Here is a 576,716-nt window from a genome sequence, read left to right as displayed (position 1 = left end):
TACTACTACAAGAAATAGTACTGAAGCTGAGTAAGTCTAGAATATATCCTCAGATTCCTTCACCAGCCTGTTGCTATGACCTTATCCTCCCCAGCAAGTGTGTGGAATTATTGATGTCATTTAGTCACACATCAATCAAAACCACACAGCCCGGGGGAAGAGGGTTAGGGTTTGGAAAATGGATGGGAATGGGGGTTTCTTTTTGGGTAGGTTTTGTTGAGAGAAGAAAAAAAAAGCACAGCATGGACAAACAATAATTGAAGATAAAGAAATCTTTGGGTACAAAGCTAACCATAAATCTTTTAAGTGACATAAAGGAAGTGCATGCACTACTGCATGCATTGTTACTGAAAAGTAAGTAGTACTTTCGCCAACCGTGAATGACAGAATGCGACAGTACAGGGCTGCAGCGTTTTCACTTGCCTATCTCTGCACTCAGAGAAACACTTCTTACATTAAATTAGGTTTAAAAAATAGCCAAAGTAAAACCTATAGAATGGCTGTAGGGATCAATTTAGAAGCACAGAGAGATCCAAGAAATGCAGTCACACTCATAGAAGAAAACAATGGATACTGTATCTGTATGTTGTTGTAGTTGTCCTGTTGAATTTGGTAAGTAAGTTGCACGCATCAAACCATTCCTCTTATTAGCAGCACTCCTCCATTCCAGATGACGCTTCGTCCATCAATGTTGGTGACCAGAAGACAACCTGTCCACTGCCTGCCTTACGGATGCTGAATTGCGGCTCGCTAATGTGAAGCCTGACTTCATCCTTTTTTTCCTATTGCACAGACTGAAACCCGGCCTGTAATTATTGATGGAAAAACAGGAAGTGATATTAGAACACCACTGATAAATAAATATAAGGTATGTACACTGTGTAGTGCAAAAAGTCACACTTTGAGTTTCCTAATAGACAGTACAATATTTTTGAAAGTGCGTACTCTGTCGGAGTCTCCTTTTGAAAGATAAATAAGTATGGGCAAATTAATTTAGCGTATCTTTCCCCTCAAGCTAGGTGTACTGTAAACTGTGTTTTAGAACAAAATTAGACCTTCCCAGCAGTACTCCCACCCAGACCCTTACTAAAGCCAGTCTCAAAAATGTGGAAGACCCCCAATCAGATCTCAAAAAACGAGGCCTAGTAGAAAACTGGTGACAAAACGTACTTTGAAAGTCAAAGTAGGCCCAAATACTCCCTTACCCACCGTGGATTGTATTCAAACCACTTGCAAGCAAGCAAAAGTATCCATACCCAGCATCGCTCCAAGAGTCGCAAACCTCCCCACAAATAGCCCCCCACCCAAACACATGCAATACAAATACTGCTAACCCTAACGAGCCCTAAGTTAAGAATAGTGGCAAACGCTTTCTTTAACTATGCCAAATACCCCCTTTCCCACCATGGATTTTCTTCAAATCACTTGCAACTAAAAGTACACATTCCCACAAGTGCTCTAAGACCCCAGAAATCAGTTGCAAAAATCTAGAACACCCCGAAACACATGCAATCCTGCTGCTAGGGCTAACCCTAACGAACCCTAAGTTACAAAAAGTGCTAAAAGTCTTTTCCTTATGGATTTTGTCCAAACCACTTCTATCCGGTAGTAGACCTTCCCAGCAATGCCCCAAGACCCGCCAACCGACCCGCAAAAAAGCACAACACCCCCAAACAGCCAAAAAGGAAAATCTCATACTTACAATATTTATCGGCCTTCGGTCCAAACGCGCTGTGCAGCTAGGTCATAATAACTCCCGTTTTCCACCACGGATTTCCTGAAAAGCAAATGAAATCAAAATTAGACTGTCCCAGCAGTGCTCCCAGACCCCAAAACCCACCCACAAACACCCAGAACCCCCAAAGAGCACCTCAAAGGCAAGCAAGTCAGCAAAAACGCAAAAATAAATTCGCCTCCGATTTGGTCCAAACCACTTTTATCCGGTATTAGAGCTTCCCAGCAATGGCCCCAGAGCCGACAACCCAGGCGAAAACTAGTAGAAGACCCCCAAACAGCCAAAAAGCAAAAGTACAAAAATGGGGACTTAGTCATTTTCATGGCAAATTCAAAATCACTCCGCGCGCTCTCTGCAGCTAGGCCCTAACTCCCCTCTGCCACCATGGATTTGCTTCAAACCTCTTGCAATCAAAAGTATCCATACCCAGCAGTGATCCCAGACCCCAAAACCCACCCACAAACACCAGGAAGCCCCCCAAACAGGCCCCCGAAAACGCTACATTGAGCAAAATGTCAGAAATAGCAAAAATAAATTCAGCATGGATTTTGTCCAAACCACTTCTATCCGGTATTAGACCTTCCCAGCAATGCCACAAGACCCGCCAACCCACCCGCAAAGAGCACAACACCCCCAAACAGCCAAAAAGGAAAATATCATACTGACAATATTTATCGGCCTTCGGTCCAAACGCGCTGTGTAGTTAGGTCATAACTCCCGTTTTCCACCACGGATTTCCTGAAAAGCAAATGAAATCAAAATTAGACTGTCCCAGCAGTGCTCCCAGACCCCAAATCCCACCCACAAACACCCAGAACCCCCCAAAGAGCACCTCAAAGGCAAGCAAGTCAGCAAAAACGCAAAAATTAATTCGCCTCCGATTTGGTCCAAACCACTTTTATCCGGTATTAGAGCTTCCCAGCAATGGCCCCAGAGCCGACAACCCAGGCGAAAACTAGTAGAAGACCCCCAAACAGCCAAAAAGCAAAAGTACAAAAATGGGGACTTAGTCATTTTCATGGCAATTTCCAAAATCACTCCGCGCGCGCTCTGCAGCTAGGCCCTAACTCCCCTCTGCCACCATGGATTTGCTTCAAACCTCTTGCAATCAAAAGTATCCATACCCAGCAGTGATCCCAGACCTCGAAACCCACCCACAAACACCAGGAAGCCCCCCAAACAGGCCCGCAAAAACGCTACATTGAGCAAAATGTCAGAAATAGCAAAAAAAAAATTCTGCATGGATTTTGTCCAAACCACTTCTATCCGGTATTAGACCTTCCAAGCAATATCCCAAGACCCGCCAACCCACCCGCAAAAAAGCACAACACCCCCAAACAGCCAAAAAGGAAAATATCATACTGACAATATTTATCGGCCTTCGGTCCAAACGCGCTGTGTAGCTAGGTCATAATTCCCGTTTTCCACCACGGATTTCCTGAAAAGCAAATGCAATCAAAATTAGACTGTCCCAGCAGTGCTCCCAGACCCCAAAACCCACCCAGAACCCCCCAAAGAGCACCTCAAAGGCAAGCAAGTCAGCAAAAACGCAAAAAAATGTTCGCCTCCGATTTGGTCCAAACCACTTTTATCCGGTATTAGAGCTTCCCAGCAATGGCCCCAGAGCCGTCAACCCAGGCGAAAACTAGTAGAAGACCCCAAAACAGCTAAAAAGCAAAAGTACAAAAATGGGGACAGTCATTTTCATGGCAATTTCCAAAATCACTCCGCGCGCGCTCTGCAGCTAGGCCCTAACTCCCCTCTGCCACCATGGATTTGCTTCAAACCTCTTGCAATCAAAAGTATCCATACCCAGCAGTGCTCCCAGAACCCGAAACCCACCCACAAACACCAGGAAGCCCCCCAAACAGGCCCCCGAAAACGCTACATTGAGCAAAATGTCAGAAATAGCAAAAAAATAATTCAGCATGGATTTTGTCCAAACCACTTCTATCCGGTATTAGACCTTCCCAGCAATGCCCCAAGACCGCCAACCCACCCGCAAAAAAGCACAACACCCCCAAACAGCCAAAAAGGAAAATATCATACTTACAATATTTATCGGCCTTCGGTCCAAACGCGCTGTGCAGCTAGGTCATAACTCCCGTTTTCCACCACGGATTTCCTGAAAAGCAAATGCAATCAAAATTAGACTGTCCCAGCAGTGCTCCCAGACCCCAAACCTCACCCACAAACACCCGGAACCCCCCCAAAGAGCACCTCAAAGGCAAGCAAGTCAGCAAAAACGCAAAAAAAATGTTGCCTCCGATTTGGTCCAAACCACTTTTATCCGGTATTAGAGCTTCCCAGCAATGGTCGGATCGTCGGATACGTGGGCATGTGATCTCGCTAGCTTTTTTACCAATAAGATCAAGGCGATTCAGGCCTCCTTTGTGGGGAGGCCGGAGGAGGGAAGCGGCGCCCCTGGGGCGGGTTGCGGACCATCGTGCACGCCTGTGGTGGTGTTGTCTGACTTTCCAACTGTTTCCATCGACGCGTCCAGGTTGCTGCTGGCCAATCTTAAATCTGGCTCGCCACTTGACCCTTGCCCTGCCAAATTCTTGGCCGGGATGGCAACGGTGGTGAACCTGCTGGTCAACCCTATCCTCAATGCCTCCCTGAGGGAGGGGAGGGTCCCTAGCTCTTGGAAAAGAGCGATGGTGATCCCCCTCCTAAAAAAGCCGGGTCTTGACGCTGAGGCCTTGGCCAACTATAGGCCTATCTCACTTCTCCCGGCTCTAGCTAAGATCACTGAAAAACATGTCCATGGCGTCCTGTCGAGCTTTTTGGAAGCTAACAATCTGCTCCATCCATCCCAATCCGGATTCTGGTCCAACTTTAGTACGGAAACGGCTCTGCTGGAGGTCACTGAGATCATCAGGGAGACCATGGATGTTGGTGGTAGGGCCATGTTGGTCATGTTAGACCTGTCGGCGGCTTTCGACACCGTCCCCCATGAGGCGCTTCTAGCTAGGCTTTATGACATCGGCCTCAGGGGACGGTGCTCAAATGGTTCACATCTTTCCTCGAGGGCCGTCGCCAGACGGTCTGGGTTTCCCAGAGCTCTGCCGAGATGCCGCCATTGGGAGTTGGGGTTCCACAGGGCTCTGTGTTGAGCCCCACGCTGTTTAACATCTTTATGTCCCCTTTGGCGGCCGCGGTGGAGGCACATGGGGCCCAGATCGTCTCCTACACCGACGATACGCAACTCCTCTTCACCTGTGGTAAAGACCAGGCGTTCGATGGAGAGAGTATTCGGGGCTGCCTGGGAATGGTCTTCGAATGGTTCCAGTGGAACGGTTTGAAGGCCAATTCGAGCAAGTCGGAGGTTTTATTCTTCGGCTGTGCTACTGATCCTGAGTGGCGGGAATGGTGGCGGTCTGACATGTGTCCTCCCGCACAGTCATCTTTGGCTGCTAAAAACTTGGGAGTGAAGCTGGACAATCAGCTGACGCTGAGAACACATATTCTCGGGCTGACCGCCACCTGTTATGGAATTCTGAAAATGCTCCGCAAATTTCTACCCCTGCTGTCCGTGGAGCACAGGCGGATTACTGTGCAGGCCCTTATTGGATCAAGGCTAGACTATGCCAATGCCCTTTTTCTTGGCCTTCCGGATTATTTGGTCCAACGCCTGCAGGTGGCGCAGAATTCTGCCGCCCGGGCAATTTTCGGCCTGCGCAGACGAGCTCGAGCTTCTGGGTTACTTCAGATGCTCCATTGGCTGCCTATCCGAAAGCGGATTGTGTTTAAATCCCTGACACTGATGCACAAGGCACTGTTTGGCTCAGGTGCTGGATATCTGCGGCGGAGACTGGCCTTCTATCGTCCAGCCCGCTCTTTGCGGTCTGAATCCCTTTTCCTTGCGGTGGTGCTGCGTGTGAGGAAGGCCCGCGCTGGTGGGCGCTCTTTCAGCTGCAAAGCCCCCCAGTTGTGGAACACGCTTCCACTGACACTGCGCAGCACCGCCAACCTGCTCCAGTTCAGGAAGAGCCTGAAGACCTGGCTTTTTAACCTTTAGGCTTTTTTTCCTCTGCCTTCTTCTCTGTTGTCTGTTTTTGCTTTTACTCTGTTGTGTTATTTTTATCTTGAGCTGCATGTGGAAAGCGCCGGGACACTCTTTTCGAGTAGCCGTGCGCTATATAAATGCACTGTAACATAACATAACATAACAATGGCCCCAGAGTCGTCAACCCAGGTGAAAACTAGTAGAAGACCCCCAAATAGCCAAAATGCAAAAGTACAAAAATGGGGACTTAGTCATTTTCATGGCAATTTCCAAAATCACTCCGCGCGCTCTCTGCAGCTAGGCCCTAACTCCCCTCTGCCACCATGGATTTGCTTCAAACTTTTTGCAATCAAAAGTATCCATACCCAGCAGTGCTCCCAGACCCCGAAACCCACCCACAAACACCAGGAAGCCCCCCCAAACAGGCCCCCGAAAACGCTACATGGAGCAAAATGTCAGAAATAGCAAAAAAAATTCAGCATGGATTTTGTCCAAACCACTTCTATCCGGTATTACACCTTCCCAGCAATGCCCCAAGACCCGCCAACCCACCTGCAAAAAAGCACAATACCCCCAAACAACCAAAAAGGAAAATATCATACTTACAATATTTATCGGCCTTCGGTCCAAACGCGCTGTGCAGCTAGGTCATAACTCTCGTTTTCCACCACGGATTTCCTGAAAAGCAAATGCAATCAAAATTAGACTGTCCCAGCAGTGCTCCCAGACCCAAAAACTCACCCACAAACACCCGGAACCCCCCCAAAGAGCACCTCAAAGGCAAGCAAGTCAGCAAAAACGCAAAAAAATGTTCGCCTCCGATTTGGTCCAAACCACTTTTATCCGGTATTAGAGCTTCCCAGCAATGGCCCCAAGACCCGCCAACTCACCCGCAAAGAAGTAGAACACCCCCACAAGTGCAGAGTCTTTCTTCATTGGGCGTAATCCAGCCCTCTGCTTTGAGGGAAATAGGAGTCTGGAGGAGGAGGATAGAGGAGCATGTTCTTGTGAACTTGTGAACCTGAGGAATGCAGACTGCGGCACCTTCAAATCAATAAGCAAACAAGTGAAGACAGTTCTGCTGATGGGCTTGTTTTTGTGATTAGGTGATTAAAGTTTTAATTATATTAACTGTGCACAACAAAGAAAGACAGACACACAGGAATAAAAGTGAAAAAGGACGAAAAAGAAAGTTATTGATTCATTGGCTCATTTTCAGGGCTCAGTGTCAGGGAATAAGAATAACAGTTCGTCCTCATACTCTGCGAATTCAGGCAGGAGTAGGTCAGTGTCACCTAACAGAGAACAAATTCCCTCATCTAAGTTGCTGTCCTACTCGTCTTCATCCGGCGTGCGTTCTCGTACGTTGTAATCTGGTGGTATAAGGTGCTGATTCATCTTGATCATTGTTAACCTCTCCATTTTTGTTCGAGAGGCGGATGCCACCAGCAGCACTGAAAACACGTTCAGAAGACACGCTTGCGAGCGGGCAAGACAGGTAGTTTATAGCCACGTTGGAGATCTGTGCCCACAATTCTTTTTTCCCATGCCAATACGCCAATGGGTCAGCATTAACATAGACCTCTGGTGAGTCATTCAGATAGTCCTTCACCATCGACTCGAGGTCCTCCAAGGTTCCTCCACTTTGCTTACTTTTTGCTGTGACCTTTTGAGAACCAAACCCAAGCCAAGTTAGCCAATCCTCTTCTGCATCCAATGTTACTGTTGTGTCTGGTGCAGATGATCCGATTGCCGGTGTCTTTAACGGCTGAGGGGTCACTTGTGCCACAGCCACAGGTGCAGAAGTGGATTCTTTTGACTGGGGATGGCCTGCTGATGCTGATGTACTGCCTTTTCCTTCAATTTGCTGCCGTTCTCTTTCAAACCTCATGGCTGACAAGGCTAGCCAACGTTTGTACTTTGTAACATCTTCATCATCAAAAGGAAAGAATGCTCGGCCTGCCAGCGCCTTTTTGTAGCGTGGATCCAGAATAGTAGCACAAATGTAATGCTGTTCTGAGTGGATCATTTTCAGACGTTCGTCACCAAGTAGGCGCTCTAATAATTTCTCCGCCAAAACAAAAGCGTCTTGCTTTTTTTCATCTTTTTGAAACATAGAAGACACCGCCTTCAGTTGGTGCTCCAGCATGCGCAACAATGGGATAGCTTTTCCCAAATTACAGTCCTCCTTGCTGACTGCCCGCGTGAAGACCTCAAAAGGATGAAGCATGTCTGTCAGGCTTTTAACTAGGTTCCATTGCGCCGCATCTAGCCTCTGGTCCTTCTGAGCTGTACCCAGTGTTAAGAAATAGTGATCGAGTACCGTATACTGCTCATACAGAAGCTCAAGCATGTAGAAGGTTGAGTTCCAACGTGTTGGCACCTCCTGGATGAGTGCTTTCACTGGCATTCGACGTTCATGTAGCAGCCTCCTCAGATGCTTCCGGGCCTTAAATAATGGCTGAAATGGTTGCACATTCTTCGGCAGGTGGCCACTAACTCGCACGCTGGACTGTCTTCATCACTCAAAAAATGTTTAACAACCAGGTTTATACAGTGCGCCAAACATGGCACTTTGAAATAGTGACCCAGCTCCATGGCCTTAACTACATTGGCGCCATTATCCGTGGAAACATAACCAATCTGGCGTTTTTTTGGGGACAGCCAGTGAAAGACCTTTGTGTTAAACTCATTCAAAATGTTTTCTGCTGTATGACGTTTCTCCAAGCCAAACATGGCTAGTGTTGCATGTTTCCGAGCAGCTTTAAAAACTTGGTCCGGGTCAACACCTGGGTTTAGCTTTGCTTTAACCCCTGAAAAAGAGACCCAGTGTGCAGTGATGCACATGTAATCAGCGCCTGCGCCACTGGTCCACATGTCTGTTGTCAGATGTATAGTGTGAACAGCACTCTTCTGCAAAGCTGCCCCAATCACCTCCAGCACATCTTCATGTAGTGCTGGAACCCAAACTCTGGCAAAATAGAACCGGCTAGGAACCTTTCATTTAGGGCAGCGCGCTGCCACTAATTCTAGAAAACCAACCCCTTCTACAAAAGAAAAAGGGAGAAGGTCCAGAGCTAGCATTTTAGCCAGCTTAGTGTTATACAGACGCGTCAGTGGGTGGTTGCGATCATATGGCGCTGCTGAAAACAACATGGTTCTAATGTTGCCCTGGACCATGCTTTTACGGGATGATGATGATGATGACTTCTTCGACCCAGTTACGCTCGCTGATGAACTTTTTCGCATTGGTGTCTCACTCTCTCCCACACTCTTAGTGTGGCTCACAGGGGGTGTGCTGCTGGCAGGGGTACTGGGTGTAAGTGAAGTGTTTGACACTTCTTCCTCCTCGTCATCATCAGATGAAACATCAACGTTTTCTTGACTTGCCATTCAGGCTTCCTTGATCTCCTTTAGGTGCGCAAACCATTGGACAGTGTGCTGTCTCTCAAGATGACCTCTCTGGCCTCCGGTACCATAGTTGGTACCAAACTTACCACGACTAACTGCATGCTTACAAATGCTACAAATGGCGAAGTTTTCCTTTTTTGGGCAAACACTAAAGAAGTCCCAAACTGCGGACTTGAAATGTCTGTGGGGGCCGGAGGAGGCGGCGATACCGGTGGTGGTGGTCATGCTGCTAATGCCAGATGAAGTGGAGGACGTGGATTGCAGAACTTTAGTACGTTGTGCACTTTCACCACCACTAATTGATGTCGAGGTGGATGGAGGTCCCTTCTGGTGAGGAAGAAATATGGAAGCGGTACGTGTTGGTGTACTAGTTAACTCCAATGATTGTGGTGTTTCCATTGCCTCCTCGTCGACAACATCATCACGCTCAGCAGCTTCTCGGGCTAGGTTCAAAATGTCTGTTTGCTGCATGCCCGCTGGGGCTGCAGTGACCTTTATGATGACTGGGTCGTCGTCGTGAGAGTCTTCATCAGCAGTAGTATCCGCCACTTCTTGTTGAGCCTCATCACACTCCATAACTATGAGACTTTTGACGACCTTCCTTTTACGCTTAACTACCTTTGTCAGATCATGGTGTGCCTCACTCAGACCGCAGTGGTGGTTCCCAAGTTTGATCCGTATCATCAGAAGGAGGTGGGCTTGAAGAAGATGCAGACACCACCCTTGATCTTTTCCTTGCTAAGGATGAGGAAGACAGTGAATGATCATCAGGAGGAGTGGCTTCCTCAAATGATACCTCAGCTTGATTGTCGATTTCCTGATGTGCCCCTACTTCTGGAGGAACAACAATTGTGGGCACTGGTGACCCTCCATGCACCTCTGCTTGCGCATCTGCTTGCGCTGCCTCCCCTTCCACAAGTACTTGGGCTTGTACTTGCACATGTGGTTGTTGTTGCGGCTGTGGTTGTTCAACACTCGTCAGATGAGTTACAACAACCTGTGTTGATTGAGGGACATTGCTGCTACTTTCTTGCGATGAGCCAACATCACTGGTCGATGGTGATTGAACAACTAGACTAAGTGCCTCTGCAGCACTCAAGGGCTTGGACTTAAGTTGGCGTGGTCGTGGTGGTGGTGGCACTCAGCCCAATGGTGCGGGGGTGCTGCTCCCAGCTTGGTCCCCAGCAGATCCCGCTGCTGCTGCAGGCGTACTTTTTTTTTTACTCCCAAAAAATGTGGCGGGCGGCACACCAGTCTCCTTGGTAACTTGCTTCTTCTGCTCCTTACTGGCAACTTTCTTGCTAGAGGAGCTACGGGGAACTTGTTTTGGGGCCATCCTCTTCAGAGGTCAGAACAGCAGGCCGCAGTTGCACGAGTTGCAGAGTTGTCAGTGGCCAGACGTGACATCGCGTGACGTTATGCTGCACACACACACCACTGCAGGACTTCTTCCTGGCACTGGTGGTTCTCTTGAGTCTTGTGCACCTAAAATCAATGGAAGACAGAGGAACATCAGTTCAGTTATACACCCCAAAAACTCGAAAACCACATACAAATCAGCACAATCCCATGCCATCCATGCCCTCCATGATGTTTAAATTCAAGACACCCCACAGAAAGACTAGGCCCATGCACCACTCACTACCACTGGTCAAAAGGCCACAACAACAGCCCAAAAATCGAAAAACACAGAAAAATCAGCACAATCCCATGCCATCCATGCCCTCCATGATGTTTAAATTCAAGACACCCCACAGAAAGACTAGGCCCATGCACCACTCACTACACTTGGTCAAAAGGCCACAACAGCCCAAAAAAACGAAAAACACAGAAAAATCAGCACATTCCCATGCCATCCATGCCCTCCATGATGTTTAAATTCAAGACACCCCACAGAAAGACTAGGCCCATGCACCACTCACTACCCCTGGGCATAATGGTTGAAAGCTAGGCAAAATGGTTGCAGACCTAAGAACACTGCCTGCATTCAAAATGGCCCCCTGCCTCCCAGCACATGTACCAGCACTCAAAATGGACCCCACCCACATGGCCTGTCCCCATGAACACCCCAACAAATCAAAAAGCACAGAAAAATCAGCACAATCCCATGCCATTCATGCCCTCCATGCTGTTTAAATTCAAGACACCCCACAGAAAGACTAGGCCCATGCACCACTCACTACCCCTGGTCAAAAGGCCACAACAACAGCCCAACAAAACGAAAAACACAGAAAAATCAGCACAATCCCATGCCATCCATGCCCTCCATGATGTTTAAATTTAAGACACCCCACAGAAATACTAGGCCCATGCACCACTCACTACCCCTTGGCATAATGGTTGAAAGCTAGACAAAATGGTTGCAGACCTAAGAACACTGCCTGCATTCAAAATGGCCCCCTGCCTCCCAGCACATGTACCAGCACTCAAAATGGCCCCCACCCACATGGCCTGTCCCCATGAACACCCCAAAAAATTGAAAAACACAGAAAAATCAGCACAATCCCATGCCATCCATGCACTCCATGATGTTTAAATTCAAGACACCCCACAGAAAGACTAGGTCCATGCACCACTCACTACCCCTGGTCAAAAGGCCAAAACAACAGCCCAAAAAAACGAAAAACACAGAAAAATCAGCACAATCCCATGCCATCCATGCCCTCCATGATGTTTAAATTCAAGACACCCCACAGAAAGACTAGGCCCATGCACCACTCACTACCCCTGGGCATAATGGTTGAAAGCTAGGCAAAATGGTTGCAGACCTAAGAACACTGCCTGCATTCAAAATGGCCCAGTGGCTCCCAGCACATGTACCAGCACTCAAAATGGCCCCCACCCACATGGCCTGTCCCCATGAACACCCCCCAAAAATCGAAAAACACAGAAAAATCAGCACAATCCCATACCATCCATGCCCTCCATGATGTTTAAATTCAAGACACCCCACAGAAAGACTAGGCCCATGCACCACTCACTACCCCTGGTCAACAGGCCCCAACAACAGCCCAAAAATCGAAAAACACAGAAAAATCAGCACAATCCCATGCCATCCATGCCCTCCATGATGTTTAAATTCAAGACACCCCACAGAAAGACTAGGCCCATGCACCACTCACTACCCCTGGTCAAAAGGCCACAACAACAGCCCAAAAAATCGAAAAACACAGAAAAATCAGCACAATCCCATGCCATCCATGCCCTCCATGATGTTTAAATTCAAGACACCCCACAGAAAGACTAGGCCCATGCCCCGCTCACTACCTCTGGTCAAAAGGCCACAACAACAGCCCAAAAAATCGAAAAACACAGAAAAATCTGCACAATCCCATGCCATCCATGCCCTCCATGATGTTTCAATTCAAGACACCCCACAGAAAGACTAGGCCCATGCACCACTCACTACCCCTGGTCAAAAGGCCACAACAACAGCCCAAAAATCGAAAATTCCAAAATTGTAGTTGCAGCAACTGTAATGCCCCAAACAAACTTACTTGTGAAATTTCTAATCCAAAAGTGATCCAAAGAAAGTCAAAAAGGCCTCAAATCCAAATATTCAGCAGTATCCTTCCAGGTCAAGAATCCGAATGAAAGTGACCAGCATATGAAGAAAGCACTGGGAGGAGCCTGCTGGACAGGAACAGGAAGTTGGAGACTGTGGGGCACTTCCTTCCTCCCACCCCCCCCCAAAAAAAATGGACTCCTTGCAAAAACAAGTGCAAGCAAATGTCAACCTGAGGAGTTATTCTGATAAAAATCATCATTTTCAGGAGGTTTATGCTGCTTGCTGGTGGATTTCTTGTGCAGAATTTCAAATTGTGTAATTTCGCGCGTGCGACATTGTTGCTGCTCGCCGCATCTACGTGTTTGCAGTTGCGAACTCTCGCGATGTGTGCTGTGCAAGGTGGCAAGCCGCGATTACGTAATCGCGGTCGCCAAACTCCCGCGGTATCCCGCAGCAAGATCCAAAATGGCGCAGCTCTCGCAAAATATCGAGAAAAACAACTCGGCAAACGCTGAATGACGGTAAGTGAACGTCGCAAGCCGCAAAATTGTATCACCAAGAAAAAAAAATCCGCTGCGTGCGAATTTGTGGATTTTCGGTTAATTCGCGAGCGTTCGCGGATTGCGAATTTACCGAAAATCCGCGAGCGGAACGGATTTTCCGCCCAGGCTTAGTGGTACTGCCCTGTCCTACGAAAGTATTAGTAAAAAGTAATTGCTGGTATGACTCTGTACTGTGAGATTATAGTAATTGTGAGAAGTTGGCCTGATATATGATGTTTCCAATTCTGGAACCACCTTGTATCAGTCCAAACAATCCCTTATGGTGTCTGGTTGTAAGTCAACCTTATAGACAAGCTATCCTAGGGGTAGCATGGGCTAAGCAGCCTGAAAGGCTAAACTCAAGAGGTCGTGTTAAGCAAGCTGTTTTACCAATCACAATCCTGTAATATCAAATGAATGGACACCACACAAGTATATATTATAAAAATATATGTATTTATTACTAGAATAATCCCCAGTACTCTTTATGAGCAAAGGGGCACAAGCGTTAAAACAAAAGCACAGTTAAACATATAAAAGTTGCACAATTATGGATGAGGGCGGGTGACCACTCAAACCATATATTAAGAAAGTGGTATAAGAGATACCAATCGAACAGTGGTTAGGCCTAGGGCCCAGGTAATCGCTGGGAGCAGTCGGGACTAGCAATGCTGAAGTCGGGAAAAGCCCACGGGATTCGGGTGCAGCGCTTAAAGCACACGCATGCACCAATGCAAAGTCAATGGTGCGTAAAAGTTATAAAGTTACTGTTTAAGGAGACTTCCGGTTAACCTAGAAGGATGAAACTTAAGACACATACACTAGAGGTGTGTACCAGTGTGGGAACACCGGCGTTGTTGAGTTACCTCACCCACAGGAAGCGGGTGCATAGGGTCAAAGTTGTGTCGGGTTTCGCCACGCAGGTTGTTGGTGCTTGAAGCTGAAGATGCTGCAGGCGATGTGAAGGAGAAGTGTCCGGTGTGATCCAAGGGTGGATCAGAGTCATAAAGTACCTGAAAGCAGAGGGGACAGAGTCTGGGTCACTCAGCAGTGACCAGGGTGGAACCAGGACGGAACCAGGCAATGTCGGGCGCAATCAGGTGGTTGTTGAGGAGCTTCTCTCCGCTGCCACGTGGGCTCTGGGGCATCTGCGACGTCCAGGAGCAGGTCACGAGCTGTCCCACAAAGGCTCTCACCGTCGGCGCTGTCGGCTTCAAGATTGGAGCAAACAACACTTGGCAAGAGGAATCCACACAGGACTGGAAGATTGCTTCTCACTCGAACCAGGAGGGTCAGAGCGGGTGCTCCTTTTCAGAGGAGCGGATGCAAATCTGGCGCAACCAGAATCACAAGTCAGATTTCAAGTTTCGTTGGCACAGGGGCCGCAAGCCAGCGGGCAAGTGACCGGGCCAACGCGTTGAGCCAAAAGAAGCAGAAGGGCCCCATGCAGCACTTGTTGAGTGTAGAGGGGTGAGCTTCGGTGCAAAAGTGGCTCAGGGCTGGGGCTTCTCAAACCCCGATGTACAGCTTCGAGGGTCACTCGTGGGCTGCACGGTCAGCGTCTCGTGGTCTTTTCAAGATGGCGGGCCCGCGCTTCCGGTCGCCTCCACGGATCTCAGCTCTGCAGGGACTGTGGATCAGGCTGATAGAAGGCAGGCAAGCTTGATTTTGTCGATCTCTGTCACTCGAGTTCCGGCGGGAACTGCAACAAAACAGACGTTGAGGTGTTGGATGGTGCCTGTTTGCACAGGGTGGTCACTCCTTGACCACAAGGGAGATTCTTCAGTCTTCTACGTCGAGTAGGATGTCGAAGGGTCCAGAGTTTCATTTCAAATGTTTAATCAGGATAATCTGAGTGCATTGGCACTGCTCCCATTCTTATACCAACCTACTAGGTCCCCTCCTATGGGTGGGACCCAGGAAGGGGGTGGATACACCCCTTTCCCTTTGTCCAGGCCGCGCTGGGACTGGGGCTGGTCTGCCCCAGAACCGGTTTGGCCGGATTATGCAAGGGGAAGCCTTGTGCTCCCCAGGCAGTGTCTGGTTTCTTTCAAACCTCCCTGCTACAATCCACTATCTCCTGTCTGGGGTGGTGTAACACCTCCCTGCGACAGGAAAGCCTTTGTCCAGGCCTCCTCGGCTGAGTTTCGGTCAGCAGCAGGAGGTCAGACTCTTGTCTGTGGCAGAAGCATCCATTTTGTGGATCTGAGGCTCTTTTAAAAATCAACCGTGTTTCAGTAAAGTAACATGTCTTCTCCCTCTAGAGGGGTGGAATCCTATCCCCGTCGACAGGACTGTCGAGGGGATAGTATTCCAAATCGTATGACACCTTACACGACATGTTTTGATAAAGCCAAACCAAAGTTAACATATAACCGCGCGGATTATAATGCACTTAATAGTATATGGTATGGCATTATCCCGGAACAGCTTAGGGAGTTGTTCCCGACAGCTGCAGACAGGCTCAGCTCATGCTCGAGCTCCATCTCATATTAAACCACGCACTCTGCCTCCAGGATTGATAAGGCCTTCCATAGGAGTGACTCACAGGTTTATATGTGTCCAGATATAGGTTTAGATATAGGGATACTATATCTAAGCAAGGGGTGATTACACCAACTTGCCCCAGCTGAGTGATCAACCAGTTGTGTCAATTTAAGAACCAGCCAGGGGTGGCAAAAGCTATGCTGCAGCCCCTGGTAGGCCTTGGTGGCACCTATGCCCTGAGCACCTATAGTGCATGGTACAGGGGCTGACAAGGAGTCCATTTCCAATTGGGTTATGTACCTATAGTACATGTATGTGAATTTAGAGAGAGAACAGCAGGCTGGGGGTCTGATTCCCAGGCCCACAGCCTCATTAAGTCGAAAACCAGTGAAGCAAAAAGCAAAAATTGGGGTGACCATAGGATAGCAGACCCTACTCTCCTACAGTAATGTACTGATTTGTTTGACTTGTATTATTTATGTTTTATGACTGAATAAAAAGATGTATAAAAAATATATATATGAGGAGCTACGCGAGCGTCCGAGATGGCAGCGTGAGCACAGAGCTCCCAGGACCCTCGCCACTCTTTGCAACTTATCCTGAAGTTATCCTGAATTTTCAGATGGGTTATTGAAGATGAACCTCGGCTGATCTCTTTGCTCTTTAAAAATTTTGATTTGGACTTTGGGAAACGAAGTTACGTTGAGCCGAACTTTTGAGGCCCACCTTGCGGTAAGCCGGGGACTTGGCAAGTTGGCACGCCGGGATGGAGTTGAACAACAACGGCTGAGGGGTCTTCCCCCAGTAGCCCTGCATCAGCTTTCGGTTTCACTTTTGGGTCCTGGCATTGTCTGACTGCGCGACAGTTCCGTTCTGTCGGAGATCCGTCCAGGCTCTGTTTTCTCAGAGTGTGCCTTCTCTCTTCTACGCAGTTGTGTCGAACTGTATCTTTACCTCGGCCACACGAGCCTGCTTTTGTAGACTTTTGGTGACCTGCCCGCAGGCGGCCATTTTCACCAGGTCTCACAGGCCCCTCCGGGGCTTATCTTCCAGTATGGCGGCTAAGGCCGACATTGAGAAACGGAAAACTAAGGCGCCCATTAGCGGGGGATCGGTCCAAACCAATATCATGGATCGGTATACTCAATCTAAAGGAACCCCTGGTGGCGCCAGCCGTACCCCGGAGGACGCCAAGGAAGATTTAACCGTGCCTACTGATCCGTCTCTTCAAGACGTCATGAGCGCCATTGCTAGCATGAAGGAGACCATCGGCCAGCAGTATGAGGCTCTAGCTCATAAAATCGACACGGTTGCTATCGATGTCACCTTGATCAGAGCCGATTTGTCTAAAACTAACGAGAAGGTGAAATCGTTGGATTTGAAGACTTCTAGCCTTACGGCCGATGTGTCGGAACTTCAAACTGAAATTGGCAATCTGAAATCAACTAACGATCTCATGTCTCATCGACTGGAGGATTTCGAGAAAAGGGCAAGACGCAACAACATCCGCGTCATAGGTGTCCCGGAAAACCCCGATAACCTTTCGATGGACCTCCTGGTGGAGGACCTTGTCCTGAACCATCTTGCCCCTACAGGACTGAGCAAGTTCTTTGCAGTGGAGCGTGCCCATCGCGTTCCGGGTGGAAAGCCGAAACTGGGCGCCCCTCCGAGGCCTATCATTGCCAAGCTCTTTCACTTCAGAGACCGGGATGCTATCCTGCAGGCTTCGAGGGTGAGCGGCCCGGTAAAATTAAAAAACTCTACAGTCAGCTTCTACCTAGATTTCACTCAGCTCGTCCAGAGGCAAAGGAGTTGGGTTCAGGGTGTGAAGCAACGACTCTGTGACTTGGGCCTGAAATACGCGATGCTGTTTCCTACCAGACTTCGTGTGGAATACGAGGACCGGATATTTTTCTTTGACCGACCAGAGAATGTGAGTGACTGGCTGGATCCTCTGCCTGCCCAGAATGACAGACTTGAGCACCCTGGTGGTGCCGAGGGTGGTGAGCCGGAGCAGAAATGATGACTCGGCCCCTGATTTCCAAACACTTGACTTTGTGCAGCTGGGTTCTATAATTTCCTTATTGTTGTATTTCATTGTTGTGTGCCTGAGGGTGGCGGGGGTGGTGGGTCTCTTTCCTCCTCCAGGGTCTTTTTGTAGATTGGGTAATGGTAGGGCGACAGGCACACTGCAAGTTGGGGTGGCTTTCTAGTCTAATGCAGGGGTGCAGGGAGGGGGGAGTTGTAACTGGATTCGGTTGGGGGGTGGGGAGAGGTGTATGTGAGTTTGTTTTTTTTCTTCAAGGCAACGTACTGTTTTTCTCTATGATTCGAATGTTGTGCTCTTTGTGGGGTGAGTTCTGCATCACTTGTTGGGATGGGGGTAGTGGGTTGAGGTTAATATCTTGGAATGGGAATGGGTTGGGTGATAGGATAAAACGGGGAGTGGTGCTGCAATTCTTGCGTCGCCTGTCCCCCGATGTGGTTCTTTTACAGGAGACGTATCTGGTGGGAAACATGTGTCATGCCATGAATAGGCGGGGTTATTGCCTTGTCGCACACTCTGGTTTCACCACTGGCTCTAGGGGGGTGGGCATTCTTGTTCGGTCCTCTCTCCCCTGGAGATAGACGATGTAATCCTCGATGTCAGGGGGCGCTACGCCGCCCTCACTGGCAGATGGGAGGGTAGGACTATTTCGTTGCTCACTATATATGTTCCTCCGGGTCTCCAGACCTCCACTTTTTCAGATATTGGGCGAGTGGTGCTGGGACTCCCTGATTGTATTCTGGTTATGGGCGGGGATTTTAACTCTGTTGTTTCTGGTACCGTAGACCGTCACCCCCCCCCCCAGGGATCTTCCTAAGTCCCAGTCATGGCTTGGTGGATTTTTGGACACTTTTGGTTTGGTAGACGGCTGGAGGTTGATGCATCCAACGCAGAGTCAGTACACCTTTCACTCTGGGGCCCATGGAAGTCTCTCCAGACTCGATTACGTTCTCATGCCTGCTGCCCAGTCCCCTTCTGTTAAAGAGATTAGACACCTCGCCCAGGGCATTTCAGACCATTCCCCATTGTGGCTTTGCATGGATACTGGAGTGAGTTGTGCGGGGCGAGTCGCTCCCATAAACCCTTGGTACTTGCGTAATCCCAAGACCCGTGCCAGTTTGATAAAGTCCCTAGATCAATACTTCCTTGAAAACGAGGGGTCTGTGTCCTCATCTGTGTCACTATGGGAAGCCTTCAAGACTGTCATTCGTGGGCATGCCTTATCCTTGATTTCTGAAGCCAAGAAAACCAAGAATCAAGAGGTTGTGCGTCTTGAGGCCGAAATAGTCGAACTGGAGAATGACTTAGAATTAGGTGTTACCCATGATAGACTCCACGCTCTTGGTCTGAAGCAGCTGGACTATAAGTCCCTTGTCACGGATGCTGCCAAAACGATGCACAGGGAGCAACAGGGCAGATTGTACGATGTCGGGGACAAGGCGGGTAAATTGATTGTGTGGCTTGATAAGAAAGAAAGGGTGAATCCTGTGGTCCCCGTGATTCAGAATTTGAATGAAGAGTGTGTGACTGACCCGAGCGAGATTGCAGAGTGTTTTGCGGACTATTTTCGTACTGTGTATTCTCCGGTGTCTGATAGAGATGAGGAAGACTCCCATTTGTTGCTACGCGATATTGCGTTGCCATGCCTATCGGAGGTGGACTGAGACCTAATGGATGCTCTATTGTCTGCGGATGAGATTGCGATCGCTATTCGTTCTGTTCGCTCCGGCAAGGCCATGGGCCCGAACGGTCTACCCATAGAATTATACAAATTGCGCCCCGATAAAGTCGCACCATATCTCCGAGATATGTTCATGGAGTCACAAGACCTTAGCGCCCTCCCTTGTGATCAGCGTTTAGCTACAATTGTGGTAATTCCTAAGGAGGGCAAGCCTCGGGATCGCTGCTCCTTGTACAGGCCCATCTACCTGTTGAACGCTGAACCTAAAGTCCTAATTAAAGTTCTGGCCAATCGGTTGATTACGGTGATTGCTGTTCTGATCCATCCGGACCAATCTGGTTTCATCCCGCATCGCAACACCGCACTCAACTTGCGGCGTTTGCATGGTGTTCTCGCGAGGGCGGGGTCACTTCAAGAGGCGGCCATCTTGGCTTCCTTGGACGCCACGATGGCCTTTGATACTATCGAATGGCCTTATCTCTGGGCCGCCCTCGCGAAATTTGGTTTCGGTTCGGAGTTTATCGGGTGGGTGAAACTTCTATACAAGGAACCGCTGGCTCAGGTGGTTGTTAACGGCCGAGTATCCAATTCCTTCACTCTTGGGAGGGGTACGAGACAGGGGTGCCCGCTGTCTCCCTTGCTTTTTGCGCTTGCCTTAGAGCCCCTCGCAGCTTGGCTCCGCTGGGAGCCTTCGATAAAGGGTATTCAGTGGACTCCCGATTTTGAAGACCGGATCTCACTTTATGCTGATGATATCCTCTTATACCTCACCTCCCCCCGAAAATCGCTTAACGTCTTGTTCGATGTTCTCACCTCGTTTGGCAAGAATTCAGGTCTAGTTATCAATTGGACTAAATCCTGTGTCTATGTGATTTCGGGTGGTCTTCCCCCCTTGCCGCGTAGATTTCCCATTCAGGTTTCGCAGACGAGATTCAAATATTTGGGGAGCTTCATATCATTGGACCCTGTTGCTTGCTATGAGCGCAATTTGCTCCCCCCTCTCCAGATGTTTAAACTTGACGTGGTTCGTTGGCGTAGATTGCCATTGTCGCCGCTCGGTCGTGCCGCGCTCTTTAAAATGATGTCCCTGCCATGTTTTCTGTACGCACTTCAAAACTCACTCGACATCATCCCGGCAAGTTACTTCCTGGAGGTGGAAAGCTTACAGAGGCGGCTTATCTGGGACGGGCGTGCAAGAATCGCTCTCGCTAAGCTAACCCTCCCCTGGTATGACGGGGGCATGGCGCTTCCAGATATCAGGCAGTACTATTGGGCCTCCCAGTTGAGCGCGATTAATCACGCAACGTATGCATCCAGCCCAAACCTGGCATTTGAGATGGACAAGTATCAGTTGCCGGGTGGAAATTACAACAGGGAGCTCTACTCTAAGGTAGCAGGGAGGAATCTAACAGGACCCGCTAAGATTGCCGTGCGAGTCTGGTGTGATGCAAATGCTGCCCTGGGTTGGAAGGATCGATTGACACGCGCAACTCCTTTGTATGCGTCCGAGAGATTGGGATGCCTCTGGACAACGAAAGGTTTTGAGAAATGGGATATGATTGGTATTAGCAGAGTGGGTGACCTTTGGGTTAAGGGTGCTGTCAAGACTTTTGAGACATTACAGAATGAATATGAGCTGAGTGAAAGGGAGTTTTTTAGATATGCGCAGGTTCGTCATGCCTTGACCTCGGTCTTCGCCTCCGATGCCAATATTCCTGAGTCCTCCCCGCTGGAAGATCGTGTACTCGATGGTCATCTGCCTGATAGTACGATTTCACTAATATATAAAAAGTTGATCAACAATCGGGCAGATCTCCTCGTACGTCTTAGGGAGGCCTGGACTGGGGACGGGCTGGAACTGGATGATGAAGACTGGCAGTCCGCACTATCTTCCCCTAAGGAGGTGGCCATTCCCGCCCGTCTCCGTCTCGTCCAGCTTAAGATCCTTCATCGTGTGTATGTCACCGGTCCTCGGTTGGTCTCCATGGGTTTTTCTGCGGATGGGTTATGTAAGCGTGGCTGTGGGTTGAGTGCTACTTTCCTCCATATCTTCTGGGAATGCCAGGAGGTGGCCGCAGTTTGGAATCGAGTGCAGGCTGTGATGGAGTGTGTCACCGGGGTTGCTCTGCTACCTGAGGCCCGGAGATGTTTGTTGAATGTGTGGGAGCCGAATGATTACAACGTCGCCCAGACTCGTTGGGCGGCCCTTGGGAACATGATCGCAAAGAGAGACATTGCGCAGTTGTGGGGTTCCCGGCGGCCGCCCACCGTGTCAGTATGGAAGGAAAATATGGATTGGTGTATGTTCAGAGAGAAGACTGTGTATTTGGCTAGGGGCAAGCCTGGGGCGTGGACTACAATCTGGAGTCAGTGGAACGCCTATCGAGGGAACATATGTACACCCCCGTTCGAGGATAATCCAGACACCTCCTTCTCCCCCTGATCCGACATTCCTTGTTTAATCTATTCTTGTTCCTAATTTCTGACTTCCCCACTGACCCCCCTGACCAACTCCACCGCTTACTAATTTGTTCATCTTGCAATTGAGGATCCCCCCCATATGAGCACAACTTCATATACAATGTCTTAGGCCTTGAGACTTGTTTGTTTCTTTTCTTTGTTCTTCTTTTATAAAAAAACAAAATACTATTATATCCTGGCTTCATCCTGAGTTGCTACGAATCTTATCCTGCACTGCTGCCGGACCTCTAGGATGTCGGCGATGGAACTGTGGTAAATGTTGATTGCTACTACTTTTTCTAGCGGCCGGCCCCTGTGGTTGTAGGCCCGTGAGTGTAACCATACTTAAATGCACAATAAAGTTAAAAATATATATATATATATATATTGAAAGGTAAGTGTATATAGTGGAACTATAGGTTTTCTATTCGCAGCTCCACATCTACGTATCTTGAAGATATATTCATTGTCTAGGTATATAGATATGTGGCGTTAGGTATGGAAAATCTTTACATACTTACCTTTCGATAATTTGTCCCTCGGTATTCTTTCTATAAATCTAAGGTATGAATGAATAGGAAATTCAAATCAATTCAACACGTTCATTGAAAACCCTCAATGGTATTAAAACTGTCCTCACATACGAAATAGTGTCATGCTTCATCATAGCCATACTTGCCAATTCTGGTACCAATCTCAGGAACAACCTAAAGAAAGAAATGTTTAAATGATAATAATATTATTAGAGGGTAGGCTACTGGTATTTACCACGTTGCATATCATACATTTGGTGCATTTATTTTATCTTGTATACCCACTGTGTGTAAAAACCAGGTGGAGGACACCCGTGGGCACACCCAGATTCACACATAGATCCCAAAGTGTCTCCAACAATCTCATCTCAAACCTTCTTACTCGAGTTTTACTAAACCCATACCAAAAGTCACCCTGTAGTCACACTCTCTATGGGTACAAGGGAAGATCACCACCACATATGCTCCTTTTGTAATGTGTATTGTGTACCTTCCCTAGTGGTAGAGCATAGGTGCTGCCTCTTCCTTGTGTTCCTCTTTTTTTGCATCATTAGGCAGCTATTCAGCATCAAACTAAGGGTCACCTACTGCCCTCAACCATCAATTCTGTCATGTGCAACATCAGAATATTCTAACAATGTCACCCGAGCTGCCCTGGTTCCTCTCAAGCACCTGGGTTACATAAGATTGTGTCTTTACACTATTAGTCAAATTCTTTGGCCCAGGGGTGGCTCCTCCATTAGGGCGGAGGAGCGTCGCCCCACTGCTTTCTCTAAGTGCGAGAGGCAGAAACATAAATGTTCCTGCTTCTCGCACTGCAAGAAAGCAGAAGACAGGGTATGCCTGGTTGGGGGTAGGCAGGAGGGTATGCCTGGTTGGGGGCGGGCGGGTTGGTTTTGAGGAGTGTTGAACCACTCTGAGTACCCTGACTCTTTGGTCGGCCCTCCGTGGCCAACCCAACCAGTCATGCGCACTCTATATTTTCTCTATGTAGGCTGCATGCAGCCTACATAGAGAAAATGGCTGTTCCTGTTGCTGTTCAGGAAAACGACAAATGCCCTGGAGAGGCGGTGAAGGACCCTCGCGCGACCACCCCCCCCCCACCCCACCCTCCTACACGCGAGTATTGCGAGCCGCGACTGCTTTGAACCTACTACAGGCATTTTTACACTGCCCCTTCCACAGTCCTGTGCACTACATCCATTGTCTCATCATAGACCCACACAGTGCTGTGGTGGATTTTTAATGTGCACTGTGGCTTCCTTGGGATCTCCCTTAATTCTTGGCTATCTGAAATCCAACAACATAGCCCAGATAGAGCATATCCGCGCTTCTATAGTGAGAAGATCTCTCCTCTTGCTCTCTTGCATATCCCAGTATTTCATAATGTAGTCACACCTCTGTAACCTCCGCTCTGTAACCCGGATATGGGTTACGCTGCAATGCTACTCTCTGCGGGATAATACCACCTCCTTCACCCCTTGTACACTTATTTCTTCCGTAACCTGACAACCCCCTCATGCCACTTGCTTCCCTACGATGTGCACAGAATATAAATACAATTTTAAAAAACAGTGCCCACATGAGTCATCTCCCATGGCAAGGGGGGCATGTTTTTGTTTTTTACTGCCCCTTACCACCAGGTTTTGCCTGACAGTGACAGGCAGTAAAAATCTGGTAGTTGTCCACACATCCTAATTGGGTGGACGGACATATAGCCAATTCTCCGATGGCCCTTAATCCATCGGGCCTGCGGAGAAGTTTGGCCACAGCAGAGAAGAAGTAGTCTCTGCTGTGGTCAAACTATGGTCCGCCACGTTTAAATTGGGCAGGTGGACCTTCATGTTGACCGTGAGCACACTCCATCACGATTACAATAGAGTATGGTTATGCCCACATATAAATTTGGTCCAAAGAATTTGTGTAATAGGATACACCCCAAAGTGGAGGCTACCGATCCTATGACCAGGCCACAATACTACTAAGAGTTTGATGCAATTGATTATAGTAGGGTGGTACAGGCCTTTTCATATGGACCACAGTGGAGAGACTGCCTACTGCCTCTACTTGGTAAATCTGTGAAGTAAGCCAAGACTGGACCCACTGGTTCCCCTGAGTATATATTATGTGAATAAGAGTGCTGGGGTACATGAAAGGTGGCACAACCCAGAACAGGGGTCCCACTGGAAGTATTTAACCCCAGTGGTTGTCAGGTGCTCCAGAGGTTGAGTGGTGGACAGTGCTACTCTCGCCTCTTTTAACTGCACGCCCCTTGCACTGATCCCTTGATTACCCACTCCATGTACAAGTTATTGTAAAGCCTATTAAATCAGTCCGAGATCCAAAGCATATCTTTTTGGGTGAAGCACGAAGGACGTTTGTTGCTTCCTTAGCCTGGACCAGACCATTCGAGCAGGGCAGCATCTCTTCAGACAAGGAAAACTCAATGAACTGGACAAAAGGCACAGTCTAGTCTCCACCCCTAATACAAAAGTGACTGTCTACTTGCCACAACTTGTGTTGTGTCCTGCTGAATACAGATGACACCTGCAACAGCAAGTGATTGGCCAGAGATGTGTTTGGAAGCCAGTACACAAACAAAATGTTCCAGTGTCTTTTCAGCTCATTGCCATGGATCTCTGAGACACCCAGAACCAAGTGCACTTTGTCAGGATTCATTCCCTTTAGCGTCTAGGTCTAGATCTGAGCGTAGGTGCACCGAGCAACAGTTCAATTCAGACCATTTGTTCTAGGACAGGATACAAGCGGGACTTTTGTGCTTATCCATTGTTCTCCGTTCCCATGAAAAACTCTGTACACCTGCCTCTTTAATGCTGGCTTTAGAACATCGGAAGGTCAGGCCTCAGGGAAATTGCAATTCATGAAGCCCCCTCTTTGGGCTTTTGCTGCGCCAGCCTTATGTATAGAAGAATCCCCTTAATTATCAGCAGGCGCGTAGTTTAGTCAGGGAGTGTGAATCTCAAATTTCCCAGCTAAAAAAAGCAGTGCTGTGCAGACCTGAGGGGTGAGATGACCAAGGTTCAGGATGGACTGTTTCCATGAGGAACACGGTCAGTACTGATTTGCATTAGGTGGTCTTCTGTCTAGTGCGTCACCGTGGGTAAAAACTGATGATTTGGAATGCGACCCGAGTGACTGCCACTGGTCAGATTATTTGCAAGCATTGATTTATCCCATCCCCTTTTGGGTGCTTGAGGGCCAGTAATATGCCAGAAAACATGAAACTGGCACATCTTTCTAAGCCTACTACTGTAAATGTTGGTGAATTCCAAAAAGTAATACGTTTTTACCTCTTCAAGGATTACTTCTACAGGTGCAGATTTAGTTTTTTTTGGGTAAACCAGTCAATATATACATTTGTTTCCACTCAAAAAAGGTAACACGTTAAAAGCTGTTAGTGAAATGAGAACTCCAAGTAAAATTAACAGACAAAGCAGGCCTGACTTAGGGCTCTCACACCCAACTACCAAGCCAAGAATGCAGTTGGGTAGTGGTGAGGAGGGATGAGACGCCCCAACCACCGCCCTGAAACTGTGCCCCTGGCCGTCCCACCTGAGCCTGGTGGTTCTTCCTGGGAATTCATGACTATGGCCACATACAACACAACGGCCTTGAGTTCCTGCTCTGGGAACACTAATTTTAAATCTATATTCACTACACGCACTGTTCTTTGTCACTTCTACAAGAAGCATTGATGGTACAGTTGTTGAACTGGTGCATGTGGGCACGGCTCCATGTTTCCAGCCTTCCCTTTTACAAATTATCTTATCAAGTGACTGGCGAACCAATGTACTAAACCTAACTCACAAACATAGGTGGCTGCATCAGTAAATGAATAGGGCAAGGTGAGCTAGAGCCGAGTAAAGGGTCTGGCTTGGCTCTTTGAGTCTGAGCATGAGTCATGCCATGAAAACTTTTGGCATGTATATCCTGCAACAAGCATAATGTAAAAACATGATACAGCCTCTTAAAAATTCAAGAAAGTGTATTTCTTTAACATGTTGAAGCGTTTCCTCTTAGTACATCAAATTATATCACTGTATGGACAGACATTTATTAAAACAATGGTGCCCTCCCCCCATGACAATGTCAAAACTAAGAGGCAAGCTAGTAGTCATGTAAACCCTAAACGTGGCCTAGATTCTTATTATAGATAGAGCAGCATTATAGTCTATTAAATCATACATAAGTGTGCTTGTACAGCACGCATCCTGAACTCAGGTATTTAAAAGTACTCCCATATGTCACAATTCGTAAAAAGATTGGTCTGTGAATTAAAATGTTTGCCTCAGATCATACAATTTGGACAACATGGGATGCCAGTACTGATTCCAGGTTATCTAGGAAAACGCCACCTCGAAGAAAACAACATTCTCCACCCCAAACAATCGGGTTTCCGTCCAAATCACTCGACAGAAACCGCTCTGATAGAGCTATCAGATACCATCAAATTATTACAAGATCAGAGGAAGAATTCTATTCTTATCCTCCTTGACTTAACGGCGGCGTTTGACACCATTTCCCAATCCATCTTGATCAGTAGACTGATGGACATTGGCATTACCGACACTGTTTTAGCCTGGATTAAGTCGTTCCTCACTGACCACTCACAAACTGTAGCCCTTGGTCCCTTCCACTCGAAAGAGAAGATGGTCTCGTCTGGTGTACCACAGGGGTCCATCCTAAGTCCCCTCCTTTTCAATATTTATCTCATCCCACTCCTTTCCCTGATCGACTCCTTTGGTATACCAGTCACCTCGTACGCCGATGACACTCAATTCATCGTGCCTCTAGATGACAATTCCACCGATGCCGAGCTCAACCTTAAACTCTGTCTAACTGAAGTCTTCTGCTGGATGGATCGTAACCATTTAAAATGCAATTCCAGCAAAACTGAGATCCTTCCAATTGGAAAAAACGCGTCCTTCTGCCCAGCCCTCTGGTGGCCAGATGACTCAGCTCCTCCCCCCCAGACTGTCACATCCGCCAGAAACCTTGGCGTTATCTTTGACTCTGACCTCTCTTTTGACATACATGCCAGAACGGTAGCTGGAAAATGCTTTGGAATAATCAAATCTCTTAGAAAATTCTTCAACTTCCTTCCTACCGACGCCAGGAAAACTGTGACAGTAGCGCTCATAATCTCCCGCCTAGATTATTGCAACGGCCTTCTGGCAGGGGTAAAAAAGAACACGCTATCAAAACTTCAAAGTGTGCTTCACTCTGCCGCACGATTGGTACTCAGGTTGCCTCGCAGATCCTCTATCTCTGCAGCTCTCCGTTCGCGACACTGGCTGCCTCTCCATAAGAGAATTCTTTTTAAAATACTGATCATTGCCTTCCGTGCCTTCAATAAAACCGGCCCTAAGTACCTCTCCAGACGTTTTCCCTACTACGCCCCCAGCCGTTCGCTCCGCTCGTCCCTTGACAATCTCATCCTTCCTGCCAAATTTAACCTAAAGACTAAGGGTGGCAAAACCCTAGGATCCCTGGCCACCAAAGCATGGACAGCTTGCCCAAAACTCTCCGACAACAGACGCTTGAAAAACCCTTCAGAAAGCTTTTAAAGACCTGGATTTTCAACCTCTCAGATGATTACGCCAAAACGGCCATCTAATCCCCTCTTCAACCTCAGGCTCGATCACTCAGGATCTTTAGCGCCAAGATGCTCCCTCCGGAGCGAACGCCGCACTCTACAAATAACCTCACAAATATCACAAATATCACTATTGTGTGTTTTATTCTTGATGCACAATGAATAAAACCAACACAAACATAGCAGACCCGACTCAGGGTCCCCAGACCCAGCTACCAGGCCAAGAACGTACTTATTTGGAATGTCACACCCCCAGCAGCCACCCTGAAGCAACACCCTTGAGTCTCAGGAGGCCCTGTCATCATTCACAACCTTCTGCTTCAGAACTGCCTTTGGTCACTCAATGGTGTCAGTAAGCAAAGGCGCACTTCCGGCCACAACAGCCTACCTCATCTTGCTTGCACTCTAGGTACATGGCGGTGCCTAACACTTTGCTCAGTCTCCAGGTCCATGACATTGTACAATCTCTCCATTCTGTACTTCGTGCTTCACAGTTTTTGGGGTGCACTGTTCGCTGAGCACCTTCAGATTTTTAACATAGATTTCTGTTACGGATGCTATGCTCACTGTTGGACTTGGCCCTTTTGGCAGGTTCACCCCTGAACTTTTTGCCTTTAATAATGACATGATGTTAGTGATTTCTGGTCTCTGCGCACTTCAGCACTGTGGCCCAGTTTAAAGTGCTGTAGTTCCGTAGTTTAAGGGTCTGAGGTTCGGTGGTTCCGAACTCGTTCAATAAACGCCGTCGGAAATAGACGATCTTGGTGTCAGCGGACCGCAAATCACGAGTGCGGTGTGTACGAGTGTTTTCGCATTAATCGATCAATGAGAACACTACGTATTCAGGGATTTCGTTTGAACCTTTGGGTTCCATTTTTTGTACGGCAGCCATTGTGTGTGTTGCCCTCACATAGGCCGATGACTACGGCCAAGCGAGTCCGTGGGACACGTACACCTTAGCTGACTTCTGAATGACCTGGCCGAACTGACTCCCTTGCCCGAGGCTGACCTCCCTGAGCCAGTTCCTTGTTAAGCAGCTGGTCAGATAAAGATCAAAGAGCAGGACATGCCGAAGTTTACAGTACCCTGCACCCACCTTTCTATCTTGCTCCCAATCTATTTCTGCTCCTTCCTTTACAACATAATCACTGATTTGGGTTGAGGTTTTATGATGGGTTTGTCCGGCCTGATAGAACAGGAAAGTTGAAATGTGCTTGGTCATTTCTGGTGGGCTGGACAACGGAAAGTGGGTTTGTCGTTATGCGATACTTTTGAAATGTCATGTTTCCATTGGTTAGTTTGTACGTAATCGATGCTACTTTGGAATGTGATTTTTTGGCATAAAAGACCATGCTCCGCTCATTGAATTTGTGCAGTCTCTAGCGAACCACCTGTGTTGTGCTTCGTAGATCTCTGTTCCTGGTTGCAGCCAATAAACTTTGGTCTTTGACGTCATCAAGAAGCGTCCCGTGTCTCTGTTTGCCAAGGCAGGGGAACTCGAAGGCATCGGGCGTTTTCCCTGGCGCTGCTAGGTTCTAAAACCTGGTCCTTCAGTTGGCACCCAACTTGGGGCGACTTCAGCGGTACCGGTCCAAGCCCGAAGATCGTGGAGAGCTTTGTGTGGAAATTCTGGAGGAAGGCCTGCCACTTCATCGACCCCTGTATGTCGTCGTGGTCCGAAAGTCTTTGCTGCGATGTTCCCCGTTTTCCGACGGCTACGAAGGACTGCTGCCCTGACTGTCGCCCTGTCTTGGAGCCGTAGACGATTTGTAGAGCGAGACGATAGACGGGTCTTCTGGTGACGCCATCGACATTTCAGTTAAGTATGAGTGGAGCGTCTCCCAGTCCTTAGTTTGTTTTGGTATCCCTTCGTGGATCGCTTTGATTTGGTACCTGCAGGCCCCAAAGCCAAGGGACTCGTGTATTCGCGAGACTATCGTTTTGAGATTTCCCTTGAAGTTTGAAGCTTGACTAGTGAGCAAAGATGCCTGGTCTTGGCAGACTTGGAAAGATATTTGGTTGTGGTTGTTCTAGGGATTCCCGGTTAGAGGATTTGTGTCCGGTTCCTCCAATTGGAACTCCTACATATGATCTTTACGTGAAGCATGGTGTGGGTCCTATTAGTTATAATGACATCTGGGTAAAATATACGAAGAAAGATGGTGTCCTACAGTGGCCCCGTTACGGTAGCTTTGAAACAGAGATTCTAGATAACCTCGAGGTGAAACTGTTCAAAAAGAAAGACCGGCCGGCAATGTTTGACTCTTTCCGCATATGGCGCAAAGAAGCCAAACAGAAAGAAATTAAATTAGCGAAGAAGAATAAAAGAGAACGAGGTTTGTCAGTGGTGCAAGCTGCTATAGCGTATAGGGATAATGAGGAAGAGCGGGAGAGCGAACAGATGCTTAGGGTTAGGAAGTTAGCGGTAGATAAGTGCTACCCAGTTCTGCCGCTTAAAGAGCAGGAAGCAAAGGAAGACCTTGCGAAAGATCCTTTAATGTCGCATCTATTGAGTTCGCCACCCCCTTATGCACAGAATGCTACGGCACCACCGCCACCAGTTGTAGTTCCGCAACACCCGGTTGTTGTGCCACCTACGATTCCTCCACAGCCAGCTCCTCTTCCGTTGGCTACTATTCCTTTGGCGCAGCCTCCTCAGGGGCCGTCAACTTTGCCTCCTTCTTCGTCTGCTATTTCTACACCTACCTATAATACTCCTTCTGTTTCGACTTTGGATTCTTCTACTATTGTTCCGTCTTCTCTTATTCTTTCACCTTCTCCTTCTGCTAGACAGAGAATGACTACTGCAGTTTCTGGTTTCTTTTCTCCTTTGTTGGGACAATTGGGTATGTCTCCTGTTAATGAGCGTAGACAATCACGTAGTCAGTTGCCTGATACTGATGAACGTACAGTTTTGGATCACATGGCGCGTAAATGGATTACGTACGCCACACAGTATGATCTTGAGGGTGTTATGGATGTTGTCCTCAAATGGGAAGCACCAAAGCAACGGTACGTCTTTGAGATGATGTGTGTGTTTCTCCATGAACAATGGGTTGCAGAAGTAGGTAAAGCTCCTAATGAGATGTATCGTATACGTTCCGAATTTGCGAAAGGGACCGTTGTGAGTCCTCAGGATGTTGGAAGAGCAGTTGCGACCATATTGTCATTCCGTAGTGACACTCCTTCTGAGCGACTGTTTGAGCCTGATTCGTCAGTTAGGAGAGCAGCGCGTCAATATCCGATGCGTGAGGTTCCTCCAGTTTGGAGACCTGGTGATCCAGCTGCTAATCCAGCCATTCTGCCATACTTTCAGCGTGTTTGGGTACATGTTCCTTGGAAGCGTGTTGCAGTTTTAGCTATTAAGAAGTCTTTGCCTGATCCGCACGAAAATCCAGCAGGGTACTATAAGGAGCTAACTCAGACTGTGCGTTCATGCATCATGAATCTGGCAGACATAGACATGTTGTTTGGGAATGTTGTTCCACAGCCCATTTGGAGTAAGATTCGTCATATGGATCACGCGGACGAATTAGGTGACACTTGGGTTAATCTTAGAGATGCCGATAATAGACAAGTAGGCGGCGCTAAGCCTGAAGATTTGATTACTGAACTCCCTGGTAAGATTATTACTTATATGAAGACTTTGATGCCTGAAGTGCGTGTCAATTGGGACAAGTTGTCTGCGTGTAAGCAGAAGAAAGATGAGACGGTGTCTGACTTTTTCACGCGGTTTGAAGAGACTTTTGTAGATCATAGTGGTCAGGATATGGCTACTGAGGGTGGCCAGAGATTGTTTGTCGACAAATTTGTGCATAATCTGCTTCCCGAGTTGTGCAATAAGTTGAAGGATTCTGAGAGTGCTTGGGCTGTCTCCACATCAGCGCAGATTTTAGCTACGGCCCAGTACTATGAAAATAGGCACAAAGATGAGATAGAGAAAGCGGATAAGAAGACTAAGGAATTGAAGACTAAAGTTCTTCTACAACAAGCTTATCCACCTCGTACTAATAATCAACGTGATTATCATCAGAATCAGCAATATTCGAGAAACTCGCAAAGGAACAAGTCTTCTCAACAGCGTTTTCCGTATGGACCTAATCAGTGTGCATATTGCAAAGAGGAGGGCCATTTCAAGAATAGTTGTCCGGTTTTGTTACAGCGCACAAATGGTGCTTCTGGTGTGAGAGGTCGAGGTGCTCAACAGGCACCGAGAGGTAGAGGTCGAGGACAGAATGGGCGTTCTTTGCCTCCACAGAACTCAATGAATAGTTTTGATCAGCAGAATGGTTCATCTGGTAGGACAGCTCAGTATTATACGGATGATTACTATGTCGAAGGTGAGGAAGTGGATGGTAATGATTGCTTGGACAGCCATAGACAAAGAGAGGGAGTTGTTTCAGTTCCAGTAGATCAGAGTGGACCTTATGTTGAAGTGATTGCATCAGGTGTGTCAGAGCCTTTTCTATTAGATACTGGTGCTACAAAGAGTTCTATTATGCACTCTAAATTCCCTGGCGCACCTTTGTCTGGCTTTGAGAATGTTTCTGTAGATTTTTCTGGCGCCCCGGTTACGAATCCGATTTCTACTCCGTTGCCTCTTTCTGTTGGACCTCGTAGATTTGAAGCACCCCTCATTTTGACTACAGGATGTGGTGAGAACTTGTTGGGATTGGATTTGTTGAAAAGATTGTATGCGACGTTGTATTGTTCTCCATCAGGAGTACATCTTACATTGGGTGAGAGAGTGATTTCTCCGATGTACATATCTAAGGATGGACTTCCACCTGAATTGTCTTCTTTACCCGATTCATTGTGGGCTACTGGTCCGAATGATGTAGGCCTCTTGGAGATTCCTCCCTATGTTGTGACACTGAAGGTAAATGCTAAGTTACCGCGTATTCCACAGTACCGTATCTCGAGTGATGGCGAGCGTGCACTTTTGGCGATCATTTACGATCTGATCGAAAAGGGTGTGATTGAGGAAACGAGAGGTAATGTGTGCAATAGTCCCGTTTTGCCTGTTTTGAAGAGAACTGATTCTCCACAGCCTCCTGTATATAGGTTTGTTATCGATCTCCGCGAGAGGTGAACAAGATTGTTGTTCCGCAATTTCCTGTTGTACCTGATATCACCGCTTTGTTGACTTTGATCCCGGCTACAGCCACGTGGTTTTCGGTGATTGACTTGAAGAATGCTTTCTTCAGCATCCTGATTGCCGTGGAGAGTAGAAATATCTTTGGATTCTCTTTAGGAGGACGAAGTTTCCACTTTAAGCGCGCTCCTCAAGGCTATTGCGAGAGTCCATCGATCTATAGCCAAGCTTTGAAAACACAACTTGATCTGTTGGTGTTACCTGATGGTGCTGCCCTTATTCAATATGTTGACGACTTGCTAGTTGCTACTGACAATGCAGAGATTTGTAGAGAAGCCGCTTTGTCATTGTTACGCCACTTATCTGATTTTCATCACAAAGTTTCTCTCTCCAAGTTGCAATATTGTCGACAAGAAGTAACCTACTTAGGTCACCTCTTATCGAAGGAGGGAAGGAAACTGACCCCAGAAAGAATTCAAGCTATTGCGAAAATGAGTGTCCATCGACACAGAGAGAAGTACGTGCGTTTTGGGTATTACGTCGTACTGTAGACAGAGGATCCCTAATTTTTCCTTGTTAGCAAAACCTTTGATAGCTCTTACTGTTAAGGATACTCCAAATCCTATTCCTTGGACTGACGAATGTCAGAAGAGCTTCTCAGAATTACGTAATGCGTTGTGTTCGGCTCCTGTGTTGGGTACTCCCGACTACAGTAAGCCTTTCACATTGCATGTCCATGAGAGACAGGGATGTGCATTGTCAGTGTTGACTCAACAGTTCGGCGATAAGCAACGTCCATGTGCGTATTTTTCGTCGACTTTAGATCCGGTAGCTAGAGCGTTGCCAAGTTGCTTGAGAGCAATAGCAGCAGCGACTGTTTCAATTCGACAGTCTGCTGGTTTGGTTATGGACAACACGTTAATTGTAATGGTTCCACATGCAGTGGATACCTTGTTGAATCGTACCAAGACACAGCACTTAACTAGTGCTCGGTTGTCGGGTTACGAGTTGACCTTGTTAGCGAGTCATGTGCACATTAAACGATGCAACACGTTGAATTCAGCCACGTTGTTGCCGATTTCAGTTGAGACAGATAATGTTGAGGAACAGCATGATAGTTTTCTTAGAACTGAGGAAGAAACGAAAGGGAGAATAGACCTTAGGGATACTCCTCTTCCAGAGTGTGATGGTACTTTGTGGGTAGATGGTTCGTGCTTTAAGCTTCCGAATGGAGATACGACTGCGGCATATGCTGTTACGACTTTGCATACGATTGTTGAAGCTGCACGTATCCCACACAATTCAGCGCAAGCAGCAGAGTTGATTGCATTAACGAGAGCATGTGTGTTGGCGAAAGGAAAACGAGTGAATGTGTACACTGACAGTCAGTATGCGTTTGGTGTGGCTCATAGTTTTGGACGTTTGTGGCGTGAACGTGGGTTTCTGACTTCGCATGGAACAAAGATCCAGCATGGGCAGTTGGTGAATGAACTTCTTGAATCACTTACTTTGCCGTTACAAGTAGCGATTGTGAAATGCAGTGCCTATAAGAAAGTTACGGATGATGTTGGTCGCGGAAATGCGTTTGCGGATGAAGTTGCGAAAGAAACTGCGAGAAATGTGATGAGCCGAATGTACGTAGCAGGTCCGGCGAGATGGGTTCCAGGGAAAAGCATGTGTGAAGATACGATTGAGAGTGTGAAATCCATCCAAGCTGAAGCTACAGAGAAAGAGTTGAATGAATGGAGAGAAAGTAAGGGTAGATTGGATTTGAATGGTTGTTGGACAGATTTGTCTGAACATCAAAGATGGTTGTTGCCTGACGCGTATGTGCTTCCAGTTGTTACAATGGCTCATGGTATGGCACATATTAGCGTGAAAGGGATTTGCAAGTCGTTGGCTCCTGTTTGGCAGAATACAGGAATTCCCAAATGTGCAGAGAACTTGGTTAAGAACTGCATGGTGTGTTTGATGTACAATCCTGGTAAGGGAACTCCAACACCAGCTGGTCATTTTGCTCCTCCTACGTATCCGTTCGAGGCTTTGCAGCTAGACTTCATCCACATGGAGAGGTGCAACAACCTGAAATATGTTTTGGTGGTTGTTTGCTCCTTCTCTAGATGGGTGGAAGCTTATCCTTTGAAGGACAATACTGCCTTGTCCATAGCGAAAGCCCTTATCAAAGAATTTTTCCCGAGGTTCGGTTTGCCGAGAATTATCTGGAGTGACAATGGGAGTGAATTTGTGGGTCAAGTGATGAAGAAAGTATGCGAGGGATTAGGTATCCGGCAGAAGTTCCACACTGCAAATCACCCCCAATCAGCTAGTTTAGTCGAGTGCTATAATGGCACTTTGAAATTAAAGTTGGCCAAAATTCAAGCGATCTCTGGTTTGCAATGGCCAGATGCTTTGCCTTTAGCGCTCTTGTCCGCAAGAATGACTGTGCATTCGCGAATGGGTTTGAGTCCGTATGAGGTTGTGTTTGGTCGCCCGGCGAACATTTGGGGCGTACCAAGACCAACAAAGTTCAGTGACCTTGAATACCCTGTGTTGCTTGATTACTTGCACGAACTGACGGCTAAACTGCGTGTTTTACTCCAACAGGTTTACGACAGTCTGCCACAAGCTTCTGAAGATCCAGGCCACGCGATTGAACCCAGTGCCTGGGTTTTCATCAAGAATTTTCAGCGGAGCAAGAACTATCAGCCCCGCTGGACAGGACCGTATCTAGTTCTCCTGTCTACACGTTCTGCAGTTCGAGTGCAAGGCAAGAAACACTGGATCCACGGCGTACACTGTAAGCGGGCTCCGTTGCCCTTACAGTACGACCGGTGGGTCCAGGAAGGACTCCCAGACTCTGAAACCGAAACTGTGCCACGATTTTTGCCATTTAGCGATGCCTGTTTGATTGGAACGAACTCTGAGAAAGAAAGTGACGATCTTTTGCAAGAAGCTGTGCCTCCTCTGAATCGATTGAACACTGTTGAGCCTGAACTCCTATTTAAGGAACAGACATTGCCTGGGAAAGATCGTTATAATTTGCGACCAAGAGTCGTGGGACTAATAAATAAATAAAGTTTTTATGATTTTATAGGTTAACTCTCCTCCGAGGATCTACTTATTTTTGTTTTTCGAACCGCCATCCGGGTTCAGCTGTAGGGTCGCGGTAGACAAGTCTTTGGAGTGCAAGCCTGAGACACTAGGTCGAAGGTTCTGGTTGGCCTAAGGGAGTTGCCCTGGGTTGACAGAGGCATTCCTTAGCATAGAACACCCTACCACCGCGAGCAGCATATTTAGTTAGGATGGATTTCTTCGAGTTGGAGAGACCTGTAGGAATGATGAGTTTTAGAAATAAGATACACAAGCTGATTACACGAAAAGATTTTTCATATTGTGTTTATTTATGCTATTGAGTTTAATGATATTTTTAATTGGTTATGTGACATTCTCTTTTAAAGTGACGTTTATTCCCACTGTGCAACCTACACCTCCACCTACTATTTCTTCTCATTCTTTTCACCCTTTGCCCGATTATGAGGTAGTTAGATGGCTGGAATTTGCTAATAATTCCTTCATTCAACTTTTGCAACAACACCAGTTAGTCATGAACACGACAAATTGTTGGATTTGTGGTCTAATGCCCCATACGACCGATAAAGGTATTTCGTACTTTGTTTTGCCTTCTAGCCTCAATGGTTCTATTTGGGCTTATAGAACGATGTTCATTTATGCTCATAGCGTCTATCCCCTACGTTCACCGAAGGACAATCCGAAGAATAGTGCTGTAGGTAGAGGCATAGTCGACATGGCTAAAGGGACTAATGCCGTTGAAACTATTCCGACAGATGAGAAGCAACCATATAGTGGTTGGGACGTTACTGGATATGGAGCTAGTCTGAGTGTTAACCAGCGAGCAAAAAGTTCTCCACCGATTTGGATAGTGCCCCATCAGGGTCGCTATTGTCTGCAGGGTAATGGCAAGAATCTGAGAGCCCAGCTAGGGAAGAGCGTTTGTACTGACACCTATGTATTTACGTCTCAGACTTCCCCAGCATTTCTAGCCGCTAAGGGTACTTATTTTGTCTGCTATGACAAAGCGTATACATGGTTGCCCCCTGATTTTTCGGGCACATGTTTTGTTTCCTTTCTGTTGCCTCCCACTTTTACAGCTGCGGCAGATTACCATAAGACGAGAGTTGCTAGAGGTGTCTTCAGTCAGGAAGACAACGCAGGGCAAGAGTTGGGAGATTTCTTTAAGGGTTTTCTGCCGTTCTGGGGACCAATGGCAAACAGCAGGAATATTCGTCAGTTGACGAGAGTGGTTGAGTCCACCATAGTCGAAACTGCCGGTGCCCTTAGTAACTTGACTGCTGAGCTCCAGTCAGATAGACTTATGACACTTCAGAATAGAGTTGCTCTTGATGTCATACTAGCAGACCAAGGTGGAGTATGTAAACTGATTCAATCGAGTTGCTGCGTTTTCATTCCAGACAACGCTCCGTCAGTCTTCCAGGCCATTTCCAAGCTACATAAGATCTCCGATTCTGTCCATATAGACAAAGGAGATTGGTCGATGATGGGATGGTTATGGGGATTAATATCCACTTGGGGATGGAAGATTCTGATGGTCATTGGGATGGTCTTAGCTACCCTTTTCCTGTTCTGTCTCTGTGTACAGTGTGCTCCTGCTATTTGTGGCCTTTGTGCTACTTCGTGTGCGAGGAGACCTGTCCAGAGAGAGGTACTAAGTACTAGGATGATGCTACAGCAACATATCGATGATCTGATGAATATAGATCCAGATTCAGACTAACATGGGTTTGGTTTATTGCCTATGTAAGGGCAAAAGGAGGGTCTGTAGTTCCGTAGTTTAAGGGTCTGAGGTTCGGTGGTTCCGAACTCATTCAATAAAGGCCGTCGGAAATAGACGATCTTGGTGTCAGCGGACCGCAAATCACAAGTGCGGTGTGTACGAGTGTTTTCGCATTAATCGATCAATGAGAACATTACGTATTCAGGGATTTCGTTTGAACCTTTGGGTTACATTTTTTGTACGGCAGCCATTGTGTGTGTTGCCCTCACATAGGCCGATGACTACGGCCAAGCGAGTCCGTGGGACACGTACACCTTAGCTGACTTCTGAATGACCTGGCAGAACTGACTCCCTTGCCTGAGGCTGACCTTGCTGAGCCAGTTCCTTGTTAAGCAGCTGGTCAGATAAAGATCAAAGAGCAGGACATGCCGAAGTTTACAGTACACTGCACCCACTTTTCTATCTTGCTCCCAATCTATTTCTACTCCTTCCTTTACGACATAATCACTGATTTGGGTTGAGGTTTTATGATGGGTTTGTCCGGCCTGATAGAACTGGAAAGTTGAAATGTGCTTGGTCATTTCTGGTGGGCTGGACAACGGAAAGTGGGTTTGTCATTATGCGAAACTTTTGAAATGTCATGTTTCCATTGGTTAGTTTGTACGTAATCGATGCTACTTTGGAATGTGATTTTTTGGCATAAAAGACCATGCTCCGCTCATTGAATTTGTGCAGTCTCTAGCGAATCACTCGTGTTGTGCTTCGTAGATCTCTGTTCCTGGTTGCAGCCAATAAACTTTGGTCTTTGACGTCATCAAGAAGCGTCCCGTGTCTCTGTTTGCCAAGGCAGGGGAACTCGAAGGCATCGGGCGTTTTCCCTGGCTCCGCTAGGTTCTAAAACCTGGTCCTTCAGTGCGTGTGCTCTCTGAGTGTCTGTGGTGAGATTGGCCTGTCCTCCCATAGGAATGCATGGGGAATATGTGTGTCCATGGTAGTTTCTGATGTGTGGGGAGTGCAGGGGCGAGTTTGGTATGTGCGAACTCGTAGGATTAAATGCTGCGTGGTGATGTACGCGATGATGTGCGCAGATTTAATGTGTCTAGTGTAGAAGTGCCACTTTTAGAAGTTGGCATGTCTGTGCAGTGAATGTGAATTGACTGTCTGGCTTGTGATTGGCTGGAGCTGGCTGGTGTGCCTGGCTCCAGGAGTCAGGATGGGTCTTCCCGGTGGTGAATGAAGAAATCTGCATGTTGATAGAAGGGAGGAGTTGCACCTGGCACCTGAATAGAGCTGGGCCTTCCCTCCACAATGCTGGCTCCAACCCCTGTAGTGTGTCTGATGTCCCTGGCCTGTCCCGTGAATAGGGACAGGGGCTGAGCAAAACAAAGTGCTCCAGAACCAGTTCCATATGGTTCGCCCCTTGCCTGCACCTTTGGAGATAAAGGATTTCAGTGGATAAAAAGGGGCTGTGACCCCATGAAAAACGTTCTTGTTCCTGACTTGAATCTACCAGGGGCATGCTGCTGCTGGGGCCCAGGGGAAGGTTTGCCTCCCTGGGCCCTGCCCAGCCCCTGGATGACTGAAGGACTTTCCTTTGCTGGGAGCTGCTGTGCTCCATCTTTTATGCCCAGGACTTCTTGGAACCCTTTTGCTCCAGTTGCTGTTAAACTGGGGTTTCTTTCTCCCTTAGCGCCTGGGAAGAGCTCTATTTTAAATTGTCCTGTTATTGAGGGAGCCTACTCCTCATTGCTGGATTAATTATTGCAGCGTGGGTGCCCACCCCGCTTATTTGCTTCTTTAGGTGCGCAGGTGCCCACCCTGCGTCTTTGTTTTATTGTCTAATTAACGCTGGTGCCCACCCCGCTTATTTGCGCCTCTTTGCGGGTACCCACCCCGCTCCTACATTCTTTTTTATTTCGAGGTATCCTACCCCTCGTTGTGCCCCGATAAAGTCACTGCCGTGGCCGGGCCGACAACAGGAAGTCAGGCAGCCATTTGCCTGGCGACGGGCAGGACTTCCGGTTTCACGGATGAAGTCCCGCGCACGCCCGGGCAGCAGAGGAAGTCTTCGAGAGAGGAGGTTGGGAGCCCACCCCGCCTCCTCGAGTGCCAGTAAGAAGTCCCGGGGCTCTCAGGAGGGGGCACGGGTGATGCGAGAAGGCGACAGAGGCCACCGATGGCAGCGCGGGGTTCCCATGAGTGAAAGGGAAGCCCCACGCCACAAGAGAAGTGCTGCCGGTCCCGCAGCACAGGAAGAAGACCGGAGCCTTGCGAGCCCCGGCGATTGCAGCAGGACGCCAGGCGGAGCCGCACCAGCGAGAGAGCAAGCACTGCATTAACCGGTTAGTGACGCTTGAGTGGGGGCTGAGTTGGGAGCCCCCGTGGTGCTCCTTCCTATTCATTTTGGTTCCCTGTCCTTAGTCGTGCTTCCCAGCTGCCCCGCAGTTACGGGCAGCTGCATTGAAGGGGGACATGTGATTATTTCTTTTAGAGCCTAAAAGGTTCCAACAGGGGGCCACAGTGAGTTCCCGAGCCCAAGGGCTCCAACAAAGTCCCAGTTGTTTTCGGAGCCATATGGCTCCAAGAGGTACCTTATTTAGTTACTGAGCCCCGTGTGGCTCCAACGTTTGGCGCATTATTTCTTTTAGAGCCTACATGGCTCCAACGCTGGGCACATTTGTTTTCAGAGCCTAGAGGGCTCCAAAATGCACATTATGTGTTCTAGAGCTTAGAGGGCTCCCACGTTCGGCAAGTTGTTCTGAGGGCCAGTGAGAGCCCATGCCACAGTTTTGACTTCACAGCTGCCCAGCAAGTAGTGGGCAGCTGCACCGTTTAGGTATTTCTTTCAGGGGACATGTGCTTTTGGACTCAGGAGTGGAATGCACTCCTTCGCCCCTACCTTGGCCTTCCACAGCTGCGCAGCACTTAGTGCCAGCTGCAGCGTTTAGGCCCCGTGTTATTGTTCTCAGCTGCCCAGCAAGTAGTGGGCAACTGCAACGTTTAGGTTTTGGCGCAGTGGCGCCACCTTGACTTTTGCTGACTAGGCAGCAGCCCTGACTCTCTGAACATAGGGCATGTGAGCCCCCTTGTTAGATGGCCAGTTGGCCAGGGGGGGATTATTACATTTATAGGGTGCAGGCCCTAATGTGATTTATGTGCTATTGTGATTTATGTGCTAATGCGTTTGGGTGCTAGGAAATATATGGTGTATAGTATGTTTTGCGTACCCTGTTTTGATACCTCTAGATATGGTTCATGCAAAGGAGGTTGATTTACCTGTTTAGGTTTGTGTTAGGGAGATTAGAGTTCCCTGTGTGATTTACGCCTCTAGTGTAATTTTTACTTAGGTGGTGAGGGTCTAAGGTAGTTAGACTTGTGGGATACTGTGCATGATGGATTTCATGTCACAGACTGTATTTTGAATTTAAATTTGAATTTAAAAACATTTATTGAGCGCACTTATACCCAGCGGTTTCATGGCGCTTTAAGGACTACGACCAGCGGCAACAGCAGAAGGACAGACTAGGCAGCGAAAGCTCTGGAGAATAAGAATGTTTTCAAATTTTTCCTGAACTCCAAATAGGAGGATGAGGTTCTGAGTGTCATAGGAAGGGAGTTTCAGAAGACAGGTGCAAGGGCCTGCGAATTTCGCCCCGCCTGCTTTTTTTTTCTTGAAACGGGGTGTAGCCAGGAGTGCCATATGGGTGGAGCGGAGTTCTCTACCCGGCAAATAGGGCCTGATGGCTGAGCAAATAAACTCAGGGGCGGTGCCCATCCTGGCCTGAAAAGTGAGGCAACCTAGCTTGAATTGGGCCCGCTCTCTCACAGGCAGCCAGTGCAGCGACTTCAGCAGTGGGGTAACCCGGTGGAATTTGGGTAGCCCATGGATCAGGCGGGCAGCCTGATTTTGCACTAGTTGCAGGCGGTGTATAGCGTAGGCCGGCTGTACAAGTAAAGTACAGTGATTATTAGTGTTTACTGGCTGTATGTTCTATGATCTATTTTACTTGTATGTTTATGATTTTGTTCACTAAGTTTACCAAGTTTACTTTGTGTTGAACCTGACAGCTGTCCATGTGGAACTGTCAGGTGTACATAATCCCTTGTAAATATTGCCCGTGCTAGTTGGCACAATGTATATGGTGTGATTATTATTCTAATGTGTTTTGAGAATACAAAGGCTATTTTTGATATAACCTTGTGTGGAGTTCCTTTTGTGGGGGGCCTGGGATGTTGTTGCTGGTGGGTGCTTGCGCAAATGCTTTACACATTGCCTCCGGGATAAGCCTTACTGCTCGTGTCACATTGCCATAGGGGTGAGCAGGGGTTATTCTTGGCGTGTAACTCCCTTGCCCTGACTAGAGTGGTGGTTTCTCTCTGGCTTTGGCGCAAGCCTCAGCCAACCAGAAATCCCATTTCTAACATTCATCAAGCGTCTGACCCTGTTTTGTGCAGGGTAAGGCTCATCCTATATGCTGCCAATTAGTTGATGTACCTTCTGTGTATGTTGTTTGGCCTGGTTTCTGGTAGGAGGCGGTCTGTTCCATTCTTTTACTCTGACTAAAGAGACTTCCAATGATAGATCCATTCTCACGAGAAAGGCTCACTGGGATTTCGGGTACATGTTATATCTAAAGGACGGTTCTCGCACTGCCTGACAAGATTCATACCGAGGTCCAAGGACACTGGCAAAGAGATCCACGTTTTCGCTTTAAGAAACATTTACAAACAAAACCTGCTATTCCTGTACCCTTTCGCCTGTGCAGTATAGCGTGGCACAAACACAGCTGTATCATATTCTGCTTTCTGCCTCCCGTGCTGTTACGCGCCCAAGGGCTCCCAAACAACTGCGTGATATAGGCCCTCTGCAAAACCTGTTGCATCACGTGGTCAAGTCTCTGCCCTTCAAGACCTTTGTACAACTGCGAGGCACCCAGCATCACATTGTAAGTGCCCCTCTAAACATTTGCAAAAAAAGAACAAATGATGAACGGAATGCTGAACAAATCAGATATCCACCCTCAGTCACAGATCTGGGTTTAATCCACTATTTTTTGCTCACCACGCCACCCCAGTTTGGGCACAGCCATAGGCAAAACAGTCTTTACCTGCTTCCCATGGGAACAGTCCATCCTGAGCTACAAGGCCAGGTCCTCCCTGTACCGGAAAGAAGAATTCTGGGACCGATTTCGAGGTATCACATCTCATCAGCTAGGCTAGCTTGAATCCAGTGGCACAGTGAGCATGGGACCCACATTTTGGCATACCCTTCCCAATTAGAGCAACACAAGCAAAAAGAACAAATGATTTATGAAATGCTGAACACATCAAACATTCACCCCCTGTCACAGATCTGGGTTTAATCCATCTTTTTTTTGCTCACCATTCCACCCTAGTTTGGACCCAGCCATAGGCAAATCACTGTTGACCCTGCTCCCCATGGGAACGGATCACCCTGAACTGCCAGGACAGTTCCTCCTTGAACCAGAAACAAGCAACCTAAAACCGGTTTCGGAGTACCACCCCTCATCAGCCAGGCTAACTTGAATCCAGTGGCACAGTGAGCACAGGATCCACGTTGGGCATACCCTTCCCACTTAGTATGACAAAAGCAAAATGAACAAATGATGGACGGAATGCTTAACAAATTAAACGTTCACCCCCAGTCACAGATCTAGGTTTAATCCATCATTTATTTGCTCACCGCGCCACCCAAGTTTGGACCGAGGCATAGGCAAATCAGACTTTGCCCTGCTCCCCCTGGGAACAGTCCAGTCTGAACTGCCAAGCCAGGACCTCCTTGGACTGGAAACAAGCCTCCTGGGACCAGTTTTAGGGTATCATCCCATATCAACCAGGCTATCTTGAATCCAGTGGCACAGTGAGTAAGGAACCCACATCAGGGCATACCCTTCCCACTTAGGATGACAAAAGCAAAAAGGACAAATGATGGACGGAATGCTGAACAAATCAAACATTCACCCCAGTCACAGATCTGGGTTTAAATCATTGCTTTTTTGCTCACCACACCACTCCAGTTTGAACCCAGCCACAGACAAATCAATCCTGATCCTGCTTTCCATGGGAACAGTCCAGGTTGAACTGCCAGGCCATGTTCTCCCTGGACCGGAAACAAGGATCCTGGGACAAGTTTCAGGGTTTCACTCCTCTTCGGCCAGGCTATCTTCAGTACTGGACCACAACGGCATACCCCTCCCACTTGGGGCGATAAAAGCAAAAGGAACAAATGATGGATGGAATGCTGAACAAATCAAGCATCCACCCCAAGGCAGAGTTCTGGGTTTAATCCATCATTTTTTTGCTCACCACTCCACCCCAGTTTGGACCCAGCTATAGGCAAATCAGTCTTGGTCCTTCTCCTGTCATGAGTACCTGTTGCGAGCCACTCACCCGGAAACCAGACATTATTCCCTGAATCCCTGTGGGACCTGATGGGTAAGTAATGAGTATACACACTGCTCTCCTGGAAGTTCCCAAGGGAAAGGGGGGTTGGGATGAGAAAAAAGAATAACAGACTTCTTCAATTAGGAGTTACGTCAGGACTGCTGGGTTCTGGTACAGTAGTGTCTTGTTCTTTGAATCCGGGACCACCGGACTCTGGGTATATTCTAATTAGGGACACCTTAATCAGTAAGGAGAATTATACGACCAATACCATTCAGTGGGAGCAAAGAGGGCAGCATTAAATATTAGCAAGCATAAGTCTGTAATTAATTCTAAATGCCCAAGAAATAACATGAGAGATCCATTGATTTAAAGTTGGCAAAATAACAGGAGACCTGGTGAAAATCAAGGAAAAAACAAGGTCACAATATAACACTATCCAGTTCTGTCACATCTGAAGTCTGGTGTTTTGTTCTGAGTCCCACCATACCATAACAGGTCTCAGAATTCGTAATCTGTAAAAGTCTTAATGTTCACATTCTTAATGGTGCTACTGTTTGAGGAAATAAATCTTTCCACTGGTCAAATGCACAGAGTATGAAGCAATATCTCTTTGCAGATAACATAAGCGATCAACAGGCACATGCATCAAAGTAGGCTTTTGCGAGTTCTTAATTGTGATTATTAAGGAATCACAATTAAGGACTCGTAAAAGCCTATGCATATAGGAATTGCTATAATAATAGCGATTTATAAACATTCCTTAATTGCGAGTAGCAAATATGGAATTACTTCCCATTCATCCCTATGGACCTATGGGCCCATAGGAATGAATAGGAAATTGCTCATGGAATTTCAAGGGTGCAAGGTTGTCAAAATGACATACTGTTGCACCCCTGAAATTGTGATGTACACACATGTTGCACACACACATTCATCAAGGGCATGTGGTGTGTAACCTAAAACTTAAAAAAATAAATTTTAGTGCATTTTTCAATGTTTTTGCAAATTACAGACAAGTTGGATTTGTCTGTAATTTGCGGTCCCAAATAGCGAAATTCATAATTTGAAAGTACTTCTAGCATTTCATTTAAAGAATTGCAAATTGTGATTCTTTAAATGCAATCGCAATTTAGGAATTTGCAAATAATTGCAAATCCTTAAATTGCACATAGTAAACACTTTCATGCATTTCCAAAGGCCAATTTGCGATGGCAAACGGCCGATGTTTGCGAATCGCACCGTTTGCGATCGCAAAAACCTTTGATGCATGTCCCTGCATGTTCCATAAACACAGTGCTTACATTCTCTGCGCACTAATACCAAAAAAGGATTTGTTTTTATTTGTTTATGTCCTTAAGTATATTGTTTGTCTTTGCGGCCAAACCGAGTCACCTTTTAAATGTTTTTCTCTCTTTAATCACACCCACACCATAGCACTCTTTGCGTGTCACTGCTCAGTTGCATCCCCCTGCACTCTAAGACACTAACGTGCACTCTCACTTGACTCCAGAAGCACAGAAACAATGGTAGTATGACTATATTGCTTGTAATACGCAATAGAAGGAGACACTATGTTAACAGTGTAATTGGATGTACCAATGCTTGTTTGCAGGCAGACTGAGCACTTGTATGCACCACCACATGTGAGCAACATGCTGTATTAATTTCCCTAATTACAGACCCGTGCAACCTGCGAAACGTGAACGTGTTCTTATTACCCTATCTATGCATTTGCATAAACTGTTCACCATACGCAATGTGCTCTTTTCCTTGGCCTAACTGCACCCATGTACTAAGACGAATGTTAATGACCCCAGCCTGTGGCCTATTATGTTAATGACCCCAGCGTGTGGCCTATTATGTTAATGATCCCAGCGTGTGGCCTATTATGTTAATAACCCCAGTGTGTGACGTTCACTTGTTGGCAGTGTCCTTTCATGGTTATTAAAACCCGCGCTTTTGGGTAATCAGTGCTTGGCTTCTTTATAGTGTAGCAGCTACTTATCTGATTCCAGAGTTGGCATCTCTCCACCGACAGCCCTTCACCCTTCAGCTCCGGTCTTCTTCCACAGCGTTTGCCATCTCTCCACAGCATCTGCAGCCTCGGGAATTGGTTGTGTTCCAGTGCTCCTCTGCCAGTCTGCAAGGATGCAACAGCTCCCCAAGGAACACTCCGGCCCGTACTGCCAGGTCAGGTCATCCCTTGACTGAAAACAAGCATCCTGGGACAGGTTTTGGGGCTTCACCCCTCATCTGTTAGGCTAGCTTGAATCAATGGCGCAGAGAACACTGGACCCACGCCTGGGCATACCCCTTCCACTTGGCGTGATACAAGCAAAAAGAACTAATGATGGATGGAATGCAGAACAAATCAAGCATCCACCCCGAGGCACAGGTCTGGGTTTAATCCATCATTTTTTTGCTCACCACTCCACTCCAGTTTGGACCCAGCTATAGGCAAATCAGCCTTGACCCTTCTCCTGTCATGAGTACCTGTTGCAAGCCACTCATCTGGAAACCAGGCAGTTTCAATAGGGCGACGTTATTCCCTGAGGGACCTGATGGGTTAGTAATTAGTATACATACTGCTCTCCTGGAAGTTCCCAAGGGACAGTGGGGTTGGATGAGAAAAGAGAATTACTGGCTCCTTCAATGAGGAATTACATCAGGACTGCTGGGTTCTGGTACAGTAGCGTCTTCCCAGTTAGGGCAACAAAAGCAAAAACAACAAACGATGAACGGAATTCTGAACAAATCAAACGTCACCCCAGTCACAGACATGGGTCAAATCCATTGTTTTTTTGCTCACCATGCCACTCCAGTTTGGATCCAGCCATATGCAAATCAGTCTTGACCCTGATCCCTTTTGGAACAGTCCAGACCGAACTGCCAGGCCAGATCTCAGGATGCTTGTTTCCCGTCCAGGGAGGACCTGGCCTGGCTGTTCAGGCTGGACTGTTCCCATTGGGCGCAGGGTCAAGACTTATTTGCATATGGCTGGGTCCAAACTGGGGTGGCATGGTGAGCAAACAAACAATGGATTAAACCCAGATCCTGGTGACTGGGGGTGAATGTTTGACATTGCTCAGCATTCCGTCCATCCATTGTTCTTTTTGCATTTGTCACCCTCGAAACATTTGGCAAGCAGGTGGTGGTGGTGGTGTTGGGCAGGGTCGAATGTTGTGCATTATGCCACCGCGGAGCAGTGTTGGTGCTGAGGGTTGCTCAACACGCGAACAGCACCTTGAAGGTGTGTTCTTCCTGTACTGTAAATAAACTTAGTAATACAATGAAAAGTACTTTTTGGGGCAACTGGCGACATATCTCCTTCATAACCCATTTTAATGAAAACCTGCAAGTGTTGTATTGTAATTTACATAGTGCTTACCATACCCCTTGCGAGGTCCAAAGCGCAGAATGAATTATCTGCTCTTAACTGAGGTGTGAACGTCACACCTGCATTAAAGTGTTCTGTGTGAAAAGCGATACGCCTGTTCCAGCAGGTGCTTTAACGTGCACGACATACCATATTTAACTAAATTTGATATTCTAGTCTAAGATATAAATCATTTGCAAATCTCCAGTGGGGCTGATGCAGAACTGGAATAGAATTGTTAATCTAGTTTGCTGGCTAACGTGTTTCCCGCCCTGCACGCGAAAGAGCTGTTTAAGTGTTGTTAATTTAGTGGTGCAGATGATGTGAAAGGGCCGAAGGGGAGCAGACAGGCACATGGCGGAAACAGGCTGCGTATAATTAAAATGCGCAGGCTGCAGATCGGGCTCGAGAGACTGGCGTAACAACCTTGAGGGGGTCCTCCTGCAACTGCAAGGAACGTGGAGGGGCCCCCTACGGATTCAATTGGGAGCTCCCTGGTCAGAGTACTGTGCCCCCGGAGCCTGCCCCCCACCGCAGAGGCAGCGGGTACCTGTGCTACACCACTGGCTCGAGGTTTGAAAGTTGGCGGCGTTTTTCTGAGCCATTTCCCTGTGTTTTCCCTGCCGAAGAAGCGTCAGAGCACTTTTCATCAACCCTTTTCAACATTTTTGGACAGGCACGACTGAAAATAATATAGTTTTAGTCTAAACAGTTTATCACCACAATATCTAGTTTTAAATATCTGTCCACGAAATATATTACTAAAATATCTGCTTCTAAAATGTTGTGAAAGTAAGTATAAGTTGTGCAAATCATATTCGGGGTTTCTTGACTGGTTTGTTGTAAGCATCTTTTTTTAACCAAATGATTAGGGGAAAAGAAAAGAGGCTGAAATATTTTGCAGTTGCATCTACTTTCACGCTTCATAACCCCAGGGCCTCCCCTAGTCCCTTTGCCCCTCAAAGAGGAGTAAGGAAAATATTAGGTAGTTTTGAGAAGGTGCTGGGGAATCTATTTCCTGGGTGGTGTATGACAGAGGCGCAACTAGAGCCAAATTTCGGGTGGGGGGGGGGGGGGGGGGGCTAAGAAAAAATTTCGGGGGGGGGGCTGAACCTTTGATCAGTAGGCAGAGTGGAGCTGCAGGGCCTCCAACAAGGGGTGAAACAACAGCAAGGCCTAATTAACAATGAAATGGTCTTTTAAAGACTTGTTAAACGTTCTGGTGTGGCTCTGTGTGTGCCCGGGATCTGTCTCATCCCGGGCTGCCACACACGACAGGGGGGGGGGGGCTGAAGCCCGGTGAGTTCAATGGGTGTTGCGCGCCTGGTGTATGATAATATGAGTGGTGTCAAGAGTCACAGAAAGCAAACTTCCTCATCAGCTGCATGTCCCAGTGGGAACCTCATGCTCTCATAACCACAGTGCTCTACGTTCTCTTAGTGTTCACTGTTTAGTGCTCCTTAAAGTTCTTCCCCCTCCTTGTTTCCGTTCTGGTGTTTTTAGGTCTCGGCTAGCGTAGGCTGCGCTTGCACAGTCTCGCTGGTTAGGTCTCGGCTAGCGTAGACTGCACTGTCTCGCTGGCAAGATTTTATGTTTTCTAGTAGTGAGGCTTAAACCCACCCCTCTTCTCCATTGGCTGGCCTCCTAAATGCTGGCCAGCCATTGGAGAAGCGGTTTATCTGTCAATTTAAGCCCCGTCTTTTTTGGATTGAGGGGCGTGTTTTTTTGGTTCTTTCTCTCTTTGACGTCCTCAGTCCAAAACACACACCCCCATCACGCTGCCTGCACGCCCAAGTCAGCTCTCTGATTTGTTGACAACTACCAAAAAACACTACCATTGGTGTTCCGTATTAACCAATCAGAGGGCCGACTGGGGCGTGCAGGCAGCGTGAGCAGACACACTGTAGACTCTCTGTGTTCCACCCACCCCGCTTATTTTTGAATTTTGTTGTGCAGGTGCCCACCCTGCGACTTGCCCCTTTGCAGCCGCCAATTTCGGTGCGGGAGCCTACACCGCATTGCCTGCTGCAATTGCCGACTTGTTAATTATTAATACGAAACGGGTGCATACCCCGGGTTGTGCCCCGAGGAGATCACCGCCGCGCTGTCCATCTTGACCCCGAAGTACTTAGAAGAAAACAGGAATCGGTCGGGAGCCCACCCCGTGCTCCTGTAGACAGAGGGAAGTCGTCGGGAGCCCTGCAGGCTCCCTGCTGGTGGTGTGTTCCGGAGTAGAAGAACAAGGCGGCAGTCTACCCCGCGCTGGCACGGACCGGAAAAGAAGCCACACCCTCTGGACCCAGGCGGGAGCCTACCCTGTGCTGGGACGAGTGTCAGAGGCAGTCCCCGAGCCCTGTGACGCAACTGGAGCTACCCGGGGTGGAGGAGCGCCCCTTCGGGAGGACCCAGGTGGTGGTGCCCTACAGGTCTACAGCCTCATCAAGCAGGCGGTGACCCGCTACAGGAAGGCTATCGCCAAGGTGAGTCAGGGGGAGCTGAGGGGACCACAACATGGCGCTGCTCTGGGAGCGGGGCCAGGAGAGGGCCTCGGAGCCCCGGGACCAGCTCTCTGCTGCTGCTCTGGGGTATGAGAGGAGAAAAAGGGGCGCTTGGAAGCCTTCATGGTGCGTGAAACCGAGGTGCAACTCCGGGCTGAGTTGACAGCAGGATGGGAAAATTTAGGAGTCTGGGCGACCTAGCGGTTTTCCAGAGGGAGCCCCTGGAAACAATTTTAAGCTGTTCCACCCTTTCCTAGTGCACCCCCTCCGGTTCATGTAGTGTTTTCAGAGAATGGGCCAGTGTGCCACACTGCCAGTTGCCTCTGCCCCCTGGTTGTGCTCGTTTTTCTTGCCTATGTTCCCTGGTTGTGCTCGTTTTTCTTGCCTCTGTTCCCTGGTTGTGATCGCTTTTCTAGCCTCTGCCCCCTGGTTGTGCTAGTTTTTCTGGCCTCTGTTCCCTGGTTGTGATAGTTTTTCTTGCCTCTGTTCCCTGGTTGTGCTCGCTTTTCTTGCCTCTGCCCCCTTGTTGTACTAATTTTTTTCTTGCCTCTGCTCCCTGGTTGTGCTGGTTTTTCTTGCCTCTGTTCCCTGGTTGTGGTCGTTTTCTGACCTCTGTTCCCTGGTTGTGCTCTCTTTTCTTGCCTCTGTTCCCTGGTTGTGCCCGTTTTCTTGCCTCTGTTCCCTGGTTGTGATCGGTTTTCTGGTTGCATGACGCTACATCGCGGCCACACTCATCGCGTGCATTTACATCGCGTCTATCACATCGGCCCGACCATTACATCGTGAGTCAACACATCGCTGACCTTTGCAACGCAATTACATTCATTCCTATTGGCCCGAACATCACCCCGCAGAACATTACGTCGCAGTGGAAAACAACGCGGTTTTTGTTATTTGCCGCCTGAACCCGCTCCTACCCCTGCCCCCCCCCCCCCCGTTCCCCCAACACAAAATCTTCTATTTTTATTTCTTTTTTTGAGGGGTGTGTATCCTATTTATTGCGAGAGACTCCCTGCAATCTGCAGTAAGGAGAGCCCTTTATTTGCGTACATTATATTTAATGTTTAGGAAGGTGAGCCGTTTACTCTGTTAAATCCGGCGGGAGATGAATGCTTTATTCCTTCAGACTATTTATTCTAAAGCGGTGTGAATCATTTATGCCGACAAACGCTTTTTAATCTTTTGGCACGCAAATCCTTTATTTGCTGACACTATATTTAATCTTTAGCCTGGCGAGGCCTGTATTCCAGGAGATTCTATTTACTGCAATGCGAGATATCAGTGTCACCGCTGGAGATGGCACGGAGTGGACAGTGTAAAGAGAGCTGCGGGGAGATTGAGAGAGAGAGCACTGACTCCTAATGTATTCCGGGTAAGGGGTAGCAAGCGCAATATGAATACGGTTATAATTGAACGCGATTCCAAACAGCAAGATTTGTTGCAGTGGGTAAAGGGGGGTAAAGGCATCGAGGCTGCAGTGAAGAAGGAAACATTGGAATGTGCGTGGAATACTTGCAGCCTGTAGAAGGAAGGGCAAAGGTGCTCATGTGCCTCATTCTGAATACCTCAAGCCTTGTCTTATTCCTACTCATCTTCGACTAATCAACATATCATGTTTGCGAGATTTTTTAATACTGCCTGAACCCATAGCGACATAGAGGCCTCCACTCCTCTTCCATGCCATTATCCAACACAGTGAGACATGCAGCCCACCATCCATTCATCCATCCATACAGCCATCCATTCATCCATCCGCCATCCATTCATCCATGCGCCATCCATTCATCCACCCACCCATCCGCCATCCATTCATCCACCCATCCTTGCATCCATCCATTCATCCATCCGCCATCCATTCATCCACCCACCCATCCGCCATCCGTTCATCCACCCATCCATGCATCCATCCTTACAGCCATCCATTCATCAATCCGCCATGAATTCATCCATCCATCCACCCACTCACCACACACACATCCTTCCACCCAGCCTTCATTCATGCATCCATCCACCCTGCCATCCGCCACCCATTCATTAAATCTGACATCTGCGCCATTATAACATATCTAGCGCTGCGTGGCTTTTCCGCATCCATGCATCCATCCAGCACCTATCCATGCATCCATCCACCCACCACACAGCATCCATCCACCCATACACCCACCCATGCATCCATCCATACATCCACCCATACAGCCGCCATCCATTGATCCATCCGCCACCCATTCATTAAATCTGACATACACCCATCCATGCATCCATCCATACAGCCCATCCATTCATCCATCCACCTATACATGCATCCATCCACCCATACACCCATCCATGCATCCATCCATACAGTACTAAAAATGTAATGTAGCGCTGCACCAGTAATAAAAATGTAATGTAGCGCTACACCAGTAATAAAAATGTAATGTAGCACTGCACTTTTACTTTTGGCGAGTTGACAGGAGGCTCGAACCGTGGTTGACAACACGAAAGTCGGCAGAGCTATCAGTTAGGCCACACCCTCTCACTGCTATCGATGTAGCCCGTTTTTAGTAAAAGGCATTTGCTTCTGTTCTCCTTTTTTTTAAAAAGTTTTGTGTCACCCCTTTTCCGTTTTGTCTATATAATATTTACTGTTTCCGTTTCGTATAATTGTAAATTATTCTAATTGAAAAGTTTTGTGTCACCCCTTTGCCGTTTTGTGTCACTCGTTTTGTATATGTAATATTTATTAGCTTGTAACATAAATGTTAGTCCGTTTCCGTATATGTAATATTTATTAGCTTCCGTTTGCATCCTTAAAAGTTCTGTTTTTATGAAAGTCTTGCATTGTAATGGCATGTTAACATCGCATGCGTAATTGCATGCGATGTTAATGCCATGGCGCCGTTGTAGCATGCACAGTAAAAGTCTGCGATGCCAACGACAATGGGATGTAAAAGTCGCGGTGCTATAGCACCGCGATGTATTTACATCGATGTAATGGGTGTTTCCCCGTTTTTCTTGGCTCTGTTCCCTGGTTGTGATCGGTTTTTCTTGCCTCTGTTCCCTGGTTGTGCTCGTTTTTCTTGCCTCTGTTCCCTCCTTGTGCTCGCTTCTCTTGCCTCTGCCCCCTGTTTGTGCTAGTTTTTTTCTTGCCTCTGCCCCCTGTTGTGGCTCGTTTTTTCTTGCCTCTGTTCCCTGGTTGTGCTCATTTTTCTTGGCTCTGTTCCCTGGTTGTGCTCGTTTTTCTTGCGCCTCTGTTCCCTGGTTGTGCTCGTTTTTCTTGCCTCTGTTCCCTGGTTGTGATCATTTTTCTTGCCTATGTTCCCTGGTAGTGCTCGCTTTTCTTGCATCTGTTTCCTGGTTGTCCTCGCTTTTCTTGCCTCTGCCCCCTGGTTGTGCTCGTTTTTCTTGCCTCTGCCCCTGGTTGTGCAAATTTTTCTTGCCTCTGTTCCCTGGTTGTGCTAGTTTTTCTTGTTTAAAACTTCCTGCTTAACCATGGCTCACTCATTGCAAGGTGACAGCCGCCCTCCTTTTCTGCAGAAAATTCTTGCCATTGGGTGTTCCCAAATGTTGACAAGCATGCTTCAGGTCTGTGCATGCTAGTAACGCTCAAATGCAACAGCTGTGTGTGTGTGGCTCTCTGTGTGTGTGTGGCGCTCTGGCGCTCTGTATGTGTCTGGCACTGTGTGTGTGGCGCTGTGTGTGTGTGGCGCACTGTGTGTGTGTGTTGTGCGCTGTGTGTGTGTGGCGCACTTTGTGTGTGGCGTGCTGTGTGTGTGTGGCTGTGTGTGTGTGTGTGGCGCTCTGTCTGTGTGTGTTGCTCTGTGTGTGTGGCTCTGTCTGTGTGTGTGGCTCTGTCTGCGTGTGTGTATGTGTGTGGCTCTGTGTGTGTGTGTGTGTGTGTGGCTGTGTGTGGCTCTGTGTGCGGGTGCAAATGCAATAGGTCTCGTATTTGTGAGGGATTAAGCTATTGGCATTGTAAATGATAATGCCATTTATTTATATGTTTTAAAAACAAAAATAATGTCATGAGCAATGCCAATAGCTCTAACTTAAAGACGAGGCCATTGCATTGTAAATGCTTGTTTTTATTTGGATTTACAAACCTTCTCAGCACACCTTTTCCCCCAAATTCTTTGTACACTTTTTTGATTCATGAACTTCCCATTATCCCTTCCAACCTAAGGGAAAGACGAAGGTAAGTACTTGACTTAGGCCACCACCCTACCCTAGGGTGGTGGTAACATGGACCTTTATGACCATCTCCTTATGTTGACTGGACCTGAGGGTGCCACGGCATCGAGCCTGTTTCTATTTCTGATTGCCACCGTTCCTCTGGCTCCCACTTCTGGCTCCTCCACACCTCCTTCCTAGCCTCCATTTCTCTGCTCTCCTGCTCTGGTCTCCTTCTCCAGGTCTCTCCCATCACTGCCTCTCCTCTTTTCTCCTTTTCCTTTCTCCTCCTCCACGCCTTTCCTAACTCGCATCTGGTTTCTGCTCTTGTTTATTGTTTCATGTCCCTGTCCTCATGTCTTCCACTTTTGTCTCCTTCTCTACATCACTCTCCTCACTACCTAGAACAATGATGATCAATGCCCTCAAGATCGGTTTGATGCACAATAGGGTACACTTCTTGATAGCCTCCATTCTGTCTGCTATTACAGCACAGAAGTTTGAGGAGATCAAGTGAGGGAAGGACAGGGAAGGGAACAGCTGGGAAGGAGACCAGGAATAAGCACATCATACAGTAATCACTCCACACATTGTTTAACATATTAAATATGTTCCCTATACCTTAGCTTTACCTGTAACAAAAAAAAAGAATATTTCTGCTCTTGTAATTCGAAGATGAGGAAAAGGCTGTTTCAAAAGCAGTATGTGTGTCCTTATGCTTGTTTAAGGGCCAAGCTTAACAAGCATTTGCAATGCAATAGGTCTCACATTCACGCAAGTTTGAGATATTGGCATGGTAAATGACAATGTCTTTTATTTATGTTGACGGTTTTAAAACATAAATAAATGGCATTGTCATTTACAATACTAATAGCTTAAACTCTTGCAAATGCGAGACCTATTGCATTACAATAAAGGGCCTTCTCAACCGCTTGTTAGATTATAAATATCAGAGGAAGAGACAGGCCTGCAACGCCTTCAAAGTAGTGATAAATAGTGCAGTGAAGAAGATGTGTAAGGGTTGTAAATTACACAGAGACAAATTGTGAAGTGAAAGTTACATATGATCCGAGCTATAAACACTAACAAAGCACTCCAACACCTTTCGCTATGTGATTACACTGTCGCAGCTCAGGAGTAAGAGGGGGGGCTATTTCCTGCCCTCTATGTTTTTGCCTGTGCAGTGTGGCATTGCGTAATGTCATTACTATCTTTGGTCTAATAAAAACATTCCAGCTGTAGTAGGGCCCTGGCTTCACCTCCTGGTTTAGGGCGGGCTGTGCTTAATGGCAGGCATGGAAGGAGGGAGGGATGGTCTCGGCTGCAGCTCCGGCCTCGTACAGTGCCCCTGCTATTACTAGTGACCGAGAGGCGCTGAGGTAGTGATATTGGTATTGGTGGTGGTGGTATTGGTATAGGTGGTCGTATTGGTATTGGTATTGGTGGTGGTGTTGGTGGTGGTATTAGTGGTGGTGTTGGTGGTGGTATTAGTGGTGGGGGTATTGGTGGTTGGTGGTGGTGGTGGTATTGGTGTTGGTGGTATTGGTATTAGTGGTAGTGGTGGTGGTATTGGCAGTTGTATTTGTGGTGGTGGTATTGGCGACAATGGTATTAGTGGTGGTGGTGGTATTGGATTGGTGGTGGTGGGGTGGTGGAATTGGATTGAGGGTGCTGGTATTGGTGGAGGTGTTATTGGTGGTGGTGGTGGCATTGGTGGTGGTGGTATTGGTGGTGGTATTAGTGATGTTGGTATTAGTGGTGGTGGTATTGGTGGTATTGATGTTGGGGGTGTTGGTGGTATTGGTGGTGGTGGTAGTGGTATTGGTGGTACAGAAAGAGTGGTTTTAAGCAACGAGAGTAGTGGTGGTGGTGGTAGTGGTATTGGTGGTGGTATTTGTGGTGGTATTGGTGGTGGTAGTGATATTAGTGGTTGTTTTGGTGGTAGTATTGGTAGTGGTGGTATTAGTGGCGGTATTGGTGGTGGTGATAATGGTGGCAGTGGTATTGGTGATGGTGGTGGTATTGGTGGTTGTCGTGGCCTTGAATCCTCAAGATCGTATGTTGCTCTATATGGTCCACCTCCTTATACCCCCACAGACTGATTGAGTAAACAGACTCAATGGAGAGATCAAGTGGGGGAAGGGAAGGATGGGGACAGCGGGGAAGGAGACATGTAATGAGAACAAGAACGTTGAGAAAACATCAGTCCTATATGCACATATACAATGATACCTCAGACTATCCTACTGGTATGTAAAATAATACCTGTAAAAGAAAATATCTTCTTGAGGCATAGACCAATGTGTGTGTTGCATGGCTCCAGTATGATCTAAAGATGAGACAACTTAATCAGTAACCTTTCCTGTGACTACCGGGACCCTAACTCTCTAGAAACAAGACCTACCAATAGTTTTGCAGGTTGGGCTGTAACAGGGGGGAAGAGCTGTCCTTCTGTGCTCGCAATACCCCTGTTGTAAAAACACAAGGAGGCAAAACAATTGACCACAGCACATAAATGGTGAGGAATAGAGATTTAGATCCCTCCAAAGGAATAGGCAACAAAGGAATCCATGCACAAAATAACAATACCTCTTGTAATGTTGCGGGATTACACACTTCTCACAGAACTTCTTCTATGTTTCCTCCAAGGTAACCCCCTTACTGAGGACAGTATGAAACCTGGGTCGGAGTATCCTTATGCGTAAGAATAATCATGATATCATGTCACAAATTAAATGAGATATTCCACTGTGTCTTTAGATAGCAATACACCTTTCTAGTGTTAACAAAATTAAAGTCAGCCAAGGAAAATTCAGCAGTGTGTTCTCTCTGCAGGAGCTGAGCGCCAGCTCTCCAACACGAGAGAACACCACAAAGTACTCATAAAGAAGCCCTCGGCTGTATCAGGAGGTTTGCTGCTTGTGGTTGCTCCGCAAGAACCGGAATGGATGGTTCTCCCAACGGAGCAACAAGGCAGACAAACACGGGGTTTAGGAATATTCAGGCCACAGCAAGCTGAACAAAGTTAAGGGCAACCAAAAGGACAAGGAATTGTTGGTGCATGTAGCACCCTTACGGGACCTCCTCTCGTCGCGGGATCGGAGTTCAACTGCAAAGTAAGCAGCACCAAGATGGTGCCCCGGAAGCCTCCCCAACGCCTCCGTGAATGTAATGATGTCACAGACGTCTGATACCCATGGACTCATGAGTAATGTAGTTTTTCCTGGATCTGTGTACGCGCACTTTACTGATACGCATCTCTACAGTGTTCTACGGGCTCCTTTGCGGTGAGCCATGACAATACATCACTCTCCTGAAGAACTCTGACAGAGACAAGGCTTTCTAGGGAAGCGTTTGTGAAACTGGGTAACATAGCTAGGTGTGTGAACCCCTGTAGCTTGTTCCCGTATCCCTTCCAGGCTATCAGATACCACAACCTAGTGGGGTAGATTTTGAAATCCAGGATACCTCTCTCCTCATGCTCTATCTCATTGTTCACCACCACTGGAGCTGGATCTTTCTTTGCTACAGAATTAGTGGGTTTAAGCAACAAGACGTGAAATGTACGGTGAATTCTCAAAGTGGAGGGCAAGGCTAATTTTACCACCACAGGGTTTATAAGTTTTGCAATCCTATATGGGCCGATGTATCTGGGATTGAATATGCTATATCTTTTAAACCTTATGTTCTTTGTTGATAACCACACATAATCACCTTGCTTGTATACTGGCCCTGGGCATCTGTTTTTGTCAGCATAGGCCTTGTAGTGGGCTTTAGCTTCTTTCAGCCATTTATGTGTTTCTTTTAATGTGTTCTGGATGTGTGTTATCCTTTCCTTTACCTCAGGAATGTTTTCGGGACTTAAAGAATGCTGAAAGGGGATAAATCTAGGGTGAAACCCATAAGTGCAGAAAAAGGTGAGTGTTTAGTAGAACTATGTATGGCGCTGTTGTATGCTATTTCTGCCAACCACAAACTGTCTACTCAGGCCCCAGAGATATCATCCACATAACATTGTAGATATTAAGGTTTTAAGGTTTGGTTTACCCTTTCAGTCTGCAATCAGGCTGGGGGTGGAAGCTTGTGGACATGTTAGATGTTATCCTTAGGACAACACACCGACCAGCTGATTTCTAAATGTACCGGGGCAAGATGGCAGATACACGCGCATCCGAGCAGTTCGTGGAATGCCTCACCTCTGTTCACCCCTCTCCTTCCTGACGGCGAGTTGTTGTGTTCTCCGAAGAAAGGTGAAAAAGCTTGCCAACACCGGGGATGATCTTGGACTGGGTTCGTTGTCACCCGCAACCTTCCCGTTGTTTAAGGTGCTGTTACCGCTGTTACCGCTTCACCGTTAGGAGCTCCACAGGTGCGCCCAGCAGAGGAGCGAGGTGAGCGGTGTCCGGAATTATCGGCTTGTCGGAGGCGGCGTCCTGCTCGAACACCGAGAGCTCCCGCGTTAGAAGTTCTGGAAGCCTTGAAAGAGCAGTTGGAAGCACGGCTGGAAGCGCCGGGAGAGTCAAAAAATTAATTAATCAAAGCGTCAGATGGAGCGCTGATCGTGGGGCAGGAAACTTAAAGATGCCGCTGAAGAACAATAACCTAAATGCACAAAGTAAAGGGGGAAGACCACAAACTCTCGCAGTCGTAGCCGCAACGGAGAGCACAACAGAAAGCCCAGGTGAAAACATTCTCGTGCAAGAAAGCATTACAGTTTAAGAATATTGGACTGGTAATGGAGTCTATCAACCCTCTCATGAGGTTTCCCACACCTGAGACAGACTCCAGGAAAACGGGGACAGGAGAAGGAGCTACTCTGAAAATCCCGGGGATGTTTAAAAAGAAAAACTTACCTAAAGGGAAGCAACAATTGCCTGATATATCAAATAAATGCTTAAATGGGGAGGCACATACTAACAGTGTAACTTTAGCTCCTAAAATAATGCAAGTGACAGCAGTTCCTTCCAATGCTGCAGACTTCTCAGGCTCGGAATTGGTTTTACATGCAAATTCTACACAGGACATTTCAGATTCTCAGGGTGGAAATCTGCATGCTGGTGGATCTGAGAAGCAGATAACTCCACCAGAAACTGCAGAAACTCTGGTAGAATGTATTGGAGACACAGAGTCTATTGATTCTGCAGGCAACTTCTATTCAATGTCAGACCTCTCTAACGGTCTAGAGACGGAGAGTATAGAGGGAGAGGAAGAGCGGAGAGACGATAGAAGTCTGACCAGCATTCCAGGCACAACAGGCTCTATACAAGAAGACGATGACGAGGATGTGACACCAGCAAGGAGGGATGAATGGTCCCCTGAGGAAGGTACAGTGCGTATGATTGTGAATGACCAGCCCCCTCCAAAGGTGCCTGGTAGAGTGGAAAATATAGGGTCACCAATCTTGAATCAGACCACAGAAACTATTAAGAATTTGACTGAGGTACATCTAGAATCTGATAGTACATTAGAAACTATCTACCAAGTAATGCTACAGCACCGCGAAGATACTAAGTTGGAACATTTGCCAACACAAGGAGCGGTTCGGAGGCTCCAAAACACGGTGCGCAGAGTAGCCAAAACCTGTAATGAACTGGTCTCTAGAGTAGTGGAGGCAGAAGGAAGGATCTCATCAATTGAAGATGAAATGTCTCAACATAAAACGCAGATTACTTCCTTAATGACTTTACGAGAAGATATTGATTGGAAATTTATTGACCTGGAGAACAGGTCAAGAAGAAACAACTTACGTGTCCTGGGAATCCCGGAGGGAAGCGGGGGAAAAATATGCGTCAGCACATTATAGATCTTTTCACAGAAGCTTTCCCCTAGTTAACCCAGTGGCCGTGGAACATAGAAGTTCAAAGGGCTCACAGATTTCCATTTCATGTGAAAGTATCTAGAGGAACTGCAAATGTAAAACCGAGAGCAATTTTGATATGCTTGAATAATTGTCTTGCTAGGGAAGCACTGTATGACTTTGCTAGGCCTGACCGAAAACGGAAGGGGAAGGGAATAGAGTTCTTTGTAAGACCTGACTATTGCCAAATGACAGTACAGCAGAGATGGCACTTGCGCCAGCTCATACCACTCTTCCAGTCCAACGGAGAACAGACTTTTTTGCTTAATCCTGCTAAGCTTAAGATCGTATATAAAGAGAAAACTCAATTTTTCACTTCTGAAAACAGGGCTAAGGAATACCTGGCTTCTTTGTAGTAAATTGATAGTTAAATGTAGATGTAGGACTAATTATAGATACGTATTCCTTATAGAGAAGTCCCTATATAGTTATTCTTATTTAAGAGGTAATCAGGCTTCTGTGTTTAGGGAGATTTCCCAAATGGCTTGCTTTTTCGGTTATTAAATACCTGTTTATTATTTATGATGAAACATGGGGGGACTGGGCATGGATAGAATAAGAAAAGTAGGAGTCAGGGACATCATACTCGTATGTATCTTCTAATGAAGGCAATTGCTACTAGCTCTGTTTTTTTCTCTCTTTTGCTTTAATTTTATTGTCTTTCTCGCTGTCGGGGGACCAGATGTGAATAGAGGGACGCACACCATACTTCTCTACCCATCACGTATGGGGACTTTTTTGTCCTTTTGCCTTTTGTGGGAGGGAATCTGGGTGGGTGCGGGTGGGTCACGGGTTGAGGGTGGGGGGAACAAGCAAGAACAAGAGCAGAGCAGAACTCATATTGACAAATAGATGTATCAAGTTGATGATGATTAAATATGTATGCATTGTGGATACTAGTAGTGTGATATTTAGAAGAAATGTAATATGTTATGGATATATCCAGCCAAGGTATATGATTTTTGATAATGGTTAAGTTAAGGATTTGCTCAAGGAATGTCTGTGGATTAAATGACAGGAAAAAGAGAGGAATAGCGGCACAAATTATACAGGCTCTGAAATGTGATGTTTTATTTGTACAAGAAACCCATTTGCCATGGAGTAATAGACACTTGCTTATGGATTTGGGAATGGAGGTTTTAGGGTCCTCTAGACAAGGCTCTACAACAAGAGGAGTTGCAATACTGAAAAGGAGGGCGAGTGGTACCTGTAAACGCCTAAAAACTGATCCTTTCGGAAGGTGGGTGATTACAGATTTCTGGATAGGAAATAAATCTTGGACTATCTGTGCTATATATGGCTCAAACTTGGATGATCCGGAAATACAACATTTTCTTAGTGTGGAGCTTGCAGGATGGCCTGTCCCGCTTATATTATGTGTGGATTTTAACATCTATTTGGAGACACAATTTGATATAAGCAGTGACGAAGGATACTCAGTCAGGAAAGTTAAAGTTTATATAGCCTTAAGAGGTCTAGTTAGGGAATTAGGTTTGGTAGATGTTGGCTATGTTAAAAATATTGGCGGCCCTGGATACACTTTTTTTTTGGCCCCCCCATCAGAAATTCGCGCGTTTAGATTATTTTTTTATAACCTCTAGAGTTATCATGGACCTCAAATATATTATTCATCCTAAAATAATATCGGATCATAATCCTATTATGATAGAATTGGTGATAGACGGTACAGGTACTGCTTTACGCAATCAGTGGACATTTGAACGGAAACTACTTGCAGATACCTGTTATATAGAGCATATGGGGAAATGGATAAACGATTTCCTAGGATATAATCGTGGCTCCGCCTCCCCGCAAATGGTTTGGGATGCTTTGAAGTCGGGTATACGGGGCGAGACACTTTCATATTCTATAAATAAACAAAAACAATCCCGAGATCATATGGCTTTGCAAATTAAGCAGTTACAGGAATTTGAATCTAAGCTTATAACAGCAATGAGGCTTTCTCAAGACACTGAAGATATAATGTCTGACTTAGCCATTCATAAATCAAGACTGTATGAGAATTTTGCGAAGAAACTTGCGAAACAGACAGCTGTTAATCAGGCGAAAATATTTGAGGTGGGAGAAAACACAGGTCGAATCCTGGCTAAGAAAAGTTGTCAAAATGAGGCTACTTTGCGGAACGGCGAGAGTACACCTTTGTCTCGGCTGTCCATGGCTCCCTTTCGCGTTTGGACTGTGTGTTTGTCCCGAGGGCTTTCCTTGACAGGGTGAAGGGGGCAGCGATTCGGCCTCGCGGGCTCTCTGATCATTCCCCAGTGGCGGTACAAATTGACTTGTGCAAAGCATGCTCCCCCTTCCGATGGCGAATGTCCGCGTGGCATCTGCAGCGCCCTGATTATTCCCAGCATCTGCGTAGCGCGATCGCCCATTATTGGCAGGACAACCTTACTGGAGGGATGGATGCGGTGACAGTCTGGGAGGTTATGAAACCCACCCTGCGGGGCATAGATATTGCTTGGTGTGCGTCTGCTCGCCGGACTCGGCTGGGAGGCATTGCTGCGGCCGCAGAGCGGGTGGAGGAGCTCGAGGCTCGGCACAGCGAGGCACCCGATGATATGGCACTGCGGCTACTCCTGCAGGCGCAACAGTCTTATTCCTCGGTCCTGTTGGATGAGGCTCGTCAAGCGTGGTTAGCCACCCGTAGTCGGGTCTACCAGTGGGGCGACAAGTCTTGCACCATGCTCCATAGGCTGTGCCAACAGAACCTACAGCCTCTTACACTGCCGGGCCTTGTTGATGGTGCAGGAGTGGCGATCACAGATCCGGCAACTCTTGCAACGAGTTTTGCGCGCTATTATGGGCACCAGTATGCCTCTCGGGAGACTCTCTCCCCTGCCATTATCGCAGATTATATTGCATCGGTTCCCCCATCTGCTGTATCTGATGAGGTGCGCGAGGCCCTGGACCTTCCCCTGTCGGCTGAGGAGCTGGGTGATGCACTGGGTCAGTTAAATGTAGGCAAGGCGCCGGGGCCGAGCGGTTTCCCCAGCGAATTTTATAAGAAGTTCCATCTGCAGCTCGGGCCGCACTACTTGCGGGCCCTGGAACAGGCACGAGAGCGTGGCCGCCTCCCACCGGGCTGGCGTCATGCCGAAATAGTGGTGTTTTTGAAGCCAGGTAGGCCCCCCGATTGCAATGACTCTTATCGCCCCATATCCCTCATCAACTTCGAGGCCAAGCTCCTGGCAAAGGCGCTGGCGAACCGCTTACTTCCACACATTTCGGCCCTTGTCCACCCAGATCAGGCGGGTTTTATGCCGCGCAGGGCAACGAGACACAATATACGACGGGCGCAGGCCGCGATACAAGCGATTGAGTCTTCGGAGGACCCGGCGGCGCTCCTGCTGGCTGATATTGATAGTGCCTTCGATTCGGTCAGCTGGACCTTTCTTTTTGCTCTGTTGCCGCTGCTGAATCTCGGCCCGATATTCCTCTCCTATATCAGGCTGCTCTACACTGAGATCACGGCCTCGGTGCGTGTCTCGGGAACGACGTCTGCTCGTTTTCCGGTGTCCAGGGGCACGCGTCAGGGATGTCCGCTCTCCCCTTACCTTTTCGCGCTGGCCATGGAGCCGCTGGCCGCCAGGGTGCGCCGCGATGAGCTCTACCGTGGCTTCGTCTGGGGTGCGGATCACTCAGACCGCATAGCTTTATATGCGGATGATGTGCTATTTTTCATGACTGACCTGCAGCGTACGGGTCCTCGTGTCCTGGAGTTGATGCAGGAGTTTTGTCGGGCATCGGGGCTCTTCCTTAACCCGCGCAAATCGACCATGTGGGTGCTGGGGGGTGCCGCAGTGGACTGCCCTTGGGCTGCATCCCTTCAGATGGCTGTGGAAGGTGTGAAGTACCTGGGTGTCTTCCTCTCTGCCTCGCCTGCAGTGGCATGGGACCGGAACATCCTGACTGTATGGGATCGGGTCCAACTGGACGTCAAGACATGGACGCGCATGCCACTTAATATCTACGGCCGGTCGGCCATCTTCAAGATGGTGGCTTTGCCCCGTCTGCTATATCAACTGCAGAATCATCCCTTCCAGGTTGACCCGCAGTGGTTCCGTACTGTTGACTCTGTGCTGGGCCGGTTTCTGTGGGCTGGCGGTGCCGCCAGGGTGGCGCTGCGCACATGCTTCCTCTCTACCTACTGCGGCGGCTTGGCGGCCGCGGATATTTTATCTTACTATCAGGCCTCCCATCTCCTTGTGCTCAACGAGTGGTGGTATGGCGACCGTAGTGATCCGGCTTATGCCCTTGAGCATTCCCTGATGGGTGGCGCCTCCCTTCACACCCTGCTGTACTCGGCTAGGCGGAGGCGACTGCTTCCGCAAGTCACCCAAGTGGTCTTCGCTGTCTGGCGGCGGGCCCTGCACCGGGTGGGCTGGTGGGGTCGGCTTACAGCTGAAACCCCATTGTGGCGCAATGGCCTGTTACCGGCGCTGGCGTCTCTATCCGGATTTGACGGCTGGGATGCGATTGGGATCTCGTCCCTAGGTCATGTCCTCTCTGGTACTACCCTAAAGTCCTTTCGGGAACTTAGCTCCGAATTTAGCATGCCCAAGACCCAGTTTTTCCGCTACCTTCAATTTCGCCACGCACTTACTCCAAGTCTGGTGGGCCTGGAACAGCTCCCTGATTTTAGTCCTATCGAGGCTAAACTGTTTATGGGAGACCTAGGTGACAAGAAGGTCTCGCAGATATATCGCTCTCTGGTCACTCACTGTTCCCCTTCACTCGCAGCGCTGAGGGCCTCTTGGGAGGGTGATGTTGGTCCATTGGATGATGACGACTGGCGTGAGGCCTTGGAATCTCCCCGAGGTGCTGCTATAGCCATCCGCCTTCGCTTCATCCAGTTCAAATACCTCCACCGGGCGTATTATACTAGACACCGCCTATGGCGGGCAGGCCTTATCGCGTCTCCGGAATGCCTGAGGTGTGGTTCTGAAGAGGGCACCCTGTTTCATACAGTATGGTCCTGTGAGAGACTGACTCGATTCTGGGCTGGGGTTTGGGACTGCCTGTCAGAGGTGTTGGGTTGGGACCTGCCCCGTACCCCCAGGCTGGGCCTTCTTCATGTTCTAGAGAACGTTGGGGGCAATATTTACAAACGCCATTTGCTGTTGCTGGGGCTGGTGGTGGCGAAGAGGGACCTGGCACAGGCCTGGAAGAGCGAGCGGCCCCCCCACTCGGGGCTTGGAGGGCGGGCCTGGATTTCCTCATGGGTCTAGAGCAGCCTGTTTTTGAAGCCCGCGGATGTCCCCGCAAACATTACAAAATCTGGAAACGGTGGGCGGATTACCGGGGCCTGCTCCTTGACCCCCCCGTGGACATTGATGATGCATTACAGCTGGATGTGGATCCCGCACTCTAGGCCGCTGGCCGGCTCCACCTTTGTAGGTTATCTCATGTTGCTGGACTGTGATCACGTGCACTGGGTTAGGGTGGGATAAGGGGTGGGTAGCTGCGGGCGGGGCTGGTTGGTGTTTTTGGGGTTGGGTGGGTGGGGTAGTTCGATGTCATTCACTATATAACGCTGGGTTTGATGCTGTACTAATGATGTGTCTCTTTCTATCTGTCGTTGACAGTCTCCTCCTGACTGTGGAGGGCTGTGTTGAGCTTTGCTTGAACTCATAATAAAATTGGTTATGAAAAAAAAAATGAGGCTACTAACTTAATAAAATGCATTCAGGATCAGACAGGACAAAGTGTTGAAAAATTAGAGGAGGTTCTGAAGGTCTTTAGACAATACTATTGTGATCTATACAAGGAGAACATAACTAATTATACATTAGAAAGCTTCTTGAATTTTAACAATAGTAGAACAATGACTAAATTAACAATAGAACAGACTCTAATCTTTGAGAAAGATGGAACTTGGGAGGAAACGGAAGCTGCAATCCTCTCCCTGGCATCAGGCAAGGCTACAGGACTCGATGGCATCCCATTGGAGTTCTACCGGATGTTTCGACATATATTAAAACAAGATATAATTCTCACATTTGCAGAAGCACAGAAAGGTAGACCACCAGAATCTTGGAGACACTCAATTATCGTGCCTTTTCTGAAGAAAGATAAACCACCTACTTCACCGGCCTCTTACAGACCAATATCTTTAATTAATGCTAATAGTAAGATCTACTCGAAGATTCTAGCCTCTAGAATATCCGGTATAATATCATCTATTTACCAAATTTCCAACATGGATTCATCCCGGAACAGGGATACCACAGATCATATCCGTCGGCTTATTGCTCTTATGGATTGGGCCCAGGCGACAAAGACTACTATGGGAATTACCCTGTTAGATGCTGAAAAGGCATTTGACAGGGTAACATGGGCGTATTTATGGGATGTGGCGAGTCAGAAGGGTTTTGGCCCGAAGATGATGTTGGCCCTGAAAGCGTTATATATTTCTCCAACAGCATCTATTAAATTAGCAGGGCAGGAGTCCACTCCCTTCTCGATATTTTGGGGAACCCGACAAGGGTGCCCATGTTCCCCGCTATTATTTGCCCTGTATATTGATGCATTCTTAAACAAACTGAATAGTGCTGATGACATAGAACCAGTTAAAATCTCACGGATGAATTACAGAGCATTGGCATATGCAGATGATATTGTCGTAGTTACGACAGATATCCATAAGACAATTCCAACTATGGAAGATTTGGCAACTAAATTTGGATCTTTTGCTGGCTATAAATTGAACATTTCCAAAATCCAAACATTATATCAAGCACAAGATCTACCGTCCCCTCCATATATAAAAAAGGTGACAGAGGCTACATATTTAGGTTTTAAAATTGGTACCCCATTGGCTAATATTCCGGATTCAAACTTTAACATAGTTCTAAAAAAGACTAACTCAATGCTGGAAAGAATAGACCATCTCCATTTCTCATTAATAGGTCGGGCCAATATTCTAAAAATGGTGGTTCTTCCTAAATTTTTATGTATGTTTCGTGCTATTCCGCTAGAATTTCCTCCTAGCTGCTTTAAACAGTTAGAGAGAATGTCTGCAAGGTTCTTATCGAGTTATAAGCAACATAGAAGAGCGTATAAAAAAATTATATTGCCAAAAGAAAGAGGAGAGTGGGGCATACCCTATTTTCTGTATTACTATTTAGCCTCTGTTTTACAGTATATTGGTCCTTTGGTAATTGGTGATAAGGCAAGATCATCTCCTAGTCACTCACCTTCAATTTATGAATTTTCTCTGGGAGCGGAGTGTAGGGGTTGCTTAATAAAAACAATTGAGCCTAGCTACTTCAAAAAAAACTGATTTAAGATTTTCAAATCAGCATATATGGCATGGAGATTAATTAAACGGCAAACAGGAATTCCAAAAGTAACACTATACACACCTTTTAATGCATCAGACATTCTACGATCAATTTGGCGCGATAATGTGATGCACAGATGGCGCTTGAAAGATATTCTCTGGCTAGGTGATATAATCTCTGATGGATCTCTTCTCTCCTTTCCAGCCCTTCAGGAAAAATGTAATTTATCCGGCTCTAATTATTTTAAGTATATGCAAATCCATAGCTACATCAATAAATTAAAACAACATTTAAAGAGAATCCCTATTATTGATTGTTTGTATAGGAAAACTTCAATTGGATTGTATTAAAAACTTCTGTTGGCATTATGCCCCGATGATATGGAGTTATATCAAAGCAAATGGGCAGCAAAATTGGATATGGACTCAGTTAATTTAGAGGAATCAATTAAATTAGCCAATGAAATATTAATCACAGGCCGCTCAAGATCACAACATTATATGGCAATATTTGATCTTTATTATACTACCGGCAAGATCTCGAAGTGGGCGACATCGGTGGGTACAACCTGTAGTAGATGTGGGGAGTACGCTGCAGACGCGGTACACATGTTCTTTTCATGTCCAAAACTGAAGGAATTGTTCTCCTCTATCGAAAAATTTCTGACTATTGTGCTGCAGACGGTAGTATGCTTTACCGGGGAACTGGTACTGATTGGGGTAACATCAGATGCAGCACCTGAAGAGAGGAAACAGTTCCTATTTATTTGTGTGGCGGTTATACGCTCTTGTATCACACGCAAATGGATCAGTACTGCCCCTCTCTCTTTCGAGACTTGGTGGGCGGGGCTACTTGCCAAATACAATTTAGAACTGGTTATATATAAGACTAAGGGGAGAAAGAAAAGGAAAATGGGAATGAAAATATGGGCACCAATGATGGAATGGTCTAAAGGGTAAAACTTGATTTTGCCTCTATCCTTCGTATTTTCAGCTCTTAACTACTTTTTTTGTATGTCTGGATATATCAAGTTATGAATTGTTTTTGTTTGTGGTTTTTTTCTTCTCTTTTGTATTATTATTCTATATCATATGAATATTTCAAATCTCTTGTTCTGTTATAATGTATAATATACAGCTCTGCTTTTTACTTGCCTGTATAAAATCACAAATTATCCAATAAAAATATTTTTTCAAGAAAGGACAACACACCACACCCTCCAAAATTTAGCAGTAAACTGTGAGTCACGGTCGGAAACAACTACCGGAGGCAGCTCATGTAACCTCACTATGTGTACCAGCAGTAACTGGGCTAACTGACCAGCTGTAGGCAGTTGTTTGCAGGCAATGAAATGGGCCGTCTTGGTAAGGTAGTCCACCACTACTAATATAACAGTGTGTCCTTTGTCCAAAGGCATCTCTACCACAAAGTCCATGGATATGTTTTCCCACAGCTGTTCTGGTTTTGGGAGCGGTTGTAACAGTCCAGCCTGATGGGTATGTGAGCTTTCATTTGACTACACACCTCACACTCTCTAACCCATGTGCCAATGTCTTTTTTAACGGTAGGCCACCAATTATAACGTAGCACTCTCACTGTGGTCTTTTCCGTGCCGTTATGTCCTGCACAGGGTAAGTTATGACACCATTTGTAGGCCTGCTTCCTCAGCGAAGAGATAGGCAGCAACAGTTGTTTCCCTCATACCGGAAGTACTTGTTTCACCTTCCAGTCCTTATTCTTCTCCAGCCATGTCTTCCATCTTTCCGTTAGGATATTATGAGCAATACTCCTAAGGAAGGTTTCAGTGACCGTGTTACATATGACGTTCTGAGGATCGATGATAGTTTTCTCCAAGAGCACTTCAGGAGGTTGAGAAGTAGATTGACGTGTTAAGGCGTCAGCTTTCTTGTTTTCCTTCCCTGGTCGGTAAGTTACTAGAAAATTGTATTCCGCAAAGAAAAACATCCATCGCAATTGACGGAGCGTTAGATGTCTTGCGGCTGACATAAATTATAGGTTGTGGTAATCTGTAAACATGGTAACCACATGTTTGGCCCCCACAAGGAAGTGTCTCCACTCCTGGAACACTTTTTTTATGGCTAGAAGTTCCTTCTTGGCTATAGTGTAATAACGTTCGGCAGGGTTGAGCTTTTGTGACATGAATGCCACCGGGTGTAGTTGTCCTGTCGTAGGATGACGTTGAGACAGCACTGCTCCCACCCCAGAACCGGATGCATCAGCTTTGACGATGTAAGTTAGATCTGGATCTGCATCCATCAATACCGGAGCAGACACAAAAGCCTCTTTTAAAGCCTCAAACCCTCTTTGAGCCTCCTCCATCCATTGACCTGTGACTTTTTTCTGCAACAAACGCCTGAGGGGTGCTGCCAAACACGAAAAGTGACCAATAAATCAGCAATAGAAATTTGTGAACCCCTGGAAACATCGAATGTCCCTGATGTTCACTGGTATAGGCCAATCCTTCATGGTTGTTATCTTCCTTTTGGACATTTCCTGCCCCCAAGGGGTCAACATAACACCAAGGAACTCCACAGTAGTGATGCTGAACTCGCACTTGCTGATCTTACTGTATAGATGGTGGTCTTGGAGAGTTCGCAGTATAGTCCGCAGTTGTGTTTTGTGGATTTCGACTTTGGGCGAATAGATCAGAATATCATCTATGTTCATCACTACAAAGTGATCCAAATGCTCTCTTAACACGTCATTGAGGAATAACTGGAACGCCGCGGGGGCGTTGCATAAACTGAAAGGCATGACAAGATATTCATACAGGCCATAACGTGTTTGAACGCCGTCTTCCACTTGTCGCCTTTACGCATCCGTACAAAGGTGGTAGGCCCCTTTTCAAGTCCAGACTGGTGTATATGACGGCCTTTTTCATCTGTTCTAGCAAGATGGTGATCAGCGGCAGTGGATATCTGTTCTTGACCGTAATTGTGTTCAATGATCTGAATTCGATACAGGAGCATAACTCCCTAGGCGCCTTGGGGATGAAGAATAAAGGGGAAGCTGCAGGAGACTTGGAGTTGCCTATGAACCCTAATGCCAGATACTTATCCAAATAAGCATGAAGGTGAATGCTCTCTGGTTCTGTTAATGCATACACCCTCCTGGAGGGTATGATAGCCCATGGCACCAAGTCTGTCTGGCAATCATTCTGCCTATGAGGTGGAAAAATCTCTGCCTTTGTTTTGTTGAATACTTTTATGTATTCTTAGTAGTCGTCTGGCAACGTCACCATGTGTTCTGCCGCGGTAGCGATGTGATGGTATATGGCCAACGCCTTAGCAGGGCTAAGGTTAGGTGGAGTACAGTGTTTTAAGCAATAGTCAGAGGTAAACTGAAGGGTCTTTCCCACCCAATCCACCTGGGGGTTATAATGCCTCAGCCAGGGTAATCCTAAAATCACTCTCTATTGTGGGGCTTCAATTACGTTGAAGACTAATCTTTAAAGGTGGTCTGTTCCATATAAGACTTCAAGGGTATCCATTTGGAAACGAATGGGATCTAGATCTCTTCCATCCACTACAAATACTGCCTCTGGTGTTTCCTTCTCCTGCAACATGATTCCCAAGAGCAGCGCCTGCTCTTGTTCTATAAAACAGCCCGTTGCTCCAGAGTCCAACATGTCTTGTACTTAGCACCATTTGTTCTTAAGCTCGGTCGTTTCCACAGCCGGCTCGGAGGTAACGGCCAGTACCTCTTTGTGCTCCGTTCGCGGATACTTTTGGTCTCAAGGTGCATTCTTTAATAAAATGTCCTTTCCTTCCACAGTAGATGCACAGGCCTTTCTTTGGCCGATAATCTCTTTCTTCAGCCGTGAGAGCTGAACGGACCGTTCCAATATCTATAGGTTCATGTTTGGCTGCTTGCTGGGGGTCAGCATTCCGTGATTGCTCAAAACGAGAAGGGATTCTGTCCCTCTTTTTGTTTTCTCCCTTTCGTTCACTAAGTTCACTAAGAGGTCTAACCTGGGACCAGGGTTCAATTCCCCGCCTCGGCGGGTCTTGGTCCCTTCCTTCCCTCCTGCAAAGTTTTAGTAGTACCCCCTCCCTCCATATGATTGACTACACTATTTCCCTTTGGTATGTCCAGGTGCTCGTGAGGAGCTATATCATTCTTTGGGCCCAGTCCAACTCCAGCGCTGACCCGCGGGATACCTTCCGTAAGAACAGATGCTGATATTTGAAAGTAAGAATTTGGGGCCAAGGTATTCTTTGTATCGTCTCGCGGCAAGTGTTTATCTTGAATCACTGTTGTGTGTTTCTTCTTGTTAGACTCAAGATTAGATAGAGTCAGTCGCTCGAGTTTTTTTAATCTTTCTTCAATTTGAATTAATCTATCCGTGATCGGCTGGATGGAAGACGCTAAGATACCACCAACTTTTAGCCAGAACCCCTCATCCAGTGCAGACAGAGAAGGGAGAAAGTTGGATGGTGCAGGAAAACGTTTTACGGTCATGGCGGCTGCGTTCATCAAAGCCTCTAATGCGCTTGCCATAGTCAGCCGATATGATAGACAAATGTGGTCAGATCTGGCACCATTATTATCATATCTTCCGGAAGATAAGAAGGAAGAGGCCACTCAAATCCTCCAAGATGGCGCCTGAGCGGCCTCTGAGATGATCGACATAGCCATGGATGTATCTGCAGTGGCTTTTAGACAGATGGCAGGAGCCGTGACACTCTGTAGGCAGGGCTGGCTTAAAGCCTCCTGGTTCAGACCGGAAGTGCAAGCAAACATTTTTGAGATGCCCTTCAATGGGAAAAATCTCTTTGGCAAGCATGTAGAATAGGCCCTTCAAAGGATATAAAAAGATATTGATAGGGCTCAAGCCTTAGGATCTTTGCAACAGAACAGATTTCAGTCCTTTCGGGGCAGAGGAACAAGAAGTCATTATCAACAAAGACCATCCTTTCAATCATATCAGTACCAGCCTTATCAACATCTGGGGTATCAGCAGTTTTCCAATACACAATTTCGATCATCTAGTGCCCCTTATCAGCAGCAGACAAACAAAATAAAGTACTCTGTGAGGGGAAAACCTCAGGACTCTAATAGAAGACAGTGACAATCTCAAGGTGCCAACCACCTCGATATCAAACAAGCCTCACCAGACCCATTACCTCTCTCGCTTTTACCACCAATGGTTGTCAATAACATCAGACAGATGGGTGTTGGACATTATTCATCAAGGTCACACCCTAGACTTCGTCCAAAGACCACCGGACCGACCTCCGATACTCAGAAAACAGCAGCATCTTTCGGCCCTAAAGAGATAGGTTCTTCCCCTACTCATAAAATTTGCAATACAGGAGGTCCCTTGTCTACAGCGAGGGAAGGGATTCTACTCACACTTTTTCCTCAAACCGAAAAAACAAACTACAAAGTGGAGGCAGGTGATGAATCTACTAGGTTTAAACAAATTTATCAGGAAACAGTCTTTCCGCATGTTATATCTGTAAGATATTTTGTTGATGCTGAACAGAGGAGAATATATGGCATCTTTAGATCTATTAGATGCTTACTTCTATATTCCAATACAAGTCAAGCACAGACGATATCTCAGGTTCGAGGTGGCAGGGCGCCACTACCAGTTCAGAGTGTTTCCCTATGGCCTCCGACCCGCACCAAGAGTGTTCATGAAGTGTATGGCACCAGTGGCGGCACATTTACGTCAGCAAGGTCACCATGTATATCCATATCTGGACGATTGGCTATTCAAGGGCCCATCGTATCAGGACACTCAAGAATCATTGGGAAGTTGCATGAACCTTTTAGTATCCCTGGGTTTAAAGATAAACGTTGCAAAATCCTCTCTAGTTCCATCCCAAACTCTCCAGTTTCTAGGGGCTGTATTGAAAACAAAAGAAGCAAAGGCGTACCCATCGGAGGAGCGCATCCAGAAAATCTTGAAACGGAGTTCTCAGATGAGAAAAAGAAAGTCCATTTCAGTGAGTATATTCAAGTCCATGCTGGGGATGCTTTCATCCTGCATCCCTCTAGTTCCGAATTGCCGCCTTCACATGATACCTCTTCAAGAACCTCTCGACCTACAATGGGTGCAACATCAAGAATCTTTCGAAGATCCTATAGTCATCAATCCTCAGATAAAGAAAGCACTGTCATGGTGTTTTTTTTTCAGAAGGCCTACTCTTCGATCCCCAATCTCCCAGTTATATAATGACAACGGACGCCTCCTTACAGGGATGGGGAGCATATCTTCAAGATCTGGAAATACAAGGCCATTGGAGCAAACAGGGTGCAAAGCTGCAAATCAACCTGTTAGAACTAAAAGCAGTGTTTTTAGGGCTACAAGCATTTCTGCCCAGGATTCAAGATTCCCCAGTCCTGGTCAGAACGGACAGTATGGCAATTATGCTTTATCTGCTAAAACAAGGAGGAACTAGATTGAAACCCTTATCTGCACAAGCACAAGAAATCTGGCAGTAGCTTCTAAAGCACAATATCACTCTGCAAGTTCAGCATATCCTAGAATTTGCAACATGCGAGCAGACTCGCTAAGCAGATCGACAACCCTATGTCACGAATGGGAACTGGGTCAAGGTCAACTTCTGAAAATATTTCGCCTCTGGGGCACCCCAGGATTAGACCTGTTTGTCACTTGAAACAACAGTAATGCAAGCAGTTTGCCAGCAGATTCCCTCAACTGAGCTCATGGGGAAATGGTCTTCACCTGCGCTGGACAGGGATGTTTGCATATACATTTCCACCTTTCCCTTTGATTCCGAGGGTACTCAGAAAATGAAACTGGAACCATGTCACTTGATCCTTATAGCATGGCATGGCCGAGACAGTTCTGGTTCCAGGAGCTTCTACAGATGTCGGTGGCTCCCCGGGCGGTGTTTCCCCGATGCACGATCTGATTTCAATGAACAAAGGTCAGGTGCTCTATCCCCAATTGGACTTACTACATTTTTCAGCCTGGAACCCCATGAGCACGAATTCAAATCTCTGAATATCCCTCAGGAATGCAGAGATATTCTCTCTCACTCTCGAGCAGTCTGCACCAATAAGACATATGCGGCAAAGTGGAAAAGGTTTTGTCAATGGTGTTTGGAGCTATGTTTACACCCCTTGCTATCATCTCCAGAACAAATACTTCTGTATCTTTTAAATTTAGCCAAAGCCGGGCTTTCTCACGCATCTGTGAAGATGCATCTTGCGGCAATCTCAAGATATTGGAAAAGACCAACTCAGCCGTCTCTTTGGTCCCAGAGAGTGATAAAAGAGTTCATGAAGGGCCTTTTTAGAGTGTTCCCTCCAATTAAACGTCTGTCAGTGCCTTGGCAGCTTAACACAGTCTTAACACAGCTGATGAAGTCACCTTTCGAACTGATTCACAAAGCTGACCTAAAGTTCATATCATGGAAAGTGGCTTTACTCCTGGCACTGACGTCAGCCAGAAGAGGCCGTGAGATTCAGGCTTTTTCTACAGCAGAGCCTTTTTTACAGTTCAAAGCAGACAGAGTAATCCTTAGAACGAATCCAAAATTCATTCCAAAAGTTCCAATGTCTTTTCACCTCAATGAACCTATTATTTTACCTACATATTTCAAAGACCCATCTTCTGCAGCAGAAAGATCTCTTCACACATTGGATATCAAAAGATGTCTAACATTTTATATAGAAAGCACAAAAACCTTTAGAAAAACAAATACATTGTTAATCGCTTTAGCAGCACCCAGAAAAGGTTTGGCATTATCCAGATCAAGTATTTCCAGATGGATAGCCTCAGCTATTACTTTCTTTCACAAAAAGGCTGGAAGGCCTCTACCCTCGACAATCAAGCTCATTCAACAGGAAAGATGGTGACTTCTGCCGCACTGTTCGCGGAAGTATCGCTCCTGGACATTTGCAGAGTGGCAACGTGGTCAAATGTCCATACATTTACCAGACACTACTGTCTTGACACAGCTTGGAAAACGGATTCAGCGGTGGAACAAGCGGTGCTGCACCAACTGTTTCTTTAAGGTATTTTCATACATTTTAAAGAATTTAGTTTTTTGTGAAGTGATAAAATATGTGATTTTATGATGTAAATTTTATAACATGTTTTTGCTTATAGATGGTACTGTTGACAGTTGTACATGCTGACACACACAATCCACTCTATAATTTAAAAGATCTGGTAGTCTTGAAAGAGACATTATTTGATCATTATGAAATAGAAGTTTCTACTCGGGAAACACTTTTTATGGAGGGGATACTGCTCTCTATTCTGATACAAGCATGTGAATCTATGAAAGATTCAATACTGGAAAAGAAACAAGTTACTTACCTGTACACTGTGGTTCTCCAGTAGTGATATCTTTCATAGATTCACATGCGGTCCGCTCACCTCCCCGTTTCTAAGGTAGAGCACTTTTACCTCTTGATGCTTCCTTGGCTCACACTGGGGCTGAAAATCTGAGGTATGGTGGCTCTGCTGGGGATTCCGATCTCAGGGCTGGTGTCTCATTGGTCGGTAGTTGCACCATATAATGATGGTTTCTGGTTACTAAGTATAAAGCATTTGTATGGTATTAGTGCCGTTTTTTCTTTATACTGCTATTTATTTTCTATACCGTGAGACTCCCACCATGATGACGGGGAAGATGCAAGCATGTGAATCTATGAAAGATATCAATACTGGAGAACCACAGTGTACAGGTAAGGAACTTGTTTATTATAAGATGTTGTACAGGTCCTTTCTGGAGTTTCACAGAGCAATTCCAGCAAGTCTGCTACAAGGTTCTTTGTGCCATTCTATTCATATTTAGTCAAATGTTCTCCCAAAAGTACCAATGAGTTTTCTGATGTTTTACATTGGTGGATTCTAGATTCATGGAGTGGATGAGGTCACCATAAATGAGGTACAATTTGAATCTGAGATTGCCTCTCCCCGGCCTTGACTCACTTTCAAAATGTTTATAGGATTGATGTTTATTTATTTGAGAGTTTTATACAGTGCTAGCTAGACCTGAAGGTATCAGAGTGCTTTAAAACAGTAAATGTTCACATTAAAGATAATATGTGTGTTCACTGATGTCTTCGTAGGATTTATAACTGACTAAAGCTCTTTTAACATTCATTGCAATAGTATGGTTTTCCTCTGTGTGTGTGTTTGCTCATGTACTTGAAGGTGTGATGACCGAATAAAGCTCTTCACACATTCACTGCAATGGTATGGCTTTTCCTCTGTGTGTGTTCGCTGATGTCTTCATAGGTCTGATATGCGTACATTGTCAAAAAATTTCATTATTACACTAATGTACTACTACTCCAAATGGATTGAAGTTTATATAGTGGTTTTCCCACCAACCAAAACATTATTGAATTTTTTAAAGAAGTAGCAAGCAGTGAGGGTTTTCTAAAACCCTTGTTATGTGACAATGGGGCCCTGTTCCTGTATGACAAAGTGAAAGCTTCCTAAAAGAAGCTGGTATCAGCAAACACTGTATTATTTGTTATTCTGCCCAACCCAATAGTTTGAGGGAAACAACCATCTTTGTTTTAAAAGGCTGTGATCAGTGGACTATTAGTTGTAATTTACCAGCAGATGAGATGTTACTGGCTTTGTGGTGATCTCATTGTACCACACCACATTCAGCAACCAAAGGCATTGCTGTTCCTACTAAACATCGTTGTGTCTGGGTTGGATACATTCGTGGTATTATCACAATAGTGTACTCATTGCAAGTGGTGTATTCTGTATTGCGGATACTTCTCAGGCCAGGTATATGAGAAGTACAAAAGAGTGGACTTTGGTGACTGAATAACAATTTGAAATCCTGGTTTTGTATGGAAGGAGAAATCTAAATTATTTCATCCCTGACAGGTGTGAACAGGGCATACCAGTCCATTTGTGTACACGATGGCAAAAAGTGGTGGAATATGAGGAGTGTGATCCAAATGCCTCCTTGTGGTGCAGAGGCACACAAACACAGAGACCACCTGTCGGGATTTGGGGAAAATGGATTGACAAAAATTATCCCGTCAAGAATCCCACTCATTCACCTTTTCCAACTGAAATATGATATGACAAACTATCTCAATTAGGAACCAGGGTGAAACGTGGTCTTAACCTGAGTCTCCAGTGTTTCTCCAACACTGGAGACTCTGGTTAAGACCAGGCATTGCATATTGGCTTAGGACCTTGAACCCTAGCTGGTACTCTTTGAAAATGTCCCTTCACTGACAAATCATTATTTTCTCAGGACAAATATAATTCAAATATGCTTTGTATTGAAAAATAAACAGTTGTGTTCTACTGAGATCCTCTCCGCCTGAGAACCAGTAATGTAGCCCCGGGACGCCGAGAGAGGGAAACCATGTTCAACTGAAATCACATGAAGCATAAGTCCATTCAAACAGAGGATTAGGGTAAGGTCAAATGAAAGAAAGAAGAAAAACAAAAAGAGTGCATAAAAGCAGCTGATGATGAGCTAATCTGCAACATAGTGGTCAAAACAATGGGGTAATGCTTGCAGGGGCCTAATCTAATACAGGAGGAGATTTTATATTGCAGCTTGAATTCCCAAGACGTTCTTCCCTGAAACATGGGACTGATTCCGTGTAAGTCTACTTTTTTCCAGTGCACTAATATCTATCCATCTGTCTTCCATGTTTTACATTCTTTTTATGCAGGATCCATATTTCAGTTGCATACCCTACTGTTGTTCTGCTTTGCTTCAAAAGCCAACACCAACGTGGTGGTGTTTACTTTGATCATAAACGTGATGCTTGTGCTATCAGGGATTGGGTTCTGGCATGTGCAAGTTCTGATGTAATAAATAATTCAAAGGAAGAACCTGGTGGGGCAGTTGGTAACTGTTTTAACTCTCAATAAAAGCTTTCTTCTAATGGAAATTCAACTGACAAAAATATTTACTTCCGAAATATTGACAATAAAAAATATATACAAGTATACAAATATTTGCTATTAAATTATCTGCTACAAAAATATAGCAGTATGTATAGTCAAAATAACAAAAAACCTAAACAAAATAATTACTACAGAAATATAGTGTAGCAAAATTTTTAAAAATGTAAAAATAAAATGAAATGATTTCTAAATATTATGTACATTTAAAATTAAAGCATAAACATTTTTACAATATATATGATATGTATGCCCCTTTTCTACAAAACATACAAATGGATCCTCATTTGTAAAGTTTTTGTTCACATTTTAAAAAAGTAAAAACAAAATATTTATTTTAAAAGCATATTAATTTTAAAACAAACGTATTTTATAAAACAATGTAAATTATGGTGTTTCAGACTATTGGAAAGGATGGGTGTGCAACCTTGGGGGGGAATGGTAACTCAGTACACAGAGGATGACAGATGAGGACTTTAAAACCTATGTTGCAAATGAAGCAGGAGGCTACTTTATGTAAACTATGGCTCTGTGGAATCACAGGAACATTTTTGGGAGGTTTTCAAGGTACCTATGAGATGTAGGCTCATTAGCTATACTGTGGGATACAGAGACAACAACAACCACAAGCTTCCCAAATAGAAGCCCTCCTCCTAGGCTTAAAATCCACATACACAGTGTCAGCAGACCCTAGACTCTTTAGAAATAGACAGCATTATCGTACAAATCTCGAACAAATAGCACTGGGAGAGCAACAGCAGGGTGACTAGCATCGCAGAGCAGGGTGTGTCAATGGGGTAACATGACGAGCAAAGCGCAGCCCTGTCTGTGCCAGTGCAAAGACACTACAAAACATATGAGCTTAAGGCAGCAGCCGGAGGAACTCAGATAAGGGGGAATTCTCCTATGGTACAGACATTTGCGACATTCTGTCAAAAATTGAATGCCCAAAGGGATCCACCTGATCTGACCATACTGAGAGAGTTCCAATGCGAACCCCCACTGTGACAGCTCACAAATGAAGAGAGAGATCCCCTGGAAGAAGAAGATTCCAATGCCCATTGGGGCTGGGAAAGACACCCAGCCCCAATGACGTCTGGGCAGAATTCTTAAAAATATTGCATAAGTGACCATACCGCCACTCAGGGCAATGATAGAAGAACTGCTTACTGTGTTGGAACACGTTAGATCTACGACCTCAAGAGATAACAATGATTCATCAACAAGATACGCCACAGGAGCTATGTGATTCCTGTAGTCCCAAATCGCTTACAAATATCAAAGCTACAATTATAGCTAGAGTATTAGCCATGCAGCTAGTTGGGGTGATTGACTCCATAGTATATCCAGGCCAATGTGTATTCATGCTCCATAGATCTGCTAAGCATAATATTAGATGACTGCTCATTCAGCGCCCTATCTCTTCCTGATCGGCTACAGGGTCCATTAGCATTGCTGATGGTGGACTTTGAAAAGCATTTGATTTAGTGGAGTGGGACTACTGATTCATGTTTTTGGAAAGGATTAACCTTGAGCCCAGGTTACTGGTACACAAATCTCCTGTACACTAACATAAAGGCAGGGAGATATCAGATGTGTAAAAGGCAACTGGGCAGGGGTGCCCGCGTGCTCCACTGTTCTTTGGTATTACAATTAGCCCCCATGCAGAATGGTTAAGATATATGTCATGAGAAGTGGTTTCAAATAGGTTTTTATATAGTGGGAAGGTTATATTTGTACATTAATGACTTACTATTAAACCTTCAGCACCTCAGAGAGTCTGGATTTTGAGTCCTTCAGGTGCTTTATCATTTTGGAACATACTTTGGCCAATAAATAAACCCATCCAAATATGTGCTCTAACCAGTAGACAGTGATGAGTCAGATTGGGAATGGGTCTTCGGCTTAAAGTTTGTTACAGAGGGCTCAGATATCTAGGAATTTACATAACTAGGGATGAAGCACATGCATGGTAACACAAACGGGTGACCTAAGTAAATAGACTGCAGGATTACCTCGCTTCTTGGTCCCACCCTTCTGCTACCACAGATATAGAAAGCAGCTATCCATAAAATGGTTTCACCATTTCAACTCTTATATCAACTCCAAAGATACCCACATAGAATCCAGAGGGCCTTCTTTATACAAATTAATTCCATGACTATAGTCCTTTTCTGAGGCGGGTGCAACCCTTGCATTATAATGGCACATAGGTGCTACGTACATTGTGTCATACTATTGCCCGCACTGTTGGTTGTGGTGAATGGATGACTCAATGAACCGTAATCAGCTCATTATATGCAACAGAGGAGAAAAGGGTAATGATATACACACCCACTGCACTTCCTGTACAAGTGGAGCACTGGCTGATAGACGGAAATGGTTAAAGAAACTATGCTGTTGATTGGTAACATGCTAATCCAAGTTAAAACTGTATAAGTCTTTCATGGGTGGGATAACATTGGAGTTTCCATAATGGGTGACATGATGACTGGTCTAACTATGTGTTCTTTCCCAGATCTTCAAACCAATTATGACATACACAAACATCAGCTCCAAAGTTATCTTCACCTGAGACATGTCTTACTTCCTATGTTAAAGACCTCACTGAGCTTCCTAAGTTTCACCAATTAGAGATCAAACTTCCAAGAGTGACATTAGGCCACACTCTCTTGCTTGTTTCTATGAACATTTTTTATGTCCTAAAGCGGGCCTGAGAGAGGGATATGATTGCTCTTGTAGACGAAGAATGGCAAGATGCAAGGATAGCACCATAAGAGTTAGCTATATCCGCCCAAATTTAAATTACTCAATTTAAAAACCAACATAGAGTATATATTATGGATTTTAATTTTTGAATATTCGGAAGGGCCCACTCCCCTGATTGCTTTACAAGCAGCAGACACCCTGGGGATTTTATTCACACTGTATGGAAATGCCGCAAGATCAGACCCTTTTCGGTGGGGGTGAGGCGCATACTGGAGGAGGTGATGGGATGGCGATTTGAGAAAGACATCAGGCTGGACCTGCTTCACATACCCTCCAGCTTAGATGCCAACAGATTTATACTGACATTGCTACACCCGGGCCTGGTGGTCGCAAATAGCCTCAGCACAAACAAACAAAATCCCGCCAAAACTAAAAAGTTGGGCAAGAGGTTTGGAGCACTGTTTGACACTAGAGATACCTATATCCGAATCATCTGATTGTGTCTCCACAAACATTTCAAACCACTGGGGGAGTGGATTGACTTCAGAGTTAAAGAGCAGGAATTGGGAACTGAACTGGTTGCACCATGATAGTGGTAAAGTATCCGAAGTTCGCTCAGTCAGGACATTTTGGCTGTGGACATGCAGCGAGCAGAGCGAAAATATATACTGTGACTTTAGGATACCAAAAATGTAAAATGTGGTGTGCTGGGGAAAGTAAAAACCTGCATTGTCAGGTCACTTACTCCACGGAATGTGGAGTTTTATTTACTAAATGACTATGAACTTGTTTCAATAAAAAAAAATATATATATATATACTTATTGTGTGTAAACATGGGCAGGTCCACAAACGGATACTCCAGCACATAAGAGCCATCAACACCAGCGACGCTGCATACCCGGTCGCGCGTCATTTCAAAGAGCATCACGATAATAGAAGCAAATTATTGCAATATTACATGATTGATGCTATTGGTCCACTTAGAAGAGGGGGGAATAGAGAGGCTATCCAGCGAGCGACAGAAACTAGATACATCCTTCAACTAGATAGCAAGACTCCAACTGGGCTCAATGCTTCAGAGGATTTTTACACGTGTTTGTAAGCTGTTGAAAATATCTTTTAGCCTCAGCTTGACTTGACTATATGTAAGTAACATGTCTAAGCCCCTTTTTGTTAAAAGGCTATCAAGTCAAATTATACTAATTTTTACACTTAAGGCTGGTTTCGGCTTAATCAAGCACGGTGCTAACCACTGCTTGTTAGTTGACCGCAGTCACCGATTTAACATCATACAAAAAGAGAGAAAGAAATGGTTTTATTTTCACAGTCACTTAATTCACCTGTTGCACCAACATGGTTTACATATAGATTTTTAACAGCTGATATGTCACTTGAACAAAACGCCCACTGGGGCAGTATTGAGTAACTTCAAGTTAGCCAATACAGAGTTACTACACCGAATAGTAGATCGCAAGGATTTATGACAGGGATCAGTGGCTGAAAAAGTAATCTGTGCTGATGATATTGATTGAGCAATGCTGCTAGTTATGCCCGTCATTTACATGATTGAAGGTTGTAACATATTATTATACGTATTTGTACATTTGCACATGACCTGAGTCATTTATATTTATGATATTGTATGCTTTTATTACAGTTTTTACGAGCATTTTTGTATCAACAACAATGAAATGATTTTATCATTGGTCATTATGTATTGTGAAATGAACTTTACGCAAAAAACGTTTTAAATCCCCAATTGCGATCTTTTTATGTGTACATAGTCAGTTGTCAGTGGTATTTGACCTATTTTTGTTTAACCAATTGTAAACCATGGTAAATTAGTATTTGCACTTTAAATTGTAACCCCTCCCAAGCTGGCGTCATGTGGCCAAGGCCTCTGGGCAGGCCGAAACGTTAGGCTGGCAGAGCGAGCTTCACTAACAACAAATTACTAATTGCTCACTCGCAACCTTGGGTCAGCTCCTCTTTCCTACATCATCGGCAAGCTCCGAGCAACTGGGACTTTGTTGGCGTGGACGGAGTGTGTAGCATATATATATATATATATATATATATATATATATATATATATATATATATATATATATATATATATATATATACACACAGTTACAGGAACCCAAAGTGAAGAACAGCCACTGGACGTACAATTATTCACTTGTTTAATGGAAAGCTTGCTGGCAGCATAACTGATCAGAAAGTCACTTCAGTCAAGTAAAGCGCCAAACGCGTTTCGAAAGCCCTCTGCTCTCTTTTTCAATGGCGTGAGTTAGCTTGAATAGCGGCGCTCAATGTTTATCACCTGCCTTGAGGGGCGTGGCTGACAGCACAGCCTGTTGGATAATGTAGTCCCGAGTGGGCGCGCCTGATATTCAAAATTAAAACTTTGTATTTCCCAAGTGGGTCGAAGTCACCAAACTGTCAGGCAGCTGCCCTGCTTTGTTGTTTCCATCATGAAATGAGCGAGCGTCACCCTGTGAAGACGCCAGCTCACACGACATTCCATGGAGTGAGACGCCAGCCGGTGCCTGCTCTGGACCCGCTGTTGAGCAGTGAGCTGTCTTCGCGACCGGGAACAGCCGCTCACAAATCCACACAGTTACAGGAACCCAAAGTGAAGAACAGCCACTGGACGTACAATTATTCACTTGTTTAATGGAAAGCTTGCTGGCAGCATAACTGATCAGAAAGTCACTTCAGTCAAGTAAAGCGCCAAACGCGTTTCGAAAGCGCTCTGCTCTCTTTTTCAATGGCGTGAGTTAGCTTGAATAGCGGCGCTCAATGTTTATCACCTGCCTTGAGGGGCGTGGCTGACAGCACAGCCTGTTGGATAATGTAGTCCCGAGTGGGCTCGCCTGATATTCAGAATTAAAACTTTGTATTTCCCAAGTGGGTCGAAGTCATCAAACTGTCAGGCAGCTGCCCTGCTTTGTTGTTTCCATCATGAAATGAGCGAGCGTCACCCTGTGAAGACGCCAGCTCACACGACCATCCATGGAGTGAGACGCCAGCCGGCGCCTGCTCTGGACCCGCTGTTGAGCAGTGAGCTGTCTTCGCGACCGGGAACAGCCGCTCACAAATCCACACAGTTACAGGAACCCAAAGTGAAGAACAGCCACTGGACGTACAATTATTCACTTGCTTAATGGAAAGCTTGCTTGGATGGTCGTGTGAGCTGGCGTCCTCACAGGGTGACGCTCGCTCATTTCAGGTGTAGAAAGCATGGGGTATGTGATGGCATTAATGATACCTCATAATCTTCTGAGCTATTTTGTACTTACTTACAGAGCTCTAATACTACACCTGTTTGTAGAGCAATATCAACAAAATAGGCTTGGATGATGTAATCAGTGATGTAATCAATAATGTCATTTGAGATGTCATCATTGTTGTCATAAATGATGTCATAGAACATGTCATGAGTGATGCAATATGTGAAGTCATAGGCGAACAGGGCGATGGCAAAAGTTATAGTTCACTCTGCTAACTATAACTGGGTAATTTCTGTGATTTTGAATGCTGTCACTGTCAAATTCACCCTCAATATAACATTAAAGATCTTTTTATCACACCTAACTATAATGTTAATTTAACCTTTCTTTTTTCAGTGAATTTGTAGTTTTTCGTTTTTTTACGTACAGTAATGCTTTATTACCATACATAAAGTCAACCCCCGCAGGCGTGGGGGATGGCCACTGGGCTTTATGTTTTGTAAATGGAAGGGGAGGGCCACAAAGCCCCCCTCCCCAAGCCTTAGTAAGCTCACTAGGCCCTGGGGACCCCCGACCTTTTGTTTTTTTTTAAAGGGGAGGGGATAGCGTGGCTCCCCTCCCTGAACCTTATTTGGCCCTGGGGACCCTATCCCCAAGGCTTTTTTTTGTTGAATTAATATCATATATTTCACCTTTACCCTTGGTAATCATGTAGTTTTAAATGCCAAACCCGTCTCACAACAACAATTAAATGCCAACATGATTTCACTGGCTTCTTGTATAAACAAGCATTGGAAATGCAATAGGGCTCGCATTAGGAAAGTTTGAGCTATTGGTCTTATAAATGATTTTTTTTATTTATGTGTTATTTTTTAAAATAGCTAAATTACTAGCTTTGTCATTTACAAAGCCAATAGTTATAACTTTCGCAAATGTGACACCTATAGCATTTGTAATGCAACATGTTTTGTATTTACGTGACTTAGATGTATTGATATTACAAATAAGGTAAAAAAGAAAGAAAAATGGACCAACAAAAGAAGAAACTGGTATGAAGAGAAAATGCAAAACAGGAAAAGGACAGAAGAATGAAAACAAAACTTTTAAAAAAGCTTGAAACAAAGGGCAAGAAAATAAGAGACAAGAGTATGATGAAATGGAGAGCTAGAGAGGTCGGGGTGAGCACAGAACAAAGGTCGGAATGATTAACCGTCAGCACCAACAGTGGACATGCGATTGTGAAAATTGTGCTCTGAAAACAGGACGGACACAGCCGTGGGCCACAGTGCAGAAACGCAGTTAAAGCTTAACTTGAGAGAAGTACAGACACACTTTGCACCAGTGAAACTAGACACGAGATCGGGAGTGGGGCTGGGCCGGGCGGTGCTGCTCTGCACATCATGGAAAACAACAGTTTATCATGGCGGTGGAGGAAGAGGCAGACTGCGGGAAGAGGGCAGGGAGGGAGACAGCTGTTCGTAAAAGATGGAGACAGAAAGAGGAGACCGTGAGAAGAAAAGGCGGGCAGAGACAGGAGAATGATGGGAGCGCGGGGACTGGTGATAGATATCAGGGCGACAGGAGGGAGAGGGCGCGAGGGAAGGGACTGCGGGTCACGAGAAAAGGCGGGCAGAGACAGGAGAATAATGTGAGCGCTGGGACTGGTGATAGATATCAGGGCGACAGGAGGGAGAGGGCGCGAGGGAAGGGACTGCGGGTCACAAGAGCTTTCTGTGCCGGGGAGAAAGAGGAGATAAAGGAAGAGGGAGGAGATAAGACAGAGAGCAGCAGGGGGAGGGAATGGGATGGAGAGATGTGGGAGGAAAGAAAAAGAAGGAAAGCCAGTGGAGGGAGGGGTAGAGAGGGAAGCAAAGAAATGTGGCTGGCGAGAGGGGGAGGAGAAAAGAGATAAGAAGAAGGAGCTAAAGTGTGTATTAAAGTAGAGACAGAGTCCGAATACTGTAGAAAACAAGCATCAGAGAGCATAAAAGGAGACACGGCCTGGCGGCCGTGAAATTGAAAGTACGGCCGGCCGGCCGGCCGTGAATAATTAGGGGATGAGAAATGCGCTGGGAGGAGAAATGCAGAGCGCACGCTGAAAAGCTTGTGGGAGGGAGGCTGGGCTGCCTTTGATGTGGTAATGCGAGGAAGGCAGGCAGGCGGCTGGTGGCATTGTACACGCGCTTTTTAGGGCTTGCTCTTGCGCAATGACCTAAAAAGCGCACATGCACTGCATGGAATCGCCAGTGTAATTGCCAGTGGTTAAACTCTGGATAAGCCACTATAGAGCTTCGCCAGCTATGCGCAAGCGCATCAGCAGGCGAGCCCTAAAAAATTGCAGTAGGTATTATGTTCTTACTCTAAACAGATGCTTCTTTGTGGAAATAATTTAGTGTAATGTAGAGAATGTAATCCAAAAGAATAACTTGTGTGGAAATGAACAAGTGCAATGGGTTTCTAACCCTAGCCAATGACTTATGATGAAAACATCAATGTACAACGAAAGATTAGGATCCTAACGGATGACTGTTGACGAAAATAGAGATGCGAGTGAATATAATTTGAAAGTACGATGTGCAAATACTTCTCTGAAATCATTTGTCTTTCGTCAGCTTCTCAGGATAACAGAAGATAAGGACATTCTAAGTTCAAGTCCCAGATGCAGACCAGCCATTATGTATTATGATTGCCTACCAATGATGCCATTGGACCATGATGAACATATACTCTTGGTATTGAAGAATGCCACCACCATTCTCTTGTGAGAATCCTGTGGCGCTATGGGATATGTAGTTTTTCGTGCTTACATTCAGCTGTTTAACATAGTGTTTCCCTCTAAGTCTCAAGGCTTTTCTACAGTCGATGCCCACATTTTGCACACCCCTCCATCATTTTCTGCTCGTGAACACCTGCAAGTTCAGGAACTGTAGAGAAGCACGTTGCACAGGACCAGCAGGTAAAAGTAAGCAGATCCTTCGCGGCACCCTGACAGAGATTTACTGTTCTAAACCCGCGCCAAACAAACTTAGAGAGGGTGCATGAATGAAAGGGTGGGTTTTAATAGGTGAGCCTTACTACGCTATGCTAATATTCAAAATCCTGGCCAACCATAATTGGAGAAAGTACATACACGAAATGGGTGAGATTTACTTTTCTAACTCCACCAAATTTAAAATTTGGGAAAGTGTGTAAAATGTAAGGGGATATATTTACTATTCTAACGGCAGTCCTACAAAAATTCGCCATGAGTATAAATCAGGTGGAGGTGAGATTCACTACCCTAACTTTGACCCAAGTAAAATTTGGAAAAGTACAGAAATAAAAGGGATAAGATTTACTTTTCTAGGTTTAGTCCAACAATAATTGGAGTATGTATATAAATTAAAAGTGTGTGTTGTTTATTATTCTAACTACAATATTATACATTTTAGGGCAAGTAAATGAATCAGGTGGGCGAAGTTTACTATTCTATCTCCAATCAAAATAAAATTGTGGGAAATTATATTTAAAAGAGCAGGATTTAATATTCTAACACCAAACTACACACCTAGAGGAAGGTGCATAAAGTGGGGGTCGTGTAATTTGCCAATTGAAATAAAATTGGGGAAAGTGCAAACATAAAATAATTGAAATGTACTATTCTAAGTCCAAACGAACAATAATTGAAGAAAGGGTATGGGCTAAAGAATGACATTTAACATTCTGGCTCCAGTAGAAAGCGCATGAAAGGGAGCAGAGATATCTACTTTTCAATCTGCTGACCTACAAATATTTGGAAATGCGTCCTAACTTTGAGGTGAAATATATTAGGCATACTCTAGTGTGACAAACATTATTTAGAAAGGAAAAGCAATGTCCTTGGCACCTGTTATAGAGTGAAAACAATGGTTAATAAAGTCTTGTGCATTTGGAGAGATATCATGTGAGGTCCAGACAAGTAGGTTAAAGTCTCTTAAGTTGTTTAATCTTTATCGCAAAAGGACACAACCAGCCAATACGTGTTTCGTCACAGTGGGAAGTATCCCGTGACTTCTTCAGTCCTGAACGAGAAAGTGTAGATGTTTTTGGGAAATCGCTCCGCCGGTGATAATTCCAACACAGCTGGTCTGGAGTAAGGAAATACCAAATAAAGAAGAAGTCCTTTGGAGTGTTTAATAGAAACAGGGAAGCTCCAATGTAACTGAGATCCCTGAAAGTAAGCGCCTGTATTCGTGTTGAGGGGCGGGTCCGCCACTTCAATAAGACCTCTAACAGGTGTGCTAAGCAGATTGCAGGCACTGGTTCACCTCTGTTCCGGATATGACCTAAGACAATATTATTTAGAAAAGGTTGCTGGGTGGGGTGCATATAAGGTTTATTTTATTTAAATATTTTTTTTAATTTAAGGTTTGCATCCAGTAAACTTTCAATATAAAACAAACATCATTGCATCACAGAGGGAATGCTGTCTGTAATTTTTAAAATATATAAATTCAAACTTTAAAAAAATATATATATTTTTATTGTCACTCAGTTCATAGCATAATCAAAGCAAATACAAACATATATAGACATCAATCCATTAACTGGCATATTGAAAATACACTAAAACACAATGTGAACAAGCTTATATGCAAAAAAAAAACAAGCAGAAGAAAAGAAAAAGCAGGGGCAAAAAATAATTAATGGATCAGTCTAACAATTATTCTAGGTTTTCCAATTGATCAATCATAGGCTGCCAAAGGGACGACAAAATGTTTTAAAGATGTCTATTTTGCCTAAGGTACTTTACTACTTGCCACGCGTACAACTGATGAAGTTGCAATCTATTGTAGATAGGTTTCTATGGGGTTGGAAATCCCCCCGTCGGGCGTCTACATTTATGACACTCTCACTTTTAAGAGATGGATGGGGTGTTCCAAATTTTGCTCTTTATTATTTAGCCTGCCTTCTCCAGAATATTAAAATTTTGGTGATTGGGGGTGAGTCACCGACATTTGAAAGTCCTAATATCTATTCGATGCTATTGGGAAGTCAATCTCGACTAATGCTGTTGCGCTTCCTCGAACTAAGTTACTATAAAAGGACCAGATTTAAGGTTGTATTAGCAGCATTTAAAGGATGGCGGTGGGTACAGAAAATCATTTCTCTTAAAAGTATTAATTTTTATACCCCTTGTGATTTAATAGAATTACTCCCTTCTATATTTTGGGATAGTAAGATGCGGATATGGGCTGATAAGGGCCTTGTTTGTTTAGGCAGTATGTTTCATGCTGGTACTATGGCTACATTTGAAGATTTAAAAGTAAAATATGTGGTTCTCCAGAACGATTTTTTTAAATACTGACAGCTACGGGACTTTATTTTTAAACATCCAAATATTTTACCTTTGGACACTAATGATTTTCTCGAAATTTTCAACAAACTAGTCAGGATTGGGATCTTATATAATAGCCTGTTGAGTACACAGAGCGATGATATTGAGGTGCAAGAGGGGAAATGGAGTACTAGACTTGGTATTCCTGACCTGTTTGATAAAGAATCAATTAATATGGCTGCTAAAATCACTTTGACTGCTAATTTATGTTCTCAACATTATAAAACTTTATTTAATTTATACCACACACCGGCCCAAATGATGAAGTGGGGCAACATGTATAATGGAAAATGCTATCTGTGTCAAACTGATATGGCGGATATTGTGCAAATATTTTTTGACTGCAGTGTATTGAAACCTTTTTTTGTATCTATTGCACAATTTCTGTCAAATATTCTAAACTTTGAAGTGTCTATATCCAGAGAGATGATGATGCTTGGATTATGTAAAGACATGGATGCTCTCCCACTGTACTATCAAAATCAGTATTTTATTTTCATGGCTATGTGGTTGAAGCCTGAAGCACCTTCGTATGAGATGTGGCATGCAAAGTTTTATTTTTTCAGAACAAAATTTTATTGTTGTTTTGAGTAAGATTGCATGACATCCACAGTACTCCGAACACCGGAGGGGCTGTGAGTATAAGATCAAAATGCAGAGAATAGCAATCAATACAGCAATCAAGATAAAACATTATTATCGAACATCACCCACCCCCCCTGCCCCGTAAGAACTACCCTCACCCGGATCCCACCCTAGCCCCGTTCAAGATGTCCACACAGGTCCAAGCAAAACAGTCTTTATGAAATTGGTGATGCACTCTTTCCCTCGCCCTGGTTCTCAAAACAGTTGTTCACCAGCTACATCTCGCTGTATCGGCGGTTCCAGCCACAACCCCCTGTACTCCGCCAATCTCTTCCATATTTTGTAGTGCTTTCTGGGGCAGCCACGGGCCTCAAACACTGGACGTTCCAATCCCATACAGTAGTCCAATCCCTGTTTCCACACCTCTATCGGGGGAGCCCTAGGGTCCTTCCAGGCGCGGGCCACGTCCCTCTTGGCTACCGTAAGGCCCAGAAGTAGTAAGTGTCGTTTGTAGATGTTACCACCCACTTGTTCCAAGACATGAAGAAGGCCCAGCTGCGATGTAATGCAAAGTTTTAAAATGTGTTTAATGTAGAATACAATCTGTACCGTATTAAATCATTGAAAAAAAAGCAATTTGGGATTATAAATTCAAACTTTTTTTTTTTTTTTTTTTTTTTAAATATTTTTATTGAAACATTTTAAAATACAATTTTTACCCCCCCATGTTACAGACATCAAGTTTTCAACACAAAATGCACATATTATATATCCTATATAATATAAACCAAATGAATAAACAAATAAATAAAATAGAAATGGATAGGCCAAACCTGCCTACAGCTATTTAACCAACCCCTACTCTATTTTGCTTATACTTCCACCTCGTGATGGGTTGCCATATCTCCTCTCCCAATTTTTTTGCTCTTTTCCCCTTTCTCTCATATATAGCCTTCTCTAGGTTATATGACGCCAGTAATCTAGCTATCCAAGTTTGGAATGTAGGAGGTGTCTTATCAAGCCAAGCCTGTGCAATACAAATTCTATATACAGCTGCCACCATAAACAAAAATTTTGTAGAGTCATTTTCTTCTTCGTCAGTCTTCACCCCCAACAATAATCTTTCGTTGCTTAATTTTATCTTAATCTCGAGAGCTTTCCCCAGGAATTCTTCTATGGCCGTTTTCAGGGTATACAGCTGTGGGCATTGGGCGAACATATGTACTATATCAGCTTCCGTAGAATTACATCTAGAGCATATAATACCTTCTGTCCCACCCCACTGCGCTATTTTTGCCGGCGTGTAATAAAGACAATATAATGTTTTGTAGTGCTGTGACTGCAGCGTGGCCGAGCATAAAACAGTTCTTCCTAAATCTAAAGACTTCTGAAGTCCTTCCGGGGAGGTCCCAACTTTTTCTGTCCATTTTTTTGAAAATTTCTCTCTATCATCTACTTTGTATGCGTACAATTCTGCATGTATCTGCCGTATTTTACAATTTTTACTTTGTTCTATACAATCTAATAGCCTACAGTGTTTAAAACCTATCCGACCACCCTTTTTATCCCTCAAATAGCTCCTCACCTGTAAATACTTAAAGAAAGTCTTAGTGGGTAGTTCGTATCTATTTTGTAAATCTGCAAATTCTACTATATCTCCTTCTGTATCCAGAAGGTCCCCTATTTTCCTGATGCCCCTCTCATTCCATATCCTCATCGTTCCATCCCTAAAGATGTCCCCCGGAAGGGTTTCATTATCAATTAACCTAGTATATCTACTAAATCTGCCTATACCCACTTTTTTCACCACAGCTTTCCAGATCATATATACAGCTTTTAATGTTTTAAACCTGGTGTTCTTAAAGATTCTATAATCAATTGTGTTCAGAAGACCATCAACCGCGGCCTCCCCCATTATGGTTCTATACACATTTGTGTATCCCCATCTCCCTCCGACTAAACCTTGGAAGTATTGCAGAGCTGCTGCCCAATAGTACAATTTAAAATCCGGTGCTCCCCATCCCCCTTTCTCCCGTGTAAGTGTCATATGTCTATAGGCCCTTCTAGTTTTCCCTTGTGCCCATACTAGTCTGTTAAGTATTTTTTCCAGCTTATTAAACCAGAGTTGATCGAAAAATAGAGGTATGGCCCTAAACAGATAAAGAAATTTAGGTAACGTAACCATTTTGATTACATTTATGCGTCCCAATAGTGTCAAGTGCAGATTATGAATTCTTTCTGTATTGCTTTTAACCTTAGATAATAACGGTTCCATATTTATTTTCACTAACTCCGCCAAGTCTGCCGACACTCTTACTCCTAAGTATACTGCCTCCTTTACCACTCTGGGATCCGCAAAGGGTGTAAATTCATTCAAAATGATCTGGGTTTTCCCTTTATTAATTGAGTATCCTGATAAGCCCCCAAAGACTGCTGCTTCCTGTTCTATTTCCCTCATGGCCCTTCCTGGTTCCGGAGTTATCAGTGCCACATCGTCCGCGTATGCGAATACTTTGTACTCTGCCTCCTGTATCACTATTGGCGAGATGTTAATGTTACCTATTAGTCTCCTAAGAAATGGATCTAAATATAAGGCAAAAAGTAGGGGTGAGGCCGGGCAGCCCTGTCTAGTTCCACGTGTGATCTTTACCGTTTTAGTGTATGTCTTGTTTATTTTCACCCTCACCTTTGGCTGCAAATATAACACCTGTATAGCACTAATAAACCCTTTGCCTATGTCAAACCAGTCCATTACATTCCATAAAAACTGCCAGGAGACCCTGTCAAAGGCAAGATGGCCGCTGGAGCATTGTAGGGAGTAGTCGCATTACACTCCCTCTCCTGGGCTGACTGCTAAAGCTAGAATTAGACCGGGAATGCAGTAAAATGCGAACATGTGGATAGCGTATTGGATGCTCCTGAGGCTCTGGAGGAAGGCACAGAGGAAACGCTGGGCAGGACCCCTTAGTTCAAAGATACCAACAATGTCAGCACGTTCTAAGGAAGGCAGCGGACCGGGGGCCATCCCGAAGACTTCACAGTCAGGCAGAAAAATCACCCCCGCATTAAATGTCACACAGAAAGCACAGCAGCGGAAGATCGAGCGGGAGAAGAAAGCCAAGATAAAAGCACAGATTGGTGCGGAAAAATGCGCTTTGCTACATGGGGAAAAAGGAAGGGCAGCATCGGAAAATGAAACTAAACAGAACACCAAAACCCCCAGTTCGCTGATTAAGGAGAAGGAGACATCGTTGAGACAGCCTACCTTAACCTTTACACGGAAACCCTTGGTGGCTCTGATCGGCGGGCCTGACGGAGATGGAAAAGCGGGACTTGTGCCCACCCTGGCGAGGCAAACAGAGGAGAAGGCACCCGAAGATACAAGCCACACAAAGACCGTGGAGAAGGCAGCAGAGCGTGGCGGGGACCCGCCGGGAGGCAACAGCGCGGGTTCAGCAGGACAGAACGCTAAACAAACACCCTACGCAGAGGGCGGCATTGGGGTTGCTGAGCAACCAGCGGAACACGCAGGAGCGAGCACGCTCAGGCCAGAGGAGGAAAGACCGTTGGGAGAGACAGACCAAGCCACGGAGGTGGGGGCTGCTGCCGAAGCGGCTCCTGGTGCAGCAAGTTACAGGGAGGAGATGAAACTCCAAGGAGTAAAAGGTAACGGCAATGATAATGATAAATTAATATTAAAGGAGATTGAAGGCATGAATAATAATGCCTCAATGCTGGACGCACTGCTGCAAGTAGAGGCTGAGATAAGCAGCAATTTGAGGCCAAAAACGGACACGAACTGGGGAAGCATGATGAGCATAGACTCACAGAAAGAACGTGAAGGGGACAAATTCTTTTCAGTAAATGAAGGCTCAACCTCATCAAGTGCTGAGGAACTAGGGACCTCTGAGATATCATCAGAGGAGGAGGAAAGTACTCAATCTGACACGTTAATTACACAGAAAAAGAAAAAGTCTTCCTTAAAACGCAATTCAAATGCCAAATCAAATAAAAAGCTCCTGTGGGACTATTCTGCCACTACAGGCCTTTTTCAAGAGGGGATGCAAGGGTTTCAAGGGTCTCAAGGGGTACAAGATAAAGACATGGCAAGTGAGGAGGACAGTCTAAGAGAGCAAGCTACCCTGAACCTACTAGTCAATATGCTAAAACAGATACAGGGTGAAGCCAGGGCAGAGAGCCGCAGAGCTAGACATGACACAAAAAAAATACAGGCCTCCATCAGGAAGATGAACAAAAAGTATGAGGAAGTGGAGGGAAGAGTGGAACTGGTAGAGGAAAGGACAGGAAGATTGGAGGACGAGGCAACTGAGTGGCTCAAATTTAAGAGGGATCAGACAAAAATAATGGAAGACCTGCAATGGAAAGTGGAGGACTCTGAAAATCGTCAGAGACGGAACAACGTAAGACTTTTGGGCCTGGAGGAAGGAGTGGAAGGGCAAGACGCAAGGGGGTACGTGATCAGGCTTCTAAAGGGAGCCTTCCCTGAGGCTAGGTGGAGATGGGAAGACGAGGTTCAAAGAGCCCATAGATTCCCACTGTCAATCAAAAAAAGGCAAGGAGGGTCCCAAGAAAATATGCCTAGAGCAATGCTGGTATTTTTTGGCAACTTTCTGGCAAGGCAGGAGGTGATGGAAAAAGCTAGACCAGACTCTAAAAGATCTGCTGAAGGGGTTACATTCTTTGCGAGACCTGACTTTTGCCATGTCACCGTCGAGAGGCGATGGCGTTTAAGACAGCTAATAACCCCTTTTCAACAACAAGGAGCTGAAGCATATCTGATGTTCCCGGCGAAACTTAAGGTTATCAGTGATGGGCGCACAAGGTGGTTTTTTTCTGAGATAAAAGCAGGGGAGTACCTCGAAGAGCTAAAGGAGCAACGCAAGGGGAAATAGGAAAGATCAATAAGGAACAAGACTATGGAATATTCTATCAAGGTCTATGGACTGCAAATTCGGGACAGCTAGGAGGGAGAGGGAGGGCGACGCTACAATGCAAGCAGCCAACACATAGGTCAGGATTGACCTATTTGCCTGTAGAAGGGGGGGGGGGGGTTGCTGTGGGAGGGAAGGGGTGGGGGGGTGTGGGGTGGGAAAGGACCAGGTAAAGTCGGTGAAACAACACAAAAGAATAGATTGGATTGAGATAAAATTTGCAACAAAACAGAACAAGTGGGTAAAATTTTCAGGAAAAGTTTATAAGGTGAAATGGCGTTAAGGATTGCAACAGTGAATATATGTGGATTAAATGATGGAGGGAAAAGACAAAAGGCGGCATCACTGTTTAGACAGCTAAAACTGGATGTGATCTGTTTACAGGAGACGCACATTCTGGAGAAAGAGAAGTTCAAACTTGAACAGCTGGGATATGAGTTGTTGGCTAGCACAAATCAAGACACTAGAACAAAGGGGGTGGCTATATTAGCAAGGAGAGGGGCTATTAAACTTAAATTCAAACTTTTTAAACATTAATTTCAAATAATAAGGTTTGATTAGATGGCTCCTGGGTCCTTGAAGATTAATAATGGGCAAAGGTGTAAGTAATTATGAACTGGCCATGTTGTGTTCCATTGATAGACCATGTGTGATTTGGCAGAGGAGGGCATGTTAAAATTCATGGCAACAGGTTTAGAGAAAGTTGAATGTTAATGTTGTGCAGGGTGTTGTGTACTTTGCTTTGAAATGAGGGCGTGAGAGTGCCCCAACCTTTGTACAGTATAGTGTTCACAAGTGCTAAAGGTTTTCAGAACTCTTCATAAAATTTAATGTATTCTGTTTAGGTACACCAGACAAGATATGTTGTATTTAGCAAGATGTATTGGGAGTCCTGCTGTGTTTGCAATAGATTTGTGTTGAACATAACATATGCATGTATTTCTGGCACAGCGCAAAGCTTGACCACTAGCATAATAGCTGCTCTTATCCTAGCTCCTGATGCTGTCTCAGCCGCCTTTCAGCCGGGAGATGTACAAGAGCTCAGCTCACCATTTACTCATAGTCTGCAACTGATCTCCCAATGGAGCACCAAAGTGACCATCCATGTGTGTCTAGACCCCATGGCTTGCAAGAAAGAGGTGAAGGAAAACATCCTTCTACATCAACAGTGGAGAAGTCAACAATAAATGGCTTGGGAACAGAGAGTACAAGATGCATGACTTGGCCAGAAGGTATGTATGCAATATAGCTCCTGTAAGTTGGGCATGTAGGCCTGCCAGTATTTTAGATAGATGAGGGCATAACTGGCCACATGGCCCCACACGAACGTGCTGGCACAACCTTTTTTTGTGTGGAGTTTTATATAGCGCAAACTAGACCTGAAGGTATTAGAGTGCTTTACATGAGCACCAGTTACGTTACAAACCCACCCATTTATTTTGTTAGGCATGTGGAGATTAAGTGATTTGCCCAGAATCACAGAATGTTGAGCGTCCCGGCCGAAACTGGAACCCGATTCCCCAGCTCCGACGTCGACCGCCCTAGCCGTTAGGCCACAGTCTCTCCAGAAACTGAGTGGGAAAGCATTCCCCAAGATGAGCAGTCATTTCCAGTGGTCTCTGTTCAGCACTGATTCAAGCTCTGTTCAGCCCTTGCCATCTTATGATAGCATTTCAGTTGTAACTACTCGATACAATGTTTTTGTAAGTACCACAATATTTGGGTGGGTGGCACTCCCGAGCATCCAAAGAAGATGATAATCTTTGCGCTGAGTTTGAGAAGTTGGCCTGGTGTATGATGTTCACTATTCTAGTGAGCACCTTGCACCAGTCCAAACAACCCTTATGGTGATGGTTGTAAAGTCAACTTTATAGACCAGCTATCCTAGAGGTAGCATGGACAGAGCAGTCTTAGGCTAAACTCAAGAGGGCATGTGAAGCCAGCTGTTTTACCATATGAAACCCCTTTAATACCAAATGAAAGGACACTACACAGGATATATATAAAATATATATGTTATTTATTACTAGACAAACCCTCTGAACTCTTTATGAAGGCACGCTAAACCATATACTAAAATAGTGGTATAAGGACCACTACACGGAAAGTAAATAGGCCTAGGGCCTTGGGAATCGCTGAGGCTACGCTGAGCTACCAAGAGTTAGGAAGCAGGAGGCCCACAGGATGCGTGTGCAGTGTCTAAACACACACGCTGGTTACCATAGAGAATGAATAGGAACGTAAAAGATGGAAACTAGTTCTTTTAGGGTACTTCTGACTGGACTCGGTGAAAGTTACTTCAAACCTAGACAGTTGGATAGTTAATACCCACAGGAGCACCGGAGTACTTGCGTTACCTCACCCACAGGAAGCGGGTGCAAAGGTGTCAAAGTGTGTCGGGTTTCGTTGTCGAATCCTATGGAGCCTGAAAGAAAGATGCTGCAGGCGACCAGGAGAGAAGTGTCCGGGTGGATCCAAGGGTGGATCGAAGATGAAGAGGACCTGAAAGCAGAGGGGACAGAGTCTGGGTCACTAGCCAGTGACCAGGAAGGAACCAGGAAGGAACCAGGCGATGTCGGGAAGCAATCAGGTGCTGATGGGAAGCTTGTCTCTGCAGCCATGTGGGCCAGGAGGCGTCAACGAAGACCAGGAGTCAGGCACGGACTGTCCCATAAAGGCGCTCGCTGTCGGCTTCAGGATTGGAGTCAACAAGCCTTGGCAAAGGCAACCCACGTAGGAAACAAAGTTGGCTTCTTACTCAGACCAGCAAGGTCTGAGGGGCTGCTTCTTTTGAGGGAAGCAAAGGCCAGTCTGGAGCAACCAGACCAGTAGTGTAAATTCAAAGGATCGTCGCCAAGATGGCCACAAGACCACGGGCAAGTGACCAGGCAGACGCGTCAAGCAGGAAAATGCAGAAGGGCCCCACGCAGAACTCGTGGAGTGTGCAGGGCTGATCTTCAGTGCAGATGATGCTCGGGGTTGGGGCTTCTCAATCCCTAATGCACAGCTTTGAGGTTCCTCGGGTGCTGCACAATTAGCAAGTCGCAGACTTTTCAAGATGGCCGGTCCCACGTCTCTCGTCGCCTCCACGGGTCTCAGGTCTGCTGGGACTGTGGATCGGGCTGTTGGATGTCTGGAAGTCTGGTTCTCGTCAGGCTCTGTGCTCGGGCTCCGGCGGGAGGGTCGACAAAGCAAGCAATTGATCACAGGATGGTGCCTGCTTGTGCAGGTGGTCACTCCTGGACCACAAGGGAGATTCTTCAGTCGTCTTCTTGCAAAGTAGATCGGTGAAGGTCCAGAGTTTCGTTTCAGAGTTTCAGTCTGGATAATCTAAAGTCTTGGGACTCAGCTCCTACCTATATACCAAATCTAGGGGCTGGATTACCTACTAGGTCCCTCCTATGGGTGGGACCAGGGAAGGGGGTGGTTACACCCCTTTCCCTTTGTCCAGTTTTGCGCCAGAGCTGGGGCTGGAGTGCCCCAGCACCGGTTTGAACTGGACTATGCATGGAACACCTTGTGTGCCCCAGGCAGTGTCTCCTTTCTTTCAGCCCTCCCTGCCCTAATACACAAGAGCCTGTCTGGGGTGGTGCTAGCACCTCCCAATACAGGAAACCTATTGTCCAAGCCTCCCTCGCTGGAAGGACTCCCAGCAGCAGGAGGTCAGACTTGTGTCTGTGGCAGCAGCATCCATTTTGTGATGCTGAGGCTCTGACTAACTTTAACCGGGAATAGTAGGAACAACATGTCTTCTCCCTCTAGAAGGGTGGAATGCTACCCCAGTCGCCAGAACTGGCGAGGGGGTAGTATTCCAAATCGTATGACACCTTACTCGACATGTTTTGATAAAGCCAAACCAGAGATAGCACCTGACTGCGAGGTTCATAATGCACTTAAGAGTATATGGTATGGCAATATCCTAGAACAGCTATAAGGACATGTTTCCGAAAGCTGCAGACAGGCTCAGCTCATGCTACAGCACCATCTCACATAAAACCAAACACTCTGCCTCCAGGATTGTTAAGGCCTGCCATAGGAGTGACTTATAGGTATATATGTGTCTAGATATAAGGTTAGATATAGGAATACTATATCTAAGCAAGGGGTGATTACACCACCTTGCCCCAGCTGAGTGATCAGCCAGTTGTGTCAATTTGGATGGCCAGCCAGGGGTAGCAAAAGATATGCTGCAGCCCCTGGTAGGCCTTGGATGCACCTATGCCCTGGGTACCTATAGTACACTCTACAGGGGCTCATAAGGTGACCAAATATCCAATTGGACATGTACCTAAGGTACATGGAGTCCATTTTACAGAGAGAGCAGATAGCCTGGGGTCCTTATTTGAAGGATCCCAGGCCAACTAAGTCGAAAACCAGCTAAACACTAGGCAAAAAATCTGGGGTAAACATAGTCAGGTATCCACCTTCCTACACTGAGTAAGAAAGCTGTCGGGTGTTTCTCAACCCTCTGACTGTGTTATGCTCATGTGCAAAGGGGATGCTTAAAAGCAGGCAAACCTGTTAGAGAATCTTTTATTTCTACAGAGATGCTCCTCCTGAACGCCCAAAATCAGCGCACATGCAAATGTTGGTACCGTATTGTATTCCAGTAATTATATAGTGTTTACTAACCCTATGTGGGGCATTGAAGCGCTTGTCTGCATGGACAACAAACTAAGCTGTGTAGGTTGTGTGGTTGGAAGGGTGTTGTCTTTGTTTTTTTGACCTTTTGAGGGAAGTGTTTCCATGATGTGCATGACGACCATCGAGGTGGCATTATTGCTTAGCAGATTGGTGGAAGAAGAGGTGTGAAAAAGAAAAACAGAGCTTATGGCATTCAGTAGGCTGGCAGCTTTGAGTGGCTCTGTATATCTCTATGTGGTATTTCTTAGCTGGTTAATGCAGTGGGTTGTACAACCTGATTTTTTGTTTGATGATTTTCGGTCTGAGCAGGTATGGTTTGATACGGAACTGCTGAAGTAGATCTGCTGGGATGGGCTTTGCTACTATTACCCCATTTCAGAATGCCATTGTGAGATGTAAAAAAATAGTCATAGGGTGTGGCTAGTTTCACCCTTCATTGCTGGGCTAGATGAGACCTCCAGTTAGTGAGCAGTATGTGTCAGGTCGCTTAAGTTATTTTTTTCCTGTTCAGTCGCTGGTTTATTGGCTGGTACAGCACTAGTTGATGGACAAGACACATAGAATATGTGTCTTATGTGGGAGTAAGATGATTAAGCTATACTTGGCTGCCAACCGCTGAGTGTTATTGTAGGAAGGTGGCTCTCTATATAGTGCACTAAAAAGAAGTACACTCTGTGTAGAAAGTCCAGGGGATTCCCAAACGGTTTACAGAGGATAAATGCAGGTAATAATAATGCTGTTTTTGTGGTACAGGGGGCGAGCAGTTAGGTTTGTCAGAGGATATTTCTAAGCATTTGTTGTACTCACAGAGGAATGAAGAATGAGAAACACACTCAAAGATTGAATACGAGACCAATTTAGAAAAATAACATTTCTTTTTATATATTTTGTAAAACCAAGAACTTCGTTAAAAAGGAAGTACTGTTTTTGTTAGCAATTTTTACAAGTAGCTGAACTTTTAAAAGTTGTGCGCCTTTACGCACAATGCAATCTTTTAGAAGGAAAAGTCAATATTTTCTTTCCGATATTTTCGTACTTCTCATTATTATTATTGGGTCACGATATTGTGGTAAACTTCGGAGAGAGAACATGGCGGCCACGTAGCACTTTCTTGGAGCGCGTTTCTTTTTCCCCCTATGTGCATGATAGCCGAGATTATCCCTGCTCAGCTGATTTCAAACCCGGGTTACTTGCCTTCGTCCACCGGTCCACACTGTGTTACGGCCGCCCTGGAGCTCAGGAAGGGCCGCAGGGCAGCAGCGCGAGGCTAACTCTGGGTGAGTGGAGGCAGTGTCTGTACATGCGCTGCAACTGCACACCCAGGAGGTTAGGAGACTAAAACTCGGGGAGTACAGCCGGTCGATATTCGTAATGAAGGATATCAAGGACTTCAAGTTTTAAGAGGTAGGGGGCTAAAGAGGGGGTTTCTCTTGACAGGGAGTTAAAAGGGCAAGCTATAGTGGACCCCCAAGTGGAAAGAGATGTGGACAGAAAGGTGAATAATGGGGAGAGTGAAGATCAGGACCCCGCCCAGGGTTTAACTGCTTGGGCTGACTTAGCTTCCCCCAAGAATTCGCCAAGAAATCCACAGAATCGCCCGACTAGGGAAAAACTAAGGCAAGAACTAAAAAAGGCAGAAAACAAAAGAAAAAAAGAAAAAAGCAGAGTCTATAGATTCTAAGCTTTTTTTTATATATCTTTTTATTAACATATATAAAACAAAGGCATCGGGTGACAGGCAATACAATCCCAAAAGGTATTCATACACTTCCATATATCAGAGTGGATATCCAGGATTTACTCTGGGATCATTGAGATTCCAACACTACAGTATCTTCATTTACCGTCAGAGGAGTACATATCTCCCCTTTATATCTATTCCACTCCACCAAATTTTCCCCCACTTCCCGGGTCGACCCCTGGCCACATACACTGACCTCTCTCTGAACATGCACCAGTCTAAATCTTCCATCCATTTTCCCATCTGCGGCGCTTGACCGGTGCCACACAGCTGTGCAATATTACACTTTGCTATCATGCATGCCATAGTCACCCATTGCTTCCCATGCGCATTTAGGTCAGTCGGCTCCCAGACATTCAGGACACAACGTCGGGCCTCCAACAACAATTAAACTGCCATCACCTCTCGAATCTTGTCGTGGATCTTGACCCAGTATTCTGTATTTCGGTACAGTGCCATAAGACATGCATAAACGTTCCAGTCTCCCCACAACCTCTCCGACACTTCTCATCCTCCGCCAAGCCCATCCGCACAAGCTGAGGTCCTGTGATATAGGATCGGTGCAGGATCTTCAATTGCACCAGCCTAAGTCTCATTTGGATGGCTACTACTTTTGGGGAAGAGATTGCCTCCCTCCAGTCCTCATCATCCAGTACTAGACCGTCAGCAATTGGGGGTAAACAAGCTTATAGTGCTGCATGTGCGATTGTTAAAGGTCGCTGGCGCGATGGTAAATTCAGACCTATGGTGAGAAAAACTCTATCTCTCGGAGACTGTACAGCTCAGCGAGCTGAACTACAGGCTTTCAAGATGGCGCTTGAAAATACCGATCGCGAATTCCCCACACTCATAGTGTGCGATTCGTATTACTGCGTCCAGTCTTACAATGAATATCTGCAGAACTTGGTTCAAAATGGATTTAAAGACGCAAAAGGTGGCATAATCAAGCAGAAAATGCTTTGGGAACAAGTAGTTCTTTTACAGAAAGAACTACAAAAGACTCACGTGATCCATACACTGATTCATCAGCGTGATGGCGTTCACGTTGAAGGGAATTCATTGGCTGATGAAGCCGCGAAGGCAGCTGTGCAAACGGCTTCCGTAGCTACAATCACTCATTCAAAAACAAAAATAGATGGTGAACCCATGCTCGCTGTCAATGGCACGAGCAAAGGCAGCGGAGATGCGTTACCTCTAAACTATCCACTCGAGTATACAAAAATAATTGATGCAAGCTGTGTTCCTTTTGCTCGAATCCCTGGAGTGGTGGATAGGGTAATTCCAAACAGGAACAGGAGAGGTTCTCTGATTCACGAAGCACATATGGGAGAGGGTCTGATACATCAAGGGATCTCAAAATCTCTATTAGAATTAGAAGAGATGTACTGGTGGCCAGGAATGAAAACTCACGTATACGAATTCTGAATTAATTGCGATGACTGTTACAAATATCACAGCTTGGAACACCCCGAGATTCCTGACTACAGCGTAGTCAGCCCGGTAAAGACACCACTGTTAGATAGCATTAGACTATCCACGCTTAAATGTCCCTATGGACAAAAGCGGTCCCACAAACATTAGGACAAGATTCATTTGGATGTGGCCTCAGCGCTCGCCTGATGCCCAAACTGTTATTAAAGATTTGTGAGTCTTTATTGGCACATACGCAATCGGCATGCTACATTCTGACCAGGGTCCTGCGTTTAGCTCTAGGGCTTACAAGGAGGCCATGGCCAGCTTGGGCGTTGCATTGCGATTTTCGAGTCCATTCCATCCTGAGGGAAATTTGGTTGTCGAGAGAGAAAAACGTGACATAAAGCAATCTATAACAGCTAGGGTATGAGGTTCGGGTGTAGGTTGGGTCAAACATCTAATAAATGTCCAACATAGTCTTAATAACCTGCCAAGAAATTCTCTGGGTGTAATCACTCCATATGAATTCCTTTTTGGTACTAGAATGTTGGCTGAAGACCTCGATCGTCATACTTGAGTGAAGGAACAAAAACGCTTGGATATCAAAGACCGTTTGGCTGTTTTACAGGACTTAAATGAAACAAGAAGAAGTTTAAGCAACACCAGCGAAAAGCCAATGACCACTGAAGAAAAACCACCTGTCCCAGCAAGACCTTTCTGGATTCCAAAGATTGGGGATCTGGTCAGAGAAAAAATAGCGGACAAGAAGGAATTTGGGCCTTCTTACAGAAAACCAGTACCAGTTTTAGCAGTCCACGATCAAGAACAGTGCTACTGCCGCCCCTTGCTGGAAAAAAGGAGAACCGGTCTGTATCAATTGACCTGGTAAAACCACACCATGTGTCCAATAATAAGTAGTAGGCCCAGTGGGCTCCCACGATGTAGCAGACAACCAAATCAGACCCTCCAGTTTATCGCGATTTCGCGATTCACGAAAAATCGCAAAATCGGCAGATTACCGCGATGGCCGCGATAATAACCATATTCGCCGCGATATTTACAAAAAAGTGTCTCTACCGGGAGACAGCAAAACAAACAATGCCTTTTATTGGCTGTGCGCCGCCCCCCGCCCACTCGTGTGTGTCAGCAGCTTCCCGGGACACACACAGACAGTTTTTTGAGCTTCCAGTCGCACCCGAGTACTTCACAGGTCATTAAAAGACCTTTCACTTGTTAATGAGGCTTTGTTTTTCACACCCCCGCCTGTTATCCTCGGCTCTGGCAGGTGTCAGGGGCTTGCGATGGTTTTGGGGTCGGTGTGTGTCATTGCACGAGAAGCTAACCCCCTGGGTCCTCCCATTAGGGGCATATTTTTCGTTTATGGCTGGAAGGGGGGGGCGCATTCTTTTTATCCTTTCAAGGCCGGGCCCCCTGGTTACGATCTCTACTGGATTTCATTTCATTACAGTCTCCTCAGTAACAGCATGGTGGACTGTCATTGGAACTGGATGCATTTGCCTTTATTTGAGCAGTTAGCTGCCTAAACCCAGATTTCGATAGGATGGAGACTCACTATGTATAAGTGCATTTTGTCCGATAGTTTTTAGTTTGCTCTCAGATCCAATACATTTGTCTCGCACTTTTTTTACAGTTGATTGTTAGTCTCCCTGCCTATTACGTTGTCCCTTGTTTCCAGGCCATTTCTTATCAAACAAAAAAATCAGTTGAACCTCCCCTGCACATCTGAGACACGCCCAATACATATGCACCTATTAAGGTAATGACCGGGGGCTTTGACAGTTCAACTCTGCAGCATTACCAACACAGCGCTGATCACACAAAATATACGTGCCACTAAATGTGAAGAGTGATAGCCAAGGAATTGGAGGCGCTGTGAATTATAGTTGAGCGCCTTGTGACTTCAAGCTCACAGGGTTCCAGGTCCATTACTCCTCGCTCCTTAGAGTGCAATTTGACAGTGAGTCAGTATTACAGTGAAGTCTTCCATTGTCAGAGTAGACCGGAGGGAGAGTTGTGGTAGACTTTAGAAGTATTTGATAAGGGAGTTGGTGGTAAGGTTATGTGCTCAATGCCAGGATGGATGGTGACTACAGCAAAATGATCCATAAAAAGGCAGTGGGCTCTGCACTATAAGCACTGGCAACAAATCAAGCACTTAAACAGTGCATAATTGTGCTGGGTGTCGTGAGTTGCACGGGGGGCCCGTCCGCAGTCTAGACTCACAGCGGGGCTTCTAAGCCCTGGGACGGCCCTCCCTAGGAACAGGTCTCATTTCCGCATCATTTGTACTCTGCGCCTGCCCCTCGGATCCCAGGCAGGAGCCATGACTTCAGAGGCAGGAGAGCTTTGGGGGCAGAAACCAGACATGCAGGGGGGTCAGGTGTGGGTGAGTGCCTGTCACTCAATCCCTGCATTGCATCCGCGCTGGGGCGGCCCTGATGGAGACAGGGATGTTCTCCCCGATTCTGGGTACACGGATGGAGGAGGCCTGTTGTCTTGTTTTGTCTTTATTTCACTTCTTAGGAGGGCACAGGTCCTAAAAAAACAAAAGTGGGGGTGTCTAACCAAGTTAGGCAGCATAGCGCGTGACATCACATTGAGTGACATCATTGAGCGCGACATGGCACGTCGCATCACAGGAAGTGGCATCAAGACCCATGACCTCACAGGAATTGACATCACAAAATGTGGTTTGCTTAATTCAGACACTCTGTTCATCACCACCCCCTTTTCTGAATCGTTTTTGGCCACTATAGGTGTGGCAGGGTATACTCAGACATGAGTCCCTTTCTCACTGCTCCATCAGGATTCAAGCAAGCCGGGCCGAAGAGGCTGAAATGCCAGAAACCGGTCCCCGGTAGCTTGTCTCCTTTCTGGTGAAGAATTGGCTTGGTAGTTTGGTCTGCCCTGTTCCCATGATGCACTGGGCCAGGGACAGACTAATTTGCATATAGCCAGGTTCTGAGCTGGGATGGGGCAGTGAGATAAATAACGGTGATGGATCAAGCCCTGATCTTTGGACTGGGTAAGAGTGGTCTGCTTAATTCAGACACTCTGTTCATCACCACCCCCTTTTCTGAATCATTTTTGGCCACTATAGGTGTGGCAGGGTATACTCAGACATGAGTCCCTTTCTCACTGCTCCATCAGGATTCAAGCAAGCCGGGCCGAAGAGGCTGAAATGCCAGAAACCGGTCCCCGGTAGCTTGTCTCCTTTCTGGTGAAGAATTGGCTTGGTAGTTTGGTCTGCCCTGTTCCCATGATGCACTGGGCCAGGGACAGACTAATTTGCATATAGCCAGGTTCTGAGCTGGGATGGGGCAGTGAGATAAATAACGGTGATGGATCAAGCCCTGATCTTTGGACTGGGTAAGAGTGGTCTGCTTAATTCAGAAACTCTGTTCATCACCACCCCCTTTTCTGAATCGTTTTTGGCCACTATAGGTGTGGCAGGGTATGCTCAGACATGAGTCCCTTTCTCACTGCTCCATCAGGATTCAAGCAAGCCGGGCCGAAGAGGCTGAAATGCCAGAAACCGGTCCCCGGTAGCTTGTCTCCTTTCTGGTGAAGAATTGGCTTGGTAGTTTGGTCTGCCCTGTTCCCATGATGCACTGGGCCAGGGACAGACTAATTTGCATATAGCCAGGTTCTGAGCTGGGATGGGGCAGTGAGATAAATAACGGTGATGGATCAAGCCCTGATCTTAGGACTGGGTAAGAGTGGTCTGCTTAATTCAGACACTCTGTTCATCACCACCCCCTTTTCTGAATCGTTTTTGGCCACTATAGGTGTGGCAGGGTATACTCAGACATGAGTCCCTTTCTCACTGCTCCATCAGGATTCAAGCAAGCCGGGCCGAAGAGGCTGAAATGCCAGAAACCGGTCCCCGGTAGCTTGTCTCCTTTCTGGTGAAGAATTGGCTTGGTAGTTTGGTCTGCCCTGTTCCCATGATGCACTGGGCCAGGGACAGACTAATTTGCATATAGGCAGGTTCTGAGCTGGGATGGGGCAGTGAGATAAATAACGGTGATGGATCAAGCCCTGATCTTTGGACTGGGTAAGAGTGGTCTGCTTAATTCAGACACTCTGTTCATCACCACCCCCTTTTCTGAATCGTTTTTGGCCACTATAGGTGTGGCAGGGTATACTCAGACATGAGTCCCTTTCTCACTGCTCCGTCAGGATTCAAGCAAGCCGGGCCGAAGAGGCTGAAATGCCAGAAACCGGTCCCCGGTAGCTTGTCTCCTTTCTGGTGAAGAATTGGCTTGGTAGTTTGGTCTGCCCTGTTCCCATGATGCACTGGGCCAGGGACCGACTAATTTGCCTATAGCCAGGTTCTGAGCTGGGATGGGGCAGTGAGATAAATAACGGTGATGGATCAAGCCCTGATCTTTGGACTGGGTAAGAGTGGTCTGCTTAATTCAGACACTCTGTTCATCACCACCCCCTTTTCTGAACCAAGTTAGGCAGCATAGCGCGTGACATCACATTGAGTGACATCATTGAGCGCGACATGGCACGCCGCATCACAGGAAGTGGCATCAAGACCCATGACCTCACAGGAATTGACATCACAAAATGTGACACAAAATTTTAGACCTCACACTTCTGTTTAACCCAACTGGCAGATAAACAATTGCAATTCCAATGGATAACAGCCTTAACCTGTGGGCTGCTTCCTCTATTCCATATTCCAGATTGCCTAATCAAAGTGGAATACTCTGCTAAAACAGTTTCCATTGATTTAAGGCTGAAAATGAATGCTTATGAGTAAAATAAAGTGCCGCTAAATTTCCATATTTGTGCCGCTAAATTTGCGAATCCATGCCGCTATATCCTGGGGGGGTCTGAAATCTTGCTACTATCCAAGAGGTTCAAACTGAAAGACTCATTACCGTTGAAGATTCTAAAGTAGAAAAAGATGGACTATGCAACAAAGCCTTGGAACTTGTGCTCTTGAAACCCAAATAACAGTTCGTCAAGAAACTCCCGTCTACAATGACGTAGCATCTGACTATACAAACATGTCAAGGGAACAAGCAACTACAGCAATTTCAAAAAATCTGGATGCAATACCAACTATTGACAGAACTGCCCCTGGCTATTTCATCAACTTCAATGCCTTTTCTGAGGATCCCAGTGAACCTGAAACAGCGCCAAAAAACAAAACTTTCAAGGAACAATTAACGGAGCTTGATCAAGAGCTTGCAAATACATATCTGGTTTCACCATGGGTTGAATTTTGGATTAGATTAGGCGTATTTTATCTCCTACTATGGCTCATTCTCGATTTAAGTTTGGGAAAGCTGATAGATGGAAAACACATTAAAATGGACACAGCAAGTAAGAACATCAACTTGCTCCTGAAACCACACAAATTGTCCCATCGTGAAAAACGAGACCTGTCATCAGTAAACATCACAGCGGTTCCTCCACCTGGTGGAATAGCATGGGATAGAACTGATAATTACATTTATGGCCCTGTCGAGCTGCTGAAAATTCCACACCAATTTAAGGTTTCCTTGAGTGATTTTATTTCACCCTGCACATTTTCTGATGATTGGGACTTTGAAACTGTTAATAACATGATGGCGGACTTAGAAATGTCATCAAAATTTAGAAAACATGAATACTTAGAAGGTTCATCTAATTATGAAGAAATGTATTGCTTTAATCATTTTGGTCATCATTACGTGCACACATCTGCAAACCCTAGAAATGTTTTAACTTATAATCAATGGGAACATTGTCCAACACCTCCAAAAGGTGGTTCTAAAACATTTCTTCTATACATTTCCATATTTTACAGGTTTTAATGTTACAAACCCAGAAAGTAAAATGTTAATAAGACAGGCATGAAAAGTATGTTGACAAATACTAAACACATTTATTCTGCAGCCTTTTTTGCTCAATTGTCCACCTTCGGCGTTGACTTTTGGAAAGATATTGAGACAAAAGCGTTTGGGGCACAAAAGACTGGCAGGTACAGGGTTTAGAAGCATTGTTCAGAGCCTGCATTATCCCAGAACAAATGATGTTCTTAAATGACACTGTTCAACAGACATCTTGTCTTGGCCTGGCTAAGATAAAAGATTTAAACAATCGTCCATACCTAAGCCCACACCTGATAGTAATTTAACTTCAGATGAAGAGGTAGACGTACATTACATTTTACTAAACAGAACAAATCCTGAATGGGGAAAATGGTTAATCTGGCCCAAAGACACGAATATCTGTCAAGATAGATTCCTGAACAAGACACAAGAGTTTACAGTAATTCAGCCAGATCCATGATATATCCAAAGACTACATCCAGGGATAATAACAACTTATAGTGTTGGAAAACTATGCTTTGAGTGGCTGCAGAAATCCACACTTCCAGAAATAAAACAACACGTATCTTTGATTAAAAATGGCGTTATTGATCGAGAATTCTTACTGGGACCTCATAATCCACGTCGTAAACGTTTCATAAACGCTGGTATATACGATGCATACAATGAAGCATGGAAAGTCACGCAAATGAAAAAAGCTGAAAGAATACGAGAAATTGATTGTATTAATTTAGAGAAAGTAGTCTCTGTAGTTGATATTGGGTTAACAACTCTGTCGTCCAGAATGTATTCTTTGGACAGGATTGTATCCTCTGCCATTGACTTAATGGAACAGGACTTGCTAATGTTAAAACATGGCCAGTCTCAATTACGTTCTATAATGCTGTTAGGCTGGACGTTACAAAACCTTTGTTCTGGCTATGTGCCCTGGCGTCTAATCAACACTACGTCATTGTTTACTGTATTTAACCTTACAGATAAATAAATCTCGTTGGCACAGAAGGGAGCAGACTATACGGTGCTGAGCATAGAAAAACTGGGGAGATTACCATTGACAGTTTCTGAGACACCCTCAGTTAAATGGATAATACATGGCGCCATCACGTTACCAGTAACATTTTTCCAGTTTCAGTATTGTTTAAAACACATTCCAGCAGGCCTGTATGAAAGGTTGGGTAAAGAATACATTAAGTCAACCTGGCATTGTGAGCAGCGATGGGGCTTTTGTGAGGAAGCCGCGATCCAGTCACCGCGCCACTGATGCATGTCGGGAGAATCTCGATTATCGGCGATCATCGCTTTACCAGACTGACAGCGGGAGAGCCGGCCACGGACACACGAGCCGGAGCAGGGCTCACAAGCGAAGGCGTGCTTGTCAAGATCATTATCTCTCTGGGGGAGAGAGCGAGAACAGGAGCCGGGGCAGGGGCCAGAAGAGCCGGCTTCCGAAAATGCACACGAAGCTCAAATCAGTCGGCGTTTTTTGCTGTGTTTCGTCTGGTGGTGCACTCGGGGCTCATTGAACAAGTGTTTGGTGCACTTCGGCTGCTGTCAATCAAAATGGACACGCTTGCAGGAGCAAGGAAACGGCTGAAAAAAAGACCGGCATCACCGCTTTTATTTACCTCAGAGAGCCTGAAAATGACAACGAGGGGCCAGAAGACAAAGACAAAGATACTCCCGGCCCAGACAGACGGCGATAAGGCAGGAGAAAGACCTGAGGCACCTACAAAAGGTAAAAGGGACTTGGGGGCTATAAAAAAGAACATTGGTAAAACAAACACCTCCCGGGAGGCAGCCTTAGTGAACCTTGGTGGCTCCCCCTCTATTAGTAAACACTTTCCACTCCTAAATTCAGGGGGAAAAACGGGCTCAGCAAATCCAAGTGGCAATAATCTAAGCCCCAGCCTACATCCTAACTTTAGCCCCCAAGGGACCCCAACGAATGTAACGGAAGAGGTTGTAGTGTAGACGGAGGTAGCCGAGCAGAGCCAGCAGGGTACAGACATAAACCCAGAGATAGGGTCAAACGAACTGAATGAGCAGACCAAGCAGACAGGCCAGAGCCAGAGCCAGAATGGGCAAAATGCAGCAGAAAGCCCTATGGTAGACAATAGGGTGCCACAGACCCTTGACAGCGCTGCTATGGTGGGGGAATTAGAGGAACAGGAACAGGACACAAACCCACAAGGGAGCAACTCTCGCAGACCCTCGCGGCTACAATCTCCTGATCCCAACACTGAGAAATTCTACTCGGTCTCGGATGGTTCGCTGACAGGCTCAGGCTCAGGCTCAGGCTCAGGTACTGGAGAAGACCCTACTACATCAGAAGACTCTGGCTCAGGCGGGGAGCATAGTGAGGACGAGCTTTCCCCCAAGAAAACCGCCAAAACGGTCTTGAGGAAGCGGCAACCTAGGCGGAGAAGGGGCCAACTGAAATGGGACTATTCAGACTCCCCAGGGTTACTTCTGTCCGGTGGACTGCCCTGTAATACACCTGGTGTACCTCAGCATGGAATCAGCTCACCAGCATCGGAAATGAATAGGTCTGTACCAGAAACTCCCTCTCTAGCGTCAATCTTTAATTCCATTAAACAGTTCCAGAAAGAGGTACGTTCAGACAGTCTCTCTGCCAAAACAGCGGCAAAAAAACTGCAAAATGGAATGAGGAAACTTAGTAAAGTCTGCACAGACATCGGGGATCGTGTGGTTATGGTAGAGGGTAGAACCGAGTCACTGGAAACAGAGGCAGCAAAAGTGAAAGAACAAGTGAGCTCACATGAGGGATGTCTAGTCGACTTAATGATAAAGATGGAGGAGCAAGAAAACAGGCAGCGCCGTAATAACCTTCGTCTCTTGGGAATCCAAGAAGGAGTTGAAGGGGAGGATCCCAGAGGATATATTGTCAAACTACTGAGAGCAGCTTTTCCTGCCGAGACCAACTGGAATTGGGACTTGGAAGTCCAAAGGGACCATTGATTTCCCTTCAACATCAAACCTAGACAAGGAGATGCTGATCCTAGTGGTAAACCCAGAGTCTTTTTGGTCTTCTTTGGGAACTTCCTGTTGAGACAAATGATTTATGACAAAGCGAGACCAAATGCACAGAGGGACGTGAATGGAGTAAATTTTTTCTCAAAACCTGACTTTTACCATGCAACCGTAGAGCGCAGATGGCGGCTGCATCAGCTAATCTCACCATTCCAACAGAGAGGCGTGCAGGTTTTCTTGATGAACCCGGCCAAACTGAAGGTGCTGCACGAAGGGAAGACTCGAGTCTTCATATCTGAAGTTAAGGCCGGTGAATATCTAAAAGAAATCACGGAACAAAGGCGATGAATGTAAATAACTTTGGTCTGAACAGTTACATTTGAGAGTCCAGAGATTCGGACACTTAATCACTGTTATTATAAAAGTGGCTCGATGGCTGGAACTCTCACACTTGATCACCATCATCCAAAGTCATCTTGACTGCTCAATAAGGGTGGGGGGTGGGCAGGGGGGAAACGGGGGGCACCAAAAGGGGGCACTGACACGGGTACTAGGGGCACAAAGGGGCAGCTCAAATTCAATCACTGGAAAGAGAGGGGAAAAAGCGGGAGTGGGAGTTAAAGGTAAAAAAAAAATAGAGAAAAGGGGAAAAGAAGAAAAGAAGAGAGGGAGAAGTTGCCAGCCCGGGGAGGAAAATGTATTAGTAAGGGATGTCTGACACAACTAAAATTAAAATATTGACTGTAAACATCTGTGGCCTCAACGATGTGACAAAAAGACAGAAGATAGCACAAGGTCTGCGAACATTGAACCCAGATTCGATTTGTCTGCAGAAGACACACGTGGAAGGGTCTCAGAAACAAATCTTGAATTCACTTGGGTATAAGGTCATAGGGGCCACAACACAGGGGGCGAAAGTAAAAGGGGTAGTGGTGTTAGTCAATCACAGACTGACCTTACAAATAGATAGAGCCAAATCTGACAATCTCGGCAGATGGGTGATAGTAGGGTGTTCATTGATAGCAAATAGTTCATTTACACTATGCTCCATATATGGGAGCAACCTGGATGATCCAGGAGTAATAGACTGGATCACAGGAGAGCTAGCACATTGGAAAACACTGATTATACTATGTGGGGATCTGAATTGGAACCTTCCTAGCAATTGGCGAACAGACAAAAACTGGAGATATACTGGAAGAAAACCAAAAGTGTTCTATGCTATGCTAAACCTAATTGAAACTCATGGGTTAGTAGACGTCTGGGCCGAATTAAGACCTAAAGAAGACAGCTTTACGTTTTTTTCAGCACCACACAAATCACTGACAAGAATTGATTATTTTCTTATTTCTTCCTCATTGATTAATCTTTCCCATATCGAGATATCACCCAGGTTCCTGTCAGACCACAGCCCATTATCATTAACTATTAAAGGGATAGGGAAAAGAGAAACAAGCACAAGTTGGACATTTGAAAAGGCGCTACTATTCGATGCTGAGTACATAAAGTATATGCAGAAGTGGAAGTTGGATTCCGCCCCACTCATGTTAGTATGGGACACGTTTAAAGCCGGTATCCGGGGTGAGACTCTTGGCTATTCTATCAGTAGAAATTAAAAGGAAAAGGAACAGGTACAGAAACTACAAAACAAACTGACAGTTGAAGAAACAATTCTTACGCAAGCAATTAAAACAGGGGGAGACATAGAGGCAATCAAGCATAAAATCGCAGCAACGAAGGCAGAGATAGGCTCGATATTCTCAGAAAGGATAGCTTCGAGATGGGCCGCAACACGAGGAAGAATTTATGAGTGTGGGGAACAGATAGGGCATCAGCTGGCACTTTCAATAAGACAACAGTCTACTATGAACACAATCACCGCAATTAACACCAATTTGGAAAAGCTCACTAAAGATCAGGGGAAGATACAGGAAGCCTTTGAAGGATTCTATAGGGAACTATATACTGAAGAGGATTTGAGACCAATTGAGGATAAAAAAAATAGACTTAGCAAACTATCTTGATCCAATACCCATGCCCGAACTCTCACAACAAGAGCAAGAACAGCTTTAGCACCTCCCAAATTGGGAGGAAATTTTGGGTGCAATCAAGGCCCTGCCGGATGGTAAAGCTATGGACCTAGATGGCATATCAGCCAAATTCTATAAGGTATTTGAGCAACAGATCAAGGAAGTTTTTACTTTAGTTATCACTTCAATATTTGGCGGTACTGATCCTCCTCCTTCATGGTCACTGGCTAAGATTGTAATTTTTCCCAAAAAAGACAAATCCCCACTCGAAATGTCATCCTACAGGCCAATTACTCTTATAAAGACAGATTCCAACATTTTCTCCAAAATCCTGGCCAATAGATTATCCCAAAGAATACAGAGTTTAGTTTCCCAGTGGCAACATGAGTTTATCCCAAAAAAAGGAACAACTGAGCATGTACGAAGAACGATCATGCTTCTCGATGCAGCAAAAGTAACAGGAGACCCGATAGCCCTAATTTTGTTGGACGCCGAAAATGCTTTTGATCGGTTCTCCTGGTCCTTTCTCTGGGAAGTACTAAAACGGGCGGGATTCGGCCCCACCATGCTACAAGCAATTCAGGCACTGTACAAAACTCCAAGAGCCAAAATTATGGTGAACAGGAAGCTAACCGAATCTATAGAAATTTCCTGTGGAACCAGGCAGGGATGCCCATGCTCCCCCCTGCTGTTTGCCCTCTTTATAAATCCTCTTATTACAAGAATAGAGCTGAATCTTGAAATTCCCGTTGACGTTAGACATGGCATTAGTACGAAAATTATGGCATATGCAGATGACTTGGCCGTTATAACTCCTGACCCCAAAAAGGCCATAAACGCTTTGGAGTGGGAGGCCCAGGAGTTTGGGAAACTCTCAGGGTACGCTCTAAACAAAAATAAAACACAGATTATTCTGAACGATAGTATAATCTGGGCAGACAGTCGATTTACCACGAAAGTCAAATATTTGGGGGTAACCATCGGGGCCAACATTGACGTAATAGTGAAAGATAATCTGATTCCTTGGTCTATAGATACCAAGAAGGCACTTAGAAAAATTAACAATCTACATTTGACCATTGTAGGGCGGTGCAATGTAGTAAAAATGACATATTTCCTGAAGCTCCTATACTTTTTTAGAACGATCCCATTGGAATTTAATAGTAAAATACTCCATCTATTTGAACAAATCTTTTGCCAATTTATTTGGGCTTATTCAAACACAAGAAGGTCATATAAACTGCTCTCATTACCTAAAGAGAGAGGAGGATGGGCGCTGCCAAACCTTAAGTTATATTGTTGGGCTACATGGTTGCAGTATAGCTCTTTTTTACTCTTTGAGGATAGTGATCAAGACCAGGTAGGATTACCATCCTCCTACAAAGTCTTACTAGGAGACAATAGCAAGGGCTGCCTCTGGAGACAGCTTGAATATAGCTACTACAAGCGTGTCCGGTTTAAGTCCTTAATAAATGCGTATTCTGTTTTCTCGAATTTGCGGAAACTCCTTGGCCTTGGTAGACTAAATTACTACACCCCGACCAAGAATAATCCTATACTACCTGCATTATTTGATAATGCATACTTTCAGAAATGGCATAATGCTGGGGTGGTGAAACTGGGGGACCTGGTAACCCCAAATGGGATTCAGCCCTTTTTGGAGCTTAAAAATCAATTCTCGCTTGAGGGAAATCAGGTTTTCCATTATATGGCAGTAAAAAGCTTCCTGGATCATAAAACTGGTGGCCTAGTGGGCTTTGACAAAATTGAAATGCTGGATAAAATCCAGGGAGCAAATCCTCTACGGATCGGGCGATCTATACTACCCTGAACGATAAAATGCCCGACGATCTGGCAAAGATAGACACCAAATGGCAAACTAAGTTAAACACTGACCAAAATCTTTTTAGCAGGGCCCTGAAATCCGCCCACAAATATCTACTATCCACGAAGCCACAGGCTCAGTTTTATAAAACAGGGTTTTTCCTATATATCACACCAGACAAAATAGCGAAGTGGGGGTCCGGTAATGGAACCCTCTGTCCTAGATGTCGGGAGTTTGCTGCAGACCAGATCCACATGTTTGCCACATGCCCAAATCTTGCACCACTGATAAACCAAATACAGATCTTTTTGGGTGTGATATTGGGACAAAATATTCAATTAAACCCCTCACTAGTTCTACTAGGGCACGATGACACCACTCAGGCCGGGGGACCCCTAATATTTGTCGCTATGACTATATACCGGATCTGCATAGCCGCGCATTGGAAGGACCCGAACCCCCCATCATTCTCACAATGGCAGGCAAGATTACTGGCAACCTGCAAGCTGAAAATGGCGATCTATTCTAAAAAGGGGAAACGTGGCAAAAAAACGGGGTTGATAGTCTGGGAATCCCTGGGTAAATGGATCAAGGGAGTATAGGAGTAACATATTTCGGGGCTCGGATTTAGGATAACCTCCAGGCAGGATATACTGACACGCTGGAAACAGCTAGTTGGCATGCATTTAATCTAAGTAGCCTATGTGGTATCTAAACGAAAATGTGTTGACATGTCTACTAGAACTGTCTTCCCTTCCTCTCTTCTCTTTTCTCTCACTTTTTATCATGTTAGGTCTTGTTTCTTTCCTCTTACGCTACACTCCGTCTTTCTCTCTTCGTTTCTCTTTAGTCTCAAAATATCCTCGATTAGTACTGTATAAAGTCGCCGGAGTGGGGGTAGGCAGTTGTGGGTTTATGTGTATGTGTTTACGACCAGAATGACAATGACTATTATTACTTTTTAAGCAACCCTCTGCCCTACCTCAATTTCTAAATTAATAGACGGTGTTTTGAGTTAATCTGATTTCTTTCTCCTAATGGTGCCGGGGGGGGGGGGGGCACTGGTTAAAGCTGTCGTTTATATGTATTGTGGTATATTGCATATTGGAAAAGCAAAAATAAAATTTTTAAAAAACAAAGTCGACCTGGGATTTACCATACACACACAAATGTTGGAGTGGGGGTGTGGGGGTCTGGGGCCACAAGGGTGTGCAGAACACAAAGTCACGGGGTACAGTCTTGGTTAACTATTTTTATTGTTCCTTGTCAGCAAAACAAAGTTATAACAGGGTCTGTGGGGTGGGGTAGCATAATTCCTCGTCCTTCCGCGTCGTGCTGTCCTAGTCACGTGTTCGGTGGTCCTGCTCGGTATCGGTCTATAGCTCCCGGGTCTCTGGGCCTCAGAAGGGAAACAAGAAGGTACAAGGGTCGGGATCAGTCTGTGCTTTGATACGGGGTTAAGTGCTACCGCACCGATCAGTGTGAGAAGTGAGGGTTGGTGAGGAATGATTTAACCAAATGACACATCCCCTTTAAGTGCCCTGCCTCCCGCCTCCCCACATGCCCCACCAAAACGCCCCTTGTAGCGGCACTTGCTTTGAGCCACGGCCCGTTTCTCGGATGGCGGCGTAGGGACCCGGGGCGTCTCCTCCTTCCGCTGGCCCACCGGGTTTGCAAACGGTGTATACAACACTCTCCAGGCTCCTGCGTCTCTCCGCATCGTCCGCTGGTCCTCCTCCTTCCGCTCCTCGGTTCTCCACTCTCTCCTCCGCTGTTCCTTCTCTGCTGGTCACTCGTCCTTCTCCCATGCTCTCCTCCTCTTTGGTTCGATTCTCCTCTCCGCCCTCCAAGTGCTCGGCTCTCTTGCCTCCAACGCTGCACACCGTCCGTTCCTCCTTCTCTCCTCTTATTCTCCTCACTTCTGCTGGTGTGCGTGACTCCGCCCCCTCCAGTAGTCCGGCGACTAGAGCGCTGGTGATTTCCGGGTTTTGCTGTTGTGGCATGGAGGAAGTCCACATCCGTTCCGCCCCACGGGTGTCCTCCTGCTCCTCCTCCTCACACATCTCCCACCTTAAGAACGGACGGGGTGGCCAATCGGGGCAGGGATGACGCGATAAATAGTCCGCACAGACTTGCTTGGAACTGGGGACATGCATTGTCTGAAACTAAAAAGGTTGTAGGGACATAAACCATTGGAGGATACGTTGGTTGGTGTCCTTGTTTCTTGCCAGCCAGGTCAAAGGGGCATGATCCATTAACAGAAAAAAGGAACGACCCAAGAGGTAGTACTGCAAGGCTTCTATTGCTCCCTTGATCGCCAGGCATTCCTTTTCTATGGTGGAGTAATGGATCTACCTAGGGAACAGTTTCCTGCTTCTGTACAGGATGGGCACCAACTCACCGTCCGAATTGGGTTGTTGTAACACTGCTCCCAGGCCTACTCCGGAAGCGTCGGTCTGCAGGACAAAGGGTTTTTAGGAGTTTGGGCAGCGTAAGATGGGGGCTGTGCATATAGCGGCTTTGAGGGTTTGAAAGCTATTCTCATGTTGTGTTCCCCATGTACGGATCTGATTTGGCTGTGTATTGGCTAGGAGGTCAGTAAGGGGGCCGGCCAGGGTGGAAAAGTGTGGGATTAAGCGCCTGTAGTAGCCTATGAACCCTAGGAAGGATCTTACATCTTTTTTTGTTTTGGGGTTAGGGATCTCCTTGACTGCCTCTATTTTGCTTATCTGGGGTTTTATGTGCCCTCCCTGTATGGTATACCCTAGATAGTGTATAGAGTCTGAAGCTAACAGTGACTTTTTTGGGTTGATTTTGAGCCCTGCTTCTTGGATTACTGAAAGCACTAAAAATAGATGTTTCAGATGGTCTTCCCGGGTGGGACTAAACACCATGATATCATCAATATAGGCGGCTGCGTATTCCCTATGGGGTTGAAGGAGCCGATCCATGAGCCTTCGGAACGTTGCGGGGGCTCCATGCAAACCAAAGGGTAGCACGCAAAAGTGATAGAGTCCAGAGGGAGTGGAAAAGGCAGTCTTTTCTTTTGCTTGTGGTGACAAGGGGATCTGCCATATCCTTTTGTAAGGTCAAGGGTTGTCATATAGGTGGCAGTCCCCAGTTTCTCTAGCAACTCATCGACCCATGGCATTGGGTAGGAGTCGAACTTTGTAACGCTGTTCACTTGTCGGAAGGTAATACAAAAGCACAAGCTTTCGTCCGGTTTCGGCACTATTACTATGGGAGAGCACCATTTGCTTGTAGAGGGCTCTATAATGTGAGCCTGCAGCATGGCGGACACCTCTTTTTCCACGGCCTCCCTCCTAGCCTCAGGAATGCGGTGCGGCTTTTGTTTGACGATGGTATTATTCAAGACCACGACATCGTGTTGTACCAACGTAATCAATCCGGGATCAAAAGAAAAAAGACCAGGAAAATGGGCGAGGGTGGCTTTTAACTGGGCACGCTGGGAGGGTTTGACAATGTCGCCTATGGGGGCTTCCTCTGTTTGTGACGGTGTGGTGGGGGCTGTGGGGATGTTCAAGGGTCTCTGAGTGTTTACCAGAAGGGTGGACTGACCTTCTCCCGTAGTCTTAGGGGGTTCCACCCATTTCTTCAGGTGGTTGATATGGTATATTTGTTTTCCGCCCGGATGCAGGGGTTGGAGTACACTATAAGTGACAGGGGATACTTTCTTTTCTATGACGTAGGGTCCTTTCATTTTGACAACAGCTTGTTGTCGGTGGTGGGAAGGAGTAGAAGCACCTTATCTCCGGGCTGGAATATTCTTACCTGACAACTACAATCATAATGATGTTTTTGAGTGGTTTGGGCAGTCTCCAAATGTTCATGGACTAGGCCCCATATGTGTGTGATGGCGGCCTTTAAATCCGCTGATTATTGTCGGTGGGGTTTCCCCTCCTCCTCTTCCTCCTCCCACTGCTCCGCGGCCATATCCAGTGGTGTTCGGGGTTTCCTACCGAAGAGGATCTCGAACGGGGAGTAGCCCGTGGATTTTTGTTCATGTGTTCTTATGGCAAACATTATGAGGCGCAGTTGCTGGTCCCAGTCCCTTCCTGTGTCAGAGATGACCTTGCGGGGCATGATCTTTATGGTCTTGTTATAATGCTCCACAAGGCCATCTGTTTGGGTGTGATAGATGGATGTCCGTATCCGTCTGATACCCAGGATCCTGCACACCTGTGCCATCAGGTGAGACATGAACGGAGTCCCTTGATCAGTGAGGATCTCTTCGGGAAACCCCACCCGAGTAAAGAAGGTGACCATGGCTCTGGCTATCACAGGGGTAGTCATTGATTTTAGGGGAAATGCTTCTGGGTACCGACTAGGTAATCCACAACCACTAACAGATATTTGTGGCCTCTAACTTTGGGAGTGAGTGGTCCCACTAGGTCCATGCCCACACACTTGAATTGAACGTCTATTATGGGTAGAGGATATAATGGGGCCCTTTTTATCCCGGAGGGATTCTAGTACTGGCATCGCACACATGCAGCACAATATCTTGCCACGTCCTTATGGACACCGGGCCAGTAGAACTTACTTAACAAATATGTGAGGGTCTGTTCTTTCACATAATGCCCCCCACCGGTATAGTTGTGGGCCAACTGTAACACATGGTCGCGGAAGGACAGGGGAACCAGGAGCTGGGTTGTGATGGTGTCTCCCCTTTTTGTGGCTCTATACAGCAAACCCTGTTTCACATAAAAGTAAGGTCCTACTTTGTCGGGTTCCTGTTCTTGTACTTGTTCCCAGGCATGGAGAAGGGTGTTGTCGTCCCTCTGGGCTACCCAAAGCTGTTTTGGGTGGTTTCCACTGTGTCTGTAAGGGTCACAGGAAAAACATGTGATTGTCGTGTTGCTTGTGCAAAATCCTTCCCCACTACCCCCTCCACCTCGCTATCCTTGAAAGAGGTGTCCCCCCACCAGGTTGCTGATTTACTTCTTGTCTCATTGATATATTGGTCAAACCGGGGGTGATCCGTCCCGATAATGACAGCCTCCGGTAAAGAGGGTATCACACTTACTTTGTGCAGCTGGGAGTCGTTAGAGATGTCCAGTAGTACTTCCGCTACAGGGTACCCCACAGTATTATCATGGACACAGGAAACATGCACTGTTTCGTTGTCTCGAAGTTGTTGTGGGACAACCAAAGCCCTTTCTATGAAGGACACATAACAACCTGTGCCCATTAGGGCATGTTGCTTTTTCCCGTTTAGCAGTACCTTCCTTTTATACTGGGGATGGCCCTTGCCCATCAGATATATACACCCTTTGGAATATCCTATTTCCATTGGCTCGGCCGGTGGGGTTCTATGAGGGCACTGTCGGGCTATGTGGCCCCATTCGGAGCAGTGATAGCACTGGGGTCCTTGAGTGCTAGGACCGGCGACGGGGGACATAGGTCTGAAGGGGACACATGGAAGGAAGGGAGCTCGGGGCTCAGGTCTGCTCGGAGGTCTGGGGGTTGCCTGTCTTGGGAGGGATGCAGGTGTTCGGGTAATCCCTGCTCGGAACTCGGGCCCTGTGATAAGCACAAGCTAGGTCTACTGCTATTGTAGGAGTGAGGTTGGGATGCTGTTTGACCCAGGAGCGGGTGGTGGGTGGTAAGGCATCCAGAAATTGGTCTAAATAAACCTTGGCAGTCAGTTCATCTATGGTGGACTCGAGGGGAGTCAGCCAACGTGTGCCCAGATCTCGGATCCGATAATACAAGGCTTGGGGGTTGTCCCCGGGGTTCCAACTTTCCTTTCCGAATTTGGCCCTGTAATACTCCTGATCGCATCCGAGTCTTTCAAGTATGGCTTTCTTTATCTCATCATATGGCGTTCTGCCTGCGGGGCTTGCGGCCTTATAGGCGGCCTGTAATTGGCCGGATAGAATGGGAGCGATATACTGGCTCCATCTTTCTCTGGGCCATGCGACCGTGGTTGCGACTCGCTCAAAGTTTTTGTTTTTTTTTAAACATTTTTATTAGCATTTTCCATCAACAAGTCAAACATAAAGCATGTCATTTTCGAGTAACACACCCATCCCCCCGCCCCCCAATCCGCTGGCCTTGTCTCCTGTTGTAGTCTAAGAGTCACAATGTCCATTAAGTCAATGTAGCATCCCATTTTTTGTCCTCCATCCAATGACCCCCACCCCTTTATTTCAGTTAGCTCCATGATGATAACGACCCCCCCCCCCCGACTGGCAAATCACAACCCACCATCCATCCCATGATAGCTCCTCCACTTGCCCCATATTCTACCAAATTTTTTGGGACATCCCCTTGCATTATATGTAGTTCTCTCAGCAGCCATATAGAGGTCCATCCCCCTCCTCCATTCATCTAGCTGAGGCGTGTCTGCCGCCCTCCATTTCCTGGCCATATCCCTCTTAGCCACCACTAGGGCCAATACCAAAAAGATCAGTCTCGGTCTAGCCATATCCACATCATTCGTCATTCCTAGTAGCACCAGTTTGGGATCTAAAGGTATGTTGGTCTCTAACACTTCCCCCAGCTCTTCCAAGACCGCCTTCCAAAAGAGTTGTAAATGTGGACATGCCCATACGGTATGATAGAAGTCCCCTATTCCCATGTTACATCTCAAGCAACTATGGTCCGGTATCCTTCCTATCTTGTATAGTCGTGCCCTGTCAAAATAGGTCCTATGAAGGACATTAAATTGGATCAACGCAGTCGAGATTTAACCGCTACCTCCCTTGGATGCATCAAGACCATCCCCCAGTCCACTTCATCCATATCCCCCACTTCCCGCTCCCATGTAGCACGTAGGTTCCCTAGTTTGTTTGGCCGATTATTCATTATCATTTTATAGGTAAGGGACACTGCCTTGGTAGGAATGCTTTCTTGCAGCAGGCGGCCTTCTAGTGGAGCATATTCCGGAAGCGCCTCCGTCAGGGCTCCCTCTGCCATCCACGCATGTCTTAGTTGCATGTATTTGAAGTATTGTGTGTGAAGGAGCCCGTATTCTTTGCGTAGCGCAGGGAAGGCTTGCAACACCCAGTTTTTTATCACATCTCCCAGGGTCGACATGCCGATAGCATCCCAAGTCCGGAACCCCTTCAATTTACTAATATCCTTGAGCCAGGCACAGTTCCACAGTGGAGTCTGTTTGGTTAATCTGTGATCCCACCCTATTGCTCGTGTGGCCCTTGTCCAGATCCCTAGTGTGAGTCTCGTGGCTGGCAGCAGTCTGGCCCTGCCTTTACCTCCATACAGGTAATGTAGGCAAGTATGTGCTTCCATGGTGTGTATCTCTAGCGCGTAAGTGGGGTGGGAGGCCGGGTCATGCATCCATTCATTGATGGCAACCAGGTGTTCCGCCCAATAGTAGGCCTCTAGATCGGGCAAAGAGATACCCCCAATATATATTGATGTCACTCTAGATTGTTTCCCCAGCCACAGAAAGGCCCTAAGTTCCGCCTGGATATCCTTGAACACCCTATCCTTCATGGGAAAATATTCATTTTGGAAGGCATAAAGGAATCGAGGGAGCGTAATCATTTTAAACATTGCCGCTCTGCCCAGGAGCGTCAGGGGTAGCAGTCTCCATCTTGCTGCATCCTCTATAAAGTTATGCAGCACGCGTCGAATATTTCTCTCAAAGGAGAGTTCCCTATTAGTTGTGATGTACACCCCGAGGTATTTAAACCCCTTGAGGCCTTTTCCAACTGCTCCGGGAGTATGCATCTCCCTTCGCGTCCCTTGGAGTCATAAAGAATGGATTGATGCCAATTGATCCGATATCCTGCATATGACCCATACCGGTCAAGTTCTAGGAATAGTGCCGGTATGGTGGTTTCCGGGTCTGTGATGTACAGCAGGACATCATCAGCATATAGTGAGATCTTTTCCTTTATGACGTCTGTCGGTTGTATGCTGAAGCCCCTAATCGCCGTGTTTTGCCGAACCGCACAAGCCATTACTTCTATGGAGAGCGCGAACAGCAGCAGGGATAGGGGACAACCTTGTCTGGTGCCTCTCCGTATTGGGAAGTCCCTCGAAAGTGTGCCATTAACCCGAACTCTCGCCCTAGGATCATTGTAAAGCAGTCGTATCTTCCCTCTGAATTTTGGGTCAAATCCAAATCTATCTAGTGCTCCTTCCAGGAATGGCCAATGAACTGCGCCAAACACCTTTTTGGCATAGAGGGAGAGGAACCAGTGGGGATCGTCTCTGTGCTTACTTCCATGAGCCAATTATGTGTTCTCCTCAGGTTATACCTAGTCGCCCTCTCGGGGAGAAACCCAGTTTGATCAAGATGCACGAGACGAGAGATCACCTTCCTGAGGCGAAGGGCTAGGATCGTAGCGAAGAGTTTGGCCTCCACATTAAGGAGGGAAATGGGGCGGTAAGAGGAACAGTCATCTGCTGGCTTGCCATCTTTATAGATTGGGATAATCGTAGCCTGTCGAAGATCCAATGGAAATATCCCATCCAACTCCGCGTCTACGAACAGTCCCAATAAATGGTGGGTCAGGAGATCTGCCCTTTTCTTAAAGAATTCCGCTGGGAAGCCATTTGGTCCCAGCACCTTCCCCGTCCTGAGCTTAGTCATGGCCACCCTAATCTCTTCTACTGTAATGTCAGCTTCCAGATCATGATGATCTGCTTCATCTAGGGCCGGTAAATCTATATCCGCCATGTAGTGCAGGGCCTCTTCCGTGGTCCCCAACGCCCGTTCCTCATAAAAGGTCTCGTAGTAACCCGCAAAGACAGAGGCTATCTGGTCGTCCGCTCTAACCCAGTTCCTCCGTCCATCCCTCACCTTCTCCACCCACCTCGCATCCTTCTCCTTCCTGCTCAGCCATGCAAGGAGCCGTCCGGACTTATCGCCTACATCATAGAGCCGGTGTAGGGCAACCTTGCCTCCCCTGTTAGGAGATGCTTATAATGGACTCGTATGTCCAGCAATCTCCTGAGTGTTCCTGGGTCTTTGGTTGACAAATGTTCCCGCTCTAGCGCAAGCATCCGCGTTTCCAGGGCTTGCACTTCTGCTTGGGTCTTCCTTTTGTCTTCAGCGGGACGCGCATGTGCCCTGTCTCGCATTACCACTTTCAGTGTCTCCCACAGCGTCAATCTGGAGTCTACCGACCCTTCGTTTTCGGCTATACAGACCTTGAGGTCTGCCCGCAGGCCTTTCAGTACGTCTGCACTTTGGAGGTCCCAAGCCGTCAATCTTAGTACCGTAGGTTGGCAATGTTTCCGGCCTCCCACTCTAAGCAGCAGAGGCGAGTTGTCTGAGATACCTTGGGCCTGGTACTCCGCCACATCTGTGTCGCACAGTTCTTGTCTGGCCATAGTCAAGGCGGGAGTACACCTTGTGTGCCCCAGAGAAAAAGGAGTATTCTCTACTAGTTGGATGAATCCATCTCCAGGCGTCAACCAGCCCTACCCTGTCCATAGCGGTAAACAGCGGGGTAGGGGCATTAGGTCTATCCCTATCCCCTGTTCTGTCCGCCCTGAGGTCCATCACGTCATTGAAGTCTCCCCCCAGGACTTGGGTTGTGTCGAAGTGTTGAGGAGTATGTCTACAATCCCTCTGACGTTTGGCTGCTTGGAGTTTGGGTGGTGCATATGCTGATATGAACGTGTAGTCCTTCCTCTTCCAGTGGCCTCTCACCCTAACGTATGTCCCCTGTGGATCAATCCAGGTCTGTGTTATATGCATGGGTCGGTACTTTCTAATCAGGATTGCCACCCCCGTGAGCCAGATGTAAAGCCTGCATGCGCCAGTACTCTATATCGGCCTCTCGCCAGGAAGGCGCAATTCGAGCCTTTCAGGTGCATTTCTTATAGGAGCACGACCTCTGCCCCGGACCTCTTCACGTAATTGCTTACTAACCCCCGTTTGATTTTACATCCCATACCATTGACATTCCATGTGAGGACCCTTAGATCATCTAAAGACCCTGCCGTCCCCTCAAGGTTATCGGTGGCCATGTCATGTAGTAAGGGTGCTGTGTGGCCAGTGTCTCGGAGACTGGGTTACCAGGTCTCGTGAGCGTGCGTTCGACATAACAAGCTTAAACAGGCTCCTTCCCCGCCAACCTCCCCAATCCCCTCCTGATCCCACCCGTCCCTTCCCCTGACCATCAACAAAATAACTGCAAACAATCCCCACACCACCCCCCTCCCCACCTCCCTCTCCCGCCAGCCCCTTCTCTGCTGCTAACATTGTTAGGGACTTTAGGGTAGAGAAGGTCTATCGCTCGCCCTCAGTAAACCCTTAACACCCTATCTCTCGGACAGTAGTCCAAGAGCCGACAAGACTCCCTTCCACCTCAAGTTCAGAACAAACAGCAAAATACATCAAACAAATGTGAAAAGAAAGTTTGTAGGGGATGTAACAACTTGCGTGTACTCCAGCCGAGCCAAGGAGTTCTTGTCCATAGTACCCCGCATTCAGGAATGGGAGTCTTGGGTAGCGTCCCGGGAGGCCCCACTCTCCCGTGTTGCATCCTGTTCCATCTCTCGGATCTCAGTCACTAGCGGATGTACGGACTGCGTGTCAATGGTCTCTTCTTCAGAGGAATTTTCGGTCGCATCTTCTTCTCCATCCGATTGAGCCCTCCGCTCAAGGCAGCGATATCTGGATCCCGCCTCACCTCCGGGGTCAGGGGAGGCCGACTGTCTCTCTATGCAGGTGTTTTGTGTCCGTTTCGGATAGGGAGTCGCCGTCATCTTTCCGCGACCCCGCGAGCCCCGCGGTCTCTGCGTCTTCGGTATCTCCCATGATGTCGTCACATTCAGGGCCCGGTCTTGCGTCTCTCGCCTCTCCCTCATCTGTCCCTGCCGCGGAGGCCGCTCCTCCAGCCACTGCCATGCGTCATCAGGGTGTGTGAAGAAATACGATTTCTCCCGATAAAGGACTTTTAGCTTCGCCGGAAAAAGCAACATGTACTGTAATTTTAAGTCTCTTAGCTTCGCCTTCAACGAGTCAAAGGAACGTCTTTGTTTCTGGACTTCCTGGCTGTAATCCGGGAAGATCATGATCACTGCGTTCTCAAACCGGATCTCTCCTTGTTTCCGGGCCTCCCTCAAAATAAGATCAAGGTCTGCAAAATTCAGGAAGCGGGCAATAAGAGGTAGGGGTCTGGCCCCATCCGGGGGTTTTGAGAGTAGAGCCCTATGCGCCATTTCTATGATGAAGCAGGTGGAGATGGGCGCCACCGGGAAGGATTTCTGCAGCTTGTTTGGAGGAAGGCCGCTGTGTTGTTTCCTTCGATTCCTTCCCTAAAGCCCACAAAGCACAGGTTGTTGCGGCGTGCCCTGTTTTCGGCATCATCTACCTTCCAGTGGCGTTGTTCATGCAACGCCCGGAGGTCAGCCATGTCTCTCTTCAGCGCGGTGAGTGCATCCTCCGCCTCTCCCAACCGGGTCTCTGCTGTGGTCACCCTCTCAGTCAGATTGCGAAAGTCTTGTCGTAGGAGGGTAACTTCCTGTTCCGATGCCAACCAGCCAAACACCGCAGGAGTGAAGAACGTCCCAATCCCCTACCCTCGCCGTGACCATAACACCCACGAATAAACCGGGTGGTGGAGAACACGACACCGGGAGAAGGTGGGTAAACAAAACAAGGGAACCCAAGGTCTTGGGGAACACAGCTCGTCTCCTCCAGCTTCCCGGCAGCTGACTGCTTGACCCAGATGAGACCGCTATAAAAGAAAAAGGGGGACAAGATTAGACACACCCCACAGATAATACCAGTGCCAAGTACACACCCGAACCACCGGCCTCCCTGCTTACCCCAGTTAACAAACGGGAGTAGCTTGATACGAAACAGGAAATGCTCCACTGCAATCGTATTGGTTCTTTCTTGTGTAACCCCAGACAAACCACGCCCCCTCGGGAAACACCGAGAATGTCAAAGGGGGTGGAATTCACGATGAAAAGACAAAGAAGGGGCAGGGGAAAAAAGGCGTCAAGGGAATTTGAAAGACACCCAAAAAAAACGGCCGTTGTTCAGCTCCTTCGTGAAACCACCCAAAAGACACACAACAAGATGGTTTGAGTACAAAAAAGAGAAAATAACGGGACGCCAGAACTCAAAGGAAACGCAGCCGCGAATCCCAATACATCACCGAAATACCAAATCAGGTCCCAAATAAGGGTTCAGTAATGCCCAAAGTTATAAGAAACAGGATAAATGGAAAAAAGGGGAATCGAAATCCAGCCCTCGGAAGGACCGCTGGAATAGAGCTCAATGGAAAGGGAACAAGGTGGAAAAACAGGAACAGGAAACACACGGCAAGGGACCATCCAAGAAACCAAGCACCAGTTTCCTGCGGGCAAGCCCTTTTAAAGCGAGCCCGAGGGAGCGTCCATAAATTTGCATATGCACTTGGCACTTTATGCTAAAATCAGTGACCGTGGGAACTAGACAGAAGACACCTGCCCCCCCTGAACCCCAACACTTCCGATCCCACCTCGCCAATCTTACCCGCAAGGGCGGCTCTCGACGCCTTTATATCGTCTTGTGACGCCTGGATGGTGTCCATCAGGAGCGCTGTATCTGAGCGCGGTTCCTGCATGTCCGACCCCGCAGGATGCGGCGCCGTTGCATACCAATCTAAGGTGGCTTGCCTCGGGGCCTGGGCGGTCATCTCCTTCTTCCCCATGATGGGTCCTCCTATCTCCAGCCGGGCCCAAGCCCCTCCACGGGGCGCTGGCACTGCCTGCTGTCCTTCGTCAGCCAAGGAGCAAGTCACCGCTGGGGGGGGTGGTTCCCGTCAGTCACTCACCGTCTCAGCGCAGAGCCTCGACACCGGGACATTCACGTCAAAGGGAGGGGAATGCGTCTCCCGGATCAGAGCCACCTTCTTCCGTGGTGTAAACTTGTCGCTGTTGTCGGGATCAAGGAAGGTCCAGGGCGTGTCGAGACTGTCTCGGGGATCCGCAGCGGGTTCACCACCGGTAATCCTGCGTCTGCCTGCGGTGAGGGCCATCAAGACCGCCTGGACGACATGCTGGGTTCCTGGCCTCCGGCGTGAGGATCACCATCGCAACCGCCTTTCAGCGCGGGCCCCTGGAGAGGCTTTCGGGGTCTCGAGGGTAGGTCAACTCCCTCCGATGTCACATTAATGGTGACAGTAAGGCGGGGCTCCGTTAGGTGCCGTGCCAAGGTTCCCCCATAGGGGATGATGTTCCGTGCGCAGACCAACCACAGGGATCCGCTGTAGTGGGAGCCGTCGTGTTCCTCATGAGAATGCCTCCGCAGCGGGATCGTTCCGGGCCTCTCCCCCTCTTGTGGCACCCGGGGGGACCTGGGCAGCGGGGAAGGCGCCTCCAAAAGGTCCTTGGTCAGATTGTGGGGCCGGGTCTCGTCATCAGCAGCCACACCGCAGTGAGCCCCCCTCCAAGGTTCATGTGCCTGTCTCCGCGAGGCCGGCAGGTCTCCAGGGCCGATACCCCTGCCAGTGGCTTGTTCTCCCCCTTCGGCCACCTCCGCGCCCAGCAAGCCGCGTCCACAACCTCAGCCCCGGGAGCCCGGCACCCGAACCCAACGCCTATGGGATCGCCAGTCGGGACACGGGGGGAGGGGGGGTGGGGGATAGTCCGACTCCCCGGTCACTCACTGCCTCTCGTCCACCGCTCCCCCGGCTATCGCTCCGATTCTGGCCGATCCTCGAGCGCTTCAGCTCAGGGCGCCGCCATTTTGGTCATTCTGGAGCGGTCTCCACAGTTCAGCGCGGGGCTCCAATTATGTAGTTATGCGCCTGATCCCGGCCAATGTTCGTAGTCAAGAAATGCCCCCAGCCGCCTCAGACTCAGGGTACCTCCCGGTGTTGGAAATTTGGGGTCTATGAATTGTTTGTATCGTCGGATCAGGGTTAGCTCGGCGGAGCTCACCGGAGGTTCAGCCTAATCGGCCATGTTGCTGGCCACGCCCCCGACTCGCTCAAAGTTAGTAAAAAAGTTGTCCGAATCATCTCCTTCTTGAGACTTTTGTAATACCGAACTAGGGACATTGGGGTGGATTCGGGTATTTGCTATGGCGTCCGTGAGACGCAGAATGGCAGTATCTTGTATTTGTTGATTTGTGGCGAGGAGAGTGGCCTGTTCCTTCAGGGCGCCCTGCAAGGCCTCCCTCTCCGTTTTGGCAGTTTGCAACTGTTGTTCGAATACTATCTGGAGTTGCCTTTGGCCCTCCGCCAGTTGGGTAATGACATTCTCCACCGGAATAGGCACGGGCTGTGACATGTCGCCACAGTGTTATCCCACTTCTGACACCAAAATATGTGGGGGTCTGGGGCCACAAGGGTGTGCAGAACACAAAGCCACGGGGTACAGTCTCGGATAACTATTTTTATTGTGCCTTGTCAGCAAAACAAAGTTATAACTGTAATGATTTCCAAGCAGGTTCCGCAGGAGCGTCAGGAATCTGGAGAGTAATCCTGAGCCTTCCCCTACGGCCTTCCGACTCTATCAAACACTAGAGTATCGAATGGCTCGCCAGGGGAAAACAGGGAGATAAAACAAGGAAAGGTTGGGGGAGAAAAAATAGAGCTTGATGGTGGACTTCAGAATGGATGTTTGGTAACAGGAAGGCTGAAAAGGAAGATAAGTATTACAGTCTATCTTTGCTAACCACAATATAAATATACACAATGTCTTTGATACATATGAGACCACTACATACCACAATTGATTGTCTGGACTGTAGAACTGTTAAGTAGGATATAATAAGGTGTTCGTCTTGAGCTATTGCAAAGATGACAAAAAACAATAGTAAATAACTCTTTCTTACTCTGTACTGGTGAGTGTCAAGTATCTAAAGTGTAAATCTCACTCTGTATGTTCTTGGAGGATACTGGGAGAACATCCAATATTCCTGTAGGTATGGATAAGAGCTTGAGCCAATACCATGAATCTTGCATTAATATCTGCTAAACAGGAAATACATGCAGGTCTTCTCACAATAGTCACAAAATAAATATATATTGTAAGGCAGCGCACAGTGCTGTTACCGTGATTCTGTGAAGAGTCGCCTGAATATGCACCACACTCAGGTCCACGCAAGAGACCCAGAAATAATATGTAGCTGGCCAAGGAATGGGTGGGCTGAAGAAGTGCACAGGAGAATCCAGCAACAAGTGAGGAATAATATGACCAAATGAATAGCAGTGCCCAGCCGGATGGCGGAAACTATCCCGGCCGCCGGGCGAAGCACCAGGAGAAAATAGGAGGGGGAAGGAAAGGACCCTAACTATCTAAGTGAACTGTAAGGGTGCCCAGCCGGATGGCGGAGATCAAACCCGGCCGCCGGGCGGAGCACCTGAAGACTAAAATGAAAGCAGAGGCTGAACCCAGCCGGATGGCGGAGAAGGTCCCGGCCGCCGGGCGGGGCTCAAGGAAGGGGGAATATGGACGACTACAGCAAACACTGTAACCACCGCAAATGTGGACGTCAGGGGGAAAGACGTCACATAACCACGATTCCGCCGAAGGAGAAAAGGATGCAGGTGCCCACAACACCTTGCCGAGAGGGCAGGAATCACTCTAGAAGCGAAACAGAACAAATCGCAAAACCGGAAGTCAGGCAATACAGAAACGGGACGGAACCCAAAACGGAAGGAGCTAGACGCAAGAACGTAAAGCGTTGTTCTGTTGTTCTTAGCGTCTTAAATAGTGAATGCAATTAAAGATACAGTGTCGGAGGGAAGTCGGGGCATGACAATAACAGGGTCCATGGGGTGGGGTAGACTAATTCCTCGTCCTTCTGTGTCGTGCTGTCCTGGTCACGTGGTCGGTGGTCCTGCTCGGTATCGGTCTATGGCTCCCGGGTCTCTAGGCATCAGAAGGGAAACAAGAAGGTACAAGGGTCAGGATCAGTCTGTGCTTTGATACGGGGTGCTACCGTCACCGATCAGTGTGAGAAGGGGGGGTTTGTGTGGAATGATTTAACCAAATGACACACCCCCTTTAAGTGCCCTACCTCCTGCCTCCCCACACGCCCCCCCAAAATGCCTCTTGTAGCGACACTTGCCTTGAGCCACGGCCCGTTTCTCGGACTGCGGCGTAGGGACCCGGGGCGTCTCCTCCATCCGCTGGCCCACTGGGTTTGCAAACGGTGTATACAACACTCTCCTCGCTTCTGCGTCTCTCCGCCTCGTCCGCCGGTCCTCCTCCTTCCGCTTGTGGGCTCTCCACTCTCTCCTCCGCTGTTCCTCCTCTGCTGGTCACTCGTCCTTCTCCCGTGCTCTCCTCCTCTTTAGTTCGATTCTCCTCTCCGCCCTCCAGGTGCTCGGCTCTCCTGCCTCCAACGTTGCACACCGTCCGTTCCTCCTTCTCTCCTCTTATTCTCCTCACTTCCGCTGGTATGCGAGACTCCGCCCCCTCCAGTCGTCCGGCGACTAGAGCACTGGTGATTTCCGGGTTTTGCTGTTGTGGCATAGAGGAAGTCCACATACGTTCCGCCCCACGGTTGTCCTCCTGCTCCTCCTCCTCACAGGGGGAAAGGAGGTATTTCTTAGTGGTAAAAATTGTAAAAACTCACTAAGCGGTACACTATTATGTCAAGGTGTTAATTTGCACGAAGCCTGCAAGGGTTCTTCCAATAACCTTCCTTGCCATCTGCAAGGTTCGCCCACAGCAGCGATAGATCCAATTTGTAGGCAGCTTTCCAATGGTAGCTACATTAGGTTAAGTGATCACAGCTGTTGTGGAATGATGCCAGGAATAGTCTATCTCGTTAGTGTGTCAGCCAGGGTCACTTGTTGTATGCAAGTATTGTTTCCAAAAACCAATACAGACGGGGAGTCCCCACCATGGCCTTCCTGAACGTCTCTTCTATACGAATTGGTACTTTAAGCAGAATAAAATCCATTCTTTTGCAAAAAACTGTGCCACTCACCTCGTCCAGAGAGATGTATGATCTGCAAGTTGCAAGGACTTCTGCAGAGATACATGCATTATTATCAACGGTAGGTAGCAAAAATATCGAAATAAAAATATCGATATACAATAATATCGATGTTTTAATTTCGATGGTATAGAATATCGATGTGCAATAATATCGATGGACAGAATATCTATTTTAAGGTATCTATGTTATTAATATCGAAATTTTGTTTACTGTTATGTATTTTATTATGTATTTTATATGTTTGTTAAACATGTTTTTTAATGTATGTTTAGAAATTGGTAATTTTGTTTACATTTTGCGTTTTAGTATCAGAGCGGGTTGTGGGTTCATAGGGGAATAGGGTGGGAAGTAATTTAATTATAATTAATTAATTATTATGTTTTTTTAATATGTTTGATTAATAATTAATTGTTCAATAATAATTAATTGGTAATTAATTATTATTAATTAGTTAATTTATCTAATTAGAGTTAATGTAGTAATATTTGTTGTTGTTGTTATTGTTAAATAATAATTAATTGGTAATTAATTATTATTAGGAGATTAAATTATTACATTTTGTATGTGATTTATTTATGTGTAGTGGGTTGTGTGTTTATAGGGGAATAGGGTGTGAAATAATTAAATTAATTAAAGAGATTGTATTTATTTATTGGTATTTATTATTAATTAATTAATTGGTAATTCGTTTTTTTAAATTAATTTATATTAATTATAAAGAATGTATTAATAAATATTGTTTATTCTTGTACATTTACTAATAAATTATTAATTGGTCATTAATTATAAATTGATAATTAATATTTGTCAATTAGTTAATTTATAATTACATCAATTTAATAATATTAATTGTTATTAATTGATTAATTGATATTTAGATTAATTGTGTTTTTTTGTATGTGTAGTGTGTCGTGTGTTAAAGGGGGAGTAGCATGGGAAGTAATTTTTTGTTATTTTAGTAAATATTAATTATGAATATTTGTTATTTAGTAATATATTTTTGTAAATAAAATATTACATCTTTTTTTTCTTTAAAAAAATATGTTATTGATAACTATGTTAATATAACGCCTACGCTATCCTGCGCTTTCGCTACTATTTCACCCTCTGGAGTGGGAATAGTAATTTTTACCCCCATGCTATCCAACGCTTTCCCTACTGTTGCACCCTCTGGAGTGGGAATAGTAATTTGTACCCCTACGCTATCCAACACTTTCCCTACTGTTGCACCCTCTGGAGTGGGAATAGTATTTTTCTCCCCTACGCTATCCAACGCTTTCCCTACTGTTGCACCCTCTGGAGTGGGAATAGTAATTGTTACCCTTACGCTATCCAACGCTTTCTCTACTGTTGCACTCTCTGGAGTTGAAGAACCAGGTTTTTAGAACGCAGCGGCGCCAGGGGCACGCCTAAAGTCTTTGGATTCACCTGTCTTGGTTTACAGAGACACGGAATACTTCTGGGTGGCGTCAGAGACCAAGTTTATTAGCTGCAGCTAGTAACAGTGATCCTAATAATACAGCATGGTAGTATTTCAGGAGACTGCTCGAATTCGTAGAGCAAGACATCCCTTTTTATACACAATAATCACATTTTATGAGGATACACTCCCACTGCGTCAAAAGTTAACCAATGAAATACGTTCTCAAACAAAGTATCACATGACGAAAAGCTCAGTTTGCAATGTCCCAACCCAAAGTTAATCATTGGGAATGTCCCAAATCCAATTTCCACAAGCAGGACAAACCCATAATTGAAAGGCACAATGCATGTAATGAAGAGCATAGGAAAGGAAACAATGTCCGATAGTGAGCAAGATAAAGCATGTGTAAGGAGACTAAAAGTTAATGATGTCCTGAACAATGATTGGTAATCTCAGACAACGATCAAAGCAGGGAAATTGACTCGGCAGGGTCAGCTTCAGGCGAAGGAATCAGGTTCTTGCAATTCACCTCGAAGTCAAGAAAGACCCTGTTAATGTGTAGCAATACGTGGAGGACAGGCCGCTTCGTTAGTTCGACCCCATTTGTCGGCCTGCGTGATGGCAAGACAAAATGGAGGCCTAAACAAAATGGAACCCATGTTTGAAACGAAATCTCCAAATACATGACGAATTCGCTAGCTAACATGACAAATTCACTCCACATTAGCCGCACTTGCTAAATACGGTCCGACATCACCAAAATCGTGACGGAACTATGACCTTACATAATGAGGCACATTTTTACAGAACCACAGACCCTCCTTTTGCCATTAAGTAGGCAACAACCTAAACTCACGTTAATCTGAATCTAGGTCTATCATCATCAGACCATCTAGGTGTTGCTGGAGCATCATCCTATTACTCTCTACTTCTCTCTTAGGGACAGGTCTCTGCACACACATCGTAGCACAAAGACCACAAATGGTGGGAGCACACTGAATACAAACACAACAAGAGAAAAGAATAGCTAGAGCCATACCAAAGAAAATCAGCACTTTCCATCCCCATTTAGACAACAATTCCCAAAACCATCTGATCAACGACCAGTTTCCTTCATCTACATGAATAGACTCAGAAACCTTATGCAATCTGGAAATGGCTTGGTACACTGTCGGGGCATTATCTGGTATAAAAACGCAACAACTAGATTGGATCAATTTGCATAACCCTCCTCTATCTGCAAGTATAACATCTAGTGCAACACAAGTCTGCAATGTCATAACACGGTCAGCCTGTAGCTCCACCGTAATATTGCTCAGAGCACCTGCAGTTTCATTTATAGTGGCCTCAACCACTCTCGTAAGCTGTCGTATGTGTCTGCTATTGGCCATAGTACCCCAAAAGGGTAGGAAACCCTTGAAGAAATCTCCTACTTCTTGTGCTGTGGTATCTTCCTCATCAAAGACACCTCTAACATATCTCGTCCTGTGGTAATCCATAGCAGCCGTGTACGTATTGGGAAGCAAAAACGCTACATAACATGTACCTGAAAAATCAGGTGGCAACCATGTGTAGGCTCTGTCGTGGCATACAAAATATGTACCTTTAGCTGGCACAAACGGAGGAGAAGTCTGGGATGCATAAATGTAGGTCTGAGCACCTACACTCTCACCTAACTGAGCTCTCGGATTTTGACCATTACCACGCAAACAAAAGTGGCCTCGATAGGGTACGATCCAAATCGGGGGAGACCTCTCATGTCTCTCCTTCTCTGTCAAGCTAGTGCTATACCCAGTGACATTCCAACCAATATATGCCTGTGCTTCATCCTTAGGGATAGCATTGCATGCATCGATAGCTCTGATCATATCTACTATTCCCTATATCAAAGCACTATTGCTCGGGTTGTCTCTCATGGAACGCATAGGGTATACCTCATTCGCATAAATGAACATTGTCTGCAAAGCCCATACAGACCCATTAGAAGAAAAAGGCAAAACCAGGTATGGCATACCTCTATCCATCGTATGGGGCATAAGACCACATACCCAGCAATTTGTAGTATTAACTACCAACTGATGTTGATGCAAAAGCTGTATGAATGAGTTGTTTACGAATTCCGATCTTCGTGTCTGTTCATGTTCAGGCAACGTATTGAATTGGTGCAAAGAAACAGTAGTAGAAGAAAGCATAGGTTGGATGGTGGGTGCAGAAATCAACGATGTAGCATGTATAACCCAACCCACACAAACCAATGTGATACTCAAAAACACAAAAGAACACAATATAATAAAACATTTGTTACAAACCAATGTACATAATCTCATCCTAAAATTCATTTTCTCAACAACTCTATCTTTTACAAAAGACTCCATCCTCTAACCGTGCTGTTCGCGGCAGTTGTTTCTCTTCACTCAAGTGTGCGTCTGTAAGTCCAGGGAACGCCCTAGAACAAGCCAGAACCATTGACCTTGCGACAACACGGCTCACAACCTTAAGTCTTTATACCGCGACCCTACAGCTGAACCCGGATGGTGGTTCGAAAAAGAAAAACACAAAAAAAGTCTCTTGTGTGATAGAGTATAGTCCACTCAAAAATATCGAAAACACTCGAAACCTTTTATTTGTCCAATCTGCTTAGCAGATTATAGTGCTCTTTGCCGGAAACAGTTTGATCCCGAAACAATGTCTCTGGATTTGTAGTGTCAAGTCTCATCGACGGAGGCACAGCTTCTTGCAAAACCTCATCATCCTCACGTTCAGACTGAGTCCATGTCAAATAAGCATTACTACAAGGGACAAAATTCACAATCCTCTCGCTTTCTGAATTGGAAATACCATACGGCAAAGGAAGTGGAAGCTTCTTTGTGTGGGTGGCATGCACCCAGTTTTTCTTTCCGGAAACTTTGACAGCCGTCCGAGTCACCAGAAGAGTTTGGTAGGGTCCAGTCCACCTCGGCTCGAGATTCTTCGTCCGTTGAAAGTTCAGAAGGAATATCCAATCGCCAGGTTGGATGGAGTGTCCTGCATCCACAGAAGCTGAAGGTAAAGTATCGTACACCTGTTGGTGAAGAACACGCAATTTAGCAGTCAGATCATGTAAATAGTCAACCAACATAGGGTACTCAATGTCACTGTATTTCTTTGGCCGTGGCACACCCCAAGCATTCGCCGGACGTCCAAACACAATTTCATATGGACTAAGTCCCATAGAGAATGCACCGTCGTCCTCGTTGACAAAAGTGCCAACGGCAAGGCATCGGGCCATGCTAGGCCAGAGCTCGCTTGTATCTTAGCCAACTTCAACTTAAGGGTGCCATTGTAGCATTCAACCAAACCAGCTGACTGGGGGTGATTCGCATCATGAAACTTCTGCCTTATTCCCAAACCTGCACACACTTTCTTCATAATCTGACCCACAAATTCACTTACGTTATCACTCCATACCATTCTCGGCAAACCATACCTAGGGAAAAACTCCTTCAGTAAAACTTTAGCTGTAGATAAGGCAGTATTATCCTTTAGAGGGTAAGCCTCTACCCATCTTGAAAAGGCACAAACAACCACAAGGACGTACTTTAGGTTGTTGCATCTCTCCATATGAATAAAGTCCAACTATAGAACCTCAAACGGATACGTCAGAGGAGCAAAATGGCCTGCTGGAGTTGGAGTTCCCTTACCAGGATTGTGCATCAAACAAACCATACACTTTTTCACCAGATTCTCAGCACATTTCGGAATTCCAGCATTCTGCCATACTGGAGCCAACAACTTACATATGCCCTTCACGCTGATGTGAGCCAATCCATGTGCCATCGTAACCACTGGAAGCACATACGCCTTAGGCAACAACCATCGCTGGTGGTCTGACAACTCAATCCTACAACCAGTCGAATCCAACATTCCCGTACTCTCTCTCCACACACTCAATTCTTTCTCAGTAGCTTCAGCCTGAATCGATTTCACACTCTCTATTGTATCTTCACACATTCCTCTATCCGGAACCCATCTCGCAGGGCCTGCAACATACATTCGACTCGTCACATCTTTCGCTGTTTCTCTCGCTACTTGATCCGCAAATGCATTACCACGACCAACGTCATCCGTAACCTTCTTATGTGCATTGCATTTCACAATCGCAACATGTGTCGGCAACGTAAGTGACTCAAGAAGTTCATTCACCAACTGTCCATGCTGAATCTTCGTACCATGGGAAGTAAGGAATCCACGTTCTCTCCACAAGCGTCCAAAGCTATGGGCAACACCAAACGCATATTGGCTATCGGTATACACAGTCACTCTCTTTCCTTTCGACAACACACACGCTCTCGTCAGTGCAATCAACTCTGCTGCTTGAGCTGAATTCTGTGGAATACGTGCAGCTTCAACAATCGTGTGCAAAGTCGTAACCGCATACGCTGCAATCGTATCTCCATTCGGAAGCTTAAAGCATGAACCATCTACCCATAAGGTACCATCAGAATTCGAAAGAGGAGAATCTTTCAGATCAATTCTACCCTTCGTTTCTTCCTCTGTCCTGAGAAAGCAATCATGCTGTTCCTGACCATCTGTCTCTACAGAAATTGGCAACAACGTAGCTGGATTCAACATGTTGCATCGCTTTATATGCACATGACTCGCCAAAAGCGTCAACTCATAACTTGACAGACGTGCACTAGTAAGGTGCTCTGTCTTTGTCTTATTCAATAAGGTATCCACTGCATGTGGGACCATCACAATCAACGTATTATCCAATACCAGACCAGCAGACTGTCGGATAGAAACAGCCGCTGCTGCTGTAGCTCTCAAACAACTCGGCAACGCCTTAGCTACCGGATCTAACGTAGCCGAAAAATACGCACATGGGCGTCGCTTGTCTCCAAACTGCTGTTTCAATACTGACAACGCACATCCTTCTCTCTCGTGAACATACAGCGTAAAAGGCTTACTGTAGTCGGGGGTACCCAACACCGGAGCCGAACACAACGCATCACCCAATTCAGAAAAACTCTTCTGACATTCGTCAGACCAAGGAAGAGGATTCGGAGTATCTTTAAGAGTAAGTGCCAACAGGGGCTTCGCCAATAAGGAAAAATTCGGAATCCACTGTCTACAGTACGAGGTGATACCCAAGAAAGCACGCACTTCTCTCTGTGTGGATGGTACAGCCATTTGCGCAACCGCTTGTATACGCTCTGGGGTCAATCGTCTTCCCTCCTTCGACAAGAGATGACCTAAGTAGGTCACTTCTTGGCGACAATATTGTAACTTCGAAAGCGACACTTTATGATGGAGATCAGACAAATGCCGTAACAAAGAAAGCGTAGTTTCTTTACAAATCTCCTCATCATCAGCAGCAACCAACAGGTCATCTACGTATTGGATAAGAGTCGCACCAGAAGGCAAAACAAAAGAATCAAGCTGAGTCTTTAAAGCTTGGCTATATGTAAACTTTCTTTATTTAGATATATAAAAACATATCTTTAAAAGATTCTTCCAGCACATTAATACAATCTTACAACTTAAAAGAATTTAAAAAATGAAAAAAATAAAAACAGAGTACAATGTGGCTTTCTTATCAGTGCTTACTGCAACGTCAATTTAGAAATTGGCACTCCCGGACAATGCAGGTAGAGTTAGGTGCACATTATTCTGCACAGTGGTCCACTTTTTCTAAGAGTCTGTAGGCATACTGAACAAATTTGGCCAGTTTTATGTTTAAGTCAGTGTTCTCAAAGGACAGAGCAGCAGTAATGGCATGTCTGCAAGTCCGAACTCCCAGCCTGTCCCATTCCGGCCTGAGTAGACGTCTGCGTTGGGAAATGAAGAAGGGGCATATACAAAGCACGTGCAAAAAAGTTTCGTTTGCTGACCCACACCCTCTGCACGTTTGATCAGCCTTTTTTTGACGCCATGCAGGGAGATTTTGTAGGAAGCGCCAGTCTCCCAGTCTTAGGGCGATCAGACATCGCTTTAGATGATAAGAAAATGTTATTGACAGATAATTTGCCAGATAAAGTCGTTTATAGGAGTTGGCTACTGCCCAAGCGTGGCTACGTTTTGCAAGGAGAGCTTTGTCCATGATCAGGGATTTCAGTCTTATGACTTTTTTAATTGTGTTTTTGAAGGCAGTCTGGCTTGGGTTGAGGGCCCAGAGGTCTGCAGCAGACGTTTGTTGGATATAGACCGTAAGTTCCTCCCGGATTGCTCACACTAATTTCATTCCAGACCAGGAGTTCCAAGGTACCAGCTTCTGCCTACCTTAGTTTGTGGATCAGATTAAGATATGAGCCAACATTAGAGGATTCATAGTTTGTTAGGCCCAGTTCTAGTCTGACCTGTGCTGGCGAGGAGGACCTTGGCAGGTGAAGCAATTTCTTATAGAGTTTGGTTGTCAGTTTGTTTAGGGAATTGTTCATTTTTCCCTTGAAGATCTCTATACCATACGAAAGAGTAGGCCCGATCTTTGCTCTAAGCACTTCCAGTAAGGGCAAAACCGTGGGGCCCGAGAGTCTCCTCGATAACTTAGCCAGGGATTTCATTAACGCTGTTGCCTTCGCTGCAATCACAGTGCTCTGTTTAGTAAAACTGCCCCTGGAGTCCAAATGGACCCCTAAGTATTTATACGATTGGCCGATTAAAATGCTTTCTTTGTTTATTTTCCAGCCTCCACCTCTATAGCGTTTTTTGCCAAACGGGACAACCATAGTTTTTTTCATGTTAATTTCTAGCTGGTTGTTAGCCGTGTATTGCGTTAAGGCATCCAGAAGTCTCTGTAGCCCCACTCTGGTGAGACTGAACAGTGCCAGGTCGTCGGCATATAAAAGATTGCATAATGCTGTGCCTCCTACTTTTGGTGGATGACTGATTACTTCCTCTAGGGTGCTTGATAGGTCCGCAATGAATAGATTGAAGAGAAGGGGAGCCAGCACTCATCCCTGTTTGACTCCACGAGAGGTCCTGATTTTCCGGGAGAGATGCGTGCCAGACCCTAGCTTCACTCGGACCCATGTATTAGAGTACAGCAGGATGATGGGGTTCAAGATGTTGTCTGGGATTCCCCACTGCTTCAGTTTTTGCCACAGCGCTACCCTAGGCACCCTGTCAAATGCTGCTTTGAAGTCGACAAAGCAGCAAAAAATCGACCTGGAATTTGTGAGGGCTTTGTCAATGATGGTGGAGGTTGCCAGTAAGTTTGTCATTGTTCCTGATTTGGCAACAAATCCTGTTTGATTGAAAGGAATCAGATTTTTATCCTTTACCCATTGTCTCAGATCCTCCAAAATGAGGCCTGCAAAATGTTTTGCCTCTATGTCCAACAAGGCAATTAATCTATAGTTGTTTGGGTTGCCTCGTGGACCGGCTTTATAGATGGGATGGATAATAGCACCTCTCCAAGAATCCGGGATGGTTTGGTAGGTCAGGGTGTAGTTAAAAAGGTTTAGTAGCACTTTGGACCAGAAAGGGACATCGGACTTGAATAGCCTCTGCGGCAGGCCATTCGGGCCCGGTGCTCCATCTTGTCTTCCTTTGGTAAGAGCTTTGACTACTCTTTTTTCAGACAGTTCCTCAAATGAGGAAGGCCCCTGCATTTGATCGAGTGAAGGATTCGGTATTGCACCCATGCCAGTGTAAGAAACCCATGTTAATCCAGGACTGTCAGGGTTGTCTTGTGCCTGGAAATGCTCTGTTAGGTACAAGATCCAGTCTGCTTCCTGAATGTTCGCTGATCCGAATGATGTTGTGTTTCGATCGATATTGTTGATAAGTGACCAAAATGACTTTGAGTTTTGTCGTTTGCTTTCCCATACCAGTTTGACCCAGAATTGAGATTCCTGGTCCTTTCTCTCTTGGGTAACTGCCCTCCTAAATGCCTTTTGGGCATGACGATATGTGTCAAGGAGGTTGCTGTTCTCTGGAGATTTTAAGAGCAACCTCAGTGCGTTGTTTCTCGTTCTTTTTAATGTTTGTATCATGGCAAGTGCTGTTGCTCCTACTGGTGGGGTGCGGTTAAGGCCCTGCCTTGTCGCTGGATAAAGTCTGATCAAATGTGTACATAACTGCGACCATATTGCTGTTGGGGAGGCCATTTGGACAAGAGCACACGTAATAAAATCCTTGCTTGTTTTTAGGATACACTGTCCGTTAGACTCATTCCATTTCAGGCGTTTTAGGTTGTCGGAATGTATTCCTTTGAATGTGAATGGTGCCTTTTTGTGGAGAATTAAGTTTGTGGCAAAGGAAACGACCAATGGCCTGTGGTCGCTCTCAAGTCTTGGCAGAACGGAGAAACTGGTCAAATTCGACAGGAAATCCGAGTTGCAAATAGCGAAATCCAGGTAGGATTTTGTTCTTCCATTTGACCAGGTCCAGTTTGGGGGGGAATCGCTTGCTGATCTTCCATTCACCACCAGATATCCTGCGTTGTAAAGTCTTAACACAGTGGACTCGCCTAGTGTATTGGAAATTTGCATGGGAGGTTTAGATTGGGGGACATCCTCAATAATACTGGTCAGATTGTGGCCTTCTGAGACTGCTGTACTCCCGTGGAAAAGGTTCGTGTTAAAGTCTCCAGTGATGATGCGGTCCGAGTTGGGATAATCTGTAGCTATATCGTTCATGGTTTCGCAAAATCTGGCCAGGTGGTCTTTTTTTGTGCGGGTGTTAGCATTGATATACACATTTATAAGTAGGAGCAATCGCTGTCTGTTCCGTAGTTTAATTTTGACCCCCAGTAGCCAGTCTTCTTTCAAGTTAAGTTGACTCAGTTCGCCTTTTAGATTGTTGGATATGTATATGGAGAGCCCCCCTTTAGGGTGGCCGAAGCGGCTATCCCTCAGAGCCTGCTTCCGAAATTCAATGAATCCTTCAATGGGGCGACCCTCTAGCTCCCATGTCTCCTGCAGGGCAACTGCCACGTGTTCCCCCAGGAAGGACATGGTGTCTTCATTTAGGATTTTTTGGTGTAGGCCACAAATGTTCCATGAGCACAGAGAGAAAAGTGGCTCCCCCTTGCCACTGGCCCCATTGTGCTGTTGTGCCCCTGGCAAGGGGAGTGGTTTTAATGAGTTGTGTGTTTTTGCTAATGGTCTTGTCGCAGGTGGTCAGATTCTGCTTTTTGTAGCCAACACTGCTGGCAGCCATCCCCAGGCGTGGTCTGGTTCATTGCTTCTCGCCGCTGTTTCAGGGCATTTAAGTTCCGTATCCGGCCCTGAGGCATTTATTAGAACAGAGAACGGCCTCCCATGCTCTGTATTTTTAGTGCAGGCCGGCTTGTTGGATGTAGTTGCGCCTGATAGCAGCGTGGTTGGATACCCTGGCGTTGAGTAAGGGTGCACTCTAATCCCCCAATTCCGCAGTGTGGCCTTGTGTTCGAGAAAGGCTCCTGCCCATCCTGCCTGCGTGAAAGTAACAACAGTAACCTCAGAGGGTTGGTTTCCACGTGGGGGAAGAAATTCAATGGATTCAATGTTATTCGTATCCAAGCCCACTAGCCCCGGTATGGCTTCTGCTAATTTCAGCAGATTTGATCTGTTGAGAATATCGTGCCGCCCCTTAGATTTATACTCGGGGGCTAATAAAATCCGGTGACACGATTGGTTGTCACTCCGCGGCTCAGGTGGAATTGTGGGTTTGGAAATCAGTTTTTCAATTGTTGCATCAGATCTGTTTTGATGTGGCTTCTGTGGTGGTTGGAAGAGAGCCTGTTTTAGTTGAGAAGTATGTCTGATCTGTGCAGCTATGTTGTTGCAAATGGTTTTGGTAAGACTCAGTTTTGACGTTATGTTTTTGTTCCCAGAGAGGGGAAGATCCATTAGGGGCTGAGATTTACCTGCCGCAGTATCCTGATCAGTGTTACTTGACCTAACTGGACTCACCCTTGTGCTTGACCTGACTGGGCTCACCCTTGTGCTTGTTGCAGGATCACTACCCTCTGTTTTCATTGCCGAGGCGATTGTTGATGTGCTTAGGATCTGAGGGCTCCTCGCCCGTTGTTGAATGGGTAAGTCCACAGTTGGTCCATTCGAAGTTGTTGTTGGGTTTATTGTCGGTGCCACTGTGCTGGGCCCTAAGGAGGATTTTTTATTTTCGGCTATCGAGAAGATGGGGAAGAGGTTCTGATGGGGCACGTTGGAGTTAGCCCTGAGTTTGTTCCTCGCTTTTCGTTGACGTTTGCGCTCTCTTTTGCTGCGGGGGGAAGGGGTCTGGGAGAGACCAGGACTGACGGATCGGGCGAGGAGTCAGGACTGTTGGTTCGTCTGTCCTCAGGTTTGACATGCTGATGTATAAGCCCGGTTGATGATGGAAGAGTACAGTTTTCAGCCAACGGGGTTGGATTTAGAGCACTATGAAAGTGATCATTCATCGATGGAAGGCGGTTGGTGGTTCCTTTAATACCTGCTTCTTCTTCCTTTGTTTTTGTATTTTTGTTTTCGCAATCCTTCGGTGGGTTGTCCTGTTCTTGATGTTTAATGGGTTGCAATATGGCTGACACGTTACCCCCCTCAGCTGCTTTACTTCCCTGATAACTGTGGAAAGGCAATCTGGGAGCAGGGAAAGGGAGTTGATAATTGGAGAGCAGCAGCATGCTGGTTGTGAGAAATTTGCGGATGCTTGCGCTCTTAAGATTAATGAATTCAATTGATCTAGTTTACCATAAATCCCTGACGTAAAGAGTGCCAAGGTGTTTAGTAGATCCACTTGGACCTCTAATTTTATTGAATGATAGTTGAGTGCGGTCACAATTTGTTGGAGGGTCTGCAATAGTTGGGGCCAAGCGCTGGTCGTGGTGTCCTCTTCTGTGTTAGGTTTGTCATCCAGAGTGAGACTCGGGTTTAAGGAGTTTGGGGTGGTTTTAAAAAAAAGTGACAGATTCGGCGTGGATTGATCATTTGCTGCCTTCTGCGCTGGTTGGCTTTGGCATAGAGTTTTTATTAAGCCAAAAGGTGAAGATAACTTGTGTAATGGACTTTCGTCTGTTGGTTCTATTAATGTTTTAGTTATTGGTGAGTTTGGCGGGTTTGGAGATTGACAACTATCATTAAATTGCGGTGGCCCGACTTGCCCGTGGATTTGTGCTGTCGTTGTTTGCTGTGGGAGGCCCATGGGTGGCTTAATCGGGAAATGTGGAAGTTGTATCAGCAAAGGAGAGGCTTCTGTTGAACACATTATGTCTTCCAGCTGTGTTTGCAGTGGAAGGGCAGTCCCGTTGTCGTCTGCCAGAGGGGTGGAGGGCATCTCCGGAGTGAGAGAAACTTTTTGGGTATCTACCCTGTTTTGATTGGTGCAGGTGGACCCGAAAAGATAAATATCTTGCGGCCCTTTTTCTGGCATTGTGTTAAATGCCCAATTTTTCAGTGGTGCTTTAAAGTCAATCCCTTGGTGGTCTGAGGTTGTAGAGGTGGATGCCTCCAAGACTTGCGGGTATTGCTCTAATTGTTGTATTAATTCTGCGGTTTTAGACGGAGTCTTTCTAAAATAATCCCGTAGAGTTAGGCTCTTGGGTTTCTGAGGATTTGGGGTGTGCTTGACTTGGCCCTGAACCCCAGCTACGTCAAGTTGCTTGGACTTCCTTCGCTTGGGAGCAGTGTACTTTCTTACTTTGCCGGATCTCATTGCTCCGGGAGAATCTTGGCTTGAACTCTTTTTCACTACTGCATGTGAATCAAGGAGAGTAAGTCTATTTCCCAGTGAAAGTTTGTCTAATTAAATTGTTTAATAGATGAGTGACAGTCGGTGTGAGCCACTTCAGGTTGTAATTTCATTAAAGGTAAAATAATCAGTTAGATGTTTGTGGGCTCCATACAGTTGATTGGTCAGTTTCGTGGACGGCAGAAAAATGCTTTCCTACTGGGGTAGCTTTGTCGTGTAGCCACGTACCTGGGTCAGTTGGTGTGTTCTTTGTGCCCCAGGTTCTCTTTGGAGACGGCTGTCTCCCGCTGGTCGATTCAGGCCAGGTCTCTGCCACCCGTGGGTCTCACTGTATCACTGTATCACTGAATCACTCGCGGCTTGCGGCTCGTTCCGGTGTCGCCGCTGCCGCTTGGATGCGTCTTCACGAGGAAGGGAGGAGAGGGGACGAAACTACCAGCAGTGTCCGCCGCTGCCCCCGCAGTTCGTGGCTATGTGGTGCCTCGGTAGCGGTGTACACTCCTCACTCCTCTCCTCCACCTCTCTTCACCTCTCGGGGCACAGGGTTCAAGAGCTCAGAGGTTCAAGGGGTTCGAAAGCACAACTCTGTGGTTCTCTGTCCTGCCGCCTGTGATCCAGCAGCAAACGGAAAGCTTGTAAACCAGCAGGGTGAGAAGCTTGTTTCCCTTTGCCTCCCGCTGATGGAGCTCAGCCGTGCACTGGTTCCTCAATTTCCGGCCGGCTGGCTAAGTATCAAGCTGCCATCTGCCATCCGTCACAACTCCCCCTCTTCGCCTGCTGTCCCCTGCCGAACCAGGGGGTAGGACCAGGGTGCTGGTGCAGAAGCAGGAGCAGGCGCAAGAGTAGCGCTGGCACGGGCACTGGAGACTGGGGCCGGGAGCCGGGGCTCGGTCACAAAGGCTGGGTCGCAAAGGCTGGCAGTCGTCTCCCTTGTCCTCTTAAGCAGTATGTGGTGGGCGATGAACAGTGGGTGCAGAGTCACAGAATGAGGGCAGGGGTGGTCTGCTGACTTAGCCCCCCCACCCCGAAATCTGCCAGGTCCTGTAGTACACTTTCTGACTGCAGTGCAAGGCAAGGCGGGGCGGGACCATGGGGCCGCGGGCTACGCACTATCCTCACTCCTTCTCCCGTCCGCCTCCGCCTTCAACTCCAGCTGCTGCTCACCTCTCCCCGCCTCTGGGGCCCGCCGGCACGCAGAATGCAGAATGACAGGTGTCGGGTACCAGGGGGACTGCTATAGCTGTACCGCTGTTCCGGACCCGGGCTGGCTTGGACTCGTACTCAGGCTCCGCAACTTCCACGGCTTCCCCGCTTCCCACAGTAATGTCCACACCTATGGCTGCGGCTGCGGCCTCGCTGCTTTGCTGCTCCACTGTTTGTTTGTGATTACTCTCTAGCGCCACCGGAAACACAGTCCGCCCCACTGCTGACCTTGGCTATAGATGGATGGACTCTCACAATAACCTTGAGAAGCATGCTTAAACCGGAAGCTTCGACCACCTAAAGAGAAGCCAAAGATATCTCTACTCTCTTCAGCAATAGGAATACTAAAGAAAGCGTTCTTTAGATCTATCACAGAAAACCAGGCAGCCGAAGCTGGAATCATAGTCAATAAAGCAGTAATGTCCGGGACAACAGGAAACTGCGGAACGACAATCTTATTCACGTCACAAAGGTCGATCACAAACCGATACACAGGTGGCTGAGAAGAGTCAGTACGTTTAAGAACAGGCAAAACCAGACTGTTACACACATTACCTCTCGTTTCTTCAATCACATCTTTCTCAACCAAATCATAGATGATCGCTAAAAGAGCTCTCTCGCCATCACTCGATATTCGATACTGTGGACTGCGAGGCAACTGTCGGGTTATGCCCAGCTCTTCGGGATCCGGGTGATGCTCAAAGGGTCCACCTCCAGACCTCCCCAAACTCGGTTTACCTTATACCCCGAGCTTAGAGGTGGTCTGGCGAAGGAAAAATGTTTAAGGCCGGGATGGCGTGGCCGAAAAGGTATCAACCTGAAAAACAAAGGAAGAACCGTTACTATCACTCCAGAACCCCTCTCTATAGAGACTACTCTAATGAGACGATATTCGTACCTTGATAATAGTACCGGTGCAGAACAACCAACGCGGTCACCTGGTGCTCTTCTCGTGCGTGTATCCCCTGAGAGGTATCTACAATGACACAAGCACAAGTTACTCCCTTCCTGCACTCCTATCATAGATTCCTATGCTTGTGGATCTCTCCCCATCTGTTACATACCATAGTCACATGCCCCGAATATACTCAGAAGCGATCCAGGATTAGCCCTTCACCTGTTCCAACAACAAGATTTTTATAAGGGTCACCAATACCCTCCTCCTGTTACGTCACAGAAGCAAGAGATGGTATGCAAAGTTAATGCGCCAGAGCCCGAAACAAACAAGTAAACAAAGAAACCTAAACCAAGAGGCTCAGAAGGTTAATGGAGTTTTGTCGCCTACCGTCAATAGCAAATGGAGTCTACAGTGTCACTGGGCTCCCTGTTGACCGCAACCAGCTCCTCACCTTGTCCTCGAAGCGTTACCTGCCAAAAGGCTTCCTCAGCCTTACGTCTCCAAGTCTTTACAAAAAAAACAACACTGACCGGCGTCCGTGTCTTCGATTCCACTTCAGCGAAGCACCACAACGCCACCGCGCGAGCCAGCCGACCCGCCTCCTCCAACCTGGAATTCCAACTCCGAAGGTGGTTGTGTCTTCGCCCACACAGACCCTGCGAAGCACCTCACCACTCTACTCTAGCGGAGAAAAACGCCCCGCACTTCGCTTCTCAAAATAGGCAATGGTTCCGACCAGGCGGGTCAATCATCAATCCGTGTCTTTGTGCGAAAAGCCAGCGAAGCACCACGGAAAGCCCTTCGACTAAAGGGCAGCCGCACCGCTAGTTCACTCTGCCATCAGAATCTGATACATCCCGACTTCCGGGTTCAGTTCGAATAAGTAGCATCCGCCTCCCTCTCGCCGGGACTTCTGGGACATGTAGTCCCTCACACTAGGCAGGCGCCAAGGTCCGGGATTCAGATCCTGACAGCAACTTAGCGTTCGCCTTGAGGGTAACAACGTATGGTGGAATCTGCAAAAGACCAACATCATTTGGACCCGTAGCCCAGAGAGTATCAGGGAGAGAACGCAATTCCAGTGGAAGCCGATCTTTAGACAAATACATTGGAGAAATCACTCTCTTACCCAATGTAAGATGTACTCCCGCAGGAGAACAGTACAATGTCGCATTCAATCTTTTCAACAAGTCCAAACCCAACAGATTCTCACCACAACCTGTTGTTCGAATCAGAGGTGCTTTCAATTCACGAGGTCCAACAGAAAGAGACAAGGGACAAGAAACCGGGTTGCGAACTAGGGCGCCAGAAAAACCTACCAAAACATTTGTCAAGCCAGACAAAGGTGCGCCAGGGAGTTTAGAGTGCATGATAGAACTCTTTGCCGCACCAGTATCCAACAGAAAAGGTTCTGACACAACTGATGTAATCACTTCAACATAAGGTCCACTCTGGTCTACTGGAACTGACACTACTCCCTCTCTTTGTCTATGGCTGTCCTAGCAATCATTACAGTCAGCATTCTCACTCTCAACATAGTAATCATCAGCATAATAGTGAGTCGACTGACCAGACGCAACATTCTGCTGATCAAAACAATTCATAGAATTCTGTGGAGGAAAGGAACGTCCATTCTGGGGGAACACACCACGTCCTCAACCTCTAGGGACTTGCTGAACACCTCGACCTCTCACACCAGATTCACCATTCGCACGCTGTAACAAAACCGGACAACTATTCTTGAAGTGGCCTTCTTCTTTACAATACGCGCACTGATTAGGGCCTACTGGAATTCGCTGCGGAAAAGACTCGGGCTTCTGCAACACTCTCTGAAACTGTTGAGGTTGCTGAAACTCACGCTGATTAAAACGAGGCGGATACGCCTGTTGCAAAAGAACCTTTGTCTTCAATTCTTTAGTCTTTTTCTCTGCTTTACCTTTCTCATCTTTATCTCTATTCTCGTAATATTGTGCAGTAGCCAATATCTGGGCCGAAGAAGAAACAGCCCATGAACTCTCAGAGTCCTTCAATTTATTACAAAGCTCGGGAGCAAATTATAGACAAACTTATCCACAAACAACCTTTGGCCACCTTCCGTACTCATATCTTGACCACTGTGATCGATGAACGTCTCTTCGAACCTAGTGAAGAAATCAGACACACTTTCGTCTTACTTCTGCTTACACGCTGCTAACTTATCCCAATTATTCGCATAGCAGGCATCAAAGTCTTCAATAAATTAATAATCCTACCAGGGAGTTTCATAACTAAAGGCCCAGGTTTAGCCCCTCCACCTTGACGACCATCTGCGGCAGTAATATTAGCCTATGTATCTCCTAACTCTACTGCATGATCCTCGTGACGGATCTTCGCCCACAAGGGTTGAGGGACTACATTCCCCAACAACATATCTATATCAGCTAGATTCATCAAACACGCATCAACTGTCTGGGACAACTCCTTATAATATCCTGCAGGATTCTTACGGGGGTCAGGTAGAGTCTGCTTAAGAGCCAGAACCTCAGCTCTCTTCCAAGGAACATGTACCCATACACGCTGAAAATGAGCCGGTACAGCAGCAATACCATTAGCGGCATCAGCCAATACTTCCTCTCTCCATACCGGAGGAACTTCTCTCATGGGATACTGCTTCACTTTTCTCCTAACAGAAGGATCAGGTTCAAACAACGGCTGAAAAGGAAGTCTACACCTAAACGCAAGAAGTGTCTCTACTGCTTCTTCAACATATGGACCCACTATCGTCCCTTTAGCAAATTCGGACTGAACATTAAGTAACTTCAATGGAATCGGACCCATTTCAATATCGTTCCACTCCTCACGAAGAAAAGTACACATGCATCAAAAACATACCTTTGCTTTGGCGCTTCCCACTGTAGGAAAACATCCATAACCGCTTGCAGATCATACCTGGAAGCATTCAAAACCCATCTACGAGCAAGGAGATCTAACACTGCTCGCTCCTCGAAACTCGGGAGCTGACTACGCGTTTGTGTCCTCACCGAAACTGGGGTCATATTAAGTGACCCAAAAAGAGGAGACAAAAGGCTAGTGACAGTTTCAACCATTCGTTGTCGAGTAGAAGGAGAAGAAGTCGACACGAGAACAGGAGACAAAGTATTCTGAGAAAGCAAAGACATAGGGTCAGTAGAAAAAGAAGTTAAAGACAAAGGAGAAGAAGGCAAAGGAGTAGAAGGCAAAGCTGGCGGCCCTAGAGAAGGCTGCGCCAGAGGTGGGAGAACCAACTGTGGAAGATCCGGTGGCTGAACAACAACAGGAGGTTGCACAACTGGGGGTTGCGGAGGTGCTGTAGCACTCTGCATATAAGGGGGTGGTGAACTCAACAAATGCAACATCAAAGGATCCTTTTCAGAGTCCTTAGTCACATTCGGGACAGGAGGTGGCAAAGCCAGATAACACTTATCAATGGCCATGCAACGCTGTCTATCTGACACTTCAATCGCACGATCTTCTTCATCTTCTTTAAACTGCCTAGCAGCTTGCATTATCGACATATTCTTATCTTTCCTATCTCTTTTAGCTTGCTTAATTTCTCTCTGCTTGGCTTCCTTACGCCAGAGGTGGAAAGAGTCAAACATCGCCGGCCGGGCTTTCTTCCTAAATAGCGCAACTTCCAAATTATCTAGGATATCTGATTCGAAACTACCATGTTGTGGCCACTTTTAAAACACCATCTTTACGTGTATAGCGGACCCATACTTCATTATACGTAATGGGACCCACTCCATGCTTTGAATAGAGCTCATAAGTCGGAGTTCCAACCGGAGGTATCGGACACGAGTCCTCCAATCGGGAATCCCTGTTGCAACTACAACAAAACCAATTCCTAATTTTGCTAAAACGAGGCATCTTCGCTCACTAATCTAGCTTCAAACTTCAAGGGGTTATCTAACACCATACACTCACAAATGTACGAGCCCCTCGGCTTTGGTATTTGCAAAAACCAAATCAAAGAATCCAAGAAACGAAACCAAGTCGTGGTAGCGACCCACTTATACTTAACCAAAATGTCTTGTCACGCCACCAGAAGACAGTCTATCGTCTCGCTCTACAAATCTTCACAAAAGGGTCCAAGACAGGGCGACAGTCAGGGCAGCAGTCCTTCATAGCCGTCGGAAAGGGGAAGCCTCGCAGCAAAAACCTTCAGTCCACATTCGACATGCCGGGGTCGATGAAGTGGGGGCCCTCTTCCAGAATTTCCTCACGAAGCTCCTCACGATCCTCGGGCTTGGACCGGCAACGCTGAAGTCGAACCACGTTGGGCGCCAGTTGAAGAACCGGGCTTTTAGAATCCAGCGGCGCCAGGGGCACGCCCAAAGTCTTTGGATTCACCTGTCTTGGTTTACAGAGACACAGAATACTTCTGGGTGGCGTCAGAGACCAAGTTTATTAGCTGCAGCTAGTAACAGTGATCCTAAAAATACGACATGGTAGTATTTCAGGAGACTGCTCGAATTCGTAGAGCAAGACATCCCTTTTTATACACAATAATCACATTTTATGAGGATACACTCCCACTGTGTCAAAAGTTAACCAATGAAATACGTTCTCAAACAAAGTATCACATGACGAAAAGCTCAGTTTGCAATGTCCCAACCCAAAGTTAATCATTGGGAATGTCCCAAATCCAATTTCCACAAGCAGGACAAACCCATAATTGAAAGGCACATTGCATGTAATGAAGATCATAGGAAAGGAAACAACGTCCGATAGTGAGCAAGATAAAGCATGTGTAAGGAGACTAAAAGTTAACGATGTCCTGAACAATGATTGGTAATCTCAGACAACGATCAAACCAGGGAAATTGACTTGGCAGGGTCAGCTTCAGGCGAAGGAATCAGGTTCTTGCAATTCACCTCGAAGTCAAGAAAGACCCTGTTAATGTGTAGCAATACGTGAAGGCCAGGCCGCTTCGTTCGTTCGACCACATTTGTCGGCCTGCGTGATGGCAAGACAAAATGGAGGCCTAAACAAAATGGAACCCATGTTCGAAACGAAATCTCCAAATACATGACGAATTCGCTAGCTAACGTGACGAATTCACTCCACATTAGCCGCACTCGCTAAATACGGTCAAACATCACCAAAATCGTGACGGAACCATGACCTTACATAACGAGGCCCATTTTTACGGAACCACAGAGTAGGAATAGTAATTTTTACTCCCACGCTATCCAATGCTTTCCCTACTGTTGCACCCTTTGGAGTGGGAATAGTAATTTTTACCCCTACGCTATCCCACGCTTTCCCTACTGTTGCACCCTTTGGAGTGGGAATAGTAATTTTTACCCCTACGCTATCCAACGCTTTCCCTACTGTTGCACCCTTTGGAGTGGGAATAGTAATTTTTACCCCTACGCTATCCAACGCTTTCCCTACTGTTGCACCCTCTGAAGTTGGAATAGTAATTTTTACCCCTACGCTATCCAACGCTTTCCCTACTGTTGCACCCTTTGGAGTGGGAATAGTCATTTTTACCACTACGCTCTCCAATGCTTTCCCTACTGTTGCACCCTCTGAAGTTGGAATAGTAATTTTTACCCCTACGCTATCCAACGCTTTCCCTACTGTTGCACCCTCTGGAGCTGGAATTGTAATTTTTACCCCTACGCTATCCAACGTTTTCCCTACTGTTGCACTCACTGGAGTGGGAATAGTCATTTTTACCCCTACGCTAACCAACGCTTTCCCTACTGATGCAATATGTGGAGTAAGTATATATATTAATTTATATGTAGAGTTTTTAATTTATTTTAAATGTATATGTATTAGTTATTATTTTTTAAATATGTTTTAATGTTTATATCTATAATTTGCACATAGACGCCAGATTTTAAGGCTAGGCGACTTCTCTTCAGAGGAAAAATCCATTAAAACAGGGGTCCCGCAGGGCTCCAGCTTAAGCCCCAACTTATTCAACCTTTACATGGTTCCTCTACTTAACCTGATTTCCTCCCATAACATCAGTACTGTCGCCTACGCTGACGACACTCAGCTTGTTATGACCCTCGATAAAAACCAACCTAACGCAGAACAAACATTAAAAGAATGTCTGTCAGAAACCTTCAAATGGATGTCACACAACCATCTGAAGTGCAACTCATCTAAAACTGAAATCATACCTTTTGGACCCAACAATCTCTTCTCTCCTCAACAATGGTGGCCTGAAAATGTAGAAGCTCCCCCCAATACCATCAATGCCGCGTGAAACCTAGGCATAAAATTTGAGAACACTCTGACTTTTAACCAACAAGCCAAGGAAGTGGCAGGGGTATGCTTTGGCATTATCAGAAGCTTGAGGAAATTCTTCAATCTTCTTCCTCTGAGTGCCAGACGTACGGTAGCTGTTGCCCTCATACCATCAAGGCTGGACTATTGTAATAGCCTTTATGCTGGACTAAACAAATCAGCCCTTCATAAACTTCAAATGGTCCAGCATGCATCTGCCAGACTGGTCCTCAGACTGCCCAGGAAATCTTCGGCCTCGGCAGCTCTGGATGCCTTGCATTGGCTCCCCATCCACAAGCGCTTACTCTTCAAAGTCCTGACCATCACCTACAGAGCCTTTCACCATCATGGCCCACTGTACTTGCGCAAATACTTTAATCAATACCACCCGTCAAGATCACTCAGGTCCTCTACAGCTAATCTACTCCACGTCCCCAGGTTCAAAAGGTCAACTAGAGGAGGAAAATCCATTGCAGTCATCGGCGCGAAAGTATGGAATAAACTTCCCTCTTTCTTACGTCAAGCCTCCACTGAACTTAATTTCAGAAAGCTTTTAAAAACATGGATCTATTCCCTGCCTAACGCCGAATGTATGGGATTCATATGATGTGCTTTTTACACAGGTAGTCTCTTTTCATCTACTACCTGCGGTTTCTGGAATCCAAGCGCCAAGATACTCCTTGGAGTGATAGCGCGCTATATATGTCCCTTTTCACTTCACTAAATTATATGTATTTTTACATTATTTTTACATTATTATTAATACATTTAAAAAACTATATTTTTTACTTCGATATTTTTGTACAACTATATATTTTTTCCGATATTTTTGTACTTACCTTTATGTAGATAGAAGTGCGATATTTTTGATGTCAATATTTTTGCTTCGATATTTTTATATGTCTATATTCTGCCTGTCGATATTATGTCATAGATCCATTATCAGCAAACTGCCCAGTACATTTCGCAGAAATGTTAGGTCGTACCTTAAACATGTCTGATACCAGCGGTATTGTACATTGTAGGAAGAAGGTGGCTACCTGACTATAGTTACCCCAGATTTTTTGCCTTGTGTTTAGCTGGTTTTCTACTTAGTTGGCCTGGTTCCCTGCTAATCAGGGCCCAAGGCTATCTGCTCTCTCTGTAAAATGGATTCCATGTACCCTAGGTGCATAATCAAATTGGCTTGGGTCACCTTATCAGCCACTGAGCACTATAGGTGCCCAGGGCATAGGTGCATCCAAGGCCTGCCAGGGGCTGAAGCATATCTTTTGCCACCCCTGGCTGGCAATCCGAAATTGACACAACTGGCTGATCACTCAGCTGGGGCAAGGTGGTGTAATCACCCCTTGCTTAGATATAGTATGCCTATATCTAAACCTAACTGGACACATATAAACCTATAAGCCACTCTTATGGCAGACCTTAACAATCCTGGAGGCAGAGTGCTTGGTTTTATGTGAGATGGTGCTCTAGCATGAGCTGAGCCTGTCTGCAGCTGTCGGGACCAATTCCCTAAGCTGTTCCGGGATAATGCCATACCATATACTATTAAGTGCACTATCATCCTCGCGGTTATATGTTAACTTTGGTTTGGCTTTATCAAAACATGTCGTGTAAGGTGTCATATGATTTGGAATACTACCCCCTCGCCAGTCCTGGCGACGGGGGTAGCATTCCACCCCTCTAGATGGAGATGGCATGTTACTTTGCTAAAACGCGGTTGATTTTTAAAAGAGCCTCAGATCCACAAAATGGATGCTTCTGCCACAGACACAAGTCTGACCTCCTGCTGCTGACCGAAACTCAGATGAGGAGGCCAGAACAAAGGCTTTCCTGTCGCAGGGAGGTGTTACCCCACCCCCGACAGGAGATAGTGGATTGTAGCAGGGAGGTTTGAAAGAAACCAGACACTGCCTGGGGAGCACAAGGCTTCCCCTTGCATAATCCGGCCAAACCGGTTCTGGGGCACACCAGCCCCAGTCCCAGCGCGGCCTGGATCAAAGGGAAAGGGGTGTATCCACCCCCTTCCTGGGTCCCACCCATAGGAGGAGACCTAGCAGGTAATTCAGCCCCCTAGATTGGCATAAGAATGGGAGCAGTACCAACGCACTCAGATTATCCTGATGAAACATTTGAAACAAAACTCTGGACCCTTCGACATCCTACTCGACGTAGAAGACTGAAGAATCTCCCTTGTGGTCAAGGAGTGACCACCCTGTGCAAACAGGCACAATCCAGCACCTCAATGTCTGCTTTGTTGCAGTTCCCGCCAGAATTTGAGCAACAGAGATCAACGAGATCAAGCTTGCCTGCCTTCTAACAGCCCGATCCACAGTCCCTGCAGAGCTGAGACCCGTGGAGGCGACCGGAAGCGTGGGGCCCGCCCTCTTGAAAAGACCACGAGACGCTGACCGTGCAGCCCACGAGTGACCCTCGAAGCTGTACAACGGGGTTTGAGAAGCCCCAGCCCTGAGCCACTTTTGCACCGAAGCGCACCTCTCTACACTCGACGAGTGCTGCGTGGGGCCCTTCTGCTTCCTTTGGCTCAATGCGTTGGCGCAGTCACTTGCCCGCTGGCTTGTGGCCCCTGTGCCGACGAAACTTGAAATCCGACTTGTGATTCTGGTTGCTTCAGACTTGCACCCGCTCCTCTGAAAAGGAGCACCTGCTCTGATCCTCCTGGTCCGAGTGAGAAGCAATCTTCCAGTCCTGAGTGGATTGCTCTTGCCAAGTGTTGTTTGCTCCGATCTTGAAGCCGACAGCGCCGACGGTGAGAGCCTTTGTGGGACAGCTTGTGACCCGCTCCTGGACATCGCAGATGCCCCAGAGCCCAAGTGGCAGCGGAGAGAAGCTCCTCGACAACCACCTGATTGCGCCCGACATTGCCTGGTTCCGTCCTGGTTCCACCCTGGTCACTGCTGAGTGACCCAGATTCTGTCCCCTCTGCTTTCAGGTACTTTACGACTCTAATCAACCCTTGGATCACACCGGACACTTCTCCTTCACATCGCCTGCAGCATCTTCCGCTTCAAGCACCAACAACCTGCGTGACGAAACCCGACGCCACTTCGACCCTATGCACCCGCTTCCTGTGGGTGAGGTAACTCAGCAACGCCGGTGTTCCCACACTGGTACACACCTCTAGGGTCTGTGTCTAAAGTTTTATCCTTCTAGGTTGAGCGGAAGTATCCTTAAACTCTAACTGTGTAACTTTTACGCACCATTGACTTTGCATTGGTGCATGCGTGTGCTTTAAGCGCTGCACCCGAATCCCGCGGGCTTTTCCCGACTTCAGCATTGCTTGTCCCGACTGCTCCCAGCGATTCCTTAAGCCCTAGGCCTAACCACTGTTCGGTTGGTATCTCTTATACCACTTTCTTAATATATGGTTTGAGTGGCCACCCGCCCTCGTCCATAATTGTGCAACTTTCATATGTTATACTGTTCTTTTGTTTAAACGCTTGTGCCCCTTTGCTCATAATGAGTACTGGGGATTATTTTAGTAATAAACACATATATTTTTATAATATATATTTGTGTGGTGTCCTTTCATTTGATATTACAGGATTGTGATTGGTAAAACAGCTCGCTTAACACGACCTCTTGAGTTTAGCCTTTCAGGCTGCTTAGTCCATGCTACCCCTAGGATAGCTTGTCTATAAGGTTGACTTACAACCAGACACCATAAGGGATTGTTTGGACTGATACAAGGTGGTTCCAGAATTGGAAACATCATATATCAGGCCAACTTCTCACATACATGTATTTAAGATGTTTTTTTCGGGACTATTAGCACCCTTTGAAGCAGTCCTGGGCGTTTTTCCTAACTTTGAACACACTGTGGTTCCAGAATTGGAAACATCATATATCAGGCCAACTTCTCACATTGGTGTGCAGCGGTGCGGATTTGAGCTTGCTGTTGTTTTACCATTGCAATCTTTTTATCAAATTGAAAGATCACATAAAGTACCTTAGGTACATATAAACAAAAGCTTAGCATATTTAAGTTCTACTGAACTTAGTAGTTGTAGATCAAAGGGATTAGCACACCCTGCCTACAACTCACTAGCAAGGTACAGTAGGAAAACACTTAGTGTAGGTAAGTGCACCACTTGCACCTCACTAGCAGTCATGTCTGACACAGGTGCAGCCTCTGGCTCTCAGCCTGTGACAGTTGACCAGACCAAGGCAACTTCCAGATATGACACCCTCAGCCACAGAGACCTGAGTACCTTGTGTACTGTAAGGGGGCTGAAAAAGGGTCACAACCCTACCATTCCTATGCTGATAGCCATCCTAGAGAAGGAGATAGAGTGAAACCCCAGGGGAATGAGAATAGCACCCCAGAGAATGAGGTGGACCCTGAACCACATAATGATGAAGATTCAGATCAAGGGGATATCCAGGTACATGTGGGGAGGCTTAGCCAAACCAACTTGGACCTACTTGGAAATGGAGAGGGCCAGCACCTCCCCAGAGTACAAAGCAGAACTGTTCCAGGCAATAGAAGGGTGAGATCTCCCTCAGTGGATTCTCACATTTCTAGTGTCTCCAGAAACTCTCAAAGGGGAATGACTTCCCCCCAGAGAAGAGAGCATAAGGCCAGGAAGAAAGCTGTAGAACTCCAGATAGAGAGGGAAGAGTTAGCCCTGGCCCAAGCTAAACTTGCTTTAGCAAGGGAACAGAAAATGTGTGGCTTAGATGCCACTGGTGGCAGCAACAATATACCTAGAGAGAAAGACAGGTCCTATAATACTAGAAACCTGACAAGGATTGTGCCCCCCTTCACAGAAGGGAATGACATCCACAAGTGGATAACTGCTCTTGAGAGAGCCTGCATGGCGCAGCAGGTTCCTGAGGAATAATGGGCAGCAATCTTATGGTACTCCTTTTCAGAGAAAGGGAGAGATAAGCTCCTCATTGTCAGACATGAGGATGCTAAAAACTACAAAGTCCTGAAGAGTGCTCTAATAGATGGGTTTGGCTTAACCACTGAACAGTACAGGTTGAAGTTCAGAGACACCCAGAAGACACAGACACAGGACTGGACTGATTTTGTAGATTGTGCTACTAAGGCTCTGGAGGGTTGGCTACATGGCAGCAAAGTACATGACTTCACAGGATTGTATAATTTGATTATGATGGAGCAGATCCTAAGTAATTGTCAGAACCAGCTCTTACACCAGCACCTGGTGGACTCAGATTTGACCTCTCCCCAAGAATTGGGAAAGAGGGCAGATAAATGGGTCAGAACCAGGATTAGGCCTAAGAATCCGGACAATAACCAGAAGAAGGAGTCTACCAAGCCTCAAGATAAGGGTGGGGATAAAAGTAAAGAAAAGACTTCCCCAGGGCCCCAAAACTCCAAGGATGGGGGTGGGTCCCAAGACACTTCATCTACCCAGAAAAAGCCATACCGTCATGTCTGTAAACAAACTGGACATTGGAAATCAGACAGCTGTTGTCCAAAGAATGGCAATAAAGAAAATATACCTCCAAAGCCAGCTCCAACACCTCCTATTACTGTCAGCAGTAATCCCCCAGGAAGTGGGAGCACACCCAGGAATTTTGGTGGGTTTACTTTTGGAGCACAGGTGGACCCTGGCCTATCCAGGTCCCCATCACCAAATGATCTTGTTTATGAGACTGGCATGGGGTTTGCCAACTTCTCTGATTGCCCAAATACCTTGAGCAAATATAGACAAGAACCCACCATCAATGGTTTGAAAGTTGAAGCCTTTAGAGACACAGGGGCTAGCATCACCATGGTGGCTGACTGTATAGTCCCCTCTAAGCAACTTTTACCTGGTGCCACATACCAGGTAACATTGATGGAATGCAAACCAATCATCCTATGGCAGTAGTAAGTCTCAGCTGGGGAGGTGTCACTGGCCCAAAGAGAGTGGCAGTGTCACCAAACTTGCCTGTAGACTGCCTACTAGGAAATGATTTGGAAATCTCAGCCTGGGCTGAGGTTGAACAGGAAATCCATTCTAAAATGGTAAATGTCACTGGAAAGGTTAGTGGGGCTGTAATGGCTACAGCCCCAATTCAAGATGTCCCTACTGAAAAGGTTGGTAGGGCTGTGCAAGACTCAGCCCCATCTTTAGCAGAAGCTCTTCCTAAACAGAATAGCAAAGTTGTTATGATAACAGCAGATACCCAAACTGAGTCTCCTCCTGAAAAGGTTGGTGGGGCTGTGATGGCCACAGCCCAAACTCAAACAGATATGTGTGTTGTGAAGCCTGAAATGATGGATCACTCCACCCAAACTGAGAGCATGGAGGAGGAAGAGAAATCTCCCCCTCACCAGACATTAGGACAGGATCAGCCTCCACAGGGAACTGATCTTACCCCTGATGAAGGAACTGCCCCAGAGGTTGTTAGGCCTGGCCTGACAGAGCCTCTGATGGCAGTGGACCCTTCTCAGGTGGGACCCAGTCTGGAGCAGGTAACCTGCCCCTCTCTACCTTGCCTTAGCCAGCCCAGGGCTGCAGAGGACAAGAAGGACAGTGAGACCCAGAGGGCCCCTGTCAAATAGAGCACCCCCATCAACAGATTAGGGGCACCAAAACTAGTAGCCCTAGTAAGGTGAAAACTTTAAAAACTCCTGAGGGAGCCCCGTTAAAAATAGTTAGGGACCTCCCACAGATGGATTCTGTTGGGCACAGCCAAACCTGGGACCCAAAGGGCCCAAACCTGAGCTGTCCCTCCAGTAAGCCAAAACAAGGGACCCAGCCTCCAGCTTTAGGTAGCCAGAGGCTGACCCTGAGAGCACAGTGCAACTCAGTTGAAGAAAGAAAGGCATACATGGTGGAAGATAATTGGAGGAAGCTGAGCCCTAAATTAGTGGAGCCTCACTTCAATACTCCGAGTCAAAACCAGCCTTTTTCCTTGCATAAACACACCCAAGGTAGTGATTCCCTATGGTGGAGACCCTCTAATACCCCAAGGGTGAGGGACTGCTTAGTGGACCATGAGACAGGGGGTACCCATGCTAGTGCAGGTACTTCCTTATATGGCCACTCAGGCAAGGGGGGCGTGGCTAAGCACGCAATGGCGGAGGACGCACTAGGGTAGAGCTCCGTGCTAAGCTCCCCTTCCCTGAGCCGATTCTCCGCCACATTTCACCGTAGCCACCCAAAACTGCTGGCGGACCTCCCCCGAGCACTTCTCGGCAATCTGGCCGACTTTCGCCTCGGGGCTCCGACGGGGCCGACCCCGACCTATCCTGTGGCCCTCCTGCGGGACTTGCTGCCTCCCGGCCGGCGGGGCAACTAAGGGAGACCACGGCTCGGGCCCAGCACACAGGCCCCGTCCGGCAGGCCGCACCACACTGTCTGCGGCCCCCTGGCCGACTGCCACCAGACTGGGAACAACCTCCGGTGGCCCAGAGATCGCCTCACCTCGCTGCTGGACACCTGCGAAGAGCCCGGACTGAGTGAGGAGCGGGCGCCCAGCCCCCACATCGCGGCCGTCGCGCGACTGCTGCCCCGTGAGTGGAGCGAACTCGCTGGGCTTCCTGACAGCATACCCGGGGCGGACAAGGCGCGGAGGTCGATACCGGAGAGGCGCCGGTGAAGTGGCGGCCCCGACTGGCGGGGGCTCCTCCCCGGGATGCTACGCTGAGACCGGAGCCCCCCGGTGAGTCCCTCTTGCGCCTACCGGCATAGAGGAGCCCGCGCGGAGCGGCCGCCCAGGCCTTGCGTTGTGGACCCAAGACTCGCGGAGGGGCAGCCCGGCCCCCCCGCCTGGTCGCCACACCACTGCCGGTGATGGACTGACCGGCCCCCCTATGACGGAGGCACACGACAATGCGCTCCACGCCGAACTCGCCTGCGGGCCCCCCGCGGGGATAGCAGCTACCTGGGGGACAGGGAGAAACACAAGAGGCTGCGACCCGGGCCGGAACTGGCGGCCAGACCTGCCCACGGCGCCTGGACCCTTTGGACCCACGCACCGCGCCGGCCCCCCCCGGCCCCACACTGCAACTGGGGCGGCGTGGCAGACCCGTGCTGAGAGAGGGTGAGGGCCAGCCTGACGGACCCTCCCCAGGCCACAACGACGACGGCCCCGGCCAGAGGGGCGGTTGCTGACTATCGGACCCCCCGCCTAATGGTGGCGTGATCCCGGAGGTGCTGCCGGAGTGGCCCAGGTGGAGGAACTGCTGTCCGGGCGCTCCTGCCCATGTCCGGGGGGGTGCGGACCCGCACCGGGACTGGTGGGGCCCCGCCAAAGGGGAAAACAGACAAGCTACTGAATAAAATGGCCGCCGAACAATTAGCTATGAGACTGGACAGCGTGCTGGCGGCCGTGGAGCGCATGGAACAGTCACTCCAGCAGACCAGAACTTCCCTAGAGTATAAAATAGACGGTGTCGCTGTGGACCTGACCCTCCTAAGGGATGATCACAGGAAATTGTCCGATCGGACCAAGACCCTGGAGGGTACGGTGAAGGAGATTGAGCCCAAGGTCGCCCAGACGGACAGGCAAGTGCAGGATCTCCTGAACAGGGTGGAGTTCCTGGAGGACAGGGCCGAGGATGCGGAAGGGAGGGTGAGACGCAACAACATCAGACTTGTGGGGGTCCCGGAAAAGTGGGAAGGGAACCACCCCGCCCAGCATGTTGAAGATTGGCTTAGGACCCTGCTGCCCGAGGGCACACTATCGCCCTACTTTGTAGTGGAACGTGCGCACCGAGTGCCGACGAGGCCCCACACCACCGGCGCTAACCCGAGGCCACTGCTCTTCAGGATACTGAATTATAGGGACCGGGACACGGTGCTGCGGGAAGCCAGACGACTCGGCGAAATCCGTATAGACAATGCCGCGATCATGTTCTTTCCCGACTACACTGTCCAGGTGCAACGCCAACGGCACAACTTCATGGAGGTAAAGCGGAGACTCTGCACCGCAGGCCTTAAATACTCCCTGCTCTTCCCAGCAAAACTGAGAGTGGTGGCGGGGGACAATACCTACTTCTTCAACACCCCCGAGGTGGTCAGTGAATGGCTGGATGGGGGCACGGACACGGCACCCAGACAGCCTCGAGGCGGCGAGGCGAGGCCCAGATCACGCGGGCCACGGCGCCGCCGCAGGCACAAAACCCAGCAGTCCCAACGGCCGGAGGAGGGGTCGCGACATTCTCCTCCGTTGGACCAGATGCTCCAGGAACAACGCGATGCGCTCCGGAGGGTCTCCTAGCTGAGCAACCCGCCTTCCCAGGAGACGACCCTCGAAGACGGCCAGCAGGCAGTCCCTAGCGATGAGGATGAGGCTATATATGGGATCCCGAACTCTCAGATCTCAGTGGAGCTGCCAGTCGTCACACCGCAAACTGCTGACCTGTTTCATTGACTCCGTAAGAGACATCTGTGAAGTATTTGCCATGGCGGGGGGGATGGTGGCAGGAGCTGACTGGACGCTGAGGCGCGGCTGATGCCCGACACTGCTGGGGGCGTTTTCTTCCCCCCTGCCTGCCGATTGGACAATGGACATCTGGAACAGTGAGTACTGCCCCTGTGGCACTGATGAACGATGGGTGTGGCGGCGGTGGGGTTGTCCTCTGGCCCGTACTCATCCTAAAACACCTCTGACCGCAGGCCAAGGTCAATGGGGAACCACTCCTGCCAGGGGCATGGGACACGCATCACACCTCATCATGCCCTCCCTCTGCCGGGACCGGCCTGGGCGGGGCCCCCTACGGGCCGGGTGGCGCCACGTGCCGGATCACTGATGGTGGCTGCCAGTTGCTTATTTCATAAGGCTCAGGGACGGATCTTGATCCCCTTCATTGACTGAACATCAGATTTGCCGAGACTGTGCTTAGCACACGTTACCCCCTAGACTAGAAAGGTTGTCCCTCTCAATTGAGAATATGGACGGTGGCCCGTTTCGCCACTGCCCTTTTGGTATTTTAGTGGGGTTCACCCGCAGCTGGTTATTGTTGTTCTTTGTTCTTCCCCTTCCTAATGTCTTCCTGAACATTGCTGAGTGTACTGAGGGGGGTGGATGCGGGAGGGCTGGGAAAAGGGATGCAAGGGTCCTTGGTGGAGCTGCTGTTCGTAGATATGGTGGGGGAGAGTTCATACTGCTAGAATGTCTGCGATAACGATATGCACCTGGAATATCAGAGGCATGCACACACCAGCGCGCCGATATCAAATATACTCCTACCTGAAAAGACAACAGGTGCACATTGCACTCCTGCAGGAAACACACTTATGTGGGGCAGAGGTGGCTGCGCTGCGGCGCAGATGGAGGGGACAACTGTATGCTACAGAGTACTCCTTGTTTGCCCGTGGGGCGCTACTGTGGGTAAGGCCGGGCACACCCTTCACAATGTCAGATGTCCTCACAGACCCGGAGGGGAGGTATGTCCTGGTGAAGGGCCGCATGGACGGGCAACCAGTAGTTCTGGCGTCCATTTACTCTCCAAACACGGACCAAGGGGGCTTCCTGGCACGCATTTCGGAGAAGCTGGCGCCTTGGCACGGCGTCCCCTGGATACTGGGGGGAGATTACAATACGGTGCTGGATCCCGTGATGGACCGCTCGGCCCCCCCCAGGCCAGACGCAACGTCCTTAGGAGCCACGAGGGCACTCACACAGTGGGCGGCACAGTGGGATTTAAAAGATGCATGGCGCGCGCACAACCCCAACACCAGGATATACTCTTACTACTCAGGGGCACACGCGCTACACGTCCGCCTTGACAGATACATGGTGTCATCAGAAATGCTGCCACACATCACTGATTCTCAATACCTTGGCCGAACACACTCGGATCACAATCCGCACACGCTGCACATGGCTTGGGAACGCCCACACCCGCCCATCCCTACATGGCGTTTACAACCTGCTTTGCTGCTAGACGCCCCCTTTCGAGACTCCCTGCAGGCTTGCGTAACACAATACTTCACAGATAATTCGGGCACAGCGTCCTCCCCAAGAGTGGAATGGGACGCCTTCAAGGTGGTGATACGGGGACACTGTCTAGGCGCACAGGGGAGTATGCAGAAAAAATTAGAGGCTGATCTACGCAGGGTGGAGGCGGATTTGCTCCGTTGGGAGCAGGAAGCGGTGGGTGGAACGGGTGACCGACTAAAAGAGACCCGAGCGGAACATGCGGCATTGCTGGAACGACTGAGGCACATCAATTTTGCGGCCCACTCGGCGCGAGTACACCAGCACAGCGACAAGCCCGGGAGAATACTGGCCTGGCTAGTCAGACAGGAGAACCGCACGGAGCCGGTGTCCGCCATCCGCACAGATGAGGGAGAGATAGTGTACACACAAAGTAAGATACATCAAGCATTTGTGAGACACTACCAGGCCCTGTATAAGTCACAATTGAGGGTCTCCTCGGCGTCCATTGTGGATTACCTTACAGACATACAACTGCCTTCCCTCACATTCACCCAGGAGGAAATGCGCGAGGCCATTTTCGCCCTGTCCAATGGCAAATCCCCTGGCCCGGATGGCCTACCTGCCGAATTTTTTAAGGCATGTTCAGACACGCTGATCCCGGAGTTGCTCAAGGTGTATAACACTGCGATCGAGGACTCGACGCTCCCGGACACGCTTAATGAGGCCAGCCTGGTCTCACTTTTGAAGCCAGGCAGGGATGGTACATGCATGGGGTCCTACAGGCCATTGGCCATGTTGAATACTGACTATAAAATCTTCACCTCCCTGTTGGCCCGACGCTTGGCCTTAGAGATCCCGATCCTAGTACATGGTGACCAGAATGGTTTCATGCCGGCAAGGAGCACTTCCCGTAACTTGCGCCGCCTCTTCCGAGTTCATGAAGCAGCCACGCTGCACTGGCCGAGATCGGGGTGTCTAGTTTTAGACCTCGAGAAGGCTTTTGACTCCGTGGAGTGGCCCTATCTAGGGGCGGTACTGGACAGATTCGGCGTGGGCGATGCCTTCGCGGACATGGTCGGACTACTTTACCAGAGGTCCAGTGTCCGCCTGAGGACGGGCAGGCTGATCGCGGAGGAGGTGCGGGTACGCAGAGGCACCCGACAGGGTTGCCCCCTGTCACCCCTTCTTTTCTCTCTGGCCATTGAGCCCCTGGCGGCGCTGTTGCAGGACAGGGGAGCGGAATGGGGGATCCCGCTGGCTGATGAAGTGCACACAGTTTCGCTCTACGCGGATGACCTGCTGCTGTATGTGCGGGACCTTACCGCGGTGCCAGGCGCGCTGTCGGACATTTTCCAGACCTTTGAATAAGTGTCGGGTCTCAAGGTCAACTGGACCAAGTCCGGAGTGTACTCGTTCAGCCCGGACCTGGGGGAGTGTGATGTGCACCTTGGAGGCACTCGGCTCACATGGTATCCGACCACGTTTAAATACCTCGGGTTGCATATATACAGGGACGCGAAGAGCATACTGGAGGGCAACCTGGTGCGCGCTATCTCCTCGTTGCGGGCCCAAATGGCCTTCTGGAAGACTCTGCCATTGAATGTGCCCAGCAGAATCGCACTATCTAAAATGATAGCTCTGCCCAGGCTACTATACCACTTTGCAAATATCCCACTGTATGTCCCCACAAGGATATTCCGCGACCTGGAATCAATGCTCCGCGACCTGATCTGGAATGCAGGATGCCCCCGCGTGGCCCTGGCGAAGCTGTACTCCCCGACTGCTGAGGGAGGGCTGGCAGTCCCTAACATGGAGCTATATTAGCTGGCTGCGCAGCTGCAATGGGTGACACACTGGCTTAGCGGCTCGCATCTCGACGACACGGCTACCGCTGACTACCAATGGACCCACCCGCAGGTCTGCGCCCTGTTTCACCCCCTGACCAAGGGACCCCGCCCTCTACCCCTGCACGTGGCTGTGGCCCGTAAATGCTTCATCCGTAGCCTGAAACTGATGCAGAATGTCAAGCCGTATGCCCCTGCCCTCCCCATGATGGGCACCCCCCGGAGGGGTGGAATGGTGACACCACGTATTCTGGAGCACTGGACTGCGGCTGGGGTGGAGACCATGGGCGACCTCTATGCGGACGGGGCCATGCTCTCATTTGCGGAATTGTCGGAGGGCACGGGTCTGCCGGCGGGGCAATTCCTGCTCCACACGTCTGTACTGCGGGCATATACAGAGTCCTGGGGGGATATCCAGGATGAGCCGCCGATTCACCACCTAATACAGTACCTGCATGTTATGGACAGAGGCTCCCACATTATACACTGGCTGGCACAGGCACTCCTCATGCACACACAAAGACCCACACAACCGATTAGGGACAAATGGGTGGCCCACCGCGGGAGGGACTGGACGGATAAGGAATGGAACCTGGTTCTGGCCAGCCCCGTGAACATCCCACGCAACTCCCGCTTCTGGACCATCCAGTTGTACATACTGCACCAGGAGTACTTATCGCCAGACAGAATCAACAGATACTTCACGACTAACACCGCCGCCTGTCCCAGGTGTGACCTGCTAGGCGCAGACGTTTTACATATGCTCTGGCACTGTCCGTCTCTGGTCACATACTGGGGGGAGGTGACATCTCTCCTGACACATAGCACGGGCCCGGGGTTACCACACACGTGGGAGGCCTGCATACTTGGGCTGTACAAGAGAACTAAACTTAATAAAACACAAGCTCGGTTCTGGGATCTGGGCCTCATCACAGCCAAAAGACTGCTCACTAAGCACTGGAAGGGAAGGGAACCGCCAACCCCCCACACTGGTATGCATCCTTCACTAACTGGGCTAGAGCAGAAAGCACGGCACTACACCGGGAGGAGATAGCGGGCTTAAGGCAGTTCCCGATTGCACAGCTCTGGGATGACATCCTGGGGTCCCTCCAGGGGGAGGGTATGGTCAGAGGGCTCACATAGAGGCCGCTAAGATGGGATGGCACCGCTGGGGTGGCAGTACCGTAGACAGGGTTGCAAGCCGCATCCCCCCCGAACGTGACACCAGCCTTCAGACGCGCTGGCTATTGACACGGACGGCTACCCACGCGAGGGCTCTCTAGCTCACGTCGACTCGAAACGCACTCCCAATACCTCCTCCCTGACATCGCTCCCACAAGTACACTCCCCCCCCCAACTCTTCACCCCACACACATCCCCATGTTTACGGTTTCGGACTCTTGTTTTCCAGCTATAGCCATAACCTCCTTCCACGCCACATTAGAAGGATGCACCTGGACACATGTCCGGCCACGAGACCGGGCGCGGGTAGCGTCTTCCGAAAACACAGCTTGGCTAAACCATCCATCTGCTAGGCGCTTCGCACACTCGGCCGACAACCCATGAGGCCCTACTGCTCACAATGGCTGTCATACATCAGGACTAAGGCAATCTGTGCGCGCGCACCACTAGCCCCTACTCCACTGACGCGCCCCCAGAGATTAATGCTCCGCTCAGTGGGTTTTGGTGTCATGAATGCCGGAAAGACACGCGATAGCGCAGCTAGAAAAAATGGGAAATACCGATAAGAACTGTTCTGTTTTTTGTTTGCAGAGTTAACTGTTTACTTATAAGAAAAACTGTAAAAATAAGACGTCAATTGCAGACATAATTGTGTAATGAACACACGTGATATGAACAGCATACTTGAGGCCTAGTTCACTGACGACATATTTGGTGGCACGGTGCACCTTCCCCTGTACACCCCTACCCTCACGATCCATCGCCAAGTTGCAGCCGGCCCACAGGGTTGTAGGCTTTGCTATATGTACTGTCCCATTGAATACTAATAAACGTCTTAAAAAAAATTAAAAAAATAAAAATATGGCCACTCAGGCAATATAGGCTTACCTGGACATGGATAGCCTTATCTCCTTTCGTTTGGGGGGGGGGTTGTGTAGGAAGGTGGCTACCTGACTATGGTTACCCCTGATTTTTTGCCTTGTGTTTAGCTGGTTTTCGACTTAGTTGGCCTGGTTCCCTGCTAATCAGGGCCCCAGGCTATCTGCTCTCTCTGTAAAATGGATTCCATGTACCCTAGGTGCATAATCAAATTGGCTTGGGTCACCTTATCAGCCCCTGTACAGAGCACTATAGGTGCCCAGGGCATAGGTGCATCCAAGGCCTACCAGGGGCTGCAGCATATCTTTTGCCACCCCTGGTTGGCTATCCAAAATTGACACAACTGGCTGATCACTCAACTGGGGCAAGGTGGTGTAATCACCCCTTGCTTAGATATAGTATGCCTATATCTAAACCTAACCGGACACATATAAACCTATAATCCACTCCTATGGCAGGCCTTAACAATCCTGGAGGCAGAGTGCTTGGTTTTATGTGAGATGGTGCTCTAGAATGAGCTTAGCCTTTCTGCAGCTGTCGGGACCAATTCCCTAAGCTGTTCCGGGATAATGCCATACCATATACTATTAAGTGCATTATAATCCTCGCGGTTATATGTTAACTTTGGTTTGGCTTTATCAAAACATGTCATGTAAGGTGTCATATGGTTTGGAATACTACCCCCTCGCCAGTCCTGGCGACGGGGGTAGCATTCCACCCCTCTAGGGGGAGACGACATGTTACTTTGCTAAAACGCGGTTGATTTTTAAAAGAGCCTCAGATCCACAAAATAGATGCTTCTGCCACAGACACAAGTCTGACCTCATGCTGCTGACCGATACTCAGCCGAGGAGGCCTAGACAAAGGCTTTCCTGTCGCAGGGAGGTGTTACACCACCCCAGACAGGAGATAGTGGATTGTAGCAGGGAGGTTTGAAAGAAACCAGACACTGCCTGGGGAGCACAAGGCTTCCCCTTGCATAATCTGGCCAAACCGGTTCTGGGGCACACCAGCCCCAGTCCCAGCGCGGCCTGGATCAAAGGAAAAGGGGTGTATCCACCCCCTTCCTGGGTTCCACCTATAGGAGGGGACCTAGCAGGTAATCCAGCCCCCTAGATTGGTATGAGAATGGGAGCAGTGCCAACGCACTCAGATTATCCTGATGAAACATTTGAAACAAAACTCTGGACCCTTCGACATCCTACTTGACGTAGAAGACTGAAGAATCTCCCTTGTGGTCAAGGAGTGACCACCCTGTGCAAACAGGCACCATCCAGCACCTCGACGTCTGCTTTGTTGCAGTTCCCGCCGGAACTCGAGCGACAGAGAACAACGAGATCAAGCTTGCCTGCCTTCTAACAGCCTGATCCACAGTCCCTGTAGAGCTGAGACCCGTGGATGCGACCGGAAGCGTGGGGCCCGCCATCTTGAAAAGACCACGAGACGCTGACCGTGCAGCCCACGAGTGACCCTCGAAGCTGTACAACGGGGTTTGAGAAGCCCCAGCCCTGAGCCACTTTTGCACCAAAGCTCACCCCTCTACACTCGACGAGTGCTGCGTGGGGCCCTTCTGCTTCCTTTGGCTCAACGCGTTGGCCCGGTCACTTGCCTGCTGGCTTGTGGCCCCTGTGCCAACGAAACTTGAAATCCGACTTGTGATTCTGGTTGCTCCAGACTTGCACCCGCTCCTCTGAAAAGGAGCACCCGCTCTGACCCTCCTGGTCCGAGTGAGAAGCAATCTTCTAGTCCTGCGTGGATTGCTCTTGCCAAGTGTTATTTGCTCCGATCTTGAAGCCGACAGCGCCGACGGTGAGAGCCTTTGTGGGACAGCTTGTGACCCGCTCCTGGACGTCGCAGATGCCCCAGAGCCCACGTGGCAGCGGAGAGAAGCTACTCGACAACCACCTGATTGCGCCCAACATTGCCTGGTTCCGTCCTGGTTCCACCCTGGTCACTGCTGAGTGACCCAGACTCTGTCCCCTCTGCTTTCAGGTACTTTACGACTCTGATCCACCCTTGGATCACACCGGAAACTTCTCCTTCACATCACCTGCAGCATCTTCAGCTTCAAGCACCAACAACCTGCATGACGAAACCCGACGCCACTTGGACCCTATGCACCCGCTTCCTGTGGGTGAGGTAACTCAGCAACGCCGGTGTTCCCACACTGGTACACACCTCTAGGGTCTGTGTCTAAAGTTTTATCCTTCTAGGTTGAGCGGAAGTATCCTTAAACTCTAACTGTGTAACTTTTACGCACCATTGACTTTGCATTGGTGCATGTGTGTGCTTTAAGCGCTGCACCCGAATCCCGCGGGCTTTTCCCAACTTCAGCATTGCTTGTCCCGACTGCTCCCAGCAATTCCCTAGGCCCTAGGCCTAACCACTGTTCGATTGGTATCTCTTATACCACTTTCTTAATATATGGTTTGAGTGGCCACCCGCCCTCATCCATAATTGTGCAACTTTCATATGTTATACTGTGCTTTTGTTTAAACGCTTGTGCCCCTTTGCTCATAAAGAGTACTCGGGATTATTTTAGTAATAAACACATATATTTTTATAGTATATACTTGTGTGGTGTCCTTTCATTTGATATTACAGGATTGTGATTGGTAAAACAGCTCGCTTAACACGACCTCTTGAGTTTAGCCTTTCAGGCTGCTTAGTCCATGCTACCCCTAGGATAGCTTGTCTATAAGGTTGACTTACAACCAGACACCATAAGGGACTGTTTGGACTGATACAAGGTGGTTCCAGAATTGGAAACATCATATATCAGGCCAACTTCTCACATACATGTATTTAAGATGTTTTTTTCGGGACTATTAGCACCCTTTGAAGCAGTCCTGGGCGTTTTTCCTAACTTTGAACACACTGTGTTTGGAGGCCTGCCTCTAATTTTGGGACTTGTAGCTGGGATCTTATTTTTATTCCTCCTGCTCCGTTATGGCAAATCCAGCCACCAGCGATACCCAAGTCAGCATGGAAAATGCACTCCAGGCCTTGTGGTATCGTGACAGAATAACACAGATCCTTGGCTTGCTCGTTTGAGAGATCTGAATACCACATGGTTCCTGTCATTCAGACCAATCTGGCAAGATTGCATCTTACCTGTTCTATAATGCCTGCTTTGTGGAGAGGAATGTGTGTTAGATATCTGTCTAACACTACCATCGGCATTGCCAACGGATGTTGACGCATTACTGGGTCCGGTAACGGCTCATGTGTTGTGTTGCCCCCAACGGCTACCAATCCTGATGAGGGCATTCATTGAGATCTCACTGGCAAATCCAACTAGAGGTGAGATACACGGACCAACAGGCACACAGGTACCATCTGCAATGGACATTGCTAATGCGGCTGACGCTGACGGCGTTGCTTCACATCTGTGTACAATTGACCTTCTTAATAAACTGGTTGAACTTTCATCTACTGTGGTAGACGATTTCTTTGCCAGCCTTGATGATTTAATGTTTTCTCCTGACACCGAGAATAACTTTTGAAATAAGTACACAGCGTTCTTTTGAACTCTGAAATTCGACTATCACTTTTTCAAAACAAAAGCTTCCAAGTCTGGAACTCTATTTCACTTCGATTTAATTTGAATTTTTTCCAAAACTAACTAAACTTTGGCACAAAGTGATCTGCTTAAAGTAGAACTATTCTTAGAGAACAAGAATTATTTGACTACTTCCTAGAAACAATATTGACCTAATGCACAAATCAAAATAGCTTGTATATTCTGCTATGGGATTGTCTCGACTTCTTTCTTTTCTGTATCTAGAGCCATTTATTAAAAAGTAAATTTCGTGATTAATTTGATTAGCATTGCTAATATCATATCATATGCTTACAATGAAATCATTGCTTTTAAATGTATAATGTGCAAATGCTCATTTTTGTGTACAACCATTTTTTAAATACATTTCATGTATTTTTGGGTGGGATTGTAAAAACACATGCTCTAGCTTATATTTTTTAAGTACTTGATCTTAGATGAGCATGATAACGTGGAGTGCGTGTTGTGAACCATTTTAGGACACTATTGTAAATCTCCCGATTCATGCCCTTATATAGGTATAAATCACCATGTCCTTATATAGGCATAAGAATCATAACCATATTTAGACATAGCTCATACAGTCCAAATACGGCAGGGCTACTTCCACTAGTTCCGAAAATCTACAACAAATTCTTGGAAAACTCGGCTTCAGCAGCTAGGGACTTCCCCTTGCTTGAATACTGACTTGTCCAAGAACGCATGGTTTTCAAAGAACTGAGAGTCTTTTAATGACGTTATTATGTCCACCTTTACGTCAAACTCGGCAACTTCAAGGTATAAATATGCCCACACTTGCCATAGCAAACACACAGTGGTTTGGAGCCGTTCAACTATCTACTTGCCCGACGCGCCCTGCTACTGCAAGTGCCGAAGGAAGCCGACCCTCCAGCAGACGCACTGAGAGAGATGCTGTCTTTTCTCCTGCCGAGAAATCCAGCTCCAGTGTTTCCAAGCTACCCTTGCGGTTGTTGGGAAATTTAGTCCTGAGCCTGACCGTCTTCATTCCAAATTAAGGTACGGAGCTGATTAGACCCTAAGAGAATTCTTGGACAGATTCTTGGCAAAAGAATAATCAATTTATTCTACACCTCACTTACTTCTTACCTCGTACTAAGATTAGGTTAGGTACACCGGAGTAGGCGTATTTTAGAAGCACCAGTTGAGAACTTTTAGTCTCTGTTATTTATGTATGTACTTATCTATGGTCTAGGAACCATACAATGCTCTTTCAGTATTATTTTATTCTACTCTTTTTACTGTATGCATTATATATTGCAACCAGTTTTACGATTGTAGCAGTTCATTTCTTTTGCTTGAGAAAGAAGACTGTTCAATAAATCCTTTTATTGAAAATGCCGGCTTTCTATTTTCTCTGCACGTCTGGTGAAACTAAGCATGCACGACTGACTGAGTGAAATATCTATCTATTGTTTCCACGACTCTGAAGATCAGTTTTATCTTGGAGAAACAAAGTTGTCATGTTTATCAATCAATCAATCAATCAATCAATCAATCATCGCATTTATAAAGCGTGCTACTCACCCGCGAGGGTCTCAAGGCACTGGGGGGGAGGGGGGGTGGGTGCTGCTACTGCTCGAAGAGCCAGGTCTTGAGTTGCTTCCTGAAGGAGAGATGGTCCTGGGTCAGCCGCAGATGGGTCGGGAAGGAGTTCCATGTCTTGGCCGCCAGGTAGGAGGAAGCTCTTCCTCCGGTGGTGGTTCTGCAAAACCGTGGGACGGTGGCGAGGGCGAGGCTGGTGGATTGGAGCTGGCGGTGGGTACGTAGAAGGTGAGGCGGTTGTTGAGGTATTTGGGGCCCATGTCGTGGAGAGCATTGTGAGCGTGGGTGAGAAGCCTAAACGTGATCCTCTTGCTGACGAGTAGCCAGTGCAGGTCTCTCAGATGGGCCGAGATGTGGCTGTGCCGGGGGATGTCCAGGACAAGTCGTGCGGATGCGTTCTGTTTGCCCTGCAGTCTTTTCTGTAGTTTGGCTGTGGTTCCGGCATAGAGGGCGTTCCCGTAGTCCAGTCGGCTGGTGACGAGGACCTGGGAGACTGTCTTTCTGGTTTCGATGGGTATCCACCGGAAGATCTTTCGGAGCATGCGCAGGGTCTTGAAACAGGATGACGAGACGGCGTTGACTTGCTTGGACATCACATCACATACAAGCGCTGCGAGGCCTCCGGGTAGCTACGCGCTATACAAGTGCAATTTTTCATTTCATTTTCATTTCACATCGTGAGGGAGGAGTCCAGGATGAAGCTCAGGTTGCGTGCGTGGTCCGTGGGCTTCAGGGCGGTGCCCAGAGCGGGGGGCCACCAGGAGTCGTCCCAGGCGGAGGGTGATGGCCCGAGGATGAGGACTTCCGTCTTGTCAGAGTTAAGTTTCAGACGGCTGAGTTTCATCCATTCTGCAACGTCTTTCATTCCTTCCTGGAGGCTGGCTTTGGCGGTGGCGGGGTCGTTGGTGAGGGAGAGGATCAGTTGGGTGTCGTCAGCGTAGGAGATGATGTTCAGGTTGTGTTGGTGTGCGATGGCTGCAAGGGGGCTCATGTAGACGTTGAAGAGGGTGGGGCCGAGCGAGGAACCTTGAGGGTCGCCACAGATGATCTTGGTGGCTGCTGAGCGGAAGGGGGGGAGGCAGACTCTCTGAGTTCGGTCGGAGAAGAAGGAGGTGATCCAATCCAGAGCTTTTCCTTGGATCCCGATGTGGTGGAGGCGGTTTGTTAGGGTACGGTGGCAGACTGTGTCGAATGCGGCTGATAGGTCGAGAAGGATGAGGGCAACAGTTTCCCCTTTGTCGATCAGGGATCTGATGTCGTCGGTAGCTGCGATGAGGGCGGTCTCGGTGCTGTGGTTTGCTCGGAAACCGGATTGCGATGGGTCAAGGGAGCCGTTTGTCTCGAGGAAGGTGGTGAGCTGTTTGTTGACGGTTTTCTCTATGACTTTGGCTGGGAAAGGGAGAAGCGAGATGGGGCGAACGTTCTTGAGGTCCGTGGGGTCCGCAGTGGGCTTCTTCAGGAGGGCGCTGATCTCCGCATGTTTCCAGCTCTCTAGAAAGGTGGCAGATGCGAAGGAGCTGTTAATGATGGTCCGGAGTTGGGGTACGATGATGGAGTCGGCTTTGTTAAAGATGTGGTGAGGACAGGGGTCGGCAGGGGAGCCAGAGGGGATGGTGTTCATCACGCGGGTGGTGTCTTCAGTGCTGATGGGGTCCAGGTGCTGAGGGTGGGGGTGGGGGGCGTTGGTTCGGTGGTTGGGTGTCCGGTCTCGGTGCCGAAGCTGTTGTGTATGTCGGCGATCTTGTGGTGGAAGAATGAGGCGAGTGAGTCGCAGAGGTCTTGGGAGGGCGAGATATCGTTGTTGCTGGCGCTGGGGTTGGAGAGCTCTTTGACGATGCTGAAGAGTTCCTTGCTGTTGTGGGTGTTGTTGTCCAGTCGTTCTTTGAAAGCTGTCCTTTTGGTGGTGCGGATCAGCTGGTGGTGTTTGTGGATGGCGGTCTTGAGGGCCGTCATGTTTTCTGTAGATTGGTCTTGGCGCCAGGCTGTCTCGAGGGTACGGCAGGATTGCTTGGAGTTTTTGAGGTCATTGGTGAACCACATGGCTTTCTTGCTGCCGGGTCTGCTGGGAGGATTCTTCAGTGGTGCAAGGGCATCGGCGCTGTTGGTGAGCCACTGTGTGAGGTTGCGGGCTGCTTCGTTGGGGTCCGTGGTGTTGTTGGGAGGGTTCTGGCTCAGGGAGGCGGTGAGCTGGTCAGTGGTGATCTTGCTCCAGCATCTCCGGGGGGCCTGTTGCTGGTGGTGGTGGGTCGTCGTTTTCCTGAAGTTGAAGTGGACGCAGCTGTGGTCTGTCCAGTGTAGTCCGGTGGTGTGGCTGAAGGAGATGTGGTTACTGGAGGAGAAGACTGGGTCAAGCGTGTGGCCGGCGTAGTGGGTGGGGGAGTTCACCAGTTGCTTGAGTCCGAGGTTGGCGAGGTTGTCCAAGCAGGGTAATGGTGTTGATGTCATTGCTGTTTTCCAGGTGAAAATTGAGGTCTCCTAGGAGGATGTAGTCTGGGGAGGTGAGGGCGTGGGGGCTGATGAAATCAGTGATGGCTTCGCTGAATTGTGTGCGCGGTCCCGGGGGTCTGTAGATGAGGGTATCTCTGAGGGTGGTCTTGGGGTCGGTGTGTATCTGGAAGTGAAGGTGCTCGGCGGCTGTGAGGCTGTTGTTGGAGTTGGTCGTGATGCGGATGGTGTTTCTGTGGACGATGGCGATACCTCCTCCTGTTTGGTTGGCGCGGTCCCTCCGGGTGCTCTTGTAGCCATTCAGGATGTCTATGGCGATGTCGGGGGCTGAGGAGGCGTTCATCCAGGTTTCTGTGAGGAAGGCGACGTCCGGCGCTGTAGTGTCGAGGAGGTTCCAGAGTTCGACAGCGTGCCTGTGGATGGAACGGATGTTGAGGAGGATGCACTTGAGGTGGTTGTCGCTGGTCTTTGGCCTGGTGGGTGTGGTGCAGGTCTGGAGGCAGGTGAATTTGCAGGCCAGGCAGGTGAAGGGTCCGTGGGTGCGTTTCGGGGTGGCTCGGTGGCAGGCGGGGGTCTGGCCGGCGTTGAGTGCGTGGAGGGTGGCGGCATCGTAGCTTAGGCGGGTGGGCTGGTCACGTCGAGGGCCAGGGGTCCTGGTGCTGGGCGCGGTCCAGGCGCGGACGGGCACAGACGGGCTTGCCTTAGGCGCGCCTTCGGTGAGCCAACGGCGCGCCCGTTGCGCGCGGCCTCCATATGAGTGGGAGAGGGAGGGAGGAGCAGCTGGGAGCCGCGAAGACCAATGGGAAGTGAGGGGGCGGGGCCACGGGGGACGCGAGCGGCGGGAAGGAAACAGAAGGCAAGAGGGGGCAGGGGGGGAACGGCCACAGAGAGCGAGGGGTACAAAATGAAGAAGGGGTACAAGGGGACAATCAGCAGGGAGCAAGGGGTACAAAAGAAGAAGGGGTACAAAAACGGACTACCAGCACAGTACAAAACAGTACAGACACGAACCAACGGTCAGCAAGGAGCGGAGCAGCAGTCAGCGGACCAGACTGCAGGAGGCAGCAATGTCACACAGGGGGGGAGCTGCGCGGAGGTAGAGGGAGCGACCTGCCTGTACACTGAGTCAAGGGTCGCTCCTCTTACCAGCGTGCGGCCTCCATATGAGTGGGAGAGGGAGGGAGGAGCAGCTGAGAGGCGGGTAGGCCAATGGGAAGTGAGGGGGTGGAGCCGCGGGGGACGGGAGCGGCGGGAAGGAAACAGAAGGCAAGGGGGGCAGGAGGGGGAATGGTCACAGAGAGCGAGGGGTACAAAAAGAAGAAGGGGTACAAGGGGACAATCAGCAGGGAGCAAGGGGTAAAAAAGAAGAAGGGGTACAAAAATGGACTACCAGCACAGTACAAAACAGTACAGACATGAACCAACAGTCAGCAAGGAGCGGAGCAGCAGTCAGCGGACCAGACTGCAGGAGGCAGCAGCATCACACAGGGGGGGGGCTGCGCGGATGTAGAGGGAGCGACCTGCATGTACACAGGGTCATGTGGTTATCAGAGACTAATCCCTTCTTGTGAATTCGAGAAATTTTCTAATGACCTCTGAGCTAGCTGGCACTCACAATTAAGTCTAATATATTCGATAGAGGCCCAGTCGACCTAAGTCCTACGTCACATCTATAGGATATATTATTCCAATGCGCAGAGCCTATTGGGAATATAGGAACTACACTACAGAAGGTCAAGGTAAGAAAAGTGCCCTCTGGGTAAAGATCAGACATGGTATCCATGCCGGCTTCACGCAAAGATCGTAATGGGCCCTCTTCTTGGGTAACTGATATCGCCGCATGATGCTTCAGCGGCAATGCCGAATCATATAGTGTTTTTTTGTTTGTTAGCTTACCAATGGCCTGCCATGCTGCTATAGTAGTATACAGTGTATTAATTTCACTTTTTGGGGTGCCTCTCTTCGAGTGGGTGAGGATACCAGCGAGTGGGATAGGATGTTTGTCACCGTCCTCTACCGCCACATGAGGAGTGAAGGTGTGTGGGTTATACCAATAATATGCATACTGTGCCTGTGTGCAGAGATAAATAATATAACAAGCATTGGAAATGCAATAGGTCTCGCATTAGAAAAGTTGGAGCTATTGGTCTTGTAAATGACAAATATTTTATTTATTTGTTGGTTTTTAAAATAGCTAAATTGATAGCTTTGTCATTTACAATGCCAATAGTTATAACTTTTGCGAATGTGACACCTATAGCATTTGGAATGCAACATGCTTTGTATTTACGTGACATAGATGGCAGCTCTGGTCGTTAGGCCACATCTCTAGAGAGCAGGAGAGTGCAGCAGGGGAGAGAAGCACAGCAATATATAGATTCAATGTATGGATACTTTAAGTTGATATAGTGAAAATCTACACAGATCCGCCCATGAGGGACAGACCTTCACAAACCAGCTCCAGAACATCACATCAAATTAGGATACTTTGCTGCTGATTTTACTGCAGTATTTATCCTTCTGCAGGAAAACTGGAATTGACTGCGAAGTATGTCACAGTGGCTACATTAGGAACGCTCTTTGGGGTAGAGGGGGGGCACAGTCTGCCGAATAAGAAATGGGATGCGTGAAAGAAGAAACAGTTCACTCTCAAGGGCGCAAACACCCCACCATTTTAAACATGTAAACACAATTACAGCGCAATGTTTGCAGCCTGCCAGTGCGGGCTGCCTCGCATTCCTTTTGGTTACTTTTGTCGTAATCGTTTGCACTGCAACTAAAAGAAAAGGGCAACAAAGGGACATCGGAGGAACGGGTCAGGTTTACAAATAAAGCCTCAACACTCACCCTGCAAGTGACGCCCGTCACATAAGCGCCCAGATCTCGGAGTGGGAGGTGGAGGCCTCTGCGCCCGGATCACTGATGACGCAGACCAACAGAGGAGGAGGCAGCAGTGAAGATAGAAGACAGACAAGGATTGTAACTTTCATCTTTAAAGTACGTGTTTCATTGATCTCTGGTGTGCTCTCGTACCACAGCTTTATAGCTTGGGAACGGGAACTACAACTCAATAACACGCCTAATAATAAATAAATGATATCTTGATGCTCCTCACAAAGACGGCGGTATGGCAGGGATGGCTTTGATGAGTGGGAGGTAGTCAACCAATGGATATTTATGCTATGGGCGGCATAGGTAATGAAGGGTAAGGAGGAAGGCCTCATGCTGGGCTTTTTGTAGGCGGGGTAAATGGAACTAAAGCAACACTGGCGGCCTGACCTGACGGTTTTAACATAACGGCAGTGGATTGGACTAAAGCCAAAGGACTCTTCCTAAAGGGAGCGGCTCAACATGGCCGCCATGGTGAGAGACGTACATGCTGTGTAGCCCAAGTAACTGCAGCGGATTGAACCGACGCCAAAGGACTCTTCTTAGAGGGAGCGGCTCAACATGGCCGCCACTGTGACAGAAATAGTGGTCTACATGCTCTATAGCTCAAGGAACAGAAGCCGACTGTATTGAAGTCAAAGGACTCTTAGAGGGACCGGCTCAACATGGCTCCCACGGTGAGAGAAATACATGCTCGGTAGCCCGAGTAACTGCAGTGAATTATACTGAAGCCAAATGACTCTTCTTAGAGGGAGAGCTGATCAATATGGCCACCAAAGCGTAAGACATGCAAAGACCGTAACACGGCGGGCAGGGGAGGGGGCGGAGCGGGGAGAGGGGAGAGGTGCGACACGGCAGGCAGGGGAGGAGAGTAGGAGGAGGAGGGGGGAGGAGAGTAGGGGAGGCACGGCCTAGTGGCCGTGCAAACAAGAAGTGAGGGGGCGGAGCTGGGGGAGGCAGTGAGAGAGAGAGTAGGCAAGGCAGGCGGCTGGGGCCATGTGCACGCGCTTTTAAGCTCAATGCGCATGCGCATTGAGCTTATGTGCAGGTGTGATACACGTGCTGCCGTTCTCACTGAACTCCCCCCTCGCAATACTCGGTGTGCTGTAGCTTTGCTCACCAAGGACATCAAACAGCAGAATATACAGAACTGAATATTGTGCTCACACAAGATTACAGTTTTTCTGACACGCACAAACGGGCCAGAAGATGCGTATCCAACCTGTGATGACAAAAACCAATCCTCGTACCACACCTGTGGTACACCTTTAACAATACTTGGAAGTTCATAAGTAAACCTATACTACCATCTACGCCGGGGAGCTCCAGATTCTTTTCTTTGCTATATAGCACTTGTAGCCATGATCACAACAGAACTGAGTACTAGAATGCAAAGCAAAAACACAGATCTGGTAACTTTTTCCAATGGGTAAATGGTCTTAGGTACGAGTATTTAAAATATAACAGGACTTGCTGACTCCTGTTTTTGATAACGCAGCTCTGTCTACAGGAAGGAATCTAACTTTAAACTGCAATTAACTTTCAATGCCCATGTGCTTTGGAAACAACGTACTTGACTTCACATTCAAGGCCCCAATAAAAGTCATGCTTTGAAACACAGCTCGGTTTCTTCATTGAGGTCCCTTCACTCTGCTTAAACCTCAAGTCGGCTGTGGAGTCCCAACTTTAAGAAATACTGGTGCTTCATTTATGCAGGAACTTGCAGGTGGTGGAACAGACACTCGATTTTGTGAACCACTGCCATGAGCTTATTTTTCATCCTAATTTGGCCACAAGCAAAAAATAAAAGGGAGACAAAGGAGGACTAAAAAAAGATATGAACACAGTGACCAATGTTGAAAGCAGAAACCGAGAAACGTGCAAGTGAGAAATAGAGGAGACTTAGGGAAGTGGAAGAAAATACACAGCTAACGTGTTATCTAACCAATCGACACCACCAACGTAGCGCTCCTAAGAAACCTGCTCTTGTGATTTTTTTCATCAAAGTAAGCACTGAAACTAAGTCTTAAGAGTCGCTCACCTTGTCCTACCTAGCAGGACAGTCAGCAGCGCGGCCAGTAGCCCGGTCCTCCGGAAGCGCGGGGAATCAATCACTTTACAGACAGGCAGGACTCAAAGGGGCTTTAAGAAGAAGCACGCGCACCCGCAGCTGAATGAAAGCAGCCCTGCCTCGTGAGCCTGCTGCTGGAGAGCGGGGCCTTCCTGGCACGCAATGCAGCAGAGGGTTCCCGTGCAGCGAGACTGTCTTCCCTTGCTGAGGCAGACTCTCTCACAGCACTCCTCGGGGAGGGTAGAGGGGGAGGTGTGCGGTGCTGCGGAGGCGAGCAGAAAAGTGTTTTATTTTTATTTTGTGCAAACATTAAAACTATATTTTCACTTTTATTTTCTTTGTGTTGTTTTAGATCATTTTTGTCTACGCTGTGTCTGCCTGCTGGCAATCTAAAACCCACAGACGCGAAAGTGAAAGCGCTCAGGCTGGGTAAACACAAAACCTGTAACGTGATCCAGGAATGCAAGTGGCACACTAAGCGCCCCTGCTCAATCCGCTCGCACCTGACACACTATGAACAAGACACAGGACGCATGGGCTTTCCCCAGGAAGATGTAGTCAGCCTGGGAGGGAGGGGGAATGGGACACGGCAAGAGGGGAGTCTGCTACTCTAGCTTCCAAAGTCCGACAGGCTGTGCGAGCGGGTGGAAGGCTGTGACGGATGTTGTTTTCCCGAAAGCTGAAACGGCCGGCAGGAGAGGAGGAGGAGAGTAGGAGGAGGAGGGGGGAGGAGAGTAGGGGAGGCACGGCCTAGCGGCCGTGCAATCAAGAAGTGAGGGGGCGGGAGAGTAGGCAAGGCAGGCGGCTGGGGGCATGTGCACGCGCTTTTAAGCTCAATGCGCATGCGCATTGAGCTTAAATTTCTCGTGCACTGCAAGGAATCGCCACGATTCCTTGCAAGTTGGTTAAAAAGTTGGTAAGCCCCCATAGTCTCGCAAGCTCGATGCGCATGCGCATCGACAGGCGAGACCTAAAAATCGGGTGCACAGGTACCACCTTTGTCATAGTCTAATGTCAACGTGTTCCAGCTCACTCTAGCTTGTTTATTTCCCCAAATGAGTTGCAGTAGCGATGAGCGGAGTGTCTTGAAAAACTGCTTGGTTAGTACAATAGGAATATTACAGAAGAGATATAAAAATCGCTGCAAGATTATCATTTTAATGACCGCTATGCGGTCCGCTAGTGATAATGGTAATGCCATCCATCTGTCCACCTGATGTTCCAGAGGCACACTTGCTTTCCCATAGTTTTCGCGAATCACGATCTCAGGATCACAGTGCACCCAAATACCCAGATATTTAACCTCTGTAGACCACTGTAAGGAATATTCAAGACTGGGGCGGGAGCGTTATCTCAGACAGGGGTATTATCACTGATTTATTCCAGTTGATAGTTACACCTGAAAATAAACCAAATTGTATGTATTCACGCAACAGGGGAGCAAGGTATTGTTGTGGTTGTCTTATGAATAATACCATGTCATCTGCATACTCAGAAATGCCAACAGGGCGATGCATGAAGTTCAGAGCAGTTTCCCTATGGCGCTGTCGAATAATGCACACTAGTGGCTCTAGCATGATTGAGAAAAGCAATGGCGACAAGGGGCAGCCTTGACATGTACCTTTTTCTAATTGGAAGGGTTCTGAGGTCAGTCCACCCACCCTCACTCGTGCTGAGGGATCAGAGTATAAGAGCAGCACCCAACCTATAAAAATTTCAGGGAACCCCATATGTTGCAGTATATGAAACATTTATCCCCATTCAATAGAGTTGAATGCTTTAGCTGCATCCAACAGTACTGCGGCAGCGGGAAGGGCAGGATCCAATACATGGAACATAGCAAATATGGTATAGAGATTGTGAGACGTGGACCTTTCCAGTATAAACCCGGATTGATCCGGCAGAACAAGACTGGACATGAGGGGCAATAATCGATCAGCAAGAGTTTTAGCCAAAATTTTTGCATCTAAATTAATTAGCGATAATGGCCGGTAGGACTCACATGCCAAGGGTGGTTTGTCCTTTTTTAGGGGCGTAATGATCAAGGCCTGTCTCATTGAGGGGGGGGAAGGCATCCAGTCTCATGTGCCTCGCTATATACTTCAAGCAATTGTGGCGCCAGGAGCCCGGCATATTCCTTATAGAATTCCGCCGTGAGACCATCCGGTCCCAGAGCTTTTTTGTTTGACAAAGAGCCTATGGCTGCCTTGATATCTGTCTCCTCAATCGGTTGACTTAGGTACTCACGGAGACCATCTGCCAACCATGCGCATGCAACATCCGACAAGTACTCGGCCAAATTGTGAGAGTCCCCACCCCTATGGGATTTATATATAGTCTCGAAATTGTTCGACTATGTCTGGCGGTGTATAAAATTCCCTGCCTTGATTGTCTACAATTTTGGTGATGTGGTGGTGATCAGAACGGGATTTAAGCTGAGTCACCAGATTACGACCAGTATTGGTAGGCATAGTGATGGTAAACTTGACCGGATTATGATCAGATAGGGTGCAGGGGAGGGGCGTTATCGCTGTGACCCAATCATTCGCCCCCTCACTAAGTAACCAGTAGTCCAAGCGGGACCAAATACCATGGGCTGGCGTGGCATGTGTGCCCTTCCTTATGTCGCAATTTCTAAGGCGATGAAAAATGTGGAGTGAGATCACACCTTTGTAATCCTTATTTTAAAATTTTGAAACTTTCATTCCCATTTCAATTTTTACCAGCGTGCAACACCTGCTTCGCGCTTCGTCTCGTTGTAACGTGACTAAACCCAAAAAAAGGAACCCATTTCAGTTCCATCGGGCTGCACAGCCCCAACACAATTTGAATCCAATGAATCAATTTAATTTTTTATTCTCAACTATGTTTTTCTTTGTTTCACCATGCTTGTCATCCATTTTATCTTAATTTGTGTTCAATCCATTTTATCCAAATAACGCTTGTCATCAAAGTTCACAAAGACACAGGAGTATAGGGTGGGTTTCACACGCCATGATTTTAATCCAATCACCCAATGCATTTCCGGAAGTACATTTCCCTTCGTCAGGGACATCGACAAATAAAAGTACATATTTTGTAATTTAACTTACTGCATTTGCCTAATAAAACATATATTTAATGAGAAACATTCCCCGAAATTTAAAAAACGAAATACATCGTATCTGGACTGCAATCCTATTTGCTAAAACATATTGTACACTAATTTACTACATACCCAGAACCACTGCCATATTGCATCCCGTCTTAATCATGCAAATGTATCCTAACACATAATCTCCCCATTAATTGAACCGGCTTACTATGCTACAAAAACTGTGAAACTTTACCATAATTGAAAGCTGCTTTCACTTATGTACACTCACCATGGCCTGCTACCAAATCTATTCTCTTAAAAATGCATTCAGTTCGTCCTTTCAATCCATGCGTACAGAGACGCTCGAACCTCCTTATGCGAGCTAAACATGAGTGCTAAAACATCCTCTTATCCCTCCCTTTCTTTGTTTGAAATCACCCGTTTAATTAATTACACATGTGGACACCAAAGCTCTAAACCAATCCTCTAACTGGGTTTACACTGTTTCACCATTTGTGTAAACACGATCTTACTGCATCTCCCAGAATGCCATATCTTCTGATTCCCCTCCATCCATGAGTATTCTGTTGTTAACACTTTCATTTCAATAAATGAGGTTATTTGCAATTCTCTCATACAATGAGTCCTTCTTATTAAAAAGTGATGACTCATTATGAAGTGCTTCCCTCTTCGTCATAGTTTCTCACGGAAGGAAACCATGCTCCTGTGCGTTTTCACCATCTGTAGTACTATTTTAATCACAATTTTCCTATTTGTAGCTTCCAATATTCTCCTTGTCAACATGGGTGCAATCTCAGTTGAGACGAGAAAAGTCATACAATGAAAAATGTGGAGTGAGATGCACACCTTTGTAATCCTTATTTTAAACATTTTAAACTTTCATTCCCATTTCAATTTTTACCAGCGTGCAACACCTGTTTCGCGCTTCGTCTCGTTGCGCTGTAACGTGTCTAAACCCAAAAAAAGGAACCCATTTCAGTTCCATCAGGCTGCACAGCCTCAACACAATTTGAATCCAATGAATCAATTTCATTTTTTATTTCAACTTTTTTTAGGTCGAAGCCTGCATTGCAGGGCATGGCCCTGCTGCAGGCAAAGAGATATTGTGAGCAGGGGATTTCAGTATGGCGTGAAGCCACGCCCCTTTTTTCCATTGGCAGGTCTCTTGAAATGGAGGCCTGCCATTGGAAAAAGCTCCTGTTTAGCAGATTTGTCTGCTCTGGATCCCACCTCTTGAGGACTCCATGACCTGCCTTACGATAGCACAGCAATATTTTCAGAAATATTGCCTTGGCAACCATGAGGCAGGTCAGGGAGTCCTGGAGGGGCGGGAATCAGTATCGTGCGCCGCAAGTAACAATTATCACAGCATGAGACCCCACTTATCACAGCATGTCAACAGGCGACCCAGGCTGCTGGAGCACTCAACTATAATTAATGTGCAGTTGAGTGCTCGAGCAGTGTGGGGCGCCTCTCTGCATGCTGTGATAATTTTCACTTTGGGGCCTCATGCTGTGATAATTAGGGCGGCATGCTCTATTTGCAGCACTGAACAAGAAGGTGAAGCAGCGACATTCATTGGAGACACTCACCCTCATGCCCTCACCCCCCTCACTCGCCCTCACCCCCTCACACCCCCTGACCCCTCACACACCTCCTCACCCTCACCCTCACACACCCACACTCTCACACACCCTCACACACCCTCACACTCTCACCCTCACACACCCTCTCACCCTCACACACCCTCTCACCCTCACACACCCTCACCTTCACACACCCTCACACCCCCTCACCCTCACACCGCCTCACCATCACACCCCCTCACCCTCACACTGCCTCACCCTCACACCCCCTCACATACCCTCACACACCCTCACTCACCCTCACACCCCCTCACTCACCCTCACACCCCCTCACCCTCTCACCCTCACTCACCCTCACACCCCCTCACCCTCACACACCCTCACTCTCACACACCCTCACCCCCTCACTCTCACACCCCATCTCACCCTCACACACCCTCACTCACTCTCACACCCTCACCCTCACACCCCCTCACACCGCCTCACCCTCACACCCCCTCACCCGCACACTCTCACCCTCACACCCCTCACATACCCTCACACACCCTCACTCACCCTCACACCCCCTCACTCACCCTCACACCCCCTCACCCTCACTCACCCTCACACCCCCTCACCCTCACACCCCCTCACTCTCACACACCCTCACCCCCCTCACCCTCACACCCCCTCACCCCCTCTCACCCTCACACACCCTCACTCACTCTCACACCCTCACACCCCCTCACCCTCACACACCCTCACACCCTCACCCTCTCACCCTCTCACCCTTACACACCATCACCCTCAAAAACCCTCACCCTCACACACCCTCACCCTCACTCACCCTCACACACACTCACACACCCTCACACACCCTCACATACCCTCACCCGCATAGCATACCAAAACATATCATAGTAAAACAAAACATAGCATAGCATAACATAACACAACAAAACATAGCATAACAAAACATAGCATAACATAACATAAAACATAGCATAACAAAACATAGCATAACAAAATATAGCAAAACACAGCAAAACATAGCATAGCATAACAAAACAAACCATAGCATAACATAACAAAGAATAGCAAAACAAAACATAGCATAGTAAAACAAAACATAGCATAGCATAACATAACACAACAAAACAGCCGAACAAAACAGCATAACATAACAAAACATAGCATAACATAACATAAAAAAGCATAGCATAACAAAACATAGCATAACAAAACATAGCAAAACACAACAAAATATAGCATAGCGTAAAACAAAACATAGCATAGCATAACATAACACAACAAAACAGCAGAACAAAACAGCATAACATAACAAAACATAGCATAACATAACATAAAACAAAGCATAGCATAACAAAACATAGCGTAACAAAACATAGCAAAACACAACAAAATATAGCATAGCATAACTAAACACAACAAAACATAGCATACATAGCAAAACACAGCATTGCAAAGCATAGCAAAACACAGCATAGCATAAGAAAACACAACAAAACATAGCATAGCATAACCAAACACAACATAGCATAGCATAACAAAACAAAGCTTAGCATAACAAAACATGGTATAACAAAGCATAGCATAGCATAACAAAACATAGCATAGCATAACAAAACATAGCATAACATAACAAAACATAGACGCAGTGCACAAACGCCGCCACCGCCGAGAGTCAGGAAAACTCACCAGAGGGCTAGAGGACACTGCCCATATTGCCGCCACCGCCGCCAAGAGTCAGAATTCACCAGACTCCGCGCCGCCGCTCCGGGAGACTGCAAATCCCGGCAGGCACCGCGGCGGCGCGTCAGAGTGACGCGGAAGCGCCCTGAGAGCGCCAACGAACAACCATAAAGGAGGAGCACCCCGGCAGAGCGGGGGAGACGCAGTGCACAAACGCCGCCACCGCCGAGAGTCAGGAAAACTCACCAGAGGGCTAGAGGACGCTGCCCATATTGCCGCCACCGCCGCCAAGAGTCAGAATTCACCAGACTCCGCGCCGCCGCTCCGGGAGACTGCAAATCCCGGCAGGCACCGCGGCGGCGCGTCAGAGTGACGCGGAAGCGCCCTGAGAGCGCCAACGAACAACCATAAAGGAGGAGCACCCCCGCGTCGCGGGACGCGAGCGGGACGCCCGGGGCGAAGCCCGGGCAAAGGGCGGGCCGGGCCCTCTACGGCCCTCATCGGCAGGAGGAGGCAGGGGCAGGGCCAGAATCCCTGTCAGAAGTACAAGAGGCAATCAACGGACCAAGTAAGACTGTATTGTTTGTAACAGCCCCACGTACATTTTCAGCTGCCTAGGCTTTGCGCTATATTAGTTATAATGTCGAAAAAGAACCAAGTACCACAAGCTAATAATATGAAGAACTATCTGGTTCAGACTGTGGAAAAAATCAACTCTCAAAGGAGAGAATCATTGGGTCTTAGTCAGTCACCTGACCTACGTTGTTTATCCCCCTCCCTAACCCCATCATCAGAGGACATAGTCTCTATACAGACTTTCCCAGATGCCAGTTTTATGTGTCCCACAACACTGGAATCCGGCCCCGTGACCAGTAACGTACCATCCGGATCTGGCTCCGAGGTTCTCTTAGTGGACCTTGGGAATCAAGTGGTCAGCGATGAGGACCAGGACATTCCTGCATCCCCCACTGATGATGACACCTCTATCACTGAACTTCCTTCCCGTTCGGATTCCGGGAAAAATAAAAATCCACCTAGGCGGGGTGGTCTAAGATCTGGGACTAGGAGGAAGAGGGTAAATACCCCAAAAGCTCCTCCTAAGGAGACTCGAGGGGGGCGTGCAAAGTCTACTAATACCTTTGATGAGGACTTATTCGATAGACTCACTGAGCTAATTGATTTGAAAATTAAAACCATCGTCAAGCCTTTGCTCTCTAAAATCGATAAACTTCAATCTGAGATTAAAAAGTTGGGAGGGCAGATGAACAAACTAACTGAGGGGGTTGACTGTGTTATGACAGCTGTGGTAAATATGAGTAATAGCAGAAGTCAGGATGACGAACAAGAGAGGGTGATTCCAGTTGTAGCCCCAAGTAATCCACCACCCCAGCTTCCTGACCAACCTTTTAGCAGTTCAGGTACTAGCAGAGGGGAGGGCTCCTTAACGGTTGAGATACCGCCTGCTCAAGACCAACCAACTGACCCACTTCAATTTATTGTTGAAGCCTCCCCGGTCGTCCTAGTTCTGGCGAATGTTCCACCATTAGAAGCTGGAACTGAGGAATCCCCATCTTCCCTGTCTAATAAAGCCCTACAGTGGCTAACAACAAATATGAGATTAGCTCCAGGGGGTGGGCGGCAGCTGGCCCAGGAAATTAAAACAGCCAAAAGGGTCTCATGGCTGGGCAATCGCCCTAAAAAATTCAAGGGGGATTGTGTAGCAGTAAGTTTTACTCACACAGGGGTGTTACCTAACATCCTAATCAACTTACTCCCACCACAACGCAGGCAGGGTTCTGTTGTACCATTGACACTTAAATTCTTTTATGGTGAACAACAGAATGTCACATACCCTAAAACACCAGCTTTTGCCTGGGATTCTAACCCTGATACACACCAGAGATGGGGTTTTGAACAAACTCGCAACGCAGTGAATCATTCTGTACCCCAAGGGTTTCAGAATCCTTTTGCTCAACCCCTCTTACTGTCCAACCGCTTTGCACCCCTTTCATTTTTAGACCACAATGATTGACTTCAGTCAGAACAACTCGTAAAGCCTAGGACCAATGTGCCTGTTTTTAGTATCCTTACCTGGAATATTGCCGGCATTAAGACAAAGGCAGATAATGCAACCTGGTTAAATTTTATATCCAAGTATGACGTTATCGCCTTTCAGGAAACCTGGGACACTAACAACACCTTTTCTCTTGATGGCTTCAGCTACTTTAGTATTCCTGCCGTGGCTAGCTCAGCAGGAAGGGCTAAGGGGGGCTTGATTAGCCTGTTTAAACTTGATATTAAGGGATGCCTCAAGTTACTAGCCTCAGGTTCAGAAAATTGCCTTATCGTTGAATTGTCTCGTGCTGAGTCTCCTAATATTTTGTTTATTAATTTTTATAACTCCAATGCTGCCGATCGCACGTCATATAGTCTCGGTAGATTGGATGATTTCCTGTCAGTCTACAGTGAGGATGTTAATGTATTCGAAATTATTTTTTTAGGGGATTTTAATATACATCCTTGTTTATTATCATGTGTTTGTGATGACGTTGACTCCCCCCCGAACAGTGCAATGGTTCATCTGGCGCACAACAAGCAGGGGGAATGTTTGGAAAACTTTCTTGCTAGATGGAACCTTTATGAATCTAGTTGTGGGGAGGAGGTCAGGGCCCCTACTTTTAAGGGCTCAGACAATGGCTCTATCATTGATTATATTTTTATCTCTGCATGTTTTTTATCCAATGTTTTTATGTATAGAACTGTGACATCTGTTTTTAGTGACCACAACCCAGTTTCTCTGGACATAGGAGAGGGTGAATTATTAGGACGCATCCACGGTTCAACCTTTATGGATGGACCAATCAAACTTAAGGACCAAAGACGCAGACTCAAATGGGACAGCATAACCCCAGAACCGTTCATTCAAGAACTTTTGTTAGATGCAGAGGAAGAGGTTGGGGTCTGCTTATCGAATGATGCTAATGATGGGGATGTCATTTTCGCATTTACTAACATATGCTGTAAGATAAATGGTAGGCTCTCTGTGATCAGTAAGACTAAGACAAAACCTCTTAAAAGATGGTTTGATCACAGCTGTTCCCTAGCACATTCTGCGCTGCTCAACGCCCTCAAATCCGATCCTAAGGATCACGACCTTATTAGGATTAGTAGGGCCTTATATAAAAAAGCTATTGCAGCCAGAAAGAAAGAGCTTAAAGACGAAGCTTGGGCGCAACTTACAGATCCAGCCATATTAAAAAATAGTGGGGAGTTCTGGAGAATTGTTAATCAACCCCTTCTTACAGGCGAGGATAACTCCCCTCTGGAAGCAAATATTCCAGATCAGGACTGGATTCAACACTTTAGAGACATATACTCAGGCCAGTCTCTAGATAAGAATAGTGCTCATGAAGAGTCTACTACCACACTGGGTAACCATCTGCACTTTGAAGTTGAGGACATTTTAGATGCCATTAGTCGCACTCTGACAAAAAAGGCACCGGGACCGGATGGTGTTCCGGCCGATGCCTTTAAATGCTTCCCCAACTTCTGGTCAAGACTGCTCAGCAGGGTTTTTAACGCCTTAAACCGTGACAACATCCCGAAGTCTTGGAAAACTTCAACTATTATCCCGGTTTTCAAAAAAGGCAATAGGCAGGACCCTGTATGCTATAGGCCCATTTCATTGATAGACTCCTCAGTCAAAATCTTAGGGAGAGTCCTATTAGCAAAACTGAATACATGGGCCACCGAGAACAACATCTTGAGCAATGTGCAATACGGGTTTAGACCCAAGAGAAGCACCCTGGACCAGTGCCTCAATCTCCACCTACTGATTGAGAAATACACCAGAGCCAAGGATGGGTCCATGTACCTAGGGTTCATGGACCTCTCCTCTGCATTCGATATGGTCAATAGATCTAAGCTCTGGGGTAAACTGGTTGAGATGGGTCTGGACAGATCTATAGTCAACTTACTGTCCGACCTGCATTCTGGCCTGTCTGCTAAAGTTAGAGTCTCTACTGATGGAAGATGTACTGAAGTGTTTGCTTCTGAAAGAGGTGTCCGTCAGGGATGCATCTTGGCACCTCTACTGTTCACGCTGTATGTGAATGCCCTAGAGCCCGCTCTAAGAGGGGTCACTTGCGATATTCCACGTGCAGGGGAACAGGGTATTCCAGTTCTCTTGTACGCGGATGACGCAGTGCTTCTGGCACGAACGGGAGTGGGGCTACAACGGCTGCTGGATGCTTTCGAATCCTTCATGGGGTCCTTAGACCTGAAAATTAACGCAAAAAAATCCCAGATCATGTTTATGGGTCAGGCTTCAAGGAAATCCGTCCATAAAACCTTTTTCTGCGGAAGGGAAAAACTTGTTCGGGTTACTACTTTCCCCTATCTGGGGATCACCTTTGACGAGAAAGGTAGTTGGGGCCCTCACGTAAAAAGTAGAGTAGCTACACTGGCTAGAACTTCCGCGGCCCTTCATGGCTTTTCAAAAAGACTAGGGGGCAGGCCTTTTGAAGCTATCAGCAAAATATACAAAGCCAAATGTATCTCTGTAGCTTCATATGGGAGTTCCCTTTGGGGGTATAAAAGAGTTGACCCCATACAGACCGCGGAAAACAGATTTTTTAGATCAGTTTTGGGCGTCCCGCAGTCAACCCCATCTTATACTGTCCACCAGGAGCTAGGAGAAGGCTTCATTGGCGATTTGGTTAGAATAGCCCCATTAATCGCATGGCTCAAGTTGTGGCTTAATCCTGAAATTCCCCTAAACCATTCCATAATAAGGGACTGTTTGACCCTGGACAACGTACACAAGATTGGATGGTTAATGTACATTAAGGACAGTTTTTGTAGGTTGGGGAGGCCTGAATTATACACAGCCACTGACTTCATAACATCCAATGACGTTGTCCTCATCAAGGCTGCTATGAAGGACCTTCTTTCCTTGGAGAGGGAGGAAGTCGAACTACAGAAACCCTGTGTTAGGGCCAGCCTCCTGCTGGCTATACCTAGTGGTCCTGACAACTACCTTAATGTGGTGACTAACCCTTATCATGGGTTCATTTTAACAAGTTTTAGATTTAATCTAATTCATTTTAACTTGGGTTTTTACTCTGAGTGGAGTACCCCTGAAAAGGCCCCGCCATGTCCATGTGATCTTTTTTCAGAACAGAGCACAATGCACTTTATAATGTTCTGTAGCTATTATAATGATGCCCGGAGGCAGTTTCTCGTTCCTATACTTAAGGAAGCGGGATTTATTCTGGTCCGACCTGCTCTTATTTACTTACAAATGCTGCAAACTCCCAGGATCATGTTTTTCGTGGCAAATTTCCTGGTAAGAGCAATAAGAAGCAGGAATTCCAGACTTAAGAGTGCAGACCTGTTTATTATCTAGTCGGGCTGATGGCAACTTCAGGTTAACGAATTTTAGATCACAGTGTGTACCTTAGTAGAACATTTATGCGGGGATTATCCCTTGGGATATTGCACTTTATTATGCACTTTATTATTAATGCACTTTAATACCACGCAATTACAAAGTCTTAATGATTTGCAACATGGTACATTGATTTTTATCTGAAATGCTCTTTTTTAATGTTCTAACTGTTTCTAATTGTTTTTAACTGCTTTTTTATTCATGCTATTTGTTGTTTGTGTTTTTATGCCATTGTCTTTGTATGATATTAAGTTATCGCAATAAAGAACTTTGACTGACTGACTGACATAGCATAACAAAACACAACAACACATAGCAGAAAAAAACATAGCATAACATAACAAAGCATAGCATAACAAAACAAAGCATAGCATAACAAAACACAACAAAACATAGCATAGCATAACAACACACAACAAAACATAGCATACATAACAAAACATAGCATTGCAAAACATAGCAAAACCTAGCATAGCATAACAAAACACAACAAAACATAGCATAGCATAACAAAATACAACATAGCACAGCATAACAAAACACAACATAGCATAGCCTAACAAAACAACGCTTGGCATATCATAACAAAACATAGCATAACAAAGCATAGCATAAAAAAGCATAGCATAACAAAGCATAGCATAACAAAGCATAGCATAACAAAACATAGCATAGCAAAACAAAGCATAGCATGATAAAACAAAACATAGCATAGCATAACACAAAATAGCATAACAAAGCATAACATATCAAAACACAGCAAAGCATAGCATAGCATAGCATAACAAAACACAACAAACCATAGCATAGCATAACAAAACAAAGCATAGGATAGCAAAACTAAACGGAGCATAGCATAACAAAACAAAGCATAGGATAGCAAAACAAACATAGCATAGCATAGCAAAACATTGCATAACATGACAAAACATAGCATAACAAAACACAACACATAGCATAACAAAACAGCAAAACACAACAAAACATAGCATAGCTTAACAAAACACAACAAAACATAGCACAGCAAAACAAAAGATATAATAGCATAGCAAAACATAGCATATCAAACACAACAAAACATAGCATAGCATAGCATAACAAAACATAGCATAGGATAGCAAAACATAGCATAGCATAATAAAACAAAGCATAACAAAACATTGCATAGCATAACAAAACATAGCATAGCAAAACCAAACACAACACATAGCATAACAAAACATAGCAAAACACAACAAAACATAGCATAGCATAACAAATCATAGCAAAACACAACAAAGCATTGCATAGCATAACAAAACAAAGCATAGGATAGCAAAAAACATAGCATAGCATAACAAAACAAAGCATAGAATAGCAAAACAAAGCATAGAATAGCAAAACAAAACATTGCATAGCATAACAAAACATAGCATAGCATAACAAAACACAACAACACATAGCATAACAAAACATAGCAAAACACAACAAAACATAGCATAGCTTAACAAAACACAACAAAACATAGCATAACAAAACAAAACATATCATAGCCTAGCAAAACATAGCATAGCATACCAAACACAACAAAACATAGCATAGCATAACAAAATATAGCATAGCAAAACAAAGCATAACACACACAACCACACACACACAACCACGCACACACAACCACAACCACACACACAACCGCGCACACAACTATCTATCTATTTATCTATCCATCTATCTATCTATCTATCTATCGCCCTCACTCCTATCTATCTATCTATCTATCTATCTATCTATCTATCTATCTATCTATCTATCTATCTATCTATCTATCTCCCTCACTCTATCTGTCTATCGATCTATCACCCTCACTCTATCTGTCTATCGATCTATCGCCCTCACTCTATCTGTCCATCTATCTATCGCCCTCACTCTATCTGTCTATCTATCTCACTCTATCTATCTAATCGCCCTCACTCTATCTATCTGTCTATCTATCTATCTATCTATCTATCGGCCTCACTCTATCTATCGGCCTCACTCTATCTATCGCCCTCACTCTATCTATCTATCGCCCTCACTCTATCTTGCTATTGCCCTCACTCTATCTATCTATTGCCCTCACTATCTCTCTATCGCCCTCACTCTATCTATCTATCTATCTATCTATCTATCTATCTATCTATCTATCTATCACCTTCACTCTATCTATTGCCCTCACTCTATCCATCGCCCTCACTGTATCTATCGCCCTCACTCTATCTATCTATCTATCCATCCATCTATCTATCTATCTATCTATCTATCTATCTATCTATCTATCTATCTATCTATCTATCTCCCTCACTCTATCTATCTATCTATCTATCTATCTATCTATCTATCTATCTGCCTCACTCTATCTATCAATCTATCTTTTGCCCTCACTCTATCTATCGCCCTCACTCTATCTATCTATCGCTCTCACTCTATCTTGCTATCGCCCTCACTCTATCTATCTATTGCCCTCACTATCTATCACCCTCACTCTATCTATCTATCTATTGCCCTCACTATCTATCGCCCTCACTCTATCTATCTATCTATCTATCTATCTATCTATCTATCTATCTATCTATCTATCTATCTATCTATCTATCTATCTATCTATTTATCTAGATACTGATCGCCATCACTCTATCTATCTGTCTAGCTATCTATCGCCCTCACTCCTATCTATCTATCTATCTATCTATCTATCTATCTATCTATCTATCTATCTATCTATCTATCTCCCTCACTCTATCTGTCTATCAATCTATCACCCTCACTCTATCTGTCTATCGATCTATCGCCCTCACTCTATCTGTCCATCTATCTATCGCCCTCACTCTATCTGTCTATCTATCTCACTCTATCTATCTAATCACCCTCACTCTATCTATCTGTCTATCTATCTATCTATCTATCTATCGGCCTCACTCTATCTATCGCCCTCACTCTATCTATCGCCCTCACTCTATCTATCTATCGCCCTCACTCTATCTTGCTATTGCCCTCACTCTATCTATCTATTGCCCTCACTATCTATCTATCGCCCTCACTCTATCTATCGCCCTCACTCTATCTATCTATCTATCGCCCTCACTCTATCTATCTATCTATCTATCTATCTATCTATCTATCTATCTATCTATCTATCTATCTATCTATCAATCTATCACCTTCACTCTATCTATTGCCCTCACTCTATCCATCGCCCTCACTCTATCTATCGCCCTCACTCTATCTATCTATCTATCGCCCTCACTCTATCTATCTATCTATCTATCTATCTATCTATCTATCTATCTATCTATCTATCTATCTATCTATCTATCTGCCTCACTCTATCTATCAATCTATCTTTTGCCCTCACTCTATCTATCGCCCTCACTCTATCTATCTATCGCCCTCACTCTATCTATCTATCGCCCTCACTCTATCTTGCTATCGCCCTCACTCTATCTATCTATTGCCCTCACTATCTATCACCCTCACTCTATCTATCTATCTATCTATTGCCCTCACTATCTATCGCCCTCACTCTATCTATCTATCTATCTATCTATCTATCTATCTATCTATCTATCTATCATTCTATCTATCTATTTATCTAGATACTGATCGCCATCACTCTATCTATCTGTCTAGCTATCTATCGCCCTCACTCTATCTATCTATCGCCCTCACTCTATCTATCTATCTATCTATCGCCCTCACTCTATCTATCTATCGCCCTCACTCTATCTATCTATCCCACTCACTCTATCTATCGCATCACCATAGCATTACTCAGCACCACCACAGCATCACTAAGGGGCACAACAACATCACTATGCGCTACCACAGGATCATTCAATGCCACTGCATCACTAGTCGCCACCACAACATCACTCAGAGCCACCACAGCATCAATCTGTGCAACCATTCAACAACAACTGGGTCAAATATGTTCTCTCAATGTTTCAAGCTTTATTACAAATGTCACAAAAAGAGGTTAGTATTTCACTTCTGTTCTTGGATTTTCGTCACAATAAAATACACTGAACATATTCTTCACAAAAGTTATTTACAAAAATTTAAGCTATTGCCATTATAAATTACAATAACTTTTATTTAAGTATTAATTATTAAAAAAATAAAAGCCATTGTTATTTGTAATATCAATACATCTAAGTCACGTGAATACAACACATATTGCATTACAAATGCTATAGGTGTCACAAGTTATAACTATTGGCACTGTAAATGACAAAGCTATTATTTTTGCTATTTTCAAAACCAACACATAAATAAAAAATGTGTCATTTACAGTACTAATAGCTCAAACTTTCCTAATGCGAGACCTTATGCATTGCAAATGCTTGTTTTCTTTGTTTCACCATGCTTGTCATCCATTTTATCTTAACTTGTGTTCAATACATTTTATCCAAATAACGCTTGTCATCAAAGTTCACAAAGACACAGGAGTATAGGGTGGGTTTCTAAGGCGCCATGCATCTAGTAAACCAAGCTCTAACATGTCATGTCTGATGTACTTGCCAGTTTTTGGGGTGCGGCCGCCTTGTTGGTTGGACTTGTCTCATTGTGCATCCAGATGCTTATTAAAATCTCCCCCCCACAATACCTCAGCAGCAGGCCAATCTCGCAATACATTAACAATGAGCACACACCTCAGGTTCATCCGTGATGAGGCCGTAAACATTAACAATTGTTAGAAGTGAGGCCCCCAGTTTACCGTGTACGATAGCTTACCGCCCCTCAGTATCTGTATGTGTTTTTATAGGTGTAAAAGGCAGCCCATGCTTTAATAATATAAGCACCCCTCTGGCCTAGGAGGAGTAAGACGAGGCAAGTTTGTATCCAGCCCATTTAATAGAAATCTAGGCCTCTGTCAGTTTAGTTAGGTGTGTTTCCTGGGGGAGAGCGATCCGGACCTCGTGCCTATCCAAATACGCAAGTACTTGACTTATTTTCTTGGGGGAGTTAAGCCCTCTGACATTCCATGTTATGCATATAAATGTATCCCCTGTGTGGATTATTGATAAAAAATAATGATAGATATAATAAGTTTCCATCAACATTGTACTGTATTACCATATGCATACCTACATCCAAATTTTAGGTCAATCACTTTGAACAAACCCAATCACATATCAATGAAACCCCCACCCACTTTAGCATTCCCAACTTGCCATACCCATCAATGCAGCCCATTTTTGTTATGTGTGTCTAGTCAAGCAGTGAAACAGAACCTTCGCAAAATCCAGTGCTTGTTTCTGGCTTGTGAAAATGTTTGCTTTATCATCTGTGCCAATGGCCAGCCACGCCGGAAACATCATGGCATAAGGAATTTGTTCCGCAATTAGAATATTTTTCACCGCCTGATATTCCTTTTGAGCCGCTTGGACAGTAGCTGTAAAGTCCGGATAGAATGAGAGTGTATTTTCCTGATAAGTGATCATACCCTTCTGACGAGTCACACGCAAAACAGAGTCTCAGTCCCTAAAATTAAGTAGTCTGGCAATTATCGGCCTGGGTGGGGCTCTCAGAGGAGGGCAAACTGACAAGGACTGATGTGCCCACTCCACGATAAGAAGCTGTGACAAGTTTTCAGATCCACAGATATCACGAAGCATGTTTTTAATATAAATCTCTAACCTTCCGACAATTGTCAATTCTGGGAGGCCCGTTATGCGTAGATTATTACGACGTGATATCGCTTCGAGGTCTTCATTTTTTGCCTGAATGACAGCCAGAATCTTCTCTATATCCAGTGTTTGGGAAGTTACCTGCTGAAGGCCATCGTTTGTGTCCGATATGTGGTGCTCAGCCTCCCCGATGGGTGTGTTGTGTGTATCCAATTTAGCAGATATGTGGTCCATGCGGTTGTTCAGGGCTTTGATTTTGCCGTTTATTGACTGAAGCCTGGCCTGGATCGCCACTAGTGTTTTCTCCATTACAGTAGAGGGATCTGCCTGAACGTCTAGTTCCAAGTCCGATGTGGCACCACGCGGCGGCCTGCAAGACTTTTGTTGTTCAAATGTGAGGCGCGGCTGGTTCTTGTCCAGTTTACCCATCGTGGGAAGTGGCGCTGGAGTACCAAAAGGAAAGTCCCTATTTGTCCAGTCCTTAGCCGTGATTCGATACCAGGGAGCGCCGACCATGTAACCAAAATATCGTTCCAGTATACTGCATCCAGGTAGGTAGACAGATTACTCCGACTCAGTCCCAGTCAGCTCCGATCATCCAGCCGAGTAAGGCAGGAGTTGTGAATTTCAGTGCATGAAATTGGAGCAGATGTAGCAGTCTATTATCATGTAGGCACTGGTCGATAATCGCCCCGCAGTCCCGCACATATAGCTAGCCCAGCATGGTCTCATAAGGAAGAGAGCATTAGTTGTGCAGCCGAAATGGGATCGGGCTGAGTAGAGGCAACGTTCAAAGCAGCAGCAGCCCCGGCAACTGTAGAGTACCCCCAAGTTAAAATAGGGAGGGTAGAGGAGGGCGGAGAGGAGAGTGAAGTCACCAGGGAGGAGAGAACAACAGCACACCAGCCCAGCAATATGTGTGCAACAGGAAAGTTTAGCAAGTGAGTCAGTCCGCGAAGGCCTAGAAGGCCGCAACTGTCTCACATACCATAAAGCCCTGCACTCAAGCGATTACATACTCAATCCGGTTACAAGCAATGATGTGGTGCTCTCACCAATCCCAGCGGGACATATGGCCAATCCGTACTGGTGGGGGACAAGTGCCCAGAGCCACATGAAGCCAGAGGCATGACCCATGAAAATAGTGATAGCGGGGGCCAGGTCTCACGTAGCTCCCGGGCACCGACCATGTCCAATTCCCTTGTCAGCTATCATGCACTGCCACAGAGTGAGTTTTTTTTTGTGGAAATCTTTTTATTAGCATAGTGGTTTGAGCAACAATACAGAGTTAACATTTAGAGTCATCATTAGAAGGAGGCGTGCTCTCGCGAACATAATATCAGCAAGTACATCGTACATTTTGTATTTTGTGGCATACTTAATACGGTAACATTCCCTTGAACCAACCGGAACAAAAACCCACCCTCCACCCGCAGGAACCCCCCCCCCCTCGACACTCGTAATACATGTATGTGTAAGCCAGTTCGTGCTTGGTGGCACCCGTGAGTCCATTTCACCCAGTAGTACTGATTAATACAGATAGTCATGAGCAGCAACATGAACAGCACAGGGTATCCCGTGCCATTAGCTAGTGCACCATAGGTAGATGCGTCACATGAGATTCTGAGTTCGTAGGACACAGTGCAGTGCTAAGGCATTGAATCAACAGATTCCCCATCCCCCTCTGCTTCGAACATCCCCAATATGGCAAACCAATCCAAGGAGATCGGCGTTTTCCTAAGGCCCCTGTGTTCTTCGCGTTGCAGCGCTTCACCTTCCGCTTTGCCCCACCTTGTCACTTCCGCCTTCCACAGCTCGGGATCAGGTGGTTTGGGTGACTTCCACCTCATCGTTATTGCCCGCTTCGCCAAGAGTATGGCCAAGTCAGCAAAGCGTGTTGCTACACTTCTAGTGCGCGCTGCGGGACCCAACCCCAGTAGTGCGTATTCCAGTGTGGGAGTGCGTGTCAAGGCGCCTGCACTGGTGAGCGATCCGGCGACCGTGGACCAGTAGTAGCCCAGCTTGGGGCAGTCCCACAGCATGTGTACCAATGATGCGTCATCCGCAGAGCATCGGGGGCATGTGTTAACTGCAGTAGGGAACATGGTGTGTATGCGGTGAGGTGTTAAGTAAGCCCTATGTAGAAGCATGAGCTGAATGAACTTGAATTTGGGGTTTCTGGCCACTTTTTTGGGGAACTGGAGGATGCGCTCCCATTCCTTGTCCCTTAGCGGTCTTCCCATATCACCCTCCCATTTTGCCCTGAGAAGCGATAGTGGGATTGCCCTCCCTCACCTGATACTAGCAGCTAACCATTTAGTTAGGTGGCTCCCCGTCCCCATAAGATAAAGCATCGTTGGTAAGGGGTTTGTGGGAGGTTCCATTCCCCCGGGCGCCCACCTAGCAGCCACGTAATGGCGAAGGCCGGCATGCATGAGGAACGATCCCCCGGGGACACCATGTGCAGTCCTAAAGTCCTCGAAGGACAGTATTCGCCCCTCGGCAAAGAGGTCCCCTATGGTTGCCACTCCAGTGTCATGCCAAGGCGTGAGTATGTGAGCAGTAAGTGGGCCCGCCTCCAGTGGGATACCCAGAAGTGGGATCGTGGGGGCATAGGACGTCGTCGGGGTGGTGTATCTTAGGGCCTTCCGCCAGTATTGGATAGCAAGCCGGAGCAGCGGCGGGGTATTTCCTGGTAAGTCTGAGCGGGGCAATAGCAGGGCATGGATCTTCCCCTTAGAGTGGTCCTCCTCTGTTATATCAACCTCGTGCAGGTTCCGACCCGCTAACCAGTAGGCTAGCCATTGCAGCTGGCATGCAAAGTTGTAGGCCCGGAAGTCTGGTACTCCCATGCCCCCTGCTCCGGCAGGGAGCTGCAATTTGGCAAGGCCTATGCGTCTCCGCCCTGGGCCCCATATGAGTTCCGTGAGGAGAGTATCCAGCGACTTAAACGTCGAGGCGGGAATCAGAAATGGCAAGTTGGTAAAATAGTAAAGGAGGCGGGGAAGCATCACCATCTTAGAGATGGCAACCCTTCCGGCTACTGATAAGGGTAAGGACAACCAAAATTGTATTTGGGATTTGAGCGCTCTCATAGCCCGGCCGAGGTTGCCTTCGATCATCAAATCTGCATCTCTGTAGATTTGTATCCCGAGATAGCGGAAGGTGGAGTCCGCCATTTGAAACGTGTGTGGTGCGAAGGGTAATGGTGTGGGCTGGCCAGGAGCTGCAAACATGAACCCGTAGGACTTGGACTCGCTGATGGTGAGGCCAGATAAAAGTCTGAAGTCCTCGAATATTTTAGACACAGAAGCAAGGTCTCCCCTCAAATCACGAAAGTATAGGATAATGTCATCCGCGTATGCGGAGACCACATGGGTGGTCGTGCCCCTCCGGATCCCATAGTGGGGAGCTGCCGCTCTGAGTTTACAGAGCAGTGGTTCAAGGGCCAGGATAAACAGGAGTGGGGAGAGCGGGCAGCCCTGTCTGGTGCCCCTTGCTATATCCACTGGACCAGAGATGTATCTGGATGTGCGCACTCGGGTCGTAGGGCGGGTATAGAGCAGTTTGACCCATGCAATATACTCGGGCGGGATCCCAAATTTTGCGAGCGCAGTGAACATGAAATCCCATCTAAGGGAATCGAAGGCCTGTTTCAGGTCCAACGAGATGCAGCCTTCCGAACCCAGTTCCGCCGGGTCCCGGAGCATCAGCTGAGCAAGCCGTCTAAGGTTCATGGCCGTGCTCCTCCCCGGCACAAACCCGCATTGGTCGGGGTGTATCAGGTGTGGGATGTATTGCGCCAAACGCATCGCTAATATCTTGCTCAAAATCTTGCAGTCGGTGTTGAGGAGGGATAATGGCCTGTAGTTAGCCATGTGCATGCCATCTTTACCCGGCTTTAAAAGGGAGGTTATTAAAGCTTGGAGAGAGGACTGGGGTAGTGAGGTAGTGCGCAACGCTTCTAGGTAAACAGTGTGGAGGCGCGGAGCCAGCAGGTTCACGTATGCAGCGTAGAACTCAGCCGGTAGTCCATCCGTTCCAGGGGTTTTGCTCTTCGGGAGAGCATGTATTGCCTGCCTAATTTCCGCGATAGTAATATCACGCTTCAGGTCTTTGGCTTGCCTGTCTGTGAGTTGGGGTAATTCAAGGTCCCTCACAAAGTCCTCCAATGCAGTCTCGGAGAGGCACTGGTGGGGACCATAAAGCGTGGCATAATAGTCCCGGAATGCGGCATTGATGCCCACTTGGGACGAGACAAGCAATCCGTCCTGGTCTAATATTTCCAAGATCGGGTGATTCACCGGGGAGTCTCTTATAATACGGGCCAGCAGTGGGCCCGACCTATCCGCCTGTGTGTGTTGTCTGACAGTGTATGCTCTGTAATCTAGGAGCCTTAAGTCTTCCAGCAATTCTGCGTGTTGAATGTGCGCCTCTTGCAATGGAGTGAAGTGTGTGCTTGTGCCCGCAGGTTCGCTTTCCAGCATTGCCAGTGTACCTTCCATCTCTTTTAGGGCACCTATTACCTCCCTCCTCCTGCCTACCCGGGAGGCCATCGCCTCTCCCCTAATGTAGACCTTGAAAGCGTCCCACTCTATCTGTCTGGAGCTGGCAGTGTTTGCGTTGGAAGCAAAGTAGGTCTCAATAGCGTCCGCCATGGATGACTTGAAGACGGAATCTTCAAGTAGTTCTCTGGGTAACCTCCAGGTCGGGACAGGGGCCTGCATCCGGCCCCATTGCCAGGTGAGCTCCACAGAGCTATGATCCGAGAGGGTCTTCCCCATATGTTGGGCTCGGACGACCGATCCCAGTAGAGAGCGGGAACAGAATATGTGGTCTATCCTAGTATGTAGCTGCTGTGGGGGGGAGAAAAAGGTGTATTCCCTTTCCAGGGGGTGTGTGCTGCGCCATGCGTCTGCCAAGTCCCATCCCACCGCCCACTGCGCCAGCGCATCCGCCTGTCTCCTGCTTTCTGTGGCATGTAGGGGGGGTGAGACCTATCTAGAGTAACATCCAAGACAGCATTAAAATCTCCTCCAATCACCCACTGGTGATCTGCCCAATCCGCAAGGATCCTATTGACATGCACCAGAAAATCTGATTGGCCAGAATTTGGTGAATACACACAGCCAATCACAATTGTGTCCCCATCCAACAGGCCCTTCACAAACACATATCTGCCCTCATTATCAATTCGTTGTTCAATCGGCTTAAAAGGAACAGAGTTGCGGAACCAAATTGCAGCCCCCCTAGAGAACGCTGAGTAGGATGTGGCAAAAAGTTGACCCCTCCACTTCTTTCTGAGCTTCAAGCCTTCAGCGCAGTTCAAGTGTGTCTCTTGCAGGCAGGCTATCATGATGCCCCTGCGATTTAGTTGGGCCAGTATTCTGTGTCTCTTGTGGATCGAGCCCATGCCCCGCACATTCCAGGTGCACAAGTCATAAACATTAAGCGGTCCCATGGCAAAACCTGCAATGCGACCATGGTGGGACCGTGGGTGACCATGCCAAGCACATCATGTCGTATGATAAGAGTGTCGTGTAAACAGTTAGCCCCTCAACATTAAGGTCCTCGGGCCAACGGGCCCGCGATCCAAACCAGGGTGCCCAACATGGGCAGAAAGTAAACAGTTCCAAGTGCATACAGTGGGGGAGAGTGGACCTCTCGCGCCTAACGTGTACTGGCCTGCGGTGGTGCGGCAGCCCTTCGTGAAACCAAACCTGCTAGTTACCCCCCATCATGTAAGGAAATGCACTGTTCATACATTACCACCCGGACTTCGTTCAGGGTGCAAGCCGTCAGTGTTAGTAGTCCTCCGCTGTCTGTGCCGTGATCTTGGGGAACAATTGTAGGCTGTCCGCCGACCCGGACACCTCAGTGTGTGTGCCGGAGACGCTGGCCTGACCTCCGTTAGTGTCCGCATCGTGAGCGGCGAGGGCTTCCTCTGTTAGGTGCACCACCGATGATCTGCCGGTCAAGCGGTCCCCAGTGGGCCGTCCCCGTGAGGAAGATTTTTGTGAAGGGGCTCGCCCTTTATTAGAAGCCTGGTGACTCCGGCCCGATGGACTCTGGTGTCTTGTACTCCCAGATGCCGGAAGTGGGTCTTGTGAGGTCGGCGGCGTCAGCGTAACCTCCATCCACTCCTCCGCCTCCTCCGGTGAGTCAAAGAAATGGGATTTGTTCTCATAAAGAATCTTGAGGCGAGCGGGGAACAGGAGGGCATATTTCAAGTCTCTTTCCCGCAGTCTGCGCTTCACCCCCAAGAAGGTGGACCTAGCTCTCTGTACCGTGGGCGTGAAGTCAGGATATATGGAGATGTTCTTGTCTTCGTAGCGAATTGGCGCCTTCTCCCGGGCCATTCTCAGCACAGTATCACGGTCCTTGTAGTGAAGGAGTCGTGCGATCAAGGGGCGTGGGGGTGCCCCTGGTTGCGGAGGTCTTGACGGCATTCTATGCGCTCGCTCTACGCTGTATAGCGCCGTGAGATCTTCCGGGCCCACCATCTTCCTGATCCAGTCCTCCACGAATTGGGTGGGATTCCTCCCCTCGCTGCGCTCCGGAATGCCTAGGATGCGGACGTTGTTGCGGCGGGCCCTCCCTTCCGCATCATCCACCTTGTCCCACAGCTGCTTGAGTTGTTTCTCCATGCCTTCCAGCTTTGCCGAGTGCTGAGGAATGAGGTCATTCAGCGCAAGTTTCTGTTCCGACACCCTTTCCGCAAGTTTGTTATGGTCGGCTCGGAGTAGTGAGAGTAGGCATGGGCGGAAAATCCGTTTCGCTCGCGGATTTTGCGGATTTTCGGTAAATTCGCAATCCGCGAGATTCGCGAATCTCCCGCAAAATCCGCAAATCCGCGAGCAGCAGATTTTGCTCGCACTGCTCGCACTGTTCGCGTGAGTTCGCGGCTTCCCAGTACAACTTCGCGCCCCGCGAATAAGTGCAAAATTGCAGAAATACGATCTAATCAAAACTGAAACTACTTACCAGGTTCAAAAGTTCAGGCTCATCATTAGTAGCCATTTCCTGTAGTGCTTGCTGAGGGGCCCCTCCAGAGTTCAGTTGCCAGTTGCAACTATTATGTGACCCTGCTCTGAACCTCAGAATAGTTACACATATGCCACAAAGGTCCTGAATTACAGCTAAGGGAGACAAGCAGGAGCCAGGCTGGCAGTTCAAATCCATTAATCAGCCCCTAATTCATTATTGTCAGTTGGGGCAGGGCAGGTGTTGTAACTAATTTTGCAACAATGAAAGCACTTAGCAAGTGCAAAAGTTCACTAATCAGGAAGCACTAAGGAAGCAGGTGCCAGCTAAAAAAATATTCTGTGACACATTAATCAGCCCCAAATTAATTCAGGTCACTTGAGGCAGGGAAGGTGTGCTTGCGTTGCCACAATAATGTACACTGACTGGACAACCAGAGGGTGCTGTGATGAAACAGAGGGTGGCATGGGTGGGCCAGAGGGTGGCATGAGTAGTCAGAGAGTGGCAGTGGTGACAGAGAGTGGCAGTGATGAAGAAGAGTGTCCCAAACAGGCTGGACACGTAGAAACAACAAGTTCGCGAAACTTGCGACCCAACAGGTAAGTTCGCAATTTGCGACATTGTACAAAACCCTCGCGAACTGGCAGAAACCCGCGCAAACACAAAAAAAAAAAATCCGCAAATTCGCGAGAATTCGCGGATTTTGCGGATTGCGAGATTCGCAAATCCGCAAAATTCGCGAACGCGAGATTCGCAAAATTCGCCCATGGTTAAGTGAGAGGCCCGTCGCCATGCTGTCAATGCGTGACTCTAGTGCTTCCCGTGTGGCTCGTATTTCATTTAGTATGAGATCCAGCTTGGCATCCTGCGAGCCTTTTCCAGTCGGGGGCATAATGTCCGCAGTAGATGAAGCTAGAGGGTCCTCCGAGCCGGTGGACTGCATGTCCGCCGGTGCGTTGTGTTCCTGAGTCCTGCCTCGGTGTTTCCCCATTGACCTGGTATGCAGGGCGGCGGAGCAGTAGACGTACTCCCCGCTTTCGGCTTGCGCTGCCTGATAGTACTCAGGCCAATGTACAGAGGTGTCCGTGCAGTCACCGGTGATACCACGGAGAGAAGAATAAAGGGTCCCACCCTAGAGCTGCGCCAGGCCCACAGCACAGGATCCTCGACAGCGTAGTGGCGCTCAGTGGGTGGTCCTCCACCCAGTCGCGGTTCCGGCCACCCCGGGGCGATGTGTAGGGGCAATGGGCCACCAATGGGGGATCTGATGGAGGTCAGCAGGAAAGAGAGCGTGGCACCACAGTCTAGCCGGAGGAGCTATGCAGCCCGGAGACCTCCACGGGCGTCTCGGTTAGTCGGGCCCCGCAGCAATGTTCAGGCACCCCCTCTTCACTGTGCAGGGGGGGGCCGTGCTGATGATATGCGGATTTGTCAGGGCTGTGACAGTCTCACCGCCGCAATGCGCCCGGTGCAACGCAGCGTTCCGCGCTGGGTGTTGGGAGGGCCTGGGGTGCTGGGTGGAAGCAAAATGGTGGCTATGACCCCGCGGCGGCGGGAGGCCGTTGCGAGTGATCCCCGTGTTCACCACGGTAATAATGAATTGGGCAGCAGTGTCCTGTGCGTGTCAATCCCAGGCCCCAACTCCTCACCGGTGTCAGTCAGGCGCGGTAGTCTCCTCACTGTCCGGGCGGGCGTCGGGGCGGCTGCGGTGACGGAGAGCCGTGATCCGGGCAGACTGGCCAGGAACGGGCCCCCAGGCTCGCTGGTGGAAAAGTAGACAGTGCGGTGGCAGAAGGGACCGCATCTGCCGCCGATCTGGGCAGCGCCCCCGGGCTCCGTAGACTCGCTCCCCTCCGGGATACGCCAGTAGTCCGCCAATGCAGCGCAGCAGCCCGGCCCCCAGGTTAATCGGGTCCGCGGCTTGCCACGAGGGATCAGGCCTCCGGGATCGCCGCAGGTCCGCAGTGCCTCGGCGGCGCCCAAGAGGGGTGGTACGCTGCAAAGGTACGCTCTCCCTGGAACTTCGGGCGTGAAGATGGGGGAGGTAACGGTGCAGGATGTCAGGATAATCCGCGTGTGTTCAGGGCTCAGGACGGAGCTCCTCAGCTACACGTCCGCCATAGTCGGCTCTTGGCCACGCCCCCTGCCACAGAGTGAGTTGAAATCAATCCCCCGGCCAGTGGGGGTCACAGTGGGGGATACGTTAGCACCAGTCTTCAATAACAGCTGTTACAACCCGCTTCTAGTGACACCCAAGTTTGCTGATCACAGGCCGGTTGTCTCCTTCTGATAACATACCATGATGTGCAGTCTGGACCCCAGAGGCAGCAACAGTCCCAGCAGGGAGGGGAGGGAGTCACGGGGCTCACGCACCCAGCCCCTTTACCTAGTTTGTCGGTCACGGCTAGAGCAGTAGCTTCAGTGCCTCAGCAGGCCGAGGCCGTAGGCCTCGCCATCCCGGAGCGACCCAGATCAGGCCTCGGACCCCGGTTGTGTGCTACGTCGCCACACCCCAAAAATTGACGATCGCATCGGGGGGCGGCACAGCATGAGGCAATGTTTTCTGCGGGCTTCACTTGCTCCGGCAACTGTAGTTGTGAAAAGCACAGATGCTCCCACAGCAAATCCCCGGAGTTCAGCAGCGGCGGGATCCTGTCATGGCCGCCATGCTCGTCCGGCTCCCCACTGTCCCAGCAGCATGAAAAGTGCCCAGGGGAAACACACACCCCCGAAACCGCAACCACCGGGTGCCCTGCAGCAAGAGCATAAAGCGCCACTCTGTTTTTAAGTAGTGGATGTCAGCGCTGAGCTAGAATAATGTAGGATTATAGCGGGCCGGCCAGCGGAGGTGCACTACAGCGCAACCATCTTTGCCGCGCGTCAAGCCACATCCCAATTTTTTAAATCTCAGTTCTTGGACATAATTGCCTGTAGTGGATCATAGGTTTCTGCCAGGAGTGTATTTTTTTAATTTGTTTTGAAGGGGTATTGGTCCTTTTTTTGTACTGCCTTATGGACAATACAGAGAGATTTAAAGATTATTCTCTGCTTGATAGGCAACCAGTGGAGCTCCATCAAAGCCTCTGTAGCAGATAAATATCGAGGCTTTTTCAGAGTTAGCTTAGCAGTGATTGTCTGAATGCATTCTAGCTTTTTTAACAGGTAGTTAGGGGCGCCTAACAGCAGGGCATTGAAATAGTCCAACCTACTGAATATTATCCCTCTGGAAATCAATGATCTAGCTTGTAAATCAAGCAGAGGATATAGCTTCCTGAGGACCCGGATTAGGGCAAAATAGGTTCTGGTAAGTCCATTCACTTGATTTTCCAGGGACAGACCTCAGTTATCACACCTAGATTTCGTACAGCTGCAGGATTGCCCAATGGTTTTCCGTAGGTAGCGGCCAGAATTTAGGTGATAAAGATACAGGAATTTTATTGGAAGGGCAACAAAGTAGTTCAATTTTAGTTCTGTTTATTTTAAGTGAGTTTGCATTCATCCAATCAAAAATGTCAAGAATGCATGCTTGGAAGTTACCAATGGTATCCTCCTGATTGTTGTTCAATAACAGAATTAATTGAGTGTCAACTGCGTAGTTGATTAACTTGATGTTGTGAGTCTATATAAGTGAGATGAGGTGTTTGATATAGATGTTAAACAAAATCGGGCTCAGGGAAGAGCCCTGGGGGGCACTGTTTGTTGTCTTTCTGAATTTGGACTGAAAGGGAGGGAGAGATACGGCCTAGCAGCGTCCTGATAGGTAGGATTCTAGCCAGTTTAACATCGGCCCCCCCACACCCACTGCCATAAGTCTGGACAAAAGGGTGTGGTGGTCCACTGTGTCAAATGCTGCCGATAAATCTAAGAGGACAAGTAGCACAGATTTACAATTGTCAATAGTCCTCCGCAATTCATATGTGGCACATATCAGGGCAGTCTCAGTTCTGTGGCCAGGCCGGAATCCAAAATGCTCTTCCTCAAGCCATGCGGCATCCTCTAGTGCGACAATAATGCACTTATGTGGCGTTCTAAAATTTTTACTGGAAAATAGAGAAGGGAAATCGGTCTCAAGTTAGCTAGGTCGGAGGGATCAGCTAGGGCTTTTTTTTTTTTTTAGCAATGGCTTAACTATGGCTTCTGACTCTTCATGACTCTAGAACTTGTACCCCTTTCTGCTTCCACTCCTTCATGAGATCCCAGAGTACATTTTTATTCATTTTCCTATTACCTTGAATTGGCTTACACGAAGTTCTACGAGAGAGACACTGTAAACAAAGCACTCTGTCGCTGTCTAAATCAAGAGACTGCCACCTAAATTGTATTGGCATACCTCAATACAGCATACTTATGAAACTAGTGACATAAAGAAATCAGTGTTGAACACACTTTTTTTCCCTTCTGTTGAAAAGTTAACTTTTATTTGTACCAAGTTCGCCCTTCGCATGTGTGCAGGTCCTGCGCAGCTTTGCGTGATCTCTTCTGCAACGCGTGAACCTCGGGTGCTGAGTGAGATGTCCTCGGCAGCACCCGCTGCCCACAAACAGCAGCCAGCATTCCTCCTGCCTCATCTGTCTCACGCGCACCCTTTGTTAACCTTGGTTCTGCACACAGAACACAGAGGCACGACAGTGAGGTGACTATCTTAAAGCATTCTGTGAGTTGTGCATAGCCTATTTGTAAAATTGAATATACCATGGGAACCCATTAGTACTATCATCTCCTGACAGCAACATTTGAGAATTTCCTATGCAATATTTAACTCTGTGGCCCTTAATATTATAAGCAAAGAGGACAAATAAAAGAACGACATAGCTAAAACGTATAAAGGTAGTCTTGGAGTAAACTCTCAATGTGTATGAAATTCCATGTGTGTAGTTGAAAACGTGATTAAGTGTGCCCGACTGTTGTACATGACAAAGACTAGTTCAAGATGGCCGTTCTCTTCGCGGATTGCCGGCAGGGGAGGGGGGGGGGGCGGCCGCGGCCGGCGAGCACGCCAGTCCGCTGTCTGTGGCTGCCAGTGGCAGGGCGCTGTGATGGAGAAGGAGGGGGTTGGAAGGATGAGGAGCAGCTGTGGCAGAGCAGGCAGGGAGCCTGGGAGGAGAGGATGGGCAGTGCCGTGTTCCGTGCAGGAGGCCAGTCTGAGGTGAGCGTGCATGCTGGTGCATAGGAGTGGTGCAGTCTGACTGGATGGGCACTGCAAAGCCTAGCAGCGGTTGGGGCCAGAGTCACATCGGAATGCAATGAGGAGGAGGGGTTATACATACCTACACAAAGAAGAAAAATGCACAGGCAGTGGTCCATTCTGGGTGAGGCGAGGATCGCTGGGGGCGGGGTGCAGCGGCAGCATGCAGTGCTTTGATGCATCCGATCTCTTGACAGCAGCACCTGGGAGGGGGGACAGCCCCTTTATAAGGGCTGCATGATCTTGCCCGCTCTGGATCCATTAATACCCGCTCTGATCGAGCCCGGGTATGATTCATGCTCGGGAGAACGGGCGGCGAGGGATGCTGCCGTGTATTATCCTTCAGGAATGTGCCTTGTGCTTTGGCCCCCTTTGTTTTTGTAAAGGGTGGGCGTGTTGTCTGCCTGATGTGCTATTGCTTATACTTTACGTATGATTAATGCTCCGATGTACATATGAGCCTTTGAGATGCATTATCCTCAGGGTTTCCTTTGGTGCGCCGCATCTGCGTGACTCGGGGCTGCAGATCCACCAGTTACCATCCCCGGAGGGAATACAAAATATTACTGAGTAGACAATACTGTGCCCTCGCTTGCCAGACTCGTTACAAAACGAGAATAAAATAGGCTGCCTCTTTTTCAGCCTAAAGCAGTAACTGGAAGACTGCTACCATACTCAACCCTAGGCAGCCCACCGCAGACCACCCCCCCCCCCCCCCCCCCCCGCGCCACACACTTAATAAGGCATCTCCTTCCCCATTTCCTCCCCTCACCCGAAGGGATTCCAGGACTGACTTCCCCTCCTTTCTAACTAGTATTCCACTGCAGTCTTGCCCCTCTGTCCCCAGGGCAGCCCAAGAAAAATAAACTACATTTACAAAGCTCTGGCGGAAACCTCCCCAAAATAGCCAGGCTGACTTTCTCCAACTCTCCTGGAAGCAGCCACTGACAGCCCCCACCCCCTCCTCCCAGGAAAAGCATCTCCTGGCAGACTGCCACCCTCGCTCCCTGGTGCAGCCTCTGGCACACTTGCACCCCTCCTCTGTCCAGAGAAGCCCCGGCAGTCTAACGCTGCAGTTCACTGCACGAACCCCCTCACACCCTCTTTTACAAGCAGCCCGTGCACAAAGCAAACACTTAATATACTTCACAAGTATCCTGGCAGTCTCTGCCCCTGTTCCCCATCAAATATATATTTTTTTAACTTGTAGATCTCACCCACCCCTCTGTCAAACCCAGCCTGGTGCTGACAGCAGCCGGCACATGAGCGCACTGTGTCCTATGGCAGCCAGCCCTATTTTACACACTTTACCACTCTCCCCCGAGGGCGCTTCTGTTGGAGTCTCACAGGCTACCACTCTCCTTGCCCATTAGAGGCGCCACCGCCGAGGGCCGACAGACGAGGGCCAGGCTGTCCCAGGAGACCGACGGCGGGAGCATTAGTGAGGGCGATGGAAAGGCGGGGTACAGCTTTAATGTAATCAGCGGCAACTCAAACTGCCAAACACGCTTAATGACTTAATCCCCATCTGCACGGGCGCCGAGTCCGCGCCCTCATTTACCCCCGTGCGATGGAATTCCATCCGCTCCGGCACCTCGGTGGGTTCATGCGCCTGCTGCGCAGGAGTGTGTGTCATTTCCCAAGTGTATGTGAATCCAGGTGAGACCGAGTCAGTATTGTATCTGAGCCGTGTGTGTTTGATGTGGGATGATGAACGCGTCAGCGCGTATTGGGGCCTGAGGTGATTCAGAGAGTGGCGCGCGGGACACCTGGATCCAAGGGCTGTGACGAGGGAGCTTGTTGTTGTCTCAGCCTCAAGGTGGCAATGATGACGCACAGAGCAGGAGTTAGGGGGCACAGCAGCGGCTATTTCTGGCCTGCTCATCACTTTGTGTGTATCCTTTATGCACGTAGAAAGAAGCCTGGCTGGTCATCCCTCTGCAGGAGCGACCCCAGGTCTAAATGTAAAATATTCACCCTAAAGCTACTTTCAAGTCATGTTTACCAATATAGAAAAGCCTAATTCCCAAATAAATGTCTCAAAGGTTTTTTAAAAGTAAGGGTTTCCAGCCATTTTAAGTGCTTCTGGTTTTGGCGGACATGGAAACACCAAAGTAACGGCTCTACGCGGCACCAGAATACCATTGTGGACCTGGCCGGCATATATCTCCGAGGTTACTATTACGTTCCCCCGTATCCAACTGAATTGCTTCTGTGGCATGGATTTTAAATGTCCCGATGATGATCCCGCTTTATGCAGGTGCGCCCAGCGTTACTTCATTTACAGTTACTAGGGAGTACCAAGATAATCTTCGGGGTTGCTAGCTTTCTGGTCGCAGCTATGCGCACAAAAACCAGGAAGCTATCCCCGAAGGACTTGGAAGGGCGCCCTCATTACACTGCAGACTTAGCTAATATTTTTTAAATTAACTATTCTTCCTATGACTTCACTGCGAATGTATTGCTTTTGTATTAACATCTAAACTATTGACCGGACCTACATATCACTTTGATTGATTTTTTAACTGTTTTAACCATATGAGATATACGATATGTAAAATAATTTTTTTTAACAATTGTTTTTTATAAATTGCACTGTATGTTGCTTTTATGATTTTAACTAATCGAATAAAGCTGGCTTTTGACTTTGATCCCGCTATGCCTTAAAGGGGATCGTAACGCCGTCGACGGTTTACACTTGATGATTTGATTGTATTATTAGTTAAAATCACAAAAGTGTTTCTCTTGCAATTATCTGCAAAACTTGGATTGTATGCAGACTGTCCGTTCTTGCCTCACTTGTTTGTATATGTCACTATTGTCTCTATACAGTAGTAGGACACAGGCTGTGTCCCACCTTGATATTGTGCGTGATTGACTGATTATACTTCTAATTGTGTTATTAAACCCTGTCCGGTTGGACAGATTATATGAATTTCAATTTTGATCTATATTTATTTTTTCACTATTCGCCAACTGTTAGGGACCACTGTTCCTTGAAATAGTATATGCACCCAAGGTCCCTTACCTATTGCTCCTTTGGGTACCCTTGTTCTTTATAACAAAATGGAAACTGGGGCACAGGGAAATAGGTACTTCATCAGCATCACCGGTTACGAACATATTGGAAAACAGGGATTTTTATCCCTGGTTTGCTGGTCTCGCTGCCAAAAACATACCCACTGGTCCTCATCTCATGTCAAGTGGGGCACGCGGAAATAAATGTTGTTTGACTACTGTTTATAGGCAGAGGGGCTATGAAAATAGAATTCTATTCAAATAAGGAAGAGTCTATTTATTTCCCCTTTCCCTGCTTGTTTCCAGTCCCAACAGAAATAGTAGAGCTACTGTCTAAGTCCACTCTAGTGTTAGGAAAGGTCTATAGCAAAGTGACAGACATTGATTAGATAATACAATTTACGTTTTTTTGTAAATAAAAACCTAGAATGAAACAGTATATTAAGTCCACTTGTGTACAGAAACCAATGAGCAAAATAATTTCTGATAGAGCTTTATTGTTTATTGTTGTTGACTATTTTTCTTTTGTTTTCTACTGTTTTTTTTAATATAAGTCCACTCTAGTTACTGTGCATACATTCCGATTTGCAGGGCTTTAAGTGGAGCGGGTCCCCTAGTTTAAGACTCAGCAGTAATTGAAAACGGAATTTGAAATGGGTCCCAATTAAGATGTCATTAACTTTACTGTTATGAAACTGATCGATTTTGCAACAATAACTGTAAAAATAATGAAGGTAATGCATGTCAGTGAGTGATGTATGCATACCTTGTTTTTACACTACGAACCAAGCCGAAAAAAGGCTGCAGAGCGCTGTACATAGCTAAAGACCAGCATGAAGGCAGTGAGTGACGTGAGAGGAACCTGGAGTGGGGACGGTGAATGAATTGTGATAAGTTTTTATTAAAAAAAAAAATAAATGCCAGGGCTCTTGTCAGGAGGCAGCTTGCACCAGCCCATTTCTCCTGCTAGCGCCGCCTAAAACAGAACCAACTACTAGCCATGAAAGTGGAGAGAGGATGCCACGTAACGGCCAGAGCTGCCTATTTTGGAGCGGGGGAGCCAGGTTCGAGTCTCGTCGTCAGCTCAACATATTGTGATTATGGGCAGATCACTTAAGAAGTCTCCTTAACTGGTGCACGTAAAAAGCCCTGGTGTTCATTATTAAGTTCCGGTACTGAGCACTGAAAACCACCGGCTCAAATTAAGCATGGATTGTGATGTAGAGTTATTTAAAGAGATGAGTCTTCAACTCTTTTCTAAATTCGAGCAGTTTAGGGACGTTCTCATTTATACAGGAATGTTGTTCCTGATCCAGGAATGATGGACAAAAAAAAGTCCTGCTGTCTTGTTTTTTTCTTTTTTATACCTCCTAGTCTGCAGTCTGCTGTCGTCCTGGCTGCGGGTGTTCCGAGAATATTCAGAGATGGTGTCCCTGTCCTCAGTATAAGCAGGGGTGCTGTTAGTGATGGTTTTCTAAATGACGCAGCAGGGGCGGCCTTAGGCATGTGCAAGCTGTGCACCTGCACAGGGCCACCAAACCCCAGGGGCCACCACGCCAATATATATCCTTAATATAATAATCCTCTGAGGATGGATACATATTTGCGTTGCGGCACCTGGCAGGGATTTGATGCCCTCCGGCTCTGTTCCACTTCCAAACACCCTGACCCTCCCCTCTTCACTGGCCTCCGCACTCTGCCCCGTACGGACCTGCTTTTCCGGGGCCCCCTACCTACGCTCCCTGCCCAGGGCCGCCTAGAGCCGCCCCTGGACGCAGCTGGTTTTGCAGATGGTGCAGGGCAGCAAGGGGAGCAAATGGGTCTCCATCAGGATGCGGTTGATGTGATCATATTTCATTTTGAGATGTGCTGCAATGTGTAGGATGACCCTGTGGGGTGTCAACGTGGAGCCTGGGACGCCACCGAGTTGGGTTTTACCACCAACCAAATGCAAGAGTACCAGGGCTTAAACAGCAGTTATGAAGTCACTTTCTGGATGAAACTGTTTCTCTTTCTGTAGAAGAGAGAACTGTTACCAGGCCATCTTTGTGCTTTATCATCCGTGTGTTCCTTGAGCTGGAGGTTGGCGTCCTGGGTAATTCGAAGTGACTTGACATTCGGTTAAAGTTGGGGTTTAAAGCTGGCAGTGTTCAGGTCATTGAGCCAGGTTTGTACTGCATCTTGTTTGTTGTTCTTGGCTAATAGCAGGAATTCTATCTTAGTGGGGTTGAGCTTCAGGTAGTCTCTGGATATCCATGTTTGAATGATGTGCAAGCATCGTTTGAGGCATTGGATGTCTGAAGCACAGCAGACTTTCAAGTAGAGTTGTGTGTTCATCAGCTTATTGGTGAATCTTGATGCTTTTATCTGTGGGTAGAGCACCGAGCGGTCCCATGTAAAGGTCGAAGGTCTCAGGAGCTGGTATGGAACCCTGGGGGACTCCACCGGTAATGGGATCTTTAGTGACCTGGAAGTGCCTATGTGAGCAAGAAATTGTTGGTTGCAAAGGTAGGAAGAGAACCAGAGAAGGACATTACTGGTGAATCTCGTTCAAGACTCCAGGGTGCATATGAGAGTGGAATGGCCAACTTTGTCCAAGGCCGCTGAGCTGTCCAACAATATCCAGAGGCAGGGGTCCTCTTCATCTGTGTTAATGAGCGCATCATAATGAGTACATAGACATAGAGTAAGGCAGAGGTTTCCTTGCAGCAGTGTGATCTGAAGTCAGAGTAGTCGTTTGGTGGTTTCTAATTACATTTCACAAGTTTTACTCGATCTTGCATCCCCTGGAGTATTTGCTTTCTCCTGGATGTTGTTTCTGTAGTTTTTTGTCTGCATGTAACCTATTACTCTTGCATTGTGCTTACAATGTGTTGCGTCACCTCTTGGTGTCTGGTATAGTTTGGGCTGTGTGTGGGTGTTTATTACTGGCCACTGTTGAGAGTTCTGGAGCGGAGTCTGAAGTCAGTGCAAGTTTCACTTCACACTGTGGCTGTCAGTCGGTCATAAAGGTGTTCATAATACATGCTCATCCAAGCCATGGCGCAGAGCGCACAGATCAGTAGTCAAATGTGTCAGCTGTTGTTGCGATTTCTGGGAAAAGTGTGTGAAGGAGGCTCAAGGCTGTGGAACTGATGAAAGGGCGAAATTAGAGGAAAATGCACTGCTTATAGGGGAGTTCGTGAATTGTGTGTGGGGCTGTGGTGAAATGAAGGAACTGCAGGAACGTGCTTGCAGAAGGAGGGTGAGCAGATCGGCTGAAGAAGCAAGAGATGAGGCGTGAAATGTGCAGATGAAGGATTTCAGAAAAATGTGGGGAGAAAAGGTATGTATGTGTCTAAGAGCGAGAGACTGCAGAGAAAAGCTGTTGAAGGGGGAAAAGGGGAGCAACTGAGACACTGCAAAGACCACTGGTTAATTCACAAACCTATGTATTTTTTAGAACTGAAACTTTCTCACTTCTATATTATTTGCAAAAATATATTTGTTGTTTCTCCTTTATCTGATGATGCCAACAAACCGTGGCAAAGTCAACAGGTCTGACTTGTTTCAGGTGCATGTCTGTTATGTATGATATATCTGGATGAAATAACAACGCTCAGGCACCAAAATACAGGCCAGTTGGTACAATCTGGGAAGCACAGGATTTTATTTGCATGCTTTAAGACTTACTCTTCATTACATAGGCCACTCCGGTTGGGAACGATTACTAGTGGCAACATCCCTTTGAGAGTGCCCCCCACCTTTTTCATCTCACTTAAATCGTTGGTCTGGGCAATAACATTAGTTTATTGGAAGCTGCATCTGAGCAAATGTATCCGCGCAAAATGTCAATTAAGTGGGATGAAAGAGAGGCTGTGCAGCAAGCAAGGAAAAAAGCTTAAAAAAAAGCACGATGATGCAACTGGTCATGTTGTAGGATTATGCATGCTGTATCACACGTGCACTTATACATTGACACCTGCCCCCACATTTTGGTTTATTTACCTGACATGGATTGGTAAACAAACAAAAAAATAAATAGAAGTAAAGCAAAAGAGCTTTTAAGGTGGCTTGGATGGCAGCAGTTTGCTTCCTGGTCCACTGTAAAAAAAAAAAAAAAATAGACTTGGGAGAAGAGGGGGATTCAACACTGAGCGGCGGGGGGGGAGGGGGGAGATGGCAGCAACCAGGAGCGGGCAGGAAGGGGAAAAGTAGCACTTTTGGGGGAGGCACATGAGCAAGAATGCAACACGAGCTGAGAAGAACACAAGAGCGAGCGCAACATGGAGGGATAAGGGGAAGCACATGGGCGAGGGAGAACAGTTTTGAGTGCGTCCGAGCGAGGAGAAGAGAAGTACACATGATAGGCAACTGGAAAACACATGCACTCTCATGGACTGCTTAAATAAAAAGTAACAATTTAGTTCCTGAAAAGCAAGCAGTGGAAGGACACAAAGGAAGACCGAGAAGAGGTATGCGGGCCGGCCCACACAGGGCAACGAATACAAAGCAAGTTGAGGAGTGACAATAAAGCCAACCAATGGTAAGCAGTGGGTGGGCTCTACGCCACTGCAAGTTCACAATAGGACTTTCACTACCAGATGGTGCACCCTCGATCTGAACATTATTCACTTTGGTGAACCTCAGTACATAATAGCTGAGATATAAACCAAGTTCAAGCGCTGCTGTCCCAACCTGTAATTCTCACTAGAGTGATGGCACTTGCAGGAAACTAACTATCAAGACAACAAGGCGAGGGCATGGAGGGTTCCATACATGAAATAAATGAGGACGTATTCATGGTGCATAGCATAGAAACCGAAATGAGAAGCGATGCTCTAGAAGAGCAGCAACAAAATATTGTACACAAGCAGAGATGCCAAATAGTAGCTTCCAGCATGCAGAACTAGTGCTGTCATCATGTCATCTGTTCAGTTACCTCGCAGCAAGTTTAACACACATTCTGGGCAATATAAACATGATAAAACCCTGTTTGCATAGTAGTAATTACTTGTTTTTGTATATGCACTTCAGCATGTTCTTTGCAATGTGTATAATTATTACTCACTTCAATAGCACTGGCTTTATAGCGATCATGATTCTGAAGAGGGGCTGCTGGGATTCCAACTTATGACGGCTCATCAGAGAGTATTTCGGGTGGTCTGTTATCCCACTGAGCTCGCCCACCTCTAGATTTCACTTAGATCAAAATGCTGTGATGCATTTCAGAATTATTTTACATTTTGACTCTTCATGGCCAGCAAGCACCGTTTCGCCCTGATTGTTTCTAAAGCTTTTTTTTTCAGGTGCTGTGCTTCGCAGCAAGCTTAGTTTCTCTTTTGTATGATCGGTTTTGGACTCCTCAAATACTGACTGTAGGGAATAGCTTGCGGGTGTGTACTGTGATGTTGACAACTGAAGCAAAACACTTTTTTCAGTCTATGCTTTTATTCTGTTTTAGATGGAGCATTTATTGCATGCCTGCCCCTGAGGAAGTCTTGCGAGAATAATTTATGATGCAATGTGGTCTGACATATTGTTTCCTTTCATGACTAAGAGGCATTTCTTTTGTTCCTCACTTAAAAAAAATGACCATGATAGCCAAAAACTGTGGAAAAAAATGTAAACATCATTTTGGTTCAACACACTAACCAGCACGCCTCCCTTTAGTGTCTGATTTAGAAAAGGGCGCCTCAAACATTTCCCGAAGTAAATGAAGGAGGTTTTGAGCCAACTCTTACATTTTGTAATAAGGCTCTTCAATGCAGCTGTTTTGTTTTGCACAATCCTGGAGCCGCGTCGTTGGTGTGTTTTTTTTATTTTTTGGGTGGTTGGGGAGATTTTCCTCTTTTTCTTCTTTGGTTCTTGCTTGACAGCTTTGATTGCTTGTGATTCAGTAAGGTAGGTACCTCAGCTCAAGTTTTTCCTGGCCCAGCCAAGTATCTGGCCTGGAATTCAGTACTGGTCCATGTGAAGATACAGTAACCTAAAGTAGCACCCTGACACTCCCAACTAAATGGGGAAAAAAACAATCTCTCCATCCATTTAAAGACCAACATATCTCACGCACATCACCCAGCAATATTCCAATACACATAAACAGAAAGACACCCATATAAATGCCCCAAAGTGTCTAAAGAGGGAAAAACTGCACATCCCTACCCAGCAATGACCTGGTGTACTTGGAAAAAAAATACTGTGCATACCCTTCCAGCAATGTCCGAACATGTCTAAAGGGAGAAGACGAGTTGTATGCCACCCATCTACTTCTGAACATACAAAAGGACAAAAGCAGGTTAATTCTCCACCTAGAAAGGCAGCATACCTAAAATAAAAGAACACCCAACATGCATCTTCCTATGCTGAAATGTCTTAAATTATCTAAAGTGTGTAAATTAACTCTCCATCAAGCAACATCGTAAATTAGGCAAAGCATACGACCACAGCATACCTAAAGACAAAACAATAACTAATACATTCTGCCCAGTAGTGGCCTGGCACTTTTAAACAGAAAGGAACCAAACCGCACATCGTCATCTTCCAAAATCCATCATGTTTAAATGGAGAAATCAACCTGTATGACACTGAGCGACTTCCCAACCTACTTAGTCTGAATAACTGATCCATACATGCTACCCATCCAATAAACCTAAAAAGAAAACCTCATTAGCAAAGCCATTTGGTCTCGCCTCTAAGACCTGGCCTTGCCAATATTTTAGCCATGTTGCTATCGGTTAAAAAAAATGTGGTTGCTGCGTCATTTTTGTAGGCGCATGCATACGTACAACAGCATTTATGTTCTAACAAAAGGCAGAGGGAACAATTCTAAAAAAAAATTTAAACAGCCGAGTGCATTAGGGAGGGGTAATGGGGTAAAGAAATATTGCAGGGGGAGATGCAACATAGTGGATGGGGAGAAGAAACAACAGTGGGGTGAAGAACACAGGTGAGACAGAGCAGTGCGAGTGAGGGGACAGCTTGCTCTGACTGGTAGGCTCAACCGAAAACAAATAAGTGAAGCACGGGGAACAACCTTTACAACACAACTTTTACAACGCACTACCATTACAACGAAACTTTTACAACGCAACATCCATTACAACGCATGCATTTACAACGCATCCATTACAACGCACGACACTACAACGCACACCACTACAACGCATGCCATTACAACGCAGTCATTACAACGCATACCATTACAACGCATAGCATTAAAAAACATAGTACCCTTAAACTATCCAACACTTACCCTACTGTTGCACCCCCTGGAGTTAGAATAGTAATTTTTACCCCTACACTATCCAACACTTACCCTACTGTTGCACCCCCTGGAGTTAGAATAGTAATTTTAACCCCTACACTATCCAATACTTACCTTACATGCAATATAATGTTATGCATTGTAATGGTATGCGTTGTAAATGTAGTATTCGTTGTAATGGTATGCGTTGTAATGGTGTGCGTTGTAATGGATGTTGCGGTGTAAAAAATGCATTGTAAAGGTAGACGTTGTAAAAGTATGAGTTGTAACGTCATACATCCGTGAAGCACATGCGTGAGAGAAAGAGCAACATGGGGAGGAGAATAGCACATGAGGGATACATGGAAAACACATTCACTCTCATGGAGACAATAAGTAAAATGTAGATTAGTAAAAGTGATCGGAGGAAGCATAGAAGACAGTTAATCAATGGCTAGTAAAGAGGCTTTGTTCCATAGGAAGAACAAACACAATATGAACAGGCTGGAACAAGGAAACCCATCCAGTAGAAAGCAGGCAGAAAAAGGCAGACTGAAAGTCACTAGGTTATTGGGAAGCCCACGAAATGTCTTTGGTAATCAAACAGCTTTCTCTGTCTGGTAAACTGCACCGAAACAAAAAACTATCCTACATCTCCTCTACTTACAAGAGCCCTGACATACTTGACAGAATGTGCATGGTCTCATTCACCCAACAATGTCTCGACACACTGAACTTAAAAGAACCATCCTCTAGATCTCCACTCTGGACTATCCTACGTTACCTAAAAGGAACAATCATTGGCAAAGCCAATAGGTTTCGCCTTTTCAACCTATTGGCATGTTCTTTGCTGATGCTGTACAGTACCGTCAAAAATAATCAAAAATGAAAGAAGATTGTGATGACATGCCTCTATAGCTGCTCTGCATGATGATGTAAACAGCATGACCCAGTCGCCATTCTAATTTGTTTTTCTTAACCTTTCAGGGTGGTGGACACAGATGTTACAGTGGTACATTAAAACATTTTTTTTAAAATTAAACAAATTAAAGGTTGATTAAAAAAAAAGCGCTTTTGAAAAACTGAATGGCCCACCAGCAAATAGCAGTTGCTGGACACGAAAAAAGTACATGTATTTGTTTCTTTTTAAAGACTGCAAGGGGAGGGGTACGATGGAGGAGCAAGCGAAGGGAGCAGAGGGTGCAGAAGTAAATATTGAGGAAGCACCAGGGTGCAGGTGAGGCAACAATGGAGGAGCATAAGGAGGGAGGGGGGGAGAATAACAAAACAACAAAAACTGGTTGGGGAAGCAAGTAATGGGCTAGTTGGTATCGGAGGGAGCAACACAGACCGTGCAGAGAGTGGTATAGTAGTATTTGAGTTGGAAAGTGGCATAAAGCGAGCACAAAAACACATCACACTCATGGAGTGCTAAAAGAAAAAACTAGTTCTGTGAATGGGAACAAAGTAAGGATACACGTTATCCAATTTAAAGAATGCTAAAGTCAGTCTGTAGGCAAGACTCAAATCCAAACTATTCATTCCACATATAGAATCACCACTATATATCTAAAGACTGAGAACCAACACATACAGTTCCACCCACCAATATCCCAACATACCTAAGTAGAAAACTCTTCCTTACAGCTCTAACCAGCACAGTTTTAATTCACCTACCAAAAACAACTTGCCCATCTCCTTCCAGCAATGTCTCATACCTAATAGGAAACTTATTGTCCTAAAAAAAATAACATGACTTGTGCATCTCTGTTAGAAATGGGATTTCTGGCTAGTTGAGACTTGCACCAAAGCGAGGCAGAAACCACCACTCTAGTCAGGATAAGGGAGTCGCACTTCTAAAATAACCCCTGCTCACCCCCTTGGTAGCTTGGCACGAGCAGCCAGGCTTACCTTAGAGGCAGTGTGTCAAGCATTTGCACATAACCAACAGTAAAACAGTGTACGCACTACAGAAGGACACCACACCAGTTTAGAAATATACCCAATTTTTATATACTTAAGACAAGACCACATACGATAAAAATCCACAATACTATACTTCCAAAATCTTGACTTATCAAAATATGCTTTAAAAATAGTTCCTTGATGTTGATAGCTCTGTCCGAGGCTATCACGGTGTCATGAACAACAAATCCCAAAACAGTTCTGGCTGACCGCAGGGTCGCAGGCCAACTACGGCGTCGGGAAGACCTGCAAACAGTACCTTTCAGAGATGCGGGCGATGGGGTCCTTGAAGTTCTCGTGTTGCAGGTCCAGCTCCTTTCTGATGGGATCTGGAGTGCGGGCGCCAACAGGCGTATGGTGCTGCAGTGTGAAGTGCGGCCTGCGGTGCCCTCAGGTCGCGGGCGAGCAGTGGCTCGGTGGCAGTGTCAGATGGCGCTGTCGGTGAGACCAGGGTCACGGTGCAAGATGAAGGCGGTGCTCGTCAGGGTGCTAGCAGGTCACGGTGCAACAACGGCGTTGTCGTTGCTGAAGCGCTGTCGTTGGCTGACGAACTTGAGTCAATGGCGCCTGTGTCAGTAGGCCAAGGCTGCTGTGTGGGATGAGGGCGGTGCGTCGTGTAACTTGTGAGCGGTGCCCCCGAATCATGGTCCAGGCAGCGGCGTAGATTTCGGCGGGAAGTGGCAGCGTCAGGAAGCCCACGGCGTCATGTAGCGAGGCGGTGCAGAGTGTGGGCCCACAGGTTGCGGTGCGAGCAGCGTCTCAGTGATGGTGTCTGCAGGCGTCATCGGTGAGACCAGGGTCGCGGTGTGGTGGCGGTGCCCTCTGCAGTGCCAAAGCTTTGGCATGAAGTAAGGCGGTGCAGAGTGCGGTGCCCACAGGTCGTGGTGCTAACAAGTGACTTGGAGATGGCGTCATCGGTGAGACCAAGGTCGCGTTGCGGTGGTGCCCTCTGCGGTGCCTTCAGGAAATGGGTTCGGCAGGGTCGTTGTAGACGTCGGGTGGTGTTCTTCGGGTTGCAGCACAAAACACACAGTCCCTAGTGCTGCGGATCGAAGAACCTGAAGTCTTTGCTGTTCCTGAGACTTTGTGAACAGGGGGCAAGCTCTTCCTCAAGCCCTTGGAGAGTCTCACCAATTAGGTTGCAGAAAGTCCAGTCCAGGCCTTTCGCTGCCCAAGACAGAAGCAGCCATTGCAGGTCAGCCCAGCAAAGCACGCAGCAAAGCGGTCGTTCCTTTCAGCAGTTTCTCCTGCTCTTCTTCTGTGCAGTCTTCTTGATCCAGATGAGTTCTAAAGTTCAGGGGTCTGGGACCCAGCATTTGTATCTAAAAAGCCTTTGATCTTTCAGGCTGAGGGTGTCTGTGTCCCGCCAGAACCAGTGGGGCCTTCTCTGGCCTGAATTCCTGGCAGGAGGTGGAGACGGCTTGGTCAGAGGCAGACCAGGCCCTTTGAGGTGCAAGGAGATCCCCTCCTTCTTCCTCCATCGTAACCCAGGTCTATTTAGCCCTTTCCTGACCTACCTAGACTATTGAGAGCTACCCTGCTCTCCAGCCATCTGTCGTCGAAAAACCAGACAGGCAATCCATACTCCAGCAGAGGCACACAGGATGACTGAGCAAAATAATACCCACTTTCTAAAAGTGGCCTTTATGAACTCCAAATGAATAAGGCACCCTCGCTAAAGGCTGCGTCTTTAGATGCAGAGTTCAGGCATACCCAACTTCATTCACTAATACCTTTTTCGGGCTACGTACGTAGGAGGCACAATCCGTGCTGCAGGATCACGAGCAGCGATTGACTCATAAACCCCGGCACCCGCAGTGCCCGTTCTGGGGACTGACAAGTAAGTCACACATCCAATCATAACACAATTTACCACAGGAGCACCAGTGCGTTACCACTGATCAGCAGTGCGAAAAGCGCACAGAAGCGGTATAACGGCAAAACAGAGTAAAAACTGGGAGGGCAGAAAACAAAAACTCAGGGGAAACGCGCCAAAAGATGCCTAGTCTGACAATCTCCAACTGCTAACTATTTTTGGATTGTAGGCAAAAGTAAAAATTTCGTGTTTTGAGAATACATTTGAGGTGGGGGGGATGTTTCCATTAAGGTTAAAATTGCAGAATCCTTTTACTCTACAGATAAACAACCACATCTTGGTGCATTTCAGAAAACCTCTCAGAACACACTGAGGAGAGGTGTGGCGCAGCAGACAGGGCGGCTTACTCGGAAGCATGGGGTTCACGGTTCTATCCTGGCGGCAGCTCATCCCAGTACCCTGTGACTCTGGGCAATAGTTCGCTTAGTTTCCCCAAAGGCCCCCAGCGCCTTGAGACTCTTAGGGGTGATTAGTTTGCGCCTTACAAATGCCGGGTTATTATAACCCTCCCTTACAGTTAAGAAACACGTATGCAAAGCCCTGACCTCACTCCTCAGTCCCACATACAAAACCCTGACCTCACACCTCAGTCTCATATGACTGTTAACTGTTTTAAAGAAAATGCATCTCTTGAATAAGTTTGATGGACCGCACAGCAATATACAAATGCCTTTTGCATCCCCTTTATCAGGCTTGCTCTCAACAGCTTTGCAATTCCAAAAAAAATTGATTTTAATAGAAAGTCTGATACGCTTCAGTGTAGTTTTCTAATAGCACCTTGCAATTATTCAAATATTTACTCCGTATCACGCTCGTGCAAGAGTTAGAGTCGCAGGAATATTCACCCCACAAGATTTTAGGGTGGGCGCAAGTATTTAAGTGTGCAGCAAAACAGGTTTCCAATTTTGGCTGAAACACCTTCCTCCCTAGGCAGATCTGAAGGAAAACTCATGACCTATTCCACGTCTTGTGGGTCTTGGACGGCACAATAAGGGCGTTATTTCCTCAGAGGAGCCTATACAAACCGTTGCTGCTCCCTCAGCCCGATTGGTATGCTCCTCACTCTTCACAAAAGGATAGAACTTGGAACAAGACCAAGGGAGATTGGAAGGGGCACAGGGACGGTCAAGTGCTGGCTAGGTAAGTCTCAGCACAGGCCATTGGACCTGTGTGTGATCTACTGTGTCTGTTGCACACCTCCTAGTCTGTAGGACACCTGAACCTATGGGCACTGCAGAAGCTTCCATAGGGAACTCCCCCAGGACGAGCTGTCCATGTATCGAAGCATTGGGCGACACCTACATTTCCAACCTGGAACTGCAGTCTCCTTAGCTATGGTAATAGGCGTAATCCAAACGTTAAAAGTAAAAATGCGAATATGTAAAAGTGATGGAAAAAACAAGGCATCCGAGGCCCAAAGATCACAACTGACATAAACATTTGGATCAACCTGGGAGAAACTGTAGGCCCTGGGTCTATGTCAGAGTTCGTTTGAATTACCAGATGTAATGATGCCCCTTAGTAAATCGGATGCTACTTCATGCAATTGGATCCTGGTTCTCAATAACGTAGGAAATCGAGCTGGTGCACTTGATTTTCACTGTTTGTCCCCCTATCCAACCACATATTTATTACCTGTCAAAAGTTGAAGAGGGGAAAATAAGTGGATTTCACAAATTATGCACAACTTTTAATGGTAGATCAGGTGGAAAAATCTTCTTTGACAGATATAACATTTCCGCCCAATATAGAACGAGTCCCTGTGTGGTATCTCAAGATGCCGCAACATGTACAGAAATGATGAACAGATGGGGCCATGAGGTGGCTTTTTTTTGCCTTTGCTTCTGTGAAGCATCTTGCTGTGTACTTAAAACTTGGTGAGATTGAAAGAAGGCCTCATGGGCACTTTTGTAATTAGCTACATCTCATTAGGAAAATCTGCTGTTGCACATAAAACCTGGGAGGAGATACAGAAAACATTGATCTTCAGGGAAAAGAAAGTTGGAGCCGATGGCGCCAGCACCCGTCTGAAGAAAGCCATGTGGAAACTCAAAATGCTTCTTCGTGGTGCATGGATTGTTGCTTCTCAGTTTCCAGTGTACCTGTCTTTTAAAAGGAGTATGCAGGATATGAGATATTTTGAAATATTTGCCAACATGAAAAATACTGGGCAACCAGATTGATAATAATGGGTTGAAGAAAAACCAAGGCAACTGGCCATCTCCATCTCTGCATCCAGGATCTGGAACCACATAACATCTTTGTATCCATCAGGACCGCCCAACTTTGCGCCAATTTAGGAACAAGCTGAAGATGCACCTCTTTCAAGAACACTACATCACGATGAAGTAACATTTCACTACTCCTTTCAGACCCAGCTACCCCTCCATTCACTCTGGCTGTATTTTTGCCTTTGAGCCTGTACAGCGCCCCACTGTCTTTTGGCAATGTTTGTGCTCTACAGATACCACATATATAATGTAATGTAATGAGGTGCTTATATAGCGCTCTATCACCCGACGGGTATCCTGGCGCTTAACAAAAAGAGAGAGTCCCCACCAGAAGTTAATAGGGGTAGCCGAGGTGTGATACAGAAAGGGAGAAAAACAGAGAATATCAGAAGGAAAAATTACTCCAGCCTAGGGAATAAAAAGGTTTTCAACTTTTTCCTGAAATCCATAAGACTTTGGACCTGACGTAGATCCAAAGGGAGAGTCTTCCATCGCCGAGAAGCAACTGCAGAGAAAGATCTGCCACCTGTTCTGGACCGCCTGAACCTGACTACATTCATCAAAAATGCAGAAGCAGAACGAAGGTTTCTAGTTGGAGAATACCAGCTGAATTTTCTTTGCAGGTTCTTAGGGCCCATTCCATGAGCTGCCCTAAAGACAGTGCATAGAGCTTTGAATTGAAATCGCTGGTGGATCGGCAGCCAATGCAGATCTCGCAAGGCTAATGTGGTTGAGATCCCTCGCCGCCTATTTGAAGCGAGTTTTGCTGCAATGGCTTGTATTCTGTACAGCTTCCCGATAAGGGTGTTAGGCGCACACAAATATAGAGAGTTGCAGTAATCAAGTCTGCTAAGAATTACGCATCTCACAACCTGCGTTCTAGCAGAGTTAGGCAAAAAAAGGAGGATCTTTCTCAGCACTCGGATTAGCAAGAAGCAAGTGCCAACCGTTTTGTTAACCTGAGAATTCAGTTGGAGGTCCTGATCCACCATCACCCCCAGATTGCATACTGTGCTAGAAGGGGTAATAGGTGCGCCAGTAGGGGACAACTGAAAGACTGGTAAAACAGGCTGAACAGATCTTCTGGAAGAACACAGGACCACTTCCGTTTTAGAGCTGTTAAATTGTAACCGGTTCTTCTTAAGCCACTTCTTGGTGCTAGTCATACACTCGTGAAATCTTTCCAGGGAAATGGAATCATTCCCTTCCAATGAAAACATGAGCTGGGTGTCATCCGCATAGTTCACCACCTCCACTCCAAAGGATCTGATAAGTGGAATGAGAGGCTGCAAATAGATGTTAAAGAGAACAGGGCTAATCCCTGAGCCCTGCGGAGCCCCCTGTCGTAAGGAAGACTTGTTAGCGGAGAACGGCTGAAGACGCACTGTCTGTGTCCTGTCTGTTAGATAAGAGCAAAGCCAGTCAAGGGCGCGACCAGTCACACCCTGGTCTTTAAGTCTCTCCAACAGTATACCATGGTTTACAGTGTCAAAAGCCGCTGACATGTCCAACAGCACCAAGATCACTGACTGGCCACTGTCCGTCCGCATCCTCATATCAGCAAGCACGTTAACAAGTGCTGTTTCAATACCGTGCTTGGGCCGAAAGCCAAATTGCATCTCGTCAAGGAGCGAATACTCCTCAATATACTGGGATAGAGACTTACTGACGATGCGTTCCAGAATTTTAACAGGATATGGCAATAAAGAAATTGGCCGATAGTTGGCCACACACCTGGGGTAAAGCGTTGTTTTTTTTAGAAGAGGGGTCACAACTGCTTCCTTACAGTTTTAGGGACCTCCCCCTGTACTCAAAGATAGACCACAGATCTGTTGTAAATAGGGAAAGAGCTCGGCCCCGTATTCCTTCCAGATTCTGTGGGTAAGGGGGTCCAGGGGGGACCCAGAGGTGATACCCCTGGCTAAGGTATCAAATGTTTCATCGTCCGGAATGAGAAAGCAATCCAAAGTATGCTGGCCGTGTTTTAAAATGGTAGGGTTGCTGGGCTTAGAGTCTGGTGATGGCAGAAAACACTGCTCAGCATTGGACAACTGAGAATCCGGTTTTTCCACCACTGTTCGTGGATCAAAATCCCTAACTATCTTGTCGATTTTATCCTCCAGATAGGACGCTAACTCATCGCATAAAGCTTGAATAACTGGAATTTTGTTATTAGCACAGTCAGGTTTAGACAGACTCTTTACTAAGCTGAATATAGCTTTGGTGCTATTAGCTGCTAAAAGAATGGTATTAGCAAAACACTCTGCTTTAGTTTTCGCTATAGTGTTTTTGTACAGATTAAGTTGATTCTTAAAAGCATTTTTATCTGAATCACTATATCCTTTTCTCCAGGCTTTTTCGGCCACTTTACAACCCATCCTGAGTGCTCGCAATTCTTCGTTAAACCAGGGGGCTGAGGGTTTCTCTCTTTTCTAGCTTATTTGCAGGAATATGATTATCAAGCCTGTCTCGGATCTGTACACAGTGGAATTGATAATTCCAGTCCACCAACCTACTAGGGCTGTCTAAGTCATTCCAATGCAAGGGATTTTTAAACTTACTCAATGTGGCCCATTTTCTGTATATATACATATATATATGGATGTTTATGTAGCAGGGCAGGTTGGCTCCTTCGCTGTGTGTTCTAGAATGAGGAAGCTGCGTGAGCTTTGCAGGGTGGCGTGGGTGTGGTCACCTGTTCCTAGTAATGCGCTTGGCTTCCATGCTATGGTTAGATAAGTAACCACGCCTCAGACTTCCAGTAATGTTCCTTGGGGCTGTTCAACAGCAGACCACAAGATTGTATCTATGTCCGTTAAAACAACACACATTGCCTCATAGGGGCCGGGCGCCTAAAAGATATCTTTACGGGTACATGGGACCCAGACCCCAGTGAGATCAGCTGATTCCTTGGGCATCTAACCGTTTTGTTGACCGGAAAAAGTATAGCAGATAACCAAATTCTGAATTCAATCTCTTGGTCTACAGTACTGAGAATGCTGAGTTACTTGCTGTGCTAGTAAAGCTGTTTGTGTCCCCCTTCAGTGAGACGTTAAGAGAGAGGGGAAGGCTGTTGGAAGTGGACTGTGACTTACTTCCATATTTTTGCTGTTGAGCCTTCTTCTAGTACAGCCAAGTTAAGCAAAGGAGTTGACCAGTGCTTAATTTGAGCCGGTGCTTTCCGGTGCTCAGCACCAGCACCTAATTGGGTTCCGGTGCTCGGCACCGGCACCTAATAGTCAACACCATACTTAGAACAGTCCACCACATGGTGGTGCTACTCATCTAATTTAGAGATGAGCAGAACAACTATAGTTTAGGACTACAGTATACAATAAAATTGCGAATACCTGCCTCCCCAGCCATTCCTTTAGCTTTGGGGACCTGGAAAAATTCTGAATTGTCACATTTACAAGCCAGAGAGATGGTTAGTAGTAGTTTTGGCAGCAATGACAAGGGCGATGGGTGGTGCAAGCTGCAGTGGCCTCCTGGTTAGAGCCCTAGCACTTAATATTTTACAAATTAAGCACTGGAGTTGACCACATCTCCCCCTTTTGAGGGATTTTCACTGAAGTTAATCTGCAATAAAGCGCTACATGTCACCAGACTCCTAAGGCCTTGTCAAGACAGACACAATTTCTACTTGGGGACTTGAGTGCCACGAATCCATTTTAGGTGAAATTTAGTAAAAACTTCTTTCTCCAGTGGGCAGTCTGAAATGATGCCCCTGAGATGAAATTGAGGAAAACCCCTTACCATTGGATATATATATTTGCGTAGAGGGTGACCACGTTTTTATCATTGTCTGATTTAGGACTACTTTAAAAAAAAAAAGTGAAATAAAACGATCTGATAATGTCAATGTATTTTTTGCGATGTATATTTCAGTCCCTGCGTGTGGATATATTTCCGCAGGATGCCGCATACTGATTGCTGCAACCTTTGCTCATTCTGTTTACTGTGTCTAAAAGTGTCCTGTTGGGAAATATTGGTTACACGCTATATAAACATCTAAATCAATAGATACAATTGTACGAAGGTACAAGGTGCTCACGTTTTACACTGGTTTTACTCTGTTATGGGACAAACAGATTAAATGGAGTACAAATGTCAGAATTTTACTAGAAAAATTGATTCAAGTTCGCCACTAATCTTCTGCTCCTCATCGAGTACATTTCTTGACGATTTTCACAACTTATATTGCAGAATACATAATCCTGATGATAAAGGCGCCTTGTTAGTGAATTTGTTTTCTCAAACACATTCATTGAGATTGCTGTGCCCATTAATAGCCTTCAGAGGTCAAGCATGTCAAGTCCACCCCCCTCCTCATTAAGGAAGGGCACAGAAAATTATTCATACTACTCATCGAGACATAGACCATAAATAGAATATTGAATTTCTCTTAATATATTCAAGGTGTCCATGAAATATGTATATGTGTGTGCGAGTAACCAAGGCCCATAAATCCAAGGCACTCCTCACGGTGATAAATTATTGATTGTCCCGACGTCAAAAATTATGGTACGGGCTGGGAAGTTGAACCTAGCGGTGAGTGGCCAAGTGCTACACAGCTAAAGAAGGCCCAGCGAGCATATAGTTGAAGGTGCTTACAAAGATGGGAAGAAAACCTGTTTTCTGCCGCGGTTCGAAAATATATCTGAGCACGGGCTTAGCTTGGTCAGTAAGACTGGGCAGGGGGGATATGCTAACTACAGATTTTCCCAACAATCGCGCTGGCATATTAATACATTATAGGTCATGCAGGGTGCACGAGAGGGGCTTAAGGGGCAGCGGAAAGGGATTGGAATGCGGATAGGTAGAGGTAGTAAGTGAGAGAAAGCACATTATTTTGTGAAATAACCAACATTTTCTAACTCTTTCCAAACAGAGTTTTAGAGTGTGTGTGCGTTTTTGTCTGTGTGTAAACATTGCTGGGGAAATCCGAAACACCGCACCATACCTGACTGAAAGCACCTGCACCCAACTATTTATCACAAAGTACATTTATTGGGGGAGTGTAACACCCCCCCTCCGAAGCTACGCCCCTGTCATTGAGGGGGTGGATAAAGGGTTGATTTTCGTGACCGTTCTGCTGATAAAGTGAGTCTCTATTCTTTGCCTGCTTCACACTTTACTCCTTAGTGGGATGTTGATGCAGCTCTATATCTTAAGCTTCATGTATGGAACAACTTGTATTGGTTTAGATCACAGCATTCCAAACTTTTCATGTTGGAGACACACTTTTTGGAGATGCATCATTTTGGGCCACAGTAAGGCAGTGTAGCGAGCGAGTGTAGGGTAGCGAGCTCGAAACACCTAAGGGGAGTTCGGGGGGTTCTCCCTCTCTCTGTCTCTCCCTCTCTAACCGTCTCCCTCTGTCTCCCTCCCGCCCTCTGTCCTCCCTCCCGCCCTCTGTCCTCCCTTCCGCCCTCTGTCCTCCTTCCCGCCCTCTGTCCTCCCTCCCGCCCTCTGTCCTCCCTCCCTCCCACCCTCTGTCCTCCTCCCGCCCTCTGTCCTCCCTCCCGCCCTCTGTCCTCCCTCCCTCCCGCCCTCTGTCCTCCCTCCCTCCCTCTGTCCTCCCGCCCTCTGCCCTCCCTCCCTCCCTCCCTCCCGCTGTCCTCCCTCCCGCTGTCCTCCCTCCCGCCCTCTGTCCTCTCTCCCTCTCTGTCTCCCTCTCTCCCTCTCTGTCTCCCTCTCTCCCTCTCTGTCTTCCTCTCTCCCTCTCTGTCTACCTCTCTCTCTCTCTCTGTCTCCCTCTCTCCCTCTCTCCCTCTCTGTCTCCCTCTCTCCCTCTCTGTCTCCCTCTCTCCCTCTCTGTCTCCCTCTCTCCCTCTCTGTCTCCCTCTCTGTCCCCCTCTCTCCCTCTCGGTCTCCCTCTCTGTCTCCCTCTCTCCCTCTCTCCCTCTCTGTCTCCCTCTGTCTCTCTCTCTGTCTCCCTCTCTCTCTCTCTGTCTCCCTCTCTCTCTCTCTGTCTCCCTCTCTCTCTCTCTGTCTCCCTCTCTCTCTCTCTGTCTCCCTCTGTCTCTGTCTCCCTCTCTCTCCCTCTCTCTCTCGGTCTCCCTCTCAGTATCTGCCTTTTCCTGCCTCGGTCTGTCTGACACTGTCCTTGTCTCTGCCTCTATTTGTCTCTGTCTGTCCCTGTCTCGGTCTGTCTCTATCTGTCTCTATCTGTCTCCCTCCCTCCATCTCTCGCTGTCTCCCTCCCTCTCTCGCTGTCTCCCTCCCTCTCTCTATCTCTCTCCCTCCCTCTGTCTCACTCACTCTGTCTCACTCACTCTGTCTCGATCTCTCTGTCTACCTCCCTCTCTCTCCCTCGGTCTTCCTCCCTCTTGTCTGTCTCCCTGCCTCCCTCTTGTCTGTCTCCCTCTTGTCTGTCTCCCTCTTGTCTGTCTCTCTCTGTCCCCCTCTATCTGTCTTCCTCTGTCACCTCACCCCAGCTTACAGGGCACATATCTATATCATAGACTACTTCGACTCCAAATTCTCCTCTTCAAAACTCGTTCACTCCCCCACCCTCTTCTGAGACCAGACTAGCATCCCTCAAGCGCATTTCTAGGTAAATAAATACCCCGCCAAATTCATATTTTAGTGCTTCACCACTGACATGGCACCTTCCTCAAGGACCTGGATTCCAGCTTTATAACAGCCCCCTCTCATCCGCCCCATAGTGTGTATGGTGACTTCATCTTGTATCGTAACAGACCACACTATTCATCTACTCTTACTGGACAACTCAATATCCAGAACTCACAGGCTGCCTTCACATTTTCAAGGAAATATTTTCAATATCATACTAATCCTTAATCCACCCCCTCACCCAATATAAAGTCCTCTCATCTGACTGCTCCTGAACTCACATGCTTTATGCTTGTGAACATATGCACCCGAGTACTTCGCAGGTCTTTAAACAACCATTTACTTGTTAATGGGGCTTTGTTGTGAATCGCCGGCCCCCATAGAGCAGAGTGTCTCGGAGTCTGCGCTGCTGCAGCATACTCATAGACACTCTTTCAAAGGAATGCCTCTTAATTAGCAGCAGGTATGTGCTAAGTCCCCCTAATACTGGTGGTGTCATCCCGCGACACACCCACCACTTGCAGGCGACACAGTACTGTGTCGGGACACACAGTTTGGAAAGCTCTGGTTTAAATACCTTTTTTTGGTCGAGCCTGTGCTGCGCATGCGCTGCTCTGCGAGCCATGCTCTATTGGAGTATGGAATAGAAGCCCCACTCACTCTCCGCCCATATTTGTCATTGTTCTTCGTAAATGCTGGCTTCTGATTGTTAATAGGCTTGTTAGTCCCTCCTTAGTACCGCCTTGTCTTCATTTGTAACCTCCCATGAGGACTGTCCCTTTTACATTGGTTGTTACGATACATCTTTTTTAGTCTGTAAGCTCTATTTTCTTTAATGATTTTCTCCTACTGCAGGCACAACATGCTTTCCTTCAACATTCAGCGCGCCATGCATGCTTTCACTTTCCAAGCAGCCCAGGACAATGGCGGCTGCTTCTTTGAATAGGTCTTGCATTTTCAAGAGTTTGTGCTATTGGCATTGTAAATGACCATGCCAATTTAATTCTGTTTTAATTCCCAAAACAGATAAATAAAAGGCATTGTCCTTTACAGTGCCAACAGCTGAAACTCTCGCAAATGCGACGCCTATTGCATTGCAAATGCTTGTCATACATGGCTCCTGGTACACGTTGGTGACAAACATTCTAATGTTCCTTTCTAACATAGCTGGTTTTGTACGCAGCTATTGGTGCACACTTGTGTTTCGGGCTGCACAGCACACATTCTGGCACTAGTTCCCTTACTGACTTTGTCCGTACAGGGATCCAGATGCACGCTGGTTGCTCACAGCACACATTCTGGTGCTGGATCTTTACGTGGCAGGTTTTCGTACAGGGATTCTGGTGCATGCTGCACAGTATAATGAAATGAAAAATACATTTGTAAAGTGCATGGCTACCCGAAGGCATCCCGGCGCTGGTAGCGGCGGACAGTAGAGGAACCAACCAGACTAGAGGAATAGCCAGGTCTTTAACAATTTATGGAAGGCAAATGCTGTTTTTTATCATGGCAGGGCATGTTTTCCTACACAAATCCTGGTGCACGGTTGTGTCACACACTGCACGGCGTACTCTAATGCTGCTTTTCCACATTGACCATGCCAATAGCATTAAAATTGGAAAATGCTGGACCTATTGCATTGCAAATGCTTGTTTTTGTAGTTGTTAGTAGATGGGAGTTTCTTCTCCTGCTTCAGCAACCTTGCCCGCCTCATGTTTTCCAAAATGTCATAATAAAAATATATTAATACAGGGACTTTTGGTCAGCCCTCTCATCAGTGTTTTCTGTCCAGCCGTCATTCCCATTTTGCATCTACCGCCACAGCCAATAGCATGAGTCAGTGGGCTAGCCCACTTCGTCCATTGGCTGTCTTGCACTGTGACTGGCAGCATTGTGCCTGGTTGCAAGTGCACAACCACCTGAAAAGAAGTGCACTTCAGTGCAAGGACTGCTCTTCCACTCATTTATCTGTACTCTTTGTCTATTTCATATGTTTACAACAATTAAAATATATAAAAAGCATTGCAAACCCACTATGACTAGACCCTACCAGTTTTACCAATATTTGTTAGGTCTGGCTTGATAGTACAGCTGTCTGCTGATCTATTCTTAACAATTCTTCTAAAATACACCTACAGTAGGCTTTGACTTCTCCAAGAGGAATATTTCTCTTCCAACTCATGCTATGGACTGTTCAATGTATGTTCTGCCTCATATGAAGCACTTGCTTTGAAATGCATGAAGGACTATTTTACGTCTCAAAAGTACACTGAAACATCACACATTATGTTCTGCAGCTCACGTATGCATTGTATACAGAAAGCAATTATTTTGTTTTGCTTTCTCACTGCAGCAGGCCATTCTCAATGTTTGTCAGCAATTTTGCAGGAGTCACGCATACATGTACACTTTATGTCCATTCACCAGTCACGGCTGGCATTCATCGCGGGTGGGGGTAAATTTAATAATTAATTTTTAAAAAATACCTCTTCGTCGGCCAGGCCGGGTCCCACATTTTCACAGCTCCTTCTCCGGCTGCTGTTCCTGCTCTCCTCTCCTGCCTCTGGCAGGAACAGGAAGCAGGCAGCCTCCCTCCCCTAAGCCAATCACAACGCTGCAATGGCAGCCTGCATGGAGAAAGGGCAGAGTGCGCTTGACTGGTTTGGGTGGCCTCAGAGGGCCAACCAAACCAGTCATACTCACTCAGGAGTGGGAACACCACTCCTCCCCTGCCCTGCTCTTATAGCAGCGCAACCAAACACTTCTGCTTTTTCGCAGTGCAAGAAGCAGAAACATAAAATGGTAGTTTTACCATTTTATGTTTCTGCTTCTCGCACTGCGAGAAAGCAGTGGGGCGACGCTCCCCCTCCCTAGTGGAGGATCCCCCTGTCATTCACATTCATAAATGCTCACAATCCACCTGCTTAAAACAAACAAGTATTGGCAAAGCCAACAGGTTTGGCTTTAACATGGTAACATATGTGCGCACAAACAAACTCACTCACAGCTTTCATGCTATTGCACAGTAAGGCCAGAACTATTGACGTAGCCACAGCTTGTGTTTCACTTGGTGTTTAATGATGTTATTCCTTTGTGTTCGGATGCCGGATGAGAGCGCTTCTGATAATCCCTTTGCTCGAATGAATTTTTCCAAAATCTGTGTTTTTTCTCTGCTTAGCGATGATCTTGGCAGCCCCTCATGTGTTATTACATCGCCAGGTGGGCTTGAGCGTAGGTTGATCTTCCCTGGAGATGATGACCCTTGCTGTTCCTTCCTAAATACTTTCCATATGCTAAACTAACTTCCTCGCATTGCTCAATCCCTCCCTGCTCAATGCACATGAGCAAAGAACTGTCTTTTGTGTAAGCAGGTTAATATTATCTCTGCCTAGGTCTGCCCTGCTACCCCACACTACATCCGCAGCACAAGAGTGGTGGTAGGAGAGGCTGGAGTGGGCGACCGAGAGCTCTCTGAGGAGCAGGCATACAACACAAGCCTCAGAGGGGGCTCTGCCTCTACAGTGCTTCTGGTCTTCCGGAAGACTCTACTGTTGTCTGCTGAGGAAGGTTCAGGGTGCTGGGTGCTGGATGCAGAGGAACACCAGGCAGTGGTGCACCCTCTAGTGAGCGTCTTTGTCCCTCTCGACTAAGCCTTCTTCAGACTGTTGACAATAGTGGACATTGGTAGGTGATGATGATCCAGTAGCCATAAATAAAGCATATGGGGTAGATTAGGTAAGCAGCGCTGAAGTCTGGCCATAACTTTCATGTCCTGTAAGATGTATTTGAATAGTGTGTGTTCAGCCTTCTCTATGACCACACAGTACTTTCAGCTACCTTCATATTCCAGTTTTGAAGATTCCTTCGTAGACCGGATCTGATTTCTGATTGTTTGAGATTGATCATCAGTGGTTTGTGTGGTTTATATGGCGCTGTGATGTGTAGTTTGTGTGTTTTAGTGGTATTTGTTGTTAATTCTTTTCTGCAATTGTATACAGTGCAAACTCAACCCGAAGGTATTGGAGCACTTTACATGAGAACTAGTTATATTACACAAGGGCAGATCCATTTATTGTGGGCACAGTGAGATTAAGTGATTTGGCCAGAACCATAGGTTATTGAGTTGACGCCTTGACTCGAACCTGGTTCTCCAGTTCCAAAGTCTGCAACGGTGATTGTTACGCCACAACCTCTGTCTGTAGATGGAGATGTTTGCCATCCAGGGGATTGGTATGCTCCTTTATAATCTTGAAATTTGCATCTGGGACCAAGACTTGAGTAGGAAAAAGTTGACATTGCTTTTTCATGTCTGAAAATATGTATATGTCTAGTGTTCCGCTAGCAATTAAGGTGCTGTATGTTGAACTTTTTGTTTCTTTGTCTCTGTCAGTGTGCATTCACCTCCTCCTCCAGTCCATGTGATGTGGGATTCTGTGTTAAAGTCCTGGCAGGAGAACATACTTTGCCTTGAGAAGCTGAGCTAATCAGTAGATTAGCTCCTTGTGGAATTCACACCTGTGCATACTAAACTTGGTTGATATTCATTTATGTACTTGTGATAAGCCGTTTTCGCCAGTACAAGCATGCCCTCCGTCATTTCGGCATCTACTGGACTATCCTTTTTACTGTTGACTCAGCCTTTGGAATCTCACTGTTTGAATATGATGGAACCAGGAAACTCAGCCTCCCTCAACAACCCTTTGCTGAGGGACCAGACCCCTCCAACTAGAGGGCATTCCGCTGCCGGGTCCAGACCACCATCACTACATTGTTCTGCCCTCGGATTGCTCTCAGATGATACCTCAACCACGTAAAGCACCTATATAGGATTGGATAATCCAGTCTTTAATTCTGGCTGTAATAATTCTCTTCCATAGATAGTCAGCAGAAAAGCAATCAGAAGGAGTCCTACAGAAAGGGGCCATGGTAAATGGGTGGCATTTCACATTTAATGACTGGAAGTCCTGCAAGACGGCATTTGACACGACAGTGCATCCTTAGATGCAGCAGATGCTCGGTTTAGAGTCTAATACTTCCTGTGAAACTGCGCAGTCTCTAGCACATGTTTGGTGTAGACAATTTTTCAGGTGGTGCTTGACTGTACACGAAGCGTTCTACAAATACGCTAAGCACACAGTACAAGCCATGCAGTGTTTCCACCAGTTTGTTCTTGTCTTCCTACAATAACAACCTGCTTCAAATTGTGGAGTGTTTACAGTAGGTCTGCCCAATCCGCAATATATTGAAAAGGATGGACCAAAAAAGAGGCTATTTATTCATTTGTTTTTTTTAAAAACTTTTTTTTCCACTCCCGTTTTCAAATCAAAGACGTTTTGGAGAGGAATGAGGATTCATTGAAAAAAGTTAAACTCAGTGCAAAAAGAGTTTTGGCCCAAGGTGTGGAATCTCCTTCCAGTTTGTATTTTCTGCCTTTTGTGAAGTGCAAACATTCAATTGTGATCTCATAGTGTAGAGTTTACAGTCTGTCTGCATTAAAAACTATGAAAATGGTGCAGATTTGTATAGTTGTTGAGTGTGTTGCTTCATGAAGCACATGTTGCAGTGCTCCATATATAGAGTAATAGTGGGCTGGTAGGGTTCCCTTATCGACTGATTGCCCATATGTAGAGTAACGGTGGGCTGGTAGGGTTCCCTTATCGACTGATTGCCCATATGTAGAGTAACGGTGGGCTGGTAGGGTTCCCTTTTCGACTGATTGCCTATATATAGAGTAACGGTGGGCTGGTAGGGTTCCCTTATCGACTAATTGCCCATATATAGAGTAACCGTGGGCTGGTAGGGTTCCCTTATCGACTAATTGCCCATATATCTAATGAGGGTAGGCTTCGATTGCATGGTTGCTATGTGCGCATCTACAGCTGGAATGGCAACTATCCAGACTACTGGCTGCCTCCAGAAGCTCTTGCCCTCTTTTGCTGTGCACGTTTTGTACGCTTCTCGCCAACATTACTGTATTGGAGATCAGCCTTGCTGGACTTTTCCTCAGGGTACAAAGTCGACTATTTCTGGATAGTTCTGATAATGGCTTCTTATTAGCAGGGTTGGAGTGATTCCAGTTTCCAGACATTAATTACATTGAAAGGATATTTGTGAGAATGGCGCTGCCTGGAATATTATTTGATGGTTGAGCGGCGTGGGTAAAAGTCACACGATCTCTGTTTATAGTGTGATTGCTGTTCCCTCCAGATGTGTGTATCGGTCCAGCGTATTGCATGCCCCCAGCTACAAATATGAATCCTAATCTTTCACGTGTTATTCTATTAACTTCTGCCCTCGTGTTCAGTCAGGTTGCGCAAGATTCTGTGAAAACCATTTAATCTCTACAAATCTTTGTAATGTAAGTTGATGGCGAAAGATGTTAATGTGCTTGTAAATGGGTCTTCAAATGCCTCTGGTTTTGCTTCGAGCAGATTCTCTGAAGCCGAACTCGAAATGTTCGGAGGATCTGGCTTAATGGCTAGAGCGGCCGACTTTGAAGCTGGGGAACCAGGTTGGAATCTGGCGGGAGGCTCAAACATCCTGTGATTCTGGACAAATCACTTCATCTCCCTGTGCTTAAAGATGAATGTGCCCCTCTGTAAGGCAGCTGGTGCTCATGTAAAGCGCTCTTATACCATCGGGTCGAGTTCGCTCTATCTAAAACTGCAAAAAAAAAGAAAAGGCGTGCAGATTATAAAAGAGTTGTACTGGTGGTGGAAAGCCTGGCGACATATTATTTGTAAGATTTCCATATGACTCTGTGCCAAGGACACAATTTCCAAGTCATGCGCTTCTTTTCCACAAACGGTTGTGTTCAGGTTTGCAGGTTCTGTTGGATTCCATCTCACGGAATACATTTTACTTTCAAACTAGAACCCCGAACTGGAGCACAGAGTCCCTTGTGAGGTGTGGTCATATGGTATCCTTAGTTTTTGTATGTACTGTATAGTATATTGGATTTATATAGCGCTTATCACCCAGGGGTCTCTAAGCGCTTGCCTTGGGAACCCGTCCTGGCTTTTCCCTGTGAGATAGCCCCTACAGGGCATCCCCAAGGTGAAAGCCAGGCATCCCGCCGCGGGGGGCCGTTGTGGAGATTAAGCAAGCTTAATGCCCAGAGTTGCAGAGTGTGAACCCATGATTAGGTCAGGCACCGAAGCGAGAATTATCGAGTCCGTGGACATTTGAGCTCAAGACCCTGCCGCGTCGGGAATTGAACCCTGGTCCCGGGTCTGACCTCTGCTTCAGGGTCTGCCTGCTCTAACCAGTGAGCCACACTTCTCCACACTTGTATGTATAAATATGGTATTTCTGTAGCGCAAACCTAGCTAAACGGCAGCAGGAGGCTGCATATGGTCAAAGGCAAGCGTAAAGCCAATCAGCAATAGGAGAGAAAGCTGGTTTGTGAGTGGTAAATACACTATGATGCAGTGTTCTTTACAGGGGAACCTTCAACTCGTCCCTATGGGTCCCGATGGATATGGGGATGTTCAATGTCCCGTGTGCATAAATGGAAAAGGCCTGCTGTCTTTTTTTTTTTTTTTTTTTTTTCTTCTTTACACTTCTTAGTCTGCTTTCTGATGGTCTCCTGTCAGCCGATGTGCTGAGAACCAACATAGATAGTAAAATAGTCAGCAAGATAAGAAGGGTGCTGGCTCACGGTGGGAGGTGTTTTAATGCTGTGGGGAAAGGGTAGTCAATACCTGAGCTGGTGGCTGGAGGTATGTGTGTCTATCTCATCCTTTGGAGCTAGTGTTGTACATGACCGTGGCAACCGCCATATAAAATGCATCCCGCCTTGCTTAGAGGGTCATGGGTATTTACTCAGTTTGTTTGCTGTCTGTGGGTAAAAGTGTACTAACTCCCCAACCCCTTAACGCTGGATCTGCCTTTCTTGACAATTTTTTGGAGGGCAACAGATTGGAAGATGGAGCTAAAGTTAGAGAAGACGTAATATAAAGGTGAATCTAAAATTCTCATGTGGGTATTAATATTTTACACAATATTTGCACGCATACCACTCTTGGAAGCAAAACTGAATATTGACAAGGGGCTGTACCAGTGGCGTGGTCATGGAAATGCAATGCACATCACGTTTCTACCTTGACAGCAGCATTTGTTTTGCATTCATTAACCATTAGCAATTCACTCTTTTTTTAAGTGTGCCCCATATTTACACAATTACAATCCTATACATGCATGTCAGGGAAATGTATATGAATTTCCAAACAGTGGCAAGCTCTGCACGTGCACATATGTTGTTCATTAAGTAGGCTACATGTTTAAATATCTGTGTGAATCTGAGCTCCGGGCTCTACAGATGGTAGATGCATGTGCAGGCAGTAGGGTGGGCGGGGCCACAGGGGCGGTTGCCCCAGGTGCAAAATACTTATGGGTGCAAATTGCACCACACAATACTTGCCTTGTCCCCGGCGCTTGCAACCCACGCTATGCTGCTTTGTGCAGGCTAGATGAGGTGGGCATGGCAGTTTCTATTTGAGATCCGAGTACAGAGTGAGCGAAAGGGTGGTTGGTGGAGATCCCATTCAGTATGGCTGGATGCTGGCAGTCTCTTTTGTTTATTTTTGTAGGGTTTCATTTGCTGCTGCGAGGCCGTCCACCTTGCCAACACCTGGGGTACAAAGGGAAATGTGCGCTTCACAGTATTATTGTTCTGTACAGATGCTTTTGTGTTATTGCATCATTTGGGGATGCCTTGTTATAGAAGTATGGTCCATGTGGGGTATGATTGTTCTGCTGAAACCTAGTGGAATCGGCTTCTATTGACGACTCTAGCAGGTCAAGACATTGGTACGGCACATTACAAATACAGCATGGCCAATTGTATTTGTTCCTTAATCTATAGATCTTGGTGGATACAACTTTTCAATGTTGTGGTTTTTACAGGTCTTTACCATAGGTTAATGTTTCATATTTTACTGATGAGTCAGCAAAAAAAAGAATAGAAATGTGTCTGTATGTATGGACGCAGCTATACAAATACTGTTATAGTATTATCTGGAGTGCTGAATGTGTCATTATGTAAAATGACTGGTGCTCATATAATGCGCTCTGATACCTTTGGGTCTTGTTTGAGCTATTTAAAATTCCACAAAACAAACTGTGGTCTGTGTTTTTTAGACCACATTTCTAGAACGGAAAAATACCTATTAAGATGTTTTGTTTTGAATTCTGCATGGTGTACATGTTGCAGCATCTTCACAGCACTTCTTAACCAGGCTGAGGTAATGATGCAGGCTCTGATCCATGGGTAAGTGTATGTTTTGGTAGGAGAGCCAATCCTGGAGTGTCCTGATTGTTGTCTTCCCATCGGATTGGTCTCTGAATAGGGGGCAGGTGGGAAGAGGACGGTAAAACTAGGAGTGCTAAAGAAACAGGTGCTGGTGCACTGCCAGTAGTAAGCCTGTATAACATCTAGGTCACCTCTGTGGGAGGCCTATAGGAGATCCTGTGTGTGTGATTATAAGAGAACATGCAGCAGAAAGAGCAATCTAGACCAAATATTGTCTTCCCATCGGATTGGTCTCTGAATAGGGGGTAGGTGGGAATGGGACGGTCAAACTAGGAGTGCTAAAGAAACAGGTGCTGGTGCACTGTCAGTAGTAAGCCTGTATAACATCTAGGTCACCTATGTGGGAGGCCTATAGGAGATCCTGTGTGTGTGATTATAAGAGAACATGCAGCAGAAAGAGCAATCTAGACCAAATATTGAGATGGAGAACCCAAAGGGGGGGATAGAAACCTGCGCCTGACTAGGTGCTGGAAATCATGGAGGGTCTGGCAGACTAATGCATTCTCTGCAGGGATTGGTGTTTGACCCAATGGTTAAAATTTCCAATCCCGGTAGCTCCAATGAACCTTTTCATCCTCTTGAGGTCCATAAAATGGGTACCATTAAGTTGGGTAACTCTAAACAGCTGTCAACATCCGCCCTATTGGTGTGAACATGCTCTGGAAATACTCCTGTTACATTTTGTGACAGCAAGTAGGTCCTTGCTCTGCAGCCAGAGCTACCTCCTCCTACTTCATCATCCTAAAACAAAGTTATCTGGTACTTCCTGCCATCCCCTTCTCACTTATAGTTTTACCCATGAGCCCCCGGTCTGAAAGTGGGGGCTTTACATTAATCCATTTTGGTTTCTATGCAAAAGATTATAGTTTGTTTCTCTTCTACGTATGTTCATATAATGCCGTTCTTAGCTGGTCAAGGAAGATGCCAATTTTGCCAGAACAAGAATGTTTTACTTTCTTCCTGAAATTGAAGGTGTGGTAGGGGCAGTGTTTGGTGTAAAAAGGAATCCATTCGGGAGTTATCTACTTTGTAGGTAAAATTCATATTATCCATTTCTTTCCTCATTGGCTCTCTGCATTTCCAGATTGGTGATGGTGACTCTGCGGGTGACTCTTTTACCGACGCGGCGGGTTTAGAACTCGTGCCCTTTGCGTCTGACATCATTTGTAAACGACCATTAAATGTTTCTAGTGACCTGCTTGCATACGTGTTCTTGGTATGTTGAAGAGAAGATGGGTGGATTTTTGATATATTTCTCAAATATACAGAGCACTTAAACGTGGCTAGGGTCTCAACTGTTTTGTGTAAAACCTAAAAAAGATGTAAACACGTTATATTTTCAGACGCTTCTGTTGCCGTTGCTGTATCTTCGCCGGGTCTCTAAAAGCTGGGACGGGCAGCTGGGAGATACGTGTTACACTGCACAGGACGCCCAAACAAACTGCGACACATTTTTGCAGTGACTGAGTTCACGGTGGAGGCTCTCCCATGCCAGCGAGGGAGAGCGCGCCAGGCCGCGTGCCCTTAAAGCACGTGCAGGAGATGAGCTCGAGGCTGGCGTGCGCGTGGCGAACATGGCCCCGTGGAATGTCACCGTTTGGCGCAAGCACACCTTCCACAGAGCTATGGAGCTGGATAAAGTCTTTAAACGTCGCCCTGCAGAGTACTTGAAGCCTTCACTGGTTCCGTCTAAACCTGTAATCTAGGGTCCCCAGAATTTTAAAAACCAAACACCGGTACATTTCCCAACAAATAGAAGAAGTCCTACAATTTTATTTCAACCGAGAGCACAGAATGACCGTGCTCCTTAGCAGAGAATTACAGAAGAGGCAGTGAGAACATACATAACATGCCATTTTAGAGCCAGTAGCATGCCTGTTAATTAAATTGTTTTCTTATATCGGCTGCTAACTATCCCTGCTTTGCAAAACCTAAAAAGATACCTGCCACCGTTTTTAGCCGACCCTTTCTAAAAACTGGGACATGAGCTTAATTTCCTGAAATCTCCAGGGACAGCTGGCGAAAAAACGGGACTGTCCGGGGAAATCTGGGACGCCTGGTCACCCTACTGTAATCGCCATAAAAGTGCGAACCAGGGCACAAGTCGTAAAAAAAGAAGTGGGGGACACTGTCACAGGAAGTGACGTCACAAAAGGTGCCGAGCTCCTCGTCCCAGAGAGGCCAAAGAGTGAAGTCCAGCTGTTTGGCAGGGGGGATGGCGTCCCCCCGGTAAAATAAGTGGGGGGACGCCGTCCATCCGCATGGTACCCCGACTCGAGCCCTGGTGCAAACTCTCCTCTGTGACTGCTTGTGCTTCTATTACGCGGGTATAAAACAGATCTCTCTCCCTTTAACTACCAGGCACCCTGCTTCTTTGGATGTGAAGCTTGTCTGACAAGGTAATCTGGTGGCAGATGGAAGCCATGGGCTACTGGCCTGGTGCAGTCTCTGTGAAGCCTTGAATGATCCAGATCACCGACACAGTAGATTATTACTTTTTAAGACGGCGGTTCTAGTTTTTACTGTAATTAGGAGCATTACTGTCCGCACCTTGTACAGTGACTTGATATCTTCTGGAGCATTAATATTTATGCTGGAGTAATTCTAGCTTTCTGGTGCTTCCGGGGAAGTGGCGAATAACCTCCGCCTTAAATATGCATGACACGGCTAAGCCTGCATGTAATTTCCTTATCTAGGCAATATTTTAGATTAAGTAATTGGTTAGGTTTTTATCTGTACATATTTGAAGAAGGTTCAGAGACATCCTGCTCTCGGATTTCCTCCTTTTCTTTTTTTTTTTTTACATTTAAATTCAGTTCCGTCTCTTGGATTTTTATTTTTATAGCAAAAGGATGGCGTTAGATATCTAGCTGCGGATATATTGCAATATTAGACGAAAAGATTTCTTCTTTGACCTACATGGCTAAGCCATTCATTAGGAGAGATACCTGATGTAGGCCTAGTTGAACAATAGTACTCTTCATGTGTAGAGGAAGAGGGCAAGTGGAGTGCGGAGAGACTTGGCCGCCCCTGGGTGAAAGTCAGGGGCATTTGCTCGAATTGATCAGCTATGCTTTATTTTTCATTTTCCTCTCTGTGGGCATCGCTTCCCTGTTCGGATGGGACATGGGCTGATCTTGGGTGGCTCTATGTAATGCTGGACATAGTAAATGGTTGGAAAAGAAGCTTGTTGATACTGCTTGTTAGTTGGAGGATGCAGTGACTTGAGTGGGGTTAGTGACGGGGGCTGGTAGGAATGGTCGTAGTTAAATCCACAGTGGTTTATGACCATACAAAAGCTAACTTCTTGGCTTCTCCATGTAGAGGATATCTGGGTGTTTCAGTTGTGGAACAGGTGTGGTCAGAACAGCCTCCCACAAATAATTTGAGCTTCTTAGGGCTCCTCTTCAGTATCCCGCCCCTTAACACCATGCGCGCTAGCGCAATTCTGCTCTCATGCTGGGATTTTCAAAAACGCACTTTACGTGACGAGCTGGGCTCGTCATCAGCGTGCGAGGAGGCTACGCCATGACGAGCCCAGCTCGTCATCAGCGTGGAAGGGGTTAAAAAAGCGACTGTCTAGCTCCTCATTTCACAAGCACCGGAAGGATACAGCCTGGCCCGTTCTTGGCAGGAGAAGTCTGCATGTTTGCCTCCATGCATGCGCCCTTGCCTGCCTAGTCTTTGAAAGGTGATTACCGCTTGGGCTTCACAATAAAGACAGGACAGAGAAGATTGCTACAACGCTGAAAGGGCTTCTAGGAGTATTTGAAGGGCTTACTTGGTTTCACAAATGAGCAGCAATTTCCAGTGGACACTCAGCTGGATGATGACCTGTAGTCCCCCAAAAATTATTTGCACGGAGGGGTTGGGCATGCTGGCACATAAATGCCTTGTTTCTTATTGACCCTTTGGAATGTAGCTTCTCTAACCCGTCAACTAAGTTCATCACTGGAGTTTTAAGCATCATGTAAAAGATCTATCTCTTCCTAATGTTTATCCTTTTGTCCATTGGATTTTCAATTAGAGAAGCAAGTAATTTGCTGAAAAATGATGCCACTGGAGATGGTTTACAGGCCTGTCTTCCATCGGATTGAACTTCAAATCCTCGTAATCTGAATGACTACTGATGGCGCCAAAGTTTCCAAAACCTTTCTGAGTCACTGAAAATTTCCATACATGGATTGAATTGTCATTGCCTTTAATCGTTACTCTTTCTTGAACTTCAATATGTTATGCTAAAAGGTGGGTAGAAATTGTTCCCCCCCCCCCCCTCCAGTTTGTTAGGCTGGCTGGAGGTATTGATGTGCGGCTTGCCCATAGCAGTGTCACAGTATTTGTGTGGATTAAAATTGTTAGTTTGAAAGTGAGTGTTGTGAAGGTAAGTGACTCGGTACATTGTCAAGGTTCCTTCTTTTCTGATTGGACTGCACTTTGGCGGCAGGTTGGGAGGCTGATGCAATAAGCCCAGCCCCAAAATCCAAATTTTTGTGTATCTTGAATACGTTCAGGATCTCTGTTGGGCACCAAATATTTGCCTTCTGTCTGCAAGTCTGGGCTGAAAGTTAAGTCTTCTGTTACGATAATAGTTGAGCTGTGCATAAAGTCAGTACATCTCTAACAACATTGAAACAAATTATTTTTAACCTGTTTATTTTAGAGAGTTGATTAGAAGAAAACTTTTCACTGTCGCTGCGCTATGAGTGTGGATTCTTTTTTGCACACTCCATACCCAACTCTGTGCTGCACAGTTTGAACCCCTTACCCTTACAGGCTGGTAACAGTGAAAGAGAATCAGTCCCAGACTGGATCATGAGATCCAGAAAGAAGTCTGAGGTCCAGGGGTCTGTTCTTGTCAGTTTCCTGCTTTGCAGCAGGATTGAGAAAAGAAAGACTCCAAGCGGACCACAGAGGACCTTGTAAACACAAATAGCTCTACTTATTTCAGTCAATGATATGTCCACTGTCGTAGTCATACCCTACAGTCTGGTTAGATTCCGTGGAGCGCAACCTAAGACCGTGTCGGTGACAGGAATCTGAGCCCCGGCGAAAGAAACCGGGCATCCTCTTTCTGTAAATAAACTTGTTATGCTGCTACAAATAAATTACTTCAAAACAACAAGCTGGAATGCTTGAAAATAATCTAAACCACTGCCAATTGGGCTGGGTAGCATCCTAACCACTCTGCCATTCTAGACAGACCCGCCTTACACATACCAGTCCTGAACCTGGTCCTCATGGGTACAGTCTACCCTGAACGCCCAGGTACGGCCTCCTCCATAAAAGAACTCTGGCAACCTTACCCAAGACCAGTTTCAGCCTTGCTAGGCCTCGTCAGTGAGGTGTAGCCTAAGGTCCCATCCAGGGCCATACTTCGAAGGCACAATAGAGTGAAGCTGGACAGTGGGGTCACAGCGCCTGTGCTGACCACCACTTCCAAAGCCTAGCCAGGTCCGCCAGTAAGTGGCAGTGAAGAGGAGCAGGGTCCTAGCACTGTGCTGAGGAGCAGCAGGCTAATTCTAGCTAGAAAGTGATTCTGTCTGGCTTATCAAAACAGATAAGCTACTGTGATTTGTGTGTAACTTTTACTGTAGTAAAGCTGCTTTTTAAGACCATGATTGTGTTACCTTCCAAGTCACAACACTAGTACCCATAAATAATCTTCCAGTTGAGGCAACCACATAAGGCGGGAAGCTATTGTGTTTGCAGTCCTCAGATGGATGCTCTGCTCTGCAGGGTCGCTGGCTGCAAAGTAGAAATAATGTTCCTCCATCACAGAAAATGTCTTCAGAAAACGTTATGGCGCTGCAGAAATAGTCCTCTGCAATGATGTGGGAAGATATATATTTTATTTTACACCTCATGTCCCCAAGAATAGGTGCCAGAGATGCCGAAACAATGTGTCCTTGTCCCAAAATACCCAATAAAGTATAATGTGCTAGCCACTAGTTTTCCCAATGTATTGTTTCTCGTAAATGAGGCTCAAAGTGTTCTCTTTCTGAAGAATTAGCCCCCCAAAATGTCTGTGCCTTAAATGATGCAAATTATAGCGGCTGGGGAATAAAGCCTGCAATACAATGCAGCTAAGCCAGAGTAAAAAATTGATATATATTTTTTTTGTTTTCTTTTTTTCTTTTGCCATTTCATGGTCGTGCAATTTTCAACGCAGGGAGTCTAATTCGAGTAGAAAATGTCTACAGTAACAGGAAAACAGCACCAAACCAGTTTCCTGTCATTATCTCGCATGACTTTGTGCGTGATGTACCCCTTCACTTTGTTTTGAGATAAGATAATACCGGCCAAGCAAATTTGACGCCATACATGCAATTTTTGTGAAAAATACTTTTATTTCGGAGAAGTCCTTTCTATAATGGGCCCAATGTTCCTTTTCTTGGGACACAAAACGCACCATTTATGAAAAAAATGCGAAGTGGGATCGGGTGCACTCGCTTCACACGCTGTCCCTTCTGTTACACATACTTTTGCAACCTCGGGTTTGGCGCTTCCTCACATTACAGCTTGCACAAGTAGCCCTCTTGTTCCCCTATTCTCTCGGGTTCAGGAACTTGCAGGATCGGTGCGTGGCGTTCCCTTCATGCCCCCCAGTCCTCCCAGGCTAGGGACTGCAGGGCATCCTCCCGCTGTGCGGTTTGCGCTTCGAGCCTCGCTAGACCCACTGTTGCACAAGCGCTGTTTTCCTGCGTCACCGCTTCTGTTGGAGAGCATTGGAATGAAGATCTGTGGAGTTGCGTCCAACTCTTACAGCCCTCTTCATCAAGCGAAATTGCGCTCGCAAAGGGCCAGATTCTGAGAATCTGGCCCTTTGCGAGTGCAATTTTTGCATTTGGGATTCATCATCCCAAATGCAAAAATCGCTATTGGAGAAATCGCATATTTGCGAGGAATTGGATTTGAGGAATCTCTAATAGAGATTCCTTAAATGCAATTCATCAACCAATTTGAAATTGCGAATTTGCAATATTTGGTCGCAATTTACCACGAAGTCTGACTTCGTGGTAACTTGCGAAAAAAGAGTAAAAAGCACTTTAGTGCATTTTTTTCTTTTGCATGTTACACACACATATGTCCTTTTGGACATGTGTGTGCGCAACACCTGTTTAAATTTGCATTTAAGGGGTACTACAGGGTGTCCTTTGGACACCCCTGGCACCCTTTAAATCGCTATCTTATTTGCGATTAGCAAAGTGCTAATCGCAAATAAGGAATACTCCCCATTCATTCCTATGGGCCTTTTGGCCCATAGGAATGAATGGGGAGTTATTCCTTATTTGCGATTAGCAATTTGCTTATCGCAAATAAGGAATGTGTAGGATTCGCATTTTATTTTGCGATTCCTACATGAATCCCGTTTTGCGAGTCTGTAATAGCGATTCCTTAGGAATCGCTATTAAAGACTCGCAAAACGGGTCTTTGATGAATCTGGCTGTTAGACGCTTAGGGCCAGATGTATCAAGATTCACAATTTGCTAATTGCAAATTGAGAATATTTTCAAGGGTGCAGGGGTGTCCAAAGGGCACCCTGATGCACCCCTGAAATATGCATGGGTGCACATTTGGCGCAGATACATGCCCTAAGGGCATGTATGTGCGTCACATGGCACTTTGAAATATGCAAAAATATGCATTTTTCAAAGAATTCGCAACTTACCACCAACTAGAAGTTGGTAGTAATTTGCGATTCCTTAAGGCCAATTTGCGAATTTTTTTGGCTTCATACATTGCTTTTAAGGAATCGCAAAATTTGCGATTCCTTATTTTGCAAGCAGATTTCCTTGATACATACCATTAGTCCAAATTGCATTCGCAAACGCCGAAATTCTGGGAATTTCGGCGTTTGCGAAGTCAATTTGGCTTGATTTATATGGCCCTTAGAGTCTTACAGGCTCGGAGAGATTTCCAAGTGTGTCCCTCGCAGCAGATAGCGGGCGTTTGTAAAATGCGTGTTCACCCCTTTGCGGCATTTAGGTGCTGATTGACAGGGCCTGCATTATACAACAGGCGTACTGACTCTGTGTGCGCCACCGCACACCCTTTACTCATCGATCCCGTTAATTAGAGAAAGAGGGGAGCTCTGACAACCACCTCTCGGCCTGCCACTGAAGTCCGCTCAGTATATATAGAGGGCAGGCACCCCTCCACAGGCGGGTGCACGGAGGGCAGGCACCCCTCCGCTGGCGGGTGTACGGAGGGCAGGCACCCCTCCGCAGGCGGGTGCGCGGAGGGCAGGCACCCCTCCGCAGGCGGTTGCGCAGAGGGCAGGCACCCCTCTGCAGGCGGGTGCGCAGAGGGCTGGCACCCCTCCGCAGGCGGGTACGCGGAGGGCTGGCACCCCTCCGCAGGCGGGTACGCGGAGGGCTGGCACCCCTCCGCAGGCGGGTACGCGGAGGGCTGGCACCCCTCCGCAGGCAGGTACGCAGAGGGCAGGCACCCCTCCGCAGGCGGGTACGAGGAGGGCAGGCACCCCTCCGCAGGTGGGTACGCGGAGGGCAGGCACCCCTCCGCAGGCAGGTACACGGAGGGCAGGCACCCCTCCGCAGGCGGGTACGCAGAGGGCAGGCACCCCTCCGCAGGCGGGTACGAGGAGGGCAGGCACCCCTCCGCAGGCGGGTACGCGGAGGGCAGGCACCCCTCCGCAGGCGGGTACGCGGATGGCAGGCACCCCTCCGCAGGTGGGTACGCGGAGGGCAGGCACCCCTCCGCAGGTGGGTGCGTGTACTCGGAGGGCAGGCACCCCTCCGCAGGCGGGTGCGCAGAGGGCAGGCACCCCTCCGCAGGCGGGTACGCGGAGGGCAGGCACCCCTCCGCAGGCGGGTACGCGGAGGGCAGGCACCCCTCCGCAGGTGGGTACGCGGAGGGCAGGCACCCCTCCGCAGGTGGGTACGCGGAGGGCAGGCACCCCTCCGCAGGTGGGTGCGTGTACTCGGAGGGCAGGCACCCCTCCGCAGGCGGGTGCGCAGAGGGCAGGCACCCCTCCGCAGGTGGGTACGCGGAGGGCAGGCATCCCTCCGCAGGCGGGTACGCGGAGGGCAGGCACCCCTCTGCAGGCGGGTGCGCTCGGAGGGCAGGCACCCCAGGGCAGGCACCCCTCTGCAGGCGGGTGTGCACGGAGGGCAGGCACCCCTCCGCAGGTGGGTACGCGGAGGGCAGGCACCCCTCCGCAGGCGGGTACGAGGAGGGCAGGCACCCCTCCGCAGGCGGGTACGAGGAGGGCAGGCACCCCTCCGCAGGCGGGTACGCGGAGGGCAGGCACCCCTCCGCAGGTGGGTACGCGGAGGGCAGGCACCCCTCCGCAGGTGGGTACGCGGAGGGCAGGCACCCCTCCGCAGGTGGGTACGCGGAGGGCAGGCACCCCTCCGCAGGTGGGTGCGTGTACTCGGAGGGCAGGCACCCCTCCGCAGGCGGGTGCGCAGAGGGCAGGCACCCCTCCGCAGGTGGGTACGCGGAGGGCAGGCATCCCTCCGCAGGCGGGTACACGGAGGGCAGGCACCCCTCTGCAGGCGGGTGCGCTCGGAGGGCAGGCACCCCTCTGCAGGCGGGTGTGCACGGAGGGCAGGCACCCCTAAACAGGTGGGTGCGCAGAGGGCAGGCACCCCTCCGCAGGTGGGTACGCGGAGGGCAGGCACCCATCCGCAGGCGGGTGCGCCGAGGGCAGGCACCCATCCGCAGGCGGGTGCGCACGGAGGGAAGGCACCCCTCTGCTGGCGGGTGCGCATGGAGGGCAGGCACCCCTCCGCAGGCGGGTACGCGGAGGGCAGGCACCCCTCTGCAGGCGGGTGCGCTCGGAGGGCAGGCACCCCAGGGCAGGCACCCCTCTGCAAGGTGGGTGTACACGGAGGGCAGGCACCCCTACACAGGTGGGTGCGCAGAGGGCAGGCACCCCTCCGCAGATGGGTACGCGGAGGGCAGGCACCCCTCCGCAGATGGGTACGCGGAGGGCAGGCACCCCTCCACAGGCGGGTACGTGGAGGGCAGGCACCCCTCCGCAGGCGGGTGCGCGGAGGGCAGGCAACCCTCTGCAGACGGGTGCGTTCGGAGGGCAGGCACCCCAGGGCAGGCACCCCTCTGCAGGCTGGTGTGCACGGAGGGCAGGCACCCCTACACAGGTGGGTGCGCAGAGGGCAGGCACCCATCCGCAGGCGGGTGCGCCGAGGGCAGGCACCCCTCTGCAGGCGGGTGCGCACGGAGGGCAGGCACCCCTCTGCAGGCGGGTGCGCACAGAGGGCAGGCACCCCTCTGCAGGCGGGTGCGCACGGAGGGCAGGCACCCCTCCTGGTGCGCACGGAAGGCAGGCACCCGTCCGCAGGCGGGAGCTCACGGAGGACAGGCACCCCTCCGCAGGCGGGTGCGCAGAGGGCAGGCACCCCTCCGGCAGGTGGCCGCACTGTCACTGCACCCACCGGCAGACGGCCGCACTGTCACGGCAGCCACCGGCAGGCGGCCGCACTGTCGCTGCACCCACCGACAGGCGGCCGCACTGTTACTGCACCCACCGACAGGCGGCCGCACTGTCACTGCACCCACCGACAGGCGGCCGCACTGTCACTGCACCCACCGACAGGCGGCCGCACTGTCACTGCACCCACCGACAGGCGGCCGCACTGTCACTGCACCCACCGACAGGCGGCCGCACTGTCACTGCACCCACCGACAGGCAGCCGCACTGTCACTGCACCCACCGACAGGCGGCCGCACTGCTACTGCACCCACCGACAGGCGGCCGCACTGCTACTGCACCCACCGGCAGGCGGCTGAACTGCTACTGCACCCACCGGCAGGCGGCTGCAGTGTTAATGTACCCACTGGCAGGCAGCTGCAGTGTTTAATCACCCACCGGCAGGCGGCTGAACTGCTACTGCACCCACCGGCAGGCGGCTGAACTGCTACTGCACCCACCGGCAGGCGGCTGCAGTGTTAATGCACCCACCGGCAGGCAGCTGCAGTGTTAATGCACCCACTGGCAGGCAGCTGCAGTGTTAATGCACCCACTGGCAGGCAGCTGCAGTGTTTAATCACCCACCGGCAGGCGGCTGCACTGCTACTGCACCCACCGGCTGGTGGCTGCACTGTTTCTGCACCCACCGGCAGGGGGCCGCACTGTCACTGCACCCACCGGCAGGTGGCTGCACTGTTTCTGCACCCACTGGCAGGCGGCCGCACTGTCACTGCACCCACCGGCAGGCGGCCGCACTGTCACTGCACCCACCGGCCGGCGGCTGCACTGTCACTGCACCCACCGGCCGGCGGCTGCAGTGTTTCTGCACCCACCGGCCGGCGGCTGCAGTGTTTCTGCACCCACCAGCAGGCGGCTGCAGTGTTTCTGCACCCACCAGCAGGCGGCTGCACTGTTTCTGCACCCACCGGCAGGCGGCCGCACTGTTTCTGCACCCACCGGCAGGCGGCCGCACTGTTTCTGCACCCACCGGCAGGCGGCCGCACTGTTTTTGCACCCACCGGCAGGCTGCCGCAGTGTTACTGCACCCACCGGCAGGCGGCTGCAGTGTTACTGCACCCACCGGCAGGCGGCCGCACTGTTTCTGCACCCACCGGCAGGCGGCCGCACTGTTTCTGCACCCACCGGCAGGCGGCCGCACTGTTTCTGCACCCACCGGCAGGCGGCCGCACTGTCACTGCACCCACCGGCAGGCGGCCGCACTGTCACTGCACCCACCGGCAGGCGGCCGCACTGTCACTGCACCCACCGGCAGGCGGCCGCACTGTCACTGCACCCACCGGCAGGCTGCTGCAGTGTTTCTGCACCCAACGGCAGGCTGCCGCAGTGTTTCTGCACCCACCGGCAGGCTGCCGCAGTGTTACTGCACCCACCGGCAGGCGGCCGCACTGTTTCTGCACCCACCGGCAGGCGGTCGCACTGTCACTGCACCCACCGGCAGGCGGCCGCACTGTCACTGCACCCACCGGCAGGCGGCCGCAGTGTTACTGCACCCACCGACAGGCGGCCGCAGTGTTACTGCACCCACCGACAGGCGGCTGCTGTGTTAATGCACCCACCGGCAGGCGGCTGCAGTGTTAATGCACCCACCGGCAGGCGGCCGCACTGTTACTGCATCCACCGGCAGGCGGCCGCAGTGTTACTGCACCCACCGGCAGGCGGCTGCTGTGTTAATGCACCCACCGGCAGGCGGCTGCAGTGTTACTGCACCCACCGGCAGGCGGCTGCAGTGTTACTGCACCCACCGGCAGGCGGCTGCAGTGTTACTGCACCCACCGGCAGGCGGCTGCTGTGTTAATGCACCCACCGGCCGGCGGCTGCAGTGTTTCTGCACCCACCGGCCGGCGGCTGCAGTGTTTCTGCACCCACCAGCAGGCGGCTGCACTGTTTCTGCACCCACCGGCAGGCGGCCGCACTGTTTCTGCACCCACCGGCAGGCGGCCGCACTGTTTCTGCACCCACCGGCAGGCGGCCGCACTGTTTCTGCACCCACCGGCAGGCGGCCGCACTGTTTCTGCACCCACCGGCAGGCGGCCGCACTGTTTCTGCACCCACCGGCAGGCGGCCGCACTGTCACTGCACCCACCGGCAGGCGGCCGCACTGTCACTGCACCCACCGGCAGGCGGCCGCACTGTCACTGCACCCACCGGCAGGCTGCTGCAGTGTTTCTGCACCCAACGGCAGGCTGCTGCAGTGTTTCTGCACCCACCGGCAGGCTGCCGCAGTGTTACTGCACCCACCGGCAGGCGGCCGCACTGTTTCTGCACCCACCGGCAGGCGGCCGCACTGTTTCTGCACCCACCGGCAGGCGGTCGCACTGTCACTGCACCCACCGGCAGGCGGCCGCAGTGTTACTGCACCCACCGACAGGCGGCCGCAGTGTTACTGCACCCACCGACAGGCGGCTGCTGTGTTAATGCACCCACCGGCAGGCGGCTGCAGTGTTAATGCACCCACCGGCAGGCGGCCGCACTGTTACTGCATCCACCGGCAGGCGGCCGCAGTGTTACTGCACCCACCGGCAGGCGGCTGCTGTGTTAATGCACCCACCGGCAGGCGGCTGCAGTGTTACTGCACCCACCGGCAGGCGGCTGCTGTGTTAATGCACCCACCGGCAGGCGGCTGCAGTGTTAATGCACCCACCGGCAGGCGGCCGCACTGTTACTGCACCCACCGGCAGGCGGCCGCAGTGTTACTGCACCCACCGGCAGGCGGCTGCAGTGTTACTGCACCCACCGGCAGGCGGCTGCTGTGTTAATGCACCCACCGGCAGGCGGCTGCAGTGTTAATGCACCCACTGGCAGGCAGCTGCAGTGTTTAATCACCCACCGGCAGGTGGCTGAACTGCTACTGCACCCACCGGCAGGCGGCTGCAGTGTTAATGCACCCACTGGCAGGCAGCTGCAGTGTTTAATCACCCAACGGCAGGCGGCTGCACTGTTTCTGCACCCACCGGCAGGCGGCCGCACTGTCACTGCACCCACCGGCAGGTGGCTGCACTGTTTCTGCACCCACCGGCAGGCGGCTGCACTGCTACTGCACCCACCGGCTGGTGGCTGCACTGTTTCTGCACCCACCGGCAGGGGGCCGCACTGTCACTGCACCCACCGGCCGGCGGCTGCAGTGTTTCTGCACCCACCGGCAGGTGGCTGCACTGTTTCTGCACCCACTGGCAGGCGGCCGCACTGTCACTGCACCCACCGGCCGGTGGCTGCACTGTATCTGCACCCACCGGCAGGCGGCCGCACTGTCACTGCACCCACCGGCCGGCGGCTGCACTGTCACTGCACCCACCGGCCGGCGGCTGCAGTGTCTCTGCACCCACCGGCCGGCGGCTGCAGTGTTTCTGCACCCACCGGCAGGCGGCTGCACTGTTTCTGCACCCACCGGCAGGCGGCCGCACTGTTTCTGCACCCACCGGCAGGCGGCCGCACTGTTTCTGCACCCACCGGCAGGCGGCCGCACTGTTTCTGCACCCACCGGCAGGCGGCCGCACTGTTTCTGCACCCACCGGCAGGCGGCCGCACTGTTTCTGCACCCACCGGCAGGCTGCCGCAGTGTTACTGCACCCACCGGCAGGCGGCTGCAGTGTTACTGCACCCACCGGCAGGCAGCCGCACTGTTTCTGCACCCACCGGCAGGCGGCCGCACTGTTTCTGCACCCACCGGCAGGCGGCCGCACTGTTTCTGCACCCACCGGCAGGCGGCCGCACTGTCACTGCACCCACCGGCAGGCGGCCGCACTGTCACTGCACCCACCGGCAGGCTGCCGCAGTGTTTCTGCACCCACCGGCAGGCTGCCGCAGTGTTACTGCACCCACCGGCAGGCGGCCGCACTGTTTCTGCACCCACCGGCAGGCGGTCGCACTGTCACTGCACCCACCGGCAGGCGGCCGCACTGTCACTGCACCCACCGGCAGGCGGCCGCAGTGTTACTGCACCCACCGGCAGGCGGCCGCAGTGTTACTGCACCCACCGGCAGGCGGCCGCAGTGTTACTGCACCCACCGGCAGGCGGCTGCACTGTTTCTGCACCCACCGGCAGGCGGCCGCACTGTTACTGCACCCACCGGCAGGCGGCCTGCACTGTCACTGCACTCACCGACAGGCGGCCGCAGTGTTACTGCACCCACCGACAGGCGGCCGCAGTGTTACTGCACCCACCGACAGGCGGCTGCTGTGTTAATGCACCCACCGGCAGGCGGCTGCAGTGTTAATGCACCCACCGGCAGGCGGCCGCACTGTTACTGCATCCACCGGCAGGCGGCCGCAGTGTTACTGCACCCACCGGCAGGCGGCTGCTGTGTTAATGCACCCACCGGCAGGCGGCTGCAGTGTTACTGCACCCACCGGCAGGCGGCTGCTGTGTTAATGCACCCACCGGCAGGCGGCTGCAGTGTTAATGCACCCACCGGCAGGCGGCCGCACTGTTACTGCACCCACCGGCAGGCGGCCGCAGTGTTACTGCACCCACCGGCAGGCGGCCGCTGTGTTAATGCACCCACCGGCAGGCGGCTGCAGTGTTAATGCACCCACCGGCAGGCGGCCGCAGTGTTACTGCACCCACCGGCAGGCGGCCGCAGTATTAATGCACCCACCGGCAGGCGGCTGCAGTGTTAATGCACCCACCGGCAGGCGGCTGCAGTGTTAATGCACCCACCGTCAGGCGGCTGCAGTGTTAATGCACCCACCGGCAGGCGGCTGCAGTGTTAATGCACCCACCGGCAGGCGGCCGCAGTGTTACTGCACCCACCGGCAGGCGGCCGCACTGTCACTGCACCCACCGGCAGGCGGCTGAACTGCTACTGGTTCTGTTATGCAGAGCTCGCGTTTATGAGTTTGCAGGAGTTAATCCTCATCCGCTTTATTTCTCAGGTCTTCAAGCGCTATGCCTCTCCCGTTGAGGCACACCTGTCTGCAAGACCTGCGATCTCCCTTGTCCCAGGTGTCAGAGCTGTGCCTCGCCCGCACAGGTTCGGGTTTACAGTTATACCTCTTGTTACACCGGTCTGAGGGACCCGTGTTAAGATGTCAGCCTCAAGAGTACAGGTATTTCTGACATACCTATTCCTCAAGTGGTGTGACCTTTATCGGGGTAGTGTTCTTATTGGCATTTTCACAGTAGTCCATACATATCTGTCTTACTCTGCTTAATCGTCTGCTTATGATGTTTGGATGATACTCGTATATGTAACCCCAGTGATCGCATACATTTGAGCGTTACACCTTCAGGTGCTGCCCTCTCCCAGCCTCACCTGCCCTGCCTCTGTCGCACCCCCCCCCCCCCCCCCCCCCCCCCCCTCTCTCTCTGCCTTACTCCTCCCTTTGTGGGTCACATAGCTCGGCCTCCGGCTCGCAGATCCTTCTCGTGTGCTGGAGGCCTTAATAATGTACCGCGAAGGAGGGCTGCTGTCCCGGTGCCAGGCCAGAGTGCCTTCTGTGAGGTGTCACTTGTCAGAGGAGAGCGGGGCGTGCGAGGACGGGGGGCAGTGAAACCTGGCATCTGCGGAGCTCAGTGGGCCTCCAGCTAGGGGCTGTGGTGAAACTGCAATCACTTCAAGGCCCTGACCCGGAAGAAGAAAACTCACAGACGGGAGGGAGGGAACAGGGAATGAGAAGGGGAGCACTTGGAGGTTTAATAGGAAGCGCAACTTGGGAAATGCAGTGACCGCCCTCGGAAGCCACCCTAAAGCAACCCTGGGCCAACTGCAAGGTGCGCAGGACAACGCTGACAGAGTAACTGCTCTTTGCCATTGGTGTCCCCCCGCCTAGGATGCTATTTTATTCCACCTGAATAATAAAGTTATCTCATTTGTAAGTGTGTAGGAAGCTGGCTCTCTATATAGTGTACTAAAAAGAAGTACACTGTGCAGAGTGTCCAGTGGGGCCCCAATTGGTTTACAGAGGTTAAAGTAGATAATACTAACGCTCTCTTTAGTGGTAGTATGGGCAGGGTCGGATTGGTAAGGCGGGCACTCGGGGAATGCCCGAGGGGCCGGTATTCGAGTTCCAGCTGTGGGCTGTTTTTTGGCAGCCTAGGGGGCAATTTGGGCTGCGTCTGGTGTTCAGATGTCGCCAGCGGCCCAGTGGGATCCCGAGTGGCCTTTCTGGAGGCAGATGGGCTTCCATTTCCTCCCTTTTATCAACGGGCAGAGGTGTCACTCCCTTTCTCTAGCTGGTCTGGCCAATTAATGTATGAATACTGAGTGGGGGAAGGGGGCCTGAGCAGAAGTGGCCTCACTTGTTTTCAGGTGTTTATAAAACTTCGCCGAAGCAGTTTTTTGAGGAAAGGCAATATGCAAATGTGGGCTACTTTTTTATAGCGTGCCCGGGCCAATTTCTAATCCCAATTTAACCCTGAGTATGGGTGAGCAGTTAGGCTTATCAGAGGGTAGTGCTAAGCATTTGTTGAACTCACAGAGGCAATAAATGAGATACACACTCAAAGAATAAATCAAAGACCTAATTAGAAAAATAGCACTTAATTTTATATATGTTTTAAGACCAAGAACTTCGTTCAAAGGTAAGTACTGTTTCTCAAGGTTGGATTGAGATGTAAAATAGGCCCAGGCTCCCTAAAAATAAAAGTGGCCCACATTTGCGATTGCTCCTTTTCGCAAAACACTGCTTCAGTATTATTATAAAAAGAGGGGAGGGATGTATCTAAAGAGGCAGGTTTCTAAAGAGGCATGTTTTCTTAACTTCACTAAGATTTAAAAAAATGCTAATGCTGCCAGGACTCTTTGTGCATGGATTAGTTCACACTGGTGAATAGAGGCCCAGCTCCCTCCAGAAATGCTGCTCTGGCTCCTACGGGGCTGGTGGTGGCACCAGAACTGCACAGACACTGCCCAGATCGGCCACCATGCTGCCCAGAAAAGCAGCCCACAGCAGCAACTCCGATATCGACCCCTCGCCCATTGCCCGCCTTACCAACCTGACCCTGAAATCTTCTATAGAAATTTTTCACAGGTAAGTAAAACGTTCAAACCTGTGTGCTTTTACACACAATGCAGTCCTATGGAAGGAAAAGTCATAGATGCAAAAAGGGATGTACAGTCGGTTTCAGGGGTTCACCTTCTGGGATCGGAGTAGTAGAGGGCAGCCCTGCCAAGTACCATGCATGAGGTGTTAGACTAACGCATTTCACTGTGGCGGTCCGCATCACCGCACTGAAATGCAAAGTCACACATTACAGCCTGTCTTGTGATGTAAGGGCTGCCAACTATGCTGATCAACTTAATCTAGAGTGTCAGTGCGCCATGGCGTCTGTGCTGCTCCCGACTGACTTGGGCTGGTTGAGCTAGCAGCTGCTAACTCACACCTGCTGCTACAATGTATCGATAAGAAATTCTCGCCTCCGCACAGTATTAAATTTCTGACTGACGTCACCGGCAGTGCCCAACGGTTACTAACGAGACGTTAAGTCAATTACTTATTAGGCGCTGCAGTTAGGTTTGCGGGAGGCTGGCAAATCATGGCCGCCACTGCGCTGCTCGCACTGCTGGCAGTAAATTAAAATCAATGATGACCCCCGGCCACCAGACCCAACCCAACGGGTCCATGGCAGCTGCTGGAGCCCACTCTGCAGCTCAAATGTACCCGCTGCTGAGAGTGAGTCTGATGCCCAGGAGGGTGCACCGCACGTTTGCAGAGCAAGTCCTGCAGCCAGGCAGAACTCTAAGGTGGCTGCCGGATGGGTCGCAACCGAATTGCCTTGGCTCACCTGAGTCTCAAGTAAATCACATGTCAGTGAGACAGTGAGTGGCAGCAGAGTGTTAATTGAAATTTGCTTTGAAGCGCTTAGCGCGAACAGCTGCCTGCTCTGGAATGCCCATCCTGCTTGGAGGAGGGGTGAACACCTCTACCCAGAGTAGGCTTTGTTCCTGACCTCCGAGAGCAAAGGCTCTCAGCATAGGAGGTCAGAAACCTGCCTATGGTGCTGGCTGGTCGAGACCAGTCATTCAACACACTAGTAGTCGGTAGATTTTCAGGGGCAACGTTTAAGGTGCCGTTTTGGTGTTTTTATTATTAAATCCATCACTGGCATCAGTGTGGGTTTATTATGACAAGGTGTTTGTACCAAACACCTTGAGGTACAGTGAAGGCATCATGTAGCTGGGGTACTCGGAATGACGAGTGTCCAGCCCATGTACTCGTTATTGCTTCCCTGTGCACTGCAATAGCTATGGGTAAATCAGTAATCAGTTATTGAGATTCGGTAATATCGAATATCTACCCATTCATTCCTATGGGCTTGGAGGCCAATAGGAATGAATGTGAAGACATTCTGTATTACCGATTCGGTATTACCGAATTGGTAATACCGGGAGGTATTTGTTGCACCCCTGAAATGTGCATGTGTGCACATGTGGCACACATGCATGCTCTAAGGGCATGGATGTGTGCCACATGGCGCACAAAAAAAGCAAGCAAGTGCTTTTTTATGGAATTCAATAATTACCACAAACTTGGAAGTTGGTGATAATTACCGATTCCGAAAGGCACAAAAGCACTCTTTTAAGTGCTACTTACATTGCATTTAAGGAATCGGTATTACCGATTCCTTAAATGCAAGGACATAAGGAATCGGTATTTACCGATTCCTCAATACCGAATCCTCCCTACATCTCAAATGCCGGTCGGTAACAGTGAAATTTAACGAATTTCACTGTTACCAACCGGTATTGGGCCACCTACATCTAGCCCCAAATTCTTTATCCAGGCAGCACGCCTGAATTTCTGCCTTCTGACCAGAAGAATAGCCTTCTGAACAAGGGATTGAATAAGATGTGCGAGGGGTAGAGATGCACACAGGTGAGAGACACACAGAGAGTGGGGAGCAGAGAATCACAGGGGGCAAAAGAGGAACACAGCACTGTGGCAGTGAAACAAACCGGCGAGAGAGAGAAATACTGGGGGTGGATGTAGAGAAGAACATGTAGAAAACAGTCAGGGGAAATTTTTGTAATCCTCCCAGGGGAAATGAAAGTATGATGCCTGACAGCAATTGCTCAGGAAATGATGGAATGTATTTGTAGGCACCAATAGTTGCTGGCCGGCAAGGAAGAAGTGCAGACATGAAAACCATATTGCAGACCGGATTCTTCTTCTGAATAACTGTTTTTTGGGCCATATGTACAGTACAGAAATGCAACCTCAGTACTACCACTGTGCCAAACATGGACAACCATAGAAATGCAACATATGCACAGTGCCAAATATACAGAAATATAGTGTAGGCAGAAATGAACAACCTGATGAGCAAAACTAACATGGAAGTCAGGAAAAGCAAAGAGCTGCTCTAAGTGGGCTCTGAACAGCTGTTGAAGCTTGTCCAGGCAAGGTCAGATTGTAAACCTTGGTTCAGGGCTGGAATAGATTTGTGAAGGAGGGGCTGATGTACCAGGGAGAACCTGAGCTGCAGCCCAAGCAGCTTGTTACAGGGAGAAGTGAGAACTCAGTAGGTATGAGATAGTGCGGATGAGAACTGAAACTAAATATGATATCTACGTAGTACATATATATGGACATATATATATTTTCCAACAAATACATGAGGTCTTATGGAGTGATTTGATAAAAGACAGCTGTGGAAGGTATGAAAGCCAGCCACTCAGAGATGAGGTAAAGAGTATACGGTCCAGTGAAGGGACAAACCCAAGATTCACAAGCTGCAATACGCCCATCGAATAAAAAGCAATCGAGAGAAAATAAAGCCAGCAGGTATTGGCAAAGCCAATATGTCTCACTTTTGTGAGAGTTATTGGTGGTGCCAAAGTAGTTTAGCATTGTTGTACAGCAGTGTGGCTGATGTATATCATGGCTAATAATGGTGTGGCATAGAAAGGAGTGGAGTGGCACTGTAGAGTGGTGTCAGGTGGCGTGGTGTAGAGTGAGTGTGATGTAGAGTAGTAGAGAGTCAGTTGTGAGTAGGTTCAGTTGTATGTATAAATAACTAAGGTGTCAATTGTGACGACCAATAGGGTGCAAGCTACATAAATAAGAAGCTGTATACCTGTGCTAAAAGTAGGAAAGCACGCCCAGGAATAAGAAAACAAAACCTATTGTGTTGCAAAAAGAGGAAGGACAAAGAGGAAGAAGTATACACGTACTTGATCCATGTTCCAGAGAGAGGCTAATGCAAGAATGGAAGGGAAGGAAGCCTATGGGAGCTAAGCTATCAAAAAGTTAAAAATGAGATTGACCACAAAAACTAATGATATGCTGTGGGCGGGTTGTGAGCCCACTGAATTGTAAACAATACATCTTGAAGCACAGCGCATGTGGTGTGGTGGCGAGACCTAAAAATGGTAAGCAGTGGGCAGGCTGTATCCCGGTAAGCTCTTGCTAAACCCAGAATAGGTTTTTTGCAACCAGACAGCTGCGGTTTCTAGTAGCGCACGTGCCAACATTTTGAAAGTGGGAGATTATGAAAAACACAATAGGAGGAAGGCATTTTCAACACTGACTTATTATATTAAAGGCGAAGCAATTGTAGGCATGAGACATAAAATAAAGCCATGTTTAGCTTCAAAAATCAATTCTGTTGGCGAGGATGCAGTAGGCTCGACTTAAAAATATTGTACATACATCGCTTCACACATATACTTTTTTGTTTTTTTTGTTTTATATAGCGCGAATTTGACCCAAAGATATCAGAGTGCTTTACATGAGCACCAGTTGCAGTGCAGACGGCCGTTCGTTTTCGTTAGGCACGCAGAGAATTGATCTGCCCAAAATCACAGGATGTTGAGCTTCCCTGCTGAGACTCGAACCCAGTTTCCCAGCTTCGAGATCGACCACTCTAGCCCTTAGGCCATATCCTCTCTCTTCATTCTTTGAGGTAAAAGCAACCCCCCTGTTGTAAAAAAAAAAAGAAAAAAAAAACAAGGTAGGCCAAACTGTTTCATAGTGTGGGGGCCGAGCCTGGTTGGATGGGGCACAGAGGTTGCGTCTGCCTTTATGCACATGAAGAATTTGTACAGCACGTGGCCAGGAGATGGTCACACTTTGAACCCGGGTACTTCCTGTGTACCTTCTCAGTTGACTTTGGCAGCCGCTGAACAGCGTGACGTGCCAGCGCGTGCACTGGATTCTTTATCGCGTTGGTTTCATTGGAGAGGGGGCAGTAGTCCTCAGACGTGCCCTGGCAGAGCCTGCCCGGACGTGCCTCGTGGGTTCGAGCTGAATGACAATTGCATTGATCTCCTGTGGGAGCTGCGGTGTTTGTGTTGTGAGAGCTTACTATGTAAAGGAATCTGCGATTAACTCGGAGCCGAGAGAATGTCTCGAGAGCACCAAGCAGAATCCTTCGAGTTCACAGGTCAGGGTGCCGGCTAATAGCCGGCATTGGCAGCGGGGCCATTTTGCTTAGGTTTCTGAAAGTTGAAAAGATGCTTGAACATATGAGTAACAAAGAAGAGGTATCCCATGGGTGAGAGTAGGACAGACCTCTTTCTCACACACAGTGAAGCTGGCCCTGGTGCTTGCTGTGCCTGTGTGGTTTGTTAGTGAAGCTTTGTGAAGGTATTTTCATACTACAGCAGAGCAGTGTGCAGGGAATAATAGAGCAGTCCTGGGTCCAAGGAAAAGGGATGTAGTGCCTTAGAGCAGCGTAGGGTCTTCATGGACTTAAGTGTTGTTGCAATTTTGAACAGATTGAGCTAGAGACAATTTTTTTGTTAAAATCTGCTGATAATGCAGTAGATGATGGATTATGTGGCAAATGCGGAAAATCTATGATTAAGTGAAAATCGCCGCAGCCGCACATTTGCTTAATTCCTGTGGCCCTGGTAATAATAAACCGTTTGTACAGCACACAGCTTGCTCCGTAGAGGCATCCCGGCGCTAAGCGGAATCAGCAACATTGAAAAGGCACCAAGAGAAGAATACAGTCCGAAATTAGTTGAAAAGGGAAGACTTTAACTTATTTTAAAAGATGGGCTCTTGATGGAGCTAGAAGGCATTCGTCACAACAACAGGACCATGTCGCATCCGGTCTAGGATGGGCTGAGACTTGGGCAGAGAAGGTCAAGAGCTGGGGCCAGAGTGGGCCTTTCTTATGATGTAGTTGACAGAAACCATGCTCTGCTCCAAACTGACCCTGCACCCGAGAAACGTATATTCTATTTATATACCATATGGATTCATCCAAAGTAACGGGAATCAACTTTACTATTTCTTCATAAATTGTGAGCCCATAAGATTGATTTGGTCTCGTATACAGGACCAACGTTGCTGTTAAGGTTGGCTTGGAGCCATACTTATCAACATCAGAAACAGCACTTTAATAAGCCCTGAAGAGGTCCCAAGTGGGATGAAACGCGTTGGCAATGCAATTGTGTGGTGGTTTTAAAAAAAGAAGAGGAAAATTGATTTACAATAAAGGACTTACTACAACTGCAATCAGGACATATGGCTATTCTGTCTGGGAAGCCTTTCTGATTGTGATATATATGTATTTATTTATTTAAACAAGCTGTACTATGCAAGCTATATACATAGAATATATGTTTCTCGGGTGCAGGGTCAGTTTGGAGCATTGGATAACGGTGGTGTTCACCCACTAAAGTGGGATGCATGTGGGTCACATCCCAAACCTGCTACACTGAGGTTGAGTAATAATTTAATAGGCCCACTTCATAGGGACGTCTGGTGCTGGATCGTTTATAAGCTCTGACCCTGATCTTTTGTAAATATATAGAAACCATGCTCTGTATTGGACTGCGGGGAGCAAGGAGGCATGACACAAGGGGCAGACTGGGCACAGGCAGCAGGCAGGGTGAGGGAGAAGAGCACCAGCAACAGAGGTCGAAGGGCATAAAGACCAGTATGGAAGCTGGAGTCCCAACTACAGTGGGCATTGGGGGTGGGGTCAGAGACGTGGCTAAAATGCTCAAATATTCTAGACCTCTAATGTTGGCCTTTCACCTACAGGTAACTGCGTATAAAATATAATGCACACACCTTACAAGGGATATAAATATAGCTTTTTTTATTTGTTTGAGGGCAATTCATGTTTCTGGTAGGAAAGCTGGATGCTTTGATCATTTCAGAAGTCTGTGGATGTAATCAGACGGCCAGTGATTTGAATCCTGGTGGGTGCAGTGGGGAAAATACGAGGTCTGTTTATACTGGTAAGAGGTCCAAGCCGGTGACAACCCTGTGTTTCATCCATTCATTTAAACAAAATCTATTACACAAAGTATAACAAAGGTTGCACTCGATATAAATGGGATGTTGCAAAGAGATTGTGTTAAAATGTTTGCAGTGCTTTCAAAAGTTATGTTTTAGTAATATGCTGACGGGGTCTACTGCAAATCTTTTCTTTTTTTTTTGTTAAATAGGTTTCCATTGCAAGGGCAAATTACAAATTCTATCAATTAAATCCTAAACTGGCCCCATGCCGCCTTTAGTTTTACTGATTAACCTTTGCACACATTTCAATTTCTTTCAGGAGCAGGGGTCCTGGAGGGAAGGCTTGCTTCTTCATTAGCTGCCTCTTCCTTCTCTATTGACAGTAGGGGAGGCCCCCACCCCCCTTTATAACCTGCAGCAGCTCATCCATTCAGGGACAATTGTTTTGATGAAATTAACGAAGCTTGGCAATTCGGTTCCCGATCCCCTGCTCACCTCGACCTCTGACCAGCAAACATTCAAAACTGGCTTCCACATGGCTACTGTGCTTCCGGTGCTGTACTAAGCACCAGCTATCCTTCCTGTACTGAGTATCAGAGACTTGCATAATGTCAAACTAAGAAACTTAATGTGGCTTGGTGCACATACTGACTGGGTTGTGGCCTTTAGGAGGAAACTGGCCTTTGTAGAGCTCAGAAGTTACCATAATCACCACAGACATGAGGCCACTTGAAAATGGTGGAAATACACATTTTTGTGCTTCAATCAATCATTTGCTGGAGTTTATGGAGTCTAGAGGACAATTCTATCCGTACACAATGTCTGATATAACCCAAATAACATAAAAGCTAGGACAAATCCGATCTGTTGTCTAGTCCTAAAGTCCATTACAATGACAATCGATTTATTTGACAGCATCAATAAGCTGTATAAGATTTTACACGGTGCATTTAGAAATAATAGTGCGCATAATCACACGTAATTCCAAATCTGTGTTTGAGATTATGATCTCTTAAATCCTAACCTAATAGATTACTAGTACAGGCTCAAGGATTTCTTAAAAGCCGCAAATGGAGAACAACGTTTATGACTGGGAGTGACATAAAGGCGGTACTGTGCTCGGAGGGAACAGGAGTAATGTGTATGTGGTAAGAGTGTAATGGTTGGAATATGGTAATGAAGGGTTAGCTGACAAAGGGGCTCCACGCTTATTGAATTTTAAACAGCAGATCTCTAATTTTAGCTGGGAAGTGAGTGCCATTTATATATGCAGATGCTACACATAAAGTAGAGGCAGGATATCTATCTGTAATCGGATTTAGCTGTTCGAAATAAAATTCAAAACCTATATTAAAAATGGAGAGCGATAACTAGTTTGATTAGGTAATGCCAGGAACTCTGGGTCAGTGTATTTTACCATAAATTACTGGTAGCGGTATTCTCGCCCGCGATAGTGGTCCTGGCCTCTTGCTGGGCATGCCACAAAACAAAACCAAAGGGGATGAGGGACGGAGTGTTGAACATTGCAAGCACTCACCCCAGTCAACTGATCTGGGTTTAATCCATCCTCATTCTTTAGCTCACTCCACTACCCCAGGTCAGACATGGCCATATGCAAATCAGTCTCACCCTGTGCCTCATGGGAACAGAGCATCCCGAACAGGGGTGAGTGCTTGCAACGTTCAACACCCCGTCCATCATCCCCTTTGGTTTTGCTTTGTTCGCCCTAAATTGGCTGGGTATGCCCAGACGTGGGTCCCTTGCTCACATTGCCACTGGATTCAAGCTAGCCTGGCTGATGACGGCTGATTAGCCAGAAACCGGTCCCAGGATGCTTGTTTCCGGTCCAGGGAAGACATGGCTTGGCAGTTCGGGCTGGACTGTTCCCATGAGGCACAGGGTCAGACTTATTTGCATATGGCCATGTCTGAACAGGGGTGGCGGAGTGAGCTAAAGAATGTTGATGGATTAAACCCAGGTCAGTTGACTGGGGGTGAGTGCTTGCAATGTTCAACACTCCGTCCATCATCCCCTTTGGTTTTGCTTTGGGCACCCCGCAAAGTCTTTCCAACGAAGATAAAGGGGTAACGTGTAGAAAAATTGAGTTGTCCTCACGGTACCAAGCACAGATGCGGATTATTCACACTCAGACATGTGCTTAAACACTTTTAAAATCATGAGCTTTTTGCCCATGCCAGTTCTAAAGTCTGGAATCCAATGATTTGTTTATGGACCAGAGTTCTGTTATGGACGAATGCTCCTGTAGTACATCACATTTCTATTTGTGTGGCAGAGAGAGAACATGAAAAGATGTGTCCACTATGTTTCAGTTTCATTACTGTTTTTGCGTAGGGCCCTTCCCCCCCCCCCCCCCCCCCCCCCACCTAATTTGAGTGGACTGCCCACAACTTTGGCTCAACCCTGGTGCATGTGTAGTCGTCATGTCGGATGAAGATTCTACAAAATGGCGGATGTGATTTGCAGTGACACAAGGATGTTTCCTTGTCTTTTATCACCTTGATTGGTAATTTGCTGTTTTTGAAAGACTTCTAAACTTAGCAATACTTAACGATTTTATTTTGTATTATCTAATCTTGAAAAATTACTACGTACTCTTTGTATTTGTAACACACTTAGATATCAATAAGATATTAATATCGCAGGATCTAAACACCAGAATGTTCTACAGCATTTGTAATCTAGGCTAATAAATAAATATACAGAAATATAGTGTTAATATCTTATCATTTTCTAGCCTATTTCACATCTTTTTTTAATGTCTTTTCAGGGACCTGGATTTGCTTTTTTGACTCTGAGAAAAGTTTAACTGTGGCTGAGCTTTACAATTACTGATTAGCTCAGCCCGAGCCAATAACACAGAGATTTATTGAGGAGCTATCGCACCATGGGACGTTACCCAGATTAGAAAAATACATGAGCCCAATGCTTAACGTTTCTTAGAAAAATATATCTAAGGAACAGTGTTCATCATGGCGATGAAGAAGCTGGAGAATGCTTTAGGTCCTCATACAAAGGGATAATTAATAAAACCTATGGATTATTGTATGAGGGAACGGCTCCCCCGCTTAGGATGGTGGTGGAGTTCTTGGACCACCTTCTTCCATTGCATCTTGTGGCAAGAGCTTTCTGCTCTCATGGCTGTACCCGATTCCAAATTTTAGTGTCTCACTAGAATATTGTCTGTAGCAATGCAGCAAAGGACGGCTGGCGAGGACATCTTATTTTAATTTTATGTGACTTATTTAGCGCCTGAATCACCCCGTGCGGGGTATCTCTGCGCTAAGGCTGCTTGTGGCCATACCGAGGAGGACTAAACAATTCAGTTTTCAGAGGTTTCCTGAAGGCTAAGAAATTTGTGCACTGGCGCATCTGCATGGGGAGTTGGTTCCAGTATCTGGGGCTAAATAGGAGAAAGCTTTGCCTCCCATGCGTGCCAGTCTGACATGGGCAGTACAGAGAAGTGCTTGATGGCTGGACCTAAGAGGCCTGTCCGGTGTATATCTGACCAACTTTTGGGCTATGGTCATTGCTCATATGAGCATATCTTATCCCATGGAGCAAAGACTGATGCACTCTCTGTTGAAGTACTCTAGCTGTGACACAGGAGCCCCCGCTGTTAGACCACTTCTGCTGAAGCCTCAAGTCTGGCTGGAAGTCTGCTTTCTTCTGGTTGGCCGCATGGAATTGGCCTACCAGATAGTTTGAGCATAAGATTGTACGTAGCCTTTTGCACTGCATTCTTGGCACAGCCCCACATGCCTACTAGTTGTCAATGCTCTAATTATTTAACTTCTTTAATTGCCTGTCAGATTTCAGAAGTAGAACCGTATTTTAGAAGAACATGTGTTCTGTCAAAATTACAAATATTAAAGTATTTAGACAAATCTTAGGTTTTCCGTTCATGTGCGAGTAAAGATGAGTAACTAATTTGAGGCTTGTCTGCGTTCAGAGATTTGGTACTGTTGTAATGTATTTTGACTTGGTGTTCTGATATTTGACATGTTGTATTTGTCAATTGACACAATGTGTATAGGATAACGGCTAATGTTGCTGGCTTCACCTGTATGAGTACTCTGTTCGTCTCCTGAAGTGCTCGCAATAGAGGAGGAGGGGGGGGGGCAAAGAAATGGATTCTTCTCCCCTGTAACAGATCGCCAACCGGGATCAAATGTGTACAGTAGAGGAATCTGACACGCCCCAGAGGTGGCTGGTGACGCCCCCCCTCCCAGCAGGGGGTCAGCAGGGAGGCCAGGATTAGAGGTACAGAGATACCCCTGACGCTGAATTCTTTCAAGCACCTAGGCATGCTAAATGCTTTTTATAGCTATTTTAACATTCAAAAATTCACTGAAGCCTTTAAGTTTGAGGCTCTTTACACGCTTGAGGTCCATGCGCACACACACACATCTAATCAGGACTAGATCCCAGGCAGGACAGAGCGCGGCTTCCGCTTCCTGTTTCCGACAGCCCGATGCTTCCGGCAGATGGCGGGAAGAGAAGTCCGTGGAGTAAAAGGCAGGGTTTGCAAAGCTGCAAACATATGATGGGTGGCCTTAAGTCTGCTGACACACGAGATGATAGTTTGGGCTGGTGTCCCCTTCCCCAGTGTCTCCTTCACTTAGGAATGCCCATCAGTCACCACTGTCGCTTTCCTTCCTCATCTTACGATCCAAGTCAGTCAACATAGTCACGTTTTCTTTAAAACAATGAAAGGGTGTACCAACATTTCAGTGGTGGTAAGTTACTCCTGAGTAGTTTACTTCAAAGTGACATTAATTGGTCTTTTCCTTTGGATTTATTTCCGAAGAAGCTTGAATTTGTTTTTGCATTTTTTTGTTTCAGGCTCTGTTTGTTCCATATAGTAGCTTTCTGCTGTGATGAAGCTATTTTGTAAACTAGTGCTTAAGCTGTGGTCATGGGGTCCCTGGGGGTCCAGAAAGCCTACCATTAACCGATCAATAAAATGTATATACGTAAAGGAGCAACAATTGACATTTTGAAAACTTTCTGTAAATGTGAAGGAATTTGAAATTAGAGGGAAAAATTAAGTTCAATCATTTTATGAGAGCAGTGTTAGTGCAACATACAGAATATAGTATGGAAGATGTGTGGTCTCAATTAAATTAACAAAAGCTCCAACATCCCATTACAATTTAAAATGTAGTTTTTTTATATTTGTTTGTGAATTAAATAAAATATTTCATCATTTGTGTATTTGTTTGATTAATGCCCTTTTCTGTATTTTTGAGGTGTCGATGTACCATTCAAAGCATCGAAAATGCTTAGGCCGTGGTCCCCATCTTCCAGTAATGGCTCCGTTGGGGACCTTGAACCCAATAATGGTTCAGTCGAGCTCCCTGGGTTCCAGCAATGAGTAAGTGGGTGGTCCACAAAAGTCAAACGTTTAAGAACCACTATTTTAGACCATGTTCAGAAGGGCACACAACGGCCAAATGTGCTCAAAGCAATGCATTTTCTAGTAGTGATCTAGTGGTTGACGATGCTGTTCTAGATTGACTGGTCAGCCCTTCATGTATGTGCAGGGCTCGATTCGGGATACCACGCGGGTAGATGGCATCCCCACACTTATTTTACTGGGAGCTCGATAACTGGAGCCACACATTCACTCTTTGGCCTCTCTGGGGCGAGATCGGAGCTCATTCAGAACACTGCTCACGCGCTGGCTTCTCTGATGCAATCGCATCTAAGGGGTGAGCGAGGGGAGGCAATGAGTCTGATGGTGCAAGCCACCTTTCGTGATGTCACTTCCTGTCGTGACGTCAGCGTCCCCCACTTCTTTTTTTAGGACTCGTGCCCTGTGTATGTGTTGACTGGAGTTTAGCTTGGGGTACATCCCTCTAACCTTTTGTGGAGACGCCATTTGAAATAGATCGAGTTGAGGGCTTCTTGAGCGTAGACCAAACAAGCACATATTTTTCTTTTATGTATTCTTTGGACATATGAATGTATTAATGTGTAGCAACATATTTGTTCCTGAAATAATTTTCTCCTGTCCAGCTGCACTGTAAGGGGTAGTGAGGGGGTTGGCTGGGTTTGCACACAACATATCCTTTCATCCTCCTCTTTCTCGTTCTTCTGCTGTAAGGTATAGTAAAAGTTACATATACCTGGTGTGTTATCTGCCACTCCACAGCCCTCTGCACAGCTACACCCCTCCACCCAGGTATTAATAGAGGAACATACCTAGCATCCTGCCTCTCTCCTTGGCCCTATTTGGCCCTGACCCTATACAATAAAATACCTTTGCGTCCTTTCACCTCAGTCTGCCACTCTTGGCAGCCCATCCCCGAACCAATATAAAACACTGAAAATACATGGCATTTTGCTGTCCTTCCCAGCACCTTGAGTAGCAGTTTTTCATGCCACAATAATTTAAGAACCCAATACTTGTTCTGCCACCTTCTCCAGCACCCCCCCCCCCCCCCTGCAAAATATCAAATTGAAACTTCAATCTTAACACCCTGCCTCCACCTCCAAGCCGTGCTCTCAAGATGAGACCACGCGATGCTGGCAGTGCTGGAGATGGACACTTGCGCAGAGATGGTACTTGAATAGGGTGATGATATGTAGAATTCGCTACAAAACAAACTGGGTGCGGTGTCCACTCGGCCATTTCAACCAGTGGTTTATCTAGAGGCGCTGTGGAGTAAGCGGTCTTGCAATACTATCAGAGGCATTGATGCTAGGGTTAAATGGTTTGTGAAGAGACTGAGCAGGGTGATAAAGGAGAGACAGCAGTTGCCAAACCACAGTGGTGTTCCATGGAGAATGGAAATGGATTAGATGTTGGTGTCACCTCGTGGAACACTCGATCTCGGGTGGTTTTCAATTTATGCTTTTGAGAGGAAGAAGGCCGAGACAAATGTAATCTGAGAGAACAATGCTGTTGGAAGCTGTCCAGGTCAAGGGCCAATGTAAGCAGTAAAAGGTTGGAAAATATTTTTAAGACCGGATGGGAAGGAAGGAGGCGATGCTTTCAGTGTGCACTGCTGAGAGGGCAGATTCCAAGATGGTTGGATAGTGGCAAGACACTGCCCCAGCCCGAAAATGGTCAATTTCCACTATGTGCATTGCAATGGTGGCTTTGACTGAGACAAAGTGTGGATAGTGAAGGTGCAACAAAGTTTAGCTGAGGATTTTGATTGGATGACTATAGTCCGGTTGATAGAGAAAACAGTGGTAGATTTCAAAGAACATGGTAGGCTGCCATCGCACGCTGCTTTGTGTTGCACGCATGGTCTGAACAGCAGTCCAGTGCCCAAAATGAAGGCACACTTTATGCCACCCTCCAGGTCACAGGACAGTTCTATACCTTGCATCACCAGGGGCAGGCCCAGGCGTGTTACCAGGGCCAGGCCTAGGTTTCTGCATATATGCTAGATTAGCGTGTTGCCAGGGCATCTGGACATCGGTGTCAGCTCAGTCAGGCATTCCTTGTGGAGGTACATGCCTTTTCGTCATGCCTGAAACATTCCCATCCCAACAATATATTTTCCACTGGTGTAGATGAAGAGGGGAGTGTGTGTGTGTGTGTGTGCGGGTGTGTACGTGTTGTGGTAGTTTTTTTGTGGTAAATCGATATTGGTGGAGTAATACCCTTAATGTTTTAATTAATTTGTGATTCGGACCATTTTGTCCAAGATTATTGCCTTGTCTTTTTTGTTCGTTTGCATTCCAAAGATTGCCTCAAGGACACCCTGATCGTTTTACATCAAACTACCCCGCACCACAGCCTTACTCCTCTTTCAAGGACGCAAATCTCCTCAACACCTTGTTTAGATGACGTCTTCCTTGACGAAGTAGCTGTCTCAACAAGACAAAACTTTGAACTATTTCCTCTACTAGTCTGTTGCTGACGTAAGACCAATGCCATCCTATCCTGGCGTTCTCACTATTGGGGTTCCAGCAATTCCTTGCTGCTTCTCTTTCCTCCTTTGCCTCATGAAACGTCTTGCAAGAGTTGCAGGTTTTCCTGCTGCATATTCTTGTGGTAAATGTAAAACCAACAATTGATGGACAGAATGCAGAACAATGTCATACATTCACACCAGTACAGAGATCTGGGCCTAAATCCATCGTGCCTCATGGGAACAGTCCAGCCCGAACTGCCAAGCCATGTCTTTCCTGGACTGGAATCAAGCATCCTAGGACCGGTTTCTGGCTATCAGCCGTCTTCAGGCAGGATAGCTGGACTCCAGTGGTGTGGAGAGCATGGGACTCACGTCTGAGCATACCCATCCCACTCGGGGTGACAAATGCAAAAACAAAAAAATTGATGGACAGAATGCAGAAAAATGTCCTACATTCACCCCAGTACAGAGATATGGGCCTAAATCCATCGTTTTTTTGCACTCCACACCACCCCAGTTTAGACATGGCCATATGCAAATCAGCCTTGACCCTGTGCCTCATGGGAACAGTCCAGCCCGAACTGCCAAGCCATGTCTTTCCTGGACTGGAATCAAGCATCCTAGGACCGGTTTCTGGCTATCAGCCGTCTTCAGCCAGGATAGCTGGACTCCAGTGGTGTGGAGAGCATGGGACTCACGTCTGAGCATACCCATCCCACTCGGGGTGACAAATGCAAAAACAAAAAAATTGATGGACAGAATGCAGAAAAATGTCCTACATTCACCCCAGTACAGAGATATGGACCTAAATCCATCGTTTTTTTGCACTCCACACCACCCCAGTTTAGACATGGCCATATGCAAATCAGCCTTGACCCTGTGCCTCATGGGAACAGTCCAGCCCGAACTGCCAAGCCATGTCTTTCCTGGACCGGAATCAAGCATCCTAGGACCGGTTTCTGGCTATCAGCCAGCTTCAGCCAGGATAGGTTGACTCCAGTGGTGTGGAGAGGATGGGACTGACGTCTGAGCATACCCATCCCACTCTGGGTGACAAATGCAAAAACAACAATTGATGGACAGAATGCAGAACAATGTCATACATTCACCCCAGTACAGATATCTGGGCCTAAATCCATTGTTTTTTTGCTTGATTCCGGTCCAGGAAAGACATGGCTTGGCAGTTCGGGCTGGACTGTTCCCATGAGGCACAGGGTCAAGGCTGATTTGCATTTGGCCATGTCTGAACTGGGGTGTGTGGAGTGCCAAAAAACCGAAGGATTTGGGCTCAGATCTCTGTACGGGGGTGAATGTATGACATTGTTCTGCATAGGCCTCTTACCCCCACTGCACCCACCGGCAGGAACAAAAGATCCCTGTCAAAGAGCCCCATTCGGGTGCCAGTCGGGTATTGCAGCGCCGACCTGACGAGGGGCAGACTCAAATGATGAAGCATAACACCTAGCTTGCTAGGTGTGTGAGAGCCCTAGTTCCAACAAGGGGAGCTCCCCTTACTGACATACACTTAGTGTACATCACACCCCAGTCCCCTCTGTCTCCTACCGTCAATTCAGAGGAACTTCATACCCTTGTTTGTATATTAGTCCTTGTGAGGTATGTACGCTGGACCTCGGTAAACTAGCCCCTTGGTCCCTCCATTTGTTTAGCCCTGTGGGTGTGGGCATACTTTACAAAAGCATTTCACATAGCCTAGCCTAATACAACATAACATAGCATAACATAACAAAAGATAGCCTAGCCTAACCTAACATAACAGCATAACATAACAAAACATATCCTAACATCACATAACATACCGTTACATAACATAACAAAACATAGCCTAGCCTAACAGAACATAACATAGCAAATCATAACATAGCATAACAAACATAACATAGTACACCATAACATAACATAGTACAGCATAACAAAACATAGTATAGCATAACATAACATAGTATAACCTAGTATAACATAACATAACATAGTATAACATAACAAAACATAGTATACCAGAACAAATCATAACAAACCATAACAAAACAAAACACAGCACAACCTAGCCTAACATAACACAGCCTAGCTTAACACAAAATAACACAGCCTAGCCTAACACAGCACAAAAAATCATAGCATAGCATAACAAAATATAGCATAACACAACAAAACATATCATAGCATAGCAAAACACAACAAAACATAGCATAACAAAACACAGCCTAGCATAACAAAACATAGCATAACAAAACAAAGCATAGCAGAACAAAACATAGCATAGGATAACAAAAACAAAACATAGCATAATAAAACACAACAAAACAGAGCATTGCATAGCATAACATAACATAGCATAGCATAATATAACATAACATGAGAAAACATAGCATTAAGTTTGATAAACTCATGGTAGCGGGCTAGCTAGCTTTAACGGGCAGTGACTGTAAGCAACTCCGTCAACCCAGAAGCAGTCTTTCGGTCACCTTTGCTCTTGTATTGCAGTGGCTTTGTTTGTTAAACAGTGCCCATATTTATACTGTTAGCACTTTACTTGTGCAAATTTCAGGGCTCACAAAACTTTGATGAATCGAAATTCACAACTGAGGCTGTTAAGTTTGCGCAATATAAAGCCTCAAGGATAAATAAAAAACATTGCCATTTACAATGTGAATAGCTCCAACAAATACAAGACCTTTTGAAAAGTACAAAACATTGCCATTTACAATGCCAATCGCTCCAGCTCCAACAAATGCGCGACCTATTACTTTTACAATGCCTGTTGCTGAATTGCTGATGTTCTTTAACTGAGTGCACCCTGGGCTTCTGCTAATCAGTTACCCAGGGCCTTTGTTTCTTCCCTGAAATTGCATTGAAGCCTAAACCCAATTGGCATCTCTGGCCACATGTCCGCCCGCCCCTGATAAATGGTACCCAGGGGACTGTGACCAGAGAAGGCCTCTAAGGCCTGCAGCACTTATTGTGCCACCCTTAGAGGTCCTGTACCCTTACATACGCACTGCCTTTGCAGGCTGCATGTCTTGGTGCAGAACAAAGTGAAGAGTCAACATGGCACACATCCCTGTGTGCCATGCCCACAAACCCACCCTGGCATAGATCAGTTACCCCTCTAGCAGGGTGCACTATGTCAGTGGTGAGGGCACCAGTGCATGAGCCCTGTACCCCTACAGTGCCCAAGTCAATTCTTGGGCATTGTAAGTGCAGTGGTGCCATTAGGAGTATATGGTGCTGGGAGTTTGTCATTACAAACTTCACAACACCATAATGGCTCCACTGAAAACTGGGATCTTCTCAGCACATTAAACCCACACTGATGCCAGTGTTGGATTTAATGTAAAATGCACAACAGAGGGCATCTTAGAGATGCCCCCTGAAACTCTACCAACTTCTAGTGACCTCACTGAGTGGCTGCTTGGGCTGCCACCAACAGACATGTATCTCGACCCCTGGGTCGAGAGCATGCTGCTCTCGGGGGCATGAAACAATGCACATCCTGGGATGAGGTGCCTCACAAAGTGAAGCTTCAAAGGCATGCTGCCTTTGTGAGCCTCCCCAGACCATTTGCTGCTTTCAGGAACTGGTCCCCACTGCTTCTATATCCCACTTCGGTCGGGAGAGCCGGTGGGAAAAACAAGTGAGGGAAAGAGGTGTGCCCACCTCTGCCAACTCTACCCCTCGGGTGGGGGAGGCCAGGTGAAGCACAACTCTGAGTCCCCACCATCTTGAGGATGGGGGACCCAACCAACCAAGGACAGACTCCAGCCCCCTCCTACTGGAGGGTGGCACGTTAGGGGGTGTACCCACCCCAGGGAAGGGGCCCATTGGTCCCTGCCCTTTCCCTACCTGTGATACCAAAGGGGATGATGGACGGAGCGCTTGAGCAAATCAAACACTCACCCTCAGTCAACTGACCTAGGTTTAATCCATCATTCTTTAGCTCACTTCACCACCCCAGTTCTGACATTGCCATATGCACATCAGTCTGACCCTGTGCCTCATGGGAACAGTCCAGCCCGAACCGCCAAGCCATGTCTTCCCTGGACTGGAAACAAGCATCCTGGGACCGGTTTCGGGTACATAACCCTCATCAGCCAGGCTTTCTTGAATCCAGTGGCAAAGTGAGCAAGGGATCCACATCTGGGCATACCCAGCCAACTTAGGGTGAACAAAGCGATACCAAAGGAGATGATGGACGGAGCTCTTGAGCAAATCAAACACTCCCCTCCAGTCAACTGATCTGAGTTTAATCCATCATCATTCTTTAGCCTACTCCACCACCCCAGTTCAGACATGGCCATATGCAAATCAGTCTGACCCTGTGCCTCATGGGAACAGTCCTGCCTGAACTGCCAAGCAATGTATGAAACACCCCTAAATCTAGCATTTAGGGGCACCCTGAACCTTGCGTCCTCAGATCAGCAACAAGAAGAAAAGGAGGACCGAACAGCCGTGCAGCCAGTTAACAAGAGGAAGACTCCCACTGACATGGCCGCAGCCCTAACGGCCTGTCTCCCCTCGAACCTGTTCCTGCGAAATCCCTGTGTGTACTCCAGCCAGCAATCTCAAAAATCCCGGAGGACCTGCCTGCCTTCACTTCCAAAGACTGCTTCTCCCGACGCCCCACGGCCTTGTGTGCCCAAAACGACAGTGCGTAACCAACCCTTAACTTCCCAACTTACCTCTACAAGTGGTTGTTGCACCCAGAAGTCCTTCGTCTCCCTGCCTGCAGTGCTTTTGCAAACCAGAGGTTCTCCATATTAAACAGGGAGCCCGACGTTGAAACGGCATTCTGCACCTGACCGCTCCAGTGCAGCTGAGGGTGCACCTTTTGTGCTACTTGGTTTACCTATTTGCCCTGACCTAAACCCTTGGAGCTTTGGTCCCACAACCCAGTGGCCTGCTTGTCAGCGGTCACTAACCGGAGGCCCCCTATCCACCATTGGATAACATTGGGCCTCAACACTCTGCACCCGGCCGTCCTAGTGCCAGTGACAGTGAAACAACAGTGCATCACTTACCCAGGGGGACCCCTGAGTCTAACCCCAGAACCTTAACTCCCACAGTCGATTACTTACCTGTGAACCCCTAACCTGTTTTTCCTCTATTGGATAACATTGACAATTTTCTTCCAAAAAGTTTCTAAGTGTGGAGTTTTGAAAATAAAAATATTCTTTAAAAATCGCACAAATAACCAAAACGTATTTACTTACCTGTTTGCAGACCATAACCAATCAGGCTTCAGAAAAGGCTATAGCACTGAAACCGCAATCCTGAACATAGTGGATGACATCCGCAATTCACTTGACTCCAATCACTGTTGTCTACTCCTCCTCCTAGACCTGTCAGCGGCCTTTGACACGGTAGACCACAAGCTGCTCATCAAGGCCCTCAAAGAACGGTGCGGACGATATGGTCCTTCAGTGGTTCTCCTCCTTCTTTCAGAATCAATTCCAAAGAGTTAAAATCAAATCCTACAAAACTAAATTTGAAAAGGGTCGAGGGAATATATTTAACGACCTGTCATTTTATTTCCCTAAACAAGACATTAAACATAACAACGAAAAATGACCGGTCTATTGTGAAGCTGTACTAGTAACTGAGAAAACCAGGGCACGTGCAAATACAAGGAGTTACAACTGGCTGAGATATTCCCATCAGACCACCCTTTGGCGGAGTCTCATCATATGGGGTATTTGTTTAGTCCATCCAACCTGCCGCCCAAGCCATCAGATGATGGTGCGGATATGGATGTAGAGTAGAAACTCTAGCCAAATTGTTACTCAGAGGGTAGTGCTCAGGGTGTGTGGTGCAGTGCTGTGGTGAAAATTTTAAATTAACGACTCAGACAAGAAAAGTATTTTAATAGGATTTGTCTGAGTGCCGAGGTTAAAATCACGCCTGGTAGTCTAAATATATAACTACACTGTGGCGCTGTGCAGGACGGTCGACATGTTTCAGCCAAATTGGAAATTTGTATCCGGCTTTCGTCAAGACCATAGATGATAAGCTACTGCAGCCTAATAAAGTGAAGTGCATAAGTGAAAAATAAATTTATATTTAGGTGCCAAAAATAATATCAGAATACTTGTATCTACCGGGAACTTGGAGCCCCAATGTTCACAAGGAAGAAATGCATTCTATCTTAATCCGCACATTGCGTGGAAGACCTCACCTCACCCGGCGACCGCTCGGGAATATGAGGCCCCGCTCTGTCCGTCGGTACCTCTCTCTGGCATCCGAGTGGAGGTGGAGGTCATCTCCCACGCAATGCGCGGATTAAGATAGAATGCATTTCTTCCTTATGCACCCTGAGCACTACCCTCTGAGTAACAATTTGGCTAGAGTTTCTACTCTACATCCATATCCGCACCATCATCTGATGGCTTGGGCGGCAGGTTGGATGGACTAAGCAAATACCCCATATGATGAGACTCCGCCAAAGGGAGGTCTGATGGGAATATCTCAGCCAGTTGTAACTCCTTGTATTTGCATGTGCCCTGGTTTTCTCAGTTACTAGTACAGCATCACAATAGACCGGTCATTTTTCGTTGTTATGTTTGAAATCAAATCCTTCACATCCGACCCTCTCCCCGTGATCAGAGGTGTCCCCCAAGGATCTGTTCTCTCTCCACAACTGTTCAACATATATATGGTACCCCTCACCACCATACTGAAAAAAGCCAACATCCCTTTCCACCTCTATGCAGACGACACACAGATCTACATTGAAACCTCCTCCTATATTGACATTCTGAGGCTCAACAACACTCTCAAAGAAGTCCAAGACTGGCTAGCGACGAGCCACCTTAAACTCAATCAAGGAAAAACCGAGATCCTCCTCATCTCTAACAAGGAGGATAACCCGCAAATCATTGAATGGGTAAAAGCCATCGATGCCCTTAACGGAAACCTCACCCTAACTAACTCTGTAAAATCACTGGGAATCACCCTCGACCACAAACTAACAATGACGAACCACATCAAGAACTCCGCTAAGAGCGACTTCCTCAATCTGAAACTCCTCAACAAAATCAAACCGCACATTCCACTAAAAGATCTCAAACAAGCCACCCAATCACTGGTGCTGTCCAGACTCTACTATGGGATCGCAACCCTATCCGGAACAGCTCTATCCCACCTAGCACCACTCAAAACCACCCTCAATGCAGCTGCCAGAATGGTCTCCGGTGCAAAGAAATTCGACCACATATCCCCCGCACTCAGAGATCTAAAATGGTTACCAGTTGAAATGCGATCTAGCTTCAGAACAGCCTTCCTTACACACACGGAAACCAGAATACTTAGCCTCTAAACTCAAGAAAGCTGGTCAATCCAGAAGTCTCAGAAGCTCAAACTCCTTACTACTCATCCCAATGAAAACACGGAAACAAAAAACTGCAGCCCGCTCTTTTGCAGGCAACGCTCCAAAAATCTGGAACTCCATCCCTGTGGACATCAGAACTACCCCTTCCTTTCCAGAATTCAAGGCTCGACTAAAAATCCTCTACCTCAACCGTGCATTCCCGAACTCAAGCACATCCTGAAACTCTGACTACCTCTACATCGCTACCTCAAAGTCGCCTCTCAGGCACCAGACTATTTTAATCCTGACACTTGTATGACTCTATTGTGCTTAATTGTTTTATTCCTGTCTTTTCCTCTTCCTCTTTAAAGCGCTCCGATACCCTCGGGTCTGGCCAGCGCTATAGAAAACTTCTAAAATAAATAAAAAAAATTAAAAAGTCTCAGTGCTGAATCTAGGTATCCAACACGGAGTCAGAAAAATAATGTAAACAGTAACTTACCTGTAATTGAATGAAAAAGCCTATTCATTTCAATGTATATTTCCCAAATGATGCAACCTACTGCATCCCCTGTAAATCAAACCAAGTACACTTTCTATTGCATTTTCATACTGTTCTATATCCAGCAACTTATTACTGAAAAGTATTTAATGCTTACATGTGCCAGGCTAGCTTGGTTCTAAAAATAAACAACAGTATATATATTTTTATACAAAAACAATTGGCCTAGAGTTCAGTTCTTGAGTGTGTGAATTAATTTGCTGACTGAGTGCGTACATCAATGCTTAACACAGCCCTCTGATACTGCCTTACTTCTCGACCACTCTACCACAAATAGAGAGTAAGGCTCTATCTAACTTTAACCTCTGCCTACCTCTAGGGTCACCTGGACTCTATACACACACTACCTCATTTTGGTGTAGTATATATGGAGCCAGTTTCCTACAGAGGGTCCCTGGCCGGCGTTGGTGTGCTCCCAGCAGTGTGCACTGAGACATGTACCACAGAGCCCCGACTCGGAGACAGAGCATAGGCCATGGTAGCTGGAAGCCTGCTGTCTGTGCACTCTTTCCAAGACCAGAGTTCACGGTTCTCTCACTTGCAGCCACTGCCACGGTTAGAGTGCAGCCAGATGAGGCAAAGCACTGAGAACCTTATTTCCACTGGGATTAAACACATAGGACCCGGTCTTTAGAGCCAGTGCTTGGACTGGTTTCTATAAGAATAATTGTGGCACAGTGAGCTCCAGGTACCACTGCAACCCTGGTGACAACTACGCCCTGGCACCAGTGATTTAAATGGATAAGTACTAGGTACCTGCACGTTTCTTAACTTGAAAGTGTGTGTACCTGCACTTCTCAGCACCACTGCAATAATCTAATGAGAGAGTACTGGCAGTTCTCAGGAGCAAACTCTAAATAATGAGTACCTGCACTTCGATATTTCAATTTAAACTCTGCCTGGCACCAGGTCACGGGTGCTGCAAAACGCCCCCTTGCTTTTTGCCACGCGTGTGGGTGCGAGCAGCTTTGCAGCAGGTGAGCCATTTTTCATTAAATCAAAAATCTTAAATTATATGACTAGTCAATGTGGGCCAATAACATGAGTTGTGGTGCAGCTGTGGTAATTAAAGCATACTCCTATATTTGCGACTACAATGCAGTGCCAAATACCATGTATTACCCGAGTACAGTGAAATTGGCACGGTTTGCATTTTAAAATCACCTTACAAGTGGAAATATCTCTCCTAATAGGGCTCATCCATGTGATTTCACCTTATAAATGTAACCATATGAATGCAGGTTTTGGTTAAATGTCTTGTTTTAAGCGAAGTCATTCAAAACTGTTTTTTTAAAGTGATTTTTTTTTTTACCGGAAAAAGTATTTAAGCACACCCAGGAAGGAAATGGTTAGTTTTGTGCAGCAAAGTAAAATTAAATTGAAGTGAGCCCATGACACTTAGGAGAGCTGTTTTTGTATGTAAAATCATTGTAGCGTGCACACTGTGAGCCAGTAAACCGAGAATATTTTGCTATACTATGGAAATTATCTGGAAGTGTACCATTTTTGCTGTAGTTGTAAATGCGCGAACGTGCGTTTATAGGTATGTGTGATTGAGTCACGTTAATAGTGTGTGTGACTCCACTCGAAGAGGGCTCGTGTTATGTGTAAATTAACGGGACACCGCGCCTGTGTGTACAAAAAAAACAGGTGTGCAGCTGCCGTCCGTTGTGGGTTGCAGCTTGTGTTAAATGTGGGGGCGGGGGTGCTCAGTTTGCCGCGGTCTGGGCTGGGGGGGGAGGGCGCGGGAGGGGCCCCGGGCTCCTCAGAGATCCGAGCTTTGATCCGTCGTTAGTCAGGCTGTTCCAAGGATGAGCTCACTTCCCCGGGGATTGTCCGCCAGATGTGCGGCTGTCAGAGGGGGGATTACATGGGAGGAGGCACATCTGTGCTGGAGGAAACCCCTCACTTCCCAGCTCTTGGTGCAGGCTGCCGCCCCTCTCCTCCCAGCCAGGCCCCTGATGAGTGTGCCTAAGACTGGGTGAGGAGGCTGGCAGAGGAGGGTCCCTCCCTCCCTCCAGCCGTGATGGGGGAGACTGAACAGACCTCTCCACATACCAGCCCGCCTCGGATCAGGCTGGGAGCCCGCACCTCTCAGCTGAGCTCGGGAGGCCGGCAGGACAGACCTAGGGAAAGCTGCCAGCCTGCCACCACCGGGACGAACTCTGTAAGTAGCACCTGTGCGACACAACTTTGTCCTTCTTTCATTTCTTCTTATCTGCTTTTGTCCAAGCAAAACACAGCGGGTGCTGTTGGAGCCCAAGCGTCTCTGCATTTTAAGTCTGAGCACGAACATAACCCACTGACAGAACTGCATTGCAGTGTAATTGCTCATATATAGTGCTTAGTACCCCTGATGGGGCATTTAAGCGCTTTCTGGCGAGTAGCAGACAACTCTGTAATCGTGGGGGCAGAGGGTCCACCGGCTGGGAACGCTAAGGGATGGGCCCTGTGGAGGTACAATAACGGCAGCCTACATAGAGGACACAGACACAGACACATGCCAGCTCTACTCCGTGGCGTCAGCCTTCAGCCCTGACGTCACCTTTTATTTATACTCTGGTCCGCGCCCCGCCCAGGGAGTTGAGGTGCCACAAAGTATTGTACGAGCCGGGTGGCTCACTACATCCCATCCAACCAACGGGTTGCAAAACAATAAACCAAAATAAGGAACGCTAACACAACAAACCAACATAACAAACTGCTACCAGTAAGTGTCTTTACGCCGACCTCGTTCTCCAGGTCATCTCATCACATGAAGTCTCTCATCCGTGCTTGGCTGTGGATTGTTTCTCAGTCGATAGGTGCAACCTCTACTGGGGTTGCCTGCTTTCTCGGCCTCCACGGCTGGGCTCTCGGATGTTTCCACCCCAGGTGCTTCTTCGTCCTCACCCCGGGATTCCTTGTTCTCTGTCTCTTGACCCTGGCTGTCTTCTCCGCATGGTTCATCTTTCTCAGGCTCGCCCGGAACTGAACTCACCACCTTCTTGAACCAAAAAGCATTTCGGGATATCTGTTCTTCTCTCCTCTTCGCTGTGATCATGGAGCCCTTCACCTGAATGATCTCCCAAGGCTCTTTCTCAAAAAGGGTTTGCGAACTATGAGGCAGGGTACTGGTCCTTCACAACCACTCTGTCTCCCTGTCGAAGATGGCAGTCTTGGGCTCTCCTCCGTCGACTGGCCCGATCATTGTTCTGCTTCCGTTTTTTCTGTGATTGGGTGCTATCTAGGACCGCAGGTGCCCATTGATGGCTAGTAGGTACCAGGTCTCTCTCTGCTCGTTGCATTAACAGATCACTGGGAGTGCACCCCGTGGTTGAGTGAGCGGTTTGACGATATGCCTGTAGGAATCGATGAAGGCAGCCTTCAAGCTCTTCTTCTTGGCCAACACTGATCCTCCGAGCCTTGTTTACAGTCCTCATAAATCTCTCAACGTCACCGTTGGCCTAGGGCCACTGGGGAGTTATCCTGCAATGATGGATGTTATGGAGATTCATATATTCTCGGAATTCTTGCCCCAGGAACAGTGGTCCATGATCTGTGCGTATTTCCTCCGGCATCCCTAGCAGCGCAAATGATTTTCTAACACCGGCTTTAACTCCTTAAAGGCCGTTGACTGCAACACTTCGAACATAGGGAATTTATAGAAGCTGTCCATTGTGACGATCGTATGCCTCCCATCCGGGAAGCTTCCAAAGTCCATGCTAATGTTGGCCCAGGGCTTGGTGCTGGGTACTTCAGTAACTACAGGAAGTGTTGGAGGTTCCGCACCTGTTAACAGACCCACGTGGCAGCCCCTCATTTTTTCTTCGACCATCCAGTCCACTCCAGGGAACACACCTTGGATCGAATGCGGGCCTTGGTCTTCTTGATCCCTTGATGACCCTGATGGACCAGGTCTACTGTCCTCCTCCAGAATCATGTCGGTATTACCAGCTGTGCCTCTTGTAGTATCACTCCATTGCCCCTTTCCCTCAGCTCCTCTCAACACCTCCATAGGCCAAGCCTGGCCTCCCGTTCCTCATCGGTCAAAGTGCTTAACTCCTTGAGGAACAGTTTCCACTGGGGGTTGTGCAGCGTTTCCTTCACCGCCTGGAGACAGTTTTCATCCTGAGTTGCTTGTACTATTTCTTCCATCAACCTCGCCTGAGGACACTCTGCTTCCACGATCTGCTTCACGAATGACTCTGAACCTTCGTCCACTTCTGATGACACCCCTGTCCGATCTGCCATGGGTTGCCTGGACAGGTAATCTGAGGGGTTGTTGGCTCCTGGGCGGAAAATGATATCGAAGTTGTAATGTTGGATTTGCACTACCCACCGCTCGATTCTGGGCGGCCCACTCCTGGCCGTACCACCAAACCGAGGCATCAGTGGTTTGTGATCAGTAACAACGGTGAACCGAAGTCCACACAGGTATATGTCGAAATGCTGACATGCCCACCGGATGGCCAGAGCTTCCAGTTCTATTTGGGCATACCGGGTTTCCACTGGTGTTAGAGCCCGGCTGGAATATGCAATGGGCACCGATTCATCACCATTTCCATGTTGTAGCAGCACCGCTCCTAACCCCACCGGGCTGGCGTCGACCACTACCTCCGTGGGCTCTCCTGGTTTGAAATAGGCCACTGTCACCCCCATTAGCAATGCCTCCTTGATGTCCATAAAGGACTTTGCCTTCACACTTGTCCACTGCCACCTGACGTCCTTCTTCGTGAGGTTTCTGAGCGGCTCCGACAACGTTGCCAGGTGTGGAATGAATCTGCCACAGTAATTTGCCACCCCTAGAAAACTCCTCACCTCAGACTGATTTTGTGGTACTGCTGGCGCTCTTATGGCTTCCACCTTGGTCTGGTCCACCTGCAACCTTGGGCTGAGAATCGATCGATATCTGAAGAACCCCACTTCATTTGTATAGAACTCGCACTTCCCCTTGTGGAGTGTCAGCCCTTGTTCTACGAGTCGCTGCATCATCACTCGGAGTCTTGCGTGATGCTCCTCAAGGGAGTTGGAGAAAATGAGAACCTCGTCGCTGACGTTGATGATGCCCACAAAGCCAGACAGTGCTTCCCTAATTACACCCTGGAATACCTCTGCTGCCAAGGATACTCTGAAGCTGAGGCGCTTGAATCTTTGCAGTCCGACGTGGGCCGAGAACGTTGTTATGTAGCGACTTTTCTCCTCCAGGACCAATTGATGATAGCCAGAGTTCAGGTCCACTTTGGAGAACCATTTGGCCCCGTTGATGTCTGCCACTATCTCATCTATAGTGGGTGTGATGTGACTCTCTCTGATGATGGCCTTGTTGGGTAACCTCATGTCCACACACAGGCGAATCGCCCCCGGTTGCTTGGGTTTAGGGGCAATCACTAGTGGCGACACCCAGGGAGTGGGGCCCGACACCTTTTCAATTACTCCATCCCGTTCGAGTCTCTCCAATTCTGCTTCCACTAGGGTTTTCAGGTGGAACGGTACCCTATGATGTCTGAGGGCTGTTGGTTTGATTGTGTCGTCTATGTGGAGTTTGACTTCGATCCCCGTCCAACAGCCTAAACCTTCGAATGGCTCCGGAAATTCCGCCATCACCGACTCTGCGTGAGATTGATGAACTGGTTTTGCAAACATCACTAACCCCAGATCTTTGGCAGAGTGGCACCCCAGGATGGACCCTGCGCTGTCTCTCGTTACGTGGAATTGGAGTGTCGCCGCTCATTCTCCATGTCTCACCTCCACCTCGATGACTCCCAACAGGGGAATAGGCGTGTCTCTCCCATAGGTGAAGATCTTTGCTTTGGTCTTGAGAAGTGTCGGTTTTGGTTCCAGTCGCTCATACTGAGCCACATGTAGGATGTTAACGGACGCTCCTGTGTCGATGAGGGCCCTGATGCAGTTGTCTCCCACTGACAGTTGACATATCGGGGATGGGCGTTTCTCGGTAACCGCCCCCCTTGTGTACGTGATCACAAATACATCGTCCTCCTCATCATCCTTCGTTACATTCATACTGCAGCACATGTTCTCCACCTCTTCCACTCCATGCACGGTGTGCACTGCGGGTTTCTGTTTTCTTTGTTGGCCTCCGTTGGTCGTGGATTTGGTTGCACCCATGCAGAAGTGTCCATACTTGTTGCACTTCAAGCATTGTCTGGCTTGCGCTGGGCACCCTCTCGGTGGATGGCTCTCCAGACCGCAATTACCACAGCCTCTCCTCCCGGTCCGTTCTCCTCTGCCGCTCACGCCCTCCTTGCTGCGGCCACAGAATTTCCGAAGGGCATACCCCCTCCTCTCTTTGATGGGATTCGGGTACAACGGCTGCTGAGTACCCGGTCGTCGTGCCGGGGCTCATTCCATCTCCACCGCTCTTGCGTCCGCCAGCTCGTGCGCTCTCCCCAGCACTAAAATGTCATCCAGCGATATTCCTGGTTGGCGCAATATGAATTTTCGCAATTCCGACGACTTGCACCCTAATATCAGCTGCGCTCTAATCTCCCAACAGTCGATCAATCCCCATCCACAAACCTGCCAGTTTCCGGTGGTGCGCATGGAACATGTCGATGGACTCCTCCTCCTTCAGCTTCGCCTGGCGCAGTTTGAAATATATGTAATCTGGGTTGACTTGGGGATCAAAGTGACTATTCAGAGCTCTTACAGCTTTTTCATAGTCATTACTGTCCCCTGTGTCTGGGAGGTCCTGAAACTGTTCGTATAATTCCTCCCCTCCCATGTGGAGCATAGTTGAGCGCTTTACCGCACTGTCCTTTTCTCGGGTGGCGATAAAATAATTTTCTAGCTGCCCGATCCACTTGCACCAGCGCGGCGCGGCCATGGTCGGGGTTGCCAGCTGGATGAAAGGGGGTAGTGTCCTCAAGGACTTGCGGGAACACTGGTCCGTGGGCTCTGCGGCCCCTCCATCTGCAGGCCTCAACATTTTCCCTGATGCTCTGGTCTTCTGCCTGGTGCTCATCAATGCAGGTCTGACCCGTCTCTGCTTTTCCCTGCAAAATCTGTCTCCGTCGTGAGTCTGTGGTGTCCTGGAGTCTCTCACCTAACACACACCCAGCACTTGTCCCTGTGGTGCTCAGCGGCGCCCGCGGTGGTGTAGTCACATGTGCTACCACCTTGACTTTCAGCAAGGCGTGCGAGCAGCTGCCTCCCACATGGCTGTCCCTCGCTTCGCCATTTCACAGGGCCTCTTCACTCCCTTTGCGCTTCCCCAGCGCAGCCTCACTGGTCTAGCTGGTGCCCCCGCACACACCTCTGCAGCCGCAGACAGGCCCGTTGTCCCACACACTCTGGGGCAGCAAACACCAGGGTGGCCAGATCATCAACGTCCTCACCGCACTTGCTCCCCCAACCGGGCCGCACACCTCCGCAGCTCTCCCATCGCAGTCCACGGCCTCCCGCGCTGCACCAGCGCGATCGCCAACCGTCGTCCCCGTCGCGGCAATACCAGAGCGCACCTTCTACGCCAATATGCTTAGCGAGGGGCACATGCGGGATTGCCAGTACCCGCCTCGTCGCCAATGTAATCGCGGGGGCAGAGGGTGCACCGGCGGGGAACGCTAAGGGATGGGCCCTGTGGAGGTACAATAACAGCAGCCTAAACTAGAAGACACAGCCACACGCTAGCTAAACTCCGTGGCGTCCGCCTCGAGCAACGACATCAACTTTTATATATACTCCCTGGTCCGCTCCCGGTCCAGGTAGTTGAGGTGCCACAAAGTATGGTACGAGCCGGGTGGCTCACTACAAACTCCGAAAGACAACGTTAGTGGCTACTCTAGTGGTCATAGCATTTCTACCCCTCTGCTTTGAGGATGGGAGAACTCTTGAAAGTTACACTATATGCATTTAGCATAATAAATGACAGTGCCACTCTTTGTAGATAAAATATGTGGCAGGTTTATTCCGTTGGGTCCCCAGCATCTCTGCATTTGAAGTCTGAGCACGAACATAAGCCACTGACAGAACTGTATTGAAGTATAATTGCGCCTATATAGCGCTTAGGACCCCTGATGGGGCATTCAAGTGCTTTCTGGCGAGTAGCAGACCACTCCGGAAACCAACGTTTCATCCAGTGGTCATTGGCTACTGTGCATGATTGGTCTTAGTGTTGTGCTGCCAAGGGACTCGTTCCATGTATTTACTGCAGTGCTTGTAGTAGATGGAGTTAATAGAAGTTGTGTGTGAACATTAGTGGCAGCTGTCAGTTCCTGCAGTTGGTTGGTGGGATGAATAGACAGGTAGAGGAGACTAGGTCTTGTTAGTTAGCAGTGATGCAGTTTCAGATCGGAAGTTGCTATACTCTGCGAGAGGAGGGAGGTGTGAAGAGGGTGGTATGTAAGGAAAGGGTCACTGGATAGAAAGGAGAAGAAACAATCTATAGTTTTACCATAAGAACAGTTTTTTTCATGTACAGTTTTCGGAATATAATGGGAGGAGGTTTTTGAGCTGTCTGCACGGCCCAATATGATAATTGGCCATCAACCATTTATAAAGCTTTCATGATTTTTAATAAAAAACTCCCAAAGTGGGAGTGTGTTTTTTGAAGAAAAAAAATGCATGCCCCCCATACCAGGAGAGTTTTTTACTATGGTGTGACGGTAATGTTTTTTTTTTTTTAGGTTGAGCCTAGGCAGCCTATGCACTGCTCTGCAAGGCATGCTGTATTCAGGTATTGCTTTGAAGCCCTACCCACTCTTCCTACTCTTCGCCCACGTTTTTCATTGGCTTGTGTCATTGCCCTTCGTAAACTCTGGCTTCAGAGTTGTTAATAGGCTTGTTAGTCCCTCCTTAATACTTTCTTGTATTCATTTGTAACCTCCCATCAGGACTGGCCCTTTTTAATTCTGTTACACTATTCCTGCAACAGCAGCTGCTCTCTCGCTCCTTGGCTACAGCTCCACCCCTTCACCTCTCCTTGTCCCAATCACCACTCCAGATCTGTTTATTTTTTTCTTTTAATTTCTCTTTCCCTACCCCCTCTTGACCACGATGTTTTTTTAAAAATTTAAATTATTAGATAAAGTGATTTGAGGTGGAGCCGAGGCTCAAACACTGTTCCCCAGCTCTTTAGTCGGAACCTCTGACTGCTGAACTATATTCTCTCCCTCTGGGGGAAGCACAATATTATATATATTTTCTTGTTTTACACTTTAATGGCAGCTGCGCCCCGTTCCTTAAACGGGCAAAGTCTAAGGAAAGGGGCGCAGCTGCCATTAAAGTGAAAGCGCGGCATGGGGCGCTATTACAAAAAAAGCATTTGTCAACTTGACAGAAAAATGTTTTTTTTGGTAGAATTGCCCCTTACATCGCTTTCATGTTAATGGTGGCCACGCCCCTTTCATTAGACACAGCTCATTTAAAGAAAGGGGTGCAGCTGACAAAGTTAAAATTAAAGCGTCGCATTGACGTTTTTACCAAAAGCATTTACAATACAAAATGTGTTGCATTTACAAAGCTCTTGTAAATATGAGACCTAATGCATTGCAAATGCTTATTTTTAAGTGTCCCTCACCGCCAGTATGTCCCTGGTGGTGACGGAGAGTTAAAAAAAAATGGTCAGATAGTTTACCTCTGGCAGCACCATCTCTGCTGGGCCATTGAACAAAGTTTTACACCGGTGTAAAACTTGCAGTCCATCCGACTCAAAATCGTGTTGGTGGACCCTGAGTTTGACAGACAAGCTTCTCAACCGCTGTTGCACCAGAGTGTCTGTCCACCAAACTCCAAATTAGCCGTAGAGACCCTCCAAACGGAGATCCATACTGACCCGGCTCCTCAAGGGAACTGTCCATCCTCCCCTGCGGCCATTGCTTTGTAGGTCCAGCCTGGGCAGCGCATGCGCTGCTCTGTGAGCCATGCTGTATTGGAGTATGTGCTTGGAGCCCCGGCCACTCTTCTCCCATATTTGTCAACATTTGGCTTGTCATTGTCCTTAGTAAATTCTGGCTTCTGATTCGTTATTAGGCTTGTTAGTCCCTCCTTAGTACCGCTTTGTCTTTATTTGTAATCTCCCATGAGGACTGCCCCTTTTGCTTAAGTTGTTACACGGTACGTCTTCTTTAGTCTGTAAGCAATATTTTCTTTAATGAGTGTCTCTTACTGCAGGAAGGTCTCTTGTTCGCATTTGTGACCACCGGCTTGTTTATTTAACTCGTAGCAAACGGGAAGCTCTTCAGCGGCATTGTAAATGACAATGCCTTTTATTTATGTTTTAAAAACCAAAGCATAAATAAAAGGCATTGTCGTTTACAATGCCATTCGCTCCACTCACGTAAATGTGAGACCTATTGCATTGCAGATGCTTGTTTTACTTTGGACATTTGAGATGTACACCCCCGAATGTCACTGACTAAGCTACGCCCCTGGGATAATACATGGTCCACTCACCTTGAGCACACTGATGCCAAACAGGGACTACAGCGAAGTGGCTAATTAACCCCTTCACTGAGGCGGCTATTCCGCCGCAGTGCTAATGGGGTGGGGCGGCCGTGCGGCGGGCGCATGCTGGTGACGGAACCGCTCCGTCACCAGCCGCGGTTGCGCTGTGCTCATGACGGAGCGGTTCCGTCACAGCCCCGCCCGCTCAATAGAACGTTCAGCGCAGGCGCAGAATCCACCCCGAGCAGGCGTTCCGAGCAGGCCGTGACGGAACCGCTCCGTCATCAGCACAGCGCGACCGCGGCTGATGACGGAGTGGTTCCGTCACCAGCAGGGAAGGGGTTAAAAACGAGGGCTGCAGTGGGACAAACGGACAATAGAAACAAGTGCAATGCTACCAGAGTGACCAAAGTGCTAGTGAAGCGCACACCGAGGGCAGACAGAGAAACAACATTTGAAACAGAGGCTTCCCATCAGAGGGCAGGCAAAGACCCCGGAGGGGGGCTCTTTCAACAGTTCGACCATGGAGATGGACTCCTGCGCTGCCCTGCTGGCAACAAAGGCTGTCAGGCCCCTTGTTGTCTCTTATTCTGTAAAGACGCTGAGCCTTCCTGTAAGAAAATCTACGGGGTAACGCTCTGTCTCCTCCTGATCGGAGGGAGACAGGACCAGCTAGAGAGGGACACTATAAAACTAGGCGAAAGTTGTCAGTGCACAATATGTCTGTCTCCTTAAAAATGCAGGTTTATCTAGGAAGCAGTTTGGAAAGGCAGTGCACAGGGTCATCATTTCTCTCCAGTCTTGCGTCCTCGTGTATTTACATTGGCAATGCCTGCCTGACTCGTCATGCCAATGAAAGCACATCCATCGTGCAGTGGCGGCTGTGCGAAGGAAAGGGACGTGTTAGGGTCCGGTTCCGGCCTTCACTGCTGAACCTTCCATTCGCCAGTCTCCGGAGTGGGAACTCGTGACGTCTTTTTAACATTCTTAAAGGCAAATGTGTGCACTGAGATTGTTGTTCCTGCTCGGAGCGAAACCGTTCTGCTTCGGTTGAGCTATTTTATCTCTGTTTGAACAGCACGTAAAGTGTTTTATTGTGTTGCTCCATTTTGTTACATTAATCTCTAAACCAGGCGCACCATTGTAGTGAATAAAAGATGGTCCAGTCCATGTAAGTTCTTCAAGTAGATTTATTCAGGATAAGTTGTTAAGCAGAGCCCCACCCGGAGCAGCCTTCCTGCTGCTCAGCCCATCGTCCAACTGCCACCTCTCAAACCAACATTCCACTCTTCAGACACACTGGCTGAGCAGCAGGTATAACAACCATGCATATGTTAGAACAATTAAATCTCCTTCCCTGGGGCCTCGGGCAAGTTATGGGTGCCTGTGGTGGGACAAATTGCGGAGTAAACGCACTAAGATTACACCTGTGCATTTGTTGAAAGTAAATTATAAACTAGTCCCCTCTCCATACGTCTTCTGATTGTATGCAATGTTTCCCGCGGATGTAGGCGCTTAATGTTATTAAACTACTGAACCTTTATACACCAACTCTTGGTTCTTTAAGTGACAGGTGGCACTGATATCTGACGGTCATGTTTTTCAACTTTGGAAGGAACAAATGTGTGTGCTTGTTGGCAGTGCTGTAAATGGAAATATGATGAGCATTGGCAAAGCCTATAGGTTCCCAGCAATGCGAGAGCTACTATCGTTGTCAATGTGAATGACTTTTAGACTCGTTTTATAGCAGCACATCTGCTGTTCAGTATGGCTGAAAGTCTCGGATAAAAGCACTATGACGCAGCCAGCACTGGCCACTTCATAGCACTTTTTTGTGTGCCATTAGGGGCGAGACCAGCAGCACAACGGGGGAGGGGGCGAGGAGACAGTGCGTACTCTTTGTAGCCAAGACCAAAAATAGATGCTTCCTTGGCGAAGGCTCTGGACGACTCCTGAGCTTTCCCATTATGCCGAGGGGTTCCGAGACATTATTAAGGCAGATGTATTTCACAAAATTGAGTGGCTCAAATCACTCAGTGCAATTTTGACTGAGCTTGGTCTGAGTTCACTTTGGGCAGACCCAGCGGGAACGCCTTTTCCAACTAAAAGAGTCTTAACCTCTTCGCCGCTAATGACAAGGGTAACTCGTCATGGACTTTCCATTGATTTCAATGGAAATTGCAGCACAAGAGTAATTGTACCTTAGCGCTAAAGGGGTTAAAAGAAATTTACTGGGAGAAGGTAGCCTCTAGGGGCTGGGGTAGCTAGAGTACAGGATCTATGGCTGGAACATTCCTAGAAGCTAAACTTTATCTCTGCCTGGAACCCTATTGGGACATCATAACAAGGCTTGGTGATAGAAAGCTCCTTTTCCAATTAGGAGCAGGTGCACTCCCCCTTAGAGTTTTGACAGCAAAATGGGACGGTGGAGCGATCGACAGTTGTCCTGCTTGTGGTACCGCCAAAGAAACAATTGGTCATTTTTTATTTTCTTGCACAGCCTATTCTGATCCACGGCGTACTTGGTTAACACCGATGTGCAAGAACTTGGGAACCACCAGCAGTACTGTTGCCTTGCGTATTATACGCACTAACAGTCAGACATGGATATCAATAGCTACTGCCAAGTATCTTGGATGGGCATGGTCGATCAGACAGAGACTGCTAGTCATTTGACTATTCTCTGACCAATTAACTTGTCTGTATTCTATGCATATGTTTTTACCTATAAAATTGTTTTAACCAAGCAAATTTTAACTTTTGTACTATTTTTAACAAATTGCTTACTTTGCACTGTTTCAAATTCCTAAAACTGGAATTGCAATCCAAGTCAATAATTGTAAAATGAATGCTTTAGCTCTTAATATAATTAACTGTAAATGCATTTGTATTTTTAAAATGTTGAATGTATCTGCTTTTATGAGTGAAACCTCGAATAAAGCATACTTTGACTTTGACTTGCTTCCTTGTGTAATGTAACTCGCCCATGTAAAGCGCTCTAATACCTTCAGGTTGAGTTTGCGCTGCAGAAGACTGGAACAAAAATTAAATGTGGAGCTCCTCACTGTGCCTGCTGGGCATGGCCACAGAGCACGCTGAAGAGGCCAAGAGTAGAAAGGAGACGGACAAGGGGAAAAGTGAACACCAGTGAGAGGGTGGAGGAGTTTGTTACAGGAGGAACAGACCAGAGGTTAATTTGTAGAAAGAAAAAAAATTAAATGCCAGGGCTCCTTTTTGAAGTCCACTCCAGCCTGCACCACACATACTCTGCCAGCGCTGCTAATGGTAGTACCAACATGACCCCTAACCTTCGCACTCGTACAAGTGTGACAATTCTGAATATATCCTGCAACACAAAGCTATAATAATGGCTTGAGAGGCTGGTAATATTCATGTTTAATGTATATTGACTTAATAAATATGGCTGTTGTGCTCATCTCAAAATTAAAAAGACAGCGCCACCATGTGGTGGACTGTCACTAGAGCTGGTGCTGACAATGAAGTGCTGGTGGCAAGCCCCGGAAACCATCAGCACAAATTAAACACTGAAACAGACTGGACGGGGTGAGACGGAAAATAAGCAAAAGGGATGGAGGGCGAGTGGGAGGAGAAAAGAAGCAACACAATTGTGGAGTAGGAGGGAGAGGAGAGGAGAGGAAAGGAAAGGAAAGGAGCAGCTGAAAACACAAGCACTCATGGAGTGCTTAAACACAAATAAAAAAGTAGCTAAAAAACGGGGGGGGGGGTGGACACAAGTACTTAGTACATGCTTTAGGCAAGGGCCAAACACAAGAAGAGGCATGGAGCATGCATGCCATGACAAACTGGAACAAAGGATATGAGAGCGACGTTGAAGCTAACACATGGTAAACCTACGGGCGTGCTGTAGCACACTAACTGTAAACAACATTTCTCGAAGACTACACATGCTCGGTTTAGCAGAGACCTAAAAATACAGGTACTCGCTACCCTGGAGTTTGTTATTACTGAGATTTTCCGGTACTCTTCCAAAAAAAGTATTGTTTCAGTGCTGATTGATGCAGGAACATCCCTCCTCCCTTTAAAATTAAAGACGTGTAGGGGCTCAGTATCTAAATCCACCTGCCCCTTTAGAGCACTGCTTAGCTACATAGAGCATGCTTCAGATTTAATGTTTTGGTGACATTTCAGGAGGTAGTATCTTCATTGCAGACCTGCAGGAAGGCAGGTCCTGGACAGTTACATTTCTGTCTTTGTGTAGCGGGAGAGTTTTGTCACTGCTTATGTTTCAGTGCTTCCTATCTTGGGTACATTGACCTATCCTTCAGATACTGTTTAGTCCTTATGTTCGTGAAGGGCCCGGTAAGTCCTTCTCCATGAGTGGTACTGTTACATCGATGCTGCTGGACCATGCATAAGTGGGAAGGCTGGTTGCCATTCTTGGGAGCATTGTGAAGGTGGTGTGCTGACCCAAATGTTTGTAAGTGAGAAAGATGTCGGGCAGGGGTGGTGGAGTTGCGGTTCGAGCTCGGATGTGGTACATGTTCTCAGTTTTCCTGAATCACACCCAGCTGGTAGCTTTCCGGAGTCCATATGTGGAATGTTATAGGGTTTGGGCGCAAAGAAGAAGGCTCCATCATCTCTTCTTGGTTCTTGGCACCACTGGAAGATTAGCTCGCAAGTAAAGTGCTGATCGTGAGAGTGATAGTATTTGGTCTATCTTGTGCTGGAAGTGTACAGAGACAGTCCCTTTCAGGAAAAGTATTTTGAAATTGATTCAAGGCTTGATGGAAAGCCATAGGAGGCCTCTGATATGGTTAGAGACAGGTTGGTGTTTTTTAAGTTGGTGTTTTAGGCTGGAGATAAATTGCTGACCTTGTGCGAGACTTCTGCAGTCTTGGCACGATGGAAGGACAACCCACAGGGCACTGGCATAAATCAAGTACATTTTATTTGGTTAAAATAAAGTTTTACTAAAGCTTCAGAGCTGGAGTTGGGAGTGAGGGCTGTATTCACATCACATCACGCTCAAGTTCCATACTTTGAATTTGATTGGTACATTTTCATCAAAGTTTGACCGTGGGTGTAATTTGTCTAGCTGTTTGAGGATGTGTGGTAGGCCACGAACTAGTGCCTCTGTTTCGGACCCATGCAGTACTAGACTGGTTTGCCGCCTCCCGGATTATATTACGTCCATGGTTTAGGACCAGTCTGCTAAGTGAACTAGTCAGTCGTCGACTCGGATAAAGATTGTATGGAGTTTACATTTTTAGGTTTCGCTGTCGAAAGCTGTGCAGGCAGTGTTTCGCGCAGGCGAAATCTTTTGTCTAGAGTATGTGTGTGTAGTCCCGCCCCTCTGTTCCATTGGCTAGCTCCATAAATGGAGGCTAGCCATTGGAACAGAGATCTGTCCGTCAATGCCGGAGCAGATTCGTGGGCGTTCCCGAGAATTTTAGGCTTTTGCCCACGTCATGCGGCTGTGGGAGTGTTTTTTTTTTTTTTTTTTTTTAAGCTTTGTTTTCGCCATTTCGGAAGTGTCCTTTGCAGGGGTGGGTTGCGCGATGTCCCGCTGTCCGTTCCCGCCCCCCCCTCCCGCTGTCCGTGAGCCTGTTCCCGCCCCCCTCCCGCTGTCCGTGAGCCTGTTCCCGCCCCCCTCCCGCTGTCCGTGTGCCCGTCCCCCCTCCCGCTGTCCGTGTGCCTGTCCCCCGTCCCCCCTCCCGCTGTCCGTGTGCCCGTCCGAGTGCACGCATCCCAGGGTCCATCTCATCAGTCTGAGACCGTTTTCTTGTTTATTGTAGATTCCTGTGAGATTTCTGGGGTGTTCCTTTGGAAAGGGGGTGGTGGCAGGGTTTATTCCATCCTTAGGTGAATGTCTTTCTGAAAAGGGAGCTGTCGTGCTCTCGCTCGATGGAATGTGGGGGTGCCTGAAGTACTGCCCACCGTGGCTGCCAAGTAGAGCTGCAGCTAATTCTTTGTGTGATTGGTGAATCTTAGAAGGGTGGGTTAAAAGTTAGATGTGGGGTACTAATAGCGGGGGTGGGGGTGTTAAGAGAGTGTTTCAGGGGTGAAGAGGCATCTGTTTAAGGAGGCAGCATAGAATGCTGGAATCATTGAGCGCTCTAACACCTTCGGGTAAAGTCCGCAGCGCTATAAAAAAAAACAAATACATAAATAAATAATTGTAGGGTGCTGATTGTAGGGTCATTCGCCAGCCAGAAGCAGACGGCTGTGGTAGGCAGCGGTCATCCCATGCGGGGCTGTTGTAACTGCTCTCGTACTGTGGTAACAAGTGCGATGTCATAGTACTGGTGCATTGGCAGCTCTAGGCGGGTCCCGCCAGTGCCAAAGACCAGATATGTAGTGATCGACAGCAAGTTCAGCAACGAACCCTCCACCCCATGCTTGAGTTCTGGGCTGACAACCCACTGCCCCACCTGCTCTAATACTGGGAGTAACGATCCTGCATTTCCAGCGATGCCTCGTGTCATCCCACCCCTTCGACTCCCAGTGCTTCGATGTTACAACCCTAAAGCGCAGGACTGTAACAATCACAACTACGCCGAGCCCTGGAGTGCAAATGTAACAGCCCCCTGACTGTGAAGTGCGGGCTGGTTGTAATAAACTTCCGCCCTTGCACCCCTCCCCCGCCGTCAAACTTTAAATACTTGCTACCCAGCCTTGACTCGACTCACCACAACAACAAACATTCGTAGAAGACCCTGTAGTATAGAGCGATGCGTGATGCTGCCGAGGGGCGCGTCACTACGCCTAGGACTCTAGCGGTGGCTGTGGGCTACTGACCTGGCAACTGTCCAGCCAAGCACCGCGCTGAGGCCGAGCGCCGGCGGGAGGGGAGGGACGGCTGGGCCTGTGGCGGAATCCACGAGAAGGAATGCCCACCTCGCGCTCCATTTTGTGTCTGTCCCTGCCTCTGACGTGTTCTTGCAGCACTCACAGACCGCCGGAGTTCACGCCATGGAGGAGGTTGGTCCCTGGAAACCTAGATCTCGGCGGAGGGCAGTCGGTCGCATCCTGCCACGGATGGCTCTGACCTCCGTACGCGGCGACCAGCTCTTTAATGAGTTACTCTTTCCACACAACGAATGTCAGCATTACCCTTCAAATTGCGTTCTGGATTTCTAAATGTAAGACCGTCTCTGGCTTCCAACGCGACCTGTTCTTCCTTGTATCATCCTGACAAAGATTAAATACGGAGTTAACCCCTCCGGATTTTAAATGTTTTGGGGTTGACTGTACACAGACATCTTCAGCGAATGCATTTGCTCACTTAGTTACTGGCGTACTCTCAAGAACTTGTCAATCACTACAAAAGCTTCGTTATTGTACCAGATGTACCGCTGCACGATACACAGAAGATGTTTTTCACTATTCCCTTGGCAGGAGAGGAGGATATGCTGGGATGAGGCTTGCCGGAGTGACGGCCTTGGGTGGCAGTAGGCTTTCTTAACTTTCCTGAAGACAGAATTATGCATCACGAGCAGAGAACCCAATGAAACATCATACCGTGAGTTGTTACATTAACATATTCCATTAGTACAAAGCCATATACAAGCCAGTTAAACTGTAACTAGGGACGTTTTTGTGTGTGTGGCTCTGGGTGTGGGTGTGTGGCTATGGGTGTGTGTGGCTCTGGGTGGGTGTGTGTGTGTGTGTGTGTGTGTGGCTCTGGGTGTGTGTGTGTGTGTGTGGCTCTGGGTGTGTGGGTGTGTGTGTGTGGCTCTGGGTGTGTGTGGCTCTGGGTGTGTGGGTGTGCGTGTGTGGCTGTGGGTGTGGGTGTGTGTGTGGCTCTGGGTGTGTGTGTGGCTCTGGGTGTGTGGGTGGCTCTGGGTGTGTGGGTGGGTGTGGCTCTGGGTGTGTGGGTGTGTGGCTCTGACTGTGTGTGTGGCTCTGGGTGTGTGGGTGTGTGTGTGGCTCTGGGTGTGTGGGTGTGTGTGGGTGTGTGTGTGGCTCTGGGGGTGTGAGTGTGGCGCTCTGGGTGTGTGAGTGTGGCTCCTGGTGTGTGTGTGTGTGTGTGTGTGGCTCTGGGTGTGTGTGTGTGGTAGTAATTGCTGTCTGCTGAACTCGACCGTAGGGTACAATAGGTCTCCCATTTGCGAGAGATTAAGCTAATGGCAATGTAAATGACAATGCCATTTATTTATCTGTTTTCAAAACCAACACATAAATACAAAATTTGTCATTTACAATGCCAATAGCTCTACCTTTTCCAAAGGCGAAACCATTGCATTGTAAATGCTTGTTGTAGAAGTATAGGTAGGTTCTCTGGAGAGACACCCCGCACCCTCACACTCATTACACTGCGCCCTCACACACTGCGCCCTCACACACACACACCACACACACACACAACCCCCCACACACAACCCCCCACACACAAACCACACACACGCAAAAACCCCCACACATGCAAAAACTCCACACATGCAAAACCCCACACACACACACAACCCCACACACACAATCCCACACACACAATCCCACACACACAACCCCACCCACACAACCCCCCGCACACACAACCCCCCCCCCCCACACGCACAACCCCACACACACACAACCACGCACAACCACACACCGGATAGCAAAACATAGCGTATCAAAAGAAAACATAGCATAGCATAACAAAACATAGCATAACAAAACCTAGTATAGCATAACAAAACACAAAAAACATAGCATAACAAAACACAACAAAACATAGCATAGCACAACAAAGCATAGCATAACAAAGCATAGCATAACAAAACACAACAAATCAAAGCATAACATAGCATAGCATAACAAAACATAGCATAACAAAACATAGCATAGCATAACAAAACATAGCATAACAAAGCATAGTATAAAAACATAGCATAGCATAACAAAGCATAGCTTAACAAAACATATCATAACAAAACATAGCATAGAATAACAAAGCATAGCATAGCAAAACACAACAAAACAGAGCATAGCATCAAACACACAACAAAACATAGCATAACATAGCCTAGCAAAACAAAGTATATCATAGCGAAACAAAGCATAGCAAAACAAAACAAAACGTAGCATAACAAAACAAAGCATAGCATTTACATCATCATAACAAACATTGCATAGCATAACAAAACAACGTAGCATTACAAAATAAAGCATAACGCAACAAAACATAGCATAGCATAACAAAACACAACGAAACATAGCATAACAAAACATAGCAAAACCTAGCATACAAAGCACAGCATAACAAAACAAAACATAGTATAACATAAAACATAGCATAACAAAACACAACATAGCATAACAAAACATTGCAAGGCACAACAAAGCATAGCATAGCATAAGATAGCCTAGCAAAACAAAGCATAGCATAGCAAAACACAACAAAACCTAGCATAACAACACAAAGCATAGCATGACATATCATAAGAAAACACAACAAAACATAGCATAACAAAACATAGCATAGTATAACAAAACATAGCATAACATAGCATAACAAAACATAGCATAACAAAACGTAGCAAAGCAAAACATAGCATAGCAAAGCACAGCATAACAAAACATAGCATAACATAAAGCATAGCATAACAAAACACAACACAGCATAACAAAACATTGCATAGCATAACATAGCACAACAAAACATAGCACAACAAAACATAGCACAACAAAACATAGCATAGCATAACATAGCAAAACAAAGCATAGCATTGCAAAACAAAACATAGCATAACAAAACACAACAAAACCTAGCATAACAAAACAAAGCATAGCATCACATATCCTAAGAAAACACAACAAAACATAGTATAGCATAACAAAACATAGCATAACATAACATAACAAAACATAGCATAACAAAACATAGCAAAACAAAACATAGCATAGCAAAGCACAGCATAACAAAACAAAACATAGCATAACATAAAGCATAGCAAAACATAGCATAACAAGCATAGCATAGCAAAACAAAGCATAGCATAACAAAGCTCAACATAGCATAACAAAACAAAGCATAGCATAACAAAACAAAGCATAGCATATCATAACAAAACATAGCATAACAAAACATAGCATAGCATAACAAAGAATAGCATAGCGTAACAAAACAGAGAGTAGCATAGCACAATAAAAAATAGCACAACAAAACATAGCATAGCATAACCTAGCATAACAAAACAAAGCATAGCATAACAAAATAGCATAGCATGACCAAACACAACAAAACATAGCAAAACAAAACGTAGCATAACAAAGCATAGCATGGCATATCATAACAAAACACAACAAAGCATAGCAGAACAAAATAAAGCAAAGCATAGCACAACAAAACATAGCATAGCATAACACAACAAAACATAGCATAGCATAACGAAACACAACAAAGCATAGCACAGCATAACAAAGCATAGCACAGCATAACAAAGCATAGCACAGCATAACACAACATAGCATAGCATAACACAACAAAGCATAGCACAGCATAACAAAGCATAGCACGGCATAACAAAGCATAGCACAGCATAACAAAACATAGCATAGCATAACAAAACACAACAAAGCTTAGCATAACATAACAAAGCATGGCATAACAAAACACAATAACACATAGCATAACAAAACATAGCAAAACACACCAAAACATGGCATAGCATAACAAAATACAACAAAACATATCATAGCATAACAAACCGTAGCATAGCAAAGCATAGTAAAACAAAACATATCATAGCATAGCAAAACCTAGCATAGCATAACAAAACACAACAAAACATAGCTTAGCATAACTAAACATAGCATAACAAAGCACAGCATAACTAAACATAGCATAGCAAAACAAAGCATAGCATAATAAAACACAACCCAAAACATAGGAAAGCATAAAACAAATATAGCATATCATAACAAAACATAGCATAACAAAGCTTAGCATAGCATAACAAAACATAGCATAGCATAACAAAGCATTGCAAAACATAGCATAGCATAACAAAACAAAACAAAACACAGAATAGCAAAACAAAACATAGCATAACATAGCATACAGCATCAATCAGCACCACCACAGCATCACTCAGGGCCACCACAACATCACTCGGGGCCACCACAACATCACTCAGGGCCACCACAACATCACTCAGCGCCACCACAGCATCAATCTGTGCAACCATTCAACAACAACTGGTTCAAATATGTTCTCTCAATGTTTCAAGCTTTATTACAAATGTTACAAAGAGATGTTAATATTTCACTTCTGTTCTTGGATTTTCGTCATAATAAAATACACTGAACATAATCTTCACAAAAGTTATTTACAAAAGTTTAAGCTATTGCCATTATAAATTACAATAACTTTTATTTAAGTATTAATTCATTAAAAAAATTAAAAGCCATCGTTATTTGTAATATCAATACATGTAAGTCACGTAAAAACAACACATATTACATTACAAATGCTATAGGTGTGACATTTGCAAAAATTATAACTATTGGCATTGTAAATAACAAAGCTATTAATGTTGCTATTTAAAAAAACCAACACATAAATAAATATGTAATTTACAATACCAATAGCTCAAACTTTCCTAATGCGAGACCTATTGCATTGCAAATGCTTGTTTTAAGGGCTAGTTTTTTCATGGATTACCTGGTTTGAGGAGCAGTTATTGGGCTCTGCCTTGTACAGTGTGGTCTTTTTTTTTTACATGGATGGTATGAGATTAGGATCTGGCTACTTTACTTGAACACAGTACAGCGAGAGAGAGAGCTGTTGATGAATGCTTTATGAGTAGAAGCGAATGTCTGCATAATGTCTCCGATGGAGAGGAGGCTTGGATACTTAGCAGTGTCTAAGACCATAGTCAGAGGAGCGCTTCATTAGTAGTAATGGGTGCAGAGCAATTTCCCTGATTGCTGTGCAGGCTTGTAGGTACGTGCTCGTATGGTGCTTTGCATCACGGGGCACCTAAGGGATGGGGTCCGACCAGCTGGACCAGAATATCAGAGTAACTCAGGACTAAGAGCAGTGTTTTTCAGGGTGTTCTGAAATGTAGAATTTTATCTTTCATGGTCTTATTTACGGGAAATCATTCTAGAGTCGTGCCTGCGGGCTAGGGAAGGCCTTCCCACCACACACTTACCCGATGATTAATGGGTACTGGAATCGTTTTTTTAGTGCTGGATCGCTGGTAGAGCTTGGCCTCTTTCCCACAGCCTGGAGCATCTCCAAGTGAGGATTTATGAACCCTTCCCCCCAGATTTAAACATGATTCGAGCCTTGACTGGGATCCACTGCTTAGCCCTCAGGTTGGATGGGGTGTCTGGATTTGGTTATGTGTAGCTGTTATTATAGCTTCTGTATTTTGGGAACATTTTATGTGAAAAGGGTGGCATGGTTCTTGCCAAGTTCTTGTATTTGAGTAGCCCATGATACTTGACATTGAGAGGCAATACAGCTGTTGGTCAAGTAGTCTTTCTTTCCAGAGAATTACTGTTGATGACTTTAGTTTCGGAGTTGATGTTAGTGATTAGTTTCCAATAGCTGTAGTTTAGAGGGTAATGTATTGTATTGTATTGTAATTACAAGCGTTTTTTTGGCAAGTAGCACACTACCCCAGAATCCATAAAGGATTAGTGGTGAATTAGTATAGTGAAATATAAAAATAAGTTGAGCGGCGGATATGTTAGTCTGTTATTTGGATTGAGAAGAATAGGGGAGGGGTAGAAGAGGGAAAAGGTTTGCATTTATATAGAGCTTGCTACCCCTGAGGATGTGCTGACGTGCTTTTCAGTGAGTAGCATGTTACTCTAGAACCCAAACAGGAATAGTGGAGAATTGGTATAGGGAAATATGAAATTAATTTGAACGGTGGACATGTTAGTCTGTTATTTAGATTGAAAAGGAATAGTGGAGAGATAGAAGAGGGAATGGTCTACATTTTTTTGGGGGTGTCCATAGCAGTAGGAGGGGGTTTGGGATGAGTAAAGGAGAGGTGGAGGGGTAAGAGTCTGAGGGTTTAGAACGGCTTGTTTGGGAGTTATGAATAGTAAGAGTTATGAGATGATGCAAGGAGGGGTAGAGGATGGATGAGTCTAGAAAGTGTTATTTTGGGGATCAACGTAGTTGTATGGGGTTTTGGTTGAATGGCCATTAGAGGTAGAGGATATATGGAGAGCAGTATAGGGTGAGAAATAGAGTAGTGCATTGGATATGCTGAATTCGAATCAAAGTAATAAATATATAGATACAGAAGTACATGGAAGGGTATATATCTGCATATGGACTGTAATATATGTAGATTAAAGCTGCTTTTAATAAACTCCAACTTTCAAGTGTTTTACTTTAAATGTATTTGTTTTTATTTAGTGTAATTCAATAGTGAAGCAATTGTAGATAAATAGTTATGACAAAAGATTTACCTATTTATGCAGTCACTTATATACATGTTAAAACGTAGAATAATGTACATATCAGTTTTATGTAATTTTTTTAGCAGAGTTAACGAATATCTATTTAAAAAAACATAATTATTATACACGTTTATACAAAGCAATACATATATGTAGGTACACATCTATAGTCCAAATAAATGCTCATATACAGAGGGTTATGCTGTATATTTATATTTGTGTATGGTGGTTATGTGGGGAAGAGCCAATTCTTGAGTAGGTTTCTGAAGATAAGGTGGTTATCCGTGGATCATATGTTTTGGGGGTAAAGAGTTCCATAGTTTGGTTGTTTGAACAGAGATGGATGTGCCACCATGTTTTTTTTTTGTACGTTGGGATTTTAAGGCGAGGTGCCACTCTTAGAGCAGAGGTTCCTTTGTTGAATGGATTTGATTTTATTCCTGTTAAAGAGTGGTCCCGTTCCATATATCGCTTTGTGGGGGATGCATAGCAGCTTGAACGTGGATCTTCTGACAGCCCGTGACCATTGCAGAGCTGTCAAGGCAGGGGGGATGTGGGTTTGCAGCCTTATGTGTAAGAATAGTCTGGCAGCAGAGTTCTGAATTTTCAGTCTTTTCATAGTCGTTAAAGGTGATCCTTGGTAGAGGCTATTGTCGTAATCGAGGTTGGACAGAACAAGAGCGATAGTAGCCTGGACCTTGTGTGAAAATCCCAGATGGGAGAAGATTCATTGCAGAGTTCTTATAGTACTAAAGTTAGATCTTGCTAGTTTGTCCACTTGGTCAGGGTCGGATTGGTATGGTGGGCACTCTGGGAATGCCCGAGGGGCCGGTATCTGAGTTCCAGCGGTGGGCTGCTTTTTTGGCAGCCTGGGGGCCGATTTGGGCTGTGTCTGGTGTGTTCAGATGCCACCAGCGGGTGCCTGAGTGGCCTTTCTGGAGTCAGATGGGTGTCCATTATCTCCCTTTTATCGACTGGCAGAGGTGTCACTCCCTTTCTCTCGCTTGGCTGGCCAATTAATGTATGCATTTTGAGCGGGGGCAGGGGGCCTGAGCAGAAGTGGCCTCACTTATTTACAGATGTATTTTGTTTATCTAAGTAAAATTAAGAAAACATGCCTCTGTCTGAGATTCCCCCCCCCCCCCTTCTTTTTATAAAACTTCGCTGAAGCAGTGTTTTACGGAAAGGCAATATACAAACTTGTGCCACTTTTTTTAGGGCGTGCCCAGGCCGATTTTTATTCCCAATCCAACCCTGGTATTCATTGATAGCTTGGAGTCCATGGTCATTACAAGATTTCTTACTTCCTTTGATACTTAAGGTGGTGTTCCTAGATCATCAGGCTAGTTGGGTAGATGGACTAAGAGGCTATTGGAGCACTTATTTCTGTTGTTGACAAGGCGATTCATAAGGGCCTTGCTGTTCCTGAAAGTAAATTACAGTGAATTTTGCAAATGTACTTGAAGATTTGCAACAGTGTCAGTAGTTGATATAAATGCCTTGAACCACTTGCTGGCCCTGAGCCCTCTATGGTTTCTGGTGGGTGGAGATGCAACAGGAGTGAAATGGATAGTTAACTGCAGTTATGACATTCATGGCCTTGAGGTATGTGTGACTTGTGCCGGACTGGTTGAACGGGCATCCGGCATTTCCCCGGGAGGCTGGAAGGGTGGGGTGGGGGTGATTTTGTTGCTGGGGGCCAGTCTTGCTGCAGCGCTGCAATATAGGCCTCCAGTGACAAAAGCATCAGTTCTTTACACATGCCCACCCTGGTCCCACAAAGTTGACAGGGCTGCTTTGGTTTCCCAATCCGGCCCTGTGTGTAACAGATGGAAGATGGCTTTGTGGGATATGGTGCGGGCATGTTTCAGATGCAGAAGGGTCTCTAAGATTGTGCAATGTGGATATTAGCTGGCAGCCACTAAAAGTGGTGTGAATGGGTCTTTGAACCAAGGGTTGCTGTGAATGCAGACTTGGCTTTTTCTGCAGTTCAGATTGAGTTTCCCAAGACGCCGTCCTCGCCACATATACCATTCACCCACCATGCACAAAAACCCCCTCACACATAGTCACGCAATAGTCTCCTGAGTAAATCACCAACTTCTCCCGGCGTGAGCTTTCCTCTGTTGTTTGCAGCAGACGTTTTTCAGTATGCTACCCATGAAACCCATTCCAGATTGCAGGGGGTGATCAATATACAGTGTGTGCCACATTTCAGAGAGAACGACGCCTCTGAGATCTACGAAAAGGCTTCAGGAGAACGAACGTTCACTGCATCGGGTCAAGCAACAGAGGGACAGGACAGTTAATGATGTCTATTATAGTGTTGAGCTGTGTCTTTGTTGACCACCTGAAGGCGAACCACAGCACTCAGACCAATAACAAAGTTGCATTGAAGCATTGTGATTGGCTCATGAGAGCCTGGGTGTTTCTTTTGCCAGCTCCAGAGGAGAGATGGTGACGGAGAGCTGCAGGAGAGACGCAGCAATCTGGTACTTTTTTTAAAACCGCCTTACCCCCCTCCCGCCCCCGATCCGTGCCGGCTGCCACTGCACATAGAACCCCTGTGAATCTACGCCTTGCGCACCCAATGTAGCCCAAGGCCCAGGAAGATAACTAATGAGCACAGCTCTGGAGAGAGGCATTGAGCAACGAAGGGACAGAAGAATTAGCTTCAGGCTCAAAGTATTCAGGGACGGTCATTGGAAGGGTTCAGCTAGGCCTACCCCTAGGGTATCATCATTTAGAGGGGTGCACTCGGGTCTGCCCTGATGATCCAACACATGAAGAGGGTTTGGACAGGCAGAGCCATGGGAGAATTTAAACTTGGGCAAGCGCATCTCCATTCCGCCCAGAGGCCCCCCCTCCTAGGTAGTATTGATGTCTCATCTTCATGGTTTTAGCATGGAGTGGTCTATTTGGACGTCACCTAGGTAGACATGCCCAAACTCTATTCGCACTCACACACCATGCATGGGACAGGTGAACAGCTGAAGAGTTCTCATGTGGCAGTCACTATTGTATAATAAAACCACTGGAATTCCGCAGCAGAGGAGCACTAAATTATGCGACAGCTGTAACTAAATTATGCAGCAAGAAAAGCCAAATTATGCGGCACATTTTGCGATAGCATTACTTCACTATTTTGACATTTTAACACCAGGTAACAGTCCCTGGGAAAATAGTGAGTTTACTGTATTATCAATGTAGCACTCAAATACAACAATAAGCAACGGAAAGTCGATGACCATCATCCTTTGCGAAAACCCTTCTGGTCGTGATATTTTTTGCAACTTTGGATCTGTTTGAGCGTGAAACACTTTTCGTTTTGTCAAAATCTACAGGTTATTAATCATATGTAGGATTATGTGGCAAACGCGACAAATCCATAATTATGCGACAATCGCCACGGCTCAGAATCTGCCTGATTTCAGTGGCCCTGCCTATAATACAAGGCCAGGAGAAATGGAAACGAGGTGTTGAGCAAGAGAGGAGAATAGGCTGCCTGTGTGACCCTCTTTCCCTGGAGGCCGCAGGCACGTGGAGTGCGCAGGCATTCCTGCACCTCGTGCTGGTCAGCAGATTCAAGACTCTGCCTCGGGCTGACCGCGGGACTCGAGACCCAAAGACCCAGATGGCCTGATACTTTCAGGGTTGTTTACCCGGGGTTTGGTACAATGCGTGAGAGGGCAGACGTGTCGTGTGTATTTGTGGTGCACGCGTTTCGGCGCTTGCGGTTTCCGGCCGCGCATTCCGTTGGCAGCGGCTCCTCTTGCCCCGCGCGCTGCTCGCACCCTCCAGATCCCCTCTCCGGTCCCAACGGCCGTGCACCGTGGCCCCTCGTGCTTTCACACCGGGATTTGCCGCCGGCATTCGTCCCATAAGCCCCTGTCCCGGGCCGTCCTGTCCGGAGCGGCCTGCGTGCCGAATCCGCTGCCGCGGAGGAGGATTACCGGTCACGGAGGGAGCGGGGAGGCCAAATCCCTCTCAGAGCCTCGGGGCGGGCGAGGGCGGGCCGTGCGGCAGCCGTTCGTGCGGGGCTCACTCGCCAGAGGCGGGGGTCACATGGGGAAGGGTTTCAGAGGTGCCACTTGGGATGAAGGGTTTGGGGTCGTATTTTCGAGTTCAGGGGCTTGGAGGAGAGGGAGTGAGCCCGAAGGACACGGGGTGGAGGCGAGACGGCAGGTGCCCCCCGTCGGAGCAGGTTTGGTACCATCGACGCTACTCGAGCATGGGGGTCAATGGAGTTTGGAAGTATTTATAACAAGCTGACGCTCAGCAAGTTCTCTACCTATAATTAATTACAGGTTAAGATCTGCTTGAAGAGGCGCAGCACTCCCTCCAGGGCCCGGACTCTGGAAATGCTTAGACAGGTCCCTTTTAGCTCTGCTCCCAAAGGGTGAGACGCAGCAGCCGAGTCACAGATCGTGGTGAGGTCTTAATACATGAAATGGGGTGGTCAACACTTGAGTCTTGACTAGGTACACAATAACAAGAAACCTGTGTTGATGAAGGGTAGGGATAAATAGAAGCAGAATAAGGTGGGGAAACACTAACAAACGCACGCCCCTGCTTCCTGAGCTCAGCTCTGCACATGAGGCGCCCATAGATACAACGAGCATGACGTGTTGAAAACAGGGGAAGGAAACCCCGTCCGACACGAGTTCAAGAATAGAGTGCAAAGCGGCGCATTTTTTTATGCCGCAGGAAAGCACTGCCAACCAACCACACGAAGGCAGGAAACTGAATTTTGGGGCCAGAGGGTCAGCACGGAATAGGGGATACCAAGGCCACTCACTGAACAATGGATGTCCGAACCATGCGAACGGTGACTGAATTTGAGGGACGAGAAATGTCTATTTATGTAGCATAATTTGGCGAGTTATATGCTAGTATTTTGCTATTTTGTGTTTTTTTAGACTTATTAATTCTGCATGGTCATCATTTGTCTGCTGTTGGTACCAGTTTAACACCTGAGCACTGCAATGGGAAAAGGAAAGGTGATCACCTCGTCAAATGAGCTACCACTGGCACTTAAAAAAATAGTTTGTGATCCATTTGAGCGGTTCTACTGCAAATTATATGATAAATGCATTTAACCCATAACTGCAGTGGCGGCTGGTAATTTTTGGATTGAGAGGGGCAGTGGGTATACACACTCAATCACATCCATGCATTCACGCACATCCATTCACAACACTCATTACCAAATATTCCCATATACACGTAAAAATGGACCAAACATTAGTAATAAAAAAAATCATACTTACCTGCTGCTCTGCCTCGGAGATCCCAGTAGGGTTGGGACTGCTGCATTCCTTCATTGACTAACCTTAGGTCAGCCAATGAGGTAAGGCAGCAGTCCCACGCCTCGGAGGGCCCAGGAGGGTTGGGCCTGCTGCATTCTTTCATTGACTAACCTTAGGTCAGCCAATGAGGGCAGGCAGCATTCCCAACTTAATCACAGAGTGGGATGGGGGTCAGTGAGACTGATGACCCCACCCAACTCTGTGACGAGGTGTCACTGATTGACACTCAGCCCTTGGCACTTCAGGGCTTAAAACTGAAGGACCCATGTCCGGGGCAATGAGTGATGCTCCCCCTCGTCACGAGGGGAAGGGTCTCGAGGACCTTTGCTGAACTGAGAAAGTCACACCCACAGGAGCTGTGACATCCTCAGCCCAGCAAAGTTCAGCTCAGGCAGCCAGGGCCCTGCACATTTAGTGTATGTCTAGGTCCTGGCTGCCTGACCTGAAAATGAAGAGTGTCCGTCAGGCTGACCTTTGCTCAGCTGATAGACAGCCTTCTTGAGTGGCAAAAGGTGAGGGGTGTGGCCCCTCAGCCCCTATGAATGGCCCATTGCTGCATAACTGTGTGGAAAACATGTAGCTGTAGATTCACATAATTCCAGTGTCTGATTATGTCCAACAGTGGCCTCAAACAAAGTGAGGCCTCAGGGCTTTGTAATGGTCACCTGCCTTGGGGGTGACCCACCCATTACTGCTAGCTCTTGCCTGCCTTTAAAGTATTGCTTTCTCCAACAGCGATGGCATGCAGCTAGTGCAGAGCGAAGGGCCAGTCCGCCTGAGTCTTTGGTTATTGGTGCTGAGTTTGCTGTTCCTAGGGACAATTTGGGGTCCTTTTTAGACCATTCGCGCAGCTTCCATTGGTGCAGCACAGAGGCCTGAACTGGATCTGCTTATTGCTGTATTTAATAATTCAAACAACAGTCGAGGAGCACATTTCATTCCTTACACAAGAGTCCATGACACTAAAGGTGGGCAAGCCACTGAAAGCTCGAACAAGGCTAAAGCCTGACTCCAGCTCAGCTCGAGGTCCTGTTGGAACCTAAAGCTCGTAGAGCTGAGCCTACGAGGGGCTTCTGCCTGCCATCCGTTGCCAACCCTGAATGTGGCATTACAGCCAGAGCTGCCGACTTTAGAACTGGAGAATGAGGCTAGAGTCTGTATCTGCTCAGCATACTGTGATTCTAGGCAAATCACTTAATTCCAGTGTCTTTAATAAAATGAATGTTATCTGATGTAATTTAATTGGTACTCAGCGCATTGCTATAATGGGATATGTTAATGTCTAAGTCTCCACATGACAAAACACTTTTGAATAGGCATTTTCATATTTTATGGGATGTTTGTTACATGATTTACGTAGAAAATATTTTCAGGGCTCGGCTTGTGAACGGGCTTTAAAATGGCTCTCCCTGTTAATTTGTAAACTCGCCCACCTCTAAATAACACACTGGCTAAGCTATTGGTTTTGACAACTGTAGCTTTGATAATGTGAACAAGGTCTTCTCGGAAATGTAGGTCTCTGAAAGAACTTCTTGAAGCAGCTAACGCATCCTAGCTGCCTTTAATCAACCAATCAATGGATCCTGATCTGCATCAGTGTGAGAGGACTAGATGTCGCAGAACAGTCCTCAAGTTTGCTAAAAATTACAAGAGCAGACTCCAAGACTTGTAAAACCCAAAATGATAGCCCCTCTAGAGTGATGGTCTTGACTTGGGAACACTAGGCAAACATCACATTCTTCTCTGGGTCAAAAAAGTGTCTTCCCTGAAGTAGTTATGTGGTCTCGTCCGAGCATTGAAAAAAACCGTTTTTATTCCCCAACATTAAGTTAATGCCCTGATGGCTCAAGGGCACACACTTTACAGAAACCTTAGAAGAGATGACAAACAAAGTTATTCCCCTTGCCTTCTGTTTATAAGATTACATTTGAGGTGGATATAGCTGAAATAAATTGCCTTTCAATACCTTTGAATGTTTGATGCTGAGTGGCGCGTTTCCAGATAATGTTCACACAACATTGTTTTTTGTATGTATTCAGATCTATTGAGAACGTTTTCTATTATTACAAGGAATTCTCTTAAACAGTTGTCTTCTTTATAATGCCAATAAGGCTCAAGGGCATAATATGTGCTGTATAAAATACAAAGAAAACGTCAATCCATGCTGAAATCTTTAAATTTGATTGTATTTTTAGGTCTCGCGAGCTGCGTTGCACTGCGAAGCAGTGCTTCTCAGTGCGAGTCATTTTGTAATCGAAAAACTGGGTTTTAGCACTGACCTAGGCGTGTGCGATTCCTTTTGTGCTACCCCATTGGCCTTTGCGTGCGTCTTTTTATAAAAGACTGCACGCAATTGGCCAAAGGCGGGCGTGTTGCTCCGCCCACAGCCTATTGGTGTCTATTACGCGCACCAAGCGCGTAATAGACACCAATAGGCCGTCACGTGGTTTCTATTAGCGTGCCCACACTCGGGCGCGATAATAGAAACACATGGCTTGCAGTGGCGCGCGCTCGCCCTTCTTTATTTTTGGATCCATTTCACACGAAAGCAACAAAAGTCGTTTCTTTTCCTTGTGAAACGGAGGGCTGCATATCTCGTGTTGTGCAAAAAGGCACACGTTCTTGTTTACTATAGCGATCACAGAGGTAATTTGAATTATAAACAGCCCGCTGACAAAAGCATCAGCTGACTCACCGAGCTGACGGCATCCCTGAGGCGAATGCAATATCACCAGATGAATGCACGCCGGCTCGGTGGTGATTTCATGACTGGTAATTAAATATATAATGCGTAACGCATGCTGCACATTAAAGCGAAGGATTGGCAGTCAGTCCAGCTACTCGAATGGATTTTGCTGGGCGCTCACACATGGGGACAGCAGGCTGCGGGTAGATAGTGTGCCTTGCAAACAAGAAGTGACTCTATTCTAAGCACCTGTTTTTTTCCTAGTTATTTATGATTTAATTCTGTCATCTAGCACGCCCTGGCATTTTGAAGCGGTTCCCATTTTGATTCATTGTTTTATAATAAAGGTGGTGACTCAGCGTGGGATGTTTGTAGCTGGAGCACTGCTCCCGGTAATTGGTGCCCGGCTAGTCGTGGCAAGACTCGTGCGTCCCCACCCGGTAGTGAGCCTGTGCATGTGCTTGCCGCCATACCTCCCTGTGGCTTGAGCCAGGACGGTACAGCATTGCCTGCAAGAGGGACTTTGCCGCACTTTCCTGGAGGAAACCTTGCCCCTGGATTTGCTGACCTAGCACCTACCTCTCGCCGCACCAGCTTTGCAGGTGCCGCTTCGCGGGTGCCGCTTCGTGAGCAGTACCAGCGGGAGTTGCTGGGGTGTAGAGCACTCGCTGCTCGGGACGCTGCGGGGGCGCTTCACCACCATCAAGGCAGCCTTGTGAGCGGCGCTGCAGGGACTCACTTTCCCAGGAGTCCCTGCCCGACATCCAACAAACTGGCTTGCGCTGCCTGGCTGCTCCGCCCCCAGGACGCATTACGTAGTATATAGCTGCAGAAGGCCCCCGCTGCGCGGGAGCGTCGCCGGACGGAAGCCTGAGGAGGCTGGTCTGGGCCAGGGACCCTGATCTTCACTCTTACTACGGACACCAGAACTGTAAGCATATTTTTGCTTCTATTGAACTATCTGTAATCCATTTTTGGGACCCTCACTACTGACCTGCCGCCATCTTGCAGTGGAACCAGTTCGGGACCTTTGTTTATTGTTTCTATTGTTTCATTTTTAGGTCGAAGCCTGCATTGCAGGGCATGGCCTTGCTGCAGGCAAAGACCTATTGTGAACAGGGGGATTTCAGTACTGCGTGAAACCACGCCCCCTTTTTCCACTGGCAGGCCTCGCGAAATGGAGGCCTGCCATTGGAACTTCCGTGTGTTTTGTTGAATTATCCACTTTCGATCCCGCCTCCCGAGGACTGGGTGACCTGCTTTACGGCACCCTGACAAAATTTCCTTGTATATTGTCATGGCAACCGTCAAGCAGGCCACCGTGTCCGGAGGAGCCATGCTAGGATTGGCCAAGTGCCGCCTACGTCACCGGAGGCAAGGGGGCGTCGCCAGGCAAAGAGGAACCAGCAGCATTCTAAGCTCACTGCCACTGACAATCTCTGGTCCGAAATTACCTCGGCAAACGTGCTTTCCCTTTCAACGGAATATGTGCCATCTTCCTTTTAACAATGCTACACATTTAAAGACCAGTTTCACCGAGGGCGGCCATTTTAGAACGGAGCAGTCCGATAGTAGTTACCAGGGGTCGTGGTCTCGCTTCGACCCACTATTGTCTCTGCCTATTGTAGGCGTGCCTGCGCTGGGAGGGTGGCGGCCTTTTTGTTTTGCTTTTGCCCGCGCTTCTGATTCCATTCGCTCCAGCGGGCGGGAGATTGAATGAGCGGTGGAGCTGCAATAGCCGAGTAGAGGAGCCGTCAGTACCGCCGCAGCGCGCCCATCGGAGTACAGGACGTCTTCCCCCACACCCTACTCTTCCAGGCAGCATGGCGAGCCGCAGCAGCACCCCGAGCCGCGGCGCCCGGCCCGGCACCCCGCTCTCACCCACCTGCATTACCCGTCTGCAGGAGAAAGAGGAGCTGCGGCACCTTAACGACCGCCTGGCGGTGTATATCGACTGCGTACGCTCCCTGGAGCTGGAGAATGACCGGCTCATGGTCAAGATCTCCGAGAAGGAAGAGGTCACCACACGCGAGGTGAGCAGGGCGTCACCGGGTGAGGGCAGGTTGTAGCCATCCCTATGGAGGCAACATAATCAAAAGGTGCCTTTCACTGGGAGGGAGAGATTCCAAAGCTGTCTGGATCTGATTTTTGCAATGCATTATTTTTATGTACAGTTTTTATGCCAGTGGATGCTATAGGGTCATGCACGAATCCTTTATTTAGGGGCGTAGGTTGGGCATACTCAGAGGGAAGTATTCTAGCAACGATTAAACAAACGGAGTACATTCAGTGTGTCCTTTGGCAGGATCAGTTCTATTTGTTTTGGTCGAAGGAGTAGCAGATGATTCTGCATCTTTATTGGGGCTGTCCCGGGTGACATCTAGCCGGGGTCCTCTTTTTGTTGAAGATTGTGCAGAAGTGGGTGTGGCATGTGGGGGTTCGTGGTATTTTGGGTTATTCTTTATGGCACACCTCGGGTCAACCGCCTTCAGCTGTGCTGACAGTAACGGATTTAAAAGAGATTATTCAATCTCAAGGCGCCAGTTATTACAGTAACGACCATCCCAGAACTGAGCCGTTCATGTGTGTCTAACTGCTGGTCTCGTGAAGTTTCAAGCTTTATTAATTATTTGATTCAACTTTGTAGTTCCCTGTTGTGACAAGTTGTATGGCATAAAATAAGATTGATCGCTTTGAACTACGCTTGCTGGCTTTAACAGGTGCTTGTTACATTGTCTTCAAATCAGGCTGCACTATATATACATTCGGATGAAGGTTGTAAGTATTTGAGATACTCTGGGAAGTGGAGACTATTTGCTTTTGTCATTGTTTTCCTGAGCCTTCCTAATTTCACCCGAGTTCATGGGTTACAGTAGCGTCCCCTGGATTCATTCATGTATCAAGCCTTGATTTGGCTGCATTCGCTTTGGTCACGTGGGGTCACACCTACAGCCCTTTTGTAAAATGCAATTGAAAGTCACGCACGATTAGCTCTGATTTGATTGGCTAGCCTCGAATCCTGTTACTCTTTCAATATTTAGGTTGTGATTACCAAGTTGTGTATTGCAACCGTAGCTTTATGCATTTCCATGCATCTGTCTGTCAGATCGGTTACTTCTCTAAGGAATTTTCATTTTGTTCATGTACTTGTTACGGTAAAAATGGGAGTAACTACTTTATTCTTCAGCCTGTACCTGCCATTGAACAATGCAACATTATATTCCCCTCCAATACACCAACATTGCACGTTTATAGCGTGAGTGGTTTGAGGGCGCACGTTCTGTTCTGGTCCGCCCGCCTCCAGTCTTCGAGGAAGGCTGGTGTCCTGAAGGAATGACTGCGAGCCACGGTTTTAATAATCGGGCGTCCTGCCAACACCCAGAGTTCAAAATTTGAAAGTGATATGAGTGGGTGTGTTCGCGTCTCTGCAGTTTGTCTTGGCTGCACGATTGCATGTAGAGAACTTTGATTGCTAGTAACATTTCAGAGGAATGATGAAGTGCTGAACACTACAACCTCGCCAGTCCTCTGAGTTGGACAGCACTACTCACAGAAGATTGTCACTCGCTTTAATAAGCCTGGGTTGACATAATAAATATTGTCACCAATCCTGGCGTTTTGGCTCCATCCAGAGAAGAATTACTCTCCCGTGTGACGCTATTGGCTATGTGGTACTTAATTCTCCTACTTGCCCCAAAAGTGGTTTCCAAAGCAATCCCTTTTGTTCTTTCTCTGCATTGGCAAAGCCAATAGGGTAGACATAAATGTGATAAACAACATTTACGCCTGCGGTTTCAGTAATTATCAGTTGTAATGCCTGTTCAGTTGCGCTGCAACAATAAATTCAGGGTTGTTGGCTTTGTCATTATACTGTTAGTAGACCACGAAGCATTCATTGTTTAGTACTTGAGCGGTGTCCTGCCTGGTGGTTCTTGTCTTACACTGCACACAGGTCCACCTCTGACACCGGACACAAGTCATACCAGACCCTGCACACAGTCCTGCCAGGATGCTGTGCACAAATCACACTTTGGCACTGCAGACAAGTCACACCGGACGCTGCACACAAATCACGGTCGGACACTGCACACACCCACAAGACACTGACAGCCCAGGCACCCATGCGCCTGCCGACCACAAACCTACTCATGCTCCCTCATCTGCTTGCCAGTAACTCGGACCTGCCTAATCTGTGCATTATTCTGTCGGGTGGGGTGCCCCAGCGCCGCCCCCAGTGCAGCTCGCTATCTCCTCACAGAACTTAACCTCTGTACCAAATTAGAGCTGAATTAAGGGGCCCAGATACCAATATCATATCAACTGAGTACCCCCTTACAAAGCAGTGACATTCGGCGCTACTGACGTCCGCAGTAATTACCACTGGAGTATGGTTAAAACCCACCACACCTTACAGGTGTAAAGTTTCCTTTTCTTCAAACCCCACTGAGCACTGCACACACAAGAACCCGAGCACTGCACACTGACCTGTGCGGATACTGTGCAAAGAACCACTCGCACCTGTTGCCCTACTCCCTCCTGCCTGCGGCTGCCTGATGTAAGTAATCCAGCCTCTGACTATTACTCGACTTCGTCTTTTCCTGGAGAGAGCTGATGCCAGCCGATCGTCCTAATGGTACTCCTTTCATCCCTTTCCGTCTGTGCCTGGCCATAACAGGGATGCGCTGATGAACAAGGACGCCCTGATGTAGTTGTGCCTAATTTACTGTGGCATGAGTGTGACTTACCCGTGACCTTGCGTACCTGCACTTCCTGTCTTTGTCTCGTTTTGTGTATGTTCTTTTTCATCCGTACTTTACCCCTATGCCACTGTTTCCCCTCCATCCTTGTTTTTTTAGGGGACTTGTTTGCATGTTTTGACGTGGCTGCATTTTTGTCACAATAAAATACACTGAACATATTCTTCACAAAAGTAATTTACAATAGTTTAAGCTTTTGCTATTATAAATTACAAGAACTTTTATTTAAGTATTAATTATTTAAAAAAATTAAAAGCCATTTGTATTTGTTATATGAATACATGTAAGTCATGTACATACAAAACATGTGGCATTACAAATGCTATAGGTGTCACATGCTATTTTCAAGACCAACACATAAAAAAAATGTCATTTACAAAACCAATAGCTCCAACTTTTCTAATGCGAGACCTATTGCATTTCCAATGCTTGTTTAACTTTAGTAAAGGGAAATGTCAACCCGTGAAACTAGAAGCAAGGCTGCGGCGGGTGGTATAAAGTTGACAGGCACATTGGATGACTTTATTATACGTATTAACTCATAAATTGATCAGGGATTTGTACTGATGGAAAGAAGGGTCTCTCAAGACCTCGCACTAGCTAAAAGGTCATCCTTGGGCCATATTACTTCTGCGCGCACCCCTGATAACTCTATAATTATATCCAATCCTTTGCAGACTCATGTTGAAGTCCATAACACTCTTAGTGCTCAACCAGTTCTTCGAGACCTGTCCTCCCTTGATCCGCAGGCTTCGGTCCCTTTGGAAACTATTCCGGTAGTTACATTAGTAGATACCCAAGCTGAGAACAGCAATAGTCAAACGAGGGGGAGACGGGAGGGTGTAATTCCCGAATGTAAGCGCACTAACAACACCACCACTGGAGCTAGGAAAGTAAATCTAGCTAAGGCAGGGAGCATCCGTGATAAGCGTAGCACAGAGGTGATGAGGGAATTTAATGGGCAAAAGACAGGGACAGAAGAGGCCAGACCTGAAACCCTATCGCTACACCTGAGCATCGTAGATGATACCATTCTAGATAATACCTTAGCTGACATTCTTGCTGATAGTACCTCTGCCGATTAGTACAGGAGCAAAAGAAGAAAGGGAAGATCCCCTAGTATGCACCTTGACGAAACTTATCAAAACCCTACTCACTCCTTTAGAAGTAAGGCTTCATGGTATAGAAAAACAGCTCCATGATTTGCAGAAGGATATTAGATCTCAGAATATTAATCATGGTAAAAGAGCAAATCTTGCAACTGTACCGGTTAGCAAACCCCAGTCATCGAATAAATGTCCAGCAGTGGCAAAAAATATAATACCTAAGACCCCCCTGCTGAACCCCCCTAACTTAGAAGGCAACAAAGCATGTGCTAAACTCCCTGTAGCAAACGAGCCCGCCAACAAAAAACCAGTTGGTCCCAATACTCCCGCCCCAAACCCTGATATAGCCCATCAAGAAAAGACCCGGAAGCGTTGAAATACCAATCTACCGCCAGATGCCTGTCCCTTTGTGGTTGTTTTGACAGGGGTCCCGGAATTGGTTCCCTCAATTACAGAACCCTTTTGGGCACTTAAAAATAAGGTATCCCACTGGTTAAACAACAATCACCCTCTACCACCAAATACATTCAGCAACATCTTAATGGTCGAGAGAGTCCCTTGGGTGGGATACAATAGAAAAAGATCACAGGGGGATTGTGTAGTTGTAACCTTTGAAGACCCCCGAACGGTGGAGCATATTTGCTTGGGGGTCTCCCGAAATAACGGAACTATGATTATGGCTAGACCCCTATCTTATTTTTACACGCCAGTGGAGCAACCAGACAATGGATGGAGTTGGACCAGGGATATCAACTACGCCAGGGGAGGGAGGAGGCGCGAGGTGCACAGGGACTTGAACCTCTATAGTTTGGGAGGGGGGGGGGGTGATGATGGCTGGAACCTAATACAACGAAGAGGTGGGAGGATTAATCAAGGTGGTAACCAGCGTAGTGGAGAATGGTTAGGCCCACAGCTTATTCCATCCTTTATCCCCTGCCACAACCGGTATAGTGAATTGGAAGCTGTTGACTGACTCTCAGTAGAGGTAGAGGTCTCCCAGGCTTCCCCTGTCCCATCTGTTGCATTTAACATCATTGACAGAAGCCGATCTAGGTCACCTGAATGTTGTGATAGTTCACTTCCAATTTTGGCTTCCTCGCTATATGGGGATAATAATTTTAACGCCCAGGGCTTAAATCACTCCATGTGCTTGATGACCGCTGAGGACCACTCTGCCCCGATAGGAGATGGAAAACATGGACATATGAAGCCCATAGTACCTGAAAAACCTTGCTACCCGTTTTTAACTGACGGTAGTGGCAAAGACCCTGCCTCAATACATACTGACAGCCAAAATAGTTACCTGAATATCATCTCAGGGAACATAGCGGGTTTGGGGAAAAAAATATTACTTCCAGACTGGAATAATTTAATTGAAAAATATGACCTGTGCATTTTTCAAGAAACTTGGTGCCTTGAGCCAATGTATAAGTCTGGTTATTCCTCTTTCTATGTCCCAGCCATTTCCTCTGGACGGGGTCGCCCGTCTGGCGGCCTGCTAATTTGGGTCAAAATCTCACTAAATTGCAAAATTACCCACCATCATTGCGCCTCAACAGACATGATGAGGCTAACGATTGGGTTCCTCAGGTCACAGCGATTCTGGAGCTTTATAACATTTATGCCAGAGGTCTGCAAGGGGGGCCAAATCCCCGACCATCTCCTTGTTTGCCGATTCACTCCTCACTTGCCCCCCAGATTCTCTGCCCATAATTGCCGGCAATTTTAATTGTACTTTTGAACCGCTGGCGGTGGACGGTGCTGGAGGCTTTTCTGATGAGGACGCGAGATGGGGAATTCCGCAACTGACGACTGTGCCAATTAAAAAATGGACACCGGTCGTCATCCAAATGAATGCCTTGGTAACGGAGCATGCCCTGGTAGCTGTGAACGGGTGCATGTCATCAGATTTTGCGGGTGCCTGTACCTATAACAGGGTCACTTGCCCCAGCAGAATAGACTACATCTTGGTGGATAGGAGACTGTGGAGACATGTGGGTTACATGATTGTCACCTCATCTATCCATAGCGACCACAACCCCCTATCTCTTAGTCTGCGGAACCTCATAATTGAGGGAAAGCCCCTGTCCAGTAACAGATTGAAGCTGGCGACCAGAGAAATTGTACCTTCAAACTGTAAAAGATTCATTAAATGGCAAATTTTGTCATTAATGAACAAAAGAATAGCGCTCTGGGGGAGATTGTAAGAGCTCAGACGGAGAAGCTCTCTGCAATCTGTACTAATGATTTAGGTCCTGCCCAGGCTGATGTGGTTTATGCGGAGACAATTGACAGGATGGCCGCTCTTTCTTGATTCTCGCGGGTCAAGCCAATCAAAGAGCAGGAAACCCACAGCCAAGTGGTATAACCAAGATTGTAGGAGGGCTAAATCCAAAATAGATATGTGCCATCCAAACCCGTGATACAGCCAAGGTTCGCTTAGCCCGAGCCGAGTACAGGCGAGCACTACTGGTGGCAAAGAGTGCTTGGGATGACTCCCACTGGGAGGAGCTGAAGCTGGCTAGCCAGTCCAAAAATGGCGAGCAGTTTTGGGCCTTAGTAAGAAGAGCAAAAGGTGGCGGCACTGAACCAATACCCAATCATATTACTGATGGGGAGTGGTTTGACCACTTTAGGAGGCTCTATGAAGGGTCAGGGGTACCAGATAACAGTGAGCCGTCCGTATACTGCACACCACCCCTGACTGCCACCGCGACCCTCATTGATCCAGTAGGGCAAAGAGAGGTTGAGTTAGCCATTAACAAAATAGTACAAGGGAAGGCACCAGGCCAGGATGGCATCCCTGGCGATCTGTTTTGTGCCAACACCAAGCAGTGGGCTAAGTTTTTTTCCCTTTTGATTAACGCCCTTCTTCTTGGGTCCCCAGTTCCGAGTTCATGGAAAGGGGCCGAAATGATTCCAATTTATAAGAAGGGACAAAGGGGTGACCCTGCCAACTATCGTCCAATCAGCCTCATCGATGCTGGACAGAAGGTAGTTGGCAGTGTCCTCTTGGAAAGGATCCTCTCCTGGGCGGAGGAGAATAACATCATCTCCCAATTCCAGGCAGGCTTTAGGGCATGCACAGGCACTGTCGATCAGGCATTTAGGCTGATACTACTCCACTGGAAGACAGTATCCATTGGCAAGGGCGGTCTGTACTTGGTCTTTATTGACCTGAAAACCGCGTTTGACCTGGTCCCCCGAGAGGGTCTGTGGGCAGTTTTGCAGGAGATGGGGTTCCCCTTTCCCATTCTGAACTTGTTGGCCCGCATGCATGACTGAACGTATGCATGCATTCCGTGGGGCACGCAGGAGCAGAAAACTGCTAAAATCCCGGTAAACAGAGGTGTCCGTCAAGGATGTGTCCTGGCGCCAACCCTCTTTTCTTTGTTTGTAAACGGGGTTGTCTCTTTTATATCGGACATTGATGCTGATGCCCCTAGTTTGGCCGGTGTTAAAGTCCCTGCTATGTTTTTCGCGGACGACACGTTACTGGTTTCTAAAACTCCTATGGGGCTCCAAAAGCTTTTGGATCGGTTCTGTGTTTTTTGTAATTCTAGGGGCTTGGTCATTAATACCTCCAAAACCAAGCTCCTGTATTTTAACCCTAGCAGGAAAGCCAATCGTACGCTCATACTTAATAAGGAGCCACTAGAGCGTGTTAAAACGTTTGACTACCTAGGGATTAGGATATCCGACACACTGTATTGGAATTCACATATTGAGAAAATGGCCCTAAATCACAAACGTGTTCTGGGTATTATCGGTAGGGAGCACAGAGCCTCATTATCCAGACCCATAGCCCCTGCACTGGAGATATATTCCGCAAAAGCTATAAACAGTGCACTCTATGGAGCGGAGCTTTGGGGTTTCCATAATGTTAATTCCCTTGTCATTGCCGAAAATAAGTTCTTTAGGGAGCTTCTGTCATTATCCAGGGGCACCCCGAACAAACCTCTTCAATATGACCTTGATCGCAGATCTATTAAAGATCTTATCATCTTGCGACCGCTTCTCTATTGGGCTCGCCTTTGGCATACACCTGAGCTAGCTAGTTACGCAGACGGCCTTAGAGAAGTTATGAATATGCAGGGGTCGCATAAAATTGTATGGCTAACAAAGGTTAAGAATTTGTTAATGGCTATTGGTTTTAATGTTGCGTGGGAGGCCGGTGTATCGGTTTCTAAACTGGAGGTAAAGCGAGCCTATTGATTGTGGGTTGATGCCCAAGAATCCAGAGCTGCTAACCTGGGTAGACTCACAGACGAGTTTCTTCTGCACAAGACAGTACACTCTCTTGAACCGTATATGGATTTCATTAGAAAACCCAAAGACAGGGCCTTATACATCCAGTTTAGATTGGGAACCTTACCGGTACAGGAACATACTTCCAAGTGGAAACCCCCCAATCAAACACCTGCCACCTGCCCGTCTTGTAATGATGCACTTGAAACCATTCCGCACCTTTTTTTTGTTTGTGGCGCCTACAATAAACCAAGATCAAAATGGTTAAAACCTGTCTGTCGGCTGCTCGAGACCAGGAGCCATGTCTCTGCCCTAAGAATCCTTCAGACAGATCCTAGTACTACACTGGTTTGTGGGGTAGCTAAATTTCTTAGCTGGGCATGGGTGATCAGACTTAAAGATCTAAGATAAATTTTACAAGGCAATTGTCTTTTTGAATTACGTTCAAAGCTGTAAAATGGTTTAATGATTTTTTTATTTCTGTCCTTTTAATTATTTATGAAGTGTTCTTAAAAAACATGTACTGTATTTTAACAGTTTTGTGCTTTTTAAGATATTTTTCATATCGAAATAAAGCTTTGTTGTTGCTGCAAGAGGCTCGTGGTTCATCCTGTCCACTGAGCCTCTCAGAGTGGGGAAAGACTGGGGGCTCCACCTTTTTCCTGGGTCTCGTTTCATGGTTTTGCAGTCTAAGCTCATTGGATTTGGGGGATTCGTGTCTTGAGGGGTCCAGCTACGTGTGCAGGCCATGTTGATGTCTCGCGCGCCTCTATACCACAGGAGTCCTAACGGGAGAATCACCTGGGTGTGTATAGCCGCTCCCGCGCTGCAGACCTACTGTGTTTATTTTGTTCTCATTCATTTTTACTTGTCGGCCTGCTGCTTTGCAGATTTCTGCTGTGTAGTGATTGAGCTAGTAAAACAGTCTGCTTCCAAATAATTGTGGGTGTGTGATAAGTTATAAATGCATAAACCTCAGCATCTTATTATTCGCGATGCAAAAGCCTCTGGTATCGAGAAGGGACGATGATCCACGTGTGAAACACTTTAAAATATGTTTTTGCATTTTGGAGCTTCTGTGACGTGGCGTGTGAATGGTTAAGCTTGGCAGGGCAATGAGAGTTGTTCATTCCTTGCCGGGCATTGTGAAATCTGCCACCGTGCAGGAACTTGTGTGATATAATGAATATCTGTGTCTGTGCACAACATGCAATTAGAGTGTTAACCTGGGTAATGTCAAAAAGAAAAGAGTAAATTGGAGTTGTAGTACTCTGAAAAAATAAGACATTTGTCCCTGGCAAGCTGAATCGAATTTAAAACGGTGTAATTAACATGAACAGAATAAAATACGTGTTTTTCCAAAGCACCTGTGCAGTGGCTTCTTAAGAAATGTTATTGTTTTTCTAGCTTTTCTTAAGGCCACAGGTAGTAATCAAGTGCTATGTTAAGTCTGAACAAACTGTGAAACTTGCTACCCAGTGTGAGGTTTTCCCATAATTTCCTCTGTTCCTGTTGTTACCTGCTCCAGGTGGTGACAGTAAAAAACAAGCATTTGCAATGCAATAGGTCTCACATTTACTTGAGTTAGAACTATTGGCATTGTAAATGACAATGCCTTTTATTTATGTTTTGGTTTTTAAAACAAATAAATAAAAGGTATTGTTATTTACAATGCCAATAGCTTAAACTCGTTTTTAATAGTTTGTTATTTTCGCACCTTAGCTTTTTTTTTTTTTTTTGGAGTTTTCTATAGCGCTGGCCAGACCCGAGGGTATCGGAGCGCTTGACAATCGTTCTGGAGGGAACAGGTGAGGAGTCGTACAGTACAAAAATGTTCATACAAGATCAGGGGTTAACAAACTTCTTTGGTGCGGGCGGGATTGAGGTAGTGTCTTTGAGGTAGTCAGGGTAGCAGGGTGAGCCACTGAGGTAGAGTTCGGGAATGCGCGATTGAGGTAGAGGATTTTTAGGCGGCTCTTGAAATCTGGGATCTACAGAGTCTGAGTCACTGAAGATCGAGTTAGGCAGTCACAAGGTTAGAATGTTAGAAATGTTACTTTACTTGCTAGCTCGCTTTCACTCAATCTTTTGTTTTTAGCATTAATTATGTTTACTTGCTCCAAGCTCTGTTGCTTTGTTTCTGTTAACAGTGCTGTGAATCTTGTTCTTTATCTGGTCACAAATGTAGCAGCTGCGTCTCTGTTCCCAGGGGCAATTCCTCATCTAAGTCCTCTAGGCAGTGCTGCAGCTGCGTCTCTCTTCCTGGTGGCAATTCCTCATTCTTAAGTCCTCTAGCCGGTGCTGCTAGCTGCTTCTCTTGTCCCATTAGTAATTCCTCATTCTTAGTCCTCTAGCCAGTGCTGCAGCTGCTTCTCTGGTCCTGTCATTAACTACCCCATTATAATCCTCTATGCAGTGCTGCAGCTGTGTCTCTGGTCACAGTGGTAATTCCTTATTCTCAGTCCTCTAGACAGTGCTGCAACTGCTACTCTGGTCCCAGTGGTAATTCCTTATATTTAGTCCTCTAGGTTGTGCTGCAGCTGCATCTCTGCCCCAGTGGCAATTCCTCATTCTTTGCCCTCTAGGCAGTGCTGCAGCTACATCTTTGGTCCCAGTGGTAATTTCTCATTCTGAGTCCTCTAGACAGTGCTGCTAGCTGCTTCTCTGATCCTGTCAGTAATTTCTCATTCTAAGACTTGGACAGTGCTGCTAGCTGCTTCTCTGATCCCGTCTGTAATTCCTCATTCTAAGTCCTCTACAAAGTGCAGATACTTGCTTCTCTGGTCTTCTTGGTAATTCCTCATTCTAAGCGCTCTAGACAGTGCTACAGTTGTGTCTCTGTTCCTAGATCCACTACACTCCAAACCAAAATACATAGGTAAATGTAATTGTCATTTACAACGCCAACAGCTCTAACTCTGACAAATGCGAGACCTATTGCATTGCAAATGCTTGTTGGACCTTGTCTTGAGTTCCTTTTGGAATAGGCGTGTTGTGTATATGACAGTTGGTTTCAAAATGATTGTGTGCTTGCACTGGAGCTGATAAGAGACGTTGTGTGATGTCAACCTGTGTGTGTTTGGGTGGGAGGGGGCAGCATGTTGTTGGAGGCTGTCCCCTCTGCCCATGTAACCATAGAGGTTGTAGGTGTGTGGGAGCCACTGAATGCTAGAGCCAGGCTCTAGCCAGATACTTGGCTGTGACTAAACTCGAGGTCCTCTGGTGCCCACCAGCTGATGTTTCATATGGCTTCTGCCTGACGCTCATTCTCTAAACTCATGCACAAAGAAATAAACGCAACACATCAACTGTTGACGTAGAACATGGGAGCGAGGCTGATACCTATCTTGTGCCCAAGTGGCACAGATAAACCAGAAAACCTGGGAGCAATCCCGGCTTCTCCGTTTGACGAAATTAGGCAAATATCTTTTTTCATTGACCCTCTTTTTTCTTCATGAACACATGTAGCAGAAATTTGTCCCAAAAATGCACATCCTGAGTTCAGGATCTGCACTGTTCAAAAACCCTCTGGTTGACTTAATGGACTATATTGTTGCTCCATGCATAAGAATCTAGGCCACATAAAGTGACTTGTCCCTTAATTCACTAATGGTGTGGTCAGGACAGGGCCGGGAATGTTTATAGGTTCATGTTTACATAACCAAAACACTCACTACCTTCCTGATTGAAATCTCGGGCCCTAAACTGTCAGGATAATCTTCATTGCCATACAGGGAATAACACTGTCCTAGCGCCGTGATGTCCCTTGGGATGAATGTTGCACTTAATAAATACAAATACAAAGGTTTAAAAACGGTCTCTTAATGCCTTGATACAATCAAATGCACTAACCTGAAATGCTTCCGCATGTTGAATATGTTTTTTTGAGTTTTGAACAAGCCTGAAGTTGGTTCCACAATCTGAATGGCAAACATTTCCATGGCTTGACTACAGCAGTGCTGGAACAATTTTCAGAGTGAAGATGCTGCCATCAGGGTTACATCACTGAAGTCACAATTGTATTACTAAAGCATGGTGTGGTAGTGCACTCTGCTTTATATACAGCACATTGTCCATTGACATCTATTTGCTGATAACACTATACAGCGCAAAAATGATAAGGTGTTGAACTCGGGCTTTAGGGATTAGTTATCATTTAGGCATCACCAAGTAAAGTGTATTGATTTACTTTGAGCCTATCAACATATTAGTTTCCATCACACTTCAGAATTACTAAAGAAAGTGCTTTGTTTGTGCTTTCCTAACTGCTTATATATTCTGAAATACTTGTACAGTTCAAGTTCTGGTATCTAAGAAAAAAATATATCGTACAGCTTTCCATTTGTCACTCGGCAAGATAGTCACACACTTCACATTACAAAATACTTTCACCTTGTAGTAAGAGTAAGAAAGGTAAACACCAATCTCCCTGTCAAAAAAAGAATCCGCAATTTGTCAGAAGACCAAGCTTGATGCACATCAAATGTGGCAAGATACGATTAAAAACAAAATTTAAATATATCTTTCTTGACCTGTTAAACTCCAGCATAGTTATGCAGGGGTGGCTCCTCCATTAGGGCGGAGGAGCGTCGCCCCACTGCTTCTCGCAGTGAAAGAAGCAGAATTATAAACTGGTATTTTAAATACCATTCTATGTTTCTGCTTCTCTCACTGCGAGAAAGCAGAAGGGTATGCCTAGTTGGGGGGCGGGTGGGTCGGGGAGGAGTGTTTTGCCCAAGGCTGTGGGCCCTGACTGTTTGGTCGGCCTCTCCCTTTTCTCTATGTAGGCTGCATGCAGGGGAAACAATCTCTCTATAAATGCAAACCTTTTTACCTCTTCTATCCCTTCGCTATCCTTCTGATTCTAAATAACTAACTAACATATCCACCATTCAAATTACCTTCATATTTCACTATACTAATTTAACACTAATCCTATATGGGTCCCGGAGTAGCGTGCTGCTCGCTGAAAAAGCGATTTGACGCCTCATCAGGGTAGTAAGCGCTATGTAAACGCAATATCAATACAATACATGTAGCGCTTATAGTATGCTTGCCATACTGGTAGATTTGAATGTGTTACACACCAAAAGAATTAAGTCCACACTAGTCCGCTCTTTGATGGTGAGCATTGCCAGGTGAAGGGCAGTGGGGTCCGCAGCACATCTGAACAGTGCCAGGCACCCTGCAAAGCCAGTCTGTGTATTTTGAACCTACTCGCAGTGACTACCTTGGGGTGCTCATCGTGTTAATTCAACAGTTTGGACTGATTCGGTTGGTGACCTACCATGGGGCTTTGCTTGAAAAATGCAGAGTCTCTTTTCTGTCTGTGTTTTTTCATGTGTTTGCACAAGAGCGCTAGAACCCAGAAAAGTACTTGCCCTGTACACGAAGCGGGATCCACACAGCTTGTGCTCCTTCTGAAAGAGCGGTTTCTGCCCAAGTCCTAGAATTGATGGTGAGGGGTTGTACAAATTCTGGCCATAGCAGGTAGCTAGGGGGTAGACCAACTGTCCTCGCTCTCACACCTGTAGCATGCTAGACCATGCCTCTGGTAGTGTGCCTGTGTTTGTTATAGGGTGGTTGATGTAGAGTAGATGAAAAGCCATCAGTTTCCGTACCTGGCTTCCAGTGCCCATAACCAAGTATTAAAATGTAATGGGATCAGCGCTCAATGTAAGGATCGCTTGAAGAATCCTCATCCGGAAGTTCCTAGGTAGTGATAATTTGTTTTTGAAGAGTGCAGCATCATCTAAAAACAACCTTACGGTATATTTCATGGGTGATGATGTTGACAGGGATTTTGAGAGCACACTAAGCCGTATATATATATATATATATATATATATATATATATATATATATATATATATATTGCATGGGCAGGAACTCCGTTTTAGAGGCTTTTAGTTGAAGGAAGCTATTTTCCATCCACCTAAGGATGTCTGAAAATTACATTTCCAGGACCAATTCTTCGTTTTGTTTGCATAAGTCACCAGGGTGCAATGATAGAAGTAGCTCATATTGCTGGAAGTTGTTTTTCTGGAGAGGGGAAATAAAGGTATGTGGGCAATGGTGAATACTGGGTCTTTCGAAGGGGCGGTAGAAGGGAGCTTATTAATTTCTACTGGTGTTTGCAGGTGGTAAGCGCCGGTACTCATTTTTTATGGTCTGGGACATATTTTTCATCATCAGATTTTTACCGAGAGCAAAAAGGAGAGAGGTAAAAAAGGAACACGCATTAGCAAAGCCTATACGTCTCGCTTTTTCCACCAATTGGCTTTGTAACGCTTTTTGCTGGCGTTATGCAGCATTTACAAAAAAGAAAGAGCAATTCTGCACAGATGCACGGGAATGCATCAAGGTGTGATCATAACTCAGTGTGATGACGTGGGCACCTGCTGCAAGACATAATTACTGTGCTTAGTTTTTATTGGCCTATTCCAAGATGGTAGACGCCACTTGTAGCAGTAAATAAAAATCAACATTTAAACATATGCGAAAGCACTTTTTAAGAAAGGAAGAGGTCAGCAGAAAATAGCAGTGGCTAGACAAACCAAATAAAATGAAAAAATAAATAAAAAAACTATTTGGATGGACCACAATGGGGTGGGGGATCAGGGGTGTGGGTAGAAGTGAACCCAGTTGGAGGGAGGGGGCTACGGTGAGTGGATCAGGAAGCAACAAAGAGGAATTGTAGTGTTTTTTTAAAGCTAGTTTTGGAAAGTGATAGAAGTGCAGTGGGAGGTATTTGTGGGTCCAAGCAGCACTCGAGGGAAAGCGCAAGAAAATACATAAGCTCATTTGGAGTGCTGAAAGCAAAATAAAAAAGTAGTTCCCTGAATGTGAGCAGTGGAGGGGACACCATTCATAAAATGAAAATTATGGTAAACAAGCTATGCCCCAGTTGGACGGACAAACAAGGAGAAGAAAGCCATTGAAAAAGTAGCAAGCAAATGAGAATGATGGGAAAGCCAACCACTGGCAACCAAGCAGTGGAAGCAATGAGCAGGCCCAAAGCCCAGTCTAAATTTTGGTATGGTCCACAAGAATTAGTCCGCTTTCTGTAGGCAAAATCTAAAAAGGAGATCGAAGAGAAAGGAAAATAATGACATAGGAAAAAGCATGCAGTTGTGTAGCGAGTGTGTCATGGGCCCTAAAGCAAGTAAGGAAAATAGAGCCCTTCGGTTGCCTTTATAGTAAACAAATAGCAATAATGGAGGTGCAGCGGATCCCGGCTCAGACCATTAGGCTCAATGCACCTGCTGCACTTTTGATAGCTGTGCCCCTGCAAGCAAGGTTGAAAAGGGCCTGCAAGAGTGAGCTGAGGAGACTGAAAGTGTGCATTTGTGAAATTAGAGACGTGAGATGAAATGAGGAAGAGAATATCTTAGTTTTCGCAACACTGGCATGCATGCGGCAGCACTGAATTATAAAATTTGGGCCTTTACACTTTTTTTTGTTCTTTCAGCTTAAGCACGTAGGCCAGAGTCAGTAAGCTATAGGCCGTATATAACATTTTTCAATCTTGTATGACTGAAATTAACTTTGCCACTTTGGTTCTTGACCAGAAGTGTTGCTCATAGTAATTTGAAACTTTCCAGTTGGATTGTGTTGTGAACTGATGAGATACTTCGCTTTCTGGTTATCATACACCCACTGTTTGTTTTTGCAGCAACAACAAAGTGATTGAAGGGAAAACTGTTGTGACTAGTCAGGCCAGGCACTTCACACCACCATCTTTGGATGTTCTTTGATCAGCCAAGTAAGTTCTAGCTGCCATTCTGAGAGACCTTGGTGCTATGGCCCTAGTAAGGTCGACTGGAAGTGAATATGTACAGGGCTCTAGGCTAATATTTAGCCACCAGATGCTGCAGAGCCACGACACTGGCATACCAGAGGCACACCCATCTGTTCTGGTCTGTGTCAAGTCTGGCTAGTTGGACGTGCCTGGGAGCTGGACAAGATGGCCGCAAGTCTGGTCAGTTGCCGGGCCATGCTGCCTAAACCTGCTACACCAATGAGATCTTTTAAACATCAGGGAGATGGGTGAGTCCTTTGAAGTACTTAAATCTCCCTTGAAGATCACTGCGAGTGTGCAGAGAGCCTTTAATCGCTGCCATGCACACTCCAACCCTGTTCTCTCCCATCGATTTCCCCTCTCAAATACTAGGTCTTTTAATAAACACAGATGGGGGTTGTTCCTGTTACTAGAAAATTATCAATTGGTTTGTCTCTTGCTCTGGAAACCTGGTTTAGGAAGTGCTAGAATCCAGACCGGTGCATTGCCACCCCTCTGGGCTTTTAAGGTTCTGCGCTGCTATAACAGTGTCGGCAACGGAAAGGAGGCATGGCCATCATATATCAATCTAGCTTGAATCTAAATGGTAACACAGAATTGACCTGACTAATCCCAGAGTCTTTAGTCTGAAACTATAAATCTATGCCCTAGGCTATCTGGGCCTTTCTATTAGCATATTAACCCTGGTTCAGAAGAACATTTAGGGAGAAGTTCCTAGAGCTCTGTGGGCTAGTGTCCCTCAGTTACGCTATTTTTATCTCTGTACATGACTTAGACTATCATGGAATGATTCTAAATTTTGAATACTTGCCGCCGAGCAAGAGCAGCAGGGTTCAAGCAGAAGGCAAATAAACTAGCACATAATCTTAGTCATCCTTTGGACCTTATCTTCTACAGACCTTCGTGCCCCAGGAGAGAAATAATCACACCAGTAGCTTGGCCTGACCATTTTCTGAATAATTTTCCCCTTCACCTAACCTCTCAATAGGGAAGAATTAACAACCTGGTAGATTACTGCCAGTCAAGAATTTAGACGGAAGTATACAAAAAAGTGATGGATGGAATGCTTGAATTAATCACTGCCACTGGTGATTACTACGGTCCACATCCCGGTCCATCATTATTTTGCACACCATGTCACCTCAGTTTGGACCCAGCCATATTCAAATCAACCGTGACCATTTTCCAGTGGGAAAAGCCAAGCCCAAACTGCTAGGCCAGGTCCTCATTGAACCAGAAACAAGCAACCAAGGACCGATTTTGCTTTAGTTAGGTCTCATCAGCCAGGTATAACTTGATCCAGTGACACTGTTTGCACAAGACCCATATTTGGGCATACCTGTCCTACTTAGGGCTACATGCTGAAGTATACAAAAAGTGATGGATGGAATGCTTTAAATATTTGAAGCCACTGATTATTACTCAGGCCGCATCTCAGTCCATCGTTATTTTGCACACCATGCCTACTGAGTTTGGACCAGGCCATACGAAAATCAGTCTCAATCCTGCTCCAGTGGGAACAGTTCAGCCCGAACAGCCAGACCAGGTCCTCCCTGACCTGGAACAGAAGCAACCTAGGACCATTTTTGATGTAGTTGGGGCTCATCAGCCAGGTATAGCTCTATTCCAGAGACAGTGTGGAAGATGTGGGTCCCCGTAAGCAGCAAGACATGGCTGAAGCAGTTCTGCCTAGGAAAATAAGATTAAAATGTGTACACTGATCCAGTACATTTTCTTTCTTCAAGTAATGTTAATTTTTGGAAAACAATGGTTTCAAAACTCTTTCATCAACTCCGGATCCAGTGTTGACCTTTTGAAAGCATGAATTTGTGGCAGATTATTTGTCTTTTGTAGGGGCAACAACCATTGTTTTGGGTTTACATGGGGGTGGGGGCTGGGGGCTTCCTTGTACACAGTGTGCATTAAAGGGATGATGGCGGATCTGTTTTTTGGTACTTGATGGGGGTGTCTGATCTGTGAATCCTTACTTGGGTGAAGTTGGCTGAGGTGTGTGTGTGAGGCTGGTGTATTAGTGTAGGGTGTCACTGGGCTGGCGAAGAGGCCGCTTGATTAAGGCATTTTAAGTTTTGGGAGGAAGCCGTCTGATCTTTTGGTATATCGCTTTTAGGAGGTGTCCTTCACAGAATTTATGCATGTGGATTTGGTAAATTCTTGTTGATTTGACAGTTCGCGGTTACGGTAACACTATCAGTGAATGGTGCCACGTTTATTCTTGTTAAGCATTATTTTTCGGAGCAGTTGCATGTTGCCCATTGCCGCATTCCTCCTGCCTTACAATTGGCGAGGCCACTGAGGCATTAAACTGTCAAGGTGCTAAACAAGAACACGGACCACATTTCTGAGGTCAGAAGGATGAAAGGTTCAATTGGACCACCCCGGTTTCGACCTGTGCATTATCTCCGGATTATCCACTGATCCACTTTTCTGCTCTCAGTTGAAGGGTTTCCGACCTGAAACACCACCCGACCCCCTCTCCCCCAACAGTACTGCCCTAGCCCCCTGTCTTGAAATTTCCCATTGGGTTGGCGAGGCAGACCTGAGTAAGCGGTAAACCTTGTTTACAACGAATGCGCTACAACGCTTTCCATTACAACACGGTCATTACAGCGACCGCGTTGTTACATCGCATACCATTACAACGCAAGTCGTTACAACGACTTGCTGTAGGGGGCCAGAAGGTGTTGGATTTCAAATCTAACACCTTCCCTGCTGTTGCACAGACTGGAGTTGGAATTGTGAATTCTACTATTCCAAACTCCAGCGCCCCCCCCCCCCCCCCCCCAAGTTGTTGTAACGACTTGCATTGTAATGGTATGCGATGTAACAACGCGGTCGTTGGAGTGACTGCGTTGTAATGGCATGCTTTGTAATAACCTTTCCTATTCAGCATAGGCGTATCTAACCCGAGGCAGCCAGCAAATTAACTGTAATTAAAACCAGCGATGCCATGTTGGTCTGGTGTTCAAACATCTTAGGCTTTAAACTCGGCCCTGCGCGGAGGTTTTAATCAAGGGTTCTTAGCCCCCCACCCTCCCCTTCTCCACAGTCGAGGCAGACACAAAATGTGGGTTTGCAGATAAGAAAACGGATGCCACGCAGCTCGTTGTTAACCTCAAGCGTTATCTGAAGCCAGGAATGCCTCCAGTGATGTAGAGCTGAAACACAGCCCCGACCACAGACAGTCGGAGGCCATAAAGAGCTTTAGAAGTCAAGGCCCACCCTCCCCCACCAACTCAGCCCGACATGAAAGGCTCTTCCTAGCACTTGGACTTTTGTCTCGCTCCATGATCGTTTTGTCATGGTTTTTGCAAAACGTTGTTGTGGAAGATGCTCTTCAATAAAAGTGTCTAAAACCAAAATTATTTTAGGGGTCTCAAAAAGCACACAATGCCGCAGTAGTTCTTTGCTCGTAAGGGAACTGCTTTGTGTGCTGAAGGGCTCCATGTGAAAGGGTAAAATGGCGTCATCCATAGTGAAGTTTGCCCAGTAGCTGAAGTTGGCGGACCCACTGTCCCATGCTAAATAGTGTAGTTGGCGGAAGATACATGTGAATGAACCATTAATAAGATCAAAGGACGAACAGGGCTGGCTGAAATGCCTATACGTAAATATATTCTAGGTACAATTTTAGTGAAATCTAAAGATCCTTGGTAACGCCCAAACTTTCAAAATAAAATATAGTGGAGCTGTGTTCTATATAGATCATTACAGCTGACTAATGTAAAATGCATGTGCTTCTTCTCTCAATTTTTCGCCCCTACCACACTATAACTGATCTAATACGGTAAGAACACCAGTGTGGTCACACTCCTGCACAGTGCCAAAATACTTTTCCCCTAGGCCACACTGCAAATACAGCAACCTCCCACCAAGCACGCCCTCATGGCGTAGAGTGCTGCCTGGCTCACTGTGCCCTCTGGCACCTTGCCATGGGCATGAGGCTCATACAAATGCAGTTACAATCGCATACAAATGTCACTGTTAATATTCATCAGTCATGCCGGATTGTGCTTTGCTTGAACAGTGGATGCATCCCAATCGTACGTGAAATAATATGTTTACAGCTGTATTCATGATGCTCTAAATTAAAGACTGCATAAAAAATAGAAAACTTAATTGATAGTATTATAAGGCAACTCTTTGGTGTACATCCGCAGTTTGAGATTATATAAGAAAAGTCAATTTGGCAGGCTGCATAAAAGGTTCCACAAATTTGCAGTCATTATAAGTGAAGACCCGACAAAGACACTCGCAGTTAGTGGTCCAAACTCAAGGCCATGGTTGTTAATAAATGCTGCATCACCATTCTATTTTTATTGATTTGATTAAAATGTACAACCGTTTGCGAGCGGTTGCTTGAAACTGTTTGCGCTAATAAATCTGTGGCCACTCAACTCTACAACTGGTCTGGGCTTTTGTATTAGTTGGTTTGTTACCGGTATTTGGGTCGTGGCTGAGAGTGGTCTCAGTCCTCAGCTTAATTTTATTGCCATTCATATTGCCCTTACCATTATAATGGCATTAGAGCACATTCTCACCTTGGCATCCCTTCAGGCAGCGTGGGAGAGCCATCAATCAACTGTACCTTTTGTTTGTTCGTTTGTGTGATGTTTTTATCTAGATTGTTCAATGTCTAGAAATGTCTTTAGAGTGAAAGTAAATTAACTTGGATCCTGAAAGATCTTTGTTGTCTTGGTTGGAGGGGATGGGTGTTCCAGTTGTCTTTGCGGGTTTTTAGGTCTCGTGGCGTTGAAACGCGCGAAGCGCGGTCTCGCCAGAGACCTATTGTTAGGGATTCTTCTTTCCAGGAGAGGGGACAGGAGCTGGCCGCGCGCTCGGAATTGAGCGGGCCACGCGCACGCGCTCGCTGTGGCCAGCTCCTGTCTCCTCTCCTGGAAAGCTCCAACACGCAACACGCATGCGCATACACAGAGACACACGCACACACACGAGCACGCACGCACGCATACATATAGAGAACCCCTCCCACCCCGCCGTCGCACACCCACACCCGCGCGCACACATCCCCCTCACACCCCACTCACCAGTTTCTTCTCGCGTGTCCCTCGGCAGCCAGCGGGTCATTCTGTGCAACAGGCAGGGGCCGCAGGGCTCTCCACGAGCACGGGAGCCCCGCTAGCTGAGACGCAAATCTTCCGGTGGGCACAGGAGCGCGGCGGGGTAGGCTCCCGTCTGCTTCCTGTATTTGTCCGGCCCGCCCCCGTCCCAACAAAGGTTGCCTGGCTTCCTGTTGAAGCCGGGCTGCGGCGGTGAGTTTGCTTGTTGTTTGTTTCTTGTTTAAATATCGATAGTCAGCAAACGTGTCTTTTTCTTCGTTCCATAATGCACAACCCGCCAAAAGTTGGTGCAGGGTGGATTATTTAATATTATTTGTATACAAAACTTTATTAAGTAGTATAAAAGGGAGCATAACACGGATTCTGCATCTCCTGTGTGCCTAAGAGGATGCCATACCTTTCTCACAGGCTACTGCGTGGTCTATTCCTAAGGCCTTTTGTATATCAGTGAGGTGTCTTTGTTAAGTGCGGATTCCGGGAAGTTAAAGTGGCAACGGTGGAAATCTCTCAGGCCACGCTGCACTTCGTGCTGTTTTTCCTGCCATCACTCACCCAACCATCACTCACTGCCTCTGCATGTTTTGAGTGGCACTCATGCGCTTATATATTTTTGAGATATACATCTTCTGGGAAGCTGGGTCATAGAATATCTTGAGCCCTCAAGCCTTCTCTGGGAAATCTTTTCCGCTGCTAACTATTATTTTTTAAGAGGAGAAAAAAAACCAGGAAGAAAAGTCAGAGCCCCCTAGGGCGCTTTCGTTGAATTCCACAACTATGGAATGCTTGATCGGTCAGTGAGAAAGTTGACAAAAATGCTGTGACGCCGGCTGGAGGGAGTTTTCCCGCCGCCTCATCCTGGCCGCCGTTCCCGCCCGCCATAATACATCTGCTGCTGACGGCAGATCCTGTAATATAATATTCCCAGCGCGAGCGGCCATTTCCCAGGCCTTGAGATGGGTTGCTCTCTAGAACCGTGTCCAAAATTCCACGTTATTTAAGGAGACAATTTCAAGAAATGTGGGCAGCCCATCTGTCGCGCGGGACTCCCTTCAGAGAAAGGGATTATAATTTATTTATTTATATTTTCCTTTTGGTTGACTGTAAACATTTTCTCCCGAGCGCCCCCATGCGGAGACATTCTTATCTTGCAGGTCACATGTTCAAACTCAGACCGAGGCGATTGTATCTTCACAGCTGTCATCCATAAACACTTCAGGGGCGTAGCTATAAACAGTGCATAGGTGCTGTGCTACCGGAGCCAAGGGGTATGACTGGCAAACTGCGCTCAGATTATATTATGACGGGCAAACTGCGCTCAGATTATCTAGCATTTTCCCCACCAAAGTAAGGAATGGTAAGACACACATTCCTTGCTCAGAGCTGTGTGAATAATAACTGCGTCAGCCCCGTGCTGAGGTGCATCATCAGAGCTGTGTGAATAATAACAGCTGTGAGCTCGTGCCTAAGGTGCATCATCAGAGCTGTGTGAATAATAACTGCGTCAGCCCGTGCGTGAGGTTCATCATCAGAGCTGTGTGAATAATAACTGTGTCAGCCCCGTGCTGAGGTGCATCATCAGAGCTGTGTGAATAATAACTGCGTCAGCCCCGTGCTGAGGTGCATCATCAGAGCTGTGTGAATAATAACAGCTGTGAGCATGTGCTTGAGGTGCATCATCAGAGCTGTGTGAATAATAACTGGGTCAGCCCCGTGCGTGAGGTGCATCATCCGAGTTGTGTGAATAATGACAGATGTGAGCCCGTGCCTGAGGTGCATCATCAGAGCTGTGTGAATAATAACTGCGTCAGCCCCGTGCGTGAGGTGCATCATCAGAGCTGTGTGAATAATAACAGCTGTGAGCAACAGCATACTCTTGCACACACTCTCACTGCTCACCAATTCAAAGTTTGCTAAAAAATGTATGCAACGCATTGTCATACACAATGCCAATAACTCAAACTTTAATGCTGCGAGACCTATTGCATTGTAAATGCTTGTTGGATTTGGTGGTTAGCAGTCCATTGATTGGCTGGAATAGATTGCTTTCTTTATACAAATGCAAAAAGAACAATTGATGGACAGAATGCAGAACAATGGCATACATTCACCCCAGTACAGAGATCTGGGCCTAAATCCATTGTTTTTTTGCTCACTATGCCATTCCAGTTTGGACCCAGCCACATGCAAACCAGTCTTGACCGTGCGCCCAATGGGAACAGTCCAGCCCGAACTGCCAGGCCAGGTCCTCCCTGGATGGGAAACAAGCATCCTAGGACCGGTTTCGGGCTTTCAGCCCTCATCAGCCAGGATAGCTTGATTCCAGTGGCATGGAGAGCACGGGACCCACATCTGGGCATACCCGTCCCATTCGGGGTGACAAATACAAAAAGAACAAGCATCACAATGTAGCTTTGTAATTGTGAGGCTATGTTTTGCGCATAATGGTGTGGTTGTATTTATGCTGGATTTTGCTCTGAGTGTTTGGTGTAAGTTGAAGTGTTGCATGACAGTGCTGTTTGTTAGGCAGTGCTTTGCCAACTATATGACTTTGCTGTGTGGTGCACATGAGAGTATCCGGGCTTTTCTGGGTGTGTGCCGTTTGATGACCACTTGCAGGTGTGTTTGAAACAACACTTTAAATGATTGTGGGATGTTCTGCGCCTCCCTAGAGGTGAATGGACAATCCTTCAGGAGAGATGCAGGGCTGAACAGTGCACGTTTAGAATGAGCACTATTGACCTGGCTAGCGTCGAGACTAGAGATACAGTTTATTTCACTGGATGAACATTTATTCCAATAGACAGACATGATGGAGCCAGTAGTTGTGGCTGACTTTTGTTGGGGGTAGTGCAGCATGAGTGTAAGTTGATAAAAAAGTTTTGAGGCAACAACAGCCAATTATGACGGGGAACTATTTTGTGTGTGCCGGTGGTAATGTATGTTGGTGTAAGATGAGAGTAAAACGTGATATGGATGCCTTGCTGAGTTGGTAAATGCTTTTCCACTGATATGGTGTGGAGCCGTGTCGTATGCAAGATGCAGCCATTACCCGGGAGAACTGTTAATGACATAGTTTTACTAACTTTGGTGTACTTTTGTTAGGGTTCTTCTGTGGGGCGGTAATGCAAGCTTTAAAGTCTCTCATAAATAGATCCCACTGCGGTTATTTGTATAGTCTGAGTACATTAATATGAAAAGGTACATTTCCTGGCATGATTAACCCATTTTGTAATAGGATTTAAAGTTAATTTAGCCCATTGGAGCTGAAACTGTGCTAGAGATTTTCAGATAAGTCTCCACTCCATTTCTAAGTGTGGACCTCCTGTTCAGACCGCCCGCTCACCCGTACTTTCAGCAACATGAAAGAAGAGCATAAGGTTTTCTCTATTTTAAGGCACTAAAATGAACTTGAAGTCGCCCTGGGTTACATTCAGGCAGTAAAAGCCAGGATATTACATTGTTTGACTGACCTGAAAAAGCTGATCTAATACGTCTGACCGCTTAGCTAGTTTTAGTTGAATCGGCTTATTCAGCTTCATTTTTTTTTGTTTTAGACCAGAGTAGAAAGGGCTGCTTTAGAGCTCAGTTGTCCTCAGGCACTCAGTAAAAAATGTGTTCTACCAACTACAACTTAAAAAAAAAAGGTGCAACACCGAGGCTTCACGCAACAAGAGAAGAGCTGTGCCAGGTAGAGTATGTAACATCCAACGGATAAACGAGAATAACCGCGAACGATACCCCCTTACTAAATAAAGCTAAGCTCTTATCTATTTGCCTCAAGTGACATAGAAGATCTTGAACCAAGCACTTGCCCCCGCAAAGAGCTCTCCATTTTGTTGACCTGCCTGTTAATTGCAGGGTTCCAGGGGTTGGACGTAGATCAGCTTTTTTAAAAACATTGCTCAAGGATCCCTCCTCAACAGGGTCACTGAGCACCCTGTCTGTAGATTACATTTCTCAAGCCGTTCATCATAGCAGTCGAGGGGCTTTTTAGTTGTTATTTTCAGAGAGTCCCCAAGGCCTTCAGAGAGGGTCAGTTTCCATGCATACGTTTAAGGTGGGTCTTCTGGTGTACTTTAACTATCTCTCGAACTTCCGAGGTGTATCCATGCATGGTGCAAATGCACTAACACCAAAACTCTGAGAACAAGCATTGGCATGGCCAATAGGTCTCGCCTTTATAAGTGTTTAGCTATGCTGCACATTATCTAGGGATAAATACAATATGGCGTAAATTATGTTATGTTATACATGCGTGTTTATATTTAAGCATATTTTACTTGTGTCTCAATGTTTAAAAAACGGGAAGTGAATTGCTAGGATAACTTCGTGTGTTATAACCAAAAGATAATATTTTCCAGAAGAAAAAAAATAATTCCCAGGAGGGTTACCTTGTTAAAGTCATCGAGACCAATAAACAAAATCGCATGCATTGACCAATAAATATGAAAAGAAATGTGGAAAATAATGTTAAGAAATCAACTAAACTGTATTTCAAATAAACCTAATTATTTTATTTAATACCCACGCTCCCAGCACCATAGAATACCATAGGATCCTAGCCTGCGTGAAACCTTGGAGTAAATCATTAGTCACAAAGTATTTCTAGCTTGCTGCCACTGCATCGGAAAACTATACAAGCAACATTCCAGGATTGGAAAATATCACCACCAGGTTCTGTAAATTTGTAACCGGTACACTATCCGCTGCGCTAGCTAACTTATTCTGGGACCCAAAGCTACTCTAATTTAAGGGTAATTTGTATGTGTAAAAAAACAATGTGTGTGTGTGTTCTCGATTATTGAATTTTTTGTATACACCAGTACTTTGTTCTCTTTCTCAATCTATGTCTTTATTTATTGTTCGCTTTGGGTGTCTCATCTTCACCAAATGCTTCTCTCACACACTTTTGCAAGTGTGAAAAGTAAAGTCTTGGGACAAGAGAACAATTTAACTGAAGTAAGCACTCTGGAGACACCACTGTATGCCATCATTGCCACCAGTGCTCACTTGTGCCTACATCACAGCGCCTCGGCCACTCCTTCCTTGGAGCGACACGGTTGGGCTACATTTGGGCTGTTTTTGGTTGAATGTCAATAAGCATCATCAATTAGACATTACGTTGTAGGATCACTCTAAGGACCAATGCCGTTATCAAGCAGTTGGCGTATACTTTCTGTACACACTTTAAATGGGCATTTCAGACGAGTTTGTGAACACACACTGATCTTTTTGATTTATAAAAAAAAAACATAACGCATGGCGTCTGTGCAGCGGGCCCGGTGCTGATATAATAAGTCGCACAGGTGCTGTGTCGGTAAAATGAAAGTTGTGCAACCTAAAAAATCACACACATTACATTTTTGATCAAAAAAGCTGACGCATAACAAGCAGCATCCATGAAGTGGGCGCCATGCTAAAAAAATAAAAGCTGCACTGTTGCCCTGTTAATAAAATGAACGCTGTGCATCTCCACGCTCACATTCGAACTATGCTTTTAGGCTGCCATGAGCAGGAAACAATAACAAAAATAGTGCCCCAGGAATAACACATAAAAAACTCAAGTGGAAAAACACCAGTAGTTAGGCACTGCTGTGTGGGACGAAACCAGTGACAACAAGGGGGGACAAAAGGCAAAGATAAACCAGTAACAAACATGCGTTTTTGAAAGACAATCGATGTGTAACAAATAAAAAAAGCAATGGGTGGGATGTAAACCCACAGAGTGAATACAGCATGTCTCGAATAGACCGCGCATGTGCTGCCTAGGCTTGAATTAATAAAATTGGCAGCTGTCCCATTTTATCTGGACTTGAAAATGAATGGGAATCCCTGCAGCCAGGGTGAATTAATTGATGGTGCGAGTGCAGCTTACACTGGAAGTTAACCACAGGCCGATTCCCATTCAAAATGGCAAAATCTTATATGTAAGATCCAGAAAGGGAAAAAAAACTCTGAATAATGTTGAGGCAGGCCGAGGCCGCCTTCTATGGGAAAAGACGACAGACTTACTTCTATGGCAGTGCAGTAACTGTGCCTAAGAGCCAGAAACGGCCCCGGCTGAAATATTCGTACTAGCCCACCGTTTCACAATTTGAGTGAATATAGCATGCAAACCTCTGCAGCAGTTTTTAGTGAACAAACGTTTGTCCACTTGCCAAGAAAAAGTAGGAAAAATGTAGTCAAAGTATGATGTATAAAGCAGCTTTTTTCAAATAAATCCAATAAACACATAACAATATTACGGGGAGTTCTGAAGTGAAATTAACACAATATTCTGCTGCTACAGGCTTTTCTTAAGTTCCATAAGCAGTTTTTTTCATACCATAAATCAATTTATTTGACATCGGAAAAATATGAAAAATGCATGCCTAGTATCAAAACTGGATGTACAGCAGACGGATGTTTGTGCCATATGAGAAAGAATGCTTCTCTGATAGAATGTGCTCCATTGCATAAAAAAGCCCTATTAAAAAACGCTTTGCCAGAAGAAAATGCAAATTTTACATTCTGTGCCAGGACATAAAGCCCATCACTGTTCTTGTGCCAGTTAAGTTGATGAAATTGTCTGTTACAATAAGATGCTGAATAATGCCACACTGTACTGCACACATCACATTCCATTAGAGTCTGTGTGAAAAGCCCCATCATGCAAAAAAGCATCAGCTGTGAAACCGAGGAGAGCTTGGCACTTAGGGCTCCGGAACTATTACTTGAACAGATACATAGTAGAATTTAACATCAACTATAAAAGCAGAAATGACTAGGGCCACTTAAATTCTGCGGCAAGACTGGACCATATTATGTGGCAGGGTTGACTAAATTATGCACTCAGAAAAGGTAAATTATGCTGTGTAATGCTTAACAATTTATGATAGTTTTACATGATTATTTTCTTTTATACCGATTACAGTGTCTGGGCAAAAGTTACACCTTATTAGTATAGGTTTCAGATCCAAATACACAATAATCCACTTAAAAGCTCCCCAGTCAACCTTTGCAAACAGTTTTCCACTACGGTACATGACGTGCCACTGCTTTTTCGTAACTTTTGAACCATTTCAGTTAGAAACTATTTTCTTTTTGTTAAAGTCTGCAAATGATGCGGCAGGTGATAGATTATGTGGCTGCAAAATAACTTAATTCTATTGGCCCTGGCTGTAACCTACACTTGGTAACAGTGGTGGCCGCCGCCTACCTAAAATGGTAGGGCGACTGCGGGTGGAGAGGGCGGTGGGTTGAGGGGGGGGGGAGTAAATATAAGTATAAAAAAAGTACCTGCTGTCCCGCTCTGCTGACGCCTGCATCGCTGTTGCTCTTGTCTGCCGACAGCCGGAATGGGCGGGCCCTCAGGGCACAGGCTCCGCATCCAATACAGGCACTGCTCTCACACAAGAGCAGCACCAGGATTGGTGCATTGGAGTCTGTGCTGTTTCTCAAGCCCGGCTGCGTAACACAGCCAGGTTGGCGAAACATAAGTGCACGTGTGTTTGGCCGGCCGCAGCTGTCAGGCCAAACACTCATGCGCACTTATGAGTGCACTTTACTCCTCCCGGACTTACTGGTCCGCCCCACCCTATACTTTGTGTTGGGCTCAGACAGCATAAATAAAGTAATAATAACATTGTGTTATGATATTATTTATTGTCTGCTGGCACAGGCTGTGGGGCGACGCTCCTCCGCCATTACGAAGGAGCCGATTGATAAGGGCCATTTGAGCAGTTTTCATGACTACTCTGGCACAAACTGTGCAAGGTCGTCTGCCTTTGGGTCTTCAGGAAGGCACTACTTTAATTTCCACGAGTTCAGCTTGGCAGTCGTCCTGTCACAAGGCTGTTATGGAGAAAACATGAGCTGAGTTGAATAACTGAAATGAAGTAGACTCCCACCAACCATGCAGTCACCTGTAGACAAAAAAAGAAGGTTATGCCCAGAGACCTGGGTTGGGGGTTCCCTCATTTCTAGCAGGCAAGCAAAAGCCATACTCTGTGTTGTCTCAAGGGTCATCCCATTAGATAGTACATTACATGGAGGACAGCTGGAAAAAACCTCTGCAGATGTTCATCCTCGGAGTGTCGGTGATGGCTGCGTGGGCCCTCAGTGGTACTTGGCAGTCTCACCACTAGTGCTGTGTCGGGGTTGGGATCTATAGGGGCACAAGGGGTGGTGGCGGTAGGGAGCGCAGGTCGGAGCATTGAGGAGTTGATGGGCGAGGGACGCTGAAGCTGTTGATAACACTGCAGGGCAGCCCAGAAGGGTCATCGAATATTGTGACAATGGGATGGGGAGGATAATGGATGTCCCTGTCCGTCCCATGAGACGGAAATAAGCTGTTTCTAAAGTTAGAATGAACGCGCTTTTTGCCTGGGGGAGCCTCACCTGCCTCAGGGAGAAGTATCTGCGCAAGAAAAAAAACCCTGCCTTCCTTTCCTCTCGTCCTGCTTGCTTTTCTCCTGTCCTGCTTGCTTTTCTCTTGTTTTGCTTTCCTCGCGTCTGGCTTGCTTTCCTCCCATTCTGCTTGCTTTCCTCCCTTCCTGCTTGCCTTCCTCTTGTCCTGCCTACCTTTCCTCTTGTCCTGCCTTTCTTTCCTCTTGTCCTGCCTACCTTTCCTCTTGTCCTGCCTACCTTTCCTCTTGTCCTGCCTTTCTTTCCTCTTGTCCTGCCTTTCTTTCCTCTTGTCCTGCCTTCCTTTCCTCTTGTCCTGCCTTCCTTTCCTCTTGTCCTGCCTTCCTTTCCTCTTGTCCTGCCTTCCTTTCCTCTTGTCCTGCCTTCCTTTCCTCTTGTCCTGCCTTCTTTTCGGACGCCAAGCGGGCGCGCCGATTGTGCGCCGAAGGCGCGCCAAAGGCGAGGCCGTCTGCGCCCGTCCGCGCCTGGACCGCGCCCAGTGCCAGGACCCCTGGCCCACACCGGTGCAAGACGACCCGACAGACCTATGACGCCGCTGCCCTCAACGCACTCAATGCCGGCCGGAACCCCACCTGCTGCCGGGCCTCCCCGAAACGCATTCACGGACCCTTCACCTGCAGAACCTGCAAGTTCACCTGCCTCCGAACCTGCACCGCGCCCGCCAAGCCGAGCACCAGCAGCAACCTCAAGTGCATCCTGCTCAACACCCGCTCCGTCCACTGACACGCCGTGGAACTCTGGAACCTCCTCGACACAACATCACCAGACATCGCCTTCCTCACGGAAACCTAAGTGAACGCCTCCTCAGCCCCCGACATCGCCATCGCCATCCCGGACGGATACAAGATCATCAGGAGGGACCGCGTCAACCAGACCGGAGGAGGCATCGCCATCGTCCACAAGAACACCATCCGCATCACGACCAACTCCAACGACACCTTCGCCGCCGCCGAGCACCTCCACTTCCAGATTCACACCGACCCAAAGACGACCCTCAGAGGCACCCTCATCTACAGACCCCCGGGACCACGCACACAATTCAGCGAAGACATCACGGACTTTATCAGCCCACACGCCCTCCCCTCCACCGACTACACCCTCCTAGGGGACCTCAACTTCCACCTGGAGAACAACAAGGACCGCAACACCGCCACCCTGCTGGACAACCTCGCCAACCTCGGACTCTAGCAACTGGTCAATATCCCCACCCACTACGCCGGCCACATGCTTCATCCCGTCTTCTCATCCAGCAAGCACATCACCTTCAGCCTCTCCACCGGACTCCACTGGACCGACCACAGCTGCGTCCACTTCAGCTTCAGAAAAACCACAACCCACCACCACCCGCAACAGGTTCCTCACAGGAGCTGGAGCAAGATCACCACCGACCAGCTCACCACCTCCCTCAGCCAGAACCCACCTGCCAGCACAACGGACCCCAACGAAGCAGCCCGCAACTTCACGCAGTGGCTGACCGCCTGCGCCGACGACCTCGCACCACTGAAGAACCCTCCCAGCAGACCCAGAAGCAAGAAGGCCCCCTGGTTCACCGACGAACTCAAGGACTCCAAGAAGACCTGCCGCACCCTCGAGAAAGCCTGGCTCCTCGACCAGACCACTGACAACATGACCGCCCCCAAACACACCACCCGCAAGCACCACCAGCTCATCTGCACCACCAAGAAGAATTCACTGAAGGAGCGACTGGACAACAACGCCCACGACAGCAAGGAACTCTTCAGCATCGTCAAGGAGTTCTCCAACCCCAGCACCAGCAACAACGACATCACTCCCTCACAAGATCTCTGCGACTCTCTCGCCTCGTTCTTCCACGGCAAGATTGCCGACATCCACAACAGCTTCGGCGCACCGTCCACGCACCCAACCGTCGAACCAACGCACCCCACCGCCACCCTCCGCACCTGGACCATGGTAACCACCGAAGACACAGCCTGCACGATGAACACCATCCACTCCGGATCTCCAACCAACCCCTGCCCCCACCACGTCTTCAACAAGGCTGACTCCACCATCGCACCCCAACTCCGGGACGTCATCAACACCTCCTTCAACACCGCCACCTTCCCGGAGAGCTGGAAGCATGCCGAGCTCAGCGCCCTACTGAAGAAACCAACAGCGGACCCCACCGACCTCAAAAACTTCCGCCCCATCTCGCTCCTCCCTTTTCCTGCCAAAGTCATCGAGAAGATCGTCAACAGACAGCTTGCCGCCTTCCTCGAGACGAACGGATCCCTCGACCCCTCGCAGTCCGGTTTCAGAGCCAACCACAGCACCGAGACCGCCCTCATCGCAGCCACCGACGACATCCGAGCCCTTCTCGACAGCGGGGAAACAGCGGAACTCATCCTCCTGGACCTCTCTGCAGCGCTCGACACTGTCTGCCACTGCACCCTAGTCCAAAGCCTCCGCAACACCGGCATCCAAGAAAAGGCACTGGAGTGGATCATCTCGTTCCTCGCCGGAAGAACACAGAGAGTCCGCCACCCCCCGTTTCGATCCGAGGCCACCGAAGTCATCTGCGGCGTCCCGCAAGGATCATCACTCAGCCCCACCCTCTTCAACGTCTACATGAGACCTCTTGCTGCCATCGCACGCCAACACAACCTCAACATCATCTCCTACGCCGACGACACCCAGCTGATCCTCTCCCTCACCAGAGACCCCGACACTGCCAGAACCAGCCTACACGAAGGGATGAAAGACGTCGTCGAGTGGATGAAGAACAGCCGCCTGAAACTGAACTCGGACAAGACGGAAGTCCTCATCCTGGGACCATCGCCCTCCACCTGGGACGACTCCTGGTGGCCCCCAGCCCTGGGCACCGCTCCCAAGCCAACAGACTACACACGCAACCTAGGCTTCATCCTGGACTCCTCCCTCTCAATGACCAGACAAGTCAACGCCGTCTCCTCATCATGCTTTCACACCCTTCGCATGCTTCGCAAGATCCTCCGATGGATCCCGACCGAAACCAGGAAGACGGTCACCCAGGCCCTCGTCACCAGCCGACTGGACTACGGAAACACCCTCTACGCCGGAACCACAGCCAAGCTACAGAAAAGACTCCAACGCATCCAGAACGCCTCCGCCCGACTCATCCTGGACATCCCCCAACGCAGCCACATCTCCGGCCACCTGAGGGACCTTCACTGGCTCCCCGTCAACAAGAGGATCACGTTCAGGCTCCTCACCCACACGCACAAGTCTCTCCACGACCTGGGCCCCAAGTACCTCAACGACCGCCTGACCTTCCACACGCCCACCCGCCAGCTACGGTCTACCAGCCTCGCCCTCGCCGCCGTACCACGCATCCGAAGAGCCACCGCCGGAGGCAGATCCTTCTCCTACCTGGCGGCCAAGACATGGAACTCTCTCCCCATCCACCTTCGGCTGACCCAGGACCACCTCGCCTTCAGGAGACAACTCAAGACCTGGCTGTTCGAGCAGTAGAAGACCCCCTCCCCCAAGCGCCTTGAGACCCTTCCGGGTGAGTAGTGCGCTATACAAGTGTTATGATTGATTGATTGATTTCCTCCCGTCTTGATTGATTTCCTCCCGTCTTGATTGATTTCCTCCCGTCCTGCTTGCTTTCCTCCCGTCCTGCTTGCTTTCCTCTTGTCCTGCTTGCTTTCCTCTTGTCCTGCTTGCTTTCCTCTTGTCCTGCTTGCTTTCCTCTTGTCCTGCTTGCTTTCCTCCCGTCCTGCTTGCTTTCCTCCCGTCCTGCTTGCTTTCCTCCCGTCCTGCTTGCTTTCCTCCCGTCCTGCTTGCTTTCCTCCCGTCCTGCTTGCTTTCCTCCCGTTCTGCTTGCTTTCCTCCCGTTCTGCTTGCTTTCCTCCCGTCCTGCTTGCTTTCCTCTTGTCCTGCCTACCTTTCCTCTTGTCCTGCCTTCTTTTCCTCCCGTCCTGCTTGCTTTCCTCTTGTCCTGCCTACCTTTCCTCTTGTCCCGCCTACCTTTCCTCCCGTCCTGCCTACCTTTCCTCCCATCCTGCCTTCCTTTCCTCTTGTCCTGCCTACCTTTCCTCTTGTCCTGCCTTCTTTTCCTCCCGTCCTGCTTGCTTTCCTCTTGTCCTGCCTACCTTTCCTCTTGTCCCGCCTACCTTTCCTCCCGTCCTGCTTGCTTTCCTCTCGTCCTACTTGCTTTCCTCTTGTCCTGCCTTCCTTTCCTCTTGTCCTGCCTACCTTTTCTTTCCTCCCGTTCTGCTTGCTTTCCTCCCGTCCTGCTTGCTTTCCTCCCGTCCTGCTTGCTTTCCTCCCGTCCTGCTTGCTTTCCTCCCGTCCTGCTTGCTTTCCTCCCGTTCTGCTTGCTTTCCTCCTGTTCTGCTTGCTTTCCTCTTGTCCTGCCTACCTTTCCTCCCGTTCTGCTTGCTTTCCTCCCGTTCTGCTTGCTTTCCTCCCGTTCTGCTTGCTTTCCTCCCGTTCTGCTTGCTTTCCTCCCGTTCTGCTTGCTTTCCTCCCGTTCTGCTTGCTTTCCTCCCGTTCTGCTTGCTTTCCTCCTGTTCTGCTTGCTTTCCTCTTGTCCTGCCTACCTTTCCTCCTGTCCTGCCTACCCTCCCGTCCTGCTTGCCTTCCTCTTGTCCTGCCTACCCTCCCGTCCTGCTTGCCTTCCTCTTGTCCTGCCTACCTTTCCGCCTGTCCTGCCTACCTTTCCTCCTGTCCTGCCTACCTTTCCTCCCGTCCTACATACCTTTCCTCCCGTCCTGCCTACCTTTCCTCCCGTCCTGCCTACCTTTCCTCCCGTCCTGCCTACCTTTCCTCCCATCCTGCCTTCCTTTCCTCTTGTCCTGCCTTCTTTCCCTCCCGTCCTGCCTTCCTTTCCTCTTGTCCTGCCTTCCTTTCCTCTTGTCCTGCCTTCTTTTCCTCCCGTCCTGCTTGCTTTCCTCTTGTCCTGCCTACCTTTCCTCTTGTCCCGCCTACCTTTCCTCCCGTCCTGCTTGCTTTCCTCTCGTCCTACTTGCTTTCCTCTTGTCCTGCCTTCCTTTCCTCTTGTCCTGCCTACCTTTTCTTTCCTCCCGTTCTGCTTGCTTTCCTCCCGTTCTGCTTGCTTTCCTCCCGTTCTGCTTGCTTTCCTGGCGTCCTGCTTGCCTTCCTCTTGTCCTGCCTAGCTTTCCTCTTGTCCTGCCTTCCTTTCCTCTTGTCCTGCCTACCTTTCCGCCTGTCCTGCCTACCTTTCCTCTTGTCCTGCCTACCTTTCCTCCTGTCCTGCCTACCTTTCCTCCCGTCCTGCCTACCTTTCCTCCTGTCCTACCTACCTTTCCTCCCGTCCTGCCTACCTTTCCTCCCGTCCTGCTTGCCTTCCTCTTGTCCTGCCTAGCTTTCCTCTTGTCCTGCCTTCCTTTCCTCTTGTCCTGCCTACCTTTTCTCTTGTCCTGCTGGCTTTCCTCCCGTCCTGCTTGCTTTCCTCCCGTCCTGCTTGCTTTCCTCCCTTCCTGCTGGCTTTCCTCCTGCTGGCTTTCCTCTCGCCCTGCTGGCTTTCCTCCCGTCCTGCTGGCTTTCCTCCCGTCCTGCTGGCTTTCCTCCCGTCCTGCTGGCTTTCCTCCCGTCCTGCTGGCTTTCCTCCCGCCCTGCTGGCTTTTCTTCCTGTCCTGCTGGCTTTTCTTCCTGTCCTGCTGGGTTTTCTTCCTGTCCTGCTGGGTTTTCTTCCCGTCCTGCTGGCTTTTCTTCCCGTCCTGCTGGGTTTTCTTCCCGTCCTGCTGGCTTTCCTCCCGTCCTGCCGGCTTTCCTCCCGTCCTGCCGGCTTTCCTTCCGTCCTGCCGGCTTTCCTTCCGTCCTGCCGGCTTTCCTTCCGACCTGCCGGCTTTCCTTCCGACCTGCCGGCTTTCCTCCCGTCCTGCCGGCTTTCCTGCCGGCTTTCCTCCCGTCCTGCCGGCTTTCCTCCCGTCCTGCCGGCTTTCCTCCCGTCCTGCCGGCTTTCCTCCCGTCCTGCCGGCTTTCCTTCCGTCCTGCCGGCTTTCCTTTGCCTCAGTTCCCTTTCTTTCCACATCCCTCTTTTTCCCAACTCCTTTTCTTCACATCTATTCCTTCAATCTCTTTCCTTTCTTCTTTTTCTTCCAATGCTCTACTTTCTTTTTTTCCAAACCTCATGTCGCCGCCCCTTCAGCCTGGTCCAAACCCTTGCTCCCATTGTCTGAGCCTCTTCCATGCCCAGGTTACCACCTCTCGCCTACCCATTCATGCCCTCCAATCTGGAACTCCTACCACTCCCTGGGACACTTGAATTTGGGAGAGGTGCTCTGATGGTTCAGCTAATAAAGGAGACCAGCCTTCTAATCCCAGCGTCCCCCCTTGTGTGCACTCTAAGCGTTGGCATATTAGCATATTGCACTTTACCTCAGATGAAGATATCACTTATTTAGGACAGCGGCACGTAGTAGACCGAGCTTGGTTCTTAAGTGAGTATGAGAACTCCGATACCATACATTGGCGCTCAGCTGATAAACCATCTCATTGCACGGTGGCTAGATGAGAGAACCTTCTACCTACGATTCGTTCACAATGGTTGACAGACTGGTTAAGAGAGCCCTTCTTGGAGGATCTCCGAGTAATCCATAAATTTGAGGTCACTGGATTTACAATTTTAGGATTAAACACAGAGTTGAGGGTCAGTTGAAGCTCATTATTAACTATGTTGAGATCCAGTTGAGCTGCTGTGAGCAGTTCTCCAATATCCTGCTGAAAAACTCACGTTGATCGGGCTTTGCAGATGACCCAGGTTATGGACTTGTTTTGGGGTGGAGCCCGGGTACATAATATTAGCATGATCAAATGTCTAACACGTACTCCGTAATGCTGTTCCTAAAATGGGTGGTAATAAACTGGACTCATTTCATTAAGCCTGCAAGGAGGCAAGACATCATGTACCTGATGTGTTCAACTTTGCCTAATGCTTATCTAAGACCAACTCTAGATTACGTTTCATCAGCTGCTGTTAACATGTGGGGGAATTCCTGTAAGGAGAGAATGGGTCAATGGGCGTCTCGCGACCATGGCGCCATCTGTCTTCGCCATCAGCTGCAGCCGGTTGATATTCAGCCATATTTGATGCCATGAAGGCAGGAGCGCAGAATGCTTGCTTTCACATGTTCTTCTCTGTCATCGGCATAGACAGAAACTTTAGACACCGGCTTTCTATGGGGATGAGCAGGGATCCCATGTAAACATTAGACAACTACAGCAACATGGGAGAGCCCTGTCGGACCCCGCAGCCCTTGTGTAGTTAAAGAAGTGAGTGAGATGTCTGAGTGGCCTGCTGGGAATCTGTGGAATGAAAGATGCGAACCACCCAAGTCTGTGCCATCAAATTTAAAAGGACCCAGGCAAATTGCGCAGCAGAGCCTGGGTGCCTGTATATGGCAACATTTTTATACATTTCTTTTTTTTTAAAGTCTTTTTATTCAACATAACAGCTCCATTAAAGTACACATTAGGTAACCGTGAAAGTGCACTGGTACAGTTATAATAATACACATGCAAAATTCCGTTGGCGAGATCAATGAACCCCCTCGGTGCACTCCATGCGTGATTCAATTTACTATGCTTACGCTCCCCTACCCTCTTCGCTCTTCGCCCGGATTCCCCCACCCCCCACTCCACGCTACATGCCGCATCATCTCCTCCCCCCCCCCCCCTCACCCCCCACCCCGTCTCATGGCTATCTCCTCTGGCAATAATGGACAGGCAGTTCCTCGAGCCGTAGGATACAGAAAGTGCTCTCTGGGCATACCGGTCAGAGGGTGAGATCCCACCAGACCTAACTCATCTCAGTGGCGAGCCATCAGGGGTACTCAACCACTCCCCCCTGTATCGTCTCCATGCTAACCAGATCTTCTCCCATTTTTTGGGACATCCCCTACTGTTGTAAATGACCTTCTCTGCCCTCTGGCATTTTTATGCATTTCCTATTTGAAATGTGTAGACCAAATGTCACCAAAATATGTGAGTGCTTATAAACAGTCTAGCCCCTAAGTACGTATGAAAGGTTGTTATTTGTTTTCGAAATCCCCTGCACTCCTCTTCAGGACCTCATCTGAGCATTGTATTACATGTTGACATGTGAACAACACTTACTACTTCGGTGTGGGCCCCTGAGGTGCTTAGAGCCCGGACCCCCCAGCATGACCCCCTCCCCAACCTCATGCAATCCCACACTCAAACTAACCAGTCTCAGAGTGTGGATAAAACAGCCATGTTTAATAACCATCAAAACATTCATAAACATGAAAAAAACATTTTTAAACATTTAGGATTTAAATTTCACACTTTTAATATTTACAATTATTATAACTGATCCTAACCACCTGTTATGTAATTGCTACTTACTCCAGCACCAAGGGGCCCTCTGGCTCGCATCCCCTAACTGAGAGCCATGCAAGGCGCAACCCACCTGCGTCCTTGAGCGGTGAGCCCCCAGCCCTCAGCCCTTGTCTGTCATTTCCGGGGGCCCACCCCTCTACCACCGGGCTACCAAGGAGGCTCATGTGACCTGGCGCCCTTGCCTCCCCAGCCAGTGTCCCCATTCTCCCTGCGGAGAGCTTACCCTCTCTCCCCTCAGTGCTGGCCTCTGGAGTATGTAAGCAGGCCTCCTGTTAACCATGAAAATCAAAGTTCTCTGGCCTCTTTTACGCCCTTCCTTCTCCTAACCTATCCCTAAACTACTAATCTCAGGGACGGGTGGGTGGGAGATCGATTCCGCTCCGCTGATCCAGGGTTCAAAGAGCAGGAGAAAGAGGAAGAGCAGAGGTAAACCCAGGGGCTAAATATCCCCCCCTTGGCACCGCCGCTGATTCTCTCCGCTCTGGCCAGACGTGCGTAGTAGATGACCCAGAAGTACTTCTAGCGGCCAGTAGCCAATCTGGCTACTGGACCGGACTCTGGGGGTGTGGCGTGGGTACGGGGGGCTGGGCCCTAAGGTCGCGCTCGCCGACATCTCGTGCTCTTCACACTTACTAATTTGGTGTGGGTCGCTGAGGTGCTTAGCTACTCGGATAGCAAGCTACACCGCCGAGAGTTTGTGGTTGGGACAGTATTGTCTTTGTTTTGAGCCCATGTTCAAAAGGTGCAGGAATTGTGTAATGGGGTGCAGTGGTTGGCGTTGTGATAGATGAGGGAATGTGAAAGATAGACGCTCATTTTATAATTTTGTGGCATGCTGATATCTCTGCAGATACCAATATTATGTTTGTATTGGCTTTTTAATATTCTCATTCCAGTGCCCTATGCTGGCTACACACTGGGAGGGTTCATAACATTTGTACGTTCAGCTTGGGACATCCACTCATCCATCCATTTACCATTTACCCTTTCACATATCCATCCTTTCACTTACCAATCCATCCATTTCACTCTTTAGTCCATCCAGTCACCCTTTCATCCATTTGTCCACCCTTTCATCCAGCCTCCCATCTGCCCTCCCTTTTATTCCTTCATCCTTTTTTTCACTTATCCATCCTTACATCCTTACATCCATCCTTTCACTGATCCAGCCATCCACCCTTTCACTCAGTCCATCCATCCACTGATCGATCCATCCATTTACCCTTTCACCAATTAATTTATCCTCTCACTCACTCATCCATTCATCCTGTCTCAGTGATCATCCATCCATCGTCCAAAATTTCACTCATGCATCCTACCATTTACCCTTTCATTCATTCATCCATTTTCTCTCCCTTTTACTCATTCACCCTTGCATACATCCTTTCTCTCAATCAGCTATGCTTCTATCCAGCCACCATTTTACTCATCCATCCACTCACCCTTTACCTCGTCAATATGTCCAAGCTTTCTTCCAGCCATTCATCTGTCCTCCCTTTCACTCATTCATCCATTCGTTCACTTACCTTTCTTTTCACATCCATCCATCTTTCACTTTTCCTGTCTCTCGCCCATCAATCCATCCATCTTATTTCTCATTCATCCACCCTTACAACCTGCCCATCGAACCAGCCTTTGACTCATCCATCTATCATTTACCTGTTCACTCATTCATCCTTTACTCACTCATCCAACCATCCTTTCTTTCATCACCCATCCATCAACTCCTTCACACATTCATCCAAACTCGGCTTTAACTCGTCTATCCTTACATCAACTATTTCACTCATTCATCCATGCATCTGTCCATCCACCCCATCACTAAGCCACCCATCCACCATTTCATTCACTCGTCCATCCATCCATCCATCCATCCATCGATCCATCCATCCATCCATCCATCTATCCATCTATGCTTTCACTCACTCACCTTCCCACCCTTTCAGGTTAATTATGAGTGTTTGCCGAGTTGCAGACAGAAGAGGCTCATCAAAAACCCCAGCCCCACTTGAGCTGCTTCCGGGGAGTGGGGGGGGGGGGGGGGGGGGGGGGGGGCGTCGTTAACGACGCTCGGGCCGGTTCCAGCCAGATGTTCTGATAGTGTTTTTTAAAACTTCTCACGTACTGTGGATGGATAGATGTGGCCATTGGGACCGGTGGCTTCACGGAACTGACATAATTTCTATCTCTGCTCCTCGTCGAATTCTTTCACTAAAGTGGGCAGAGCCGGATATCCGCTTTTTAAAAAACATGATCAGTACATCTGACTGGAAGAGACGACGTCCCCCCCCCCCCCCCCCCTCTCCTGCAGCAGCTCTAGTGGGGCGGGGATTTGATGGGCCTCTTCTGTCTGCAACCCGGCAGACAACCCCTCATAATTAACCCAAAAGGGTGGGAACTGGAAGGAGTGGGATATGCCTCGGGATGATTGTTGCGCTCGTCAAATACAAGCGTAAACTCAAGCTACAAGGAGGCTATTTGCCCCTCCTGCCTTTTGCCATCAGTGTGACCCAGAAGTGAAGGCTCAGCATTTCCCCAGTAGCTCAGAGCTCCGTGCCTCCTCGAGCTGACCGAGTGAATAAACCATCGCCGCAGCCTTGTTCCCACCCACAGACTATAACCACAGCCTCGAATTACGTTCTCATAAAATTCTTCAAATCCTCATATTTTTGTTTAACGAGCCCACTTTTTCAGAGAGCGCAGTTTCTCTGGCTCGTGCTTTCTACAGCCCGTGTCCAGCCAGTGTGTGGGGGTTGGACGGCTCGTGCGACTCTGGTGAGCCTGGCGTGTGATTCCAGCCTAGATCTGTTGTTTGTGTGTGACTAGTTGTGAGATCTGTGAATGGAAGGCAATAAAATAAGATGCGTGCCACCGCCACGGTGTCTCTCAGTAACTAACGAGATTCATGTGTTGTGTCTTCCAGGTTTGAGTTCCCATCTGCGGCGGAGGGGCTGGCCCAGCGAGGCGGCGAGCGCCTGCTTGGACCAGGCGGGGGACGAAGGCCGGAAGCCCGCTGGAAGGGAAAGCAGGTGTTATGTTTTAATCGCGCTGATCGAGGGAGATTGGTAGCGGGCTGCATCTGAAGAGCCTTTCATCTGCCTGCAGGGAGGGGGGGAGCGAAGGTACCCCGGCTGTCTCCCAGGCAACGCCATCTCCCAAGGCGAGGGAGGAAACTGCACTCGAGATGTGGAGGGGATGCACGTCGGAGCCCCCGAGGACGGATCCTCCTGGGAGCGAGGAGGGGTCCGCGCAAGGAAGAGGCGCCTAGTGTCTGGCCCGCAGCGCCTGGCCTCCCGAGAGGCCTACTGCGTGCCCAGAGCAGTGCCCCGGAAGGGCTCGTTTGGTGCTGGCCACTTCTGGAGTTATTGCGCAGGCCTCAACCTGCCGGGTTTCAGGGCAGGTCTGGAGCGGGCTGGCCGTCGTCCGTTCTACAGGGACATGCGCACTGTCTGCATCTCCACAGCAGAGTCCTGCAGGGGTGCAGGGGACCAGGGTTATAGAAGGTGACCCAGGTGGAACTGATTCAGGGGCCCGGGCAGGAACTCTGGCACCGAATAGCCCTCTTTGAAATAGCCTAGACCGTCGAGGAAAGTGACTGTCTACTCTGACCACTAGAAACCGTGGTACCAAGTGGGATTATCTTAACAGGTCCTTTAACGATATTTCGAATTGGCTATTTGTTCCTTATGCCGAACTCTCTCCTAGTGGAGTCAGCCGGAGGATCCCGGAGGCGAAACTACTGCTTGCAAGTTCTCGAGGAAAGTGGCGGAGGTGGAGACCCACCTCCATTGGGACTGGTTGCCTGCAGCCATGAAGTGCTCCTTGCGCGTCTGGTTCCTCTCCAGCACGCTGCTGCTAGTGTTCATCATGTCTCTGCTCTTTACCTACTCTCACCACAGCAACGCTGCCCTATCCTACCTGGACTCCAACAGTGTGGACGGCACTCACCGCGTGAAGCTGGTGCCTGGTTACGCAGGGATGCAGCATCACAGCAGCCATGGGGTGCTGCCCAAGAATTGCGCCTGCAGCAAATGTGTGTGGGAAACTGGGGCCTCCGAATGGTTCGACAGTCACTATGACCCCAAGATCTCTCCCATCTGGACTCTTGAGAACATGGATTTGCCTCTTGACGTCCAGATGTGGTGGATGGTAAGAAAAGACTAAATTCGGATTTTTTTGATGTTTTGTTCACATAAGTGCAGGAAAATCTGTTCGACCCAAAGCATGTGCTAGACACATTGTTCATAACAAAGTGACTAACATTAAAGATCTCCCCTAGAAGAAGATGATATATAATCAAGAGAGGCACTGCAGAAGTCTTTCCTTCAGGCAAAAATAAGTGCAGGAGAATTGTAAATGCAACTGAGAGTAAAAGCGAGAGGGGAGAACAGGGTCTTTTGTTAGATCAGTATTCCGTCCCTCCCCAACCACACGGGAAAGTGAGGCAGTGCAGGGAATGACATTCAATTCAGCAAGAGGCAGGACTTTAATCGGAGTTGAGTGCAGGAAAGGATCTTGAAAGTCAGTACAGCCAAAGCTTTCTCATCTACGGAGAAAATGCAGGTTGCAGTGTGCTCCAGGAAGAAAACAAAATCTATCAAGCAAAACTGGGAATATATGTACCTTTTGGCCAAGACAAACTCCCGAAAAAGCACACATAATGTACAAGAGGGTCTCGGCAAAGATCTCTGCTCCTGAGGTACAGGAAACTATCCCTTTGTTGTGTAGATCCCCACTTCCCATTAGAAACTGCACAGTTGTTGGGCAACCTAAACGTAGGGCTGGTGCCAGACTGATTACATGCACAAACTAGGATATATTGTCCTAGAGACCAACTGGCCTACAGTACCACCACATCCCCTAAGCCTAGATAGATAGCGAACGGTTTTGGCAACCACAGAACATAACAACCCTGAGCTCTCCCAGGGATCGTGGTAACAGATCTAGAACCTTTTTGCTCAGTCACTTGTGCTCTTTTTCTCTCAGAGAAGCACACAAAGAATACACAGTGGAGCATTTTCAATATGTATTGAACATTGTGATTCTTATCTAAAACATATGTGGTGTAATGATCAGTAGACAGAAGCAGATGAAAGTGGTTAGCACTATAAGGACAGTGAACAGAATGAAAAGTTCCACCATCGTGCTAAGACAATGTATATATGCAGGCATATGGAACACACACACACGTGTGTGTATATATATATATATATATATATATATATATATATATATATATATATATATATATATATTTCTCCTATTACTTTGTGTTCCAGTGCGAAGGGTATATGCATGTGTTCTCACAGAAATCCCCCATTGAATGATCCAACCCCATTACCTGAAGGATTAAGAATGTAAGTCCCCGTTGTGATCACAAGTTGGACATCCCTTGCTGAGAGATCTGCTAACAACTGGGCAGAGTTTTCAGCGTGCAGTGACCTCGCAAATGACTGGCGGAGCTCCTCTTCCTTATCTTAGAAATGCTTGTTTATTTATGAGAGAAAGCATAATTACCTTGTGCTGAGATTATAGTCAGGCTGCCATTGTTTATGTACTATAGATAGCTGTGTCGCCGCATGGAGGAAAACAAACAATCACATTTGCACAATGTATGTATAGACCTTGTACATGAAGTTCAATGTATCATGAAAGTGTTCTTGCAAAGTTGATTTTGTAAGTAAGCATAGTTTCATGGAAACTAATCTGCACTGTCATGCTCACAAATCTGTCTCAAATGTCATTGTGTGAGAGTGAAGATCCCTTAGGAGAAACCTGTGTGTATGTAAAATGGCTGTGTTTTTCTCTAGGCCTAACCGGGACACATGACACCTTCGAGGGCAGGAACTATCAGCCTTTGAGTAAGTGCAGGCAAACCTCTCTTTAGAATGCAAGCTGGGCAAGGTCTATGCTAGTGAAAACTTCAGGTTGGTTGTCCCAGGAGAGAGGAGGAGAGCCTGTGAGGTCCTACATAGTTCTTCCCTTATCAACAGCAGGTAAATAACCCTCACAGAAGCAGTGTGGTAAAACCGCACCAATTAAGAACTAGATCATGTGCAGAATAAGTTTTGCAGCATTAATCGGTTTCTGGATTCACATGTTGTGCATCTATTCCGCTTTTAGTGGTTTAGTCTGGAATTGTCTTGTCCTTCTTTCTTCTCTCAATTTTTTTGTGTGGGCATTGTTGACCACCATTTGGTGGTAAATCCATCCCCTGTGTGATGTCAGACAGTACCCCAAAAATTCCTGTGCATGGTTGCTATCTTCAGATTCTATATCCTGCTGTTGGGTCTGGATACACACCTGCGGAGCTCTGAAGAATCTATGGAAAATTGCAGGGAACGGAAGAAAAAGTTGACCGAATACACCAGGAATCATCGAAGGCTGGGAGAAAACTCTGAAGACCAAGGAGGGGAGCTTTCTCGTTGGACCCTGTTGGTTAACACCATGTGACCTGAGAATGTAGAGAATAGGGGCGGCTTGGGGATATGGTAAACATCCCTTTACAATTCTGTCCTAACGGCCACCACAAGTTTGTACAGAGAAATTAACACAGGGTCTGCAACCTGTGCCTCCCACCAGATCATATTTGCCAAAACCTGAAAAACTTGCGCTTGAAATAAGGTTGAAGCAACAACTGGCCCACCACCCCATGACTAGCACCCACAGATCACAGGAATCCCTGAAGGACCTGGGCCTCTCCAAAGATGACGAGGGAAATGTCAAAGAGGCAGAGCGAACACAAGAGGAAGAATCAAACACAAAAGGGAGAATTGTCAAAAGGGCAAAGACTGTGAAGAAGGCAGCAATGGATGCCAATAAACCAAGAAGCAGAGGTTAACTAAATGCTACAAAGCCATGAAAGCCACCTTGCCTTCTACAACGAAACACTCACCGACCAAAGGTTGGCCCACACAAAATAGCTGCATGGGTAATCGACCAAAGGACATAGATGGGGGCAAACCTTTGAGCCTACCCTCAGTGCCGGCAGGCAGAAAGGAGGAAGTGAAGGGAAAGAGCAAGGAGGCGAAGGGCAAAATGCCAGAGTGCCTGAAGAGGAAGGCCTCTTCGACAACCGATGCCAAGCATTCGCTCGAGGTAAAAAAAGCTATGCCAAGTCGAGGCTGAAATGGTGGTACTCCTGCAATGCAAGAAGGAGTTTGATGTCACCCTGAAGGCATTCTGCATACCATCAAAGTTTTCAGAGCTGAGGGAAGTGGATGACTACGTATTAGACATCCTCAACGCTGGAGCCACGCGAAGAAGAGCAGGAAGAGCTCTTTGACTACCAGGAGGACAAGCTCATTGTGATGGAGAGATAGGGCCAGTTCGACCATGAATGGCAGGATCTCGACACCAAATAACCCAAGGAGAGTGTCGACCGGTACCTCTTGATGTCTTCGCCCCTGGACAACCTGTCCATCTACAATAGACTAATCAAGAGGGCGGCAGACATGTATGGAGTCCAACTCAAGGACAAGAGGGAGGAATCCTGCTTCCTTCTGGAATCCCCAATGCCATCGGTAAGATGAAAGCTATCAGGAAATTCCTTGGCTTCCTGCCGGAAGAAAGACTGAGGATCACAGTTCATGCCCTGATGACTTTCCACCTTGACTATGCCAACGGTCTCTACCTGGGAATGCAAAGGTTCCTGATCAAAAGGCTGCAGACGGTGCAGAATGCGGTGGCTAGGCTTATTCGCAAGGTCCCGTTGCAAAAGAAAATTTCCCCTAACCTTCAACAGCTCCATTGGCTTCCGGTAGCCAGGAAGATTGAATTCAAGGCCCTCACCTTCACCTTCCGTGCCTCACAGGGTAAGGGCCCTGCTACCTCAAGAAGCGGCTTAGCCTGTACCAACAGCAGCGGACTTTAAGATCCAATCATCTGCTTTACCTTGCTGTCCCCGGGTTCTCAAAAGCAAGGCAAGGGGGTAGGTCTTTCTCAGTGCGGAAGGAAGTTTGGAGGTCCTAACGACTTGCATATGTCGAATTCTGAACAGAATTTCTGAAAGGCGCTGAAAACCTGGCTCTTTAAGCAAGGGGAATAGGTGCTCGAGCCTCAAACTTAGTAGTCTTCTACGCTAGCGCCGGAACACCTCATCCAAGGTAGCCGTGCGCTTTATAAATGTTCTTTAATTTGGTTGATTTCCTTCCAAGGCCGCACCTATTGGCTTTGACAGTGCTTGATTAGTTGTGAATTTAAATTGGGGTATCTGAAATCCCCAGATGCAAAACAGTTTGTTTACCTTTTGCAGTGAAATAATTATAAAACCTAATTATGTTTTGTAATCTAATCAGCGATGTAAGCTGTTAAGAAATTATTTGAACCTGAATCAAAACCTCTATGGGCACGAAACGGTGAAAGGTATAATGTTGAACTGTTAGTTTAACAAAAGCAGTGTATTTACTGTGATTATCACACAATCCAGTAACCATTTCTGTTTGTTGATTTGTATGTAAAAAAAAAAATCTGTGTTTGTCAAAGTTTTCAAATACCATATCACATTTTTATTTGTACTCTAAGGTTTGCCGGTTTGTTACATAAACCTCATATTCTGCCTTCAGTCTACGAGGAAAAGGGTTCCCCTGTTGTTCCGCTGTGTATTTACTGTGACACAGCAAAAGATTAGATTGTGCAATCAAATGACAGGATGTTGAGAAATGAAACTTGCTACATGCTTCCAATGCATGTTTCAAACAAAGTTTTGGAGGGTTGCGGCCTATGGCAATATTTCAGATTAAGCACATTAAATGTATGATTTTGTACTTTTGAAGACATTGGTGGTGTGGTTCCGCAAAAACTAAATAAACCAAACCAGTGTTTTTTTTTTGTTTTGTTTTTTAAGTCTGCCAGTTGGCATGAGAATTCCTGTCCGCGACAAAGGAACATACTGTGGAAACAGCATCTTTCCTGTGGGTCCTTTCCTCATCGGAATGGACTTTGTCTGCTTAGCATTATTGTACTGTTTAAACAGGCCCCGGGTTTTCTACTTTAGGGCGGACTATGCTTTCCTACCGGTTATTTGCCGCATGTTCACCGCTGGTAGTGGTGTTTGTTTCTAGTGTTGTTATCAGTTAAATGGGGCGGTACTCACTGGTACGAAGTACCAGCACTTCTACATTTTCTGCCCTTGAGTACCTGAACTTCTCAGTGCCCACAGAGAGTACTGGTACTCATGGTGTAGCAAGCATGCCAAGCTCAGTGAAATTTGGCTTGTACAAAAAGAAGCCAGACTGACCTGATTAGTCTGTTTCTGTGAAGCACTCTAATAATCGAGTGCTAATCTGCCCTCAGTGTGCTAGCTGCGGGGCGGCCCGAATGCATTTATTCAGAGCTGGCAGGCAGTTTGAGTGTGGCCGAGTTACACTGTAATATCGGACACTTGGGCTCTGTGGAGTGTCAAGCACTGTAGGTGTTTGATCAGGGCTTGCTAATAGGAACATCGTCACTGTGGGACAAATCTAAGAGAATGCTTTGTGCTGGCATAGCAGAGTAGGCTACACTTTTTTGATGTCAGTATATGGAGGAAGGTGGGTTAAGTGAAACTGTAACACAGCCGGTGGGAATCAAGGTTAGTGATGGGGCAACAGCCAGGGATGGATTGGCAAAGCGCACATTCGGCCGATTGACCATGTCAGAGTGTCACCTGTGGGCTGGTTTCATGGAGGACAACCACCCTCAATATCCTACTGGCCGCCCTGCCCCCCCTATGGCCACTTGACTAGGCCACTATGGAATGTGTAGGTGGGCTGCAGCACAAAACGCTGTGCTTAGAGGTTGGGGGCTGAGCCGAGTGAGTGGCAAGTTTTGTGGCTGTAGTTTTAGGCCATCTTCACAATAGCCCAGACCTCACAAGCAGTGCTATTCTACATTTCTTCCTGCCATTCCGTCAGGTCAAGTTTTGCTCTACCTTTTGGGCTGTTCCCACGTCAGCCCTAAAGGCCTACCCCCGTGCAGAAGCAATTTGTTTCAGCTTACCTCTCTACCAGGCCATCCCAGTCATGCCATGGTGGGTGTGGGAGTGTGCAAAGGCTCTGAGGCCTTCTTGGGAGGTCAGGTGCGGTGTTGTCGCCATTGGGACATTTTAAGCTCGACCCCAATTTCAATAATTAGGTTACCTGCACATATTCCGATTTTCAAACTCCAGCAAAAGTACTTGCCGAAAAGATCTGTGCTTTATCTGATAACCGTTTTGACTCCTAAGTTAGCATAGAGGGTTCATGTGCTTGCTGGAAAACACATGTAACATGCTGGTTGCAGATTTGTATTTTATATACATAGGCATGTGGGTTACTAGTTTTGCACACCAATAAAATCTCAATCAAATTCAATGTGGGCCCCTGGTCGGGTCCCTTAGCACTGCCCGTAGCCCTGCCCCATAGCCCCTCCACCGCCCAAGCCCCTCCCCCACATCTCAATATGGTGAGTACCTGCACTTATTTTTCCCCATTTAAAGCACTGGTAGTGATTATAGTTCCGGGGTGCAACCCTGCGTTCCTGTCACGTCACGTGGATCTTACGTCCTTTGAGTCGTGGCACTGGGGTAGTAGCGGTACTTACTGGGGTCCTTGCTCCCGGTCTCTCCCTCCAGTGTTCCTGAGGACTTCTGGTTTTCAAGCTAATGTTCTGCAAACTGGTGGAGTTTGCTTTGTGTGGTTGGGAGGGACCTACTTTTCGCATGATGTTGAGATTGGGGGCGGTGCAGGGCCGACTTTAGGGTGGTGGTGCGACCAGTGCCATTGCATCAGGCACCAAACCGAGGGGGCGCAGTGAGGGCCAGTGTCTTCCTCAGTTCCACATCTTGTGGAAATAAAAGACGGACACGGTTGCTCATGCGATAGAGGTGGTTGTAATCAGCCGAGAGCTGTGACTTGCCCGAGGCTGTGTGCTCTCTCCAGCCCTAATGAACCAGCCGCTGCTCCCCCAGGTCAGATGTACATGTACAATTAGCAGGCAGACACCCACCAATCATCCAACCGGCCATCAAGGTTTGGAACGGGAAGGTCGGGCGCTGTTTTTTTTCTTTCATCTCTCTTTACAAATTAATAATGAACTTGAACTTGAATAAACATGTTGGCTATGTGTTCTCTTTCAGGCTACTGGGAGGAGGCCCTTTAGTAGCCCTGGTTTTTAGGTGCTAGCTCAGCCCACTTTAGAACTTGTGAAGAAGTTTTGCTATTATAAACCTGAGTGAGGGCCACACCCAACTCTAATCTGCTCATTCTGTGCATTGTAAAATTACGCTGCGTGTTATGCTCTTTGGGTTACGTTTAGTTAAGTACTGATGGCAGGCTTTTTTGGGTGAACGGGACGGGAGAAGAGGATATAATGTACGGAAACTAGCGTTAATTCACCGCACAAGGTCATCCAGGTAATTAAAAGCTCACCAGAGTTTAACTGGGATGACTCTACTTTCTTCTGTACCGAGCGCTGAACAAGCTATTCTGGGTGTTTTTTTTTTAATTATGATTTCCCTAAACGGGCGATTTGTGGTCAACATTATTTTCTTTCTATTTGCTATTCTCGTGTCCCTCAAAACTTCTGTCTTTCCACTCGGTGCAAGCACCATGCCGTGTGAGGTCCTGCAATTTACTCATGAGTGTCATTTTAAGCACGTTCTTTTGTATGGGAGCCCGGAGGCAGAGCAACAGACATCAAACAAACACATCTAAGTGTTATTCAGCGCCAGCGGTCTCCACCCAACCCAACCCAAAAAACCTACAGTAACCCAGTACTTTAAAGGCCAAATGATTTTACCCGTTCTGTGTCTGAGGGAATGGGTAGAATCATAAGGGCCTAAACTTGTAATGCTGTCTTTTTGGACCCTCTGAAGCAACAAAGGCCAATTTGTTTGCATTTCAAAAATAGCTATTATTAAAATGTGTGCGTCTTACTGGTTCAAGCTGCATGCACCTGCCACACAAGGCCCCACATATGTGTGCACCTCTGGGATTTAGCACTGAACATAAATTGCCCCTCCTGCACTTCTTGCCACTCCTCTACTATCCGCTTCATGTCCTGAAGTGAATGCTACATTTGAAATTCTTTTACTCATTACTTATTTTTTTTTAAACATCTTTTTTATTGGTTTTTTTTTTTTTACAAAAGTGATCATTTCTGTATCAGCACCTTACATTTTGTTTCCGAGACATAGCAGGCATGGAACAACATCACATGCATTGTTCAATCTGAGCAATCAACACATATGCTTGTTACAACATTAATAATTTCACCAGTAATTACATGCAGAGGATGGCGCACCACAAGAACACATATTCAACAGAGCGGCTCCATCCCCAGACCCTCACAGTTCCTGTACTGCACATGGAGAGGTAATCCTTCTTACACGAGCCTGTGTCCCACCATCCCCGACCCTGACAATACAGATGTCCAACATTATGTCACATTGCGTCTAGAAGCACACCTATCACTTCTGCCTCTCCGTACAGTTCTCTTGTATCTCAGTTCTCCTGCCCTCGCGGGTGTGCCAGTAAATAGCATTGTAGTGGTGATCATATATCTCTGGGCCTTGAGGTTATTGGTATCAGTTCCGCATATGTCAATAATCTTTCCTGGCACATTACTAGATCCGCAATCCAATCCTTGAACTTGGGAGCGCGCCCCCTTCCCCATCGGCACGCCACCCTTCTTTTAGCCATAAGGAGTGCCAGCGCCGTGAACTGACGGTGCTCGGGTCGAAGTGATTTAACTTGTCCCAGCAATGCAATCTGTGGTGTGGCCTCTACAGGTGTGTCAATCATTTCGCACAGTGCATGAAAAATCTGATCCCAGTAATCATGTACCTCAGGGCATCCCCATGCCAGGTGCAGAAAATCCGCCCCAGCTGCACAGCATCTACCACATCTGTCATCTCCTCGTAACTTAAACCTGTACATCTTGGCCAGGGTATAGTACAGTCTGTGCAAGAATTTATAATGAATCGTCCGGCTGAAACCCGCTCTGTTTGTAGACAGCTCCATTCCCACTGCTTGTCCGATAAAACCATCCCCAGTTCCTCATCCCACCTCCTACGCGAGGTTGGGGGTGTCGCCTCTACTAGTGTATGAATCGTGTGATATAACAATGATACCAGCCTTTTGGGTGCGTCTCTCTCTAATATGAGTTGTAATGGAGTAAAAACTGGTGGTTCCGCTGGGAACTCGGGGGTAATCGATCTTAACCCGTTTTTTATTCTAAGATAGATAAATACATCTAGCGGTGTCCTCTGTGTTTCTTGAAACATGTGGTCTATACTACGGAATTGGCCTGCGTGATATAAGTCGCCCCAAGTAAGTACTTGAGTTTGCTGCTTGAATTTTTTTTAAATCCCCTCCTGCAACAAAGGCATCTCGGGGTGGTACACAAGGGGTAACAGGGGAGAGTATACCATGGGCACACCCAGCATACGCCGTGTGTGTGTCCACGCTGCTATAGTGCCTATAAGTGCATTGGCCGCCCTGTCTCTATTACTAGTTATTACATATAGTGCACCTTCTATTGGTGTGGGATGTGCCAGCCAGTGTTCCGCTGCCACTTGTGGCATATACATCTGCTGCTTCACCCAGTACCATGCATAGAGGGCCTGCGCGCAGGTATAATATAGCTCAAAATTCGGAATTCCAAACCCTCCCTTCACATAAGGTCTTGTCATCACCTCCCATTGCTGTCGAGGCTGTTTGCCTCCCCAAACTAGACATATCATCTCTGATTTCAGTGATTTAAAGAAAAATGTCCCTGGCTAGAAGGGGATGTTCAGGAAAAGGTATAGCAGCCTGGGGAGCACCACCATCTTAATCAGTGATGCACTTCCCGCCATTGAGAGGGCAGCGTCACCCATCGTGGACGCAATCTGTTATCTTAGCTATGGCCGTACCGTAATTCAATCTCATAAGTTCCTCCCTCTCCCTGGTGATTGGTGAGTAGTGTCAGTTATGCCATTCTGTGCGGAGTTTTAGTCCTATCTCTGTGTTCGTGGAATGTTCCAGTTTTTGGTTTAAAACAATGGTCACGCTACTTTAAGAGGTTGTATAGGCCCTTATCTGGTTCGAAATCTGGTGCCTCACGAGGCCAAGGTAGGAATTCCTTCAGCTTTAAACGCTGCGAACATGAGAGATGCGCTCGATGGGGGGGACACCGCTTTATTTTTAAGTGATTGGGGTAGAGGAACTGCGGCAGAAGTGTGTTGAAAAATGTTGTTTTAGAAACACAGTCACATTTACAGTTGATGCAAAGGAGCTATGTGTGCCAGTGGTGCGTCCTGGAGGCTGGACCCTTTACTCCTGCCGGCCAAATGGCACAGGTCGGAGGGTGTAAATGGCCGGACTGCCTATAGTTGGAGCTGGGTGAGGCTTTGAAAGCTTGATCCTGGCCAGAGGGGATGCCTGGCTCTTCATGGACCCTGAGCCAAGAAGGGCCGAGCGGAGCTGTGGCATTTACATTATCACGCGCCACGTGGTGGTGCGGCTGCGGAGGGTCTGCGCTTTACTCTTTAAAGGAGCAAGCCCGTCCTGTCGCAAGCTGTCAGACGCCATGGCCGTTGCCCGCACTTGTGCCCTGCGTCTGCGGAGTGCGGCACGTGCATACACAGTCATTCGGGGACCTAGCACGTGACGATATTGTAGCACGGCGGGGCCACGTGCTAGCTAGGTCGCAGCTGCGCTGAAGTAACGAGATGTGACATTCCACTTTCACTCTCTTGGCCGGAAAACCCCGAGCGGTCTCCGGCCGTTTATTTTTTCCCTCGGGTCAAGCCCGCCCGAGGGGTGTATGCGTATGTGAAACTTTCTACATTTGTGGGAGAGAGTCTGGGTGGCTCTCTACATCCCTCCTTTCTTTCGGTACCAGACCATCAAGTCCTCCCAGTTCATGGAGACGTATATACAAAGTCCTTCAGTATCTGACTTGGAGGAAGGTTTGGCCGGAGACCATACTTCTGGCTTCGATAGCTGGAACTGGCCGCTGTGCTGGATGGAATACCCACAGACAACTCAGGTGCTTTGTCCAGATGGGTTGACACAGCCACATCGGTATTACTTTGCTTGCTTGCCAGGGTGTCTCCAGTGTGGACTTCGCATACTGGGGGAGGCAGCTGGAGAAGAGCTCGTGAGTGCGTCATGATAGTCAGACACTTCGTGGCCAGGCTCACTCTCGCCCGTCTTCTTGAAACTGGACATGTTCCACGTGACTGAGTGCTGTCCTTTCTGAGCAGTGACCATGGTCCCTTGAATGCCCACGACGGTCCACACCTCCGGCTTGTAGGGTGTCCGGAACTTCCAACCGGGGTGTCTGTCTTTGATCGCTACCCGTTCTCCCACTTGGTGGTGCTGTGAGGGGTCTGTCGATCAGCACCAAGGAATTGGTCTAGAGCCAATTCGCGTCTTCCACGGCGATGCGCAGCGCTCGGTTGAGCGTCCGCATCAGACGTTCCATCAGACGTTCCACCTCCCCGTTGACTATAACAGGGTGATCTTCCGTGGGCGAATCTCCTTGCTGTCAAGGTATTCGTGGAATTCTCCTCCCTGGAACGGAGGTCCATTATCAGACTTTACTTCTTCGGGCATCCCCATCATTGCAAATGCCTTGTCTAGGACTCTCTTCGCCTGGGGGAACGCAGTTGATGTCACCACTTCCACGATGGGGAACTTCGAAAATGAGTTAACCATGAGCAGCATGTGACGTCCATCTGGGAAGCTTCCGGAGTCCAGACTGATGTGTGTCCAGGGGGTCTCGCTCGGTTCTTTGGTGATCACTGGTGCTGGCGCCGGATCTCCTCCTTTGATTGTGCAGGCATGACACTGCCTCACCATCTCTTCCACCATGGAGTTCATTCCGGGGAACCAGATGTTGTTTCGCAGCCTGGCCTTCGTCTTCGTCATCCCTTGGTGGCCGACATGTGCCAGTGTGAGAATCTGCTTCTGCAACCTTTCTGGAACCAAAATCAGGTGTCCTCTTAGAACGACGTCTTGCTCCCCCACACTGAGTTTGTGGCGGACTTGCCAGAGCTGTTGTCGTGCATGGCTGACTTCCGTCCGGAGAAGGCGGGTTCCATCCATCAAGTGTGCCCATCCATTGTTCTCCAGTGCAGCTCTCAACCGGTACAATGTCTCGTCTTCTTGGGTGGCACAGCCAATCTCTTCGAGCGTCATGGCTGTGGGACACGCCCCTTGCGATACCATGTTTACGAACGCTTCAGTGTTGCACGCATCTGTTGACGGATCTGAGGGAGACGTTGACTCGGGGTGATGGTACAGATAGTCAGCTGGGTTGTGGGCTCCAGGACGGTACACAACCTTGAAGTTGTACGACTGCAGCTGCACTGCCCACCGTTCAATTCTCAGGGGTGCCAGTCGGGATGAGCCTGCAAAGAGCGGGAGCAGAGGCTTGTGGTCAATCACAACATGGAACTCCTGGTCGCACAGGTAAAGGTGGAAATGTTGGCACGCCCACTTGATGGCCAACGCCTCTCTCTCAATTTGGGCATATTTTGTCTCTTTGTCAGTGAGGGCCTTGCTTGCTCAGGCTACTGGCCTCCAGACCTCAGGGCTCTGTTCCTGAAGGAGGACCGCCCCTAGGCCCACTGGGCTGGCATCAACTACTAGTTCCGTGCGCCGCCCTGGATGGAAGTAGTTTATATAAAGTGTCCTCTGGGTTTAGTTCAATTCTTCAACTTTCATTCACACAATTGTATTTACCACTCTATCATCTCCTCATTCCACCACTGTTGCACTCCAATTCACCCAAGTATTGGCACAAGTATTCTAAAAGTTTTTTAAAATCCTTATGAAAATTTATTCTGACAACAATTCATAAAAACATTCTATGAGTTCAAAACATCAGTCACTTTTTTGATCATAAAAACACATTAAAAATCACAAATGAATGAACAAATAATAACATTAGATGTGAACAAGATGTCCTACGAGCGTTTATACAGATAATACTCTGTCATTAGCTGCCCAATTCGATGCTTTTCAACAATTTTATATCTCCTAAAAACCCATCAGTTACCACATTTTTGTAACCATCTAAGGTGATAGTACAGCAATTAAATTTGTGGCATCAATTAGTTGCGTCAACGCGTTTAGAAGGTTTTGGTCTTATAACACCTTCTTTTTCAAGACTGTAATTTTTACTCCCATCTTTGTGTAATTTTCTGTTGTTATTTGTGTGGCCCCCCTCTGTCAAACTTATGTCCATGTGTCTTTTAAAAATTAGATTTAGTCACAACGTGTGTCACAGGTTTCATGAATACTGTTTTTCTATCTTGTCACTCGTATCTATTGGGTAACTGACCTCTAACTGTATTAAAAAACGTTTTACGTCAAGATTACCCCACAAACGCTCTGTAGTTTGAAAATATTTCTTTAATGGTGGCTATTACGCACACTCCTGTTGTAGTGTAGTTCCTATATTCCCAATAGGCTCTGCGCATTGGAATAACATATACTATAGTTTAGACGTAGGACTGAAGTCGACTAGGTCTCTATGGTATATATTAGACTTAATTGTGAGTGCGAGCTAGCTCAGAGGTCACTAGAAACTTTCTCGAATAAACAAGAAGGGATTAGTCTCTGACAACCATATAACATGACAACTTTGTTTCCCCAGAATGAAACGTATCTCTAGAGTCGCGGAAACAATAGACGGCTATTTCACTCAGTCATTCGTGCATGCTTAGTTTCACCAGAGTTGCTTAGAAATACAGAGACGGGCGTTTTCTATAAAAGTATTTATTGAACAGTCTTATTTCTTAAGCATAAGAAATGCACTGCTACAATTGAAATGCTAGTTAAGAAGTACGAGGCATATAATATGAATAGTATTATAAAATAGTACTGTAAAAGCATGATATGGTTTCTAAGCCATAAACATAGAATACATAAAATGCATAAAATACATACAGTGATAAAGAGGACCCCTTTGCCCGGGTTCTCTAATCAATCTGGCGCCCTCGCATTCTTGTTTGGAACGTCCAAAAACTGGATGGAAGTAGGACATCACCGTCTTGTCCAGCAGCCCTGCTTTGATGTCATTGAATGTTTTGTTGGCAGCCCCAGTCCACTCCCACTTGTGTTCATGGCGTGTTAGGGTCCGGAGCGGCTCCGACATGGCAGCAAGGTTTGGAATAAAACGCCCACAGTAAGAGGCCATGCTGAGAAAACTCCTTACCTCTGTGGGGTTCTTCAGCGTGCTGGCTGCTCTGATGGCCACAGCCTTCTTTGGGTCCACTAGGAGTCCCTCCCGGGTGAACGTATACCCGAAGAAATCAACAGTTTTTTGGTAAAACGAGCACCTGGACTTGTGCAGGGTTAAACCGCAGTCTACTAGTCTCTTCAGAGTGGCTCGGAGATGATTGTGGTGATCTTCTAGCGTGTTCGAGAATACCAGTATGTCATCACTGAGGTTGATCCCGCCTTGCAGCCCGGAAAGTGCTTCTCTTTTGAAATTTTGGAAGACTTCGGCTGCTGACGCCACCCCACAGCTGAGCCTCTTGTACCTTCGGAGACTGAAGTGCGTTGAGAAGGTGGTGATATACCTGCTCTCTGGTTCAAGTTCCAGCTGATAGTAGATGGCGCTCAGATCCAGGTTGGAGAACCTCTTGGCTCCGTTTAGGTCCGCCACTATGTCGTCCATTGTGGGAGTAATGTGGCATTCTCTTTTGACAGCCGTGTTTGGCAGCCTCATGTCCATGCAGAGCCGTACGGCTCCTGGCTGTTTGGGTTTGGGAGCCACGACCAGCGGGGACACCGATGGGGTTGGGCCAGATACTTTCTCGATCGCATTGAGATCTTCAAGCTTTTTCAGCTCTTCTTCCACTTGCGGTCGAAGATTGAACGGCACCCTCCGGTGCCTGAGGGTGACTGGTCTCACAGAGGGGTCAATGTGAAGTTTCAATTTCTTGCCCTTGAGCTTCCCTAGTCCTCTGAACAGAGCCGGGAATTCCTTCAAGATAGCTTTGGCGTGGGAGTCATGGATCTGGTTGGAAAAGAAATAGAGTCCCCGGTCCTCAGCTGTGTGGCAGCTGAGCAATGTCCCTTTTCTTCCCTCTGTGATGTGGAACCTGGTTTCTGTGGTGTACCTTCCGCTAGCGACTTTGGCCTGGATGACTCCTCGGAGAGGAAGCGGATCAGTCCCTCCGTATGTATAGATCTGGGCCCTGGATGACGCAAGCGGGGGTCAAGGTGACAGACGGTCGTATTGGTCTGAGTCCATCACGTTGACAGAGTCGCTGGTATCAATGAGGGCTTGCACGTTTGTGCCGTCCACTGAGACGAAGCACATGGGAGGTGGTCTTCGGCGATGGTCCGTTCTGCTGATATGACACCACGAACACCTCATTGTCATCGTCTTCAAACACAGGGCATTGCTCCTGCTGCTGGTCCCCAGTTGTCGACGGCGAATTTTTGAGAGAGATCTGGCGAAGGTGTTGTGACATGCCTCTAGGCTTCAACGAAATTTGTCTGAACCATCCGCCACGGCACACTTTGGCGTAGTGATTAAGCTTGCCACAGCGAGAGCATGTCTTCTCTTTCGCCCCACAGACTACCGTCACGGGGTGGTCTTCTGCACACTATCCCCACGGTGGCGGCCTGGGTGCTTGACGAGCTGCGTTGGGGCGTCTTTGGATTGCTTCAACCCTCTCTTCTTTGATCAGCGGACGCCTGGGCGCATGTGAGGTGGCAACAGGCGTGTGTAAGGCAGCTTCCATTTCCTCAGCTCTGATGTCCGACAGCTCGTGGGAGCAGGCCAGGACTAGGATCTCGTCCAGCGAGATTCCAGGCTGACGAAGGATCAGCTTCCGCAGGAGTTTGGAGCGGCATCCCAAAATTATTTAGTCCCGTATCTCCTCCCGGTGATCCGTGAATGTGCACGTACTGGCCAGCCGGCGCAGCCGTGCATAAAACAGGTCGATAGACTCCGTGTCCATCTGCAACGCCCTCTTGAACTTGAACTTCTCGAAGTTGGGGCTGAGCTGGGGGTCAAAGTACCTGTTGAGCGTGGCGACCGCTGCCTTGTAGTCGTCGTCATTGCCCGCATTTGGATGTGTCTCGAAGAGGTCCTAGATTTCCGAGCCTAAGTAGTATTAGATGAGGAGCGACCGTTTCATGGTGCTATCCGTTTCTCTTGTCCCTTTGAAGTAGTGATTGAGCCGTCCAACCCACACTTTCCATCTTGGTGCAGCTGTGGCAGGGTCCGAGGTTTCACTGAAAGGAGGTAGAGGTGCAACTGCCGTGTGGCTGTGCCCTGGGGGTGGTGTATTGGCACCCCTACCTGGATTGTTTCCTCCGTCCTGCTGACTGGCCGCTCCAGCCGTTGGCGGGTTGCTCATCGTGGTTGTGTGTCTGTGCAAGGGTGCAAGGGTGTGGCTTGGGTGCTGGAGATCTGTGGACGGGCGTGCATATTAACGTGTGGCCAAGTGCCCTGGGCTGTTATGTGGCTTTAATGGCGTGCAGGAAGTGATTTGCTCCTTGGCGCTGGCTGGCAGGAGGGAAAAAGTGTGTGCACCAGACCTCTGTCCGTCATGCCAAGTATTTATTTCTCCCAGTGTGCCCTCTATCCTCTCCCCTGTCCTACAGATACCAGGGGTTTATTCCTGCTTCTCTTCCCCTCTTTTGATTTTTTTTTTCTTTCTTTGCTAACTGTCCTGGAATTTCTCTTGTTTTCTTCTTGCAGGTGCTGAGCAGGCAGTAGGCAGGGCAGCCCAGTCTCGGGAGCCTTGCAGCTGGTAGGGCCGACAGGCAGGCGAGCCCAGACGTGGTGACAGGGAGGCAGGAGGTGGGAGCACCAGGTGTCTTCCAGGCGTGCCCTATGTAGGGAGCAGACAGGGCATCCCAGCCACAGCGAGGCGCACGGTAACACAGCACTCGCGCAGCGGGTACTTACCCCACTTGGATGAAGCCGCAGCCAGCGCCGCCAGCTGAACGCGCTCCCGTTGGGCAGGGAGATGCATGGGCAGGCGCAGGCAGAGCGACTCTCACAGCAGAGCAGGAAATGCGGACTAAGGACACCGCGGGGGCTCACAGAGACACTAGGGAGCTGCAGACACCGGTCGGTGCAGAGCGGTGCGGGTGGGCTCCGCGAGCTCGCTGCAGGTCACCGAGCAGCTTCAAGATTTGGATGGAGCGCAATGACGCGGTGGGCTCCGCGAGCTCCTAGCAGGTATCCGGGCAGGCGGCAAAGCACGTGTGGGGTGCGTCCGGCCTAGTCGCCAATGTAGCGTGGTGGGGCCACGTGCTAGCTAGGCCGCAGCAGCGCTGAAGTAACGAGACGTGACACGCCACTTTCACTCTCTTGGCCGGAAGACCACGAGCGGTCTCCGGCCGTTTATTTATCTCCTCTGCTCGAGCCCGCCCGAGGGGTGTATGCGTGTTAAAAACTTGCTACATTTGTGGGAGAGAGCCCGGGTGGCTCAGTACAGATATAAATAGTGCCATACAAATGTGAGTTAAGCACTTAGGAGCCCCTTATCGTATTAACAAGATAAAATCCTTTCTCCTATCTGGTGACTGGTCCGTTCAAGCTTTGTGCATGGTGTTTCAAGGGTTATTAAGATAAAATAGCAACATTGTCAACTCAATGCTTCTCATCGGCTGGACGCATAAGACAATTGAACACCGTTGGTGTCATGGGTAATACTCTGACTAATAGAAACAAACTTATTAGTAAAGGTTTTTTCTATCTCATGCTCGGCAGGGGCTATCTTATTGTATACCTTGTTTAGTTCCCTGTGTTATTTCGCAGTCAGACCAGCTGTCCTGGAGTTCTCTTACTCACCATTCAACTGTGCTAATGTTGGACTGCGCTCGACACGTTTCTTATTCAGTCTGTATGCTGGTCAAATACAGCTGTGGGGTCTCACCAGGGGTGTCTGAGGCCGTGAGAGACCCTGGAAGTTCCACATGAGGTGTTCGGTTAGTAAAGAACACTTGTTACAGAACTGGAAGAACTTACACCGACCAACCTGATATCTGCACACGAGAAAAGTCATTCCCAAACACTTTGTTCGCATCCATGCACCGAGAAGAATCTGTCCTGGTGCACAGTGAATGAAGCCAGGGGTTTGTTTACTGCCTTGCGGGCAAGTTGGGGGCCTGGAGCGTTGTTGTACCCGTGCAGTGAGGTGGGGAAATGGAGGGGGTGGTGGTGGTGTGGCCAGTGGGATGCTGCAGCGGTATCACCACAAGTGTTAGCACACGAAGGCACGGTGACGGGACATATAGAGTGAACTGCGAATCCATCAGCGTTTGTTACTATGCTGACAGTATGCCTCCAGCCGCGCACATTAGTGAATTGGAAACTGGTAAATAGTCCGAGCCTGGCCCGAAATCAAACACTAACGCTCAGAGAGGACCCGTGTCATGTGTGCTTCCTTCAGCTTATCTCTGCTTTCACCAACTGCACTCTGGGACTTGTAGTTTCCATTTTAGCATTGAGGTTGGATTGTAAATCTTAGAACACATCTTTTATTGCAAGGTTTTATTAGTAACTGAATAGCTAGCACACCATATGTAATTTAAGTGATTTAGACAATATTTTTGCAGCATTCACATTAATATTTTTTTTCTGGATCAGCTTATGTTTTATTATTTCCTTTTATTGGTTTTACATCTTGCAGCACAACAGTGAGTAATATTTTAACATAGAGAGTACATCTCACACAACTTTATATCGCAGCTGGTCATAAGAAATAAACAAGTCGTTTTACATTGAATGCACATGTCGAGGAACCAATAAATGAATACATCAGTATGACTGAATTGACATTAACATCAAGATCTGGCATGGCCATGACGCAGAGAATACAGTTAATCAACAAATGTATTTTTAGACCACTCCCATTCATGCTTACTTGGGCATTCCTTAGGGCGCCTCAATCTCTGCCATGCCCGTCATGTATTTTTCTAAGCGGTCTCCATGTCCCTGGGCCTTCGCAGTGATTTCTCATTATGCTCCATCAGTTTATTACAATAACGTAGCTCCCCAAGCCTTCCCTGATGAAACCGTGGACTACATGTACCCCACCTTTTTCTAAACCTCCCTTTTCGCTACCAAGAAGGCAATTGCCATGTAGCAGTGAGTGCTCATTGGGGGGTCTCCTTAACCAGCCTCATTAGGGCAACCTTGGGGGCCAGTGGAACTGGTGATTCTACCGCCTCTGACAGGGACTCAGTACTTCGCACCAATATCTGTATATCTGAGGGCAGAGCCATTCCGGGTGCAGATAGCCATCCTCGGGAAGTCCACAGTGTCCATCCTTTGTATCCATAACCAAGTTGCAACAATTTAAAATCAGTGGATTGTGATTAAGATTATGGGGATTCTTACAGTGGTTCATTTTGTATGGACTGCCCATGAGAGCACCAGTTTGTGCACAGCAGTAGCCCCATTCTTTGTTTGTTAACTCGTCACCTAGTTCCTCGTTCCACCTGTCTTATGAGGTGGGGACCAGGCTTGGCGCTCCCTTCCCGACAGCCATGTGTACCCCAGACACCAAGCATGTTAGTTGCTGGTGGGCTCACCATGTGAACTGAGGTAAATGCCAGAGGCTGCTGCTGGAATCCCAGCTATTCACTCCTACATGCTGCCTTAAGTATTTAGTTAAAAAATATATCTGTATGGGACGGTCTACGTGTAACAGCCTGGTGCAGCGTATGCCTGGCTCTTAGAGCCCAGAGAGGCCGCCACAGGCTTGGCTTTTCCCATAAATTCTCTGACTAGCCCATTTCTTCCACTGGTTCTTCTCACTGACTGTACTTACTTTGCATTAGTTATTGTGCTCAGCAGTGTGTGTTAGAAGGCTGCCTGGGTTTCTGCTCACATCACCGTCTTGATTACTGGGCCTGACTCACTGTGATGATGCTTTTTTTTGTTAAAACATACATTAGCCTGATGTCGACGTTCTGGCTCGACTTGCACAAAGCACATACATCCAGTAAAAGCAATGTAAAACTTGCCAGCACAAAACGAATCAGAATCAAGTTTTTTTGCATAGTTAATTGAAACCATTGCATACAATAAAACCAAATCAAATACTACAAGATAAAATGTTTTAAAAGTAAAAATATAAATGTCTCAGACCGGCTATGAAGCCATTAACATTTTTAACGTTGGCGGTGCGTTTTAGATTTGTGCAAAAGATCCTGCGATTAAAAGGTCTTATACAAAAAAAGGTTCTGTGCAATCAATCTTCAAGTTGTTGTGTGTTGTTTAGCGGTGGCCTACAGTGACTTAACATCATAGCAGATCGGCCAGAACCCAGGTCTTAGTCGTAGTTTAGTTCAAGATGTGTTTACATACTGCATACATGGTCCCAATGCGGTTGGAAATGAATCCAAGAGGATTGCCGGGCCCCGGGGAAAGCAGAGTCGCAGACTAGTCTTTCCCCGGGGTCTTTCGCGCAGGGGATAGTCCAGGCAGGGGAAGGGGAGGAGTTAGGGGGTGGGTACTTAAGCGCGGGGGAGGAAGGGATCTTCCTCTTTTCCGCGCCTGGCACCATCGGGAGGGAGCTCGAAAAAGATTTGTAGTTAGTGCGTAGTTGAGGCCTAGTGCTACTTTTAGGAATTGTTCTCGGAGCTGCTCGTTCGACAGCTGGGTTTTGTGTCTCTTTCTCTTGTTGCTTGTCTAGTTTGGCTGGGATGTCTGGGGTGCCGGCAGAACAGGTCCGTGAGGCCTTGTTGCTGCTCGCTAGGGCCGGCCGCGATGACTTGATTAGGCCCGGGGTCATGGATCAGGCCTGGGTGGGGGCCACCAGGGGCACGAGGGCTGCCTCGGCGGGGGTGCAGGCGGCGGTTTTTGCCTGCCTGGAGGACGATCAGGTGCAGGAGGGCGGCTCAGGGGCCGGGAGAGGGGGGGGTGCCCCGAGGGATACTGCGCGGGGCGGGAAGCGCCGGTCGACTTCCACTCGCCCCTTTCCCCAATTGGATTTTGTGCCTGGGGCCTCGGGGGCGGCCGTGCGGGCCGTGCCCGAGGGACTTCCGCTCCAGGGTCCTCTGATGGCGCCGGACGGTGCTGAGCAGGGGGTGGAGCTAGGTGACGCCCGGGCCGGGCCCGCGCAGGGCCTGGTCGGGTCGGAAGGTGACGGCGGGGCCCCCGGGGCCTTGGTCCGTTTGGATGGGGCTTCTTTGGGCGGGGATGGGCCTGGGCTGGACCTGCGGGTGTCTGGGGGCGGCCCAATTGACTTGTCCCGGGGCTCGAGGGCGGGCTCCCCGGCCGTGGTCCGGCCGTTGGTGCCTGGGTTTTCGATGGGTAGGGGTGCTTCCCCTTCGCTGGTCCCCATTGGCGGCCCGGGTTGGGTCCAGGGTTTTCACCAGGTGGGTTTCTTCCCCCGGGGGTGCGAATTTTATGGCCATGGACAGCCGCTCCAGCCCCCCATCTGGGGTTCCGTCTCCTGGGAGGAGAGGGCTAGGGGAGAACGCATCTTGGAGCAGATTCAGGAGGTCAGGTGGGCTGAGGAGACCAGGGCCCGGGTTGGTTCTGTGTGGGGCCCCGACATTGAGGGACCCCCCACCCCCACCTCGGAGGAGGAGCGGGAGGCTGAGAGGCAGGAAGAGGAGATTCGGCGGGCGAGGTTGCAGAGGTCAGGCCTGGCCGCCCACCCTCCTGGGGGCGCGGCCGGGGTAGGGACGGCCGGCACGGCTTTGAGGCCCGATGGTGCCGGGGCCCTGCCAGGTTCGAGCGACCTGGGGGGCGGGAGGGGATCCAAGTCGGCAGGTGTCGGCAGAGCCAAGGGGGGCCTAGCGGGCGCACTACGGCTCCGAGACGCAGGCCGGAAGCAGCAGGGCAGTCCGCGGCGGCTGTCCCTCCCACGCGGGATCGGGCAACGGTTTCTGGTGGCGCCACCGTTCAGCGTGGCCGCGAGTGTGGAGCCAAGGGTGTGAAGCGTGCAGTGAAGTGTGTCTCGTCTGAAGGTGTGGATCAGGAACCGGTGCTTGAACTGGACTACGGTGCTGAGAGCGAGGAGTTGGAAGAGGGGGAGGTGCGGGATGACCTGGAAGGCGTAGGCCGCACGTCGGGGGGTGACGACCTTGGTGTCTTGCAGGTCGACCCCGGATCTCGGAGGAGGATTGGACCGGTGAAGGCCCGTGGGAAGGAGTCCAGAGAACGGCCCCGGGAAAGGACGGAGGCACCTACAGGTGAGAGTGCCTGGTGGGCGGCCTGGGATGACGCGCCCCGGGGGGGGGAGGGGAGGAAGCGGCCCTGCCGCTCGGTGGGGGTGGGTGACGGGTCTGTGCGGGAGGGGGGGGCGCCTTCGGGCGGTCCACCTGAGGATGGTAAGAAGGTGGATGGTAAGTCGGTAACTTTGGGGGTGCAGACTGACAAGGGTGACGGGAAGGAGGAGAAAGGGGTGAAGGTCCCGAAGAAGATGCCATACATGGGGCTGGCAATGCCATTGGGGTCTCATTTGTCTGAGAAGATGAGGGAGAAAATCTGGAAACATGAGTTTGTGGACGTTTTTAAGTTGTTGCACAGGGAGGTGCAGGCCAAGGAGGGTTCCAAGGAGGAGGAGTGGGAGTTGACGAGGCGGCCTAGAGTGCCTATCACGATGGAGAATTGGACATCGGCTTTCTTGATCTATGCGAGTGTGTATTGTGTGAGGTACCTTGACCGGGCGATTGCCTTGTTCAAATACATGGACATTGTGCGCAAGGCGCAGATGCAATTTGGGGGTTTCGCTTGGTTGAGCTATGATGAGGAGTTCCGGGCCCGAGTAAGTGCCGATCCGGAGAAGTGTTGGGGGGAGGTGGATCAGGAACTGTGGATGCAGTGGATGGCGTCGTCGCACTCGTCGGCCTCTACTCATACGGCCAGCGGTCTCCCGGTGTTGTATCGGTCTTTTCCGACGCGTCCCGCCCAGGGCGGGGCGGGGGGCGGAACTGTGCCCAGCACCATTGTGTCCGGACAGTCGCCCAAGCCGGGGGGAGGGGGGGCCACGACGGGAGTGTGTTGGAGCTACAGTCGGGGTTTCTGCTCCAGGTACCCGTGCAAGTTTAAACATGAGTGTTCCAAGTGCGGTGGGAAGCACCCCATCACTCAGTGCCTCTCCCTCGCTACTCCCTCGGAGCAGTGGCGGAATGGCAGGGGACGAGGCCAGCCTGGCCCGAAGGGCGCCTACTCCGGTTAGTGTGGAGGCGATGGCCCCGTGGCTCGCGTGCTACCCTGACCGCGAGGCCGCGACGCGGCTCTTTTGGGGATTCACCGAAGGCTTTCGGGTGGGTTATCAGGGCCCCAGGGAGCGGCGGTGGGCCGAGAATTTGAAGTCGGCGCGGGAACTGCCGGAGGTGGTGGCTGCGAAACTGCAGAAGGAGGTGTCGGAGGGGAGAGTTGCGGGTCCTTTCTTGGACTGGCCGCTGCCTGACCTGATTGTCTCGCCACTGGGGGTTGTGCCGAAGAAGGAAGTGGGGGAGTTCAGGATGATTCATCACTTGTCTTGGCCGGAGGGTAGGTCGGTGAATGACTTCATCGCCGAGGAGGACTCGAGGGTGCTGTATGCGTCGGTGGACGATGCGGTCCGGATGGTGCGTTCCTGTGGGCCCGGGGCGGAGCTGGCGAAGTGCGACATCAAGTCGGCCTTCCGGCTCTTGCCGATTCACCCGGCGGATTTCGGGCTCTTGGGCATGCAGTTCGAGGGTGCCATCTATGTAGACAAGGTCCTCCCCATGGGTTGTGCTATCTCCTGTGCCCTGTTCGAATTGTTCAGCTCCTTTTTGCAGTGGGTCATGGTGAGGGTGAGCGGGTGTCGAGAGGTCACTCACTACCTGGACGATTTCCTCTTCCTGGGAAGGGCGGGGTCGGGGGATTGTGGCAGGGCCCTGTCGCGTTTCCAGTCTTTGGCGGTGCAGTTTGGGGTGCCTCTGGCGCCTGAGAAGACGGCTGGTCCCAGCTGTTGCCTCACTTTTCTGGGGATTGAATTGGACTCTGTTGCGTGGTTGGCTCGTCTGCCTGCGGCTAAGGTACGGGAGATTTTGGAGTGTCTGGAGTGGGCAGTGGGGGAGAGGAGGATCCCGTTGCGGGCGGTTCAGAGGCTGCTGGGTTTCCTTAACTTTGCGTGCAGGGTTGTCCGGGCGGGGCGCACGTTCTGTCGGCGGCTCGGCATGGCCATGTCGGGGGCAGTGCTTCCGCATCACCGGGTGAGAATCACGTTGGGGGTGCGGTCGGATCTCAGGACTTGGATGACCTTTCTGCGGGAGTTCCATGGTGTGCCTTTGGAGTTTGATGAGGAGAGGGTGGTGTGGCAATGCCAAATTTTTTCCGACGCGGCCGGGTCGGCGGGGTTTGGTGTGTTTTGGGATGGGCGGTGGTGCGCGGAGAGCTGGCCGGCCTCCTGGTTGAAGCAGGGTAGGAGTATTGCTTTTCTCGAGTTCTTCCCGTTGTTGGTGGCGCTGGTGGTGTGGGGGGAGGACTTTCGGGACAGGTCAGTGCTTTTCCATGTAGATAACATGACGGTTGTGGACCTTGTGAGTAACCAGAGGGCGAGGGACCTGCGTGTGTTGAAGCTGTTGCGTAGGTTCATGCTGGCGTGTCTGCAACTGAATGTGGTGTTTCGAGCCAAGCATGTCCCTGGGGCGAATAATGACATTGCGGATGCTCTGTCTCGTTCGCAGTGGCAGCGGTTCCGACATCTGGCGCCGGGAGCGGACGCCTGCAAGACCGAGCTGCCGGCCGGCATCTGGGCCTTGGGGGAGTGAGGATGGTTGGTCTGGTGGAAGGTTCGCTGGCTCCGTCCACGAGGAGGACATATCGTTTGGCATGGTCTGAATTTAGTTCTTTTATGGGTTGGACGGTGGACGGTGTGGTGAGTGGTGAGTCGGAAGTGCGGGGGGGTGTGCGGGGCTATGTGCTATCTTGCATGGACAGGGGCCTGACGGCGGCGACGATTTCTGGAAAGTTGGCTGGCATTTCCTTCTACTGTGTTTTGTTTCTGGGTTTCGACCCCACCAAGGATGTGGTACTGGCTCGCATGTTGCGGGGGTGGGGTCGGGAGAGGAGTGTTGGGGGGGGGCGCCCGCGGGGGGCGGTGACGTTTGACCTGTTGGTACGTCTGGTGGGGGTGTTGCCTGAGTGTTGCTATGACGGCGCGGAAGTGGGCTTGTTCCGTTTGTGCATGGTGTGGATGTTTTTTGGGGCCTTCCGGGTGTCTGAGTTGCTGGGCACGAGGCGGGGGCCTGGGCGCTTGTATGAGGATGTGCGTGTGGATGCGGGTCGTTTGGGGATCTGGCTGGGCCGCTCGAAGACTGATCAGTTGGGCCGGGGTACGTGGGTGTGGTTGAACGAGGCTGGTGGGGCGGTTTGCCCGGTGCGCGAATGGCGCTCCTTCTGCGGGGCGGGGGGCCCGCGGGGGGGCGAGATTTTCCAGCATGTTTCAGGTGCGAGGTTGACGGCTGGCCAGCTGTTGGCGGTGTTGAGGAAGGCTTTGGGTCGATTGGGGATGAATGGGGCGGGGTTTGGTACTCATTCCTTCCGTATTGGTGCTGCCACTGCAGCGGCCCGTCTGGGTTGGTCCTGGGACCGGATTCGGAGCATTGGTCGTTGGAAGTCTCGCTGCTGCGAGCGGTATGTGAGGAAGTAGAGGGGGTCCCAGGCAGGTCGTTGGTTTGTGATTTCTGTTTTGCCCGTTTCTAACTCCTTTTTTCTTCGTAGGTTGCGTGGGTGGCCCGGGTGGTAAGACTGTGACGTGGATCGTCGGGCACTCCTTTGTGCACTGGGCATCCAAGTACGCCGACCAACAGGTTTACGGCCGTAACCTGGGACTGAGAGGACAATTGCACGAGGTGAAGTGGTGGGGGAAGAGTGGAATGCGATGGGGGGCACTACTGCCCTGGCTCGCGAAGATGGTGCCCCAGAGGGGCTGCCCGGATTTGTTGATCATCCATCTGGGAGAGAACGACCTGGTGCAATTGTCCGGACTGGCTCTGTTGCAATTGATGCAGAGGGACTTGGAGGTGCTTAAAGCAAGGATGTCGGGGGCCTGCATTGCCTGGACGGAGCTGGTCCCCCGAAAAGTTTGGAGAGGGGCAATGAAACATGGGGCCATTGAGAAGGCCCGGAGAAAGTTGAATCGGGCAATGAGACTTTACTGTGTTGACAGGGGGGTGAAAGTCATCGCACATCCTGGAATTCGCCTGGAGGAGCCTTTAGCTTTTAGGGAGGACGGTGTGCATCTGTCGCAGCTGGGGAATGCTTGGTATATGATGGAGCTGAGGGATGTGGTGAGCAAGCTGTGGAATGAATCGCTCTGGTGTCGGAGGGAGTGACTGGCCCCTGACAGACGGACAGCCCCGGGGCGGGGGGGGTGGGGCAGTGTACCGCCCTACAGGGGGTCCACTGGGTGGCAGGTTCCGAAGGGATAGGGGGTCAAGAGCGGGCATACCCATCCCTTGGGGGGGGAGACTTGGCAGGACGGATCGAACTGGGTTTGAAGTTGGCAATGGCTGGGGGCTGGAAGGGTGATTGACGGCAAGTGGAGGGTGTTTGGAGCCGCTAGGGCTCAGTACTGACAGGAATGATTGAAAACGATTGGGGGGGATGTATGAGTGGGATGTTTCTGTTATTGTTTACTGTTCTATTGTTATGCGCAGTTCTGGTCTAATAAATGGCCTTTTACGCCTATAACTGCGTGGTCTGTTTATTGCGCGATGCCGGGCCCCGGGGAAAGCAGAGTCGCAGACTAGTCTTTCCCCGGGGTCTTTCGCGCAGGGGATAGTCCAGGCAGGGGAAGGGGAGGAGTTAGGGGGTGGGTACTTAAGCGCGGGGGAGGAAGGGATCTTCCTCTTTTCCGCGCCTGGCACCATCGGGAGGGAGCTCGAAAAAGACCACCCACCCACCCGGCAGTTAGAGGTGGCTTGTGGGTTGGCTTTGTGCGTTGCCAGTTTAGGCCAGAGCTGCGGTAGGCAGGTTCCGAAGGGATAGGGGGTCAAGAGCGGGCATACCCATCCCTTGGGGGGGGAGACTTGGCAGGACGGATCGAACTGGGTTTGAAGTTGGCAATGGCTGGGGGCTGGAAGGGTGATTGACGGCAAGTGGAGGGTGTTTGGAGCCGCTAGGGCTCAGTACTGACAGGAATGATTGAAAACGATTGGGGGGGATGTATGAGTGGGATGTTTCTGTTATTGTTTACTGTTCTATTGTTATGCGCAGTTCTGGTCTAATAAATGGCCTTTTACGCCTATAACTGCGTGGTCTGTTTATTGCGCGAGGTCTTTTGGAGCGTGTTCCCAGAGATGGGTAGAGTGAGAAGGCAAATCCTTGTTTGTTTTAGGTGTTCTTGAGCAGTTTTTGTTCGGCTATCATTAAGAATTTTACTAGGCGGCAATTTAGCTGGGTATTTTCTGGATTTAGACAGGCTAACACTGCTTGCCTCCTTGTGCGAATGCCTTTTAGATTAAATGTTTTTTTTAGGAGATTCCACCATGCTGGAAGCATTTCTTTGCATAGGCAGATTAAATGTAGTATGTCGCCTAGTTTAGCGTTGCACAGTCTGCAGGTGTTTTGTGGTGTTTGCCTTTGCCATGGTGGAAGGTGCAGAGCACAAGGCAGAATTCCCAGTCTGTGCCAGCACAAAACGAAGCTCCCAAACCTCTCATTGTACACAACATACACCTACCGCAGCACTAATGCGCATTGCTGTATTTCCAAGAACACTAAATACCAAGATACAGCCAGCAGAAAACCTCTGAGAGAACGTGTCACATACACCAATGCAGGAACACTGGGCCCTGACGACTCCACTCACCACGTTAAGGGTATTTCCGCACCCAAAGAAATGTGTAAGCAATCCTTAAAAGCCTTCTCTCAGGCAGAAGGCTTGAAACCAAAACCACTCCCCCCCTCAGTTCATGGATTGGCTCCACTACCCAGCAAGAGCCAGGCCAGAACATCTCTTCACAGAGTGACTCAGACTCCAGTCAGTGATGCGAACCCTGGGGTGACGTCCGAGGCTCCCCGGAGAGCCCGCGGCGCCATGAGGTCATGCGTACGGCAGACGCTGCGCCATGCACGTGCCAGAGCAGAATACACGGAGCAGATTTCTAGTTGCTGAACCGGCGCTTCGCTTCACTTCACTTCGACGGAATGGATTTTCGCTCCTGTTATTATTGGATGAAGAGACTTGAAGTTGCTTATAGTTTTTTTCCCTTTGCTGCCAAGCTTAAAAGTAGAAGTTGGAGGTAAATGTATACGGCTTCACAGCAGTTGGTTCTTTGTTGAAGGCGCCTGTTCGTTCTGCACACGTGGCGTGATGTGTTTCTTTTTAGCCTGCACGGTGTTTCTGTGTGCGGCCAAATTTACTCCCGAGCAACATCCATCTTGACTGAGCAATCTGAAAAGCCCTATACACAGCCAGAGGGCTACATTAGAGTGCCCACCCGGCCTGCGTTCCTGCCTTTTTTTTTTTTCAAGAAATCTTTTTTTAACATTTTTTGTCGCTGTTATTATCAAAAACTCAAATGACAGATGCGATTGGCTTTTATTTCATCCAAACGTAATTCAGATGCAGTTGTGTTTTAGCCGTCTTTATTAAAAAACCACAATAAATACAAGACTGTAGTAACCTTCTTTACAAGGGTTTACTTGTAAATCTTCTTTATTAAGATCAAATGCAAGGAGGTAAAACAAGCATTTACAATGCAACGGTTTCGCCTTTGAAAAAGTTAGAGCTATTGGCATTGTAAATGACAACTTTTTTATTTATGTGTTGGTTTTCAAAACAGATAAATAAATGGCACTGTCATTTACAATGCCAATAGCTTAATCTCTCGCAAATGCCACACACAAAGACAGAGACCCACAGAGTCCCACGCACATACATACCTGCAGAGCCTCACGCAGAGCCACACACACACACATACACAGAGCCACAGACACACACAGCTGCCCCAGCCCCCCCCCCCCCCCCTTGTTGGGACGCACCCTCCAGGGCCAGCATGGACGGGAAGTCTTTGTAGTTGGAGATGCCGGTGGAGTCGGTGATGCAGGTCTTCCACAATTTGGACCAGAAGGTGGCCGTGGTGATGACCGTGCCGTCGATGCTCGACACCTTCCAGTTGTCGGTGGGCAGCGTGGAGCAACAGTTTTCATAAATAAGGCCCAAAGTTTCTATTAAGAGGAAGGCATAGTGCAAGGATTTTTGGACCCACTGGCAAACGTATTGTGGATGTGGACTCCTCAAGAGGGGTATATTTTCAGCTTCCTGCTGCAATATGGGACTGTTTGAGCCCTATTCCTGGTAGTGCAGTAAGACAGTAGCACACCACTTAAGGTGCATTTGAATAAACACATTTCAGTTGAATATTCACACACAAATTATTTAATATAATCAGTTTTACTCCTGCTGAATTGTCGAACCTAGAGCACCTAGAGTGTGTGAAAGTTATAATTGCCTTTCACCTCTCACGCCTCTCACAGAAAAACAATTCTGGTCGATTAAAATATTGAATTAGGTATTCAAAATTTCCTCTATAATAACTGCAATTATTTTTTCTCCATAAACAACGTGCCTTCTATTTCGGGGATGGTATTTCTAAAATATATTTAAACACATTTAGACGATTACTTTGTGAGTTGGTCACCTTAATGTACTTGATAGCAAATGCTGTGTTGTGTGGAAGGTTTCTTAAAGTGTTTATATAAACTGGCATTTTTATTGATATAACTGGCATCTTGAATTGTGAAAGAAAATATTTTTATCAGAATGACTCTAAATGCACGTCCATTAATCAAATGTTCAGTTTATTGCACTGTTACATCAAGTGCACAGACTGTTTTTGCCAAAAGTGTTTCTTTTACAGTCACACACGTTGATCATATTGCATCCTTACTTTATTATGTTGAGTCACGTGTGCTGCTGATAGGAAATTAAACGAAATATTTTTGCTATACAGTTGTTTTGGATTTCATACCTATTGACTTTAACATGTCTATCTTACAAAGAATACAATATTAGGCAGCATTATTGTTGACGTACGAGAATAATCCTCGGAATTGGCATATGTTTAAAAAAAAGTGGTGGTTCTCGGTTTACAGGGTAACCTTCAGTGGTGTAAACAAAGTCCGGTGCGGGGGAGGGGGTGGTGGACGGGTGGGCTCGGTAAAGGTGATAGGTGGTGGGCCCAGGGGAAGGAGGGACGGCCCATGTACTTTGCAGGGACCCCTTCAAGTTTCGTTACGCCACTGGTAGCCTTGCAGTAAAAAAAATTTTTTTTTAAAAACATTGCAGTGCTATCAGTCAATTAATAATTGTATCCCGAGGTCTTCTTTCGCTGTTCCTTTTGCTGCACCATGTGCACTAAAGTTAAACAGGGGGCTTCAGTCCCTTTGTTCGCCGAGTGGTAAACAGGTGAGTTGATGCTTTCTCTGGTGCCTGGACCTTTCTTTTTCAATCTTAGTGCCAAGTTTCGCGAAAGCTCCATGTACACCCTAGGGCTAGGCACTGCGTTTAACTTGAGGGTCTGAAGGGGATATGTGTGTGTTTGCCATCGGCACCAAACCTTCTTTACTGGGAGCTGGACCCACTCCTGTTCGCATTTGCATCTAACTATGGAAGATTCCACCTATTTTGCCAATCCCTTGTGTGCGTGAACAGGACAAGAATCGTTCTCTCTGTCGATCTAGTTCTACAGCCGCGTCTGGTGGCTAAGGGGACTAATGCGTCCACTGGAGGGTCCTATGTTCGACCTCATGGTCGCAGGTTGATATCCTGGGGGTCCCCTCAGCCTTTCATCCATCTGAGGTCCATAAAATGAGTACCATTGAGTTAGGTTATTCAGCGCCAAGATGCCTACCTTATAAATGCACGTTATATCCATGCACCTAGACACCCTCGCCTCTGAGATTTACTGTGATTTGCAGATCCCAAGTTTCACCCTACCGTGGTAAATGAACAATTGCAAGGCAGGCACCCACGCCTGAAGGCCTTAAACATCAGCGTGTGCTGCGTCCCTACGTTTTCAAGCCCAGAGACTGCAGCTGTGTTTCTTCTTCGGCGGACGGCTCGGCCGTCTGACCTCCCCTGGTGCTGTGCGCAGAGTAAACACTGCCCTCTCTCAGCACACTCCCGGACTCCTAGGGGCCGCGGCTTTGTGTGTGACCATCACTGATGCTCATCCCAGCCTGCAACGGCGGACTCCGGCCGTTTGTCTTTCAGCACCAAATGGGCGACTGCTGCCCTCGCCCTGAGCTCAGGTCACACAGTGCGCCCTTTGCTGCCTGGCCACTCGTCTCCTACTGCTACACATGTGCATCCTACTGCCTTTCCATACCGGCAGCCCGCACTCGGCTGTGCCACCCGCACTGAGCACAGTGCCCCCCACAAACTCGGACTGCAGTGTTATCTCGTCCAATCACCCAGCTTGCCTTCTGTGTACGGCTTTGTGTTTCTTAATCGTTCCTACGTGAATGTATGTTTTTCGTTCAATAAACAGAAACACAGCTACCCATCTATCCACACACGGCCGAAAACAGACTGACCCCCGCGAACTCTCAGGGACGCATGCACTGAAACACACGCATGCACAATATACAGAGGCGCACACTCACATAAACACAGAATCTCACATATACATGCATGCATAAATACATACATACATGCATCCATACATACATACATGCATTCATACATACATACACGCATGCATTCATACATACATGCATTTATTCACAGTTGTACGAGTTTAATTGATGTCAAGTAGTCTCGGCGTAGATAACAAAAGAGAAACAAAGAGGTGAAACTCTTATTAGCACTTCACAACGGACATGCGCCAGAGCAAAAGTTCAGGGAGAAAGGCATGGCCTAAATGATATTTTTCTAATTACTTATGTCATTAAAAAATAGATTGTGCGATGTTCTAAGCATCACTCGAACTCCGAAACCCATGATGCTATTTTTTTTTGTCTTTCAGTAGGTAGTAGCAATAGTTCATCGTCGGAACCATGATCTCATTTCATTGAAATCACTTAAAAGCAGGGCGTTTTTTTTAACATTTAGCGCGCCATAAAATGTGACTGAATCTATACATAAGGATGGTCCGTAACTAGCATCGGATTGGCTGCATAGATGACGTGTGAATAGAAATGTTCACTCTGCGCGTGGGCCTCCTTTGTCTCAGTTTAGAGTTTATAATCTCTAAAGATGTGTTTTCAGGTGTGCAAAATGACCCCACAAAGTAACACCAGAGTTGCACTTTATGACGCGAGGAGTGCATAATTCATTCCACAATTACGTTTTGAAAATGCAGATGATGTTGAATAAAAATGCACCATAAATCCGCGCATGAAACCGAGATAATACCTGCACATGACGCAGTCATCGATGTTACAAGCTGTGAATAAAGTCAGTACAAATATATGCAAAAAACATGAGGTGTGTGAATGTATCTAAGACCAGTGCTAGCTGCTGAGAAGAGTGTCTGACCATCTACAACCGGGCTCTGCCTCACTGACGTTTTTGTGTCAGAAGGCAGAGGGGTGTGAAGAATGTACACGTCGTCCAAACCTAGATATAATTGCAAAAATGTGAGATCAGCTCAAGCAAGACACACGGACAAAAATAAGCATTATTTATACCCCATTTTTTATGTAACAAAAATCACACTCTAGTGTTTCGCGGAAATTTAGGGGGAAAAAAACAAAACAAGAAAACGGTCTCAGACTGATGAGATGGACCCTGGGATGCGTGCACTCTGAGGCTGGTAAAGGAAAGAGACCAAACTAGGCCAGTCAAAGACAACAGACACATAGACGTTGGAGACCACATGGAAACCAGAGGCTCCCTACCGGGCAACACAAGCTGCAAGGGGCCCACGTGCAGCTCATTTATTATTTTACAGATATATAGAATAATAAAGATATAAGGTTAGAGTCTCCGAGTCGGCTCAATATCATGTGATTCTGGGCACATCACGTAATCACCGTGCCTAAAAAAAGATAACAAGAAAGGAGCGCACAACCTTCTTCCTGCGGCGGTCGGGGGAAATGACAAAATTATAGGCTGCAAAAAACAAAAAAAAACCAAACGCCCACCGCCGCATGACGTGGGCAAAAGCCTAAAATTCTCGGGAACGCCCACAAATCTGCTCCGGCATTGACGGACAGATCTCTGTTCCAATGGCTAGCCTCCATTTATGGAGCTAGCCAATGGAACAGAGGGGCGGGACAACACACACATACTGTACACATAAGATTTTGCCTGTGCCGAAAAGCTGCGCGGTGCGCAGCTTTCGACAGGCGAAACCTAAAAATGGTGCTGCTGCCTTGATATGCAACTGCGACCTAATGCCGCATTCTACAACTTCTACTCAAACTATTCTAAACTATGTCATACATTCTAAGTTCTAACATTACATTCTAACATTACTAATAGGTTACCACACATCTCCCTTCTTAATAAAAATGTAAAGAAAAAAACAAGTATTAACAAAACAAACTAATACGGGAGGTATATGTTTTAATCACACACAAAATCCTGTAAAAATGTAGGTGTGACTACTTTCCTCCCACTTTTGGTATATACAAGTTGATAATCCACCGAATCGTTTGTAGAGCATGTAGTTACAGACTCTTGTAGACCTGGATCTGTAATAGCTTCTGGATCCAACTCAATATTACCTGATTCTTCTGCATCATTGTCATTTAAAACAAGATTTTCTTGAACAGGAACAGAATCAGATTGAACAGAAACAGAATCAGATGCCGACATGGGGCTCAACCACCAGTAATCACCCACATCTCCCTCCTTGAAACTGTTTCCTGAATCAGAACACCTTGCTAATGCAATTCTGCTCATGTGATGAATAGTACCATCATCCAGCATCACCCAGAATGGTTTAAACTGAGAATCAGAATTGGAATGCGTGTGCCAACCATTAGTCATTTTTTCTTTAACTCCTTCAAGGACTACATCTTTTGTACTTTCGCTTTCCCATGCTTCCTTAGATAAGCCTTGAGAATCAGAAAACACTCCAGCAACACACCAATCATTCCAGGGGTTATGATCAACTTCTCTCATGGGCAAGGAAAGTCTGCTTAGAAAATCTGCAATGACCTTTTTAACTCTAGGTACATATTCAATAATACACACATAATCCTGAAGTCTCATAGATAATCTCTCAATCCTAGCTGATGCCCTAAATAAACCTTCAGTAGTTAGCAATTTGGTTAACGGTTTATGATCCGAGCGAAGTGTGAACTGTTTGCCCCAAATGAATTTGCGAAAATGCTCCATTGCCCACACACAGGCCAAAGTTTCCCGCTTACTGACGGAATACTTCTCTTCACATGGTGACAAGGAACGTGATTCAAACGTTATGACTACCTCCACACCTTGGTGTGACATTTGTGAGAGGACACTGCCTAAACCAGTACCACTGGCATCAGTAGTGAGAAAAGTTTGAGCTGTAGGATCAAATCCTTGTAACATGGGGGCATTGGCTATTGCTGACTTTATCTCATGAAATACTTTCTTGTAGCCCTTACTCCAAATAAAAGGTGATTTGTTTTTCATCAAAATACGCATTTCATATGTTTTCTGAGAAAATTGGTTGACTAATTTTGAGTAAAATTCCGCCAGGCCCAAAAACGATCTGAGTTCGTCCTTTGACTTTGGCTCTGGGGAATTATTGATCGCTTCAACCAATTTTGCTTTAGGTTTTATACCTCCACAATTTTGTGCCCCAAGTACGCCACCGATTTTTCTGCAAACTTGCATTTTCTCAATTCAGCAACTAAACCATTACACACAAGAATTTTGAGTACTTCTCGGAGTATAGAATCATGATGAGACTTGCTCTTTCCCATTATCAAAATGTCGTCTTGGAAAAAAAATGACTTCCTGTATGTGACCAAATAACCATGACATTAATCTCTGGAAGACTGCAGCCGCTGAGGCTAAGCCAAACGGCATACGTTTGAAAGTGAAGTAACTAAAAGGAGTACAAAATGATGTTAAATGTCTGCTATCAGGATCCAGAACGATTTGTTGATATGCTGCAGATAAGTCCAAAGTGGAAAACCACTTAGCATTTCTAGTCAAAGACAACATTTAGTCTATTCTAGGCAACCGGTATTGATCAATAAGTATTTGGCTATTCAGATATCTCAAGTCCACACACAAGCGGGCCTTTTGGTTGGCCTTGCGTGCTACGATCAAGGGAGAATCCCACTCCGCTGCTTCTACTGTCTCAATTACATTTGAATTTAACAATTTTTCCAATTCTGCTTTGACCTCATCTCTTATGATCATTGGTATATTCCTTGCTTTGTGTATCTTAGGCACAGCATCATTTTTCAATCGAATATGGTGGTTAAACCCTTTCAACTTACCCATTACTTTTGAAAAGACAGAAGAGAATTCGTCAAGAATCCATTTTTTAGTGTCTTCACCATCACATGAGACCAACACTTGCTGTCTGCTATTAGGATCCAGAATGATATTCAGACTTTTTTGATCTTTCCATCCTAATACGGACGGTTCTTCTTTGGAAATGTATAACTTACAGGTTTTGTATGTCTGCCTTTGAATCTAAAAACTAGCACTCTAAAACCTTGAATATCAATTCTTTCTCCTGTATAGCTTTCCGGAGCAATGTCAGGAGGTTCCAACCAGCTCCCAATCTGGGAAACAAATTGTTCCTCCTATACGTGTTGAGCTATAATTGTGTAAGGTGACCCTGAATCCGCAGCTAATTGAGTGAGAACTCCACCTAAAGAAACTTGGCAAATTGGTTTAGTGGATGACACATCTGAAATGTTTAAAACAACCTTCTTTTTCATAGTAGTTTGCATTTGAACATTATCTTCACTAGAAGATGAGCTATAGTCTAGCTCTGTTTCTTGAATACAGGATACTTTACCCTTATAATTCTTATGCATTTTTTTCTGCACATTTTAGCAAAATGCCCTATGATGTCCCCAAACTAAACATTTAGTTGTTTTCGCTGGACATTTAGGGTAATTGGCTGAATGTGAAGCGACTGCCACACCTATAGCAAAATAATTCAGAATATTGTTTTGTTTCCACATTGTCTTTCTTTTAAGTTCCTGCCTTGAAATCTTTGTTATTCTTATGGCTAACCTTGGTATCCGAGATTTTATTAACAACTTCAGCTTCTCTTTTGTCATTGGCCAACAATGCTTTAACACATCGCTCAGACAACTCAGCTTTTTTCACCATAGCAATGATGTCTTTTAGAGAACCTTCTCCTTCCACCCACAACTTATCTTGGATTGTTTTGTTTTTTGTACACATAACAATCTGATCACGTATAAATTCGTCATGAAGCTGTGCAAATCTATACTTGACAGCCAGTTTTCTTAATGCAGAAACATAATCCTCGATAGTTTCGTGTTTGTCTTGTTTCCGTTGAAAAAAAGAATGTCTGGTGACAGCAATACACACAGTGGGGGAAAAGTGATCATCAAGATCGAGTAAAGCTGCTTTGAAAACATCTATGTTTCCCCAACTCTGTCTTGCTTCTGTAGTTGGTTATAGATTCGCAAACCTTCAGGACCCAATCCCCAACATAAGGATCCTTTTCTTTCTTTCTGGAGAAAATGAACCATTAACATCCTCCAAATTCGCAGTATAATTGAGGAAGTATTCTTTCCAATCCAACCAAGCAACAGGTGGATCTCCTGATACTGCCAAAAACTCTCTTGGAGAACTGAGGTGCATGCCATGTAAAGACCTTTCACCAGAAGAAGCACTATCACTAGTGGAAGGCATGGTGATAAAGTTACAGCAAAAGAAAAAATACAGAGAAGATATTCTGTGAAATGCCTCTGGTCACAGTAGTTGATTCTTGAACACACTACTTGAATCTTGAGAAAAATAAAGTTAATCGATTCTTGATAAAGTATAGTGCAGCACCCTTGCACAATTGAAAACATGGAAAGAAAGGGGAAAAAAACGACAGTGTATTTGGTTCGTACCAAAAGGATTGAAGTAAAAGTCTTTCCTTCTCGGCTCCGATGTGATTGCAATCAGCCGGAAAACAAAAAATGGCCGCCGTGCGTGACCTTGCGTCTGGTCACATAATACGTCACTTGCAATGCAAGGCTAAATGACACTCAGGCTGCGCGGCTATGCGTCACACAGGGAGACCGGGAGGTTCTTGAACAATGCAGCGTCTTTTGAAAGGTAAGCCGCTGCTGTCGTTCGTTCGTAAAGTGGAGCACGGGGCCAGCTTTTTTTTAAAGTCAAAACCGCATGCATGGAAGTCGTTAACGAAAGCCGGTAAGAGGGTCAGATATAGGGTGTAAACGAAGACGCTGACTGTGACATTCTATCCATCCTTGTCAATCCTTGCCCTCAGCTCCGTAGCTTCCTTATTCGTAGCCTGAAATAAATCCCCAAAACTCCATGTTCACGTTGTATCACGGTAATGAATTTGATAAAGAAAAGAAAAAAATTAGCAGAAAAGAAATCCCACGTAGGTTCGAATCCCTGACGTCGCCAAAATTGTAGTAACCTTCTTTACAAGGGATTACTTGTAAATCTTCTTTATTAAGATCAAATGCAAGGAGGTACAAAAAGGGTGCTGCTGCCTTGAGATGCAACTCTGACCTAATGCAGCATTCTACAACTTCTACTCAAACCGTTCTAAACTATGTCATACATTCTAAGTTCTAACATTACATTCTAACATGACTAATAGGTTACCACAAAGACCCTTATGTTGTAAACAATTAAATGATCCCACAAAGGTCCCCGTATTGACGTAAATAATTAATTTACTCTCTTAATTTCTATGCAGGTAAGTACTTAATCAATAATAACTCAATCGGAATGAAAGAAAACAGAGTCCGTGGTGTTAGAGTTTCTAAGGGTTTTATTCCTCATAAAGGAATCAGGATATCATGTTCTGACCACCACAGGGGTGTCAGAAGGGATAGAGCGCTGTCGTTTATTTTTAATACATAGCTTATATACTTGATTTATACCATGAGAATCAATGTAAGAGGCGTAACAGCTGAGAGAAGACAAGATAACAGTATACACGTGGTACTAGTACATCATCAAGAGGCGTAAACTAGGCGTGAACTAGAGGTGTGTGCTAGAAACGTCACTGATAGGTGACGCAAGTGGGTGGCACCAAGGGGTGGTGCTAACAGAATGTTGCAATGTCAGCAGAAATCGGAAGCTTGGATGCGCGCGCAGCTGCATGACGTGTGATTGACGGGGTGCAGGGGACTTGACATTTACACTGACGGAAAGAGACAGAAGTCTGGCATGTCAGATCAACTTGTACTTCTATCATATCTGATATCTGGTGTTTAGGAACTATACTATCTGGGCGGAAAGGTCTCTAGGGCAGAAGCTGTTCTATGCTAACTGTGGATGCGTGTATAAGCGCCTGAGTGTCTACATGTGAAGCGTGGGGCACGGGGCCTTCCATGGAAGCATGGCAACAGAGGCTATGAATTACTTGCATTAAGACAGGTCGGCCCTTTGGCTCTGCAGCTGGGGAGGATGTTTACAGGATCTAGTAGGCAGGAATGTATTCTCGGGGAGCGGAACAGATAACTCGAAGGTTATAGTCAGTCTTGGCAGAAAGCAGGCTTGAGCTGAGCGCGAGGGGCCGCGCTGAAAGTAGGACAGAGTTCACGAGTACAGAGGTAGCCTGGGCAGAGTCAGGAGCCACAAAAGAGGTTCAGATGGCAGGAATTCAGGGCCTACTCTTGCTAGAGCAGGAATACATGAAAAGTGTACTACAAAAAGACGGTGGCATAGCATACTTAGGAACGGACTATATAATCCATTCATGGTGGATCTGAAAGAGGACAAGTTAACGGTGGACGCAAATGTATTTGCGTCTTCATAGCTGGCACAGGAGGGAAGTTACATGCACTTTAAGCTGGTACATGGAGTCGGTGGGGTACGCGCTAGGGAACACAACATGGCCAAAATTTAATTTTCCTCATTCCCTCCTTGTTCCCTACGGACCCTTCATGAAATATCGATCCTCATGAATCGATCAGTCTGTTCTTGTAACATCATTTGTTCTTCTTTCTTTCGGTTACGTTTTGAGTGAAAACTGGAATGTTCAATACAAGAAGTGGCACACAGTCCACAAATCGCTGGCCCACACTGCAGGCACAGGCAGCAACTGAATACTAGGACTAGGCCAATGCCTAGGAAGGATAGGATCTTCCATCCCCAAGCTGTTAACGTTGTCCAGAACCAACCGGACCAAGTCCAGGTGCCTGGATTCTGATGTATCTGATTTGCAATATTATGAAGACGGGTGATAGCTTGATATACAGATGGTGCATTTTGTGGAATGAAAACACAGCAGCTTGACCCGATGACCTTACAGGCTCCACCTCTATCTGCCAAGATGACGTCAATTACAAGACGATTCTGAAGGACAACAACCCGCATAGCGGACTGCTCTTCTGTTAAGTTACCTAAGGCGGAGGTAGTTTCATTTACTACTGCTTCAAGTGTTCTAGTTAATCTGCGTATTAATTTACTATTCTGGACAGGTCCTAAAAAGAAAAAGAATCCTTTATTAAAGTCAGTGTACTGTTCCCATGCCGTTTCTGTGTAGTCGACAAGTGGGACATCTCTTCTGGGTCTATTCTTTACTAGATTGCTATTTCTATGGTAATCAGGAGGAGCTAGAAAAACAGGTGGCAGAAGGAATGCAATGTAGCAGGTACCATCCCAATCTGGAGGTAGACGAATGTATGCGGTATGACCACAAACAAAGTAGGAATGACTGATAGCTTTGAAAGATGATTTTCCATCATCACTGAATTCGACCACAGTAGTGCATTTACTATGACCTAAGTGTACTGAACCTTTCTTCTTGATACATAATTCACCAGTGACTGGCAGTACTGACATAATAGGCAGGACGGGTGTGGCTTCGGATTCGACAGTAAGAATCATAAGGCTAATTGTATAATTACCTAATCCATATACTTCATTTTCTAGATCAGTTCCTATTCTAGTGGGAAGTCCCTCCTTATCTGGGTAACAGACGTCTAGTAGGACCAAGTTCAGGTTTCCCCAAACCCAACCCCCATCGAAAACAGCAATGTCGGGATCTAAAGAATTAATTATTTTGAACCATGCTCCGCAGGAGCCATTGTGAGAGAACGGGTACGGAAAGAGAGGCAGAGCTCCCTTGTAATTCTGGTAGGGAGGGAGTCGGCCACATCTCCAGCAATTTGTAGCATTGTTAGTTTGATGAGAATGATGTAACATACTAATGAATGTATTGTTGCGCAGCGCGAGTCTGTAGGAAAGCTCATGAGGAGGTAACTCACTAAAAGTGTGTTCAGCAGAGACATTGTAAACAGATTGTTCACGCTTGAAAATAGGATAATAGATAGGTAATAAGATGCTAGCAATAATAATTAAAACACTGAGAATAAACATGATTATTAGTGTCACTATGCAGTGACTACGGAGTGATTTGCAATATGTACGTTTCTTTGCTTCTCTCTCTCTATCTCGATCTAGGGGATACATGTCAGAAACTATTTAACCGATTCACCTAGGGGAGGACTTAAACAATTAAACTGTCTGACTTGCTAGATCGTAATTTCATGCGGTATTGTTCTTGAGCAGTTTTTTCTCGTTTAGATTCGGTAAAGTCTTTGGTAACACAGTCTTTGGTGGGGGTGGACGAGTCTGGGTCAGGTTTCAGTCCTGGGAATGTTTTAATATGGCTTAGGTGGACCCACCCCTTTCTGCCTTCCAATTTGACTGCGGTCTTCGTGGTAAGAAGAACGGTCTTCGGAGACTTCCAGCGGGGCTCCAACGTACTTTTTCTGTCGAAGTTGCGAACTAGGACAACATCCCCGGGACGGACGTCATGCGGCTTCACATCAGTGTTGTCAGGGAAGGCTGCGGCAACCTGTGAACGACATGATTGGAGTGCAGACATCAAGGAGGCAAGGTAATCTGTCAACATATTAGAATCAACATCAGTAATCTTTTTAGGAATGGGCGTCCCCCACATATTCGGTGGTCTTCCAAAGACCACCTCGTACGGGGATAGCCCTGATCTCGAATGGGCAACCATTCTCATATAGAATAGTGCCACTGGCAGGGCGACTATCCAGTCGACCCCTTTTTCCTGACATATTTTGGCAAGGCGGATCTTTAATGTCTGGTTATGCCTCTCAACAAGGCCTGCGGCTTCTGGATGTCGGACACAATGGAACTTCCACTGGTATCCCAGTAACAAGGAAACTTGCTTCATTAATTCGGATGAGAATGGCTGACCGTTATCCGAGTACACGACACGAGGCAGGCCGTATCGTGGGAAAAATTCACGAACCAACTGTTTGGCAGTGGTCGGAGCAGTGTAATCTGGGACTGGGTATGCTTCGGTCCAGCGGGACAGAGCACAGACAACTACGAGAACATATTTAAATCCTCGACAACGGTCCATCTGGATATAATCCATCTGGAGGACTTCAAAAGGGTGATCGGGAGGATGAAATCCACCTTGCTCTACAGGGACGCTTTTACCTGGATTGAACTGACAACAGATCATGCAAGTACGCACTTTCTGTTTTGCTGCTGCTCGTAAGTGTTTATTGTTCCAGAGATTTTGCAAACTGTCTAGCATTGCTTTCTCTCCTAGGTGGGCAGGACTATGTGCTGTATTTATCATTGCTTGAACCATAGAGTCAGGGAGAAACCATGTAGATTTTCCCTTCGTCATCCAACCTTGATCTGTCTGGATCCCTCCTAGTTCGATCCATTTCTTTATTTCGTCTGCAGTAGCATGTGTCTGAATGTCGATAACATCTAGTGTGGGATCCCTGACTGTCATACAGTTTGTCGGATCTATTGTCTTTGTCGTGTCAGTTGTCTGAGTGTGAGTCAGTGCTGTATGTTTTGCTGTCTGATCTGCCAGGTCGTTACCCTGGGAAACAGAATCTGTGGCTTTAGTATGTGCTTTACACTTCATGACGGATATGGCTGAAGGCAGATGTATTGCTTCTAACAGTGCTTGAATGAGAGGACCATGTTGTATCTTTGTACCATGAGAGGTCAGAAAACCTCTTTCTTGCCAGAGCATGCCGAAGTCGTGTACGACTCCGAACGCATAACGGGAATCTGTGTATATGTTAACATTTCTGTTCTTGGCTAGAATACAGGCTCGGGTCAGAGCGATGAGCTCTGCCGCTTGAGCAGACAATGTATCAATACGGTGTGTTTCTTTAATTTCGGTTTCAGTGGTCACTGCATACGCGGCCACTAACTCTCCTGTACTTGTTCTCATGCATGAACCATCCACATAAAGTGTCAGGTCTGGATTTGTCAATGGAACATCTGTTAAATCTCGTCGGGGCTTTGTTACTGCATTAATGATCTCTATACAATCATGTGGAGCTGGATCTGTCATAACTGTAGGTAACAGTGTTGCTGGGTTCAGGATACTGCAGCGTCTGATTTCTATGTGTGGCTGGAATAATGTCAATTCGTAACCTGTCAGTCGTGCTATAGTCAAGTGCTGAGTCTGGGTTCTGTTTAACAGAACCTCTACAGAATGTGGAACTTGTACTGTTAACTGATGACCTAAAACAATTGAGTCGCTTTGTCTGATTGCTAACGCTGTTGCTGCTACTGATTTTAAACATGCAGGGAGTGCCTGTGCTACTGAATCCAATGTACTTGAAAAATAAGCGCAAGGCTTATGTGAACCTGCTTGATCTTGAGTGAGGACAGACAACGCTGTACCGTCACGTTCTGTAACAAAAAGTGTAAACGGTTTGCTGTAACATGGTGTCGCTAAAACTGGTGCTTGGCATAAAGCTTTCTTTAATTCCTCAAAGGCTTGTGTGTGTTCCTGAGTCCAAGGGAGGGCAATGGAAGTTGCAGCCTCCTGTGTCGTTAACTGGATGAGTGGTTTAGCTAGAAATGCATATTGAGGAATCCATTGTCTGCAGTACGAGGTGAGGCCTATGAAGGCCCGCACTTCCTTTTGTGTCTGGGGTCGCGGCATGTTTACAATTAACTGAATGCGATCGGGAGTGAGCTGTCTCCCCACTTTGGACAGCAAGTGACCCAAGTACACAACTTGCTGAACACAGAATTGTAGCTTCGAAGGAGACACCTTGTGTCCCTTGACGGCCAGGAAATGCAAAACTGTCAGAGATGCTTGTTCACATTCGGGCTCACTTCGTGCGGTGATCAGTAGATCATCGACGTATTGCAGTAAAGCGGTATTAACTGGCATTTGGATACAATCTAGTTGTCTTTTCAGTGCTTGACTATAGATGCTGGGGCTTTCTGTAAATCCTTGAGGTGCGCGGGAAAATTTGAAACTTCGTCCATTTAAACTGAATCCGAAGAGATATTGGCTCTCCGGGTCAATAGGTACACTGAAGAAAGCGTTCTTGAGATCGATTACAGTAAAGAACGTTGCTTCTGAATCAATAGCAGTCAATAGGGAGGAGATATCGGGGACCACAGGATACTGTGGTACAATACATTTATTCAGCTCTCGAAGATCAATCACCAGCCGATATACTGGCGGTGCATTGCGGTCTGTACGTTTAAGAATTGGAATGATGGGTGAATTACAGATATTGGAGTCGGTCTCTACGACCACCCCCTGGGCAATAAGCTCTTCAATAATTTTCAGTAAAGCCACTACAGCATCGGGTGGTAACTTGTATTGTCTGATTCTGGGTAAAACAACTCCTGTCTTGAGTGTGACGCGATATGGAGTGATATGCATACAACCTACATCAGCTGGGCCTTTTGCCCATAAGTGATCTGGTACATTTTTCAATCTGACATCAAAGTCACGTAGAACATAATGACCCTTGAAATCCCGTAGAAAGAGTCTGACTCCCTCTGGGGAACAGCATATTATAGCTCCTAGAGCCTTCAGTGTTTTAATTCCTAACAGATTTTCTGGACATGATTTCGTAAGTAACAAATCTGTAACTCGAGATAATGGACCCACAGCTAGTGGTACTGGTTCCGATACTTCATTTACAATAGGCTGTCCTGAAAAACCAAGGGAAACATTCTGTGAGCCTGAGAGGGGTGCCCCTGGGACTTCATTGTGACTGATAGTAGTGCGACTTGCCCCTGTGTCAATTAAAAACTTTCTGTCTTTTCCTAATACGTGACTGTGTACATAAGGACCTTCTTGATCTACAGGAATTTCAATAAGAGGCAAATCACCTTCCCTCTCTAGGCTGTTTCATGTATAACGCTGATAATCTGGATATGCCGACTGGGCATACTGGTACATCTGTTGTGATACTTGCCGAGTTGCGGCGGCGGGCTGTGTCTGAGCATGCTGTGGCTGCGGTACTGCTACTGTCTGTACTGTATGGGACTGATCGTGCATAGGCTGTGTATTCTGCATTGGCTGTTCGTTCTGTGAGGTCTGTTGATGACCCTGTTCATGTCTAGGCGGACGCGGTCTTTCTTTAGTTTTACCTGTCTCGATGTTATGTTTCAGGACTGGACATTCATGTACGTAGTGACCTGGCTGTTTGCAATAATTACATGTCCCTTTAACGGGAGCGGCAGAATGATTGGTCTGGGCCCCACCTTTTCTATGACCGTCGGCTGGAATCGTCTGAGCTACTAACATTTTCATTTTCGTGTCTTTCATACGTTTCTGTTCCTGATCTTGTTCTTCCCTAATTCTGTTCTGGTGATATTGTAACATTTGTAACATCTGTGATGGCGTATTTGCCTGCCAAGTACTTTCAACTTTGTACACTCTATTTTTGACTAATGGTAGGGCGTTCTCGACTAATTTTGTTACAAAAAGGTGCGGATATGACTCACTGCTAACTTTTAGGCCACTATTTATGATGAAACATTTCTCGAATCTTGAATAAAAGTCACTGGTATCTTCATCTTGTTTCTGTTTACAGGACGAGATTGCGTCCCAATCTTCCTTTCTAGTTGTCAATAATCTTGGTAAAACCTTGTAAGCGGGACTGCAGGAAGAGGCAGGAGACGGGTCTTAGTGATCAAAGAAAATGGTTTTATTGTTGATAACAACTGGTCGGTGCTTCTGAGTCTCCCCGGTGGCTTCCTTGGTGAGCGACTCCTCTCAGCCCGGCTCTTGGAGATGACACCCTCGGTCCTCCTGGTCTTTAAAGTCCGCCTTCGATCCGCAGCGTCCGGCTCCGTCGTGCCGTTCTCTCAAGGCGGTCCCATGCAAATAAAATGGAAAAGCGCGTTACTGTCACGGCCTTCCGTGTGTAAATCCCATACACCAGGGGGGGGGGAAAGTGAGGGGAGGTATACTCTGTGCACCCAACGTATCTGAGTCTTTAGCTTGTTTACTCTAGAATAGGGGTTTTTGGGCAACTGGAATACATCCGCGCTCCTTTCCGTCCCCTTCCCTGTATCTAAGTGGGAAGCGCTCTAGCGCCTCGCCCTCCTCCCGATCCAACCCGCTATGCGGTCACGTACCTCGCGGAGCCACGCCCCTCCGGGGGAGTGGCTGGGCGGAACGCGGTGTCGATGGCCTCCTGGCTCCGGTCCGGGCTCTGGATCTCCTCCAGCGGCTGCTTGACAACTCTCGCTGCTGCGGGGCTCCGCTCCGTCGTCCCGGGTCCTGGGGTTGTCTACTCGTGGCTCGTCCTCACTCCTCTCCTCCTCGGCGGGGCGGACTACCAACGACCTTTGCTCCAACTCCGCGATGTCGACCTGGCGGTAGTCCGGGGGATCCTCCTGCATCCGCGGAAATCCCTCGTAGGACACCACCTCCTCCGTCAGCTCCCGGGACTGGATCCGATGTTGTAGACGTAGATCGGGTGAGTCGTCCTCCCACCATTCAACGTCCTCCTCGTCTCCACTTCGCTCCGCGTCTCTCCTCCTACACACTGCTCCGCCGGTGTACAGACACACCTGGTCTGCCTCACCTGCCTCTTTTCTAGCGGAGTCTGGCCACTCCCCCTCAGTAGCTGGAGGCCAGTTAAAGGGGCCGCCGGCGCTGTCCTCTTCTTCTCCGCTGTACGTTTCCTCCACGGAGTGCCAGCACGGTGATTCCTGTCGGGGCTGTGAAAACAGAAAGGGGGGTGTACAGGTTACTCCGACCCCAGGGGGCGCCTCGGGCACCCCGTTACATACCTCCCCCCCTGAACACTTCCGTTCGGGAAGGGGATAGCGTGAAAGAAAGTCAGCCCCGATATTGTCAGTTCCACGGGTATGTACCACCTTGAAGGAGAAGGGTTGCAGGGACAGGAACCAGCGCATTACTCTGGCGTTATTCCCTTTGTTACGGGCCATCCATTGTAGGGGAGCATGGTCAGTATATAGGGTAAACGGCCTACCCTCCAGGTAATAGGACAATTTACCCACTGCCCACCTTATCGCTAAACATTCCTTCTCTACTGTGGCATATTTTAGTTCTCGGGGAAACAGTTTACGGCTAACATACAATATAGGATGATCCGTCCCTTCCTCGGATTTCTGGGAGAGTACTGCCCCTATCCCATAGTCTGAAGCATCGGTGTGTAAAAAGAAATGCTTTGAAAAATCAGGGGACGTCAGTACTGGGGTGGAAGTGATACTCTTTTTCAGGGCGGTGAATGCCTCTACCATCTCTCTCGTGGGGTTGCGAAGCGTGTTTTCCGGAGTCCGGATTCTCAGGGTGTCAGAAAGGGGGGCCGATATCTGTGAGAACATGGGAATGAACCTGCGATAATAACCAATCAATCCCAAGAACGCCCTCATATCTTTTCTAGATGAGGGAAATGATGTCTCGGCTATGGCTCGTACTTTCTCGATTTGGGGTTCTATCATCCCGTGCCCTAAGACATAACCCAAATATTTCACTTTTTGATAGGCCAGGCGCGACTTCTTTGCGTTGATTTTTAACCCTGCTTCTTGTAGAGTCCGTAGTACCTTCTGGAGATGTTCTAAGTGGGTTTTCCAGTCGGGACTGAAGATGACGATGTCGTCGAGGTACGCCGAAGTGAACATTGACAAGTCCTTCAACACCGTGTTCATCAGTCTCTGGAAGGTGGCAGGGGCCCCGTGAAGTCCGAAGGGGAGGACGGTAAATTCATAGTGACCGTCCTCGGTCGAGAAGGCGGTTTTGTGTCTGTCATCCTCATGGAGGGGCACCTGCCAATATCCCTTGGTCAAATCGATGGTACTAATGTATTTGGCTTCCCCCAACTTCTCGATCAACTCATCTATGCGGGGGATGGGATACGCGTCAAAAAGCGATACTTCGTTAAGGGCGCGGAAATCCATGCAGAAGCGTCTGGTTCCGTCGGGTTTTGGAATCAACACTATTGGGCTAGACCAGTTACTCCTTGAGGGTCGGATTACGCCCAACTTCAACATCTCCTGGATTTCTTGTTTTATTCCTTGTCGCCTGGCCTCAGGGACTCTGTATGGCCTGATCTTCACGATTTTTCCCGGCTCTGTACATATCCGATGAGTGGCTAACGTAGTCCTTCCTGGAATGTCTGAGAAGACCCCTGCGTTCTTCTTTAAGGTACTCATCAGCTCTGTTCTATCTGTGTCCAGTAGGTCTTCATTAATGACAAGTTGGTCTATTGTACTGGAGGACAGAGGGGGGAGGGGTTCCGTCACGTGTATCCCTGTGGGAGGGGGTCCGAGCCACTTCTTTAATAGGTTGACATGGAAAACTTGAGTCTTCCTCGGGGTGAGTTGTAGCTTATAGCTGGTGTTACCGATTGTGCTGATGATTTTGAAAGGGCCTCCCCATTCGGCCTTAAACTTCTGTGAGGAGGAGGGCAGTAGTACCAGAGCCCAATCACCTGCTGACATCCTTCTCCATCGTTTCCCTTTATCGTAGAATGTTTTCTGTCTCTGTTGGTTTTTCTCCAGGTTGGCATACGCTAGCTCGCGCAACTTTCCGATTTTGGACCGGAGGTTACGGGCGTATTCTAAGGTTTTCAGGGTTTCGTCGGGGGTTTCCTTCTCCCACGCTTCTTTCGTCATCTCTAGGAGAGATCGGGGTTGGCGACCATATAATAACTCGAAAGATGAAAACCCCAAACTGCTCTGTTTCTGGCCCCTTAGAACGTACAAAGCAAGGGGCAGTACCTGATCCCACTCTGCTCCGTTGATTTCTAACATCTTTCTTAGGGTTGCTTTCAGGGTCCTGTTGTATCGCTCGACGAGGCCGTCGGTTTGGGGGTGGTATACCGCCGTTCGGATCTGGTGGATGCTTAGAAGCTGGCACACCTCCTTCATGAGCCTCGATACGAAAGGAGTTCCCTGGTCGGTGAGGATCTCTTTAGGGAATCCTACTCTTGAAAACATTTCGACCATCCGGTCGGCTATGTGCTTGGGGGTGGTGACAGTCAATGGATAGGCCTCAGGGAATCTAGTGGCATAGTCCACTATAACCAATACATACTGATACCCTTTCTTTGTTTTGGGGAGAGGTCCTATGAGGTCCATGCCAATACGCTCAAAAGGGGTCCCGATGATAGGGAGGGGTTGTAGGGGAACCGCCGGGGGCCGGGTCATGTTCTTTTTTTGACATACCTCACACTCCTGACAATATTTCACTGTGTCTTTATATATCCCTGGCCAGTAAAAGTGGCGTAGCAGGTTTTGCGTGGTTTTCTCAGCCCCCATATGTCCGGCTACTAAATGTGCATGTGAGTAGAACAACACCTGTTCCCGGAAGGAGTGGGGTACTAACAGTTGGTCGGGCTCATCCTTTTGGGCCTGCCTATACAGTAAATCGTTTTTTTCCAGAAACCTTGGGTAAAGCAAGGGAAGGTGGTTCTTGTATTTCTCGGCCGCTTCCCACGCGTGGGAGAGTGTGGAGTCATTTCGCTGAGAGAAACGAAAACTACGGTCGAGTACCCAGGGCTCGTCATTCACTAAGGCAGGGACACTCCTATCCTTTGTTTCCGATTCGGGGGTGGGGCCTCTCGTCTTCAGGCTATGCTTGAACATATTTAGGAACTCTGGATTATCCGTCCCTATGATGAGGTCCTCAGGGAGAGTGGCCAATACCCCCACCCTTATCGTATGTGGACTCCTCCCCCCAGGTGCTATTGGCAGCATGGCCACAGGATAAGACTTTACATCTCCGTGTACGCATCGAATGTTTACCCGGGATTGTACCAGTAGCTGGGAGGGCAAAACCAGACTAGCGTGTACCACGGACTGACGACAGCCTGAGTCTAACAGGGCCTGGAGAGAGGTGCCGTTTACCCCAACACTTACCCTAAATGCTTGACCCATTTCGCTGGAGAACATCACCGCCTTGGGAAGATACCCGACCTCCATAGGTTCCTCCTGCGGTTTCCTCCGGGGGCACAACCGGGCGATGTGTCCCCAGGCGCCACATTCAAAGCATTGAGGCCCGGATGGTACAGGCCCCTCTGTTCTCCATGTTCTGGTCCGGGTGACTTCCAGAGGTTTCACCGGTTTCTTTTCGTTTTTCATCGGGGCTTTGTGTTTCTCGGTCTCCCAGCCTTGAGGGACCCGAGGCTGGACTCTAGAGAAGGTCGTCGCCATTTCCACCGCTTTCTCCGTAGTGAGGTGGTGGTGTTGTCGTAGCCACCTTTGGGTGGCGTAGGGCAGGGCTTCCAGGAATTGCTCTAAGTATATCCTGTCCATGATCTCTTCCCTGGTGCTTATGGTCGGGGTCAGCCACTTATCAGCGGCCATCTTGAGCCGCACGAACAAGGTTTTAGGGGATTCGCCGGGGTTTCCCCTCTCCTTACGAAACCGGAGGCGGTAAGCCTCCGGGTCTAGTCCCAGGTGGTCTAGGATTATTTTTTTCACCTCCTCATAGGTAGTATCTCCTGTGGGGTTGGCCACCTGATAGGCCGCCTGGGCCTCTCCTACGAGGAGCGGGGCCAAAAAGAAGGGCCACTTGGGCACCGGCCACCCGCAAGCACGGGCCGCCCTCTCAAAATTGAGCAAGAATGCGTCCGGATCCTCGCCTGGCTGATATTTTTGAAGTGACACCCCACTGATATGGGGGTTTGTGGCGGACGCGGTGCCCGGTCCCGCTACAACGGGATTCTCCATTACTCTAGCGGCCACAGCGTTTTTCATGGCCTCCCTGTCAGCTGCTGAGGTAATAATGTGCTGTTGTATGGCCCACTCTAGCCTCTCCTGCCCCTTTACCAGAGACTGTACTACCTCGTCCATCTTGGCGTCGCAGATGGTCACTCTGCCCGCATTCTCCACCACTGTAAGCGGGACTGCAGGAAGAGGCAGGAGACGGGTCTTAGTGATCAAAGAAAATGGTTTTATTGTTGATAACAACTGGTCGGTGCTTCTGAGTCTCCCCGGTGGCTTCCTTGGTGAGCGACTCCTCTCAGCCCGGCTCTTGGAGATGACACCCTCGGTCCTCCTGGTCTTTAAAGTCCGCCTTCGATCCGCAGCGTCCGGCTCCGTCGTGCCGTTCTCTCAAGGCGGTCCCATGCAAATAAAATGGAAAAGCGCGTTACTGTCACGGCCTTCCGTGTGTAAATCCCATACACCAGGGGGGGGGGAAAGTGAGGGGAGGTATACTCTGTGCACCCAACGTATCTGAGTCTTTAGCTTGTTTACTCTAGAATAGGGGTTTTTGGGCAACTGGAATACATCCGCGCTCCTTTCCGTCCCCTTCCCTGTATCTAAGTGGGAAGCGCTCTAGCGCCTCGCCCTCCTCCCGATCCAACCCGCTATGCGGTCACGTACCTCGCGGAGCCACGCCCCTCCGGGGGAGTGGCTGGGCGGAACGCGGTGTCGATGGCCTCCTGGCTCCGGTCCGGGCTCTGGATCTCCTCCAGCGGCTGCTTGACAACTCTCGCTGCTGCGGGGCTCCGCTCCGTCGTCCCGGGTCCTGGGGTTGTCTACTCGTGGCTCGTCCTCACTCCTCTCCTCCTCGGCGGGGCGGACTACCAACGACCTTTGCTCCAACTCCGCGATGTCGACCTGGCGGTAGTCCGGGGGATCCTCCTGCATCCGCGGAAATCCCTCGTAGGACACCACCTCCTCCGTCAGCTCCCGGGACTGGATCCGATGTTGTAGACGTAGATCGGGTGAGTCGTCCTCCCACCATTCAACGTCCTCCTCGTCTCCACTTCGCTCCGCGTCTCTCCTCCTACACACTGCTCCGCCGGTGTACAGACACACCTGGTCTGCCTCACCTGCCTCTTTTCTAGCGGAGTCTGGCCACTCCCCCTCAGTAGCTGGAGGCCAGTTAAAGGGGCCGCCGGCGCTGTCCTCTTCTTCTCCGCTGTACGTTTCCTCCACGGAGTGCCAGCACGGTGATTCCTGTCGGGGCTGTGAAAACAGAAAGGGGGGTGTACAGGTTACTCCGACCCCAGGGGGCGCCTCGGGCACCCCGTTACAAACCTGTACTATTAAACCTGGTAATGCTTTAGTCTTGTCCCCAAGGCCTACCCCTGGGACTCGTTTGCTTTCTTCGTCTTCTATTTCTGCCCATGCTATCTTTGACTCTCCCACCTCCCAATCCTTCTCCTTTAATTTCTCGTAAATGCCCGTGGGCAACAGTACTTTTAACATTTTCATAATATCATCATACGTGTAATCTCCCATCAGTAACATATCTTTAAGCTCTCTATGAAAACCTGCAGGGTCTTTATCATGGCACGGAACTAATTTCTTCATTTCTAACAGTTCTAACTTAGTCAGTGGTGTGTGAACATACACACGCTTCAAGCGTTGGTCCTCACCCATAACTGGATGTACTTCTCGTAAGGGATTCTGACTTTCAATGCCACCACCGCATTGGATGTGGTACGTTTTTCTTTCTGGAGGCGGGGCGGGAACATATTCAGAGCTTAGGAAGGTGTAATACTTACGTCGTTGTTCTAGAATTATTTGTATTAATTTTGTACTAAAACCTCTCCATCTATCCATGAGTAGTGCTTCTAATGTCTCGTGTAAGGGACCTGGATCAGAATGATGGTTTCTGAACTTGATGAGGAGGTGCTGAATCATGTATACACCTGCTATTTTCTGCTCTTCCGGGGAAAGGTTCAAGAATGTCTGTACTAACGTGTCATCATTATACATGTCTGGGTTTTCGGCCCATAATACAGCTGACCGGGCTAATTCCTGTTCATCCATAGAATTGAGTACATGGTACCCCATTCGGTCTCGGAGCCTTTTATCAGTTTCCTGGAACTGATGTTCAGAAGAATTCGGATTTGTTAAAGCAGAGAAAAAGACTCTCTTGCTTTCTGGACGGACACCCTTCCTAAGGTAGGCTCCCCTACCTACATATGCTATAGTATCTGTAGATTTTCCTGATGCTTCGTGTTCATCTTCCTCCTCGGAGGAAGCTTTATCATTCTCTTCTTGGTGTGCAGTCAATACCGCCTTTCTAATTTTCTGGGACATACTGGCTATGCAAGCCCCTTTATCATGCTTTCCTTCGGCTATATTTTGACCCCACTTGTTTAATGCGTCTAATTCACTTTGATCTGTCCCGGGCCTGTCTCGTTCTCTTATTACACAATTTATGAAAAATCGCAATATCTGTGCTTGAATGTCAACTTTCTGTTTATGCATGGCAGCTTTGACACTGTCGGGGTCTTTCCCTGTCTGTATAAACTTATATAGTCTGTCGAGAAGTTCCTGCATTCCTACATAGCATAGCAAGTTATCGGTGGCAGATCTTAATCGTAGTGATGCTAATATCATTAAATCGTCTTTTCCGGGTACTGGATCATATCTGCAAACTGACATCTTCTCTTTAAATGCGTCAAGCCGGGATGAGTAGGGAGACTGGAAAGGATTCTGCGTGTCCCTTAAGTTTAATCTGTGTGTCGGTGGCGGGGTCTGTAGACCCGCTGTCGCACCTCCTGAGGCGGATGCTTGAGCATTATCTCTCCGCGGAGTCTGGATCTGAACTGGAATTTGTCGTTTAGTAAGATCAGGTAGGACTGGTTTCGGTAGGTCTGTTTTAAGTACGGGGAGTGGCGGAGCTGGCGGAACAGGGGAGGTCTGTCGTGGTACCGGCGGGACATTATCTGGGGGCGCTGTGCCACCCCCATCCCTGTCAGTAGGCAGGGCACGAACAGGCAGATTGGTATAAGCTGGTGCTACATTCTCTAGATATGAATTTAAGAATATGTCTTTAGTAGTTTTATGCATTACTTTAGTTGGAACTAATGGTGTCGGTAAGTTTTTCGGTATCTCCGATTCAGTTTCAGATGTACCATCTGCTGCAAGATACATACCGTTTACCATATTATTTCGGGCACGGTCTATTTGTTCTGTTTTTACTCGGATCCCTTCAGTAACTAATTCGTTTTCTTGCTCTTTATCTGATTCTTTAAGTCTGTCTTCTCTACGGAGTGCTTTGTCAGCACGCTTACGTGATTCCTTACGCCAAAATTCTATGGCGTCCTTCTGAGATTGTCTAGCTTTCTTTTTCCATAATGCTTCTTCTACCCTCATGATGCACTCGGCATCCCACGTTCCGGTAACAGGCCATCTGTGTCTTTCGTCTAGGTGTTTGGTGTAATCGGCCCATAAGTCTAGATATAATATGGCATCTATGCCATGCTTCTGGTACATAAAATTGCCTGGAGTGTCCCTAGGGGGGATAGGAATTTCTTCCTCCAGTAACCCTTTCCTAGTTCCTATCTGTTTTAACTTGTTGAAGAACGGCATCTTGCTTACTTATTACTGAATGCTAGATCCTTATTCCTTAATACTCCTGACAGCTAAATTATACGAGAAACGCAATAATACACGTTTAAACAGTCACATTCATACCACAACATTAATCACATAAAAACATTGGAAACATAGATGACTACCCCCCTATACTGTATGTACTGCTCAACAGTACGGATACACTGGTGTAACAGTGCAGAAATTCGGAATACTTGATATACTGCTAAACAGTACAGATACACTGCCTAAAAACAGTGCAGACCGGACTTGCGTACCCAAACCCGTCTAGATACGACCCAGCAATGGTACTCACCGGGAAGCACGGAAACAGAAGGCCTCGGAAAACTCGACTGGACTCGACTCGGAACTTCGGAAAACTTCGGAAAATTTCGGAAAACTTCGGTAAACTTTGGAAAACTGGTGGGCCTCTTCACACCTCGGACCTTGCTTCTTTCGGCTGGGCTCTGGTCGGGATCCTCCGCACTCCTCACCGCCTCGTCTGGGCACTGATCGCAGTCTTCGTCACCTCCGTGGGTCAGAGGGAGATGCAGGAAATCCTGCCAGTACACGTGTGTTCCGTCTAACTGATGGCAGGGGACAGAGTTTGCAACGCACCAACCGGCGCGTGAGGTGGGGGAGGGGTCCCTATTCGGGCGCCAAAATGACGTAAATAATTAATTTACTCTCTTAATTTCTATGCAGGTAAGTACTTAATCAATAATAACTCAATCGGAATGAAAGAAAACAGAGTCCGTGGTGTTAGAGTTTCTAAGGGTTTTATTCCTCATAAAGGAATCAGGATATCATGTTCTGACCACCACAGGGGTGTCAGAAGGGATAGAGCGCTGTCGTTTATTTTTAATACATAGCTTATATACTTGATTTATACCATGAGAATCAATGTAAGAGGCGTAACAGCTGAGAGAAGACAAGATAACAGTATACACGTGGTACTAGTACATCATCAAGAGGCGTAAACTAGGCGTGAACTAGAGGTGTGTGCTAGAAACGTCACTGATAGGTGACGCAAGTGGGTGGCACCAAGGGGTGGTGCTAACAGAATGTTGCAATGTCAGCAGAAATCGGAAGCTTGGATGCGCGCGCAGCTGCATGACGTGTGATTGACGGGGTGCAGGGGACTTGACATTTACACTGACGGAAAGAGACAGAAGTCTGGCATGTCAGATCAACTTGTACTTCTATCATATCTGATATCTGGTGTTTAGGAACTATACTATCTGGGCGGAAAGGTCTCTAGGGCAGAAGCTGTTCTATGCTAACTGTGGATGCGTGTATAAGCGCCTGCGTGTCTACATGTGAAGCGTGGGGCACGGGGCCTTCCATGGAAGCATGGCAACAGAGGCTATGAATTACTTGCATTAAGACAGGTCGGCCCTTTGGCTCTGCAGCTGGGGAGGATGTTTACAGGATCTAGTAGGCAGGAATGTATTCTCGGGGAGCGGAACAGATAACTCGAAGGTTATAGTCAGTCTTGGCAGAAAGCAGGCTTGAGCTGAGCGCGAGGGGCCGCGCTGAAAGTAGGACAGAGTTCACGAGTACAGAGGTAGCCTGGGCAGAGTCAGGAGCCACAAAAGAGGTTCAGATGGCAGGAATTCAGGGCCTACTCTTGCTAGAGCAGGAATACATGAAAAGTGTACTACAAAAAGACGGTGGCATAGCATACTTAGGAACGGACTATATAATCCATTCATGGTGGATCTGAAAGAGGACAAGTTAACGGTGGACGCAAATGTATTTGCGTCTTCATAGCTGGCACAGGAGGGAAGTTACATGCACTTTAAGCTGGTACATGGAGTCGGTGGGGTACGCGCTAGGGAACACAACATGGCCAAAATTTAATTTTCCTCAGTATTTTATTGTTTGAGGATCCTTTGATTTGTAAATCGTTTGTTTAGGGTGAGCCTACAAGGCATTGAAGCTAACTGGCTGTAAAGGTCTATTGTCAGCTTACCAAGAACATCCGGAGAGCTTAAAGTCCGCTCATTGCTTACCATCTGGTTGGATTTGTTACTTTAATTTCTGTTTGAGATTTCTAACCACAGATTCCTCACCTTGTGTTTTTCCCTAGGCATCACACTACATCCAGAAATGTTTGTAGCAATTCCCTTGCGCATCAGCAGGTGGCATTGTGTTGCTCTGCATCAATTCAACCCCACCCCGGACGTGATGTTCAGCCCCGTAATATATACTACCTCCCCGTTCTAACGTCTGTTCCTTTCTTTCCACACTTCTGTCACTGCACCAAAGCGTCTCTAATCCTGTCATCCTAACAGAATTTTCTCCCTCAAATTTCCTAAAGGGTGCAGGTATGTCTTCCCCCTAAGACTACAAGTTTTAAGCTGTGTTGAGATTGTTACATACAAATGTTGATGCTGATGACCAAAACCCATGACATCGGACTGTGGTGTCTCAGATTCAAACACAACTCTGTGTCGTATGCAGGGGCGGCTCGCAGAGGGAGTGCTGCAGGGCGGAGGAGGGGGTAGTGGAGGTGGACATACGTTGGACAGTACTAAATTAAGTAAATTAAACTATTTACCTTGCATTCGCTGCATCGCCAACTCGGCAATGCAGGGTTGTTTGATGGCTTTCAGGGATCTTCCCTCTTGGGATGAAAAACATCATATGAGTCTGACTCCTGCTGAGATACTGGATTAAATTCATAGTCCTCCATATCATGCACAAGGTATTTTGGAGGAAGGATCCTGGCTAACTGCATTTGTTACTGTTAGACCTGTCAGCCTTAGTGTGGTCTTCCCCCAAACATTTTGCCTTTACCCCTACTATTTTTACTGATCTTGTTTTTGCTGGACTTAGGACTCTGTCCACTTTATCGCTGCTAAACAGTGCTAAAGTGCTTGTGCTATCTGCCTAAAAAGTGGTGTAATTAACTTATACCTAACTGACACATTTAATTAAGTTGTAAGTCCCTAGTAGAGTGGTCCTACATCTACCCCGGGCATGCAAATTAAATGCTACCAGTGGGTCTGCAGCAGTTATTGTGGCACCCATTTAAGTAGCCCTTTAAACATGTCTCAGGCCTGCCATTGCAGCCTGTGTGTGTAGGCTTTCAACTGCCATTTCAACGTGGCAAAATAAACCTTTAGCCCAGACAAACTTCCTTTTTAATACATATGTCACCCCCAGGGTAGGCCCTGGACAACCCATAGGGCAGGGTGTCATGTATTTAAAAAGTTGGTGGGGCGTGGGCCGAGGCCAAGATGGAGGTGGGGGGCGTGGCCATGATGGCGGCGTAGAAGGCCGCACTCCGCGGAGCTCCTGCCGCCGGCCCTCTATAGCACGGGCTCGGGGGCCGCGAAGCCCCTTCTCAGGGACCCCAAAGAAGCCCGCCCGGTGTCCCTACACGGCGGGGGCCCGACCCGCTGATTTCGGAGCGGAGGGAATCGCCTGAGCGCCGGGCCGCCGATCGACCAGTAGCGCGGCCTAAGCCCGCGGCCGGCGCTGGGGGTGGAGCAGCCAGCGAGAGACGCTGAAGCCGAGCTGGGGGCTCGAGTTCGAGAGAGACTCCCCGGTGAGTCATCGGCGGGTCTGACCCGCGCCTGCACCGGCGCGAGGCATCGGTAGTGCCCAAAACCGAGTGCTTCTGCAGACCCGCCGTCACGGGACACACACGGCACTTGGCTGAGCACCGGGAGACGGGAGGCGGGAACAGAGGCGACATCCACTGGCCCGCGCTGAACGCGGAAAACTACTTGCGGTGAGCTAAAGTGGGGCCCGAACCCGGGAGTACGGACAGGGGAGCCTTCTGCCAGAGACAGGGGGGGGGGGTTCAGGGCACACGACTTAGGGCGCCCCCACGCTGGTGTGAGCGACTGCGACTGCGGCAGGCCCGGCCCGCGCAGAAGAGTTGTGTGAGGCAGCGGGTTGGAGAGAAGCCTGTTGCTACTGCGGGCCTGCAGCGGGGATTGCCACGAGGTAACCACAGCGACGAGTCCGGGAGCATAGCGCAGCGGCGAGTGCCACGTCGCGGCCTATAGCATTGAGCGGTGGACACGTTCCAAGGAGCTGTGTGGTGCCCACGACTGAGGACGCAATCCTGGTCTGGTGCGGTGGGGACTAGTAGGAGCTAGAGAGAACCCCTGTGAGGGGGCCCCAAGCAGGGGACAGCTCGCAGTGGCGCGGCTCTGGGAGCCCACGACTTGAGGTACCCCCACACTGCTGGGCGTCCACGGCGGGCCCGGCCCACACGGGTGTGCTGTGTGAGGCGGCAGGCGGGAATTGCGCCTATCGCTGCTGCGGGCCTGCGACAGAGACTGCCACGTGTACGGGGCTGCTGTAGCGGCCTGTCCGGGTGCTGGATGTAGTTGGATGCAGTGGTGAGTGGTGAGTGCCACGTTGCTGCCCGTGCGGTTGAGCGGGTTACGCTTCCCGGGGAGCTGGGTTGGACCCACGATAGGAGACGCGGTCCCGGCCTGGTGCGGAAGGGGACTGTGGAGCTAGAGGGGGCCCGCTTACGGAGGTCAGCTCGCCCCGCCGCAGCCTTACGAGACGAGGGCCTAGCCGGGCTCCATCTTGCCGAGAGAAGCGGGAGGGCCACCGACACGTGCTCTACCAGCGGAGAGATCTATACACACTCAACAGTTGGCCCCGGTTGCCGCCCAAGAGGTGAACCCGCCACAGAGCCGCCGTCATGTCACAGGTCACGAAAGCCCGAAAAGACAGGACCGTGAAAGACATGATCGCGAAGACCCACTCACCCACGACGGGCAAAGAGGCCTCTGGTGCAGGCGCCAAACACGGCACGTCAGAGACGGATGTATGACGTTACCACGCATACCATTACCACGCATACCATTACAACGAGGTATTTACAACGCATACCGTTACAACGCATAGCGCTTTGAGGTGCTGGATAGTGGTAAGTATAATTTTATATTCCAACTCCAGTCCCCGTGGATACTAGGGAAGGTGTTGGATATAAAATTAAACTTATTCCCTATCCTAGAGCGCCCCCCAGCGCAATGCGTTGTAATGGTATGCGTGGTAATGCCTGCGTTGTAAGTGTAGTGCGTGGTAAAAAATGCGTGGTAACAGTTGTACACCGTCAGAGACAGATGGCGCAGAACCCATAACAAAGGCATTCCTCTAGTCCCTCTTCACATCCCTGCGGGAGGACATCCACACTCTCAAGAAAGAGTTCGCGGCGGAGATTCGGACAGTGCGTTCGGACCTGGACGGTGTTGGAGAACGGGTGGCGGAAATAGAGGCCAAACAAGATAGACGTGACACAGAAACAGAGGCTCTCCACCAAGAAATTATACGCCTCCATGACCAACAGGTAGATTTACAATCGCACCTCGAGGATTTGGAGAATCGATCCAGACGACACAACATACGCATTCGGGGAGTGGCGTACTCCGATGAGGACAAAGACCTGTTCAAGTTCACGAGGGAGCTCTTCAATCACATACTGGACCGGCCGGAGGACACAGTACTCCCGATCGACAGAGCACACCGGGCAGGAACCCGACGTACTGGGTCAACTTTCCCTGCGGACATTCTGGTCTGTGTCCAAGATTTCCGCACCAAAGAGGACATACTTCAGAAAGCGAGGCAGAAGCAGCCCATCTCCTTTCGTGGTAACAGCCCAACGCTTTTCCAGGACCTCTCTGCGCTTACATTGCAGAAACGTCGCTGCTTTAAACCAGTTACGAGCCACCTCCAACAGCAGTCTATACCATATAGTTGGGGACACCCCTTCAGGATTGTATTCAAATTGAACAATAAACTCTATCAAATTCGCTCCCTGAAGGAGGCCTGTCAAGTACTGGACATAGAGCTACCGGCAGAGGCGGCAGCAGCGGAGTCGGCGCCGCATCAGAAGGCCTCCAAAAACCGAGATTGAAAATGGTCGCAGGGCACCAGTGGAAGCGGTCTCTACGGACCTATAATCATAACAGCCGGGCGGTTGATGCCCTTGAACCTTGCAAGATGTGGGGTCTCAAATGTTCTTTTGGAGGGTCGGCGGGGGGAGGGACGAATGGGTGCTTGGGCCTCATTTTCCCCGGTGTTGCAGAGTGACCAGTCATCTGGGAGAGATGATGGACAATGGTGTACTTTTCTGGCACGTTGCCTTTTGGGGTCTGTCTCAGGGATGTTGGGGAGGGAGGGGGGTGGAGGGTGGGAGAGGGCGTTGGGGTTGGGGCTGGGCTGGGGGTCGGGTGAGGTAGTACGATGTTGCGGGATGGAGATGGAGGGGTTCCAGGTCCGGGAGGGTCCGATACGGCAGTCTTTTGAGCACTCCAGGCGCCCTGTGGCAGGCCACGACTGGATACGACTTAGAAGCCGGGAGAGCCGTGTTGGAGCGGGGTGGCAGGCATCCAGGGCCAATGCGGAGGCACGGAGCAGGAGGGGAAGGGGGTGACTCATGGCTTCCACTGAGGTACGCATTCTCTCCCTAAAAGTACGGGGGCTCAACAACCCCATCAAGCGGAGGGCAGTGCTATCCTGTCTCGAACAGACGCAAGCCGACATCTGTCTCCTACAGGAGACGCATTTACTGCAGAAAGATTGCGCGCAGATGAGAACGCGCAATTTCCGGCAGCAGTTCTTCTCATCCGCCCCGAACAAGAAAGCTGGGGTCGCGATCTTGGTAGCACAGAGGTTTCGGGGACGGGTGTTACGGAAGGGAGCGGAGATAAAGGGGAGGCTGTTGTCATATCATTTCTCTCTGGGGGGGGTCTGAGTTCACGGTTTGCTCCGTATATGCCCCTAATGAGGGACACAAAAAATTCCTTCATGAAGCGCTTAGTGTAGTAGCGGCATCCAAAGACAGGCATGTGCTTATGGGGGGGTGACCTTAACCTTGTGTTTGACACCGCACTAGATAGGTCAGCGCAGCGCTCCACACAGGCTGGGTCCTTGTCTGAGGGGAGACTGGCGAGACTAGGAGAGCTAGGTTTAGTGGACCTCTGGCGCAGCTTTCATCCAGGCACTAGAGCATACTCATACTTATCGAGCGCGCATCGCACATACGCCAGACTGGATTACTTCCTGGCCTCTACCTCCCTACGAGCGCTGACGTCCAACGTAGAGATAGGTGTGGCGTCCCTTTCTGACCATGCTCCCCTTCTGGCGACCTTCCTTTTCCCACCAGTGCAGCGACACACCCGGTGCTGGCGCCTCAGGGACACGCTCCTACACAGCAAGGAAACACATGAGAAAATAGTCAGCGCGTTCACAGTTTACCTCCTACATAACAACCCATCTGACACTTCTCCGGCTACACACTGGGCAGCGTTAAAGGCGGTGCTTAGAGGAGAATTCATAGCTTTATCCTCAGCGGAAACCAGGGCGCGGGCGGAGAAAAGGGAAGAGCTGACACAGAAAGTTGGGGAGCTGGAGGGCATGCACCAAAGGACATGCGCCCCGAGGATCTGGAGGCAACTAACTTTGGTTAGAAAACAACTGAGCGCACTAGATCAGGACAGAGCGGAGTTCGCAGCATTAAGGGTCCGCCACATGTATTACACCGGGGGGGACAGGTGCGGGCGTCTGTTAGGACGGGCGCTTTGAGAGAAACGTCATCGCCACACAGTGAAAGAGATTAGAACGCCCGAGGGAACCCTGGCTACAGAAGATGGTGAGATTGCGACCGCCTTCAGCGATTTTTATACCTCTCTATATTCAGGGGAGACGCTGGATCTGGCAGCGGGTGAAACATTTCTCGACTCTGCCCCACTCCCATCGCTCACGGCGGATCAGGCTGCGGCCTTAGACTGCAACATTAGACCTGAAGAGGTCATCTCGGCCATCTCCAGGCTCAAGCTGGGGAAGGCCCCGGGGCCTGACAGCTTCACGGCCCTGTTTTATAAAAAGTTCTGTGCTCAGGTGGTGCCGCTGCTTACCACTCTCTTTAATTATTTTTCAGAACCGGGCGCGATCCCGGAGGACCTTTTAGACGCCACCATATCAGTGATCCCTAAGCCGGGTAAAGACCACTCGAAGTGCGAGGCGTAACGGCCCATCTCGCTGCTCAATATAGATCTGAAACTCTACATGAGCATTCTCGGCGCGAGACTCGGCCCGCTAATGCCAGGACTGATTGTCCCAGATCAGACGGGGTTTATCTCGGAACGTCAAACCGTTGATAACACGAAAAGGGCACTACATCTTATAGAGAAGGCCACGCGTACGAAAGGGGAATATATGCTGCTTTCGATTGATGCGGAAAAGGCATTCGACCGTGTCCACTGGCCGTATTTGGAGCAGGTATTGGTGAGGGCCGGGATGGGAGATCGATTCCACACTTGGGTCTTGAACTGCTACTCGAGGCCCTCGGCGACGGTACGTGTCAATGGGTGCTCCTCGCCCCGCTTTTCGATAGAACGGGGCACGAAGCAGGGATGTCCACTCTCTCCCCTGTTATTTGCCCTCTATATGGAGCCCCTGGCACAAGCGGTGAGACTCGCCCCAGGAATTCACGGAATCAAAATGGGGGCTTTTGAACATACCATCAGTCTGTACGCGGACGATGTTCTGCTGTCATTGTCTTCCCCCCGCGAGTCGCTCCCGGCCTGTGTTGCGATTATGGAGACGTTCGCAGAGGTGGCCGGTTTCAAAGTCAACCTCAACAAATCGGTAGCACTCGATCTCTCCCTGGAAGCGTCCACGAGGGCACACTTGCAGGGACTTCTCCCCTTCCCATGGGCGTCTGAGGCTGTCCCCTATCTGGGTATTCAGTTAGCAGCTACCCTGCAGGACACGGTCCGCCTGAACTACGTGAGACTCCGGCAGACGATCCGGTCGGAACTGGGTAGATGGAGACACCTTCCACTATCGTGGCTAGGCAAAGTAGCGGCGATCAAAATAACAATCCTACCACAGGTCCTCTATGCGTTCTGTGCCATCCCTATGAGACCCCCGGAGGGTTGGATCCGTCAGACCCAATCTGAATTAGCACAATTTATACGGAACGGGCGATGCCCACGAATGAAACTCTGCTTGGCGATGTTGCCTCCTGAATACGGGGGACTGGGCCTCCCGGACTTGTTGCTATATTACCAGGCTGCGCAACTACGCTCGCTAGTGGAGTGGAGTAAATGGGAGTCTGAGAGGCACTGGCTCTTCCAGGACCAGGCAGTGGCAGGCCGCACCCTTCAGGAGGTTCCTTTCCTGCGCAGGCGGCATCGACCCCCCAATCTCTATGCTTCATTCATCACGAGAACACCTTTTGAGGTGTGGGACCAGGTGAGCACAGCACACGAACTGACGTCCTTCCCGTCCCCACTGACGCCCTTGCTGACCAACCCGGACTTCGGTCCTGGATTGGACGTGGCGGCATTTTCGAAATGGGGCCCGGCGGGGTGTAGGGTTCTTTTCCACATTTATGCGGAGGGAGGGGCCATTCCCTTTGATGCCTTCCGTCGTGAATACGGCTTGCCTGAGGAGGAGCGCCTCTGTTACCTCCAGGTGCGCCATTGGGCACTCCACCCCACTACCAGGGACGGCGCAGATCGCAGACTCAGCAAATACGAGTATTGGCTACTCTCAAGGAAATCTGACCGCAAATTAATATCAGATGTTTATCGTATGTTGTTAGGGAGGTACACGCATGTCCACAACGCTGGGAGCGCAAGATGGGAGAGGGAATTGGGGCGCAACCTCAGCAATAAGGAATGGGAGGGCATTTGCTATAGGGCCCTTCATTCTGCTCATCACATGGGCCTGACGGACACCCTCACTAAAATTGCGACATTCCTGTATTACACCCCAGAAAAGCTACACGAGATGGACCACGCGCGAGACACACTCTGCTGGCGGGGGTGTGGGGAGAAGGGTAAACTAGTTCACATCCTATGGGACTGTTCTCGCCTACAGGATTATTGGAAGCAGGTACTAGACGAGGTAGACCTACACCTAGACACCACCCTTCCAAGATTGCCCGCATATGTGCTGTTGGGTTCACCCAATCCCATTACCTACCCACTGCGCTCCCACCGGGGTAGATTGATCGCCATAGCCCTGGGATCTGCGTTACAAAACATTCTCACTTATTGGCGCACCGCGCACGTCCCCACCTTTCAGGGCTGGTTGCACCGTCTCTGGAACGTCCTGGGTATGGAAAAACTGTCACTAATTGCCAAAGGGGAGGGGGACAAATACCCAGAGTTGTGGCGACCCTTCTTAGCGCTCTTGGCCACTGAGTTCAGGGAGGTGACTTGTCCTAGATATCTACGCCTGCTACGACTGTCGCAACACGGTATCGGAGGACCCACGAACTGAATGAACATTACTATGCGGAGGGCAATTGGACCTGGAACAGGGGTGGTGGGCGGGTAGGTTTGGGGGGGGTGGGGTTGGGGATATCAGTTTCAATGTTGTTTTGCTTTACGGACATAGCCATGAAGCGTTGACACAGACTCAGTAGACATAAGCATAGCCCTGTTAGTATATTCGGCGACTACGAACCAACACCAGACTTCGCATCTGGTCTAAACACCGGAGTCTGAGAAACGCACTTCACTATGCATGCCTATCCCTTACTGCTGTAGTTTGGATTGGTTCCTAAAAGCTGTACCGACGCTGGGTAGGCCGAATGTTGACGCCGAACCAGCTTGTAAAGCATGATGTATATCAGATTGATTGTGCAGCACAATAAACACTATTTTAAACATAAAAAGTTGGATATGTACTTTAATGTTTTTCATGCTGTGGTAATGAATAACTCTTCGTTTTTCACTATTTAAGGGCCTACTTCTACCATAGAATACCATTGGAGTTGCTTTATTACATTTACTAAGCTGAAACTTCCAAAAGGGGAAAAGGTAAATAGTTAATTTTTGGTGTCTTTGGAATTGTAATGAAAAACCCTCTTATGGTAAAATAGGATTTGAAATTGCTATTTTGAAATTGTCACTTTTAGAAAGATGGTATTATTCTGCCTTAGCTATTTAGTGCCTTCAGCCTTTCTCTACGTCACACGACTGATGGGTAGCTGACAGTTGGGATTTGAGTATTCCTCCTAGACAGCCACACACAATAGAGAGCTTAGGTGGGCCTGGATGGGCCGCCACTGGAAGGATGGGAGTGCTGAGCTGGGTATAGCCCTACCTATGCTTTAATAGGCTGTGTCCTGCCTCCACACTAAGGGCTGCATACCCCTTGTAGTTAGTCTGGGTCCAGGCAGGAGATTCAGGAAGCCTGTGCCTTTCAAATGGAAACATCTAGAAGCTTTTCCTTCTTGAAAGGAGGCGCCTGGTTTAACTATTGGACCTCAGACACAAACTCACTCTTCAGTACACATCTGGACCTGCGGACTCTGCCAGAAAGGACTGCTGAAAGGACTGCCACTCTGCTGCACTGCTGATTTGATGGACTGCTGACTTGCTTTGCTGACCTGCTTCCCTCTTGCCTGGGTTAGAAGGACTGGACCTACATCTGTTGAACCCAGGACCCCAGAGTGACTCAAAGGACTAGTTGGCTGGCCTCCTGACTACAGCCTCAGCGAAAGACCGGGTAATCACCTTGAACCCAGCAACTTGACCCTACCACCTTGAAAGTCCTTCCCTGCCAAGTGGTGCCACCCCAGTCCTGGACCCTTAGAAGTGGGCCTGAAGGTGCTATGGTAGCCAATCTGTGGATCCAGCAGAACTGACTTATCTACTGTGCTACACAGTGTAACCCTGAGCAGAACTGGAGCATTGATTCTGCTGCAAGGATTCTCCTAGCACAAGGACTCAGCATCAACCTCCCATCCGGCATACAGACTGCCTCTGCATGACAACTTCCAGTCGCAGTCCCTCGCAACGCAAATCTCTTGATGACAGCCGCCTCATGGACGCAGGTTCTCACATCACTGTCTTGCAGCTCCTTGAACTTATGCATCGCCTTCAGCTGCGCTACTCATCGTTGACACCGGCCTTCGCATTGCAAACCCTTGTCAATGGGTCCTCAAACGATGCAGGACCTCACAACGCTCCGCAACCAAGATATAAGGTACTCTTGTTCAGTGGGCCTAACTGAGTCCCTGTAGCCAGCATGAGCGTCATTGCGGTTGGGCAGAACTTGCTAAATCATCCTGGTTTAGCGTGATTAGATATCCACAGTTGGTTGGCACTTTGTTCTTTTTGGTGATATTTTCACCTAAATCTTTAAATCTGCCTATCTCCGGTACAACTGATTGGATTTTTGTTGTCTTGGTCTTTTTTTTAATTTGAAAATATTACTCTACTTGTCTAATCTTGTGTGGGATTCATTTTGTGGTGTGTTTTCATTTTATTACTGTTTGAAATGTTCCACAAATCCTGTACACATCCCCACTACGTTTAGCCTGACTGGTCTGTGCCAAGCTACCATGGAGCTGAGCACAGGTTTATTTAGTTTTTGCTTGTGACTTCACCCTGACCAGATTGGGGTTTCTACTTGGCTAGGGTTTTACCCCTTCAAGCAGCAAACCAATTTCTTATAGTTACCGCCCCAAATCCTCCACTCCTAAACCAACCCCTCCCATTTTCTGCCAAGAAGAAACTACATTCAGCAACTACTTATCCATCAAATATCGGAATAACAAGGAGCAAAAATATTGGTCAGAGGTTCTTCAGTGTATATGACCAGCGCAAGGAACTCTTCAAAATAGTCAGAGTTCTCCTGCCCATCAGCCACCTACAATACAACCCCCCACCCCATCCCAGGAACTCTGCAACAACTTGGCTGACTATTTTCAGAACAAGATATACACCATCTGCAGTACACTTCGAACCCTAACCTAGAGACCTACACAGCCTCCTTACACCATCTTTCGCCACCCACAACCTTCTGCTCACCACATGGGAATAGCTCACTACGCAGAGCACCACGGCCATCATGAACTTCATCCATTCTGGAGTGCCCACTGACCCCCCCCCCCCCCACCACTTCTTCAACCTCCGGAGCAAAGAAAATAAGAAGCAAACTCTTGTCCATCATCAACGCATCCATCACCGCAGCCACCTTCCTCGATCAATGGAAACATGCAGAGGTCAGACCCCCTCCTCATGAAACCCTATGCTGACCCTAGTGATCTCAAGGACTACTGCCCCGTCTCTCTGTTCCCCTTCTCCACCAAAGTCCTTGAAAGCCATCAACCAGCAGCTCATCGAGCACCTGGAGAACAACCTGCTGGACACTTCCCAGACTGGCATCTGTGCCAACTGCAGCACAGAGACTGCCCTGATCACTGCCACCAACGACATCGGAACATTCCTCGACCAGAGGGAAACAGCAGCCCATATCCTACTCTGCCTCTCAGCAGCGCTCACCACTGCACCCCACCATATCCTCATCAAAAGACTCCACTATTTCGGGATCCAGGAATATGCCCTCAGATGGATCGCAACCTTCCTCACAGGACGAACCCAGAGAATCCACCTACCACCCTTCACTTCGGAACCCAAGACCATCATCTGTGGCATCCGGCAAGGTTCATCCCTCAGCCCCACCCTGTTCAACACCTACATGATGCCCCTTGGCCAACATCGTTAGAACCCATGGCCTCAACATCATTTCCTACACAGACGACACCCAGCTCATCCTTTCACTCTGAGAATACCCCTCCGCCAACACGGCCAACTTCCATAATTGCATGACGATTGTAGCCAAATGGATGAAGATCATCTTCCTGAAGCTCAACACTGAGAAGACTCCAGGGCTAATCTTTGGAAACAACCCTTCCAATGGAACAACACCTGGTGGCCTTCTGAACTCGGACCCACACCGACAGACCACGCTTGCAACCTGGCCATCATCTTGGACAGCAAATTCACCATGAAACACAAGATCAACGCAGTCCCCTCCACTTGCTTCAACACCCTTCACATGCTCAGAAAGAACTTCAATATGGATCCCCGTTGAAACCAGGAAACCAGTCATCAAGCTCTAGTCACCAGCCAACTAGACTGTGGCAACACGCTCTATGCAGGAATCACCACCTAGCTCCGGAAGAGATTCCAAGCAATACAGAACTCAGCTGCTAGACTCCTCCTCAGCCTCCCCATACGGACCCATGTCACTCCCCTCCCACCTCGGGAACTTTCGCTGGCTCCCCATTCAGAAAAGATGCCAATTCAAGATGGAGGTACACACCTAAAAAGCCCTCCCTAACCAAGGACCAGCATGCATCAACCACCACCCGAACTACCACCAACCCACCAGACAACTGCACTCTGCCTTTCTCACCCTTGCTCACACTCCCTGCATCCTTGTAGCCACAGGGAGAACGCTATTTCTCCAACCTTGCGGCCAAATCCTGGAATGACCTCCACCTCAGAACCACATCTTCTCTCACAGAATTAAGAAAGGGACTCAAGACCTGGCTCTTTAACTGATCGTGGCAGGATCCTAGCTCCTTGATAACCTTGCGGGTTATTAGTCTCCCTCAACAAATCTAGATTGATTGATTGACTGCAGACTCCAAAATTCCCACAACTGACAGCAGCGTGCAACTACTTGCATTTTGGGCAAATAAAAAAAAGATATCATCCCAAAGCAAGCTGGAATGGTGCAAACCTTCCTTTGGACAGGCTTAATTCATTTGATTGGTTGTTTATTATATGTATCTCTTGTAAATTCACAGAAAACTCCATCCAAAACCTTCATTGATACATTTCTAATATATCTTCTAATTTTGTTCAAATGTATCGTTGGTTTTCGCTGGTCAAATGGCCGCAAAACAATAGGTCACCCTAATCTCCGCCTCCTCAGTTATCAACTATCACACTCTGCGTTTTCGTGCTGTTGTGAAAGTGCCCTGAAGTGACTGTATTGCAACATGTTGGCATACCAATAGACAAAATGGTTTGAGGATAATTATTGTAGGTTGTTTCTTTGGTGGTTCGTAGGTTTCTCGAGAATTGCAGATCCTATGTCTTCACATGCCTGGAGTTAGTGGCTCCAGCCAGCTCACTGTTTGCTATGGCTTCCAAACAAAAGGTGATATTTCATTGCCTGTTCATGGCAACAGACATAAGGTTGTTTTGAAAACTAACAAGAATGGCTTCTGAAAGGCCTCTCGAAACAAAGAGCTTCTGTAGAGGCCTTTTTAGGAAATGTTCCTCTGGTGGAATTATGTACGGAGGTTATCAGGACGCAAGTCCACACATTGTGCCAACACCAATGTTAGGATTTCAGGTCGAGACTAATGTTCGGGGGGACCGAGGTCTTTTCCACTTGGTAAGGCCTCCCAACAGTACTATCCTCTGGGTTTCAAAACAAATTCTGTCTCGACTGCTCACTTAGACGTATGAGTCTGTGAAAGATCCTTTGCTGTGAGGGTGTGATGGCCTCCAAGTGTTGTACAAAATTGGTACTGGTAAGGTGGACTATCCTCCTATCTCCTTGTGTGCTGAATCTGTGCCATTCGTATGTTCATGTGCAATGTATCACTACCTAGGGCTGTAGACAGGGCAGGAGTGGCCTTGCATAGTATGTACCAGCCGTTATTATATATTACCGTGATCTTGGTGCCTCTAAACTCTCCAGTGTTAGCGCCAGAGGGGATGTCAACTAGGAGGGTATATATAAATAATATGGCCACACTGCTCTAAGTAAAACAGCTGCATTTGCTAGGATTTGTGTGTATTTCAGTAGATGCGCTAGTGACCTGGGGAACAAGATGGGACGTGATGGCACGTTCGTGTCACAGTCCTCTATACAGCTGTTGTGCCTGTCCCTAACCCGGATGCTGCGTGTGCGGTACCTGCTCAGTCTGTGAGGGAAGCTTGCGCTGCACCTTCCTGTGACCTGCCTTTTCAGTGTATCTCGCGCAGCTGCTGCCTGTGCTGCAACACATACAGGGTCCAAGTCTCTGGGATTCATCTGTGGGTAACTACCGCCACCGAGCGGCAGGGGGCGCTCTACTACACATATAGATACCAGGCCATCTGGATCAGTGGTGCCCAAACTTTTGACTTCTGGGGACCCCCACTTAATGAGTACTGGAACCCTAATCTCCCCCACGAGTCATTACTGGAAGCCGGGGTCCCCTGCCTAAGCATTGATGATTATTTGAACCACAAAAATATAGAAAAAACATTCTTCCAACAAATACACTAATTATGATACATTTCATTTCATTGGGAAACACATATAAGTAAAAAAAATCAAAATGTAATTGTATTAGAAGGGTTGGAGTTTCTCTGAATTCCATTGAGGCCACTCATCGTCCATACTATATTCTGTTTGATTCACCTGCAATGCTCCCACAAATCAATCTGAGGATGCTAATTATATTGTTATCCTCCAATTTCAGATTCCTTTACACTACAGTACGTTTTTAAAATTTCATTTTTACATTTCGCTTTTTTTTATTGTCACAGATTGGGAACCACAGCTCTAGATCGAGAACGCGTAACGTTGACCATGATGACTAGCTGACTAAAACTCATGATTCAGTCTGCTGCCTCTGATGACTGGCTACTAAATGTGGATGACTGCGCCTGTTGTGTGGTGGTGCCCAGTGGAGTTATTCTGCTGGTGCCTATGCTGGACCCGGGATCAGCATGTTGCGTGCCTGGACTGGTCTTCTGTGTGCCTCTGCATTCTGCATGGCCGGTGCCGCGGTTGGACAGGTCCCATGGGATTTTCACCTGGCAGCAGGGGGTGGTGTGGCTGCTCCCCAACAGGGCATCGCGTAGGGTGCAGCTGGGCTCCCTAAAACTGCCTTCCATCTCCTTCCCTCTCTGCCCGCCGTCTTCTGAGTTTCAGCTGCATTTACGAGTAACTCGTTCCAGTTCACCAACTAATATTAAATTGTTGCTGCCTCTTCTGCCGTGCTTGCGCCGTGGAATCAGCCATGTTACCATGTGGAGTGTTGTGCTGCCCACATCCATGCGGTACAAAAGGGGGTGGTGATGGACGGAGCATCTGAACCAATCAAACACTCACACCCAGTCAACAGATCGGAGTTTAATCCATCACCGTTCTTTAGCCCACTATGCCACCCCAGTTCAGACATGGCCATATGCAAATCAGTCTGACCCTGTGCCTCATGGGAACAGTCCAGCCCGAACTGCCAAGCCATGCCTTCCCTGGAAACAAGCTTCCTAGGACCAGTTTCTGGCATTACAGCCGTCTTCAGCCAGGCTTACTTGAATCCAGTGGCAAAGTGAGCAAGGGACTCACGTCTGAGCATACCCTGCCAACTTATGGCGAACAAAGCGGTACAAAAGGGGGTGGTGATGGACGGAGCGTCTGAACCAATCAATACTCACACCCAGCAAAGAGGGAGCTGTAAAGTACGACTCCAGTATTCATGTAAATAAGTTTTATTGGCAACTCTGCCAGTACATAACAGCAAGTACAACTTAACACAGATTTATTTAACACAGCAAAGCTCAAATCCAACTGTCGTTCCCCAGAACACCCACAACGTTGAATTCCAACATTACCTCATAAAGATGCGGGATGCATTCTAAATGTGGAATGCAGCAACACGCACATGCCCCTCATGCATACAATGAACAGCAAAAGAAAGAAAGACAAAATAACTATATACAATACAACTGATAATATATATAAAATGGTAGCTATAACTAAGGCGAACACAGTACAAAATCTTTAAGCTTGTAAGGTGTGCAAATTACTCTTTCCATTCTACCCAACCTCTTAGTACGAGTATCCACGCACTCCTGTTCAACCTTAAAACCATCCAACACCTCCTTTGCACATACCGCTTCACCTTGCGCCTGCTCCATCTCATCATCCACTTCATCTTCCCACAACCAATCCTTCAAATCAAGAGAACCACCAACATTTCCTCCTTCTCTTTTTCCATAACTTCTGCATTTAGCGGCGGCGCTAGCGAGCCGGAAGCAAGATGTCCGCACGTTAGTGCAGCTCTGCTGGTCGGGCCTCAAATCATCAATTATCCTACAACTATCCTCACCATCTGTATTTGAAAGACAGTGCATTGGAATCCACATCTAATACTGCATCGATTGCGCCGCTTTCTGGGTTGCCACGGCCGAGGAAAAGCTGAAAAACGTGCTTTGCAGTTCGCCGGACAAAATGGCAGCTATCGGGAGATGAGGCCGGCGGTGAGATACCCTAGCTGCGCGGCTATTGCTCCTACCTGGGATCGGCGAGCGACTTGTGGCGAGGAGGTGACAGACTCTAGTAGGCTGTGCTGGTCGAACAGTGCATCGCTCGGGCCAGCTTTGTGTGAGCTGAACATCAGCTGCCGGGGATCGTGCTGCTTGTGGAGCGTTTACTGAGGCCTGAGGGCAAGTGGAGGACTGCCGGCTGGGAGGTGAGCGTGCTCCAGACCAGCCGCTGCAGCTGCGACACGAGAGGAACTCCGGTGCGGGGAGACCGGGCGCACTGTTGGCTTTGTGAAGGCTGGTGGCGCCGCCCTGCACTGACCTGAGGCACTGCTTGGCTCTGCGGACAGCGGGTGCCGTGCCGGCTGGAGTCGGACGATTCCCGACCAACAGAATGGTGAGTGATGTGTTCGAGGAGAGTGATGAGCCTGGGGTAGCCGTGCTCTGTGGACAAAAATACTATGCACAGCCACAATTACAGTTGTGGACTGCGAAAAATTCATGGGCCGGAGCTGCTAGAAGTGCGACATTAACTGCCGGTGTGCTTACAGTGCGTATAGGCCATGCGGGCCGTGTTGGTGACTCCAGGTGGAACATTGTTTGGATACGTGGGACAGTGCTAGCGGTCACCATCCCAGGCCGACGATTTATGGTGGTGCTGGCATTGGAAATGTGACTGTTGACCCATTGTGAGAAGGGGCAGATATCGCTGGTTGCTAGATATACCAGTGTTGGTTACTTTGGCTGCTCCCTGCGGTTTGGTGGCACGTGCGTCGAAAGTCTGCTGCAAGATACGGACATTAGAGCAGTGAGTCAGTAAAGGGGGTGGTGATGGACAGAGTATCTGAATTAAGCAGAGCACTCCTACCCAGTCAACAGATCAGGGCTTGATCCATCACCGTTTTTTAGCTCACTGCACCATCCAAGCTCAGAACCTGGCTACATGCAAATTAGTCTGTCCCTGGCCCAGTGCATCATGGGAACAGGGCAGACCAAACTACCAAGCCAATTCTTTTACTGGAAAGGAAACAAGCTTCCGGGGACCGGTTTCTGGCATTACAGCCGTCTTCGGCCCGGCTTGCTTGAATCCTGATGGTGCAGTGAGCAAGGGACTCACATCTGAGCATACCCTTCCACGCTTATGGTGGACAAAACGATTCAGAAAAGGGGGTGGTGATGGACAGAGTATCTGAATTAAGCAGAGCACTCCTACCCAGTCAACAGATCAGGGCTTGACCCATCACCGTTTTTTAGCTCACTGCACCATCCCAGCTCAGAACCTGGCTAAATGCAAATTAATCTGTCCCTGGCCCAGTGCATCATGGGAACAGGGCAGACCAAACTACCAAGCCAATTCTTTTACTGGAAAGGAAACAAGCTTCCGGGGACCGGTTTCTGGCATTACAGCCGTCTTCGGCCCGGCTTGCTTGAATCCTGATGGTGCAGTGAGCAAGGGACTTACATCTGAGCATACCCTTCCACGCTATAGAGCAGTGAGTGGCAGCAGCATATACAGATTGGGGGACGCCTGCTGCTTGATTCGACTGCAGCGCAGAGGTATTGCCACGTGATGGATGGACGGTTTTGCCCTTGAGTGTGCACTTCTTGGACAAAGACAAGGTTCAAGAAAGATCTGAGTAGGGCTGCTGCATTGGTGCTGTAGAGTAGCTGCCAACGCTCTGGTTGCTCTGTGCCTGCACCACAGTGCGTCGTTCCCTGAACAAGTTGCGACTGACTTGAGTGGCCTGTGGCCTTTCTGGTGTACTGTGTTGCTGGATTAAATTGCCAGACTGCTGAAGGGTGTGGTGCTGAGGTTCTGGGCTGTACTTCTCTGTGTCAAAATGGGCAAACCGGACAAGCACTTACAATCCATGCTCTCGTTTGAATCTAAACGTCTGAAAAAAACGCAAAAGCAAGCGGCATCAGATACGGAAATTGATATGGAGTCTGGCGGGAGCTTTAAACTGGAAAAAATGTTGCTGGCACTGCAGCAGAGCCTTCATACTATTGGTGGCAAAATAGATAATTTGAATATGCGCATGGACACCATGTCAGCAAAATTGGACAAGCATGGCGTTCATCTAACGGAGGCGGAGCAACGCATCTCAAACACTGAGGACAAGGTTGAAAGTGTCACAAAGTCCTGCACCAAAGTGGAGAAGATACTAGAGGTCATACGGGCTAAGAACGAGGATTTGGAGGCTAGGTCGCGCCGCAACAATCTGTGCATTACGGGGGTGCCTGAATCCACCAACACGGGCAAATTGGAACTCTATGTGGAGGACATGCTCAAAACTATGCTGGGTGCGGAACATTTTTCCAACGTGCTGGTGGTAGAAAGGGCACACCGGTCTCTTACTCCACGTCCAGTCCCGGGGGCATCCCCACGCCCGATCATTGCAAGACTTCTTAATTACCGCAACAGGGACGTGGCCCTCCGTCTTGCAAGGGAACTGGGCACTACGAAATATCAGGGACTGGAGGTGGCGCTGTTCCCGGACTTTACGGTGGTGGTACAACAGGCCCGGCGGGAGTTTCAACAAGTAAAGAAAAAATGGCAGGATATGGAAATACAGTACGCCATGTTATACCCTGCTCCTCTTAAGATAATGTATGGGAGCAAGTCAAGGATATGCTTGACTCCCAAGGACGCTATGCAATACATTAAATAACTGGAGAAGCGAGATGCGACTAGAATGGATGGTGACGATGCGGACAATGAAGATTAGCATACTGCTGCAGGTCGTATGCTTATTCTGTTTGATGTAGATGTGACCACTGATATTTTGGTTAATTGATATGTGTGTTGCATCTATCCATACCCAGACTGTTGTTTCACTAGGACAACTGTATAGGGCTATACTATGCAAAGTTCATGTCTGAAAAGGAACTATTGGAAATGTTGGGTATTGCCAGGATGGATCTATTAACGTCAAATTTAGCTAGGCGACAACACTGGTGGTGATGCTGGTCATATAACTATGAATGCCCATAACATGCTGGATATGTCACTGGAGGGGGATGAATGGTGTGGGATACTGAGTTAAACACTAATTCACTTGCTTGTTTTATAGTATCCAATCGTCCCTCGGCTGCCTGTCGCATGCGGGCGAAATCATTGGATGCTGAATTTAAATGTTCCTGTTGATAGATGTGGAATTATAATCGAATGCCTGACAATAGTTGCAACTGTTTCGTATGAGTGTAGGTTATATGCAAGCTAGATGTGGTTGGGGAAATATTAGACTTGCCCCGACGTACCACCATGGGGGGTCGTTGGGCACCTGGTGTCCTCCATGAGGGTACAACCCACACAGTTTCTCAAAGGGGTTATAGGCAGTGAGAGGGCCATCTACTCAAGAAGGGACAGGAGGGGTCTCTGTTTCTGATTCTTTTGGTATTGAGGTACCTTAGCATTATTGGGATGCTGAAGTGGGTGGGGGGTTTTGTTGGGGAATTGACTCACGGTTGCGCTTTACAGAGCAGAATGCATGGAAGGGCAGAGTATGTCGTGCATGGTATAGGAACAAAGGTTATGGCTATTACTAAGGTTCTGACCATCAACGATGTCACTGGAGGGTGGGAAGGTAACGTGGTTAACATGGAATGTCAGGGGGTTAAACAACCCAAAGAAAACCAGGCAGGTGCTAGCGTTTCTAGATCTGCACAACGTACAAGTGGCATTGTTACAGGAAACTTACTTAAACAAACAAGTGGCTGATTAAGTGGCCACCAGATGGGCAGGTGTGAAATTTGTATCGTCTTACTCATCCTATGTGAGGGGGTTGCAGTTTTGGTTAAAAAGAATCTTTCGTTTGAAACAACACGTGGATATTGATAATGATGGTCAGTACATAATAGTGCAGGGGAAATTGTGTGGAATTATAGTTACCATAATTAATGTTTACGGCCCCAATGTTGATGACCCTGATTCTTTTGAGGTGTTATGGAGCAAGGTCTATAGATTGCAACCAACTGCTGTTATATGTGCGGAGATTTCAATGTGAAACTAAACCTGTCTCTAGATCGACACACCAATTCAGACCCTGGTGTTAAGAAAGCTGCGCAGGCTATTAAGAATGGTATACAAAACCTCTCCCTCATAGACATCTGGAGATTAAGGCACCCTGGGGTACAGGAAGGCATCTGTCACTCGTATGCACATCAATCCTGGTCCCGCTTGGACTACTGGTTGACCACTAATGACATTAACTCGCTGGCTATGTATACTACCCATTTGCCTAGGACACTTTCTCATCACTCCCCCTCGTTATTCACTATGAATATACCCATGTGCGCACCACCGTTGTTTCAGTGGCGATTGCAGTCTTCTGCCCTACAAGATCAATTGTTCCCTGGAGGGCGTAAGGGAAGCCATTTTGCAGTACTTTGAACACAACACGGGCACAATAGACAGTCTAGGCACTTTGTGGGAAGCGTTCAAGGTGACAATCCGCGGGGCATGTATAGGACTCCAGGCTGGGGTACTTAAATCACTTCGGGGTTCAATGATGACCCTTGAACAAGAGCTAACTGGACTTGAGCGACAGTATGAAAGCGAGCTGGATGCTGCTACGTTAGCGACCATTCGGTCAAAGATCACTGAATATAGCGATTTGGCCGACCTGGAAGTGAAACATATGGCAAGGCGCTGGACAGCTAGGTACTATGGTGAGGGAGGACGGCCAGGTAGAGCCCTGGCGGCTAAAATAACCGAGCCCTGGGCAAGACACAGTGCAGTGCATTCAATTACTGTGATTGATAATAGGTATTGTGACAGTAAGGGCATCATGGCATCTTTCGTAACTTACTATAAGGATATATACAGCAGGAGGCAGACTGCAGAGGAGACTGAGATAGCGGAATATCTTGCAGACGTGGCCCTAGTATGGTTATCGAAGGGACAGCAGGATTTTCTAATGCATCCGTTGAGCTTGGATGAAATACGTGACGCTGTCAATGCGCTGCCGAATGGCAAAGCATGGGCACAGATGGGACTCTCTTTGGAGTTTTACAAAGAATATCTTGATATATTGGTGCCACATCTTCAAGCCATGTTTGAAGATGCGTATGAACAACAGAGGCTGCCTAATACGCTCCGAGAGATGCTAATTTTAGCCCTACATAAACCAGGTAAGGAACCTGATAAGTGTGAATTTTATAGGCCAGGGGTTCCCAAACTTTTTTGTCCTGTGGTTCCCTTGACCTAATCGGCAGTTGGCCGTGGCTCCCCACCAGTTTTTTACCGGTGGGCGGGTGGGGGGGATGTAAGCCCGACCTCAGGAGTACTTCCAGATGTCTTCCTTAAAGTAATTGGCAATGATGGTTGAAATGCTTGCATTATTAATCTCATCCCCTGGCAATCACTTTGGCTGCATCCCAAACCATCGTTTTTTTCCCCCCAACAGAGTGCCTGGTCCCAAACCTCTATTTATGCCAGCTGTTGCTTTCAGTAGCTTTTGGTACTGAGACCCGCTCTGAGAAAATGGAACATTGAGTTTTGTCTGTCGTAATCAGTATCACCAGCATTATTTTTACACTAAAAAGGAGGGCTCCTTATGAGTGGCTTCACCGACTCGGAGTGACGCATGCAGGTGCAGGACTATGCGTCCCAGTACCTGCGTAAAGGCTTCGCACAGGCCTATGCGGAGAAAGCTATGTGCCTGGCTTTAAAACTCATTCACCGCTAGCAAGAGAGGAGCTGGAGCAGTGGGTGGTCGGGTGGCGCACCTTGCAGTGGGTGGGCAGGTGGTGCACCTTGCAGTGGGTGGTCAGGTGGTACAACTTGCAGTGAGTGGTCAGGTGGCACACCTTGCAGTGGGTGGTCAGGGGGCGGTGGGTGCTCAGTCCTCCAGCCTGCACCCTGTGCTTCTCTGGAAGGGCTCTCTGCTTACCAGAGGATCACAGAGCTCGTTGAGGTAGAGCCATGATCTCGGGTGAAGGAAGCCCCCGCCTACAGGACCTTGAAATCTAACAAATCCGCTTCGGGTGATGATGCAGACGTATGCGGCGAGTGCGCCCTCTATGTGCCACAAAGGCTGTTACACCAGAGCTGGAGGAAACGCTTGGCTGCCAGCAGCGGCACAAATCCAATGTAAAAGTTTTATATTAACCCACAGGGCCCCAGTGGGCAGCCACCCAGGTTATCTGAAGCACTGCATCATTGTTCACCATGTCCTGGGATGCTGAGGTCACCTGAGAGGTGACGTCTGATCCCACCTCAGAGCAGAAGTCAAGACGTCAGGGGGTGCCAGCCCCTCCCCCACCCAAACACCCCTATCCCCCCACCCCCTGACATCACCAGCACGATGGACCTCCCTTCCTACAGATTTACGACACCCCCCATCAGCGTCCCCCTTTCAGGAGGGAGCTAAGGGTGGCGCTCTTCTAACAAAGAGGCTCATGTCCTCTACAGCGCCTGGGTGTCCGTGTTGGTCTTTAGTGCTCTATATTCTCTTCGAAGACTTTCTCTCTCCCACTTCCTGTTTTTGTCCAGATCTCTCAGTTTTTCTGTGTCGTTGTCTCTCTCTCTGTACTCTTACCTATCTCTTGGTGCCTTTTTCTTTCTATTTTCTATCTCTTTCCTTATTCGCTCTCTCTCTCTCTCACAATCTCACCTTGTGTGTGTCTCACTCCCACATACTTCTTTTTTTTTTTTTTTGTCTTTTCTCTTCCCTCCCTCTTCTCGACTGGGTTCCATTCAGTCTGAGGCTGGTGCGCGCTCTGTTGGCATTCCTATTATCACACCAATTGCCAAAGTGTTCTAAGTGTTATGGATTCCTCTCTGCCTCTATTCTATTTTAGTCTTCTCTCTCCCTCCTGTGCCCCCTCCTCTTTCTGCCCCTTCCTGGCTCTTAACTTTTCATTACTTTTATCTGAAAAAGTAAAGTTTTGGAAGTTTCTCCCAAGCAGTGGCTGACCCTTCCTGCCTCCCGACCCCTCCTACCTGAGCCTTCCAGCCATACCTCCAACAGGCGCTCCCTCCATGTAGTCAATCATGCTCCGCCCGCGCAACACCCATTGGTCTGAAAGGGCTTCAGGCCCCCCCTCCCCGTGTCGTGTGTGTCAGCCCGGGATGAGACCGCTTCCCGGGCACACACACAGCCGCACCGGAGCACTTCACAGGTCTTTAAAAGACCATTTACATGTTAATGAGGCCTTGCTGTTGTTTCACCCCTTCTAAGAGCCCCTGCAGCTCCACTCTGCATTTTGCTTAAAGATTCAGCAGCCCCCTCCCCCCCCCCCCCCCCCCCCGAAATTTGGCTCTAGTTGCGCCTCTGCCTCCAACCACAAGTTACACAGCATTAAACTGTCTCCAAGCCATGCCTGCCAAATGACGGACGGCTGAGGACCGTTGGTAGCAATTTCTCACAGCGTGCGCGCTGCGCCCCTGGCACCTCATTACGGCGCACCGGCCTGCCGCGGCGCACAGTTGTTACTACCTGTGATGATATTGCCAGACCAGTCGGGATTTGTCCCTGCCCGTCCCACAGCACACAATTTAAGGACGCTTTTTTCAGTAATGCACCTTCTGGAGCACACTTAGCCAGCAGCGGCAGTCTTATTGGACGCCGCAAAGGCATTTAACTCTATCTCCTGGCGGTATATGCTGGCGGTACTGCATCAAATGGGGGTGCTGTTCATATTTACTAATTGGATCAAGCTGTTGTATAAAGCTCCAGTGGCCCGTGTCCGCATCAATGGCATTCCCGATTGGGCGCGGGTCCAGGCAAGGATGCCCTCTGTCTCCTCTTATATTTGCACTAGTGTTCGAACCTCTGGCTTGCATATTGCGGCAACGGCATACACAAGCAGCACTACGTTTTCAAGAGAGACCGCTGGTGGTGTCTATTTATGCCGATGATATGGTCTTATATGTACGCGAACCTGAGATACACTTAGAGAACCTTATACGGGTATACATTAGATTTGAATGGCACTCTGGTTTGGACATAAATTGGGACAAGTCAGTTGTGATGGCCTTAACGAATTGTATGAAACAGGTGCAATTAGAACACCCAGTGGCATGGAGTGACAAGCCTGTCAAATACCTGGGAGTATGGGTTCATAAGGATCCACAGGCAGTTGTACGCACGAACTATGGCACTGCGATTGCTCAACTAGAAGACCAAGTAGCTAGATGAATACAGCTCCCGTTAACATTTGTAGATAGTGGCCCTGCTTAAAATGGTAGTCCTCTCGAAATTTTTATATTTGTCAACATACCCATAATTTTGCGACAACATTTTTGTAATACATTGTGTGGATACTGATTACTTTGGACTGGGGAGAGAAAAAGCCACGCATTAAGTGGGAAGTGCTGACGCTCCCATAAGAGAAAGGTGGGTTCTGAGTGCCAGACATTCAACTATACTATCTGTGCGCGCAAGCACAATATACATCGTATTGGCAGAATGGGCCGCCGTACACGCCACACGTGGCGGTTGAGGTGGGTCCTGGGCACCCCATACCACTTAATGCAATGGTGGTAAATGATACTACAGTCTTTGAGAAAGATGAGATTGACACAATGCAATGCACAAATCACGCTTGGAGGGAACTTGTGAAGCGTGCTCGATGGTTGCCACTATATGCACCAGCGATGCTGGTGCTTCACCATGGGAAAATATCTGTGACGTGTGAGACAGGGGCACTAAAGATTTTGCAAGCTGCGGGTAAACGCACTACGAGGGATGTATTCCCAGATGGAGCATTCATTGGACTGCAGGCCTTCTCCAAAGATGGGGATGGGTCTGTTATGGCCACCTTTATACATAGCAGACTGCGAGCAGCGATCAAAGCTTTATACTCCTGTTACCCTGCTGAACACCCTGCCTTTGCGGCGCTGCAGCACGTATACACTGCGCAATCCAGGTCTAAAATGATTACGTGCTTATATAGTGCCTCACAGGCAGATGAAGTAGATGTGAGTGTGAGCCCGGCGGATAAGTGGAACAATATATTGCCACAAGCTCTGACTGAAGATGAATGTGACACATGTTGTAAGCTAACTGGGCAACTCACTGCAAATGGGAATCTGCACCTGATTCATTACAAGTATATTCATCAGATGTACTATACGCCAGCGCAACTTTATAAATATGGATTGAGAGATTCGAGTAGCTGTAGACGATGCGGGGCAGAGGCTGCAGATTTTTGACATTTAGCATGGTCTTGTGGTGAAGTAGCTGAATTCAGGGGGTAAGTCACTGAAGCGTTGACCGATATGGTGGGGGAGCCTGTCCTATGTAGCATGACTATTTGCCTCTTAGGCAATGTGCTGCATCTTAAAGCGTGTAATCGTAAATTGGTTGCTTTGGCACTACTACTGGCCAAACGTAGAGTTTCCATACATTGGGATGGTAGACCAGCACCACAATTTCCGCATTGGTTGAAAGATATTGCTTACTGCTGTGACCAACTTCTCCGCTATTGGGAAGAATTACCTAGAGCCTCTAGGCTGCGAGACATTTGAGGTCCATTTACTGCCTATGTTTTAGCTAACTCACCTGACTGATGACATTTCCTACATTATTGTTATGATTTCATATGTACCTGTATGTTCTGTGATGCCCTGTACTAGATTGTTAAAGATGAGACCATGCCAACCACGGATATAACGCTGTACCAAATTGATGTTATGTATTCTGCACTGTGATGTTAATAAGCATATGTTTTAATGCTGTAATATTGTCAAAAAGCTATAATTAATTTTTTTTTAAAACCTATGCATTTAGCAATACGACTCTTGTGCCACACTCTATTATCACTCAATCTTTCGGAATTCCTCAAACATTTCACTACTCTTAATGGTTCAGAAAATACACGCTCCCCTTTAGGCACTTTACCCCATTTGTTTTGTTTTCACCCAATCTCCTACTCTTAATGTCTCCTCCCTAGTTGCATTCCTCTTATCATAGTTCCTTTTGTATACTCTCTGAGCTTTGATGATGTTGCCCTTGACAACTTCAGGTGTCCCTCCATCCTATGTTATCTTTGGTAAAAGGCTCCCTTCCACGCATTAGGAGAAAAGGACTGAACCCTGTGAGAGATGGCGTCAATTGGTAACTCCACAACATCTTTTGACTTCTACTTCCCAATTCCTCTTATTCCCACAAGCAATTTGTATAGTACGTTAATCACCCGATTAAAACGCTCAACAGCACCATTTCCGGCTGGATGATACACCGAAGTTCTAACATGCTGTACACCATTCCCCTGCAAAAACTGCTCAACTTTAGATGTCGTAGAATGTGTTCCATTGTCACTAAGAAGCCTCTTAGGTAAACTCTCTTTCAAAAACACCTCACCTAGAAACTTCACCCCAGTGTCCGCATCAACCTTTTCAACAATATCCAACTCCACCCACTTACTTGAAATAGTCCGCTAATACAATGATCAATTTAGTCTCACCAGATTTGCGCTGCACTTGGCCCACAAAATCTACAGCTAACATATCCCAAACCATCTCTGGACACTCCATAGGCATCAATTGTGGTCTGAAAGTATGTAAACTTTTATCTGAATCAGCACACTGTCAACAATCCCATACTCTTCTCTCCACTTCAAGATTTATCCCCGGCCACCAATATGAAACTTTAACTCTTTTCTTGGTTCTCACTATTCCAGAATGTTCCTCATGACACAGATTCAAAATTGTATTCCTGAGACAAAATGATGGTACAATTTTTCCACCCCTCCTCCCAAATCCAGACTCCACACTCAATTCATTTCTTACCTCCCAAAAAGTTCTCACTTCAGCTACGTCAGGCTTCTTCTCTCCCCAACCTTCCAAAATCAACTCCATAACTTTTTTTTTAGCAAATCATCTTTCTCAAATTCAACCATCCACTCCTTCCTCACAATAGAATTCATAGCTTCTTCCACCAATGCAATTTCATAATCATTCCAAATACTTCCCGGCACTTAGCCAGTAAGGGAATTTAACTCAAAACAATCAGCAACTTGTTTTGTACACCAGATACATACTTAATCCTGTAATCTCATTGAAAGTCTGGCAATTCTTGCTGAAGCTTTCACCATTCCACATGTAAGCAAAGTCATCAAAGGCTTGTGATCAGTTCTAACATCAAACTCAGTTCCCCACAAAAATGCTCTGAAATGTACAATGCCCCATACGCACCCAAGAGTTTCCGTCTTTGTCCTCAAATGCACTTCTTCAGCAGGCGTAAGACTTCTTGATGCAAAGCCAAGCACAACCTCCTTTGTGCCACTCTCAATAACCTTTCCTGCACCCTTTTATTGTTTGTAGGCATAATGATCTGATCCCTTATTAATTCTTCTTGCAGTGGACCAAATATACAGGGTACAGCCATCTTTATTAAATTTGCTAAATAATCGTCAATCGTCTCACTTTGTTCCTGTTTCCTGCTGAAAAATGTGTATATATCAATAGCAATACAAACTGTAGGTGTATAACACTTTTCCAAGTCTTCTAATGCATTAGCATAGACATCAGTTTCTTCTTCTCCTCATACTTTCTTTTCCATCTGGTTATATTGTTTAATACCCTCTGGACCCAAAGAATGCAACAATATACCTTTCTTAATCTCTGTTGTAAGACTTTCATTGTTAATTGTAACCATATAATTTATAAAGTAGTCTTTCCTTATTTGCCACTTCATGCGTGGCTCACCTGGTTTTGGTATAAATGGAATTGGAGGTGTTAATGTGAAGTCTGTGCTGCACACATTTTTCACCTTATATTAAATTTTACTACATTTTATAATTGCTCCTCGACAATACCTCCCAGATTCCTTTCACTAAATGACGCACAGTCAATAAATATTGTAACGCCTACAAACTAAATAAAATAGTCACAGGTGTGCGCATCACCCTGAGTGAACGCACTGAAAACTCTTCCACATCGATGTAATATGTATAGCTCACCAGCAGGAAAATAACTGTTGCAGGTGTGCGCATCACCGTGAGTGAACTGTAATAATGACTGCTCCATGGAAAAGATTAAATAGTATATTTATTCAAGCAGGTACAGAGAAGGTAATCCTACCAACAGGTCCAACAGACAACTCATCTCTCACCCACTATTCTGGAATACATAGGGAACCAGGTGATGCATCATAGAATATAGAACACTCACCTGTGGTCATGGAGATACAGATATGCCACATCTCCCTTCTTCATAAAACTAATTAAGTCTAATAAAATGAAAGACCTAAAATACAATATTCTAAGTAAGGTAACCAGCACACAAATGAGGTCAAGCTTGATAAAGTTAGAATTAATAAAGTTCTGACAATAACCACTCTATTCCCCTCTCAACATAAGGAAAGCATTACATTACATAACTCCTATACTTAATAGGCACTTTAGTTACTCTGCCAGAGCGGGTTGTATTGGATACATCCTGTGCATTACTCTGTGAACAGTTAACTTCAACAGAAGGTGATGCACACGATGTATCCGACGAAACACTTACAATATCATTACTATTTGAAGCAGAGTCCATTACATTATCCCACATCCACGAGAATGAAGATGAAGACATACATCCATTGTATTTTTTGAATTCTTGTACAAACTCATCCGATTGTAATGCCAAACATTCCCATCGCTAAGTTTGGCAGATCTAGAGTATGGTGATACAAATCACCCTCTTTAATGGTAAGATCATTACTATTATGCATTTTGTCATAATGAGTTTTTCCAGCATCATGCATTTTCCTCACATTAGATCTTACCAAGGCTGGAGACCATTAGCTATGTATTTTCCTAACACTCCAAGCTACATTATCTTTGCAAAAAGGTTCTCTACCCCTTAAAATCCTTAAAATTCTAAAGGGGCTATACCCAGTACCAGTAGGTGTAATCCTGTAAGCCCAATAACGTGGCTAAGAATTCCTTTTCCCAATCCTTACCAACATTTATTGCATCTTGTACACTACCCATGATAACTCTGTTGAATCTCTCAACACATCCGTTACCAGCTGGATTATATATAGGAGTGCATTTTTTGCAAATACCATTCCTTTCAAGAAAATTTCCATACTTAACCGAGGAAAATTGAGGCCCATTATCCCTCAAAATCTCTTTTGGTATCCCTTCTCTAATAAACAAACTTTGTAAAAAAATTGACAACGTGCTGAGAATCAAAACTCTCTGTGATGTCCACTTCAGGCCATTTGGAAAAAACAACTATAACGACCAAAATATGTTTGTTATTCCCTTCTCTATCCTCAATAGGACCAAGCCAATCAATGCACAAATGTTCCCACGGATTATCAGGAATAGTTTTAAATCCTAGAGAGGGTCTCAAATTCCTTAATGACTTGCCGGAATTACAATAAATAGAACAATCTCTAACAAAATTTTCTGCATCCCTATCTATGCCAGGCCACCAATAAAGCAATTTTAATCTTGCCTTTAATTTTGAAATACCTAAATGACCCTCATGATTGATTTCAAAAACTTTACTTCTCAAGGCAGAAGGAACCACCACTCTCTCACATCTGCAGATATAACCATTATCATCAATTGATAGCTCATCCTCTAATTCCCACATAGCTTTTAAATCACCACCAAGGTCATTTTTGCTGGGCCAACCATTAGAAATAAACCCTTTAGCTTTAATTAATTCATCATCCTGTAATCAACCATTTTCCCAATCCTGTTTGGATATGGCTTCTGTATCATCAAAAATCACAGCTACACTGAAATTCTCCTCTTCCTCACTTCCTTAAAATCTTGTTGAATTGGTGACCTACTTAAATAATCTGCCACCTGATTGCTCTTCCCAGGGAGATACTCAACTTCATAATTAAAGTCCAATAATTTTAACTCATTTTTGCTATGCGTGACGTAGCCTTAATTATTCCATCAGATGTTAACACTTTTAATAAGGGCTTGTGATCAGTGCGAAGAAGAAATGTATTTCCCCAAATAAATTGCCTGAATTTAGTCATAGACCACACAGTAGCTAACATTTCTTTTTCTATGGCAGAGTATATCACCCACTATTCTGGAATACATAAGAAACCAGGTGATGCATCATAGAACATAGAAAACTCACCTGTGGTCATGGAGATACAGATATGCCACATGAACACACTGCAAATTTCTTGTTCCACCTATTTATTTCCTTAAATACCGATATGCGCTTCACATTTTCACAAGATCCTGTGTGCACGTTAACAATGTGCAATATCCGACGTGTCCTCAAGCCTTAACACAATGTTCACTCTCCGTTGTGCATTTCACCTCATTTTTTGAACTTTTTTCCATCCAAAATGGCCGCGCCTTACGCGTGACGTCACCATGCTACTGTTCTAATATGCTTATTAATTCCCAATCAATGATGGCCTCCAGACGTCAGTCACGCTCTCCTCCCGAGATTGCTCTCGCTCCCTCAGCCTCTCTATGCACTGGCTCTAATACGTCACTGGCCTCTCATGCTCCGTTGTAACATCCACAGCTGGGCCTCAATGCTTTTAAAATCAAATTACTCGCATCCGCAAAACACCGCATTTCATCCACTCGTAGCTCGCCTTCACTTCCTCAGGTATTTCTTCTTTTTTTATTTTTAAGTAATGCTTCTCATAACTTTCTTTACTCCTCTTCAGTTTGTCTGTATACGTGTAGATTTCTGCAGAGTTGTCGCTCGTCGCCAACTTTGTAATAGTATGTATATATATATATATAGAGAATGTTTGTGATGACTTGCTGCCTTTCTCTATGTCTGTACACCTTTGAATAGTTTTAGAGTTCCTGGTTCGTGGTTCTCAGTCTGACACTCAGTTTCTGAAGGGAACTCCGAGAGCCAGGAAGCAGTTGTATTGTGGGTGAATAACTTGGAAATAAACTTCTACTTTTATTATATGAAGTTCACTGCCTTCCTGTCTATTACATATTGGCGACGATTGGGATCAATTTTATTCACCCACCGACCCACGTGTCTTAAAAATTTTACGGAAATACTTTATATTTGGTGGAAAATGGAAGATGTGAAAGAGGGAAGACTCTCAGGGGCGTAACACAGGCCCCCGCGGTGAGGTGGGGCCCGTAGCTCCAAGGGGCCCCCTCGGCACGGAACTCTGGCCTGGAGAGCTCCTGATTGAGCCCGGAGGTGCCCCCCTAAGTACGGTGCAGGGAGGCCCCCTCACTTCTTTTTGTTTTTATGCATCTGTTGGTTATGCATCTGAAGGTCTGTCAAGGGTGCTGTTCGATGTAGCTGGTTTAACGGTGATAAAATCTGCATCATTCAAGTCTGTCACCTTACCTCGCTCTGGTCAACACGGACGCTGGTGTTCTGGAACTTCAATGCTAGTGTGTATCGACGTGCAGAAGATGACGCAAAGCGTTCAGTGACCTTGGTGTTAGGTGTTCACGTGCTTCGTTCCTAGCGTGTGTCGACGCGCTGATGGTGACGCAACACCTTCAGCAGCTGTAACACAGTTACGCGCTGGGAAGCCATCCGGCTACGCGTCATCTACGGGACTCCATTTAAAAAAAATTTTTTGGGGGGGAAGAAGATAATCGGAGATCGGACAGTTGCTTTCGTGGTGAGCGTCTGTTTTTACAGATTTTCATCATATTTTGTGAAGACTTCGAGACTATTTAATTTTCTTTCTTTTTTAAAAAAAAAAAAGAGATTAACATTTTTTTTTTACAGATTCCGGTTGGGTGGGGTTTGAGTTATTTGCATTTCTGTCAATTTTGGGGAGAATTGTAAATATGTCTTCTGTCAAAGATATTACACAACCCCCACCTTTCCTGGGCAAACCAGGTAAACCTACTCTTTTGTGGCCTGAATGGTTGGGTCTATTTTAAAATCACTTGGAGGCTATAGATGCACTTGAGTATTCCCCTCCTCGCAAATTTGCCTTATTATTTGGCAGTTTGGGCCTCGCAGCTCAGCGTATTTTTAACAGTCTTACACCTATTCCTCCTCCAGTTGGTCAGTCTGGGGACAGGGTGTGGAATGTTTATTTAGAGGCTCTGGCCAGATTGAAGAAACAGTTTGATGAATCCCCTAATATCATTCTGGAACGGCATAATTTCTATAAACGAAAACAAAAAGAGGATGAGAAAATTGAGGAATATGTGGCCGCTTTAAAGGTTTTAGCGGTTTCTTGTGATTTTGGCCCTCTTTTGGACAATTATATTAGGGATCAGTTAGTCTTTAATTGCGTCTCTGTCAAAATCAAGGAAAGAATTCTTAGCTGTAAGAACCCTTCCTTGTCAGAGGTGATTGATTTAGCACTTAGCTTTAGTTGACAAAACAGATCTTTCAATGCTATGTCATTAGACTCTTCCCCTAAAATGAATTTGGTTTCAGAAGGGGTTGAGCAGGATGGTTTATATGCTGTGGGTAATAAGGACAAAACAAAACCTTTTCAGAATAAGGGTCAGAATTTTTGTTTTAGATGTGGTTCAAAATTCCACATAGGAAACTTTAAGGGCTGTCCTGCTTTGGGTAAGCGTTGTGCAGTCTGTAAAAGGGTAGGCCATTTTCAGAAAGTGTAAGTTTCAGAAAAAAAGTGTTAAAATTAACAATGTGGATTGGAACGATTGTAGTGAATCTATGGACAATTTGCTGCTAATGTTGAAGAAATTAAAGGTCCTTTGTGTTCGTCTATGGTTGATGGAAGTCCTCTTCAGCTGATGGCGGATTCTGGATCGCCCATCACGATTCTACGAGACTCCACATTCTACGAGAAATGGGGTAAAGAGACTGTTCTTATGGAGACTGATGTTAACCCCAAGGCTTTCGGGGAAAAATATATTGATATGCTGGGGTTCTTCATGGGGAAGGTTGAAATTTTAGAAAGGGCTATTTGTACTAAAGTTTACGAAGCTATAAAAGGCAAAAACATTGTGGGGTGGAAGGACCTGGCCAGTATGGGTTTGTATTTGGTTCCTGGCGATGATCATCCCATTAAGGCAAGGGATCTACCTATTTGCTCTGTTGAGGATATGATGATTAACCGTAGTGACCTAGTAAAAGAATTTAAAGGAGTTTTTAATGATAAGGTGGGTCTGGTGAAGGGTGTGGAACATAAAATCAGACTCCTTCCAAATGCTTCACCGGTTGCTCACAAGGTTCGCAATGTTCCTTTGAGTGTGAGGGCGGAACTTTAAAAAATGTTGGACGATTTATGTGAACAAGGAATTATTCAACCCACCGAGTCGTCACAATGGGTCGCCCCCATTGTGGTTGCACGAAAAAAAAATGAGATCAGATTGTGTGCGGACCTCCAGGGTTTGAATAAGAATATCAAGGTGGATTGTCACCCCCTGCCCAAAAATTCAGGAGTTGTTGGCAAATTTGGGGGGGGCTAAATGGTTCTCTTTAATTGACCTGAAATCCGCATACCATCAGGTGCCATTATCCAGGGATTGACCACGTTCGTCCCCCCGTTCGGGGCGTTCAAGTTTTTGAGACTCCCCTTCGGGCTGGCGTCTGTGGCCAGCGTGTTCCAGAGATTGATGGATACACTATTTAGGAATTTGAAGGGGGTCCAAGCTTATTTGGATGATATTCTTATTTTCGCGAACAGTCTTGATGAGCACAATATCTTGCTAAGAGAAGTTCTCTCTTTATTAGGAGAGCGTGGGTTGACCATCCGGGAGGATAAATGTAAGTTTGGGGTTCAGGAGCTGGAATATCTGGGGCATACTATATCAGCGTCTGGTATCAAACCCAAATTTTCAGTAATCAATGCTTTAAAAGAGGCAAAGGCCCCCACAGACAAGGATGCTCTGCGCTCATTCCTGGGATTGGCAGAGTATTATGCCAGATTTGTGAGTAATTATGCTCAAGTGGTGGAACCTCTTAGAACATTGCTTAAAAAAGGACAGAAGTTTTTAGGGTCTAAAGATTTAGAAATGGTTTTTGATAAGGTGAAAGAGTTGATTGTAGCTGCTCACCCCCTTCATGCGTTTCGTGATGATTGTATTTCTACTATTGCTGTGGATGCAAGTATGAGTGGTTTGGGGGCAGTTTTAAGTCAGGAGGTGGACGGTGTGGAAAGAGTTATAGCTTTTGCTTCTAGATCTTTAATGGAGTATGAGAAGCGGTATAGCACCATCGAGCGTGAGGCTTTGGCCTGTGTATGGGCTGCTCAGAAATTTAAGATGTATATCTGGGGAAGAAGATTCTTAATGTTATCTGATCACAAGCCCTTTTCTTTCATTTTTTAGTAGGATTTCGGAGACTAATAATTTATCTCCCAGTTTGACAAGACTAGTTTCAAAGCTTTAGGAGTACAATTTTGAGTTGAAGCATATTCCGGGAGGTCGAAACTTTCGGGCTGATTGTTTGTCTAGAATGTCACTTGACAAGGAAAAGGAGGAGGATTTAGTGGATGATGACGTGGAGTGTGTAACTTAGGTAGATGCCGTAGAAGAGTTCAATCTTCCTGTTGCTGAAAAGGATTGGATGAGAGCTAAGGAGAAAGATTTGGTTCTGTCCAAGGCCATGGAGTTTGCGTCTGGGAAAGGGCCAGATGTAAGGAATTTATCTGGTGATCTAAGAGTCATGGCGCAGGTAGCTGATGAGTTATCCGTTAAGGGCAATGTTTTATTGAGAGGTGGTAAAGGGGTTCCACCTGCAGATTTAAGGAAAGAAATTGTGAGGTTGGCTCATATGGGGCATTTAGGTGTGTCTAAGACTTGCATGAGAATAAGAGCGTATTATTGGTGGCCCGGGTTGGATACACAGGTGAGGTCTCTAGTAAATGATTGTGAAGAGTGTTTACTCTCTGATAAACACTGGAAGTTGCCTTCTGTACCTTTGCATCCTACGGTTTTTCCAGATTCAGCATGGGAGAAAGTAGGTTTAGATTTCTCGGGTCCTTATAATATTTTACTGGAAGGGATGAGATTTTTAATTTTGGCTGTGGATTACTTTTCAAAGTGGTTATATTATAAGTTTGTGGATGCTCCTAATTTGGACAATACAGTAAAGTTTTTGGAAAAACTTTTTATGTTGGAGGGGGCACCCAAATTTGTGGTAAAAGGTAATGGAACACACTTTGTCCCAGAGAAAATTTGTAAGTTCTTAAGTGTGCAGGATGTGAAACATCTAAGAGTGGCGCTCTATTCGCCAGCCTCCAATGGTTTGGTGGAACGTGGCAACAAAGTTGTGAAGGAGGGCATTCAAACTGCCATAGCTTCTGGATTGGATGTTGGTTCTTTTATTGAGGAAAAGGTTTGGAGTTACAATACTTCTCATTGTACTACGGAAGTCACGCCATTTGAATTATTAAGGGGAAGAAAGGTACACTCTGCTTTGTTCCCGGCTTGGTTAGAAAAAAAGTGTCCGGATTCTACTGTGGTAAATAGAAATGGTAATTTAGCTGAGGTGGTCAAGAGTAAACAGGTTTCTATAAAGAAAAATTTTGATGGAAAGAAATCTTCAGATTCCCAAGGTTTGGAGGTAGGAGATTGGGTGATGATTAGGAAACCTTTCAGGGTGTTAAAGGGGAGTTCGGTTTTTTCTAATCCTGTAAAAGTGATTAAAGTTAGTAAGGGAGATGCTTTCCTTGGAGATAAGGGTTGGTGGAACATGAGGCAATTGGTTAAGATGTCTAAGGATCAAGCTCTGGTGGTTAATAGAGCCAAAAGTAGAGGGTCTACGGATCATTGTGGGTGGGCTCATTGGATTTCACCTGACACTTCTGTTCCTAATACATCTGTTTCTAATCTACGCACCAGTTCATTGAATTTCAATACTTCATCTTCGGATCTGTCTTCTTCTTCCTCTTCCTCTTCCACTTCCTCTTCCTCTTCCTCTTCTTCATAAGACTCCGTCTAGATTTAATGATTTTATTAAATATTAGGAGTTTGATTTATTTTTTTGTATTTTAGTTTTTTTTAGTTCATTTTGATAAGGGGGAAGGTGATGTGATAGTGTGTGTGTATATATATATATATATATATATATATATATATATATATATATATATATATATATATATATATATATATATATATATATATATATATATATATATATATATATATATATATATATATATATATAGAATGTTTGTGATGACTTGCTGCCTTTCCCTATGTCTGTATACTTTTGAATAGTTCTAGAGTTCCTGGCTCGTGGTTCTCAGTCTGACACTCAGTTGCTTAAGGGAACTCCGAGAGCCAGGAAGCAGTTGTATTGTGGGTGAATAACTTGGAAATAAACTTCTACTTTTATTATATGAAGTTCACTGCCTTCCTGTCTATTACAAACTTGTAAAGTAGGACTCCACTGTTCATATAAATAAGCTTTATTGGCAACTCTGCCAGTACATAACAGCAAGTACAACTTAACACAGCAAAGCTCACATCCAACTGTCATTCCCCAGAACACCCACAACCCTGAATTCCAACATTACCTCATAAAGATGCAGGATGCATTCTAAATGTGGAATGCAGCAACACCACAGGAGCCCACGGCTCCGCCATCCCTGCGCTTCTGGCCCTGCAGCTTCCGCGCTTAGCCGTATCCGTCCCAGCCACTGAAGCCCACCCAGTGCATGTGTGGCCTAACACTGACCTGCATACCTCACCATGGAAGGAATCTCGCTGCTTCCTGGAGGCAAGTGAGCGCTGGGATGGCAGCGGTGCTCTGCATATGGGTGACAGTGTGTAAACTGGCATGGCAATGTGTATATTGTATACCGGGGCATTGTAGGTGCTGATGTTGCAGGTGTTCTCTCTATACTTCAAGGGCGTTTGTAGAAGTTGTGCACCGCCATCTTGAGTTGTAGCCATTCTTCATTTTGCCTCCTCAGTCCGTAATGATGCAGTCACGTGTCGAACTATTAATGAAAATGTACGTTAAAGATGCCCTGTTGTACAGTAGACTAGTACCTGCACCATCCTCTTCATTCAACTGAGATTCAAAAACATTAAATAAGTGGCTGGTAAGCAGCAATTTTGCAGGATTGCTAGTGATGTCAGAGGCTGTGCTTTCAAAGAGTGTGCCACACAGTTACTGTGCCTCCTGTACTCTGTGTCCAAGGAGCGGGGAGCACCTCTCATCTTAGATCTCTTGCCTCCACAGATGCTGCAGCCACAGTTCAAGTCTCACAACACCAACGAGGTGCTGGAGAAGCTCTTCCAGATAGTGCCTGGCCACAGTCCCTATGAGTACCGGGACCCTACCGTATGTCGCCGCTGTGCTGTCGTGGGCAACTCTGGCAACCTGAAAGGCTCTGGCTATGGGAAGGACATCAACCGACATGACTTCATCATGAGGTGAGCAGGGCTGGGACGTAAATCATTTGATTGGTGGTCAAGTCACCTCGTGATATCTCTGGGGAGCGGGGCATGTCATTAATTGTGTGGCTATAGAAGAGATCTCATGAACTGGTGGTTTCTACATGGTGGGGTTGATTGTAAATCTCTTGGTGAAGTGGATAGAGGATCTTCTCAACAATTTGGATAGAAACTGCTCTTTGTGGTTCGGCTAAGGAAGGCACTTAATGATTTAATTGTGGAATGGCACTTCTTGAATATGGCAACGAAGTCGCTTCATGATTAGAATGAGTACCGAGTCCTAATGAGACAAACTTAGAAGCATTTTAAGAATTTGAAGGAGTGAGAAGGTGCTCTAATGAGAAGAGAAGAGGAGACTTTTACAGGGTCCGCAGAGGCAAGAGGCCCTCCTCGGTTGAGTGAGGGAAACCTGACTTCTCGAAAGTGCAACTGAGCTGGGGTGATGGGTGATGGTGAGAGGTTTTCAGCAGTATACATGGGGCATAGCATTGCCGCTGGAGTGCAGGAAGTGATATAGTGCTGCTTGAATCTTATAGACACTCGAAGAAGCACTGTGATCTGTACGTTTTGGCTCCAGACCATCTTGAGTTAGTTATAAAACAGTTTAGTGCTCAGGAATGCAACCCTCGTTGTTCATTTCTTTGATAATCCGTTACTGGGAGCCCAAACTCTAACATTGTTTCTATGCCATGCGGGATCTTGAACATAGCTCTGGGTCCGACTATCAAATGTTACTGGCATTCAATGATGAGTTTATGCTCCTGTACCCCATGCCACGTGCCATCTGTGCCTCACCCACAGGCAGTGCATGTCCCGGTATCCTGCTTCTGTTCTCATCTGTGGTATTTTGCTGTGTAATCTCCGCTCTTCCTCTGTGCTTTTTTCTTCCTTCCTCTTTGTAAGGTCTTTCGGTGTTGAACCCTTCTTGCGCCACTTCTGTAAGGCATCCGGGCATGAACACTCAAATGATATTGAAAAAAAGGGTGTTTCCACACAACTTACCTCTGCCCGCAGTGTCCCTTTCCTGATAACTGCTTAAGAGGAAACGTCACAGGCAAAGTTGAGGTTAGAAACAGATTTGTTAAACAATTAAATTATTTTTGAGCACAAATAAATGTAATGTATTCTTTTCGTCATATAATGCCTTTTTTATCCTAGGATAATTTTAAGACTGAAACTTCCTCTTATGTATTTGATGCCCAAGTCAGCGTCTCATAAAGAGAAGAATCACAAGTGTTTCGCTTCCGTAAGGTTGCTTCCTAAGTCCTGCTGGTATGACCCATCAGGAAGTTTATATTGAGAAATGCATTTCCACAAATCTGTAGCATGAGCTTTGCTATATGTCCTGTGTTTCCAATTAATGGAAGGGTTTGAATACAATAATCATTTACTAGGTAAACTGATCAGTAGCTGTTGAAATTGATGCCTGAACTGAACGTAATGGATAATGTGGCATAATGGACCACTCACCGGTAGCCGCACCTTATAAATTATTGGAAGTTTATTCTCCTAAAGTTATCCCTGGATTAAAAATGTTTTGACTCTTATGACGAAAAGAATAAAATCAGAGTATTTATACTCAAAGTTGATTCAATTGTTTAACCATTTTTTACCTCCATGTTCTCTGTGAACCTCAGCTGATATTTATGGCTCCTGAGCCTCTCAAGACTGATGCTGTATTTCAAGTCCTCAGCTGGGTAGTTCCTGCCTTCTCTTTTGTGAGTGCACACAGCAGCCCATGTTGACATGCTCTGACTAAGGGACGATATGTGCACTGTGACCATGCAGCCCACTGGTTTAATGCTAAAGTGGTTTTAAATAGACCTGTATGAATGAGGTCCGGGTTGTCCAGCATGGTACTAAATTTGAAAATGCCTTTTGAGATCTGTCGAAGCCTCTGTTAATGAAATGCTGTCTACGTGGTCAAACATGAAAGGCCTTGTCCCATGAAGATGCGAGCTGCTTCTATAGATGTCAAATGCCTGGTCATAAAACCGCACGTTCCTTGGAACTGGACAAATGTTTCCTACTAGTTCTGGTTTGTTCATTGCTATGGAGTAGGGCCAGTGCCTCAAACGTCTACAGCTGCCAAAGCTGCCAAAGGTTATAGATTGCTCCTTCCATGTTCCCCGCCCCCACTTGGCACCGATTTCTTTTGGAGATGCCGCTTGTACCAAACCTTTGGAATAGCCTTCCATTTGTTCTGTTCCTCAAAGAAAAGAGAAGAACCACAAAAGGAACAACTTCGTGAACATGGGCTGCTTTTGCAGCTTTGAAGCTCTTCCTGTTCACTGCTCCCCTCCTAGCTCCAGAGAGAAAATGTATTGGAGCAACGGGACATGTGAAAGAAAGGAAGAATGTCTGCAGCCGCGGGTGCGTTCCTCAGTAACAAATGCGACACAGACTGGCAAGATGGCTGCCGTGGGCACCTGAGCAAGGAAGCGTGCTCTGCCCTCTTGGCACTCGGCGTCGGTGCGCTTCCACCCTCCAACTCCACCCTCCAACTCCAGACTAGAGAAACATATAAATATGATACATTACACCCATTTGAGCATCTCAGATCGAGTTCTGCGTTTTTCGAGTATCCTACACTATTTGTGATGTGATGTGATGTGATGTGAGACGCACTTGTATAGCGCACTACCACTCCAAGGAGTATCTTGGCGCTTGGATTCCATAAAGGCAGAAAAGAATGGTAAAAGTCTACCAGTCTACGCAGCATATCCTAGGAGCCTCATGCATTCAGAGTTGGGCAGGGAGTAGATCAATGTTTTTAAAAGCTTTCTAAATTTTAGTTCAGTGGTGGATTGACGCAGACATGGAGGTAGCTTGTTCCATGCTTTCGCTCCAATGACTGCAATGGATTTACCTCCTCGAGTTGTCATCTTAAACCTGGGGACATGCAGCAGGTTGGCAGTGGAGGACCTAAGAGATCGTGAAGGTTGGTATTGTCTGAAGTATTTGCGCAAGTAGAGTGGACCATGATGGTAAAAGGCTCTGTAGATGATGGTAAGGATCTTAAACAGGATGCGCTTATTTATTGGAAGCCAATGCAGTGTATTCAGAGCTGTGGAGGCTGAGGATTTCCTAGGCAGTCTGAGGACCAGTCTGGCAGCTGCGTGTTGGACCATTTGTAGCTTATGTAGGGCAGATTTGTTTAGTCCTGCATAGAGGCTATTGCAATAGTCCAACCTTGATGTTATAAGGGCTACTGCTACCGTACGTCTGGCACTCAGAGGAAGGAAGTCAAAGAATTTTCTAAGGCTTCTAATGATGCCGAAGCATGCTCCTGCTACTTCTTTGGCCTGCTGGTTGAATGTCAGGGTATTGTTAAATTTTATGCCAAGGTTTCGGGCGGCATTAATAGTCTGCGGGGGGTTCAGCTTTATCAGGCCACCAATCTTGAGGAGAGAAGGAGTTGTTATGACCAAATGGAATAATCTCAGTCTTTGATGAGTTACATTTTAGATGGTTGAGGGACATCCAATTGAAGGTTGCTGACAGACAGTCTTTCAGTACTTGCTCTGCGTTGGAATGATTTATATCAAGGGTCAGAACAAGCTGAGTGTCGTCAGCGTAGGCGACAGTACTTATGTTGAAGGATGAGATTCATTTTAGTAAGGGGACCATGTAAAGATTGAATAGGGTAGGGCTTAGACTGGAGCCCTGCGGGACTCCTGTTTTGATAGTTTTTTCTTCTGAGGAGAAATCACCCAACCTGACAATCTGACTCCTGTGTGCTAGATAGTTTTTGAACCATTCGAACACGGTTCCTGCTATGCCTGCATTGGTCAGGCGGTGTAGAAGGATAGCATGGAACACCGTGTCGAATGCTGCAGAGAGGTCTAATAGGATCAGGACAGCCAGTTTGCCCTGATCCAATGCAGCACGTATGGTTTCAGAGGATGATAAGAGTGCAGATTCGGTAGAATGGTGGGTCCTGAAACCAGCTTGACATGGAATTTAGGTTTGCTGAGCTCTGTTCAAATGCTAGTCTTAACATTACCCTGTTTGATACATGTGTAATATTTCGGTGTGGCATTAAGCTTGCCTTGGTGGCATTCAGATCAAGCCAATTGGTATTGTTTACATATGCCATGCTTAATTTATAAACATAAGCATGGAGCTCAAACTTTTTCTTATGAGCCCGCCACTCATTCTGCTGAATGTAGGGGTTCATGAATACCACGTCTTATGAATTTTAATTCCACATCATGCTTCTTTCTTAAATCAACCTACACTTCCTGTCTCCTTATCTCACTCTTGTAGGTTATTTTTCATTCCCGCTATCTCCAATTGTCACTGTCCCTTTATGTAATTCTCTCTAGCTCTGAACCAAAATGGGGTGGAAATAAAATAACTCTCCCGGACCCCAAAAATGAATTCCCTCCACTACCAACCACCTGCATAAATTATGCACTGGATACGGGACAAACCTGAGTCCCTAGAGGAGGAAGGCCTCCTCCACTGGTACCCTGCCCAGCCCCGCAGCCACGGTCAGCTAGCTGGCCTTGGCGCTAGCCAGGGGGCGGGGCTGTGCGGGTCAGGCCAGGCCATGTTTCTCCCCAATCCACCCCTCCCAGGAGCAGGCAGAGCTGGCAGGCCCTGCCGCGGTACCTTTTACATGAATTAACCAGCTCCCTTGTGAGCACCTTTCAACCTGAAACCAGTATAGCCTGCACCCGATTGTGCGCTACTAAACGTTTCCAAGGCTCCTCGCTATCCACCCCTGTGCATGTGTAAAGGTCAGTAACACTGCTCCTACAAGAGAGACCATTTCAACATCCTAGACCGCCGCAGATCTGCGCATGGTAAGAAAAGATAATGAAACATGGGAAACAGCCATCACAACGCAACTTTAACAACGCACTACCATTACAACTAAACTTTTACAACACAACTTCCATTACAACGCATGCTTTATCACATTACAACGCATGCCATTAAATCCCAGATGCTATTACAACGCATGCGATTACAACATAAGTATGGGTAAGTATTTTAATTAATTATTATTAATTTAATTTTAATTAATTATATTCATTATTTTAATTATTTATCATTTTAAAAAAAATGTTTTTATATATAATAATGTAATTTAGTAATTTTAACCCCTACACTATCCAACACTTACCCTACTATTACACCCCCCTGGAGTTAGAATAGTAATTTTGACCCCTACACTATCCAACACTTACCCTACTATTACACCCCCCTGGAGTTAGAATAGTAATTTTGACCCCTACACTATCCAACACTTACCCTACTATTACACCCCCCTGGAGTTAGAATAGTAATTTAAACCCCTACACTATCCAACACTTACCCTAATATTACACCCCCCCAGAAGTTAGAATAGAAAATAAAATTATATTAAATACAATTTATAATTAATGTAAAAAAATTATATTAAAATTAAATTAATATTAATAAAATTAAATACTTACCTATACTTACGTTGTAATGGTATGCATTGTAATAGCATCTGGGATGTAATGGCATGCGTTGTAAAAGCATGCGTTGTAATGGATATTGTGTTGTAAAAGTTGCGTTGTGATGGTATGCGTTGTGAATGTATGCGTTGTAACGTCATACATTCCCACTCAGTGGTCGAAGAATTCAAAAATAAAGTATGCAAACTGAGATCCTGAGTTCGAGGCATGTGGGCTGCTGAATTCATATCTGTGCATAGATCGCCGCCTAGTGTTGGGTCCGGATGATTGCACATTGTTGTCCTGGAAGAGTCTTCGAAGTATCACGAGATAGGTGGCTCCTCCCCTGGACTACAGTGCGCATGGGCATCGCCTCCATCCCCAGATTGTTTTTTTCCGCCATTGGGCTCGGATGTGTGTCGGTTCCCTCTGTCGGAACCGATAGTTGTTAACTCTCTTAACTCGAGACCAAAAGGTCTTTAGGCTTGGCGCCGGTATCGTTTTCGTTCGGGTTTACTGTTTCTTCAGCTCCGAACTCTCGCTGCTCTTCCGCGTGCTGTCGGCGCGGACGGGCCTACACGACGCTCCAGACATGGAACGGACTCCGTTTAAACGGTGCCCGGTGTGCAACGCGAAATACTCTCACCTCGACGTGCACCCTGTGTGCAACACTTGTCTGTCGCCGGACCACGACGAGGCCAGGTGTATGGCCTGCTCGAAGTTCCGGTGCAAGAAGACCCTCAAGATTCGTCGGGCTGCGAGACTCCAGGCCAAACTGTCTGCGCCCCCGCCAGACGACATCTTCGAAGAAGACGTCGGAAGCGACAATGTCCAACAGGTTTCGGACTCTAGCCCTGCGTCCGAGGGGGAGGCCTACGACGCAGGAGACGAGGAGTTTGACGAAGCCGGCGACGAGGTAGGGGACGACGATACGGCCATTGCCACCGTGGGGGATAGCTCGGAGGAAGAGCATCCCCGGACTGACTCGGGGGTCGACCCCCTTCCTGCGGCCCAGGTCGAGGGATCGCCTTCGGGCCTTACCCAAGACCATGTTATTAGTCCAGCAGCCCCGCCTACGGGCCCGGCCACGGACATTTTGGAGGTGCCACTCACATTTCCAAAAACGAAAGTGAAGCCTTCGGGTTCAACATCTTCGGTTTCGAAACCGAAAGTGAAAGCAGTGCTGAAGGCTCTAGAGGCGTCAAAATCAAAGAAGTTCAAAATGGCCGACATGGACAGTCCCGCCAAGATGGCCGACCCAAAGGCCTCAGGGTCGGTGCCGAAGACGAAGTCGTCCGACGCGGCTGCGTCGGCGCCGAAGAAAGTCGCGGTCGATGACCCGAAGAAGGCTTCGAAGAAGCGTCAAGGCGATCCCATAGCTCTGGCTTCCCCGGCTCCGGCCGTCGGAGCCAAGGACGGTAACGCATCGACTCCGAAGACGGTGCCTCTCGCCGACACCACTCCCAAGCCAGGGAAGTCACGAGAGGCGGTCACACCCTCTCCAGCCCTTTCGAAGAAAGTCGAAGAGTCCCTGCAGCGGATTCGGAAGGTCGCGGAGCTTCCCGACCCTGAAGCTGGGGTGTCGAAGCCCGCGCAGAAGCCGTCGAAGGCACAAGCACCTATCCGGCGGCAGGGTGAAGCGAAGTCGACGCCGAAGGCCTTCGCTTCGAAGCAGGTAGCTGGGGTGCCCTCGAAGGAGGTGTCGACGCCCAAAGCGTCTCCGGTGGTGGCTAAGCCTCGGCTCCAGCCACTCGCGGAGGAAGAACGTCGTGAAGTCATCATCGACGCCAATACCGGGAAACTGTCCCTCCTCAAAAGGAAAATCACCACGGAGCCGGTGTTGGAACACTTTCGCATTCCTCTCAAGAATAAGAAGGACTCTGCGAGTACTTTGGCGCCTTTGGCGCCGGCGTCTCCGAGTGACCTGCCGCGTTCCCCGACTCACTCCAACGCGGGGGATGGCGACGAGGAGGAGATCGAGTACAACTACTCGGCGTACTCGGATCCGGAGGAGGAACATGAACCTTGGTCTGCCGGAGGCGACCCTGAGGACCCGCAGTCGGGTCAGGAACCGCAACTCTTTGCGGCGAAGACTTCGCCAACGGAGGACTCTGCTGCCTTCAACGCGTTGATCGAGAGAGCTGCGGCTAACCACGATGTCGAGCTGCACTCCGATCCTGTGGATGTGGACTTTTTATTTGACACTTTCTCTGTGGCCGAAAAGTCAATCAAAACTTTGCCAATGCTCAAGGGAGTGCTCAAGCACGCGCAGGAGGTCTTCAAGGAGCCCACTCGGGCACGTGTCATCAATCCACGCATTGATACAAAATATAAGGCAGCGCCCTCGGATCCAACATATATCAAGGGACACTTGCCACTGGACTCTTTGGTTGTGTCCAACGCTCGCAAGAGGACGAACTCGCAGACGACTGGTGACGCTCCTCCCCCAGACAAAGAGTCAAAAATCTTTGAGGCCTCGGGGAAACGGATTGCTGCACAGGCAGCTAACATTTGGCGCATCTCAAACACTCAGGCCCTACTTGCACGCTACGATAGGGCTCATTATGACACCCTAGAGGCACTGCTGCAGCACTTGCCTGACCAATACAAGGAGGCAGGGGAAATGTTAATTCAAGAGGGAAAGCTCATCACAAACGCTTCCATCAAATGTGCGCTAGATGTGGCTGATACAGCCTCCAGGGCAATCAACACTAGTGTGTTGCTCAGAAGACATGCATGGCTTAGGATTTCAGGGTTTAAACCTGATATACAAACAACCATCCTGAACCAAACGGTTAATCCTGACCATTTGTTTGGCCCTGAGGTGGATGCGACGCTCGAGAAAATGAAAAAAGATACAGACACTGCTAAGTCTATGGGGGCCCTCCAATCTCAGCAGTTTCGGGGCGGTTCCTTTCGCCGCTCCAATACCAGAGGCACCTCAAGGGGTCAGGCATCGCAATCCACCCAGTACTACAAGGGCAATACCCAAACCTCATACACCAACAAGGGTAGAGGTGGCTACAGAGGCAACAACATCAAAGGCAGGGGACGTGGAAACAACAGCTCCAGGTCCACCGCCGCCAACAAGCAGTGATGCCTTGTCACTGCCCCCCGGCCACACAACACCGGTCGGGGGGAGACTCCAGCAGTTCCTGCCAGCGTGGAAAGCCATCACCACGGACAGGTGGGTCAGGTCTCTTATCCAGTACGGTTACTGTCTAGAACTTACCTCAACTCCACCGAACATACCCCCAAGAAGCCGTCCTATGTCCGGCGAGCACTTGCTCTTGTTGCAGCAGGAAGTTCAGGTCATGCTGCAAAAAGGGGCAACAGAGCTCGTCCCACTGCAGGAAAGAGGTACAGGGGTTTACTCTCTGTACTTTCTAATCCCCAAAAAAGACGGTTCTTTGCGGCCCATCCTGGACCTCAGGCCCCTCAACTGGTACATTCTCTCGGAGCATTTCCATATGCTCACGTTGCAGCAGGTACTCCCTCTGCTTCAACAGGGGGACTTCCTGGCTACGTTGGATCTAAAAGATGCATACTTTCATATCCCCCTGCATCCTTCCCACAGGAAGTATCTCAGATTCACGATCCAAGACCAGCACTACCAGTTCAGGGTTCTGCCGTTCGGGGTCACCACAGCGCCAAGGGTCTTTACGAAGTGCCTGGCGACTGTGGTGGCGCATTTGCGACGCCAGAACGTCCACGTCTACCCTTACCTGGACGACTGGCTCATTCAAGCAAAAACAGAACAACAGTGCGCCGACCAAGTGTCCCGCACCATTCATCTCCTGCACGATCTGTCAAGTCAAGTCAAGTCATAGAATTTGTATAGCGCACTACATACCCAGAGGGTTTCAAGGCGCTTAGGAAGGGGAGGAGGATTATTTGTCAAATATCCACGTTTTAAGCTGCTTTCTGAACGCTAGGTGATTCTGGGTGAGGCGAAGGTAAGCGGGGAGTGAGTTCCATGTTTTGGCAGCCAGGTATGAAAAGGATCTGCCTCCCATGGTGGTCTTGTTGATGCGAGGTACAGTGGCGAAGGCTTGGCTGGAAGAGCGAAGTTGGCGGGAGGGGGTGTAGAAGGACAGTCGAGAGTTGAGGCAATCTGGTCCGATGTCGTAGAGTGATTTGTGTGCGTGGGTAAGCAGTCGGAAAGTGATCCTCTTATTGACGGGTAGCCAGTGGAGGTCTTTAAGGTGACCAGAGATGTGTTCGTTGCGTGGGATGTCTAATATGAGCCTGGCTGAGCCGTTTTGGATTCGTTGTAGTTTCTTCTGGAGTTTAGCGGTGGTACCTGCGTAGAGGGTGTTTCCGTAGTCCAGTCGGCTCGTGACCAGAGCGTGGGTGACTGTTTTTCTGGTTTCGGAGGGGATCCAGCGAAATGTTTTTCTGAGCATGCGAAGAATGTTAAAGCAGGAAGAGGATACGGCGCTGACTTGTCTGTTCATTGAGAGTGAAGAATCCAGGATGACGCCAAGGTTCCGTGCGTGGTCTGTCGGGATGGGTGCTTTTCCGAGGGCTTCCGGCCACCAGGAGTCGTCCCATGCAGAGGGGGATTTACCTAAGATGAGGACTTCTGTTTTGTCTGAGTTCAGTTTCAGACGGCTTTGTTTCATCCATTCGGCGACTTCTTTCATTCCTTCGTGTAGGTTAGTTTTGGCGGTGCTGGGGTCCTTGGTGAGAGAAAGGATCAGTTGAGTGTCATCCGCGTAAGAGATGATGTTGAGGTTGTGTTGGCGGGCGATGGCCGCGAGGGGGCTCATGTATACGTTGAAGAGGGTGGGGCTGAGTGAGGAACCTTGTGGTACGCCACAGATGACTTCAGTGGCCTCGGACTTGAATGGTGGGAGGCGGACTCTCTGGGTTCTTCCGGTGAGGAACGAGGTGATCCATTCAAGTGCTTTTCCTTGGATTCCGATGTTATTGAGGCGTTGTAAAAGGGTGCTGTGGCAGACTGTGTCGAATGCTGCAGAGAGGTCGAGGAGGATGAGGGCGACTATGTCTCCATTGTCCAGTAGAGTTCGAATGTCGTCTGTTGCTGCGATGAGGGCGGTCTCAGTGCTGTGTTTGGCTCGGAAGCCAGATTGTGAGGGGTCGAGTGATTTGTTGGCTTCGAGGAAGGCGGCGAGCTGGTTGTTGACAGCTTTCTCGATGACTTTGGCCGGGAATGGAAGAAGCGAGATGGGGCGGTAGTTTTTGAGTTCGGTGGGGTCTGCTGTTGGTTTTTTCAGAAGGGCGGTGAGTTCAGCGTGTTTCCAGTCTTCTGGAAAGGTAGCGGAGTTGAAGGAGCAGTTGATGACGTCTTGGAGGTGCGGAGCTATGACGGAGTCTGCTTTGTTGAAGATGTGGTGAGGGCATGGGTCTGTGGGGGATCCAGAGTGGATGGAATTCATCAGGCGGATGGTGTCCTCAGTGGAGATTGGGTTCCAGGCGTTAAGGGTGTTAACGGGGGGAAGATGGTCAGCAGATGGTAGGGTGGGTTGGCTTCCGGGTTGGTTGTCAAAGCAGTTGTGGATGTCAGCAATCTTGTTGTGGAAAAAAGAGGCTAGGGAGTCGCAGAGTGTTTGAGAGGGGGTGATGTCGTTGGAGTTGGCCGAGGGGTTGGAAAATTCCTTGACGATGTTGAAAAGTTCCTTGCTGTTGTGGGCGTTGTTGTCAAGTCGATCCTTGAATGCTGTTTTCTTGGCTTTTCGGATCAGTTGGTGGTGAGTGCGGGTGGCGCTTTTGAAGGCGTCCTTGTTGCTGGTGGATGGGTCTTTTTTCCAGGCCTTTTCAAGGGAGCGGCACAGTTTCTTGGACTTCTTGAGGTCATCGTTGAACCATGAGGCCTTCTTGTTGCCAAGTTTGTGTGGACGTTTTTTCAGTGGTGCTAAGGTGTCGGCGGTGTTGGATAACCAAAGGGTGAGGTTGGAGGCGGCTTCGTTGGCGTTAGAAGAGAGGGCTGGGGAGGTTCGAAGGAGCAATGTGGAGATCTGCTCCGTGGTGATTTTGTTCCAGTTTCTTTGTAGAGTTGGTTGGAGGTGGATGATGGGTTTTGGCTTTTTGTAGGTGAAGTGAACGCAGCTGTGGTCAGTCCAGAGGAGATCCGTAGTATGGCTGAAGGAGATATGGTTGCTGGAGGTGAAGATGGGGTCGAGTGTGTGACCTGCGATGTGGGTGGGGGAAGTGACCAGTTGTTTAAGTCCGAGGTTGTCTAAGAGGGTGGCGGTGTTGCGGTCGTTGATCTTTTCAAGGTGGAAGTTGAGGTCTCCCAAAAGGATGTAGTCTTTGGAGGGGAGCGCGTGTGGGGTGATGAAGTCCGTGATGTCTTCGCTGAATTTTGCGCGGGGTCCTGGTGGTCTGTAGAGGAGGGTGCCTCTAAGAGTTGTCTTGGGGTCGATGTGGATCTGGAAGTGAAGGTGTTCGGAGTTAGCGAGGTTGGCGTCGGAGCTGGTAGAAATGCGGATGGATTTCTTATGGACGATAGCGATTCCACCTCCTGTATGGTCGGTGCGGTCCTTGCGTGTGATCTTATAGTCATCAGGGATAGCGATGGCGATGTCGGGGGCGGAGGAAGCGTTCATCCATGTTTCCGTTAGGAAGGCGACGTCAGGAGAGATGGTGTCTAGTAGGTTCCAAAGGTCAATGGCGTGCCTGTGGACCGAGCGGGTGTTGAGAAGGATGCATTCTAGGAGGTTGGGGTCGGGAATCTGTGTTGTGGTCGTAGCGGAGATGTTGTCGGTGCCGCTAAATTTGCAGGAGAAGCAGGAGAACGGTCCATGGGTGCGTCCAGGAGCGGCTTGGACGCAGTTGGGGGCGCGACCGGGGTTGAGGGCTAGGAGGGTGGCGGCATCGTAGGTGATGCGGGAGGGCAGCGCAGCGCGAGGGGCAGGGGGTCTGGCGCTGGGCGCGGTCCAGGCGCGGACGGGCGTAGACGGGCTTACCTTTGGCGCACCTTCGGCGCGGGTTGGGCGCGGACGCTGCGCGTGAACGCTGCGCGCGGGAACTACTGTCATATATGGATAGTGGAGGGGGAGGGGCGAGGGCGTCTCAGCTGGGAGGCGGGGCGGGTGCACGAGGACGGCGAGGAACAACAAACAAAATGGAGGCGGAGGGGGGAGGCACAGGGATTCTCTCTGAACTACCCGAAATCCCATCTCCTGCCCGCCCATGTACGACAGTATCTGGGCGCGACAATAAACACTCTGGTAGCCACTGCGCAGCCAACTTCAGTGAGAATCGCCAGTATCCAAACGCTGATCCAACGATTCAGACCTCAACACTCGCTTCCAGTGAAGGTGTTCATGCAGTTGATAGGCATGATGGCCTCCTGCATCTCCATTGTCCCGCACGCGAGACTACATATGCGTCCGCTTCAGGAGTGCCTGGCACGTCAGTGGACTCAGGCTCATGGGCAACTGACAGACCTAGTGTTGGTGAGCGGTCGGGCATACAACTCTCTGCATTGGTGGAATCCACAAAACCTTTGCAAGGGCCGACCATTCCAAGAGCCTGTTCCACAGATTATCCTGACGACGGACGCTTCTCTCCAGGGATGGGGAGCTCATGTACTCCACTACACAGTGCAGGGACTATGGACACTACAGCAAAGGAAGATGCACATCAATGTGTTGGAACTGATGGCAATCTTCATGGCCTTAAAGGCGTTCAAAGTACACCTGTGCAACAAGGTCGTGTTGATCCGGACGGACAACATGACGGCCATGTACTACATTCAGAAGCAGGGAGGCACACACTCTCCGCAGCTGTCTCATCTGGCTCAGAGCATGTGGAAGTGGGCCATTCAGAGGAACATCTTCCTCATGGCGGAGCATCTCCCGGGCAAGGACAACCAGATGGCGGACCTGCTCAGCAGGCACAGTCATCAAATGCACGAGTGGGAGATACATCCATCAATACTCCAACCGTACTTCCAAAGGTGGGGTCATCCAGAGATAGACCTGTTCGCCACAAAGGAGAACGCAAAATGCCAAAGCTTCGCCGCCAGGTTCCCACACCCGCAATCACAGGGCAATGCGATGTGGATGAACTGGTCAGGCAGATTTGCGTACGCTTTTCCCCCCAGCACCTCTGATACCGCTGGTGGCACGCAAGCTCAGGCAGCACTCGATGACTCTCATCCTGGTTGCTCCAACGTGGGCTCGCCAACCATGGTACACCACGTTTCTGGAACTCTCCGTGGTACCGCATCAAAGGCTTCATCTCACTCCCAGCCTTCTGACGCAGAGCCATGGCGACATTCAGCACCCAGATCCGCAACAGCTCAACCTGGCGATCTGGCTCCTGAAGTCCTAGAGTTTGGCTACCTCAATCTTCCTCCCGATTGCATGAACATAATTCGGGAGGCAAGAAAGCCCACTACTAGAGCTTGTTATGCGGCTAAATGGAAGAGATTTGTCATTTACTGTGTTAACCACAATATTGACCCGCTAGATGCTTCAATTCAAAACATCATTTGCTACCTGTTCCACCTGTATCAATCAAATTTGTCGTACTCTTCCATCCGCATTCACCTGTCTGCTATGGCAGCATACCTCCAGAACAGGCAACACCTGTCACTTTTTAAGGTCCCTGCTATCAAGGCTTTTCTGGAAGGACTCAAGAGAGTCATTCCGCCAAGGACCCCACCAGCTCCAGAATGGAACCTCAATGTGGTTCTTACAAGACTGATGGGTCCTCCCTTCGAGCCACTGCACTCTTGTGAGCTTCAATTTCTGACTTGGAAGGTTGCTTTCTTAGTAGCAATTACATCGCTACGGAGGGTTAGCGAGTTGCAGGCGCTCACCATCCAAGAACCTTTCTTCCAAGTGCATGCTAACATGGTTGTGCTCCGCACTAACCCTAAATTCTTACCCAAGGTTGTGTCTCAATTCCATATGAACCAGACAATTGAGTTGCCGGTGTTTTTCCAAAACCCAGAGACACTGGCAGAGCGGATGCTCCACACCCTTGACGTTAAAAGAGCCTTGATGTACTATGTGGACAGGACAAAAGATTTTCGCAAAACCAAGCAGCTTTTCGTTGCTTTTGCCTCACACCACAAGGGAAACGCTATCTCCAAAGCTGGGATCGCAAGGTGGATCGTGAAATGCATTCAGATCTGTTACGCTAAGGCTAAACGCACTCTCACAATTCCACCAAGAGCCCACTCCACCAGAAAGTTGGGGGCCTCTATGGCTTTCCTAGGTAACATTCCCTTAGAAGATATTTGTAGAGCAGCCACATGGTCTACCACACATACTTTCACTAAACATTACTGTGTAGACGTGCACTCCAAACAGCAGGCAGCTGTTGGTCAGGCTGTTCTCAAGACACTTTTTCAGACTGCTGCAGCTGGCACGGGCGACCGCCGCTAATGGAGGGACTGCTTTGTATTCTATGCACAGATATGAATTCAGCAGCCCACATGCCTCGAACTGCAAATGCTACTTACCAGTATGCATCTGTTCTTGGCATGTAGGGCTGCTGACATTCATATCGCCCACCCTCCTCCCCGGCGCCTGTAGCAGCTGCAGTCTTCATATATATATATATGCTCATAGCATGGTCATCACTCACATACTTCACTCCATCTCTGCCAATGGCTAAAAACAATCTGGGGATGGAGGCGATGCCCATGCGCACTGTAGTCCAGGGGAGGAGCCACCTATCTCGTGATACTTCGAAGACTCTTCCAGGACAACAATGTGCAATCATCCGGACCCAACACTAGGCGGCGATCTATGCACAGATATGAATGTCAGCAGCCCTACATGCCAAGAACAGATGCATACTGGTAAGTAGCATTTGCAGTACAGTGCAGGCGAGTTCACACGTGGCTAAAAAGAGCAAACTATTCTGCACCGACTTATACAATATAATGCTCCTCAAATCAGTAATTAATGCAAGCTAAAATAATCTGTGAGGAATGCATTCTTCTGGTAGGAAAGCTCACCTTGCGGCTACACACACTGTTTAAAAAAAAAAACACAGGCAGGTAGGAGATGCAGCACCCCCGTCAATGAGAAGCGCTCACAGTAGCAGGAAGCTGTGTGCCTGCATACATGCTAACATTTTAGAAGCGAAAAGTGGAGATTTAAAAAAAAAACAGGATAATGTATTTCCCAGCACGTCTATTATCATGTGTGGGACTTGTAAGTGTGCTGTTACAGGATCGGTTATCAGAAATGCAAATATACATATTTTTTTTTTGCTTTACCTGTCAAGAGCACAGAAGAAAACGTTATGACAGGCAGAGAGAGCTTGGCAAAAATGTTGTGCGCTGATCTGCAGGAGCAGGTCACTAGCAGAGCATAAACCGAATCACACAACACCAGTCCCTGTCGGCTGAAGCCAGCATAGGAATCAGGTTTTTTTGTATGCAGGAATCTGGAGACTAGCTTTGAAACTGGAATTCTCCCGCCGGATTCGGGAGGGTTGGCATATATATGCTTGTGACAGTGGCATTCACATATGAAAGCCATTCTACCAGCTCTCTGGATCTTATAGCATCTTTTAATTCCTTCAATAAAGCGGAACGCTCCACAGATCATCGGTGGGCCTTTTAGCATACTTTCGCAAAAGTTCGAATTGCCTCATGTATAGGCGGCAAGCTTCGAAAATCCATTTGGGTCTTGCTGCGCTTGTTTCAAGCTAAGTTTTATTTCATTAAAAAAAGACATGCACCCCTCCGAAGCCCTTCAGGACTTACCAGGTTGTCTCAATACATATATACATTTGCTGAATTAACAAGGATGTTTTTGCAGTTATTTTCAACAAATTACCTGGTGTCTGACAATTCAGGGCTTACTGCTACTGCTTATAGATTTCTGAGAAGCATGGGACAAAGTGCCGGTCGACTCAGTGCCTGAAATGTTTCAGAGCCCCCTGTAACATTTAAAAGATGTAGATATTTCGTTTCCTCACTCCTGATTCACATGCTGGGTCTCAGTTCCCACACACCTCCCTCCTCACATGGACTTGACTTCAGTGCCCGTCCCCAAGCCGGCTCCAAGGCGGCTCCCTGTCACAGGCATTTTTCCAAGTGACTCAGTAAGTTAAATTAAGTAAAAAAATTAAGAGTCACTTACATACTGCCTGCCTTGTGTTTGGTGCACCTGTTCTTCCTCTCTGCAGTTGGTGGTTCGAGCACAGTGCCTCATCCAACTCCCCTATATGAATCCTGGTGCTGCTCTCATGCTGCTCAGGCAGCATGAAATGAATGAATGAATGAAATGAAAGGTAGATTTATAGAGCGCGATTGCTGCCCGGGGGCGTCCAAGCGCTAGGAACCAACAGAGGTGGCCAGGTAGAGTTGCTAGACAGAAATTTACTGAGGAAGGTTGAATAGGAATGTCTTTAACTGTTTGCGGAATGAAGAAAGGTTGGGGTTGGCTCTAAGATGTAGGGGGAGTGTATTCCAGGTCTTGGAGGCATTGTAGGTGAACGAAGCATGAGAGAAGCACCAGGATTGGCTGGGGTGTGCTGGTTCGATTCTCCTACGAGTACTGGGGGCCTGGGCTTGGTCTCCACCCAGCAGTCTAAGACGGCTCTGGCTGGAAAGTTTAAAGTGCACATTTCAGGCTGGCCGTCACAAGACAGCTGGCCAAAGTGACATGCGCTCTTTAAACTGAAGTGCACACTTCCTCCCTGCTGCTGGCCCCCCTATACTCGGCTGCAGCCAGCATAGAAAAAATATACAATGGTAATATGTTTGTTTTATTACCATTTTATTTTTCATGTTTCCTGCACTGAGCACAAAGGGGCGCCGCTTCTCGGCACTTCCGGAAGGACCACTTCTCAGCGCTCATGAAGGCATCACCTCTGCTGTGAATATGGAAGTCATTTAAAAAATGTATCGCACACCGCATTAAGTTAGGCTACTGCAGTGTAAGAATGTGTTAATGACATAAGATAGGCTGCAGAGCAAGAGTTAGGCTGTTAAAATGTGCAGAAAAAAATCAGAAAAGATTCAGTGTTTAAGTACTTACAACAGTGCTTTCAAAAAAGTTATTTTTTATTATTTGTCGTCGCGTAATCAGTCTGTACCTAGTGCAAACCTTTTTATATTGGTTTCCAGTAAAAGAACGCATTCCAGGACTGGTAACACCCTTATGGAACCTCTCAAAAAGAATAAGTGTCTCAATTTTTTTTTTCTTATATATTTAAAGACCTTTATTGTACAAGACTTCATTTACACAGCATTTTTAGCCTACAACCCTCAAGGGCCGGCAGCATAGAGTGGCGATCAGATGAAATGTCAATGAGATAACACAGCCTTTCGGCCGGCAACCCTGGGGTCCGGCGGCGTAATATAATATGTGCATGCAGACATCTCGTAACACACAGTACGTCTAGGAAGCAGGCCTGTGGGTTTTATTTTTTTTATTTGTTTGTGTTGCTGTAGGTGTTTCAGTGCGTCTCCGGTATCTGTACCATATGTGTAGCAGTCCATGTCCATCGTATGAGCCAGTTAATAATTACCTCTGTCAGTCACTGCGTGGACTGGTGTTAGGGGAACTGATAATTGTTCATCCGAGATGCCATTATGATGGTTACAGGCATATAATGGTATAGCTCACTACGATAAGGGAGTAGTCCCATGTGGCCGGCGTCGTCGAGCAGAGACCACCGTCTTCAAGGTCGATGTGTCTGGCGATCTGCCGTGTATGGAGCCCTCCAATGACGGCATTGCAGGTATAGGTGTTAATGGCAAGAAACTTCGCCCCGGTTCGGTAGTCTAGTTCCGAAAGGGTACCTGTCTTAGTCGTGTCCCGCAGACCGTGTGTGTCGGGGGTCGCGTCATGTCACTACAGCGGGATTGTGTAGTGTCAGCAGGGGCATAGTGTCCAGCGGTGTGATTATAGCGTGTGTAATGTCTTTGTCTATAGCAATAGAAGGCCTGGTCTGGGAACGTGATCAGTGAGTGAACAAATATATGAACCAGAAAAGTGGAAGGATAGCAATAGAAAAAGAGAGGGAAAGCGTAAGCGCCAGTCAGTGCGCTGGAGGGGAGGGGAGGGGGGGGGGGGTCTGGGGCGGAATGTGGCAGGACAGCGGCGTGGGTGTGCGGGGGTCTGAGTCGGGGCCCATGGATAACTTCGCCAGGGTGCAGCCAGGTCAGGGGAAGTCAGTCTGTCCTTGACAACTAAGCGTGCGGTGCGGGCGATAGGGTTAAGAGCGTGAGTGCGGGGGCGGTGCGATTCCAGCATGTGCGGCGTCATGGGATGGTAGGATCTCTAGTGGCGGCTTGGGTATGGTGTTGACCAGGGGAGGGTGGGGTAGACCGCTAGTGTGGCAGCGTCCCGCAGTGCCCTGTGCCAATGCGGTAGTTTTGGGGTACGTCAACTCAAGTTATCCCCTGTTCCAGACAGGCTTGTTGGAAGGATTTAAGGAGATTGTCCCAGAGTTGTACAATGGGGAATTTCCGGAGGCCCGTTGTTTCCTCCCGGAGGAGTACCGTGCTCTCTGCCCGCGCCCAATTCATGAAGGACGTGCACCAGTGTCGGATATGTGGGGGGGGGGGGGCGCTGGCTTTCCAGTGTTTGGTAAGTAAGCGTTTAGCTGTGATCAGACCCATATCCCAGAACCGTGTCGGTACTTTAATCAGCTTCGTGCATTTGTAGAGTCCCAGGATGCAGGCCTCCCATGTTCGCGGCACGTGTTCGTCGGTACACTGCGTGAGTAGTGTTGTGACCTCGTCCCAGTATGTTTGGATACTAGGACATTGCCAAAGCATATGAAGGATATCTGCTCCTATCAGGGAACACCGCTGACAGGCAGTGTCAGCGACTGCAAAGTATCTGTTAATCTTGTCGGGTGTGAGATAGGCTCGGTGCAAGATGTAAAATTGGATGATTTTGAAACGGGGGTTCCATGGGATATTAGTCGGTCCAGCCAGTCCATCGCCTAATCCTTGTCAGTCCAGTCCCTTCCTTTATCTAGAATAAGTGTCTCCATGAAGCTTGAAAGGATTCTGTCAGGTCGGCGCTGCACTGCCTCTAAGCGCCTTCTACATTTACTGATTATGCAGAGGCCCATGTTTACATTTCCCTCAAATGGGAGGCACCCTGCAGATAGACTTGTTTCTTCTCTATCTGTCTGTCCCTTTACACGACAACAGACCCCCTCCTTCTCCCAGCTCGAGGCAATTCAAGGTCGGCGATAACTGTTGAGGGTAAGATTGTTTTTAACAAAAAGTATGGGAATTGTTTCGGTAAAATAAAAAAAAATAAAAGCTTGAGAATATCCTTTGCAATAGCTCACGCAAACTATTACCTACTTATACAGTGTCATGGACGCTGACAAGGTGACCCTCATACATTGGCACAGTGACCGTGCCATGGACTAGAAAACATTAGCATTGTCTTCAGACCTTTTACACCGAGATATTGACACTAGGACATGGTGATACTAACAAAGGTCCTAGGTTATCGTGACACAGTGACACTGAGACATTGACAAAAACTGTGACACTGACAGCAAAACACTGCCCTCAGCAATGTGAGGCTGACCCAGGGATGAGAAGCACAGGGTATGAAGACCGGCCCAGGGATATTCAGAGGTACAGACATGCACATCCGTACGATCAAGGTTATGGCCCCAGCTAGTCAATACTGTTGTACGACAGCCTTTGGCTCCAAGAATCTGCACCCAAACAGAAGTTGTGGTTTACAAATACCACCTTACCTTTATTCGTGCGCGAGTGATCCCCAAAGTGGCTGAATGTGTAAAGGCCTTCATATAAAACCGTAACTCACAAAAAAAGGGAGAGGGTCAATAACTCTCCACTACCCCAAACCCCCTAATATAACATGCTCTTGCAGGCACGACTGGTGTGAACGTCCATCGGAACAGTTGTGTTCTTTAGAGTTCCCCCTGCCGGGCGCCTTTTCGAGTTTACTTCACTAATAAACTCGTAATTGTATCCCGTGATGGAGGGATTTACCTCCACACCTTTCTGATCGACTATGATCATTTAACTCCATCTATTTGCCTGACTGAGGTAAGATGGGAGAGTGGACTGGGACGGGTAGACGTCCTGATGAAGACCAGCGTGACCTGCTCACTAGGGGCACAGTAAGACGGTCGAAACATTTTGGCATTAGGAACCTGATATTCTCTTTAAACACTTCCCATCCTTCACTATTTTAATCCTGGCCGTGGAACCTATGAATAAAGGTCCACAAGGTATCCATGAGCCAGTTTTAAGCACTTTCTAACGCTGCACTTTGTTCTATCATGGTACCCAGTCACAGGGTGACACTCACTTTGTTATCACTGTTTTGTCACTTTTATGTTGTCTTGTGTTTCCCCCTCCCTATGCTCCGTCCTGTGCGTGGCTACGCCAGGTCGTTTTGTTAGCAGACCCGATGATGAAGCATTACACACACATTTGTGTGTCAGTCAGGGCAGTTTTCAAAACACATGAGTTTTGTCCCTATACACCTGGTATTGTATGTGTGTCAGTTGTTTATTCTCTCTACCCCTCTTTGTGTTAACACTTCATATAAAACCCCCATCCCCCTGGTCTGTTTGTATAGTGCCCCCCATACCCCTCTCATCGTATGTGCACTTGCATCATATTGTGGCGCACTCTTACACATAGAAGTGGACCGCGCCCAATGGATTGCAATGCAGAATCTCTCTGCCCTAGCACAGCCGCTTGGGGGGGTTTTGTGCTCGGCTCAATGTACATCCTGCAGCAGAGGATGAGGTTGCAGTATGGTTTCTGCTGATCTGTGGCACATCTTGCATCATCTCTATTTCGGGCTCCTGCAGCTTTCTACTGACCGCAGAGCTTGAGGCTCAGTTTTCTCCAGTACAATTCTGTTTTTTAAACCAATAACACTCAAAAGGTGGGGATATAATGTAAAAAGTGAAACTACAATTTCCCTGAATCCAAATGTTACCTACAAAGCGAACTAGCTGAACGGTCACTCTCCTGCCCAGGGCTCATCTTAGAATATATGATGATACAACGAATTCCGTTGCAACGCATGCCTTTACCACGCATGCGTTACAACGGAATTCGTTTAGCACGCATAAACCTTTCACCGACTATTTGCGTGGTGACGTCATACGTCGTTAAAAAAAACTGCATTTTTTTACCGATTTCTCTTAATCGACTCTGATGCCGACGTGACTTATGGTGAGTTGTTTTATTTGGGGGGGAGACCCCCCCCCAAGCCCCCTCTTTTTTTTTTTTTTACTTTTACCACATATGCCTTTACTACAAACATCGTAGTAAAGGCATGCGTGGTAAAGGCATTAGTTGTAACCACGCATGCGTTGTACCGCATGCGTGGTTAAAGATTTCGTGGAAACGGCTTCGTTGTAAAAGCCGTTTCCCAACTATTACGGGCAGCAAGACAAAGCATTGCTCCAACATGGGGCTGGTTCGCTAATTTCGTGGGTGCATGAACCTGCTATGGTGACTGTGTGTAACATACAGTACAATGTCTTGTTTTTCTATGTATCATCCTTTCTATTCTCTCTCTCCTTCCCCTCTTCTCTCGTCTTCTCTCGGTCTCTAACTTTCTCTCTTCATATCGCATGCAGTATCTTCTGCCTCGCTCTTTCACCATCTTTCGCTTTGATCTCCTGTCTTGCCCCGTCTACTCTCTTTCACAATCTCATTTCTTTCTCGAACGTTCTCCCATTCCCTCGCTCTCCGTCTGGAGACGGCCAGGCTCTCTTTCTCTTGAGCCCAATGTTTCTCTCACTCCTGTTATTCTTCTACTGTTTCTCCAGCGTTCCTCTCTTTAAAGCTGCCTCCATCATTATCAGCAGATCGTTCTTTCACTCTCTCCCTTTCCTTCTGTAGCCCCTCCTCTACACTTCTCCACCTCCCCCCTCACAGTCGCATGTCTCGCTCCTCCCTGTGAAGGTCTCACTGTCCAGCCTGCATTCTCCCCTCACCTGCTCTCAGCAGCGGCCCGTCATTTGCAGACTTCCCATCTCTGGCTGCCAGCCAGGCTCTCCAAGGGCACCCAGGACCTGGGCTGCCATTATTGCCTGCACCCCGGGCAGCGGCAAACCGTTCATTCATTATTGTAATCTTATGTTAGGATGAACAGCCATCCATCACGTACACCCTGACACTGTCTACATCTCCATTAGGATTGCCCCGATACATGCTGGTGCTTACGTAGTCACACCTGGTACATCTCTATTACGATGGGCCATCTCTCACATCTGTGCACTTTTACCCCGTCAAACTAACTTTGTACATATTTATTAGGCTAGATAGTCTTACATTCAGGAACGTAGGCCTTCACACTTGCTAAATCGTCATTAGGAGGAACCGCCACACAGACGGGCACGTACAGCAACCTGGGAGTGCTTTGTTTGCACTCTTGGCACCAACTATAGACCTCCCGGCTACAAGCGATGGTTTTCTCGGTGTTATTCTACTCGATGTGGATCCCCGGCGGGTATCCCACCAGATTCATGGCAACCACCCAACGTGGTATTACAAGCATTTGCAATGCAATAGGTCTCGCAGTAGGAAAGTGTGAGCTATTGGTATTGTAAATGACACATTTTTTATATATGTGTTGGCTTTGAAAATATATAAATTAATAGCATCGTTATTCACAAAGCCAATAGCTTACACTTTCCTAATGCGAGTCCTATTGGCTATGGCAATGCTTGTTGGTAGCAAGCAAGGACAGTGCTTTTGTGGTGCTGAGGGATGTGGTGGTGTATAAGAGTGATAAGGTGGCGGTGTCCCTGAGTGATGTGGAGGTGGAGTTGGAGGGTGGAGGTGGAGTTGGAGGGTGGAGTTGGAGGGTGGAGTTGGAGTTGTAGGGTGGAGTTGGAGTTGGAGGGTGGAGTTGGAGGGTGGAGGGTGGAGTTGGAGGGTGGAGTTGGAGGTTGGAGTTGGAATCACAATGATTCAGCTGCAGCTGACAGAGCTCAGACATGGTGTGGTACGGCTAGTGCAGTGCAGCTCTTGTGTGACACTAATGAATGAATATAGTCTTGTACCGCGCAACTTAGCCCAAGGGCATCACTAAAGAGTGAAAGAAAAGAGTCAACATTGAAATAAGGAAGTAATCCGTAGAGGGCAAGCTGCTTGCCTCAAAAAGTGAATGTGGATGTTTGCAGACCGACAGAATTTGCTTTACTTAACTTATTTTCACGAATGGTGACGGCTGCGTGTTTCCATCAAAATGCAACTACCAGGCTGTGCGCATGTGACATTTGTCTGCGTCTGTGAAGTATTTAGTTGCAGTGGGGCAGTTTGCTTCTATTAAAGCAGATTCACTTAGCAGCCCCCCCGAGCTCCATCGCGAGAGAGGGGGCTGTGATTTGAGAACGTCAGCTGGGTTAAAGAACGCACTGCACATAGCTTGCATTTTTGTGTGAAATGAATTGAACACTGACTTTCTGTACTAGGGTATCGGACCTGCTTAACTTGGCCTTTTAAGAAGTTTTACTTACCTGGCTATTGTTCTGGGCATGGTAGGGCTCCCCAACAAAAAGCACCGGCAGGCTCGCTCAGAGGCAGCTCGGAACTAGTATGAGGACGCCATGCTACAGTTTTGGTGCTCGGAGGCAGTAAGCAGATAACGGAAGAAAGGAAGTGGACAGAAACTGAGGCAAGGTTCACAGCAGGACTGTTGACAAACAGGCTCACTCCGTGTGTGCTGAGAGTTCAGCGCATCACAAATCAGCATTTGTGTCGGGCCTATCTAATAAGTGAAACGCTGCGTTTATGTAGGAGGGTGGTGGCCAGGCGGAAGCTGCGACGGTGGAAATCAACCAGGGAAATGCTGCTATTGTGTGGGAGGGCAATATTAAACAAGGAAGCGAGAGAGGAAACAGGGAGCTAGGAAGACATTTTAGGGAGGGAAGTGAGCAGGGTGGGCAGAGGAGGTGGGTGGGGCAGGGCAGAGGAAGGGGTGAGGTGAAGCTCAGCTAAGGATGTGACAGAGTGTGAAGGAAAGGGATGTAGCGGGTAAGAACATCTGATGGGGGGAGCGGCAGCCTTTGAAGTCTGATGTGAGGCACAGACAAATGCTGATGGGGGGGGATGGGGGGGAACGGGGGAGCGGCAGCCTTTGAAGTCTGATGTGAGGCACAGACAAATGCTGATGGGGGAATGGGGGGGGAACGGGGGAGCGGCAGCCTTTGAGGTCTGATGCGAGGCACAGACAAATGGTGGTTTGTGACGTGGCTCGTTTGTGCACACGCATAGATCACATGTACTGTGGCTAATCCGCCGTTTTGGCAGACATTTCGGACCGCTTACTCGAAATCTCGACAAACAAGCATTGCTAAAGCAATGCTTTAGGTCGAGACCTAAAAAAACAGGTGAGATTAGCACCATCATGCTGCTTAACGTTATAAAATACCCATGAGTAAAATAATCAGGTAACTCTTGTTCGGTTAGACTCAATATGTCCACACTAGGCATTTACCTTTATATAACAGAACATTATTGTTGTGTCCTTGATGACTGCATAGCTTCGATTTGCAGCAGGAAATCGAAGATTGCTTTAGGCTGTATCCCAGGGACATGTGTCTTACACCAGGTCCCTCGATCAATGAGCAACCTTTTAGATTTATTGTAAAACGCACAACTGCCATCCCTCCAAAACACAAGTAAAAAACATATACATCTGCAATGCCAATAGCTCCAACTCTAAAAAAAATGAGAGACCTCTTGCATTGCAAATGCTTGTTATCTCTTGCAAAGGACCCGCCAAAATGTTTTTCCAACACAGGGTAATCCATTCGGCAGTTTAAACTGCGAAGATTCCCTCTTTGAGAACAAGATCTAAAGAGCTCCCTCCATCACAGGGCTTGAGCCCACCTGGATGCACTTACCTTCCAGACAAGACTTCAAGGACGCCGCATACCGCTAAGTCTGTTTGTGAGAGCCCTTTTTAAAAAAAAAAAAGTATTTTCTGAAGGAATACAGACACTAAAAATTAACTAGATACTACTATCATTTTTGTTCTGTTATAGTTACAAGGGAAGCGGAGTCAGTCTGCTGATAAAATTTGTCTTTCCCTTCCCAATCCCCTCCTTTGGTTTTGATGTAATAAGACTAAAGGCCAAATAAGGTGCACATGACAACTGACTTGCTTTTTAGTTCACTAATGGCATGTCAGTAGGGCGTGGGGCATTAATGCTTTCAAGTTTATGTTTAAAAACAATCACCTTTAATAAATGTCTCTCAATGCAAGGATATAAACATATTGAATGTGAAATGCTCCTGTGCGTTAAAGAAATATACTTTAAAAAGAAAACAAAAGTAACTTTACCATATTGTTACACAAGCGTCGTTCCACAATTTACATCCAAACATTTTCGACACTTGACTTGTGCACGGGCTCTCCAGGCCAAGCCAGAGAGCTGGTTCACATCTCCCTGTTAATGTGTTGGCTCGCCCTCTCTATGAACCAAAACTTCTCAACAGCGATATCATGTTTTTATTGACCCTCTTGCCTATACTGAGAGGAGCTCCATATTCGATGAGGGGAAACGGCTTTTACAACGAAGCCGTTTCCACGAAATCTTTAACCACGCATGCGGTACAACGCATGCGTGGTTACAACTAATGCCTTTAGTTTTTTTTAACGACGTATGACGTCACCACGCAAATAGTCGGTGAAAGGTTTATGCGTGCTAAACGAATTCCGTTGTAACGCATGCGTGGTAAAGGCATGCGTTGCAACGGAATTCGTTGTATCATCATATATTCCTGACTTTGTATTTGGAGAACCACGCAGCAGCGGTGCGTCCATTGGGGCGTAGGGGCGTAGCCCCACCAGCCACAATGGACCCGCATCGCGGCCGCCGGCCGCAATCCTGTCTTTACAACATTTAACATTTTGTAAATACATCCAATCAGCCTCCGCCCTCAGCCCACCGCGGTCCGTCGGAAATTGTGCAGGGGGAGGGGGGCGGGGGGGGGGGTGGCCTGCAGCTTGAGTGACACTCAGGCAGACCGTAGTGCACTGTGCGCATGCTTGGGATTGTTGGTTACTATCTCAAGCATGCGCACTAAGATCCCCAGCGGGACCCAGGGGGGTACTTGATCGCCTGCTGCCAGTGCCACAGCCCGGGTTTTCAAAGCAAACAGGGCGAGCAGCAAATGTGCCCCCCCCAGCGCCAGGATTGGCTGGCCACCAGCACGCAGCAGCCATCATTGGATGCCGCCCGGGGGGTGGCGCACACACTGTTGACGCACACGCTGCGAGGAGGAACAGGATGTTGGCGGACGGCGGTAACTTCGGCAAGTGTTGTAATGTTTTTATCTATGTATGTTGCATTCCCTTTTGCAGAACGGAATTAGCCACCAGGGTCCGGGACAGTTCCCTGTCGTGTACAATGCCCAACATGGTGAAATGAGACCCTGCGCTACGTGCTAATAGCTCCATGGTCTGTCACCTGTAAGCTGCCTTTGGCAGCGCCTTCATTTGCTTGAAACCAGCTTGCTTTAATCACAGTGGCCCCCAAGCGAAAAAGTAATACAAAGTACTGTGTTCTGTAGAAAGGGCAAGTTCGTCACAATCGTAGTTAGGCGTGCCATCTAGATTCTAAACAAGGACCTGCCGTGTTTGCCGAGTCCATTTACTACAACTTAGTGCTCATTTTCAATATTCAGTGCCTTTTCTGGCAGCACCTAAATCGGAATATTTCTTTTACCTACATATCCCCCTCTTGTGCAATCGCTGGTGTGAATTAAACTCTGTTTGGAACGGGAGGCACATAGACCGGTGTGGTTCTTAACTCATGAGGATTTTGTGCACATCTTAAGGCTATTCTGTCTGCAGTGTAAACTAATATTGCACGTTATGTTTTCCAGCAGTCTGCTATGTGTTGTCTAGTTTTATAGCTTGCTCAGCTTATGTGTTATTTTATGGCTAGTTTTGTGCAGAAGGTACTGAGCTTGAAATGTTAATTTGGTAACATTCTGGGGAAGTCTGCATCGAACAGTGGTTCCTATCCCCCCCTCAGAGCTATGTATTAGTAGCTTACAACAAATAGCAAACCGTATGTGTTTGTCCGCACTGTGTGTTAGTTGCCTTCGCACTAGAGTAGTGGGGCTCATGGTTCAGTTTTTCAAGGAGGGAACTTGGGCGACCCCGGTGATTTGAACTGGTTCCTTTGCTGTAAATTTCCCTGCACAATCAATGTATTTGTAGAAGCAGCGGGCATCTACTGGAGAAAAGTTCTCAGCATGTGATGCACATTCACTCTTTCGTGACAAGCATGCTTTCTCATTGTGTGTTTGCATGTATATATGTATAATATATATTTATGTGCATTACACTTTTAAAGTCAGCAATGCAGAAAGTAAAACGCCAGTCTTCCAAGATGAAGTGCATGGTCCTGACCATAATATGGAGAACCCTCACCGGAGCGAAGCCCGATTACCTGTAATACGAGAACACATATACATGATAGGAGTGATACAGCAACTTCAACCCTTTTGCTGTTAAATGCAAGCATTATGGTAATAATCTCTTTCCCATGGCCTCAATGCATTGCAAAACAAGCACTAGGGTAGCCAATAGGTCTCGCGTTTGGGACCTTATAAGTGTTTAGCCATGCAACAGTTGGTGTTGTTGCACCAAGGATATTCTGCTGCATAACTAAATACTTATAAGGTCTCAAAAGCAAAACCTATTGGCTATGCCAATGCTTGTTAACAGCAGCGGTGGAGAGCTGTGCTGCAGTCAGAGGTGTACAGCCAGGGCAGGGGGTGTATGCAGGGGGCAGGTGTGGGTCACAGGGGTGCAGCCAGGGCAGGGAGGGCAATTAGGGGGACGGGGTGGAGGGGAGAGCTGTGCTTCAGTCCGAGGGGTGCAGCAGGACAGGGGTGCAAGCAGGGGGCGGGGTAGAGGGGAGAGCTGTGCTGCAGTCAGAGGTGTACAGCCAGGGCAGGGGGTGTATGCAGGGGGCAGGTGTGGGTCACAGGGGTGCAGCCAGGGCAGGGAGGGCAATTAGGGGGGCGGGGTGGAGGGGAGAGCTGTGCTTCAGTCCGAGGGGTGCAGCAGGACAGGGGTGCAAGCAGGGGGCGGGGTAGAGGGGAGAGCTGTGCTGCAGTCAGAGGTGTTCAGCCAGGGCGGGGGGTGTATGCAGGGGGCAGGTGTGGGTCACAGGGGTGCAGCCAGGGCAGGGAGGGCAATTAGGGGGACGGGATGGAGGGGAGAGCTGTGCTTCAGTCCGAGGGGTGCAGCAGGACAGGGGTGCAAGCAGGGGGCGGGGTAGAGGGGAGAGCTGTGCTACAGTCAGAGGTGTACAGCCAGGGCAGGGGGTGTATGCAGGGGGCAGGTGTGGGTCACAGGGGTGCAGCCAGGGCAGGGAGGGCAATTAGGGGGACGGGATGGAGGGGAGAGCTGTACTTCAGTCTGAGGGGTGCAGCAGGACAGGGGTGCAAGCAGGGGGCGGGGTAGAGGGGAGAGCTGTGCTGCAGTCAGAGGTGTACAGCCAGGGCAGGGGGTGTAAGCAGGAGGCAGGTGTGGGTCAGAGGGGTGCAGCCAGGGCTGGGAGGACAATACACAGAGGCAGGATATTTAGCCATCAGTGAAGATTGAGACATGCTGCAACTCTTTAAATGAAAATTTAGGGCACCGGCACTTGATGGCACTCAGTGTCAGTCCTTAGCGGATTACTTCATAGATAAAGTTGATCTTGTCTATGAAAATTTCACTACACCTCCAGGTACTATGTACACTGCCCTTGACATAGTCCAAAAATTGGAAAACAATGACACTGATGCAGTAGTCACTACTTGGCAGCCCTTAGACGCCATTTCTTTCCCCTCCTGTTTAAATAGTGTGAGATCGGGCTCCCCACAGGACGCTCTCCCGGCCAAAATATTAAAACAATTAGACCCCCTCACTCATCCCCCCATCATTAAATTACTCAACGCTTCTCTGAGCGAGGCCCATGTCCCACAACCTTGGAAACATGCCATGGTTGTACCGTTATTAAAAAAACAGGGTGCAGATCCTTCAAATCCTGCTAACTTTCGCCCTATATCTTTGTTGCCAATTTTCTCAAAGATATTGGAGAGACATATAAATTCTCAGCTCTCCAAACTGGTTGAAAACACTGGATTTCTCCATCCTTCTCAGTCGGGCTTTCGGCCTAGGCACTCAACCGAGACAGCCCTCCTGGGGGTGACAGAGAGTCTTAGGCACGGTGTCGATCAGGGAAACACCATGGCGCTCATCCTGCTGGATTTGAGCGCAGCTTTCGACACCGTGTCACATTCCATCCTCATTGACTCTCTGAAATCTCTAGGTGTGGCAGGCCAGGCCTTGGCCTGGCTGGCGTCTTTCCTTAGTGACCGAAGCTTCCAAGTGTTTTCTTCTAAAGCTGCCTCCGCCATTTGTCCATCCACCCGCGGCGTCCCCCAGGGCTCAATTCTTAGCCCTTTATTATTTAATATTTATGTTAAACCCTTGGCAACCATAGTCGAACAAGCTGGGCTAACCCTGTTTTCCTACGCAGATGACACACAGATTGTCTTCTCCTTGTCAGGGAGAGACGTAAACAACATCTCCGCACTCAAGTCGGGCCTCACTCTTGTGGCCGACTGGATGCGGAGAAATTGTCTCAAGCTGAATGGGGAGAAGACCGAGGTGGTCATTCTGGGACAGAACAAACATCTTTGGGGTCCTCGCCATTGGCCCATCGAACTGGGAAATGCGCCTACACCATCTACTGCAGTTCGCAACCTGGGCGTCATTATTGACGACAGGCTAACTATGAGACAACAGGCTACTAAGGTCTCAGCCATCTGCTTTTCAACCTTGCGATGGCTTCACAAGATTTTGTGGATGCTCCCCCTCTCCTCTCGCAGAACTGTAGTCCAGGCACTTGTAACATCACGCCTGGACTATGGCAACATTCTCTATTTGGGCGCAGATAAAGCTACTATACATGTGCTGCAGGTGGTGCAAAATGCGGCCGCGCGCCTGCTAAAGAATGTCCCCAGACGCACCTCAGCCACTGCCGCTTTGCGTGACCTCCATTGGTTGAGCATCCCAGAACGCGTTAAATTCAAGGCACTCTGCTATATGTTCAAGGCTAAGCAGGGTAGCGCCCCAGTATATGTTCAGGGGCTGGTAAAACCCTATAGACCCCTGCGCTCATTAAGGTCATCGGACATTGGCAATTTCACAGTACCAAGATGGAAGCTGGCAAAAATGGGAGGCCGCTCCTTTTCCACTCTTGGTCCTAAATACTGGAACTCCCTCCCATTGGCATTAAAATCTGAGACCAACTTACTCCGCTTCCGTAAGGCTTTGAAGACCCTGCTCTTTACTAAGCGTGACCAATAGTCGGCAGAGGCCTTAAGTCAAGGTGACATTCTCTTTTCTTCTACAGTCTATCCCTGGCGCCGGGAAACCCATTGTGGGTAGCTGTGCGCGGTACAAGCTTAAATAAATAAATAAAATAAATAAAGTGATTGTCTGTGCTCTCATTATAGGTGTTCCGTGGAAATATGGACAACAACACTCCCTATGTAAATTCGTTCACACCTCCAGTAGAAGCGCAGTACGTACGGCTGTTTCCACAGGTGTGCAGAAGACATTGCACTTTAAGGATGGAGCTACTGGGATGCGAATTGTCAGGCCAGCCTATAACTTTATGATATTAATTTGGAATGGATTGAAAAGACTATATGTGCATATTGCTACAGTATATACAAATATGTAGAGTGTCGTATGGCATTTACTACTATTCAGAGGGTGGGAAAGGGCTATGACTCTTAAGAGCCGAAGCCTCTTGCTGAACTCAGAATCTCTGGAGTCCACTCACGCCGCAGGTTCTTCCAGGTAATAATGACGCTTTCAGGCAATAGGGGCGTTATTGGTGAGAGAGAAGCATCAGGGCGATTAATGGTGAGAGAGAAGCAGCAGGGCGATTAATGGTGAGCGAGAAGTAGCAGGGCGATTAATGGTGAGAGAGAAGCAGCAGGGCCATTAGTGGTGAGAGAGAAGTAGCAGGGCGATTAATGGTGAGAGAGAAGCAGCAGGGCGATTAATGGTGAGAGAGAAGTAGCAGGGCGATTAATGGTGAGAGAGAAGCAGCAGGGCCATTAGTGGTGAGAGAGAAGCAGCAGGGCGATTAATGGTGAGAGAGAAGCAGCAGGGCGATTAATGGTGAGAGAGAAGCAGCAGGGCGATTAATGGTGAGAGAGAAGTAGCAGGGCGATTAATGGTGAGAGAGAAGCAGCAGGGCCATTAGTGGTGAGAGAGAAGCAGCAGGGCGATTAATGGTGAGAGAGAAGCAGCAGGGCGATTAATGGTGAGAGAGAAGCAGCAGGGCGATTAATGGTGAGAGAGAAGTAGCAGGGCGATTAATGGTGAGAGAGAAGCAGCAGGGCCATTAGTGGTGGTGAGAGAGAGGCATCAGGGCAGTTATGGGGAGCGAGAAGCAGGCAGGGCGTGACTAGTGAGTGGGAAAGGTGTTAACAGTAGGAGGGAGACGGGAGAGTTAATGGAAGAAGGAAGACAGGACGTCAGCGGAGAGAGAAGGCGAGGGGGGCACTGTAAGAGGGAGACGGGCAATAATAGAGAAAGGAAGACCGGGGCGTCAGGCAGGCCCCTGCTACGCTTCATGGAGTGCGGGGCTTCCTGCCCAAGGCCACTGAATATATTTGGAGACATGGGAGAATCGGGGGCTCCTCATCGTGTTCCGGGAGGGGAGTGGGCACAGTTTTTATCACGCCTCTGAGGAGCATTCGTGGTGAGATGGAGACATGGGCCTTAACGGAGAGGGCAGTGGTTTTAGTGATGAGATGGATAGAGTGGTCCATGGAAAGAAGACCTTGTGTCAATGGCAAAGGGAGACGGGCATCAGTTATGGTTATAGGGAGAGCATGCGTTTATTATGCTTTAGGGGAAAAAGGCAGAGGTAACCCTGAAAGTAAGGGGTGACATGGAGGGCTTGGCTTCACAAAGAGTTGAGGAAGGCAGCCAGTAGAGCAATAGGAAGGAAAATCGAGACCTCGCCATAATAAAACCTAAATAAATGTACGAAGAGGAAAACGAGAAAAGAAAAAGGAGCTGGGCTTTTTGGGGTGTGTGGAGAAAAGGGACAGGGCAATGTGGGAGAACGCAGACGAAGCAGTCAGCCACGTTTGTCTTATATAACATGTCCCATACACTGTTTTACACACCTATGATTGCTAGTCTCTGTGTAATGTGTGCGTTATGTACAGTGCTGTTATGTACAGTGGTGTTCATTCAACTTCCTATGTTGCTGGAGTGCATTTGTTTTTTTTGCAACTGATTCTATGACTTTTAGGGGTGTATCCTCGAAAGTCTCCTGTTAATGTGGCTGACCTGCTTGCTGAAGTGCACTTTATACTTGCTTTTGAGTGACACCAAGTATTGCTGGTTTAATTCGATTCCGTTTGCTGACTTGTGATGCACGGCTTGATGGGTGCATGCGTTTATTTCCCTGTGACTAGTTTGTTCTGATATAATTGTCTTATTTGCAATCGTTTTCAGTACACAGTTTGCTCAATCAGTTATGATTTTGTGTGACTACCTGGATTCCTGGAGTGCCTCTGACTTCATTCTGTTTCTTTACTTTTTGTGACTGTTGGTCCTGCGGGGAAACATTTTCAATTTATGTTGTCTTGTTTACTGGAAGCATTGCTTTCATTTTCCTTTAGTGTAATAGGCTGGCTGGTGAAGTGCACTTCCCATAGTGTGCAGTCACTTCAATTTGCCTTTAGGTGACTACCTGGCTTGATGGTGGTTTGCTATTTGATTTCATGTAACTCCTTGTCTTGATGAGTGCATTGGTTTTAGTTTGTTTGAGGTAACTGCTTCACATGCTGGTTTCATCACACAGCTGACACCCACCCTGAGAAAAGCCAGAGCTGCCCTGTAAGTGGTATGAACACCAGTACACTTAGGTTCCTTACAGCTCCTTCACTTGAAGTGGGTTACCACCTACCCGTTACTTTTTGTATCCTGCTCGTACCAAGTCAGATCCAGACCCAGACCAGTCCCCACAGTTGCTCCGGATTAAGGGACATTGTCATGTCATCTCAGGCGCGATGTAAAGATTACCAGTGAGCTGAGGACTCCTTTGGCTCAAGAACCAACTAGCTGGAGATCCTTGTGGTTGTTTAAAGATTTAAGATCAGCCTGTAACTCGGTCTTGAGGTGGGTGGGTGACCTCGATTACAAAGTGGCTGTGCCAGATGTCCCATTATGACCCCTTTTGCCTGTCTCCCCTTCAGTCGCAGAGGGCGTAAAACTGGGGGTGCTCAACCCTGCCAAAAAACTGAGGGGTGACCCTAAGAGCACAGCTGCCATCCAATCAGGGGTGGGATGCTTTGGTGTGCTGGTCTGGTTTTCTGGGTGACTGGTTTTCTGACTTATGACTGCGTATTCCTTTCAGTCTGCACTTGCTTCAGTTTACTTTTTGAGTCACTGTCTAGTTTGCTGGATGTATTGCTTTCATTTTTTGACTTACTTGGTGCTTTTATGTTGGTGCCTGCATGCTGAAGTGTACTCTTCTTCAGTTTAAATGTATGTGACTGGCCTGTTGACTAACACCCTGCTTTCAAAGTGAAGGTTCACAGGTTCACTCTTTTGCTTAGTTTACTTTTGTATGGTTGACTGCATGCACTGTTTTGCTGGATGCATTGCTTTAAGTTACTACTTGATGCATTGCTTTCAGTTTGCTTTCAAGTAATTGCCTCTCATTTTCCTAATGCTTTGTGAAGGCTGTTTCCCAACTGCTGTGCAACTTCTTCTACTCTTAGAGCTGAGATTTTCATGAAAGTCTTATAGTCTGAATTCAGCACCTGAGCGTAATAGGACGGAATGTATGAAGCTCTGTGGTTATACTGAATAAGCAGCTACCTATGTTATGCCATCTACTAATGTAATAACTGCACTTTCACAATTGCTTTATTAACCTTCCTGCTTTCTCAAATTTGCTTAAAAATGCATGATTTTTCTTCTTTTTTTTCAAAATTTTCTTGGGGGGGGTTATCCCCCCAAACCCCCCTTTTGGGTGTCGGGCTCGCTCGCTGCGCTCGCTCGCTACGGTGCAGTATGCAAATCGCTTTGCGCCCCACCACTTTGAAATGTCACCCACCGCTACTGGAACCACGTTCGAGTCTCTGCGTCGTCTCCACATCCTGTGATTCTGGCCAAATCACTTAATCTCCCTGTGCCTACCAGAATGAATGTGTCCTTGTACAACGTAGCTGGTGCTTATGTAAAGCGCTCCAATACCTTTGGTCGAGTTCACGCTATATACAAAACTGCAAGAAAGACGAGAAAACAAAAGTAGCGCTTCATATTTGTCCCCTGGTTTATATAGCGCAAACTTAACCTAAATATATCGGAGTGCTTTACATGAGTAGTTGAGTACCAGTTACGTTACACAAGGACACGTTCATTTTTGGTAGGCATGGGGATTTTAAGTGATTTGCCCAGAGCCACAGGATGCTGAGGAGGCACGTCTGTGAGCGAGGAGGCATATGACTATTAAAAGGTAGACCACAGTAAAGTGGGAACTCCGGAACCAAAGTAACCCTGGAGAATGCAGCAATAACGGGAGGGGAGGGGATGTGTCTGCGACTCGAGTGAGGAGGCAACAGATGGCCAGAGATGAACAACCAAAAGAAACAATCGGTGATGTCCAGTGGCAGAGAACCAAGCACCCAAAGGCAGGACAGATGGACGCTATTGACAACCACAGTAAAGACATTTCCAGAAGCGCTGGGTGGAGCTTAAAGCCCATATTCTGAATACATGTCTTGAAGGGATGGCACACGCGCGTCAGAGCAAGACCTAAAAACAAGTGTTAGATGCCAGTGGAATCTATTAGCTCTCCCGCAGTAATCAAATGTCTCCATGTTTTCACTGGCTACTTACCCATACAGGGCACACAGCTGTCCTCGGGACCAAAAAAGAGATTCCCGAATTGTGTAATATAATCAATTGGATAATGTTTGTTTGGCCATCAACGTCTCTGTAGCATCACTTACAGAAATTGAATGAGTTTCAAAATGCTTCATTTGCGACACATTTCCTGAAAGCCTTTTTGGGGTGGCAACCCCAAACCCACTGAAAAAGCATTTAGAGTCTGTGCAGTTTGCTCAACATTTCTGTCCAATGAATTTTCAGTTTCATGACCCTCCTCCCACACTCCCTTATTAAATGTATATTTTTAATCAATATCCTTATCTTGATAAAAGTACCATTTTCACTATGGTTTACAAATATTTATTGATTTCGAGTAATAAAATAATTAAAAAAAAATCTAGTAAACATATCCTTCAAACCTTTAAAATCTCTCTATTTCTCAGCATTTTCCCAAAAATATTTGGCTGAAAACCTTTTGGTTGTTGTTGTTTTGGGGGTGGGCGTTATCCCCAAACATGTATTTCAGGCTACTGGCCTAATCACGATTGGTGCGGTTACTATTCTTTGTGAAGCAAGATTTCCGTTATGTACATAGGTGCGCACGTCTCTTTTAGAGTTCATGTTGTGTTGCTGCCATCTGGTGGACGCTCACGCAAACTGCACTTGCAATCTCCGGATTTTGATCGAAGCTTTATTCCATTACAGGTTTCCGTCACTCTTCATGATTTTAAGAGCTTGCAATTTGGTCTGACTCGGGTGCGCAACGCCCATTGGGCTCAAAGGGCTTCAGCCCCTTTCCCGGTCGTGTGTGTCAGCCCGGTCTGAGACAGCTTCCAGGGCTGGTGACCGTCTTATTGCAGCTGCACCCGAGTACTTCACAGGTCTTTAACACCTACGGAGCTCATGACGAGCTCAGCTCGTCATGAGTCACAGTGGAGCTGTGCTCATGACGAGCTGAGCATGTCATAACTGCTGTGGAACGCCCACGCGGGGATAATTCCCCTGCTGTGCTGGGCGTTCCATTAAACTGGCGTGGGCATGACGAGCTGAGCACAGCGCCACCGTGCTGCATGACGAGCCAAGCTCGTCACAAGCACCGCGGCGCCGCGCAGGCGCCCCCCCCCCCCCCCCCCCACGATGAATTAGCCCAGCGACAAAAGGGTTAAAAGACCATTTACCTGTTAACTAAGCTTTATGTTTTCACCCCTTCTTAGAGCCCCTGTATCTCCACTCTGCCTATTGCTGGTAGAATTACCCCCCCCCCCTAAATGTTTATTAGCTCACCGCAAAATTTGGCTCTAGTTGCGCCTCTGGTCTGACTCCCCACCTGAGTCTTAAGCCCTCAACCTTACTGCGCCCCCATATGTCCTAAACCCTTCAAGGTGCTGCAGCGTATCTGCCTCCTCACGTCCTAAACCTTCCATGGTGCTGTAGCATGTTCCCCAGACTTGGAGCATGCAAATAAAAATAAGGTACACAAGAGCTGCAGTCAATACTTCTTTAGTCCTCAGCATACACTCACACAGTGCGCATTCTCATACTCCGCCTTACCCACGCCCTAATACCTCCCCACATATTATGTGTTTCCTCTCCATAGTCCATCCAGAACCACAAGGGTCTTAGAGCATATAATATTAATATGCTACATCTCCGCTTTGTTAAATAAAAAGTGGTAGACATCACTAAAAATCCTGTTCCCTCGATTAATTGACGAGGCTCTCGCACTTCTCTGCCGGCTCAGGTGATCCAAGATGATCGAGGTCCACACTGATCCGACAACGGCAACATAGGCTCATGCGCTTGAGCAGGACCTGTTGGCAGGGTCACCTCACACATGGTTTCAGGACAGTGGTGTAACACAGGCCCCTGCAGCCCCCACAGTGTGGGAAGGGGGCCCACCAAGCTCCAGGGCGGCTGGAGAGCTTCTGATTTACTCCAGAGGGGGCCCCTCCACATGCTCTGCAGGGGGGCCTTCAAGTATCATTATACCAGTGTTTCAGGACTCAAAAGTGTTGCAATAGGTGTTTAAAATGTGATGTCTCCAGAGTGATTGATTTTCCAAGACTATGCACTGTCACCATATGTTACGTGCAGGCTACAACCTGGAACCGATCAGCAACAAAAGGAGTGTTCGTTTTGAATCTTTGTCTGTTTAACCAGTACCTAGTATCCCATATCCAATGCTGTCTCCTGGTCATGTCGCTGTCGATCTGCATAAGTTTTCATTTTCTTTTTCCGAGTTGCGTCGGTGTCTCAAACCTTGTCAGTATTCACTGATCAATCCGGGGGCCATTGAGATAGTTTTGTTCTGATACTCCACAATTCAGTGTTTTATATCTGAACAACCAACAAGAGTCGAAAAGGTAGTAATGTACCTGCAGTTATCCTCCAGCTCGAGTTGATGGTGTCCTTTGTTTAGGTCAAAACAGGATAATACCGGAAAACACAGACTCCATTAATTGCATGATCATGTCTGCAATGTGTGGATCAGGGAGTCTCTCCCTCTCAATGGATTTATTTGCCTGGCGCATATCAATGCAAATATGCACTGCCCCACAACTATCCTTTTTTTAGTACTAGTACTATGGGAGAAAACTATTGCATGGGGTCTGTGGAATGTTCACTGATGTTATGCTTTAAAAGCACTTCCAACTCTTTCTCTAATTCTTCTTGTAAATGGAAAGCAACTCCACTGTGTCGCTGAGCCACAGGGCGAACATCTTCATTGATGTCGAGCAATACTTTAATTTTCTTCAGTTTTCCCAGGCCATGAAACAACAATGGGAACCAGCTCGTGATCTCAGGCTGAGCTCAGAGATTGTTGTTAAGGGATATGCACCCCATGTCAGCAGCAGTAGCAACACTGGGCAAGCAGGCACTTGACGAAGTTCCTTGTAGAACATGAATGATGTCTTGTACCAATGTAATTTTGTCTTTCTTAGTCCCTTTGAACGATCCTTGGCTAAGGAGTATCCAGACCCCGACAGCATCAGGGTTGTTAGAATCTACCCAGGCTCTTGCAATACATAGGCGAGCACCTGATGATAATAGAGTTTAAGAGGTGAACAGCCATGACAATGCGGGGATTACCCCGCACTGCCATTACAACGCCGGAATTACAACAACAGTCGTTACAACAATTTTCGCTGGAGGGCGCTCTTGGAAAGGGAATAGTTTAATTTTCTATCCAACTCCTTCCCTACTGTCAACGTGGGCTGGAGTTGGAATAGAAAATTAAACTATTCCACTATCCAGCGCCCTCCAGCGAAAGTCGCTGTAACGACTTTCGTTGTAATTCCTGCGTTGTAATGGCACGCGTGGTAATACAACAGTTTAAGAACCTCTCCCCACTGTCGACCCCATATTAAAGTTCCAGGAGAATTTCCTTCTCCGTTAGCTTAAATCTACAACCAAGCTGCCTTGTAAACATTAAAGATACTTTCTTCCAGAATATGGGCAGCAAGGGGCTTTCTACCAACAGGTGTTTTAAGCCCGCCGCAAACAGGTTGCATTTTGGACAGTGTGATTTTGCTATAAATTGAGTAGTTGCTCACTTGGAGATGAGTTCGGGAGTATAATAAAGCATAAATATTGTCCTGTGTTGCTGCACTTTCAGCTTGACGGAGGTAACTGATTGGTCTAGAGTATCCATTGCCTCCTGTAATTATTCTACAGATATGTGAGTTTTCAGAAGGCAACTAAGTTTACCAGAAATCAGCAAATTATCGTCCGATACATTTACAGTAAATTTCTGATAGTTTGAACGAATGGGGCCTTTACCGGGATTTAGATATACCCCATCAGTATTTCTGATTTATATGTTATCTCTCGTATCTTCTGTTCGTATAAAAGATAATCCCTTATTTGTAAGTATTTAAAGAACGAGATTTGCGGAAGCCCAAACTCCTCTTTTAACCCCTTCGATGCTATTGACGGAACGGTTCCGTCATGAGCGTCGGTTGGCCTGTGCTCATGACGGAACCGTTCCGTCATGAGCCCGTTGGCTTATTAGAACGTTCACAGATCTTTATTTGTGAGGTGTACTCAGACCTCCAGGAGCTATACGTGTCGCTCTATTTTAAAGTAAATAAGGGCTCAGTAAACAGTGAGCGGGCATCTGCGCTCCTCTTACCACCGGCTCTGCCCCCCTGGCTGAGGCTCCTGCCCCCCTCGCTGAGGCTCCTGCTGAGGCTCCTCCCCCTCGCTAGGGCTCCAGCACCCCCCCCCCCGCCTCCGCCCCTCCGTGTCCAGCAGCAAAGGAAATGCCATTCTGTCTTCAAGGCGCTGTTGGGCTCCCAGTCAGGGCTGCGGCCGCACAGAGGCACGGGAAGGCGAGCCCCAGCCTCCTTCGTGACCCCTCCCCTTTCTTCTTTCCTTCACCCTCCCATGCATGTCTCCTGTCCCTCCACCACACATTATTGTTTGTGTATCTTCTGGTCTCCCCTGTTTCTCCCTCCTTTCTTACACTATTTCACTCCTCTCGTATCCTGCCTTTTTATGACCTCCGAAACCTCTTTCCACGATCTATCAGCTTAGGTTGCCGCAGCTTAAGAGGAGGGTCGGGCGCAGCGCTGCGCGGAAGCCTCAGCTCGGGGCTATAATAAGCCACCATTTCCCGACGTGCCGAGCGTACAGAACAAAGGGGGCGCGGAGAGGAGGGCTGAGGGGAGGGTGGAGGGCCAAGGCAAGGGTGGGAGCAACCACTCTGCCGAGAGAGGGAGGCAGTCGTGAGCCCGCAGAGGCTCGCCTCAGCCACCTCTTATCCCCTCGCACGGCTCGGGACTTGCTTAATCGATTGTCTCGCATTCAAAGCGCCGTCCGCGCCGCCGAAACAAAGTGCCAATTACACATTCAAATGGCGGGCGCCCTTCTCACGCGGGGTGCGGGGGGCGGCATGCGGGAGGGGCTTTTTTACCTCAGCCGGCTGCGCAGGAGCTGCAGAGCAAGGTTGTCCTGGGCCCGAATACGAGCAAGTACAAGGGCTTTCTCCTCCCGGCCCAGGGATGGAATAAAAACAGCTGGTTTTAGGGTACAGTGCCATTGCACCTGCCGAATCAATGCAGTACACGCGTGGGAGCGCAACGGAAAGAACCCGGGGTGTTTGAGTCAAGCCTGTGCAATTTAAGATTCTGAAGATACGTACATTTTGCACCAGATTATTGTTTTTGTAATAATTGGCAACCACCCTAAATTCCAGAGAGCATGCCAACTCTGGGCCCTCACATACATACCTATGAGACGCTAAGCACTACATAAAAAAGTGTAGTGTCCGCGTCTACCCAAGATTCTACGCAATACTTATAGTTAAGGACGTCCACTGCCATCATATTTGTAGCGCAAACCTCACACTCCTCTCCCAGCACTTACTACACAGGCCCAGCACTTACTACGCAGGTAAAACTACAAAACACGCCCTATTAACTAGCGCTACAAAAACAAGGTGTAGCGAAGCGGTGTGCGGCCTCCGTAAGTCTATGAAGCGCTATACAAGTTCTACAGTGGGATATGTTACTGTGAGTGGTGAGACTTGGACGAACATTCTCGCTAGCACCTAGAAGCATTTCAAGTATACAGTGTTCACTGTACAAAATCAGTAACAAGTAAATTGTTTTGTTTAGTGCTGGCTTGTGACCAAGGGGTCCCATAAATGCCAATGAGCTTACTAAATTTTAGGCAATCTTGAATTGTTAACATTGTTAGATGATGAAGGTATCCATGCCCATGTTTCTTTTCCCAATTTGCCAACCGTCGGTCACAACGCGCAGCCAGCACGTTCGCCGCGGGCGCGAGCTGCCTGCGCTGTCTGCACAGAGCGCGCGCCGCCTCCCGCGCGGGCGCCGTATTGAGGTTTGGGTATCTGTTGCCAACCAGTAGGGTTGAATATATTCTGCACATTAGGAGGCAACCCATACATAGCAGTAACAGCCTCAGCAAGGCTTCTTCAGGTAAACGATTTTGTGTTTTTTCATACTTTTCTGTGTAAAGTAAAACACATCAATGTTTTACACATAATTCAAAGAAGTTAGAAAAGACCATTTGTCAAAAGCAATACCAAAAGCTCAAACTTTAACAAAGGCGAAACCATTGCATTGTAAATGCTTGTTTTCTTTTATTTAATCACTGTTTCCCGTCTTGGAATTGTTTCGATGTTATTTCATATTTTTGTATTCGGTCATTCAAATTGCTTATAAAAAATAAAAAAAAGAACGATCCTTGGCTTTGTAGTGGCTCAGAAGCGGACCAAATATATATACCTTTGAGCCTGATGGAGTGAAAGGCACAGGGGATTGGTCGTTACATTTTTCCACTGATGTGATATTTATCAACACACAGATGTCTATGATAAAAGGTATCAGGTGATTGTTCACTTTCAGTGGTATTTTGGGACAGTGCCCAAGTGACGTTTGTTGATTTATTTGAGAAGCGGTCTTTGAGCTGGGATTTACCTTACAGGCCACTAACCCCACATGTGATTGCCATTCTTTGGTAGATATAATTACCTCACACCCATATTCTTTGCTGATACTCAACATTAATGTCGAAGAGCCTTTGTACAATGAGCTTGGCGATAATTGATCTTGCCTGGTTTCTAGTTGTCATAGCTGATGTTGCTTTTTGGTTTTGTGGGCATAGGGAGAGTGCTTCTGGAACATTCTCGCTTCCATCTTTTCTCTCCATTGTGACACACTTGTATTTTCTTTGGCTCGACACAAGTTATGAAATGATCTTTTTTTCCACAACCTTTGCAGACCTGCCCTAATGGATGAAAATTCACTTTCACGAGGAAACAAAAATCAGCATTGGAAACATAGCTTTGATTTCTTCGAAGACGTCGACTTTACATGCATCTTGTATTTACCTGGGCTTCCTTTTCACAGCCAAGGCCTATTCACTGTGGGCTGTTCCTGCTTCTATTTCAGCAGCTTGTTGGTGTGCTCGTTCTTTTGCTCTCACAACCGTCAATATTTTCTCCAAACTGTAAGTTTCTCTCAACATGCACATTCTGAAAGACAGCATCAATAGCTTTGAGGCACATGGCTTCTTTGTCAGTGAAATCACAGAATTTGCATTGTTTAATGAGTGCATCAAGTCTTTCAACAAAATAGTCTATTGTTTCACAAACCTGTTGTCGTGCTTAGTTGAAGGTATACCTTTCATAGTTGGCATTCAAAATTGGTTTGAACTTAGCCTCCAAAGCTTCTTTTACCTTTTGATATAATTTTGCATCAGTCTGTGAAACTTTCTTTAGCACTTTTTTCACTCCTCTCCTACAAGGTTTCTCAAGTGTTTGAAGATCTTCATTTCATCTTCTATTGCATCTATAAAGTCATCAAATGTTTTGACCCACGCAGCCCGCCTGGCACCAATCACCTGCTTCCTTTAAGTCAAAGTGCAGTGGTGGCTTTAGGCATATGGTCGCATTGTAATTTGGACTCTCTTTTTCTGCAATTGAGAGCACATTCTGTTCAGACAGATTTCGCTGTACCTTGCAACTTCTGCAAGCACAACCCTTATGCTTGAATTTGTGTCATCATGCTTGATGAAGTCGTAGAATGCTTCGCTTCTCTTTGACGGTGTGTACATTTTCTGTTTCTCGTACCTGTTTGTTGCTTCTGTTATCTTTCTGCTTCATTTGAGTAATTGCTCTGCATTCTGGCGTTTTTGGCAGGTGTTTTGAAAGTGCTCCTCTGTAGAGTCTTGACTTTCTACTTTTGCCATGTATTGGCTAGAGCAGGGCTTTGACTCCACATATACCAGTTGCAGACTGTTTTGACGCAATGTGGCATGGACGAGCAGTTTGCTGAACCGTTGTAAACTCTCAGGTCTTGCACCCTTGTTTTCTTCAGGGCATGTTTCCCCTACTCGTTGCCAGTTGCAGTATCTTCCCTAGCCCTGGAGCATGCTAATGAAATACACCACACAGGAGCTGTAGTCAAATACTACTTTATTCCACAACATATGCTCACACACTGCGCATTATCTTATACTCCACCTTAACCACACCCTAACATCTCCCCGCATTTCACATGTTTCCTCTCCAGAGTCCGCAAAGAACCACCAGGGTCGTAAAGCACATAACATTCCTATGCTACTGGTGCCTTGCCACACATGCCTTCGGAGGTACTTTTTGAACCAGCTTTTTGCTCATTGTGTCACTTAGCCGGCGATTAGACCCAACACTGTACACGTTTGAACAGCGCCAGGGTTCCCTTCCAAAGGATTACTTCTTTTCTACCAGTGGTCTAGAGCATTAAATAATCCACAGATGCAAATCACTCCGCCCTCAACCCACCTCTGCCCAACAGTTCCTTTGTCATTCAACCTAGATCATTAAGGAACATATTTCAGCTATTGCATATTAGATCATGTAAGCGATGTGGCACCAAGATTGATACCCGAATGGAGCATAAACAATAACCTGAGATACTCCACCCAAGGATATTAAAACAGGTAGCTCAGTGGGTTACTCTCCAGGTCGTGCAGAGAGACTGCTCAAAATGTAAAAGATGCAGAGGCTCCATCGTTGATGGGCTGGGGGAGAGGGTTGGACATTGCATGGGAATGGAATTCCCGACTTGCCCCCACAAACCCTCCAAAATATGGGCAGTCCAATACAAAGGTATCCAGATCCATCTGTACTGCCAAACTCAACGGTCATTGAAGTCAGAGATCCGCTCCTATTCATCTATTTCATAGTAAGTATCCTGTAAGGGAACAGATATGTTGCTTTACTATTAACATCTAGCCCAGTGTCGTGCGTGACAAAATATAAATGTCTTTTGTTGATGACGAGTATAATAAAAAAAATAATAAATAAAAAGCAGATAACTCTGAATGCAGAAAGAGCTTGAAGGTGCAGCCCATTGGAACGTTGCGTTGACCCACTGGTACATACAGGAGCAGTAGAACCAAGTTGTTGCACAAATCAATCTATGTTTATCCTTCCAAACTAGAGTCCTTGGCTAGGAGAGTACTACTGTGATCCAAGGTCTGACAAAGCCGCACCTCGTCAAAGGCCAACATTCGCTGAAACTTGGCACTCGTATTCTATTAGTTATTAGCAGAGCGCACATTCAAAGAGTGGCTCCTTGGCACTAAAGTAAATAAGTGTTTCTTTTTGACCTTTCTGAAGGTCAGATGATTAGAAAGAGAGCATGTACATCTGCCTGGGGACTGTGTTCTACAAGTTGAGGGCTAGACACAAATGCCTCTCTTTGCTTGCTGTCGTCCATTTGCTCCTATGACCTAAGTTCTAATGAAGTCGATGAAAAGCAATCTCCTGCATGTTGGCCCTTGACCCCTCTTATCTAGTTTAAGCCTGCCTCCATCTGTGCCCAGGCACCGCCCATCTCTGCAGTGTTAAAGTCAGCTCTCTAACTGTTCAGTCCCTGCTTCCCTCCAACATGCAGTGGCCCCAATTAAAGAATGGCCCTTGACTTCTTTTTGGTGAGTGAGATTTATTCTGTCTCATTTGTGTCACTCTTGGGGAGGACCATGGATCAGGCAAAGACCCAGCCACCCAAATAACATGAGCATGTTTGCTTTTGGTCAGTGTACCGAATGTGTTTTGGTCCCCTCTGCATCACTTTGATAGTACCCCCGATGTTCGTTACACACTAGGCACTCCCTTGGATTTCCAGTGACTTCCATATCCCTTTCGGATACCATTGCATCCTTTGCAAAACTCTAAGAAAGTCGCTGATCTGCCTAAAAGTCGAGGCCTTTACTATGGTCAATTGTTCATGCTAGTTCAGATCCTTCAGCCCCCAGCCCAAACGTTGCTGGGAGTTGTAGTTTGTCTTTTCACGTTGAATATTTGTGCCTACAAGTATAGGTAGTAGGAACACTTAGCGCTGATGCTTTAACAAATGGGACTGGCTGAAAATCACCCCCCCGAAATGGGGCCAGTTGGCAACTGTACAAGTGACTTGTTTTTCCAGGATATGGTCTTTAAAACTTTATGCCGCACAAAGCATTGCAAATGAGATAAAGATTAGTCTACTAATCTAAAAGTAATTGTAATCCCAAACAGTACTGTATACTGTATGTCCGCGGTCCTAAGCATAATGTCAAAGAACATTTAGATATTAGAGAGCATCACAAAGAATCATAATAAAAACAAGCATTTGCAATGCAATAGGTCTCGCATTATGAAAGTTTGAGCTATTGGTCTTGTAAATGACAATATTTTTATTTATTTTTTATTTTGAAAGTAGCTAAATTAATTGCCTTGTCATTTACAAAGCCAATAGTTATACCTTTCGCAAATGTGACACCTATAGCATTTTTAATGCAACATGGTTTTTATTTATGTGATTTTGATGTATTGATAATACAAATAACGATGCTTTTTAATTTTTTTAAATAATTAATACTGAAATAAGTGATTGTAATTTATAATGGCAATAGCTTAAATTGTTGTAAATAATTTTTTGTGAAGATTATGTTTATTGTATTTTTTTGTGATGAAAATCCAAGAACAGAAGTGAAATGTTAACATTTTTTTGTGACATTTGTAATGATGCTTGAAACATTGAGAGAACATATTTGACCCAGTTGTTGTTGAATTGTTGCACAGATTGATGCTGTGATGGTGCGGAGTGATGTTGTGGTGGCGACGAGTGATGCTGTGGCGTTCAGTGATGCTGTGGTAGCGCATAGTGATGCTGTGGTAGCGCATAGTGATGTTGTGGTGGCCCTGAGTGATGCTGTGGTGGCCCTGAGTGATGTTGTGGTGGCCCTGAGTGATGTTGTGGTGGCCCTGAGTGATGCTGTGGTGGCCCTGAGTGATGCTGTGGTGGCCCTGAGTGATGCTGTGGTGGCCCTGAGTGATGCTGTGGTGGCCCTGAGGGATGCTGTGGTGGCCCTGAGGGATGCTGTGGTGGCCCTGAGTGATGCTGTGGAGGTCGTGAGTGATGCTGTGGAGGCTGTGAGTGATGTGCCTTTAGCAAGAAACCTAAACAAGAAAGTTCTCCGATAACGCCCACCGTTACCTTGTTGTCTACCTTCTTGCAACTCTGTAAACCCTTTTCCTCCAAACATCCATGGCTTTGACCCAATATACCAAAATCCTGATAAGGCACCTGCAAGGAAACCCTAATAATGATTCATACTAAAAGAAGCCCTAACCGAGCATCTTTAATTCTTCAAAGTCAAAGATGGTCAGGTAGATAAACTGTGTTTCAATCATTGGTAGTGTGAACCCAGTACACAAAAAAATGCAAGACCACCTCTCAGCTGTACTCCAAATGTGGACATGGCATTCAGCAAAGAAGCATGTAGAAGTTGTAAATACTTCCTCTGCACAATCATGCAATAAACCGAGCCTTGCAGTGGCAAAGGACAGCACGTCCCTTCTCCTGTGCTGCTATTGCTCAGTTCAAGCATTCCTTGGCAACCTTCCCATGAATGAGGCATTAATCTCCCCCAAGCCTATGTCCTGTAGGTTTGTTTGACATTCATTTTGCATTCCGGGTTGCCTCTCCGCCCTGGCGAAGTCCTGGGCCAGCCAGTTCTCCAGCACGTCTGCGGCTTGCAATGCTGCCTTCCCTGTTTATTCCCGGTTCCATAATATCTGGCCCTGTCTCAAGGCGTTTTTAAACATTTAATTAGTTCTTTGTTTATTGTCTTCACTACCGGTTGGACTGAGGTCAACTTGTTTAGGCAGCTTTGAGCACAAATGTAAAAAACATCAACGCCCATAAAAGTACAAAAATGACCTCCCTGTCCTTTTCTGTACCTTGACATGGGGGCAGGGGTGCTAACAGGTGAAAGGGAAGCCGGAGGCTATAGGGAAAGCATGCTGTCATGCCTCAGACAGTCAGATAGTGCACCTGAATTCTCATAGTTTTTTCGCATTGTTTTCAATAATGGGTTTAAAAGAGGGCCTAGAAACACACTTTTGTTGTTTTGCGGCACTGTAAATAAGTCAGCACTATTTAAGTACGACCAATGGCAACAACGCGTGTGCCAGTTTCCATGCCCGTTTTAATGGTGCATAACGTTTCTGATCCCTACACAATATTCTGCATATTTCAGCGCTCTGTAGTAATGCGGGGGTACAAGATAAGCGTGTGTGTGTGAAATGGGGGGGGGGGGGCTGGGGTTACTATGTCCCTCCTTGAACCCCTGCAGATGCTCTACGAGCATCACTATTGGTTACGTGAAAGATTGAATGTCAAAATACATAACTGGAACTGTTCTACTGCAATGCCACCAGAGAATGTTGCACTGATGGAGCGACCCATTTTCGCTGCAGCAGGTGTTAGCACTTATGGAAAATCTTTATAGCAGTAAAAAAATTTGAAATGAAATGAAGTCTCAAATGATCAAAATGGCAGTCTTTCTTTCAAGGTGCTGAAAAAGAAGTGTTTCGAGTCCGTATGCCCGAGTTTTGAAATGATACTCGATATACCGACCTGGGAGGGACTGAAAGACTAGTCAGTCTTGTCATAATGACATTACATGTAATCCAGGAGTTATGCATCAAGAAACGTACAGTTCTCGGAGTTCTCAAAATACAATGCAGCACAAAGATAACAAGCTCTTGGCATTGCTGTGGGGAGGAGAAATACGAGACACGGCCTGGTGGCCGTGAAAGTGAAAGTACCGTCGGCCGGCTGTGGGAGGAGAAATGCCTGAGGCCGAGCGCACACTGTGGGCAGAGCCTTTGAAGTGAAGCCCTTTGAAGTGAAGCAGCGCACTGTGGGCGGATACTTTGAAGTGAAGCCCTTTGAAGTGAAGCTCTAGGAGGCAGGCGGCTCTGGGAGAAGCGCGTTCACGAGCACATGCACTCTTTGAAATCCGCCGTTGGTTTGAGAACGATTTTGCCCACTAAAATTCTCCCCTATCCATTCCTTGTGGAATGGGATAGGCGAGACCTAATAAGGAGCTTGAAAGCTTCAGCTTATACTTGATCTAAAAGTCCAAAGTTGATTCCACAGGTGGTAGAGAGGCATTCAGGATTGAGTGGACAAACTTGAATTTGTTCAGGCATGAAAAAGTACAAACCAATATGGAGACTCAGGGCTTGCACAAGTGCATTTTGTTTCCCGATCTTAAAGCTGTGTGGAAATGCATCTTTGAGCTTTGGCCACGGCACTCTGGAAGCAGCCCATGCACAGTCAGTCTGCCAGTGTCACGAGTCACTGTGATGCAGATAAGGTATGCTTTGGAACAACAATCTATTGTATTGCCAAAGCCACCTGGGGCCATATCACAGAATGTGCCCCTGGGCGCAACAGGCATTTGCGTCCTCTTTGCGTGCATTTGCATCCTCTTTTGAATGCCCCCTGGGCACTTTGGTGTTACAGAAGGTGCTGCGGAATTTTAGTGTGGCCCCTTCTGTTATACCGTTTTGCACTAGCGCTACCTTCAGAGGGAGTTCCCTCATTTGCATGGGACGTGACCCATGCAAATTGGTGGATCCTTTTGCCTCTGCTCTCACGCCATATAACAGACGCAGGCGCAGAGGCAAAGTAGCTGTCAGGAGGGGCACTGTAAGTGCACCACCTAAAAGGTGGTGCACTGTCAGTGAGCCCCCCTGAGAACAGCCCTCTGGAGTGGTGAGGAGGGGGTCCCATGGAGCTCCTAGACATCCCATTGCAGGCGAGTACAGTCACTCACTGCACCCACCTGCAAGGGTGCAAGGGGATCTCTAATCCCCCTTTAGTGCAGGCGGGTTGCGGCCTGCATTGTGAAACATGAAGTGGCTGCTTCAGAGCCGTTCCGTATTTCACTTGAATGCACTGCCCTGAGTGCAGCGCGAGTTTGTGGCTGCCCTGGGGGCAGCGCATTCTATGTAATAGGGTGCACTTTTCCTTTTTAGGTCTCGCTCTGGCGAAAGCGCGCAAAGCGCGTTCTCGCCGCGAGACTATAGTCGTCGGCTCAGCCGACAACGAGTGGAGGCAAGAGATGGCCACTCGCATCATTGTACAATGGGATTTGGTCGCACACGTGAGCTTCTACCGTAGACAGCATGACCGAATCAGATCACGATGCGCGCCTCGTGAACAGTTCACGTGACTTTGTTAGCCTTTAGGTATCGTTTTTGTTTTTTTCACTCGTGTGTGTAGCGGTGAGGCGCCCCCGGGGGAGGAGGAGGCCGGTGGAGAGGAGGAAGGAGCGGCGGAGATCCCCTACTCTGAGACCCAGGGTGAAGAGGAGAAGGGCAGCGGGGAGTTGTGGCCAAGCGTCGGTGCCCGCGGAGGCACCACGACGAGCAGCAACGGAGGCTGTGGAAGCGCTGGAGGAAGGGCAGCGGGGAGCAGGGGGAGTCTGCAGAGGAGCAGCCACCGCCCCACAAGGCCAAAAGACTGGTATGCTTGTTGGTGAAGATGTGGGGTTTTTATGACAATGGCGGCATAAACTGTTACTGAGAGCATACTGTCCTTTTAATTGTAAATTTGAATGAAGACCTTAAAATCTTGCGACATCTCATTTCTAAATAATTTTTATTGTTAGTTGAAACTATGCATCTTGCGAGGCAACAACCCATGGAAGTCTAGCATATTTTTAGATACACAGCAATGCAGAACTTTTGTATTTCCATGTCTGCTAAGGACATCCCTTGTAATCTAAGTCTGTATTTTTCCATCTTCATATTGCTTCGTTTTTGCACATACAAGGGTACGGAGCTTGGCCAGACTGAGCTCTAATTCATTTCCCAGTAATGTCTCAGAATAAATATCTGGTTTAATGCCAGAGTGCAGTAAGCCAGAGGTTTATTGTGTTTTTTAGTAATTATGATTATGTTCTCCAAATCAATAAAATCATGTGCATCCCTCTCGCACGTGTCACTAGAAGGAAGTTTTTTCACCATAAGATCACCTGCAAATACCTATGCCAGTCCTCCTCCTAGGGATTTGAGAGAGACTGATAAGCAGCTGTTCGCTTCTGATGTAGTCGAAAACCGTGCAGACTGTTAGCTTTGTAAATCGTGTAATATGAATTTATGAGCATGAAGTCAATGTGCCCTTAACATATACAAGCAGCCAGCTGTGCCATAAACAAGCCAAAGACGAATAGATTTGACAGAATGTAACAAACCAAATACCTTCAATCACATGCATGCCAAAAGACCTACACAGTTGGGATGAGATAATTATGTCTTCCCGTTTGCAGTATGCTTTTAGACCCATGTCAGTTAAACTACCTATTAACCATCGGAGTACAAACTTTTTTTTTAGAAAAGGGATTGCTTAAATATCGCTGGCAGTGCATCAACATGCCACACCTCTGTCGTACTCCTGAATTTATTAAGCATGAATCTGTTTTATTGCCTGGCAGCTTACTATTTCCCCTACTAAACTGTGCAGTTTTCTTAATGATGGAAACGTGCTGCTTTGGTTCACATAGATTCAGGCCCAGTGCTCTAAAAAACCAACACTGCACTGGGGTTTAGAATGAGGTGTTAGAACTGCACTATTAAGCTAATATCCCCGACTGTTTAGCACGTTCATTAAAACGACATTTTACCGAATGTTAGACATAAATCCATCTCTGCTCTTGTAAATTACTGCACAGCCCTAGCTAACTTCCTAGAAAAGTGGTTGAACTTGGTAAATGACTTTTTGTATGCAATATCTGGTCATAATGCTCCAATGTGATTTTGGTATTTGCTGATTTCTAACTGCTCTGAAAATGTGTAGTTTTGGAGCACGTGACTATATATTTGATTATACAAGGACCGGTAATTCGAACTCATTTACTTACTACTGGAATTGGCATGGGTTCTCAATTTGTAGGTTCTATTGTTGATCTGAAATCAATCCTATCTTTGGTATGGTCATGCAGTATACATTTTACTTTTTAAATGACCTTTTTCGGAGCCAAAGCACACGATGCGTGTGATAGGACAAGAAGTAGGCGGAGCCACTATGTTCGATAAGGAAGGGATATATTCCTTTTTTTGCCTTTTAATTTTTATTTCTGAATCTCTATTCCTCTTGTGTTCCACTCGAGTTTCTCTTCACTCGTAGAGACGCCAAGATATCTTCTGTTTTCTTCTCTTCTCCTCCTTTTCTTCGGTCTTCCCTCGACTTTGCCCAAGGGAAAAGTAGAAAGGCACTTTGCTGTTGATAACCCGTAACAACACACTTGAAGCCGGGTACAAACACCACCAGCCGTCAGTGCACACTTTCACCGGGCACAAACACCACCAGCCGCCTGTGCACGCTTCCATCACACACACACTACCAGCCGTCAGTGCATGCTTCCACCACACACACACCACCAGAAGTCAGTGCATGCTTTCACCAGGCACACGCACACACCACCAGCCGTCGGTGCACGCTTTCACCAGGCACAAACACCAACAGCTGTCGGTGCACGCTTCCACCACACACACATCACCAGACGTCAGTGCATGCTTTCACCAGGCACACACACACCACCAGCCGTCAGTGCACGCTTTCACCAGGCACACACCACCAGCTGTCAGTGCACGCTTTCACCAGGCACACACACCACCAGCCGTCAGTGCACGCTTTCACCAGGGATGCACACCACCGGCCGTCAGTGCACACTCACCAGGCACAGACACCATCAGTCATCAGTGCACGCTTTCACCGGGCACAAACACCACCAGCTGTCAGTGCACACTTTCACCACACACACCACCAGACCTCCATGCATGCTTTCACCAAGCACACACACACACCACCAGCCGTCCGTGCACGCTTTTACCAGGCACACACACCACCAGCCATCAGTGCACGCTTCCACCAGGCACACACACCACCAGCCGGCCAGGCACACACACCACCAGCCATCAGTGCACGCTTTCAACAGGCATACACACCACCGGCCGTTAGTGCACACTCATCAGGCGCAGACACCATCAGTCATTAGTGCACGCTTTCACCGGGCACAAACATCACCAGCCGTTAATGCACGCTTCCACCACACACACACCACCAGCCGTCCGTGCATACTTTCACCAGGCACACACACCACCAGCTCTCCATCCACGTTTTCACCTGGCACACACACCACCAGCCATCAGTGCACGCTTCCACCACACACACACCACCAGACGTCAGCGCAAGCTTTCACCAGGCACACACACCACCAGCTGGCAGTGCACCCTTCCACCAGGCACACACACCACCAGCCATCAGTACACAATTTCTACAGGAACACACCACCAGCCATCAGTGCACGCATCAATTGTTAACGCATCCACAATTAACTATTGTAGCAATCGCAGTATGGCACACTTTACTTTTAAACATGTCAGTGCACACTTTTCCACCAGGCACACACACCACCAGCCTTCAGTGCACGCTTTCAACAGGCACACACACCACCAGCCGTTAGTGCACTTGTCTACCAGGCACACACACCACCAGCCTTCAGTGCACGCTTTCAACAGGCACACACACCACCAGCCGTTAGTGCACTCGTCTACCAGGCACACACACCAACAGCCGTAAATGCATGTTTTCACCAGGCACACACACCACCAGCCGTTAGTGCACTCGTCTACCAGGCACACACACCACCAGCCTTCAGTGCACGCTTCCAGACACACACACCACCAGCCGTCGCTCCACTCTTTCACCAGGCACACACAACACCAGCCGTCATTGCACGCTTTCACCAGGCACCCACACCACAAGCCATCAGTGCACGCTTCCACCAGGCACACACACCACCAGCCGGCCAGGCACACACACACACACGACCAGCCATCAGTGCACGTTTCCAGACACACACACCACCAGCCGTCAGTGGATGCTTTGCCACCAGGCATACACACCACCGGCCGTCAGTGCACACTTTCACCGGGCACAGACACCATCAGTCGTCAGTGCACGCTTTCACCGGGCACACGCCCCACCAGCCGTCAGTGCACACTTCCACCAGGCACACACACCACCAGCCATCAGTGCACCTTTTCTACAGGCACACACACCACCAGCCATCAGTGCACACATCAATTGATAACACATCCACAATTAACTATTGTAGCAATCGCAGTATGGCACACTTTACTTTTAAACATATTCATCTAAAGCGCAGCATGCCACCATTGCTACAAAAAAAAGACACATTTTTTGGGCCTACAATTTATAGACTTTTGTTGCAATATTTCACAATGCCAATAGCGCAAACTTAATTAATGCGAGACCTATTGCATTGCAAATGCTTGTTCCTGTTTGCATCCGGCAGACCTGTTTGAGGTTCACCAGGCGCAAACCAGGAAAGTGAGACCTCACACATAATATGGCCCCACGTCTCTCATTTGGACCTATTGGCGTTGACAATGCTGTGTACCGATGCTCTCCTCTGATTTGGGGGGATAAAATACTAGTGCCAGGGGTGGGGTGAGGAAGGGCAAAGCAACACATGAGAGCCTGAGCACCACGGAATGCCTGGAGTGCAGCATGCGAGGGTGAGAGTACCACAGGATGTCTGGAGTGCAGCACACTAGGGCGAGAGCACTACGGGATGCCTGGAGTGCAGTGCACGAGGGAGAGAGCTCCACGGAATGCCTGGAGTGCAGCAGGCTAGGGCGAGAGCACCACAGGATGCCGGGAGAGAGCACCACGGGATGCCTGGAGTGCAGCACATGAGGGCGAGAGCACCACAGGATGCCTAGAGTGCAGTACGTGAGGGAGCGAGCACCACGGTGCACATGCAGGGGTGGCGTTTGTTTAGTAAAGAGAAGCCACATCATAGGTAGAGAGCTAGTAAATGCATGCACTCTCATTGCTCGTGGAAAGAAAAAAGTAGTCCCATGGAAGGATACAAGCCATCCAGTTAAAAGCATGCTGACGAGGCTATGTTCAAGGGGGGAGCCAAACAAAAGTCAAGCCATTACGTAAGAAGAAATCAGACGAGAGCAGCAGTGGGCGGGCTGTAAGCCCACTCTCCGTTTCTGTAAGCCCACCATAGGCCTTTCACTGCGGGCAGCTTGTGCTCACCGGAAACTATTTTGTGCACAAAATCTGCCTTGTCTTATGAGGCTTCCTAGAAGTAAAAAGGTGTTGGAAATTAATGAAAATGGTATCCTCTTTGAAACCTCTTGACAGCACAGAGTTCCTGTGATTCTCAACACTCTTTAGCTCACAAGTTATGTGTTCCGGTGCCCTGTGGGGTGGCGGGTGGCTCTGGACTCGTATCTCCCAGCTACCACTATCCTGAGGCATAGTTTGGTTGCAGTTTTCAGCTGTATTTGGGGTACTTGGTCCTAATTGTCAAGCTTCAATTGATTGAACTGTGAGTTTTCTATGATCTGGGAATCATAAAGTTAGAATCGTATGGTCGCTTCTGCTGGAGTAAATCCAGGTTAGAAAGTGTGCAAGAAAAAGAATTGGGCAGTAGGTGAGTGTCCACACCTTTATTTCCATCACTTATAGGGACTCTACAGTCCCTTTGCCTCACAGAGGTGGGTTAGTTGGGTGGTGGTGGTGAGGGGGGGGGGGCGTAAGGGTTTTTTTGGGTTGGCGGGGTGGGTTGGGGTTTGAGGGGCAAGGAACAGCAGCTGCAGAGTTTGTTTAGTCTGGAGAGTTTGGATGGTAGTTAATCAATCAATCTATTCGTAGAGCACGCTATTTACCCGTGAGGGTCTCAAGGCGCGGGGGGCGGTGGAGGGGCGGTGGAAGCTTTGCTTCTGTACGAAGAGCCAGGTCTTGAGGAGTCTTCTGAAGGCGAGTAGGTCTTCGGTCTGCTGTAGGTGGGTAGGATGGGTGTTCAAGGCCTTGGCGACGAGGTAGGAGAAGGATCTGCGGCCTGAGGTTGTTCGATGGATGCGCGGGACGGCAGCGAGGGCGAGGCTGGCGGAGCGGAGCTGGCAGCGAGGGGTGTGGAAGCGGAGTCTGCTGTTCAGGTTGGCTGGTCCGGCGTTGTGGAGTGGTTTATGTGCGTGGATGAGGAGTTTGAAGGTGATCCTCTTGTCGACGGGGAGCCAGTGTAGGTTTCTCCGGTGGGGGGTGATATGGCTGGGGCGGGGACGTTGATGATCAGTCGGGTGGAGGCATTTTGGATGCGCTGTAGTCGTGGTAGGTGTTTGGCTGGGATTCCGGCGTAGAGTGCATTGCCATAGTCCAGCCTGCTGCTGACGAGGGCCTGTGTCACCGTTCTTCTTGTTTCGGTCAGGATCCACTTGTAGATCCTGCGGAGCATGGGGAGGGTGTTGTAGCAGGAGGAGGAGACGGCGTTGACCTGTTTGGACAAGGAGAGGGAGGAGTTGAGGATGAATCCAAGATTACGTGCGTGGTCGGTGGGTGTCGGTGCTGTCCCCAGAGTGGTTGGCCAGCAGGAATCGTCCCAGGCTGAGGGGTTGGGTCCGAGGATGAGGACCTCTGTCTTGTCTGAGTTCAGTTTCAGACGGCTGCTCCTCATCCAGTCCGCGATGGCCTTCATTCCGTCGTGGATTTTGGTTTTGGCGGTGCGTGGGTCCTTGGTGAGGGAGAGGATGAGGTGAGTGTCATCAGCGTAGGAGATGATGTTGAGGTTGTGGTGGCGGGCCACTTGTGCGAGGGGGCCCATGTAGATATTGAACAGCGTCGGGCTGAGGGAGGAGCCCTGGGGGATGCCACAGATGATGTCGGTGGCTTCAGATCGGAAAGGTGGGAGGCGGACGCTCTGGGATCTGTCGGAGAGGAAGGATGTGGTCCAGTCTAGGGCCTTCTCTTGGATACCGGCTTCTTGGAGGCATGTTTTTAGAGTGCGACGGCAGACCGGGTCAAAGGCAGCCGAGAGGTCCAGGAGGATGAGGGCAGATGTTTCGCTGTTGTCTAATGGGCGCCTGATGTCGTCTGTGGCGGCGATGAGGGCTGTCTCGGTGCTGTGGTTTTGTCTGAAACCGGATTGGGACGGGTCCAGGATGTTGTTGTCTTCGAGGTGGCGGGTCAGTTGAATGTTGACGATTTTCTCGATGACCTTCGCCGGGAACGGGAGCAGGGAGATGGGCCGGAAGTTCTTAAGGTCCTTGGGGTCCGCCTTGGGCTTTTTGAGGAGGGCGTTGATTTCGGCGTGCTTCCAGCTTTCCGGGAATGCCGCTGTTTTGAAGGAGATGTTGATGATCTTCCCTAGTTGGGGTGCGATGACTGCGTCTGCCTTGTTAAATATGTGGTGTGGGCACGAGTCTGTCGGTGATCCTGAGTGGATGGAGTTCATGACCTTGCATGTCTGGACATCACTGACATTGGACCAGGAGGTTAAGGGGTTGGTGCGGTTGGTGTTCAGGAGAGGGGTGGAGTCTGGCGTGGTCGGGTCGGTCGTGGTGTTGAAGCTTTCGTGGATGTTGGTGATCTTGCGGTGGAAGAAGAGGGTCAGTGAGTCGCACAGTTCCTGTGAGGGCGGGATGTCGTTGGTGTTGGCGCTGGGGTTGGAGAGTTCTTTCACAATGTGGAAGAGCTCTTTGCTGTTGTGTGCGTTGTTATCCAGGCGGTCTTTGAAGGAGGATCTCTTGGCTGATCTGATGAGGTGGTGGTGTCTGCGGGTGGCGTCCTTGAGGGCTGCGTGGTTGTCCGGTGTGCGTTCGTGGAGCCATTTCTTCTCCAGTTTCCGAGGTGCGCGCTTGGAGGCCAGGAGCTCGTCGGTGAACCAGGTGGCTCACCTGGTTTTGAGAATGCAAATGGGACGTTATAACAATAAAATTTCACTAGTCTTCTTTTTTCTCCTCCTTTCTGATAATGGCTAAGTTTCTTATATGTTCTTGGAATGTCTGTGGGCTCAATAATCGGAAAAAAGGGGGGTCATGGCATTGATCTTAAAGAATATGACTGTCCAGCTTCTATGTGCCCAGGAAACACACATCGTGTGGAATAACAGGGACTGTCTGAAGGATTTAGGGATTGAAGTTTTGGTGTGTACAAGGCAGGGTTCAACAACTAGAGGGGTCGCGATTTAAAAAAAAATTTGGTTGGGGGGAGTGTAAACGGGCTAAAGCAGACCCTTATGGAAGATGGGCTATCATCGAACTGCGGGTCAACACTTCTGTTTTTACTGTTTGTTCAATATACTCTTCTAATTTAGATGACCCGGAAATGCTTAATGAGATCAGTATTGAGCTTGCCTTATGGCCCACTCCTCTCGTGATTTGCTGAGATTTCAATCTCCATTTACCGTCAGATTTGATATCCGCCACAATAGCGTCTACTCTGGCAGAAAGCATAAGGTTTTTAAAGCTACAAAGGGGATTGTTAACGGGTTTGGTTTGGTAGATGTTTGGTGGCTGAAAAATCCAGGTGCTCCCGGCTATACTTTTTACTCGGCCCCTCATCAAAAGCATGTTCGTATTGATTACTTTTTTGCTCCCACAGAACTATTAACCAATGCTAAAATTGATATCTATCCTAAGATAATTTCAGACCACAATCCGGTCATTCTTGAATTAGTAAGCGATAAGTGCCATACTACAATAGGAGTTCATGGACTTTTGATTGTCAGCTACTGGTGGACCAGGCATACGTACACCACATGGTCAAATGGATACCAGACTTTTTTGAGTACAACTTAAGATCAGCTCCGATTGGCATCATTAGGATGCTATTAAAGCCGGGGTGCGGGGGGGGAAACGCTAAGCTTCTCCATAAATAAACAACGCAGTATTAGGACTAAACAAGCCATGGAATTGATTAAATTACGTTCTTTGGAACTGGCCTTGGCGCAAACTATTAATTCAAACCCGCTATATGAACAAAAACTGAAGGAGTTGGCAATTCAAAGAATCAAAATTTATGAAGTCTTTGCTGAGAAATTGGCAGCTCAAATAGCAATCCGTCGGTCTGATATGTATGAGGTTGGTGAAAATTCAGGCCGCCTATTAGCCAAGCGGTTAAGATAGAAAGTAGTGGCCAGGAAAGTGGAGGCTATACAGGATTTTAACGGTGTAATTCATACCGAACCGGGAAAAATCTTAGAAACATTTAGAGAATTCTACAGTAATCTATACTTAAACGAAGGCTCTCCATACACTGTAGAGGAGGTAGCCGAGTTTATTGGTGACCAAGAATTCCCTAAACTTACGAATATCCAGAGGGAAGTGTTAGAGGCGGAGTTTACGGCACAGGAGCTTGAAGTGGCGATCTCTTCTTTGGCCGTGGGGAAAGCAGTAGGTCCTGACGGTATGCCCTAGGAATTTTTTCGTACGTTTTTCTCAATGCTGAAGGATCATATGCTGGAAGTTTTTGTCACGGCACAAAGAGGCACATCTCGCGCTTCCTGGCAGAAATCTACAATTACGATGTTTTTAAAGAAAGATTAACCTCCCTTGCTCCCATCCTCATACAGACCAATATCTTTCATCAATGCTGATAGTAAGCTTTATTCCAACATTATAGCCACTCGACTCTCTTCTTTGATCTCCTCCTTAGTATCCCATCTACAACATGGGTTTATCCCCGGCCGTGACACGACATATCATGTGCGTCGTGCTATTGCCCTAATGGACTGGGCAGAGGTGACTAAAATAGCTGTAGGTGTGACCCTGTTGGATGCCGAGAAGGCATTCGACAGGGTGCCTGGCCTTATCTCTGGGAAGTTCACCGCCTGAAGGGGTTCGGGCCACGATTCCTTCAGGCAGTTAAGATCTTGTACTCGGTGCCTAAGGCATCTATACGTCTAGCTGAAAGGTAGTCGGACTTTTTTCCGATTCTACGGAGTACCAGGCAAGGATGCCCGTCTTTACCCGTTATTATTTGCCCTATATATTGATTTTTTTGGGTTAAATTAATTGAATGTAGAGATATCAAACCCATCACTATCGCTGAGGTGGATTATAGAGCATTAGCGTATGCTGATGATATTGTGGTAACAACCACTGACCTACAGCACGCATTATCATCCGTTGAAGCCTTGGCGAGGCAATATGGTCACTTTTCGGGTTATAAGTTGAATATAAATAAGACTCAAATTCTGCATGTGGGGGATAATCCGCCGGCAGGTATATCTCTCGTAAGAGAGGCTACATATCTTGGTATTAAAATCTCCTCCCCAGTTAGCAACATTCCAGAAATCAATTTTAACCCAGTTTTAGATAAAGTCCACTCTACCCTAGAGCGCCTTAACCATCTTCACTTGTCACTACATGGAAGATCAAATGTGCTGAAAATGATGGTACTACCTAAATTTCTTTATTTATTTAGATCTATCCCATTAGAATTCTCCACTGGCTGTTTTAAGAGACTTGAAAATATCTCTTCAAGATTTTTGTGGGGCTTTAAAAGGAATAGAAGGGCCTACAAAAAAATGGTACTTCCCAGATCCACTGGGGGATGGGGTATCCCATACTTTCTATTATATTATTGGGCATCAGCCTTGCAATTTATTTTCCCTTTAGTTGTTGGCAAAAAATTTAAGCTTTTACCGTGTCATCACCCCTCAATATATAAATTTGCTATAGGAGAAGAGGCTAATGGGTGTTTTCTGAAAATAATGGAACCCAGCTATTATAAAAAAAACAAGTTTAAGGTTCTTGTCGCTGCGTTTTCAATCTGGAAGCAAATTAAGAGGTTATTTAGGTCTATCTCAAATAAATCGATATACTGCTTTTGAGGTAGTAGGAATCCTTCCTACTATCTTTCGGGATTCTTCTGGATTCTTTCGGGATTCTGTAACCAGAAACAAGTATCAGTATGGGATTAACCACCTAGGAGATATGTTTCATGATTGTCAACCATTATCCTTTATAGAGGTACAACTCAAATTTGGCGTACAAAAGTAGGACTTTTTCAAGTTCTTACAAATTCGTAGTTATGGACAACTGGGTCAATACGATGTACGGTTTAAGGTATTTCCTTTGATAGAGGGGCTGGGAAAGGGGCTCTCAATTGTTCTGTTTTATTCCCAATTAATTTCCCTACTCCCAGACGATTTGGAGCAACTTCAAGAGAAATGGAAAACTAAACTTAATATTCAGATAATTGAACTTCACTCCTCGATCTCGTTAGCTAATGATGTACTGATCGCGGGTAGAATGAACATTATATGGTTCTCTATAATATGTACTACACTCTAAATGGAGCACTGGCACCGGAAACCAGTTGTAGTAGATGTGGCTGCTATGCTGCAGATACGCAACATATGTTTTTCTCATGTTCTAAGTTGATTGGTTTATTAACGTCTATTCAAGAGTTTTTGAAAGAAATACTTGATTCCTCAATTGTTATCTCAGTGGAGCTGGTTCGTTCGGCACAGACTCTGAAGTTCTGTCTAGATCAGAGGAACGCTCTGCCTTTTTATTTATATGTATGGCAGTGCTCCGTGCATGTATTTCTAAAGAATGGAAATCTCCTGATCCTCCGCTATTTTCTACTTGGAGGGCTCAGTTGTTATCTATGTATAATCTTGAAGTTGCTATATTTAAAACGAAGACCATTCGTAAAAGGAGTAGAGGGTTAAAAACATGGGCCCCTATAATTGACTGGATTTAAATCAATGAAATCTTGTTACCTTGTTTCTCTTTTTCCTTTGTAGAGTATTATTTATGGCTCGCTGTGTTTATATTGTGTTTTTTTTTTTTCTCTCCATTTTTTCCCGAACATATTTGATTGTATTATATACATGCTTTGTTTTCTGGTTACTTTCTGTATTCTTCTCTCTGTATCTTGCTTGTTCCTTGCCTAAAATCAATAAAATAAAAAAAGAATTAAAAAAAAGAAAAAGGATCCCTTTATTTGTTCCGACGTCAGATTCTTGCTGAGGGCCCACCCAGGAGCACCTGAGTGAAGTGGAGAGGAGCTTGGACAGAGCAGGTGTAGTAAAGAGGTTGTATCCTCAGAACTGTTCTGGGGCAGGTCTATACCAGCCTTGCACCTCAGGCACTCATCACCAACCCTGGCTGATGTCACAAAACTCATTCAAAGTGTCCAATAGAATTCTGTGCTGGGGCACAAGTAGATATAGGGATTGCACACACTACTGTGGGACAGGCTGTGTGAGAAAGTTTCTGCTGCATTACCCCCCACCCCCACACACACACTTTTTGCCTGATACCTGATGCACTTTTCCTTGGTGTGCCCTAGGTCCCTGCCAATCAGGTACCCAGGGCCTGTTTTCCTTCCCTAAAAATTGTACTGAAGCCTAAGTGACATCTCTGGCCACCTGTCAGCCCCTAGTAAATGGTACCCTAGGTACCCAGGGCATTGCGACCTGATGCCAGTGTGGGATTTAATGTAAAATGCACTACAGAGGGCATCTTAGAGATGCCCCCTGAAACCCAACCTACAATCCACATCTTGTCTGAGAGGCTGCCTAGGCTGCCACACAGCAGACATGTTGCTGGACCCTTGGGTGGAGGGCCCGCTCTCCTGGGCCTGCAACAATGCACATCCTGGGACGAGGTGCCAAGCCTCCTCCCCCAGGATGGGCAGGGGAAGCTTCAAAGGCATTCCGCCTTTGTGCGCTTCTCCAGACCACTTGCTGTACTCAGCAACTGGCCCCCACCAGTTCTGACCCCCACTCTGGCGGGAAGACTGGCGGGAAACCCTATGTCCGAAAGGGGGGTGTGCCAGCCTGTGCCAACTCCACCCCTCAGGTGGGAGAGGCGAGGTGAAGCACAACCCCAGGCTCCGGCCATCTTGAAGATGAGGAGCCCTGCCCAATCACAGCTAGGCTCCTGCCCCTCTCCCACAGGAGAGGAGCAGGCTAGGGGGTGTACCCACCCCAGGACGGGGACCCATTGGTCCCTGCCCTTGCCCTACCTGTAACGCCCCTAATTTAGTATTTAGGGGCACCCTGAACCTTCCTTCCTTAGATCCCGATTCCAAAACAAGAAAGAAGAACAAAGAACAAGAAGACTTTCCGTGCAGCTGCTAAGAAGAGGAAGACACCGACTGATTTGTCCCCAGCCCTACCGGCCTGTCGACCCTCGAACCTGTTCCTGCTAAACCCGGTGTCTCCAGTGGTCAGTAACCTCAAAAACCCAAGAGGAACTGACTGCCTTGTGACACTGACTACCTGGGTCTCCCACGAGCAGCGGTACTGCTCAGAGCAAGTAACAAGCCCTGGCATCAGCCCGGAACCACAAACACTGCACACTCTGTACCTGCCAAGCCTGGGCTGTGCTGGAGTGAATCAAGACCCTGAGGACGTCCCCCCAGCGATTCTGACCTGGAATGCAGTGCCCAAGGACCCTCCTCGACGACCCCGATGACGCCTGCAGCCTCAGGACAAAGGACCCCTCCGATCGCGACCAGCAGGGGGTAAGATTTCCTGACCTCAAAAGGCACCCCAGCGCCCCACGGCCTCCTGTGCCCAACTCCTGGGTGTCTACCTATCCTCCAAGATCCCAACTTACTCCTCAAAGTGTTGGTCACTGCAGAAGATCCTCCGTCCCTGAGCCTGCAGCCTTTGTTCCCTTTCCAAGATCTCCATTGAATAACATTGAGCGCCCGAGGGCTCAAAAGCACCCTGCACCCAGCCGCCCGAGTGCCTCTGGCAGTGCAACCTTTGTCCTATTCTATTTTCCCATTTGCCCTGAGCAAGTGACCAGAAGCCCAGCTCCCAGAGCTGCGTGGCCTGCTAGCCAGCAGCCACCAACCGAAGTTCCTTGCCTCTCATTGGATAACATTGGGCCTAACTACCTCTGCACCAGACTGCCCCTGTGCAGTTGAGGGTATACCAACTGTACCTACCTGACCCTGGGGGACCCCTGTGTCTATGCCTAGAACCTTAACTCTGCCAGTCAAGTACTTACCTAAAAGCCAATGACTCACTTTTCTTCCATAGGCTAACATTGACTGGTTTCACTTGAAATTTCTTCTGAGTGTCAAGTTTTGAAACTTTAAAATATTAATCTAAAATCAGCCTAATAACGAATTCCGAAGTACTCACCTGTGATCAGGAGAGAAGCCAGTACTGTACCTTTTAGCCCAGTACTGAACCGCAAAAGTAATCATAACTGTGTTATACTTGTAACCTAAATTTCTTCCATAGGAAACCATTGACTGCTTTTCTGTGAAATTTCTTCCAAGTGTCTATTTTTGCAAACTACAAATATTCCTTATAAATCGTACCAACTACTAAAACATAATTACTTACGTCTTAGGTAGAGACCCCAGTACTGAACCTAGGAGTCCAGTCCTGGATTACAAAAGTAACGAGAACCTACTTTACCTGTGACTTGAATTTCCTTCGATAGGATAACATTGCTAGTTTTTCACTGAAAAGTTTTGAAGTGTCAACTTTTGAAATAGCTTTATATTCTTTAAAAATCACTGCAATAATCAAAACGTTTTTACCCAACTGTTTTCAGCTTAGACCCCAGGACTGAATCTAGGATCCAGTCCTGGAATTACAAAAGTAATCTATAAAGTAATCCGCTGCATTTATGTAGAAAAACCCATTGAGCTGAATGTTAAATTGTGTTTAGAATTGTGTTGTCTATTGCAACTACTGTACCTATTGTGCTTACAAAGTTTATTGGCTTTCTGAAAAATAACTAGCTGAGATCACTCATATTGAGAAAAGTATATTTTGATACCTGTTGGTTCTAAAAATAAAACTATATCTTTTGATATCAAAACAATTGGCCTGGAGTTCAGTTCTTGAGTGTGTGAAACTTTTTGCTGACTGAGTGTGTACAACAAATGATTTACACTGTCCTCTGGTACTGCCTTACTGCTCGACCAAGCTACCACTTTGGAGAGTAAGGTCAGACCTGACTTTAACCTCTGTTATACCTCTGGCGATTGTGGACTCTATACACACTGTACCTTACTTTGGTCCAGTATATATAGAGCCACATTCTCACAGGCTGCCCAAATGTTCATTCTGAAGCAGAGCTTAGCAAAAGAAGGCCTAGCTGCAGCTTGTCGGCCTATGACCGCAAACGTGCCACCAACATCCTTTACCGACAGCAGCCTGCGCAGGCGCAGAGGGATAACACAGAGGCAGCTGAATTAGAACAGTTATGATGGGTTTACAGAATGATGCCTGATTTACTGTCATTCAGTCCCAGTATCTCTGAGCTCGTCCACGCCACTCACACGTCACTCTCACTGCCGGTGGGTTCCACCCATTGCGTAATGAAATATTGCACTGCACGTGCATCCGGTGATGCGGCAGTTCATCACACCGCATGGTTGTGGTTATGTGTTCCCCACAGCGAGATTATAATGATCCCAAAAGGTACTGCAAATCTTGTAATAGTCTTGTTTTATTTCCAACGTCGTAGTGTGCCCATCTGTGCTGCGCGAGCCGTTGGCCCAGGGAACCGTAAGTTGCACAAACCGGTGCCTCTGCCAAGATTTTCTGCAAACCAGCCCTGACTAAATGCTCTCTCGAAGACCGCCTAATGAGACAATCTCCTTGGAAGGAGTAAAATCAATGTGTGCTGATCAGATAGGAGGCATCCATTTGATGCAGTGCTTCTGGAGTCGCACGCCTTTGTCTACCGCCCATTCCTGCGGCTGGCTTTCAGTCTTTATTGGTTAAAAATCTATTGTTTTTCTAAGTTATTTGCCATCCAGTAATTAGGGCATGGACACTACAGACAGAAGAAATGACTATCTATGGGCCAAGCTGTGTGACTTTAGCGTCAACCCAACAACAGATAGTCACTGACGCGCTCCTTCCTGGTGCAGGGCACTGCCCTCACTGCCACTGCAGAGATTTTTTTTGTAACAGTCTACAATGGTTTTAAAGACAGTCCCTGGCCCTCGGGTGTCACTGTACATGTTTTGGAATCTCCGGCCATTCTGTGCCCTAGTGACAGGGCACCACTGGAAAGTCCACTCAAGAGTGCGGATTTACAGATCTGCGTAGAATATAGTGCAAAGCCAGACATCCAGCTTTCAGTCCTACCTACTGTCGGGCACTACAACAGCAGTCCCTGTTATCGGAGAATATCAGATGTCCAAGGGACGAAATTGTATCTGTACTAAGGAAAACCTTGAAACTGGGTGCCACGGCAACCAGAGATACGCCCTACAAAGCTAGGCGTAAGGTACACTGTCCTATTCCAGGGATGAGTGCCCTAGTAAAGACTATAGAGCAAGGATTGTAGGGCAGCAAGCAGGTCCGGTTTGTAGTATAGTTATGCTCTCCTGATGGCCCACAAAGCTTTTACCTTATTTTCAGAGCACGCTACAAGTCCGCTGCCAGCACCGAGGCTTCCAGTCTGAGGCCTCTCTATCTGCCTGTGGGAGATCCTGAGAACATACAAAAGTTTCGGAGATTGGATTTCTGAGATTGATTGAAGATCTTTTAGAGATAGATGCCAGGCAAGAAATGGGAGGAGAGGTGCTAATGATAATGGGCTGAATGCATTTGCTCTGGGGCTTCCACCTAAGTGTGTGATTGTTATCCTCTGAACCAAGGATTGCGGCCTAGGACAGCAGCAAATCATCTCACGGTCTGGTTGATTAGAAGAGCCTGGACTTCTGCCCTTATTGGATAACCTACACTCCAATAGAAGGACGCTCGGCTTAAGTGCTGACGGGTTCTACATTAACTGTGGTAAATCTGTATGAGGATATACGTTTGGACTTATCTTATGGTCTTGCTCAGTCCTTGCCTCTATGTTCTCATTAAAAAGAATTCTTCGGTAAAGGAAGATTTGTTGGCACAGAGGGTGGAATGAATATTCATTTGAGCAAGCTCTCCAGTTAGTTTAGCATCAGTTGTTATCGTACATAGAGATTTTATCTTAGCCAAAGAGCTCCTCTTAATGACATGTGTGCCACAGATACATTGCAGTCATTAATTGGCAGGATAAGCAAAGCTCGCAGAATTCCGATATCGTAGTAGCATAAGGATTCAAAGCTGTTTCAAGCCCACGTATTGATGGGCAATATTGAATGTAGTTTTTGCCTCTGATGCTGCGAGGAAAGATATAAGAAACTATATTTTTATTGAAAAAGTAGTACATAAAGTTGGTTTATGGCCATAAGGTCTGCCATCCGATTTCACTCTTCAAATGGGACCGTCAACTTTGATCAAATTTGTTGCCCATTATCTCTGAGTCAATTTTCAAAAGACCTTGGATAGGACGCAGTACATTCTCTGTTTGCAGCAAGACTATGGAGCCCTCTTCTCCGGTTAATTTGTCTGGTACTCAGTCTTATACATTTTGGGAAAGCAGCAAGTGCATGGATTAAATGCAGAATTAGTTGCACATCGCAAGATGTTAAAGAAATTAATTTTAATGAGGAAGTCTTGGCGTTTCAGTAATATGTGCTAAAGTAATGGCGAAAGAAAAGGATGGCTTTGAGAGAGTTGTTGCAGTAGCCAGTTGCCTGTGGTTGAGGGTGGTGTGCTTATGAGGATGAACATATTTGTGCTCCATTCCCTAAGGTTGGTGGTCATAGAGTGGGTATTCAAAGGCCTCATGGAAAGAGGTATGAGAATTCACAGATTAGGGGACCCTACAGTGTGGCTGCCTTCAAACACAACGTTGCATCTGTGGCCAATTGCTGCCTAGCCTGAGCTTCCAGTGATGAAAGCCACCGTGCCTACGAAAGACCCATATCACCAACACCGTGGACCAGAGGACCATGACTTGAAATTGCGATTATAGGGACATTTTTGTAAAATATGAAACACGCAAAAGGTGATGGGAGGAATGCTTTCAATTTGTTATAACCACTGGAAATCTCCCGGGGTAGCCTCCCAACCCATGGGTCCAAACTGAGGTGACATGGTGAGCAAAAGAACGATGGGCTGGGATGCTACCGCAAGCAAGTGCCAGTGGTTAGACTAATTGCAAGTATTCCTCCCGTCACCTTTGTGTGTTTCACTTAGTTAAAATAAGCCATAATTGTTTTAGATTTTTTTTCTAATGGACCCAAATTAGTTTTGTGAATCAGGTGACTACTGCCATACAGGCCATACAGGGAGAGTTTGAGTGACATCTGAACTGTGACTCATCTCACAATGGGGTGATATTCCCTCGGTAACTAAAACATTTTCGAAAACCTGCACAGTTAGTAGTGTGAGTATTTAAACAATGCAGATCAGGCCATGAATAAATAAAAGCGGGCATAGTCTGCAGAGGAAGAACACACAAAGCTCACTTACAACTAGCAGAGTTATGTTGGCATCTAGGTCAGCTAAGCAATCAAAATGGTTGTTTCTGGACAAGGCGTTCCTTCGAGAGGGGCTCACAGATTCTTTGTGAAGCAGGTGTGTGTTTGTCGTAGTTTTGCTAGGATGTGTTTTTTACATTCTGCCCTCCATTACCCATGCCTCAGTGTGTTGGTAGAATGCAATATTCTTCTTGTAGCTGGCTTTGAGAAGTTGGTTACTGTGGTTAAAAATGTAAAAGGTAATATTCTTACAGTCCAGGCAGTGCTTCCATTTAAACATGATTCCATTTTAGTCCTACTGTCAGAAAGGCAGACATCCAGTAATTAAACAGGAGCACGACGTCTTGGCAAAAGATACAAAGATTAATCTGGGTGAGGTTAAGGAACCCCATAAGATATCCAAGGGTAGTCCAAATTCATTCCATCGAAGAAGGGAAAGCAGGCAAATAACAATGCTTTTGTTTTGAAGGGTTTGTCGCTATGGAGCCTGGGTTGGTGAGTGCCTTGTTGGGTCTTTATCATTGGAATGCACAGATGGTGGAAAGGTTTACCATGGTGCACAGTAAGAGCAGGATTTGCAAGCAGTGGTATATAAAGGTGTCAGTGGCACACTGTGCCGTTATCTCCACATTGCCGCCGCGTGATGTAGCCAGGGAGAGGGTGGTCCTAGTACCGTGAATCATATACTTTGTGAACATGGAGCCACCAGAGACCAGGCCAGAAGGGTGACAAATAATCTAAGTAGGAGCATGGATTATGCTGTCGTTAGGGTCTTAAATTGTATTTGTCTTTCACTCTGGCTATTTCTCGATTTTGTAGGAGGGTCATGGCTTTATGACCTATAAATAAATAAAAACACTTCTTAGGTTTGTCTTCAATATTTAAATATAATCCTGTGCTCCTTCCAGAGTGTCTCAGTCCTCACACCACAGGAAGACGACTGTGCAGGGGGGGTGGTGATTTCAACAGTTAACGTGCCATGGTGATTGATCAAAGTGTAGGGGGTCAGTTGCTGAGTAGGAACAGTCTGTACCTTTGTCTGGTGTAATCATGTTAGAAACATGTACTTGGTATCAAGTACTTGCTTGAGGTCAACTGACCAGGATCCATGTTTCTCGCAATAATTGAAAGTCCTAATTTCTGTTCTCTGCTTGTCTCCTGCCAGAATGAACCAGGCTCCAACCGCTGGCTTTGAGACGGATGTGGGCAGCAGGACTACCCATCACTTCATGTATCCGGAGAGTGCCAAGAACCTGCCTGCCAACGTCAGCTTCGTGCTGGTGCCTTTTAAAGCGCTGGACCTGCTCTGGATCGCCAGCTCACTCTCCACCGGGCAGATCCGCTTGTGAGTAATGGAGCCAGGGAGCAGAGGTGCAGGTAGAATGAGCCTGGCATGAAGTGGGCAAGGAAGGGGGTATTGCCATGGTAAGGGTAACATGCTCTTGCTTGCTTGTAAGCAGAGACTCTGAGGTAACATGGACTGAAATCTTATTCAGACCACTTGAACCTTAACTCTTAGAATGAGCATCCCTACCTCTCCCGTTGCTGACATCACATTTCAGGAAATCCATGCTTTTCAAGTATGGTTGGTTGCACAGTCATACAGCGTGAATGATGCCAGATCCATTCAAAGCATGATAAGGTGAAAAGTCTGTGTGCATAACTTTAGCCCAGGTGTCGTTTAACCCTGGGCAAAGCACTACGCTATGCTTGCGTAGTTTGCTAAGTTTGCGCTACTTCGCACTACGCGAACTGCACATAGCACAGTGCAAACACGTGTAGCGTAGCGTAGTGCAGCAGTAATTTTTTGCTTGCTCGCAGTCCTCAACGTCAAGTTGGCGACCGAGAGCAAGCAAAATGACATCCCGGCGAGACTTTTTCCTCGTTCGCGATCAGCAACATCAAGTTGCCATTTGCGAGCGTGGAAAATAAACCTCCCGGCGAGATTCTCAACGCGGGGAGGTCAGGTTTCTCATTGCCAGTGGTCACGTATGCTCGCGACCGCTCACGATGAGAAACTACCAGTCCGCGTTGAGAAAGCTGGCGCTAGAGTAAAAATCTACTCGAGCGACAGAAAACTACAGCTCGCACTGTGCAAGATGCCATTTTCAATGATTGCACAGTGCCGGATGCTTGTCTGCATAGTGCAATCAATGAAAACGGCATCTTGCACAGTGCGAACAGGGTACTACGCAGTTCGCGAAGTGCTACGCGTAGCTCGTGTAGTGTGAAGTGCACTTCGCATAGCTACGCGTAGCGCTACTTCGCGAACTACGCCCAGCCCTAGTGTCAGTGGCCCAACGCTTCCACATCTCTGCACCTTAAGGAGTTCGCTCTGTAATTTAGGGCCTGAGAGCCGGAGGTCAGTGCAGGTGTTATTTTATTTTAAGAGTTTTATATAGCGCTGGCTAGACCCGTAGGTATCAGAGCGCTTTACATTAGGTGTTCACCTGTTCACACCCGTCACAGGGATGTCCTCAGAACCCAGTGAGAGACAGTTGGGGCCAGCCGCGGCCGCCGCAGGTAAAAGCTGTGGGGCCAGCTGGGTGATGGATTTCGAGAGACAACCACGAGGGAAAATGAATTATTCATTTAATTTTCCCTCGTGGCCGTCTTTCGAAACCCCCCACAGCCGGCCCCACCGCTCTGACTTGCATAGGCTGGTTGACCGTCCCTAAACCAGTATGTTGGCACTCTTTTTGCTATGGGCCCTCGTAGGATACATAGAGCTAGCTGCATTTGACTCATCCCGGAACGCTGGCTAAATTCTTCAGGAAGCCAGAGATGGTGGATTCTTTGGAGGTGGGGCAGAGGGAGGGGTTAGGAGCCCCTTATAGTCTTGAGGAGACTCTAGGATCGCAGGTTGTAGCATGGTCTGTATATTTATTGGATAAAGAGCCCCCCAGCTTAGATGTATCATGTGCCCTGAATGTCCATTGATACCTTTTTGTGTCAGATTTCTTATTGAATTTATATGTAGGTTGAAAAAAACTTACAAACCACGTTAACTGCACATATCTCTGGTTACACCATTGAAACGGCATCACATACTCCTTTATTGAAAGAAGACTTCACTGAAGAGAGGGGAGGAAAGATTAACCTGTTGCATAAGTAGCAACATTAACGTCATTGTTTGTGGGTCAAGATCTCACTTTCAACAGGAGCATAACAAAAATCTAGACGGAGGTTAAACAGTACACTCTTAAGAAATAAAAGGTGTGTGTATTAGTGCCAACAACTCAATCAGTTGGCAATGCTAGCTTTGGCTTACCAACATAGGCGGGCATCCGAATGAGTGATCTTCCGGTATACGGTGTACTATGTATATGGTATTTTCATAACATGAACTTAGCCAAAAAGCAGCCTAGGGCGAAGTGCGGGAAAAGCAGAAGTAGACTTTTAGTAGAAACTGATTAACAGGGCACTGCCCTTTGGCCACCTGTCTGGGTACCCGAAGGTGTAGCCTTGACTTTTTGTTATTGTTTATTGTGATGAGTTGGTTTATGCCTGGGTACCCACAGTCCTCTAACATGATATTTTAGGATATATGTCGTTACCACGCGCGCGTTACAACGACCTACCATTACAACGCGGTTGTAACAACGCAAGTCGTTACAACGACTTGCGTTGGGGGGGGGCGCAAATTTAAAACATTTAATTTACTATTCCAACACCAGTCCCCGTGGATAGTAGGGAAGGTGTTGGGATAGTAAATTAAATGATTTACTATCCTCGAGCGCCACCCAGCGCAATTCGTTGTAACAACTTTCGTTGTTACAACCGCGTGGTAATGGTAGGTCGTGGTAACGCGCGCGTTGTAAACATTGCATACCGATATTTTACTGTTTGTTGTGCTATCATCCAAAACACATATATGTGAATCTAGGCACTGAATAATCAGTGAATCTAGGTCAGGCTTCTCCAACGAATAGCTCTCCAAATACCTCTAAATAGCGACCTGTGTGCAGCCTGGAATACTAAATTAGAAGCTTTTGCTTGGTTGAATTTATACATAAATACTAACATTTTAAATCGGTTATTCATGATAAATGCGTGCATTTTTAGAACACACAAGTTAATGTTTCTGCTTGACTTGTTACCAATATTACGACCTTGGTGCCAGGCACATAGCAGTTCTGGCTGCTATGTATTACCTACCGAGGGGCGCTCAACATTGACAAAGCCTTTTTACATCTCTGCTGGCAGAATAGGCCACATTACATCGCATGCGTTTACAACACAGTCATTACAACGACCACAATGTTACATCACATACCATTACAATGCAAGTCATTACAACGACTTGCTGTGGGGGGGGGGGCGCTGGATTTTGGAATAGTATAATTTACTATAGCATCGCCAGTCTGTGAAACAGTAGGGAAGGTGTTGGATTATAAATCCAAAACTTTGTGCCCCCCTACAGCAAGTCGTTGTAACGACTTGTGTTGTAATGGTATGCGATGTAACAACGCAGTTGTTGTAATGACCGCATTGTAATGGTATGCATTGTATCGCATGCGTGGTAAATGATGTTTACACTGCTGGCAACCCTGCCTGCTGACAGGAGGGGATCACTGCTATTAATCTTATGTATGGTGGTCTGTAATGTCTTCTTGTCTGATATGTCCACTATAATAACAGTAGCTCAGGTTGATTTACATTGAACATAAGTGCTCTTAAGTAAGTTGGAGACCCCTTACCTAGGTACTGATGAGTCCATGAATCTGCTATATCTTGGACATGCTTTGTCTAGAGCAAGACTTCTCTCATGAGGGCCCAGTGTAGTCTGTCCTTTGTTACTTTTGACATCTCTTGAACCTGTGTCGCCCCTGCCCACCATCCACCTTTTTTAATATGTGAAGAGTTGCGTTGGTTGTTCTGATATTTAAATCCTCGATTTAATTGTTTACTTGAATGTTTGTGTGTGCCCGGCCAACTTCCTTCAGTTATAACCTGTTTATGTGTAGTGCAACCAGCATCTCTATGCTTTAAAGTAGTGAGGTTCATTGCTCGCTGGCCCAAGAGTAAAGACTGTAAGGGCCCATGGGGATAGTGAATAAAGCATCTCTGGAGCCCGGAGTCTCGGGCACCCTTAATATAGTAGTTAGAGGGGCTTCTCTTGCTACGGGGCATTTGGGAGCACTCTAGTCCTGACCAAGGGGGCGTGCTAAGAGTACCAGCGCTGCCCACATCGCCCGTGCCAGGGGTATTGTGCCCTGCATGATAGGAGCTGATGCAACATCCCCTGCATCCAGAATGGAGCCCGGAAACGGGAATGTAAGCGCAAGGTTGATCATTCTGTCGCAGATGGAGAAGCCAGTGTACTCTGCAATGACCGACCGGGGTTGACATTTGTGCCACTTAAAGGCAAGCATGCGCAGTACCTATGAAGGCTATTCTCGCTCTTCTCTGTCTCTAATAATATTGTTTCTCCCCCTTACAGCACGTATGCACCCGTGAAAGCCTTCCTGCGGGTGGACAAAGAGAAGGTAACGTGTAGCATCATCTACTCATTCAACGTATAGTGTCTGTCGAGCTTTCATTGCCTTCGTGTGAGAAGACTTTAGTCTGTGTTTGAGGTTTTCTCTGTCGCCCTTCGGTATAACTCAGTTCTTTCTACCCAAAGGAGGGCTGGAAGACTCTTGTGAGAAGAAGGGAGTGCCCAGAGTGTAGGTTTCACTCTTATGGAACACGCAGGAGTGGTGTGCTTAGAAGCTGCTAGATTGCTGCTGTGCATCGTTCATGGAAAAGGAACAGATGATGGACGGTATACTGAAACAACATTCACCCCCATTCACAGATCTGGATTAAATCCATCGTTTTTTTGCACGCCACAACATTCCAGTTTAGAACCAGCAGTATGCAAATCAGTCTTCACCCATGTTCCCCATGGCAGTTCGGGCTGGAGTGTTCCCATGAGAAACTAGGTAAAGACTGATTTGCATTTGGATTGGTCTGAACTGGGGTGGCGAAGTGAGCTAAAGAACGATGATGGATTCAATACAGACCTGTGACTGGGGGCGAGTGTATGAAAAGTTTCAGCACTCCGTCCATCATCTCCTTGTGTTTGCTTTGTTCTTCCTCGTTGGCAGGGTATGCACAGATGTGGGTCCCTTGCTCATTTTGCTACTGGATTCAAGCTAGCCTGGCTGATGAGGGGTGTTAGTCCGAGACCGGTCCCAGGATGCTTGTTTCCGGACCAGGAAAGACCTGGCTTGGTAGTTCGGGCTGAATTCTTCTCATGAGGAAAAGGGTCAAGACTGATTTGCATATGGCTGGGTCTGAGCTTGGGTGGAGAAGTGAGGTAAAGAACGATGATGGATTCAACCAATTCGGATCTGTGACTGGGGGTGAGTGTCTGAAAAGTTTCAGCGCTCCGGCCATAATCTCCTTGTGTTTGCATTGTTCATTGAGCAGCACGTGCTGAGGGAAGAAGCAAGTGCGTTGATGCACCAAAGTCCCAGGGATGTAGCAGGAGAAATGGGGCATCACACCCTCTTTCATTGCATGCTTTACTGCAACCCCATGGCATTAGTGGGTTCATTGGTTTTACCCTTGTGTCGTCACTTGTGTCACAGCCACTAAACAGAAAGCCTGTTTTAAATACCATTCTTCTTAAAAATGATCTTGCCCTCAATGAATGGCTGTTATGTAAGGGCAAGACACTGATGTTCCCAGAAGAGCTGAGCAAAGTGGTGTTAGTCTGTTAATTGATACTGTGACATCCTCTGGCTAAAGATGGCCTGCATTACCCGGTAATCATGAATTACCTAAACTGTTTTTCTTCTGAACAACTAAACAAGGAAGGGGTGCAAATGAGAAGAGAAGATTTGGCGTGTGCACCTTTCTAGTCAGCCAAGATGTCCGCAGGTGCTGCCAGAAAAATGGAAGGTTGCAGATGTAGCAGAACCTGTATAATTGGGGAAGTGCCACATTTAGCCACTCATTCATAATCCCCTACCCCAGAACCTCCAGAACCAAACACATTTGGCCCGTTTCGAACTCAAATACATTAAAGATTACATCAAAGTCCCCATGGAAAATCCTAATTGAGCTCTAGCCTGTCGATACAAACTTAGCTGCTTGCCATGTATGTGTCAATTGCAGTTGTTGCACCTTATATAGAAAAGTTGAGCGCTTTAGAATTTCCGAACCGCACACATCCAGAATGTGTGAGAGTCTGGACAATTTGTTATCTTCCCTAAACCAAAGGAACAGAGTAGTGCTTTGTGTGAAGCAGGAGGACCACCTAAGACCAGGATGGTGGAATGCGTGCCAGACACTCAGGATAGACTATAGTTGTGTAAATAGGTTCCATAAGCGCCCCCCCCCCCTCCATGTGAGTCTATCTTATGTGCATATCCCTTGGAACTGGCTCACCTGTCGCTATACTGGACGCATGTTGGAAATAAAACACAAGTACAGATCTAAACTGTAGACAGTGTAGCAAGACATAAAATGGGATCTAACTAAATGCTCTAGTTCAGCTAGTCACAAGCAGCATTAGACTAAGGGGGAAGTTCACTATTTTCAAAGACTGATTTTATGGATAGGAAGGAGGCTAGCATTATGCATAATACTTATATTTACCACTTCTGAGCAGCAAACACTTCAAAGAATTATCAGAATAGAACTTAAACACCAAACAATTGAAAAATACCTGTTCGAGGCATATGAGCTGTAGATTACTCACTGTGCATAGATAGCCACCTATTGTTGGGCCCGGATGTTTGCATTTTGTTTTGTTGTAGAAAGGTCTTTGGAAGTCACGAGATAGGTGACTCCTCCTTTGGATGATACTGCGCATGGGCATCTGCTCCATCCCCAGATTGTTTTTTTCGGCCACCGGGCTCGAATGTGTTTCCAGTGCTCTGTGTTGGAACCGATTTTCTTCGGCGCGCAATCCTCACCGGCTTCTAGAATCTAGTTTTGAACGCTTTTACAGTCAACGCTACTTCTCCACATCGAGAACTTCGATTCCGGTCATCGTCGACGTCCTTCGGGCCTAACTAGGCCTCGACTGCAGCTCATGGAAAGGACTCCATTTAAAAAGTGTCCTCAATGTGGGTCGAAGTTTCCCCACACTGACTGACCTTCATGAGGTGTGTAATCAATGCCTCTCCCCGGAGCGCAAGGCTAAAGACTGTTCCGCCTGTGCCTCTTTCCGCTCCAAAATGACGATCTGGGACCGAAGAGCCAGGAGAACAATGGCTCGATCTTCAGCTCCGATTCCAGACGACATCTTCGAGGAGAGCGTTGACGTCCCAGAACAACATGGTGTCAGAGCAACTCCGAGGCAGAAGATTCCGATGTCGAAGAAGTTACTCCAGCTCAACGGGTCGCAAGTAAGACCGTCGACCCCAACCCTTCCTTGACACACCCAAAAGTCTCCGGTCACACCCTCGCCCTCGGGCTCGGGTGCACACTGAGACACTGCTTCTACTACCCCACCTTCTGGCCTGGCTAAGAATCTATTGAAGCCTTCAGGTGACTCGGGCTCGAGTTAACCTCCCCACGGTGCCGATGCACACCCATTGGCACCAAAAAAGACAACATCAGCTTCCACGTCGACATCTAAACAATTGACACCGAAGCCTGCCGCCACTACCTCGGCACCGAAACTCAGGTCGGAACCAAGCAAACACGCTTCAGATTCGAAAAAACTACCAGATCCAAAAAGTCCATCGGATCAAAAAACCATACCGGAACCGAAAAAATCCTCGGAACCGAAAAAAGCTTCGGAGCTGAAAAAGACAGTGCCAAAACCTTCCTCCGCACTAAAAGATCGACCTCCTGCAGAGGATTTACCTTATCCAGACCCTGCTCAAAAGACTCTAGCCAAAGATCCAATCACTAGACAGTTGATTTTGGTATAAAAAAGTGACCACTGGACACACCAGCTCCAGCTCCGCATTCAAAGAAAAAGGACATGGCTACCTCCCCCTTAAGACTGCCTTCCCCTTCTTTCACCTGTACCATCACCACATCCACCCATACCACAGCATTCCCCAGCATCCTCTATCATACCACACGATGACAACAGGGATGATAGCTCTGATGATATGGGGGGTCATATACCTGATCCAGCCACTCCTACAGGATCACCTGACCCGTGGGATGATTATACCGCCCCAGATGTCCCAAATGTCCCTCAGGATGACTTATACCCCTCAAGGCCTTCTCCACCAGAAGACACTATAGGGTTTAATGAATTAATCCACAGGGCTGCACAATATCATGGGGTAGACATTCACACAGACCCTGTAGAAGAAGACTTCCTAATGGATACCTTTGATAATGCACAAAGGTCCTCATCCATTTTACCAATGCTTAAAGGAGTGATTAAGCACGCTCCTGAAGTCTTCAAAGACCCAGTCAGAACTCGGGTCATTAACCCTCATATAGAGAAAAAATATAAGGCTGCCCCCTCAGACCCAGCATATATTAAAGGTCCAGTACCACTAGACGCACTTGTAGTTTCCAATGCACGCAAGAGAGCAAACTCACAAACATCGGGTGATGCTCCACCACCAGATAAGGAGTCTAAGCTACTTGACCCATCAGGGAAAAGAACAGCGTCTCAAGCAGCAAACATGTGGCGTATCACAAATACACAGGCATTATTAGCCAGATAAGACAGGGCACATTATGATGAGTTAGAGTCACCTCCCTGACAGGTACAAGGATAGAGCAAACAAGCTTATCCAAGAGGGGAAAAACATCACAAACACCTCTATTCGGTGTGCACTTGATGCAGCAGATACTGCCTCTAGGGCAGTTAACACCAGAGTTTTACCAGGCAGAGACGCCTGGCTACGTATATCAGGATTCAAACCTGAGGTACAAAGTGCCATTCTTAATCAACCCTTTGATGAGCAACACCTATTTGGACCTAACGTGGATGTATCACTTGAAAAAATGAAAAAGGATACAGATACAGCCACATCAATAGGAGCCCTGCAGTCGCAGGCTCCCAAACTTTCATTTTGTCGCTCATCCTATAGAGTTGCCATCAGGTGATACTCGTCAGATACAGCTTCTACCTCGTACAAAGCCCCTACACAGTCCACTTACAGCAAAGGCTACCAAAGGGGTGGTTACAGGGGTAACAACAACAAAGGCAGAGGTAAGAATAACAACTCCCGCTCTGCCTCTGCACCTGCCCAATGACTCCCTTCGCCTTCCCCCGTCCCATTCCACTCCTGTCGGGGGAAGACTTCAACAATACCTGCCAGCCTGGGAAAGCATCACATCAGACAGGTGGGTGCACCAAATAATTCAATCAGGTTACTGTCTGGAACTAACATCTACCCCCCCAAACAAACCACCTAAGCAGCGTCCAATGTCACAAGAACATTTAACATTGCTCAGACTGGAGGTAATATCACTCCTGCAAAAAAATGCAATAGAAATAGTTCCAGAGCATCAGAAAAACAAAGGAGTATACTCCCTATATTTCCTAATACCTAAAAAGGACGGATCTCTAAGACCCATCCTAGACCTCAGACCTCTAAACATTTACATACAGTCGGATCATTTTCATATGGTCACACTCCAACAGGTCCTTCCACTTCTGGTACTAAACGACTTCCTTGTCACTCTAGATCTCAAGGACGCCTACTTCCATATTCCCATCCACACAGCGCACAGAAAATATCTCATATTTGTGCTAGACGGAAAGCACTACCAGTTCAAAGTGCTCACATTGGGAGTTACAACAGCACCAAGGGTGTTTACCAAATGCCTAGTAGTAGTAGCAGCACACCTAAGAAGACAACATATTCATGTCTTCCCATATCTAGACGACTGGCTCAAAAAAGCCAGCTCATACAGCCAGTGTGTGCAACACACTCACGCTACTATTCAACTACTTCACGATTTGGGATTCACAGTAAATCACACAAAATCGCATCTACAACCCTCGCACATACAACAGTATCTCTGCGCTACAATAAACACCCAACTAACACTAGCTTATCCCTCTCCAGCCAGGATAACAAGTCTACAAACTTTCCTAACAAAATTCAAACCCCAACACTCGCTACCAGCTCGACTGTTCATGCAGCTTATAGGAATGATGGCATCTTGGATATCTGTAGTCCTCACGCAAGACTGCAAATGCGTCCACTTCAAGAGTGCCTAGCACGCCAATGGAACCAGGCTCAAGGTCAATTAACAGACCTAGTGTTGGTAGACGGTCTGACTTATCGTTCTCTGCAATGGTGGAACACCAACAACCTTTCCAAAGGGCGACCGTTTCTAGAGCTAGTTCCTCAAATAGTCATGACAGCGGATGCATCGCTCTCCATCTGGGGAGCTCATCTACTGCATCACACCATGCAAGGCAGGTGGACACCGCAACAAAAGCTACTCCGCAGAACCACTTAGAGTTGCTAGCTGTGTTTCTAGCCCTAAAAGTGTTTCAAACTCAAGTGTCAGGCAAAGCTGTCTTAGTCCGCACAGACAATATGACAGCTATGTACTACATAAACAAACAAGGGGGTACACACTCTCTGCAGCTCTCTCAGTTAGCACAGCAGATATGGAGATGGGCTATACCACTAAAGATCTTCCTCTTAGCCCAACACGTCCCAGGAGTACAAAACACTATGGCAGATCTGCTAAGTCAACAAACACAGCAGATCCACCAGTGGGAACTTCATCCACAAGTTATTCATCCGTTCTTTCAAATGTGGGGGCAACCTCAAATAGACCTCTTTGCCACACACGAAAACGCAAAATGCCCAAACTTTGCCGCCAGATACCACACCCATTGTCCAAAGGCAATGCGATATGGATGAATTGGTCAGAACTATTTGCGTATGCTTTTCCTCCTCTCCTACTACTTCCGTTAGTGGTACGCAAACTAGAGCAACATTCCCTGACGCTCATCCGAGTCGCTCCAACTTGGGCTAGACAACCGTGGTACACCACGCTGTTGCAAATGTCTGTAGTACCACACCAAAAACGAAACCTATCTCCACGCCTATTAACACAGAACCATGGAGAGATCAAACACCCGGACCCACCTCAGCTCAACCTAGCGATCTGGCTCCTGAGGTCATAGAGTTTGGTTACCTCAACCTTCCCCCAGAATGTATGAACGTTATCAAAGAAGCTAGACGCCCTACTACTAGAGCATGTTATGCTGCTAAGTGGAAACGGTTTGTCATGTACTGCCAAAAACACCAAATTAATCCTTTAGACGTGTCTATTCAACACATCATAGGATATCTATTACACCTTCAAAAGTGTAACTTAGCCTATACATCTATTAGGCTACACCTCACTACCATTAAAGTGTACTTACAAAATAGACAACATCTATCTCTTTTCAGAGTACCAGCTATTAAAGCTTTCATGGAAGGACTCAAAAGAATAATTCCTCCCAGAACGCCAGCGGCACCAGTGTGGAACTTAAACGTGGTTCTCACAAAGTTAATGGGACCTCCCTTTGAACCATTACATAAATGTGAATTGCAAATCCTAACCTGGAAAGTAGCTTTCTTAGTAGCCATTACTTCTCTTAGAAGGGTTAGTGAACTACAAGCATTTACCATTGAAGAACCCTTTCTGTGCAAATGCATCATAACAAAGTGGTTCTTCGTACTAATCCTAAATTCCTTCCTAAATTCATTTCCCCATTCCATCTAAATCAATCTGTTGAGCTGCCTGTATTTTTCTCGAAGCCTCAGACAGTCGCAGAAAGAGCTCTACACACAGTAGATGTCAAGAGAGCATTACTGAACTATATCGAAAGGACACAAGCTTTTCGCAAAACAAAACAACTTTTTGTGCCTTTCTCCCCGCCACATAAAGGCAATCCCATATCAAAATCAGGGATCGCCAGGTGAATTGTTAAATGCATACAAATATCTTATCACAAAGCCAAACGTACATTAACAATTCCTCCAAAAGCCCATTCTACAAGGAAAATAGGGGCTTCATTGGCATTCTTAGGGAACATTCCCCTAATTGATATATGCAAAGCAGCTACATGGTCTACACCGCACACATTCACAAAGCATTACTGTGTAGATGTGAAAACTAAACAACAAGCCACTGTGGGCCAGGCTGTACTAAAAACTCTGTTTCAAACAACTGCAGCAGATACTGGTGGTCGCCGCTAGGTGTGGGTACTGCTATATAATCTATGCACAGTGTGTAATCTGCAGCTCATATGCCTGGAACGGAAAATGCTACTTACCAGTATGCATCTGTTCTTGGCATGTAGAGCTGCAGAGTTAAACGCCCACCCGCCTCCCCGGCTACCTTTATCTGTTCCAGTATTATCTTAATTAGATACAAATCACATGGACATCACTACCTCTTGTACAGCTCCATCACTTACCTAATGGCGAAAAACAATCTGGAGATGGAGCCGATGCCCATGCACAGTATCATCCAAAGGAGAAGTCACCCATCTTGTGACTTTCAAAGACTTTTCTACAACAAAACAAACTGCAAACATCCGGGCCCAACACTAGGTGGCCATCTATGCACAGTGTGTAACTCTGCAGCTCTACATGCCAAGAATAGATGCATACTGGTAAGTAGCATTGTCCCATATAATCCTGCCGTCCGTCGTCTTCTCCCTCTTTTGTTTTCTGCTTCTGAGTAGAGAAGTACTCTGTGTTATGAGTCATTTTTTGAATAAGTGTAATTAGAGTGTTTGTTCTGATAAAGGACCCAATGTTTGGGCCAAATGTTTTGATGATCATGTTTTAACCCCTTCCCTGCACCACGAATTCCGCCACGGCGCGGGGGGGCTAGGGGGTGAGCGCGTCGCTGCTCATGACGAAACCACGCCGTCGTGAGTCATGGGCGGCATGTGCTCATGACGGCGTAGTTCCATCATGACCCCGCCCACTCATTAATTCACCTTCACAGGCGGGGAATTAGTGCCGCTTGGGTGGAGCGGCAGCAGCATGACGGAACCACGCCATCATGAGCACACACCGCCCGTGGCTCATGACGGTGTGGTTCCGTCATAAGCACGCAAGGGGTTAATAAATATTTATGTTGTGGATTCATTTTATACTTGTAAACGAGTAATATGTTTATTATTTGGGCAGATAGTTAGTTTAAGGAACAGTATTTTTATTGAAATTAATTGTGACAAATTTGAGGTAAGTATTTAGTTATTGCGTATTATAATGTTAAACGTGTAAAGTTAAAGTTTTGCGCTTACTGTTGACTGCGTGTGTTTTTCGGCAGCCAGGTGGGTAAGGCGTACAAGCTGATATCTGTTGTGGGGAGCTCAAGGCTGGACTGCGGAGCATCCAACATTTTCTATTATAATCTGAATAACTGTCATGTAAATTCTACATACGGTTACAAGACCTGAATGTCAGCTTTTTAAGGCGGCGAAATACATCTCAAATTGTTTTGAATGTGCAACACAAGGAAATGTATTATGCACAAATTTTAGAATAAGAACTTTTATAATTTGAAAATGGAATAAGGAAGTTTCTGTTTGTAGATGCTATTTTGGTTTGTGCTACATTCGATGTGCCCGAGTTTTTTTCTAAAGATGGTTAGGCATGTTGCTTGGTTTTTAGATAGTTTTTAGGCAACTGTTACTGCCGTTTCAGTAATGGAAAGTGAGCATCGAATTATTAGTTTTTTGGCCAGTTGTGGAGGTAGTGTAGCGGGAGTTTTGAGTTTAGCTTGTTGAGGAGAATAATTTTAGTCATGTCTGAAAAAGAGACTAATCTTGAGGAGCAAGTGTCTATCATTAAAACATTTTAACAGAGGAAATAAGGAGCTTAGACCAGGAAACTCTGAAAACAGTAATTGTCTGGTAGGATGAGGAGGAAGAATATTTTTCCATTTCTGCAAGTGAGGAGAGAGCACTCAGAGGGCCAGGAGGCAAATATATTGGTAAAAGAAAGCGTCTCGGGCCACATTACACACAAAGCGCATTTTCATTGTTTGCGTTGAGAGCACCTTTAATTTGACTGCTACAGCAATTCCCCTCCTGTGCTGGAAGTTCCTATATTCCATGGATCATGACGAGCTCAGCTCGTCAAGAGCACACAAGCAGTGTACTGCACGACGAGCTCAGCTCGTCATGAGCATGGAAGGGGTTTAAAAGGTGCGCCCGGAGTAAACCATGAAAATGCGCCCTAATATGAATGCTCTGCCCCCAGGGCCGCCGTAAATTCGTACTGTCTGTCCCCAGGGTAGCACATTCAGGTGAAAAACAGAGCAGCTGGTTTACAGCCGCTCTGTGTTTCAACAATGCAGGCGGCAACCTGTCTGCACTTTTGAAGGGTCCTGGAGATCACCTTGCAGGCTGGTGCAGTCAGTTACTGCACCCGCCTGCAAGGGGATATCTGGGGCTTCCATGGGACCCCTTTTCCCCTTTCCCCTGCCAGAGGGCTGCCATCAGGGGGCAAACTAACAGTGCGCTACCTAGTCGATGTGCCTCCTGAAGGCTTCTTTGCCTGTGCGCCCACGTCAGTAATACGGTGCGGCTGCAGAGGCAAAGGGATTCCTTCATTTGCATGGGGCACGCCCCAATGCAGATGAGGGAGTGCCCCCTGCAGATAGCACTGGCTCTTTATGTGCACCAGCTCTATTGATATTAGAAGGGGCCGCACAAGCATCTGCAGCCCCTTCCGTAATATCAAAGTGTCCCGGGGCACTCAAAGTGGGTGCAAACGCCCTTTGCACCCCAGGGCGCTTTATGTCATACGCCCTCGGATTCCATTGCTAAGGGAAGACGAGTTTCAAGCTGCTTGCTGAGAGTGGGTATTCATAGGAACACTGAGGGGCAGGGTATCCTTACAGACGAGGTGGGCAATAATGACCAGGATGAGTACATATTTGATTTGAGTTATAAAGAAGATTTGGAGGATGATTTTGGTGGTGAGAATAACAGGTGCAAAGATGAAAAGATTTTGGTTGATCCTTTTCTTCAAAAGTTATTAAGCATTGGATAAGGAGACCTCTGGACAAAGGTATTGTATTGTATTGTAATTGCATTTATATAGCGCTTACTACCCCATACGAGGCGTCAAATCGCTTTTTCGGCGAGTAGCACGCTACTCAGGGGACCCATAGAGGATTAGTGTTGAATTAGTATAGCGAAACATGCAAGTACATTTTAAGTGGTGGATAGGTTAGTCGGTTATTTGGATTTGGAATGATAGCAGAAGGATAGAGGAGGACAAAGGTTTGTATTTATATAGCGCTTGTTGACGCACGCTGTTCAGCAAGCCTACAAAGGATTAGTGGTCGATGGCAATCATCTGCACCAGTTTTAAGTGAGTATGAGTATGGGGATCTGTATTAGTTTTACCCAAGTCAAGTCAATGCAAGCTTTATTCAGTTACAAATTTTAAAACCATCAAAGCACAGTACAAAACAAAATTTCATGGCATTAAAATTCACCATATACATAGGGTAAATACGATTAACAATATACAAATATACATATTTTGTAATTACCAAAAAAGACCATTTAAATTTGCCTAGCCCCACAAAAACAGTACTTGGAGTGATAAATAATTTAAAAGAACGAACGTTATCCCCCATTGAGGACACTTCCTAAAATTCCCTGATTTGTTAAAAGTTCATATCATTAAAAAGTTTTTCCTTATTCACAGAGTTACAATATGTACAGAGGTGGGGAATTCATATCACAGTAACTGCATCTTATTTCTTCGTCTAATTGCCCCTGTGATGTAACTAGCCACTCCAAAGCATACCAACGGGGACCTCAAACATTGCAAGTATATCAAAGCTGGCCTAGCCTGTTCAAAATGACAGCCTTTTAATAATGGCAATATGAATTTTTTGCGTATTGAAACATAAAAATCGCAAAAGAAAATCATATGTAAGGTGTTCTGTTCTGAAAAATTATCACAAGGACAGGGGCCGAGAGCCCCCTCCTTGGAAAAGCCCTTTGGGAAGGATAATAACCATGGGAGCATGTTATACTTGAATCTTATCAATACAAACAAATGAAATGGCTTGTTTATATACGTCAAGTATGGCTGAATACCTCTTCCTGTACTCCGCGTTACAAAGCACCTTACAGAGGGTTTAAGCTGCTCCCTTTCCTCCCTCACAGACATAGATCTATGTAAATACTGATATTTTATGGCTTTAATAGCCACCTTACTCAAAGCCCTCGGATTTGTAAACAGGTCAGGACAACCCAAAATATCCATTTGGGTTTTAATATACTGAGCCACGGGATATCGAAAGCTCTATCTAGGGACATACAGTCCTGAATTATCAATTGATTTAGGCTGGGCGATTGCTGCGCCCAAATCCCAAGCCAACCTAATAATGGGGCCACTGTAATCTGATCTTGAATGTAGCCTACACCCACATCCTCATGAGTATTAAAATTAGCGGCAGATGCTGGGAGCTACTTGTATTTCACTAGCATCTGTGTAACCCCACACCTCACTCCCATATAACACCATGGGGACACATTTCGCGTTATATATTTTCATAAGGGCTGGGAGTGGCTTTGAACCTATCCTCTTGGCAAATCCAAGACCGCCCCCGTGGACCTCGCTAGGCTATTCTTTTTTTAAATACGCTGCGTCACCCATGACCTTCTATCATCAAAAACTATCCCTAAATATAGGAAGGTAGGTACTTTAACCAGTTCCAAGCCTTTGCAGAAAAATCTTGCTCGGGCTGCTTGGATTCCTCCCAGCACGGATTCAGGAGGGAACATAGCACCGAGTCGGCCCTCACCATCGTGCTTGACAACATCCGCACGACAGTGGACGGGGGCCAGACCACCCTCCTGGTCCTATTAGATCTAACTGCAGCCTTCGATACCCTCTCCCCCTCAGTACTTACACCTTGTCTGAGGGATGTGGGGGTGAAGGGTGCAGCTCTGGATCTATTGACCTCTTTCCTTGCTGGGAGGGAACAAAGAGTTAAATTGGGTGAGTTTCTATCTCCATCCCGACCTGTGCTATGTGGGGTCCCCCAAGGGTCGGCTCTTAGTCCGACCCTATTTAACATCTACGTGACCCCACTGGCCAGACTTATAAGAACTTTCGGGATGGAGGTAGTTTCCTATGCTGATGACACCCAAATACTCGTCTCTCTCTCCCATTCAGATGTGCAGACCGCCTCCAAGTTTAGATCTTGCATGGAGGCGGTTGGTCACTGGATGATTCAGAACTCTCTTAAACTGAATGGGGAGAAGACTGAGGTGATGGTGTTTGGAGGGACCGAAAACATCTGGTCAGCCAGTTGGTGGCCTGATTCGTTTGGAGTGTGCCCTTCCCCCACAACATCTGCTAAAAATCTTGGGGTGATGATAGACCCTGTCCTGGATATGGGCAAACAGGTGAGTAGAACCATCTCCACCTGTTGGGGCTTAATCCATACCCTGCGAAGGATCAGAAAGTACCTCTCGCTACAGTCCAGAAAACAGATAGCTGTTGCACTCATTGGCTCACGCCTAGACTACTGTAATGCACTGTACGCGGGGCTAAATAGGAGCCTCCTGCAGCGCTTACAGGTGGTTCAGAATGCCACAGCCAGATTTGTTCTGGATATTCCCAGACGCACCTCTGCTACATTGGCCAGGAAAACATTGCATTGGCTTCCTGTAGAATACCGAGTAAGGTTCAAGGTCCTGTGCAGGACATACAGAGCCATTACAAAAAACAGTGACTCGGGAGTGGGCTCCATCATCTCTTACTACACTCCTGGAAGGAACTTGCGTTCCTCCGGGAAACTGCTTCTATCAGCTCCTCGCATACGAAGAGCTAAATGGGGAGGCAGGGCCTTCTCCACCTTAGCTCCCAAATGGTGGAATGATCTCCCTCTAGATCTCAGGTCCTTACCTTCGCTACAGACATTTCGTAGTGCCCTTAAAACTCGCCTCTTCCGGCAAGCCTATGTGTAATGGATGAATGGTTCTACTTTCTGATTTTATTGTTAGGCGCCTTGATACCTGCGGGTTATTGTTTTGCGCGTTATACATTTTTATCAATCAATCTTGCCTTTTTCGCCCGCTTCCCACCTATCGTCATTGAATGTGACTTCTCAAAATTAAATACTAAGTCAAGGGAATCCATAAAACTAATAAAACGATCTAAAAGCAGTTGCAACCCTCTTGCTGTTCTAGCCACCAAAACAGCATTGTCTGTGTATAACAGTGCTGGAATCTTTTTTGGACCTACCCTTGGGATATCCTTACTAGATGATATTAATGCATCTCCCAAGTTATTTATATAAAGCAAAAACAGCAGAGGGGCAAGGATACATCCTTTCCATACTCCACGCTTTACAGGCCATGCTTCAGTTAAACTCCCATTTTCATTATAACGGACCGCAGCAGTATTTTTCTCATGTATATCGGCCAGAAAGGATACTAAGGTAGGTTCCAGTCCAATATCCGAAAGAGAGGCCCATAACTTTTGCCTATTTACTAGATCAAAAGCAGTGGACAAATCCATAAAGGCTAATGGATGTCCCCCTGCTTTACGACCGAGTATTTTCCTATAATCAGATGTAAGTTCAGGCATTGGTCTACCTACTTTTCCCCTGTCTGAAGCCATACTGCAAATCCAAAATAATGGAGATTTTGTCCAGCCATTCTGTCAGACGCACTAATACCACTTTTCCCATTATCTTTGCAGCAGAGTCCAGGAGCGAGATCGGCCTATAGCAGGCCGGATCTGCTCTTGGACCCTTTGTATATATTGGGACTATAACTGCTTTGCCCCAAGTGGCTGGGAAACCTGCCTTGGTGGCGGCATTAAAAACACAAGTTAAAATCTTTGCCCACACACTTGGGTCAGCCCTATACACATCTGCCGGTACCCCGTCCGGGCCCGGTGCTTTCCCTTTAGCTGTGAATGCAATTGCCTCCATGACTTCCCCCTCCTGGAAAGTAATTTTTGGTGCCTGGTTAACATCCCTATGAGTAGTAGCCAGTGTATGAGTACTTGTAGAATACAGGCCACTAAAATGTTCCACCCATCTTTCTGGAGGGATGAGACAGTCCTTGATGGTATTATCCGCCTCATCAAAAACAGGACTATTTATTAATTTCCAGAACTGGGTACTATTTTTTAGGGTACTGGCTTTACTCAACTCTTCCCAAGCCATCTCCTTGAGCTCAGTTTTCCGTAATTTAATTGCATTTTTATAGCTCCTCCTGGCTTCGGTAATGCTAATAAAGTCCCTTACAGGGGCCTTCAGGGCCTCCATTAGGGCAATATGTGCAGTGATGCACATTTGATCAAACCAATTTTTAAACTTCTTTGGCTTGGTTTGCCCCGCCGAGTCGGGTTGACCGCTATTTGATTAGTAATGCGGTCAAAGGCACCTAAAATTTCTATCGCTTCAGCACCCAAATTTGTACAGAGGCTAAAATCTTCACAGTTGCTATTGTACAGGCTGCCAAGAAAATCAGCCAGAGTGATTACATCCCATCTCAACCTACGACCCTGACAGCTAGTAGCTATGTTAGAGTTTGAAATAGGAGCCAAAGGTGACTCATGCTTTAGAGCCTCTATTTTATTGTCCATCCTTAAGGGGTTGTGATCACTCCTACCAACCTGCCTAGCTCCTAAAGAGCCAATGCGCTCCATTAAGGGACATAACACTTATATATAGTGAATAATACTGTCATGGCCTTGACCTGTGTAGGTTGAGATCGGGTTTAAATCATCCAATTGCTCCGGGCAAAACAAATAATGAGCAGCTAAAAGGCTCTCTAAATGCAACTCGCTTCTCGTGTGCTCAAAGTGCATGGGACCATGCGGGGCAAACTCATATTCCTCGCTTTGCATACAGTTTAGGTGACAAACATGAACATTAAAATCTCCAAGGATTATAAAATGATAAGGGGCGTCGTTTTTAGTTTCAAACTCGTCCAAAAATGAGGACAATGGTTTTAAGAGGTCTAATTCATCAGCCCTAGTAAAAGAATTATAAAAGTTCACTACTAATAATGATGGGAGGCTATTTTTACCCTTCAGCCTAACAGCTAAGATGTGTGGAGAGTTTGTCACAACTAGCTCAGGGCTATATAATAATTTTAAGCTAAATAGTAACAGAATACCCCCCGTCGGTCTCCCCATTGGTGAAGGTTCCGCAAACTTATTAAAGGTAAGATAACCGTCTAAGTAGTAGGTATCTTTGGCCTCCCATGTTTCCTGTAACGCAATAATGTGACTTGTAGATAGAAAACGTTCCCAATTTTTAACCCCTCTTTTGGACCGCAACCCAGCAATGTTCCATGAGAGGATCTCTACCTTGTTCATAGTTTTGCTCTGGCCTATTAGATTTTCCCCCATGGATGGTGTAGTAACTAAATTAGGTTGGGTCAGCTCGAAAATGGGTTCTACCTCAAAGTCAACTGTAATAGGCGTCCGGCTCCCCTCTACCAATTGTCTAGTGCCTGGCTGCGGCGTTTCGGGCTCATGGCTACCCTGCAGTCAGCCTTGTTCCTCTAACCCAGATAAGATCTCAAATCGGTTTGAGACTGGAGTTTGTAAATGTATCCCCCCTTCTAATCTTGCTTGAGGTTTATAAAAATAGCCCAAAGGGAGGGCAGCAATACAAGTGGTAATAAAAGAATAATCCTGTGCTTTCAAAACCGTTAAAACAAAATCACACCTATCAAAATTAACAATAATACAGTCGCCGCTTATTTTCTTAGGCGAATTCCCGAGCCAAGCCACTCTGAGAACCATCAATATGTGGTTTAAAAGGAAGGGTTTAAAACCTTTGTGCCTAATTAGCCAATCCACCGTTTGTTTTTTTAACTCAGCCCATGTCTCACTTTGATCTGCCCTCAATGGCGGTACGCCGGCCAAGACTACCACCAGAGGTGTAGCTGCTGGGGGTAAATCTATAAAATCCTTAGCTGGTTTCAAACCACCACCATGTATTTGATTGTCAGAACCACTGGTTTGCCCTGGTCTGGTCATATTTTTTATTCCAGTTAGGTTGCTCACGGCTTGCGTTGGTTCGCCCCTGCATGCTGGAAATTGCTTTGTCGGGCTACATTCTGCTGTGAATGGCTAACTGCTCGTATCTGGTTGTTAGGAGAAACAATCCTGTCTGGCACTAGTGATTTTTGGCAACTTCTCGATCATTCCCAGTAATCAAAGGGTTTAAAGTCGTAAAATTACCCTGTGTGCCCACAGTCCCGCCTGACTCTGGATTCCCTATAGCGATGGAAGGTATAGCTAATCCCCTGGGGTTTACTTGATGTATGGTGTTTCCTTTTGTGATCTCTTTAGCCATGCTGCTAATCTTATTCTCCCAAACCTCTAGCTTAGACCAAAAAAGAGCGAGAGAGGATGATATCGGGGACTCCATGCGCACCCAGAAAGCCTGAGAGCCCCCTGGGTCACCATTTTTCCCTAAAGCGGTAGCAGCTTCCTCACTTTTGTCCCTTACGTCAAAAATGCTTGACTTTTTAGTTTTTGGGGCTTCACTTTTCCCTTTATTCTTATTTTGTGACCGCGTTGCTGGGCCACCCTGTGTGCATTTGGCTAAGGGCTCGATCCGACTATCATTTACTCCAATGCTTTCACTGGCTGGCCTTTTTGGCCTGGTGGATTGAGTATCACAGACTTCCCTTACGTTAGAGTTTGTGTGTGTTGCTTTCAAAGGGATTCTCATCAATGTGACAATACACAGTGGGAGGATTTAGGGGTGTAGCACTCGTATCTTGAGCAGACACAGAAACAGTATTTACCACATCAGTAATACATTCAACTAAGGATTGGTTTGGCCCAGCCCTCACCTCAATAATTGGGCTTAAGACTGTATCTCCCATGGCCCCCTGTGAGTGATCTAATGTATCCACATTAATTAAAGGTAGGGCCATAATTTCAGGGGATTTAGCATGTTGAATGTTGCCCATGGGCTGACACACCTCACTCAGACACAAGCACACACACAGGTGTACACACACAGACATGACTCATTAAAGAGTTATTTTTAAAAGGGTTCCTTCTTACAAGTTTGCAAATTGTTTTAAACTATGTTTCCTAGACATTACAGACGTGTTTGCAGACAAAATGCTACAAAGGAAAATTTGGTTGGTGAACTCGTGCTCTGCAGCGGGGATAGCTCAGACTGAAAGCAGCAGAGCACGTGGAGCGCCTGTGGCGTGTGGTTTGAACTCTTGCTGTCTGGAGAGGTCACATATGTGGGCAGGAGAGTTCAGAGATTAAGAGCCTGCAGCAGCAATGTGGGCAGCCTGAGGTTTTAAACATGGAGGCTGGGCTCTGCCTTTTACCATCAAAGCTTGAATAATTCCACATGGTTGGATACATCTAATATCTTTTAGCACAATGCGAGGAATGTGCAACTGGTTCAGCCAATCGGAATGCTTAGAATGCTGGCATGGACTACCAATGACCGAGCGCATTATATGTTCAGTGAGCGCGTGAGGCAGTGGCATGACGCTCACTGGGACAGTGGGCCCATGGGCCTGCTTGTGATAGGTAAGATTGGGAGTGGGTAGGCACGTGCTGATAGCCATATTGTCCACGTGCAGTCAACCACAAACAGTTGTTAACTTCCGCTCCAAACCATCATTGTGGGGCGGAAAATTAATCTGAGTTAATTTCATGAACAAAGGGTGTTCTCTGCAGTTAGAACCTGAGAGTACAATAATGCATAACTTATCAACCGCTTTAGAGGCTCAAGGCTGGGCTAGTGTTGCCTACGCATACCTCATTCGTTTATTTTCTCTAATCGATAACTTTGTTGTCACAGAATGCACATGTGTATTTAAGAGAAAAGCCCGATCAGAAGTGGTGGACTTAGAGCAGTGAGATAAAATCACACTGCACAACCAGGGACCAGGGGAAGCTCCCTTTACATCTGGACACACCTCTCAAACACATAAATCCAGTTAGTTTCGGGCTCCCCTTTCTCCACCTACCCCCACGTACAAGCTCTCGTTCTCCAGTGCTCTCCTTATTCACCCAACACTCTATCCTCTAAACTCCCTCTCTAGGTTTCTCTTCCTGCCCCTCTTTCTTTCCAGCTTCTGTCTCTTTTCTTCCTCATGATACTGAACACTAACTTTCTCTCATTCTATACCTCACTGCCGCTGTCCTCAATCCTTCTCTTTTTAGCCTTCATCTTTACCTATCTACTATTCTCGCTCTCACACAACACCAGCACTTTCTAAGACACTGGCAATTGATCATCGGCACTTCCTATGATCATCAGCACTTCTTACGAACATTGAATCACCGGCACAACCTATGACCACTTGCGTTTCCTATGTTCACTGCTTTCCTATAATCATCAGCACTTCCCATGATCATCAGCAATTCCTATGATCATTAACTCACGGGCACATCCTAATATGATCGGCTCTTCATATGATTACCGCCTTCCTATAATCATCAGCCCTTCCTATGATCATCGGATCACTGGCACTTCCAATTTGACCGAAGGCACTTACTATGATCACTGGCTTCCTACAATCCCGGCACTTTCTATGAAATGTAATTGCTTCTTTCAGGGCCAACTACACCTTTATTACACCACAAACACAAATGCGTCACAGTCACACAATACCTTGGCCGAAATTACTCCCGTACGTGTTAAATAAAGGCCTGCATGGATGCATCGGCCACCGGACACAACAGTGCTCTGTCACACGGAAGGGGCCCAAGTCTCTAGCAAGCAGAAAGCGCAGAGCTACATCATGCTTTACCCTCAGGGTTTTTTATTTTTCTCTCTTGCAGATTTATATAGCGCGAACTCGACCCGAAGGTATTGGAGCGCTTTTGAGCACACGTTACCTTACACAGGGTGGGACACATTCATTTTCACAATGTTTGAAATACCGGTCGCTAAAACACAACTTCGCCTAAAATTGTGCACCGTGACAGTCAAACCACTCACCCTTCACAGGGAAGGAGTCCTTCATGCACACGGTCCACACGAGGCGAGAATGGTGGCGAGTAGATGATCTGACGTAAGTCTGCAGTGCCGCAAAATGGCCAATCACTGTATGACTACATGAAGTCACACACAGTGATTGGCCATTATGCAGTGTGTGTGTCACCACCCACGCGCGGCATCCAATAATGGATTGCCCTGCCCTGCTGCGCTGTGACCGGCAAATCCTGGCGCTGCAAGCAGCGCCAGGATTGGCTAGGGGGGCTTACTGACTGCCCGCCCTGTGTCGCCTCTGTAAAGCCGGGGGCTGCGGGCAGGTTAAACGAGCACCCCCCCTGGTCACTCTCTATGGGGGACCTTTCATGCGCATGCTCGGGCTAGTTTCTGCCCCAAGCATCACTTGCGCTAGATACCTTGGCTGGCCTGGCTGTCTGCTGCTGCAGCTGAGTGGTTGCGTCAAGCGGACTGTCACTCAAGCTGCGCAGCAGTCCAGACCAGCCCCCCTGCCAGCAGCGCTCTCCCTGTCTCCCAGATTACTCGGGTGCTTCCCGGATTCCCAGCGGCGCACGCACGACTTTCACTAATGTTTCATCAGTCAGTGTGTGTTCTTGCAGCAGCCGAGCAGCGTCGTCCATGGGCTTGTGGGGCTACGCCCCTACGCCCCAATGGACGCACCGCTGCTGCATGGAAGATCTTTTTTGGGCATCATAGACTCCTAATGAGAGCCTTTTCTCAGTTAAGACTATTTCCTGCTGAAGCATGTTTCCTGCTTTAACCAAAAAGGCATCCATAGTGCCAGCAAAACTTCCCCCAACCCCTTGTTTCAACCCTACGCCATTTAACTTGGTAGTCATGACTCACGCTGTATATGGAATAAGAGCAACTACTGAACAAATGAAGCCGAAAATGTCAGAGAAGGGGCCCAGCCCAGCCTCATTTGGCCTCGGATGGCCACAGACGGTCCCGCCCTTGTCCCGGGCCTCTTCCGGGACGCTTCTGCGCGCTCCTGCGCAGCGGGTGCCTGAGTCAGTTTTATATCACGTGTAGGTGCCTGTGGGCGGGGCTGGCAGCCGGACACGGGACCAGGTGTTGTGGGTCGAGCAGGGACTCCTGGTACTCCGAGTCCCTGCTAGCGTTCAGCGCACAAACCACTTGTCCCGCTGGCCCCCAGACCCAGGCAGCAACAGGAACACAGGTAGGGTCTGGGACCCCTTCCACACTACATAACTTAGTGAAAAGCATTAAATTTGGTTCCCCTCTGGATCCTTTCCCTCCTCAAATCTTGCTCACTCTTGACCCACCCTCCCTAAAGCTCATAGTGGAACTATTGAATACATCCCTTAGGGAGGCTAAGGTCCCCAACTCCTGGAAACATGCGATGGTCGTACCATTGCTGAAAAAGGCCAATGCTGATCCAAGTAACCCCGCCAACTTCCGACCAATTTCCCTTCTTCCAGTCTATTCTAAGATTCTGGAAAAACATATAAATAAACAACTTACTAGCCATATCGAATCTCATAATATCTTACACCCTTCACAATCTGGTTTTCGTTCTGGTTTTTCCACAGAATCCACTCTGCTGGGAGTCTCTGAAACCATTCGTCATCTGGTGGACAGAGGGGAGACCGTGGCACTTATTCTATTAGATTTAAGTGCCGCATTTGATACGGTCTCCCACCCCATTCTGATTAACACTTTAAAAACATCTGGCATCACTCATTCCGCCCTTGAATGGCTCATCAGTTTCCTGTCCGATCGGACGTTTCAAGTCTTTTCGGCTATCTCGACGTCTAAAATTCATACATCTGCATATGGTGTCCCTCAAGGCTCCATCCTGAGCCCCCTCCTTTTTAACTTGTATGTCAGACCCGTGGCGGCTATTGCGGAGCAGGCAGGGCTCTCCATATTTTCATATGCCGATGACACACAGATCATCTTCTCTCTCTCCACCAGTCATCTTTCCACTACATCATCCCTCTGTCATGGTCTCAACAATATTGCCTCTTGGATGTATAACAATAAGTTAAAACTGAACGGAGGGAAAACCGAACTCCTCCTATTTGGCAACAATCCTGCCTTATGGGGACCCTCTCACTGGCCTGTTCAAATGGTCACCCCTCCCAACCCTTCGAAAACTGCCCGTAACTTGGGAATAATATTCGATGACCAGCTGTCCATGAGACAACATGCCGTGAGAGTCTCCTCCATTTGTATAACCATCCTCAAATGGTTGAGGAAAATCACCTGGATGCTTCGTCTGGAAACCCAGAAAACCGTAGTCCAGGCGTTAATAACATCTCGCCTGGACTATGGTAATGTTCTCTTTCTGGGAGCGGGCAAAGAGGTTATTCTGAAATTACAAACGGTTCAGAACATGACAGTCCGTCTCCTGTGTAAACTACCTTATAAATCCTCCACTTCCCTGCACCGTCGTAGTCTTCACTGGCTAAGCATTAACAATCGTTGTAAATTCAAGGCTCTTTGTCTTGTACGTAAAATTAACACTGGCAAGGCCCCCCAGTATTTGAAATCTCTTATTCATCCGTACCTTCCTTCCCGCACTCTTCGTTCATCCAGTCAACATAAACTTCTGATCCCCAGGACGAAGAGAGCCAGAATGGGAGGTCGATCTTTTGCTTTTTTGGCCCCATCCTTGTGGAACTCTCTCCCTTTATCTATTCGGATTGAATCCAACTATCTAAAATTCCGAAGAGATGTCAAAACATGGCTTTTTGATCTTTAGTTTTGCTACTGTACACTTTCCTCACTGGTTTAGCGCCGGGAAACCTCCGGGTAGCTGTGTGCTCTATAAAATTAAATATAAATAAATAAAATATAAATAAATAGGGTCTCTCTCCTTGAATGCGGCACAAGCGAAGCGGGGGCGGCGAGTTGTAGCCTAAAGCAGCTTCTCCTTTCCTCCCACGGCGATTACGGAGCAAACAACAAGGGCTCTCCTATCTCCTGCTGGCAAACAGCAGCTCCCGCAGAGCAGGCGCTGAAGGAGATTAAATGCGTGCAGGTGCCCGTGGGCGGGGCTGGCAGCCGGACGCGGGACCAGGTGTTGTGGGTCGAGCAAGGACTCCTGGTACTCCGAGTCCCTGCTAGCGTTCAGCGCCCGAACCACTTGTCCCGCTCGCCCCCAAGACCCAGGCAGCAACAGGAACATAGGTAGGGTCTCTCTCCTCGAAGCGGCACCTGCGAAGCGGCACCCGCGAAGCGGGTGCGCGAGTTGTAGCCTAAAGCAGCTCCTCTTTTCCTCCCATGGCGATTACGGAGCAAACAACAAGGGCTCTCCTATCTCATGCTGACAAACAGCAGCTTAGTTTTACCCAAGGAAAGGTGGGTGGAAGGCTGAGACATTTTGTAGAAACATGGAAAAGGACAACAAACGATCTGTGGGTGTTGGAGGCTGTTACGGGTTACATAATGAAGTTCAATTCTGTCCCTGTACAGTGACAGGAACCAAGAGAGTTGTGTTTCAACAAAGAGGAACAAAACGTGATCATGAAATTGATAGAATGTATGCTACAGAAAGGAGCAATTATAGAAGTAGAGGGAAGTCAGATAAGTTTTCTGAGTATGTTATTTCTAGTAGAGAAGAAAGACAAGGGACGGAATCATATTCAGATTGGTTGCTAAAGTTGGATCTGAAAGATGCATACTTTACAATTTCCATGTCAGAGGGGAGTCCGAGATGGCTTCAGTTCAGGTGGAAAGTTCATGTATACCACTTAATTTGGTGGTTGAAAAATGCGGGAGCCTGGAATTAGAGAGCAAGTTTGGGTACAAGGCCAGATTTTGTATTGGAGACAGATGCGAGCAACTCTGGTTTGAGAGCAACCTGCTCAACACAGGAAACAGGTGAAGGATGGAGCATATACATCATTTAGAGGTGAAAGCAGGAAGTTTTGCTTTGCCAAGTTTCAAGTCACTATTCCAAGGGAGTTCAGTTCATCTCAGAATGGACAATATAACAGCAGTCACTTATATAAACAAGTTGAGTGGAATCATATCAAAGAAGTTGACGGAGATAGCAAAACACATTTGCGAATTTTGTCTGGAAAACAGGATTGCTTTACAGGCTCAGTATCTGCCAGGCTAGCAGAATGTTGTAGCGGATTGGTATTTAAGGAATTTGGTAGATTTCAGCGATTGTATGCTGGACAGAATGGTTTTTCAGGAGATTCAGAGCTTGTTAGGTCCAATGGAGGTAGGTCTGTTTGCCTCCAGATTGACACATCAGTTGAAGGATAATTTCAGTTAGAGACCGAATCCGGGGGCCAAAGCTGTGGATGCATTCACTCAGAATTGGAAGGAGAAAAACGGATATGCATTCCCTCCATTTACTATAATACAGAGGGTGTTGTTGATACAGGTGCGGAGACAGGTCTGTCAGATACTGTTGGTGGCTCCTTTTTGAAATTCTCATTTGTGATTACTTCAATATTGGAGACTGTGATGGAAAAGCCTTTTTTGAAAAGAGCTTACAGAGGAATGTTGGTAAGGCTTGAAGAGATAGAGCATCCTTTGCTGGAAGAAGGTTTTCTCAAACGTCTAGTTTGTAAAAACATCAGGGGATCCAAAATTTTCACAGAACTTTCGGGAGCGGCTTCGGTGTTACTCTGTGAGTCTTGGGCACCGGGGGCTTGAAAGAGATATAGGGGTGCATCGTTCGTTTGGTTACCTTGGTGCATGGCAAGGTATTTCGATCCGGTGGAGGCTGATGAGATGATGGTGTCATTTTTTTCAGATTTGTTTGAAATGGGATTGTCATATAGAACAATTCATTGTTACAGATCAGCAATTTCTGCTGGGCATGTGTTAGTACAGGGTATGTCGATTGGTAGAAGGTGGTGTTTAGAGTAATAAAAGGGATTAGCTTGAAAGGGTAAACATCCTTTACAACGCAACTTTTACCACGCAGTGCCTTTACGACGCAACTTTTACAACGCAAACCATTACAACGCCTTGCGCTGGGGGGCGCTCTAGGATAGGGAATAGGTTTAATTTACTATCCAACACCTTCCCTACTATCCACGGGGACTGGAGTTGGAATAGTAAATTAAACTATTCACTATCCAGCGCCCCAAAGCACTATGCGTTGTAAAGGCATGCGTTGTAAAAACCGCGTTGTAAAGGAATGCTTGGTTAAAGCATGCGTTGTAACGTCATACATCCGCTTGAAAAGACCCCCTAAGGCAAGGTATAATACCATTTTGGATGTTTGGTTTTTAAGTTGTTCTAGAGTTGGCCTAAAAATAGGTTTTTGTGGTTGAGAGAATAGTCTTGGAAGTTGCCAACTTTGTTATGCATGGTTTAATTTCAGGAGAGTGTCAGATGTTAGTGCATTGAATGTTAGTTCAAGATTTTATCAACTTCAGAGGGTGATGTTTGAAATCCGGAAAATAACTAAGATTATGTCTGTCAGTTTTTTATCCTATGTTTAATGCTTGTCCAAAACTGTGTATTGTCAAATGTCTGTAGGAATATGAAAGCAGGGTTTTGAGTATAGAGGGGATGGAGTAGACCAGTTACTGATCCTTATGTAAAAGCTTATAAGGGAATTTCTTCACCGACTATTGCTAGCTGGGTAAGGTCAGTTATGAAGGAGGCAGGTGTAAATTTGAAATATTTTACAGCACACTCTGTTAGGGATGCTATGGCTAATAAAGCCTATGTGAATGGTGGAAGTTTGGATGAGATGTTCAAAGCGGCAGATTGGTCTAATGCAGAGGTTTTCAGAAATGTTTATTTCAAACCTATTGAGCATGTTGCAAGAAAGGTTTTTTGAAGGCTTTGAGCATGCATAATGTTAGCCTCCTGTCTTGCCACAAAATGTCGATTTTCATAGATTTATTGCATAGAGAATCGTGATTATATTAAAGACTCTACCATCCTGGCTTATGGTTTGCATGGGTTGGGGGTGTATTATTATGGTTTACCAGAAGAGTTCTTTCTGCAGTATTTTTTTATTAAGAATTATTTAATAAAGTGTTTTTCTTGATAGAGCATGTGATGTGGAAGGTTTTACTTAAAGGATTAATTATTTTGTTTAAGTAAAATTATTTTTTTATGACTTGCAGAGAATTAGGATTCGTTTATGGAAATGAGATGGTGCAAGTTTATAATACAGATGAGGTTACATTTATTATAAGGAAAAGAATGGAGAAGAAGGAAGCAAAACACGGAGAGGATGGTGGACAGCAGGATTATGAAAGTGGCAGCTCCTCCTCTATAGTGGAGGAGCATCGCCCCACTGCTTTTAAGCAGTGTAAAGTATAAACATAAGATGATGATAATTTTGAGTTATCGTTTTATTCTTCGTGCTCCTTTGCGGGTGGGCGGGGCAGCTCTGCTCTTGAAGCAGGGAAGGTTGGTGCTCTGCCTACTCCTAACTGCACATGACTGTTTAGCCAGCCCTGTAGGGCCACCCAAAACAGTCAAGTGCACTTTCCCTGTTCTCCATGCAGGCTTCATTACCGCCTACACAGAGAACATGCCCAGGCCCCAATTCCCCATTAGGCCCCATTAGGCATATAGGCAAAGCGAGCATATAGTGATCGTTTCTGCTTTCAAGGACTAAAGAGGAGAGGACAAGAGACTGGCACGCGCACGCAGCCTGCCGGAATCGGATCAGGTCGCGCGCATGAACACGCGCTCCGATTCCGGCAGCTTGTTCACACACACACACACACTGGATATGGACGCGCACACACAAACAGACAGGTACAACCAGACATACGTACACAGACACACACACACACGCAGACGCGCACGCACATACACGCAGGCACATGCGTGCAGGCACATGCGCGCACACACACGCGCACCAAGACCCCCCGCCGCCCCCCCCCCCCCCCCTCCCCCTACAACTAAGCCCACTTATCCCCACTCCGGACTTCTGCAGCATCGGCGCGGGCTCTCCCTCGGCCATGGGAGCCCCGCGTCTCCACTGCTTCGCTGGCCAGGCACTTCGTGGGCGCGGGCTTCTGGCAAAAGACGGACGTCCCGCCCCACCACAGGTTTCGTTTTTGCATGCGCACGTCTTGTTTATCATTTGGAAGCAGCTAAGAGGACGATTTTCCAGGAAGAAATAGGGGGACTTTAACTTCCTCACTACCTAGCGTTGGACTGAAGGCAGCTTTAAGTAGAAATCCCTATATAAGTTGTAGAAACTTTTTTTGCCACAAAAAAGAGGGAGTCTCCCACATCACTCAGGTGTATGTGATCAAATTCCTGCAACTAAATTAAAAACTGAAATGCACAGGTAACATTACAGGGCGATGACGCAAATATATACACGCTGCCTACGAATTTCTTGAAAGATGTTTTAAAGCTCACGAGAAATATTTACTCGCCTCCATTGAAAAACGGAGCACTTGCGTCTTGTTTCGTTAAAACGTCCTCACCCCGTCACCCCTATACTTCTCATATGGCTCAACCCGAAAAAAACAGAACTTTAGTTGCGTTCTACACCTGGCTGTCAAGTTCGTAAAGCGATTCCTGGTTCCAGCTCGAAATAGGCAGACCCCGCAGCTCAGGTACGGTCACTAAGAGGAAAATGTTAAATACATGTCTAGTGTGAAGGCTGTAGGTTTTGAGAGGGCATTCGCTTTAAATAGATTTAATTTATTCATTGTATATGTCCTTTTTAGTAGCCTTGAATTGCCATGCTTTTATTATGCATCGTATTGAGCTAGATTTATACAGAGCTTACTAGACTTTTGTGAAACATTCTGGAAGGGCTCACTACTTTTATTTACCATGAATCGGTGCACATTCTACGGTAGTGCTTGCTTTGGCCATTGTGGCTTCTTTCTTTAGTGCTTGGGTGCTTTGTTCGTGTTTTCCACTTTTTCTATATCATTTTTAAAATAGAAGACGTTGTTATTTACCCCCTATTATCAACCTTTTCCTAGAATATTGATGGCTCATGACCATTAATAAAAGCGCAGCAATGTTGTCGTTTTTTTTTGGGTATGGTGTCGCAAGCGGCCAGGCAGGTTCAGTAATTTAGCTACAGCGTTTGGTGGTGCTTAACCAACAGAGCGTCAGGTTGTTTTTGAATGGTAGCGGGATAGAAGACAGCTGGGTCTTTTAAAACAAGCCAAAGTAATAATGACGGTTCTTGAAGTGTCGTTTACTGCTATCGAACTTTTAAATTAGCCAAATATTCTTTACTTTGTACATTCATAAAGTAGTTTCATAGCCAGTGGAATTGCGCAGAAATGGACGACCAAATTCTGTGGCAAGAAATGGCAAATTATGTTGGCATAAGGTGGCACCATTATTTCGCGATTTTTGTCCCAGAAGTTTACACTTTCAAGGAAAAAGATTCACTTTATTGTTCCCATGTTAACGCCTGAATGCAGCAACTAACGATGCGTTGCTGTGTTTTTAGTCTCTTTTGATCTGTTTGAAATTGTACTCAATGTTTTTTTTGTTGGAATCTGCAAATTATGCTGTAGGTGGTGGTGCATATGCAGTACCTCTCCCCCCCCCCCCCCCCCCCACACACACACCTCATAATTGTGCAGAAAGTGTTGCGCCTGTAGAGTAGATCAGGTCGAATATCTCTAAATGTAGATCGCACAGGCTTATTTCTTGGACTCCATCGTGGGAGCCTGTCGGCTACAAGCCTCCTATGCCCCCTCCAGCTGTGGCTGTCATAAGCACATGTATGACTGTTGGATTATTTGACACTATTTTACAGGACTACTTGTATCTTAAGATAGGCAGGCGTGGGACTGTGTCTGTAACAATCTGCAAGCCAAGCAAGATTCAGGCTAAATGACTGGCTCTGGCTTGGCCCTAGTCCCATAGGCACTTGCGAGCCAAAATAGAGCTATTTCTGCACCTCCCTATTGCAATATTAAAAGTTAAGAAGAAAATTGAAGCCACTTGACCGTTGATGGTTCAAAATCTAAAAAGGTGCGTTTTTGCTGTGTGTGAGCTGCAGTTCACAAGCGTCCCATTGAAAACCCGTGGGGACTGAGTCGGTCCTGTTGATTTAATAATCAGTGCAAATGCTGTCATTGAGGTGGTGGCCCTCTGCACTTTTCATGCAGTGAAAGGAAAGGCGTGCCATTAATTTAAAAATAGCCTCCTCCCTGGTCTTACATTGAGGAAGAAAGTAGTTTTAACATTTGTATACGTCTTTTGAATCGAATAATAATTTAACACAGAACATTATCCGTTGGGAGTAAAGGGGCAGAGAAGGGGATGTTCAGCCAGTGGTTGAATTAATTCTATATATAACCAGGAACATTTGGTTCAGATCTCTGCTTCATCATTTGATCACGCTGCCCGATAATGTGCAAATCATTTTACTTAACTGTCAAATATGGGACCACCTTAAAGAAATTTAGTTCAGGATGAATGCTACCCAAAATGCCCACATATGGTTTAATAGACACTAATGTCTCTCCACATGACCAATGATATTGCCCAGCTATACGTTGTAAATTACCATCTCTTAGTTCGCTCATTGCTGTTCTGTCGGTTTGTGGAAGGTGGTAAAACGTTTGTTTAAAAAAGTATTTTAACAAATGTCAGTGCAGAGATATATAATCCATTGTACTGAAGAGAAACATAAGCATTCATGAACTAACCTATTTGTAACTTAAAATAACCTCTATTGTGCTTATGCTGTTGGCTGCACAATTTACATTGTGAATCTTTGAATGACTCGGCTTGTGCTCTTCGAGCCAACCAAGTAAGACCCCTTCCTGTCTCTGCTCTTGCTCAGCTCTTTCTGTGATTTTTCGCAGTCTTGCAATAGAATAAAGGACTCATTAACGAGTCTAATGTTCACTCAAATGGGTAAACCAAAGAGCTTGTGTATTCTAAACACTGAAGACTTTAGGTGGATCTGCTCTCCTTTATGGGAAGTAGTGCTTTCGTTCTTGAGGTCATTGCTTCTACTCCTGTGCTTCTGCATCACATGGACTTCATGTTCCTGGCATATGTGTTCAAGAATGGGGCACAATGTACAGATGCATAAGAGAGCATGGATGGAAACATAAAGGCACTGTAAGTAATAGGCAAGACCTAATGGCTTTTCTGGTGCTTCGCATTATGTAACAAAACATACATCTAAGTTACGTAAATACAACTCATATTGCATTACAAATGCTATAGGTGTCACATTTGCAAAAGTTATAACTATTGGCATTGTCCTACACAATGCCAATAACTCAAACTTTAATGCTGCGAGACCTATTGCATTGTAAATGCTTGTTTACCTCTATGGATGTGCTGATTAATCTTGCCTTAGGAAAACGCACATCCTAGTAGCCTGTGCTTATTTTGAGCTGGTGGTTGCAGGTGGGGCCCACCGGCTTTCATTCAGCGACTGGCACTAGAAAGATGGGGAAAAAGTCACCAAGAAAGCAGGGATGTAAAAGATGATGATGAAAGAGTGAGATAAAGAGGCAGGGAGGGTCTGGAAGTGGACCAGTGGGACATGAGGTGGAATCAAGACTATGCAGGTTTGGTATTTGGCACCCCCAACATCCGACAGTGACAGCCGTGGACTTCTGAGCAAACGTTTGGGCCCTGGCACTTCTTCTTTTACAATTTGAGCTCTGCTGTTAGCATCACAGGACACTGTTGCCAGTTAACAGGACTTGAGCATTGAGGTATACTGAAGGTTAGTGTGTTGCAAACACAGGGAAAGGCTACTAAGATGCATGTTGGTAGGATGATGTGCCGATGTTGGATTTAGATGAGTCTGCACAGAAGAAATCATGTTGGTCTTTATTTTCATGACTTCAGGGACCAATGGCATGGATACCCTGAGGTGCTTTTCAGCTCTGTGGTTAGGGAAGGAGGTGTGCAGGAGAATCGGTGTAGTCCGTTTTGCTTGTTCCAGTGTGACTGTATGTTTTTCCCATTGCTTGCTGTGTGCATATGACATACAGTTGTAACTGTTTTTTGTGTGTGAAGGATAAGAAAATAAGGAGGCAGGGCTGAACCACATTGGGTGCTTCTCTTGTTTTCAAGCAGATTGAGAAGGTACAGCTGTCCGATCTCCTCTCTCAACACACTTCCCCTTCTGTCCTCACCTCCCTAAAATCTAGTGGCTCTATTTCTACTGCCTAACCTTCTCTTCTTTTTTTTTTTTCTCATCCCTCAGGTGCAAATTTATAATCCTGCCTTCTTCAAGTACATCCACGACCGGTGGACGGAGCACCACGGCCGGTATCCATCCACAGGAATGCTTGTGCTCTTCTTTGCCCTCCATGTTTGTGATGAGGTGAGAGACTGTTGACAGGACGATTTAACACGTCAAACTGCACAAGTGACCGGGAAACGCAGAGAGCATGCTTTAGTCACTTGAGATTCTGCCCCACTTCACTAGCGGCGGCTCCTCCGCCATGGCGAAGGAGTGTGGCCCCACTGGCTCAGAGCCAGCAGCTGAAAAGTAAAACGATATTTTACGGTTTTATTTTTCAGCTGCTGGGTCTGAGCCAGCGTGTGCAGGGAGGGAAGGTGGGGGGCAGGGCCATGGGAGGTGGAGGAGGAGTGGTAGATGTGCACTTTTAAGTGCACATGTCTGTTTGCGCTACTGTCTCAGGCTGGCCAAACAGACATGCTTAGTTAGGTTTCTCCAACTTAGGCTGTATTGCACAGTCGGGGTGGAGAAACAGCACAGACTCCCTGTGCCTGAGCAAGCGTTAATCCAGCCCATTCAGGCCAATCCCTGTGCTGCTGTCATAGGATGAGAGCAGCGTGGGAATTGCACAAGGAGTCTCTGATGCTGTCCCAGTGTCTGCTGGGATCAGGAAGCAGAGGAACCCCGCGGTGCGAGGTGGCCAGCAGCATAAGTTAGTCTTTTTGAAAAAAAAATATTATTAATCGCCCAAGGGCTCCCCCTCGCAAGCACTCCCTCCACAACCACTACACCCACGACACCACCTTTTGTTTGTGTCGGCGGCTACTGTGCTTCACAGTTTATCACACATTCTTCAGCAAACACCGCGCTTATAGCTGCACCATGACCTTGAGGCACTGTCTACCCAAACATCTCATGCTTCAAGGCGCTTCTTATGCTTTAACTATGGTGGTGTGACGCTGGTCATGGGTTTGACTCTTGTTGCTTCACAGCATGTCTCTCTCCAAATCACACTCCCCTTGTACTTTCAGTATTTGTCTGTATTTCAGTTCACATTCTAGCTTGATTTTTGATCTTCTCTGTGTTTCTCAGGTGAATGTTTACGGCTTCGGCGCAGACAGCCGGGGGAACTGGCACCACTACTGGGAAAACAATCGCTATGCTGGCGAATTCAGGAAGACTGGGGTCCATGACGCGGATTTTGAGGCCCAGATCATCAACCAACTGGCCATGTCAGGCAAAATCAATGTTTATCCAGGCAAATGAAACCTGCAGGACACACCACACTTAACCCTGTGTGTAGCATACACACTGCACAGGCTGGAGATTCTGCTCCACAGCAAAGGGAGCAGATAATAAGTCAACCTGAAAACCAATCAGCAGTCAGTGGTTTGGGGTCACTTGCAATCAATCATTACTGGACCCGACACCCTGCTTGAGCCTTTGACCCTCTTATGGAACAAATGAGCGGGCCCGAAAATACACCCACTCTGTGCAATTTATTTTTTGAGGGAGGGGAAAGCCAGACTAAGTGAGCGGACAAGTAAAGTTTGAGAAAAGAACAATATAACCACTACCCTGGTAAGGGGTTTAAGCCAAATGCTGTTTCTTGAAACATTTTTGGGGGCACCAACTTACATTTTTTTTTTACCTTCCTCTCCTTAGCTCCTTATATTCACAAGGCAACACAGGAGCTGCATGGTTTTTAAACTTACTGAGCAAGTGCACTCCAAGAGCAGCTTTGCACTGTTCAGAGTGCATCATTTAATTGCAGCAACACTATTGGGGAGAAGATGTAGATTTCTCAATCCAACCTAGCGGTGCACAGCATAGGGAGTAAAAGATGTCCTAAGTTCTTGCTGGTTATAATTTTTTTGTTTGCTGTTTACAATCGCTCCCCTATTATTAACAGCACCCTGGCGTGTACAATCTCTGTCAAGCTCCTTGAGGGTGTCCTGTGGTAAGCTACTCCGCACACCATCAGAGAAACCGCCCTACCTCAGTGGTGAGTTGAAGTTGGTTGCCCTATGGATCTTCTGCGACCATTGGATGTAAAGCAGACTGAGCCATACCTGCAAATAGTCATAAGCTGCTTCCCTGCAGTGGAAGAAGGGACCACCCCTGTTTTTCCAGTGAAGCAGGAAAGTGCCCTAACTGTAAAAAGTAAAAAAAAAGGTGGTTTCACAAGTATTTCTGAGCATTTACCCCTCTGCCAACTTCAGGCCCCTAGATGGTTTCTTAGAATGTTCTGCAACTAACTCCCAACCTCAGATTCCAATGTTTGGTCACTTTGGAAGAGGTGGCATTCCTTTTGATTTTTTGTAAGTAGGGAGAAAGGTGATGCTATTGTCTTCACCTGACTAAAATCATAGCGGGGGTCAGTTTGTGGGGATTTTTAGCACAGTGGGGCATGTTCCCTTAAGAGCATATGCATCTGTGTGTCCTGATACCCTGTCGGTACAGAGGATATTGCTACTATGGACTTTCTCTGACAATCTCTGTACCACGTCCATGAATTGCCAAAATGAAGTGATCTTTTTTTGTGTACGTTTTATTTTTGTGCCAATTCCACTGTTGCGAAACCAAGCATGCTAATAAAGCAAAAGGACAATTACCAATAGGGAAAATGTATGGGGATTGAAGCACACCGTTAAGGGTCCAGAACCTTTAGGTAGGCAGGATCGGTGTCGGTGTAGGATACCTTCATGAATCTCCTTTGTGACGCTGAACTCATTTGATCGCTTTAGTCGGAGGAAAACCTGAACAGTTGCAGATTGTGAGTGGTTTTGGCAGATGTGCCCTTGTATTCTCAAAATATTATTTAATTGGCAATTAAGGGATTGTCCACAAGGGGTCATAGCATGTGAAAATGCTGGAGAAATTGCTACCATGATATATTAAACTCTGGTGAATGTAGTGGCCGTGGATTGGCAAAGCGAGCAAGCACTCTACCCAATCTGGTCCACAGGTAACCCCGGAAGGACTTCGCCAGGTGCTTGATGTCTCTCTTTATTGAATACTGGTGTCCAGGGGTATTCTGTATGAGAACATTTTATCGGAAGTGGTCACTGTATATTTCCCCAAAGGACCAGTGTGTTCATCCTGGGAGGTGAACCAGAACTGGAGTATTAAGGAATGTGCATTTCCTGCCATTTCTCATCCAAATGGAACGCCCCCTTGCCCAGCCCAGCAAGCTACTCACGGCTACCAATGAAGCAGCCGATGTATACATGATTCCAGACGCTCGCTTCAGTTCCCTACCTCTAAGTACATGTTTTGTATCCAGTCGTGCATATGTGGAGAAAGGGGAACCCACATCAGCATGAGGGCAGCTCAACTGCATTAGCAACTCGTTCAGAACCTGTATATAATGTCTCCTCCTTTTGGAGGGACCCTCCCCACAGACAATCCGGGCGGGATGAAGCCTGAAGCTTTTTGTATTACTTTTATAAGCATTTCAGTATTATGTTTCATGCTGTACTTTGATTAGCACTGAATTTGTGGTTTCGTTCCTGGGGTTTCCACCTCATCTCCAGCTGTCGGTGGTGTTAAGCGTTGGAGAGGCGTAGGTGGTAAAATGACGGACTCTGCAGGAAAAGACGGGAGACATGGGAGGTCCCAACAAGCAGTGAAAGTGAGGAGGAAGTGGAATTTCGTTTTTTATTTACTCATTTGATGATTTAGTTTGTCGAGGTCTTTGACTGCAATATTTCCTAGAACAATTACTCAAGAACCAGGCAGTATTAGAGGCTCTGTGACAGTATTGGCTTTTGAAGCCCAAGGTAGTCTCTGTCTCAGGACGTGCGCCTTGGGAGGTGGGTATCATTCACCTTATTCATGGTCTGGATATGTTGAATTACAGTATTATTAGTTACCATTCTAGAGTTTGAAATTGTGCAGCGCTCGTCTATTTCAGGAACGCGGGCAGAAACTTCATTACTTTGTTGGTAATATGGGAAGCTGCCTTCATATATTATGTCTTCCCTCATCACAAATCCCAGACACCGACTGAAAGAGCCTCCTGACTCTTCCAGGCCTGACATATTCATCCGGACAAGAATCCTCTGCGCTACGAAAGCACTCACCTGTGTAGTTCCAAAATCCACTGTAGTCTGTGACACCCCTCTCCATGTCTGAAACTAGTGCAGACTGAGGCCATCATGTCCATATAGGACACTGGAGCTGACTAAGGGTCTGAGTCCTTGGGAGACTGACTGAAGAGTCCTGCTTTCTACCATAGAATGAGCTGCAAACCTGCTGCAATAAGGCACTTGTATGTCAAATCCAATGGTGTAGGCACTGATGGGAAGTCCAACCCATGTGTGTCCCATGCCACTAGTGATATATGTTAGTTTCTCTGTGACAAGCTGTGTGTGACACTGTATTGGGATTGTGTCAAGCCTGAAATTGGAATGGTCTGAAACCTCTATTTTAAGAGGTTTTTAGTAGTTTAGTGTTGCCAGTGCATGCTAGGGACAGGGTGTATTTCGGTATTTCCCAGTTTTTGTCCATTTGAGGCTTATTTCTCTGTAGCTGGGATGCTAAAATGCCCACACCCAACATGAGGTCCCCTGATATTATAGGGCATGTACAGGCCACATCCCCGTGTCTTTTGCTCCATGACAGACTGTCCTAGTTGATTAGTTTTGGGAGAGTTTTCCCCCATGCTATGGGTGTTTGTTTTAGCCTTCCTTGTAGAACAGCACATTTGAGTGGGTTTTGTCGACCATTGCCCAGTTATTTTCTCTTTCTTTGAAATTGTCCTTCTTTTCTGTCAAATGGGTATAGGAAATCAGCACTTGAAAGTAATTCTGATTTTCGTTTCTAGCCAACTGTGTGCCCGGAATAGTCCAGCATTCGAAGTGGTATGGAAACATGTGTAGGCGTATAGCTGAAACCAGAAAGTGCTGGTGTGCATCATCTGCTCTTTTAAATCTGTTGTATCACTGCCTAACTGTTCTACACAGCTCTAGATCTACTGCCGGAGTGTAAGTGCCTTCAAAAGCTAGGCCTATGTTGGCTTCCCTGGGCCTTTATTTAAACCTGCCCAGACTGTTGAAGATTTCATATCCTTTAGGTTAGGATGGGCTTGGGTCTAAAGGCGGCCAGTCCCTTCCTCTGGTAATAATCTAGCAGTAGAAGACATGGTGTGCTCTTCCTACAGTATCATGAGTCCTCCCAGTATAGTGTAAGGGAGTCCATTATTTGGTATGAGGCAGTTGCAGGAAGGGAGCCAGGCAACCTACTTATTTGCACAGAAGGCACAGCCTAGACCTGGCACTGTTGCAGGAGTGCTGTAGATGTGCAGGCCCAGGGGTTGCCCAAATGAGTGGGCTAAGTGGAGGGGTTATGTTAGGCGGTGTGGCGGGCATATTGCTATGAACACTGTCAATATTTCAGTCACGGGGTACTCTGACACTCAAGTCTACACTAGCATTGACTACTCTTTATGACAAATGTTGTGGTTTCTTGAGTGTAAAGCTAATAAACTGCTTTCCAGGTGGTTCCCTTTGAAGGAGCAGGAACACCTCTCCTGGAAAGCTGATGGTCTTTTATGGCTCATTCTTCATGAATGGGATTGATTCCTGGGCAGGTACTCCCATCATGCCATTACCAAAGGTGAATCAATCTCACTCCAGAGTGCAGTTGTTTTTGTATCAATGGGGAAAATTGCAAAACCAGAGATTTTTTAATACAGTTCTCCTTATCCAATTATTCAGTTTGGAGACTTAACCCGTCACAGATGTGGAAGATGTTTTGTACTGTCATCATTACTTAAACACTAATGAATGGCAGTCATCATAATGTGTGCAGAAATGCACCCAATTGTGAGACCATAAATGCAGTAAAGGCTTAGCCTGCTGCTGTAGGCAAGGGCCCCTTAAAAGAGTGTGGAAATGTCTCTTCGGATGTCATTACCTCAAAGTACGACTTAGAACTGCGACCTAGAAGGGTTTGTGCCTACAAGTGACTCCAAAAAGACAGTGGATTCTGTGAATCTGATCTGTGATAAACATCCGACTGTCGTTGAAGTGGAAAGCAGAAGGATCAAAAAGTGTCCATTTTTGTGATCTGAACCATTGGACTCTTAACAAAATAAAGCCCTTCCACCGTCATCCCGCTTTATTACCTGATACAGTATTAGATTTTAATGGTGGAATGGCCACCATATCTCTTTTCTCTAACTCCATGTGAGAGGAGTTCTGAAATGTTTTGGCTTGGGGACTTTGAGTTGACAGGCCCATTGCCTACTTTAGCATAACTACAGGCGCACATGGTGTTGATTCAAAATCTGTTTTGTCAATTGCATGAAGTTACACCTGTGTGCTCATTCTGATGTATAAAGCAAAATGATATGTTGCTTAGACATGGAGTGATGATGCGATATTAAAGGAGGCCGAGGGTATGCCACTTAACTATATTGGGCTTGATTTTGGCCTAAAGTTTATTTTCTACTTTAGCCACATGGCTCATAATTTGTATATGGTTTTTGTTTGGTTTAGGATTTGCCAGAGAACCTGCTCCATGTGGGCTACTCCCATGCGTGCCCGTGTAGTTTGAGTGTATCATTCTCACAATCTGACCCTGAATCGCAGAGATCTTCCCTGTCTAGTCTCTGCACCTTACAGTACTTATCCAAGGTTCAGTTGTATTTCAAAGGTTAGTTCTGTGCATTCTAGCTATTTCGAGACTGATCATGACTCCCCTTTCAGTGGATTTCAGGACTGATTATGTTCCTTGTGTAGGGAGTTCTGAACAGATACCTGTGTGGCGCTTTTAAGGACTGATGCCCATCACTTGAGAGGAAATTTTGGAATTGAAGCATGTCCCTTATTTCAGAGTTTTGCCACTGTTTTCTGACCGAGGGCTTAATGCGGTCTTGTTTAGGTTTTCAGCTCTGATCATCTCCTGTGTGGCTATTTCAGGACTAATGGTTGTTATTGTTTGGGCTTTTCAGACTGGCGCACTCCCCCTTTTGGGATTTCTAGACTGACACGCTTTGTTTGGAAAATTTTGGACTAATAATCATTCCCTATGTTGGGGATTTCTGGACTGAGGCTCCCCCTGTGTTGGGGATTTCTCGACTGCGGCTCCCCACTATGTGGGGATTTCAGGATTACTTCCTCACCCCCTGTTTGTTAGTTGGTTCAGTCTGCACTTCTTTCAGGAATTCCCGTCCCGTACATGTGGATTATCACTGACACCCGCCCCTCATGGGGGGAATTCAGGACTGATGCTATTTTCATATTTGGGGTTGACTTGTATGGGGAATTCTTTTTCAGTATTATACACACTTATTGTAATATTCCAATATCTGTTATGTTATATGTTATAAATAATTGAAGACAAAATGTTTGTTGTTTAAAATAAAATGATGTTACCTGTTAAATTTTTTGGCATTGATGTTTTTCCCCTAAGGACTTTGCGGGGTGTTCCCATCAATCACGGATGCAAATAATTTGCACATCATCCTAGAACAAAAATACATTTTCATAACAGTTTAGTTATTCTGATAACTGCAGCAGTTTGCTGTTTCCACTGTGAGCACTAATATTGATGAAAACAGCAATTTCTTTTACGTCTGTCTTGAAAGTGAAGTTGTTTGTCACTACTCCTTAAAAAAATTATAATGAGTTTCAGAGGAGTACACTTCCCTTAAATCATGCTTTAAGCTGTTTGCTCCTTAGGAAATGCTTCCAGTGCTGTGCACAAAGGACTGCTTTACATTCCAAAACTGCACCCAATTGTCACGCTTTATATAGCTTTGAAGCGTTAATTACACATGAATTTCAACTCCATTCTTTTTTTGCATTTTAGCTCATAAAATGAAATAATAATACAAAACAGTAGTTCACTAACTACTCAACCGAACACTGGATGGAGATAGCAAACAACTTACTAACTACAATAAATGTTAGCAGGCAGGTCAATAAAGTCAACCTATCTTCTATTTGTATAAAATGCAATTTAATTAAGGCTACCAATTCACCTTGGAGCAAAATACGACACAAAAAAGTGCTCTGTGTCAAGTGTGTGTGTGAATGTATATGTGTGTGTGTGTGTGTGTGTGTGTGTGTGTGTGTGTATATATATATATATATGTATGTATATATATATATATATAGGGCAGTTGCAGCAGAAGGACATAGGCAATGCAGACGCCCACCATATATATTTAAAAGGTAAAAGAACCGTGCCAGCAAAGTAGTCCCTTGTGGGCGTCTGCGTTGTGCTGTGGGCGTGTGCTGGGAGCGTGACAAACTCTGGGGGCGTGTGGTACGTTCCGCCTTCATGCCATGTCTCATATCGTGTGCTGTGGGCGTGTGCGGGGCGTGGGATTACGGAAAAAAAAGTGAGCGTTGTACCCATTATTTCATTGTTTTTTCTTCCCATCTTCTGTACATTCCAGCTCCGGGTGTCCACCCTGCTCCCTTTAAATTCCCCTGTACCCCATCATCATAACCCACCCTTACTCCTTAAAATACCCCAACACCATTAAACACTAACCCATCTTAACCCTATAAATATACCCTGTCCCCAAAACCCAAACCTATCCATGAGCCCTAAAAATACCCCTGTACCCCAAAACCCAAACCTAGCCCTGAACCCTATAAATACCCCTGTACCTCAAAACCCAAACCTGCACCTGAACCCTCAAAATACCCCTGTACTCCAAAACCCAAACCTACCCCTGAACCCTAAAATACCCCTGTACCCCCAAACCTAGCCCTGAACCCTTAAAATACCCCTGTACCCCAAACCTAGCCCTGAACCCTAATATACCCCTGTACCCCCAAACCTAGCCCTGAACCCTAAAAATACTCCTGTACCCCAAAACCCAAACCTAGCCCTGAACCCTAATATACCCCTGTACCCCAAACCCCAAACCTAGCCCTGAACCCTAAAAATACCCCTGTACCCCAAAACCCAAACCTAGCCCTGAACCCTTAAAATACCCTTGTACCCCAAAACCCAAACCTAGCCCTGAACCCTAAAAATACCCCTGTATGTGTGGTAAAAGCATATAAAATGTAATGCCATGCGTTATAATGGCATTGCGGAGTCAATGTACTTTTGTAATGAAATTATGCAGAGTGATGGTATGAGGAAAGAAAGTTGCGGAATAATGGGTGTTTACCCTCCCCAGGTAAGTGCATTGGTGGCACGGCGGCCCACATCTCCAGCCACATACTCATATTTTTTCACCACCGATTTGAAAAATGCACATGTCTCTCTCATTGATGGCCAGCACCGTCATACACTTTTAGACACACCTCCCGCCACAAGTTCTAAAATTGCGAACTTTATAGCTGGGGAGCTACGTTAGAATCTCGGCATCAGCTCAACATCCTGTGATTCCAGGCAAATCGCTTTCTCCCCCCGGGGCCTACCACAAATGAATGTGTTCTTCTGTAATGTAAATTGTGCTCATGCCATGTAGTCGAGTTTGCGCTATATAATATTGCAAGGAAATATAAAGTAGGGAAACTCAAGTTCACACACTACTGAACGCGCACTCTTAGGTGCATCAGCAGTGCACTGTGAATCGGAGCGTTTCACAGGCCTGTCAGAGATAAGAAATGCTATCAAAACGGAATCCTACAAAACAATATACTATTGGCCAGCAGCAATTCATACCCGGATAACTTCGGGACGGGCTGCTAGTATGTGTGTGTGTATATATATATATATATATGTGTATATATATATATATGTTTCAAAGGCTCTGCAGCAAAAGGATCACTCGGCAGCAGGCAGGTGAGAAAGCCTTCATTTATTGCATATTCAGGGTAGTACAGTTTCCGTTACTTCTCTCTTCATCCCGACGCGTTTCAGTGCTGTCTGCACTTTCTTCAAGGGGAATATGGCAATGCAGTCTTGTGAGGCAGTTTCCGCTGTCTTAAGTAGGTGCAGCTTCAAGCGCTTAGTAGCGCGCGATCCCTCACGGTGCATTCTGGGATTGCCAGACTCATGATGATGACATCACTGATGACATCATCCAGTGACTGTATGTTTCTGTAACATTAAAATATGTCTTACATATTGAAGAATGAGTGGATGTATAAGTGTCTGGATGAAGGATTTAGTAGGTGCAGGACTGACTGTATGAGAGAGTGATTAAATGTGTCTCACTGAGTGCATTGGTTAGTGACTAAACTGTCTGAATGTGTGCATCAGTATGTCTGTTGTTGTGTAAGATGCTGCATGTGTTAATCAGTACCTATATGAGTAACTATATGGGTTATTGATTGGTTGCCCAAGTATTTGTATGGGAGAACGAGTGTGTGTGTGTGGGGGTGTCTGGGAGGTGTGTGACTGTGCATAGATGTGTTAGCAGTTGATTCACTAGATGTATGGGTTCAAAACTGCATGTGGAAACAGCTGTCTGGGTGGTTGACTGTGTGCATGAGTGTATTGGTGAGTGAATGGATATCTCAGTGCTACATGTCAAAGTAAGTACATATGTAAAACACAGTACATGTGAGAGTTCACATATATAAATTACTGTGTATAAGAGCCAGTGAATGTGTGAGTGGCTGCATGGATCATTGAAAACTTGTATCAGTGATTGTATATGAGAGTAAATATGTGTTAGAATATGTTTGAATAAGTAAGGTGTGTATAACTGTATAGTTGAAGAAATGGAGGTGTGATTGATTCAGTGCATGACTGACTAGGTGTGTGAGTAACTCCATGGATGAGTGACTGTCTGTGAGTGTCTGTTTACTCTGAGTGTATCTAAGGATATATTTGAGTCTGAAGAGGTTAATCGTATTATCACATGATTGATGTCATCAGTGATGTTTTCTGTGATGTCATTTGAGATAATAGTGATGACATTTGAGATGTCAGTGATGTCATCAGTGATGTCATTTGAGATGTCATCAGTGATGTCATCAGTGTCACTGACCATGTCATGAATGATGTAATATGTGACATCATCAGCAGTGGATTGCGGGTGCGCGATATATAGTTATTGCAACTAACTATATATGCGAATTTCTATGGTTTTGTGCGAGTAAATTATGGTTTTGTAAATGCTAATCCCTAACTATATATGGTCTATAACCAATGGTTTTTTCAGTGAATTTTCAAGGTTTTGTAAATGCTAATTCCTAACTATATATGGTCTATAACCTATGGTTTTTTCAGTGAATTTCAATGGTTTTTTAATAGCAAATATCAAAAGCTGTCAAATGTCAAGTACGTGATAGGTAAAAACATTTTCGTGTTTATGCACGCTGATGTGCTTTGAACGCTGCCCCCTTTCTCTTAGTAGTACTCTCTCTTTGCAGATAGTGAAGGGTAGTTAACGCAGGCCTTTGCCCCCGTTGTAATCCGTCGTGCCTGCTTGTCTCTCCATTTGATTGATTGTTATCCAAGCATTTACTGTTTTAGAATTGATTCTCTTTGGTTCATTCTCTATTTACAAACAAGCACAGAGTCGCAATACTCTGTTTAGTCTTTGCAGATAGTGAAAAATCGTGTAAAAAAACAAAAGTAATCGAGCAAAATCAGTAGGCCACTAATGGGATCTCTTTTTGACCTCGCTAAAATAGAAACATTAGGAACAACCCTTCATGAGAAATACGAAACTAGTGAGATGAACTGAGCTCCACACCATGATGGCTGCAAGACAGCTCGGCTCCGCCACCCACCCCGCCCAAAATAACGATAAACTCTATGCAAATATTATAAATATATACAACACACCAGCAAAGTAACAGGGTAAAACATTTTATTAAATAACTATTTACATAACTATTTTATACTTTTTGTTGCCTGATCCGGCTAGCTCAATCGATCGAGCATGAAACTCATGCACTCTGATAGCAAGCGTTGCTGCTGATGCTATGCAGACAAAAACTGGTTTTCAGTTTGTACATTCTTCAAGATTTTTCCATCCAAGGCTGGTTGAGAGTTTGTAGAACGATGGCTTCAGATTTTCAACATACGGTGTGGTGGCGCGGACTGGGAGGGGGCGCTTGGCTCCTGCCCCCTCCCCAAGTCGTGTTGCCCTGGTGTGGCCTAAGATCGCCCCCGACATAGGCGGCCGGCTCCCGGGGTCCGGCGGAACTTTTTGCCTTTTGATGACTCTTCCATTCTGGACCTTGTCCCACAATCCGTTTGACCTGAAGACACGCTGTAGTGGGGCGCCCCTTTACCGTTTCAGTTGCCATTCCGCCCGCTTTTGCTACACTGTGCCTCTTCCGCCATTCAGATGTTTACCGCCCGCTCTTGCGACTACAGCGTCTCGCTCACCATGTAGTTGAGTTGCTCCCGCTCTTGCGATGCAGCGATAGGCGGCTGCCACAGGACTCTCAAAATGGCGGCCGGCTCTTCAGATTTGGGCGTGGTCCACTAAAATGACCCTGGGACACCTTGGAACTCGGACGCCTGTCTGCTAGGGCTTGGGCCCCATTCTCGAAAGCGTCCCCTCAGCCTTGAAGATTCTACAAAAGTCTTGGGGGCCCCGACTCCCGCAGGCTTCTGGTGGGGAGCGGCTGCCATGATTGCTCGTGGAATGGCCACGACTGAGCTACGAGATGGTGGTGCTCTCATGCTGACGCCAGCTTCAGTCTGAAACATCCAGAAACACTGTAGACTACCAATTCGATCAGTTCCGGTAGCGCCCCAACGTGACCCGGTAGAGAAGAACTTTCCCTCCCCTCTTAGACTGATGGTTCTTGTTGCCTGTCCCTTCTGTTGTCATTTAACAGAACTTTTTAGACTGCTGAAAGGGGTTGTGTTCCGACCGCTGGTTGGTGGAGACATTTTGACTATATTCTGGACCTACGTTGTCGCGTAATGCGTTATATGACACGCTGCGTTAGCGCACCCAGAAGTGTTCCGGTGCGCGAAGCGCAGCTTCCCGGAAGCGATCCGGGGCGCGGCGCGCAGCGCGTAACGTAAGCATAACAGGTCATGTGACTTGTTAATAAAACTTTTCATTGGTTCATTTTACTTTTGTTATTCTAATGATGAAAGGCTTGGTCATATGACCTAAAAATTACGCTTTTTATTGCTTTCGAACATTATTTTTTCTTAAACATATATGAGCAGCGGGCTGACGTGCCTGGGATCCCGCACCTACGCGCCGGAGTGGTACTATACCTGGCAGATATTGGCAGCCATCGGCGACCCCAGAACACTGCCTATCCCTGCTGACGAGGGTTGGAAACCCGAAACACGTGTCCAGGGATGGCGAAGACAGCGAAGATAGCAAGATCGAAAGATGATGCATCGCGAACACTCTACTACAATGACCAGAGTCCTTAGGGGCAACTTCCGCCGGTGTGTGAGTAGTGTGCGACCTCACCCCCTTTTTGTAACTTAAAGCTCCCTTGAGCAGCGGGCTGACGTGCCTGGGATCCCGCACCTACGCGCCGGAGTGGTACTATACCTGGCAGATATTGGCAGCCATCGGCGACCCCAGAACACTGCCTATCCCTGCTGACGAGGGTTGAAAACCCGAAACACATGTCTAGGGATGGCGAAGACAGCGAAGATAGCAAGATCGAAAGATGATGCATCGCGAACACTCTACTACAATGACCAGAGTCCTTAGGGGCAACTTCCGCCGGTGTGTGAGTAGTGTGCGACCTCACCCCCTTTTTGTAACTTAAAGCTCCCTTGAGCAGCGGGCTGACGTGCCTGGGATCCCGCACCTACGCGCCGGAGTGGTACTATACCTGGCAGATATTGGCAGCCATCGGCGACCCCAGAACACTGCCTATCCCTGCTGACGAGGGTTGAAAACCCGAAACACGTGTCCAGGGATGGCGAAGACAGCGAAGATAGCAAGATCGAAAGATGATGCATCGCGAACACTCTACTACAATGACCAGAGTCCTTAGGGGCAACTTCCGCCGGTGTGTGAGTAGTGTGCGACCTCACCCCCTTTTTGTAACTTAAAGCTCCCTTGAGCAGTGGGCTGACGTGCCTGGGATCCCGCACCTACGCGCCGGAGTGGTACTATACCTGGCAGATATTGGCAGCCATCGGCGACCCCAGAACACTGCCTATCCCTGCTGACGAGGGTTGAAAACCCGAAACACGTGTCCAGGGATGGCGAAGACAGCGAAGATAGCAAGATCGAAAGATGATGCATCGCGAACACTCTACTACAATGACCAGAGTCCTTAGGGGCAACTTCCGCCGGTGTGTGAGTAGTGTGCGACCTCACCCCCTTTTTGTAACTTAAAGCTCCCTTGAGCAGCGGGCTGACGTGCCTGGGATCCCGCACCTACGCGCCGGAGTGGTACTATACCTGGCAGATATTGGCAGCCATCGGCGACCCCAGAACACTGCCTATCCCTGCTGACGAGGGTTGAAAACCCGAAACACGTGTCCAGGGATGGCGAAGACAGCGAAGATAGCAAGATCGAAAGATGATGCATCGCGAACACTCTACTACAATGACCAGAGTCCTTAGGGGCAACTTCCGCCGGTGTGTGAGTAGTGTGCGACCTCACCCCCTTTTTGTAACTTAAAGCTCCCTTGAGCAGCGGGCTGACGTGCCTGGGATCCCGCACCTACGCGCCGGAGTGGTACTATACCTGGCAGATATTGGCAGCCATCGGCGACCCCAGAACACTGCCTATCCCTGCTGACGAGGGTTGAAAACCCGAAACACGTGTCCAGGGATGGCGAAGACAGCGAAGATAGCAAGATTGAAAGATGATGCATCGCGAACACTCTACTACAATGACCAGAGTCCTTAGGGGCAACTTCCGCCGGTGTGTGAGTAGTGTGCGACCTCACCCCCTTTTTGTAACTTAAAGCTCCCTTGAGCAGCGGGCTGACGTGCCTGGGATCCCGCACCTACGCGCCGGAGTGGTACTATACCTGGCTGATATTGGCAGCCATCGGCGACCCCAGAACACTGCCTATCCCTGCTGACGAGGGTTGAAAACCCGAAACACGTGTCCAGGGATGGCGAAGACAGCGAAGATAGCAAGATCGAAAGATGATGCATCGTGAACACTCTACTACAATGACCAGAGTCCTTAGCGGTAACTTCCGCCGGTGTGTGAGTAGTGTGCGACCTCACCCCCTTTTTGTAACTTAAAGCTCCCTTGAGCAGCTGGCTGACGTGCCTGGGATCCCGCACCTACGCGTCGGAGTGGTACTATACCTGGCAGATATTGGCAGCCATCGGCGACCCCAGAACACTGCCTATCCCTGCTGACGAGGGTTGAAAACCCGAAACACGTGTCCAGGGATGGCGAAGACAGCGAAGATAGCAAGATCGAAAGATGATGCATCGCGAACACTCTACTACAATGACCAGAGTCCTTAGGGGCAACTTCCGCCGGTGTGTGAGTAGTGTGCGACCTCACCCCCTTTTTGTAACTTAAAGCTCCCTTGAGCAGCGGGCTGACGTGCCTGGGATCCCGCACCTACGCGCCGGAGTGGTACTATACCTGGCAGATATTGGCAGCCATCGGCGACCCCAGAACACTGCCTATCCCTGCTGACGAGGGTTGAAAACCCGAAACACGTGTCCAGGGATGGCGAAGACAGCGAAGATAGCAAGATCGAAAGATGATGCATCGCGAACACTCTACTACAATGACCAGAGTCCTTAGGGGCAACTTCCGCCGGTGTGTGAGTAGTGTGCGACCTCACCCCCTTTTTGTAACTTAAAGCTCCCTTGAGCAGCGGGCTGACGTGCCTGGGATCCCGCACCTACGCGCCGGAGTGGTACTATACCTGGCAGATATTGGCAGCCATCGGCGACCCCAGAACACTGCCTATCCCTGCTGACGAGGGTTGAAAACCCGAAACACGTGTCCAGGGATGGCGAAGACAGCGAAGATAGCAAGATCGAAAGATGATGCATCGCGAACACTCTACTACAATGACCAGAGTCCTTAGGGGCAACTTCCGCCGGTGTGTGAGTAGTGTGCGACCTCACCCCCTTTTTGTAACTTAAAGCTCCCTTGAGCAGCGGGCTGACGTGCCTGGGATCCCGCACCTACGCGCCGGAGTGGTACTATACCTGGCAGATATTGGCAGCCATCGGCGACCCCAGAACACTGCCTATCCCTGCTGACGAGGGTTGAAAACCCGAAACACGTGTCCAGGGATGGCGAAGACAGCGAAGATAGCAAGATCGAAAGATGATGCATCGCGAACACTCTACTACAATGACCAGAGTCCTTAGGGGCAACTTCCGCCGGTGTGTGAGTAGTGTGCGACCTCACCCCCTTTATATATGTTATAATGTTCCAGGCTAATGTACTTTCCCGGAAAATTTACAACTGTCCTGCAAGTAAAATATATTCCTTTTTCGAGAAAAAGGGCGTTTCTTCGTCCCATGACGGAGCCGTTGAGCAAAACAGGCTCGGCCTGCTGTCTTAGTCGCCGATACGCCTGAATATCAGATTCTTATCGATCACTTTATGTTGCAGGAGTAGAAAACACAACAGCCCTTGACCATTTATCTTTACTGCGTTCCTGCGTATTATACCTTTTATCCGTCATGTAATTGGACTGCTTTATTTCACTTGCCTTTTACTGATTCGAAAACAGTGACTAAAATTAAAAACTTTACCAATGTAAATACTACTACCATGTTTTGTTTTAAAAACCTTTATTGTGAAAATGTCAGTATACAAATACGGGCCTATAACCACGTGGGCCGGCCACGGAGCAAACTGTAATCGTATATGATGAGGAGACATTTACACTGTAGAGGAACTTAACGGGCGGGCCATTAGGTTGCAAGAACTAAGGTGTCTAACAGTTGCGAAATCGGTGGACATACATTTTATAATTAAAATACGGCAGGGCCAGTTACAATAAAATTATCTCGATATACATTTGCGGGCAAGTACCATGGATGACGTTAATTCGAACTTTCAATAGTACAGTAATCAATAACACATCAGAACTTAATATCAATAGGGATGTCGAAATATTCAATCAATTCTCGTCCCCGCCCGCCATGTGCTTCAAAACTGCATACGTATCTCGTGATATCAAGGTTATGCAACCAGTACACAACAAGGAGTTACGAGTCCCATTTATACCGGCGCCATTTTGGGCGAGGCCGGGCAGGTCCAGGATATAGTCAAAATGTCTCCACCAACCATCGACTATGATGATGTTCATAAGCTCTATTGATTAGACTAACACTCCTCTCTCCACATGAAATTAATTTGCCGCAACTTAAACATGTCATTTTCATTTGTCCAAAGTTCTGAAGATTTAGAACCGTTTCCCTTGCCTCTGATGCTATCACTGCCACTTCATTGGTGGATGTACTGGCAGGTCGGGGGTTATCCACCAAATCTCGAATTTGGGCAGCACTATAATTAATCGGGTGCCACCTCTCCATATGACGATGCATGGTATAATTACCATAACTATATTTTTTTTCGGTTCCTCTGGAGAGTACATCGTGGCAGATGAGGCAGGTAACGTACCGGGCATTTACCGTTTTTACATGTGGAGAAAAGGAAAAAAATTCGAGCGTCCGAGTTCCAAGGTGTCCCAGGGCCATTTTAGTGGACCAGGCCCAAATCCAAAGAACAGGCCGCCATTTTGAGAGTCCTGTTGCAGCCGCCTGTTGCTGTAGCAGCAAGAGCGGGCGAAACTCAGCTAGATGGCGCCCCACTGCAGATGAAGTGCCTCCACCTGGAGAGGCGGGAGAGGCTCGTTTGCGCCGCCTCCCCCCCCCCCCTTCGGGCACCCCACGCCGACTTTCAGCGCTGCATTGTAGGATGGCCACACCAGTGCGGCAACTTGCTGGACACCACCTCGGCGGATCTCGGCGCCCCACTGCAGATGAAGTGCCTCCACCTGGAGAGGCGGGAGAGGCTCGTTTGCGCCGCCTCCCCCCCCCCCTTCGGGCACCCCACGCCGACTTTCGGCGCAGCATTGTAGGATGGCCACACCAGTGCGGCAACTTGCTGGACACCACCTCGGTGCCATCCGGATCTCGGCGCGTTGTGCTGCCTTCGGCCTACTGTAGCCGCAAGTGCGGACGCAACTCAGCTGGATAGCGAGTGAAACACCTAGGGGCGCCCCACTGCAGCCGAGGAGCCTCCATCTTGGGGGCGACGCACAGCATCACATTGCTTTCCAATGCAGTCAGATCCTCAAACAGCCCCCACTGACTGACGCGACCTCACAGGCCAACGGGGCACCCCACGCCGCCTTTCGGCGCAGCATTGTAGGATGGCCACACCAGTGCGGCAACTTGCTGGACACCACCTCGGTGCCATCCGGATCTCGGCGCGTTGTGCTGCCTTCGGCCTATTCGCACATCGGTCCGCTACTGACGCCGCCTCACGTGCCAACGGATTTACTACGCTTTTTATAGCCCTATGCCGCATAACAGGTCATGTGACTTGTTTATAAAACTTTTCATTGGTTCATTTTACTTTTGGTTTCCTAATGATGGAAGGCTTGATCATATGACCTAAAAATAACACTTTTCATTGGATTAAAACATTTTTTTTTCCCAAACAATGAAAGCCCCACCTTGTGTCTGGATGTTTCAGACTGAAGCTGGCGTCAGCATGAGAGCACCACCATCTCGTGGCTCCGTTGTGGCCATTCCGCAAGCAATCATGGCAGCCGCTCCCCACCGGAAGCCTGCAGGAGTCGGGGGCCCCAAGTTGTAGAATCTTCAAGGCTGAGGGGACGCTTTCGAGAATGGGGTCCAAGACCTAGCAGACAAGCGTCCGAGTTCCAAGGTGTCCCAGGGCCATTTTAGTGGACCAGGCCCAAAAAGGAAAGAGCCTGCCGCCATTTTGAGAGTCCTGTGGCAGCCGCCTATCGCTGCATCGCAAGAGCGGGAGCAACTCAGCTGAATGGCGGATTTTGGCACAGTGTACCAAAAGCGGGCGGAATGGCAACTGAAACTGTAAAGGGGCGCCCCACTACAGCAGACGAGCCTCCACCTGGGGAGGCCCGTTCACACCGCCTCCACCCACCCCCCCACCCCCCTCCCCCCCGGGGCGCCCCACACCGTTTTTCGGAGCAGCATTGTAGGATACCAAAACCAGTGCGGCAACTTACTGGACATCACCTGGGTGCCATCCACATCTCAGCGCGTTCTGCTGCCTTGGGACTATTCGCACAACAGACCGCTACTGACGAGGCCTCCCTCCGGGGCGCCCCACGCCGTTTTTCAGAGCAGCATTGTAGGATACCAAAAACCAGTGCGGCACCTAGATGACATCACCTGGGTGCCGTCCAGAACTCAGCACGTTGTGCTGCCTTGGGACTATTCGCACAAAACACAGCTACTGACCATTGTTGCTTCTTTTTTCAAAAAAATGTTTAAATGTGTTTACTGTTTTTGTTGCGTTGTATATATTTATAAGTTATTAAAGTTTTATAATCCTACTACTTTGTTAGAGTGCTATATATTTTTAATGTGACACATAATTGTAAAAACTTTGATGTACAAAGAGGCATCCCTGGAATCTTCCGCTTCAGGCTCGGTCCCACACACCCTCACAGCGAGAATCCCCTCTTCAATCACAATACAGGATGGTTTTCAGATAGTAGGAACGCGTGTGGTGTGACGGATCTCATCGGGTGGGGGCCTTGATCTACTGTAACTCCTTTGAAGAGGGGTGATTCTTTACAGCTGGGGCCATAAACTACATCTGCAGGGCTAGGTGATAGCCTAGGACCAGCCTGGACAATCAGACACAGAGGAAGAGGAGTGTCAGAGGGTGCGGTAGTGAATAGGGTGAAAGGGAGGTGTCGGGCGGGCACAGGGTGTGATTCTCAGAGAAGAACAGCGCACATGGGAGGAGGTTTCTGCCCATGCATGAGAGAGAGAGCGGGGGTGACCAGTGCGTGGGTGAGATGCTTGCGAGGGTGGGGAGCCATGCTGAGGATCGGCGGCGTGCAGAGAGTGGGTCTGGTCAAGGTATCTAAAATGGCTGCCGTGCTCAACAAAAGTGTGGCATTGCAAAAAAGGCAATATGGAGCAGACAATATTTATCAATAAGGATTAATTTATAACAATTATTTTTAACAAAATATTTACTCGCAGTGATAAAATGGCGGTCAACAGTTCCTGATTTCCTTCGAATCGAACGTAAACAGACGTCACGAAGCAAAAAAAAAAAAACGCTCACGCACAGCCGCTGGAAGACATGTATCAACATATATGAGCCTCCTCAGCCACCCTCAGAAAACATAAGGGGTCAGGATACGTCTCCCGTACCCCCTTATACCCTGTAATTTAATTAAACCGAAACACAAAATGGCGAATTCCCGTTTCGCTACCAGTTTGCGGTCCGGTTCGCGAACCGGGAAGCGCTTCTACCGTGAAAAATCAATTTTTTTTTATTTTCCCCACGGGACCCTTTAATAACCCCAACATCATTCCTAGGGGGTCAAGAGGGGTCTACCTTGCCCCCTTTCATTAAATTCCCCCTTCGTTTTTCTCCTCTTGTCTCTCGATCCTACCGAGAGACAAGATGGCGGCCGCTCCGGACTGTTTAGAATGTTGACAGACACCGGAGAGCCAATCAGCTTCGCTTCGCAAAGCTCCGTTACGCGAAAAGTACGCGATCTGGAGCGCTATCCAGGACGCTGTCACAGATATATCTGTTTTTTAAAACGTTAATTTCTCAAAATCCACTGGAGCACATATATTGAGACCCAGCAAAGGCACATCGGGCTAACAGTCCCTACAATTTTGCCAAGTTTCGTGGAAATCCATTCAGCCGTTCGAGCTAAAAGTGAGGCCAAACGCCCTATGGAAATTAACATGGGAAAAACGTGTTTTGGGACCCCCCTTTTTTCTCGGCCCCCCCTTGACGAAACCCCCCCAAATTTTCAGGGGCTGCTCAGAAACAAAATGTGCCATTTTCCTGAAAATTTCAGCAGATTCCGTCCACAAACGCCAAAGTTATTAGACATAGAATTTTCAAAAGTCCCATAGAGAAAAAATCCTAACTATATATACCTACTGGCGACCGCCAGTAGGTAATATATTGCTACTGATGTATTTGATGCTGCTATTTTCAAATATGCGTAAATTGTTGTGCTTTATTAACATATTGTGATTTTTTGCCGACTGGGAATTCTATGCACAGATTTTAACTAATCGTGTTTCATTAATTAGTTTTCCAATCTTATGGCTTTTATAATCGCATTTAAAATGATTTTAAATATTTATTATAAATATTTCTTTCATGCACTTTGCACAGAGAACTTGCAGATATTTGCACACTCAGTTTACTGTATTTTACAGGTATAATCAAGCAGTGGTTGACACTCAGTCTGTTGTCCATTTCTATTGCACTTACATTTGCACTGTTACTTTAAATTGCATGAGCTTCCCCATGTGACTTGTCATGTGATCAAGGTCCGAGGAGGACCGAAACGCGTCATGGCGGTGGTGCTGGGTGAAAAATAAAAAATATTGCAGCTCGACTTAGGGTTCGCATCGTCTCTGTGGAGATTGTATTCCTGTGGGTGAGACGACTTTCAGGAGGACAGGACATCACACTACAGGTACCATGAAGCCCTGCGACCGGCAACGCCCACTAGGGCGGGTACTTGTGCCGTGGTTTTGCCTAAAGAATGCCTGCCTTGCAGCTCGAGTCAGTGCCTCTGAAGAAGTAGCAATACGAAACGCGTCAGGCTGACTTTTCATTGAATTTGCTGTATTTGCATCCATTTCGCAAGCTGCGATCCTGACAAAGAATTAAAAGCTGAAATCTTTACCTTGCTCGTGGGCCCCTCTTTCTTCCAGGCAAACTTGGTTTTGGATATTTCAGCGGCGTGCCTGAGCCGCGGAGGTCAGCCCTGGGGCTGTTGCAGCCCACCAAGGAGACGCTTACAACGCCACCAATGTGAGAGCAAGGAGCGTTTGTTGGGGATAATGGACAGCTGCAGAGTTGTGATGTGACTCTGCATACCCCACTGTGGTCTCATCTCTTCATCAACAGTGTGCTCCAAGGCAGACCACTCACTGAAGGAGGACAGGACATCACACTACAGGTACCATGAAGCCCTGCGACCGGCAACGCCCACTAGGGCGGGTACTTGTGCCGTGGTTTTGCCTAAAGAATGCCTGCCTTGCAGCTCGAGTCAGTGCCTCTGAAGAAGTAGCAATACGAAACGCGCCAGGCTGACTTTTCATTGAATTTGCTGTATTTGCATCCATTTCGCAAGCTGCGATCCTGACAAATAATTAAAAGCTGAAATCTTTACCTTGCTCGTGGGCCCCTCTTTCTTCCAGGCAAACTTGGTTTTGGATATATATGCTGATGTATTTGATGCTGCTATTTTCAAATATGCGTAAATTGTTGTGCTTTATTAACATATTGTGATTTTTTGCCGACTGGGAATTCTATGCACAGATTTTAACTAATCGTGTTTCATTAAT

General features: G+C 47.4%; 1 protein-coding gene across 1 annotated transcript; it reads left to right on the top strand.

Moving 5' to 3' along the window:
* The first annotated feature begins 210,898 nt into the window (after positions 1 to 210,898).
* Positions 210,899 to 561,731, top strand: ST3GAL2 (ST3 beta-galactoside alpha-2,3-sialyltransferase 2). Its single transcript, XM_086945276.1, has 7 exons — positions 210,899 to 211,021; positions 357,095 to 358,320; positions 450,857 to 451,050; positions 519,512 to 519,691; positions 523,790 to 523,835; positions 554,363 to 554,482; positions 555,434 to 561,731. The coding sequence occupies exons 2-7, from the start codon at positions 357,982 to 357,984 to the stop codon at positions 555,605 to 555,607; spliced, it is 1,053 nt and encodes a 350-aa protein (XP_086801402.1). The 5' UTR covers positions 210,899 to 211,021; positions 357,095 to 357,981; the 3' UTR covers positions 555,608 to 561,731.
* The last annotated feature ends 14,985 nt before the right edge of the window (positions 561,732 to 576,716 follow it).

This window comes from Lissotriton vulgaris, chromosome 12, assembly GCF_964263255.1.
Source record: "Lissotriton vulgaris chromosome 12, aLisVul1.2, whole genome shotgun sequence".
Taxonomy (NCBI): Eukaryota; Metazoa; Chordata; class Amphibia; order Caudata; family Salamandridae; genus Lissotriton; species Lissotriton vulgaris.
Note: the sequence above shows the minus strand (reverse complement) of the source record. Positions and strands in the feature narration are given on the sequence as shown.

What these genes read in the sequence shown, in the direction of transcription:
- ST3GAL2 (XM_086945276.1), top strand. Translation starts at nt 357,982, where the DNA reads ATGAAGTGCTCCTTGCGCGTCTGGTTCCTCTCCAGCACGCTGCTGCTA. An exon ending in TGCGGGTGGACAAAGAGAAG is followed by an intron (nt 523,836 to 554,362) that starts GTAACGTGTAGC and finishes CTCATCCCTCAG; the next exon opens with GTGCAAATTTATAATCCTGC. An exon ending in CCCTCCATGTTTGTGATGAG is followed by an intron (nt 554,483 to 555,433) that starts GTGAGAGACTGT and finishes TGTGTTTCTCAG; the next exon opens with GTGAATGTTTACGGCTTCGG.